We start from the raw sequence: 576,716 nt of genomic DNA, 5'->3' as shown, positions 1-576,716 counted from the left end.
ATACTGCTATGTAAGACATTGAAAAATGTCATTCCAGGAATGAATCCAAACTAATAAAGCTGGTTTCCTATGTGATCAAATTTCTAATGTCTCAAAAATGTGTCAGTTTCTTCCTCACTTTTGGCTCCAATTTTGGATTTAATGTTCCTAACTCAAACTAATTTTTATACCCGCCATACTCTATCCCTACAAAAACATGACCAAATCATAATTCTTCTGGTATCGTGCTGGGCCATTCTTAGAATCTGTGTTGCCCAAACTGCATGTTTACATATGAAATGGAATCAGAATCAATCAAATATTTATTTTGGGATGTTACAGGAGGACCAAGATCCATTCACATGTAATAGTGTTTGTATCCTGAACCGAACTGCTTGCCTCACTGAAAGAACAATGCATGAAAAGTATGTAATTAAACAAATGAATAGTGTCATCTGTTTAAGATTTGTGTTCAGCAGAAAGTAAAATAAAAGGAATTTAACAAGTTTTTATGACCATGTTAAAAATGTTTAAAAAACAAGATGTAACCAAACTATCATGTTTTTACTTATAAAAGACAAACCCTTAAGAATATTAATCAGAGTTTATCCTTTCTAAATACTTACTCTGAAGTTGACGGTCTTTGATATTTCCAGTTACTTGCTACTTGAAGTCAATCTTACAAGTATTATACCTACTTCATGATGTTTTTATGTAGAAGTGTTCTAAAGGTCACTGCATCTTCTCTAGTCCTAACAGTAATAGAGGCCATTATGGAAATTTGGAAAACATGGGAAATGTAAAAAAATTGAACTAACCCTTAACCTACTCTTGTGAAATATACACTAGTGCTTACTTATATGTATAAGTATGCATATTGGAAATATTAATTTTTAAAATGTCACTGTAAAATATATTTTCCCAACTGTTATCTTTTCTTCTGTTTCTAAATATTCTTTAAAGATAATATATTTGCCTGATAGTCATTTTATATAATTGGATATTATTTATTTAAACATTTCTCTACTTTTAAACATTTACATTAGCTATACTTTTCTCTTATTATGCATAAATCTGGGAAGAGCATTATCATCATCCATTAAAATCTGAATATAATTCTACTTATTTCCTGAGGGCATATTCTTAGAATTTAAATGATCTGGTAAAAAACAATGAATATTTTATCAATTATTTTTATAAAATGCCAGTTTGCTTTTCAGAAAGATTGTATCAATATACGTTTCCATGTATAGTATTTGAGAAAGCTTCCTGAACACTCAAAGCATTCTGTAATTTTGGTCATTACTTGGCTTTGTATGCAAAAGAAATGCAACCGATAAATAGAGCATTAGTTTACACACAAGGATTTTTATAATGCCTTGGCTTGATGACAAATTAGTATTTGTGGCTCACTCCGAGTATTCTTGTGATGTACTTGAAGAACTAAGAGCTGTTAATGCTAAGTTATTTACCAATGATGCAGTGGGAGCTATACTGACGTATACAAAATGTCTCATAATCTGTTTAAAGATATCCACCATTATCCCACTATTTGTTTTGTCGTCTTTCATTATGGGCCACTTTTGAAGTAAATCTATGTACTGAACTGGCATCACTCTCTTTATATTGATGGGACGAAGTCCTAATGTCTTCCAGCTAATACAGGAAACTTTTTGGCCTTGATTCATGTTAAGGTAGTTTCTAACCTCTTCCTTACAGCAGGTTGAATTCCTGCTGTATTGCATCTCACAGCATCTCTCCTGCTGAGCCTAGCATCTGCATCCCTGTAGGACAATGTATACATACTGTAGCAAAATTAAATTTTTATGTGCTGCTGCATATTGGGTAGCATGAGTATGACAAATCTGCTCTACTCCCTGTGCAAAGAGACAGGACAATACACAATGCATGAGAAGAGGCTGGCTCAGATAAAAGGTCTTTGCAAGAAAACATCCCACGGAGAGAAAAATCTCCCCTACTGGCCTGATCAAACTGCATTTAAGCTTTCATGCCTCTCAAAAGTCTTTGAAAATGACAATTGAAAGGAAGTTGTTATACAGGAAGAGTACATCTGAGTGTATTTTTTTACATAAATAGGGTGGCTACTGGAGAGACAAAACAGCCTAACTTAAATCTCACTTATCCTGCCTCATTTCCTTTCACTCTGCATTGAGAGAGGCAGAACAAAGATACAGAAAGTCCAAATCTGCAGAAAGAAGAGACTGTTGGAGGTTTTCTATAGCAGAGATTTGGGGATTTGGGGCACATGTCATGGCTGGTGATTAATCCCTGGTTTTTGAAGAAAATTTTTATGAGTACTAGTCTCAGCTTTTGAATCAATTTCAGACTCTCTAATATAGACATCAAGGCTATGGAAGTGAAACATTGTCTCTGCATTCAAGCAATTCGTACTTGAGTGAAAAAAGAAAAAAAAAGTAAATCCCAGAAGTGCAATCTACTTGAGTTATTATTACTGTGAGGAAATGTATCTACTTGGAAACACAGAGAACTCAGATTTCACCCTGAGTTGTCAGAGAATAATACTGAGAAGAGGTAGTATTTTAATGAAATCTTGAGGATGAAGATTTCAGCTAAAAGGAAGTTGAGTGGAGAGAGAATTTCTGAGTAAACAGCATGTTCAAGTCTGAGGAATGAAGACATGCTTACGGAATTGCAGTTTATGTGACAAGGGTGCAATATACTTTGTATATTACATTGTACATTATCTTGAATACTGATGTAAAAGTGATATGAGACTAGAGGTGTGATTTTGGAATTTGATAATGAAGACCATTTCATACTAAACAACATCTGTAGCATGTATAAAATGAGGTAATTCGAAAAAATTCAGAAGGATATTTACAAACCAGATAACATAAGGGAAATAATAAGAGAGAGAGAGAGAGAGAGAGAGAGAGAGAGAAAGCCTAACCAGGTAGACTGAAAGTTTGTATTTAAGCTGTGTTTGTCCACAGTTAATTCACTATTATTCTACAATTTCTTATTGTTCTTCTTTCCTGGAACCAGCAGCATTAGCATGTTTCTGTCGATAGCCTAGATTTATCTCTAACTAAAGTTGCCCTACACAGACCATCAGCATTTCTCCTAATACTCAAACATGTCTTTCAATGCTGGGTTCATGATATGTCCCATATCATGTACAGCTCTACAACCTCACATCACTCCTACCAACTTTTCTTCTTCATATTCAATGATCTTGGTCAAAAACTTTCTGATTGTCCAAAAGTATTGGTCACACTATACAATTTTGAATTGAGTTCTTATAAAGGCCTCTTAAAAATTTTTATCTCATATTTTATCTTGATGTTTCTTAATAGTGACATTCTAAAAAATATTGGCCTTGAGACTTTTATTATTCATTAAGTTATGGAAATTTTTCTTTGTCTCCTAAGGGAAAGATTACTTGCCCATAATTGTTGAATTGTTCATTAGGCTTTAGATGACTGGGTGATTGTAGAAGGAGTGTAGCTTTTTTACCTCTAGTCGAGTAAAGTATTTACAATGGTCTTTCTGTTGATGCTTTTTTACATGCTTTAACTCACTTTTTCCTGTAGCTGTTATAACATGTTACTTATCAAAAATCATAACATGATTCCAAATGAGAAAATGAATTATTGCTAAAGCAATGCTGATTTTTATTTTCTATGAGCAACTTTGCTTTCATAAATATCCACCAACTAGTTCCCTTTGGCAAATTTTCCTGACATTGTCCTACTCCAGGCTCAGGCCACCAAATCAGACAAGAGTTTCTGGTAACTGTCATGGTGATTTCCTTATCCAAATTAATTAAGACAATCTTTTTTTTTTTTTTTTTTTTTGAGACGGAGTCTCGCTCTGTCGCCCAGGCTGGAGTGCAGTGGCGGGATCTCGGCTCACTGCAAGCTCCGCCTCCCGGGTTCACGCCATTCTCCTGCCTCAGCCTCCCAAGTAGCTGGGACTACAGGCGCCCGCCACTACGCCCGGCTAATTTTTTGTATTTTTAGTAGAGACGGGGTTTCACCGTTTTAGCCGGGATGGTCTCGATCTCCTGACCTCGTGATCCGCCCGCCTTGGCCTCCCAAAGTGCTGGGATTACAGGCGTGAGCCACCGCGCCCGGCCAATTAAGACAATCTTAAATGCCTGGGTGGTCACACTAAGGCACCCACATTGCTCTTTTAACTCATAATTGAGGTGATGGAAATAATTACCTGTAAATGGCATATTTCACTTTTTTCCAGTGTGCATCAGCACTGTAATTATTTTATTTGTCTAGTTCAAAATATAGTTATATTTTATAAGAAAATAACAAAAATTTTTATCACCCTTCTTAATCATTTAAAAATATTAAATCTGAAATTATTTGGAGATATGTTTTACTATCAGTATGTATATATAGCTTAATAACATGTAGGCACAAAACCTGATAGATTTACTATATGGAAAATATATTTAAAGCACTTCATCCTCAGATTAGGATTATATTTTCCATTTAAAATAACAGGAACTTTACAGGCCAAACACTAACAGATTCAGCAATAATTTTATTCTCTGAAATTCAGCCGGAGCTGCAGAATATAAGAACAAGACTTTGAAAATAAATTGACTGTAAATGTACAGACATTGAAATAATAGGGATAGATACTTTGTTCATAGTTCTCAGCAACATGAGATCTACAAATCAAAGAGCTAGTTTCACCCTTTCTGGATAAATTTTAATGGGTAGGCTTATGAACCTTCTGCTATTTCAGTGGCTGCCACTTGCAAAACGTTCACAGTATATTAGATGTTATTGTCCTTGATTATTCCAAAGCATTTATTGAATGTTTCAAGATTTTATGGAAGGATAGAAAAAAATCTAATGAGTTAACTCTGGGGAGCCATGCCATAATTTCTAAAGTGGATATAAACTTTATCATAAAGAATCTTTAAAAAACAAAAATACAAAATTAAGCCAGAATCCTGCTGGAAGAGACCACGCTATGCCCTGAATGAACTGCAGTAAAGTGTCAAGCTCCACAGACCTAGTGCCCAATATGAAATTTTGTTAGTCTAACCACGTAAACAGTAATATTAATTACAGTTTTCTCCCTTGTTGCAGGCTGTTCCTACCTGTCTACAGTGTAAGGTATGAAATGCTTTCTGTCATGAATTTGTTTAATATGTATATAATTGCTGCTGTTGCATTCATTTTTAGGTCTGACATATGTTGTTTGAGACCCAGTGGCATCCCTTTGGCCTAATTAAAACTTCTTCTCCCTGTGTGGTTATGATATAGGCCACTCTTTACTTATTCCACTGACACAAAATCCAACTGTGAGACAAAGCGGCAAATATAAGAAGCCATGTTTGCTCATTTCAGCTTGTATCCCTGACTCTGTGATGAAATGAAGCTCTCTGGAGGAAGGCCTTGAAGACAAAATAGGATATAGCACATGGCACCCCACATCCCTTCCTTGAATCACTATATTCCTTTGAAAGCTAACCCTAGTGCTTGCCTTTTCCTTCACATAAGATGATGTCTGATGGCATTAATGATTATGTTTCTCTAATCTATAACCAAAGTGTCTTACAGTATGTTGTAAGAATCTATAATGTACTCTTCCGAACCTTGATGTGATTCTGCTTCAATGTAACTTCTGAGCAGATTTGGTGTGATTTTGAACTCCCACTACCTATATATAAGCAGCGAGCTGAAATACCTATGCCCTTTGCCAGAGCAGTCTGACAGAACAGCTCCCAGGCTACAGGCCTTGGTCCATAGTCATCAGAAGACTTCTGAATATAAAACTAACTATAATTCTCTGACTGCTTCGTTTTCTTTTCTTTAGTTAACAGAACACACCCCACAGCTGCTGCCATGATAAAATTTAATAATCAACACCACAGTCATGTAAATAACTTGATCTCTTCCCATGTGTGTTTTCTTTAAATAGTGAATCCACAACCCCCGATGGGAAATCTAAGGGATATTTTCCATGGACCTGTATTAAAGCATAGTCCCAACGGTTTTTCCTCTTGTTTTCTCTCTCCCTCCTCACCCACTAATTGAGCTCTCCACCACCCTCTGTTTCATGCATTTTTATTTCACCTACTCATTGTGTCTGATATGACTGACACACACAACAAACCTAACTTTCCCCTCTTGTCAGGTCTCTCCTAGAGAGTGGTTATCTTGGCTTGTGGCCACTCTCAACAGAGAGATCACAAGACCAACTCCAAAATAAATTAAAATAGAAATCGTAACACCTTACATACATGAATCTGCTGGGATGAAACAATGAAAGTTTGTACTTTATGAACACTGACATGTTGAGCCCACAACTTAAATGTTGAGTGTTACTGCCTAAATGCCATTTCAAGTGATTTCTAGCTTATTTCACCAAATGGTGAATAAAAAATACCTCCAGGCAAGTAATACTCAGCTTGCCTCTGTTGAGTTAGAAGATATAGCTTTGGACTATGCTTGTTTCCTCCATACTCATATCCTCCCTTCCAAATGTTGTTTGATAACATTTTATGAATGAGATTTAGCCTTAAATCTTTCCATGCTTTTCCTCCATGTCCAAAATTCTAAGCAAACTTAGGAGCAAAGACAAAAAAAAAAAAACAAAAAAAAAAAACTGAACTTTTAAGGCACAGTAATTATAAAGGTAATTACGTTTTCCTTGTGGAAGACCTAATGACATGTTCTTGGAAGTTAAATACAAACTTAATTAAACATATTATACAGGTCGAGCATTCCTAATTTGAAAATTCAAAATCAGAGATGCTCCAAAATCTGAAACTATTTCAGCACAGACACGATGACACAAGTAGAAAATTCCACACATATGTACTTAACACAAACTTTGTTTCTGGTATAAAATTATTTTAAAATATTGCATAAAATTACATGTATAAGGTGAATATAAAACATAAATAGTTTTCATCTAGACTTGGCTCCTATCTCCAAGCTCCAAGATACTGCAGTATAGATCTCTCTCTCTCTCTCTCTCCCAAAATCTGAAAAAAATATGAAATGCAAAACATATCTGGTCCCAAGCATTTCAGATTAAGGAAATTCAATCTGTATAGCATGAAGCCTGAGTAATTTTACTAATCATCTCTGCTACATCAAAAAAGGAGACCTGTCTAATAATTGTAGCTGAAATCGCATATAAATAGCAAAAAGCAATTGTCTAGAATATGATACTTACCATACTGTTCCTCCTCGATTTTTCTTTTTAGGGTAACTAGATTATGACTGTAAAAAGAAAGCACCTAACTCTCCAAAGTAAAGAGAATTTTCCAATCCAGAGTAAAGGTTTTGTTTATAATAGAGAGAATAGGTGGACCCTTGATAGAAAAAGAAAATAAATGTTGAACCTATCCATGCTTTTCCTTCATGTCCGAAGTTCTGAATTTTTTCTTAAATTCCAAAGTAATAAAAACCATTTTATTCCCACAATTATTAAACCAGTATATAAAGTAACCATTCCTTTTATAAACGTTGAGTCTCCCCTGCCATGGCTTACAGCATGAGAAGGGAGGAGAAGGGCTTCATGATAGATCAGTACTTTACAGCCTTCCTACAGCAATATGTGTATACCAATGGCATAGCTGAGGAGTGTTTTCCTGACTGTTCTGAGTATTATCTAATCTTACAAAAACAGAACCTCTGTTCATCAACATTGAGTGATATACGAATATCTAGACTCCTATTGCAGAAAACTGCTCCTAGATTATTGGGTTATTTAATAATGGCATAATATTTTTAAGGACAAGTGTTTATAGTTATATGGTACTGGGGATGTGATACCATCATTATATACATATTCAAGGCCAAGGAAATCCACAAAATTTTAAGAAGACAGCAGGGACTGGTCTCCCTCTTCCATTATGGATGCAGCCTTCTCACCCTGCATTCAACTCTATTAAATAGCTGAAAAATTAAAATATTTGGACAAAACCATTTTAACATCGTGTGATGATTTATTTTATGTGTCAACTTGACTGGGCCAAAGGATACTCAGATATTTGGTCAAATATTTTTCTAAGTATGACTGGGAGGATGTTTTGTGGGGAGATTAATATCTGAGTCAGTAGACTGGTAAAGCAGACTGCCCTTTTGAGTGTGGGTGAGCCTAACCCAATCAGTTGAAAGGCTGAGTAGAACAAAAAACCTGACACTTTGTGAATAAGAAGGGATTCCTCCAGCCTCACTGCTTTCGTTTGTGACATCAGTTTTTTCTTACCTTTGGATTTGAGCTAAAGGTCACCTCTTCTTGAGTCTCAAATCTGCCAGCTTTCAGACTGGAACTCACACCATTAGGTCTCTTGGTTCTCAGATCTTTTCCCTGGATCTCCAGCTTACTGACTTCAGATCCTGGGACTTCTCAGTCCTTATAATTGTGTGAGCCAATTGCTTTTGATAAATATATTTTATTAAAGGAAAAGGAAAAAGGAGTCATTGTATAAAAAAGGATACTTGCACACTAATGTTTAAAGCAGCACAATTTGCAATTGCAAAAATGTGGAGCTAGTTCAAAGACTCATCAATCAACAAGTGGATTAAAAAACTGTGAGATATATATATATATATCACACATATATATGTTATATGTGTGAACACACACACATATATATGATGGAACACTACTCAGCCATAATAAGGAATGAATTAATGGTATTCACAGCAACCTGGATGGGATTACATACTACTATTGTAAATGAAGTAACTCAGAAATGGAATACCAAATATTGTATGTTCTCACTCATAAATGTGAGCTAAGAAATGAGGATGTAAAGGCATAAGAATGATACAGTGAACTTCGGGGACTCAGGGGGAAAGAATGGGAAGGCGGTGAGGGATAAAAGACTACAAATTGGGTTCAGTCTATACTGCTTGGATGATGGGTGCACCAAAATCTCACAAATCACCACTAAAGAAATTACTCACGTGAAAAAAGAAATTACTCATGTAACCAATTGCCACCTGTTCCCTAAAAACCTATGGAAATAATTTGTTTAAGTTGTATATAATAGTCCTTGAAAGAAACACAACCAACGAGATATATATATATATACACGCACACACACGTGGGTATACATAGACATATATGTATTCATGTATATATTTCTTTGAATAACCCTGACTCTTACTAACATACACATGGCCACATCGACACATCCAATTAATTGAAGAAGTTTAACATTTGCTCAACATTTTGAGCACATGGAAAAAATATTATCAGTTTTGAAACAACCATTTACATTTAAAAATGTTTCCATTTTGCTTTCATTTCTACATTCTCATCTAGTTCTCTTTCCCACTGACAGTCCACTAAAAAAAGGTTGTGGATATGTAGCATAATTGAAGAATTTTAGATTGGGCATCAGAATATCTGTACCTGAACATAGAATTTATCTATTAGTATAATATGTAAACTTGAACAATTCATTTCTCCTTCCAGATACTACATTTGTCATCTTTAAATTAAAGACAAATGTATGTTTTTTTATGGTAGTATTGTAAGAATTGAGAATTAAAATATAGTTTTTTAGCAAATTATAAAATATCATCTGATGTAAGCTTACTGTGTTCATAATAGTAACAGTAATGTTATTATTAGTACTTTCCCTAAAACATGTAAAATCCAAATATATAAAACAATTTTACTTTTTCAAGTATAATGGAGAAACATGCTATGCTATTCTGTAGTCTGATACCATTTTCTTTTCCCTCTTGAATTATACTTGATATAGCTTTTAATTCAGTCCATCCTAAGCTCAGTTTAGATGATAAATTCATAGTAGTTTATCATAGTTAATTCTTCAGCTATATATCATGATTTATTTAAAGTAAAATTGCAGAAAGAAAAGAAAAATTTTTATAACTTAATTTTATCATTCATCATTATGTCTCCTACAGAAATAAAGCTAAAAAATATTGATGAATTTTTTTTCAAAGATGCAAAAGAGAAAGTTTAAATAAAATATGTGTCTTCCAGGGCTCAAATAAGAAAAATACAATGGAAATTCATCTATAGAATTCATAGTAGGCACAAGTTTGCAATGTCAAGCTTTACTTGATATAAAAATCTATACAGATGAAGGTTCTGCTCTGAAAACACTGTGTTAGGTCTTTACAATACATTAGATTTAACTTTCCTCTCTTTTTCCCTGCTACTACTTATGATAATATTGATGAGGAAAAAAACATTATTAGGCACTAACAATGTGCTAAACTCTAATGCAATCTCCATAATACGTTATTATTTTTATCTTTAAAAGAACACTACAAATAGGTAATGTTGCACTCTTTAACAGAAGGAAAATGAGGATAAAGAGGTTAGAAACTTACCGTGTTAGTAAGAGGATTGCTTGAATATGCTCTGTTGTCCACATCACAGGCTTAATGAAAATCTGCATGGTTAGCAGTTGCTAAACGCCTATCTATTTCCTCTCAGTGGCCTCAGATCCTTCCCTCGTTTGCCATATTCAGACATTTCACAAATTCAGATCTCCATTGCCTTACTCTGGGATTACTAACCGAGTTTCCCAGCTGACCTCCACACTAGCAGTTTTTCAGCAGTTACTCTTACCCTCTGTGTAGAAGCTATCATCAACAACAGAACAGAAATAATGAGCCCCAACAAACAGAGAGGTAAAGGAGAGTAGACAGCCTGGGGAGACCAACTTATGTACTAACAAGAGCAGTTTTCTCACTTGGAGTCACATTCTCCTGTGCTGTTCTCCCCCTGTGCTCTTCCATTCCAGCTCTGTAGCTGACAGGGACCTTTTCTTAAAACACCTGTCCCTCCTTTGTTCACTTTGCTTCACTCACTGATTTTAATGACTACACTGTGTGGATTTTGATTGCTTTTAAAATAAATTTTTATATTTTTTAATAAAGCCATACACCATTTGTGCAATCAGAATAAAATATCAGAGGACAAGCAACAAATTGATTGAGAACGTAAGCCTTGGAGACAGTAAAATTTAGGCACATAATACCGATTTGATCAATATCTCAGACAAGTTAACAAACTTGTTTGGCCTCAGATCTCTCATATATAAAAATAGGGAAATAGCTATATTTTGCATGTTAAGATACTATGAGAAAATGTGGAAATTTTCTCAGCATGCAGAAGAAATTTAACATATAGAAGCATTTTCCCTGCCTTGCACCTTCTATCAACTGGTCAATTTAATAACATGAATCTTACTATCGATTTTTGATAGATAGATGATATAGATAGATGATAGATAGATAGATAGATAATGATAGGTAGACAGATAATTTTAATGAAACAGGTTTAAGTTGCTAAGCCACAGGGTTATGGGTTTAGGCAAAAAATACCAAGCTCAATAAATGATTTTGAATAGTGTTTTCATACTAATTGTAAAGAAGGTAAGAGTGATCAGAAAAAATACCAAGAAGATGTAAGAGAGCAAAGTATTAACAGGATAATAGGATCCCACCTTTAAGTGTATAATTTCTGGTGTTCCTGAGGAAAGAAATTTGTCTTATGTTACATTGTATCAACATATATCCAATAGAGCATGAAATTGCTTCTCTGCATTTTCACTTTTTTACCTTTCCCCAAAGCCCGTATCATGTCCAGATATGTTTTATAGTGAAAACCCTCTGTCAAGAAGAGGGACTATTACAGAAAACCTTAGACCCATCTCCCTGTTGCCACTTTTCCAGTGGCTAGAAAAAAGTGAATTATTATTCCTGTGCATTAGGCTAATGAAAACTGTTACCTGATATTTATAATTTTATATACTAGTAAAATTGTAGTTTTATTATGAGGTACTTTGTATGATAAATAAATGGTTTCTTTATCATGAATAGATTAAATTAGCTTACTAATGTTATAAAAATTTAATATTCCTAACTGGACATTCCTAATGAGAAGTTATCTCTTTTAAAACTATGAAATGTTTCCCACCTATGTGGTAATGAACAAAATATATTACTTTAATAACATTCAAATTGGCAATAAAACAGTTATCATATATATTAATAAAAGTATATTGATATATCATGAAAAAGAAATCAGAGTGAGTTCGGAAAATGTCTTTCCCACTATGAATTTATTCAAGATTAAAATATACAAGTTTGAATTAGTGATAAAACATTTCCTTTTACAATTGCATAATGAATTATAATTTTTTAATAAACCCATGACCATAAAATATATTATATTTTTTAGGATACTTGCAAGTATATTTAAAGAGTAGCAGTTCATGTCAACAAACATTAGGTAATTTGGGAAAATCTATGTTATTCATTCATTTATTCTGTTCTCCTGGCTTTTGGCATGTGTAGTTGCAGGTGCTGGGCTGGACAGGTACATGTTTCTCAGTTTGAAGATGAGTGCTAGAAGTCTATGATTCCTTCAGTTCTGTGGATCTTTGACTTTGTTGCCACTTTTACGGTACAAGCTGACTTCGCGGATCTGAATCGCTGAAGCAGATTTTATATAACCATCTTCACTGGTGACTAATTCATGACTAAACTGTAAATGGTTTGGTAATGTTCTCTGTAGAAATGTAGCAACTGCCAGCTCATTCTCTCATTAGCATGCTCTTCCAGCAAGAGAAAGACACTTCCATTAAATCTTTAAGTGGAATATATATGCCTTGAAGATTGAAATCACTAATTTTGTTTGGTCAAAACATCTACCATAGATCATTGGCCTTAGTAGGTGCTTAATAACTGTTTTTGGATTACAGTTCCACAATATCACTTTTAATGTGGTTTGGTATTAATAGAGGTGATCTTCAGACAGATTTGTATTATTGCACACATTCTCTGAGTGGGCCAATGTGCACAGCAAAGCCGCTTAGAACATTATTTTGACTTTAGGATATCCAAAATGCAAAGGCAACAGAATTTTTAAAATTCAAAGAAATAAATAGGATCTGACATAGTTCAAAATATAGCTAGAATTTGAAAAAGACTGGGCAATGCATTTAAAAAAAATTGAGTAAGGCCAACAGTGGCAAACCTGGGAGAATTTTCACGCTCTTGTGGAATGGTTAATCCTCTAAATGTTCCATCTAGTATCTAAGCCCACCTGCTCATAAAAAGGAAAATTTTAAGTTTTAGTCACTTGTCTTTTGGGAAAGATTATATAATTGTACCATGATATCTTTCATATATCACAAAAGGGAGGCAGCGAACACGTGGGAAATGAATTTGGAAAGCCCTATAAAACTTAATTTAAATTTTTGTTAAGTATCTTAAGTTCCTGAATCTGAGTTGTTATCTGTACAGTGAAAATTATTATATATCTGAGCCACGATTATGGCAAGGATTATTCAGAATGTCTCTGGAAAATTTTTATAAGCTATAAAGAATTTGTAACCTTATATATTATAAATGTAAAAAACAAATATATGCATGATGCAGTGCTGATAATGATCATGAAACAATGAGATGAGACTAGAGAAGAACTTTATATGAATACATGTGTCAATACATACTCAAAAATTAAGTCTGCATAGTATTCCATGGTGTATATGTGCCATATTTTCTTTATCCAGCCTATCATTGATGGGTATTTGGGTTGGTTCCAAGTCTTTGCTACTGTGAACAGTACTGCAATAAACATATGTGTGAATGTGTTTTATAGTAGAATGATTTATAATCCTTTGGGTATATACCCAGTAATGGGATTGCTGAGTCAAAAGGATGAGTTCATATCCTTTGCAGGGACACGGATGAAGCTAGAAACCATCATTCTCAGCAAACTAACACAGGAACAGAAAACCAAACACTGCATGTTCTCACTCATAAGTGGGAGTTGGACAATGAGAACACATGCACACAGGGAGGGGAACATCACACACTGGGGACTGTCAGGGGACGGGGGGCTAGGGAAGGGATAGCATTAGGAGAAATACCTAATGTAGATGATGGGGTGATGGGTGCAGCAAGCCACCATGGTACATATATAACTATGTAACAAACCTGCACGTACTGCACATGTATCCCAGAACTTAAAGTATAATAAAATAATAAAAAAGACCTGTCACAATAAAAAATATGTCAAAAGATTTACCTTGGATATGGCTTAACTTTACCTTCTTTCCATCAATCTCCAACTGCTAAAGAATTGAATTTAGCAAAGTATATGTTACAGTCTGAATGACACATAAATGCTTTATCAATTACTATTCTCTAGTAGCAACTTTATTTAAAAGAATATTTAAATAAATGTTTTGGAAGGAAAAGAATTAAAGGAAGTAATTTTGGAACATGAACATTGGGAAAAGAAGGCAGGCTTTGGATCCAGCTCAGCTGGGTGGAAACTTCACCCAGCCACGGCATAATTGATTTTCCTAGGGCTGGGTACTTAAACTGCCTTTTCCTAAAACTCAGCTTCCTCACTGATTGTAAAGTCATATTTTTACAGGGGGAATTTTAATATCTCATGGAGTTGTGTGAGGATTTTATAGAAAAATATATTTTTTTTCTCATTCAGCGATGTTTATTGAGTCTCTACCATGTCCTAGATGCTGGTTCCCAAATAATATTGGTAAGAACCTCAAGATGGAGATTTCATGTCTGTCTGGTGCTGTCATTCATTTTTAACAAACATGTATTATCTGTATCTCTCTCTCTCTCGCTCTTTTTTTTTTTCAGATGGGGTCTCACTCTGTTGCCCAGGCTAGAGTGTAGTGGTGCAATCTCGGCTCACTGCAACCTCTACCTTCCAGGTTCAAGCGGTTCTCTTACCTCAGCCTCCCGAGCATAGGCATGCACCATCACTTTTGTATTTTTCATAGAGACGGGGTTTCACCATTTTGCCAGGCTGGTCTTGAACTCCTTACCTCAGGTGATCTGCCTGCCTTGACCTCCCAAAGTGCTAGGATTACAGGTATGAGTCATTGCAGTCGGCCTATAATTCTCTTTATTTACTACAAGGAACATAATAATAATTTTAATTGTGACATGACTGATGCTATATATTTCAGGATATGTTCTCATGCAGGAGCTACATAGATCCATCAGGTTCATGGTAATTTGGATGTCATTATTACCCTTGTTTAGCAAAGAATAATGTATAATCTCAACTTTATCCCAAAGGAGTACATTTTGAACTTGCATTTAATTTGTATACATAGCCCTCAGAAACCTCAAGTACCTAGTAGAAGAAGTTTTGAAGTTTGTCTTCTAGAAAATTAGCTCTTCACTGACTCACACTCAAATTGTAGCATAGAGTCAAGTGGCATTTCCACCTTTCAGGACTCTCAAAATTTAGATGTACTTCCGTTATTGTAATTGAAGGGTGGTATAGGAATGTCTAACTTAAAGTAACTACCTGGATAAAACAAGTAATCAAAAGTAATCTTTCAAAGCAAATATCTGGTCATTCGAGGCTACTCTGTCATATGGTAAATGCCAATCTTTATGTGGGTGAGGTGACGCAGGAGAGAGATTTCAAAGGCTTTCTTGAATTTGTCAGCAGAATTTTACTTTAATTCTATTTGCATTTTAAGTTTCTGCAATACGTGTCCCTTCACTAACTGAAATGCTTTAGAAGCATTACCATTATCTTCCCTCCTTTAAGGCAGATCTGTGTGAGAAGTCAACTGCATGGTGAAAATGAAATAACAAAGGAATGAAAAATTGTTCATATATTAATGTATGAGCCCTTGGGATCAAATGGGTTTAATACACAGGCTTGTTCTTAAAAGTACTAACTAATGTGTCAGGATTTCACTCTTTGTGTTTACATTTTCTAAGCACCTACTTGCTACACCGTGAGACATTTTGTACAGTCTATTAAGTTTCTACTTTAATTACTGGCCCCTTCCAGTACTGCCTCCTGAGATGATAATATACTACTTTGATGGGGAATTTAGGAATCCCAAAACTTTTTAGTAATACATTTACAGACAATTTGAGTTACTCCCAACAGATGGCTAATTACATCTATTGTGGGGTGATTTAGCTCTTGGAGGCAATCTTATTACCCGGTTCTTGTTTGAAGACAGGACAGCTTACTGTTTGCCTGTTGTTACACTATATTTGGAAGAAGCATTAGGGGTCATCTCCAACTCCCTCATTATGAAGATGTAAGAACTTACTTTGATAGAGTAACTGGGTAAATCACTTACAAAAATAACAAACTCTAATTTGGGGACGAAGTAGGCAAAACAATGTGCTTTTTTGCATTCAAGGGGGTTGTTTTTTTTAGTTGCTTAGAATGAGGTTAAGAAACAACATACCCAATACTCTATTTGAAAAGGCAAAATGTGATACATATACTAATAGAAAAAGAGAAAGGGCAATGGGAAAATATGGTGTTGTTTGGTAAAGGCAGTGACATTTAATCCAAATCTTGAAGAGTAGGTAAGATTTTGATACAAAATGATTAGGAGGACGTGATAATTTTTTAGAAGGAAGGAGGAAATCACGTTAGCCAAGGCATACAGGGCTTTTAGGATGGAAGCAAAAAGCCTGTTGAGTTCAGTTTAGTGAGAGATCTGGTGCTAAAAGCAGCTTGAGCTATAGGAAAAGTTCCAGACAAAATAAATTGGATTTTATTTTATAAGGAATTGAAAGTCATTGAAAATATTATCAAAGTAAAGGAATAACATGTTGAGAGATTTTTTTAGAAAGATAACTCATCTGCAAAAATATTGCCATCACATACACACAAAATAGATGTGGATTGTATGGGTAAAGGTCTGAGGCTGCTTATGACAAAATGAGAGATACCTTTGAAAATTTATGTTTGCTATAAAATGTCTCCCAATATGTTGCAATATGTATCAAATATGCCTTTCATTTCTTAATATTTAATTTTCAAGTGCCTTATTTATTGCTCAATATCACCTTCTTTTCATATGTCAAGTAGAAGAACATATTTATCCTATGCCTTCATTTAAACTTTGACTAAAACCTTTCAGACTTCCTAGCTTAGTTTTAGAATAAGAAATTAAAGTCATATTAAAAATTCTATAAGGATATTAGTAGTAATAACAATTACACGCAGCAGAAATAGTTACCATTTTGTGTGCTTGTAAGTCAGCATAGATATATGCTTTATATGCAGCCTGTAAATTATACCCATATTGATTGTATTATGTAAGTATTACAGTTGTCTTCATTTTACCCGATGAGTACCCTAGGGCTTAGAGACTACTAAAATAGTCCAAGCTCAGAAGGACAGTAAGAATGTATCTGGTAATTTAAGATTAAATGCTTAAAATCTGATTTTAACCATTTAAACTGATTAAAATGGAAAAACCCATTTTAAGATTTCTCAAAATAAGGAAAAAAATACTGTAACATTCTATCAAAATTCCATTACTAGGAGATGATTATTTATATTTTGGGGGCAAATTTTATTTACACCCCCATTCACATGCATGAAGAGCTTTGAATTTGCATTCTATATACAAATGTATCTTCTCTATAATATAAAGTTTTCTTGGGTTTTCCTGAAACGAAGTTATAATTAAAGTTTCTATTGACTTTTTGAGGAAGAAACATGTGAAAAGTAACTTCATCTATGAAAAAAAGATGATTTTCTTTCCTCTAGACCCAGGAAAGTTCTTAAGAGCATAAGAGTCTTATGAGCAAGTTTTACATTTCAAGGCCACAAGTTCCAAAACATGATGATAGCCTATTAGGAAAGAGAAAAGTGATATGCAAAGTCACTTGACTCCTGAAAGAGTTATCTTTGAGGCATCTTCTAAAGAAAGAGCAAGCAATTTGGAGGGACATGCAGTACAAGCAACCTCCTTAATTGTGCCCAAACCATTGGTCCTTGTTTTATATACTCAATACGATGCTGCCCACGCAAAAGAAAAATCCTAGTTACACAGGAACAATAAGATCTGGTAGTTGACAGTATAACATTGTGTACATGAGAGCCAAAATGATATTTTTTGTAAGGCAAATATTATCATATAAATTATCTTATTAAAACTCTACCAGTGTTTTGTTTTGCTGTAATGCATAGCAATTATTTCTACCAACACTAGACTAATAGCAAGAGAAGGGGGAGAGATTTTTCACATAAAAGATTGCTGCTGCTCTTAGAATAAAAGAAATAGCTTGTAAACAGAATATTGAGCCTTATGTGGTCTGCCAGGTCTCTCTAGACTCAGGCTACCATGCTGTCCACACTGGCTAAATCCAGTCCTTCCCAACATTGACAGGAAGATCTATAGTTCAGGTTTGGATAACTGAATTTTATATATCTATTTGGCGTCCAAGTAAAGACACCAATAAAACCGGTTTGAATATGTAAGTCAGAGTTTCGAAAGAGAGGTCACTATATGGAGCTAGAATTTGGCAGTAATTGACAGAAAGATAATATTTAAAGCCATGAAACCAAATGAGACCACCAAGGCAGAGAATATAAAAAAAGAGAAGAGGTCCAAGGATCAAGCTCTGTGGTTTTATTATGAAGAGGAGTCGGCAAAGGAAACTGAAAGTGAGTCAGTAGTTGAACCAAGAGAGTGGTGCTCTGTGTATTGAGGGAACAAACTGTATCTAGGAGGAGAGACTCAGAGTGGTAGCTCAGTTCTGCTAAAAAGTCATAAGTAAAATGAGATCTAAGAACAGGTTACAGGATTTAACAATGGATGATGAGGATTCGTGAGTGGCATTGATAAAAAGTGGGATGCTGGAGCAAAAACTGGACCGAAATGTTTTTAAGAAATAATATATTTAAGAAACAATGAGATGGTGAATAGAAACCCATAATTTAAACATTAAACTATCATCAAAAATTAGATTTTGTTGCAATTTATTACTAAGAGCAATAAACAGATAAAACAAAGGGCAATAAATGGATTTGTTTATGTAATTGTCTGATTATTTTCTGAAAATGATAATTTCCAGTGGTGAAATTACTGGGTGAAAAAGTCAAAATATTATTTAAAAAATGATTCTTCTTGCACATTCTTATGGTGCTGAAAAAAAATTGTTGCCTCGCCTTTTTGACTGTTAGATTATTCCTGTTTTCTGTATTATTTGGACAGAACTTACACAATATTCTATTAATAATAGTAAAAAAAGTCATATTTTATACATAAAAAAGTGTCTTCTGTTTTACTATTAGATGTGAAACTAGCTACTAGATTGACCATATTTTTTATTATGAAATCAATAACATGTTCATCATAAACAATGTGACAATTGTAAAAAAAATGGCAAAAAATAAAAGCCCCCATTTACTGAGATGCTTTTATATATCTTGATAAATTGTTGCAGTTTTCATCATAACAATTGTAGATTCCACATAGTTCTTTTGAAGAATATGTTCTCTAAATGTGTGGTGTTTTGTTGTGTAGTGTTTTGTTCATACCTATTTTGTCCTTGGCCTATCTAGTGAGACAGTCATTATTTGATTTTCATTTTATAACTGGCACTTTTCCATATGCTGCCTCACAAAAATCTGTGGGTCAGACACAGGACAAGATTTCAAACAGTTCTTCACACATATCTATTGAAAACTAACTAAATCAGAAGGAAATACCTCCCTCTGTCTTTTGTCATTTGTCAGGATTTCTTCCACCTAATTTTATCAGTAAGTCTTTCTTATTGTTCTATAGAGCATAATAACTTTCTGAGTTTTTTTAAAGAATAGTTTTAATTATCCCTATATTTATTATGAAGTCCTATTATCCAGAGCAAGAATTGGCAAATCATGCATGGCCTGTTCGTCAATTCTGCAGTCCCTTGTTTACAAAAAGTTTGCAGAAAGGGTTTTATTGGAATTCAGCCATGCTTATGCAATTACATATTGTCTGTGGCTGCTTTTGCACAGCAGTAGAACTGCAAAGTTGCAACAGTTTTTATGGTCTGAGAAGCCTAAAATATGTACTATCTGCCACTTTACAGGAAAATAAAATAGTTACAATCCCATCTAGAGCAGTAGTTCTCAAAAATTTTCCCTTTGCTGTCTTAAAAATAATTGAAGATGCCAAAGATCTTTTTTATGAGTTATGCCTACCTATATGTGCTGTATTAGAAATTAAATTTGAGAAATTTAAAAAACAATTATTAATTTATTTAAAATAACACGTTTACCCATGACATGTTAACATAAATTACACTTTCTGAGAATAATAATTATATCTTCCAAAATGAATTGGTGTAGTGATATGAGTGTTTTACATTCTTTGCAAATCTCCTTAATGACTGGCATAATAAAATACAATATTCTCATATCTGCTTCTGTATTTAATTTGTTGTTATTTGATGTTTTGTTTGAAGTAGATAAAGAGAATACAGCCTCACATGGATATGTATTTGGAAAATGAGGAGTATCATAATGGCTTTTCAGCTAACTGGGAATACTAAACAAGTTGTAGTTTCATAAACGTTAGTTGCACTGAAGGCTCTGAGACACTATCAATCAACTTTTCTCAAACTCTGTTATATTCTACTTGCACTTTGAATAGATACTCTACTTATGCACGATTTTGTAATATCTTTACAGCATTTAATTCCAAAAATACACAGTTTTTAAAACCCCCAATCTCATCAGAAAGACTTTATGCATTGAAACACTAGTTAACTCAAAAGAGAGAATATAAGATTTCCATTATTCTAATACTTAAAAGCTCACATTGCGTTATTGCCAGAAATGTGAGGTTTTTTGTTGTTGTTGCTGGGTTTTTGTTTGTTTGTTTTTTGCAACAACTGACTTCACTGATTTTGGGGAAAAAAATGTCTACTTATTACCCAAGTCACAATAAGCATGGTTTAGCTATCAATTATGCTTTCAAGTAAAAATGTTTCTCCACTTATAAATGCAGTTAGTTCAGCCAACAACAGAAACAATTACACAACTGTTTTTTCCTAGAGTCAACCATGTACTTTCATATGCAAGAGAAGTCCTTGCACTTTGTTACACAGGACATTAAAAAGACTCTCAGGAGTTTGTGAACCACCCTATGCGAATTAATAATCTAGTTTCTTATTTATTTTGTTCCTTGTCACTTTCACCATTTACCAGTCCTAAGGATGACTTTGGTATCTTCTAAATTCAGGTAGAAAAAACTCACCATGTATGCTAGATATCACAGACAAATTTCTCGCATTCTTTGTGCACAGGTACCTTGTCTGTCTTGGCCCTACAAGTTCTGACTCCCAGCAATCTGGAAACCTCGTTATAAAATCTATATTTCTTCCAGATATTTTGGTAGATTTCCCTGGCCAATCGTTTGGAAGTAAGAAGAACGGTTAGCTAGTACATAACATTGGAGCAACCCAGACAAACTGCTTGAAGCTTCATTGTCTCCTCAGTAAACTGGAGGTATGATTGTGTTGTGCTTGTCTCACAGAATACTGAGATAACAGTTTAGATTATCTATCTCCACCTCCCCAGTTTTATTTATGCTTAATTGACAAATAAACTATTTATTATTGTTGATCATTTTTGTAGAGACAGGGTCTTTCTATGTTGCCTCAGCCTCCCAAAGTGCTAGGATTACAAGCGTGAGCCACCCCACTCAGCCAATACTGTATTTTTGATCCATGGTTTGTTGAAGCCACAGATATGGAACCTGAGGATATGAAGGGCCAACTGTACTGACTGATCTCACATATAAGTTCCTGATGTCAGTGGGAAAACTTCGCTTTTCTCATCATTAAGTGTGATGTTTGTCGTGGGTTTTGGTAAATACCATTAATCACATTGTGGACCCTCTCTTCCTAGGTAACTGAGAGTTTTTATACTGAATGGATCTTAGATGTTGTCAAATGCTTTTTCTACATTTAATAATACAATCATATGACTATTTTTCTCTAGCTTATTGATATAACTTAATTAGTTAATATTTATTTATATTATTTTAATTGACAAATCATAATTGTATAAATTGATGGGGGACAGTGTTTTTTTGTTTTTTTACAATTTGGCTTTTCATTATTAGAAATAAACATCACCCATTTTAATATATATATATGTGTGTGTATATATATATATATCCTTACAGTCTTCTTGATAAGCTGACAGCAGAGTCAAATGAGGCACAAATGTATATTAATTTCAGAGAAATCCTTACAAACCATAGCCTAAAACTTTTTGTCTTGTCTCATTATTTTATATTTAAATATAAAATTTATTGCAGGTTGATTATTTTTGTCCAAAATGCATGATACTCAAACGTTAGTTAATACAAATAACTTTTATCTATTTTGATATCATGACTTATTAATTGTAGCTTGCAACTTCTATAAGTTGTCTCCAAACCAAGTCTATACCAATTTGCTATTTCGCAAATTTGTTCACAAGCCATACATTTCATTACATAATAAATTTAAAGTAAATTAAACAGCACATTATTAATTAAACAGGAAAAGAAGTCAGAATTATTCAAGTTTGTATTTAAATGAAATCAATAATTGTTCATAATGATTTACCTAAAATAAAGTAATTTAACTTTTCATTTCTTATATACTATAACATTTTTAAATAACTAAAATATCTCCCATGATGGTTTGCAGAAATTTTTCTATGCAAGTCAAAACAAGTGAAACCTTTAAAGAAGCCAGGAAAAAAAATGTGTCAATAATTATTTGTATCCATTTTAAAGGGAATGTTGCCATTCTTGAATGGATGACTGGTAACTGGATAATATGAGGCCTCATCAGTTGCAGAAGGGAGAGTAAAGGCCAATGGGATAGTCCTTTGATTAGAATAAAATGTTATGAAACCATTCTTGCCGTGCCTTTCCCTGTCTACATCGTAAAAGCATCTTTTATAATTTCCTGTTCTAGCTCTCAGTGAAAATCAGTGATCTCTTCAAATAAATGCTAACCTTAAATATGTTACACAAATCCCTATATTACTTATGTTCTCTTTGCTCTTTGAAGATATATATAGATATTTATATTATTTTGAAATGCTAATCATAAATCAGCAGCAGTTACCCATTAATATATGGGCATTATTTGAATCATCTTATTTGGTGTGTTTATTCATGTTCAAGTTCTGACTTTATTATTAATTTATTTTGATTAGAGTAAATACATTTTACATCTACTATTACATCCAAATGCAGCTAACAAAATTCAAAATGATTCAGATCAGCATCATTATTTTCCAAGAATATCGATGTTGCTTGACTATTCCAGCTGTTAATTACTTGATTAATTTAATTATTATTGTAGATTTAGGGAATATATCATGTTTGTTACACAGATACTTAGGGTAATGAAGTTTGGGCTTCTAGTGTACCCATCACCCAAATAGTGAGCATTGTACCCAGTAGATAATTTATAGATATCTATTAATAGATAATAGATAATTTTTCAACCCTCACCCCCTTTCCCAAGGTCTCCTCTTTTGTAGTCCTCAGTATCTATTATTTCCATCTTTCTGTCATGATGTCCATATGTACCCATTGTTTAGCTCCCAACTCTAAGTGAGAACATGTAGTGTTTTATTTTTGGTTTCTGAGTTATTTCACGTAGGATAATAGCCTCTATCTCCATCCATGTTACTGCAAAGGACAGGATTTCATTATTTTTATGGCTGCATTACATTCTATAGTGTACATATATCACAGTTTCTTTATCCAGTCAACCACTGATGGATGGTTAGGTTGATTCCATGATTTTGCTATTGTGAATAGTGCTGTGATAAACACTGCAATGGACGTTTCTCTTTTATATAATGATTCTCTTTCCATTGGGTAGATATTCAGTAGTGGGCTTGCTGGATTGACTGGTACCTCTCTTTTTAGTTCTTTAAGAAATCTCCATACTGTTTTCCATATATTTTATATTAATTTACAATCCCAACAACAGTGTATAAATGTTTCATTTTCTCTGCATCCAGAGTGATGTTTTGATACATGTATACAGTGTAGGATGATTAAATCAAACTAAATATCAACCAGTTATCATTAGTAGGTTTTTCAAGTCAGTTAAATTTAGCATTTGGGGGTTGTTCTTAATTAATTTTTTTAATGTTGAACCAGCTTTGCCTACTGCAGTTTAGAATTCTTTTTATACGTTGTTGGATTCAATTTGCTAAGATTTCATTGACAATTTTTGCACCTATATTCATGGATGATATTGGTCTTTAGTTTTATTTTCTTGTGTCTTTGTCTGGATTTGATTCTAGGGTTATGGTGGTCCTATAAAATGGGTTAGCAAGTATTCCCTCTGCCTCAATTTTCTGCAAGAGGTTATAAAGAATTGGCATAATTTCTTCCCTGATTGTTTGGTAGAATCCATCAGTGAATGCGTCTGGGCCTGGTGCTTTCTATTGTGTAACACTATTAATTATTGATTTAATTTCTGTAATAGATATAGGTCTATTTGGGTTATGTATTTATTTTGTGTGAGTTTTGGAAGGTTGTGCTTTTCCAGGAGTTGGTCAATCCAGGTTATCAAACTTGTGGGCTTAAAGTTGTTCATAATAGTCTTTTATTACACTTCTAATGTCTCTGAGGTTTGAAGTGATATCTATCTTTTATTTCTGACATGAGGAATTTATGTCCTCTCTCTTTTTTTCATAGTTAGCCTGGACAGAGGCTAACTTTAGTGAGCTCAAAAATCCAGCTTTGGGGTTTGTTTTCTCTATTGATTTCCTGGTTTCAGTTTCAGTGATTTCTTCTAAGGCAGATCTACTGGCAATGCATTTTCTCAATATTTGTTTGTCTGAGAAAATCTTTATTTTTCCTTCTCTTTGCAAGGATAACTTTGCAGGGTTGAATTCTAGGTTGGTGAGGTTTTTCCCTTGATATCTTAAATATATCTTTCCACTCTTTTCTTAATGCAAAGTTTTTCAGAGAAGTTGAATAGAATTCTTATTTTTGCTCCTCTTTAGGGAAGGTGTTTCTTTCCTCTGGCTTTTTTCAGAATTTTTTTTTTAAATCTTTTTTTTTTTTTTTGAAAATGATATGTGTAGGTGTGTTTTTATTGACATTTATCCTGTTTTGTGTTCTCTGAGCTTCCTGGGTCTGTGGTTTTGCATTTGACATTAATTTGGAAAAATTCTCAGTCATTATTGTTTCAAGTATTTCTTCTGTTAATTACTTACTTTCTTCTTCTTCTGCTATTTCCTTTAGAGTTAGGTTATACCTTATGTGGTTATCCCACAGTTCTTAGATATTGTAGTCTGTTTTATTCTGTTGTATGTTTCTTGCATTTTTTTCCTGTTCACTTTCAAACTTTTGGATGTTTCTACTGAGGTATCCTCAAGCTCAGAGATTCCTCGTCCATGTGCCATCTACTTACAAGCCTGTCAAAGGCATCTCTATTTCTGTTATAACATTTTTGATCACCAGCCTTTTTGTTGTTGTTCTTTATTATAATGTTCATCTCTTTACTTTTTTTCCTGTTTCTGCAAGCTGTCTACTTTATCCACTAGAGCTCTTTTCTTATAAATTTGTGTGATATATTTGCTGCCTCAGCACCCATTTTTAAGCCTGACATTAATTTTTCTGAAACTCAGTGATAGTTTGTCACCTTTGGATTAGTCAAAACTTCCCATCACTTAGTGGTTGTAGATAATATAGTCCACTTGTTTCTTATCTAACAGATCCAAAACTCAACACACTTCAAAGCTGCTGACCATAATCAAACATAATGGTTAACACCAGAGTCTTGTAAATAAGCCCGTTCCTTGACATGTGTTTATTTAAACTAAGCAATCTACAAATCCCATGGCAAAGCCTGAGGGATGTCCGTAAACCCACATGCCTATAAATAAAGGCATAGACTCACAGGTTCTATTTCTTTCTCACTTCCCACCTGCTGGTTGAACTCCTTGTCGCCTCCAGGATTCCTTTGCCCTTTGGATGGCACTTCTAACCTCTCAGGAATCTGTAAGTTATATATATATATATATATATTTTTTTTTTTTTTTTTTTTTTTTTCTGTTGTAAGCATTTCTGTTTCACTTCCTCATTGTGTCTCACCTCACCAACACATCCAAACCTTACTTTCCTCTGGAAAGTGAATATTTTGCCTTATGAACACTTTCAAGAGTGAGACTTTAAGATCAAATTAGAAAGAAACCATAACAATAACCTCAGCATATTAATCATAACTATTTTACATTGCCAGTCTGATAATTCCAACATCTCGGCCATATATGAGTCTGGTTCTGATGCTTGGTCTATCTCTTCGAACTGTATTTTTTTGTCTTTTAGTATGCCTTGTAATTTTTTTCCCTGATGGCCAGAAATGATGTACTGGGTAAAAATAAGTTTATTAGTAGGTCTTTAGTAATGTGGTGGTAAGGTGTAGGTGGAAGGAATGGGTTCTATAGTCTTTGATTAGGTCTCAGTTTTACAGTGAGCCTGTGCCTCTCAACCGTGAAATTCACATGTGCTTCTTTGGTCCCCTATTATTCCCTTCTTGGAACAGGAGAGTTCAATTGGGTTGAAGGTGGGCTTTCCCTTCCTCCACATGGAAGACTAGAGCTTGATGAAGTTGGGTCTCCCCATTTCTCTAGGTAAGTTAGGCTCTGAGAAAACTCCAGCAGGTTAAGCTCTTGTTAAATAGTTCCTCCTTGTGCAGGCTTTATTAACAGAAAACAGAATGCTCTGGAGTATTTCAAAATGGTTCATTTTTCCCTCTTCCTGATGGGAAGCATTAGGTGATTTTTTTTGAATATTTACTATGAGGACCTGGTAGAATTCTTGGAGGTAAAATTTATGAGTATGTGAACTCAACCCCCATGACTGTTTTACTATGGAATTTTTAGCTTTCAAACTTGTTCTTACTGGACCTCTAGCAATTCATCAATTATAGTTCAGGTTTCTCTACTCTTGCACTGGTTTCCACAGAGGTTTCAGCTGGTGGGTGTCTGCTCAGGTAAATTTTATTTCTCCGTATTTATCTGTCAGTCTCTCCAATTTGGGGGGGGCGGCAGTGGTTTGCCTCCAAACCACTTGTGTCCCTTGTCTTTTGAAAATAAGAAGAGTTGATTTTTCAGTTTCCTCAGCTTTTTACTTGAGATAGAGTGACAATTTGCAAGCTTCTTACATCACAGACCAGAAATCCGAACAAATTACTATTACCATATTCTTCTAAAATTTTAAGATGACCCTCCAAAATATCTCATTATTACTTTAATTTTCTCAAAGATATTTAAGACTTCTTCCCACAAACAAAAATCATGAATCTTGTGACTATGGTCTTAGGTAAGTTGAAATCCTATTTGCTGATACAACCTACTTATCTAAGCCTGTATTAATGATTAAAAATTGTAAGTTAATGAAGACTTCCTGAGGTTCTATAAAGATAAGTTAGGCAGGTTATTTTTCCAAAGAGAAATGACACTCTTCTCCCCATAGACAATCTGTACATTCCAACACATCACATGATCATACTAATAATAAGAAACTGACAAAACTACTGATTTGCTTTCCCTGGTCCATCTTTTTGAGGACTCATGGGAAATAATAGCTCAATAATCACAGACCATTTCCTTTTGCTAAAAACGATCATGATGTTACTGTGTAAAGAGCCTGCCTAATACCAGGGTATTAGCTACTCCTTGGGAGAAAGTAAGAATCTGTGTTAAGCATCTGAGATCAACAGGGAATAATTTAAAGCAACTTTTCTCCTCAAATAACCTACTTTAAGTTCCTAAAAAAGTTTGGGCTTTGGAAAGACAATAGGAGGAATGGAAAAAATCTAGGAGATTTCCAGATATGTATAGTAAACCTTTGAGCTCAGAGGTATCCCATACTCCATCTTTCTTCCAAAAATAAAATAAATAAGAATTTCCTTATTTTTATCTCCACACCATAAAGCAAAGGTGAAAACAGTCTTCATTTTTCATCTTAAAATGTATCAGGAAAAGATCTACATCATTATCTATTTCTAAAGACTTGGAGCAATAATATTTTAGAGTTTGTTACTAATACATATGTGATATTCAGGAAAAATTTATTTTCTGAAGTTCCAGAAATTCAATGCTGATTACCCATACAGAATCAAAGAAAAAGAAAAACAAACAAACAAACAAACAATTAGCTTATGTATGTGCAAATCTGAGTTTAGTTTGACTTCTGGTACAACTCTATCTAGGGAGACAATTAGTATTACCAGGACTCTATTTTCCATCTCTCGGCAAGGACCTCTCTATGACATAGTTATATGAGTGGCCAGAAGCCAAGGATTCCAAAGTTCCTGCTTTTGAAACTCAATCAAAAAGAGACCACATGTCCCCAAAACCTTGGCAAAAATCTAAAATATAAAGAAATATTGCAAGAAGTTCTCTGATATGTTCATCTTAGGCTCTCAGTTCACATCTCATCCATAAACAAATTATAACAGTAAGATATATAGAACACTATGCTTGGCTAAACATAAGTCTGATGCAGAGGGGTGCTAGCAAAGTTTGACAGCCAGCTTTCTGGGGTTGGGAGTGGGAGGTAGACTTTGATTTGTGACATTTTAAAATTTCTGTGATGTAAATACTCCCACCATGACCAATTCCAAACTGCTGATATGAAGTAATGAGTACATAATCAGGAAGAACTGCACAGTGGCTTAAAATTCCCAATTATAGTCAAATGTATAGAAAACTCTGGCTAAACCTAAGTCTAATGCAATATTGTGCTGGTTAAGTTTAGAAATCAGCTATATTGTATCCTTATACAAAATTATCTTATCTACCCAAAAAAGCGTTAATTTGCATTCAATGATTTCATATTTTCACCACTAATTTACTTAGCTTGTCTAATTCCATTATCTTGAATAATCTAAATTAATATTAGACTGAAGTAATGACAGTTGTAATACTGGTAATGTTTCTTACATTAATAAGAATTTTTCTAACGCTTCATCCTGAAGAGTTATGGTGGACTTTATTTTAATTATAAAATTCATAAGGGAGTGCTGGGAAGGGAAGAGCGTGGTCCCTTTAAATGATACAGAAAAGGGAAAGGGAAGTGCTGGGGAGAGGAGGGCGTGGTCTCTGGCTAGGGCTCCAACGGTCAGGAACCTAGGTCAGGACAGGCACACCTGCTTTCCCGCCCAAACTTCGCATTTTCCAAGACCACCCTGGCTCTCCATGCCCCCATTCTGGGCCTATAAAAACCCAAGACCCTTGCAGGCAGATACACAAGTGGCTGGACGTCCTAATGAACAACACATCAGGGGAAGAAGACACAAGCGCTGGTCATCCATAGGAGCACCCCAGCAGAAGGACACGCTGACAGGCACCCGGAAGCCAGTAGGCCGTGGACCAGCGGGAGGAGGCGGAGGTTGGCCTGGGCAGTCAGGGGAGAGCCGGGGCTGCCGAGCACCCCAACTCCAGGGGAAAACCATCTCCCTTCTGGCTGCCCCATGGGCGGAGAGCTACTTCCACTCAATAAAACTTTGCACTCATTCTCCAAGCCTATGGGTGATCCGATTCTTCAGGTACAACAAGGCAAGAACCCAGATACAGAAAGCCCTCTGTTCTTGCCACAACGTAGAGGGCCTAATTGAGCTGGTTAACACGAGCCGCCTATAGATGGCAGACTAAGAGAGTATCCTGTAACATGCCCACTGGGGCTTCAGGAGCTGTAAACATTCACCCCTAGACCCTGCCCTGGGGTAGGAGTCCCACAGCCTGCCCGTCTGTATGCTCCCCTGGAGGTCTGAGCAGCGGGGCACTGAAGAAGCCCGCTATGCCCCCATCGCGAGCCCCGCGAGGGGGAGGAGGGAGCCTTTGCCTTTTCAACTGGAGACATCGACCGGGATCCTGGAAGGTGAGTGTGTATGAATTGCGAAACTGTCTGGTCTTCCTCTCTTCTGAAACTCTGCCACCTCTCTCTCTTTCCTGTGAGTAAGAGACTCTGTTTCCCTTCAGGGAGTTTTAAACTGCCCTAACCGGCCGTCAAAACCCCCAGACTTTAATTATAAAATAAGTAATGAACAATTCTTAATCAGTTATAATAACAATGATAAATTATGTTATTTATATATTAAGTTACAAATATAGGCTACAAACAATGAGTGCATATTTCTGTAAGCAAATATGCTATAGGATTTTAAAATAAATTACCTAATTTAATTATTGGATAAGTTTTATTAACTATTATTATAACTATTCCTTAGGTGAAGGCATAGAGGCTCTGAAAGTTCAAATTATTTGCTCTACTAACCAATATACATTTTCAATTATGAATTGGAAAATGTATGTCTAAGGAACTCAGTACTAAATTTTTTTTCATGTATCAAGTGCATTTTTAGTATATAAGGAGAATATGCATTATATGTTGGCAAGAAGATGTTGGGATAAATCAGGAATTATTTTTTATCGATCCTGGTCTAGATATACTTTATATGTATTGTTACTTTTTTTATCCTGACAATGAAGCCTGTGAATAAGAAAACCATTAACCGTCAGAGAAAAAAGCCATTCACAGGTATATAGTCATCTATTTTAATTAAGCATATTATATTTAATTAAATATAGCTAATAGAATTTTCTAAATTTTACCTTTTGTTTTCAGTTTAGAGACCACCAAGAAAACAATGAAATAAAATTTACAGATTTATGCCAATTATTTGTTAGAAATGCCACATTGGAAATGAAAGCCACAAATATCAGTACTAACATTTATGCATGTCAATATCTAAGAAGCATCTGAACTCTCTTTTTTATATTTTGCTTGAAGTGTCAGAGAATACCTTCAACAAAGTTGATGGAAAAAGTTCTCTCGCGTATTGATTAGACGTACATAAATAGGAATCTCATGATTGGAGAATAGAGGATACTAATGCGTAGGCTATCTCCCATCTTCCCACTCAAGTTAATCACAACTTTTTTCTTTAGTTAACTCCTCCTTTGTATTCAGAAGTGAGTTTAGTCGTCTCCTAAATCTTTTCTCTTGCCTCCTTGATTTGTTCAAATACCTTTATGCCATCATAAGAATATTCACTTCTTCTTCAAAGCTTTTTCTTAGTTATAATATTACATGCATTTTTGTAAGTCTTAATGTTTGTCTCATCTACTACATGGTGAATTTGAGGAGAACAAAGATCATGCGTCTTTTTTGTGGTTGATATTTTAACATACTCTAGCTCCAGGACAGTGTCTGGCACATAGTACATAGGTAATAAGTATCCAGGAAATGAATGACAAGATCTATTTTCTTAAACAGAAAAGTATTTGTGAAATATTACTCTTTCCTTGGCAAATAAAAACCATGAAAACAACATTTTCTATCAATTGGGCAAGGATCTGTGATGGATTGATGGAAGGAGTAAACAAAGGAATAAAAATAATTGAGGCCAAAAATCTATTTACCATAAATTACAAATTCTATACTTTGAACTTCTCTCTTGCTTTTTTTTTTCAAATATGTATAAGTAGCTGCGGGATGAATAAACTTTTTCACTTTTGAATTATCTAGTGATTCTAAACACAAAGGACCCTGGTAGGATTCAGAAAACGTAAGTTGCATTCAGAATTAGTCATTGAACATATGTTATTGTGGTAAGTAGTGAGCAGCAGAATTAGAGTTTTGATTGAAAGTATTTTTTCAAACCTCCTGTAAGACTGTTAAAGCCTTTTTGTTTCTGTGTGGGTCTTAAACTGTAAAACCTACCAGAAATTTTTACTTTTTTAGTTTGCTATGCCTAGGAAATGGTTTAAACAATTTAAAATTTTGGAAAACAACATGTATTTTCAACACATCGATAAGTCACACACACACACACACATAAATATGATTTCTGATTAGCGCTAGGAGATTATAAAGCTGAATTGTTAATCTATTCAGTAAGAGATTTTCACAAAATATATTGAAAAAGAGAAATAATAAATAAAAATTATATACCAATTTGACTGTTAATTTATGCTGAGGTATATAAATGATGCTACAACTTTCACATCTGGGTCACTCTTGTTGAGAAATGCATAAAGGAGGAAACAAAGCATATAGAATACATGCTAGAAGAAAATGCTTTTTCAACAGAAAAGAGGTTTGCTTGTTAAAAGACAATTAAAAAAAAATGGATCAGCAGTTGCCACCTTACACAAGTCAGAAGGATATTTATAGCTGAATATTCAGCCTGTAGCTTTCCATAAAAGTTTTAAATATACATTGAAAATCTGAAGGATCATCTTCGAAATCAACCCTATCCATTAGTAATTTACAATCTATTTACTCTTATTCAATTCTAAGTATGTCTGTGAGATTTTAAAATATATTCAGTGTTTCCCATTATACTTGGAGCTTTAGAGTATTTTTTCACTCTCCATTTGTGTATGTGAGTGGCTATAGGAGTGTTTCCTTGGAAGTTGTAGGTGGGTTTTTAGGACTGTTATCTATGAGCATGCATGGCTATAAACGCATTAATTGAAGGGTATTCATGATAACAGGACAGCTCTGACATTGTTTTTGTCTTGTAGGATTTGCTCTTTATTTGGTGATGTAAAATTTATCGTGGTCGCATTTTGTTAATGTTAAAATATTCTTCAAGAATTCATTTAACTAAGATTGATCAGAATAACTATAACTACAAAGAAATGATATCATGAGGAAAAAATCTTTTTTGAAATACCTAATTATCACTAGTATTAAATAAATAAACCTTCAAATGATTCAGCATGTTATGGCTTCCGAACTTTTTTATATTCTACCTCAGTGCAACTATAAAACAGAGCATATTATACAGTTCATCATGCCTAGATCAGAGGACTGGGGTTATTCAAATGCTATAACTATGAATACTGCCACATTTTGTTTAGTCCAATTTAGCCTTCTATGTCATGGTTACTTCATTTTAAAAATTAAGATGATTTTTAGAAGAAGATGGTTTATGTGATTATAAGTTTTTAATTAATTTTGAAATTATACAAGTCTCTGAGGAGCAGAGCAAAGCTCAGAGAATAAACGATACACTGAATGAACTAGTTAAGTAGTGGAATCTGGAGTATCCCTAAGTCATCTGATTAGTTTTTTGTGAAAATCGGTAGAACTCTGTACGACAATCGAAGGATTAAAGTGTATATATATATATATATATATATATATGTGTGTGTATTTCTTTGTGATCCTTTGATATAAATAATAATAAAGTTATTTCCTAAGTACAAATCATACTAAATCTAATTCACGTCTAGATGCCAGATAAAATAACCAAAATAATAATGTCTAACATTTTTATGATAGTTATAAAATATTTTCTCAAATATATGCTCATATGTAGAAGGTGATTTGAATCATGACTATACATGCAATAAAAGAGTAAATTTTGTTCACATAAATGCTCTGATTAGACCAACGCATTATTGTACTCTGAATTGGCTTTGAAAGCATTAAAATGTGTAATTTATGTAATTCTATGAGCTTTTTTACTTATAACATTTCATTATTTCGAGTATTGATTATACCATGTTCAGTAGTGATCTGTGACAGGGAGGATACAGAAAATAGTACATATAGATAACGATACTTATAACATGAAAACTTAATTTCAGACAAGAGATTCTCAGTCACAAAATTCCCTAAAAAGAAAATGTAATCAATAACAATGTTGGATGATTATAATTCCCATATTCACTAACTAGAGGTTTTATCTGGCGAACTCATCCTCAAATGTTACTAGTTTTGCATGTCCTCACTCATAGTATTGTGATTAAAATTTTCTTTGTTTTCTACCCCTAAATACAGCTAAATTTGGTAGAGAAATTAATAGACAAATACATGCCCCAGGTCCTGACAGAAGCTGTGTAAAAAGATAGAAAAAGAGATTAGTAAGATTCCAAATTTTTGGTAAGTTTTATATCCACATTAAAAACAGAAGAGAACATAATTTAAGTTTTGTTCTATTACCTAGTAATACTGTAATATTATTGGTTAGAGGTTAATCAGCTCCCCTTCTTGCACAGCTAATTAAATTCACACTCCAATCACTTCCCTTACTGGGCTCTCATATACCCGCCACTATGCACCCACCCTCACAGCCCTACTGTTATCCAATAGCATCAATCTGAAGTCACTAGTTTTATTTTTAGAGTATGATCCCCAATAGAGGGAAGTTAAAGTGTGATAACTTTATTTAAATTAAGAAGACATCAACAATTCTACTTATTTTCTGATTTTCCAAGTACCACAGAATAGGGACAGGCTCTATGTCCCAGAACCTGGACAGTTTTTCAAATGAAACATACAAAGGGATCCATCGAAACGTAGCTAACCTTATTTCACTTGCCATATACAGGCTGCTCCTGAGGATTCCAGCTTGCTATTACCCTGTCTCTGGTATAACTCCCTGTGTGACCCTGCCTGGCAGCCTTTTCTCATTTGGAGGCAAAAATAACAAAGAAAAATTGCCTTTCATCTATCTAAGTGTCATTGTGTTGTGTTCACCATCAAAAGAATCTGTAACTCTTATAAAACACAGCCTTCTAAGGAAGGATCAACTTCCTTAGAATGCAAATGTGAAAAATACAATTTACAACTGTAAGAACCATGTATTGGGTATGTGCCGGAGAAAATGAATTTTCCACCTAGAAATAATCCATGTTTTTTAAAAGGAAGTGAAAGAAAAATTGAAAATTAAATTATCGGAAATCTAGAAAGAATGATTTCTGAGGAAAGAAACTAGACTTAACATAGTAAATATTTGCACCTGCAAAATTAAAGAAATACATAACCCCATAAATATAGAATAAAACAAAATTTTACAGAAAAGAATACATTCAACTTGAATTTACATATTAAATCATATTTCTATAGAGTTGAATAACAATATGGTGCGACATTTTCATATTCAGTGAAAGGTAACTTTCTTATGTATTAAAAATTAAAAATTCTCAAAGAAGTGGCAGAAATTGTACAACTTATATAAACTTTTTAGTATATGTGCTGCCAAAGCGAGCACAACTTACTTAAACTTTTTAAACATTTCATATATATCTGTTTGATGTAGTATTCAGTGTGGCCTTGAAAATTCACGAAAAATAAAATAAAAATAAGAAATAGAAAATTTTTAGCATATAGACTTAATAAAACAAAAGAATTACGTTAAGAAATATACATAAAAATTGAAAAGATTCTTTTTAGATGAAAGTTAAAGAACTATTAAATAAGTATCTAAAAATATCAATTTAAAGTCACTATTTTTATTTGAAAAGTATGATCACCTACAGAGAGAAGTCAGAGTGATAACCTTAGCTAAATTTAGAGGGCATCAGCAATACTTCTTAATTTCTGTTTTTAAATTTAAGATGTAAATAATAGTGTATTTTTAAAATATAAAAAACAATCTATAACTATGATAAAACCAAGCTGTGTAATTAGTAAATCTTGCTGAAAACAAATGGTAATAAAATGCATAAGCTGAAGGCATAATATTTAGTAAAGATCAAAACAAATGTAGAAAAATAGATGCAAGAAAAAAGAACAGAAATTATAGCAGATGTAAATATAAACTCTAAAAGAAGGGAAATTATTTAAACATTAAAAGGCAATTCTTTAAAAAGAAAAATTTTAGTTGTTGAAAACTTGCAAAACTACACAGAATCAAAAATAAAGATACAGATGTGGAAGAAGACATTAAACAGTTTGGAGAATAATGTGTATGGGTTTATGAAAATAAAGAAAATCTAGATTAAAAAATTCTAGCAATTGAATGAACATTTTTCTGTTCATTGCTTGCTAGTTTGGGAATAGGAAGAATCGCTTAGCCTTCATTAGTGGCAAAGTTATGCTATTACATCACCCTGTTCTCCATTCCAGACAACTTTTATTCTTACAATTTGCTAATACCCTTAATGTAAGTATTTTGATAAATCTAAATTGTATTTTGAACTCGAATCAATCTAGTTCTTAACAAATCTTTATTGCTAGAATCAATATTCATGGAAGATTCTAAAACGATGCATACTCCTTCCATCTGCTGTCAAATTTTAATTTCATCTTTGTTTTAAGTCAGAGCAATAGAGAACAGAGCTGCTTATTTAGGCTTTTGCAGGTGTGTACTTAGCAAACTCTTGGCATTATGCCATCATCCTATTTGGAGAGACTTTTTAAGGCAAGGAATTCTGAAACTTCATAATATCTTTATTTCAAGCATGCCAAGGAGAATATTTTCCTCTATATAGTAGCATGCCATGTATATGAGAAACCATTTAGACAAAAAAACCTGTGATGTTGAGTAATTCATATGTGTAATTAAGCATGTCAAATACTACCTATGCAACAAAAGTGACATATGCTAAATAAGCCTGCAAAATACTAGTAAAACTATGCCAAACACATTTCCTAAAAGAAAATTGAATTTGACTACAATTTTAAGTGGTGTTATGCTTAATAAAATCTTAATGTCATAAGTTATTATAAGTTCTTTATTTTGTGTTTTTCACTTGGAATTTTATAGGACTGAGTATTTTTATTTTGAATAATAATTCCCTTTCTGCTTTGTCTTCTAGGAATCTGATAACCAAAAGTTCTATTCACCTCAAGTAATGATGATTACTTTTGTAGCTTTCAGTTTGTATTCTAACACTATGACTCTCCTTACATATTTCCTTGCCCTTATTTTTCTACTCCTGTATTTCCTTGTTTAAGTTTGTGTGGTATGCTTTACTGTAAGGCACAGCAGATTTTTCAGCGTGTCAAAATAACAATGAAATGGGCTTAAAACAACAATTAATAGTATAATCTGACCATCAACCAGTTAGAGAAAAAAAGCTATATCCCTCCCAGCCAATTCTAAACTATTTTTGTAGTTTTATCTCCTATTTTTGCAGTTTTATCTCCTACAATACAAAATAGAGTCTAACTGAATTTTTAAATGTCTAAAATGATTTCCTACTATAAAATTCACTGATTTAAGTTTGTTCCCCTCTTCTGCTTTTTTTGAAATATACATGGGAGTCTTTAATGAATAAGGGGTGCTTTAAAAAATCTGTGTACTTTCTATGACATATACTTATATTTTGTATTTCTACGTTAGTTAATGATGCAGATATGGGTATTTTAAAACTCGAAGTCCATGGCCCTCATGGAACTTATTTTCTAAGAAATGAAACAGGTAGTTCAGTTGACCCTTGAACCACTCGGCTTGGAGCTGTGTGGGTTCACTTATAGTCAAAATTTCCTGTGCCTCTGCCACTCCTGAGACAGAAAGAGTAATCCCTCTAATTCCTCCTCTTCCTAAGCCTAATCAACCTGAAGATGACGAGGATGAAAACCTTTCTGATGATCCACTTCCATTTAATGAATAGTAAATATATTTTCTCTTCTTTATGATTTTTAATAACATTTTTCTCTAGCTTACCTTATTATAAGAATATAGTATAACAAATGTATAACACACAAAATATGTGTTGATCAACTGTTTATGTTATCTGTAAGGCTTCCAGTCAACAGTAGGCTACTGTTGTTAAGATTTTTTTTCTTTTTTCTTATTTTTTTTCTCCTTTTTTTTGAGACGGAGTCTCACCCTGTGGCCCAGGCTGGAGTGCAATGGCATGAACTTGGCCCATTACAACCTCCACCTCCTGGGTTCAAGCGATTCTCCTGCCTCAGCCTCCCGAGTAGCTGAGATTACAGGCGCGTGCCACCACACCCAGCTAATTTTTTGTATCTTAATAGTAGAGACAGTATTTTATCATGTTGGCCAGGCTCGTCTCAAACTCCTGACCTCATGACCCTCTGGCCTCGGCCTCCCAAAGTGCTGGGATTACAGGCATGAGCCACTGCACCCGGCCAGTAGTTAAGACTTTAAGGAGTCAAAAGCTATATACTGATTTTTGACTGCGTAAGAGTCAGCACTCCTAACCCCTGAGTTTTTCACGAGTCAACTGTGTAAAATGCAAGGAAGTGTGAGAACGTCTATGTGGGAAGTCTCCTTAGGACTTGGGAACATTAGGGAAGACTTTTGTAAAAAGTGGTATGTGTGCTGAACTGTGAAGGATAAAAAATAAAGAAGACGAAAGAGAGTATTAAAGGCCTAGAGAAGGACATACACTAGCCCAGAGACAGGAAAGAGCAGTGAAAGTTCATGTTTTTTCCTATGGATTCATATTCTAGGAGCAAGAGATAAAACATGGACAGAGAAAATGGGGCCAGCTGAGAACTTGGTAAAACTATGATTAGAAATGTGAACTGTATCTTTTAAAGCACTGAGGCTGTGTCTCTGATTTTACTCCAAGTGTGATATGATTTGAAGTACACTTGAGAAACATTTCTTTAACTACACAGAGGGGCTGCCTTGCAGGAATGCAAGAGGAAAAGTGTAAAACACTTTAGTGGGCTGCTTCAGTCATCTAAGACAAATATACTAATAAGTCATTCATAAAATATCCTCGTAAAAATTAGTTACCATAGCCAATTTATTAGTAGTAATGACTTAGGAATATCAAATCTTGAATCTAAGCTAGCTAAATTTGTCTTAATATTTAGCACAGCTGTGAATTGCATGTAATTTTCTATAATCATGATGGCAATTCTTAGGGGTAATGCCGTAAAACACATATAATCACATATGTATTCTTTTTTTTTTCTTTTATTATTATACTTTAAGTTTTAGGGTACATGTGCACATTGTGCAGGTTAGTTACATATGTATACATGTGCCACGCTGGTGCGCTGCACCCACTAACTGGTCATCTAGCATTAGGTATATCTCCCAATGCTATCCCTCCCCCCTCCCCCCACCCCACAACAGTCCCCAGAGTGTGATGTTCCCCTTCCTGTGTCCATGTGATCTCATTGTTCAGTTCCCACCTATGAGTGAGAATATGCGGTGTTTGGTTTTTTGTTCTTGCGATAGTTTACTGAGAAGAAAAACATTGTTTTCCACTCGAATTATAAATCTTAAAGGCATAGCTTAGAGTAGGTGTTTTTAAAAACTCTTAAGTAATACAGGGATACCATATAGATGGGTTCTTTTGAAATTTACCAAAATTGTCTAAGTGTTCACTTAATGGCATTCGGTTTTCTTCATTGTAGGTTCAAAGTGTTGCAATGTGTACAAAATAAGAGGAGTGTCTGTGCCTTTGAAAGGTGAATGTTTGTAGAATCTCAAAGTTTAGAACAAATATTACCTATGCAACAAAAATGACATCTGCTAAGTAAGCCTACAAAATACTACTAAACAACACCAAACACATTTCTTCATAATAAAATGAAATTTGACTAGAATTGTAAGTGGTGTTTTGCTTAATAAAATCTCAATGTCAGAAGTTATTACAAATTCTGTCTTTTGTGTTTTTCACTTGGAATTATATAGGACATATTTGAGTCACCCTGATATTTTCCTTGAATTGTCTTATTTTTTATCCAAGTACTAAAATAAAAAGAAATAGAGATTTCATATTAAATGTTATTATATGGCTGTTTTTAGATTGGGATAGATGGAATTTATTCATATTAAAAGCAAATCATGTGTAATTATTTTATGTTAGGGAAAATGAGTAAGATCTTTGAAAAATAAAGCTCACAAGGCTTAATTTGCTGCTTCTTTTTACATCCTTTCTGTTTACCAAAGTGTCTTCAATATATGAGTGTTTCTGATGAAAATAGACATATAGATTTAAAATCATTTTTAAAGATCCTAAAATATAGGTTATATAACTTCTAAAATACTGTTTGTGCTTCCTGAAAAAAATTAGATTAATGTACCTTTAACTCTGAGAATACAAATATTAACAGAGCATTTCAGCATACTATATCTGGTCTACATAAGGAGCAAAATGATTTTCACTGACATCCAACTGGTTATTCAACACATACAAATCTGCTGCCTCTAGACTCTGGTAAAGTTTCCGTTCTATAAATGGTCATTAGGGTGTTATGTGAATAAAGGCTTTTTAAAAAATGGTGGCCTGAAATTGTTTTTGTAAATAAAGATTATTTCTCAACAGAGAAATCCACTATAGTTGAAATAGGTACTCTCTCTCTTATTGGTGAAATTTGTCAGGTATTTTAATGTGAAAAGAAAAATAAAATAATAGAATACTAATTTTATTTGTTCATGTAATAGTACCTGCTTTTGGAATCTGGTCAACAAGATAAGAATGCCCTAATCATAAACAATTGTACAGAGAAGCTGATATGCATTTGTAAGATTGCTGCTTCTATTCACTGGCATTTTAAAAATTGTGAGAAAATATTGGTGGTAATATGTTATAATCAAGACTTTGAGCAATTATGTATGTAACTTGAATATCCAAGACAATGTCCCCATAATTTTGTAATAAGTGTGCATGCACAATATCAAACATATAGTTATGCATGTATATGGATATGCATATACTTTTAAATTTTAACTTTGTAAGTTTAACGTTAGTACTAAACCTATCATTTATATGGCTTTTCTACCAGTTGGAAAATGAGCTTCTCAAAGACAGATTGTGTTTTATTTACCTTTATGTTTACTGGACCTACCTTCTCTTTCATATAGCAGTTACTCAATGAGTAATTTTTAGGAAACTGCATATTCACAAAACGGTAATATTTATTTTTTAAATATTTTAGGACACAGATTTAAATGGTTTGGCACCTCAGAGAGGTTAGATAATATCTGAATGAAAGTGTGACACATTTCAAATAAAACTAGAGAAGTGTCTTATGATTTCCTCCTCCCTACTTTGCCATGCTCTTCCTTCTTTCCCTGAAACATTCTTACCAAATAATCTGCCATATCCTGGTCTCTAAGATACTTTAGCAAATGGGAAAAAAGTTTGCAGCACACTACCCTGCTCTTGTTCTTGTTTTGTTTAGTAATTACTAGCCCATTGTATCATGTCTGCATGTTTGTCTCCAAAAATAAAAAAGGCAATTTCTTTGAGTGTTTCACTAAATTTTGCTCCCCAAAATACTGCACTTACTCTAATATTAGATACATGTTAACTGTTCTTCAACTTAATGAATCAATGCATATGCAAGTGAAACCTTGAAAATAATGATAAGCTATTTAAAACTTGCAAAGCTACTATGCATTTACAAATGTACTGCTCCCATTCAATGATAATATATGTATTTGTTGAGAAAATACTGTGCAGGTGTGTTATAATGAAGACTCACAGCCAAATAGTTATGTCGTGAGAGAGTCTGAGGCAATGCCTTCCTTCTCAATGAGACTCTAAGGCAATAAAACTGTGTCCAGTCAAACACAGAGAGGGTCCCAGAACTTTCAAGGCTGAGAGGAATCTAAACGGGCATCTGTCATCTCCTCAAAAGAATTGACAGGGAGCTCAATATAATATTACAGAGCTGCATAAATGTTTTTTAAAATGTGTATGCAACAGGATTGGGTGTTTATTTAAAAATATACTCACTATTAATATTAAATTAAAAATAAAACCTTAATCATTTCAATTAAGAAATACCATGATTTGGAATGTGCTTTATCATGTTGTCAAAATTTAAAACCTAATTTTCTGTAATAATTTATAATTACTTCATCCTTCATTCCATCTGGAAGGTAATCAATATAGAAGCGTATGAACCAGCTGCTGCCCCAGTGATGGGGCAGCTGCCAAGAGTGACCTTGGCTTCTGTCCAGCAGCAGAATCCCCAGAAAACCCCCTAGCTAAAGGAAATTGGTGCAAGTGCAAATACAGCTTTCTTTTACCTAGCATTTTCATTTCTTGGGATCTAACAATCTTTGGCTTTCTTGCCTCACTTTTCGTACCCATGATTTTACAAACAAACAACTGTTTATTAAGTTTTAAATGTATATGGCACTAATACATGTAATTACTTCGAGGTTGTAGATATAATGATTTATGCAAACCCCTTTTCTTGGCCGTCAAAGGCATGCCTAAGAATATAAAAACTGTAATATAAATACAAAACAGAAAGGAAAACAAAACTGCATCTATCAGGGAAAATCCAGTCATATAAGGCATATTGATCATAGGTGGAAATAATAAAGAAAGTGAAATCTAATAATTTAATTAAAATAAAAGATGTGGCCTTTTATCTACTCTTATAATAATCATCCCCAAAAGGAAATTATATATATGATTCTATAACCTCATTGTATTTGTTGTAAAAATGGCAAGCAGAGACTATTTTTCAGTTAAAAGTTTAAAAATCTAACAAATGTTGACTTTATAATAACAAGCACTTTATACCCATCATGTCAGATACTCTTTGTAGCAATAGTGTAAGCAGATTTCTAGTATTTTCTTTTTATAAAGCAATCAATTAACGTACATTAAATTAGGCAACTCAGTATTTCTGCAGCCTGTTACTCTCATGTTTTCCCACTAAATTACTTTTTATTTTCATTTTTTAATAATACTAGCACCTTTACCCTTTTTAATTCCTTAATACCATATTTTCAGTGCCAAAATTCCAAATAGATTTGCTTGGAAATAAAACAAAACCCACACACTTATTAATATCTTTAAGGAATGCTTTGGAAGATGAGTTGTAAAAGCTAATTGCTTCCAAAGATGGGCATTTAAGCAACTGTCATTTGTTTCTCACTTTGATTTCTTTTTAATTAGTTCCTTATTTTTAATGTATTTCCAAGATTTAAAATTTTTTTCATAGTTTGGCTTCAAATCCCTTGTTCTTATTTCCCTTGAGTAATCTGCTTCCCAGTGATAGAACAGTAATGAAAATGGTGTTTGAAAGACTCAGAAAAGTGTTACCTCCTTTCAACATTTTTTCTTTTCCTTAAAACTATGATAAAATATGTTTCTTTTTATTTTTAATCTTCAACTCCAGTTCCAATGGATACTTTACTAAAACTAGGCAGTTCAAGGGAGTATTTACTAACTTTCAAAATCACCCATATGTTCTATAAACTAGAATTCTATAATCAGAATAAGTTAGCTTGGCTTTCCTTAGCCCTGGTCTTTCATGATTCTTTCTAGAAAAGCTGATAAATTTTATTTATAAAAATGTTAGTTGAAACTCTGTTCAAATTATATTAAGTACTGTTTTACTTATTAATGAAATATTCCTTAGTTTGGAAGTAATAATGATTGAGATTTTTAAAATTTTAGATTCCTTTATAAATTTAGTAGTAATTATTAAGATTATACTAGGCTTAAGTATTACAAAGTCCATCCTGAACAATTATAATATTTAGTGTGTTTCAGGTACCGTACTTGGTCTTGACTAAGTAAAACACTTTCTTCTTAATTTTATGATTGTACATATTTTTGTACCTCTTCCTGCCTCTCTCTCTTCTCCAAAATTCCTCTTGAGTTACGTGCCTGCTCTTTTCTGTTGGTCTTTAGATTTACCCAATCTACCATTGGGTCTTTAGATTTACCCAATCTACCATTAAAAAGGTTTGTCTTGGCATATGTTTCATAGTTTTCTCTCTAGTCCCACCTGTGTCTCTAAACTAATCTTACATTTCTAAATGTTTTCTGGGTTTCCAAAACTATGGATATTATTCTGAATGCTTAAATTCAGACTTCTTTGACTCAACTTCTTCTTTTCCTCATACCTTTCCCAAATCTTTGTTTTTCTTATCCACAACTTCTTTCCATTAATGATCCTGTTGTTATACGTTGAATTATACATTTAAGTCTTAACATCCAGTACTTTAGAATGTGCCTTATTTGGGGGGGAAAAAAAGGAGCTGTGGCAGATATAATTAGTCAAGATTAGATCGTACTGGAGTAAGGTGGGCCCTTAATTAAATATAACTGGTGTCCTCATGATAAGAGGGAAATTGGGGGCCAGACACAGAGGAAAACCCATCTAAAGAGAGAAAGATACACAGTGAAATAACAGCCCTATGACAACAGGGACAGAACTTGTAGTAATGTGCCTACAAGCGAAGGAATGCCAAGGACTATTGGCAGATGCCAAAAGCTGGAAAAGGCAAGGAAGAATTTTCTCCTGCCGGTGTCAGAGGGGCATGACCCTGCTAACCCTGATTTTGGATTTCCAGCCTCCGTGACTTGGGGAGAACAATTTTTTCTTGTTTGTGGACTTTGTTATGGAAGCCCTAGGTAACTAATACAACTATCATATCCTGTAACTGAAATCTCAGTCATATTTTACTTAATAGTCATCCTGACCCTTCACTGTCAATAAAATTCTGAAATCTTTCAGTTCTCTTTTGATAATAATGGTAACAGACTTCACCTATACACATAGTTTGCCCCATCTAATTGAGATAGTAATAAGCCCTAACGTCCTATAATAGGTCCTAAAGTCCTATAATAGGCTTTTGTTATATCTTAGTTAAAAGCTTAGAAGACTGTGGTATATTGATAGTCTCAGTACTCTCCATTTTTCAGCGGCCCCTGGTTCCACACTCTTTGCTGTGTAACTTTGTAGTTCCCTTCCACCATGACTTTGCGCTCCACCATCAGGTGTATTTATAGCCAATAGAATGCTGGCCACTGTAATTCAAACAGAGTCTTAAATGAACTTGAATATTGGGACATTACTTTTTAACCTCTCCCTCCACTATCTCTGTGAAAATATGCCTGGTAGCCCATTGGAGAATAAAAGCCATGAGACTCAGTCACCTCCCATTCTGTTTTCTGCAGCTAACTCTCAGCATGTGAATGAGTTTAGTAGAAAACAGATAAACTACTCAGCTAAACCAGCCTCATATGCTGATCTACATAGTCATACGTTAAATAAATGCCTATTGTTTTAAGTCACTAAATTTTTGGCTTGTTTACACACACATACACTTTGTTACATTATTACTGTGACAAATAATATCAGGATCTGCATATTATGCTAAGGGAACTATATATATAGCCTCCTCTTTCCTTCTGAAACATATTATCCATTGCATCAGTTCACTCTTCATATCCTATAGCAACCTCAATTATTACTAGGGATCTGGGTTACGGGCATGTGTATGATTAATAACAGAGCATTTATAATAATACAATTAGATGATATGTGATTTTCCTACTTGATGCTTGAAGAACCTCTAATTTTATGAAATCCTTAAGAAAAAAACAAACATTAATTATAAATCACTAATATATAAATTTGTACTGCTTTAGAAATCTGTTCTTTAGGATAGACATGCATTTTGGGACAATAATTTATCAACAAAACTATTATCTCATAAATAACCCAAGAATATTATAGAAATATATCCTTTTCTGGGAGCCAAATTAGAAAACTTGACATCAAGAATAGTGCCAAAAAATACATTTACATTCCATAGTGTGCAAACAACTCTGTAACTATAAGACTAAAAAACTAAATTATTTATGAAAGTGTCAATTTCTGTATATAGAAATACCAATTTAGATTACAAATTTATGAGCATATGATATCTTATTGCAGAGTAAGCAGACACTCTAGGGATTAAGAATTCTCAAAGTAACCAATATACATATATATATATCGATATATATGTGTGTGTGTGTATATATATATATACAATGTCATCAGTTTTTGTCCTTGTTTTTCCAATTTTATAAATAAATGACACCTTCCAATTAAAAATTTCCATTTTTATGATATACCATTAATAAAAGTTATTTATATAATTTAAAAATGAATCTTTATACATCTATATAAAATTCTCAACTAAACTTTGGATTTTAGCATTTGCACAAAAGACATTTACGTGAAATTTTTGGCTTAGAAACTTATTTTACACGGAATTTATATTTAATTTCTATGCTTAGAAATTTTATTTTGAAACATTTGATCACTGATTTGATTGTCTTAATAAGGTATATTTTTGAAGTAGGTTAGCCTTGGGGACTGCCTTTCATAAAAAATACTTTATGAAAATTGACTTTGACAAAGCAATAGATAATCACACACACATACATTTTCTTTTAAAAATATATTTAGCATTTGTAGTTATGCTGACTTTCTACAATTATATATGCATTCATTCATTCTTTAAACAAATATTTTATGAAAATTTACTACAACTTAGATCCATTGTTTTGTATGGATCAAGAATACCATTGATATATCAAAGTTGATTTATTCAACTTTAATTTTAATAAATCATTGGAGTAATTTGCAACTAAATTTCACTAATTTAGTTAATGATGTCACCGTAACTACGTAAACCTTGCTCAGGTACATTTCAATAATGCAAGGAAGAAATGTCCTGATCTGTTTGTTTTAATTTGTTTCATTTTATTTTCAAGAGTTAATAAAAAATTTAAATAGCGTTCTTCTTTGAAAAAGAGTCCATAGAAGATAAAAAGATGAAGAAATAAAAAATAGATGTATAATTGTATACTAGTTACTTACAAATGGTTATAACTTGCAATTTCTTTTTAACTATTAAGTTTTAGTTATAAATTGTAACTAAGTTATAAATTAGTTACAAATGAGTTTGTACTGATTTATATTATTTTTGAAGAGTTCTTAATTGATCCAACACATTTAATTTTTCTTTAGTTCTTAAAACAACAAAAAGCCCAGATATGCATAAAATATGTTGTTGAATTTATTACAAATTTATGTATCAAAATATGCACTATCTAAAACTAGTAACAGGATGACTTGTTGATATGGGAGGGGAACAGGGAAGTGCTGGGTAGAGAAGGGGTGGGTACCTGGCAAAGGCTCCACCCTCGGGCCTGTGCCCATAGACCTAAGTGAGAACAGGCACTCCTATTTTCACACCCAAATGTTGCATTTTCTGAGACGACTCTGGCCTGCCACATCCCCCATCCTACACCCACATAAACCCAAGATCTTAGCAGGCACAGACCCAAGAGGCTGGATGTTGGAACCAGCAGAACAGTGATGATGGAACAATGCAGTAGAGAAAGTGAGAAGAGGATGGACGTCTGGATGCTGGGGGGAGTTCATCCAAGGGCAGTCAGAGAAGAGTCTAGCCACTGGGCAGCCTGACTCCAGGAGAGACCACCTTTCCACTCCATCCCCTCTCTTCCAGCTCCCCATTCATCTCACTGAGAGCCACCTCCACCACTCAATAAAACCTTGCACTCATTCTTCCAGCCCAAGTGTGATCTGATTCTTCTGGGACACTGGGCAAAAACTCAGGATACAGAAAAGGCTGTTACACTGGCCCCCTGCCCTTGTGATAAGGCAGAGGGTCTATTGAGCCGATTAACACAAGACATCTGCAGACGGCAAAGCTGAAAGAGCACACTGTAACACACACCCACTTGGGCTTCAGGAGTTGTAGACACCCACCCCTAAACACTGCGAGAGGCAGGAACCCAAGAGTGGTTCCCAGAGCCTCTGCACCTGCCCGTCTGCATGCTCCCCCTAGGGGTCTGAGCAGCGGGGCCAACGAAGAAGCTAGCCACACCCCTGCTGCACATTCTTACAGGTGGATAAGGCAACTCTCCCATTTCATTATGAATGTTTTTCTGTGGAAAAGCTGGATATAGTTATTTTATTCTCATTTTATTTATGTTCAACACAGTGCAATGTTTGTTAAAAATATGATATTTTGGCAGTTTCAACAAATAATTACTATATTCAATCATTTAAATTATATTATTTATTTACTCTCTTACTTTTTTAAAAATGCATTTTCTTGTGTATATTTGAGGTTAAAGACATGATGTTATGAGATACAGTCAGCAAAATGGTTACTTTAGTGAAACTAACTTATCTTTCATCTCATACAATATAGTTACTTTTTTGTGTGTGACAACAGCAACTAAGATCTACTTATTTAACAAAAATTCCCAATATAATACAATTTAATTAATTAATTCATCCTCATTTTGCATTACAAATCTAGACTAAATTCATTTTAGATATCTGCTATTTTTTATCTTTTTGCCTATGTCTAGTCTCCCATTTTCTCCACACCCTTCTTCCCCTTGCTCATGATTACAACTGTTTTATTCTTTATCTGTGTACTTGACTTTTTGTGGACTCCACATATAAGTGAGATCATGCAATATTTTTATTTCTATTCTGGCTTATTTCATTTAGCATACGGTCCCCCAGTTCTACACATGTTGTGGCAAATGGCAGGATCTGAATTTTTATGGCTGAATAGCATTCCGTTAAGTATAGATATACCACACTTTATTTATCCATTGATTCGTCAATAGATGCTTAGGTTGTTTCTATAAAATGGCTAGTGTGAATAATTCTGCAATAAACATTTGAGCACCAACATCTTTACAGGAGAGTGGTTTCATCTCTTTTCGTTATGTATACAGAAGAGGGATTGCTGAGTTCATGGTAGTTCTATTTTTAATTTTAGGAAACTTCATATTGTTTTCCTTAATGATTGTACAATCTACATTCCCACCAACAGTTCCTTTTTTTTTCTCCGCACCTTTGCCAACATTTGTTAGCTCTTGTGTTTTTGTTAATAGCCATCCTAAGAGGTGTGAGGTGGTATATCACAGAGGTTTCAATTTGCATTTCCATGATGATTAGTGATGTTGCACACCTTTTCATGTTTCTGTTGGCCATGTTTATGAATTATTTGAAAAAAATGTCTGTTCAGGTCCTTTGTCCATATTTTTAAACTAATTATTTGTTTTTCTGTGATCAAGTAGTGTGATTTACTTTTGATGGCACACTTTTATATTTCAAGTAAGTGTGCAGGTATAAATTTTGTACTGATTATTTAATTTTTATTTATCATTTAATGAAAATTTAACATTTTGCTTCATAGAATAACATTTTACTTAGGCAATACCATTCAGTACATAGGCATGGGCAAAGACTTCATGACAAAAACAACAAAAGCAATTGCAACAAAAGCCACAATTGACAAATGGCATCTAATTAAACTAAAGAGCTTCTGCACAGCAAAAGAAACTAGCATCAGAGTGAATAGGCAACCTACAGGATGGGAGAAAATTTTTGCAATCTATTCATCGGACAGGTCGAATATTCAGAATCTGCAAAGAACTTAAACAAATTTACAAGAAAAAAAAAACAAACAACCCCATCAGGGCAAAGGATATGAACAGACACTTCGCAAAAGAAGACATTTATGTGGCTAAGAAACATAGGAAAAAAAACTCATCATCAGTGGTCATTAGAGAAATGCAAATCAAAACCACAATGAGATACCATCTCACACCAGTTAGAATGGTGATCATTAAAAAGTCAGGAAACAACAGATGATGGCAAGGATGTGGAGAAATAGGATCACTTTTCCACCATTGGTGGGAGTGTAAATTAGTTCAACCATTGTGGAAGACAGTGTGGCAATTCCTCAAGGATCTAGAACTAGAAATACCATTTGACCCAGCAATCCCATTACTGGGTATATACCCAAAGGATTATAAATGATTCTGCTATAAAGACACATGCACACTTAAGTTTATTGCAACACTAGTTCCAATGGCAAAGACTTGGAACAAACCCAAATGCCCATCAATGATAGACTGAATAAAGAAAATGTGGCACATATACACCATGGAATACTATGCAGCCATAAAAAAGGGTGAGATCATGTCATTTGCAGGGACATAGATGATAATGGAAGTCATCATTCTCAGCAAACTAGCACAGAAACAGAAAACCAAACAGCACATATTCTCACTCATAAGTGGGAGTTGAACAATGAAAACACATGGACACAGGGAGGGGAACATCACCCACTGGGGCCTGTCAGGTGGTGGGGGGCAAGGGGAGGGAGAGCATTAAAACAAATACTTAATGCATGCAGGCCTTAAAACCTAGATGATGGGTTGATAGGTGAAGCAAACCACCATGGCACATGTTACATATACCTATGTAACAAACCTGCACATTCTGTACATGTATCCCTGAACTTAAAGTAAAATAAAAAAAAAATGAAAAAAATATATATCATTTTATTTATGTATTTATGTATTTATTTATTATTTTTGAGACAGAATCTCACTCTGTCGCGCAGGCTGGAGTGCACTGGCACGATCTCAGCTCACTACAACCTCTACCTCCTGGGTTCAAGCAATTCTCCTGCCTCAGCCTCTCAAGTAGCTGGGATTACAGGTGCGCACCACTATGCCTGGATAATTTTAGTAGAGACAGGGTTTCACCATGTTGGCCAGGCTGGTCTCGAACTCTTGACTTCAAGTGATCTGCCTACCTTGGCCTCCCAGAGTGCTGAGATTACAGGCATGAGCCACCACACTGAGCCTATTTTGAATCATCTCAAAACTTAATTCCTTTGCAATGTAGTATTTTCTTTATAAGTCTTCGTTAAGCCAGGCAGTATACATATTTAATGGGGCTTATCATATATTTGACTCTATGATGATACTGCTTTTGTCAAATGAAGCAAGTCAGTAGAATGCAAAGACTCCTTGGATTTCAGATTCAGAAATCTTACTAGAATTTGAGTTTTAACTGTGATGACGCACATCAAACAAGAGAGCCTCTATTCCCTCATATTTTAAAAAGGGATAAATAATGCCTACCCTTATGAATTCATTATGGAGTTTAATTGAGATAATACATATGAAAATATCTGTTTAATATTTGCTCTGTAATCCAGATTTTAGTCATTTCCCACACTTTTCATGGCAAAAGAAGCATGTACAGTCTATTCTAATGAAAACCTAAGAAGCATTCCTGAAATCTCCTAAGGGAGTGATACAAGCTACCTGGACTCCATAGAACTATGTGGAAATTTAGCTTTCAGACATTCAGGACCCTGCATCAGTGACATAGACCTCCTGCCTCTTTTTCTTCATATACACTTCTTGAATTCTCACAACTCGATACATCTTTTCACCTTAGGTATTTCAGTTATTTCGAGTTATTGTGAGTGGTTTTATGTACTACTTTACCGAAATAAAATCTCAGCAACTCTCTGCAAAAGGAATTTAACATATGATTTGGGAGCTGCCTATCAACAATCTGAACCCCCTGATTAAATAGCGTTTACATTTAACTTAGGAGAGTTCCTGAGTTTTTTTTATATACATAATATATATAATATATATTTTTTAATTATTGGGATGAATGAATGATATTGTTAATGTAATTATTTAAATTTGATGATTTAAACCATGCTCCATTTTTATTGCTGTCTCTTATTTGCCTGGACATTTTCTCATTAATTCTGGAATAAAGTTGTATTAGGTCGCACAGTATCTATATTTTTCAGACACAGCATTCTTAGCAATGTAGACAAATAGTTAATTATATTTTTGGGCCTTTTAAATCCAAAAGATTGTAATCAAGCAACAGAAAAATCAAACTTACCAATTTGTATTAGAATGGGACTAGCAATCAATCTGATAATTTTAATCACATACAATTATTCTACCTTTATCTGAATATTAATCATTATAACATTTAGTTTCTTGAGATATATTATTAATGATACCAATCAAATAGTAGCTATGCTCTCAGTATATGCTCGAAATGCAAATCAGCATTTATGTACTGAAATTGATGAAGGAAGGAATTTATCTCTCCTCATTTAGTTCTTCACACTGAAGAAAAATGCTTATTTGTTAACCTAAAATTGACATATGTATTAACCTTAAATTGATATATGTGCTAAGGTAAAATTTTCCCCATACAGGCCATTTTACCCATATACCATCAGTGATCAATATTCCTCATATAAAATATATTTAACTATTATATATGCATATGTATATACAGTATATCCTAGGTATTTTGTCATTATATTCATAAAGGAAACTACTTACTTATATTCAAAACATACAGAGTACGACGATGTAAAATTTGTCTATTATTTATGATGAGTACGCAATTGTTCTACATAAGTAAAGATAATATTAGCAGAATGTGCACTCTAAGTATTTTTTCCAAAATTGGGAATTTTTTTTGCTGATCCAATCATATTTTATGGTCTCTCCCAGGGTCATTAAAGGATATGTTATTGGTAACTTCTGGAATGGAGCAAACACACTATGGCTTGTGCAAGATCAGAATGTGGTTTCATTCATTCATATCAGAATTGTATTAACCAAGCTAACCAAATTGAAGACAACGTTAATAGGCAAGAAGTTGGAAATTGTAGAGAAGAGGAAAATAGAAAGCCACTGATGTTGAGATGTATTTAATGATAATACAAAATTTAGAAGTGTAATAAGCCTTCAAGATCACCTATTTAACCTGTTTATTTTAATATATTAGAAAACAGATTTCTCCCGCTCAATAAAATATGTAACCTTCTCAAATGTATACATCTCATAAGGATTAAAGGCAGAGGCAGGGGAAACTAGAGCTCAATTGTCTTTATTCATATATTTTTTTTAATTTGCCCTTCTAATATTGTTTACTCCTACAGGACATAGAACAACACAAACGGTATTTATTCTACAATAGACTCATTGAAGCCACTCAGATTTTCTAGTTTTAATATCCTTTCTTGGTGATTAAAGAATAAATGAAATGAAGCAGAGGGGAAGGAATTCTTGATTATTAACCAAAAACAGGCAAAAAGGGGAAGGATCAAGAATATGACACAGGAAGAGAACACGCTTTTGGGGCTAGATACGTTTACATATGTTACTTTACATAATCCTCATGGCATCAAATAAGGCGGTGTCAATTTCCAACTTTTCAGACTGAGAAGCTGGCAGCTTTTCTTAGGTCACACAATCACAAAGCAATGGATTTAGGATTACAACAAATCAGCAGCTGGCTTTATAGAAGATCTGAGAAGTCATATCTGCATATGTTATATTTAAATTTCATGTCAGCTCCAAAAGAGAATTTCAATAACTTGCCTAAGGTATCAGAAAAAGTAAGCAAACAATCTTGAATTTAAACTTAGAAGAGCCTAACTACAACTTGTGTCAATGTTCTTCTTCCTGGACCACATCAGTTTTTCTGTTATTTCATAATTTGCTGCTCTCAACATAAATGTCTTTGGATGGTGGCATAGTTATTGCTATCATGAGAGGTGTTTTATGAATAATTTTGAAAATGCACGTAAAAATGTATTTTAAAAAGTATGTTAATGCATTTCCTTTGGATTTAAATAAAAACAAAATAAATGAAAAGAAGTTCCATTGAGGTGGCAGTATGTCTTTTAGTCCCCAGTGTACTGTTGCTCTCAGGACAAAATAAGGTTTAAAAAATATGTCCTTGATAGTTTTAAATATTTTAAAAATTAAAATACAATTTAAAATCTTAACTGCATATTGTACTTTGAAGGTTTCTGCTATTTGAAAGATAATGCAGCCTTGTCCTTCAGGAATGTCCTACAAAATGCATTTTCAAAAATTTTCTCTTTTTTCCAAGAACATTGTTCACAATTTACCTGGCAAACATTGAAGTCTGTCCTTCAGTTGCCTTTTAAAACATTAATTTTCATCTTATGAATAAGTCTTTAATGTACTTCACAATTAATTCTGATCTTTACTACTACATAACTTTAAATTTATTTCACTAAATAAATCTTTCATATATTTTAATTCCAAATTATGGGCTTAAGTATACTGTTGCTTCCTTACATTCCACAACATTCCCATTTAAATCCCACATTATTAATCAAGACATCAATTTCCTTACAAGTTCTTAGTAAGTAGAGAATTTCTGTACTGAATGAAGGTATTTACTTCCTGTATATTGTTTTCAAAGATCAATTGTTATTAAATTTGTATTGTAACTGATATGTTGGTATATACAAATATTCACATGAAAAATAATTTCTTTAACAATAAAATAATGTGCTAAAACAATAGACAAAGTATGAGTATATACACTATCTCATGAATAATAAAAAATAGTGCTAATACTCTTTCTACTGAAAACTTTTTAAATTGCTAAGTGAAATGTAACTTTTCAAAAACTTGTCATTTTTATCTGTGGTATTGAATTGTTATATAACTCTATTTCCAGGCACAAAATCATATAACTATTTGTTCTGTCTTTTATTTTCATATCTTTAGATTATTTTGAACAGGATATTATGACTGCCACTGTGTTTTTTTTATTTTTACTGTAACTACAGAATTATGTTCTTAAGCTTTTAAGAATCCATAAAGTTTTTAAAAAATAATTTATCTTTTCTGTGATGAACGATCATCGGTTATTACATCTAACACTTCTTTTTCTTTTCAACTTTCTAAGGTTAAATACTTCAACAATGATTATTAAAGAAAATATATTTCATTATGATATTTTTGCAAGTTTTCTTCCATTTGCTTTCAAGATTGCATTGTCACAAATTATGACATTTGTCATCTTTCTGTAAAAGAGTCTTCATGAGGAAAAGTGAAAGCCTATGTTTTGAAGCAGGGATAAAGAAGATAGTCCTAAATTTATTGAACTATAGGCAATTGACATGAAGCTCATAGAAATTCCTGAGAAGGACCTGTGGGGAGAGATAATCAACTATCTGATGAACATATAACTGTAAATGTTAGAGTTGGATAGTTAACTGCAGAATATTTTGCCTATTATATTTTGCTCCATATCAACGTTTAAATTCTGGGATCTCAAGCAGCTTCTCTTGTCCTTGATTTTTTTTTTTTTTAATCCAGCCAGCAGAGCCCCTTTCCCTTGGTTGCTACAGCTTATTTGTATACTAAGAATGCCACCAGTTCAACTAGAACTCATTCAGCAAACCAACCCCTATGGTATTTGAAGTATTTGAAGTATCGTAAAATAGTTTTCCACCCAGAATGATTAGAGTCCAGACAGGGGCTTCCATCTTGCCCTGGGTAACACTATGAGAACTATGCTGGGATGCCCTGGGTGTTCTGGGTGATCAGAGTGGCCAACCTGGCTTCCCTGCTCGAAACCACTTGAGAGTCCAGACCTAAGCAGTCTCCACTTTCATTGGCATGGGCACAGAGACACCTCTGCATTCCCCAGTTTTTAATTAAGTATGGTTAACTTTAACCTAAAATTCGACCAGTCTTAAGAATGTAGAGAATTTATAACTTTCACAAAATAGATATTTGGTTGATACCAATACGTAAATAAACCAACAAATAATTGATGTAAATTGCCATCCCACTGTGTCTAACCAATGTATTAAAATAAATACTAAGAATTTCACATGTAAATTCATGCACTGCAGATAGCTTTCTCCACTGTGCCCTTGTTTGTTGATACAGAAACTTAAGAAATACATCAGCAATAGAGGCTTCACTTTGCCTTACTACCAAAACATTCTGCTAGAATATAAAATAAAAATACATTGACTAGGGCCAGGCACGGTGGCTCACGCATGTAATCCCAGGATTTTGGCTGTCCAAGGGGTGTGGATCACCTGAGGTCAGGAGTTTGAAACCAGCCTGGCCGACATTGTGAAACCCCATCTCTAATAAAAATAAAAAAATTAGCCGGGTGTGGTGGTGGATGCCTGTAATCCCAGCTACTCAGGAGGCTGAGGCAGGAGAATCACTTGAACCAGGAGGCAGAGGTTGCAGTGAGCCCAGACCACACCACTGCACTACAGCCTGGGCAACAAAAGTGAAACTCCATATCAGAAAAATAATAATAATACATTGACTAAAACATACATTATTCCATATATGTCACAGGTTAAAGTTGTTTTGCAAACTATGAGCTGTTTTCTTTCCTATATGATTTTTAATACTTTTGAATGATACTTCTATGATGTGTTTTAAAAATAATTAACAGACTAGGTTTCTGCTGTATTTTTCTCTATCCAGAGCAAGTGCTTTTTTTGATGACTTGTTTGCTTAGCATAATAACTAGCACTGAAGGGCAATGCTATCAACATGCTTTGTCATTTGCATCTGAGTATTTGAAACCTAATTCTAAATAAAATTAGATAAGTCTTGGAACTATAAACTTTGCCTAACACCAAGTCAAGAATTACACTGCTTAATATGTAGCCAAATAATGACAAAAATAGTATATTATTTCAGTAAAAGGGCAACCTTAGAAAAGGGTCCATTAAGAAGCATTCTCATTACAATACAATAATTTCATTGTGTTTCCATCTCAATACCTAGCTTTTCAAGGATACTTGACAGAAGATTACATTTTCCTGATGAAATTCTGTAAGAATACTAGATTATGGCAATTGGATTCAGATCCCTTAAAACACAGTATCTGCATAAACTGAATATTTTTCTACACATGTATGCAAGGCTTTGCATTCTGCATTTTGTGTTTTGATTTTGAAAAATAACACTAACATAACTTTTGTTGGGTCACTGTCATTCTCATCATAAACTATTATTAGCAGATATGATGAGAGGGAAGCCACATTATCCACTTAAATAAGGTAATGCACATATTCCCAAGGCTGTGGTCCTAGCAGTCGTAACAGAAATCTCTGAAATAGTTCTCTATTTTTTGACTAACATGTATTTGTTTGAGTAGAACCATGAGTGCCTGAAGCAGTGTTAAAGGTATCTGTTCATTACTAAGTACAATATCTTTGACTTGACCAGAGGCTCAAAATGATCACAGAAGTCATTGACTCACAATCTTCTGGAACTAATATTTTGATAGGGATATCTAGGCCTTAGGCAGTGACAAAGATCATCTTGTCTTGTAATCCTGTATATCTGGAAGAAGTTTTGTAAAAATCTGACCCCAAAACTTCCACTTCATTTGCCACCTCATGTCCCCAGGTAAATGTACCCAAAATAAGGTTACCTAGTATTAGCCAATCTATTTGGCAATCCAGTAAATAATTTTCCGAAATTTTACTTCTGGTTTCCACAGGGAAACTAGGAAATAGAAAGGTTTTCATCCTCTGGTTATCCCTTTAAAGCAGTTTACTCCTGATATTTATGACTGAATTGTGCACTTTCCCATGCCCTGTTCACATCACCACAGTTATTACTGCCTTCTCAAGGAGATGCACACACTTCTTCACAGCACCGATTATTCCTGAGTACGCAGCTGCTCATACGGATTTAGGAATTTCATGCTCTTTGCAATGACATTAATAGGCAGCAATATCTTAGAAGACATGTCTTAACTATTATCATTTGGCTGCCTAGAGAGATAAATTTAGGGAGAAATTTTCTCATTGGAGAACAGATTAGTGATGAATAGCCATAATATGCTGTACAGGTGGAAAACAACGACAAAGAGAAAATTAATCTCCTCAATAACCATCAGTTTTTCTGTATATATGTAAAAGATCGTTTATAGATGAGATCACGAAGTAACCTTTTGCCTTTAGTGATGCTGATAGTTATTAATAGAGCGCTAAATTTACTTGAGTAATATGTCAAGCAGTATATTCAGCAATTCACATATATTTTTTCATTTAATCATGACAATAGCCTTGTGAAGTTCTTATTGTTCCTTTCAAAGAAGTGAAATGAAAGCACACAGAAATCATCAATTGCCTAAAGTCAAGTAGTGGAGCTGGAACTAGAACCTGTATCTCTTTGATTTCATTAAAAAGAATCCACTTCCCAGCCTCATCCGGATGAACACAAATTTTCTCAGTGATATAATGGGCCTACTAAAAAAATCACTAACCCGTTTACTCAATCAGCACCAAATAAAAACAACAGTCAAATTGTATTTATTAGAAAACTTTATTTTAAAGCTAACTCAGGCATGCTTTCCAAAGAGATGAAGGTTTGGAAAATGTGTTAGAATCTAATCACTAAAATAAGAACAATCAATGTTTGCTTGCTTTGGGGAAGACAGTATTTACTCCTTTCAATTATTTCCCAAAATAACCGGCTAAAAGTAGATGAAAAAGACCAATCAGCTGAGTACAGAAACCATAGCCTTTGTCCACATTGAAATTATACAGTGAGAATGTTTATTCCTGATTTCTCTTGCTTTCTTAGAAAGGAGTGACTTTATGCTCCATGCCCCAGGAAAGAAATGTGTGGGAGAGACACATCTGACTAATGCATTCAATAAAAAAAAAAAAAAAAAAAAAAAAAAGGTTGTGTGGTTGACTCAGTGTCTCCTAGGTCTTCTTTTGCATCCAACTGCTTTGGAAGACATATGCACCCTCTGCTGCTCCATAGAGTAAGTTGAAAGTCTGGCTTTCACCCTGTCAGGGAGCTTTGCAGATGTCCAGTGGCACTAGCGACTGCAGGACTAAGTCTACTTAATGCAAGGATGAAAGATTAGCAGGTCAATTTTCCCACATTAACTAAAGTTCTGATCTCTACTCACTATTATTTGTAATACACCCATCATTGTACCTTTCATCCTCCTGACGTTCTGTCCTGAGAAAGGTTAAAAGGCTTGTACGGTTTTACAGTTTTTCTTTCATTTCTTTTCCTTTCTTTTTTTATCTTTCCTCCAGGAAAGCTCAGCATCTTCTTGTTAAAAGAAAAACTTTAGACAAATTTAACAGAGTTTATTTGGCCAAAGAACAATTCATGTATTGAATGGGGCAGTGCCCAGAACCAGAAGAGGTGGACAGTGAGCTTTTAAAGGCTGAACACAGAATCAAAGTAGAAGCATCACCTGATTGGATACATCTAGATGTTGGCTCTATTGGAGCATGGTCTGAGCAATGGGCGGCCTGTGCTTGGCTGATTCTCAGCTGCTCATGATTGGCAAAAACTTCGCTGTTTGTTACAAAATATATTCCCAAATTATGTTTCAGTTTTATACTTAGTAACTCCTGCTTATTTAATTTAACACTACAGTATTAACATGAAGCCTTGTGAATATGCAAGACTGGTATTGAGGGACTAAAAAAGATTGAAGTTTCTGGTATAGTACTAGTGAAAGGTCTTAGAAAATGAAGGTCATGTTGCATTTCGAATTTAGCTTTTCACAGTGGCTTGTCCATGGGAGATTAGCTGTTTTTAGAGGTTCAGTGCTGTTTTTAATGAGCCCTTGAATTATTAAGTGTGGGTTGTACAAACCTTAATAAGCAATAATAATGTTCTCTGCAGTTGACATTGATCTGACCTAAGGCATGCGATGGTCCCTCATGACTGAACATGACCCCACCAAAGCTGAACAAATTTTACGTAGCATATAAATTACATTGAATAAAAGAAGACTTTGATACCTGCTTTATGCTCACTTAAGCCAAGCAAAAATTCATTAGACAAGCATTTATGTCATTGAAGTATGGATTAACTTTCCGTGATTTTCCTGTGCTTCTCAGCTATTACCTCACATTAGAATTTATAATTGCAAAGGGAGCTAAGTTCCAATTGAGAACTCCACAGTGTGACCAATGTCAGGCAGATGGTGCCAGCTCAGATGTTACACATTCTGCTAATCTTTATGTAGTTTGTAAATGCATTAAGGTTAAGAGGAAAACATCTAAAGGTAACAATCTTTAGCAACATACACATTGCCTTGAGTCAGAGTCCCTCACTTGGTCTCAAATGGGATCTGGATTGAGCCACTTCCAAAACTCTGATTAAAGTTTTAGATTTCAGAGATGCAGATTGTAGTTCCATCTACATAAGCTCAGTGGAACATATCATTGAAAAAATAATAGAAAAAAAGACTACTAAATTATAAAGCATTATCCATCAACTTTGATTGAGGCCAAACAGCATGTCAATAAAATTACTTTAAGTGCAAACATTTAGGAAAGCAATTTTAAAAGCCTCAGCAGGAACATTCTGTCTCTAGGAATTTATTTTCTCAGAAAATCTAAGACTTACTGGATTGATTTTAAAATATGCTTTGCTCTTGGTATCAGGAGTAGTGAAGAGTCTGGAGGAGGAAATAATTTCCATATGAGAAACGTGATTTTAAAGAAAAGGGGAAAAATTAGATTTTGGAGGTTAAGCCAGAAAGATATGAAAACAGACAATACACACCTGGGCATAATTAGTTTAAAAAAAAAATAAGTAAAAGAATCTTGTTTTGGTTCCTACTAGAGCAAAAAGAGTGGCTTGGTTCAAAAAAGCACATAACGGCAGAAAGCAAGTAAGATTTTATTAACTGGGAGTTTCATCTTCAAAACAGACCAAAAAATGTTGAGAGGTATCTTCTTAAAGATATGATGAAATAAAGAGTTCATTTTTTCAAAATGGTGAATCACAGTTTGAAGGTAAGGACTATGCAGTTAGAGAAGTGCTTAGAAAGATTAAGAAGTTAGAGAAATATTGGACACATTTGAGAAGGGAAGTCTCGTAAGATCATGGTGTCATATAATTGTATGATTATGGAGCGACTTTCAAGGCGACCCAGTGAATATGGGTGGGAAAGTATTACTTTTTGCTCTGAGGAAACAAGCACAGAGGAAATGAGCCACCTTGAAAATGAGCCGGCAAGAACTATAATAAATTATGGCCATCCCTGGTCTTATGGAAAAACATCTCCTTAGTGGAAAGATTCAGACCAGGGATATGAAGGTGCATAATATTCTTTTGAATATTCATTTACTCTTGCAAAGCCAAAACTTGCTCATTTGTTCTATCTCACCAAGGTGGCCTCACAAAACTAAAGCTAGAAAAGTTGATAGGAAATACAAATGTCTACCACCACCGCAGAGAGGGAAAAATGTATTTATATCTGACAACATTGCTAGCTCTAAATGTGGTAGAGCAAAAATAAAAAAAAAGTGAACTTAGATTAGATAGATTAAACTGCTAAAAGCTCAGTTGAGCTTTCCACAAAGCATAGGGAGTAAAAAGAAAAAATTAATAAATTAAGGCATAGCTTACTATTGCAGAAAAAAAGAGAGTAGAAATAAATGCTACTTGAGGCTGGAAATATTCAAAAACTGAAGAAAGACAGCCAGGGCTTTGAGATGTTTTACAGAGATACTGGTCACACACACGCACACACACACACACACACACACACCCCTATTTTTGGTACTATCCCAATAGCACACTCACACAAAAGAAATCTTAAGATCTGGGAACTGGTCCACAATCAGTGCAAATTTCCACACACTGCTAAAAGAACATATGCCTCAAATACCACTTTTTGAGTGAGGAGACAGCATGAGTAAGTGGATGACAGTCCTGGCTCTAGCTATTGAAGAGGTATCTGCTGAACAGCCATCAGAGTGGGTATCTACTCAGGTATCTCAGGAAGCATCTGGAGCTTCCAATGTCAAGGAGTTTAAGTTTTAGAAATGAATTTTATGTTTTACTGTAACAAGGACTATGGAGTTTGATATTTTCATATTTTACATTTATGTGTGAGTAAGAGCATTCAATTTTTGGATCGTGATTTTTTAAATAAACTCCATATAGGGAAAGAGCTTAAATTCAAATGTGCAGAATGTGTGGCTATTATCAGGTTATTACAATAGTAATTATTTAATCTCATCTATTATTTCATCCACTACTACTTAATTTCATCCCATAATCTCTGGTGAAGTACGTTGAAGATAGTGGTCATGCATAATTTGTGTTGAAAAACTAGGAAGAAATATTCAGCTTAGCGTTTAGCAAAGCCTTTAAGTTACTTTAATGAATGACTTGTTCTAACCCAGTGCTTCTCCAGCTTTAATGTACATAAGAATTACCTAGGGATCCTGTTAAACTGTATAATAATTAGATCTGGACTTACTGTGAAATTCTGCATTTCTAACAAGCTCTCAGGTTATGCTGATGCTTCTGTTCTGTAGCAAGGTTCTAACCCATTCCAAAACTCTCTGAGTCAAAAGCTATAGTCTTGCCAGTGAATTCAGAACTATCACAGAAGAAACGCTGGCATTAGGGCAGTGGCCTTATGACACTTGGAATAGGACTTTTCTAATAAATCACCCCCATCCTGTACTAAAGAGAGCTGCCACAACCAGGGCTGATTATGGGGTTGTTTGTGCCAACAAGTAAAAAATAATCTGAGGAGTGTTAGAGAAGAGTTAGTTTCCATTCCTCATATTTCAATAAAAGAGGAACATATGTAAATACATACCTACTTCCTAACGCAAGAAATAAAGGTATGGAAAGATTGTACTCTGCTTTCTACCTATCCTCTAACCCAAAACAGAGAAGTGACACATTTGCTTCAGGTTCAGGGTCTTCCAGGCTCTGTAGAGCCCCCTAGCCTGCCAGATGCCTGCTTTCTCAGATCTGTAGAGTAAGCTTTCGCTGGCCAAGAAGGCCATCGTTGCTCAGTCCGACAGACATCAGGTAGACCATTCTGTTTAACACTGAGGTGAAACATTTCAAGTCCAGGTGGCTATATTCTTAAAGCAACACTCATCAAATAGCTTTATCAGCAATAAAGATGCCATTTTTCCCCATCTATCTAATTCCAGTTTCTTATGTCTCAGAAAGTTTCAAATTCAGGAGGGGAAAATAGAACTCTTCATTAGTGACCACCTAAAAGACCAATGGTAAATATAATAGGTGTGAAGTGCCTCCTGATCTGTTCTTTATCAGAAGAATGGTTTTTCTCCTGACTCTAACTGCCACTGGGCTGAGTCCAGAGACCAGATTTTGAAAGAAAGAAGTAAAAAATAGGGTGCTCCTTTCTTTCTCTGTCTGGATTTTTAGTGGAAGAGGACAATTGTGGTAAAGTGATAAGGTTCCCCTACTTAATTGTTGCTTTGTCTATTAGTCCCCAATCTTAGCAACAGGCAAGTTTTAAATGTAACCAAATATGCACTCGGAACCTGAAGCACATGGAGCAAATGTCCTGTTTGCCTTGAACTAGCACAGAGAAAGAGTCCAGGTTCATTGAAGAACTTTGGCTTCTACATCAGTGCCACGCCCACCAAGGTGCTGGAAAGATTACACAGACAAGGAATGAAAACCTTTGGGGGAAGCAATGAGTTAAGATACAGATGCAATTCTATGCCCCCAGTCTCAACCTGTGTGTAGGGAGCAGGCAGCCTAGAAATAATTGCTTACTTCACAAAGTCAATAGGAAGTGCTGACTACATGAGCAAAAGGTTAGAGCCCTCGGATGGAAGAAAAAAAAAAAAAGGCTTATGAATGTGAGGACTTTAAGATCAAAGGCAAATGGAGAAAAACCACAGATCCTAGCAGTAGGTGTCAGTATATCCTGCAAAATACAAACATGACCTGTCCAGAGTCAGTGGCTACTTGTCTGGCCCCTCATAGCAGAAAATAGCACAGATACAAAGGACGTTCACCGATCTGAGATCCTTTTTAACCACAACAAAGGCACAGTAAGACCCCTGATATACACGGTTGCCATTTTGGGGAAGAGAAGGCGGGACACAAACTGAAAGAGACTCATGTACATAAAAGGAACTATTTAAACCAACACTGGTGGGGAGTTGAACTATGAATAGATGAACTATGTTAACAGGAAAAGACTGATACAGTTAACCAAAATATGTATCTTTAGAAGTGGCATGAGGTTCAGAAGAAATACCAGATCTGTTATGGGATAAATAGAAGCTACATTTTACATATTGACCAAATATGAAATAAACTGAGAATGAAAATATATTAGGGATAAAATATGGAGAATAATCTAATATAGAGAATCTAATCTCATACTAAAGGCATTTTAGAAATGGACAGCAATGAAAATGAAAGGCAGGAAATTTAAAAAAATAAGAATAAAAGCTAAAGAGAAATGTGGATCTTAAAAGTGTTTTTGCCAACCACACACACCCACAAAATTTATGTCTTTAAATATTGCTGTGAAATTCAGCATGTCAGTAATATGGGAATGATTATAAGATAATTTATAAAGAAAAAGCAGATTATCAATAATATGAACAAAAGCAGATGGGTCTCAGAATCCTTATCGCAAGAATGTATGTTGGATGACAATGGAGCAAGGCACTTCAAATTCTGAGAAAAGTTTTTTCTACTTAGAATTGAAAACTTTGACAAATTATCAATAATATCTAAGCCAGAACAATGGCATTGCAAAATTCCAAAAATCAGAAATCTATTTCTGGCACATCTTTTCCTAGTAAATTAATTATATCTCTCAAAAAATTTTAAAACAGAGGAATAAATCAAGAAAAGGTTTTGAAATTCAACCAATAATAATTCTGAACCTGGGGATCATTGGAAGAAAATTCCAGGATAATAATTGAAGCAGGAAAACAGAGTTCTCTGGGAGGGATGTCATGGGCATTTTTAAAAAGTTATAATATGCATCAGAACAATTATATAATTCAAAACTAGAAAAAAATATAATAAAGCAGATTAGAAGAAATTCAGTGAATTAATTTGAATAAGTGTATTAGGTATTAATATATTATACGTAGTTAATGTTATATATCTAATATTTAATGAGTAATATAATTGAAACTGATATGATATTAATGAGGAGAATGCACAAAACTAAAGGTTAAAATATAAAGCAAATTAAAATGTTGCATTATTTGGAGGAATGAATGGCATCTATGTTAGTCCAGGTAGCCAGAGAAGTGGATGCCATGACAAAATTAAACCTGTATTTTATTAGGAAGAATGATTGTAAGAGGAAATGAGGAGGAAGCTGGGATGACTGGAAGAGCATTCAGAGGGGAATGCAAGTCTGACTGTGAGTGAACAAGAGGGAAGTAAGATTGGTGGGAGCATCTTTGACTGCTGAGCAGTCGAAGGAAGATACAGCAAGTGCTCTAAGAAGACCTTGAGCCAAAGCAGTGATCAGAAGAGTCTCATGTGTCCCGGAAATGAGCCTACCTTAGTGAGCATCCCACACTCAGTCATTGCCCAAAAGCAGCCCCTGCAAGCCTGGCACAGTAGCTGGAATCCTTGGTTAATAATACATTCCCTACAGTTGAAGGTTTACAAGGGTCATTCTCATGGTTACCATAGGATGGAAGAAAAATAATTTGGTCCTAAGAATATTCAATGTTGACCAGTCTGGTGATGAAGACATGGTAGTCAAAGAAGAACATGTAATCCAAGCATGCCTCTTGGCTTTGCAGTAGAAATCTCATGTAGTCATAATCAAGCTAAATCTCTTCAATTGTTTTAAAATATAAAAACCAACCACACAGATTTAAAAAGTTAGTATGTTACAGAATAGCTGTTTTCTTACAAATGTAAAAATAATACTACAAATGTCAGAAATAGAATGGCAGAAGAGGAGCAAAGAAGGAAATGAGGAATAGGACAATTACAGTCTCATCTAACAAATGAGATGTCAGGAGATCATTTCTGTTGTAGACATAGAAAGAAATGTGGTTTAAATGTTTTATTTACTTTAATAATTTAACAAACAGAAAAAAATCACACTGCATGATAAAGAGTGTTTTAGTAAGAAAGAGAAAGTGTAGAGTGGGTGATATAAATAAAATCTTAATCGACTAGAGAGATAAATAGTGATTTAAGAATATTACTTAGTGTTATGGCTGTATTTACCATAACTGAAAACAAAAATAATTATTTTTAATTTTTTACCTCTGGTGAGTAAGCCTGGAGGTTGGGAAGGTTCAGTTTAGGATATTTTTGCTCTTGATTATATAACTTTCTATATAATAGATAGGTCTACCTATAGGAATATGATTTTTTAAAGTTAAGGAAAAAATCAAATAACTTTGTCATCCAGACATAACCATATTTCATACTTAGTGTTGAATTTTTGTATGTTAAAATTATGTAATTGGCCTTATAAAGTAGATATTGTTTTGCAAACTGAATTTGCAAACTGAATTATTAAACATATTTAAACTCTAACATGGTATCTTCATTTCCATTAACATTTACAACTAAATACTGTAATAAAATCCCTTACATCATTTTTAATAAATTGTAATTGTCTTTTTGTAATGAATTCTAAGAAATATTATTATATTAAAATCACAGACATTTTAAGTTTAAGATAAAGAGACATTATTCCTCCAAATGTGCGCATCATGTATTTCCTCCATTCTCAATCATGATATGTCAGAGTACCTGATCCCCACTTGTTACTAGATTTTTTTGGTCTTTTCCAATGGGTTTCTTGTTGTTATTTTTATTGCATTCCCTCTTCTTTGATAATTAGTAAAGTTCAATATCTTTCGTAGGCTTATTGGCTGTATTTTATGTTTTGAGTCTTGTGGGATATATATACACATATATATACACACATATACATATATACATATATATGTATATATACATTATGTATATGTGTGTATACATATTTACGGCAGGAGATATATATATATATTTTATATATATATATATTTTATATATATATATTTTATATATATATATATTTTATATATATATATTTTATATATATATATATTTTATATATATATATTTTATATATATATATATTTTATATATATATATATTTTATATATATATATGTATAACCTATTTTTCTATTACAATGCCCCTTTCAATTAGTTTTAACATGTAGACAATTATATTTATATATGCCCAAATCTACCAAGCTTTCCATTCATATTTCCTTCACTTCTTCTGTCCTTTGAAAGAGAGTCTCTGCTCAGTGTATCTGCAAGCTAAGTTGTCTGTATCTTATAGGTGTGTTTTGTCATTAAAGGCAAGTCATTGCCTCGTTTGATGCTCAGACAGACACAGTACTGCTGTGTATCATAAATCCTATGTATGAGTCTGCCAGAACACTCTCTCCCATAACAACACCAAAAACAGCTCCTTCGGACTCTCTGTGTGCTTCCTGGGAAATAAGCTTAGAACTATCAATCTGAAGGTATTATTATTCTAAACACACTAATCAAAATTTCATAAGTAGTTTCTAAAATGTTAGCCATGTATTTTTCTTTTTCTTTTTCTTTTTCTTTTTTTTTTTTTTTTTTTTTTGAGACAGAGTCTTGCTCTGTTGCCCAGGCTGCAGTGCAGTGGTACGATCTCGGGTCACCATGCAACCTCCGCCTCACAGATTCAAGAGATTCTCCTGCCTCAGGCTCCCGAGTAGCTGAGATTATTGGCACCAGCCATCACGCCCAGCTAATTTTTTTGTATTTTTAGTAAAGACGGGGTTTCACTAGGTTGGCCTGGCTGGTCGGGAACTCCTGACCTCAGGTGATTCACTCGCCTTGGCCTCACAAAGTGCTGGGATTACAGGCGTGAGCCACCATGCCCGGCCAATGTATCTCATCCTATTTCCTTTTGCAAACATCTCGTACCTTCAAAAATCATGTGCTCTATGCTGTGGATATTGTCCATAATGGTGATATATTCTGTTTTCTTTGGCGTTCAAGGTCACTTGAATTCATTAGGAATATTTTTGCTAATGTGGATTTTGAATTTTAAAAAATGCAGGAATAATGTGATTTAAAATAAAATATTAAAAGGAAAAACTATTGGTGAGAAAAGTCACGAAGTATTAAGTACTGAGAGCAGATAGAAAATGATTTGTATGAAATCTATCTATACATTTAGGAAGATAGCTGCCCTGAACTTTTTCTTAGCAAAAAGTTAAAAACAATTATATTTAATCTTTCTGATGAAAATGGTAATTTGGTTGCTTACATCTGACAAATTCAAGAATATATTCAGTCATAATGGACTTAGCCTTCCCTTTTTATCTGTAAGAGAACAAAAATTGTGATACAGTCTAAGATTCAGAGGAAATATAAATCCTCCTTCCTTCCACTTACCTTTTATTTATTTTGGGAAAGGAAGATCCCCTTCTCAGCAGCCCTGTGTGCCTCTAAATAGAGAAAATTTATAAGGTCATTTATTTTAATGATTAGCAATGCATATCAAGAACCAACATTTACATGCCATGGAGACAGAGTTTTTAGAAAAAACATGGAAGATCATCACATCATCTCAGATGTGTAGAGACAATAAACGTTGTTAGAAATATTCCTGCCCTATTATATAAGTAATGCTAAGAGAAATAGGAATTTTACTGTTTCTAGAAAAAATGGTTTTCTAACAAGTGAGAACGTCTACAGTGGTTATTGTCTACATGGTGAATTGCAGGAGAAGAAGTTTTTAAAGTGTGGGGACTTTACAGAAACACTTACATACTTGGGTTGAACGCTCACTTACACTATGAACAGTGCAGCAAAGGCTCTGGGTGTTAATATATGACAGTGCAGCAGCATCATTTGGGGAAAAGCAGAAATGTTATTCTTAAAGGAGAAGTTTATTTGGCCTGGCTTAAGGCAAGATGATGATGTATACTAATGAGAATGACCAATCTTGTGATCTTTTAATACCACTCTATCTGTATCCTGGAGCAAGTTACAAAACATCTCAGAACATTCTGAACATTATATTCCTGATCTTTAGAAAAGAAATAATACTACCTGATATTAATAATACTTATCTTGTAGTTTGCTGTTAGCCTTAGAATCAAAACATGAAGTCATTTGTACTTTACAAAAGCCAAATCTAAAAATAGCATTAATTTCTAATGTAATCATTATCATTATTCATTTTGGATTTGTGTAGTCTTGTATATTTCATAAATTATATCATTAACTTCTGTCACTTTCCACATGGCAAATATAAAATGTTTCCTCATTTTCAAAAAGTCATGTTTTAGTTGTGTCTTTTTTCTATTTCATTTTCTTTTAAAGAAAAAAGTAATGTTACACTGATTCATTTTAATTCTCTGTGAAACATTATCTGAAATTGCCTTTTCAGGGAAGGTTCAGTCTGTACTTTTTTTTCTGGTATTAGATTTAAGCAAGGAATACACTTTTCCTAAAATCATCATGCTTCTAGAAATTTGATCCTAAGTAATCTTCTGAAAAAAAAAATCCTAAGTAAAAACATACTATTTTAAAAATCAAGAGATGTGCCAATACTCAGAGTGGCTAAAATACCAAGTGAAATCATCCCCTCTGGCCAGATTTTTTTTTTTAGTACATCATTATCTCTGTAAGTTCTTTTTAGACGAGAGAGAGAGAGAGAGAGGAGAGAGACCCTTGAGAAAGTTCTGTTTCTTTCATGTTTTATCTTGGATGCCACCAGCCCCCTTTCTGGAAGTGTGCTAGACCTCTTTGATGAAGACGCTGTAAAATAGTGCTGATTGTGGTTGCTGCTACTGATGCCTTCTGCTGCCCTGGTTGAACTTGGCTGAGCTATGCCAGCCTCAGGAGCAGCAGGTGCATTTCTCTTGAGCCTATGATCATAGACTTCTTATAACCTACAATGACCAGAGATGCTAAGTTGGCCTGGCCTTACTTTGTTTTGCTCACCCAAGGAAGAAGGAGTATTATGAAGAATCAAAGCCAACAAAATGACCAATGTGCTCCACAATATTTATAAACTGACACCCATTCACTCACCTACATTGGTTCCATTCTTCCTGTCCATTGTTCTGAAGAATAAAAACAATCTCTCTCTACCTAATATATATTTAAAAAAATACTAAGAGTAAAGAATTAATGAGTGCCTGCAATGTATCTGACACTCTTAAGTATTTTACAGCCAGGCACAGTAGCTAACTTACGCAGTCCCAACACCTGGGAGGCTGAGGTGAGTGAATCGCATGAGCCCAGGAGTTCAAAACCAGCCTGGGCAAAGTGGTGAATCCCTGTCTCTAAGGGTGAAAAATAAACAAATAAAAACAGCTGAGCATGGTGGTATGTGCCTGTGGTCCCAACTACTCCAGAGGCTGAGATGTAAGAACCCATTGAACTCAGAAGGTCAAGTCACTGTTGGAGTGAGTCCTGTTCGAGTCACTTCACTCTAGCCTGGGTGACAGACTGAGACCCTGTCTTAATGTAAAAAATAAAAATAAAAAATTAAAAAAAGGATTTTACATGTATACTTCCTATAATTCTCACAACAACCTTGCAATGGAAGTGTCACTGTTGTTCCCGTATTACAGATGACAAAAATAAGTAGCTTATTTAATGCCAAATAACTATTAAAGTGATTTTTACATAATAGATATATAAAAATGAAGGATTTGTTATATACTTGTAGGAAATGCCTAGGTTTGCAAGGTTCATGCTGATGGCATAATAAATTCTATACATTTTTGACATGGTTTGGCTGTGTCTCCACCCAAATCTCAAATTGTAACTCCCATAATTCCCACGTGTCATGGGAGGGACCCAGTGAAAGATAATTGAATCATGAGAGTGGGTCTTTCCCATGCTGTTCTCATGATAGTGAATAAGTCTAATGAGATCCAATGGTTTTATAAAGAGCTGTTTTCCTGTGCATGCTCTCTCTCTTGCCTCTGCCATGTAAGATGTGACTTTTGCTTTCTGCCATAATTGTGAGGCCCCCCCAGCCATGTGGAACTGTGAGTCCATTAAACCTCTTTTCCTTTATAAATTACCCAGTCTCGGTTATGTGTTTATTAGCAGTGTGAGAACAGAGTAATACAGTAAATTGGTACCAGGAGTAGGGCACTGCTGTAACAATACCCAAAAATGTGGAAGCGACTTTGGAACTGGGCAACAGGCAGAGGTTGGAACTGTTTGGAAGGCTCAGAAGAAGATAGGCAAGTGTAGGAAAGTTTGGCACTTCCTAGAGACTTGGAGGGCTCAGAAGACGGGAAGATGTGGGAAAGTTTGGAACTTCCTAGAGACTTATTGAATGGCTTTGACCAAAATGCTGGTAGTGATATGGACAATAAGGTACAGTTGAGGTGGTTTCAGATGCAGATGAGGAACTTGTTGGGAATTGAAGTAAAGGTCACTCTTGCTATGTAAAGAGACTGGCAGCATTTTGCCCCTGCCATAGAGATCTGTAGAACTTTGAAGTTGAGAGAGATGATTTAGGGTATCTGGAGGAAGAAATTTCTAAGCGACAAGGCATTCAAAAGGAAGCAGAGCATGAAAGTTTGCAGCCTGACAATGGAATATAAAATAAAAACTCATTTTCTGAGTAGAAATTCAAGCTGGCTTCAGAAATATGCATAAGTAACAAGGAGATGAATGTTAATCACTAAGACAATGGGGAAAATGTCTCCAGGGCATGTTAGAGACTTTCGCGGCAGACCCTCCCATCACAGGACTGGAGCCCTAGGAGGGAAAAATCGTTTAGCAGGCTGAATCCAGGGACGCCCTGCTGTGTGCAGCATCCCAGGCACTCCAGCCTGAGCTAAAAGGGACAAAAGTACAGCTTGGGCTATTGCTTCAGAGGGCACAAGCCCCAAGCCTTGGCAGCTTCCATGTGGTGTTGAGCATGCAAAAGTCAAGAATTGAGGTTTAGGAACCTCAGAGGTGTGCTGCAGGGATGGAATCCTCATGAAGAAGCTCTGCTGTGGCAGTATGGAAGGGAAATGTGGGGTCAGAGCCCCACACAGAGTACCTACTGGGGCATTGCATAGTGGAGCAGTGAGATGAGGGCCACTGTCCTCCAGACTCCAGAGTGGTAGATCCACCGACTGCTTCCACTGTGCACCTGGAAAAGCTGAAGACAGTCAATGGCAGCTTGTGAAAGCAGCCAGGAGGGAGGCTGTACACCGCAAAGACACAGGAGTGGAGCTGCCCAAGTCTTTGGGAACCCACCTCTTGTATCAGCGTGATCTGGACTTGAGACATGGAGTAAAAGGAGACATTTTGGAGCTTTAAGATTTAACTGCCCCGCCAGATTTCAAACTTTAGCCCCTTAATTTTGGCCAATTTCTCCCATTTGGAATGGGTGTTTTTATCTAATGCCTGTTCCCCCATTGTATCTAGGAAGTAAGTAACTTGCTTTTGATTTTATAGGCTCATAGGTGGAAAGGACTTGCCTTGTCTCAGATGAGACTTTGGACTGTGGACTTTTGAGTTAATGCTGAAATGAGTTAAGATTTTGGGGGACTGTTGGGGAAGCATGATTGGTTTTGAAATGTGAGGACATGAGATTTGGGAGGGGCCAGGGAAAAATATGGTTTGGCTGTGTCCCCACCTGAATCTCAAATTGTAGCTTCCATAATTCCCACATGTCATCGGAGAGACTTGGTGGGAGGTAATTGAATCAGAGTGCAGTTCTTTCTCATGCTGTTCTTGTGAGAGTGAGTAAGCCTCAGGAGATCTGATGGTTTTATGAAAGGGAGTTCCCCTGCATATGCGCTGTCTCTTGCCTGCTGCCATGTGAGAGGTGCCTTTCATCTTCCACCATGATTGTGAGGCCTGTCCAGCCATGTGGAACTGTGAGTCCATTAAACCTCTTTTTCTTTATAAATTACCCTGGCTTAGGTATGTCTTTATTAGCAGTATGAGAAAAAGCTAATATAATTTTAATCCCCAAAATGACTACTGTAATAGTATATTGAAGTGCATGTTCATTTTTGGTGACAAAGAACAATATGCCAAATAAACCAAAAATTATTTAATTTCCTTCCTGCCAGGATGGTGCATTTCAAGTTCTGACGGACATTCTAATAACTTAGGATCTTGTTAAAATACAGAATCTACTTCAGCTCTTCTGCAGTAGTTCCTGAGATTATGCATTTCTGATGATCTCACAGATGCTGCTGCTCTGCAGACTACTTTTGTATAGCAAGCCTTAGTATATCTTTGGGTACAACTTTAATACTTGGTTCTGTATTTCAATGAAATCCTTGTGCTATAATATGAAAATACATTTAGTTATTGCATAAGCCCATTAGCACTGAATAGGGCTACATCATTCAAAAAATTATAATTATAACCCCAGCTGGCTATCTCACATATTCACAATATCTACTTTTTAATTAAATTATGAGACCAAAAATGGAGCAAAGCAAACATTTTGTCACTGAAAATGCCAGTGAGATGCCCAAAGGAAACAGAAAAGTGTATATACCATAAAAAAAAAAAGAAACTTGGGATTATACGTTTTATGAGTGCAAAAAAAATGCATACAAAAAATTACGTTTTTACCCCACAAAATCACAGGTATTCACTTAAATCAATACCATCACTATCTAAGTCTTAAAGGATAATTTGACTGCCTATGTATGACACAGGAAAATAATTATTTTTCATGTGTGGTTCTCAAATCCTATTCTAGTTCTGTTACATAAGTTCTATTAGAGTAATACTAGCACAAAAACTGTTTATGCATTCTCAACATTTGCCTGAAATTGCCCACTCCCAAATTAGCCTTTACAGCAATTTCATGGATATTTTAGTTCAAATGTTGCATTTCCTTCCAGTCATCCAGATTCCCCATGTCAAATTCCCACCAGCAGTACTGGTACTTATATGGTCACAAGGATAGAAGCGAGGCAAAAGCACAAAGGGTATCAAGTGTGTCATAGTATTCATAATTAGCCACTTTGTGGAAAAAAAAAAAATCACTGTCTCACAAAGACACCTGAAATTAGTTTCGCACAATGACCCTCTTCCGCACCTGTATTGTCAGCATCTTGGGCTCAGCTGCAGAGTGGAGGGAACTCTGTATTGGAGTGCAGTCAGAAACCAGTCACACCTGCAGCCTCATAAGTGATGAGCATTGAAATAGAAATTCCCAGTGTCACAATTAACCTTGATAAACTATGATCATTGAACACTCAGTTTAAGTGCATATACAAATACATAGTAAACTTCATGGAACTCTTATCAAAGCTACAAATTGAGCTACTGAAATTTGAGAACAAAGACTAAATTAGGTAAGACTAAATTAGCCCAGGTACACTTAAAAATGTATTTGGGCTAAAAAGGAAATGTCTGATACATAGTTAGTGCAGTTTATTTTTATTTTCTTTTTCTCTTCAGTTAAGAATACTTGGCACTGATGAAACAGTTGTGAATGTTTTACCCTATTTTACTCTATAATGTTTAGCAGTGATTCACCACCTGTATCATGTGTCTCCTAGATGGGTCTTTAAAACACAGGTTGGTGGGCCTTACCCTGTTACATTTAGGCAGCCTGCAGTGGGCCTGAGAATTTGCATTTCTAAAAGCCTCCCTTGTCCTGATGATGCCACTGGATGCTAGATTACACCTGGTGAATTATTACCTTCAAGTGTACTGTCAAATTATGATCTCTAGATTGGTTAGCCTAATTTGTTTTTAGTTTGCGAACTCTTGTGGGGTTTTTTGTTGTTGTTGCAGTTTTTTTGTTGTTGTTTGTTTGTTTCTTTGTTTTGACGGAGTCTCGCTCTGTTGCCAGGCTGGAGTGCAGTGGAGCGATCTCGGCTCACTGTGTTGTCGCAGTTTTAATGATATTTATGTTTTCTATTGTTTCAATTAGAAATCTTTCATGTAAAATTTTGTGACCATGTTATTCCAGCTAATTTTTATGTGTCCTATTATTCTTCTAAAGTAATCTACATTGTTAAAAACTGAGAAGAAAGTTAAAATGTATCCTTTTTTTTTTTACCTGACATATAGGCTTTAGAAATTTATAAATAATTTGCTAATTTTATAAATAATTGTTCAAACAGATGATATAATATAAAGCAGTTGCATACTTAAGAAAATGAGAAAAGGGCTTCCATGTTAACTGTAGACAATAGCTGCAGAGGGCAATATGGATAGCCTATATCCACAGGGTCCTCCCTACCAACAGGAACATAATTATCAATCAGCATTTGCTGTGGAGTCGATCATTTTGGCCATGAGTACATCTGACATCGCAAGCTCTCTAGACTATACCATCAGTCTGTAAGCTCTACCTATGATATGATTCCCCCTGTAAGGTACCTCTCTGCGAAAAGTACAGCTCTAATGCCGTCAGGTTTCTTTACCTGAAGAAGGAACCTGACAAGATTGAAAACAGGATGAATGAAAAAGCAATTCTAGTTGTACAAGAGAACTGGCTGTAACATGTGTTAGTGGTTAGCCTGGAATAACTTCTTCAAATTATTGGTAAACTCATTCCAGGAGAAGATAAAATTTTAGGACTCAGTGTTAGTCCTGAAAAACTGAGACTTCTGGCTGGAGTTCTGTGTCCCAGGGATTTGGGGACATCTCGGTATTTATGGATTCCAGTGAATAATTCAAAGCCTACAAGATAAAATAAGTTGTTTCTGATTCAACCTCAAGAAATGGGCATATTTACATATTCTAAAAAGGAGAAATAAAGCATTGTATTTGCACATTGTGTGAATTGTATCAAAAACCTCTAGAGTCTGGACCCATAACTTAGCCTCTTTGAAATTTTGAGCAGGTTCTACTTTATTTACAACTAAATGTCAACAATATTGAAGAATAGAAATAGTCATTATTGTGAGCACATGCTATGAGAACAGATTTGGAATACAAATCACAACATTTTCTTCTGATTTTATCTACCTTCTTAATCCCCAGATTGCCTCATTATTTTACAATGATTAATATTGTAAACTGGATATGCAGAACTAGATCGTGGTATAAACCAGTATGATAACATTTAATTCACTTTGATTATACCCACATTTTGGGGAACCACATTAAACAAAGTAGACCCCCCAAAAATGACAAAGGGCAAGTCTTGAGGCTAGTTTTGGCTACACAAACTTAAATGTATGAATGAAATATATGGAGGAAGTCTAGAAGAAAAATTTATCTTTGAGTCAACATAGCAGCTTGAAATCTTTTCTTTTAAAGAGACTAGAGGTGTTGTTTAATGGGTATAGTTTTGTATCTACAAGATGAAGAAGTTCTAGAGATATGTTTCAAACATTGTGCGTATACTTAACACTACTGAGCTATACACTGAAAAAGGGTGAAGATGGTACATTTTAGGTAATGTAATTTTTCTTCACAATAAAAAAATCACTGGGATCTAAAACTTCACATGCTAACTTCTTGATAGAATCCTGCCCTTAAAACCCCATGAATACTATTATATTTTTTATTCAATAGTATATCGTATAAGTTATATATACATTAATACAGCAAAAATTATTGTTTTAAGCCCCTGCTTTTTAAAAGGCGTGGTTCATTTGTGTGTATGTTATAGACATGAACAAAACTGTTCCTACCTTCACTAGACTTACAAAACAAATGGAATTTTTTTTTTTTTATGTTTTGTTGTTGTTGTTGAGACAGAGTCTCGCTCTGTTGCCCAGGCTAGAGTGCAATAGTGTGAAATCGGTTCACTACAACCTGCGCCTACCAGGTTCAAACGATTCTCCTGCCTCAGCCTCCCAAGTAGCTGGGATTACAGGTGCCTGCCACCACGCCTGGCTAAATTTTTGGATTTTTAGTAGAGACAAGGTTTTGCCTTGTTGGTCAGGCTGGTCTTGAACTCCTAATCTCAGTTGATCCACCTGCCTTGGTCTCCCAAAATTCTGGGATTATAGACACAAGCCACTGGCCCTGTCCGGAGATTTTTTTTCCACATGTCATTTTGATATATGTCATCTTTTTAAATTCTGTCTAATGTTTCATTGGATAAACTTAACTCTTATTTATTCTCTTACTGTTGAATACTTTGAAGCATTCCACTTTTTGGCTATTACGAATAATACTGAAATCAATACTTTTAAAATATATATATTTGAACACGTGAGAATCTAATTCTTTAAAATACATGTAGACATGCGATTGGATACAAAGGATTTTTGCATTTCAAATTGCCAAGGTATTTGCTGTATTGTTTTAAAAGTGCTTACACCAATTTAATCTCTTATCTTATATATAATTCCTTATTACAACCTTACCAACAAACATCCACAAACTCATAATAATTGTACATACATCAACACCACAAATTGCCTTTTTTTATAATTAATTCAGTTGATATCCATATATGAGGTAGTATATTTTAGTAATAAAAGGTAATGTTCTCTAGTCTTTCTAATCACAGTGTAGCTATTGAACAGGTAACATCAACGTCACCTGGGAGCTTGTTAGAAATACAGAATCCTGAGCCCCAACCCAGATACACTGAATGATAATCTGCATTTTAACAAGATCCCTGGTTGATCCAAATGCAAATTAAATTTTGAGAAGTGCTGATTTAAGATACGCAGGCCTAGGTTTTGGTCTTGTTATACTGCATAAATACTTTACATCTGTGTGAACATGGGCACCTCAATATATCTAAGTTTCCACATCTACATAACGTGAGCAATAATATTACTTATCTCATTTGGTCATTAGGTGATTTCAATGAAATAATATTTATAAAGGAGGTAGCAGAAAGTTTGGCATGTAATAATTATCAAGTAAATATTGGCTTCTATTAATTATAGTGAATCCTATATTTATCACATTATTATTATCTGATTAGTATTTATTTTTTGCTGACTGCTTGTTCTTGATATTAAGTACTAAGAATTTTTTAGATTGAATTTAGTAAGGCTTCCTATATTTATGACTTACAGTTTTTGTGTACTAGTATAAATAGAACTTTCCTTTTCTAATATTATATATTTAATTGGAAGAACATATAAATAAACTCGAAATTTATTATTTATATAGTTTTAATTCTTTAATCCTTTTTTTATTTAATTATTGTTGAACTTTAAGTTTTAGGGTACATGTGCACAATGTGCAGGTTAGTTACATATGTATACATGTGCCATGCTGGTGCGCTGCGCCCACTAACTCGTCATTTAGCATTAGGTATATCTCCTAATGCTATCCCTCCCCCCTCCCCCCACCCCACAACAGTCCCCAGAGTGTGATGTTCCCCTTCCTGTGTCCATGTGTTCTCATTGTTCAGTTCCCACCTATGAGTGAGAACACGCGGTGTTTGGTTTTTTGTCCTTGCGATAGTTTACTGAGGATGATGATTTCCAATTTCATCCATGTCCCCACAAAGGACATGAACTCATCATTTTTTATGGCTGCATAGTATTCCATGGTGTATATGTGCCACATTTTCTTAATCCAGTCTATCCTTGTTGGACATTTGGGTTGGTTCCAAGTCTTTGCTATTGTGAATAGTGCCGCAATAAACATACGTGTGCATGTGTCTTTATAGCAGCATGATTTATAGTCCTTTGGGTATATACCCAGTAATGGGATGGCTGGGTCAAATGGTATTTCTAGTTCTAAATCCCTGAGGAATCGCCACACCGACTTCCACAATGGTTGAACTAGTTTACACACCAGTTAGAATGGCAATCATTAAAAAGTCAGGAAACAACAGGTGCTGGAGAGGATGTGGAGAAATAGGAACACTTTTACACTGTTGGTGGGACTGTAAAGTAGTTCTTTAATCCTAATAAGTTATTTTCCAAATATACTTGCTATGAAATTTATTTATTATCCCTGCTTTCAAACATATTAAAGATAAGTAAACATTTAGCCTGTTCAGTAGTGAGTGCTACTCCTCTTAACATGTCTGTTTATGCTGTGTGTGTGTGTGTGTGTGTGTGTGTGTGTGTGTGTGTGTGTGTCCCTGGGACCTTTTTAAATGATTCAGAAGGCCTTTAACCCTTCCTTAAAAGGGTTACTTTAGTATACTTTAATAAATCTGTCTGCTATTTTTGCCGCTTTATATGGAGCTTACATTTTTCTAGGTTCAGTTTTATTTCATTACTTATAGCTCAACTAAGTTTTTGTTTTATCAACCTTTTGAGAGTAAAAAAAAATGGATACACATTTTTTTTTCATTTACTAAACACTTTTATCACCTCTGGGGATGTGTGCACAATAATGCTGACCTCCCACAGTTAAACATTCTGTTCACTCAGTGCATGAGATATTTCATCTTTGATCAGCATGGAGGCCTACTGGGTACTTTATTCATAAATGATAGGCTTCTTCACTTTTTAGCTTCAGGAAAGTTTTCTTTAAATCTCCATAATCATTTCAGTGTTGCTTCCTTCTTAAAACAAATGTGTTTGTGTTAATGATTTAGAATTCCCTATGGAGAATAAAGAGATGGTAAATTTTATTCCATGATCAAGACAGGGGAAAAAGAGGGGGAAGCTACTAGTAGGTTCTTTCTGATTAAAAACTTCTTTGTATATACTTTGGAACTACTCACAATTTAAGATGTGGATATATATATATATATATATATGATTCATATTGCTATTCTTTTATTAGAGGAAAATATCTGTGATTTCCAATTTTATTCTCAAATTTTATTCCCCCACTTTCCTTTTATTTGAAACACAGATAATCTATAAAGTTATATTCCAGATGATGACAAGTTCCTCATAGGAAAGAAAGGACACAGAAATAGGTTTTGCTTTTGGAAGAGTATAGGAGGAAAAGGTGGTAGCCATAGGGTGGGTAAGAAGAAAATTAGAATAAGTAAATAAATAACAAAAGCCTGATGGTCAGGGACTTGTGTGGTGGTTTAGAATTCTAGGTAGCCACAAAGACCAAGAGTGCCTTCAACCTCTTGTCAGCTCTTCCCTGGGCTTCCACCAGATGCTCATGAAAAAGTTTGGGCTCATGTTAGGGGACCTGAGAGAACTCTCAATGGGGCAAGTGCATAAATGATGGTTAGTTTCTGCTTCAGCATAGGTGCCAACTACTGAGGTCTTCTGCCATACAGAGAAAAAAACATCTGCCACCAAGGTAAGAGCAGAAATTCTTTCACTGTCAATCACCACCACCCACCATCTGTTCCTGGCAAATTTAGCCAGTGTGCTAGGGGTAAAAATAAAAGTTATCTGCATCTGGGTGATGGGCAAGGAATAGCCACAGCAGAAGTCCCAGGCAAAAGCTAGGGTCAACTAAGTGAAGGGAAGAAAACCTATGCACAGCTTTCTATCATCAATGATGCTATGCAACACCATTTGCTCCTAGGCCAGGGGCAGTGACCTGTGGCCACCAGAAAGGAGGCAGGAAACAGAATTGAACATAGGTTTCTGGTGATACAAGACAGAATTCAGCTTCCACAGTGGATGTGTAAGGATGCTGAGAAAAACACCCCTGAAGATCACATGGCAATGCTCTCCTGTAAGTGACAAGCTCCAGCAGTTCACACATAGGCAGAAGAAAAGCAAGTCTGCTTAGAAAGACCACCATCTTTGATGCAGGCATTCAGTCTTGCTGAAATTAGAGCATAGCACTGAGAAAAAGTGGTCTTGTACTTCAAATCTCACTCTGTTTTAAAGCAGCAGTAGTCTATCACTGGAGAAATTTGAGGTCTGTGGTGCACTTAAGGTAACTCAAGCAATAATAAACTGAAACATAGCTCAACTACAGAATAGAAAGACTCAGCTCACCATATCAACAGAACGAAACTCTACATTTTCTTGGCATAAATATTGTTTACCTCAGTTTTTGGTGTAATTTTATCAACCAGTGTCCAGCACCTGGTCATACGTGCATATACTACCTGTTTTCCACAGAAAAAGCAGTCAATACAACCAGAAACAGTGATAATACATATTTCGGTATTAAATACTATGAGAAGGGGATTAAAGTAACTATAGTTAATATGTTACAGCCAAACTGGAAAGGTAGATAACATTAATTCATGAGCAGATGGGAATTATCACAGACAAATGAAAATTGTAAAAAGCACATTGAAAATGGGGTAGATATACAATATATACACAGGTACACAATCAGAAAATGAAACAAATTCCAAATTCATATATATATACTCACATACATGCATGCTTAGCTGTGTTCTAATTAAATTAATGAAAGTCATTAATAAACAAAATATCCTGATGTAACTCAGTGGGGAAAACATTACACAAAAAGGAAGAGAAATAAAAATGATAGCAGGATTCTTATCCCACACTATACAGGCCAGAACACAATGGAGTGAGATCTTTAAATTACTAAAAATAAAAATCTATCAACATAGAATTCTAGAGCCAGAAAATAATATATTTTAAAAGTGAAGATGAAATATATAGTTTTTCAACAAAAAAAATACTAATAAATTCATTGCCAGGAGAATTGCATTGCAATAAATGTTAAAAAATAAAAGCTTTTCAGACAGAGAAATCATGGTAAAACAAAGAATGTAGAACCAGTAATGTATAAGGAAATACTGAATAATTGTATGACTATTCATCTTAAAAGATACTTGTTTGTTTGTTTGAGATGGAGTCTTGCTCTGTCTCCCAGGCTGGAGTGCAGTGGTGTGATCTCAGCTCACTGCAACCTCTGCCTCCTGGGTTCAAGCAGTTCTCCTACCCAGCTTCCTGAGTAGCTGGGATTACATGTGTGCACCACCATGTCCGGCTGATTTTTGAATTTTTTATTAGAGACGAGGTTTCGCCATTTTGCCCAGGCTGATCTCGAACTCCTGACCTCAGGTGATCCGCCCACCTCGGTCTCCCAAGGTGCTGGGATTACTGGGGTGAGCCACCACATCCAGTCCATCTTAAAAGATATTTAACTCTAAAAGAAATATAGAAACTCTACACAAATAAAGAAACCAATACCCTAAACAAATATGGAAACAATGTTTTTTGTGGATAATAACATTTTTAGAATTAGCTTGCACAACAGCAATAACACAAAAATGGGAGTGATAAAAGCAGGATTTTGTTGTAATGTTTTCATACTTCATATTAGATAGCATAAAATTAGTGGAAAACAGCCAGGTAAGTTACAGTTATACTGTAAGTCATAGAGCAATATTTTAAATTAAAGCAGTTGAAAACTATTAAACCAATAGTGAGAATAAAATAGAATCCTAAAACTGCTGACTTAATTAAAAAAATAAGCAGAAAGAGAAGAAAAGTGAAAAGGACAGATTTCACAACAAGAAAAATATCAGAGTGGTTGATTTAAGCACAACCACACTGATAATCACATTAAATAAAAATAAATACTGCAATTAAAACGCAGACTGATGGACAAAATAACAAGTCAAGACCAAACTCAGTGTCATCTGTTACAAACACACTATCTATGGGATCTACTATCTAGGTTAAATGTAAAAGGATGAAAAGAAAAATGTATTATGCAAACACTATTTAAAAGAAGTTGTAGTGGCTAAATTAAAATCAGAATAAAAGACTTTATGCAAAGAAATATTGCTGGAGACTAAGACGTTAACTGTATAAAAATAACATATTAATCTTTAAAAATTATTAATTTTTACTTACCTAATGACAGTTTCAAGAAAAGTAGAAATTCATAATAGTAAAAAGATTAAAATAATTAACAATCATAGTTGATAAATTCAACATTCTTTTGCAGTATTTGATAAAACAAGTAGACGTAAAATCAGTAAGAAATAAATCAACTTGGCCTAATTAGTATTTGCAGAATACTGCACACAGTGAGAATACACATTTATTTCAAGTTGATACAGAATAGTTACCACATAAGACCACATTTTATTTCAGAAAAATAAAAGTTTCAAGAAATTTAAAGAAATAGAAGTCATACAGATCACATGCTTAAGCAACAAATAATTTGCTTGTTAATGAATAACAGAAAGATATCTGGAAATAAAAATTATTTTGAAATTAAACAATCCTTTAAAATTATGCATGGATCAAAGAAGAAATTTCAAAATCCATTTCCTACTCCATTAAATGAAAATAGAATGTATCAAAAATTGGGGGATGCAACCAAAGCTGTACTTAATTTTATAGCCTTTAGTGGCTCTCTCTCTCTCTCTGTGTAGGTGTATATGTATATAGGGATATATATGAATATATATAGGGATATATAGATACACACACATCATTGATGTGTACACGGCACATCTTAAATCAATAATCTGAGCTTATTTTTTGGAAAATTAGAAAGAAAACAAATTAGATGCAAATTAGATAAAGGGAAGTCTGTAATAAACATAAGGACAAAAATCAGGGAATTAATCAGCATATATATTGCCAATTTATCTTTCAAAAAATGCAAAGGCAATGCAATGTAGAAAATATGGTTTTGTGGTTTTTCCAACAAATGATGCTGAAATATTTTGATATCAATTTTTTAAAAATTATGTAGAAACAGATCTTATACCTTTTACAAAAATTAAATCAAAATTTATCATTGATATGAATGTAAAATTAAGAATTATAAAAATTCTAGATAGAAACGTAAGTGACAATATATAAGACCTTAGGTTTGGTGGTGAATACTAGATAAAACACTAAAGCCATACTCCATGCAAGTACTAGTTGATTAATTGGACTTTATTAAAATTTAAAACATTTTCACTGAAAAAGAAAATTGTTAAAACAGACAAGCTATAGATTGGGAGAAAATATTTGAAACACCACATATGTATGAAAGGGCTTTCATCCAAACTCTACAAAGAAACACATAAAACTCAACAATTAAAAAGTGAACACAAGTTGTTTTTTTGTGTGTTTGTTTCTTTGTTTTTGAGACGGAGTCTCGCTCTGTCGCCCAGTGGCTCACTGCAACCTCCGCCTCCTGGGTTCAAGCAATTCTCCTGCCTTAGCCTCTTGAGTAGCTGGGATTACACGCTCCACCACGCCTGGCTAATTTTTGTATTTTTAGTAGAGATGGGGTTTCACCATGTTGGTCAGACTGGTCTGGAACTTCTGATTTCGTGATCCGCCCGCCTTGTGGTGATCCCAAAGTGCTAGGATTACAGGCACGAACCACCGTGCCTGGCCAACACAAGTTATAAAAGATCTAAACGATCTAACGATGATCTAAATGATCTCTCACAAAGGAAGATATACAGATGGAAATAAGCATATGAAAAGATGATCAAAATCATTAGTCACTGTGGGAAAAAGTAAAAATTATAATGAGATGCCACTACACACTTATTAATGGTTAAAAAAAAAAACAAAACAAAACGAAATCTGACAGTGGCAATTTCTGGCAAAGGTACAGAACAAAAGACACGCTCATTAACTGCTGGTGGGAATACAAAATAATGCCACAACCTTAGGACATAGCTTGACCATTTATTACTAGTGTAGTGGAGGTCCTGAGCTAAATTCAGTGACAAATGTTCATAGTAATAAGTCACAAGTACACAGATATAATAGTATTTTAAATACATAATAATACTGCATCCCTTTATTTATCCTCATGACTTTTTTTTTTGGTCAATCCTGAATCCGCATTCCTAGGTAGTCAATTAATTGGAAAACTTATGTCTCCACAAAATCCAGCATGTGAATATTTGTAGCAGCTGCATTCATGGTCACCAAAAATGGAAATTATCATTATGCACTTAAGTGGATAAACAAAATGTGATGCAGCCATACAGTAGAATACTGTTAAGAAATGCAAAAGAACGAGCTATCGATCCATGCATGGATCTTAAATGCATATTGCTAAGTGAAAGAAATCAATCTGAAAAAGCTATGTACTACATGATTCCCTTCATCTGACATTTTGGAAAGAGTTTTTGACATGCATTTTGATACTGGTTTCAAGGGTGTATTCTTATCTACAAACACATCAAGTTTTATAAATCAAATATCTACAGCTGTTTACATGTCAATCATATCTCAATAGAGTGGCTTAATTGAGAGAGAGAAGAGAAAATAGGTGTAAAGTAAATATCCTGAAATTTGAAGGAAGTACAAAATTTAAGAGGGAGAGAAATTTATGTACTGATTAGTAAAATGCAATGTAAAATAAAAATGTGAATAAATGACAAAAGGAAAGTATGATAAAACCAGAAAATAAAATACTATTCTGCAACCAAAATAAGTAAATAAATTATGATTCATGTAACAACATGCAATGAATCTCTACAGAATAGTGCTAAGTAAAAGAAGCACATTTAGTAGGTATGTATCAGACTCCTTTTACATGCCATTCTAGTAACGATAATACTGTACTGACAGAAGACAAATGAATGACTGTCAGACATTTGGAGAAGAAAGAGGGAAAAGTTTTTCTCCTGTCTGCAAAAGGGCAGGAGGAAAAGTTTTGGGGTAATAAAATTATTCTATACATTCATTATGTTTTTGGTTAAGCAGCTCATCACTGTGATCATAAAAAGTCTGATTTTTAATTTTTTTTTTATATAATGCTGCAGTAAACTTCACTTTTAATGAAAAGTTCAGTGTATAGGTTTACTGCATGAGAGACACCTAGGGATTTAATGTTATCAAGCACTCAGATTTCTGGGCCCTGAGCAGACACATTAAATAAGAACCTCGGGATGTGGAGCCTGAGAAGCCACACCTTTCAAAATTGCCTTCCAAGCCCCGGCTCTGACATAAGCATTTGCTTGACTATTCCATGCTTAGAAATGCCTGCTGAGCTTGTTAAATAAATCAGTTTATCATGTTTCACTGGAAATAGGTAAAATCTGTTCTTTTATTAATAAACACAAAACGTTATTATATGATATGCTGCTTGCATCAGCTTTCTGAGGTCAGACACGTCGATTTTGGTATCACAAGTAAGACCACAGACTTTTAGTATCTCATTGGCACAAACAATGGGGCTGTATTTAGACATAACTACATTTCAGGTTATAGAAAAGTTCACTTCATCAAGAGCTTCATAAAGATCCACTCAGAGGCTTGACGGAGAAGTAAATTTAGCGGTTAATTTTGTGTAAGGGTCTCAGATGAGTTGAGCACAAAACACCTGTGCTCAGCAATCTCTTGGTGACTTATTTGTTTGCAGGTGAAAAGCGAAGTGATAGCATGATGTTAAGTTTATTTATGTTACTACATACAGACTATGTCTGAGCTTTACTTTCTCAATAATTTCTTTTCTAAAGTTCTGATGACTTTTTATATTAAACATTAGGAATTGTTTTGTTAGATTGTAGTGGATTAAGAGTCAAGTAACTTTGTGAATTTTCATGCCTTGGTATAGTTATTGCAGCTGAGGCACTAAAAATATGTCATCCAATGGTATTGATGAATGCTTATATTTGTGGAACGTTAGCATGATGCTAGGGATACAAAAATGAAAGGAGTTCTTGCTTTCAAATTAAGTTATTAATATATTCTAGTGATAGAATGAAATGCACAGTCTATCATTCCATGGTATAAACTCACAACCATTTGTTCAAACACAAAATCCCAGATACCGAAGTTTTAATGGCACTTTCTTTTGTTAAATTAGCATGTTTTCATTAGAAAAAAAAGTGGATCGATAGTTTTGTTTTGGCGCAGAAGAAGATCACAACTTCCACAAGATCAACAACTTTAAATGGCTTGGATTTAAAATCAGAGTTGCAAATGTTTACATGCCATGAAATATTATCTAATATAAATTGTAAATATCAATTGAAATAGTATCCAGCCAAGCATCACAATATGTTAGTCATTATAATATCTGTATTAAACTACAGAGGATTTTTATGAGTTTTTTAATTATAACTTTAACTTGATTTATTTTCATATCCCTAACTTATTTGCAAACCTATATCCGGTAATTGGACAAAGAGCTACAAAACAACAAATATTTCACACTAATCTCAGGTAATTTTCCAGTGGATAGCAATTGCATTTTTGCCCATAACAGATAGGCATCCTGTTATATTCTAGCAAATGTCAGCCTTACTTGACAAGGGCAGCAATCTGCTTGATAAGGGGCTCACATTTCTTCTTGTTCCCAGCCTTCACTGTCTTTCACTTCTGTGCCTCAGGCACCACACAAGGTATGAAGTTTAAGTCCATGTGCTTATGCTCTCTGCTAACCAACTCATGACGACTGACAGTTGTGTGAACACCTGACTTAAAATAGTATCATCTCAATCACTTGCAGATAGATAAATAGCAGAAGCATAGACATGAATCTTATAATACAATGTCATGCTTGAAGAAGTTGCATTTAGAGTTGCCCTTAGCAACCAATCTAGTTTATTTTCCTCCTTTCAAGTGCAAGCTATTTTTCTGCTAAGATGGAAGTTTCCTATTTTTCAGGGAGTCTTCCTTTCAGTTCATGTACTTTTTCTTATACATGTGATCATTCACAATTCTCGTATGGTTTGCCTAGCATCAAACTCTGTCAATGGCAGAGTTTAATAATATTTTTCACTTTTTATTTTTCTACAGTTATATTATTACCAAAAAATACTATATTTTATTTCTCAAATGAATTTATTTCAAGTGTGTACAGGGTTGGACAGCTCCTGTACAAATCTAATTGATGCTAAACAAAAACTAATATTTGAAATTAAGTATGAAAATAAAGTTTTATTTTATTTGTTTTAAAAGTAAATGAACTCTTTTGATTCCAGATTAAAAGATTATTTATCTAATTACATGGATTTCTACACTAATTTTGCCCTGTTAACTATCATTTAAAACATTTGTAACCGGAATAATGGAAATAGGTACATACCAATAACATAACTTTAATCTTTGGAACAAATTATAACCTACTATTAGATTGAATTTTGTTAAGGTACAAAACTCAGAAAGTGTTATCAGAGATAAATAATACCAGAACCTCAGCATGGTTAATTTATACTCATTTGTTATTTCATCAAATGTCAGGGCAGAATTTTTAGATCCTCTTTCTTTAAATTTACAATGTTCCAGGAAGAATAACTCAAATGATAATGTGTCTTTCAAGTGTTAGATGACTGCTATTAATAGTAAATAAAGTAATTTCAATTATTTTTACTTAAATGTGGTCTTGCCAAATACTCTGTAATATTAGACTCTTTTATGTTTGTTAAGCTTTCAGCTTGTAATCCTTCCTCCTTCCTACCTTCCAAAATATAATATCCAGAATAATCTTCCTCAATTCATATTAGGATAACCTTACTTTTGCTTTTGTCAGTTTAGCAAACGTGTGGTAGCCAGCAAGCAAGACATTGGACTTAAAACTCTGAATAATAACTGGCATACACATGGCCTCTCGGTACTATTTATTAGTAAATATTTAGACATATATTCTATATCATTAATGTAATTAAAACACACCTGACACTGGTGCTTCTCTAAAATGTCTTTCTTCAAGGTCCCTACCATGAGATCAACTTGTAAGTGAAATGATCCTAAAAGAAAATATAATGGTTCTATTATCTTATGTAGAATCCATCCTATATCGAATTTTGAGGATAAAATTATTTACTGGGTCAGATTTTTCTTAATAGCTTATGCATATGCTGTCTGTTCCATAACACTGCAGGGGCATTATGAATTTACATTAATATAAATGCATGAAATATCCTAGGCCCTGAAATATCAATAGATGCAGTATTGCATCTGACTACACAATAACTCACACAGAATGATTGAGTGACCACAGTGAACATCTTTTATCAGTAATGCTTTGCGGTTTTGCCTAAAAAATGTGAGCCCCAAATATTCACAACTGTTCTATATAACAGAGTATATGACAATCCTACAAGATTTTTTGAAAGGGAGTATTCTGAATCGAAAATTAGGATTAAAAATATTATATGTAGTTGGTGGAAATAAAAGTTAGTATATAAACAATTATAATATATATTTATATGTAACTTACCATATCAACATACTTTCAAAACCATGATTTTACTGTATTTTTACAACAAAATCCTTTTCTGAGATTCTCAATTTATGCAAAAGGAAGCCATTCCCATGATAGATCAAATAATTTCTTCCCTGACTTGCAGAACTATAAAGTAGAATTGGTAAGATAGGTACCAGTCAATATTATTTCAAACCAAAGTCTTAGTTTTTACTTTGTTTTTTGGATTTAATGTAACATTGGTACCATAGTTCTAGTGGTATAAGCTCCAGGTGCTTTTACTAAAACACAGTTTTACTTAAACCACCTCCCCGACACAACAAGAGTAGTTCTGCTTCATTTGTTTGCACACTGAGCTTTGTAAAATTCTGTCTCAATAAAGGATTCAGTAGCTTAAGAAATTTGAAGAATGCATTAAATATATACTTTAAAAATGATAATAATTTGGGGCATAATACTGAAGAATTTTAAAAATCTGATATTGTAAAAATGTACTGTCTGAGGTTATTTTGAACATTTGCTTTCTGATATTCTCTTAAGAATAGGAGCAAAGCTGGGGTTGATCTAAGGAATATCTAGAGTTAACATAGTAGATCTAATAAATATCTAAAGTTAACATAGTCATATAGTACTTTTATATAGTTAGATATCTCAGAGTTAAAAAAATAAAACTCAAATCTGGGGCTTTAGCAGTCAGTGGATTATATACCTGATATTCATTGTTCTCTATGGCTATTGTCCTATTATTTTTTAAAGAATTTGAACAAAGTGTCAACTAAAATAATTCACCTGGTAGTAATAAAAACATTTTTAAAAAGTTTCAAGCTTACATTTAAATTGAAAATACCAGCGTGAACTTGTAAATAAGCCTTCCCCATCATCCATCACCCAAACTTTCGTTTCTAAATTTCATTCCCAAGAAAGAAATGAAAGCTTTCTGTAGAAATAGTTAAATCTAAGTCTGGTACAGGGAATATACAAGTTGATCTTGGGTCATCTGTGTGGGTGGGGTGTGTGTGTGTGTGTGTGTGTGTGTGTGTGTGCACCCCTAGAAAGGAAAACTATACAGCCACAAAGAATTTGTCAACAGTTTGCAGAAAACAACTGGAAGGAGCTCTCCTTTCTAAGATATAATATTTTAAACAAAAAATAAGAACAATGATTCCCATTGATTAAAATAGTTCAAATATATAAAAATCCAAGAGTATGTAGAGAAGATTTGAAAACAACTCATAGTAGAGCTTGCTTGGGTCACCAACTAGTTACCCTGAAACATTTTAAATTAAAGAAAAAAATTGTTTATCTTGACTTTCTTACCTTAACTGTATTTGAGATAACCAAATTGTTAATGATAATAAATTCCTGTACATAGAAGAAAGCCACTGAGTAAATGCAGACAAAAATTAGAAATTAACCATTTTGTAATTCCTAATGAGACAACTGATTTATGTGAAAATAATCAATGTATCGTAAAGTGGCATTAGTTCAAAGTTTAATGTAAATGTTTTAATGAAACACTCAAGCTAATACTTGGACTCAGAAAGCTACGGGATTTCTGAAGATTATTTGAAAATATTGAAGACTAATATACTAAAATTCTATTTGGAAAAATGGATTAAAAAATTACAGATATATATTGCAAAAATTCAAGAGAGTGGTACATTCCACAAACTGAAAACCATTCAATTATAGGCTTAATTCATACAATAATGGTCTAGTAAAAGATATGCTTCCATAACACTCTTGAAGAGCTGTACAATTTTTTTTAAAAAAACCACTCCTTATTATGGTATAAAGACTTCTTTTTACTAAAAAATATGCTAACTAAATATTCTATAAGGAGTGCAATTTTGATATTATTGTATCAAACAGACATACTCATCAATTTATTCAGCATAATCATGTGATAAAACTATAATAAGTAAGTAGCATAAATACTAGAGCAAAAAAGACAAAAACATCACTTTTTGCAGAGAATACAATTTTTACATAAAATTAAAAGTCACTGAAAATATTTTTAATATATATAAAAATGGTAACAAAATAATTAAAAATACAAGTAAGCCAAAAGGGTGAATATGATATACAAACACTTCTTAATGAAAGAAGTATAATTTGATTACAAGTATTTTTAAATATTTAATTTTATTCATAATATAGAGAACAAAATTTAAAACAATAGATAATTGTCCACTCAATAGATTTTCAAAACTAAAAACTATTTATACCTTATTAAATATTGCTAAAAGGCTGAAAATTGATGCTATTATACACTGAGTTAGAGTATAAACTGGGGACCTATTTTTGGAAGGAGTTTTAACTATTTTTAAAATTGTTAAATGGTCAGATCCTATAATCTTGCTGTTTCTCTTGGGGGAAAATTATGTACATTTTTGCTCATAAGCACATGAAGATTATCAATGTAGTATGTTTTGGTAGCAAAAAATAATGAAATGTCCTCATCATGTAAAAGGGTTTATTTAAGCATAGTGTAGAAGCACCAGGGTTAGATTTTTCTGGATAAAGGAAGGCTTCCTTTCCCAAATACACAGTAACTGAGACTTTATTTTTTAAAGATAGCTAGGTAGGTAAAATTTTAATGCCAGTATATTTCCAGTGGAAATATATAGACATACCCCAGAAATATTATGGGTTCAATTTCTGACTGCTGAAATAATGTGAATATAGCAATAAAGCCAGTCACATGAATTGTTTTTGGTTTCTCACTGCATATAAAAGTTCTGTTTACATTGCACTGTAGTCTATTAAGTGCACAATAGGATTATTTTTAAAACTATATATATATATGTACCTTAATTCAAAAAAATTATTACTAAAAAATCTTAACTCTCATCTGACCCATTAGCGAGTCACAATCTTTTTTGCTGGTGGAGGGTTTTGCCCCGATGTTCATGGCTGCTGACTAATCGGGGTGGTGGTTTCTGAAGCCTGTGGTGGCTGAGACATTTTCTTAAAATAAGACAATCGGCCGGGTAAGGTGGCTCACGCCTGTAATCCCAGCACTTTGGGAAGCTGACGTGGGTGGATCACGAGGTCAGGAGATCGAGACCATCCTGGCTAACACGGTGAAACCTCATCTCTACTAAAAATATAAAAAATTAGCCGGGCGTGGTGGTGGGCGCCTGTAGTCCCAGCTACTCGGGAGGCTGAGGCAGGAGAATGGCGTGAACCCAGGAGGGGGAGCTTGCAGTGAGCCGAGATCGCACCACTGCACTCCAGCCTGGGAGACAGAGCAAGACTCCGTCTCAAAAAAAATAAAATAAAATAAAATAAAATAAAATAAAATAAAATAAAATAAAATAATAAGACAATGAAGTTTGCTGCATCCGTTAACTGTTCCATTCACAAAACTTTTCTCTGTAGTATGTAATGCTGTTTGATAGTAATTTACCCAAAATAGAACTTCTTTCAAAACGAAGTCTATCAAATCCTGCCTCTGTTTTATCAACTAAGTTTATATATTTTAAATATATTCTCATCATTTTGACAATGTTCACAGTATCGTCACTTGACATAGATTCCATTTCCATAAACTTTCTTTGCTCATCCATAAGAAGCAGCTCCTCATAAAGCTTTATCGTATGATTGCTGCAATTTTTTCACATCTACAGATTCCACATATAATTCTAGTTCTCTTGCTATTTTCGCACATTTACAGTTATTTCCACCACTGAAATCTTCAACTCCTCAAAATCACCCATGAGGATTAAAATCAACTAATTATAAACTCCTGTTAACTTTAATAATTTAATCTCTTCCTAAGAACCACAAATGTTCTTAGTGGCATCTAGAAGGATGAATCCTTTTCAGAAATTTTCAGTTTTGCCCAGATCCATCAGAGGAATCACTACCCATGGTAAATACAGCCTTATGGAATGTATTTCTTAAATAATAAGACTTGAAAATTGAAATTATTCTCGGATTCATGGGCTGTAGAATGGATGTTGAATTAGCAGGCATGAAAACATCATTAATCTCCTTGTACATCTCTATCAGAGCTCTTGGGTGACCAGGTGCATTGTCAATGAACAGTAACGTTTTGAAAGAAATTCTTTTCTGTGCAGTAATCTCAACAGTGGGCTTTAAATATTCTGTAAGGAATGCTGTAAACAGACATGCTGTCATCTAGGCTTTGTTGTTTCATTTACAGAGCACAGACAGAGAAGATTTAGCAGAATTCTTAAGGACCTTAGGATTTTGAGAATGGCAAATGAGCACTGGCTTCAACTTAAAAGTCACCCTCTGCTTTAGTCTATAAAAAGAGAGTCAACCTGTCTGCTGAAGCAAAGCATTGACCTTTCTTCTCTAGCTATGAAAGTCCTAAATGGCATCTTTTTTCCAAGAGAAGGCTGTTTTGTCTACGTCGAAAATCTGTTGTTTAGCGTAGCCATCTTCATTAATGATTTTTGCTTTATCTTTTGAAGGACTTTTTGCTTCTTTACCTGAACTTGCTGCTTGCACCTTGCATTTTTTTTTTATTTTTACAGAGAAAGCTTCTTTTCCCTAAACTTCATGAACCAACCTACCTTTGCTAATTTCAGACTTTTCTTCTGCATCTTCCTCGTCTTTCTCAACTTTAATAGAATTGAAGAGATGTAGGGCCTTGCTCAGATTAGGCTTTGGCTTAATAGAATGTTGTGGCTGGTTTCTATCCAGACCTCTCAAACTTCTCCATATCGCCAATAAGGCTGTTTTGCTTTCTTTATTTTTTTTTAAGAGTTATTTTATTTTTATAGACTCAAGGAATACAAGTGCAAATTGTTACATGGATATATTGCAAAATGATGAGGTTTGGGCTTCTAGTGTACCCATTCCCCACATAGTACACATTGTCCTCAACAGGTAATTTTTCAACCCTTACCCCTCAACCTTCGAGTCCCCAGTGTCTATTATTTACCTCTGTATGACCTTGTGTACCTAATGTTTAGCTCCCACTTACAAGTAAGAACATGCAATATTTGATTTTCTCTTTCTGTGTTATTTCACTTAGGATAATGGCCTTCAACTCCACCCATGTTGCTGAAAAAGACATTTTTTTTTATGGATGAGTACTATTCCATAGTATATATATATATACCACGTATTCTCTATCCAACACTCCATTGATGGACACTGAGGTTGATTCAATGACTTTGCTATTGTGAATAGTGCTGTGATAAATATACCAGTGCAGGTGTTTTTTTGACACAAAGACTCCTCCAAAAGACTCCTCAACTTAATAAGTTACCTCAGTGAAGTTTCAGACACAAAATTAATGTACAAAAAAATAGTAGCATGTTTATATATCAATAACAATCAAGCAGAAAACCAAATCAAGAAGGATGCCAGTCCCATTTAAAAAGCCATAAAAGTAAAATAACTAAGAATATATTTAACCAAGGAGGTAAAAATTCTCCCCAAGGAGAACTACAAAACACAGAAAAAAAATTGTAGATGACACAAACAAATGGAAAAATATCCTATGCTCCTTAATCGGAAGTATCAATATTGTTAAAATTACCATACTGCCCAAAGCAATCTACAGATTCAATGCAATTTCTATCAAATTATCAATGCTATTTTTCACAGAATTCGGAAACCACAATCCTAATCCTAATGTTATTGACCTGAAGTCCAGTAACTACAGGCAAGGCAGTTTCACATTTTGCTCTCTGTAGAAACTGTACTGTGTATACATGAATGTGGTGGAATGTTTTTCTCTACTGCTAACACATTGCTCATACTCTGATCTAAAATTCATATGGAATCAAAAAGAGCCTGAATAGCCAAATCAATCCTCAGCAAAAAGAATAAAGCTGGAGGCATCATATTACCTGACTTCAAATTATACTTCAAGCCTGTATAAACAAAAACCACATGATACTAGTACAAAAAGAGATACATAGATCAATAGAACAGAATTGAAAACCCAGAAATAAAGCCTCTCACTAAAACCAACTGATTTTTGACAAAGTTGATAAAAATATACAATGGGGTAATGAAACTGCATTTGATAAATGATACTGAAAAAAATTGATATTTTTTTCAGTATCATTTGATAAATTTTGTATCATTTGATTTTTTTGTATCATTTGATAAATGATACAAAAGCATTTGATAAATGACACTGAAAGAAATTGATAAAAGGAAGCAGCTAAGCTAGACTCCTTTTCTCACCATATATAAAAATTAAGATGGATTAAAGACTAAATGTAAGACTTGAAACTATAAAAATTCTAGAGGAAAACATAGGAAAAACTCTTCTGGACTTTGGCTCAGACAAAGAATTTATGTTTTGCTTTCTTATCATTTCTGTGTTCACCAAAGTAGCACTTTTAATTTCCTTTACGAGCTTTTCCTTTGCCTTCACAAGATGGTTAACTGTGTGGCACAGTAGGCCTATCTTTCAGCCTATCTTGACTTTCAACCATACCTTCTTCGCTAAGATAATCATGTCTGCCTTGAACTTAAAGTAGAAGAGGTGCTACTAATCCTCTTTTAACTTGAACACTTAGAGAACATTATAGGGTTATTAATTGGCATAATTTTAATATTCCTGTGTTCAGGAAATAGGGAGACCAAAGGAGAGGGAGAGAGATGGAGGAAAAGCCAGTAGTAGGTGGAGCAGTCAAAACACATAGTTTTATCATTAAGTTTTCCATCTTTTATGGCCAAATTTCATGGTACCCTAAAGCAATTACTAGGAACATCAAAGATAACTGATCACAGTTCACCATAACAGATATAATAACAATAAAAAAGCTTAAGTATTGCAAGAATTACTAAAATATGACACAGACATATGAAGGAAACACATGCTGTTGGAAAATTACTGCCAATGGACTTGCTCAACCTAGAGTTGCCACAGATCTTCAATTTGTAAAGAGTTCAATGTTTTTAAAGCACAGCAAAGTGAAATGCAATAAAACAAGGTATGTCTGTACAACAACAAAGTAGTAATTCTGGCCATTCTCATGCCCTCACTCAGATTCACCTCCATAGTGAGAAGTGTTGTTGTTTTTAAAAACAGTGGGAGAATGTCATAAACTTCTGGCCTTTTGTAGAACATATGCTAAAAAATAGCTACTATTGATGAAGGGTTAAATTTCAGTTAACACTTGTACACTGCTGATATTGTGTTCTTAAAATTTCTAAGCCACAACCTTAATTTTGTTTTTTTGATTATGATAGCTATAAAGTTTATAAAGTTTAGAAATTTATAACAATCCATTGTTTTTGCTGCATTGTTTGTTTAGTTTCCAAACTCATTTTTCTTTAACAATTGAATTGATTTGGCAAGGTAAGCCTATTCTTTTTCCAAAGACTATTTTGAGGAGGTGCAGAAGTATTCCCTGTTCGCCAATTAAATTGACTTGTAAGATAACATTCTGAGAAATTAGATGATACAATCAATCACATCTTCATAGCTACTTTATCATTTTGAATATAATTTATGTCACTCCTTTAAAACCACTAATATATTCAGTGGCATAGAAAATATTTGTTTGCACTTCTTATGGAAGTCTGCCACTTTGTTATTGACCTGATGTCTGGTACCTAGAGGCAAGACAGTTTCACATTTTGCTGTCTGTAGAAACTGCACTGTGTATACATGAATGTGGTGAAATGTTTTTCTTGATTGCTAATGTATTGCTCATACTCAAACTGATACTCTGGTCTTAGTTTCCCAAAGGTTGCTTTGAGAAGGACATGTAAGAGCACAATTCCTCCCTTTATATGTTCATCCTTTTGTGGAGCAAGTGTGGCAGTCGAAGGGAGAAAAGTGAATCTCTTGGATTTGAGAATCAGAAAATAATGGGTTGAAATCCAGGAAGTGCTTATTATAAATGTGTGATTTGGGCTAAATAGCCAAACTCTAAACTTGAGTTTCCCTGTTTATAAGAAGGGATAACATTCTTTGATGACATGGCTGTTGCCAGCCTGAAAAGAGATGACCTCTTCAAGCTGTCAAAGAATTTATAGATCACATACTCAAATGTTCCCAATCTGTACTTTCTGGTGCAGGTAATGAGAAAATAAGTGGCTTGCAACTTATTCTGATCAACTTCCTAACCTTTAAAATGTTGTAATAGTACCTATTATGTAGGTACCAGAAGAATAAACTGATTAATGCAAATTGTACAGTAATGTTACTTCTCCACAATATGGGCTCAATAAATGTTAACACTTTTGTTTATTAAGTGTATATTAGAATATTTTTCGAATCCCTTATAAATGCAATGCATTTGAGTAGGACTTGAGGAGAGAAATGACTGATTCTCTCTTTAGATTTTTGTTAAAATGGTAAATATATATCTATAAATAACATCAGCCACACAACGTAAAACTTATTACATGGATTCAGGAGTCAAACTGTGCAAAAGAATTGCTTAAACAATCTGGAGTTTTGTTTTCTAATCTTTTAAATTAGGTTAACAATGGTAACTATCTCATAGAGTTGTTTTGAGAACTAAATTAGTGAATATTTATAAAGTACTTAAAATAGCATCTGGCATGTCCTAAAAATGAAACCCATGGTGAAAAAGAATATATGTCATTTGGTTAAGAATTGGGTGGATGTGCTTCTATCCAGAATACACAAGTAACATTTCATAGAGTAGTCAGCATTTGAGCTAGGCTTTAAGTGTTGGTGACTATCTGAGCAAACAGAGTAGTAAAGAAGAGAATTCTATTGATGAAAATGGAAGATGAAGGCCCAGACCAGAAATCCAAGGGTTTGCAAAAGGCATAATAATCTTCTACATTAGCTGAAGTGACAATTATGGAAGAAATTAAAGAAAACATTAAGAAGTTAAGTTAGAAAACAGATCCTGGATATTATTAAATGCCTTTATTGTCCTGTGTATTAAAGGAGAGGACAATTAATCTGGTAATACATGTAAGATGGAGACATAAAATTATAGTAGGAAGACCAGTTTTGCAGCATTCTGGCAAAACAGGGAAAATAACCAAGGTTCAGAAAGAGAACATTGAAAGTCAATGAAAATTAAAAAAAAAAAGATATTTAAAAAATACTGCAAACATGAAACAGAATTTTGTAGGAGATAAGAGAGTGAGAAAATTTAAAGATAATTCTGATGTTTCTATACTATGCCTCTGAAAATGGTCCTAATATAGAAGCAACAGTTATATGGTTAATATTTCACATTTAGACACATAATAGTATTTTTCTAACTTCAAATTTTAGTTTTATACAAATCTTATTAGCAGATGGTTTGTGACTATGACACACTACTTCTCTTTGGGGAAAATATACTCACATATAAACACAGATACCCCATAACCACCATATCACATTCACTATTTTGTAAAAGAACATTTGTACTCTTAAAACAATATTTAACTGTCTAAATACTGCAACAAAACAGCATATTTATTAATAAAAAGTTAAAACATTGTTTCTGTTTTTCTTCCCTTTCCCATCCTTCCTTTTACTTTCCAAAGCAACTCAGTCATAAAACTATCATGAAGCACACTACAAGGAAGGCATGTGTACTAGCGGGTCTCAGCTAGGCAGCCATGGAGGATGAGATCTGATTATCAGAGCTGAGTGTTGGAAAGTGAAGAGGGTGAGAGAAGGTTAAAGAGGGGGCTTTCTTACTGACCAAATAAATAATAATAGTAGTTGATTTTAACTCACTGTATAAAATGGGAAGTCATGAGTCTATTCTGTTGTAAATAAAATAAACAAATGGAACGTTTGATAAGGAACTTGGGTATTTATATACTATCAATGTGCCTATAAAATATTTGTTAATTTCAAAGAATAAAGAGTACCTCTACAATGGAGTAACCTGGCAGACACAATCTTACTCAACTTATCAAAGTGATCATCATTAGTACTGAGAAAAGTCAAAATCATATGTCACCTAATAAGATACACAGAGAACTCAGTATAGCCTCTGTGATATTCCTGGCAAAGATACATGACCTGTATCTAATAATAAGGAAGCATAAGCTAACTCAGATTGAGGAACATTCTACAGAATGGTTTTCTGGTAATCTTCAAAGGTTTTAAGATCATGAAAGTCAAGGAAACACTGAGAATGTTACACGATCGAAGGAGATTAAAGAGTGATGACTTGGGTGATTCTGAACCTGATCAATTTGCTATGAAGAACAATATAAAGATCACTGAAAAAACTTGAATGGGATTTAAAGATTAAGTGGCCATAATGAATCAATATTGATTTTCTGATTGTGACTTTTGAATTACAGTTATGTGGGAGCATGTACTTAGTTGTAGGTACCCTAAAACTTAAAGTAAAAAAAAAAATAGAAAAAAAAAGAAGACACACGCTAATAAATTTAACAGGTGATTTATAAGAAATGTTTTTTGCTAGAAATTGAAATTCTCAAATTAATAAAGTTCATAAGAGAAATACAATCTTAATATGGAATTACCAGAAGGACCTTCATGTATAAACTTAGAATATAAAAACATAAGAGGAGATACAAGTGTAATTTGGTCAACTACTGTAACTAAAGTCTTGTAGCAGTTGGGCAGTTTGGCTCATGCCTATAATCCCAGCATTTTAAGAAGCTGAGGTGGGAGGATTACTTGAGACCAGAAGTTTGAGACCAGTCTGGGCAACACAGTGAGACCTTGTCTCTACAAAAATTTTTAAAAAGTAGAAAGGCATGGTGAGATTTACCTGTAGTCCTAGCCACTTGGGAGGCTGAGGCATGAGCTAAGGTTGACATGAACTATGGCCTTGCCACTGCACTCCAGTCTGGGTGACAGAGCAAGACTCTGCCTCTAAAATAAATAAATAAAGAGAACAGAAAAGAAAGAAAGAAAAATAAATAAAAAGCCTTGCAGTAATGAGAAAAAAAATTTAAGATAAAGAATATGATTCAAGCATAAACCATCAGTGGAAAACTTCTATGTTTAGAGAGAAAGCTAAAGGAACTCGGAAGAAAAGCTGAGAGCAGAGATCATGAGGAAGACTGCAAGTTATGGAAGGGATTGTTTTAAAGAGAAGGATTAGTGTGTAAAAAACAATGAAATGATAAAAGAAATGGACTGAGAAAAGCTCACGTATTTGGTAGGTAGATTATTGTTGGTTATCTTTAAGAAAGCAAATTTTTCACATAGGTGTGAGGGCAGAAGTCCTATTTCAAAAAGCTAAAAATTAAGTGGGTGGTGGGAATTTGATCATTTGTCATCAAACTTTGAGTGTGCTTGTGCTTTGCACTTTACTTCCACTCAAACCATGGAGGCAGTAAAAGACTCTGGCTTCCACTAAATGAATGGTTTGACTCAACATTTTCAAGCATTTTGGTACTTTCTTCTTTTCTCAGGGTGTACTATACATCAACAACAAGTAAGAATTTCCTAGATCTCACAGTAATAAAGTTCATGTTTTACTCTTCCTACATGTCCACAGTAGGTTAGTAGGGGCTGGGCTCATCATAGTCATTGAGGTTTACAGGCTGATGAAAACTCATCTTAACAGGTGCATCAGTATGGTAGAAACAGAAAAAAGAAAACACATAAAAATATTTGTTATATCTTAAACCATTTGCATTAAGAAACACAATTCACTTTTACTCACACTCCATTGGCCAAAACAAATCACGTGGTTCACAGAATGGGAGTAATATAATCCTCCTACAGAAAGGACAGTATACACTCAAAGCGAAAAGAGTTAACAGAATATGTATGGAGCCAAATGATATCTTTATTTTGTGTATTTATGGAATTATGGAACCTCAAAGTTATAATGGACCTCAAAGAGTCTTTAATGCTGTGGCTATTGAGCTTAAATACCTACATGCTACTTTCCTTAGGAGAAATCCCTTATGCACACCCAATATATAAACTAGGTAAAGTCCATCTGTCCTGCTTAAGCATGATTGGAGTCTCTAGAGCACCATCTCCTTGTCTCTCCCTTTATTACCAAACAGGATTATTGGCAATTGGAAATGAATACCTAGAAATTTACAGAGTACAGTTTGAAAGCCAATGTACTATACTATTTGATATTTGATGTAGGATCCTCTCTATAGCACCTGCAAGTCATAATTATCTATTTCCCGGTTTTGGTTTGGAGAATTCCAGTAAAAAAAAAAAAAAAAAAAAACTCACTAACTCCGAAGATTCATTTCCACTGAGACAATACAAACTCTATCACTGAAAAGTCTCATCTAGGTAGAGAAGCCAACTTCATGATAAAAATATCAAAGCTATCTTCTATATTGTGCAATTAGAGAAGTAACAGGAACCAGTAAAGAGATATGTCACATAATGAATCAAGCCTAAGGTCAGGAATATATCCTGGTTTTGATTCCAAATGCATTCTCTGTCCACTGCAATATATGGCTAAAATTTAAAAATAATATATTTTAAAATATGATGTATGCTCCTAAATAATGTTTAAGTTTCAATAAATGTTAAAAGAAAAATTTCTTAACAGTGACTTGTTCATATTAAATATTCTATTAAGTATTGTTTAATTTTGAACCTATTAGAATGTCGTTTTCCATTTATATCTCAATTACTGTTTATTGATTATTGACTTATGAGGGGTTCTAATCTATGTACTTGATATAGAACAGAGGACAAAGCACTTACCTCCTGCTGGCATGGAGATTAAATTCTAGAGGTGATGAACTATTAAAGTAGAAATGTTATGAAACATATAATATAGATTTTTCTAGTACCCTTAAAAATATATTGCATATGCATTTAGTTATTTTTAATTTTATATTTATTTCTTTATATTAATGGTTTTATCACAATATAGATTTTCTTGATAGACATTTTATATTTAACATTAAATGTTACAGGTGATCAGTTCTCTAAGAAGATACAAAAATACCTGTATTTTTGCCCTTTTGGTTATCACCTATGTTTATTCTGAATAATTTTAGTGGAAGATCAATGCTCTCCTTCACCACAACAACTAAACCTGTTATGGTAAATTCTAAAACAATTTATGCCATTTTGACATATTTATTCTAATAATAATCCCATGCAGTTCACTGAAAAAGAAGACAAAGTAAGCAGAGTATAATGTATATTCCAAATCATTCTTTTTAATTAGTTAATGACTGTTACATCAAGAAATAGGTGAGCTCTTTGTTACAGATACCTAATTTATTCATATAATTTAGCTGATTCAAAGGGTAATGCAGTACATTTCCCTTGGTACTAAAAATTTTAATGATCAAATATGAGAATAGGGGAAGAAAGATGTTTTGTTCTTAAAATAACTATTATGTTAAACCCTCTCAAAAGAACTTTCAAAAGAAAAAGCAATTAAAAAATGAATTGACCTAATTGTATAAGCCATCTGAAAACTACATTTCCTTTCTTTCATGGATATCTTGTTCACCTTCATACTCTTACCTTGAGTTGGGTGTTTTCTTTGTTAACTGAAATCTCTTTGATTCTCAGTGTTTATACTATGTATCAGAAATCAGCTATTTTTGATTCCAGCTTGTAAGCCTTATTTTTGAAATTGAGAAAATTCCAGTCTTGTTTAATAAAAAAATTCAACAAGTTAGTAAATATAATTGTAAATTTATAATCATTTTTCACAACGATTACCATTGTGTTTACCAGATATTTCCATATTAAATTCCTGTATCATTCATTTCTTATCTTCATGGATTACTGAGTATGCATCTGTCTTGGAAATGCTATTTTGGAACTGTTGATAGACGTTTGAAACTACTGTTTAAAATATATATATAAATAGAAAATATATTTATCAGCACTTCTACTCAATAATTTCATTTATCAGTTTTCAGAAAATAAAGTATGTTTCTTAAAATGTGCCTGTAATAAAAATTATCTAATGTGATACTGAATATTAAAAAACAAGCAGTGATTTTTAAAATGATAAGCTTCATATCCATATTTTGACTAATGCAACAGGATATATATATTATATGAAATATATAAGATATAATTATCTTATATGTAAAGTATATAATTATGTATAAATATATCATACATATCCAGCAATTGTATATGTATGTGTATATATAGTATATATGTACATAAGTAAATCTATGTACACATATCTATGTGTATATATTAGATTAATGTATATATGTATATATATGTACATATATTAGATTAATTTATACTCCCATGACTTAGGACATTCCATGACTTATAGGCAAAGCTGGGTAAGGCTCAAATATGTGTCCCTTTTGTTTGATAATCATTCATCCACTTTTAAAGATGATATTCCAGATTAATAATATCATTTTACAGAAATTAATTTTGGGCCAGGTGCAGTGTCTCATGCCTATCATCGCAGCACTTTGGGAGGCTGAAGTCAGGCATTTGAGACCAGCCTGGCCAACATGGTGAAACCCTATCTCTACTAAAAATTAGCTGGGAGTAATGGTGCATGCCTGTAATCACAGCTACTTGGGAGGCTGAGGCAGGAGTATCGCTTGAACTCAGAAGGCGGAGTTGGCAGTGAGCTGAGATTGTGCCACTGCACTCCAGCCTGGGCCACAGAGTGAGACTCTGTCTCAAAAAAAAAAAAAAATTAGTTGTGAAATGTCAAAGTTATATAATCACATATAGTTTGACTTATAATGCTAAATTGATTCAAGTCTGCTAGCATAATAATTTATGACAATCTTGATGATTGGTGGGTAGATTCTACAGATATACCTATTTATGTTTGATAACTAATTAGACAATTGTATTTTTCTCAGTATTCTCAAGTAAGCCTGTCTGCATCTGCCCCTCAAACTCCATGTTTATAACATGTTAGAATGGCAATACTGATCCAAAACCTGACCATGAAGAGTTGAAGCATTTACACTGTGCTTTGGGATTTACAATTTACTTTTGATACTAGTCCTTGTGATCCTGTTATGCATGGTTAGTGTTCTTATTTTATAGATTTGTAAACTGAGGCTCAGAGAGAAAACTGCTTACTCAAAGTCACAAAGCTCTTAAAAATTAGTGACAATCAGGCTGCTAATGTGTATGTCTTGAGATGCTGTTAAAAGGGATTATTGCTAAAGGTAATGTTGTTAGCCAGTTTGTAACTGGAAGATGGAAAAAAACCAGTATTGGGGACTTACATACTATAATGGTGATTATCTTATTAATCATTTACTGAAAACAATGTCAAGGCACTTTATATTTGTCATCTCTATTAACCTCTGAACACATTTATGTGACAGTTATTATTATTCTCATGTTGCAAATGAGAATAATTGAAGGCTGGAGAGTTTAAGTAATTTTCCCATGGTAAAATAAGTAGTGAATATGTAAAGTTTCAATCTCATCTGCAACAGAGTCTATAACATGAGAACGAGTCCAAATCAGTCTATGTTTATGTTATGCACATTTTCAGTTCTAAGATTACATAAGTTCCAGGCATAAAGCCTGTGCTTAATTTTAGATACACTGAATTAAAGTCAGGATAAAAACTACACACTACACTGAAGAGTCTGAGGAAAAAGTCATATATCAAGTCATAAACCAAGAGAAAGAGGAGAGATGACTACAACATCAGTCATACTGAGAAAAGCTGCCTTTCTCAGCAAGTCAGGCCAAAAGGAGAAAGAGCTAGAGCCTTGGTTCATGCCCCAGGACACTTGCAGCCTCTGATTTCCTCCACTTGGCCATTTTGCATCTTTAATTTCCACACTAAAAGATAGACTGCCAAAGAAATAAAAGTTTGTACTACTCAGATGATAAATTCAATATGGTGAAAACACCAAAAATGACTATAACTTGAACTGCATTATGAGAGGTTTAATCTATTCCCAGAATTATTCCATTTCTTAAACTTTATATTTTATAGTCTGTAATATCTGAGTTCAAGAGTGGGATGGAATGAAAAAAAGCAAAATATTCCATATGTAATACTTTGAGCAGTATGGCGATTCCTCAGGGATCTAGAACTAGAAATACCATTTGACCCAGCCATCCCATTACTGGGTATATACCCAAAGGACTATAAATCATGCTGCTATAAAGACACATGCACACTTATGTTTATTGTGGCACTATTCACAATAGCAAATACTTGGAACCAACCCAAATGTCCAACAAGGATAGACTGGATTAAGAAAATGTGGCACATATACACCATGGAATACTATGCAGCCATAAAAAATGATGAGTTCATGTCCTTTGTAGGGACATGGATGAAGTTGGAAATCATCATTCTCAGTAAACTATCGCAAGAACGAAAAATCAAACACCGCATATTCTCAGTCATAGGTGGGAATTGAACAATGAGAACACATGGACACAGGAAGGGGAACATCACACTCTAGGGACTGTTGTGGGGTGGGGGGAGGCGGGAGGGGGGAGGGATAGCATTGGGAGATATACCTAATGCTAGATGACGAGTTAGTGGGTGCAGCGCACCAGCATGTCACATGTATACATATGTAACTAACCTGCACATTGTGCACATGTACCCTAAAACTTAAAGTATAATAATAATAATAATAATAATAAAAGACATAATTCCTTTTCTCAGTTTTTTAATATTTGAGATTGATTTATCACTTAGAGCACAAGCACCTGATTCAATATGATCAATAAATATTTGTTCAATTTGAAAAAAAAAGATTGATAATGAATAAGAGTTTAATTTATACGGATTCCATTTTAAATAGTTCCAACCTATTGCTTCTGACTAGCTACAAAATAATGTCTAGGATTTAGAGTACAGCCTGTATAATTAAACAATTTGTCTTTTGATCTTGATATAATCCTGATTTTACCAATAACTAAATATATAATGCTGGCCAAGTAGTTTAATGCCTCTAAGTCTCAGTTTTGAGCAAAATAACAGTACCTACTTTACAGTTATTCTAAGTATTAAATGAGATAATGTCTGTAATGTCCCTGGAATAGTAACTATAAGTGCCGTAACAAATAGCTGTTACAACTATTTCAAAACAACTGGCCTTCCACCTTGGCCTATAAAGACTTGAGCAAACAGTAACTGAGTTATTAGCAGCTCAAAGCTGCCTCCCTAGGATGACCCTAGTCCCTCTTAAAGTGCCTGCCTGAGAAAACACAAGGCTGTCAAAAGAATTTACTATTTATTGCAGGCAACACTTGAAATTAGTACCCCTGTCTCCTAGTCTTTGTGTAAGGGTAGGTGCCTGACTTCCATAAACATCAGCAAACCCAGACAGGTTTCACACAGACCTACCTTCTATTTCCACAGTTTGCAATGTTTCAATTTTCTGCCTCAACAGAGCTTCCATTCCCTCCCTCCCTACTCCTTTATTCTTAGGTGAAAACACCCAGTCACTGTACAAATTGAAGTTGAGATCAGTTTGTGCTTGACTATTGTTTCTATTGCAATAGTTATTACTGATTAAAATGTGTCCTTAACATTTTAACTAGTGTCCAGTTTTGTTTATTTTTGGCACCATTCGTGCTTCCCCCATGGTCAGCTCTTACCTGACAAACATAACCAGATAGTCTCAAAAGTATCCCAGTCTTAGATACACAAGGAAGTGCCCCTCCTGCAGCATCAGCTCAGAGTACCACCCTCTGGTCCCGTGACCCCAGAATCCTTTAGTGTTGTTGAGGTCTTTGCTCACCAAAAGACATCAGACGATGGCACCCTTTCTCCATGCCAAATGTTTATCTTACAGTGCAGCAATTCAAGACCACCATCCTTGTTTTTCAAATCCCAGATTTCCATGTACAATATATCCAATACCTTTACAAAGCTGAGAACACCAGAATACATAAAGTTTACTATTCTATATGATTTTTAAGGTTGCTTTCAACAGGCTACTTTTTTGCCAGCTATATTAGCATTGCTGATTTTTTAAAAAAGTGTTAATAATTATCTTGTTCCATAATGAAACAGATGATTAGAGTACAAAGTGGTATGCTGTGATTGAAATAGGTATGGAGCGCTATGGGAGCATGGAAAAGGCTAACACATTTGAATTATTATAGTAAGCTCTAGACAAGAAAAAGTAAGAAAAAGTATAAAAGAGATAAAGAAAAGTTCTCTTCTAAAGTGAAGTTGAGGGTGTAAACTTGGAATAACCGTGATTGGCAGGATGACAGCTTTCAACCCTGAGAATTTGAAAATCATTTATCTTGGCAAGGGAAAAGTCCTTAAATTTAGAATTGGGTTCAAATTTTGTCTTTATTATTTACTATATATAAAAATGAGGATATTTCTTCCCTGCTCTAAACTTTTGTTTATCTAAAATATTGGAATAATCATATGCAATATATTACAATGATTCATCTTTCAAAAAAATTTAAAAAAAATGGACACCATGACACAAGCTTCCCTCTGTGTTCTCTGAAATAAACCAGAAAAAGCCACCTATTACAGGGTAGTGGCTAGCCGCCTTGACCCTGGAGTCAAGTTTTCTAGGTTTGATTGCTGGCTCTACCAGGCACAAAATTTGCCTTGAGCAATTTACTTAATCTCTCATCTATAAAACGAAGATATTAGTAGTTTCTATCTCATATGGCTGGGAATTAAATGTGTTAATGTGTGTGAACATTTAGAAGAGCCTGTGGTGTCCTAAACATTCATTTTCAGGATATGCACCTGCCTCTATTGTTCCTCTTCAGGAGCTCGGAGGCTGTGCATCGCAGCAACTCCTGTCTCTACTAGGTTTGATTAATTACACAATTAAATCAAATCCCATTTTGTGTATATTGCATTCCACCTATTTACTTTATCTTTTCCTTTGTCATTTAAATGCACTCGAATCTCTCTAACCTTAAATGATATTGAAAAAATAAAATCCTCCTTTAAAGCCGATTTCCTATCCAGCTGCCACTCTGCATTATTGTCTTCACAGTCGAACATCTGTAAGGATTTTCCTCGCTGTTCTATCATTCTTCACCTCATTCCAACCTGTCCACTGACCCCTCTACTTGGGGAGCTTTTGCTTATACGTCTTATATGTCCAGGAGATTTTTTCCAATATTCACCTTGCCTGATATTTCAGAAACATTTCATATTAACAATAACTACAACCTCTAAATAAAATAATAATAATAATGGTAATAAAATTAAAAGCACATTTCTTTATTGGATATCACACTCCCCTGGCATTATTCTTACCCCTCTAACTCTTTCTTCTCAGTCACTTGGATAATCTATATTCTTTTATCCAGTCTTAAATTTTTTAATTTCTCTGTCCCTTCTCACTGCAATGTCTTAAGTTTCACGCCATACCCAAGGCCTCAGTTATAAGTTATATACCATGACACTAAATATGTAAATATGATTCTGAATCTCAGCTGTCTCTTTTAAATGCTAGCCACATATATCCAACTGCCTAGTTGTATGTTACCATGTCTAAAAGTGAACTTATAATTTCTTCCTCTCCTGGCTTCCATTGGGTTGAACCGTGAAAATATCTTTACAATTGTTCAAGGTGAAAGGCTGAGAATCTTTCAAGATACCCTCCTCTCTCCTCCTCAATATCATGAATTCTGATGCTCTATCAATTTTGCCTCCTAAATAACTCAAACTTTCTCTTAGCACCTTCTTTGCCAGTATCCTAGTCAAAGCTATCATCATCTACTCCTTGAATTAATGCAACAAGCTTGTGGTTCCACTATCATTGTGCCTTTCAAATCCTTTCCCCACGGAAGAGGAAAATCAATAATTTAATAATGCAAATCTGAATATGTCTTTCTAGCTTCTAATATTTCAATGGTTTTCCTACTTTTAACACATACAAGGTTCACCATTAGCTGATTTTGACTTCTCTCTAGCTTTACCTTATAATACCCTCTCATTATTTCTTTCCACACTGACCTTCCATCATTTTCTCATGACCAATACTGCTTTTTGTCTTAGACCATCACACCCTGTGTCCCCTTTGTCTGAAACATTTTGTCTTATTTTTCTCCCTCTCTTTTTTTTGTAGCTAATCACTTCTCTTTTAGATCTCAATGAAAACATCAAAAACAAGTGTTTTCAGAGAAATACTGAAGACATTTATCTAGACTAAATTAGATCTTGCACTTCTCATAGCACACTGCCTTTGTCCTTCATAATGATTAACGATTATCATATATATATGAGATGGAGTCTCATTTTGTTGCCCAAGCTAGAGTGCAGAGGCCCAATCTTGGCTCGCTGAAACCTCCCCCTCCTGGGTTCAAGTGATTCTCCTGCCTCAATTTCCCAAGTAGCTGGGATTGCAGGTGCCCACCAGCATGCCTGCTATTTTTTTTTTTTTTTTTTTTTTAGTAGAGAAGGGGTTTTGCCAACATTGGTCTGGAACTCCTGACCTCAGGTGATCCACCCTCCTTGGCCTCCCAAAGTACTGGGATTATAGACATGAGCCACTGGATTATTGTATTTTTACTAACCAGTTTTCCCACCAGACTGTAGATTTTGATGACAGCAAAATTGCGTCTGTTTTGCTCACCATTAATTTCCATAATTTTTATAGGCCCATAAATCCTAATTTGTAGCAAAATTTATTAACGTAATTATTTTCCTCTAGTTTCCGAAAGTACCACTCTGGACTGAGCATAATCTCATATTTTTTAAAAATGCAAAACTCAAAACACAACAGACAAAAACCAATTAAACACTTCACTTTTAATTGTTATTAAAGGCAATGCCTAAAACATTTTTATAAATTAGAATTCCTGTCATTGATTTAATCATTTTCCTGAATTACACAAAGTTCAATTGACTGATTGTTAACACATGGAGCTTGCATTAATCTATCACATTGAGGTCATTCAATGGAAGAGGTACCTACAGCCAACAGCAGAATAGTGTCATCAAGATATTTCTAGGATAATAGATAACATATGAAAGAACAGATCTGACTCTTTTTATATTTTAATAAACTTTCCTAGTGTCACAGTGAAAGTTCCTCAATGACTATTCCCCTCAAGTTCTCTCACAGTGAAATCCCATCAGACTTTAGTTTGCTTTATTTGCAAAACAATAGTACAAATCTCTCCTTAAATAGGTTAGAGACACATACACATCAAAAGACCAAGTGTAATTCCATCAGGTCCCAGAACTTAGAGGTTCAGTTTCAGGTCACTAGCACCATTTTGTCTGTCAGGGCAGACAAATTGATTCAAGGTAGAAATTGTATTTGCCATCTAGATTTTGGATAAATATGTAAATTTCCCAAAATTTGTATTCTAATTTACCTTTTTTCAGATTACTTTTCACATAATGGCATACCTGCTCTTACATATGATCCATATTCTCAAGTGAATTAGAAATTGACTAACTATAGGACACATTCTTCAATATGATGCTCTGTGATTTGTGTACCTATAAAGGGCAAGCAAGGGATAGCAAGCAGGGGATAAGGAATTTCCAAACAATTAATAAAATAAAATCTAGTTATTCCTCTAGAATTTTTCTAGTTCTCACGCTGGCATAAAAATAGAAAGAAGATAAGGATATAACTAAATAAATGTTTCTCCCCGTAAGATGATTTTATTTTCTAATTTCCCAACTGCTTTCAAGTTACTGCAATTTATGAAGAATACATGTGTGTGTATATATGTATATTATATGTAATATTATATATTATATATAATTATCTTAGGTTGGTGCAAAAGTAATTGCAGTTTTTGCCATTACTTTTAATGGCAAAACCCGCAATTACTTTTGCACCAACCTAGTACACAATTTATGAAGAATTTATACATATGTGTGTATATATTACATATATATGAATACATATATGTGTGTATATGTATATTATATATAACCAATTAAATATTTCATTTTTAATTGTTATTAAAGGCAATGCCTAAAACATTTTCATAAGTTAGAATTACCCTTATTGATTTTAGTCATTTTCCTCAATTTCAGAAAGTTCAATTTCCAATATTCTTAGGATATGGAGCTTGCCTTAAACTACCACATTAGAGGGTATTCAATGGAAGAGGCCCCTAAACATATTTTTTCATAAGTATATATTATCTTATATATATGAAATGTTATATAATATATTGCATTATACGTAATTTTTATATGTTATATATACATTCATAATATATAGTATTATAGCTATATTATATAAGTATACCTATAGATATATGTATATTCATAATATATTGCATTATAGGTATTATAAATATACATTTGTATATGTGTATATATAATATATATTATACATGCATATATAACATAATATATTGTATTATATACTATATTACTATATATAATATATGTATAGTACACATATGTACACACATATATATACACATATATTTTATATATATATATATTTATAATCCATTACATTTTCCACTCTCAATGTGAATCCACTGTTTAAGTCAGTATTCTTGGAGAAAAGTCTTTTATAGGAAAATCTTTTATAGGCTAGGATCTCTTTAACGACCTTAATGGATTGATAATTGTTGAGAAAAGCCTATATTCATTTTGGAGAAACTACAGCTATTACTGCAATAATATGTTTGTTTCAGTGTATTGGTGGAAAGATAGTAGAAATGTTTCCAGAGTCCTGAAATCCTTGCTTCAGCTCTTCTTATTTTTTGCTGAAAATTAATGAGTTGCGTAGGGTAGATGGTGTCCCCATTTAAATTGTTTGCTCCTGTCATCCTACCCTGACCCTATCTTGAATGCTATCAATACAATATTCAAAGGCTAATTTTCTATATTCATCCCTTAATATGAAACTATTTTGGATTCAAAATTGTATCCTTAGACCACAAGTCTTTCCACTTGCAAGTAACTGGAGAGTAAATTCTTCAGTGCCCAGATAAAGGCAAATTGTGGATTCTGTTTTTGTTTTTTGTTTTTTTGTTTGTTTGTTTGTTTGAAGAAAGGCCAGAGTTAATTTCCATTAGTGAGTGAGAATTGCCCTTTGTCCTCAGGAACCTTGGAACATTGCATCTCTTTCTAATGTAATTGAAAAGCTGCTCTGTAAATTTCCCCTTGACCACACACATGTCTTTGCATGACCCATATCTTTTGCACATTATATTGTATTATAAATTTGAAGTTATATCCTGTATCTACATTCCCTTTGCTCAGCCCCTCTGGGGCTAGAATCTGATTATCACTTCACCAAATAAGAAGAACATTTTGACCTTAGAGTCATAGAATCTTTTTCAATCATCAGGGGACAATTTTCCTTTATTACCAAAGTATTACAGCACAGCTACCCAGCCTCCTGACATAATTTCCAAGGCTTACTGAATTTCAGGGATCCATTATTTTCTCCCTGGGAATTGTAAGGACACTAGCTCCTGAAATCTTTGTGTTCTCATTGCATTTTGAATTCCCATCAGCATACAGTCAGGCACTACATAATGATATTTCAGTCAACTAAGGTTTGTAGCCTAAGAGCATTAAGCTATACCATATAGCCCAGGTGTGTAGTAGGCTATACTGTGTAGAATCGTGTAAATATAATCTATGATGTTAGCATAATGACAAAGCTGGCTTATATGTCTCAGAATGTATCTGCATTGTTAAGGGACATCTGACTGTATTTTTCTATCTACCTATCTACCTATCTATCCTACTATCCATCTACTAATTGGTCAATCAAAACTGCCTAGGTTTTCCTACTTGTATATGAAGTATATTTCATTTATAATAAAGTACAGATATTCTCATGTGATCACATTCCCTCTGATTAGAACATAACATTCTCTAATAGTTTCATATAGATACCTCCACTGGGAAATAGTTTACATTTATCCAGCGTAAGCCAATAATAGATTTAGTGGTAAGACTAGTTCTGAAATTTGAAAGCACCCCTTCCCACCATCACCACTACAATCAACCATTTCTGGCGCTCCCTTTAAACAGGCAATTCCTCTTTCACCACCTATACTTCATTTCCACATAGTAAAATCCTCAGTAAACTTATACCACAGGACTCTCTCTTTTTGTATGCACTTAATTACAATAATCATAAATTTGCAGTTATTATTGCATGAAGGTTAAAAATTGCATTAAATGTAATGAAGCCAAGCAAAAGTACAGCTACAGTCTCTTTCACTAATTTCTATATTAGTTGATGCACCTCTCTCCTTGGCCGGTTGTTATTGAAAATTAGCTGAACATATTACATTATACAACCAACAACCAGATTATTTTCCTTTTGGGGAAGATGCACTCCTTCAAGTTGGGACTCACAGTTATTTTTCTTTAATTCCTTTACCTATGTCTGCTTATTTTCTAATCTTCCTATGATTTCTGGATAATCTGTATAGCAAGAAACCTTCCAAGCCCTGACTTAATGAATGCTACCTCTGTTCTTGAAAGTGTTCTTATAACTAGATAAGTTGCTGATGGAATTCTTTCTGTTTTCTGCCTACCTTCAGTGTGACACACTTTGAACTTTGATGTATTTCCTTTGGTGATATGGAGTAGAATCAATTTTTAATTCAAGAGAATAGAGAACATTAGCTACAACTCCACATTTTAGAGTATTTTTCGATGTATGACATTAAGGTCTAATAGACTTAGTAACATTTTGAGTTCATTGTAGTCATTCATACCTTCTTTCCTTGATTAGATTTTTGTTTAGCAACACTATATCAATTTAGAGTTTATAAAGAAGATATATTTACCTTATTTCCTTTAAACTGCAACTAATCTACCCAGATCTTATATCTTTTGAAGGTTACGTGTATTAACTTTGCCCTAATTAAAAAATCTCGAAATTTTTGGTGGCTTACATTGCCACTGAACATTGAGCCTTTCATCAATGTATAATCATTTCTCACTCGTGTTGTAAAGTCACTACCCGTCACTTGGCTCTTGTGGCTCTGCTTTAGTTCCACTCTCGAGCTAAAGAAACAGCTTCTGTTGCAAACATGCCATTCTCATGGGAAATAAAAATGACTCTTAAAATTTCTGCTTGTAAATGGCATCATTTATACATGGTCATATCCCATTGGACAAATCCAATCACATGGCCAAAAATCAATGTTAATTTGTCCATGAAGTATATTTCTCCTCTAGGGAATAGAGATGCGGAAAGTTGCAGGGCAATGAGAGAGGACACAGCGTTCTTTTTTGGAGAAGTGAGCAGTGAATACTTCAGAATAATAATAAGTTTATAGCAATAATCTATGTTGTTTTTAATTTGTCTGAGGTCCGCAGATATTGTGTCTGTTAGACAACTGACTATCTAAATATGTCTTTCAGAACTCACCCTGTATCGTTCCTAGTATTATAAGCATAGGCACAAGTGATTGGTACTACTGGAAAATTCTTAACTGCTACATGTCTTCACCTATTGGCAAAATCTTAATAATGCTTTTTAAAATTAGTTCTCCAATACCAGTATAATTAACTCAATTGATGAAACTTGCTCATTTCATCTATAAGACAGTCTCTACATATTGTATATTCTCATTTCCTGTGAATTTCAAGAGAATTGGAACTAATAAAAATCTTAGTACCGATAATGGAGTTCCAAGAAATCTGATCATTGTTTATCACCTGGAGTACCAGCTGATCACTGGAAATATGAGAAATAGCACACATGAGATATTTTAATCTTGAATCTATCCAGTTTGGGGGTATGTCAACATGATCTAACCTTTTATCTGATTTTAGCTTTATTTCCTAAACTTATGTATTTCCTAGAAGTAATTCATATTTTTACTAATTGTCTTTTTAAAATTAAAATATATCTTTCAGCTGATGTCTGTAATTATGGTGATGGTACTATAATTTTTTAATTGTAAACATTATGATAAAGCTGGAATTAATTTTAACGTTTTAGAGTCTCTGTGTTATGACAGCATGACACATTGGTTCTGAAAAAAAAAATCCCTATTTTGCTCAGAATGTGGCAGGCCATTTCCATAGTAAGATCACGTGGTGATTTTGATGGCTTTGTATTACTGGTAGTAGTGTTCACTTAGTATCCCAGTATTGTTCTGCTCTTACCTGGCTATGTCAAGTAGCTTTTGATGCTCCATGGTCTATATTCTAGCATCAACATAATTCCATATTTACTTTTATTTGGTGTGTCTCTTTCTCCTTTCTCTTAGATCTATCTAGTAGACCTATTCTTAGTACCAAAACTGGGCATACAGCCACACTTCCATTCTTTCTGCTTATTATCTCATAAGTACATCTTCCTAATATCGTTCTCCTTTCAGCATAGTGGAGGTCATTAGAGCTGTAATGTCAATTAGCTATTGACTGCCAAAAATATGTGTTACTTTCACAAATCATGCACACTGATACTTCCTTGAGAATGATAATTTAATCCAAGATGCAGCTTCTGTTGTTACAGGCACCACATGTCCTATTTGCCCAGTTCAGTCCTAATCCGTATTTATTGTTTCTTGGTAACTATTAATAGCATTCCCTTTCACGCTCACAAGTGTCCCAGTTTGGAAAATAAATTATATTGTTACTCTATTTATTGTAGATATAGTGTCTAATTCAAAGATAGACTTAACCTTGACTTTTTTTTTATACATTTCTTCTCAGGACTTCCCTTTCAAAATAAATCCATACATTTCCCAGGCATGCTCTTTCATTAAATGTGGCATCCTGATTTCCCCTCACTACCAAACACAAACTGTGTCACTGTAAAACACATTGAATAAAATCTGAAAAACACACAGAATAAAACCTGAAAAATGTTGTTCATTATTTGCCTACATTTTTCCATACTGGTACAGAAGTATTATGTAGTTGCTTTATCCATGTGTAAGTGGTTACCCAGTTGAATGCATTATTGCTCTTTTTATGTTTTACAGCTTTCCAAGGTTGTTGTAACTACCTGGGTCACTCCAGTTCACTGTCTGGGATCGTTCTGGAATACACTGTTAGTAAACAGGCTGACAGCTTATAACTAATTAGCTGCCTCAGTCCAGCCCTATATGTAAGGGGTTGGGCCATCTTTCATTGTTGCAATTTTTCCTTTAGCATATCTCTCATTTTCCTTTCACATATGTATTTCTTACTCTCTAAAACCTCCAATATCTTCATAAATAGGTCCCTCTTTACCTTTAATTAATAATGAGTTCTAACATTATCAGGGCTAAGGTAAATACACACACACCTTTACATACATACTCTTAAGAGGGAGAAATTCTCATAGTCATTGTACCTGCTGAGGAAAAAACAGATTAAGAAAACACCCTCCTCCAATTTGTTAATTGTGGGTGCAAATCCTGACCAATTTTCAAATTCTACTTTGTATTCACCTTATGAAGAAAATCATTTGCATTCCTTATGCAAATCAGCAAATGAGTCAAAGTGGAATATAGATATAAGAAAATATCTAACAGAAAGAGCCAAAGTGGCAAAGTGGAGGAAGGAGAAGAGGGCGTAGTAGTGACTTGAGCTGGGATATCATAGTAGAGTATTTCTGGTGGAAGAAGGCGGAAAAATGGAAGGCTTAAAAAAACCTGGGATGTGACACATTTTAAGAGACGAGGAAATCAAGTAAAAATGTTTTCAGATGTTGTGCATTAAATTTTTATGATATCCTATGAGCCTGAAGTAAAAAATAGGAATTTCTTTCATTTAGTTAAGCATTGATTTATTAATTTACTCAACTTTTATTATATTCTTTAAATGTGCTTCCATCCCACCTTTGAATCACATAATTATTACATAGATAGTGTTATTTGACTTTGTGTTAATTTGACTTCCAAAAGCCAATATATTTTAGGTCCAGATTTCTTGGCAAATATGGGGGCCTTATTCTATGGATATAGAAAGTCTCTATGTACTTAGGACCACTATTAAAAAATCCATTAATATCTCATGATATCACTCATAAACTGGGTCTCTAAGTTCCACTGCTCTAATTGGCACTGATTTAAAACACAAGCTTCAGCCAAGTTGGGTTAACATAGTGAAGTAGACGGATACTTCAGAAAAATTTCTGGAAAGCCAAATGAATTCCTAGACGTTATTTCAACCATGGTTCTCTTTCTGAAGCATAATTCCATTCAACAACAATGATAAAAGGTAATCAAATTAGAAAAAGTCAATATAAAGTGATCTTCCTGGATCCCAAACCCAAAGCCAAAAATGTAGTGCCTTCTAGACTTCTGCACAAGTGTCTAAATAAAATTCTCAAACCTCACAGATGTACTTACTGTTTGGGGATTTCGTACGTTCTTCACACACTGCAACACTGATATCAAGTAGAATCTCTGAGATTTTCGATCTTGAGCATAGGCTGAACATGAAGGACAAATGGTTACTTTGTGCCCTAGGTGATGCCAGCAAAAATCTGTCAATTAGTGTATTAGGAGCCAAGAAGAGTGTCTCAAAGACACACTGCATCATCATGGTGCCAAAGGTGACTTCTTAAAAGATAATGGAGAAATAAGCAAAACTTAATGCAATTTTTTAGCCAAGTGTTTATTTTTGATGCATAGATTTTTAAATTTGTGGTAATTGACTTATTGAGAATTATTCAGTTACTTTTTTAAATCTGCCAATTGTTACACATTTTATTAAGTAATAACATATGTTCAAACCCATTTTTGGATGAATTTCAATGGAAGAAATTGGCTAAAAATGCTCTATATACCATTCATGGGGGTAACCTAGAACAGCTAGTGAAGCTCCTGCTCCACTTGAATGACCCACTCCACCCCACAGCCACCAACACTGTCTCCCATGGCCCCAGCCCTGTACAATAGCTCAAGGACCTGGGTATTACAATGGACAGTCAAGGTGTCCAATGGAATGATTTAGTTGCTTCCATTTTGGTTTGGTCTGTGGCCTAGTGTAGAAGCTTAGACCAAAACAATGGCCTCCTATAAATTGATTTAGCACTGCTACTCAGAGTTTTGGCATATTTTTTCATACATAGTACTAAATATATGTTAAAATAATAAAAGAAGGAAAAAGGAGAGAAAGAAGGAAGGAATGGAATGGAAGAAAAGAAAAGAAAAAATAAAAAAAGAAGAGTGAATGAATGAATACTTGTTCCAGTGTAAGAGAGGAAACCCAACAATTATAATACAGCAAATCAGAGCTAACATGGACATAGGCCTAGAAGGCTAAGAGAGAAAATAGAAACCTGACTCTAAATATCTATGAAATCTTTCCTGAATAGAAGGCAATTTGTTAGATTTGAAGTATAGCTAGGAATTTCTTAGCTAGATAATTGGAATTGTATCCTCTGGATAAAGGAAACAACACACATGCCACGTCTTAGGTCAAGTCCTCTAGAAGTAGAGCATGAAATGGGGATTTTACTTCTAGCGTTTCATCAGGAATGTGCTCTTAAGAGAAAGGGGGAAAAAAGAGAAAGGGAATGAAGGAAGTAGAATAGGAAGAGGAGAAGTGGAAGCTAAGTAATGTAATCTCTGTGTGAGATTACACTGAGTCTTATCACACAGGAAATCTCTGTGGACCAAATTTCAACAAAGAGTCCTACCTTGAGGCAGTCGTTCATTGCCTTCATTCCTCTGAGGTAGGATAGAGTCTATCAGGTATGGGGATTCCCGTTAGGATAAGACAATTTTCTGGAGAAGGGGATAATTGTGCTTGTGCGTTGTTACTGGCCAGGTGATTCCTGTTAGGTCAAGACAAGTCTCTGGAGAAGTGGATAATTGTGGAGTTGTTACTGGCCAGCTGATTCCTGTTAGGTTAAGACAAGTCTCTGGAGAAGGGGATAATTGTGAGTTGTTACTGGCCAAGACTCACAACAGCTGGGGGATAGGAGAAACAGACTGTACAATGGATCTGGGTGGAGCACCAAAAGCAGCCACAACAAGTTACCTCTTTTGTCATTCAACTCTGTCTCTAACATTAAATTCATTTCATTCTGGCAATTTTTTCCAAAATTTCAATGACTACAATGTCTGGAATAACTTACAAAATGAGGAAGGGTGTGATCGATTGTAGCCCTTGCTATGCAATTGCTATTGAACTCCTTGCTGCTACTCATTATCTCTCCATTTTGGATTCCTCTTAAAATCTAGATTCCCATTAGGTGTTTAGTACTTTTGCCTATCTAGGTGCTTCACAGGGTAGCTTGACCCAGACCTTCATGAAGGGTTACCAGGCCCTCATTGAGCTATAATTGCTATACTTGCCTATTTGGAGTTAAAAATAGACACAAGAGATTCTGTGACAGGTCACCTAAATACAAACCAATTTCTCTTTCCTCCTCTAATGTGGCAGCAGTTGCTCCCCTCATGATGCTCAGGATCAATTACTTGTACCAGAACATTAACTCCTTTCTTCTCTTGTTGGCCTGTTAGCACAAGGAGCCTAAAACGGCCAGCTAGTGGCTACAGCCTAAGGTTTAGTGGGACTCCTACTGTGCCCATCCAGTGGAAGCACTTTTCTTCTGGAAACTAGGAAGGAGAGCCACAAATTACTCAAGCAGGTCACTGGTAGTGTTAGGGGGTGGGGTCACTCCTACTTACACCTTTTGTTTTCTGGGCTCATGTATTCTACTGTGATATGGGCATAGTACCATATAATGGCATTGGATTAAGATATATATTCTATCTTGAAAGATAGAGCCTTTTTCCCAAGATTATCATCTCCTAGCTGGCTTCTCAGCTGTGTCTTCAGAATGCTATTTCATTGCTCTGTCAGAAAGAAACTTATAATGCAGCATTTGGATGGAGCAAATGGATTCCATTGTCATGTGCTCAGTATACATTCTTTGCTGGCAAGCAGGTTCCTTGGTGTGAAGAGATGTTATGTGGGATCCCATTTTGGAAGATTAAATAATCTAGAAGCCCTTGGATAATGCCTCTGCAGGCTCTATAGGCAATAAAGGCAAATTCATGAAAAAAATTTGACAATCTCAATCAACATGAAATATTGCTTGTTCAGTGTGAAAGGGATCTGATCTAATCAGCTTGCATCTAAGAAGCTGGTTGTTCTATTTGATGAAGGTATCATATTTGGAGCTCAGTTTTGGTCTCCACCATTGGCACGTCATTTATTCTGTAGCATAAGTAGTCAGCACTTGGTTTGAAGAACCCTGTGCAATTGGGCCCATACATATCAGATACTTCTGCCACCATAGCATTAATATTCAGGAATCCAATGCATAAGCACTGTGTTAACTTAGAACATAGACTGGCAGAAATGTATTGGCTGGATAATCAGTTCTCTATTTACTTGTTTAGTGATGCTTCTTGTGGGCACTGATTTGTGATACAAAGATCTTCACACTTGTTTCCTGTGTCCATAGGTCCATCCACATACCTCTTCCCCAGGTCTCCTTGTCATCACTATTTCAATATCACTTTTTCCAATAACCTGACCCACAAAGCAAGCCAATCTGTATTGCCTAAGAGTATGTGTACCCTTTCTTAGGCTTTTCTATCTCCACTGAAACCACCCTAGTCTGTGCACATTGAGAGAATTTCTTTTACTGCTCTCATTCAGGGCCGTTTTTGAGAACAGTTGTTGTGAAAAACAAAAAAAAAAAGTCAATATTTAGCTTATATTGTCATACCAAGCTGACCCACTTATGAACCAAGTTCAGGTGTTTTCCTCCTTCATCAGCTCCTCATAGAGAGGCCATGGGGCCATAGCTATCAATTGAGGAAGAGGCACTGGTTTAGCATTAGAAGGTGACATGGGGGGCCAGGCGCAGTGGCTCACGCCTGTAATCCCAGCATTTGGGGAGGCTGAGGTGGGCAGATCACGAGGTCAAGGGATCGAGACCAACCTGGCCAACATGGTGAAACCCCACCTCTACCAAAAAACAAACAAACAAACAAAAAAAACAAAAAACGGGCGACGTGGGGTTTGGGGCCATGTTTAGGCAGCTTACTTGTCCTCTCTGGGTATGCTTGAGCTCTCTTCCATTTTGGGATGGATTGCTGCAGACCCACACTTACGACTTCGTGGATCTGCCAGTGTCTACCTCATATGAAAAGTTTAGGACATGTGGCCGCTTGCTGTCCCGTGATCAGATGCTCTTTCCAGTAGGTCACAGAAATATGCCAAGAGCTGATGTGCAAATATTTTCTAGTTTTCTGCTGCAGATGGACTTTCCTTATTCTAGAGCCCTTGCATTTCTGTACACTATGACTGTTTTACCAATACTTGTCAATCTTAGCAAACACTTGGTAATCCACATGACATATTTTTTCTACCACAGATGCCTCAGGTGCCATGGGATCTTATATAACCCAAACAGTGGGTCCTTTTATATCACAATTTAGAGTTGTTAACAAACCCTTTTTCTGTTGTGGGCCTCATTCAAATTTAGTAGCCTTATACAACAATGAATGGGTTAGAGCAGTATTCCACAGTGTGGAACATGCTGATATCAAAACCAAAAGATGTCTTCCAATCTTTTTTTTTTTTTCTTTTTCTTTTTTCTTAGCTTTCAGAGGCATAAGGTGTAATGACTTGCCTTTCAGTTTGGGGTGTAATATCCTAGCATGTCTTATACAATTGGACCCTAGAACTTTACTGATGTGGCAAGCCCTTAAGTTGTTGTAGGGTTTACCTTGCATGCTCTAGAGCACATATGTATTAGCAAGGCATTCAGAACATTTGCCATTTCTTGCTCATCAAACACAATTAATATTATGTTATCAATATGGGTAGATGAATGTGATATTTTTCAAAATGTCTGGAGCATCAGAATTCCTTTGGATTATATTAGAAAATAGGGCAGAGGAGTTACACAGCACTAGAAAAACAGAATGAGTATATATTAAGTCAATGTGAATTGCTTCTAATGTTTCTTCAATGCGTAAACTAAAGAACACATTCACCAGATCAAAGTCACAGGTAACGTTATCCCACATAAGAAAGAATACTACTACTGGCATGGCAACTATAATTAGGGATACTAATTTGTTAAATTTGTGGCAATCCACTGGCCTCTGCCATTATCCATGTGATTTTTTTTTTTTTCCAGAGGCCAGACTGTTGAATTAAATAGAGATATCATGGTCACAAACTACATCTTTCAAGTCTTAGAGGGTGGCAATAATTTCTGCCACTTTTCATGGGAGACAATTTTGCTTTGAGTTTTCTTGACTAAGGGTGAGGGAATTTGAGTAATTTTAGGACTTCTGATTCACCTTTCCTCCAATAACAGGTCCAGGTCAAGGAAACTGAGCTGAACTTTTCTGTCAGCTGCGAAGCATGTTTATTACAAGTTTATACTTTAGAACCGGGACATTATCACTGGCCATGTCTTTGCAAGCTAGGCCTGGTCCAGGACATAGTTTCTTAGTTAAGATCCACGCCCTGCCTTATGTTATTTTGTACCGGTGTTCATTTGCACACTGTATCCACCAGCCCTTGAAAGATTCGGATATCCCAATTTACCTCATGTATGGTTATGTAGGCAAATAATAGTAGATCTCTTAAGAGAAAAACTGAGGGAATCTCTACTGTGTAGATTTTCTGAGATATGAGTGTCTTTCCACATAACCACCTGTTTTGTCTTCTGGTCACGGTTTCTGTCTGAAAACATGATCAGGTCTGGAAATTAAGCAAGCTATTATGACTTTCCATGATGTTCGGGTGGCTGCCCTCAGCCTTTTGTTCATATATTAATTAATTTATATGCATACATATTCAGTATGTTTATTTGATGCCTGTCTTGCCCTGAGTCATTTTTATGTTCCTGTAACAATCTTCCACCCATAACATTTTTACCTTTCTGACCAATCAATTAAAGCAATATTTTATATGAAATATAAGTGTTAATGTCTTTATAACAGAAGCCTAGTTCTCTAATAATGTTTCCTACCATCACTCTAGATTTATAGAGGTCAGTCCTTACTGATTTTTTCAACACTACATTCCATACTGCATTGTTAAATAGAGTAGCCTCCTAGCTGCTTTGAGGAACGTGGCCATCTTGTAGTTTTTTTATTGTCTTCTATAGCAAACCCATTCTACCCCACTTAATTCCTTAATCTTTTGGATTATTTCCTCTGAGTTGATGATGGAAGTTCTTACATCTCCACTTTATTTAATTTGGAGTGTTGCTTTTTCAAACTTCCAAGAGCAACCTCATCCATTTATTAGTTATTATTTCTAATTATTATTATTATTTAGAGGTGTTGAAGTCATTTTGTGTACAATGGCTCTTTTCCCTTAGCAGGCCTAGCACTTTCTTAGTCTGGTAGTAGATCTCCTGGAGAGAAGAGGAAGTTTGGGACAGATCCTAAAGAGGGAAAGCCTTGTCTTGTAAAGCAGCTGTTTTATTTGTGTTATCACCACAGTCATCAAACAAAGAAAATCTCTATTTTTTCAACCAAGCATAATGAGCCAATTCCAAAAAAAACAGAGGTTAAGAGGAGATAATAATCTGAGAATTCAAGGTTCTGAAGTGCATATGCACAGACATCCCCATCCTAAATCTCAAAGTTCCACTCTCCCTAAAGGACCTGACTTTGGCATCTGGGCCTAAAGTGACCTTTCTCTGGTGTCTGACATTCTTACAATTAAGTCCAGTGTATTGTCTTCACTGCTGATTTCCAATCATAGAAATTGATTCTCCTTGATATTTCCAAAGAAGCTCTCTGATGCTCACACTTTGGTTTAAATTGTTGATTAATAGATTTGAGCCTATATTGTAGCTCGATACATAAATGATGCTTGGTTACTGGCACCTGATTTCACAGTCACATGTATTAGACTCATCTTCGTATTCTGATAGGGGAGATATGTAACAGTGCTCTACAGATCAGAGGAAAAATGCATTGGAGAAATACATATTTAGAACAATTATAGTAACATATGCTCAGTCTCTGATGGGGTATTGATTGGTTTTAGAGATGACTCAGGAATAATTTTTGTGAATGTTGATTCTTGAGCTTTATGTTATTGAAAGATAAACTAAGATCCTCCATATATATATATATATATATATATATATATAGAGAGAGAGAGAGAGAGAGAGAGAGAGAGAGAGAGAGAGAGAATTACATTAATACTAATAGTGTGTCATTAAAGGATTTTAATCTGGGTAAAGAGATTATCTAATTTGTTGCCTAGATATATTATCTTGAGAATAGTTAGGTGTTTATTGCAATAGTTTAGCCATAATTGATGAACTTAACTAAAGAAAACCTAGAGACAATGAAAGGCTGGTTAATAAGAATGACTCATGAGTTTCTTGCTGAGTGCCTAGGAGGGTAGTGGAGTTGATGTCTGAAATGGGAAATGTAAGAAAAAAAATGTTGAATATATGGTTCCTATTATATATTTTGAGTTTCAAATGCCAGTGGAATCTGAGATGAATATTGCAAAACATTTGTTTTAAATGGGTGGCAACCAATCAGACTCTATTAGGGCATTCCTAAACATTGTAAACTAAAGGTGTAGAAGAAGATAAAGGACAGAACAATAGAAAATGCCCAAGTTTGAGAATTAAGAAGAAAAGGGTTTAGTTGTGACCATACTTATATTTTATGTAAGCTAAATGTATCAAAAAGCAAAGTGAAAGGTTTATCCCTCCTCTCATTTTCTTTTAAAATTAGCTGAGTCCTCCCTTGCACTATCAGACATAAATCAAATAACTGAGTCTTAGACAATATTGCACTTTTGATAAACTTTTAGAAAGGAAAGGATATGAACGCTGTCTAGAATACTTAATTATTACCTAAATTCACCAAGGCAACAATCAGCAAAAAAGTGTCATGAGCTAAAGAGTATTCAGAACAACTGCTTTCACCTTTACACAATGGGTCATGTTACTTCATTTTATTTTTGAGAAACAAAAAAGCATAACTATTACATAAAAAAGTAAGTAATTTTTCTAAATGAGATGTAATTTTCAAAACATCTTTTTATAAGATAGGAATAGCAACTTTTAATTATGATTGGGATTTGCACGGAAATACTGGTACACCAATTTAATCAAAAGCAGATGTTCCACTTTCAGTTGTTTTCCAAAATGAGGAAAGATGACAATAGCAACTTAGTAACAAAAATAATAGGGGTTGTAATATCTTACTAACATTCATTTTACTAGGATGCAGACCTTGCCATGGGTATATCTTTTGTCTAAACTAGGCCTAATTATGATAATAGATTGCTAATTTTGCTTTACTTGAAGTCACTCCAAAAGCTTAAATTCTTGCAAAATGTTGCTATTCATTTTTCATCTCTTCTTCCTTTGCCACTCATAATGATGATTTGTCACTTTGTTTTAAAAATCCAAGATGGTTCTATGACAAATAAATTAGGCAGACATCCCACACAGATTAGGTTATCATCAATTCCAGATTTTCCTGGGCATCAATTTCTCATTTGAATGTTATATTTTCCTTGTGTTTAATTCTTCATAGTCTGAATTCACTCTCTAAAGTCAGCTAAAAATCACAGGATTTTTTTTTGAGTTGTTTTGCTAAATTTTTCCATTATTTAATTCTAAAATAAACATAATGTTTAGAGCAAAGTCCCTTGAAAAAATATTAAAAGACCCACTTATTTTTGAGTCTGTTTTGCCCCCAGTAGTTCTTGCCACCTATCTTTTAATCACCTCGTTGTTCATTTGCAACAAATGGTAAAAAGAGAAATTAATGAAAGCAAATTTAATTTAAAAATTACGTAATAATTCAAATGAGGGAATAAAATGTCCTAACTGTGGCCCTGTTTAGGCTTTTAAAAAAGTGGCTAGAGAGCTGAGTATATATTCATCCGTCATACAAAAGAGTAGGCAACACAAAGCCTTTAGTGTATTTGCTGAATAATATAAAAAATTATGAAAAACTGTTATGTATCAAATGTGTAAAAGGGTAATTTAGAAGAATGTGAATAGTTATATTTAGTTTTAATTACATATAACAATGATTTTAACAGCTTGATAATAGGAAAAGTTGATGAAATTTTGACATTTAATTGTTGAAGAGTATTGAGAGTTTTAGGAGCAATTTTTGTTATTAACACGAAAGTTGAATACGATAAGAAGTTAATGCTTTTATGATGATGGCGATAGGCAGTGTTGACTATATAATTTGTCAGCAACCAGCAAAGCTTTCAAATTTCACAGGTTTTGAAAGTAAATATAATAATAAATATTTATGCTTTGAGTGAATTATTTATATTGCTTCACTTATGTTTGTTTGAAAATAAAAAAAGTTATCAAAATATTTTTTCTTTCCTTTTGTCCATATTTTTCCTTGCCAGCAAGCAACCAAATAGGCCACACTTCAAAGGGAGGTGTTGGTAACATTGCTCTGGAATTGGTTATACAGAAAATCGTGGTCACAGGTAATCTTAAAGATATAACTAAATGTTCAAGTATGACTACTAGACAAAACCATAGAAAGAACTAGTTTCACAAAGGACAGTTCTGCCAAACCTATATTGGCTTATTTTAATGCAAATATTAATACTAAGACTGAATTTAAAATTAAAAAAGTAATAAATGCTGAATCATATGATTTAAACTATTCAAATACATGTATGATAGGAATTCTCCTGGCCAAATTGGGATTTATATGCACCAAATAATCAGATGAAGAATGACATGTTTACATTATATCTGGATGAATAGCCAAGGGAAAAACTTTTGATATTTTCTAAAACATAAAGGTTTCTTTATGAAAGAAATTATAAAATATTTTATTTGAAATATAAAATTTTATACACAATATTTGAAGTATTCTTAATCATGACAAGTAGACCAAATGTACATTAAAATAATTATTTTCAAGGTTTTAGCAAGCAATGTAGTGTTTTTTCTTAAATGAGTACTTAAGTTATTCTGTTATTTGATTCATTTAAAAAAATTATTATCTATAATTTCCTATATAAAATTTGAGAAACATAAAGTGGGTTAAAAGTTTATGCTGTTAGTTGAGTACATTTCAATCTTAATATTTTATTCATGCTGAAAGGTTGAATTTAAATAAAATATGTTAATGGAAAAATATTATTAACATTCAAAACAAAATATATTATATTGGTATCACACAATCTATTTGGCTTATTTCAACAAGCTCATTAATGTATCTTATTGTATATGATTATTATTTATTTAAACAGATACTTCTTTATTTTTTTCTCCTATTTCCACACTCAAAGCCAGTGTCACATTTGATAACTAGCTGTCAAGGATATTTAATATCCATAATCATCTATGCCAGGAAAATTTTCCTAGCCAGATGGCCAACACTTGCAGTAGACTCATCTCCTTCAATTTATGATTAAAGAATGCTAGCACATGTTTCTTTGTGATTGTTGTATGTGTACACTGATTGTAATTAGTGCAGTAAATTTTTATGTATTAGCCATATCCCATGTCATTTAATGATTACCAAATGCCTATAATTTTAAAAATTAAATATAAAGTGTAATGTTTCTTTCATTATACTATTTGAAAAGTTATTTCTCTGGCACTATTTGAATTTAAATAGAAATTCAACTAATAATTATACAATACATTTTAAAGTATTTATAAGGATAATTTACGCTAAATGCCTTTTTAATGTTTGGAACCCAATACTTCTTTACTTTAAAAGAAAACTATGTTGTTACAAACCATAGGATATAGAATTAAAAATTCAAAAGCAATGTAAGTCCAATACTAATAAAACACACAGGTAGCATTCAATATTATGTATTTATAGATAAAACATTATCATAATTTTTTGCAATATATTTTAACTCAAAACACATGTAAAATAAGTTAAAATTATTTATGTAAAAAGCATCAATCTGCTACATTATTTAAAAATTTTTCTTCTGAAATACCGCCATTTAACAAATTACTCCATATTTGATTAACATTGCCAATATGAATTACCCTATATTTGATTAACATATGGCAATTCTATGCTACAATGAGTAACATTAATATGAGAAGGTCCTTAGCATTAAGACTTTTTCCATATTTTTTCTTTTACGATATGTCATTAAAATTGTGCATATAAAAATATGCCAACTTCATTTTTTATTTGTACTGTATTGATATTCATATCTCAATGCCTGCATGTGAACATGAGCCTTTACCTGAACAATATCCAACATTGTGTATTAAAGGTTTTGTCTGTTTTAATATCTGGTGCTATAATAGAAAAAAAGTCTCTCCTTATCATTTATTTTACTTTATTTGAACAATTACATTTAAAGTTGCTTTCATGTATTCTTCTTTAGGGATATCTTATTAATATAATGTCTGTATTTTGCTATAGAAATGCTCATTGTTTCACTGATTTGCAAAATTTTTTACTACCAAGGAAACATACTTTTTAATTTTTTGATGCAAGCAAATATTTCTCAATCTGTCTTTAAATTTAGTTTACCAATTCTCCGATATATAGCAGTGTTTTTATTTATATATAATTTATCATTCTTGTGTGCTATTTGTCATTGGAACAATGCTTAGGAAAATAGAGGACTAATTATTGTTATTTTATTATTTCAGTGTTTTATATTTAAAACTTAAGTAATTCACAAATTTGAAGTTTATTAATGTATATTTGTTGCTCCTGTTTTACGCAGGTTTAGAGTAATTCCTGGAATTTTTGTGTTGATTAGTTCTGTAATTTCCGTAACATAATCTCATACAATTTTCCATCTCTCCTTTCTGTATGTTACACTTTTGAAATTTCTCTGTATATTACAGAAATAAATTATTCAAAAAGCTTGAAGCCACTGAGTTGTATATATATATGTATATATAATATATCCTGTTTCATAATTTTACATCATATCTTATGCACACTAACTTTGCATAATATAGAGCACAAAAAGAAAGCAAAAGAGAAAAAAGATGAATTATATTACTTGCAATGTTTTTAGATAAAGAGTGGCTGGAAGCAGGCAGATATCCATTTCTGGAGAACGTGATTGAGACTCTTGGCAAAAGTCTCAATAGCTAAAGGTGTGTAAGTATATAAATCTATGAAATATCAGTGTTAATCTCTTGAAGTTATTCGTAATGCTGATCTAACACTGAATTTTTTGGAATCATAGCTTTTCAGACCACTGCATAAAGATTCACTTGCAGCACGAAACAACTGTCAAACTAAATATGTGTTCTAATCTTTTAAAACCATTTAAGTCTCATAAAATATGGCTTTAAATAAGTTTATGTAGTAATATGCAAGTCAGTATAATGTTAATGTATTGTTCTGATTATTATAAATATAATAAGAAAACTAATTCATATTTTAAAATTCCTGATTTTCTGTGGAAATATTATTTTGAAAAATCCCTCAAGCTCATTGCATTTCTGATTGCCTTTTCTCTGTAACTTAGTAACATCTACCAGTAAAGATTCCCCAGGGAAGATACACATGTTCCCAAATCCATCCTCACTCACCTATGTCACATATGCTGGTGGCAGTGTCCTTTAAAGTGGGATAGAATATCATTGGTTGTTGCAGACTTTTCCATGGCCCTATTCCCTCAGAACAGAGCTATCATTTAAAAGTGCACTGGCTTGCCTCAAAGGATGTCCCGGCAGCTTTGTTGACTCCTCCCCCTTTAGGGTCCACATCCCCAGGAGGAGCCAAAAGCTCTCTTGCTCCCTGTTTTAGTGATCCCATCTGTGGAGGTACTGGAATCGGGATACATAATCAAACACACATATATATAATAAGCATTTACAACTATTCTCATTCTGTGAGATTATTATGCCTGGAAGAATGATTCTCCAACTATCACTCAACTACAAAGTGGCCAAGAGCCTGAGCGTGACATAAACAATTGAACCTGTTGTTTAATGAATTTCCCCTGGACCCATAAAGTTATTATCAAAGGAAAGAAAACAATTCTACACTACCTTTCTGACATTCAGGGGCACTCACCTGAAATGTATTTTTGTCGGTACAGAAGCCTTTTCAAACTTTCTATCACCTGCCTTTGAAATAAACCTATCTAATATAGTATGGCATGACTCTTTCTGTTTTCTCTTATGATAAAAAAAATTTATTACATTACCTTTATATTACCACTGAGTAGCTTTCCTAATTCATTTTCAAATCCTCTTGTAGTGTTCCTTTTTCCTTCTCCTCCTTATTATCTTTTCCTCAATAATTGGGGGCAATGTGTGGTAAATACTGAAAGTCTTACATTTCTCCGAGCTCTAAAAAAGAGACCTCTTCATCCAAGAACACAAATATATGCAACTTAGAGCCACTTGGTGTTTTTAGCTCTCTATTTAGTTGCTCCTCCCAACTTTCCAACTTTGTTTTTTTTTTTTTTTTTTACCTGTAAGTATTAAGACTTAACCTACACTTCTACAGTTCTATTTGGAGAAGTTTCTAAAGCAAAGTGGCAACTACGTTCTCCTATAGTGCTAACACTGAATCTCCACAGTGTCTTGACTATTAGTGGGGTGTGTATATGAAACAAGGAGTCTGTTTTTTAGTTCTGACAATTACAAAGGGCAATTACAAAGCCCTCACCTACCAAGCCTCACAGGGAAGAGACACCCTCCACACAGCAAGCCTGGCACACAGCCTGTGCACTGTGGTTTCTGAAAGGAGCTGCCATGTAGGACTCAGGCTCCCAGACCAGTCATGAGCATTTGCATTCCTAGCCCTATCACCTTCATTCTCAAGTCTCTTCATCTTTTAAGAAAGGCTGAAGTAGCTGGGACAAATATCAAGGAGGTAGGAACCCTTAAAAATTACAAGGCTCTGAAGACTTGGGATGAGGAGAGAGCCAATTCAAAATCAAAGACCAATCTGAGTTGAAAGTATAGAAATCAGGGTGGGCATAGACTATATGCAGAAGAAGAAAGAGACCAGCATGACAGGAACTTGGCTTGCTGGAAAATTTAAAGACACTTGAATGAGAGAAATGCATGTTCAATATCAGTTCTACCACTCTTTAGCTATGCGACATTAGGATAGATAAAACAGCTTACTTACTTAAAGTCAAATAGAAATTCTTGGTAAAAAGTTAAAGATGTCTTTTAAGAATCTAAAATATGTGTATTCCAGGCATTGCAGATTATTGTTAGCTATTATTAGCGTTATTGAGTTCTCACCATGTCATGCTACACATTAAAGGTTATAAAAGGTGAAAAAGACAAGGTCCGTTCTTTGAATTGCTCACAGTCTACTGGGGAAATATTGATATATTAATTCAGCCATAGAATTTAGTCTCCTCTTTCAGCTTCTATGCTAAGCATAATGAACAGAAGCAATTGACCCTTATGCCAAAATCATTTAGCTCATATGAAATCGTGTGATGTATCTCATGGAAGCTGAAGTAAAAGAGTCAATGCTATAACATAATTAATATATTAATAAAAACATTTCTCCAGTAGGTTGGAAGTCACTCAATATGAAAATTCAGATCATGTTAATCCAACTGCAGACCATGTTACTGATAGTTTAGTACTTGGTGAGAAGACACTAACATGATTATAAGATTTTCAGCCTGGAAATAAAAAGACTAAGATAATATCAGTGATGTTTACAAATGTGAGAATGACAGAAGAAAGGAAGGACGGAAGGAAGGAAGGAAGGGAGGAGAAAGGAAGGGAAAGGAGGGAGAAAGTAAGCAGGCAAGAAAGAAAGAGAAAGAAAAGAGAGAGAAAGAAAGAGTGAGGGAGGTAGGAAAAGAGAAAGGGAGAAAAGAAAGAAAATGAGACAAAGAATAAAAAGGAAGGAGTGGGGGAAGGGAGGAGGAAGAGAGGAAGGGAGGAAGATAAAAAAGAGAGAGAAAAAAACTAAAGAAAAAGAAAGGAAGCAAGCAAGGAAGGAAGAAATTAAGGGCACAGAAAGCATAAAATTCCTCCAAAAACTCTATACCAGTAGAATGTACTATTTACTCAAAATAAAGCTCAGAAGGCAGCTATTCCATGAAGTTTGCTTTGCTGGCTTCCCTCATTTTCTTCCTTTACCCCCACTAGATTAAGGTCCCATGTTTTCAATTAAAAAAAAAAAGGCAGGGGGAAGCTTTTTTCTGCTTATATCTACCATAGTGGTGTTAGACAAGGTTTCCAGGATTTCAGATGGCTACTAATTTCTTTTTCCAATCTCAAATACATTGCTTGACACATTGCATGAGCCAAATAGCTTCCACAGGGAAAAAAGATATGAATGTGGGAGCAATCTTTAAAAATCCTTAAAATTCTTAAAACCATTAGAAATTTTTAGAAAAACTAAATACATACTTTTCATTAAGTAAATACTGCAGATTAAAAGCATTAAAGTAAATTAAGGAACATGCAGCTATTCTGTTATTATTATGAGTATTACTGCTAATGTTAGAAATATCAATGTAATGGTTTTATGTATTTAGAAGAGTAATGATAGATTAGCATAAATATCTCAGGATGTTACAAGTCAGAAGCCAAATAGAAAAGAGGTAGTTTAATTAAGCGTGGCGTTTCTTGAAGTTTTTATAAGATTTGATAAGTAATAAAAGACGGGATACTGACAAATATAATTTGCATTGTGGCATTATGCTGTAATTAGTTTATCAGCAGAATACATAGTTCAGAGTTTCCAGAAAATGAAGGTTTTTTAAAAAGAACTGTAATCTGATTTTAGTACCAGATTAAGTCGCCCAGAAAAACAAGAATCTCGCTCATTGTGTGCCGTTTCTCCTGGTACTTTCATTCTGATGTCTATCTTATAATAAGGAATGGGCTCCAACCCAAATGTATTGTGAGTAGTTAAATGGCAGTGTGTCCTCTCTTCCAGGTACTTTTAAAGGCTGAGTCACAACTTACTTTCTGTCTGTGGTTATAATTCCATTTTCTTATAGGGAATGTGTCTATGGCTGCAGCTGCTGATCAACTGCTGCTGACAGCGATTTTTGTTTCCTAAGTGGGAGTTAACTATGCCTCTTTTTGAACAATTTTTCAACATGGCATTTAGCCTAGAAAGAAACACTATTTTCCTAGATGTTCTTGACCTCCAAAGTCAGGTGAACTTCTTCAAATCTTCTCTCATCCCACTTATGTACCCATTATCTTGCCTTTATCCAGATTCCTCACTCACAGGAATTGAAGTACTCTCAAATGTGGGCTTTACCCTTGAACTTTTCTCATTCTGAGAGATTTCTACATTTCCCTTGCTGATAGATCTTCCATTACCCCCAGTTTTTACCTCCTTCACCCCAACGTATCTCAAAACCTACATGCTTCTCAAGTTTCCACTTAATCACAAATTGAATATTAAACCTAACATTATGGGTGATATAAAGGTGAATAAAACACAATCCCCTCCCTAGGAAGCTCATGGTCTAACATGGAAAAGTGACAGACATACATTATTTAAAAAAAAAAACAACAACAACAACAAACTACTGGGAAGGTCATATTTAGAGAAAAGCATCAGATTTAGTGGTGCACATGAAATGACCCTTATTTGAGTATAGTGTTTAAAGAGCTAAAGAGAAGGACTTTCTGCCTTAAGTATAATTTGAAGGAGAAAGATGGCATTCTAGGGGAAGGGGCAATATCAGCAAAGTCAGTAAGGCCATAAATAGCATACTATATGTTAGTGTTATGTGAAAGTGTGAAGAGTGAGGCAAGTGCCTTAACATTGAAAATAATATTTTCTGTCTTATAGACCTTAGCCTAATTCTATAGGAAAAAGGGATATATCAGGGTTTTTAAACAAGAAAATGCCATGATCAGATTTTACAACTCTGGTAAAAGTGTGGAAGAATGAATGAAGTTAGAAAATGTTGATGAAGTTGAACCCTTACCTTATAGAAACTCGAAATGAATCAAAGAAATAAATGTAAGAGCTACACCTATAAAACTCAGAAGAAAACCCAGGGGAAAACTTTATGGCATTGGGTTTAGCAGTGCTTTCTTGGATATAATACCAGATGAACAGGCAACAGCAAGAAGAAAAATAGATAAACTGACTACATAAAAATTTAAAACTTTTGTGCATCACAGGACACTATCAGTGGAGTGAAAAGGCAACATATAGAATAAGAAAAACATTTACAGATCATGTTGATCTCTAACAAGGGATTAATGTTCAGAATATATAAAGAACTTCTACAACTCAACAATAAAAAATATAAACAACCTAATTTTTAAAAATCAGAAAAGGTCGTGAATAGATATTTCACCAAAAAACGCACACATGAACAAGGAGCACACTGAAAAGATGTTCATCGGTAATCATGAAGGAAAGCAAATCAAAACCACAATGAGATATCATCCCACACACATTAAGGTGACTAGTATATTAAAAAAGCTAAAAATAACTAGTGTTGGTGAAGATGTGGAAAAATTGATGCTCTTGTGCATTGCTGCCAGAAATGTAAAATGGTGTGGCTATTAAGGAAAACCATGTGAAAATTAACTCAAAGTAATTAAAAATAGGATGAACATATGATACAGCAATTCCACTTCTTGGTGCATACTCAAAAGAATTGGAAGTATTGACTCAAAGATATGTTTGTACACTCATGTTCACAGCAACATTATTCATTGTAGTCAAAAGGTGGAAGCAAGCCAAGCGTTCGTTGCCAGCTGGATGGGTAAACAAAATGTGTTATATACAGACGACTGAATATCAATTAGCTTAAAAAATGAAAAGAAATTTAATGCATATTACAGCATGGATGAACCTTGAAGAGATTATCCTAAGTGAAATAAGCCAGTAACAAAAGGATAGAGACTATATGATTCTATCTATGTATGGTATCTGGGGTAGTCAAATTCATAAACAGAAAGTAGAATGGTTGTTTCCACAGGCTGGAGGGAGTGGGAATAGGGAGTTATTGTCAAATATGTATGGGATTTCTGTTTGAGAAGATGAAAAATGTCCTGGAGATGGATGGAGGTGATGGGTGCATAACAATGTGATTATACTTAATGCCCACCGAGCTGTATACTTAAAAATGGTGAAAATTGCAAATTTTATGTTATATATATATTTACCACTATTAAACAAACAGACAAATGGATGGCCTAAATTTAATTACTATTAGTAGGCAGGGATAGGAGAGAATGAGTTGAGAAATATCTACAACATAAAATAGCAATATATGGGGAAAGAGAAATGTAACCGGAAGGGTAAACTACACTATGTAATCAAAGTAGGTTATATTTAACCTGTCTTCTTTTAAGTTTTCAGAAGTAGTGGTCTAAATATACCAGAAATGGTAAGTAAGACAAAATCTTTCACATGGCAAAATCTGCAGACCAGCAGAACCTGAATGAAGGTAGAGGGCTCAGGAGAGTCTCCAAACCATCTCTATTTTTAATAAGCTCCCTAGATGACTTAAAAGCATATCAAAGTTTTCAAATAAAAACACTGGAGAGAAAGAAAGATTAGGAGAATGAATTGGGACATCTGGAGTACAAGATGAATCATATAGGTAGGTGGAAGCTAACCAGAGATAGAGGTGCATGAAATACAGGGGCAGTTAACTGTGTCAAATGCAGCAGAGATGTCCACTAAAGAAAAATATATTTATTGGGTTAAAATAGCTAATTACTGGTGACATTAGCTGGATAGTGTCAAAACAGTTGTGGAATCATAAATACAGTTAACATGGGTTGTGGAAAATAAAATATCAATTGACATGATTTAAGAAGTTAATGGTAGATCATGATTTAAAAATGGATTAAGTAGAAGAGAAAGAAAGAAAGAGGCATAATAGCTAGAGGAATAATAAGATAAAATAAAGCTTTTTCATTCACATGAAAGGTATGTGAGCATGTTCATAGACAATGTAGACATCCAGCAAAAGGAGTGAGCCACAGAAGAGAAAGGAGAAGAGACATGAAGCATATGGCTTATAACCAAAGAACAAGGTAACCTTAACTGGAGGTGGCTAGTTAAACATATGCCTCTCCTGGATTTCTGAATTTTCTTCAGTGCATGCAGTAAGCCTTAAATTGCTTCGGTTGAAACTAAAAAAAATTTTGTCTCATAATTATTTTATTTCTCAAAAAACTATGATGGTACTTACATTGTGGTGCATATTTTAGGTACATATTCAAGGAATTCAGAATCTAAACATTTCTACACATCTCATAGTTTGTTGACTTTTCTTCCTCAGCTTGAGATTCAAATAAAAGGCAGGAAAACTTACGTCCCATTTTACAGTTTGCTTCCTCTCTCAGGATGAGTGCCTAGGGGGCACCTCTATACATGCACTTTAAAAGGAAATGTCACATTTGTACCTATGCTGCAAGTGAGGAGTTAAATGGGGCCAGCAGGACAGAGCACAGCTCTTAAAGACTATCTTCTACAAGAAATCATAAAAGTCCTCGCAGAGATAGCTTCATTTCCAGGTGCTGAATCGTGATCTTACTCATTTCATTTGTAACACACAAATTGCAGAAGAGATTAAGAAACACTTCAGGGTTATAGATATGCAAAAGAGCACCCCGCACAAAAAATCTCACCGCCAGCACTATGAACAAATTACACCATTTGTGTGTCCGTCTCCACTTTAGGTAAAGGAGCAGTTGAACTAAGAATCCATCTGGCCTAGGCAAGAAAATATGCTCAATGAAATTAGTTTTTGAAAGTTTGATGCCAGAAGTGTATTATGTCACTAGACAAGCATGGATTATGTTACCAGGACTCTTCTATGGAATAAAATATTAAATCCTTAAGTGTCTCAAAAGAACGCCAAAGGAATAGAGCTAACTCAAAGTAGTATGATAAAATGTTTGACAGCCTTAGAGAAATTTAGAAATAATTTCCCCTATTTCAAAATTGGGAATCCTCCTCAGACTTAAACAACTAGAGGAGTGGGAGATTCGAATAATTAATTACTTCATGTAGGAAAATATGCATTTTCTATAAGAACACACACACACCCAGAAAAAAGCAACAGTGTAGTTTAATCAAAGTGGTACTCAAGTGGAAGATGCTCAGTTCCTACTTATTGGAAAATACTTATTTTTTTAGTCTGCTATTTTCTATCCTTAGGAAAGGACATGCAAAAATCATGTGTTTTTCACAACTTGTGAAAGCCACAGGCATACACAAACGTTATTTAAAAAATCCACTGTGCTAATCTGCTCTTAACGGTAATGAAATATTTTATGTAATTATGTAAAAACTACAAAAAACAACAGATGAATATTTGCCATTCTCCATTTTCTATTGTTGGCAGAGTCATATATACCCAGAAAGATGCAAAGCATTTGAAAAGCTAACCAGCGAACCGGAATGATGAGAGAAATATTACTGATACCAAAACATGAAATGATAAAAATATGTTTTCAAAACACCTCATAACCTATATCAAACATTGTCATGCAAGTTTATTTATATTTGGCTAGTTTTTCTTCTTCATCCACTGCATTTATTTATTACTTTAAAAATATTTTCTGATTGCTTTCTTTGTGCCAGATACTGGTCTGAGCACTGGGGATACTAGAGAAACCAAAAAATAGCAACAACGATAACAAAACCAAACCAAAGAAAACCTGTGTTTGTAGAATTAAGTTCAAGTGAATTCACTCTATTGTCCAAACCTGACAATTCTTTCTATATATTATTGTTGGTAACTGCCTCCTCATTTCCTATTCTTCTGTCACTCTTTTCCTCTCACTGTTTAATCTGGGTTACTGAAATGCCTCCCCAAGAAATCTTCCTTTTCCAGTGATTCTCCTTTTTAACCAGTGAACCCTCCTCTATGATTTATTTTTCTTTAAAAAATTTTCATTATGACAGAACTCTGCTCAAACGTTTAATTGCTTTCTTATTGCCTAGAAATTCGTCAACATTTCTTTAAGGCAGTTTATTTATGAACAATGATTTGATTTTCCAGAATGCTCTGCAAATTATGCCACTTAACTAATCCTAATGTTAAAAAGGACTGCTTCCTACTCTCAGGAATGTCACTTGGATTTCTGGCTTCCATGCCTTGGTTGCTGCTACACATCAGACAATCCCCACATTTCCCTGTTAAAATTTTTAACTTATTTTTCAAACACTTGAGTATACCTCCTCTTCTATAATATTTTTATAATCCCCAGGCTAGTGCATCTTCCCTCATTTTAATTCTCACAACCTCCCTTTTCATTTGCATGAGAGGCCTCACAGTTGCCTTTTCTTATATAAACTTTTCGACACATTCTTAGTTTTTTGGAGACAGAAGGCATTGCTTCTGAGTCCTGGCTTCATTACTTACTAAGTGACCTTGACGTACTTCACTTCTGATCCATTTTTCCCACAGCAAAGTAGAAACAGATTATTTACAGAATTATTAGAAATCATGTATGTAGAAATCCACAAGGCATCTGCATGTAAACTACCATTTGAGAAGTATGGCTGTATATTCTAGAATAGAGACAAATGCTAGGCTTCTTTATGGTTACAGTCACAGTGCCTGGGCAATATTAGAAATGTAATACATATTTGTAACATATTGTACTGGAGGACAATGCTTATTTTCAATGAACGTCATGACTACAAAATGCTGGGTATTTAAATAAAACCTGAGACTTTGAAGCGCAAATATGCATAAAATTTGGAATCTATTCTAGGTACTTATAAATAGAAAATTTTGTTTTCATTTAATTTTTCTCCATTATCTTCCTCTTGTTTCACTACACAGGAAGAAATATATTACACTAATACATAATCAACAAGTAAGCTACTTCATATTGCATTATATATTTACTAAACCTATGCATTATATTTTTTATTGCTTATTCCTCATTGATGACCTTTCAAAATTAGTTGCAATGGAAGTTTTAAAGCTTTATTATTATATGTAAATTTCTTATTAAAAGAATCTGATTTTTCAGCAAATCCAAAAGTTAGATATGAAAATTAACTTTTTGTTCTATCTTATAAAAAGAAAGTTTTCAAATCCAAAGAAAATAAGACTTTGGGTACAGATAAGTGTTAATAAATATAAAAATTTAACAATAATAATACTTTATGATAGTCTACTGATTTTCACTGCCAACAAGTGAAAGTAGTATTTTCAGGGGGAGTCAAGGGAGTGAACATTTTTTTGGTAAAAGGAAGTCAAGAGTTGTAATTACACCTACAACAATATTGTAGTGAGTAATCGTTATAAACATACACAATTTTTGGATATAAACTATAAAAAATCAAAAAGAGCAACAGTTTAGAAAAGTTCCTGTAATTTGAAAACTAATATATGTTTTAATTTTCTGAGTTTAGTCAAACTTGTAGTATGGAATATTTGGGGTATGAAGTCCATCTGTAGCATAGAATATTTCGGATATAAAGAGATGAACTTTTTCAGGCATAGCATACCTTTTTCTAAAATACCCAACAGTTAGAAATTCTGTCCATTTTGTTAATACATTTTGGACTATTTACATTCTATTATTAAAGGAAATTACCAGAATTGCTTAAATTTTATGAATTTAGGTATAGATTCAAGTTTAATCTATACAGATTTATGGAACAAAAATTAGAATTTTTTTATCTGATTTGAAAATAATTGATGATTTTCTAATATGTTAATCATAGTTAAGTAGAATAGTCATATATATTTGACCAACATAAACTATACTTATAGATATATATTTGTTATAATCATGTAGCTAGAATCAGAAACATATTTGAAATTACAAACACAACAATCAAAGAAACTAGAATGTCTTTAGTGTGAATACTTTAGCTACAGTAAAATGTTAGTAAATTGTTTTTATTATGCCTGATCCATCAGTTAGTAAAGTCCTATATGGTTGCCAGCATGTCTTGTAACTGAAATCAACTAATTACTCCAAGTCATGAGTAAGTGAAGAAGAATAAGAAGGTAACAGAAAAGAAAGAGGAAAAAGAGAAAAGAGAATAAACTCTCACTGTAGTGCCTTGCAGAAACCAGTATTTTCCACCTAGGTAGCTGATTCCCACATAGCAGTTAACTCAGCATGAGATCCATTCATAATTTCCATTATCATTTCTGTTTTTAGTAATCACTTTTTGAGTATCCATACACACTACATTCCAAATAAATTAAATTATTTCTGGATAAAAATAAAGAAAATTACAATGTACTCAAGAACTGTGACTCCTAAGACAAATAATGAATTCAAATAAATAAATTAAAAGTATTTTATTTAACGGTTATAGTGGCAAACAGACAAATTCAAATAGGAGATGAGTGGAAAACTCAGAAATACAGTGGACAGCCAATATCATACTGAATGGGCAAAAACTGGAAGCATTCCCTTTGAAAACTGGCACAAGACAGGGATGCCCTCTCTCACCACTCCTATTCAACATAGTGTTGGAAGTTCTGGCCAGGGCAATTAGGCAGGAGAAGGAAATAAAGGGTATTCAATTAGGAAAAGAGGAATTCAAATTGTCCCTGTTTGCAGATGATATGATTGTATATCTAGGAAACCCCATTGTCTCAGCCCAAAATCTCCTTAAGCTGATAAGCAACTTCAGCAAAGTCTCAGGATACAAAATCAATGTACAAAAATCACAAGCATTCTTATACACCAATAACAGACAAACAGAGAGCCAAATCATGAGTGAACTCCCATTCACAATTGCTTCAAAGAGAATAAAATACCTAGGAATCCAACTTACAAGGGACATGAAGGACCTCTTCAAGGAGTACTACAAACCACTGCTCAATGAAATAAAAGAGGATACAAACAAATGGAAGAACATTCCATGCTCATGGGTAGGAAGAATCAATATCATGAAAATGGCCATACTGCCCAAAAAGTAATTAACAGATTCAATGCCATCCCCATAAAGCTACCAATGACTTTCTTCACAGAATTGGAAAAAAATACTTTAAAGTTCATATGGCACCAAAAAAGAGCCCGCATTGCCAAGTCAACACTAAGCCAAAAGAACAAAGCTGGAGGCATCACGCTACCTGACTTCAAACTATACTACAAGGCTACAGTAACCAAAAGGGCATGGTACTGGTACCAAAACAGAGATAAAGATCAATGGAACAGAACAGAGCCCTCAGAAATAACGCCTCATATCTACAACTATCTGATCTTTGACAAACCTGAGATAAACAAGCAATGGGGAAAGGATTCCCTATTTAATAAATGGTGCTGGGAAAACTGGCTAGCCATATATAGAAAGCTGAAACTGGATCCCTTCTTTACACCTTATACAAAAATTAATTCAAGATGGATTAAAGACTTAAACGTTAGACCTAAAACCATAAAAACCCTAGAAGAAAACCTAGGCATTACCATTCAGGACATGGGCATGGGCAAGGACTTCACGTCTAAAACATCAAAAGCAATGGCAACAAAAGCCAAAATTGACAAATGGGATCTAATTAAACTAAAGAGCTTCTGCACAGCAAAAGAAACTACCATCAGAGTGAATAGGCAACCTACAAAATGGGAGAAAATTTTCGCAACCTACTCATCTGACAAAGGGCTAACATGCAGAATCTACAATGAACTCAAACAAATTTACAAGAAAAAACCAAACAACCCCATCAAAAAGTGGGCAAAGGACATGAACAGACATTTCTCAAAAGAAGACATTTATGCAGCCAAAAAACACATGAAAAAATGCTCACCATCACTGGCTATCAGAGAAATGCAAATCAAAAGCACAATGAGATACCAACTCACACCAGTTAGAATGGCAATCATTAAAAAGTCAGGAAACAACAGGTGCTGGAGAGGATGTGGAGAAATAGGAACACTTTTACACTGTTGGTGGGACTGTAAACTAGTTCAACCATTGTGGAAGTCGGTGTGGCGATTCCTCAGGGATCTAGAACTAGAAATACCATTTGACCCAGCCATCCTTTGCTATATACCCAAAGGACTATAAATCATGCTGCTATAAGGACACATGCACACGTATGTTTATTGCGGCACTATTCACTATTGCAAAGACTTGGAACCAACCTAAATGTCCAACAATAATAGACTGGATTAAGAAAATGTGGCACATATACACCATAGAATACTATGCAGCCATAAAAAATGATGAGTTCATGTCCTTTGTAGGGACATGGATGAAGTTGGAAATCATCATTCTCAGTAAACTATCGCAAGAACAAAAAACCAAACACTGTATATTCTCACTCATAGGTGGGAATTGAACAATGAGAACACATGGACACAGGAAGAGGAACATCACACTCTGGGGACTGTTGTGGGGTGGGGGGAGAGGGGAGGGATAGCACTGGGAGATATACCTAATGCTAGATGACGAGTTAGTGGGTGCAGCGCACCAGCATGTCACATGTATACATATGTAGCTAACCTGCACATTGTGCACATGTACCCTAAAACTTAAAGTATAATAATAATAAAATAAAAAAACAAAAAAATACAAAAATAAAATAAAATTAAACCAAAAAAAAAAAAAAAAGAAATACAGTGGAAAACTCCCCTATGTTTTACTAATATACTGATATATGTGTGATTAATAGAAACATCAAAATAAAAATAATTCAAAGTAATCAGTATTAAAATTAATATTTGATTAACATTTAATAGGCAATTTTTTAAGCTAGGTTTCCAAATTAAAGTGAGGAAAGGAAATTACAAATTTATTTCCCTTCTATTAAAATTGTATATTTTTATATGTTTCTCTGTCCACGTAGCTACTGTGTGGAGAGTAATGACTGGTTCTATTTTGTCATTTTAAAGTATGCATTGTATGTGGAATATCTCCTTTATGCTCAATGAATAAGAATCAACCTAGTAAGACAAGGCATACTCATTCATTTATTTACTTACACTAAAAGGATATAAACTCTGGCCACTATGTTAAAAGGTAAATCAAAACTGGCCAATTTCTTTCTTTTTTTTTTTTTTTTTTGAGACGGAGTCTCGCTCTGTGGCCCAGGCTGGAGTGCAGTGGCGTGATCTCGGCTCACTGCAAGCTCCGCCTCCCGGGTTCAAGCCATTCTCCTGCCTCAGCCTCCCGAGTAGCTGGGACTACCAATTTCTAACAAGAACCATTGTCAGTTGCCAAAGAGTGACCAAAGTAATGTTGCTGCTTATTTTATCCCACACTGACCTCACTCCCAGCAGATTATGAAAACTTGCATGATTTTAGCAGTAAAAGTAAAGAGTAAGCGTTACACATAACATACCTTACAGTTTGGCCTTATTGTGCTGCTCCTTCTGAAAGCGGTCAGAGTGGCAGTCATCTGACTTGACAGAATTGTGATATATACATACATATAGTGTATATACATTTTTGCTGTCTTGGTGGCTGTCTTCTCATTTTCAGAAGGCATTTCCCTATCTACCACTTTTTCTGTTAGCCTTATGGTCTTCAAACAGTGATTTTTCACAAATGCAGCTATTCTGCCTTGTCAGCAAAATGTGTCTGCTACTGTCACTTCATAGGCATAATCAGGCTGTAAAAGGTTTATATAAAAATTATCCGGCTCACATGATAGAAACCATGTAATTTCATGGTATTACTAGATAATTAGTTAGAAATCCTTCCACAATCCAGCTCAGTTATTAAGGTGGGCCACTTTATTTATGACTTGGCTAATCATTACATAGTAAGGATATCCAAAAGAATATTCTCTAGTTAGAAATGTACAAAACCGCAATGGTTTCTTAAAGTTTGACTAGGCAGAGGCTGGCTTTAATGAAAGCTTAGTAATATATATATTTCATTTGAAAATTAAATGAATATTTTAAAAAGGCATCCTGGAAGTTACAGTATTATTTAGAATTGTATGTATTTGACTGAACATGAATTTTTCATAATGTGATTTTAAAAAGATGAAGATGCCTACTGCAAGTATCCAAATTGCTCCACTAGAATTTACATAGTGCTGCATGAAATGTTATGGCCTCACCTTTTGCATTAATACAGTATTTTCAAGGGTGTATGTCTGTAACTGAAAAAAAAAAGCACTTGGCATTTAAATTGCCTAATGCAAAGTATTTGAACAGCAATTTTAATTTTAAAGTTATATATCCTTTTTCACTTTTTTCACTAACAAATTGGATTAAATGCATAGTTAAGAAATGGTTAAGAAACACCCAAAATGAATTTACAGTTGGGTTGGATTTAGCAACTATAATCTGTTTGTGATGTTAAATTCTTTTCTGATATAAATCAAAGTCTAAAAAAACCCAAACTTTATGCTGTCAACAAAGATAATCTAACTTACGATGCACCTTAAGTATTTATTACATTGGTGACTATTACAAAGAACTATATGTTGCAATGTTTTAAAAAATTAAAAATCAAATGTAAGTTACTAGAAACATATTTCCAATCAATTTATAGGTTATTTCCTTCTGTCTTCTTCAAATATAAAGAAACCGGAACAACTCCAATTCTAGGAAAGTAATTACACATATCAAGACCTGCCAAAGAAATTCAAGGCAGGTAATAGTAGGTGAATATTACGGTGGAGAGAGAAAATCCTGGAGATGGATATTCAGCTCATGTACTAGGGTTAGATCAGCAGCTTTGGGTAGTTAAAAATAAAAGGAAACTCCTGAGGATACAACACATCTCAAGCCAAGTGATATTCACTCAATTTCTTTTCTTTTACTGATGTTTTCCCAGCCGCTATCCATTATTTCTAATGAAGATTTCTTTCTTCCCTAACCCACCACATAATATAATGTAGCTACCAACACGCAGTGGTTTTTACATCTAAAACAAATCCATGATCCATTTCTCTCTCCCCGCTCCCCGCCCCTCCTTCTTGTTGGTAGTGTTAGAAAGACACTGAGATAGGGTTAAATGTTTAATTTTCTTCTTTGCCTACCAGTCTTTCTTGGCATATAGACAGGGACTAGTAATGACACACACACACACATAAACACACACACACACACATTCAAGCTAAGCTCCTAATGCTCCTACTGACAGCAAACGGACAGACAAAAGCCATCTACACATCAGAAGGAAATTGCAAGGAAATATCATCACAGAAACTAGGCCCAGGGCTTTGCATTTCCAATCAGGACTTTTCCTGGGAACTATGAATGAAAAAATGGAATAGGCACTGGAAAGTGCCTGGCATGTACAGAATTCTAGGGTTGTTTGGAAACAACCTCAGAAATAGTCTCTCTTCCAATTTTTCTCTTTACTCTGCTTTTGTTGTTGTTGTTAACTTCATGTTGCCACCAATGGCTGTACCTTGCGCCAGCCCCAGGAGCCTGTGAAAGTGTGGGAGGTGAGAGAGGTTTCACAGGCAGCTATCTAGAGAATCTAAGTAAGGAGAGCAGGCAATTTCAAATGCAGCAGCAGAAAAATGCTTCAGTTCAAGAAACACTAAACTGTTCTGACTATTCTTAGTGGCTATTCCAAAGTAAGATCTTTGAGTGACTCAGATTATTTTAAATATCAGCTTGTATAATCTTAAGAAGTTCATAGATTAGTGTAGTTTTCAAAATAAATTATATAAATACGTAGCCATTTATAACCCAAACTTAACTATTTTTAAGAAGTTAGGGAAATGAAATAACAGAAGAGTTGACCAAAAAATAAAAAATGCAAACCAATTATTCTTGAATAATGGTAAGGCAAAATTCACTTATGAATGATATATTTTATATTACTCCCCAAAGAATTATTACAAGCTTTAGGAGTACTCAAAGCAACAAGGTTAAATGAAGAATAAATTTACCAATTTGCAAAATTTAATTTTATACACATACACAAATAAAACAATTTTTAACAAATTTAAAATTCATGGTCCACCAAATTATTTTTCATTATTTAACTCAATAGGAACTTTCAGATCAACACGTACATATTGTAAAAAATAGTTGACTCCACATTATGCAATATACTATAGCAAAGGAATATTAAAATAGTAGATAAGAAAGGGCACTGGAGTTTTGTAAAACAGGAAAAAAGAAGTCCTGTATTTTATACATTGAATATTTATCCACAATAGCATAATTTGTCTGAAAATAAAGTAATGATCTACAATTATATAACAAGGAGTATCTTGGGATATTTCAATAATTCAAACATTTATTTTTTAGAAAAGTGGTATAGCAAATGAGAATTATGCAACTAAATCACCATTCTAAGAATAAAATGTCAAAAATAATCCTACAATGACATACTTGAAATGTTTCATATCCAACAAGGCAAAACAAGTAGAAAAGGGAAACTAATTCACAATTAGAAGTCAATATTTTACATGGTTTTGCACTTTTGTCTTTATCTTAATTATGTGGCACCTAGTGTCAGATTACTTGTAAAAAGTATAAAAAAGGGGGCCAGGTGTGGTGGCTTATGCCTGTAATCCCAGCACTTCGGGAGTCCGAGGCGGGTGGATCATGAGGTCAGGAGTTCGATACCAGCCTGACCAACATGGTGAAACCTGTCTCTACTAAAGATACAAAAATTAGCCAGGTGTGGTAGCGCGTGCCTGTAATCCCAGCTACTTGGGAGGCTGAGGCAGGAGAATCACTAGAACCTGGGAGGCGGAGGTTGCAGTGAGTCGAGATTGCACCATTGCACTGAAGCCTGGGTGACAGGGCAAGACTCTGTCTCAAAAAAAAAAAAAAAAAGTATAAAAAAGGGAGAGATTAAAAAAAAATCTCTGTTTAAATTTAACCTGCATTGGCTATATTTGTACACTCAAAATCTCCATTTTTTTCTAGATGAAAACCATATTTTTGAAATATTAGTATATTTGACAATGAAATCTGAAGATGAGTGAGTATTGCTAACATCTTGCTTACTATCCCCTTAAGATGAAAACCGTATTCACTTGACAAAGCATAGCCTGCAATGGCAACATTAGTAAGCCACACTCTGTTCTGAAAACATGACAGACAGAGATGATATCTCACATGGCTTCTTGGCATCATTTTCTTCCAGTGATTGGTAAGATAAAAGGATTGCTAAAAGTATGTGCTGCTCCTTCCTTCTAATCTTCAACAGGTTCTTGTTGTGTACAATTTATAAGAAAAATGCTCATGATTGCGTACAAAATATGAAATAAAAAATACACAAATTGATAAAACGAGCAACCCTCCCTGCAAAATTTGTATAACACAACATGAACGAATGTATTATATCATAAAACACATGCTGAACAACGGAGACATTGTTTGCATCTTGCTTCTTCAGTTCTCTTATGTTTGCAAACACAAAAGATAAGTTTGCTGCACCAGTTTAAAATTGCTGGCCATGTGAATTCCTCTTTATTAGTTATGTACTGGAGTGTTTTAACATATGTTAAAGATAATAATGGTATTGAAATAGTGACACTATCAGAGTACTTAATCATTTTATCATATGTAGTTATATTATCTTACAGAAAATATATTTAATGCCAAACTTTGAATTTTCTTTTTAAAAATCCCAATCAGAAGACTAAAAACAATTATGTGGTTTTGATCACATTTTAAAATAATGAGTATAAAATCTGTTTATTTTAGAAGAGAAACACATTATAATATTATTATTGAAGAGCTATATTTTTACTTAAGAAACTTTAAATTAGAATTAAAAGGAATATTTTAAAAGAAAGAATTACTTGTTCATTAGAACACGGCTTTCACAAAACTTAATTATATTTATTGAAGTAGAAATAAAAGAATTATGTACCAATAAATGACTTAAAACTGAACAGTGGAATGCCAAAATACATTTTTTGCCCAAGCTCATAGTAATAATTATGTATATTAAGTAAATATACGTAATTATATACGTATAAATATATATACATAAAAATATACATTTTTAAATTATGCATATTAAGTAAATATACATAATTATTATATCAACCAATCAATGCCAAAAAACTGTGTATATTTTCTTTGCTTGTTTTTAGAACTTTTAACTAATATCAGCATAAACATAGCCACACATATGAAAAAATGCAACTGTTAGAAATGCACTCCATTTTTCTATTAATATCCCATAAGAAAAATGAAGCAAATGCAGTTAAAAACAATTTTTTTAAAGCTCTGATATCTAGTAGTTGGAAATAATTAGATTTGGTGGCTATATTATGTCTTCTTTAATGTTTTGATTAAATCCCCTATCAATGGACACTTTTTAACCAAGATGAAAAATATAAACCACAAAAAGGCAGGTGAGTTATTGTCTTGGAGGCCTACATTTTCTACTTGATTGGCAGGCTTCATCTTCCATGTAAGATGAATGAGTCAAAATACAGTATTTCTGTCTCTGGTGCTGAATTGGGTTTCCAGCTCAGCATCCCCTAATATCATTGCTGTCACATATCCTGTGACTCTGTAGCTAGAGGTACGTTCTATAGACTTGAAATCTTTTTTGATATCTGAGGCACCTTCATCATAATATTACTATCATCAAGCAGAATGTCATGAACAAATTAACAACTAGAAAAAATACATTTGCAGCAACATGAGTGTAACTTCTGTAATTAATAAACCTCGAGTTAAAATTAAATCCAAAAGAGAGAAGGAGACTGAAAGGGGAAGTATGATTTATCTACTTCAGTTTTCCTAGCATACATTAAAGCAAAGTCAGTGAATTCCTAGTTATGAACAATTAGAACAATGTAAGTATAACAAATTTTCAGAGCTCAAAGTAATGTAACCATTTAAAGAGAGGTCACAATGTACCGTGATAAAGCCTTTAACTGAATTGAATATTGTCAACATGTACAAAGATTTATAATCACTTTAAAATGTCTTTGATTTCCATATACAGACAAATGCCAAAATCCTTGTACAACAATTCCTCAAATAATATTTTATCATTCAACATCGTTTCATTACAAACTTGATGAAGGAAAAACAACCAACAAACAGAAAAACCCTGCAGGGACCACTGTCTGTGTGGGGTATGCAAGTTCTTCCTATGTTCTCATGGGTTTTCTCTAAGCACTCCAGTTTACTCTAGTATCCCAAAGATGTGCATGTTGGGTTCATCGGTGTGTCTACACTGTCCCAGTGTGAGTGAGTGTGGGTGTGTGTGAGTGCACCCTGCAATGGGACGATGTCTTGCCCATGGTTAGTCTTTTTTTTTTTTTTTTTTTTTTTTTTTTTTTTTTTAGAGTCTCACTCCCTCACCCAGGCTGGAGTGCAGTATCACGATCTCAGCTCACTGCAACCGCTGCCTCCGGGTTCAAGCTTCAGCCTCCCGAGTAGCTGGGATTACAGGCATGTACCACTACATCCAATTAATATTTGTATTTTTAGTGGAGATGAGGTTTCATCATGTTGGCCAGGCTAGTCTGGAACCCCTGACCTCAAGTGATTCACCAGCCTCTGCCTCCCAAAGTGCTGGGATTACAGGCGAGAGCCACGGCGCCTGGTCCCACGATTACTTCTTGCCTTGCACCCTGAGCTTCTGGGATAGGCTGCAGCCACTGGAGACCCTGAACTGAAATAATTGGGTAAAAAATAATTTTACTTGATTTTAATAATCATTCATATATATATGTATATATATATATTTCACATACATTTCAATGTTTAGTATTAGAAGTGTTTTGCTCTTTATTTAGAAATTTGGTGATGTTTTCGTGACCAGAAATATGCCCTAGGAACTTAACTCTTGTTTACATCATTAACCTATGGTAAAATTGCTTTCCTTATATGTTTTTTTTGCTTAGAGTCGCAGTTTCCAAGAGCCTTTCAATAACTTTGAGTGAGTATTTACTCTATTTACTTTAGTTTCCAACCCCTTCTGGCTTGTTGCAATACAAGAGTTACCAGATAAACATGCTATGTTACATACAGTGCATGAAAGGAATAGGACAATCTAGATACAGAGATAAATATTTTAACATTCCTGAATCACATATAATTATAGTAATTGACGCTGTAATAATATGTCATGAAATGTAGTCCAACAATAATGTAAAAATGTTAATATGGATCATGTGAATAATCACTATATAGGAACGTTTGTACCAACATTCCATATCCAGAATAAATAAAAATTTAATGAGAAAAATGTGAGACTCCAAGCGTCTAATCCTAGTTAATACACAATCTCATTCCAGCATTTCAGCTATAAATCAATAGAGATACTCAGTCAAAATATAAGGATATACATTTTTTACGACTGAATAAATATTTGGTAAAAGAAATGACTTTCATTTTTTAATAGAGATTTTCTTTATAGCACCATAGGTCCAGTGTAACAGTTCCAGATGATAACAACTACAAAGAGTTTTATTACAGAATGACTTCTAGATGAAAAATGTGGCAACAACAATAACTTAACTCATTTCAAGAAAATGAGATCAAATGGAATTTTGTCCAGTACTTCTAATATTCATTATACACGTCTAACAACAACGTTGAGGCAGATTATAGTGTAGTGAGATTAAGAATTTGTTTAAAATTATTTACCCAAAATTCCTAGAAGATTATCATGTTTATTTATTTACTACATGACAGATACTAAGTTCAGAACTCCTTAAAGCTAACATAAGATTTATTATTTTGGCCAGACACAGTGGCACATGCCTGTAATTTCAGCACTTTGGGAGGCCGCGGCAGGTGGATCACCTGAAGTCAGGAGTTCAAGACCAGCCTGGCCAACATGGTGAAACCCCGTCTCTACTAAAAATACAAAAATTAGCCGGGCATGGTGGTGGGCACCTGTAATCCCAGCTACTTGGGAGGCTGAGGCAGGAGAATTACTTGAACTCAGGAGGTGGGGGCTGTGGTGAGCAGAAATTGCACCACTGCACTCCAGCCTGGATAACAGAGCAAGACTCTGTCTTGAAAAAAAAAAAAAAAAATATATATATATATATATATATATATATATATATACACACACACACCTATATATAGATATATAGATAATTTTATAAATTGTCTTAGTTTGGTAATACCTACAATCTTAGTTTCCTTTGCTTCACTGTAACCTCATTTCATCTGCATGGGAAATTTCTTGTTTTATAGAAAGATTTTCAAATGGAAAAGAATCTTTATTTGTAGTACATGCAATAGAGAGCAAAATTAAACCAAACATCACTGTTCCTATTATGATGGTTACAAATTTTTCATAGCTATGGCCCAGAGTACACATGGAAGAGTATGAAAATTCATACTACTCTTGGTTACCATGTGAAAAACCCACACAAGTGTTTTTTTCTAATTATTTATAAATAAAAAACTACTTCTTTAAACTAATATTTTCTTCTTTCTCTGGTACTGGAAGTAATATTGCCTATAGTATTATTCATAATACATATAATGACTAAATTTTGATGTGATTTTACTTTAAGACATTCCAAATAGAAATTTAGCCATATAAAATTTGCGTTAAAGATGTACACATTATTCAATTTTAACAAAAATAATTTAAATTTCTGAAAATACACATGGAACTGTATTTTTCCAAGTCACTTTACAAAACTATTTATAATAGGATATAATATATTATGATGTAATATATTATCAATATGTAGAGCTTACTTTTTCACACAGTTGTCTAGATGTTATGTTGTCTATTTTTCAATTTAACAAACAAAAATGTAATTTCAACTATAAATGTGGGTACTCATGCACAAGAATATCCACATTCCCACTTAAAAAGACAGACACACTGATGTTCTCATGTTAGCACTATTCATAAAATCATGTTTCATGTATTAAAAAGAGATTCAAATTTTAGGAAAAAAAGCTATGTATTTTTCTTTTTAAAAGTATTTACTATGAATCAGCATATTATAAAACATCTTTAGTACCCAACATTATAATTGGTTTTGCAGTTCTAATTTAGAAAATTCATTGTTTAAATGACGTGTTTTTGATTGATTTTAGTTTAAATGTTATTTAAATGCTCAATGAAATAGCTACATTTAGTTTATTTATGAATTAGTCAACCTATTATTTTTATTTTATACAACAAATAATGATTTTGTTTAAAAATAATCAACAGAAATTCAAGTTAATTTTAAATAAATAAGTGTAAAACTGATTTGGTATGAAGAAATTAGAGAAAATAACAGGAAAAAAAGATCTTTCCTAAATTCAAAAAAATCTAATTTTCATTCTGATTATATTAGTTACTTTGAAAAGATGCTTAATATTTATTTTTCATTATTCCACATAAGTATAGTATTCTTAAATGTAATCTATATTTTATATTTATCATCAGATTGCTATTGAAATGCTTTGATAATATTAATATCTCATGAAACAAAACTATTTTCTATAGGTGTAGTTCTGCGAGCATACATTTTATAATGCAAACACAATATCAATGTATCTTAATGTATTAACATTATATATTCAATATAAAATTTATTCTTATTTTGGAAGGAAAATTATTACAAGAGTTTGTAAAATAAAAAAATAGGTATTTAAAGTACAAAGGTTTTTTAGTAGTATTCCAATATTTTTAATGGGCAAAAGAAGTGAAAACAGAACTTTGAAGTACATGAATCTTAAATATAATGTTAAGGAATTAAAAGATGTGGCTACAAAGTCAAACTCCTTCACAATCTCAAATTATACATTCTCCAAAGTATTCAAAGTGATGACAGTAAGTAAATACTTCATCATCTAAGTACTCATCAAGGTTAAAGTTTGGATAGAAAGAATGAAGAATATATATTTTGCTATCAAAATAGCTAAAAGACTTCTAAAATTGTGCTGTTTGGTGTTCATAAGTGAAACTCAAATATCTCTTTACTTATGCCTCCTTTCTTCTGATGTTATGTTTAACAAAACATGCAAATTGAAAGTTAAAATTATTTTATTTTACCTCAAATATGAATACAGCTAAAATTTTCATAGCAAATAAAATTTCCTAAATTATAATTGATGTATAAAAGCTTATAAAAATATGTTACTATATATTCAAAAAATACTGTATCCTTTAGTCATGGTGCCTTATGACAAAATGCAATCATATCTTAAAATATTTAAACTCTTCCACTGAAATATACGTGCAGTCAGCCCCAGAGAAAAATGTGTCCCTGTGTAGGCAACTGCCCTGAGGAATGTATTATTCCTTCTGGATTACTTTTTTCCCTCGAGGTAATATTGTCATTAAAAAGATGAACTGATTTTCTACTCCCAGGGGAAAATACATGGTGCCCAGAAAAGCTTTCTAAATAGATAAACACCTCACCAGACTTAAAAAAACCGGGATCATATTCGTTGAAAATGCCTGAAAATTTCACCAGCATCTCCATTAGGGCATACCCTGAACTTTAAAACAGTAATGTAAGTGCAGAGCAGCAACAATTACTTTTCTTATTATTTTTGAAAAATGTAACCAATTATACTATCAAAGCAAAATAAATAATTACAATTAAAGACTGGGAAATGAGTTTTATGCCAAAGTTCTCTAGTCCTATTTCCATTTTTTTCTTAACTATCTGAACTTAATTAAAACAAACATAGACTAAAAGGGAGCCATTTGGAAAATATTTTCTGTGTTTAGCATAAATATATTTAAATATCACTAGTAGCATCCCAATGGTTTTCCAAAAACTTTCATGCCAAAGTACTAAACACTCACCTGATATCCTTATCGACATTTGAGCCATCTTTGCAGTTTATGTCAAGATAAATGGCGTTACGATGGAGCACTCAAGAAGTTTTTGATATTCACTAAATTCACCTTGGTCTGCAGACATCTACAAGTACATATTTGTTAATCCATTAGGTGCTTACTGAATGCCAGGCACAATTCTAGAATATGGTGATAGATAAAACCATTATCCCACTATCTGTTTGTTTGTTTATATAGTAAATATTAACTGAAGCATTTCCTATTTTATTTACATTGTGTTTGGCCAATTAATTAGGAAGAAAAATTTGTGGTCAAAATAATTCTGGTTTAATTGTCTTGCATGGAATGGAAACAACATTTGTAAAGAACAATGCAAATGTTGTAAATTGTAAAATGATTTTCACTAAGACCTTTTCATTAGGTGTGAGTACCAGCTTGCTGCACTTCTAAAATCTTTCAAGATATTAGCTTTAAAGTACTGAAGTTTCTGTTCATTAATAGAGAAGGTAATGATTTATTTATTATGTTTATAGTGGACTTGTCATTGCTACCATTTTAAATTTTAATCATTAGAATTCTCTATTTATAACCCTGTATAAAGGTTCCTCTAAGCATCTAAGGAGGATCTCAGATTGTCACTGAGACTAGTAAATAGCAGTAGTAATGATATTTGAAAATGTTAAAAATATAAATAGTTTTATTATTGGATTAACAGCCAAATTTATACCACAGCAGATAAAGGAAACTAGAACAACTTATATTATTAATCATTAGGTATAAGAGCAATTGCTAAATTTAGAATATTAAAATGGTGAGTGACATATTGCATATTTATTGTACCTTTTCCAATTAATTCTGCAAAGAAAGGCCAAAGATCTTTAGATATTGTAAGTATGTTCAGTATTGTTTGAATTAAAACTGGAACAATGGAAATTACCTCACACATAACTTCAAAATGTGTTAAAAGCAAATAAAATAAGCAAATAAAACTTATCTAATTTAGAAAGGTTACTCAATTTTTTGAGAAATAAATACTGATGATACATCTTATTAAATGTACTGAAAGCTCAATGTTATTTCAAAAGGTAAAAATATGTAAGAAAGTCAAGAAAACTAAACTAGTAAGTTCTTTCTTTTTCAAGGGTGTCATACTTTTAAAGTTGCCATTAATTATCTACAAACAATTATTTCATTTTGTAAAATAAAAGTTAATGGAGAAATTAAATGTTTTGAACTAATTATTTTACAAATATTAGACACATACGCAGTAAGAGAAAGATGTTTTCTCTAAAAGATATAATCATCCCTTTCATAGGTGCATAATGTAAATAACAGTAATAGTTAATTATCATGTTGCTGATTTTAGAGTCACAGTTGTCATACACCTAGTAGAGAAAACTTAAAATCTAAATTTCTTTCAGCTGTTCATAAACCAAGTTCATTGGATTCATTTTTACAATTGAAATTAAAGCAGAGACACAAAGAAAGTTGCCAAAGACACACCATCAATCTGTGGTGGACAAAGAAACTTAATTCGGAATAACAGAATCACCATTTTAATGTTTAGCCATTGGCTATCATTTGATAAAAATAACAGCAAATACTTCGCACCTCTTATTTTCTCATTTGAAGCACAACCTATACTTTCAGTGAGGCAAAAAGCTAAGATGATGACTAAACCAAATCAACAGTGAAAAAAAATCCAACTTATTATATATTTATATAGAAACATACATAATAGCAATATATAAAGCTAAGTAACATTTTGTTATAAAAAGGATAGAGGAAATAAAATCCAAAATTATTTTAGATAGTATTTCAGTTTTTTGTCTCAAGAAAAACAATCTTAAAAGGAAACAAACATATTTGGAGAGTTTGAGAATTTCATTACATTATCTTTTACTTCCTGTAGGTATATATCTATTTACAAACAACCTCTCATGGACACAGTAAGCAATGGTGAAGAATATATTACTTCTACTCATTATTTTGTTCAAAGACATTGAAAAAAAAATGGCCATTCTGTCTTCTCCCATTTAAAAAAGTTTTGGTCTTAATTCTATCGGATCAGATTTTCCAAATTATACCTGTCATCCTAAAAGTGATTCTCATATTTGATGTTTCACATATTTCCAATGAATTGGCCATTTACACTCTTGTCAAGTATATGAGCAGTTGAACAGTTTAGGAAAAGCTTCTGTGTATGCTGCAATTATAATTTCCCTTCTGTATTCACATACCTCTTAAATTACTGCTGCCACTTCCCTTATGATGTCCAGGGGCTGTGAGAGATAGTGCATTTTACAAAATCACCTAAACAGGAGTAATTTCATCTCTGGGAGACTCCAAGTCACTGTAAATGGTTAACTTTAACACATATATTTATATTTCAAATACAATATTAATATACAGCATACCAGCTCCCCCTTTTCATGTAAAATTATTCATTCTCGTGTTTATTATATTTGTTTTATTTCCTTAATATAAACCTACATAGTATTTACTACCTCGTATATCACATATAAAGCTTTGATAAACTCTGAGCTCCCCAAGAACAATATCTAAAAATCCATGATTATGATAGATACATTTTAATATTAGAGGAACAAATTTTATTTAATCATGATTGAAAGTTAAAATACACTTATGGTCTAGCTGGTAATGTAAAATTATTTGAAGTTTCTAGGTTAAGACAATATGGAAATATGGAAGCTATTCATCTAGCCTAAAATCATTTGAATTCAAAATTTTTTTTAAAGGAAATAAAGCTGATCTGATCAAATAAAACAGATTGTTCAGGAGTTACCACATGAGTCATCAGTCGGCAACCAAGTTTCTTAATGTTTGTAAGCAGGCAATAGTGGCATTTTGTAAACTATATTACCTACCCTGTCAACAAAAGTGTGTAATTTAAAATATACTAAAAAAGAAATTGCCACCTTTATGTTTTAGATGTTGTGTATTTAAAATTACTAATGAATCACAAATTCATAGTAACAATTTAAAATCCCCATCCCCTTATTCACACTAAGTCCTGCTTACATAGTTCTTGATTGCCATGTTAGAAATTGAGTCATATTTTTATTTTAATAATGTGGGGGATGTCATGAATTTGCCTTAGGATATTCTTAAAATTCTTTTGTTAGCAAAATAAAGAGATATATCACCTTCTTTTTTTTTTCTTTCAAAAAATAACAGAGAGGTAGGGGACAGTGGTAGAATGATTCAGTTGTGAGAATTAAAGGCAATGATAGAGACCATTTTCCATGTGTCTGACCTTGGGCACAGAGCTTCTAAATGAAGAGACTAGGCCAAAACCAATAATAGGACAACGGATGACTCAAGTACATGCTATGCAAACAAATACCTTCTCTGGGGTAAAAATTCTTAAAGGAAGATGAAATTTGTTGTTAAATTACAAGTCAAACATAGTGAAAGCCATATGAAATTAGTGATTTCCTAAAATGCTTACTTTTATAGAAAGACCCTCTTTAATTTTCTGTATATATATATAAATTATATATATAAAATCTTGGAGAGGATATTTAAAATTTATAATCTGGATACTCAATAATTATGGTTTAACATTCAAAAAACGAATTTCCAGTGAAATACTACATTTTCATCTAAGAATTAGGGATCTTTCATCATAATTGGGTAACAAATATATCATTATACTGATTGAATGGGTTTAAATGACAGTCTGGTGAATGATTTTGAATATTCTCTAAAATTAGTAATTTCTGGATCTCAATATTCTCATTTGGATGCACCCATATATATGCTCATGGTCACTAGCTTTAAAAAATTGGGATGATTATATAATTGAGGTATATTGTTTGAAAAAACATAATTATAACTTAACTAGTGGAAATTTATAGCTTCATATTTTAATATATGGTACCTAAATGCTAAACAAAAATAAAACTGTGAAGGAACCCTATTATGTGTATTGTATATCTTATGAAACTTTAGCAAGGGCAGATTTCAGCTATATAAAAAAAAATATATACCATTAACTTTATATTTTGAAGTGAAAATTTAAAGTAGATATTAAAACAGAGGATTTAAATAAATTTGATAGCTATAAGTCTTTCACTATTATTAGAATTTTCAGAGTGATACACCCTTTTGACTTTGGATGTTAATATAGCAAAAAATATTCTATGTTTATAAAGTTAAAAGGCATATTTTTTGTGTGGATAATTTATGTAAATATATTATTACAGGTGAGATATATTTATTGGTCAAGTTTTCATTTTTATATATCAATTTTTAAATTTAATATTTAAAACTGTAGTCTGCATATCACCGATGAACTTTTCATGCATGAAACATGCTAGTCAGAGTATTATAGTATCCTAAAAGAAATTTGCTAATCAGTTAACCTAGGATTACTGACACCCTTCAGATTTTGTTTCAATAGGCAGGTACTAAATTGAAAATATGCAGAAATTTTGGTTTCAATATCCATTATTATGTATTGTTTTTAATGAAGTATACAATAAGATTTTTGAAAAGTGTGTTAGTTGAGAATGCTAGAAATGATCACTAGTAGTAGAAATTAATTTGTCAGTAAAAATCTAAAATATGTACACTCCAGAACACCAAAAACCACAGAATTTTGCTGCTCGCATAAATATATATGAATATAAATATGATTAAATATTGAAGTATTACAATCAAGAAAGAATTGAACTTGTATGTTAATATCTTGAAAAAATTATTTAAATATACAAATCGCAAATAAGTTTGTCAATGTGGACCAGGTATAAATGAGTCTTCAAAATAAAGCCACAATGTCATCTGTGCATATGTTAAACTAAAATTAAAAACAACAAAAATGAAAAATATCCTTCAAAACAATGGTTCATAACTTCTACTTTTAGAAACATGAAATTTTAAAGTATATACATGTTTATTTTATAATAGAAATGTACAATATTTCTTCATGATTACTAATAAAGATGCCAAAAAAAAAAAAAAAAAAAAACCTCAGTGGAAGATTTCCATTCAACATATCTCTATGACTATTACTTGACTATTACTTTCTTGTATAAAATGACTCTACTAACATCTAATAAAAATGGATCTGACATACTTAGCATTGTGCAATATATCATAACATTTTGTTTAGATCTCTAAAAAATCAAATTATTTTATATTTGCATTACATCAACTTTCTATAAAATATTTCTATTTTAATCTTCAGAAATTATTTTAGGAAATAGTCTAAATCTCTCAAACTTGGAGTTAAATGTTGTTCTTTTAATACTAGTACAGTTTTTATAATGCTAGTACAATTAACACCAGAAGTATTTGACCTGTGCTAGTAAGCCATGGTCTGCTAAAACCGGAGGAAGAAAAGAAAAGTACTGTATTATTGTCACATTCAAAAATTTTACTGCATCAAATTTTCTGTCCCCAATCTAACATTCCTAAAACATTAAAATAAGAGTATAATTTGAAATCCTTGAAAATATTAAAATGTAAAAAAACTTGGGAAAAATGTGTGTGTAATAACTCCTTGATAATCCATCTATTTTTGTATGTCATATACATGCTACATATATTCATGGAAATATATATGGTTAGTCATAGAAAGGCATTACATTGAATTGAAATTAATAATTATAATGTACAGCTGCAATATCAATGGATATAAAGTTTATGAGGATATAGATGTTAGACAATTATTTTTAGGCACATGACTAATGTCTATCCAACTACTTTAATTTTATTCTCACATATTTATTTGCAATAGTGGAGAATCTCAAAGGGTTTGTAGAAACTTATGCATAAATAAAACTGTTAATATGGTACAGTTTATACTTTTGCAACATTTTATTCTCTTTGAAAATTAATTAATTAACTGTGCCTGGTTCTAGTATTTAAATCTGTTGCTTTGATGTTCCTAGTTCCTTTTTCTTAGTGTAAAATTTATTCTTAAAAGTAGTCATTCCAGGTATCTTGCCATGCCTGCAAATATCTTAAATTGGAGCCATCTGAAAAGTGCAAGAAGAGCACATTTCCAAATGAATTGACAGAATATTTGTGATTTGCTATGTTATCATTAATCTGGAGTCATGTGACTTTGGGAACCATCGATGGAACTCTTCAAATTAAATAGCCAGATTTTGGCATTTCAAACTAGGACTAAACTATGTTCACTCTTTCCCTTGCCTTATTGAAAAATAATGAAGAAAAAAGATAAAAAAGAGAAAGGAGGGAAGGAGCAGATGTAAGGAAACAAGAAATAATAGAATAGAAAAAGAAAATAATGAATATTAATTTGAATATTTTGCCAACAAAACAAGGTAGTAACACAAATATAACTAATACCTAAGGCCAGAAACTGCGATCTTGGATTAAATTCTTAAATGGTAACTTTTTTCACAGTACGTGTGGATGTTCTCATTACAAACTAGTTTGATTTTCTTACTAGTATTGAGGAAACAGTGGTGAGGAACAGACTTGAGTTCCCAGGAAATTTGTCAAAAATTTCCACTTTTCATGTGTAAAGGTGATAATCTTCACTAAACAGAAGACATGTTCCAAGTCGGCTATCTATGCTAAGGTGGTTTAACTTACAACTTCAATCAATAGTTTAGCTGTAAATGATTTTTTATATTAGCATTCAAATTATCTACATTTTCTTGGAATATGTTTATTTTTTCTTATATAATTTAAGTATTTACATTATAATCACATAGACATAGAAATAATATTTTGTAATATCTACCTCTAAATATATGAGATTTATGCAACATATTAAATCGAACAAGCACAAAGAGTAAGCTTAGTGTGCATCCAAATTTAATTGGTGCCTGAAACATTACATATTTTCTTCCTCAAAATTCTGTGAAGAGAATTTTCTTACTCCAGTCATATACTACTGATATGCCCATTCCAATTATCTACTCAGTGAGCAACTTAAATCAACAAAAATCAAATATTCAACACTATACAACCTATATTCTAATTTATGAGTTAATGTATTAGCAGGAAGACGTTGGTAGGAGAAAAATGATTCATTTTTTAATTCTGTGCAGTTTCATGATTCTGAGATGATAAAAAATTTTTCACATTTATGAAAGTCAGGATGAATTTACTTTTATTTTCTTAACACAGTGGGAAAATATAATATAAAAATTAAGGGGAACTTCTAAAAATCAATCTATAAATGTTATTTTGAAGATTAAAATAAAATATTGGACATCTTAGGAAGAGTAAGATAGAAATGAACCACCTAAAGGGAGTATATGTGACAAAATGATGTAAAATAATGCTGGTTTTACAATAAAATTTTGTAAATCTTTGAAAAATACATCACTAAACTTTCTTTGAAAGTTACTTATATTGCCCAGAACTAAGTCATTAATTTTATGTAATTCTTATCTTTTTATTTTATGCACCAATTAAGAAATAAAACTAAGTTACATGGAGGATTCCACTTTACATTTATATTTTATAATTTATAAAACTGTCATATCTATATATAATAAGGTTGAGGAAGTGATACTGACATTAAAAAAATAACTTCCTGCTGCTGTGAAGAATAATACCAATCTCAATTTTGAAGTCAAATGCTAGTATTTTTTTTTTCTTTTCTAATCTTGGATCTAATATAGAGGAGGTAGATGAAGAGCAAGCAATGCACTTTTCTTCATGATAATACCATGACATTATTAAGCTTATTCCTTTCCCCTTTGAAAAAAAAATTAGAAAGGAAAATGTTGCAAAGAATATGAACAGCTTACTGTACTTGGTCAATGTAGCATTACAATTTGTTTTTTTTTTAATCCTCCGGGAAACTGGTACCACCTGTTCAACCTGAATTCAAGTAGTTACTGTCAATTTTCTCATGGGTGAATGCTGCCTCTTTGTGGCAGAATGCCATGGAAATTGTTCTTTAAACACAAAGTTCATGAACAGCCCTTGATATTGTACAAATTCCAGGTGAAACTATGGGGAGATCCACCTATAGCAATGAAGCACATAATTGAAACATTTCTTATCCTTAAATTGTGTCTAAACTCACTAGAAAACCTTATTCAAAGATGACGAGCTCATATACACCATTTTGAGCATTTAGAATACTGATCAACTTTAGATAAGGAATCCATCATAACTGTTGAAGGTAGTTTTACACAAATTAAAAATATGAAAACTATGGAAAACTGTAGACTGAATAAATAATACTGATATGACAATTACATTGTATTAAGAGAAAAGTGAATATGCGATATATTACTTACCATGCTCCACGTAGTAGATGAATACTTCAGTAAGGAAAGAGTGTATATAATTGAAACTGCATTAATAAACACATTAAGCGACACATTTAGAAAATCATACTTCCCTGAACCAACAAAGGAATAAATTACTTATATATGTCATGTATGTTATATATATATATACTATATATAGTATATATATACTATATACTATATATATACTATATACTATATATATACTATATATACTATATATATACATATATACTATATATACTATATATATACTATATATATACTATATACTATATATATACTATATACTATATATACTATATACTATATATATACTATATACTTTACAATTTTGCTAATTAGGGGAAACACATTTTGTATTAGGAATAAAGTTTAGGAACTATTTCCTAAATTGTTAATGATGGAGATTCTATCAATCACACATAGTTAAGTCTTTTGCACCTTAAGTAATCATTACTTCCATCCCTCATATTTGACATAGTTATCAAGTGTTTATTCAGAAACTATTTAAAAAATTACATGTGCTGGGATACATATGAGACTGTAACAACAGTAGCCCCATCTTACAGATATCCTGTTTGTCATTATCATCATTGCTTGCTGCCCACAGGGATAAAGACATTGTATAGAGACTTGTACAGTCCATGATTTGGTCTTCTGAGGTGCCAGTACACGTGGATCTGTACAAATGCAACTGGGTTTGGTTAAACAATCGAAAATCGGCTACAATAGTAGTCAAATGAACATGTCATTTTGGTTCATTAATAAAAATACTTTCAAATATTTTCTAATAAAACCCAAAACTTGCAAACAATTCTCTCGGAATGGCCCAATCAATTGCCCTATTTTTTAAAATACATTGGGATACAATCAGCTCTGTTTTCTTAAAAGAAAATGCAGATTCAATTGGGTGGGTTGCATTGGCTTTTAAAGATTTAGCCATTAAATTCTCCACATTTTGAATGATTGAAAATGCCTTCCTGATACCACGTCAGTTTTAGAAATGCAGATCCTAATACAGTGTGACACCTCTGCAAAATCATAGGCTAAATAGTGAAGGAAAGAGGAATGCTAAATGTGCATATAAAAATAGGTGCTACAATAAAATATTTGTATATTTCATCAATAAGTTATTTTGACTAATCAATTATGGATCATATAGCTCTGTAATTTTAATGATTTGTCCACATCTATGGTGATCCTTTACAGGATCACAATACTTTTTTTTTAATTCAAATGTCCAGAATGCATACAAACACATCCTTTAAAAACAAAGAAAAGGAATGAGAAGGGAGGGGAGGGGAGGAGAGAAGGAGAGGGGCGGAAAAAGAGAACAAATTTCCTATTAAAGTTGGGGTGTGCTAATTTCTCCACAAAAGCCAGTTAGACCCACCCATGGCTTAAAAGGGGAGAAAGAGAGGTGGGGCAGGGGCGGGGGAGGGGGAGGAAGCAAAAGAGGAAGAGTAGAATCTATGCTCTGCCATCATCCACCATTCTTAGCACTTCCAACCACTACAAAAATGACTGTGACCTTTCACAGGTCACCCGCGCAGCAAATTGGCCTCCTTAAAGCCCTTCTCCACACCTGCCCCACACGCAAGAAGAGAAAGTGATGTGCCCAGTTTACACAAATGTTTCCCACGTGTAAATTTTAAAGGAAATTGCACACCCTTTTCGTATCTTCCACCGAAGCTGAGAAATCCCGTGCCAAGGCACTTCACCCTAAACGTTGAAACAACACAATTAATCAAATGTGTTCACTGTGTGTGTCTGCTTGCTTGTTTGTTTTAAATGCAAAAGCTCCAAGAGAGTTTCTTTGCTTTTAGAACTGGCTAAACGTGGTCTGTTTTTCCAGCACTTCGAGGTAGTCCGGCTCAACGTTTAGTTTTGCTTTTAACTCCAGATATTCGTTCCGGTTGGGTTCTACAAAGACAGCACTCGGGGGGCTGTAGAGCACCGGTTCCCGTAGCCTGCTGTCCCCTGCCCCCGGGTGCAAATACTGATGGGGGCGTCTCAGGTCATAGTTGGGGGAGAAAGTGTAAGCAGCGGGGCTGCACGGGAATTTGGGATATTCCGGGAGGCTATTGCCGGCGGGGGTGGTGGAGCAGTGTTTGTCTGGTTCTAAAATGCCCCTGTAAAAGCGGTCGGCGTCCTGCACCGGCGACAGCAGGTCCTCCCGGGGCTCGATGGTGCTGACGCTGTAGGCGGGGCTCCGCAAGTGGTGGCTTTCCCGCCTCTCCTCCTCCCCGGGCTGCAGCTGCAGCTGCGGCGGGGGCTGCTGCTGTGGCTGCTGCGGTGGCGGCGGCGGCTGCTGCTGCTGCTGCAGGTGGTGGTTGCTGCTGTAGGTGACCTTGAGCTCGTGCAGGTCTTTGTAATCCTCTACGGAGTTGCCCTCTCGGGAGCGGTAGATGGGGTTTTTGCACATGTGGCCCAGTGGGTGGGGGATGTATTCATACACGTGGCCCGCGGGCGTCTTCACCTTGGGCAGCGCGGGCCCGCGGTGATGCACGTGCGCGTGTGGGTGGCCGCCCGTGCCGCCGCCGCCGCCGTACACGCTGTACTGCATGTTAAAGGAGCTCACGTCGGAGTTGTTGGTGCTGGTGTGGTCGCTCTGGTTCTTCTTCCTGCGCTTCATGACCAGCACGAAGAGCCCGGCGGCCACGAAGACGGACATGATGAAAACCAGCAGGAGGCTGAGAATTAACACAGACAAGGGCACCGACGACGCCCCTCCGCCTGCGCCCAAGCTCGCGGGGGCCCCGGTGCTATTCAACCGGACCGCAGGAGTCACGGCGCTGGTCCTCGCAGGGACCTGGATAGAGGAGGGTGTGGGCGTGGAAACTACTACATCTGAATAGTCAGGGCACAGCAGCTCCGACTTAATGGAGCGCATGTCGGTCTCAGCGAATTTTTTGGGCGCCTTACAGATCACCTCGTCCACTAGGACGCCCACTTTGAGCTGCTCCACCCACAGCTTCATGCCCACAATGTCACAGGTACAATCCCAAGGATTGTCATGCAGGTCGATTTGGATGAGTGACTTCAGCTGGTCCAAAACTCCACTCACTGGCAAGGAGGTGAAGTGGTTACTCCTCAGGTTTAGCCTGAGGAGGGTCAAGCCAGAGAAGACGCCTGAGGGCATGGCCTGCAGGAGGTTGTTATTCAAGAATAGCAGCTGGAGGTTTGGGACCGGGTCAAAAGTTCCAGACTGAATCTCGCGGATGAGATTGTACTGGAGGAAGAGATACTGCAGGCTCTGCAGGCCATAGAATAACTCCGGGCTCAGCCTCTCGATCCTGTTGCCATTCAGGTAGAGGCGCCTCAGGTTGGTGAGATCCCCGAAAGCGCGGTCCTGGATCATCGAGATGCGGTTATTCCCCAGGTGCAGGAGGTCCAGCCCCGTGGCCTCCAGGAAGTCTGTCCTGCGCACGACAGCGATGTAGTTCTCTGTCAGATACATTTTCTTGGGATTGTAGGGCTTGGGCTGCAGTTCAGCGATGCTCTCGATCTTTCGCTCCTGGCAGTTTACGTTGAGGCCCAGATCAGAGATCTGCAGGTTGCAAGAGCACGCGGTGGGACACTCCAAAGGCACCGGGGATTTGGTCTGATAGGCGATGCTGGGGCCATAGTTGCTGTAGCCCAAGTCCTTAGAGGGCTGCCGAGAGGTGGGGCGCACCCTGGGCTTGTTGGGTTGGCGAGTCCCCTTAGGGGGCTTCAAAGGGGGTTTGTAAACAGCAGAGGAAGAAGTGGCCACAGAATTCACTGACGCCGGGGTGGTGTGTAAATACCCCGTGGTGCTCAAAGGCGTCTGCGGCCTCATCTCGTAGTCAGAAATAAGTCTCCTTGGGCAAAGTTCCTGCTTGGATACCTCGTCCAAGTCCCTTCCGTGTAAGCGGAAGGGGGTCTCACAAACTACATCCCCCACCAGGGCTGAATAGGAGATGCTGTCCAACCAATCCTTTAGAGAGATCAGCTCACAAGAACAATTCCAAGGGTTTTCCTCCAGCTGTAGCTCCACAACTTTATCCATGTGCTGCAAGAGCCCCACGTAGGGCAGAAGTTTCAGCCGGTTCCCCCGGAGGTCCAAGTGCGTTAAGGGCACAAAACGGAAAAGATTGTTGGGTAAACTGGACAAAAGATTGTCATTGAGGATAAGCACCTGCAACAAATGCAGTTTCCCAAAAGCATTGGGTTCAATGACGCTGATGTAGTTGTAATCGACCTGTAGGTACTCCAGGTTCTCCAAGCCAAGGAAGGTATCATCTCGCAGAAGTTCCAGTTTATTATTGTTTAGATGCAATCTCCTCAAACCCCGTAGCCCATGGAAAGCCCCGGTCTCAATGTCCTGGATAACATTGCTACCTAGATGCAAAATTGAAGCCCCAGTGTAATTGACAAACTCATTGGGATAGAGACGGTTCAAAAGGTTTCCGGACAACAAGAGGTGGTAGATTGGGAAACGGGGAGGGCTAATTTCAGAGAGACTGATGATCCCCCGGTTTTCACAGCTCACAGTTAAAATGCCGTCCTTTTCCTCACAAGGACATGCATTGTCACAGATTTCCCCATAATAATCGATGGTTTCTGCACACGAAAGGACGAGAGATGTTACAGCAAACGCTAGAGTCTGCAGCATCCAGCTATGCATTTTTCTGTGAAGGTCCTGTTCCAAAGTTACTGGGGGGCAGCAAGTGTGCATTTTACCTCCTGTAAGGGAGAGAGAAAACAAGGAAATAACAGAATATGACAAAAATTTAAGGGATCAGTCAGAAAGTCTCTCTCTTTCTTAACATTATTACTCTAAAACCCAAAAGGAAGAGATACAAATGACACACCTCCCCAAGTGAAACATTGACATTCTCTAGATTTTATTAAAATCTATTATACATTTTGATTTAAAGGTTGATTAATTTTTTTAAATGAGCACACCACAAATATGCTGCTCCTTACAAGATAAGAGCAGGTTAGATAAAGTCCCATTTTAGTTTTCTCTTCTCCCCCCCTTTTCAAAACCAATCCATAAATATACATAAAATGGCTGTCAGTTCAGTTTCATGGTTCTAATTTAAGAAAAAAGAAGCACCATTTTACAAGGTTCCCCACCTCACCTATACCCAGCCCCCACCCCCCCTTCTTTCTTTCAGAGCCTCTTCAGTTAACAGTTCACCGTGAAGGTCTCTCATGTTCACAGAGAGGCAAGGAGCCAAAATACTTGGGGTATTTTAAACCATCGCTAGAAATGCCACGGTGGGAACCTAAAGGATACTTTTCAGAGGCAAAAAGGCTGTAATATAATGCATCAAAGGAGCCCCAAGAAGCTCTTAAATCACCAATTGTCTCCCGGAGCTTTGAGTAAGGAGAAAAAAGGAGAGCGCATTTGCTTTGATGGTGGACTTCACTACCACGCTATTAAAGCACATCAGCGTCCTAATTGCATGCACGGTACCACTTAGCAGCGCTTCCCGGAGAGCGCCCTGCGACCACTTCTCATTGATCATGTCAGCGACGCTACCAAACCGCATCTTTAAGCCACTGAAATAGTTCTGCACGATGGATTACAAAGAACTCAGCGAAGGTATCCGCAATCTCCGAATACCTCCCGATGCCTAGAGTTTAAAAAGGACGTTCCTACCGCTTACCGGGAATCAGTACACCAAGGATCAGCACGAAAGCCTCCCTTACCTTGGGCTCCGCGTCTATTTGCAACGGTAATAGCAAGGTTTGCACGGAACTACCACCTCGACAGCATCCCCATCTTTGGAGTTGCTTATTACATTTAATTGTTAACGCTCCCCTCTCTCTTTTTTTTAATCTCAGGGAAAGGACGCCTGGGCTGATTAAGAGGCAAAATAGAAAGGTGGGAGGAAGAACTGTAAGCGACTTAGGTCAGTTGTTTAATATCCGAATTTCATCTCCCACAGGAATCAATATGACCCCCTCCCCCTTTTTTTTCTTGCTCTCTTTTTGTCCCCTTGAAGGCTTCCTTCCACTTCCTACTTCTGATCAACAGCAGCACTCTTAAAGGAAGGACATAAATGGAATGAGCGTGTGTGTGTGTGTGTGTGTGTGTGTGTGTGTGTTTGTGTGTGCGCGCGCGCGCATGCTGCGTTGGTTAATGGGGTGGAGGACATTTGATAGAAATGCTGGACTCTAGGAACCTATGCCTTTTCTCTGGTCAACCTTGCCTTTGCCTCACTACCGAAGTCTAATATCGAATTGCAACTCCAAACTAAAGCCAAGATGTTTCCGAGACAGCGGGTTCAAGCCTGGAGACCTTGCTCCTGATCCCCAAGTCGACTCCAGCCCGCGTTATTAAACGCCCCTGCATTCAAACGCACATGTATCAGTGTGCCTGCGAATCATTCACGTGTGGCCACCCAGACGTGTCGAGATGAATTGGAACCACAGTGCATAAACCTCGCAAGTATCCCCGACCTCCCAACGCAACGGTAAACGTCTCCCGGCTTAAAAGCGGCAAAAACATCCCCACCCCAGTGAAAGCAAAACGTTTACCTTGAAATTTCAGTTCTCCGCTGGATCAAATCCGCACATCCATTCAGCGAGGTTGGGTCCCCTCCCCCTCCCTCCCTGTGCTTCCCCGCCCCCATTCACCTCCCACCCCATCTGAAAGCCCATTGCAAATTCAGTCCAGCCAGTATTAAACTCCAGCGTTTACAACTTTAATTCAGTTCTAGTTAGCAAGGGTCGAAGAGCTTCCTCTCAACCCACTCCCTTCCCCCTCCTCCTTGCTAGCAAAGGAGACCAAAAATTTGAGAAAATAAAGTTGAATGAGCCTGGGGAGGCTGACATTCTGACGGGGAAACGCACCTCCGATGCAAATTCGCGGGTGCGCTGAACATTCTCAGATTCTCAGATTTTTTTTTTTCCTGGAGGGCGGGGGCGGGGGAACTATTCATTTTCTCCCAAAGAATTTAGATACTGGATCACCGCCCTGTACGTCCCTGCAGTAAGCAGCATGGAGCCTCTCGGACTGGAGCCCAGCACCCAGGCCGCACCGGAGGCTCCGGGCACAGCTGCTCAAGCAGCAGCCCAGGCAGAAGCACCCGGAGTTCCAGGACGCGAGGCTCCCCCTCCCCCACCCCGCCCCAAAGAGAAGGAAGGGAAAACGGAGGAAGAAGGGGAGGGAGGAGAGGGAAGGAAAACCACCCCGCCACATAGACACACACACACACACACACACACACACACACACACACACACACACACACACACCTCTTTTGCAAAGTAAACGATAGACTTACCCAGTCTCACATCTCCAAGGCCCAGTCATCATAGCCACCCTTTAAAAACACACACATACACAAAAACCCTCTTTGGGGTATGCACTAGGTTTCTCAAGCCCAGGCAGGGCGAGGAGACTGCGAGCAGCGCAGTCCCAGAGGCTGGAGGAAAGAGGCGCCCGGACGCCTCCAGCCTGGGGCCGCCGCCGCGGTGGCGACCGCGGGTTCCGGGGCTCCCCAAAAGGCTCTCCCCGGTGCTCTCCGCGGTAGTCGGAGCGGGCAGCAGGGTTGGGGGGTGGAGAGCGGGGGGCGTTCTGCAGCGGCGGGATAGGGAGGCGGCGGGAGGGGGCGGCGGAGGTCCGGCTGGAGAGGCGCCTCGCGGTAGGGGCCGGGAGCCGGAGCCGGGCGGGGCGGGGAGGGGGAGCTGCTGGGAGGGGAGGCACGGAGCGGGAGGAGGGGGACGCGGAGAAGACTGCCTGGCCCCGCCGGCCCCGCCAACGTGACGGTCAGCCCCGCCGAGCGCTCGCACCCGCTCACACTCATGATCACTCGCACACTCGCTCCAATACGTGTTAAGGCGCGATCGCGGGGTCCCTGGCAGCCTTCGCTGCACCCTCCCCCCCACAGGGGTACTCACAGTTGCCATCTGCATAGGGGGCAACTTTCTCCGACCCAGCTGTGGCCGCCGCCCCCTCCAGCCTCCTCTGGCTCCTCGCACCCTCCGGCCTGGGTTCGCGCCGGCCGGCCCTCCCCTCCCCCCTCGGCTCTCCTCCTCGCCGTCTTCACCACATTCCCCCCTGGTCAGTGGCGCACGCCGGGGGACGAGCCAGAGGGAGCGGGTCGCGGGGGTGTGCATGCATCTCCCGCCTTCTTCTTGCAGCGCACACTGTACATGGTAGTGAGGGGGCGAGCAAAGGTGGCACCGGCCCCTCGGCTGCTCCAGCGAAGGCGGCGGCTGCAGCTCCTGCGCTGTCCTCCGCCCCCCAGCGCAGCGGCGACCACCGCGCTGGGATCCCGCCGACGCTGTCTCCGCGCCGAGCCCGCCGCCGCCGCGGCCCCTAATTAGTATTTGAGAGGCTCTTGCATCCCTTTGGCAGTTTCATCCTCACGGTGTTTGCAGGGTTTTTTTCTGTATCCCTTCCCCAGATGCGGCGCACAATCGTCATTAGTTGGAACTCTCTATCACCGACATCCTTTGGGGTTTCTGGGGGAAGGGGGGGGCGGGCAGCAACCGCGTCGTTCTATGCCTGTGGCTTGTCCTGGCAGCCCGGTGGCTCTAAAAAAAACTCCGAGAAAGTTGCGTCTTCCTCCCGGGCGCCGAGGAGGTGGCAACGCGGTAAGCAACACCGGGTCTCTGAGACAGCTGCTCCGGAGCGGGTGCAGGGCCCAGTCCAGTGCACTTGTTTATTGTCGCGCCTCTGGTGCGAGCCAAGCTGCAGCAGACATGATGGGCCCGGGGCGAAGCGGGCGCTCGGTGGCCGATAGATGGCAGCCGAGGGCGAAGGCGTCCCTGGGCTAGGGCGGCGCAACCGGGGCCCCCTTGGATGTCACATTCGTAGGAAGAGAGAGAAGTCTTGGACCATGTGTGTAATTCGAGCGTGGGACTGTGCAATTCTCGGATTGGGAAAGGGAGGAGTGGAAATAACCCCGGCAGTGCCAGGCTTGCTGGTGGTCAGGAACAGATGATTCCAGCCCTGTGCTGATCGCCTGCCTTCCTCCTGCCATTCAGAATGCTGCTGTCTCGTGTACTTACTGTTAAGGATCCTGGAAAAGGGAGTGGTTCCTCCTAGCTGCAAACAAGGGCGCTACTTTTCTTTTCTCTTTAATAGAATTACGTTTTATAGGTGTGTCTAGGCAACACAAGGGAATGTGAAAGACTTTCAGAGGGAATGTTTGTGAATACATCTGGTGTGTACTAAAAAGCTGGAAAACCCCTAAGTAAATGCAATATCGATAGAAAGCGAGTTTCTTGAAGAGTCATCTGCTAAACTCCACTAGAGTCATCTCTACAGTAAGTATTCTTGGGTCTTTCCATGAAACCAGACACTTCCATCCCCAAAAAGGGGTCTTTACTTTCATAAGACATGTTTTCAATATTTGTAATATTAGACCTGCCGTTCATCCCGGGTATAAGAGAAAAGTTGATAATAGTAAGTGACCCAGTGCAGGCTGAGTGCACATGTGCCTGTTCCTTTGATAACTATGTAGTTAGTTTCTCCATGTAAATATATTTTACCCACTTTATTTTGCAATTAATTACGTCTTAATTATTATTGATATTGTTTTATTCTTAGTAATATTTGGGATAATACTGTGTTATAATCTGGTTAATCATATGTTTAATATTGATATAGAGTCTGATAATATGTCTATGTTCTGAGATGTATATATATCTCAGGTGATGAACATTGCAGTCTCCTGAGGTACTGCAATCTTTTTTGAACTTTCCCCTGCGTATGTTGTGTGAATATATATATTTTTACTTTATACCATAAAAACTTTATTTGGAAGCAATTTTGTTTAAGTATGGGTTATATTCAAGGGAGAGGAAGGAAAGAAGTAATATGTAATTTCAGACAATAAAAACAAAATCTTGTAATGAACGTTTCATTAAATTTAGAAGCATTTGACCTAGGAATGATAGCCACTAGCTGTAGATACATTGCATCAACAAATATAACTTACACGTCATCCACAAAAGGCTTATTTCTGTATTTTTTATTCAGTCATTAACTTTTAACATTATATAAACATTTCAGAAAATTTATTTTAAGTTTAAAATTACTTTTATATTTTCAAAATGAAATGAAATATTTAAATTTAAAATTATATAGGAATTACAGCCAGAAGCCTTTGGAATATAAATATTGAGTCCTATCAGAAACATAATTTTCAATATCGATTAACTTTGTAGAAGTTCTTAAAGGTCCTAAATTGTCTTAATCGATTATTGATTTTTTCAAAATAGCTGAAATAAAGCTGTTATATTTTATCACTGTTCTAAATCTTTATAATTTCATTCAATAGCAAAGTTTAATTCATGGTTTTGTATTATTTTTATTTTAAATATTTATTGTTCTAATTAAAGGAAATATTATTCAACTAAGAAGTATTAAATATGTTTGGAATTAGTTTAGGTTACAGTTTTGTTAGAAACACTTATGCTAATAATCTAGTTTACCTCTTGTGGTTCAAATAAGTAAATGATGAAAACTTTCTGCCATTAACTCAACATTAAGGATGGTCCCGGAAGCCACCATTACCTTTTGCCACTAGGTGTCTCTATAAGATGCTCTGCAAGAGAATGAAATTTTAGAAAATACTGTGACTTGAACAGTTCAGAACAGAAAAACACAAGAGGGAAAACATCATAGATATAAGGAAAAGCCTCAGTTATTAATCTGTTTCTTTATTTGCATTGAATGTTGACTATTGCTTAGAAAATATATAAGTGAATTACATAAGAGTGATCAAATATGAGCCAAAACTTTTACCCACATGAACAAATGTATCTATGTTTTAGTCTATACTAAGCAACACATGGTCATATGTGTATACATGCTTTCAGACAGCACTCAGATGCATGCACTTAATTACATAGATACATTTGGCCATTGTAAAATTAAATGATTGATCAAATATATCTCCCCAGAATTAAGTCTATTAATATTAAACATTATTTGATGGAGTTGGATGTGAAAGTCACATTTGTCCAAATGTTTGCAAATATTTTTTTTTCATATTAGAATTATCTATTGAGAGGGTATCATCATAAGTGTATATCATGTAGGGAAATATATTTGACATTTATATTGTAAATATAATTGTCATTATCAATTATGGCCATAATTTGATACCTGCAAATTTAAATTTAAATTGAAAACATAAGTAGCATACTTGCCACTTAAAATTGACCATATATTTTTGTAAATTTATATTTATTAGTTTCTAGAATTATTATTTTAGTGCTTTATGAACACAGGAGGGATTCTTATATTAAGTACATTTTTTAAGATAATTCTTATCACATTTGCGTATCACTGTGTGTTATCATTAGAATTTTAAAATGCTTAGTCAAGAATTATGGTGCTTTAAGAAACAACCTAATGAGGATTATAAACAAGGAAATTCTTTATTAATCATTTCATGACTTCATAAGTATTGATCAACATCTAAAGCCAGTAGAGCTTGCAATTTGTTGTTGTTGTTGTTGTTGTTAGCCTAACTGGTGAGTTAAGATTATGGAATTCTAATGCTAAGTTTCTATTCCTCCATAGTAATGGCTAAGAAGTCTGTTCAACTCAATTTAATAAATGACACATTTTTCAAGTCTAAGTTAAAGGGCATATGTCTTTAAAGTTTTTGAAATTGAAATTATATATATATCACATTCATATATATAATTATATATAATATATGTTATATGTATATCACATATCTAAAAGGAGAAAATGAAAGTTTCTCCTGGAGGAAAATAATGAGTCACCATTTATGATTGTGTCTCTATGAAATTGCTAAATTAAATAACTGTACAGCATTTGTCTTTGACATTTTGTCTAATACATTTAAAATTAAAAACAAACATCATGCAGTTATATTTATCAAATTAAAAATGGCCAGCAAATCTAATTTTGCTGAAATTATTTATTCACTTACAGACTTAATTATTCACAGCCTTAGAAATAGACTCTCAGAGGCATTACAAAAGAATATACAAAAAATAGCCAATTTTCTTCCTTGCCTCATGCAGTTCCTTGCACATACACTCGGATATTTTTTGATATAATTACATATGAAAATATCCTTTTTGGATAACCAATTGGAAATATCTACAAAAATATATCTTTGGAACACTACTTTTTCAGAAAGTAGCCTTCAGGTGTGCCAAAGTAAGATATATAAAACACTATGTCAGAAGATATGTAACAGATGCTTGCATTTGAAAATGAGTAAGAACAAGTTAAATGTCTGACTCACTGAAAAGTCATACACATCCTTCTATACCTTAGAATACTCTTCTACTTTAAACAACAGTTTGTATAGGAATACTGTTTTGCCATTATTAGGAGTATATATAGCATTACCTATAATTTGTGAGAGGCAGACTTTTTTTCTGGAAAGAAATTAATACACACAAATCTAATAATAGTGGTTACCTTTTGGAAGAAGACTGGCGTCTTAAATAGAATGGGAATTTATTTTTCATCGTATGCTCTTTTTTTTTTTTTTTTTTTTACTATTTTTGTTTCTTACTGTTTTAGTTTCTACTACAGTTTGTTCAATTTTGCATACACATCCCCAATAAAAATTTATAAAAATGTGCACTTGAAAAATAAGAATATTTGGAGGGGTGATTTAAGAGCTTAGGAAGAGTTCAAGATGATTTCCTTAAATTAATCTCTATCCCATAGTTCTCAAATGGTTTTATTTTTCATGGCACATTATTATCACTGGAGACACTGAATACATTTCTAACTATGAGTGTCAATTAATTAGTTACAATAATTTCTCAGCATTACTCATATATGACATTCAATTCTAGCTACCAGTATCAGCTAATAGAATGGTAATTAATAGAAGCTAGCTTTGTTATCTTCACACTATTCAGAACCATGCTGTGTACTGGGAACATCAGTTTTATTTGATACTCTGGTGAGTGAAGAGGAAGATCAAAATGGCTCTGTAGAGAAGATAAGTAATTGCACTTGAAGTTGTCAGCAGCTGTTCTTTACTGTTTACTGAAGAAAAGTGAGTGTGTAGTTGTGACATTTTAAATATACAAACTATCGTCAGACCCTGTTAGAACAAAGGCTACTGCCATCTGGCTTATACTAGCATTGAAATGCACACATTCCACTGGAAATGAAGCAGTTTCACAATGTAATCAGATTAGCTTTTCTATGTAACTCTCTATTAGTGTATGATTTGTCTCTTGGGACCCATTGGTCCTTGGTTCTCACACATCTCTAGTCATTTTTAGAAAATAAGTCTAAACAGGCATTATGTTATGCCTGTGTTTTCTGGGTTATTTCTGTTGTTTTTTTTTTCAGAGAAAAACAATTAATTATCCTAAAACAGTTAAATTACAACAATTTCAGAAGAACCATTGCTAATGAAAAATATCTAAATTGATTATACTACATTCAACTTTGCCAACTGGAATCCTTCATTCATCAGAATACTCATAATCTCTTTATCCCCTCAAAATGAATCAGCCTTTTTCCCAACTCCCAACGCTTTGGTTTCCACTGCCCTTTTATCTATCAGACTTTTCATTTTTCTTTTACCTACTGTTCTAGAGAATTCTCTGTAAGTCCTTTCTCCATCTGAAAAAATCTTACTTATTCTTTCTAACAATGAAGACTGCTCATCTAAACATTCCCTTGCATTATCAAGCACTTGACCTGCACAATGCTCTATTTCTTGCTTAATGTGTTTTTTCTTCCAGACTATATTATCATTCCTTATTTTGAAAACTGTATATGGTATCCTTTCAATAGCAAGAAAAATGAGCTCCAGAAATCTCTTTGTATACACAAAATACTTGTTCATTTATGAATTTATTAATTGAACAAATATTTATTTAGCACCTAAAATGTGCTAGATCCTGTCTCTTGTATTTGAGATGAAAATAGTTGATTCATATCAGAATGCTTACAGAGATGTTTGACTTTTTGTAGATTATCTATTTTCTCTATTAAAAGTCTCTATCAAAATTAATGAACTACAATTTATGCAATAAAATTATATTGTATAAATTGTATTCTTGAATAATATTTATAGTGGCATATGTGCACCAAGCATCTACAAGAGGCTGTTCAATAGAATTTTCTGTGATAATGGAAATTAACTGTATCTGTGCGATCCAATATGATAGCCATTGGCCACATAAGGCTACTGAGAAATTGAAATATGAATGATACCTTTCTGTAGGAGGTAGCTTAAAAAAATGAAATGTGGATGATATGGCAAAGGAACTAAAATTTTATTTGTTATTTAAATTTGATTGATTTAAATTTAAATAGCCACCTGTGGCTAGTGGCTACCATTGGACAGTGCAGGTCTAGAATATAAATTCCCAGAGGATTGAAACTGTGTTTCTTGTTCAATTTCTGGGATACCTTGGAAATTCAATCAATATGAACAGCTGCACTCATAAGTAATGATGGTGATTATGACACCCTCAATAAATAAGGACAATTATGATTCACATTTGGCAAGAGGCCTGATTTGCATTCTGTTTAGGGTCTCTATTCAATTCTTTCGAATTGCATTCAATTGAAGGCCTCTACTATTCTTTTAAAGATTTCAAGGAACTTTACAAGCACTTCAAAATTCTTCATTACACCCTTATTATACCTCTATAAAGAAAGAAAGGTAGATTATTTTAAATCAATAGAATTTTATTAGAAGATAAGTGCCTTTTTATGCATGGCAAAGTACTCTCTAAAGTACTTTTCTCTAGATCACACAGTGGGATGTTAGTAGAACTGGGAAAGAAAATACTAAATCAGTATTTTGCTTCAGGAATTATCTAGGATAAGTTTTGTGTGCAAAAAAAGACTTTAAAAAAACTGCACTTGAATGTTTGTGTTCCATCTATTTTAATACGAAAACATGATTTTAAAGTTTAGTGGCTTTTTGTACAATTGGAGTGGGCAGAGTTTGAACAGCAAATTATAATTAACTAATTTATAGAATGCTAATATGGTCCCTAATTTCCATGAAAAGCTCAATAAACCTCAGTTTTAATAAAATGACATTTATAAATCTGATACAAAGACATAATGTCTTGATAATAAGTCCCATTCAGAAGTTATAATTTTTTAAGGTTAGAGTTTGTTTTTCATCAATCTATCTAAAATATTAGTTACATTAGTGACCTTTATTTCCAACAATATGCTTCTTCCATAGACAAAACCAATATAACTTCAAAGGAATTACACATTGCTGAAAGGCTTAAGTCCAAAATAATTAGGAAACCACCAGATCTCGCCATCAGTAAAGTGTTTCTCGAAGACGTTGAATTCATTCTTGGTTCTGGCTTCATATCATTTGCACCTCTGCATTAATGAAAACATTTCCTCTGGGTAGATGACAAAGTTAATGTGCTATGTCTTCAATTGACTATATAACTATCACACTGGTTAATCAAATAATAAATATTAAAATGGAAACTCCTTGGAAAATATAATATAATTATTAATCTGGTCCAGGCATGGTGGCTCACTCCTCTAAACCCAGCACTTTGGGAGGCCAAGGTGGAAGGATTTCTTGAGGCCAGGAGTTCAAGACCAGTTTGGGCAACATAGCAAGACCCCATCTGTAGAAAAATAAAAATAAAAGTAGTTGAGTGTGGTGGTGTGCACCTGTAGTTTTAGCTTTTCAGGAGGCTGAAGTAGGAGGATGCCTTGAGTCCAAGAGTTTTAGGTTGCACTGAGGTATGATCTGGCATGGGAGAGAGAATGAGAGAATGAGATCCTGTCTTTCAAAAAGAGTTTTTTAAAAAATAATTATTATTAATCTTAACTTACAGATTTTAAGTAATTCTTTTTTTTTTTTTTTTTTCCGAGATGGAGTCTTGCTCTGTTGCTCAGGCTGCAGTGCAGTGTCCTGATCTTGGCTCACTGTAACGTAACGTTCTTCTCCCGGGTTCGAGCAATTCTCCTGCCTCAGCCTCCTGAATGGCTGAGACAGCAAGCACGTGCCACCATGCCTGGCTAATTTTTTTTTATTTTATTTTTAGTAGAGATGGGGTTTCACTGTGTTAGCCAGGATGGTCTCGATCTCCTGACCTTGTAATCCACCTGCCTCGGCCTCCCAAAATGTTGGGATTACAGACATGAGCCACCGTGCCCAGCCCATTTTATTCTACTAGTTATCTTTATTTAAACAAATATTGGTAATTGGTTGGTAAATTCATGAAAAGTTACCTCTGAAAAACACACCTGTGCCAGCTCAGTTTTTGTTTAATATTAGATGATGCATTTTTATTCTGTGATTATAAATATTCCATCAATCTAATGAAGATTTTTATAGTGACACTAAATTTATAGTTATTCTCATATAGCATGCTATGATGTATGCTGCAATTTTAATTGATTATTATAATTCGTAATGAACAAATAACCAATTTTGATTTTAATCACCAGTATGAGATGCATGATTCATTCTAAAATCAATCTAGGTCTTCAACTGCTTTATTATATGAGTAGTGACTGCTATACAAACAGACTTTAACCAATTACACTACCACTTATTCATGATATCTAAGAATTTTCATATTTAAAAATACTTCACTATAGCATAGATATGGTAGCATTTAGTAGTAATGTATTACATAGAGAAAGGCAGGCTTAAATTCATTTGTCCCTCATAATAGGAATGCATTTGACTGGATTTTTTGATATGTAATGTGATGATTTTTTATCATTTCTGAGATGAAGACTTGCTCTGTCCCCCAGGCTGGAGTGCAGTGGTGTGATCTTGGCTCACTGCAACCTCCTCCTCCTGGGTTCAAGCAATTCTCCTGTCTCAGCCTCTCGAGTAGCTGGGATTACAGGCATGTGACACCACGCCCGGGTAATTTTTGTATTTTTAGTATATACGGGGTTTCACCATGTTGGCCATGCTAGTCTCGAACTCCTGACCTCGTGATCCTCCCGCCTGGGCCTCCCAAAGTGCTGGGATTATAGGCGTGAGCAACCGCGCCCAACATAATGTGACTTTCTTCAGCTATGGTTAACACAAGCATTCACAGGCAATGCACATTTTGTTTATAATTCAAAGTCAAAGGTAAATAAAATGTACACATACATACACACACAGAATCATTTACTATTACCAGACATTTTATGTAGATTGTCTCATATTTTCATTTAATTATTATAATGACTTCATGAGGTGTTATTATTACTTACAGATGAAATGCTGAGTTTCAAGGTAGTTGGTGATATTCCATATTTCATACAAACAGTAGATAGCAGACTATGCTATGAATTACACAAACTCTCAGGGTCTATTTGCCTTACCTATGTTAGTTCAAATTAATACCTTTGAACTTTGTTCTCAGTTTAAACAAAAAAAAGATACATTGATTTTCAGTAATTAGTCTCCATAGGGATACTTTCTAAGTGATTCAACACTTCTATCATGTCAGATATATTTTGAGAAATGAAACAGTGAAAATATATTTCAAAATATTAATATATACTATTGCTCTTTTAATTATTACAATAATAAATTAGATCTTAAACTGATCATGAAATATATTTATAAATAGGCTGTGGAATATCAAGGATATTATTAACTACCAGAAATTATTGTTAGAGTAATTCAAATATATAGGGTTAATAAAACAACACTTGCTTGTATACATAGAGTATGCTTTTTCCTTAAGTGGAAAATGTCTCTACTATGACATATGTTTCTTGTCTTTCAGTTTTTGACTATTAACAATTTTATATTTAATAACCCAAATGCTAAAACAAGCATTATACATCTCCTAAAATATCAATAGAAAAATGCAAATATGTATGGTTTATTTGAAGGGGAATTCCTTTCATGATTAAGTTTAGGGACATAACCTCATAGTCCTTTCTAACATAAATATGTTATGTAAATAATTTTAAATTGAAACTTTTGTGACATATTTTCTTTTTTTTTCAAAGGCATACATGTGTTAAGATAATCCCATAATTAAGTTTCTCAATAATCAAAAAAAAACTTATGGTATATTAATCACAAATGACTAATAAACCCTATAAATAGCTAAATTTTACTCTTTATTTTTAAACATCTGACAATCTTCTTGAGCATTGATGTCATGTAGTCCAATTTTGTTATGAATATTAGGCATGAATCTCTATAAAACTCAAAAAATTGAGTGTTGGTGCATATCAGTATTTTCTCAATAAAAGTATAATCATATATGAAAAGATTTGACATAATCATGAATCTCCAAATACTGAAAGTTTGTAAATATTAGGTTCATCACTGACTATCACCTCATCTATTTATATCCATGTTGAAATAAATACATGTGTAGTAAAAGAAAATACAAGTATCTCTCCACGTTAGCAATTCATGACGTTTCTGACCACCTTCTCCTAATATGCACTCAGAGAGCTGCAGGGGCACTGGAGAATGCATCTTGGAGCTCTTCCAGAAACTCTGAGTCAAAGAGCAATGTCTGCATTCACAAAGAAGCATTCACAGCTGTCAGAAGTTAAATGTCCATGAGACTCCTAGTACAGCTGCAGTCCTTCCAGTACACTGACAATGACCGTGGAAACTAGAATTTGATAACTATTTTTTTACATGGGAAAAATATCACACAAGAGTGATTAATCTAGGCCTGACTGATAATAAATAATTATGCATTCACAGCACATGAAGCATCATTGTCCTTAAAACATTACTTGGTCTGCAGTGTTTTTGCAGCTAATTTCCACTGCCAGAGAAGGTATTCTTGCTGCAATAAACTGTCAATGAACTTCTTGTAGGCAAACACCTGCAGACACCTGCTGGCAGCTGGTACATAACATTTAGGATTTCAGGAACTACAGCATAAGCCAAACCCAGAAAGCAGTACTGGGTGGGAGTGAGTGTGTAAGGGCATACATGACCAGAGGAATGCACACGTGAACAGGTATTTTCTGTCTCCATTTATACTTGATAAAATGAATAGACTGAATTTTCTTCTCAATTGTGTAATATAGCTGAGCAGACTAATACAAAAAGCAAGCAACGTTTGCAAATAAAGTTTTCAATTTGAGATAATCTATTTCAATTTATTATTAGGTGTTTTCAAGACCAATGATTACTATGTTGAAAATATTTAACCATGTGCTCTATATGTCCGTAGAGATAGGAAGTAATCCACACTTTGCATTCCTTTTTGAAAAAAAAAAAACCTTAATATTCTTTTAAAAATAGTTCTGAAAATTTCTCAATGAGATTTGATATCTCTGTTTCTGTAATAGTTTAGGTGAGGTCCAAATGGAGGTAAGTAAATTAGCTCATGTTAGATATCTATTCAACTTTATGGTTGAATAAAGGAGCCCATTTGAAAACGTATTGGTTTTCAATTGTATCAATTAGCACATCAATAGTCCCTGAATATAAAAATCTGATTCCCAACACTTAGTGAAGATTAACTTAAAGGATTTTTAAATCACTTCCCAGAGTAAGAATCATTATAAACTTTTTCAAATGTCAATTTTTTACTATGTTTTGGCCTTGTTGGTATGAGAAATGATGAAGAAAAATGGAAACCCAGTTACTTCGAATTTTAGAAGTGGCAGGGCCGATAGAAATCATGGAATACTACACTCTAGTTTAAAGGAAACAGACAGTGTAAATTCTTTAACTAAACTGCCACTCCTGTAAATAGTTACTGGCGAATTGGATAGATCTTCCAATTTTCTGCTTCCTTGGTCAGTGTACCTCACACTGAAGGAAAGTGTGTAGCTAAGTTAACCTGATAACTTATTCTGAAAAGCACAATAATAAAAATAAAACACTACCTCAGGTCCCGTGCTATGTTTTGGCAGCATTCCATGTCATTTGCATAAGACCTTTTGATACGGAATGGATTATCATAATAAATTCAGCTTGGATTATTGAAAAATTTTCTTATACAAAGTGAGCAATAGGTAAGCTGTTAAGTTTTAGTCTTGCCATGTGTGTTCACTGAGGGAAAAAAATCAAGCAGATATGTTGATCAGCTTTATGGAGATACAGTTTCTCAGAGATTAAAGTGCCTTACACGTTTGTTTACACAAACATTAATTCATGCATGTTAATTATGCTTAGGATGTCCTTACTTTGATTAGTGGACTCATCTGTACATATCCAATATCAAATAATGCATGTAAGGCCCCCTCATTTTGGATTATTTTGGTGAAGTTGATAATATTTTAACAGAAGACAATTAAAATGCAGACTCTTTCTTCTAAATGGCATTCTAGAAAGGTGCTTATATAAGGAAGTGAATAAATGTCTAAATTATATAGTGTTTTTTCTTTCAAATCATTGTTTAGGAAAAGTGACTGAAACTAAAAAAATATTTTATTGCATTTTTTAATTCGATAATTCATTATGGAAATACAATAGTTTCAAACATAGTAGTATGAGTCCTTTTGATTGTTTCATTGCTTTTTACTATATGGACTTTTGCACAGATAGTGCAGTGATTAAAAACATAGGTATGTGCAAACATTCCTTATGATTTCAATCCTATTTCTGCCTCTTAGTAGATTTAAAATGTTATTTATTGAAATAAATATCTTTGTTTCCTCATCTAAAATATGTTTAAAATATTAAAACCTACTTTTGTAAGAGGATTAGTTGAGATAATTCATGTAAAATACATAATACACTTTCTAGCACATTGTAGGTGCTAAATCAATTTTAGCTACTATTATTGTTTTGCCTTTATATTATTAGTTGTTACAGGTGTCAATATAGTTTGAATCTATTTGGTAAAGAAGCAGTTGGAAAAACAACATATCAGACACTTTCTTTTTCCAGAACAAGCATTATTCAAGAAAAGCTGCATTCATTTTCAGCCGCCCCTGCTTAGTTATGGATTTATAGCATCAAGAGTCCACCATAAGATTAAGCTGTTGCTGGCTTGCAGATTTCTAGAGCTCCCTTTGGCTACTGGAAAAAAAAAATGAGAGTGCTTGCCAGACAGCACTTCCTAATGATGAATTTTATGAAACCCATGCATTCACATTGTTCTAAAAGATCTGGAGGGCAGAATAGAGGAGAAACTACACTTTTGTATCTTGGGTTTACAAAGTCATGAATCCTTTACAAAGTTTATTGAAATTGTGTGGGAAATTAAGTCAAGTTTGAGTGTGACACATTTTGATACACTAAAGAGAAATTATAAGCAATTCTTACAACTGTTTTCATGATGAAGATATAATTTGGCTATGTTTAAAATGTTGGCAGCACAACAATCAATATTTAGATTTGAAAATGTACTTTTTTTTTTTGTATTGTACTTTAAGTTCTGTGATACATGTGCAGAATGTGCAGGTTTGTTACATAGGTATATATGTGCCATGGTGGTAGGCTGCACCCATCAACCCATCATCTACATTAGGTGTTTCTCCTAATGCTGTCCCTCCCCTAGGCCCCCACTCCCCACAGGCCCCAGTGTGTGATGTTCCCCTCCCTGTGTCTATGTGTTCTCATTGTTCAACTGTCACTTATGCGTGAGAACATTTGGTGTTTGGTTTTCTGTTACTGTGTTAGTTTGCTGAGAATGATGGTTTGCAGCTTCATCCATGTCCTTGCAAAGGACATGAATTCATCGTTTTTCATGGCTGCATAATATTATATGGTGTATATGTGCCACATTTTCTTTATCCAGTCTATCATTGATGGGCATTTGGGTTGGTTCCAAGTCTTTGCTATTGTGAATAATGCTGCCATAAGTATATATGTGCATGTGTCTTTATAGTAGAATGATTTATAATCCTTTGGATATATACAACGTAATGGAATTGCTGGGTCAAATGGTTCTCAAAAGAAGATATTTATGCGGCCAACAAACATATCAAAAAAAAGCTCGTCATCACTGGTCATTAGGGAAATGCAAATCAAAAGCACAATGAGATACCATATCACATCAGTTAGAGTGAAGTTTACTTTAATGGAAAAATTAGGAGAGTCAATTTAAGTTATTAAGGATAGTAAGCTCTAATGTAAGTTAATTAATTTATCTTGTGTATAGAATATTATATATGCATATTCATTAATTCAAATTATTACTCAGCTACATTATTTATTGTTCTTGTCAGTATATAAGAGAAATTTATTGTCTTGTCTGCTGTTTTAAATCTATCATGTATCTATCATCTACCTATCTATCTAATCTTTATACACATTTATTTTTGCTTGTGTCATTTGAATGATTTCTGTAGTTCCTGAATTTGTTTTTAAAGCACACAAACTTACTAAGTTTGAATTATGTTATTTAATTTATTTTATAAGTACCTGTACTGAAAATATGCTATTGTTAAAGTGCAATTTTGAAGCAATGAATATGGCTTCGAAAGTCAAATATAAGAAAATAATACTTCTTTTGAAGAAAATATTTTGGCAATGGGTATTATGTTTGATTTCAAAAAGATTAATTTTGGTGCATTTGGCTTACATATACTACTTTTCACATGTCAGAAAGCTGTATAACTTCATTCTCATAGCCAGTAGTGCAGATGGATGGCATAGTTTTTATACACACACAAACACATATGAATATAAACAGAGAGTGAATTCAGATAAGAAATATATATATTTATATTTCATATATAGTATACATATGTATATAACATACATATATGTATTTTATATTCCACCTATGGTGTGTATATATATTTATATACCATACATATATGTATATGCCATACCTATATGTATATATATGTATATACTATAGGTGGAATATAAAATACATATATGTATGTGCCATACATATATGTATATATATTTATATACCATAGGTGGAATGTAAAATTATAAAATATAATTTTATTATATTTTATAATGTAATATTATAAAATATCAGAGCATAATGAAATGCACTTACCATGAATGTCACCATGAATACTGAATTTTTTTTTTCTTTTTTTGCTGCCAAATTCAAAGACACTTACCTCATGTATGAAAATAACCTCTTCATGTGCTCTCACTGATCTGTAATTTCCTGATGGTAACAATTATGTTGTACTAATTTTATGTCTTCTAGCAGCTCAATTATTTTTTGAATTAAGTTCACATGAAGATTATGATTTTTATATATCTGTTTATCATTTTAAATAACAATTAGTGTGTCTAAACATTGATACTTTTTGCTATAAGAAATGATTCAGATTTTACTGCATTTTTGGAATTGAGATATTGATATAATATTTATTTGCTTTATTATGTATATGAAGGTTACATGTTGGGATAATATTCAGATAGCATGTTTAGACACAATCCCTAAGTTTATTTTATCTATTCCTTGCTATTTTCTAAAACCCAAGTGAAAGGATTTGTGTGTTTGTTTTTATTTTGCTTTTACAAATATTATTCTCTATTTTTCCAGCCTTATTCTTGCAGAATACAGAATAGGACAGTCCTCAAAGCTTGGTCACATTGATGAGGAAGAGTCTGGGGGCCACAGTAGTTGTAGCTGTTGCAGCCCAAGACTTCTTTGAATCATCAAGAGGGTTCCTGCCAGGAGAAACGCTTTAAAAATATATAGCCATTATACTTCCTGATTGGTTGATGAGGCAGGCTGTAGCTGAGAATTTAAGCCACTGTGCCAGCTAAAAGACTAACTTGGCAGCTGTTAGAGCAATTACTGGAAGGGGCCATTCTTTGTCTGCTGTGAGCAATAGGTGACTCTAAAGTGCTCAGCTCTTGGCCTTCCAGAGTTTCTGAATTTTTAGGAAGTTATAGGGTAGTCTGTTGAATGTTTTCCTAAAATATAATACTTTGAAATGTATTTGTTTGCTTTAGAAATACGATTCTGATTGTGTTATACAAAATAAAAGTTGGAGGTCTGCCAACACATGCAGACTATATAAAGACATTTACGCTTCAAGGGAAAGCATAATCAGTAAGCAAGTCAATTATTATTGTTAATCTAAAGTATTGCAGTCAAATTAGCAAAGGATAATACACTGGGTACATTTTCTTTGCACAGCAAAGGAAACAATCACTGGAGTGAATAGACAATCTATAGAGTGGGAGAAAATATTTGCACACCATCTGATAAGAGGTCAATCAATCTAAAATATATAAGGAATCCATACAACTCAATAGCAAGAAAAAACCCCAATTTTAAAAAATGGAAAAAAGATCTGAATAGACATTTTTCAAAAGAAGACATGAAGATGACTAGCAGTTATATGAAAAAGAGGCTTAGCATTGCTAAACATCAGGAAAATGCTCATCAAAACAACAATAAGATATTACCTCACACCAGTTGAAATGGCTATTACCAAAAAGAAAAAAGATAACAAGTATTGGTAAAAATATGGAAAAAAGGGAATCCTTCTTTTGTGGGAATATAAATTGGTAAAACCATTATGAAAAAAGTGTGGAGGTTTGTCAAAAAATTAAAAATAGATCTCCTATATGATCCAGCATTCCCAATGCTGAGTTTATAGCCAAAGGAAATGAAATCAGTATTTCAAAAAGATATTTGCACTCTCATGTTTATTACAACATTATTCACAGTGATTAAAATATGGAAGCAATCTTAGTGTCCACCAACAGGCAAATGGATAAATAAAATGTGGTATATACAATGAAATATTATTTAACTGTAAAAGAAAGAAATCCTGCCATTTGCAACACCATGGGTGAATCTGGAAGACATTATGTCAAGTGAAATAAGCCAGGCACAGAGAGACAAATAATAGTTGGTATCATTCATATGTGGAATCTGAAGAAGCTGATCTTATAGAAGAGTAGAATGGTGGTTGCCAGACACTGGGGCAGTTCGGGGGAGTGTTGCATTAAATAATACATTGTTCGTCAAATAATGCATATTTACAGTTAGAGAGGAGGAATAAATAAGTTCAAAAGATCTGCTATTCAGCGTGGTAACGATATTCAATGACAATATATTGTATTCTTGAAAGTTGCGAAGAGAGGGGATGTTAAATGTTCTCATCACAAAAATATAACTGTGAGGTAATATATTTGTTAATAGCCTAGATTTAAGAATTTCACAATGTATATATACTTCAAAATATAATGTTATACATGATAACTACATACAATTTTATATGTCAGTTAAACAAACATATTTGAGTAAATTATTATATTACATACACTCGGGTATATCCACTGGTCAAATTCAAGATATGCTAAAAATTAGTTGCTTAAAGAATAATAAATATTATTCATTCTAACCTAATATTCCTAAAGTTCTGTATGTACTTTACCTAACTTGGAAGAGTATGTATCGTGGAAATTTTGTTTCACCTGATTTTAACATAAAGCTCTTAGGTTTATTTTCAAAACCCCATAGTTTTATTTCAAAACTATGTTCTCAGTCTTTATTTATGTCTTTTGATTTCCAGTATATACTTTATCAAGTAACACTGCTTATCTGTGTTTATATTTTTGAAAATTAAATTCTATAAATCCTTTACATATTTAACAATCACTTACTAATCCCTTAACATGTGTAAGGTTCATTGTCAATTTTCAGAAAGAAATCAAATCGACAAAGATAAGATTACACCTTTAGAGAGCTCATGTTCTATATACAAAAATAAATATATAAAATGTGGTACATTATGTATTCATAGTGCAACTAATATGGAAAAATACATTAATTTCACAAAGACTGTGAATTAAAAGTAAATCTCCATTAAACCTCTAATTATTAAAAATATTTTCCAATGATTTTTGAAGTGATGGAAATAGAACATGAATATGTGCATGTACCTGTTCAATTATATTTATGTGTGTGTCTGTATGACTGTGTGGAGGTGGAGAGGAATAAGTGATGGTTAACATACATCTTTTGTTATCCTGGCTATGATAGAAAAAAATTAAATCAGAAAATTCTCGCGAGATTTAAAAATTTATAAGCATAGCGAGCACATCTTTAAATATATGATATAAAACAAAAATGCTGAAATAGTGAAACATGCATTTTATTAATTTGCAGGAGATTTGAATGTGAACAATTATATAAATGCTTAAATATTTGTTTTTAAATACATGGATTTTTAAAAGCAATTTATTTTTCTTATGAAATGACTAACATTTACTTAGTGAGTGGTAATATTTTGGCTGCACAATTTACTGAAAAGACAAAGAGAATACTTCCTTAACTTTGCAAGTCATAGAGTAATATAATCTAGCAGCTACGTCCCCAGAAATACTTCAAATTGAGAGAAAAACTGAAAAGAAAAGAATTTTGCTCTATAAAGAGGTTGTGATATTTCAGAAGGGAAGTGAAAATAAGACTTTCTTCACTATTTTTAATGGCTGTAGATGTTAGAAAACAATAGGCAAAAACGATCCTTCTAATTTCAATATAGTTCAGATTTAGTCCTATTAATATGAGTTGAAAGATTATAGTACTTATATATGCTTTTTTGGTAAGTTATGAATTCAAACAATACGTAACATTAAAATGGATAAGCAAGTGGTCTGGACTGAATTGTGCCACTTCCCCAATTCCCATGTTAAAGGCTTAACCTCCACTGAGATGGGGGTTGTAACATTAGTCTTGCTTGCCTTTTAAAAATTAATAACAATGGGTTAAGAGTATATTTTCTAACATGGATATCATTGTCTTACCATGCATCCAAGCAACAATACTTCTATAAGAATTAGATAATTACAGGGCAAAATGTTTCTGAAATGCCATATTTAATTCCCTTTTATAATTTTGAAGGTTTTAAAAAAATTTCAGCTTTTATTTTAGATTCAAGAGGTACATTGCAGGTTTGTTTCATGTGTGTAATGTGTGAGCGGAGATTAGGAGTACAATTGATCTTGTCATGCAGATAGTGAGCATAGTAGCCAATAGGTAATTTTTCAACCCTTGTCCCCTCCCTCTCCTCTCTAGTAGTCCCCAGTGTCTATTATTCTACTCTTTGTGTAGAATATTTTAGCTCCCAGTTATAAGTGAGAACATGTGGTATTTGGTTTTCTGCTTCTGCTTTACTTTGCTTAGGATAATGGTTTCTAGCTGTTTCCATGTTGCTGCAAAGGATGTGATTAATTTGAGGATTTTGTATCTAGCATATGACCTTTTAAAAATTAAAAAAATATTCCAAATTTGAACATACATTACTGCCAGAGAATATGTGTAATCACCAAAATGAGTAGTTGCTAATTTTGTTTACTACTGTAATATATTGATTCACATTAATTTTAATTTATTGCATCAAAGAGATCATATCAAGGTGAAGTGGGCAGATAAGCTATTATTGAATTAAGCTAGGAAAAAATATTTAAATCTTTTGCATTGAAGTGAAACTTTAATATTGATTATTTGCACATAGAAAGTTTTCACTTTCACCTGAAAACATTTCTGGAAACTGTGTCAAAAATTAAGTAATATAAAGGAAACCAAGTTTGCATTTCTGTATTAGCAAATATCTAGGCACACTAAGGATCCCATGAATTCTTAATTAAATGAGTTTAAGTTTTAAAAAATGTTAGATTTTCTTGTTTTACTTAGGTACAAACCTGTGGTTTCAACTTATGTCTTGAAGTGTTGGTAGTAAAAGTTCTCAGTTATAGTCTAAAGGCATTAATAGCTTCTTTGGCTATTTTAAGAGGAGGAGTTAAGAATAAACAGACCAACAAAGGAAAAAAATAAGGCATGTAAAAAGGTGTATTTGATATGTGAACAATGAAATCTAAAGCACTGAAAATTGTGACTACTTATATAAATCCTTTATTTGTACCAAAGAACATTGTCATAAGCAGTTTCAGTTTTAGCGTATGTTAATCAGATACATCATTAATTAAACTAGATTGAAATTACCATAGATCATCATTATCAAGCAATATTTACTTTTAGTGAGGTAAATATATTTTTTCATTTTTACTAAAAATTTTGAACATGTACCCTTAACTCATGGCCTGAAATAACTTTCATAAGTTTTGTAACTCATTATTTCATTTATTACCCTGGCAATTCAACTACCAAATTATATTAAGCTAAATATACCACATCCCAAAGGAAATGGAATCATTATATCAAAAGGACAACCACACTCATATGTTTATGGCAGCACTGTTTACACTAGCAAGTCATGGAACCAACAGGGTTCACCAACAACTTATTGGTTATAAAAAATGTGGTACATATATACACCATGAATACTATGCAGCCACAATAAAAGAACAAAATCACATCATTTGCAGCCATATGGATACGGCAGGAGGCCATTATCCTAATTGAACTAACACAGAAGAAGAAATCAAGTACTGTATATTCTCACTTATAAGTGGGAGTTAAACAAAGGGTACACATGGACATGGAGATGGAGAAAATCTACTCTGGGGACTCCAAAGGGGGGAGGTTGGGAGGGAAGGGAGGGTTGAAACATTGCTTGTTGGCTACAGTGTCCAATATTTGGGTGGGTGACATGTGCACTAGAAGCTTAACCCCACCATTAAGCATATAATACTCATGTAATAATCAGGCACATGCACCCCCAGAATCTAAAATTATAACAAAACCCTACATCATATTATTTCACCCACAAGTATTTTAGTGAGGATCTCTAAGATAAAAAGTTATTTTTAAAAGCAAGCACAAAATCATTTCAAACTTGTAAATTAGCATTAATTCTTTAACGTTATCAAGTAACAAGTTCAAATATTTCTGATTGTTTCACAAGTTTGTATTGTTGTTTTTATTTTAGTCTATATTTTCCCTATTCTAACATGTTCTCTCTCTCCCTCCCTCTCTCTCTGTATATATATACATATATATATATATACATATATACATCTGTCTCTCTCTATGTAGATACCTATCTATATATAGATAGATGTATATGTATGTGTGTGTATATATGTATGCATGTATATATTTGTTATATATCCTTTCTCTCTCTTTTCCTTGAAAAATATCTGAGGAAGAATTTGTATCATTCTTCTGATATGGATTATACTGATAGCCCATTGTAGTGCTATTTAAGATGCTCCTGGTTTCTCTGTGTTTCTGTAGATTGCTAGTAAAATTGAGAGGCTAATAGGGGTATTTTGAAACCAGCATAATGAAGGAAAGGAATAGGAAGTACTGTAGATTCAAATAATTATTAGATGTAAATGAGACGCATAGTTCAATCACCATATTTTATAGATGATGCAACTGACATCCACAGACATATCAAAAGTCATAAAACTTGTTGATGGCCTAGCTTCCAATAGAATCTAGGCATCCTGAACTAAATGAACAGGAATAGAAATTTCAGTACACAAAAAAATGCTCTTTACTAATAAAGAGCAGGAGGATATGTTAACAGAGAGAAGCGATTAGGGTTTTACAATTTGTTTCTTCCCTACTATATACTGACCATGTGACATTAGGCAAGTTCTCAATTCTCCGAATCTATAGAAGACATCAGAATAGCTACGACTTTTTTTTCCCAGAAATGTGGAGATACAAATATTTAGTCAAATAACACTTAATTGCCTGTTAAAGAATGCAGTGAAGTTATCTGGACTGCCAGATGCCCACGCAGAATTTAATCCCTGTCATTCAAAAGTGTACATATCATTAACAATTTCCCAAAACCAATACGTGCCAGTTGATCTCATATGGTGGGCTTCTGAGAGTCTGGAGAGTCAACTGTTTATTGGGGTTTGAGATGTACCATGGGGAAAGCTTCTAGCTAAGGTTCCTGGTGCAGGTTTTGTTTCTGTTATTTCTCTTATTAAATGTGTTTGTAATAGGAAAACATTTGTATTAAATATCATGTTATTACATGGCTAAAAGCTATGACTTAAAGCTCATAGGATTTTTCCTTCCAGATTCCCTACTGGGTAAACTTTCTTGGATGGATAGTTATCCAGAAAGATAGCCCTCATAGGGACATATCCGTTGCATGAAACTCCCCCATAGAGAGTCAGTTTCTTTATTTATCATTGAGGAAGAAATGCAAACTGAAAACATTGTGTGACATCTAGGTGTTAAAATACATCTGCTTTGTTACCAAGTGAAGAAACCCAGTCAATAATTATTGAATTCAAAATAAACCAATCATGGACCATTATTGTAAAGGTGAACCCTGGAATCTGAAAGGTCAAAAAGTCCATTGTAGGACCAAAAATTTAATAATGTGTTTCAGTATTACTTCCAGAAAACCTCTGATAAAAATAAAAAAAACTTGCCTAGAGCTCCTTGACACCTGTTCTACAACACTAATATTATAAAGTATATCAGATGTGTTAAACATTATAAATACGACCTCCAGGGGTGCAGAAATACAAAAATCACTTAAACACATAAGCTATCCTTACAGTATGAGTTCTTCCAGTTCACATGAGAGATGTTCAGATAGTTGGATGGCACTGGGCATAGATAAGGTGGATGGGATAGTGTTGCCAAAAGGTTGGCGAAACTTTATGAAGAAAAGGTAACGAGGTGATTTTTATCAAATTCGTCTACTTTATATAACATTTTTTGTCTAAATCCAAGCTTTATCTTTCTACCATCCCTCCAGTTAATCAGAGCTGATTTCATCGACAGCTTGCTTTGGTTAATTACCGCAGTGTTTTAACTGAATGCCCCAAGGTATTGATGTAATCAATGACCACTTCAAGCCTTGGAATTCTAGGAATCTTGGCAGAACTCTGGAGACAGTTTATCAATATCTAAGGTATTCATTTTTTTAAACTACATAAAGCCTATAGATACATGGATAATGATATGACAGTATTTTAACAGTATGATTAGCTGAATATTTCTTCAAAGCTAAAAGACATTTTCTAATACACAGGCTAGGTACTTTGAACAACTATTAACATATGCTTTTTATGAGATAAATCTCAAGTGACTACTTTATACAATAATCCTTAGAATTTTAACATAAAATGCAATATTTTATTCTTCACAGCTATTTGGGTCATTGAATTGGGAAATAAGATTCTCACAGTATAGTAAATAGATTCTTAGCCTGGGCATTCAGAAACATAAACTTGTATTTTCAAGTTGACTACCTGTGATCTGTATGACCTTGGCGAGATAGCTTGATCACTGCCAGAAGTTTTTTGTATCCCCTATTTGGGAAAGCAGTTTTCTCTGTGTTTGCCTTTCCAGATTCATCTTTCCCCATGCCACCTGCCATCTGTCAAACTCAAGGCCACGGTATAGCAGTTCCATTGCATGAATTGTAGCTGTCTGATCTGGTGATGCTCTCTTAGGTCATAGCACCTGTTTATCAATGGAAAGTTTGGAGGCAGGATCCTGCCACACTCCTCCTCTTCTCCTACTCACATTTTCCTGATTGATTGTACATGAATGTATCTTTTTAATGCAGTATAGATGTCACTTCCTCCCTGGAACTTTTCCTGACTCTCCTCTTGTTTTCATTCTGAGGTGCTTGCATGTGCTCCCATATCATTAGGGTGAACATAAATATTTTGTTTCCAGTTGTAGCACCAGCTTACATCTGTTTTCTTAGCTGAATTATAAAGAGTGACCACTTTTACTCACAAATATTCCCATTTGTATAATAAATTATACAGTTGCAGTACACAGCTTCCTCTGTTTGTTCCTGTCCTTCCACTGTTAACTTACATTTTTTTTTTTTTTTTTTTTTGAGACGGAGTCTCGCTCTGTTGCCCAGGCTGGAGTGCAGTGGCGCTATCTCGGCTCACTGCAAGCTCCGCCTCCCGGGTTCACGCCATTCTCCTGCCTCAGCCTCCCAAGTAGCTGGGACTACAGGTAACCACCGTACCAAGCCCGGCTATTTTTTTATTATTATTTTTTAGTAGAGACGGGGTTTCACCGTGTTAGCCAGGATGGTCTCGATCTCCTGACCTCGTGATTTGCCCGCCTTGGCCTCCCAAAGTGCTGGGATTACAGGCGTGAGCCACCACGCCAGGCCTGTTAACTTATATTCTTACTGCCAATTTATATGGCTGTTTTCTCCAGAAGAATGTAAGATTCTTAGCATCAAGTGAACTGTGTCTAACTATCATTAGAACTTTTAGTGTTTAGCTGTTGCGCCTAATCATTTAGGCATGGGAGATATCACTCTTGTTGTTGGAAACTGACAATTTTTAAATTCCATACTCATGCTGGAAACCAAGATTATGATTGTTGATTATATCCCATCAACAAAAAATAATGCATGCAAGCTAATATGTATTTAATTATTTATATGTTACATGCAAACTACAATCTATTAATATAAACATTAGAAAATATATTTATAAAATAAATTCAAAGATATATAATAAAATAAATATACATGTTGGATCTAATTTTTTCCTATACCTCATAGAATCTTATTGGTTCCCTCCTACAGTGTGATATGACCTTTGGACATATGACCAAAGGAGATGTATTAAAAACTCCTTTTGTTATAGAAAAACTTATTCTGAATAAATGATTTGGCAAAATGTTTATGATTATGCTTGTTATAAGCTTTTGTCTACCCTAACCATAATATTAAGGAAGGGAAAACTAGGACAAAATAGATACAGGAATAGATGTATGAGAGCCCTTGTTACCATAAATAAATTGAAAGTTCTATAAATAATGAATCTAAATACGGTGTTGTCAATATTATTCAACTTTCACACACATACTGCAAGGACTTCTTAGTTCAGCTCTTGAAATTTTTTCTAAGCACCTGGAAATCATATTCAATGGAAATAAAGGCATTAATATGACATAAAATTATAACCATCCCTGTCTAAATAAGGGTAACACTTCCTTCGATTTATATGGTGAGTTAATGATAACCAAAACTTTGACATATCTCATTTTTTCTTTACAAAGAACTTCTGAGATAAATAACAGAGGTATCACTATTTGTTTTCCTTTTTGGCAAAAATTATCTTAATCTGTGATATTGCCAAAGTGTCTTTTCATTCTAAATCTAGTATACCATTTCATTAGCCATTTGCCTAAACATATTAATTATTAACCCAGTAATTAGTACTAATGTAGTCAAAAATTATTTAAAATAAAAACTCTTAGTTACCACTAGCTACAAGCTATTACCTTAATTCTCTTACATCAATGACATTTTAAATTAGTTTCTGATTGATAACTCATTAGCTATTACTATACCTATATTACCATAGTACCAAAGGAAATAAATAATTCTCTTAATTAAGATCTTCAGGGAATTCAGTAGCAGAAATTGTTGAAAACCTTTTTCTTTCTTTTGACCATTGATGTGGTTTGGCTGTGTTCCCATCCCAATCTCACCTTGAATTGTAGCTCCCATAATTCTCACGTGTTGTGGGAGGGACTTGGTGGGAGGTAATTAAATCATGGGGGCAGGTATTTCCTGTGCTGTTCTCCTGATAGTGAATAAGTCTCACATGATCTGATGGTTTTATAAAGCGGAATTCCCCTTCACCCACTGTCTTCCCTGATGCCATGTAAGATGTGACTGTGATCCTCATTCACCCTCAGTCATGATTGTGAGGCCTCCCCAGCCATATGGAACTGTGAGTCAATTAAAACTCTTTCCTTTATAAATTATCCAGTCTCAGGTATGTCTTTATTACCAGCATGAGAACAGACTAATACAGCCATCTTCTCCATTTTCATAGACTTAACTAATCATTATATGTCCTACACACTGAGTGACACCATAAGACATGTTACCAAGGCATGCTAAGAATATCTTATGTGTTTAAAGGAAGCAGGAAATGGAGAGTGCTATGGTTTGAATATGTTCCCTCAAATTCATGTGTTGGAAATTCAATTCCCAATACAATAGTATTAAGAAGTGAAGCCTAATGGGAGGTGTTTAGGTCATAAGGGGTCCACCCTCATGGATGAATTAATGCAGATTATAAAAGCACTTGAGGCTTCTAGTTCAATCTCTTGCTTCCTCTCATGCAATTATCTCTCTTACTCATGTTATGCTTTCTGCCATTTTGTGACATAGAAAGAAGACCCTTACCAGATGGCAGTGTCATGTTCTTGGACTTCCCAATTTCTAGAACTATGAGCCAAATAAATGTGTGTTCATTAAACATTACCCAGTCTCATATTTCTGATGCAGCAGAACAAAATGAACTAATGTAGCATGAATCATACTTTTTATTTTTTTTTGCAAGGTGCTGTAAAGTTTATTTTCATCTTTTTCTCATGAGTAAAATAAAAGATTTATTTGTTTCTCATGTACCCAATACAATGGTAGACTCCGTTATACTTTACTGATAATTTGCATCAAACTTAGGACAGATACTTGTGTTCTGGGAAATTTTTTCTCCAACTTGGTTGAATTATAGATGAGTATCAAAAACTGAGGGTGGTCATCCCCAAATTCAAAGCTTGAGATGTTTTATCTGAAACAAATATTAAATTTATTTAGAGGAGGGAAGAAATGGAATGTGCTATTGTTTGAATATGTCCCCCAAAATTCATGTTTCAAGAGATAAAAATAAAGCCTACTTTAACATAAACTAATTTAACAAATTATATTGTCTTATGATTCATTAGATTTGTTCATTCTAGCGTCTCAGAAGAAATGTATTAAAAGTCAAGTGTGTTCTAGCAAAACACATATTAACTTTAACACCTTTAAAATTGAATCATAATAATAACCAAAAACCTCACTGAAAGTTAAATTTTAAATAATGAATTTGTTAATGTTGGCTAGCCATTCAAATTTCTAGTTCTCATCATTCATCTGTTAAACAAATGTTACATTCTCACAGAAGTTTTTCCTAAACTACCAGTCCGTGTTCTCTCCAAATCATGCTCCAACATTTTCTTTTGTAGAACTCATTTCTAATTTAAATTATTCAATTTTCCCTTTATTGACACCATTACCGCCTTAAACTATTCTATTTTTATCTTTGTCAAATTTTATATTGTATCCCTTTACTAGAATGTAAGCCAGAATGGAGGGAAAAACCCTGACTGTATTTTTCATGACCATAAATTATCCAAGAGGCACCAAACATTACCCGTATGTTTGAGTTGAATAGATATATGAATGAGTAGATGAATGGTTAACAACTATTGCAAATGAAATAGAAGTAATGGAAACAGATGGAATTTGAATAAGATAACCTAGGGCTGGATTTGGGGCAAATTATTCAATCTCTCTGCAATTCAGCAGTCTTGTCTGTAAAATTAGGACAATAAAAATACCTATACCATATATCCAATTAGACCATTAAAGTGTTAATATTTCCATTATAATAACAATGAGTATTTGTGTGTTTTCAAGCTTAAATACTTAAAAAAAAAGACACAGTATAGAGTAATTATTAAGAGCATGTCCTGTCAGACTGCCTAGATTCAAATACTCCCTCTACTGCTCAGAACATCTGTGTATCTTGAGCGATGTATTCAATTCACTTACACCTCTACTTTTTGTCTGTAAAACGGGGAAAAAATATTTACTGTCTTATAGTTTTATGATGATAGAGTTTATTAGTTATATATTAAATTAATTACTTTTAATTATATATGTTAAATATCAATAATTTATTATTAATCTATTATCCAGGACTCATCTAGTATTTATTAGTGGTAGTGTTAATTTTTATTTTTATTATCCCTGTGGACTTTTTGGAGAAAGTAGTGAGTTAAATTTGAATTTGTAGAGATTGTAGTGCTTGTAGAAATCTCAACAGGTGGCCAGGCATGGTGGCTCATGCCTGTAATCCCAGCACTTTGGGAGGCTGAGGCAGGCGGATCACAAGGTCAGGAGTTCGAGACCAGTCTTGCCAATATGGTGAAACACTGTCTCTACTAAAAATACAAAAATTAACCGGGCATGGTGGCACGCACCTTTATTCCCATCTACTCGGGAGGCTGAGGCAGAAGAATCCCTTGAACCCCAGAGGCGGAGGTTGCAGTGAGCCTAGATGGCACCACTGCACTCCAGCCTGGGTGACAGAGCGAGGCTCCATCTCAAAAAAAAAAAAAAAAAGAAGAAGAAGAAATCTTAATATCTATATTCAGGGAACGGACATTGTTATATGGCTGCATACTCAGGAGAGTGGTTTGTATTTTAAATCCTTACTGAAGACAATCTTACCCCATTTGAGCTAATATAACAAAATGCCATAAAGTAGGTTGCTTATAAGCTACATAAGTTTATTTCTCACAGTTGTGGAGGCTGCAAGTCCAGATCAAGACACTGACAGACTTAGAGTCTGATAAGGGCCTCCTCTGCAGTCCATAGATGGCACCTCCCAGCTGTGTCCTCATATGATTTGAGAGACAAAGTAAGCAGCTCTCTGGGTCCTCTTTTGTAAGAGAACTAATCCGCTTCATGAGAGTTGCACCCACATCATCTTATCACCTCCCAAAGACCATCACCGCTTAATACTATCACGTTGGTGATTAGCCTTGAACATAAGAATTTGAGGGGGCGCAAATGTTCAGATCACAACTAATGGTAATAATAAAACTGTAGATTCAAAACATGGGGTGGCTATTAAATTTTCTAAAGCAAGTATGTCCAATGAAAACACAAAATCATGAAGGAATTGAAAGAACAAGAATTTTGAAATGGCAACAAGAATCACACAGGACTAAAATGTCTGAGAGTTAAAAGAAGAAAGGAAGAATAGAATCATAGAGATTAATGAAACAAGTTTAATAAGAGGCAGAGAATTATAGATATGCTAAAGAGAGATCAAGTAAGGGACAATTTGAAAAGTCCACTGCCATGGCCAGTAAGGAAGCCAGTATTGTGCTGCAGGTAGAAATAATAATATGAAGAAATGAGTGAGTGGGGTATGAAGATGTAACAATAACAAAACAGCATAGGAACGTGATGAACAGGAAGATAGTAAGGAAGTGAGGTTTGCTTGAGAACAGTTTTAAAATTTTCTATTATTTAAATGGCACAGACTTGAGCTCATTTGTAAGCTCATGGGAATTACTCAGTGATGAAATTTTCAAATAATTGACTAAGCATATTTATAAGGAATGTTATCCAAAGTATGATTAAAGGTTTTTACTCTCATAGAACTGATCAAATAAGAAAAGATATCTACTATCTTCTAGAGAAGAGGGAAAGAAATAAGGATGGGAATAAGTATTTTCAGGTATTGGCTAAGGTGGCTAAAAATGTATGCCTTATACCATCTTACCATTACCATATGGCAAAATCAGATGCAGTTTCAGTTTTTGCACTGTTTTCTTGCACCTTTCCGCACTCAGATGTATGATTCTGTATTATATTTCTTTCTGACTTCATTTCTTCTGCTTCCTTCCTTTTGTATCTTCTCAATTTATTTCATTTTATTTTTATCCTTACAAAAAGGTCTTGAGGTAGATTACAGAGATAAATGAAATGCCTCAACATAGCAAATCAGAACAGAATGTAAAGGATAAAATAAAGGGGGGACAGAACTAAGGATTTAAAATGGAGTTTAAGTCAAAATGTATATGTAAAATTTCCATGCAATCACTAAGGCCAAAACCAAATTTTGACATCAAGTTTTCTTGTCACTAATGTGAATGGGAAATCTCTATGTTAAGTAATATGTACTGTTTGTGAAATACAGGCAAATCCTTAGGACAAACACAAATATTTCTAATATGTGGAATCCACTCAGGAATTCTCATAAAACAAATCCTGAATAATGAAATTAAGATAACATTTTAACAGATAGTATTACAGTCTACACACAGGTGAATTTAGAACAATTAGATTGTTACTTATTGTGAGTAATGACATCATACTGAAACAATGCTCTGAGGAACAAATTGAATACTTCCTATTTATATAGCTCTCTGATTGCATAGCTTAATCCTGAGTAGATTTTTGAATATATAGGAAAAATAGACTGCATAGTTTTCCTTAAAGATTATTTATTGTAGATAATATTTTATTTGATATAATGTGATTAGAAGTTAAAGATCATAATGATTGGCCATTCTCTATGTCACAGCTTGCTCTGCAAATGACCTTATTTGTTCTCTACATATTTCTTCACAAAGTCTGACACACTGTTCTACAATGAAATAGCTTAACCTAAAGTTTAGCAGTTTCTTTTACAAAATATTAGCCTGAGAAACACAAAACTAATGTTTATCACAAAAGAAGCTAGCATACAATTTAAATAGAATGTCTGTAATTTGAAAGGGGAAGCTTTGTCTTTAAAATGAAGGAGGGTGAGATAAATCATATTTGAATTCAAAACAAACAGTTCATGTTTATTTTTTAACCTATGATCAAAGATAGGAACTCAGAATGATTATTGAACAGTTTTAAGAATATTACATGCCTTTGCTAATTTAATCCTCATTATATTGTGATCTTTTTGGAGATTTATAGGCCTCATTGTAATATGGCCAAATTGAGAACAGGACACCAAGTAACTTATCCAAAATTACATAGTTTTTAAATCTTGTAACAACAGTGAGATTTGAAATTAACCTGACAGTAACTCTGGCTGCAGAATCTATGCTCATAAACACTAAGCAGTATATCTCCTTGTGCAGAGAGCAATAATCTTGCACTGTCTATACTATCTAATTCTCTAAGCAATAGCCATAAGTGGCCATGAGCACTTGAAATGTGGCCATTCAGATTTCAGCTGTGCTATAAGTATAAAATACACATCAGATTTCGAATATTTAATACAATAAATAATGTAAAAATGTAAAATATTTCATCAGTGATTTTGACAATGACTACATGTGGAAATAATATTTGGGATATAATGAGTTAAATAACATGTTATTAATTTTAAAATTAATTTTACTTGTTTCTTTTTCTCTCTTTTATGATGCACTGATTTTAACATGATAGGTAGGCAGTCAGATTATAGGATCCAAACAAATACTTAATAAATGAATAAATTAATGGTTGATGCATTATAACTACTCTTCTGGATAAAATACCAACACTTTTGCTCAACATAAATGCACCAATATTTTGGCTTTTGTGAGAGTCTGTGTCTGCAGAACAGGAATATTACTTTTTAATTTAAAAAATATTTTTAAAAAACAATTTATTGAAGTTTGATTGACATACAAAACTGTACGTATTTAATCTATACAAATAGAGATAAGTAAACCATTGCCACAATTTACACCGCAAACACATGCATCACCTCTTTTAAGAGGATACTATTAATAAAATAACGTAATAGCATTTTACTGAATGCTTGCTGTGTTCTAACCAATGCTTGCTTGTTCTAACCTTTTCATATGTATTACTTCATTCAATATTCATAATTATATAAAATAGGTATTATTGATAACCTTACTTCAGAAATGAGAGAAGTGGAGCCAACAGAGGTTAAATAAAAATCTGAGGGCCAACTAATTAGTAATTGAGAGTGGAATTCAAACCTAGGTAGGGCTCTGGTAGATGAGGATGAAGGTATTAATAAAGTAATAAACTTGGGGGTAACGATATCCATTTTCTAATGTTCTAATCTCATTTTTTAATTCCTTGGGTAATCTTGGTCAAGGCAGTAACTATTTTGTGTAACAGTTTGCTCACCAATGAGATGAAAGGCTCTAAATATCTTGTAATATATATATATATATATATATATATATATATATATATATATATATTTAAGAACATCAAAGTCTGAAAAAACAATATGAATCCAACTTTTCTTTCCAGGATTTTATCCCAGCATCCCTTATACAAGTCGTGCACCACAGCCAAAGTGAACTATTTATTGATTATTGAATATACCCAACATGTGTTCTTACTCCTCACATATGGTGTCCTCTCTGCCTACATGTATTCTCCTTCATCTCTCACTATGGAGACTGTTTAATTTTCAATGCTCCTATCAACCTTTGTGTCCTCCTTTATTCTTTTTTGATTATTACCTGCACATAACTTCCTTGCCTTCTGAACAATCATTATGTTTTAAGTATATTTTGGAATTTATCTCCCTTCACATAACATTATGGTTATGGTATACTTGACTAATTATTATGCATTTATAAGCTACTTCATGTCAAATATCATGCTTTACTCCTTTGTGTATTTTCTGCATTTTACATTAGTCATAAATGCTCCAATATGATTATCAAGTTTAATAGCATCTTCACCTGACTACTAAGAAATCCAGTGATAATTTCTGTCTCTAGAAAGAGAGAGAGAGAGAGAGAGATACTTTTTCCTTGCAAAAAGAGGTGGCAGTTGAAACTGTTGCAATTCACTGCAACAATTTTGAGAAAAAAATGTAATTACAGAATTTATATCTTCTTTTTCTTTCTAATAGGAAAAAATATTGAGTGCACACATATATTCTCACATTAATACACATCAACTTATTCTTAAGTTAATATCAAGACATTTCCAGTAACTAATTCTAATGAGATAGAAAGTATATATTTGGCAAGTTCATAGGTTCTCTGCTTGTTCAATTATACAATCAAATATTCATTTTATTGGTTTAGTTTTCTATATTAAGATATATAAAATTTTCTGGAAGAAAATTAGATCTATATATGAGATCAAAATGTTGAGCCTTAAAATTATGAAGTGACTCAAAATCTAAAATTATTTAGTTGAAGAAAGGAGTCATTTGTAAAATTTAACAGACATGCGACTTCATTTTCTATTGACATATTTTCTATGTCAATCTTTTTGAGAGGGTAGGAAGTTCATTCTGGTGTTGATTTTAAGGCATTCTTTTACAATACCATTAAAAAAAAAAAATACCTAGAAAACAGTTAACCGAAAACACCCACTATAGGTCAGCACTAAAGTCAAAACCAGTTGACCTGTGAAGAAGAAAGACTGAGTTTCTGTATTCATGAGCAGGGGTGACAAGAACTCCATGTTAATTCACCATTATTAAAACATCATCAACTTTTAATAATTTGTTAAATGTTATATTAACAATTTCAATGTTCAGATTAACCCCATTATTTTAAGAACAATTTTATAGTTATTATTCTTGTTAACTTTGTCATTTTACAAATAATTTCAACATTATAATCATAAAATCTCTTTCAATGACAAGTACAAATATCATAAAACATAAATGTTCACTCTTTGAAATAATTATTTGGCCAAAAGTGTTGAACACGTAACTTGTCAGAAATGGGCCTGTATGGTTACTTCTATTAATAGATCTACATATAAAGGATAAAGATGCTTTATCAATATGTTGCTACTAGTTTTCTAAGGAATCTAGAATGTATATACACATATATATCTATATTATATATAATTTAATATATAAAATAAGATGTTTAAATACAAATATTATTTAATTTATTAGCATTATAAATAGATAATACATGTATATGTATCTGTGTGTGTATGTATATGCATGAACTGTAGATTATTTCCTAATTTCTTAGAATGTGTTGAAGTGGAAAACAATTTGTATTTTATGCAAAGCTATTAGGATATTCTGTAGACCATTTATATAATATTATGTAACAGGAATTGGAATTTAGAGCAACCATAAAGAAAATAATCTTTATATAACTGACAATCACAATATTAAAGCATGAAAACCAGGAGAATTTGAGAAAACGCATTGTCCTTTCTTAACTTCATTCCCACTCTATCTACCTTCCAATATTGGGACAGATATCTCAGTGGCAATTCATTTGAAACTTTTGCATTTCAAAATACAGTCTCTGTGACTAAATAAAAGGTGTTGTCCGGTTTAAACTGATAGTAGAATCCGGAATGATATTTCATTCAAGCAAAGTTATTGCACATAAAAACAAAATAGTTCCAATAATTCTATCTCACTTATGGAACTAAACTTCTTATAATTATAATATAAAGATATTCTTCACCATTATACTTACATTATGTTTAGTCTCATGATTTACAAATATTTGATATGATTACTGGTGTAGAATTGACAGAGAAATAAATATAGATTTACATATTTTGTACATTAATAGATTTAAAATAGATATACTGTTTTAAGATATCTACATGTGCATGAAATAAAAGTTAAATTGTACTAGAATTCATTTATATTAATATTGGTGCTGAATATTATGAATATATATTTCATCTAATATGGCATACAGATATGTCAATATTTTAAACAAGTTAGCTGTATTTGAAAGGAAGTATGCCATTTAAAAAATTATGTATGTATAAGAGATAGATTACTGTGTGCTCAGATTAATAGGCATCTTTGTTAGTTTTCTTTACATGTCAGTTACACATTTAACTTAAATTCAGACTCCATGAAAATTACATGGTGAAGAATGCATGGAGCACATTATGCTTCTTTCCTTCTAAAATCTCTCACTTGTTTTCTTAGTTTTTCTGTACATCAATAATTCCTTCTAGCTTCCCCTAAGAATCCACACTTTATTGTGTTATTCCTTAATTTTCTTTTATGTGAATTAAATGTTTTATTTAATTCCCTCTGGAACTCTGTAATTATCAAAGCATCCCTGAGCTATAAAATGGAGTTGTACATAAGATAACATTTTCTCCTTCTTTCAACCATTTTTTATGTCTCTGTACGTGCTAATCAAAGTGCTCCTCTTCTTTTAGACAGCCCTACTTTTCCTTAGACACTTAATTTGTCACTGCCACCTATTCAAAACCCTCCCTATACACTATATCTTCATTGAGTTCTTGAGAAGAACCTACAAATTTGACATGCATAATAGAGAAGATACAGCCTTTGAAACTTGGACATTTTTATTCTTATTTCAACATTCATGACCTCTAACAATCTTTAATGTTTAAGTTAATTTTCCCTGATGTATGAAATCAATTTAGAACCTCATGAAAATTAATTAAATTAACATATTTACACATCTAACAAAGAAGAGTCATCCTTAGGTATACACAGTGGGCTGGTTCTAGGACCTTTCATGGATACCCACATCCTCGGATGCTCAAGTCCCTGATACCAAATGGTGTAGTATTTACATATGAGTTATGCACATTCTTCTGTATATTTTAAATCATTTCTATATTCCTTATAATTTTAATACTATGTAAATGATTTGTAAATAGTCATTCTACTGCATTGTTTAGGGAATAATAACAAGAAAATACCTGCACATGTTCAGTACAAACACAGTGTTTTTTTAAAAAACTTTGATTCATGGTTGATTGAATCCATGGGTACTGAGGACTGACTATACTGTCACACAGGAGTCATTTAGTAAGTGGTAGTTTTCTATACATTTTTAAAAAATACCATCCTGTTTTTTCTTCTTATTTCAGGATGTATAATTACTCACTAACCTCCAAGTTACTTCCAGAGACCATATTAGATGCTACCTTTAGAATATAAGTCAGCATAGTTGACCTCAAGGATTTATTTTATTTTACTACATAATCTTGTCTAAAACGCTGAAATCTGACTTCTGTCTGTCACCATCTATTGAAAGCTATTTCTCAGAACTTACTATGGTATCTCATTTATTCCGCATATTTAATTAGTATCTGTTGAACAGCAGCATAGTATGTGCCATCATCATTTTTCTTGACTCCGCAGCATTCGACATTGATCAACATCTCCCCATTTTGAAATTCTTCTCTTTGAAGCTTACTTTATATCAATGTTCTTTTCTTTCTGCTCCTCTGATTTGTATCCTTCTGCCTTGCTGTAATTCATTCTCCCATAACCTATTACAGGTTTTTGTAATCCTATCAACATTTAACCCTCTAATTAATGTCTTAGTTCTCCCCTGACCTCACGCTGAGCTTCAGTCCTACGTTTCTAGTCACCAGCTATATATTTCTATGTCTTACCATCTCAAACTCAATGCATCTTTAAAATAATTCTACAAATGTGGACATAAAGCCTTTGACATAAAACCCATTGAGCTATGAATGTCCTGTTATTACTAACACTAATCTCACAGTTCGTCACCCTTGTCTTGATCTGTGGTGCTTCAGAGTTTATATACAGGAGGATTTAGAGAGACTGGCTCAATAACATAGAAGAAAGAATCACAGATTAAGAAATTTTTGTTAAAGTTTTTCATGGAAATCACCTTAAATATTATTTTTAAATGATAAAAAATAACACAAACTTTAAAAATGCTTTATTTTCTACTTTTCTAAAATTATAAAAATATAAATTAAAATTGTATTATTATTAGAAGTATATTTAATATTGTTAATATTTAAGATGGTTTGTAGAGCAGTAATGGATATTATTAGAAGGCTCAAATCTGCCATCCCTCAGCTTACCCTAGAGAACTGTGATAGATACATTTAACTCTTCCTACATTTTTTTTTTGTTGTTGTTGTTCTTTCAAACTTTTATTTTAGGATCATGGGGTATACGGGCAGGTTTGTTACATGGATTAATTGCATGTTGCGGGGGTTTGATGTACAGATTATTTAGTCACCCACTTAAGGATTATAGTACCTGATAAGTACTATAATAGTTTTTCCAATCTCACCCTCCTTCCACTCGCCACACTCAAGTAAACCCCAGTATCCATTGCTCCCTTTTTTTCTGTGTTCATGTGTACTCAATGTTTAGCTCCCGCTTTTAAGTGAGAACATGCAGTATTTGATTTTCTGTTCCTGCGTTAACTTGCTTAGGATAATGGCCTCCAGCTCCATGCATGTTGCTGCAAAGAATATGATTTTATTCATTTTATTAACAGCATAGTATGCCATGGTGCATATTTACCACATTTCCTTTATCTAGAGAATCTTGTTGGGCATCTAGATTGATTCTATGGCTTTGCTATTGTAAATTGTGCCGCAATGAATATAATGTGCATGTCTCTTTAGGATAGAATTATTTATATTTCTTTGGGTATATACCCAGGAATTGGGTTGCTGGGTGAAATAGTAGCTCTACTTTTAAGTTATTTGAGAAATCTCCAAACTGCTTTGCACAGTGGCTGGGCTAATTTACATTCCCAATGGCAGTAGTATAAGGATTCCCTTTTTTCCACAGCCTTACCAGCATCTGTTATTTTTTGACTTTGTAATAATAGCCACTCTGACTGGTGTGAGATGATATCTCATTGTGGTTTTGATGCATTTCTCTGATGATTACTGATGTTGAGCATTTTTTCATGTGCTTGTTGGCCATATGTATGTCTTCTTTTGGGAAGTTTCTGTTCATGTCTTTGTTTATCTTTTAATAGGGCTGTTTATTTTTTGCTTGTTAATTTGTTTAAATTCCTTATAGATTCTGCATATTAGACCTTTGTCAGATGAATAGTTTGCAAATATTTCCCCCATTCTGAAGGTTGTCTGTTTACTCTGTTGATAGTTTCTTTTGCTGTGGAGAAGCTCTTTAGTTTAATTAGGTCACACTTGTTTTTGTTGCAGTTACTTTTGAAGCCTTCATCATGAAATTTTTATAGGGCCTATGTCCACAGTGATATTTCCTAGATTATCTTCTTTTTTATGGTTTTAGGTTTTATATTTAAGTCTTTAACCTACCTTGTGTTGATTTTTGCATATGGTTAAAGAAAGGGCTCCAGTTCTGCATATAACTAGCCTGTTCTCCCAACACAAATTATTGAATAGGGGGTTCCTTCTCCATTGCTTGTTTTTGTCAATTTTGTTTATTTCTGGCTTCCCCAATCTGTACCATTGACTTATGATCTGTTTTTCTACCAGTACTATGATGTTTTAGTTACTGTAGCCTTGTAGTATAGTTTAAAGTTGGGTAGTGTGATGCCTCTGGATTTGTTCTTTTTGCTCAGTATTGCTGTGGCCATTTGGATTCTTTTTTGGCTCTGTATGAATTTTAGAATAGTTTTTCTAATTCTGCGAAAAATGTCATTGATAGTTTAATAGGGATAGCATTAAACCTCTAGATTGCTTTGTATAGTATGGTTATTTTAATAACATTAATTATTTCTATTCATGAGCATGTAATGTTTTCCCATTTGTCTGTGTCATCTCTGATTTCTTTCAGCAGTGTTTTGTAACTTTCATTTTAGAGACCTTGCCTCCCTGGTTAGCTGTATTCCTATATTTTATTTTTTTGTATGTGGCTATTTGTTAGTGGGATTTCATTCTTGATTTGTCTCTCAGATTGGACATTATTGGTGTATAGAAATGCTACTGATTTTTGTACATTGATTTTTGGTACTGAAACTTTGCCGTAGTTGTTAATCAGATCGAAGAGCTCTTGGGTAGAGACTGTGGGGTTTTCTAGGTATAAAATAATATCATATGTGAAGAGAGATAGCTTGACCTCCTCTTTTCTTATTTGGATGCCTTTTACTTTCTCTTGCCTAATTGCTCTGGCTAGAACTTCTAGTACTATGTTGAATAGGAGTGATGAGAGTGGTCATCCTTGTCTTGTCCTGGTTCTCAGGAGAATTTTTCTAGCTTTTGTCCATTTAGTATAATGTTGGCTGTGGGTTTGCCATCATTGGCTCCCTATTTTTAGATATGTTTCTTAGATCCCTAGTTTTTTGAGGCTTTTTTAACATGAAGGAATGTTGAATTTAATTGAAAGCCTTTTCTGCATCTATTGAAATGATCATGTGGGTTTTAATTGTTTTTACATGGAAATTAAATAAGCTGCTCCCAGATGACGTGGGTAAACAATGAAATTAAGGCAGAAAGATAATTGTTTGAAACTAAGAAAAACAAAAATACAACGTATTGAAATCTCTGGAACACAGCTATATCCATGTTAGAAGAAATTTTATAGTGCTAAATGCCCACATGAAAAAGTTAGAAAGATCTCCAGTTAACAATCTACCATCACACCTAGAGGAACTGGAAAAACAAGAGCAAACCCACCCCAAAGCTGCAGAAGAAAATTAATAACCTAATCAGAGCTGAACGGAATGAAATTGAGATGTGAAAAATTATACAAAAGATCAATGACACCAAAAGCTGGTTATTCGAAAGAATAAATAAGATCGATGGCCTGCTAGCTAAGTTAATAAAGAAACAAATAGAAAATCCAAATAAACACAATCAGAAATGATAAAGGGGACATTACTTCCTACCCTAATTCATTTTAAGAGGCCAGCATCATTGTGATACAAAAACTTAGCTGAGACGCAACAAAAAATGAAAGCTTTAAGCCCATTATTTTCAATTGTTCATGAGACTCATTCCATTTATTTTACACAATATCTCAAACCTGTCCCTTCCTTTCTATTACCACTGCCAAAAATTACAGTCTTAAGTAAGGGTCTGTAGCCTTACATCCAGAGAATTACAGAAAACTTTTAGCTGATTTATTTGTGCCTCCCCCCCTCCCAAAGTTTTTTCATTCAATCTATCCAATATATTACCTTCAAATGAATCCTTCTAAAGTAGGACATTGATCACGCAAATATTGAGATCGAAAATCCTGTTATCTCTGGTTTGCCTGATGGATAAATTCCAAACATTTTTCAAAATTTGGAACCCTAGGTAACCTGGCATTCTTAGTCTCAGTTGCTTTCAACTGCTTATATACATGAAACCATTAAATCAGCTTACCAAACTCTGTAAATGTACTTTTCACTTCCCCGCTTTCTCACATTTGCTCTTGATGGTTTATCTTTCCTTATCGCTTAACATCCCCCCTAAAGTGAGGGGAAATTTACATTTTATTTTTCCCAACGAGTCTAGCTGGAACTTTGCCTCACAAACTAGCAACAAGGGAGTCTTTGCCTTTCTGAATTTTGTATATTTGACATAACTTAAGAAACACTGTAAAACATAAGCGTTAAGCTTCAGAATTTGAAGATTCTCTGATTTCTCACTTAGAATTAAAAGGCTGAGTATACAGCCATGTGTTTCTTCAAATTGGGCATGTACACACATACACATAAATTGCTTATATAATTTCCATACTTATATATGTGAACATATACATTGACAATTATCCTGTCATCAGATCATCCAATGGCTGTTTCAGAGATTTAAGATGATATTGATATTACTTCTAGAGGCTAAATGTTGTATAATGATTTTAGCATATCATAGATGCTAATCTTAATAGTATTTCTAAATCATAATCTTTCCTTTGTTTCTTCCTCTTAATCTCCATGAAGAAGATTATAGATTTGAAAGGTGAAGTAAGTTAGAATAAAACCATGTTAATCATTACCTTGGCAAAAATTGTGTGAAATTCAGTATAAAGAAAAGCATTACTAATAGCCCTTCTCAAGCATAGAAAAAGGGATACTCTATATGTGACTGATTCTAACTAAAATTAGGCATTGAATAATAGTTTTTAAAAGACACATGCACACATATGTTTATTGCAGCACTTTTCACAATAGCAAAGATTTGGAACCAACCCAAATGTCCAACAATGATAGACAGGATTAAGAAAATGTGGCACATATACACCATGGAATACTATGCAGCCATAAAAAATGATGAGTTCATGTCCTTTGTAGGGACATGGATGAAATTGGAAATCATCATTCTCAGTAAACTATTGCAAGGACAAAAAACCAAACACTGCATGTTCTCACTCATAGGTGGGAATTGAACAATGAGAACACATGGACACAGGAAGGGGAACATCACACTCTGGGGACTGTTGTGGGGTGGGGGGAGGGGGGAGGGATAGCATTAGGAGATATACCTAATGCTAAATGACGAGTTAATGGGTGCAGCACACCAGCATGGCAAATGTATACATATGTAACTAACCTGCACATTGTGCACATGAACCCTAAAACTTAAAGTATAATAATAATAAAATTAAAAAAATAATAAATAAATAAATAAATAAATAAAAACATACTGATGACTTTTACAGTTTAAAATTAGGTAAGGGAGTATGTTCTTTGTCAGGTAAACTATATCAATTACTACTTCCTTAATTGTTACTAAGTTAATACATTTTAGTTATTTTGCTTATTATTTTTCATGTAATTTTACTCCGGGAGTTACCCGCATTACATAATATCAAATATTTTATACAAAATATTATTTTTAAAATTTATCATTTTAAATGATAAAATGCATTAAATTAAATTACAGTAATACTTAGTCTCAATAAAATATGTTACTATAATTGATGTTATATAATTTTCTGGTCTTTCTCAAATTTGTATAATTACATTAATTTTTAATATACTAAGGCTATGAGAAACTAAATTGAAATTTTTGAAATGCATAGAGTACTTCAATATTGAGTTGCTTTTCAAGAAATAATTTTAATTTTTATTATAATGAACTAATTCAATAAATTATCTTTTATTTTCATGATCAAATAATCTTTATTATTTAACCATTGCCATCAACCTAATGAAACACCTGGATAAAGACTTTTTTTATTAGAAGAAGAAAGGAAGAAAAGAAGGAAGAAACAAAGAAGCAAAGGAAGAAAGAAATCAAGAAAGCAACCAAAAAATAAACAAAAAAAATTGTCTTTCCTCAGATCTATGTTAATGAAAACCAAGTAGCCAATTTGCATGTCTATTTTTCAACGGCAATAACTAATTTTCTCTACCAATTCTTCTAAATGAGTAAAACTGATTGAATTTTTCGTAAATTAATAAAATATCTGGTTCTTCTAAAAGTATAAATTTTTTATGCACTGATTGTCATCTCTATTAAATTTATATTATTTTCTGACTTGTTTTTATAAACAACTGTCTTCCTCAACTTTAAATACCATTTTGTTAGTAGTGATTATACGATAAGGTTTAATGAATATGGTTGCTCATTGATTTCAACATTCAAATAATTTTTAAGATTTCCAATTTGGGATAACTTCAGCAGCTGATATGCTCTCAGGTTGTGTATAAATATATTTAATCAAAGAAATGAGTCCTTGAAGCATTTATTTTTTAAAGATATCCATTATGAATTAATGTGAACCCTTCATTTTATTTTGTATTTTTCTTCAGATACTGTCAAAATACAATAAAAATATAGTAAAAAAATAAGCCAGACTGATGCTTTCAATTGCTATACTGTTTATATTGAAGAGTTTTAATTCACATATCCTCTTCATTTTTTTACTTGCCTTAATAGACTTTTTAAATTTTTTGTATTATTATCAAGCACTAGGATGGGAGATTAAAGATTTGCCTTCAAAGAGCTCATCCTTTAATAGAGGAACAGAGTAATTAAAAATATGTTAACTGTTCAAGGTACTGTGGAGAAGCATTGAAAAATTATATGTAGCCTTGATGGCATGATCAAACTTGATTATTAGGCAGATTACTATTGCAGCAGTGTCCAAAATAGACCAGATATCAGAAAATTTGAGAAAACTAACTCAGAGTATGATAAAGCAATTCTTACAAATAACGACAGTCACTTGAACTGAGGACGATCTAGAAATACTTTGTATTGAATTGATTAGGGAATTAGTAAGAAAATGCAATTTAAAAAATTAGTCACAGGTTTGAATATGAAGATAATAAAAGGAGAACTTCCAGATTTTTGGCTAAGACAATGGTCATTCAACTTCATAATAAATGCAACAAAATATACAAATTTCTTCATTTTGAGAGAAAATGATGAAATTGCTTTTGTACATTTTAATTTATTTTGGTTGCAGTATATGCAAGTGCAGATATGCTGAAAAAAATTAAATGCAGCAATGTATATATCAGGAAAGAAGTTTAGATTTATAAAAACAAAATTTAGAAATTCCAATTTAGTCACAGTTAAACTTGTGGCTTTCTTGAGCTATGGTACTTAACCTCATCATGCTTCAGTTTCTTCGTTTATATACTAGTAACATTGTGGAGATAATATATTAATTTTATTAATACAAGTAAAGAGCTTAAAATAGTTCTCAAAATGTATGCATTCAATGAATATTAGCTAAAACAATGGAGACAGTGGTGTCTCTATTTACAAATTTTTGGGGTGAAATTTGGTTCTTATAAAGTTGTTCTGGAATTAGACGGTTTTGAAGGAATATGCAGCAGCTTGTTAAGAGGAAACAGAAAAAATATCATAAATTTAGGTATTTTGCAAAAAGGCTAGGTCCTGGGCTCAGCTGATGGGAGAAAGTGATGCAGTAGTAGGGGTAAATATCTACAATTTGTTCAAAGTCATTCACCAAGTGAACTGAAGTCCAAATATTTCCCATGTGATTCAACATCTATTCCAATGTACTTTAAAAAATTGGTTATTCACTAAACCAACTGTCTAACCTCATGAACCAGAGCAGATTTATGGAAACTAAATAGTTCTGGACTCTACTTTGTTTTATTCACTTATACTTCCATCTTATGCCAATTCCACACTGTCTTGATTATGGTACCTTTAGAGATGCCTAGTTTCCATTTTCCTAAAATACAGAAAAAATAAGCAAATTTCCTCATATGTAATCCATCCAATGTAAGTTCTATCTAAAAATTATATACATAGTAGAACCCAACTCATCATTGACTTAAAAAGTACTTTTTATTTTTGCCCGCATACATGAACAGAAACATGTGGTCACAAGAAATAATTCTGGAATTCTCAGATTTTACTGTTTATGTAAGATATCAATGTCACCAGGTGACAGGAAAAGGTGACCAATAGATGGGAAACAAAATATAAATTATGTTTATCTCTCAATCAGTATTTAATTCATGTATTTTTAGCACTTAATATGTCACACATGGCTTTAGGGAATTTGCAGAGAATAGGCAGATAATGTCCCTGGTACATAGACGATAACTTCCAGTAGTAGAGACAGATAACAAATACATGAATAAATGTAGTTAATTGCAATAGTAATAAATGTTGTAAAAAATTTAAAGTGGGTCATGTGCAGTGGTTCACACATGTAATCCCAGCACTTTGGGAAGCAGAGAAGGGCAGACTGGTTGAGCCCAGGAGTTCAATACCAGCCTGAGCAACATGGTGAGACCCTGTCTCTACAAAATATATATGTGTATATATATACACATATATACGTATATATGTGTATATATATACACATATATACGTATATATGTGTATATACACATATATACATATATGTGTATATATGTACACATATATGTGTGTATATATGTACACATATATGTGTGTATATATGTACACATATATGTGTGTATATATGTATACATATATGTGTGTATATGTATACATATATGTGTGTATATGTATACATATATGTGTGTATATATGTATACATATATATGTGTATATATGTATACATATATGTGTATATATGTATACATATATGTGTATATATGTATACATATATATGTGTACATATATATGTGTATATATGTGTACATATATATGTGTATATATGTGTGTATATATGTGTACATATATATGTGTATATATGTATACATATATATGTGTATATATGTATACATATATATGTGTATATATGTATACATATATATGTGTATATATGTATACATATATATGTGTATATATGTATACATATATATGTGTATATGTGTATACATATATATGTGTATATGTGTATACATATATATGTGTATATGTGTATACATATATATGTGTATATGTGTATACATATATATGTGTATATGTGTATACATATATATGTGTATATGTGTATACATATATACGTATATGTATACATATATGTATACATATATATGTGTATATATGTATATATGTGTATATATATACATATATATACATATATTTGTATATATGTGTATATATACACCAAAATTAGCCAGACATGATGGCGTGTGCCTGTGTCTCAGGTACTTGAGAGGCTGAGGTGGGAGGATCTCTTGAACTTGGTTGATGGAGGTTACAGTGAGTCAAGATTGTGCCACTGCATTCCAGCACAGGTGACGGAGTGAGACCCTGTCAAAAAAATAATTAATTAAAAGTGGGCACTGTATAAGGTAAGGACTGTAAGAAGAACAAATTTAAGTAAAACAGTTAGAGAAATCTAGCAAAACAAAGCTTGTGAGTTTGCTGAACATTGGATTGATTTGAAGAACATAAACTTTACAGACCTGCAGAATAGTAAAAGATGGTGAATGCAGAAGGAAATTAGTTTGCAAATGTGGCCAGAGATCAAGAAGGACCTGTTAGTCTCTGGTAAGTAACCTGAGCTTCTGTTTGTTTTTTAATTCATTGGGAAATCTTGGGAAGGTTACAAGAAAATAAATTATGGATAATTAGAGTTCTTGTTATTTAACAGACCACCCCAAGCTTTTTGGCATAAAACAATATTTTCTTTGGCTCACCAATCTGCAGTTTGGTGAAATGAAGGCTTATCTTTGCTTCATCACATCATCTGCATCAGCTCAACTGGGAGCTGGGAGATTCCACTTGAAAAAGAAATCTCTCTTCCACGGGTGCAAATTAATGCAGTTGACTAGAAACTCAGCTGGTGCTGAGGGGCAGAAGCCTCTGTTCCTTTCCACGTGAACTTCCTCAGAAAGGCTTCTCTGCTGCACTCTCTGGGCTTGACGACAAGGTAGCTGGACATAAGGTGAGCCTCCCAGGAGACAGAAAGTGGAAACTAGCAGTTTCTTTTATACTTGTTCTGGGAACTGGCACATCATTTTTATCTGACACTATTGATTATGTGTACAGAGTCCACATTTCAGGGAGAGGCATAGACTGTATTTCTCAATGGAAGGAATATTAAATAATTTTGGGACCACACTCTCTTCTGACCCCCAATTATTTACATTTCTCCCACATTCAATATATAGTCACACCAAGAAACCCCAGGATTTTTGTGCCATTACAGCATCAGGAAGAAAATCAACGACTGAGATCTCATCATCTAAATTATGTATATATATATGGATGATGCCCTTTAGTTGCTGTTCCTTGGGTATGTCTCCTTGAGTACAGTTCTCCTTTGAAATAAAGCTATAGGAAATAAAGAGGCAAGCTCTCTTCCCTCAACATACCCAAAATTTATTGGTTGGACAGACATAGGCTAATTACAATTGTCGTTGAAGGGGGTGAGTAAAAAGGAAGCCCAGTCCCTTATCCATAGTAATCTTTAAATCCAGCTAAAAAATATTGCTAAATATTTAAAGGCCAGGTGCAGTGGCTCGCGCCTGTAATCCCAGCACTTTGGGAGGCTGAGGCAGGCGGATCACAAAGTCAGGAGTTCGAGACCAGCCTGGCCAATCTGGTGACACCCCGTCTCTACTAAAATACAAAAATTAACCGGGCGTGGTGGCATGCACCTGTAAACCCAGCTACTCGGGAGGCTGAGGCAGAAGAATTGCTTGAACATGGGAGGTGGAGGTTGCAGTGAGCCGAGATCATGCCACTGCACTCCAGCCTGGACGACAGAGCAGACGCAGATTCCATCGTGCTCTCTCTCTCTCTCTCTCTCTATATATATATATATATACGTGTATATATATATATACGTGTATATATATATACACGTATATATATATGGCTAGTTTATTATTAATTTTTATCTCTATATATATGTGTGTATGTATGTGTGTGTGTGTGTGTGTGTGTGTGTATATGGCTCGCTGTCTCTCTCCATATATATGTATATATATATGGCTAGTTTATTGACTGGGTCACAGTGTTGCTTTCCAAGGGTTATTCTTACTGGCTTATAGTGTCCTTCTTTTGGATCTTTGTTCTACCTTCTGAAACTTATTTTATTTTCCATAAAATGTAGCTTCTGTTCGCTCCTGAGTAGTTTTCTCACCACAAAAGTTTAGGAGTTTAAATGCCTATTTTCATCTTGTACTGTCTTTGTTTCTTTCAGTCTAATTTGGCAGGGCTTTCACCAGAATCATTTATAGGCATTCTTTGAGTTTTATTGCTGCTCACTCAATTAGGTAGAAGCCACAACCAGAAATCTCATTGAGGTAAGCTTTACTACAACTTGAGATCATTGTAAGGCTACTATGGGACAATAACAGCTAATTGAACTTGGGGCTTATCCTGCACTGGCAGTCCGGTATAGCTGGAGCTGGAACAGCAGGTGAACTGGGGCTGGCCATATCACCATTCTTATAGTCTCAAGGTCTTCTCATTGTGGTCTCTTCATGTGGGCTAATTTGGGCTTTGTCACATCATGGTGGCTGGGTGTCAAGAGTGAGTATCCCAATAGAACCATGTCCAGTTTGATGACCTAGCCTTAGAAGTCACATAGCATAAGACATAGACATAAGACCCCCAGGATTAAGGAGAAGGCAACACAGACCCTCACCTCTTGTTAGGAGAATTGTCAAGGTCATATTGTAAGTGAAAGTACAATAGAACATCATATTATGGTCATTTTTAAGAAAATACAGTCTTCCACAGGTAGAATTTAGACTAAATTAATATAACAAAGTAATCAAATATGTAATCATTTTACAAAGTTTTATATATGTGTGTATATATGTATACGTATATATGTGTATACATATATACGTATACATATATATGTATATATGTATACATATGTATATATGTATACATGTATATATATACGTATACATATATACGTATATATGTATACGTATATATATACATGTATACATATATATATATATGTTGTTGTTGTTTGTTCTCATTGCAAGAGTCCAGACATACATAGGCCTCATCTGGTACCGAGGCTCCAAAGAACGGTAATTCCCAAAAGATGGCTTTCATTTCTGGTCAACTGTAGGAAATAATACTTCCCTGCCAATGAGTAAAGACCAAGGGAGTATATGTCATGTTTGTTTTAATTGCATCCTGAAGTAGCAGACATTACCTCGCTCCCCTCTAATTGGACAATACTAGTCATATGTAGTCATATGTTATAATAACCTGCAATAGAAGATGGAGTGCTTAGTCTTTAGCTGGGAAACAATGTGTCTAACACAAACCTAGTGGTTCTATCAACAACAAAGGTAAAATGAATGTCATTGGAAAACTGGCGGTTTCTGCTACAAGTGGCATAATCTAATCATTGTTTCAAATTATATATGTAGTAGTGTTTGGAGAATAAACTGGGAAGTGGTAAGAGTAGAGGCAGATCCTATGTTAGGAGGCAATTACAATGGCCTAAGAAATATTTGGTGTTGGCTTGGGCAAGATAGTAACTGTAGAGCCTGGACTTAGATTTTTGGATTGACTAACTAGGTATATAGTGGTATCATTACTGAAAAAGAGAAAAAGTTTTCTTATAGGGTGGAATTGAAATATATACTTTCATTTTCTTATATGTTAATATTCTGATTTTTTTGTGACAACTAAGTCAAAATGGCAAGTTGAAAGTTAGCTAAATTCATCTAGAACTCATAGGAAAAGTCATGGGCAGAATTTTTAATCTGGGGTCAATAGTATGGAAATGCTCTCTGTTGAAATATCTAAACTACAAACTTGCTTTGGGAAACTCAAGATATCAGAAAATAACTGAAGAAGAAAATGATGCAGAGAAGTGAGGAGCAGTAATGTTGCTGTTTGTTAAAAGGCTAAAGGAAGTCATCCGGGAGGCAGAAACCCCAAAAAGATGAAAGAGAAAAAGAAGACTGATACTGTTAAGCTTCTCTTTTTCTTTTCCTAGAGATTTAGTTGTGCTCATTAGGGTAAGTAATTCAAGGATATAATTTGGTTAAGGTTCTAGAAAGTTCTTTTAAAATTTATTCTCTGTTTTGTGGTTTTGTGCTTCTGTCTTTCTGCTTCGTAAATATATCTTACTAAGTATATATAGTAAATATATCTTGCTCAGAAGCAATTACACATATTACCCAATAGAGGATCTCCCTGTTTTTTCTCTCCCATGGTATCTAGTTATTTATCTTATAATATTTAATATAATTTAAAATTTTGTCCTACTTTGTACATTTTTTGTGCAAAATAACCTATCTTATCTAGGATTCAACATCCTAGAGCGTAGAATTTGCACTTTGCATAAAATTGGAACTTTTCAAAAATGTGATTAATGACCATTGGACGTGTAATTTGGAGTTCCATCTACAAACACATTACTGACTATATAATTAACAACAAAGAAGGGACCCTACTCAAAGAAGGTTGGGGGCATGTGACTCAGTTTTAGACTGAGTTGGGGAAGCATTGATTTTCCCTTTTGTCTTTGTAGAGTTTTTTCCTTGGAGACAGCTCTTTTTGCTGTCTCTTCACCATTAGAGTCATAGTATTTGGAGAGCCATGATTAAAGGAAAGAACTGTGGAAAATGGGCCAAGAAACCCATTAGTGAAGCTTTTAGTGTTGTTCTAAAGCTTGCCAGTGGTCTAGGCGAAAGGAGTTCTGAAAGCTTTATATAATAGACTAACCCAACTCATGAATCCACTGGGGCTTGGACAAAAGCCATAGCTAGAATTGGAATGTGTACACTACTTCTCTGTATCCTCTGGCTATCTCCCTTTTGATTTTATGGCTCTAGAAAATGGGTGGTTGAGGATTCAGATATTCTATCTAGAAATCAAATATAATTTCAGTGGTGAAATAACATGCGAAAGTAAAAGTTGCCACAAGCCTAAAAAATAAGGATTTTTATTCACAACATCTAGATATCTTAACAGAGTCTAATATAAATTTTGTGATATGTGTGAGGTCACAAGACTAGTAAGTAAAATAACAGGAATTAGATTCCAGATCTGTTGTAATACAAGAATATGCACTCTCCATATTATATCAATTTGCTTACCTAGTAAATAAAAATAGCATTCACAAAAGAGAGCCTCCTTTGTTACCCTGAAATTTTTACAATTTTACTGGGTTTCAGAGAAAGGAGCATTCCCTGAGAAATCAGACCTGTGGGAGAAACTTATTTGCAACAGATAGATTTAGATAAGAGTAGGAGAGAAAGATGGATTTTCAAGGTGAGAGAGATATAAAAGGGCAAGTTAAGGCTTATAGTACCAGATGAGTGCAACTTGTTCTTCACCTGCCCCTGCAGACAAGTAATATGTTGTGACTGAGTCAAGAGTACAATAGCCACACACTGAATTACTTTAAATGTAATTATCTTTCTTTCATGTTGTTATAACGTTGTTGCCAAAACTATGCATTTTAATAATTAATAAACAACATGAACTCAATTTTTTCATAGAATGACTTGATATAAGATCAGGATTATTACAGCCCTATTTTTCCCCTCTGAGGAAATATTGTAATAAATGTTCTTCTGAAGTTACATTTTACAATACTTCTGAATCCATCTCTCACAAATTAAAAAGATACACATACATATTATTATGAAAATAAAAGCCTGGATTCTGGTAGACTTATTTGTTTTTAGACATTTGTTTCATTTTCAGACTTATCAAGATTTATGAGCTTTTTACTCCTTACGTGAACTTTATACCTCTCTTCACAAATCAATTGTATGAAGAACAGGATTCACTGCAACCTGCCTAAGTGTAATAAAATCAACCAAAATAAAGCCCAAATTTCTCTTTTGCAAAATATGAATAATGTTACAGAAGAGAAAAACATTCGTCCTAGCTCTCCTTTTTACAAATTCCCCTAAAAGAATTTATGACTCAAGTGAATGACTAGTCTAGTGGGATGCAGTTTTCTAGGCTAAGATGTAAAATATCCTAAGAACATTTATTACTGCTTGACTGTACTTGAACCTTTTTCAAGATAATGGCCTGAAAATCAGAGATATGTTGGAAAAAATAGTGACTATTAAATTCAGAAGATAATACAAAACAAGATCAAGATATTGGAATTATCATTTATTTGTTGTCTGATCTACATTATATTCTGTGAGAATTTCTGAGTAGATTTTCACTAAATATACATCAACATCAACAATGACATTAAACTGAAAATGATATTCATTTGGTTGAGCTGTTTTGTAACCAAGTTTTTCAGAATAATTGTATTGGCCAAATACATTAGCAATTTGTTCGTCTGTATCTTCATTTTTGCTAGAGAGACAAAACCATGAAACAAATGAAAAAGTATTAAAACATTATGAAAACTTTAATATATTTCCCTAAAATACTTTGAAATAAATATTAAAAATCTATAAAAATATATCCAATAAGCAGTTATAAAAGTATTGTTTAAACTAAGAAGTCCAGGTAATTTAACTTCAATTTTATTTTATCTACAAAGTGAACTTTTTTACACATTTTATTTCCATATGAATTATTTATAATTAATTTCCTTGTTTTTATATTTATTTTTGGATTTAGACGAACAGCTCCTATTTTTAAACATATACATGATTTTTCTTCAATTCACAGTATAGACAAATTAATATTTTTAGCCCATAGGTCAAATAAAAGATTAATAATTTAGACATATCAGCTGTAAATTCATAAGAACCATATGGATGTCCAAGTGGAGGTGGAGGAGGTGATTAAGATGGAAAAAGGCAACCATGAATGAAGACACACAGATCCTCAACCTTTAAAACAGTAAGACACAGTTTTTCACTTATATTAGCCCTTAAAAACCATAAGATGCACTGTTGAAATGGTGCATATTCCAAGAACTGTTGATAGAAATCAAATATATTTTGATGGGAAGAATTAACATAGATAACTGTGTATAATTTTCTTTCAGTGTACACTTAAATTACCTAAACAATTAAAGCCTTATTTTCTTATTCTGTTAAGTGTTAGTAGTAAAGTCTACTTACTTAATAGGGCTAGAGCATGAAATAAGAAAACCAGGCATATCATTTTCTTTGTGTAATGCCTACATATTGCAAGTTGCATATTTGGTAGCCACTGTGCTAATTTCCATTTATGACTATGTCTGTATTTTCTAGAAAGTTGTTTTGTAACCTTAATTAAGAAATGCAAAAATGTTCAGACCTTTTGTGCAGCAATTTTACTAGTAGGAAATTATCCTAAGGAAACAATCACTTACACACACACACACACACACTCACATACACACGCACACTCACATGCACACATCTATACCATAAAATTTTATTATGAAATTATTGTAAGTTTATAAAAATATTTACCAATAGAATAATATTAAGTAACTCATGGATTTTTTATTAAAACTAATTTTGGTATTTTTTAAAGGACTAAAGATATTTTGGTACAGATTTCAGGGAAAATAGGATGCTAGCCCTTGAGAACATGCCGATCTTGCTCCTTGGCTAACTACACCATTCACCTTACTTTGGCTAGGGAGGCATTTGCAGAGCTCTCCTTCTGACATTTTTGTCTAGAGGAGGCGTTGTTGTCTCCCTTACTCTCAGAAGCTTCACGTGTGTTAAGGAAACTTTTTAAGTGTCTTTCCTTTTTGAAATGAGCAAGTGGTAGGTATATAGATACTTTATTATTTTTATCTTATTTATTCAAATATTTTATTTTCCTTCTATTCTATCTTTTTTACGATAGGCATGGACATTCTATTACACATTTGGAAAAATACAGAGTGTAATACACTCTATACCCAAGTCTATATGCAAAAGCTGTTTCTATTTTTCTATATTTGCATCACTAGGTATATGTTCTTTTTAAAGTAAATTATAGATACATTGGTACTTCATTCTAAATACTTCAAGCATATATCTCCAAAAATTAATATTCTCAAATTTTGCTGCAGTGCTATTATTACAGCTAAAATAATTGAGACAAATCACATAATATTACAAAATACCCACAAATTCTATATTTGAGCATATTCAGATATTCTAAAAGTGTATTTATAGCTGATTTGCTCACACCTGGAGTCAATCAAGAATCACACATTGTATTTGGTTGTGTTGGTTCTTAAATCTCTATTAATCTACAATAGACCCAACTATATTTTTCTTTACTTTTATGACATAGAAAGTCTATTGCCAGTGGTTGTCCATTTTCAGATTTGTAATATAGAATTGGTTTGTTTTCATTCTCTGAAGCATATTATATCATTACATTACACAACAACTTCCTGACTTTATTCAATAAGTACATACTGAATTATGAGTGTATGTCAGCCAGAGAACGTATAGCTATGACAGAAAAAAAAAAGAAAGATCTGTCTTTCTTTTTGCTCTAAATATTTTTTTCTCTTTCCTTTAGGATGCAACTGACTCACTTAAAATAGCTGTGTGGATATAGAACTTTTATCAACTACTATTTACTAAATTATATTGGTGTGTTTGTCCTCATCTTAGAATAGCATATCAATAGATGCTATAAAAACATAAGAGGTACGTTTGTAAAACATTGAATTCGGTTCCAAATATCTCAAAATTCTTCCCTAAAGAACACTTTTTGATCGAGATTAAGACATAGGAATCTAAGTTCATCAACCAAAGATGGGTGCCTGACTGCTCATCAACTAATTTTATATGACTCAAAGAATAGGAATTCAGAAGATCTGTGTCCAGCTTTGTCATGGGTAAATAAGGAAGGCACCCATAAATCTTATATAAGTCGTAGGAAGAAGTGTGGTTCTTTGCAGTGAACCATTTCCTGGAAGACACAAGACTGGGGGGATTTTTTAACCTTTGCTGTTTTCCAGGAGTACAGGTTTCTGGTAAAATTCAACATTGTCAGGAGCAGCCAGAGTGATAAGATAACTTATACACAAGACAATCCCTAATAACTTATACACAAGATGATCCCTAATGCAAATGGCGCCTGTGTCTGGAAGAAGCAGTGACACCTTCATAAAACTAAACTTTTGCCTTAATAATATGGTGCTTTCCAGTAGAGGCAATAGCAGAGCCCAGGAGAGAAAGTACTGCCCAGAAGCTAAAGTGTAGATCAAACGCATAATGGCTGAGGTAGTAGTTTCTTGAACTTATTTGTGAGCACATGCAAAAAGTCTCCTGAGTTAAAAACCACAACCACAACAACAACAATGACAACAACAACAACAACAGGGAGGACATTTGCAAAAGTACAGAGTCTCTGCAAGCTTCTGAAAACAAGAGCCAGTAAAAAATGTGATGTAGTAATGTTATTACCACACATGTGAATTCGTTTTTACGTAGTTTTGATGACTTGTGGAAGTTTAGGTTACAGTCACATAGAAAAGTATTTACCCCTTACCTGAAGCACCCTGAGTTTGAGATCAAGAAAAAAAAGATACTAAATGTTTCATCTTGGCATGGCTTGAGGCATAATAGTAAGATAGATATAATAGTATCCATTAATGGCAGAATTCCATCATTTTATAGATATGACTGTCTATGTTATGGTATGTTTTGTAATAAACATGTTTTGTTTTAGAAAAGGAAAATGTCAGAAATATTTGAGATGTCTGAAAGAGTGAAGTTTTCCTAGTGCTGTGAGGAGATTACTAAGAAAAAATGGCATGTACTAATTTTATTTGATTAAAATAAGAACTCAATAATAGACGACAAGCTTCAGGCTAGTTTTAGGAACAATAGTTCTTTCTTTGTCTTTGTTTTGTTTAGTTTTGAAGACAGGGTCTCACTCTGTTGCCCAGGCTACAGTGCAGTGGCACAATCGTGGCTCACTGCAGCCCAGCCTTGGCCTCCTAAGCTCAAGTGATCCTCCCAACACAGCCTCCCATGTTGCTGGGACTACAGGCACACATCACTACTCCTGACTGATTTTTTTTCTTTTTTTAATGTTTGTAAAGACAGGGTTTCACCATTTTGCCCAGGCTGATCTAAAACTCCTGAGCTCAAGTGATCCTTCTGCCTCAGCCTCCTAAAATGGTGGGATTATGAATAAGAGTCACCATGCCCAGATGAGACTTAACTTTCTAAGTAAATTAGACATAATTAACAATCAGTAATATAAACATTTTAAGCCTCCATTTGTAACCAGGTCCTTTCAGCATTTTGACAGAAGTTCTGTATCTTCCACTTCAATACTTAAATTTACTTTTCCTCAGGCACCTGCATTCAACATTAATTTTAAAAAGATCCTGTCAAGTACTACTCTTGAGCTTTTGTTTAATTATTCTTATTACAATACCTCCAGAAACTACCATGAAGGAATTTACATAATTGATATTCATACATTGAAAATAAAATAGAGACTTTGCTGAAGTAATTTCTACTGTCTACTGAAAATAGAGTTTTCAGCTATATTACAAGATAAATTAAATTGTGTTGTAAAGGTCTGGGTGCAAAACTATAATTTTACCATTTTTTTTCTGGAAAATATGGGTTCGAGTTTCTAATTCATAAACTTAAATTGTTCTGTGGTGAAATTAAAAAGTTTCTTGAAAAGTACTTGTATGAAAACTAGTTTTTCTCCGTGTCTACTATGTAGTGTTTCTCAAACTTGCTACTATGGATGCGAGAAGGTTTTTGAAAGTATTGCTTTTTTACGTTCCACAAGTTCTCTACTAAAATTTTTATTTTAGTTTTATCTTTCTATTTTGATAATAATTTCACAATAACCTTATATAAGCATATTCTTTATCAGATACAATACAGATCGGTTATTTCAGTGCCATGGCTGCCTTTGGGTTTATGATATTTTTGGCTCCGAGTTGTATGATGAGAAGTTAATGAACAAATGAGATAGAGAAGCTACATATGTAATACATTTGTCCCAAGTGAAGCCCAAATTACACGCCGATGACACTATAGAAACAAAAGTTTGGTAGCATTTTAATGTGAGTAAAATGAGAAATCAAGTAATTTCATGGCTTAGGGTTGACTAGGCCTGTGAAACTCAACAGAAAACTTTATCACAACAATCATATCATATTTTAATTGAGGTTGGAAATTTACTGTTAACAACACATGTTCTATTATCTCAAATTTATGTTGTTAATTTTAATTTTATGGGTTTATAATTTGCTTGTGCTTAGCTTATAAATTCTCTTTGGCTTTATAGTTATAAATTCAAAGAATCAATTAGAGTTCATCCCAAGATTTATGTTTTTAAGTATTTAATTAATATCATAATGTAATTTAAGTTGATACTTGGATCAGCTGGAATTCTTTTTCATGTCAAAAATGTCCATAAGTTCATCAAGTTGGAGATATATGTTCATTGAATCATATATCTTTTTTTCCCTTTTACAAGTGCAAGATAAAGGAAGAAAAGAAAAATATCTATTAAATTAGAATAATTATTTCCAAGTATGTAGTTCAAACTACTTGTTTAACATTATGTCATTCTTTCAATCAGCACATTTTTAGGAGCTCCTGTTATCCTAATATTATTTACCTCTCAATAAATTTATTAGAACTTGAGAACAGAAAACAACAACAACAACAAAAAACACATACACTGAAGAAAAAAAGAAAATATTATTTTAAGGCCAAATATGCTAGTGCATCAAATAAGTAAGTAATTTCTTCTCAAACAGGAATTATATACTACTCTTGGAAATTTTTTCAATGAAGACATCACCACAGAGAAATGAATTTATGAGTTTCAATTATTTCATTTGTTACCATGACAACACTATAGACAGTTTCCCTTTTCTGTTTTTTTTTTAATTTTTTAACATAATATTTATTCAACCTGCAATGTTTATTAAATCAAGTATTTTGCCATGTGATGGAGGTATCAAATGGAACATGCCATCACTATTCTAAAGGATTTTGCTCTTTGGGGACCGGGGAGAATCTTATATTAAGTATCAGGGCTTGAATTGATTATATCAAATTCTCCTAAAATTGGTTAAATTGTTAAATCTCTGCTCATTATTTTCAATTATTTAATAATTTGTGGTGTTTCAGAATTTTTTATATGTATTTATTTTTACTTCGTTTTAGGGTGTGGTTAAGAGAAAAAAAAATTGCCATTAAGGAATCAGCAAATAGGATGTCTGAAGTGAGGATATAGCACCTATCTCTGAGATTAAAGTCATCTGATCAAAAATGATGCCTCTGAGACTATAACAAAGGAATGAATAATGAAATATAAGAATGGGGATTCTGCACTAACTCTATGGGGAAGAAAACAATGGTAAGAGCAAAAGGATCAACAGCAGCAACTCCTGTTTCCATCGATTTGTTTATAAGATGCCGTCTACATTATTCCAAAATATCCCAGCCTTTTTCTCCCCTGTCAAGCTTCCCTGTCTCTAAAAGAGATCTTGCTCTTCCTGCACAGAAAGAAATAATAATATATCACTGAAATATTATTATTACATTTAAAGTTACTTACACTCTTTCCCATTCCTATAATTTCCTAGTTGGAAGCCCTCGCACTTGGGAAATTATTTAATGTGATTTTTTCTCCCTGACATATAAATTGTCACATCACCTTAAATGTTGGGACTTCAGGTTGGGAAGTGGGTGGATAATATTCTTGAGGAAGCTGCCTTCCTTTTATAGATAATGTTACCTCCTTGTAAAGGTTGCTTTCTATGTATTATTCTACTTTTTTTCTAAGAATATACCATATAATGAAAACTTTACAGGCTTGACATCCTATTACTAAGATTATAATTGTTGAGGTCTTCAATAGAATTTCAAGTCAAATATGTTGTGCTATATGCCTACTTACATTTCACTCTTTGATTCACCTAGTTAGGATCTCAGAATTGAACTTTAATTGCAGATTTATTACTTCTTTACTCTCTTCATGTATTAATTTAAAATTTACTTTTTCCTACCTTCATCTTGGTTTGAGAAGGTTATTTCCCTTTCATTTGATTTATTTGTTTTAATTTACATGTGCATATTTATTACCTGTATATAAGCAAAATTTATAGAAGAGGATAGTATGAGTTAATAAATAAGTATATTATCAGGATATTTTCTTTATATTTAATATATGTTGTAATTAAAATGCACTGTTTAGCTGAACTGTGCCTCCTGGAAACTGTAGCATTTAAAGACAGCACTATGTGAAATATAAAATTATGTTTTTTTTCTCTGTGTCTATGATTTATTGAAGTAATGTTCTTCAGGAAAATTTTTTTAATTTTCAAATTTATAATTGACATAATAATTGTACATATTTATAGGGTACAATGTGATGTTTCAATGCATGTCGATAATATAACGATCAAATTGGAATAATTACCATATCTATCACTTTAAACATTTGTCATTTTTATGTGACAGGTGACAGCATTTAAAATATTCTGTTCTAGCTATCTTGAAATATACAGCAAATTGTAGTTTGCTGTAATCATCCTTCTGAAATTAATTTTTTCTGAGTTTAGATTTTCAGAACACCAAACTGGTAACCAAATTATTAATCAAATTGACAGAAAATTTTATTCTTGTTAATAAAAATACCAATTTATATTTACATTTGTAACTGCTATGTCTATTGTGAGCTGTAATCCCTTTATAGAGGTAAATATGCAAATAAAATAAGCAAATGGTGAAAAAGCAGCCTTTCAGGCTGACTACTTTCTAAATAGATCTAAACTTCAATCCAAATAAGAAAATGCAATATTGAAATTTTAAGGATGCTAAGTCATTTTGTGGGGGTAAAGGATTAATATTAAATTTCAGGAGTTAGATTAGGACAGTGACTAAAATGAATAAGATTAGGAATTCAAGATTTTTTCTTAAATGTATTGAGCTGTGATGACCCATGTCAATTAAAATTTTCCAGGTTACGTGACAAACACTATAACCTTTACAACATAAATTGTGGAGATTTGTATTTTGAATAAGGTTCAACTAAGTAGAAATGATAACCTCCATAATGTTATTTACTACTCCTGGAAATTTTTTTTGATAAAAAATAAAAATGTTATCGTAATTACAGTAGTGAGTCATATGTAATGCCTCAATGGCAATTTTAGTTTATTGTCCCCCAAAATAACATTACTATTCTACATAGCTAAGTTTATTGGTTTCAGCATGACATAAATAGGCCTACGTTTGAAAAATAATTTAACCTCTCTTATTGAGGTTATCCTTTCTATTTACTTGAACCTTATTCATCTTTCTAGGCATTATCATATAGTGAAAAATACTGAAATATACAGATAAATATTAATTATAAATATCACAGCCACCAATTACTGAGCCATCACCATGTGTCAGACATGTTAAGGATGTATCACACGTCATTTCCAACACTCTTAACAGCACGCAGTGTAAATTTTTTCAGCTCCATTGAAATTTCCTCCATTGCTTATAAACAAACTGAGCTTAAAAGATGCTAAAGTAGCCAAGTGCATAGAATGAGTGATTGACATGGATTCAAACCCAGGCTTGAAAACTCAATCTCTTTCTACCAACAAAACTTCCTTAGAAAAAGAATAAACCTACACAAAACAATTGGGGATAGTCCCTACCTTTCAATGGCCACAACATTTTGTTTGATTTTTATAGATTTCATGTTCTTTATTTTCCAGCTAGGAACAATTTGTCTAACTCACAAGGTTAATGTGGATACTCCCTCTCAAAAATGTTTGTTTATTTTAATTCCCAGTTCCATGAAGTATTTTACGTTTATTTATAATTTGTTCTGAAATTAAACCTGCATGTTTATGGGTGTCACAATGTGATCTGAGGCACGTTGGATGACCCCAAGACCCTTTTAGTGTGTCCAAGAGTGCCTCAGTTTGTTTTCAAGTACTTATCTGTACATAGCTGGATCTTCTTTATATACTTCAACCAGAACAACATACCATAACCCACTGAGTTCAGAAAAGTGGAATATTCAGTGATCTACTAAGCCAATCATTAAAGAATTTCACAAAAATACAAAGCAACACAGATCTCACTAAACCTACTTTTGCTTTGCAAAATAACCATTTGTCATCAAAATGTTACTTTTGTTAATATTTATGTATATGTTATTACTATTTTAAAAATTTAGTGAATTGCTAGGAAAATTAGTGAGTATTTAAAATTTTTTTCAGTTTTAATTTTTGTTTTGTTTTGTTTTGTTTTGATATGGAGTCTTTATCTGTTGCCCAGGCTGGAGTGCAGTGGCGCCATCTCGGCTCACTGCAAGCTCTGCCTCCCGGGTTGACACCATTCTCCTGCCTCAGCCTCCCGAGTATCTGGGACTACAGGCGCCCACCACCACGCCTGGCTCATTTTTTGTATTTTTTTTTTTTTTTTTTAGCAGAGACGAAGCTTCACCGTGTTAGCCAGGATGGTCTCGATCTCCTGACCTCATGATCTGCCTGCCTCGGCCTCCCAAAGTGCTGGGATTACAGGTGTGAGCCACTGAGCCTGGCCCCAGTTTTAATTGTTAATACAGTAATATCAATAGATACAACCTGCATAAACTAAAGCTCTTTGGGGCCTTCCATGACATTAAGAACGTAAGCGGTCTCAAGATAGAGAAGTTTCAGGACTACCACTGTACATTTTTGTAACATTTATTTTATTTCTTGTATTGCTAATTTATCTTTATATAGTTGCTATTTTATAAGATGTAAACTCCTTGATAATAAAAATGTTATTTATTTGCCATGTCATTTAAATGCCATGATTTGCATAATTGGCATGTAACAAATATTTGGAGATTGTTGATTGGCAGAGATTAATTAATTTACCCTCATCATTACATAGGTAGTTAAACTCAGAGCAGAAATTAAAACTGAGATTTCTAGTAGTATTGTGAGTCACAGCTAGAAAATAAAATCTGTCTCTAAAGTGGGAGGATTTCATATTTTAGCATGGAAAATTATTTCCCCTTGTTCAAATATTTCAACTTCCTCCTGGTAAGTGTCCCATTCATTTTGCAGCCCAGGCTTAGGGAATAAAATTGGTATGAATTTGTTTACTGTAGAAGTGAAATTTACTTTCAAAATATAAGTTTTTAAATATCCACAATTAGGTATTGGCTGAAAAAAATGTATGTATAAAGATGAACTTTATTTAAGGAAGTGTATTTAGACTTCTCAATAGCTGGAAAGCCATCTCAGTCTTTCTCTTAATATCTTGTCTTCTTATATTTCTTTGTGTGCCTATGTTTGCATCTCATTTCTCTACATGGCTGGTGTTATTAGTCCATTCTCACACTGCTATAAAGACATACTTGAGACTGGGTAATTTATGGAGAAAAGAGGTTTAATTGAGTTACGGTGTCACAGAGCATATAGGTAACATGGATGGGGAGGCCTCAGGAAACTTATACTCATGACAGAAAGCAGAGGAAGCAGGCACAATCTTCACATGGTGGAGCAAGAGAGAGAGAGCATGAAGAGGGAAGTGCTACACATTTTTAACCAACCAGATCTCCTGAGAACTTGTTCACTATCACAAGAACAGCAAGGGGTAAATCGTCCCCGTGATCCAATCATCTCTCATCAGGTCCCTCCCGCAGCATTGGAAGTTACAATTTCACATGAGATTTGGGTGGGGACACAGAGTCAAACCATATCAGTTGCCTGATATTATTAATTACATGTGGCTCGTCAAAGCATCCCCCCCAATGCAAATCGAATCCCAAATACAGACAGTGGGTACACAGCTTTACAGGTCAATCATGCATAGCTAAGCTACACGGCATTGCCTTGTCTCCATTCCAAAGTCCCCAGAGAAAAATCCAATGGATCCCGTGTAAGTGAGTTATCTATTCTCTCTATACCGTTCTCTGAGCCTAGGGTGGCAGCATGTTTAGGTTGAGAGGGGGAGTGTTGTTTTACATAAAGTGTTAAGCTAAGTGTATGTTCTTTATGAAGGAATACAGAGAAGTAGATATATGGGAAAGATCTGTACCTTTAGGACTCCAAATTATCAAATCCTTCAAAAGATGTATAGGGAATCCTTACTGATCTATGAAACACTAATCCCCAAATTATATAAACTTTTGCTTAGTAGTTTTAATACTACTTGCCATAAGGCCTCTGGAAGATTTGATTAAAAATAAAAACGGTATCGTAACTACAGCAGTGAGTCATATATAATGCCTAAATGGCAGTTTTAGTTGGTTGTCCTAAAAAATAACATTACTATTCTACAAAACTAAGTTTTCTGGTTTCAGCATGACATAAATAGGCCTATGTTGGAAAATAATTTAAATGTAACTGTACACATACATATTGAAACTTTTCAGGATACATTTTTACTATGAATTTGCTGTATCTGAAATGTAAAGAAATATACAATGCAGATTTTTATATAAAGCATAATGTAGGGGAAATTATGAAATTTCAAAATAAGCTTTCAGTAGCATTGTAATATGCTTTTGTAGAAACCAAGTTATCCAGAAGGCACAAGGAGTTGCAGTGTGTCCTAAGTCAGCAATGCACAACGCCTAATTTATTTTCCATTAAGTTTTGTGTCTAGAAGTTACATAATATCTAAGAAGGAGCTTAGAGGAAAGCTTTAGAACAAATGAAACTAAGAGCTATAGGTTGTCATTACAATATTCTTTAAGAGCTTATCTATTGTCCTGCAATAAATATATTGCTAAAAAATTTGTTCAATAAGCAAACCTTACAATAAAGTGACACTGATGTACATAATCATATACTTTTAATACTGTTTTCAAAAAATATTCATGAAATAAAATATCGAAGTCCTTTCTACATTCCAGTAATAACTGGACTACAGTTGTTGACTACAGAACATATATTGCACGTTGGTTCTGTTCACTATTAAGAATCCAGCTTAATACGAAAAATGAATATAGAATCTACATACAATATAGTAATCATTACAATTTGTGTATGTAGCTCTCCTTGCATCTTCTTGTCGAAGTAAGTGGTAATGATTCTGTATGATATATTTTTATATTATAGACTGCTAGTGGGAAGACTTAGGCATGTCAACTTTTCCTTTGTGGGAGAGGTTAGGAGGCTGAGTGGATGATCAAAAGTGCTGCAACACAGAGATCAGCTGAGTCTGAAAGGGGAAGACAATCCATTGTGCTGATTATAAGTATCCTTCCGTTCTAGATAGGTATAAGTTTTAATTTTACACTGGGTTGGAGAACTCTAAGGAATTTAGACATATAAGTTATTTTTCTTATTCAACTTTCATTAAAGAAAACAGTTGTAATGTTTTGTTTGTTTGTTAAAAAAAAAAGAAAAGAAAAGAAAGAAAAGAGGGCCAGGCACGGTGACTCACGCCTGTAATCCCAGCACTTTGGGAGGCCGAGGCAGGTGGTTCACCTGAGGTCAGGAGTTCGAGATCAGCCTGGTCAACATGGTGAAACCCCGTCTCTACTGAAAAAAAACAAAAAATTACCCAGGCATGGTGGCACACGCCTGTAATCCCAGCTACTTGAGAGGCTGAGGCAGGAGAATCGCTTGGACCCATGAGGCAGAGGTTGCAGTGAGCCAAGGTCCTGCCATTGCACTCCAGTCTGGGTGACAGAGTGAGACTCAGTCTCAAAAAAAAAAAAAAAAAAGAAAAAAGAAATAAAAGAAAAGAAGAGGAAAAGATAACTCTGTTATACCAATTACTAGGTATGTGAAAGAGAAAACAACCAACAGTGTATAAGGGCGACAGAATCAAGGCTGGGATATGGAAGGAGGGGAGGAAGAGAGGAAGAGAGAACAGAAAATATTTTTCCAAGTTGTGGTTCTTGATCCAAGATCTGAAAATATAAGGTTTAACTTGCCAAAGTAGGGCAATGGCTTGCCAATGGGACAACGGCTGCTTTGTAAAACCATTTGCTCTGAGTTCAGATAAGTAAAAACTATTTCTCCTATTTTCCTTGACTCTCTCATGCATGATCTCGGGTTCTCTGTATTTTCCAGTTTTGGATGTCACCACCTATATCAGTTAGAGTCCACCTGCTATAGTAAACAACCGACACAATTACAGTGATTTAAATAAGTAAACTCTATTTCTGTATGTAATAATAGTCCTGTTAGTTCCAGTTATCAGGCAGCTTTGACCCAGGAAGACATTCACAAAATCAGACAATTTTCCTTCTGGGTTCCTACTATTCAATAGTTTGTGCCCTTGTGTATTCAGTCAAAAATAAACTGCTTCCACATCTTCATTCCAACCCATGGGAGGGGGAAAAAGACTCACCCATACAAAAAAGCTTAACTTGAATCATCCAGAAGTAGCATCCAATATCTCCACTCACACACATTGTTCCAAACATGAGGTACATATGCACACCTAGCCAGAGGAAAGCCAGGGACATACAGGTTTTAGCTGGATGGTCAAATGTTTAGATAAAGATATATTTATAGGGAATAAAGGAAATGAATTTAGGGAGAAAAGCACTACCTGTCTGATTTCTGATTTCTTCAAGTTACCTTCTGTTCAAGTTGGCTTTGGCTATGCAGTCAGTGGTTTGCTTTCATTATGCATTTCCTGACCTTAGTCCTATCCCTGGTTCCATTTTTATCATCCCATTACTATCTTTCATCCTCTCATGTATGCCTTTTTCTTTATTTTCTGATTCCACTCCCACCTCTCAACCCAAAATTTTGCTGTAACCTCTTTCAGCAGTATATTTTGGTACCTGGTACAGTCAACGTGCTGAGTGTTAGGGTTCCATTAAAGGAAAAATATACATTTTACATAATTTCATAAAGAAAGATTTCTTACAGTTAAGTAAATTAAACAGGATATCATGTACATAATGCATTTGATTTAGAAGTTGAGTTTTATGATGTTTAGAAACTGTAACAATAAGGATAAAAGATAATTCTAGAAAAATTCATACATTCAAAAAATACTATTGTAATAAAAGTATAAAATTTCTATAATAAAGAGAAAGTAATGCACTTTGTTGGATTTTGTGCATGCAATACATTTTTATTGTGCATCAAGTATATTCTTTACACTGTTTTGCCTACTGGGCTTCAATCATGATCAAAATAGCTAAAACTCATTGACCATATGAATTCAGTATTCTACTGGGGTAAGAGGGATAATTAATTAAAAATACTTATCAGTGAATCACATATTAGGTTAGAAGGCAAGGCATCAAACTATGCTACTTTTCATAGATATATCTGGTTCTTTACTCTTCATAAACAAATGGAAGATTTTCCTCACTCCTTTGAGATTATGCATAAGAAAATGACGTATAGACATATTCAATAATTATTATAAACATATTCAATAACTATTATAGGCATATTCAATAACTCATACACAATTTCCCATGTTCTCTTCTTTCTTCCTGCTGCTGAAGTTAACTGGGTAAACAGAAGGTGGTGGTAGAATCTTAGCTTCATAGGTCATCCATTAGCTGTATCCAAAGGAACTACAATCCCATGAGACTCCCTGCAGACCTACGTGGTGTTTGTAGAATGATCTTGGTTATTTATACCACTGAGATTTGAGACTGATTGTCACATCACTATAACCTACTTACACTGTTTGAAACAGACATTGTCAATTCAAAACAAACAAAGAAAACCAAACAAAAAACAGATCAGGGAAAGAATAAACAACAACAAAGAGAAGATGATTTGCTGTTCAAAACGGGTGGTGAATAGAGATTTTCCACTGAATATGAGACACATGAATAAGAAATGAAGGTGAGGGAGATAGCAATGAAAATATTTGGGGAAAGACAGTCCAGACTGAGGAAATAGCCTATGCAAAGGGCTCTAAGGCAGGGATTTTCCTTGCTTATTCTGTGTATAGAAAGGCCATTTAGCAGAGTGACCAGGCAATTGACTGACTGAAATCAACGAGTGGATTACTGATGAGAAAGATGGTGGGTAGATGGTATATGGTCTTTTTGTCATTGTAAGGATTTTGACTACTTGTCTGAGTAAAACATGAGAAATGATGTAAGTGACAAAATAGAAATTGTATTTTAAAAGAATCACTCAGACTGCTGGTTCATATAAAAAGTAAAGCGGACAACTGCAATCAGGCAAATTAGGAGTTTTTGGTTTTTTTTTTTTTTTTTTTGGTGTGTGTGCGTTGTGTTTTTTCTTTAAGTTCCTAGATATGTGTGCAGGATGTGCAGGTTTGTTATATACGTATACATGTGCCATGGTGGTTTGCTGCACCTATCAACCCATCATTTAGGTTTTATGCCCTGCATGCATTAGGTATTTGTTCTAATGCTCTCCCTTCCCTTGTCCCCCAACCCCCAACAGGCCCCTGTGTGTGTTGTTCCCCTCCCAGTGTTCACGTGTTCTCATTGTTCAACTCCCACTTATGAATGAGAAAATGTGGCGTTTGGTTTTCTGTTCCTCTGTTAGTTTGCTGAGAATGATGGCTTCCAGCTTCATCATGTTCCTGCCAAGGACATGATCTCGTTCTTTTTTATGGCTGCATAGTATTCCATGGTGTATATGTGCCACATTTTCTTTATCCATTCTGTCACTGATGGGTACTTGGGTTGGTTCCAAGTCTTTGTTAATGGAAATAGTGTTGCAATAAACATAACTGTGCATGTATCTTTATAGCAGAATGATTTATAATCCTTTGAGTATATACCCAGTAATGGGATTGCTGGGTCAATTGATATTTCTGGTTCTAGATCCCTGAGGAATCTCCACGCTGTCTTCCACAATGGTTGAACTAATTTACACTCTCACCAATGGTGTAAAAGCATTCCTATTTCTCCAAAGCCTTGCCAGAATCTGTTGTTTCTTGGCTTTTTAATGATCGCCCTTCCGATTGGCATGAGATGGTACATCATTGTGGTTTTGATTTGCATTTCTCTAATGATTAGTGATGATTAGCTTTTTTTCATATGTTTGTTGGCTGCATAAATATCTCCTTTTGAGAAGGTTCTGTTCATATCCTTTGCCCACTTTTTGATGGGGTTCTTTGTTTTTTTTTTTTTTCTTGTAAATTTATTTACATTCCCTGTAGATTCTGGATATTAAGTCTTTGTCAGATGGGTAGATTGCAAAAATTTTCTCCCATTCTGTCGGTTGCCTGTTCACTCTGATGATAGTTTCTTTTGCTGTGCAGAAGCTCTTTAGTTTAATTAGATCCCATTAGTCAATTTTGGCTTTTGTTGCAATCGCTTTTGGAGTTTTAGTCAGGAAGTCTTCGCCCATGCTTATATCCTGAATGGCATTGCTTACGTTTTCTTCTAGGATTTTTATGGTTTTGGGTTTTATGTTTAAGTCTTTAATCGATCTTGAGTTAATTTTTGTATAACGTGTAAGGAAGGGGTCCAGTTCCAGTTTTCTGCATATGGCTAGCCAGTTTTCCAGCACCATTTATTAAATAGGGAATCCTTTCCCCATTGCTTATTTTTGTCAGGTTTGTCAAAGATCAGATTGTTGTAGATGTGTGGTGCTATTTCTGAGGACTCTGTTCTGTTCCTTTGGTCTATATATGTACCATGCTGTTTTGGTTACTGTAGCCTTGTAGTATAGTTTGAAGTCAGGTAGTATGATGCCTCCAGCTTTGTTCTTTTTGCTTGGAATTGTCTTGGCTATATGGGCTTTTCATTGGTTCCATATGAAATTTAAAGTAGTATTTTTCTAATTCTGTGAAGAAAGTCAATGGTAGCTTGATGGGAATATCATTGAATCTATAAATTACTTTGGACGGTATGGCCATTTTTACGATACTGATTGATTCTTCCTATCCATGAGCATGGAATGTTTTTCCATTTGTTTTTGTCCTCTCATTTCCTTGAACAGTGGTTTGTAGTTCTCCTTGAAGAGGTACTTCACATTCCTTGTAAGTTGTATTCCTAGTTATTTTATTCTCTTTATAACAATTGTGAATGGTAGCTTATGATTTGGCTCTCTGCTTGTCCATTGTTGGTATATAGTAATGCTTGTGATTTTTTGCTTATTGATTTTGTACTGAGACTTTGCTGAAGTTGCATATCAGCTTATAGAGTTTTTAGGCTGAGACGATGGGGTTTTCTAAATATAGAATCATGTCATCTGCAAACAGAGACTATTTAGCTTCCTCTCTTCCTATTCTAATATCCTTTATTTCTTTCTCTTGCCTGATTGCTCTGGCCAGAACTTCCAATACTATGTTGAATAGGAGTGGTGACAGAGGGCAATCTTGTCTTGTGCTGGTTTTCAAAAGGAATGCTTCCAGCTTTTGTGCATTCAGTATGTTATTGGCTAGGGCTTTGTTTTCTCAGTGCCACATGGCACTTATTCTAAAATCGACCACATAATTGGAAGTAAAACACTCCTCAGCAAATGCAAAAGAATAGAAAAAAAGACAAACAGTCTCTGAGACCACAGTGCAATCAAATTAGAATTCAGGATTAAGAAACTCACTCAAAACCGCATGGAAATTGAACAACCGGCTTCTGAATGACTCCTGGATAAATAATGAAATTAAGGCAGAAATAAAGAAGTTCTTTGAAACTAATGGGGAAAAAGAGAAAATGTACCAGAATCTCTGGGAAACAGCTAAAACAGTGTTAAAAGGGAAATTTATAGCACTGAATGCCCACATCAGAAAGCTAGAAATATCTCAAATTGACACCCTACCATAACAATTAAAAGAACTAGAGAAGCAAGAGCAAACAAATCCAATACCTAGCAGAAGACCAGAAATAACTAAAATCAGAGCAGAACTGAAGGAGACAGAGACACAAAAACCTTTGTGTGTGTGTGTGTGTGTGTGTCCCTGTGTGTGTCCCTGTGTGTGTCCGTGTGTGTGTGTGTGTGTTTTAAGAAGGTGTCTCACTCTGTCCCCTAGGCGGGAGTGAAGTGGTGCAATCTTTGCTCATTTTAACCTCCGCCTCCTGGGCTTAAGCGAACCTCTAATTAGGAGATTATTATATTAATCCATGTGAGAGATGATGGTGGCTCAGATTAGAACATTAGCATTAGAGAGGGTGACATATGTCCTGATGAATTACATGTGAATGTGAAAAAAGAGAGTATTCAAAATGACTCCAGGCTATTTTGGCCTACACCACTGGAAGAAAGAGAGGAGGAAAATTGAGACAGAGAGACAAGACAAATTTTAAAAAATGCTTTCCTGAGAAAGTAAGAGGAGTACAGGGACGGAGAATTGCAAGAGATGCAAGTCAAGTATATATATATATATATATGTAGCTTCAAAGAAATAACACTGCTTTTATGATGATGTAAATGTTGATGGAGATGAACAAAATAAATAAATTCTGAAGACAACCTAAGTGTGTGTGTCTGTGTGTGTATATATTTATATATATATATAAATATATACACACACAATATATATACACACACACACACACACACACACACACACATAGGTATCAAAAATGTGAAGATCTTAACAACACCCCAAATTAAAGATAATTTTACATGCAAAGAAGTGTCCATTACAAAAAACACAAGAATCAATGGAATCAAGAAGGATATTCTTATAAAACCTTAGGTAAGATAAATAATAGTTGATAAGTTTTACTACATTACAGTTACAAAATTGTTTATTGAAAGATTCAGCTGATAAAATTAAAAGCTACAATTTATAAAACATATTGGCAACCCATATATCTGAAAGATATCCAAAATATGCAAACTACTTCTATAAATTAATACCCAAAATAGAACTAAATACTTAAGAAGAAATTTGAAAGAGGAGGAATAAAAGTAGTGATTGAACATATGAATAAATGAAATCAAGCCTCGTTACTCATAGGGAAATATAAATTAAGACCTTCATGAAAAATTATTTCCTAATTATCCCAGTGTCAAAATTTAGAACATCTGATTATATCAAGTGCTGGAAAGCCTACATATCAATTTTTACTTTCATACATGACTGGAAAGAGCATGTATCAGTGCAACCATTATTTTAAAATGTTTTGAAATTACTTCATTTCTCCATTATTAAATTTTTTGTTACACTTTAATTATCAGTCTTTCAACGGTTTCCTGGAAATTCCGAAATGTATTTGTAACAATATACTCTATCTAAAATTATAAATTTTACTATGTCCCAGACAATAAATGTAGAATGGACAAATCATATTTACTCCAGCCTTTTTAGATTGTTTTCATATGTTAAAATCCTAACAATTCATGTTATAAAACTCACAAACATTGTTACTGTTGTTACTTCAAACATTTTCACTCCCATGCTCACATACCTGCATGCACGCATACACATTTATGTTTTTTTCTCTGCTGTTTATTTCTAATTAGAATTCTAACTGGTATCATTTCCTTCAGAGTGAAGAACTTTATTTAGTTGTTCTTGTAATGCAGGTGTGCTGGTGATGATTTCTTTTAGCTTTTTTTTTTTTTTTGAGGTACAGGTTGTTTTGCCTTAATTGAAGATTTCTTTCATCCAGTGTAACAGTCTAGATTGACAGGGTGTTTTTCTGTTATTGTTCTTGTTTTTATCCATTTCAGTAATTTTAAAATGGGGTAAAAATCTATAAAATATCTCAAGGTTCTGTCATTTGGAATATAAAAATCTATATTTGGATGAACAGGAGATTATAGGATTCCAAATATATTTAATTAAATGATGGCTCAAATACTGAAACCTGCTGAGTAGATAGTTGTTCTTTCCTTGTTGGTCCTCAATAGAAAACCGGATGTTGTTGTTGTTGTTGTTCTTTTTGCTACTTTATAAACTGTATGATCTTTAACTGTGTTGCAATTAATATTTTATATTGTTTCATGTTTCATTTTATAGAGCTCTGTATCATAAATTCTTTCTTAATAATAATATTATTGAATGTAAGATTTAAACTTTTAAAACAATTATTATATAGCATGGCAGGCAGAATAATTTCTTCTCAAAAAAAAAGTCCCCTTATTAATACCTGGAGTTTGTGAATATGTTTATTTATATGGCAAATGAGGCTTCACAGATGAGATCAAAGCACAGATTGAGATGAAGAGATTATCCTGGATCATTAGGCTGGAGCTACTGTAACCACCAGGGATTCAATAAATGAAAGACAGAGTCAGGAGGATCAGAGTCAGCGAGATTTGAAGATGATGCTTCTCTGCTGGCTTTAAGGATGTAGGAAGGGGCCTTGAACTAAGAAATTCAAGAGAGGCCTGTAGAAGATGGAAACTATGAAAGAGTGGATTCTCCAGTAAAACCTCTAAAAGAAATGCAGACCTGTCAACATCTGCACTTCAGCCCAGTGAAACCCATTTCAGACTTTATACCTCCCAAATTGTGGAATAATGACTTTATTTCATTTTAATCCACTAAATTTGCACATATTAATCTTTTTGAGCTCTGGTGTGGTGAGCATATAAGAAGGGAATGTGAAAAGAGAGTGGAAAAGAGACTTTCAGGGAGGTTTGCAAAAACAGTATTAGGATTGCCTTGACTTTCTCTTCACTGAGCATTAGCATTTTATCCAATTTGTCCACAAAAAGGGAATATATATACACACATATACACATATACACACAAATATATGTGTATATATATACACACACACATAATTTGTTTTTTAAAAAGAACATATTTTTTAAAAAAGGTTGAATATATATGTATATATGTGTGTTATTCTCTCTATATACATATACGTATAATTATTTTTTAAATAGCACATATAATTCATTTTTTAAAAAAGTTTAAATATATGTCTGTGTGTGTGTCTGTGTGTGCATGCGTTCATGCGTGTGTATAGGGTTGACCCTTGAACGTGTGGGTTTGAACTGCACGGGTTCTCTTATACTGAGATTTTCTCTCTCTTCGGCTACAGCTCTGATATAGCAAGACCAAACCATCATCTTTCTCCTCCTTCTCAACTCAACGTGAAGACAACAAGAATGAAGACTTTTGATGATCCACTTCCACTTAATGACTAGTACATATATTTTCTCATCCTTATGATTTTCTGAACCCCATTTTCCCCTAGCTTACTTATGCTGTATTGTAAGAATATAGCATATAATACACATGACATACAAAATATGTGTTAACAGAATGTTTATGTTGTCAGGTCAGCTGTAGGCTATTAGAAGTTAAGCTTTGCGGCAGCCTAAGTTATCCATGAATTTTTGACTTCATGGAGGTTGATACCCTTACCTCCAACATTGTTCAAGTATCAACTGTATGCAATACATATACCCCCCTCACCCTTCCAAAACTCACATTCTGCAAAATTGGCAGGGTGTATGGGCAGGCTGGAAACTTATACTGGATTTCTATGTTGCAATCCTGAGGCAGTTTCTTTTTTTTCCAGGAAACCTCAAATGTTTTTGCTCGTAACTTCTTCATCTTATTGGAACAGGCCCACTCAAATTATTGAAGTTAATTCAAATTTTTGAAAAGTTTAAATTTTATTTATGACTTATTTTAAAAATTGTTTGATAACTAAAAAAAGTATTTGTGGTGTAAAACATGATGTTTTGAAGTATATATACAATATGGGATGGTTAAATATAGCTAAATAATAAATGCTTTATCTCACATAGTTATTATTTTCACCATAAGAACATATAACATCCACCCTCTTTACATTTTCAAGAATACAATATATTAACTTTTATTATAGTCACCTTGCTGTACAACAGACTCCTTGAAATTGATTTTTCCCGTCTAACTATATTTACATATACTTTGGCCAATGTCTCCCCAAATCCCAAATCCTCCTAACCACCCCAGTTTCTAGTAATCACCATTTTGCTTTTTACCTCTATGTGATTAATGATTAATGATTCTAGATGCCATATTAGTCAGAGTTCTCCAGAGGGACAGAACTCATAGGATATATGTGTAAGTGAAAGGGAGTTTCTATATATAAAATATATATGTGTATATATATAAATATATTTACTATATTATATATTATATAACATATACTATACAACATAAATATATAGTGTATATATAGTATATAGTATATATAAGCTTGCTAATTTATTGTAGTTCCATTTGTCTATGTTTTCTTATTAAAATATGCAAAACACATATAAGTATGTATACTATATATACTAGTATGTATAGTACTAAGACTAGTATGTTGTACTAGTATGTAGTATATATAGTATACATATGAGATATATATATACTATATATACTACTATATTATATGGATATATAGATATATATAAGTATATATGTATATATACTGGTATATATTATATATAATATAATATAATGTAGTAATATATAATATATAATATAATGCAACATTATAATGTAAGAATATATAATATATAATATATTACACTGTATATAATATAGTATATGGAATATACTACAATGTATATAATATAGTATATGGAATATACTACAATGTATATAATATAGTACATATAATATAATGCATATAATATATATATAGTGCTGCCAGAAATGATTAACATTTGAGTAAGTGGACTGGGAGAGGAAGACTAGTATATAATATATATATCACATTTTCTTTATTCATTCAATTATGGACACTTAAGTAGATTCCATCTCTTGGCTATTGTAAATAGTTCTACCATAAGCATGAAGAGCTGATATCTCCTCAACACACTAATTTCAGTTCCCTTGGATATTGACCCAGCAGTGGGATTGCTGGTTCATATAATAGTTTTAATTTTAATTTCTTTAGGAATCTCCATATTGTTATCCATAATGGCTGTATTAATTTACATTTCAATCAGCAAGTGTGCAAGAGTTTTCTTTTCTCCACATACTTGTAAACACTTGATATCTTTAACGTTTTTAACAATAGCCATTCTAACTGGGGTGGGTGATATTTCCTTGTGGTTTTAATTTGTATTTCCCTGATGATTATTGAAGTTGAGCATTTTTTCATGTCTGCCAGCCATTTGTATGCCTTTTTTTGCAGAGTGTCTATTTAGGTTTTTAGCCCATTTTTATTTTAATTTATTTGGTTTTTGGTAATAAAAGTTTAAGTTTCTTATATTTTTTGGATATTAACACCTTGTCAGGTGTATAGTTTTCAACTATTTATTCCCATTCTGTAGGTTGTCTCTTCATTCTTTTGATTATTTCATTTGCTGTGGAGAAGCTTGCTAATTTATTGTAATTCCATTTGTCTATGTTTTCTTATAAAAATATGCAAAACATATATAAAAACATAACTGTGCTATGACGACTTAGCCAAAAAATTCTTGCCCAAGTCAATATCATGAAGTGTTCTCCCTGTGTTTTCTTCCAATAGTTTCATAGTTTCAGGTCTTACATTTAAGACTTCATTCATTTTGAGTTAATATTTCATATGGTGAGAGATAAGGGGCGAACTTTATTCTTCTGCATGAGGTTATCCAGTTTTTCAACAACATTTATTGAAGAAATTGTCCTTTCTTGGTACCTTTCTGTATTCTTTGGACCTTTACTGAAAATCAGTTAACTGTAAATGTGTAGATTTGTTTCTGGAAGCTTTTTTTCTGTACCTTTAATCTACATGTCTATTTTTCTGTCAGTACTATGCTGTTTTCGTCACTACAGCTTTGCAGTATACTTTGAAGTAAGTTAGTCTGATGCAAGTCTAAATCTTTTAGTTAACATCAACTGACTGCAAATGTTAAACACATCTAAAGACACCTTCACATGAGCATTTAGACTAGTGTTTGAATAATACCTGGATTTCATAGCCTAGCCAAGTGGACATATAAAATGAACCATCACAGTCCACTCCTTGTCAACTTGTCACACATACACATCTCTTTAAATCATATTTAATTTCCAAATAAAGATAATAGCAAAGAATACTTCTTTCTGACATGATACAATCATCCTGCATAACCCTGAAAATCCACCAACTCTTTCCCCAGAAGAGGATGTAAAGGTCATGGGTGGTGTTTTCTCTGATATCATGTAACTCAAATGCAATGATATACAGTTAATATTTAAGTACTATGTTGCAAAGTTAATACAACTTTTTTTATAGAAAGGGATAATATAAGAGAAAGCAAAGGTATTTGTGTATATGTGTTTGAGTGTATATACACACAGAGTCACACATATGTATACACATATATATGTACATATACCCCACATATATATACACACATATTTACAATTAAATCATATTTACAATACAATAAAGTTACAGTTTTTGTTTCTGAAGTAGACCTGTGGTCTTAGCTGGTAATTATAATTGCTTTCTTCCGCTATCCATTCTATATTACATTTGTCTTCAGCAATCACCTCAGCTGGTTGTGGTTCTTTGTCAAGTAATATAATCCATATAATCCAAATCTTTATTTCTTAAGGGTCTATGCCTTTTTTTTTTTTTTTTTGATGGGATCTTACTCTTTTGCCCAGGCTAGAGTGCATGGCCCTATCAGAGCTCACTGTAACCTTAAACTCCTGAGCTCAAGCAATCCTTACACCTCAGCTTCCCAAGCAAATGAGACTACAGATACATGACACCACACCAGGCTAATTATTTTTTGTCTTTTACTTTTTGTAGAAGTGGGGTCTTGCTATGTTGCCCAGGCTATTCTTGAACTCCTGGCCTCAAGCAATCCTCCCATTTTGGCTTCCTGAATTGCCACGATTACAGGTGTGAGCCACTGCACCCAGATTTTCATTAACTTTTTTTTTTTTGAGATGGAGTCTCTCTCTGTCGCCCAGGCTGGAGTGCACTGGCACAGTCTCAGCTCACTGCAAGCTCCGCCTCCCAGGTTCACGCCATTCTCCTGCCTCAGCCTCCCGAGTAGCTGGGACTACAGGCGCCCACCACCACGCCAGGCTAATTTTTTGTATTTTTGGTAGAGACAGGGTTTCACCATTCACAGGATGGTTTCGATCTCCTGACATTGTGAACCACCCGCCTCGGCCTCTCAAAGTGCTGGGATTACAGGCGTGAACCACCAAGCCTGGCCGATTTTCATTAACTTTTAACCACAGCAGGATATGGTAGTACTCAGAAGCACTAAGGGATCTCGTGTATTGTAGATATATTCTTCTTTACCTCAATTGCAGAAGTCTAATTTCCCTTAGCATTCAAGACCAATCACCTTGCGAGTATAGTAGCTCCTTTATTTGCCTGTTGATTCAGAGTCATGAGAAATCCAAATTGACTGAGCAACAGTCTTAATTTCCACTTCGATGAATTCATTGTTCTTTCTCTTGGTGCACTTCTTCCCTTTGGAATGAAAACTTCTAGACAAGTAGGCCATAAAGTTGCTGGGACAGAAGGCAAAAAAATTTCCTAGTGGATCATTAGGGTTTATAGTGAAAAGTACCATTCTTATTTCTACTCCGTTGATTCCTGGACCAATAAATCCTGGCTATGGGAGAAACAGCAATTTATATGGGGCACAGATTTAGAGCATAGACAGCCTCCTGAAGGAAGAACATTGCCCCAATCCTGCAAGATATTTCAACCTAGCCATCAAGGTAGCTGAATCTTCAAAGGGCCATTCTATCAAGCCAGCTGCTTCAGAATAGTGGGGAATATGGAAAGAACAGTGAATTCTACTACAAATTTGAAAACAGCAGGCAAATGTAACAATGCAATAAAAAACATCAAATTTCCCTATCCCCTAAAAGCAATAACTATCAGCATTTATTGTGACCTCTTTCTTTTTTTTTTTTTTTTTTTTTTTTGAGACGGAGTCTCTCTCTGTAGCCCAGGCTGGAGTACAGTGGTGCGATCTCGGCTCACTGCAAGTTCCACCTCCCGGGTTCACGCCATTCTCCTGCCTCAGCCTCCTGAGTAGCTGGGACTACAGTCGCCCGCCACCATGCCCGGCTAAGTTTTTTTTTTTTTTTTTTTTTTTTTCTACTTTTAGTAGAGATGAGGCTTCACCGTATTAGCCAGGATGGTCTCGATCTCCTGACCTCGTGATCCACCCGCCTCGGCCTTCCAAAGTCTTGGGATTACAGGCGTGAGCCACTGCGCCTGGCCCCTATTGTGACCTCTTTCTACAAATGTGTTTTGTCTGCTTTTATTTATTCTTTTATTTATTTTTGTATGGCTCATCCCTGTAATCTCAGCACTTTGGAAGGCCATTGCCTGCTTTAAAATTCATATTTTATTCATAGGTTGTGTGCTCTCTTTAATCTATAGTCATATGTCAATTAACAAAAAGATATGTTATCAGAAATGCATTGTTGAGCAATTTTGCCATTGTGTGAACAACACAGAGTAGATTGGCCAAATTTAGATGATATAGACTACTATACATCTAAGATATATGGTATAGCCAATTGTCGTAGGCTACAAACGTGAACAGCATGCTTGTTCTGAATGCTATAGGCAATTGTAACACAATGGTAAGTATTTAAGTATCTAACCATACAAAAAATATGGTAAAAATGTGGCTTACAGATAAAAGGAACACCTATATAAGACACTTACCGTGAGTGGAGCTTGTAGGAATGGAAGTTGCTCTGGGTGTGTCAGCGTGTGGTGATTGAGTGTGAAGGCACAGGTAGGACATTACTATATGTTACCATAGATTTGCAAAGGCAGTACACTTCAGCTACACAACATTTATAAAAAATTTTCTTCAATAATAATTTAGCTTACTGTAACTTTTTTCTTTATATACTTTTAAATTATTTTCAAATTTTAACTACTTTGTAATAACATTATAGCTTAAAACATAAACAACACATTGTGCAGCTCTACGAAAGTACTTTATATTTTTATTCTATAGTTTTAAATTTATTTTTTCAATTTTCATTTTTTACTTTTCAAATTTTTTGTTAAAAACAAAGACACAAACACACACATTAGTCTAAACATACATAGAGTCAGGATCATCAGTATCACTGTCTCCCACCTCCGTATCTTGTCTCACTGGAAGGTTTTTAGGGACAATAACGCACAAGGACCTGTCATATCCCATGATAATAAGGCCTTCTTCAGGAATATCCCTTGAAGGATCTCCTGAGGCTGTTTTACAGTTAATTTTCATTTTTAAGTAAGCAGAGGGAGTACATTCAAGATAATAATAAAAAAGTACAGCAAATACATAAACCAGTAACACTTGCTTATTGTCATTATTAAATGTTAGGTACTACACATAGTTGCATGTGCTATACTTTTATAAAGGTGGCAAGGCAGTAAGTTTGTTTACACCACATCACCACACACATGAGGGTAAATGTTTGGGCTATGATGTTGCAATGGCTAAACTGTCATTAAGCAATAGGAATTTTTCAGTCAGTGTATATTTTAAGGTTTTTCCATGTCACACAGTTTTGCCACTCTCAATGGCTGCCACATTGTTCACCTTACGGTTTTAGCATATTGTGTCTGTTTATTAGTGAAGATATTTAGAGTCTTGTTATAGCCTTTTTCTACTTAGCATATTTTTATATATTTTTTCAATTTAGTTAATTTAAACAGCAGTTTTCTATGAATTTGCTATCACCTATTTAGTGGCTCTGATTGATAATTTTAACCTTATATAATAGAGCTGCTTCACAGTTACACTTCAAAGGTACACAGTTTTAAAAAGTTGAACTATTTAAATTACCTAGGTTATTGTTATTGTGTAGTGCAGGATGACTAAACAGTTTTCTCTAAATAAAAAATGAATTACTCTACCCCTGTTTGTGGGATTTCTTTACAATGCTTGCTTAATCACAAATAATTGTTTGTGTAAACTACCTTTTTTTAATTTTTTTTTTAATTTTTGAGATGGAGTCTTGCTCTGTCACCCAGGCTGGAGAGCAGTGGCATGACCTCCACCCACTTCAACCTCTGCCTCCCGGGTTCAAGCGATTCTCCTGCCTCAGGCTCTCGAGTAGCTGTCCCTACAGGTGCCCACCACTGTGACTGGCTAATTTTTGTATTTTTAGTAGAGACAGGGTTTCACCATGTTGGCCAGGCTCGTCTCGAACTCCTGACCTTGTGATCCACCTGCCTCGGCCTCCCAACATGCTGGGGTTACAGGCGTGAGCCACCACGCCTGGCCAAAAATATATTTTTAGAGGCTGAGGTTCTTCATATTTTCTAAATTTTATAAAACAGAAAACTGAAAAATTTAAGAACCTATTAATATTTATAAAATGAAACATTATTTCTCAGGATATAAATCTAAGCTTTGTAAATATTTTACTCACACTGAAAAACATTGAGCCACCGCACCTAGCATTAAACTAACATTTCTTTATAGAGTGTCTGTATGAATACATGGATTTACTTTTTGTCAGTGCTTATATTAATGACAAATTAATGAAATTATTGATTCATATAAGAAATAATTTTTAAATTATTTTTTTAAATGTTTGTGAATACATAGTAGGTGTATAAATTTGCGGGGTATATGAGATGTTTTGATACAAGCATGTAATGTGAAATAAGCACATCATGGAGAATGAGGTATCCATCCTCTCAATCATTTATCTTTTGAGTTACAAACAATCCAATTACATTATTTATTTTTAAATATACAATTAAGTTATTACAGACTATAGTCACCCTATTGTGCTATCAAATAGTAGGTCTTATTTATTCTTTCTATCTTTTTGTACCCATTAGCCATCTCCACCTGCCCTCCAACCACCCATAAGTTCAATTGTTTTTATTTTTAGATCCCACAAATTAGTGAGAGCATGCGATATTTGTCTTTCTGCGCCTAGCTTATTTCACTAAACATAATGCTCTCCAGTTCCATCGTGTTGTTGTACATGACTGGTTCTCATTATTCATATAACTGAATAGTACTTCACTGTGTATATGTACCACATTTTCTTTATCCACTCATCTGTTGATGGACATTTAGGTTGCTTTCAAATCTTAGCTATTGTAAACACTGCTGCAAGAAACATAGGAGTGCAGCTATCTCTTTGATACATTGATTTCCCTTCTTTTGGGTAGTTACCCAGCAGTGAGATTCCTGGATCATATGGTAGCTCAATTTTCAATTTTTTAAGAAACTTCCAACTCTTCTCCATAGTGGTTGTACTAATTTACATTCCCACCAACAATGTATGAGGATTCCCTTTTCTCCACATACTCGCCAGCATTTGTTATGGCCTGTCTTTTGGATGTAAACCATTTCAACTGTGGTGAGGTGGTATCTCATTGCAGTTTTAATTTGCATTTCTCTGATGATTAGTGCTGTTGAGCACCTTTTCATATGCCTGTTTGCCATTTGTATGTCTTCTTTTGAAAAAAAGTCTGTTCAAATGTTTCACCCATTTTTGATTGGATTATGAGTTTGTTTGTTTTTTTTTTCTAAGAGTTTTTTGAGCTTCTTATATATTCTGGTTATTAATCCCTTGTCAGAGAGGTAGTTTTTGCAAATATTTTATCCCATTCTGTGGGTTGTCTCTTCACTTTGTTGATTGTATCCTTTTCTGTGCAGAAGCTTTTTAACTTGATGTGATCTCATTCGTCTATCTTTGCTTTGGTTGCCTGTGCTTGTGGGGTATTGCTCAAGAAATATTTGCCCAGACCAATATCCTGGAGATTTTCCCCAATATTTTCTTGTGGTAGTTTCATATTTGAGGTCTCTTTGGTTTAAGTCTTGAATTCATTTTTATATATGGTGAGAGATAGGGGTCTAGTTTCATTCTTTTGCATATGCATATTCAGTTTTCCCAGCATTATTTATTGAAGAGACCATCCTTTCCCCAATGTATGTTCTTAGCACCTTTGTCCTTCCCTTCAAGGCAGTGGATTCCTTTCTGGCCCAGGGTGTATCTAGAAATGTCCTCTGGGAACTAGGACCTGGAATGCAAGCCTCATGACTCTGACTGGTGCCCTATTCTGTTGTGGCTGAGTTAGTATCCAAAATGCAAGACAAAGTCCTCTCCAGTCTTCCCTCTGCTCTCCTCAAGTGGAAGGAAGGGGTCTCTTTTGGAGCCTGGAGCTGGGCAGCCAGGGGTTAGTGGAGGGGTGATGCCAGCACTTCTTTCGTTGCCCCAACTGGTATCTCAGATTGTGACCTGTCCCCTCAGTCCACTGTCTCTGGACCTAGTTCAGCCCTAGGACTTGCCTATGAGTTGCAGTCCTTATGGCCTAGACTGCCTTTTAAGTTTACTTAGAGACAAAAGCACTTTGGCCTTAGGTGACGAGGTTTTCCAGGCACTCAAGTTTGGACCACTGGGATTGGCAATTCCCTTCTGGCTAGGGCTGGTTTAAATGCTCCCTCCTTGGGCGGATATCAGCTGAGTTTCGTCTGGTTTTCCTTTCTTCTCTAACAGGACAGCACTGAGATCAATGCCTCAGAATTGCTGTGTTCTGCTCCCTCAGCACCCAGAGACACACCCCATACCACACGTCTGCTGCTGGGGTGGAGGGCGGGTGGCATAGGTGATTCAGGACTGTTTTTTCTATTTCTTTACTGCCTCTTTCAGTAATATGAAGTTAAAATCAGCTACTGTGAGTGCTCACTTGATTTTTCGTTCTTATGAAGGTGTGTCATTCTGTGTAAATAGTTGCTAACTTGGTGACCTTGCTGGGGAGATGAGCAGTGGAGCTTTCTATTTTGCCATATTGTTCCACCCATCCTGGAAATCATTTCTTGACAGCTGACTCTAGATGCTGAAAATGGTCATCAATACAACTGACATTATCTTCCTTGTGTTAGGATTTATAGTGAACGTGGAATGCAGATATTAAGTAACCCAAGTGGAATTTTTTTTTTTAATACGAAGCACAGATTCTACAGTAGTGGATAACCTAACTCATTCTGGTGTAAAATAAGATATGTTCTAGAAGAATAATTAGCTGAGAGGTCAGAAAGTTAGGAATTTAAGTAATATCCAGGGCTGAAAGAAATCTATAATATGTAGAGAGAGAAGGAAGAGAGTGATACAACAATTGGGAGAACAAGACGATCAAGACAACTGCATTTAGTTTAAAGTCATGCTAAAAATTAGAACCAATAGAAAGTGTGGATAGTGAACCGAGAATGTGAAGGAGAGAAACCAAGGTTCTTTCTGAAATTTTTATCCTTTTAAATTGATAGACAATGTTGCAATTTACTGACATAAGGAAGACTGCAGGTGGCAAAGTTCTGAAGGGAAAAGCGGGAGCTTATGTTTTGACAGATGAAGTTTGAGGGGCTTATTAATCATCCAAGGAGGAGGTCTCAATGAGACATGTAGACCTAGAGGCCTACAGATATAGCAGTCTTAGGGTAGAAAACTGTATTAGAATCATAAATTTAGAAATGTCAACACTTAGTATTTAAACTAATGAGGTGGGATGAGATCACCAAAGTAATCAGTGTGTATTGAAGGATGTTGTATAGAGTTATGTTGGGGAAAAATGTGACAGTGTATTTTAAAGCATTTGTCCAATTTCAGTTCCCATCAGGGAGCTAACCATTCCAGATTATTTGCTAATTTTTTCTACTAGCTATTTAGTTTGGGTTTGAGGCTTTTGTTTATGGGGTCATACTCTATACATTGAACTGCAATTTGTTTTGTTCTCTAATTGACATGATGAGGAACATTTTCTCTGTTAGTATGAATAATTCTATAGGATTACTTCTGTTTCATAATTTTTAGTGATATTAATATACCATAGTTTAATCATATTTGTATTTAGATAACTTGCAACTATTAATATTTAGTTATACATGGAATTGAAGTTGAGCACAGAAGAAGATGAATCAATAATAGAGGAGTTTATTTAAGTGTTACAGGTAATATTGCCTACCATCTAATAATATGCATATGTTTTTATACGAATATGGGTTTTTTTACATTTTCTCATTGGGTCTCAGATTCAGCTTCTCTAATAATAAGAGCATCTTACCATGGGGAGTAGCATTCTAGTGTCTGTAAATAAGAAATTTTAGTATCACAGGGCTTGCAAATCTAAGAGCACTATGTCATTTGGTGATCAATTGGATAGAAAAGTATCTGCTTAAAGTTATAGGAAAATATGGGTTATGCTGGATTGACTAAGGGATACACTGTAAGCCTTTAAGTGAAACCTTCCTCTCTATATATTTACAAATAATGTCGTTACTCAATATTTACTTCTGTGGTACTCTTAGAATCTACGCTCTGCATAGGATGCCATACCACGCTAGAAATAACGGCATGACAAAATTTCCTAGTGCATGCTAGATAACTTAGCGCACATGGAAATAATTCCGTGGGATGTATTTCTAAAAGTGGAAATGTAGAGCCTAAGGATTTATCATTTGTAAAATTTTCATAGTACCTTTGGATGCTAAACAAACTTACATTCCCTCAGCATCTTGTGAGAGCTTCAACTGCCACACCTTTGATAACATGGATATTATCAGTCTTTAAAATTTTTGCTGATATGATCATTATTGTTTTAATTTTCATTACTCTGCTTAATACTCTGATTGAGCACCTTTGCCTATATTATTCCCGTTTGTATTTTTAAATTCCTGTGCATCTCCTTGACTTCTTTTACTTTTCTTTGCAATGTTTTTATTTTGCTCTTTATAATGAATCCATATTATTTTCGAGTCTGCAGTCTTCTCAAGATTTTCACCCAGCCTGCATGTATGTGGATTTTAACTTGCTTATGGTTTCACTTATTATAAATATTCTTTTTCGCGTGTGACTGTGAGTGCATTGCAATCTGTGTGTGTGTGTGTGTGTGTGTGAGTGTGTGTGTTTACTGTAGTTAAATCTCATCTTTTACTTTATTTTGCACTTTCTGTCTTAAGTGATCTGCTAAGACCATGAAATGAGTTTGGAAGTTTTCCAATAATTTGTGTACACCAGAATACTTCTAAAAAATAAGAATTATTTGTTCTTGAAATATTGGTGGCAGTTCCCTTAACACCCTGTGCTGGGATGAAATTTAGGTATACTTCTTGCTTTGTTTCTTATCCAGCTTTAGCAACAATACTTTGCTGGGCCTGTTTGTTTAGTTGTGTGCTTTTCCAGACAATTTGCTCATTTCTGGGATCTTTTTCATTTTTTCCTACCAGCCAAATAGAAATACTGAGTTACTGACAACTAAACTTCATGGTTGTAATGGGTTTTCTTGTCCAGAATTATATTTCACATGTTTTATGCTTCTCATCCCAGCCAGTCAGCTTCCCTCTGAATTAGAATTTAACTGTGAGTTTTTTAAAATTATACTTTAAGTTCTGGGATACATGTGCAGAACATGCAGGTTTGTTACATGGGTATACACATGCCATGGTGGTTTGCCACACCCATCAACCCATCATCTACATTAGGCATTTCTTCTAATGCTATCCCTCTCCTAGCCCTCCAGCCCCCAACAGGGCCCAGTGTGTGATATTCCCCTCCCTGTGTCCATGTGTTCTCATTGCTCAATTCCCACTTATGAGTGACAACAATTGGTGTTTGGTTTTCTGTTCCTGTGTTAGTTTGCTGAGAATGATGGTTTCCAGCTTCATCAATGTCCCTGCAAAGGACATGAACTCATCATTTTTTATGGCTGCATAGTATTCCATGGTGTATATGTGCCACATTTTCTTTGCCCAGTTTATCAATGATGGGCATTTGGGTTGGTTCCAAGTCTTTGCTATTGTGAATAGTGCTGCAATAAACATACGTGTGCATGTGTCTTTATAGTAGCATGATTTATAATCCTTTGGTTATATACCAAGTAATGAGATTGTTGGGTCAAATGGTATTTCTGGTTCTAGATCCTTGAGGAATTGCCACACTGTCTTCCACAATGGTTGAACTAGTTTACAGTTCCACCAACAGTGTAAAAGTGATCCTATTTCTCCACATCCTCTCCAGCATCTGATGTTTCCTGACTTTTTAATGATTGCCATTCTAACTGGTGTGAGATGGTATCTCATTGTGGTTTTGATTTGCATTTCTCTAATGACCAGTGATGATGAACATTTTTTTCATATGTTTGTTGGCCGCAGAAATGTCTTCTTTTGAGAAGCATCTGTTCATATCATTCGCTCACTTTTGATGGAGTCGTTTGATTTTTTCTTGTAAATTTGTTTAAGATCTTTGTAGATTCTGAATATTAGCCCTTTGTCTAGATGGATACATTGCAAAATTTTTCTCCCATTCTGTAGGTTGCCTGTTCACTCTGATGGTAGTTTCTTTTGCTGTGCAGAAGCTCTTTAATTTAATTAGATCCCATTTGTCTATTTTGGCCTTTGTTGCCATTGCTTTTGGTGTTTTAGTAATGAAGTCTTTGCCCGTGCTTATGTCCTGAATGGCATTGCCTAGGTTTTCTTCTAGGGTTTTTATGGTTTTAGGTCTTATGTTTAAGTTTTTAATCCATCTTGAGTTAATTTTTGTATAAGGTGTAAGGAAGGGATCTAGTGTCAGTTTTCTGCATATGGGTAGCCAGTTTTCCCAACACCATTTATTAAATAGGGTAATATTTCCCCATTTTTTTTTTTTGTCAAAAATCAGATGGTTGTAGATGTGTGCCATTATTTTTGAGGACTCTGTTCTCTTCCTTTGGTCTATATGTCTGTTTGGTACCAGCACCATCCTGTTTTGGTTACTGTAGCCTTATAGTATAGTTTGAAGTCAGGTAGCATGATGCCTCCAACTTTGTTCTCTTTGCTTAGGATTGTCTTGGCTATACGGGCTCTTTTTTGGTTCCATATGAAATTTAAATTAATCTTTTTTTTAACTCAGTGAAGGAAGTCAATAGTAGCTTGCTGGGGATAGCATTGAATTTATAAAATAGTCTGTGCAGTATGGCCATTTTCACGATATTGATTCTTCCTTTCCATGAGCATGGAATGCTTTTCCATTTGTTTGTGTCCTCTCTTATTTCCTGGAGCAGTGGTTTGTAGTTCTCCTTGAAGAGGTCTTTCACATCCCTTGTAAGTTGCATTCCTAGGTATTTTATGCTCTATGTGCTTGCTATTCTTTCTCTGTTCTGTTTCTAGAAAGATAATTAGGAGATGTACGTCAGGGAGAATATAGAGGTTAAGCAGATTTAACCTTGAGGCACACTGCTAAGATATGAGTTAATACTGTGCTACTAATTAGGTTTTTAAACCTAAAGTTACATAATATAACTGTGTCTCAGTTTCTTCAGTACTTAAGGGGATAACTAAGGAAGTCTTAGTTATATACTTCATTAGTTGTTATAACTCAACTAATGTTATCTCATATTACTATTATCTTTTTATTGGAGGATGAAAGATTAAGTGTGAATAATTATTGCAGTCATGTAATATTTTTGTTACACATAAATCTTAATCCTCAAATTCACATTTGTGGAAATTTATAAATATTTTCTATTGTTCAATTGCATTTTCACATTTTTAACCTTAAATGAAATATAGCATATATTAAAGAAAATGCACAAAACATATATGCTCAATACATTATCACAATTCAACTAACTATGGAACTGCAACATGTTGAAGAAATAAACTGTTGCTAACATCTTAGAAGCTTACGCCTTTTTCCAGTTGCTACTCCTTTTTTGCCTCTGCCCTTAAGGTTTCTTTATTTCAACTCTTAACTCTGTTATCCAGTTTTGCCTGGTTTTGAGCTTAAAATAAATAAAATCATAAGGTGTTCATTATTTTATGCCTGACTTCTTTTACTCAACATTATGCTTTAGTCTATAGCTGTGGTACATTAATTTTCGTTGCTACATAGTAACATTCCATTATATAAAGATAACAACATGCAACCATTCCACTAATGGTAAACATTTCAGTTATTTAAATGTGTGGCTACTATAAATAAGACTGCTATTAATTTTATATGTCTTTGGTGCACACATGTATGCACTAATATATACATACAAACGCATGAGTGAAATTGTTAGGTGGTAGCATAGATACATATGTAGCATACGTACATATGTTTAACCTTAGTAGACAAAGCTACATTGTCTTTTTTCAAAGCATCACTGTTAGGCTGTCAGTGTTTATGGGGTTTCTGTTTCTGCAAATCCTTGCAAACAGTTGGTTTAAATATTAATAATTCTGGTTTATGTATTATCATATAACTTACTGTGATTTTAATTTGCTTTTTATAATTTCTAATCAATTGTTCACTTTTTCATGTATTTGTTAAGTTTTTGGGTATCCTCATTCAGGACAAGCCTATTCTGACACCTTGCCTAAATATCCATTTCTCATGGTTGTGTAGGAGTTATTTATAGTTCCATAACTCTTTTCAAATTCATGGATTGCCAAATGCATGTTCCATATTTACAATATTGATTTTTGTAATACTTGAAAATAATTTTTTTTTACTTATTTATGTTTTCTTTAATTTTTCTACATTATTAAAATATTTTTTCTATAGAGGTCTTCAAGATATTTTGTTATGTTTCTTCATAGTTATTCATATTTTTAAAGAGTATCTTTTAAAATATCCTTTAAAAATACTTTATATATTAAATTTATAGGTGGTGCCCTACTAGGTTTTGAGAAGGCAAATGTGCTTCGGATGTTTCTTTTAGGAGAATCACATCTATATTGTGGAGGGCAGTTGCAAAATAGTGGAGAAGGAGAAGGCCTTTACAACAAGCTAAGTTGTGGATAGTTAGGGCTTGATATAGAGAACTAGGAATTAATAAGTGATGAAAATGAGCAAAATCTAAGAGTCTGAGTCCACAGAAATTGGCATCTTTTGAGTGTGAAGAGTGATGGATATGATGAAAGGTGAAAGGTTACTTTCCTCCCAAAAATTTCACCATTTATTTTCTTCTGGAAGAATAAAATAAGATATTGCTGTTCAATGGGAGTCAAGGCAAAGTAGAAGAAGACAGGACTATGTTTTTACAAATGTTCCTGGCAGCTGCTTTTCACATTCTTTTTTCTGATGTGCTCACTACGTATGCGCTCAAAACAAAAATTAGTTAAATTTTTTTCTCCTTCTCTTTGTGCTTAGTCTCTGTTCATCATGAGAAATGCTCAGCGACTGCAGACATAAAGAGAAAGCTTTCAATTAAAGTTTCAATGATGGGATAGGAACTGAGAAGTCTGTGGAGTTTTCTGCCTAGGAGTACCCTTGGAAAAGCCACTGCTATGCCCAACCAGCACTGGGAATCCCAGATCACATGCAATCATAGGAGTTGCCCTGGAGGCAGAAGCTCAGCACATGTTCTGGTACAAGGAGATTACAGTGTTGTGCAAAGCAAAGGGATGAATGATGCCCAACTCTCTAACATGGGCCTCGGTTTCCACATCGAGGTTGGAAATGAGCTAGGAAGCAGATCCACCATAAATGGAGAAAGAAGAGAAACAAGTTGAGCTTTTAATGACCCCGTAGCCTGACTCTTTGGTATGGAAATGGAAAGAGATCCTCATGGAAACATAAATAAAATATATCACATGTAACTTATACCAATAATTATTTTCTCCCCCAGTACCTCAATTTTGCCCAGATTGGACTCTATTTTATTTCCTTATTTTTCCACAGTAATTTACTTAAGTAAAACCAGGATTTATTTTATTCATCTCCATGTCAGTTGCTAAGTCCAAGGGATGTATATAGTTTAAAAAATATCACAAAGGATGATATGGTGAAATTGAACAACACATTATTACCTGATGTACAGTCATTGATTTTGTATACTAGCCTTTACCCCTGGCTACTGATAATTTTGGATTTTGAAGATTCAAAGACAGAGACTTGTAAATACTTTAGTTTTTACACTTCTTTATCATACTCATACCTGGGATGGAAAAGTATCATTTAATATATTAAGAACATTGTTATAGTACATGTATTTAAATAACTCACAAGAGCAAGTAATCTTACCTCATGTCATCTATTTTTGAAAAAATATTTTGTGTATTTCCACATGCTTCTTCCAGATGACCTTTAGCAAAACTTTGTGAAGTTTCATTGTGGCTGTTGTCTTAGAAAGATGGTCTTGTTAATAAGGTCAGTGTTTTAGCCTTGCAATATAAGATTATGTGCATTTGTTTAGAGGGAGACTTTAGGATACAGCGAAGTGTTTTACAAATGTTTACCATTTTTATTCTTATTAGATTTTTGAAAGTATTTGGTTTAAAATTTTCTTCTTTTTATTCAACCAGCTCTTTAAATTACCCATCAATTCTTGTTAAGAGTGTGTATTGTATATCTCTCTATACATTTCATGTATTTTTGTATGAATTGTGCTATTTTTATAATTTTTCTATTTAGCCTCTGTATCCAATATGATTCAATGTATACATGGATGCCATACGTAGGTACTGATTATTTCCTCTTTTATTATTAATAAATTCTAATTTATTTCAATGTGTTATCTCTGTAATACATAATATTCTAGACAATATTGACTCCATTTTTTATGTTTTAGAATTCCTAAATTATAATTGCACATAAATTAATATTTTAATTGTCTTGATGGACACAGTGTTCTTTTACTATGCATTGTAATATTTATCATCCAAGCTATACTTTCAAATGTGTTTTATTCTCCTCCATTTTATATCTCAGTGAAGGTGTCCCTCCTAAACTTAGCTATTAAATGAAATAAATAAACTATGAATCATTCCACACTCTCTTTCTCCATTAAGCCATGCTGATTTTCCTCCTCAATGGTTCTTAAATTCAGTCTTTATTTTTCTTTCCCACACTTTTGTTCAGGGCAGATGCTTATCATTGTCTTTCCTGGATTGCTGGCTTAATCTCTTGATTCTTTTTCTTCTCTCATGTCCTGCCAGACTCATACCTGTCCTCTAGCCTGTGGCCAGAGTGCCTCAACTGAACATGCTACTCAATTTCTGAGAAATATTTTTTAAAACCTATCTATCAATGACTCTCCCTTTCTTGATTCAACATTCTTCACAAAGGGGTGACAAGTGTGATTAGATATTGATGTCCTCCCCTCTCAGGGCCACAGCAAGGGTCCCATGGTTGCTGTAGTGCCTCAGCTAAGAAAAGCTTAGTGCTTACCTTAGTGCATTATGCAAGCTTCCTAACTTTCTGAAGATTGCTTGACATGGATAAATGTGGAAAGCATTAAATTAGAACATTAAAAGTCCTTTTAATGACATAGAAATCTTTCTAGACTAGGAAGCGCAGCTAAACTATATAATATCCTTGTGCAAATCTGTAAAAAGGTATCATTTAGCCTCAACAGATGATTTTTAAAAGATGCCACAAGTAGACATCGGTATATTTGATAGTACCTTTTTGGAAAGAAAGAAAGAAAGAAAGAAAGAAAGAGAGAAAGAGAGAAAGAAGAAAGAGAGAAAGAAAGGAAGGAAGGAAGGAAAGAAAGAGAAAGAAAAAGAAAGAGAAAGAAAGAAAAGAAAGGAAAGAAAAAGAAGAAAGGAAAGTAAAAGAAAAAGAGAGGAAGGAAAGGGAAGGGAAGGGAGGAAGAGAGAGAGGAAGAAAGAGAAAGAGAAGAAAGAAAAAAAGAAAAAGAAAGAAACAAAGAAAGAAGAGAGAAAGAGAAAGAAAGAGAAAGAAAAAAAAGAAAGAGAAAGAAAAGAAAAAGAAAAGAGAAAAGGAAAGAGAATTACATATTACTTCTCTGGGCCAGATTCAGCCCTCTGTTAAGTTCCAGGAATTGGGCCAGTTTTACAAACTGCATAACCATGAGCAGAGGCCAAACTCCCATTACCTGATCTCTTGGTGTATCGCCTTTCTTTGAGGTATTCATCATGCTGTTTTAAAATTATGTCTTTTCTCTTTTTGTCATCACTGATTTAGAAAAACCTTACTCTGTTTCCTTACCTATCCACACTTTCTATTCGTGTTACTTTTTCCTCCAGCCCAATCTTGCTTCCATCAAATTTAATGTGTAATACTATCATAGCCATTATCATGCTATTTTCTGTATATAGTGTTTGTGTTTTCCAAGGGGTGAAAACACTGTAAAGTTACACTACTTCTCAATCCAGCAAATTTACTGTTAGTTATCTACCTAAGATAAATGAAAACATATATCCACACACACTGGCCCTACAGTGGAAACAATCTAATCATGTGTCACCTGGTGAATGAATTCACAAAATTAGAGAACTCTTATGTATGAAGCTATGTACCTGATTTTCTTACCTAAGTTATTTGAAAGCACAAACACACTTTTTTGTGTATATTTTAGTTGCGTGCCATGCCTGGCTCAGAGCTTTGCCTGAAAAAGGCCCTTGATAAATGGTGGATGAATGAATAAATGCATTAAAAAAAACCATCTATCCATATGATAGAATACCACTTAGCTATAAAAAAGAACAAACTGTAGATACATACTACTATGTGGATGAACCTCATAGTTTTATACACACTGAAAGAAGCCAGGTACCAGAAACCACATACTGTAAGATTCCATTTATACAAAATGTCCAGAAAAGACAAATCTTTAGAGATAGACTGGTGAATGACTTGAACTGTGGAGAGGGACAGCGACAGTTAATGTGCATATAGTATCTCAGTGAAGTGATGAAACATTCAAAAACTGATTTATGGCAATGGTTTCAAAGCTTGGTAAATTTACTAAAATATCATTGAATTCTACACTTGAAATGGATGAATTATATGATATGTAAAAGATGCCTCAGTTAAGTTACTTTTTGAAACTTAGATTACTTGTCTTTTCCTTATTGAGGTTTGAACCAGCAGCCCAAGATCTGGCCTATGGACGTTTTGATGCTCATATCTCTACCATTCTGTACTCAACATTTTCCCCTATTTTAACAAAAGCATTAGTTATTACTCATTTGTTTATAATAAGAATATAGAGGCCTTATTTCCAATTTGATAGATATTTTGGTTACTATTAAAAAGTCAGACATGATTGTAATATAGTTGCATAAATACAGTATTTTTTTTAACTAGTCACAATTCATTTCATGTTTTCCCGTTGTTGAAAAAAAGTTTTTTTGGGGCAATCCCTAAAATAAAAGATTCTGTAATAAAATGAAGTTTGCAAAATTGCATGATACGGTCCTTTCTTGAAAGATTCATAACAGGGACTAGGGTATATTTTTAGGAATCTTGAGTCTGAAGCTTTAAATTTCTTTCTTGTTTGACTGTTGCTATGATAATGCTACATTTTTAAGAGTCAAAATTATAGTAGTGCAAAATAATATACATGAATTTTTCAAGCACAGATCTGAAGACCCATTAGATGTGGATATAGTTGCTTTTTATACATCATTCATTCCTGGACCTGAGTGAAGGGACAGATCAACCTGGGGCAGGATCTCTTCCTGGTGAATAAAAGGAGACAAGAGACCATAATACACCACACATATGAAACTTTTGCTTGGATGTGGCATATATTATGTTCATGAATGAGAGCCGTAAATCAAAGATATGAGGAACTATATCTTACCCAGAGTGACGTCACAGCAAGGGAGGGAATGAAAGAAAGATATGTGGCTTTCTATTTGGAGTTTGCTTACTTTTAAATGGATCTCACTACCCTCTTTTTCACAATAAATTTTTGAATCCTAGATTCATGGATTATATTTTGAGAAACAATGATAATGTGAAATTGTAATTCTTATCTCTGAATGCGTATTAAAATCACATGTAGTGTTTTTAAAAATATTGATATCCACATTCCACCTACACCGATTGAAACAATCTTAAGGGAGTGGAATTCAGGCATTGGTATTTTAAAATTCCCTTCGTTTAATCTATGAATATATATGAAAAGGTTGAGAACTACTACTGTGGGGAAATGGAATGTGGCAGAATATTTTTCATATTCTTCATTTGAACGTTTCTAACTAGAATTCAATGTTTTTATATTCCCTAAGCTTAAGTTCATTTTACTTCAGGCATATCTGAATTTTAGTCTGTTAGTTACATACAGAGTAGTCATTACTGAAGTTTGATATGGAGCTTTATTTTAGCCTTATTGGGATTATATATTCCATTCTCCTTGGAGTGAGTCTGTAGAGAAGAACAGATTATAAATCGCTTTGTATAGCTTTCAGTGCCTTATATTTCTCTGGTATATTTCTACATGGAGGAGAGAATATATTTTAGGCCATAGATACACTATGATTAGGTATGTCTTCCAGGAGAAATAGGAAGCACAATATGGTTTCAATGATCTATATTTGCATAATTTAAAAAATGTATAGCCAAGGAATTACACCATTATTTCAGAAGTTCCAGAAGATGTTAAATTTTTGTAGCCCCAAACACTTCAATCACCCTATGGGAAACTCCTATTTTTTACAGTAAATTAAGCATCTATTTTTTGGCTTGAATATTTTATATATATTGCTTTTTAAATTAGCTTTCTAGCATTTTGACTATAAAACATTATTTAATAACCTACATTTAATAAGTCAGAAACATTCTGCTTATTTTTGTCACCTTTTTCACACTTATGATTTGAATCTTGGAGAATAATATGTAACATGGTGATTCAGAGTATAGGATAATAAGGAAATGAGAAGCCTAAATCATGTTAAAGCATATAAAGCAATACAAAGGGAAGAATCAATACAAAAGAAAAGCATAGTACATAAAGCAGGATGAAGTAATCGATAGCAGTGTATTGTAGCATACAATCGCAGATGATTACAGGTAAACCCACTTGAGTTATGTAGCGATGCTAAAGAGCTACAACAAATTTCCACTGCATGTTGGCATCAGACAAAGGATTAAGGGAATTCTGAACAACATTAGAAAAGTTTAACTATTACCAAAGAATATCAAAGCTCTAAAACTTTCTGAACATTTTTAAAAATAATATTTGAAAATAGTTTTGCTTTCAGGCCACCAAAGAAGGAAAACAAAGTGTCTGGGTTCTAAGATCTAATAGGATTCTAAGATCTATTAAGATCTAAGATCCATGTTAGGATCCTAGGATCCTAATATCTAACTTTACCCTGTGGTAGCCTAATTTTATTTTACCACAGGATGAAATTCGATATTACTAATTAGTTATTACTTATTTTCTAAGGAATTAATATGAATTATTCCAGTTTCTTACTACTACACTAAAAAAAATCACAAGAAAATTGGGGGACTAAAACAACAGTAACTGTTTAACTCTTCTTCCCCGTGTTCCTAGGGGCTGGCTGTTCTCAGTTCAGTGGTTCTCACTCAGTCTTGCTTGTGGTTCCAGGGAAATGGTGTCTGCACCTGGAATGATTTCAAAGGTTTTTTCTCTCACATGTCTCCATGTGACTTGGGCTTCTTCACATCATGACAGTTGAATTTCAGTAACAAGCATCCTAAGGGGACCAAGCAGAAGCCAGAAGGTTTATTCCTATTTAGGACCTAATTTTGGAAATCATAGCATGTCACTTCCTTTCTATTCCAGACATTCAAGAGGATACACAGAGCCCATTCTTTCAATGAGAGGAGTGTAAGCATCATATAAAAACATGGAAGATGGAAGATCTTTTGGCCATTGTCTTGGAAGTGTAATCTGACACATGGATCTTAAATTTCCTTTTATATTTTCCCTTGGTGTGGACACTAAAATATTTACCTAGGCTTATATAATGCATACATCACAATTTTCCCAAAGAAGAATTTTAATACGGGAGTTTTGGATACACACAGGATGTGAACTGCAGACATTTTCCTAAGAGTTTACCTAGTTGTTCAAGGTATGAGAAGGGCAGCTGCCTTTGTATGAGATCCCAACACATATCACTCTTTCTTTCTCTTACCCGTTAAAATGCAGCCTTAGTCTTTTAGTTCCACTGAAATTTTAAGCCGCTTATCACCTCATGGTTTCTGCTTATATTTGTTAATTTATCGACTGGATCTTTGCATAATGTCTTAATCAGCTTGGGCTGCCATAATAAAATACAATAGGCTGGGTGACTTGAATGACAAAAATTTATTTCTCATAGTTGTGGAGGCTGAAATTCTCAGATCAAGGTGCCAGCAAGGTTGGATTCTATTGAGAGTTCTTCTAGCTTGCAGACGGTCACCTTCTAGATATGTACTCACACAGAGAAGAGTGAAAGCAAGCTTATAAGCAAGTAGTGTCTCATAAGGACACTGCTCTCATCAGGAGGACCATCACTCTTTTGATCTCATCTAAACATAATCAGTTTCCAAAGTTTCCATCTTCAAACACCTTCACATGAGCAATTAAGGCTTCAGCATGTGAATTTAGAGGGATGGGACAATTCAGTCCATAGCACATGAGTAATTCCTCATATATTTTCTCTCAGCTCATATATCAAGCCTTCCCTGGCCATCCTGTTCACAATAGTTCTATTCTTCCCGAGGCATTATCATATTACCTATTTCCTTCGGTGCATTTACACTTTTCCCTCCCTTCTTTATATTAGATTCAAGTCCCAGTGAAAGCAGCTTTTTGTGTTCATGCTGGAACAGCGCTTGCTGCAGAGAAGGCTTCAGAAAATGGTCCATGGATGAGTGAATGAATCGATGGCTCACCAGAATAATTCATATATGAGTGCTTTGGCAGCTGTAATTTTGGGGGAGAGGTTATCTTTCTTAAATGGTCATAAATCAAACCAACTTCAGCTTTCACGCATTCATTCCTATTCTGTTATTCTGAGGCCACAAGGAAAGTCATTAATTCTTTGACATAATAGACTGCACTTCAAAAATTTATAAACAGCTATTCTGTCCCATTTATATTTTCAATTTAAAGGTTGTGTGTGCTTACAAACACATTTAATATGACAGGTTTCTAATCCTCTTGTCATCACTGACACTTACCTCAGGAAGTTTTCAGTTTTCAAATGACCCTTTGAAAGTGTGTGGTCCCAGTAGAATATAACACTCTAGGTAATGCCTCACTAAGCTGAGGATATAATAGGACATCACTTCCCTGGTTAGGGGCTGTTTTTTTATTAATGCAGAATAAAATATTTTGCCTTTTCTGAGGAAACATGATTCACAAACAATCTAATGGATATTTCCATTTTTAATTGTGTCTATTTTGCCAAAGCTAAAATCAGTTTTGCCAAGTGTCAAATATCAAGAATTTTAGAGCCTTTTAAACTGACATTTAAAAACCAAGAAAACAAAAAAAAAGTTGTTCTAAATAGGTTAAGATTCCAAAATAAATTCAGAGGATTGACACAAAATGAGATCCTGCTGTTTTCACAAGCGAGATCAAAAGAAGCTTCCAAATAATTCATGAGACTTCTGATTTAATGCCATATGGCTGGCATCTTTGCAATAATCAGCTTGAACTTCCTATTTAAAAAATGATAAAGACCTTCAACGGAAGAAATGAAAACAACAGAACCTAAAATTGATTCACAACCAATGGTTAGAATCTGTTAAATTTGTAACAATTATTTCCCTTTTGGGTTGGATTAAGACTACCTTTGTTTCGTTCCGTATGTCCTACTCATATTTAGACTCTAAATTCTGTAATGTCTAGAACTTTGTTAAGAATATCACCACAGTAGTCAGATACACTGGGTTCAAATCACAGGGTCAACCTTGTTGATTTTAAGGCAAGTTATTTAGCATTTTCATGCCTCAGTTTTCTCATTTGTAAAATAAGAGTATTAATAGCATCAAATCAGAAATACATAGAATGTACTTAAAATAATGTGCCATATTACTCAGTAAGTATAAAACAGGTATTCAATAAAAGTAAGCAATTGATGGTGAGGTTATTATTATAGAATAGAATATTTTAGTTTGCTTGAAGACATTTAGAGATATAGAATCCCTTCACCAATGGCTTCCCTATTGGCTAAGAAATTCACATTTTAGTACCAAAATTTTGTAGTTCTGTTGCTCTATGGAAAAAATTTACCTTTGGAGGTATCTGGGTCACCATCACCGCCGTCACCACCTCCACTACTCTTGTGCCTCAACCCACTGATCTCTCCACTAGACCCTGGCCAATTCAGCTCCTTTCTGCATACAGCAAGCATAAGCATCAACTGAAGTAAGTTAGAGTCTTAGAACCTCAGGTCCTATCCTACATGAATTCTGAATCTGCCTTTTAATAAGACCCCAAGTTTATTCATATATTTATCAATATATAAGAATCTCTGCTCTATATTTATCCAGAGTCTGCAGCTTCTGGCAAAAGACTGTTCAAAACAGCAATTCTGAGAGTATGAAATAGTACCTTACACACTGAAAATTTTTAGAGTCCATTAATAAATCCAGATGCTCAGGTATAGAACCAAAAGCAAACAAGTATTCTGAGATTTAAAGTTGTATCTACTTTATTTGTACATACTTGGGTATTACATAAAGGAAGATAGAAATAATTGATTGTACAGCGTTTCTTGCTGGAATATATCAATTGCCCTTCAGCTCCAGATCTGCAAGAAGATTTGAACAGCATCCAGTTAGATAGTAAACAGAGAAAGGACTTTGACAAGTACTGTTTGTATTAAAGAAAACACTTGGATAAATTTTTCACAACAAATACAACACTTAAAAAATATTAATAATTGGAAAAGAGCCCAGTGCACAGGAGACACCGGATAAATATACGTTGAAGTCAACCAAAAAGTGAAAAGAGAAAATTACAAAGAACAGACAATCCTTCAGATTTTAAGAAGTTCTGTTTTATGGCAAAAACAGGTAACTACAAGATGATGCCCTAAGTGCAGGATCAGAGTATGTAAAGGGCATATGAGAAAGCCTGCATGTATCTCTCCCAACTTGAGTGCATATGGGCATAAGAGGGATGTCTGTAAATGAGGACATTTCTCCTGAATTTACAAGGCATGATTGCTGCTTATGGGGATAGAAGGGAAGGTAATGACATTCCAGAAAAATTGATGTAGGCTTTCCTGTGAGTCATGTATGATCAGCCAGCAGCAGGAGATGTCTTGGGAGAAATATCAAAATTCACAGCATGGAGGTTCTTGCATGAGGAGCTTGTGTATGGTGGAGTGGGGTGGAAGTAATTGCAGAGGAGATTTTGAAGTGTTTCAAGGAGAAAAATACTAAGACCAGGTCTTAGTTTCATATAATAATTATATATAATAGCATTGTATGCTGATAATGCTATATATATATATATATTTATAACTAATAAAACAAAAGCCTATGCATTAAGAGCTCAATTATTCTCATTTCAAAGATGAGAAAGTATAAGCTTAGAAAAGTTCTTTTTTTCAAAATTATGCATAATAGAGCCTTGCACATGGTAAATGCTGGATATATTTCTTGTTAAAAGCAAACACACAAAAAATAACAACAAAATAATAGGCTTTACCATAGTCGGAACATTCAGCAGGACTCTAGTTTGGTCTATTTTTTTAATGCCCTTAATGAATAAAAAGATCTGATCAGTGAAAATGAGTTTCCTTGTATCTTTTGCCTCTAACTTCATGATGGCCCACCTTCAGCTCTCTGGAGAAGGAAAAGCAGACATTTCTAGGGGAAGTAATAAATGGCCTCAGGTGATCTAGGCAGCCGTGTAAAGAGAGGGATCGGGAGGTTATTAATTCATGGTGCAGACAGGAATCTTGGCCTGGCTGTCCTGGTGATTTGGTCCTCAGGGTAAAAATATGATATAACAGCACTGCACATCTTCGTCTTCAAATTAACTATCTTCTTGGTCACACTTCTCCAGTACAAACTGGTTGATCTTCATGTCTGGTGTGAAGGCTCAGCCTGGTATCTCAATTCATCATCCTCTTGGGAATTTCACTCATCTTTCTGTTATTTTTTATTTTTCAGGTTATGTAATTTATGTTTCTTTCTTGGTTTACTGTCTTACTTGAGGTACACATCTTCCAATAACATATTTAAAACTGTTCCTTGGGAGAAAAATGTATGGCGATCTTAAATGTCTGAAAATATTTGTATTCTACCGTTATACCTAATTTTCTGAGTATAACATTTTCAGGTAGGTAATTATTTTCCATCAGAGTCTTTTAGCTATTGCCTCATTGCATTTTTTTGTTGCTTCCAGAGATGCTATTGAGAAATTTCAAGCCATTCTGAGAGCTGATCTTTTATCTGATATTAATCTTCTATATTTTCTCTAGAAGATTTTGATTCTTCTCATTGTTCATAGTGCTCTGATAGTCCACAAACATGTGCTTTTGAATGTAACTTGGTATGAATTTATTTTCATAGAAAGTGGTAATCACTTAGAGTGGTATCTTTTAATCTGAAAATGGTCATTCTTTGGTTCTAAAAAAATTGCTTATAATTTTCTCCACTCTATTTTCTCTGTAAACTCTTTTTTTGGAAGAGGATTTTATACTGCAATCTTCTAATTTAATTACCTTTATCTCAAATCTTCTTTGTGTTCAATTTTTTTAATTCATCAACTTTATTATTAACTTTTATTGCATGTTCTTTTTATTATCATCTTTTAAATTCCATGAGTTCATTTTAATTCTAATTTTATGTATTGTGATGTCAGGGTTGCTGTATCTTTTTGTACAATTCTGAAGACATTAAAATAGTTTTTAATGTCTGCATAATTTGTTTCCACTAATTGGCTTGTTTTCTATTTATTTTGTTCTTTGTCATTCAGATTAGAAGATTTCTTTAGATATCTGATAACTTTTTATTGTCAGTTTATATGTAAGAGTAAAAACATTTAAAAAAAACAAAACCTTGACCTCAAATTTTGAACCTAGGATTAAGTATAGTGAACTTGGAATTCACTACAGGCTGATCTGCGTGGGTGATTATTGGATGATTTCTCATTCCAGCATATTTGAGTCTTTCTTCTTGACAAACCAAATTTTTCACAGAAAAGGGCTCCAATCTCCTGTTCAGAGTTACGTCTACCTTCTAGAGTTTTGAAAGAATAGGGAGGTAGGAGTGTAAGGTAGAAGGAGTATGAAGTTTCAACATTCAACACCCAATTTTCTCCTTTTTAATAATACCTATATATTCAATTATTCAAAGGATCTTCCAGACTCAAAACAATGTTTTACCCTCGCCAACAGTATTGATTAGGGTAGCAGAGGTTAGCTTATAAGGACTTCTCACACTTTTTCTCACCCATTTATCCTTATTGAGTGGTATCCCTTCAGGTAAGACATCAGGTGAGGCTTGGATGTCTTGTTTTTCTTATTAAAACTACACCTCTGAATACCTAATCCATTACTGTTCATAGTAATAATAGGTCCTCTTAGGGTTTACATTTAGTAGAAAAAGTATGTTTAGTTAATAAAAGTGCATTAATATGTATGCATATGTTTGTAATAATTTTACAATTATACTACTTAATTTTCTTTTTTACTTTAGAGCAATCTCATAAATTAGAACATATATTATGAAAAAATAAATATACAAAAAGCAATGCATCTCAAAAGCTATGACAAGAAGTAATAGATATTTAGAGATATGTGAACTAATACAACTAGAACTCTCAAAGATATTTAGAGACATGTGGACTAATGCAGTTATAACTATCAAAGATGCTAAGACAAAATCACATCCGTAAGCCGTAAAAACAATACCTCTGCTAATACCGACATCTCCTCTGTTGTTAACACAGTGAATTTCAGAGTGAATTGTGTACATTGTCATAGAATGTACATGTAAAATAACAAATAGTTAATATTACAAACAATGTGTAAATTACAGGACATTTGTACTTTAAGGAGTTCTTAATTTATGAAGCAAACTATAAACGCAGTTGCATAGAGGATAATTTTTGGTAAAATACATTGAAAGCTAAATTGTACTGAGTTTCAAGGACCCCAAATGCTAATAAAACAGAAGATAATTATATTAATTAGTAGATGTGACGGAAAATGTTCTCCTACAAGAAATACTTGTAACATAGGACAAAGGGGCAGGTCAGTAAGGAGTGAAATTAATTGAGATTGCAGATCTCTCTACATATTTCAGAGAGATAGGCATTTTAAACTGGGTCATGAAATGGATTGGATGCTAAAAGCAAATCTGAGATAAATGAGAAGGCAAGCATGAGATTTAGGGTAATATGAATTCAGAAGCTCCTGCACAGTTTAGAAAATGGGAAGTTAAGATTCGTTCATGTTACTTCAGAGCAAACAAAATGTGAATTTAAAAGGAATAAGTGTCAAGATAAAAAGCACAGATTTCATAGTACAGGAAATAGTTGGTCATGGGCATATTTAGATATAAAATGAGTGAAGGTTAGCTGTTTGTTTTTTTTTTTTCTAAATGAAGACACTAAGGAAAAGTTGATAGATTTTCAAACATATGCAAATGAGATCAGAAACCTGTTTGCACATGTTCCAGATTAAGAAGAAATTTTGAGTTTGAAATATCTAAACAGCATATAACACTATTTTAATGAACTATTAGGGCCATCTTAAATTTTACCAGGCGTATGGAATCAATTAGACATGATTTTTGTAACTAATTTATGTATCAAAGTAAATTGTCTAGTACATTAAGACTAACTATCAGAGCAGCTATGATAAAACCACAGCAACAAAGCAATTGAACTTCCACAGTGTTAGTAAAAGATTTGGGGATATAATTGCTTGAAACCTGAATGAATTTGTTGAGAGTTAAAAAATGGTTAATATTAGTGGTTTGAAAAGATGATGAATTGGACTACAGAAAAATTATACTCCGACATTAAAAATATATTACTATATACCTACATTTTCCTCTTTTCCTTCAGCTTCTCAGTTTACTCCTATCTTTGGGTTGTCTTTATTTTCTAGGAGGTTTTCTATAAATGTTGGAATATACATCTACTTTCAGAATCAAACCTTGTCTTTATGATTCATGTTCAAATGAATGCTAAAAATAAAAACAACAAAAATGACAAATACCACCACATGAATTATTAATTAAAGAGTAATAAATTCCTGTCCTCTTTTCTTAAGAGAACCCAGTTCTCTCCCCTACTTTCACCACTGGAAAGTGGTAGAAGCAGTTGGTAGGAAATATTCCACCAGCAGTTCAAAGAACCAATATTTAGTGAATACCAACAATGAGCCAGAATACTCTGCTACAGACACATTAGCAACAAGGAGAGAAAAATTTCTGTTCTCAAGGAGCTTATATTCTAAAGAAACAAAGTAAGTATGAATAATAAGCATATAAGTAAGTACATTATATAATATTTTAGAAGGTGATGCATACTTAGCCAAAAATGATAGAGTATAATAAAATAAAAGAGATTGGGAGTGCTGAGATTTAGGGTATTGGGGGTTGCTACTTTAAGTATGGTTCTTAGGGTAGTACTCACTGAGAAGGTGATACTAGAGCAAGCCTTACGTGGAATGTGGGGCTTATCATGCAGATTTATCTAGGAGAGTGGCATTCCCTGCCAGGGCTAATATAGGAAACTCTCTGACATTTTAGAGAAGGTGCAGGAAGGCTAGTGTGGTTAAAATTGGAGGGTGAGGAGATGAGGTCAGAAATTGTAAACCATTTGTGGTCTTGACTTTTATTCCGAATGAAATATGAGGACTTTGGAAGGTTTTGAGCAAAGGAATGACATAATCCAACTTATAGTTTGAAAGGATCACTTTGGCCACTCTGTTGAGACTAAATTTCAGATAGACTGAGAAGTAAGAAGTAAAGCATGGAGATCAGTTAGAGGACTTGGAGTAATTCAGGTGTGAACTGATGATATTTAGGATGGAGACAAAGTCATGTCTCACTTAATGATGGATATCTGTTCTGAGCAATGTGTCATTAGGTTATTTCATTGTGCCATTAGGTTATTTCATTGTGCCATTAGGTTATTTCATTGTGCCAATATCATATAGTTACACAAACCTAGATGAGATGGCCTACTGTATGTCTGGGCTACAAGGTACAGCCTATTGCTCCTAGGCTACAAACCTGTACACCATGTGACTGTTCTGAATATTGCAGGCAATTGGAACACAATGGTATTTGTTTGTATAAACATATCTAAACATAGAAAAGATACAGTAAAAATACAGTATTAAAAGCTTATGAAACCACTGTCATAAATGTGGTCTGTCATTGACAGCAGTTATTACGCAGCTCATGACTGTAGCTACAGAGCCTCTGGTCCTTAAAGAGACACTGCACAAGCAAAGAACACGTCCACCAGAGCAATCTGGGTTCCATTTTCTATTACATTTTAATGATGCTTAATGAAGAGAGCAATGCAGTAATGCTGTATTTTATCCCCCAAAATAAAAGAGGTAATTATATTGTAACTAGTTATTAATAATGTGGATAGTCATGGATATAACATTTTATATATTTTATAGGGCTTTTCTCTATCATTTATTTATATAATCATGTTCTCCCATTATTCTATGAGGTAGAGAATCCTGGTATTTTAACCACCTTTTATAAATAGAGAAATTAATGACAACTATAATTATATGCTTTCCCCAACTCATAAGACCCTCAAGAATTCCAAGTGGAAAGCAACATAGAAAATGCACACATTTGATCCTGCTATTTTCTCTGAAATATTGTTTTTCTATTTAACCATCAATCACTTTTTATGAAATCATTTTATGCAATTGTGTCTATTTTCTTTCTCCTGATTCCTTTTAACACCTGGGGATTCTGCCCTTGATGTTATGACTGTTCTTTAAAAGACAACTCCTTTGATTAGGGATCCTCCATAATTCCTTTAATTCTTCTATTTCTTCCCCCGTTATGGAATTTAGATGGTGAATCTTCTTCCTTTTTTCTTTCTTTTTTTTTTTTTTTTTTTTTTTGCCTTAAACTCTCTCATTGTCTTCTCTCTTGGCTCTGCTTTTATCTTCTTACAGATCATTGGTTCCCCCAATCTTCTTTTTTTCCCCTCTCTTTTTCAGTGAAAAGCTTTCTAACTTTGGGTAACGTAGGAAGCTGAATTTCAGATTTCCCATTATAAATTAGTGCCCCATATTTCATATAATTTTAATCACGACATCTGTAACATCCAAGTCTAATTCACTTATATGCATACAACTATCTTTAGGAGATTTTTATTCGAATGTTTCATCACAACCTCAGAAATTTTAACAGTAATTTTATAGGATGCTCTCAAAATTTACTACTTTTCCAATTTCTGGTGTTGACATTACTCATCTCCTTCTTGCTCCTGGCTTCAAAATGTTGATGTTATCTTTAACTCTAACAGGTTATTCAATTACTTCTATTTATTTTTACTTCCAAAGGGCTCTCAGAGTAAAACATTCTCTTTTATTTTTATTTCCATCAACCAAGACCTGGCACTCATTAATCCACACTTGATTGACTTCAACAATATCATTGCCAATTTACTGACTTCTAGAAGATTTTGTATATGCGGCTTTATAATACCTATTTGCATGCTGTATTTAGAAATGCTAAGATGACTTTTTCCTGCTATAGCATCAAGTCTGAATAGTTTTGGTTCTCAGTTTTATAGATTACTTGACATAAATTTACTTCTCAAAATTTATTTTACAATTCCCTATAATTTTTTTGATTTGGTCAGAAGAGAGCAATGAACAACTAATGTTTGTAAAATGCCAAGTATATTCTAGCTATACGAGACACTAAAGAAAACCATAATTGAAAGATTTTAGCTGGGCGTGGTGACTCACGCCTGTAATCCCAGAACTTTGGGAGGCCGAGGCGGGCGGATCACGAGGTCAGGAGATCGAGACCATCCTGGCTAACACGGTGAAACCCCGTCTCCACTAAAAAATACAAAAAATTAGCGGGGCGTGGTGGCAGGCAGCTGTAGTCCCAGCTACTCGGGAGGCTGAGGCAAGAGAATGGCGTGAACCTGGGAGGCGGAGCTTGCAGTGAGCCGAGATCGCGCCACTGCACTCCAGCCTGGGCGACAGAGTGAGACTCCGTCTCATAAAAAAAAAAAAAAAAAAAAAAAGATTTTAAAAAGAGAACATAGTACATGGTATAGTCCCTTCACAGATGTCTTTGAATAAGCTGATATGGTGATATGACATGTTTTACAAGAAGTAGGAAAACTTATCCTGAAAGTGAAATCAGGTGGCAAATGTTGGCACAGTTAGTTAACTTGTTATGCTTCCTGTAACATGGATGAATGATTTAGAGACATGGGTAAGCAATACAGGCACATTTTCTCTTATTTAGCTTTCATATCTTTAAAATTGAAGACTGAAATAATATTCATAAGCCTACAACCTGAGACTGAGCTAACATTGAAGAAATAGGCCCAAAAGAGAACTCTTGGTCATGTACAAGATCAGTGCTCCAGTTCCATTTGGAGAAGTTGTTAGAAGCTTTCCATAGAAGCTGGTGCATTTCAGGAATTTAATGTGCATTAATGATTTAATGAGGGTGGTAATGAAGTTTTTCATTCTTGTCAAGGAAAAAACTAGAAGGAAAAAGAAATGTCAATAGCTTTTTATCTTTTTACCTCCCAATAATTGGTATATTGTTTTTGGTATTTCCTTTTAAGCTCATTTCCGGATAAAACTAAATAACAAATATGTGTGTGATGTGCACTGAGTAGGTGTACATGTGTTTAATAGAATGTTTTTCTTCACTGTTGAAAGTGGTGTTTGAGTCTCCTATTATATTGTTGTTTATTTCTTCCTTTAGTTCTGCCAATGTTTGTATTATATTCTTAGGTGTTATAATGTTGGGTCCAAATATATTTTTTAATTGTTACATGTTCCTGGTGAATCAGCCCTTTTTTCATTATATACTTCCTTATTTGTCTTTTGTGACAGCTTTTTACTTAAAGTCTATTTTGTCTGATACAGTAATAGCCACTTCTGCTCTTTTTTTTAGTTACCATTTGCATGGACTGTCTTTTTTAATCCCTTTGCTTTCAGTCTATGAGTATCTTTAAACCTAAGAGGATTTTTTTGTAGACAACATTACATAGTTGTTTTTTTTTCTTTTATATTCTCATTCTGACATTATTTTTTGTCTTTCGATTGAGGAGTTTAATCTCTTCACATTTAAAGTAACTATTGATAAGGAAAGATTTACTATTGCCATTTTGTTAATAGTTTTATGTTAATCTTGTAGTTGGCCATCTTTTCCTTTCTTGCTGTTTTCCTTTGTATTGGCTGATGTTTTATACTGATATGCTTTGATGTCTTTCTTTTTTATTTTGTATATCTTCTATACATATTTTATTTCTCGTTATCATGAAACTCAAAATATATTTATAAAAGCCTATTTTAAGCTGATAACAACTTAAGATTCATCACATACCGAAGACAGTCTTACTTATCTTCCTCACCCTACTTTACACTATTTTTGTAGTTTCCATCTATTTATTTTGTATATGTAGTATCATATTTATTGTTAAAGTTTTAAAAAAATTTGTCTTTTAACTTTTGTACAATGATTAAAAGTAATTTACCATTATATTATTCTATATACAGAACCTATACATTTGTCTTTACTAATGAATATTAGTAAGAAATACGATACTCATTTAAAAAGTAAATATATAGAAAATATTTTATGCTACCACCTTGCCGTATATCATCCTTTCATTTTAACATGAAAAAATCCCTTTAGTATTTCTTGTAAGGCATGTCTAGTGATAATCAACTTTCTTCACTTTTGTTTGTCTGGCAAATACTTTTTCTCTCCTTCATTTTCAAAAGACAGTTTTGCCTGATATAGTATTATTGATTAGCAGTTTTACGTTTTCTGTCAGCACTTCAAATACATAATCTATTCCTTTCTAGTGTGAAATATTCTTTCTGAGAAATCTGTTGATAGTCTTACAGAGATTACTTGGTGCATGACAAATCATTTCTTTCTTGCTGCTTTAAAATTCATCTTTTGACTTTTGACAATTTGATTATAATGTATCTTTATGTGCATTTATTTGGGTTCATTTGATTTTGCAATTTTTAGGTCTAGATGTCTATTTTCTTCTCCAGATTTGGGAAGTTTTCAGTCATTATTTATTTAAATTATCTGTCTGTTTCTTTCTTGCTTCCTTCTCCTGAAAATCCTATAATGTTAACTTGATCATGCCCCATAAGTTACTTAAGTTTTCTTCTTTTTAATTTTTTTTTTACCTGTTGCTCTTTTGACCGAATAATTTCAAATGACCTAGCTTTGTGTTCACTGATCCTTTATTTGCTTGATATAATCTGCTCTTGAATCTTTCAGGTGATTTTTGTAGTTCATTTATTGTATTCTTCACCTCTATTATTTGTTTGCTCCTTTATTTGTTTATTATTATTATTATTATTGTTTGGAGACAGAGTATCACTCTGGTACCCAGGCTGAAATTCAGTGACAAGATCTCAGTTCACTGTGAGCTTTGCCTCCTGGTTTCAAGCAATTCTCCTGCCTCAGCCTCCTGAGTACATGGAATCACAGATGTGCACCACCAAGCCCAGGTAATTTTTGTATTTTTAGTAGATACTGGGTTTCACTATTATAGCCAGGCTGATCTTGAACTCGATGTTGGCAATGCTGGTCTGGCCTCAAGTGACCAGCCTACTGTGGTCTTCCAAAGCAATGGTATTGCATGTCTGAGCCACCGCACTGGCCCTGCTTGTTCCTTTAAAAAAAATGTTTTCTATCTCTTTGTTGAAATTCTGAATTTGTTCATGTATTGTTTTCCTGACATCACTGAGCGTCTTTATTACTGTTAATTTGAATTCTTTGCCAGGTAAATTGTACATCTCCATTTCATTGGGGTTGGTGTCAGGAGATTTACCTTGCTTTTTTACTCGAAGCATATTAGCCTATTTCTTCATCTTCATTGATTTTTTGTGTTGGTGTCTCTACATTAGACAAAGAAGCCACATATCCCAATCTTGATGGACTGGTCTTGTATAGGTGAAGACTCCTATCAATCAGCCCAGCCAGAGATTCTGAGGGCCTCTCAAATCTCTGTCCTACTCCAATCCCATTTCGTTGTTCTTTGCAGGCCCTAGGTGTACAGGGTAAGCTAGGTCCTATCTGTACAATGGGATAGTAAGATAAAAGCAAGTTCCTTAGGCAGCTACCAGAAATTTTGGATCATTGGATGCACCATTCAACTCTTCACTTGCCCAGAGAGAAGCTGAGAGCTGGGTTTTTTTTTTATTCTCTTTGTGCTGATCCTAGGGGGAGAAGTTGTGGTGAATGATAGCTCACACCTCATTTCTGTTCTACCCCAGGCAGCTAGTTAATGCCAGATTCATCAGTACTCTTTGATAGGCAGGATATAAGCCAGTTCTTTGGGTCCCTCTGGAGGAGCTGGGGCATTGGACACATGGACCTACTCTCCTCCCCAGGGGAGAAGCTGGAAGCTAGGAATATTCTTCCATTTACTCTGTGCTGAGCTGGGAGGAAGAGCTATGGTGACTGCCAGCACAAGCCACCATCTATTTTTTCTTCAATGTGGCTTGACTGTGCTGGTCTCATCAGCATTCCAAGCCTCACAAAACAAAAGCCAGTCCTCCAGGAAGCTTCCTGCAAGAATCTATGGCATTGGATGTATGGACCAACTCTTTCCCTCCCCTGAGAGAAGCTGGGAATGAGGGGATGTCTTTCCAATTTTATGATTCTATGCTTGGGACAGTGATTCCAGTGAAAGGGTGTTCGTAGTCTCCCCACTGGCTTTGATAAATCTGGTCCTGTTCAGCTGGGGAAAGAGCCTTTCAATTATCTTCAGGATTTCTTAGGAAAACATTTCTGTGTTCATTGCTGAATCAGTGTAGTGGTGGAGGAAAGGATGTTCCAGGTTTGCCCCCACCACTTGTTCCCAACTTCACTCCCACTTTTGGACTTCTTAGGTCTAGAAACTGTGTTCTATTTATTAAATGTATTCTATAGTGTTTGTAAATAAAAAAAGTGAAGATATTGACTCTGAAATGGTATATCTACAACTTTTCACAATTGATCTTCTCATGAAAATATTAGCAAAATCATGTAGTTACTTTGTTCATGTGTGCATATGAGTGTTTTCACTGTAAAATATAGTGTGAATATTTTTTACATGTTATGCTATGATCTAAATGGTTGTGCCTTCTAAAAATACAGGTACTGAAACTTAATCTCCAGTTCCATCATACTGGGAGATAAGGGATGTGGGAGGGATAAGGGATAAGGTAATGGAATCAGTGTCCTTATAAAAGATGTTGGAGAGAGCTTGTTTGTTGCTTCCACCATGAGAGGACACAGCAATGAGGCACCATCTTTAAAATGGAGGGTAGACCCTCATTTACTGCTGGATCTGCTGTCACCTTGAACTTGGACTTTCCAACCTTCATAACTGTGAGCAATAAATTTTTGTTGCTTATAAATTATCTAGTCTAAGGCATTTTCTTACAGAAGCTTGAAAAGACTAATACATGTTCTATTATCAACACCAAATAATGCACAATAATGGTAAATAATTGATTTTATATCAGGGTTTTAAAAATATTAGTAAGATTACTAAAAACAAGCATCCTTTGTTTATGTTTCAAATGTGTAATTTCATAATATAAAATGTTCTAACTTCAATTTAAGTACATTACATCTGTAGAGATATACATTAAACATTTTAATATGTAAGTTAGATGAACTAAAACAGTCAATGCTGAATAGACCTTCTTTCAAATACATATTAGGCTAAGTTTACTCCCTGATGTGTATTCTAACAAGAAAAAGGAAATATTTGATGGATTGTAAAGATACGTTAATATGCTTTAACATTTGCCTAACAGAATTTGATTAGGAAGAACAAGCCATTTTGTTTCTAACTCTTATAGCCTAAAGCTTGCTATAAATACATGTGTACTACTCATCCAGGGAAACTAACAAAATTAATTGTTGACATTGTGGGAAGTCACAACATTGTAAGATTGTATAGACTGCAATTTATAAGATAAAGTAGGGCATACTTGTTTTGTTTTACTTGCCCTGCAGTGGAAAATAATTTATAGGCAGTATTCAATAATATATTTATTAATAATCAACAGAAGAGATGAGTAGCACACAAAATCTGAGAATGCTATAATTTTTGAAAAATAAGACTAGGAAAGTCAGAGAATTCTATTAGTAAAACTAAAAAGGCAATAAACTATTAGCAAAGGTTAAATTAAACTTTAAAATTGTAGAGTGAAAAAAATCACAATATACTTGTTCATCGTCAGGTTCAAGTCAACATGAAAATCAATGCTTATAACTTCATAACTATTATTTAAAAATTCAAAAGACTCAATTAATTGAACAAGGCTGGTTTTTTTCTTTCCTTTTTTTTTTCATTTAGCTAAATCTATTTTCTTATTCCACAGGTTTATTTGCTTTTCCTTCTCTCTTCTACTTCTACATATGCACATTTCTATTTTCAGTCTGCATTCAGGATTTGAACTTTGTTTCTACTTCATTACTTCCTCTATCTCCCTTAGCTAAGATAAACCAACTAATTTTCTTCCTCTTTTTTTCTTCCAATTTAGATCTGTTCCCAGAAATAGCAATTGTCTGATGAGATTATGAAAGAGTAGAATAGAATAGAATATCTATTTTCCTATTGGAAATGTCAAGTAGAATATATATAAGTGCATGCCACATAATAGATATATATTAAATGTAGATTACAGGCTATTTAAAATTTGCACATGGAGGAACTCTATCTAGAGCCTCTGTGCTACACATATGTTCACGTTTCTCCTCTTTAAGGTTTCAAACTCCAAATTTTAGGTTTAAATGTAATGTTAATTAAAGACACTTTTATTCTCTATCTTTTGATATTAACACATAAATAGACACACATATATAAATACACTCTTATTTATTTATTTATTTATTTATTTATTTATTTATTTTAGTATTTATTGATCATTCTTGGGTGTTTCTCGGAGAGGGGGATTTGGCAGGGTCATAGGACAATAGTGAAAGGGAGGTCAGCAGATAAACATGTGAACAAGGGTCTCTGGTTTTCCTAGGCAGAGGACCCTGAGGCCTTCCACTGTGTTTGTGTCCCTGGGTACTTGAGATTAGGGAGTGGTGATGACTCTTAAGGAGCATGCTGCCTTCAAGCATCTGCTTAACAAAGCACATCTTGCACCGCCCTTAATCCATTTAACCCTGAGTGGACACAGCACATGTTTCAGAGAGCACGGAGTTGGGGGTAAGGTTATAGATTAACAGCATCCCAAGGCAGAAGAATTTTTCTTAGTACAGAACAAAATGGAGTCTCCTATGTCTACTTCTTTCTACACAGACACCGGTAACAATCTGATTTCTCTTTCTTTTCCCCACATTTCCCACCTTTTCTATTCGACAAAACCGCCATCATCATCATGGCCCGTTCTCAATCAGCTGTTGGGTACACCTCCCAGACGGGGTGGCGGCGGGGCAGAGGGGCTCCTCACTTCCCAGATGGGGCGGCCGGGCAGGGGCTGCCCCCCACCTCCCTCCCGGACGCGGCGGCTGGCCGGGCGGAGATGCTCCTCACTTCCCAGATGGGGCGACTCCCGGGCAGAGGGGCTCCTCACTTCTCAGACGGGGCGGCCGGGCAGAGACCTTCCTCACCTCCTAGACGGGGTGGCGGTTGGGCAGAGACACTCCTCAGTTCCCAGACGGGGTCGCGGCTGGGCAGAGGCGCTCCTCACATGCCAGACGGGGCGGCCGGGAAGAGGCGCTCCTCACTTCCCAGACTGGGCGGCCGGGCAGAGGGGCTCCTCACATCCCTGACGATGGGCGGCCAGGCAGAGACGCTCCTCACTTCCCAGACGGGGTGGCGGCCGGGCAGAGGCTGCAATCTTGGCACTTTGGGAGGCCAAGGCAGGCGGCTGGGAGGTGGAGGTTGTAGCGAGCGGAGATCACGCCACTGCACTCCAGCCTGGGCGACATTGAGCACTGAGTGAGCGAGACTCTGTCTGCAATCCCGGCACCTCAGGAGACCAAGGCGGGCAGATCACTGGCGGTCAGGAGCCAGAGACCAGTCCGGCCAACACGGCGAAACCCCGTCTCCACCAAAAAATACAAAAACCAGTCAGGCGTGGCGGCGCGCGCCTGCAATCCCAGGCACTCGGCAGGCTGAGGCAGGAGAATCAAGTAGGGAGGTTGCAGTGAGCCGAGGTGGCGGCAGCACAGTCCAGCCTCGGCTCGGCATCAGAGGGAGACCGTGGAGAGAGAGGGAGAGGGAGAGGGAGAGGGAGAGGGAGAGGGAGACCGTGGAGAGGGAGAGGGAGAGGGAGACCGTGGAGAGGGAGAGGGAGAGGGAGACCGTGGAGAGGGAGAGGTAGAGGTGGAGGTGGAGGTGGAGGTGGAGGTGGAGGTAGAGGTAGAGGTAGAGGTAGAGGTACTCTTTTTTATTTCAATGCGTTTTTGGGAAATGGGTGGTGTTTTGTTACATGAATAAGTTTTTAGTGGTGATTTCTGAGATTTTGGTGCACCCATCACCTGAGCAGTGTATGCTGCACCAAATCTGTAGTCTTTTATCCCCTCACCGTTCCCTACAAGTCTCCAAATTTCATTGTATCATTCTTATGCCTTTGCATCGTCATAACTTAGCTACCACTTGTAAGTGAGAACATACTATTTCTCACTTACATTTTAGTTTCCATTCCTGAGTTACTTCACTTAGAATAATGCTCTCTAATTTCATTCAGTTTTCTGCAAATACCATCATTTTATTCCTTTTTATGGCTGAGTAGCATTCCATGGTGTGTATGTATATGTATACACTATATACATAAAATGCAACTCTAAAAATTGCATTGTGGTTAAGAGTTTCTTCTTCTCTGTAAAATAGAGTCGTTTGCATTACGTCAGCATTACAACCAAAGAAAACTAGAACATTAATCAAATAGAGAAATTATCTCTTTGAAGGTATCAGAGATCTGCAGTGGCAATGAGAGCTGAAGGAGCTGAAATTCCAGAGATGAAAGAACTTCAGAGAGGAGAGCTGACATCTATCTGCATTCACTTTTCTTCTGGAGGATGTGTTAACTTTGAGCAAGAATACATGTTTCAGAACTGGGCTTTTGTATTACAGAACTAGCGGCAATGAAGAGCAAGTTTTGGTGGGAACTTGAGAACCAGCATGCCGGCTATACGCCATTCTGAAATTTTACAGGTCAGCAATATAAAATTACGCAGGATTCTCTCAATTTTGTGAAAATACTGAGAGAACTCTAAAACAGAGATATTTTAGAATTAGGGACTGACTGGGGAGGAGCTCTGCCTAGACACTATACCCAGTGTTTAAAAAATAGGTGATGAAAGTAGAAATCAAATGTAGACAATTTCCTGGGTCTTCAATCTGCATTGACTGAGCACAGTCCCTATTTAGATTAAGGTGATTAACTTTCATTTTCCTGATATGGTTTGGCTGTGTCCTGACCAAAAGCTCACCTTGATTGTCATAATCTTCACCTGTCAAAGGCAGGGTCAGGTGAACATAATTGAATCATGGAGGTGGTTTCTCCTGTAATGCTCTCGTGGTAGTGAATAAGTCTCACGAGATCTGATGGTTTTATAAATGGGAGTTCCCCTACACAAGCTCTTTTGCCTGCCGCCGTGATTGTGAGGCCTCCTCAGCCATGTAGAACTGTGAGTCTATTAAATCTCTTTCCTTTATAAATTACCCAGTCTAGGGTATTTATTAGTTATGTGAGAATGGACTAATACACTCCTTACCCAGCAGAGGGAAGGATATATCATCTCTCAGGAATGTAACATCATTTGGAGACTTTAAAAAACACACTATTTATCATTAGAACAAAATTATTAAGCACATCCAAACTATTATGACCAAAATAAAGAGAAAAGCACTGTGAACTCAGATCTGCAGTGATTGCTTTGAAATTAGCTGACAAGGACTTGAAAATAGCACAGAACACTGACATCTTTGAAAAGGAATCAATTAGAAAGAAGCAGTCAAGCTAACCAGGAAATAGACCAAAAGTTTTAATATGAACTTCATAAAACACGGTTTTAAAATGGTCAATAAACATATGAAAACCTGTCAATTGCATTCTCACTAAAAAAAATGCAAATTGAAACCACAAGATGCTATCACTGCACACCCACCATAATGAGCATAAAGAAAAAAAAACAGAAAATAACAAGTACTGTTATGCATTTGGAGCAACTGACATAAATTGGCACATTCACATTAAAAATTATTTGGCAGTATCTTATAAAGTAGATTCATTTTGATCCGGAAACTCACCCTGTGCTATACATCTAACACATGTATTCAATAAATGGTGCATACAAGATGTTCAAAATAGTTCTATTCACAATATTCAAAAATTTGAAACAACACACTATGCTTATTTACTCTAGAACTGGTAGAGTATATAATGCATACAATCAAGCAATAGGCATAAGTGAATAAAAACTAGACAATTACTTTGAAGAATTTCTCAAAACTAACTTTGAGCAAAGTCAGCCAGATATAAATATTACATACATTACAGCTCAATTTACATTAAGTTGAAGCAAAGGCAAAATTTAAAGTGTTTTGAGTTCAAAATAGGGGTTTGATGATTGGAGTAGAGCACAAGAAGCAATTACAGGTTACTAGTGATGTTCTATTTCTAAATTTCAATGTTAGTTATACAGTTATGTTAACTTTTGTATTAACTGTAATTTTTATAATGTTTTCTCTTGTTATAATTGATTAAAGAGTTTCCATTGAAAATAAAAAGAACTTTGAAGTCATGAAAAGTTTTCACTACCACTAGAGAATTTATACTACCAAAATAATGTTGATCTTTAAAGTAGTCATATTTTGACTTTACACTGCATTTATCTCTGCATGAGACTAGCACTACATAATTTATTGTCTATATTTTTGGAATTGCTTTTGAATTCCTTTGTGCAAAGTATTTTAAAAATCAGTATTATAACCATTCTTTAATCTCTTTCGTCAATATTAAATGCATTAAAATATAACAAGTAAATGATAAATTTTTACATTAAATTACTACAACCATTATAAGATAAACCAGTATTGTAGACAAGTGGAAACTTAGAAAACTTGCTTTAAACAATGTGGTAGTAAAAATGATCACAGTGTCATTTTCAGAGAGCACTGAGATACTTATAAATCTAAAAAAATGCAACTCAGGTTATTATTATGATATTCCCCAGGAAAAGTGAGGATGAAATAAGTGATTTTACCCTTGTGGCTCTCTAGCAGTCTTGCCATGAAAATTCTGTTGATGTAACCTAAGTAGGATATTTATTTACAATAGCTGCTCAACGCAGATACTACCACACAAGTGTTATTAATGTGACATTTTAATAAGCTTTTTATAAAATAGGTAAACATGCCAGTTTTTAGGTGAACGTAAGTACAAAATACACAGGGAGTAGGCTCACTACTTAATATTCTTATCTGTTGAAAATTATTCTTAAAGGAAAGCACATAGAAATACACTGAAAGCATATGTTTCTTAGCATACTGAAGTATAGATTTCAGAATAATTTTGTGAAAGTTATGATTGCTGCATTCAAAATTTAAGAATATGCATAAGTTCTAAAATATCTGACATTCAGTCTATCATTTCACTTGGAATTTTCATCCCATGTATCATTGTTTTTACTTTATATTGTTTCTAATGTGATTGTTTTTACTTTCTATTTTTTCAACTTGACCGTAGACCTGCATTTTGCCCATAAGGAAGTTTCGATATGCGTTTCATCATCAGTCAGGCCGCTGTTAGAATCATCCTTTTAGATCTTAAGCTTGGTTATAATTTGATGTAAATTTCTTTAACAGTCCAGCGATCAGGAGTCTGATGTTTTCCAGCAGGAAAACTTCATTTATGTGCAGGGTTTTTTATGTTTTTGTTTTTGATCTCCCTCGCTTTCTTGCTTTTGGTGAAGCTGCTGTTTGGAGGCAAAAGCTCTTATTTGCAGGCCTTCTTGTAAGAAACACCTGTTGGCATATCTTTTTGTGTTACTGTCAAGGTATGAGAGAGAAGTCAGTTTTGTAGCTGGGATTGTGATGTGTTTTCCCAATTCAGCCAATTGAATATTTTTGAACCACAAAAGCAAAATGGCTTCTGAGTTGTTTGTTCATTCTTGGTCCTCTATCTCCCATACTCACTCCAACAACATTAGGGTGGTCAGTGACCTTTGGACGAGTTGTTCACTGTGCATTTGTGATGAGTAGCTGTGATTTTTCTTAATAGGGGGATATTTTGAATGACCCTTGCAGGGTCATCATTTTGTACTGTATTTGTTGAGCTAGCATCCTTTACTGCTTTCCTACCTGTATTAGTCTGTGTTCATATTGCTATAAAGAACTGCCCGAGACTGAGTAACCTATAAAGAAAAGAGGTTTAATTGAATCACAGTTCAGCATGGCTGGGGAAGGCTCAGGAAACTGCCAATCATGGCAGAAGGCAAAGGGTAAGCAAGGACATTCTTCACAAGGCAGCAGGAAGAAGTGCTGAGCAAAGCGGGAAGAGCCCCTTATAAAACCATCAGATCTTATGAGAACTCACTCACAATAACACCATGAGGGGAACCATCCCCATGATTCAATTATCTCCACCTGGTCTCCCTTGACATATGGAGATTATAGGGATTATGAGGATTACAATTCAAGATGAGATTCCTGTGGGGACACAAAGTCTAACCATATCACTACCTAAGGATAGATTTCTTTTGTTATTTACACTGGCTTTAAGTTTAGTGTAAATTATTTAAATTCCTTGAGAAGTTTTGTTTGTTTTGTTTTTGAGACAGCAGAATGTAGCTATGTTGCCCAGGCTGGAGTGCAGTGGTGCAATCTCAGCTCACTGCAAACTCCACCTACAGGGCTCAGAGGATTCTTCCATATCAGCCTCCCTAGTAGCTGGGATTACAGGCACACACAACCATGCCCAGCTAATTTTTTTTTTTTTTTTTTTTTTAGTAGAGACAGGGTTTCACCATGTTGGCCACGCTGGTCTTGAACTCCTGACATCAGGTAGTCTGCCCACATCGGCTTCCCAAAGTGCTGGGATTACAGACGTGAGCCACTGTGCCCAGCCGAGAAGTAGTTTTAAATACTTAAATGTTCAATACTATAATCCAAAATTAGTGACTTTAAATGAGAGAATCTTAATTCAAGTCCTGGCTCTTTCGCTTTCGAACTATATGAAATTGGAGAAATTATTTCAAGACTCAGGCTTTAGTTCATTCCTCTATATTATAGAAACATTTCGTAGGTTTGTTGTGGAGTTTAAATAAGTTAATATACAGCACTTATAAGAATGTCTGGCAGGTATCACACACTACATTAAGATTAGCTATTGTACTTCTTATTGAATATAGTCTTGAGGTATTTTTTTAATATGTGACTTGCTACTTTAGAATTCCAAAGAATAACTTCTATCCCTTGATATATATATATAGCATAAATATATCTATTTCATAATATATATTTCATAAAGGTATAATATATATTTTATAATGTATAATGTATATTTTATAACATAGTATATATTTTTATAATATATAATATATATTTATAATATATGTTACAACATATATATTTTATAACATGCTATATATAACAACATATATATTACAACATATTTTACAACATACATATTTTACAACATATACTATATATTTTACAACATATACTATATATTTTACAACATATAATATATATTTTACAACATATATAATATATAATATATATTTAATTTTTGTTGATAATCTGTGTGATTCAGTACTAGGTAACATAAACCATAGTTTACTATAAAAATGCGATACAGGCAAAGAAGATAAATACATTTGTATCAGGAACTAATTGTACAATATAATAACAATTTATCTATTAAATATCTGCTTACCAAAGGAGTTACAGAAACATAATTATAATTATGGCCTTCAAGACCCTTGAAGTCTGGTAGTGTCAACATTGCCGTAAGAACTTATAGGTGAGAGTTTGAAAGGTAGGGAGAGTGCTAGTAAAAAAGAGTAAAGAGTGTCACAAAGTGTTACGTGTAGTTAGTTAAAAAGTATAGCTAAGTCCTATAGCTATGGTGCATAACTGCATTGAATTAAATAATCTTCTGTAATTTATCACTTATTTAGTGCTTCATTTATTCATATTTTATGCATTAAATATTAACATCCCAGATATATTTATAGCTAGAAAACATTTTTCATAAAAGTTAAACATAAATACACTACAAGTATACTACCTGCCCTTAAGAATAGTATAAGTTTTCTTTACCTTATACCCCCCAATCCCCTAATAAGATAAATTTGACAAAGTACCACTTTAGGTATTTTGGGATGTAGAAGGAATGTGTATTGACTGAAATAGTGGGTTTCCTAACAATAATGTCATAGATGATATGGATTATTGATTTTTTCAGAAAAGTTCACTATGTAGCATTAAGGAAGACTTTATTCAAGACATCACAGTAGGGGTCTAGACTACTTGTGGGGGAGAGAGATTGAACTCAATGCCAGAAAAACAAAAGGAGGGAGAATTTTGAAGGGCTAGAGTGAAGGGTTATGCATGGAGTTTAGTTAAACTCAGTAGGTCATCTGTGTTCCCTCATTGGTGCTACTGTAAGTTAGGTTCCTAAGCTCTCACAAGAACTGAGAATTATGGGCATTTTCTTACTTGATTACATTTCAAAAGAATGGCTTCTTGGTTCATAAGAAAGATATTCTTCATTGTAAAACCAGTAAGAGGTTGGCAGACGATTTACATCTCAAAGTGGCAGAGAAAGAATTTACAGTTGAAAGTTTTCAAAATTAAATGCTCTGAGAAAATGGATATCAGAAGTCTATATTCAGGAAGCTGGAGAAAACGTTAAGGCTTCCTTGGTCAATATCCTACTTTAAGTATTTATAGTTCTATTTTATATTCCTTAGCATACTCATAGGTAGACTAGAAAAACAAAACAAAAAACCAACCAAAAAAAGAGAAAGCTCTACAATAAATAATAGCCAAACGTGTGAAGAAAGTTTCAATATGTGACCATGATGCTAATTCAGTCTTGCTATTTAATGTTTAACAAGACTCACAGATAGTAACAATGAGACTTCACAAAAAGGCAGAGACGGATTCAGTGTAGACTCATGTCTCAGAGTAATAATGAAATTGCACACACATCACTGTTTTTGGATCTTGAACTTGAACCTACTGCTATGTTAATGCACAATGTAATGATTCAAAGGTTGCCCTGATTTGCCAGAATATATTTCATTCAGTGTGAACAGATGGTGTCGCATTTAGACAAATTGTTCCTTGAAACAAAAGATTCAGTTCTCTGCTTTATAGAAGATACACATTCTGCCAACTATTTTTTTCAAGTAAACATCATATTAGATAAATAAGAAAAACAATTATAATTATGGTGAAATTACCTATCAGCACTGGTGATTTCCTATGGACCACATTTTCACTTAATAGTCTTCCATAGATGGAACATATTTTTAACTCCAATGACATTGACATTTCAAATGTTAAATATTACTGAACTATGGGGATTTGCAATTAAATTATAAAATGATGCCAGATAACTATATAAAAGCTATATTTTCTAAATCGCCCTACAATATTTTAAAATACAATTTCCCTTAATTTTTGAACAATTTCTGGTAAGTAGTGGAGGAAAAGGAAAACAGGATTCTCTCAAGATGGAGAAGATGAGGGTGTGATGTATATTATATGTACTTTTATTAATTTTAAATATAACAAAAACCAAATGTTTTCAATTGAGTTTTTTTAATTCAGAAATTATATCCATATGTTTTGCTAAAATTTTACATGTATTTAACATTCTTTTGTATTTATAGTTTTTATTTTTTCAATTTAATTTTTATTTTATTCAAAGGATACATGTTCTTGTTTGTTACCAGTGTATTACATGTTTAATAGTGGGGTTGTGGCTACTAGTGTACTCAGGAACCAAATATTGGACTCTGTACCCAGAAGGTTAGTGTTTAACTCATACATCTTTGCTACTTCCCCTCTTTTGAGTCCCTAGAGTCTGTTTTCTCCATATTTATGTCCATGTGTATCATCTGTTTAGCTCTGACTTAGAAGTGATAACACACGGTAATTATTTTCTGCTGCCGTGTTAGTTCGCTTAGGATAATGGCCTCCAAATACATCTGTGTTGCTGCAAAGGATATCTTTTTGTTCTTTTTTTATGGCTTCATAGTTTCCTTGGGGTATCTGATCAACTGCTGGTGGACACTTAGGTTGGTTCCATGACTTTGCTATTTTAAATAGTGCTGTAATAAACATACAAGTGCAGATGTCTTTTTAATGAAATGACTTATTTCCCTTATTCTACTACATACCCAGTATTGTGTTTGCTGGGTCTAATGGTAGCTCTATTAGTAGAGATATCTTTGAGATATCTCCATACTGTTTTCCCTAGAGGCTGAACTAATTTACACTCTCATGAACAGTGTATGAGCATTCCCGTTTCTCTGCATCCACACCAACATTTGTTTTTTGACTTTTTAATAAAAGCCATTCTAACTGGTGTAAGATCATAGCTCAGTGTGGTTTTAATTTGCATTTCGCTTATGATTAGGGATTTTAAGCATTTTTTCATGTGTTTGTTGGCCATCGTATTTCTTCTTTTGAAAAATGTTCATGTTCTTTGCCCAGTTTTTAATAGATTTTTTTTTCTTGTTGAGTTCTTTGCAGAGTCTGCATATTAGTACTTTGTAGGAAAAACTCTTCCAAATATTGACCTAGGCAAAGAATTTATGACAGAGACTTTGAAAGCAATGCAACAGAACCAAAAATAGACAAATGAGACTTAAACTAAAAAGTTTCTGCACAGCAAAAAAATAAGCAACAGAATGAATGGACAACCTACAGAATGGGTGAAAATATTTATATGCAGTGTTTTTTTTAACTTAAAAACTGCAATCTCAATATGTGATCAATTATGTAATAACAGTAATTGCTTTACCATCACTATCACCATCATTATAATCATCAGTATCATATTACCATCATCATATATTAACCTAGAATGCAGAAAAATGAACTAAAAACACTTCCTTTATCTCCAAATACTACAACTACTAAGTTGTTTCTCTGTTTCTCTTGAGCAGTATAAGAGCTCTGTATATCTGTATCACTTTTATTTACCAACCTTTGCTGAAATGTTCCACAGAAACTGCTGTTGTTAAAACATTAAACACATATTTCATATATATATGAAATATATATATTTATATAATATATATTAATATATTATATAAATTTATATAAAATATAAATAAAATTTATATAAATATATAAACCCAAGGTTTGCTATTATTCTTACTTAACCTTTTAACATCCTCAATTTCCCTGTGTAAATGGTACCATAGTTGTTTGGTTGCCCAAGCCAAAATTTTGAGGTTATGTTTGGCTCTTTGTTCTCCATTTGTCTCCATATAATCTCTAGAGGTGATATAAATTTGTAGTTATATCTATCAACTTCTCTGCACTTGCTGCTGCCACTTACCCTGTATATGTCCGTAAATATATTCTTGTTTATTGCAGTTCTCCTAACTTGTCAACCTTCTTCTTATGTCTCTCTAACCCATTTTCTGCATGGCACACAGAACTATCTTTGAACAAGAGGATCATGTTACTCTAGTTAAAAGTGTTTAATTACTTTCTTGTGTATTTAGATTAAAATTAAAACTCATTTAAATGCTGCTTTCTGTTCAAGTGCCTACTTATCTATATAACTTAAATTTCACGTTCTTACCCATGCCCATTTTATTCTATCTGACCTGGCCACTATTCTTTTTTTTTTTTTTTTTTTTTTTTTTTTTTTTTTTAATTGAGACGGAGTCTCGCTTTGTAGCCATGGTTGGAGTGCAGTAGCGCGATCTCGGCTCACTGCAAGCTCCTCTTCCCGGGTTCACGCCATTACCCGGTCTCAGCCTCCCGAGTAGCTGGGACTGCAGGTGCCTGCCACCACGCCCGACTAATTTTTTTTTTTTTTTTTTTTGTATTTTTAGGAGAGACAGGGTTTCACCGTGTTAGCCTATTCATTTTCTTAAACATAGCCACTGCCTCGGTGTTTTAAAGACTTCAAACAAGATTATTTTTGTAAGATATTTCCCTAGGTTTCTCCATTGCTCTTTTCATCTTTTAAGAATCAATTTTAAAGTTACCTCCTCAAAAATACTTTATTATTTCAATCTTAAGTTTTACTCTATTTTCTATTAATTTTGCTCATACGCTATGTCTCAATTTGTCACCGAATATTGCTTGCTTACTTTTTTGTTGTAACCATGGTGAAATTACCTATCAGCTCTAGAAATTTCCTATGGAGCGCATGTTTCTTTTATAGTCTTGAAGTCAGAATTTTTAAAAAATTTATTCCCTAAATGAGACAATTTTTAAATTATGTTTCCCAGTGGCATACCAACTACAGTATACACTTTGGGTGATAGGAACTGTGTGTGTATTCTGGACTGCTTTATATTCGGTGAATGGCACAACAATTGGCACATAAGGCTCTAAGTTATATATAAATAGGTTGAATCAATTAAAGAATTGGGGAATAAGATAAAGTTTTTCCATGGAGAAAGAGTAAACCTTTTGCAAATTTCCACCGCTTTCTTAACCAAAGTCTAGAATATTTTCTTTTATTTTTTCTTACCACAAACAGAGGAAATACTTTAAACTGAAGCCTGCGTTTCATTATGCTACATGATAGAAACCCAAATTTGGAAATCCATTTCAATTTTTATTATATAAAACACTATATTTTGATGGTGACATCCTTTTGACAAACACATTCCTTGGTAGAATAGATTGTTAGCCTGATCCACCAAGAAAAAAAATTAAATTACAAAAATAAAATAAAAAGCTTCCATGCATTACATCTTTGACTGCTATGCTGATTTCATATATACTAAACTGTTACAGATTTACAAGGAACATGCTATAAATGTAGCCTACTGATCAAAATTTCTGAGTATCATTGGTTAGCAATTACTGAGTTCCTTTGCTTTGAGAAATAGAGTAATGAATAAATAACTTTGAAAAGGAGGCTTGCACTGTTTGTCCTCATCTCAAAGTAGAAGAGTATCTACCATACTCTACTTGAACACAGCTGGAAGTCTTAACGAATAAGAACATCAAGTTCTCCTTCAAGCAAGGTTAATTTAGAGCTTTTCTGCCTTCAGAACCATCCATAAATTAATTTCTACAACCTATAACATTTTTATTAGCTCTTTCAGGAGAAAATTTGAATGTAATGTGCATAAAAATCCTATAATCTCACGTTTCCTGTATAAGAATGAGATGAAATACCATATAGAAGTTTCTGTCCTCTATTTTATGCTTATCAATTAGCAATGTTATCAAAATATGTGAGTTTCATGAAAGCAGTAAAAGACTAAATTACATGCTGATTAGAAATTTCTTTTCTGCTCTGATAATTTTTTCAATGTATCTTCTAGTTCCTATTTTTAATATAAAGTTGTTTTCTTGCTTATCTACATTGCTATAATCCATTGTGTATTACTTGCCGATAGATCCTTTTTTTTTTCCATTTCTCATTTTCTAGTCCATGATTACATAAACTTTATTACTTATTTAACTACTTTCCTAAGTTAACCAGGTTTCCTAAGCAACAAAATGGATTTTGGACTAAAAATATTACTGACAGACCATCTATCATTAATAAATTCAGACTGGCCTAATTTATTTTTAAATAAAGTATGACTAGCCTTTTTTAACCTTATCAAATTATATAGTGGTATTCAGCCAAAAAGGAGTTTCTTTTCTGGAACTGGTTTAAAATATACTTCAAGGTCTTTAAATTGTTAACTCATGACAGTGTGAAATTCTGTAATTTCTAAATTGTGATAGAATGTATAATTTCTTTCAAAAGAAGAAATTTCTTTTGAGGAACGTATGCAGTTTTGCCTTTATTCTGATATTTTTAACATATATTTAAATACACATGTATTCTTGCATAACTTAGGTGTGTATATGCACTGATTTTAGTAACATTCTTTAACATGTAGATGTGTATATATCAGTAACATATGTTAATAAAATGATATCTGTAATTATATATGGCATAAGTAAAAGTAAAGAAATTGAATCCAACAGCCAAATAAGGAATAAAATATTAAATATAATTTAGAAACTGTCTCCTCAACATGACTAATTCTTCCTTTCTCTCTTCCAAAATCAAATATTCTGAATTTTATGTTAAACATTTTATTGCTTTTAATTAATTTTTTTAAATTTTTATAATTCTTATACTTCATATAAATGGATTGTATTATGTGTATCTTTTCTGGAAGTATGCTTAGTATGATTTACAGAATTATTCACATTGAAGCCTGTGCGTGTATTTTTTTTTTTTTTGTAAATATAGTAATCCATTGCACATATATAAGACAATGTGTCTCCTTTGTACTATAGATATAGTCAATGCCTGACTTATGCAAATATTATACTATTAATATCATTGTGCGTATCTCCTGAGTATGCTTTTATATGATGTTACAGGGAACAGGAACTTACGGGTCATAGTTTGTTCATATTCAAATTTGCTATGAAAGATTAAATGTTTTTAAAAGTGAGTCTACCAATCAATGTACATTTGATGTACATTTGTCCAGGGATAAGCAGCAGAATTTATTTATTTATTTTTTTGAATCAGAGTCTCACTCTGTCGCCCAGGCTGGAGTGCAGTGGTGCAATCTCAGCTCACTGCAAGCTCCGCCTCCCGGGTTCACGCCATTCTCCTGCCTCAGCCTCCCGAGTAGAGTAGCTGGGACTACAGGAGCCTGCCAGCAAGCCAGGCTAATTTTTTTTTTTTTTTTTTTTTTTTGTATTTTTAGTAGAGACGGGGTTTCATCGTGTTAACCAGGATGGTCTCAATCTCCTGACCTCGTGATCAACAGATTTTTTTAAATCACAAAAATGTAAACATTTGACACTGTGCAACATTATAAAACTTCTTTGAATCTATTGGATATAGAATATTATTTCAATTTCAATTTACATGCCCCATTTTTAAATTTGTAAGTTTTTCTTATAGTCACAAGACATTGGTATTTTCTTTTCTGTAAACTGTTTTAGCATAACTATTTGTCAAAAAATTATAATCTAAAATAATAAACACCTATAAATTATAGCATGCGTATTCATGGTTGATGCTTATACCTGGCCGTTTCTCCATTTTCTTGTACTTTAATAGATGTTTCTTATCTATTTTAGATTATGGTTTTTCTGACAAATAATTATGCTAAAATGTTTTCCTGTCTGTGCTCCCCTTTTTTTCGTTATACTACTTATGTGTTTTTTTAATTGAACAACTAATTAAATATGATATAGTCTCATTTATCAATTCTTTTATGACACATTATTTTAGCCTTATTAAAATTATTTTCCCTGTGTAGAATTAGAAAAATCTAATCATACTCGACACTTCAAACTCTGTGATAGTACATATTTATCAACTCGTATTCACGAATATTCACTAATTCATATTAATTAACCAATAACACCATAAATTATAGCTATAAAGCTGAATGGCATTTGGTGGATTCCATGAGCGTAATTTAATTTGTAATACCTTTAATCATTTTACTTAGCTTCTGCTATTAGGTTTTGTGTATTTCATGCAGCTGGGTACATGCATGTTATACATACTTACGTTCTCCTTCTCTACTAGTCCATTAGGGAATAGATAATCTTGTTTAAGGGAAGTACAAATCTTAAAAAAAAAAATGAGCCTATGAAAGTGTGGGAAATTCTTTAGAAATGTGCAAAAAATTTAAAGCTAATAATGTGCAATAAAAAATAGAAAATTTATTAAAGATGGGACTCTAAGAATAATGACATCCTTTTAGTTTCAAAATATGAAAAATGTAGAGTTAGAATTGATACAAAGTTTAGAAGATATAAAAGTGTGAGAAATATATATAACTTTCTATAGAGGAGGAAATATTAACTCAAAAACATAATAAAAAAAGAAAGTAGAATTTAGAATAACCTAAACTAAAATAAATGTCACAGGAAAGAAGCTATAAGCAACTTTAGTTATCTGTGCTCAGGATAACAGTGTACTATAGTGGTAGAAGAATACCAAATATTTGACAAATAATCACATATGGGTTTATGGTTCTAATTGTATTACAAGGTTCACAAATATTCAAGAATATCATTAAATTGAAATGTGGTGAAATTAGTTTTCTTTTTTTGGATCTTCTCAGTCTTCCAAATTCTACTCATTGGGGGAAAAATAAAGCCTGCTAAGATGTCTGTCTAATGTGAATTTGAAGTTCAAAATGAGATTTTCAAGGCTCAAAAATAAAATTAGCAAGTAAAATAAGTGTATACATAATGGAATGCTAGAGATCTAATAGTTTATAATGGATTAGGATAATAATTGGTTTTCCTTGAATATTTCATCCTTTTATGTCTACTTGAGTATTCTATTACAATCATGCAATTTCATTTTCATGTTGGGTATTTCTATTCAATAGTACAGCAATATGAATAAACTTTATTCTTTTATTAGGTCAAAAAGTAGAAGTAGAATGTTTTAGGGGCTGGGCGCTGTGGCTCATTCCTGTAAACCCAGCACTTTGGGAGGCTGAGGCGGGCAGATCACCTGAGGTCAGGAGTTCAAGACCAGCCTGGCCAACATGGTGAAACCCTGTCTCTACTAAAAATACAAAAATTAGCCGGTCATGGTAGCAGGTGCCTGTAATCTCAGCTACTTGAGAGGCTGAGGCAGGAGAATTGCTTGAACCTGGGAGGGGGAGGTTGCACTGTGCTGAGATCCTGCCATTGCACTCCAGCCTGGGCAACAAGAGTGAAACTCAGTCTCAAAAAAAAAAAAAAAAGTACTTATCTCTATATAATTTTCATCACTTATATTTTAAATAGAAATTCTTAACTATGTTATTATTTCATGTGTAAAAAACTAAATGTAAAACACTTATGCAAACTTGTAGATTTTATCCATCATATTTCATCTAGTTTTCAGTACTTTAAAATTAAATTATTGATACTGCATAAAACATAGCTTTTTTATGATCTCTATAGTCCTATCTAAAAATTTAACCCATCCCCCAGCATGTTTATGATGACACTGTCATTAAAAATGATTTTGCATATGGACATCACCAACATTTAAGCTTCACAATTGGATTAAAAAAGAACAGTTTAGTATATGCAAAATCTTAAAGATTTGAGAAATAAATGTATTAAAACACATAAACCTAGAGATGACATAAATGCATTTTTGGTCACAGGATATATATTTGCTTCTTATATTTTATAAGAGAATGGAACTTCTGGATATAGAGTATAGTTATTTTGTGAGAATATCATTAAAGAAACTTTGGTAAACTTGTTAATTGCCGAGAGCAGCTAGGTCAGGGAGACCCTAACCCAGCGGCACTAGAGGAATTAAAGACACACACAGAAATACAGAGGTGTGAAGTGAGAAATCAGGGGTCTCATAGCCTTCAGAGCTGAGAGCCCCAAACAGATTTACCCACGTATTAACAGCAAGCCAGTCATTAGCATTGTTTCTATAGATATTCAATTAACTAAACGTGTCCCTTATGGGAAACGAAGGGATGGGCCAAATTAAAGAAATAGGTTGGGCTAGTTAACTGCAGCAGGAGCATGTCCTTAAGGCACAGATAACTCATGCTATTGTTTGTGGCTTTAGAATGCCTTTAAGTGGTTTTCTGCCCTGGGCGGGCCAGGTGTTCCTTGCCCTCATTATGGTAAACCCACAACCTACCAGCGTGAGCATTACGGCTATCATGAACACGTCACAGTGCTGCAGAGATTTGGTTTATGGCCAGTTTTGGGGCCAGTTTATGGCGAGATTTTGGGGGGCTTGTTACCAACAGTTAATATCTGTGATTCTGCTAGAAATATTAATATATTCCATGGTAAAGTCTTTTTTAAAAAATATTTGATATGCCTAAAGATGAAATGTAGAAACAGTTAAACGAAATATGTGTATCTGTGAAATTCATTTTCAATATTTTCTTTAATATTAATCAGTTCATGTTTGTCAGTTGAGGGATGACCTTGTTTGTAATACATAGTTACATATATATGGGTAAGCATGAAGGTGTATATATCGATAAACAAATCCAAAATGTATAAAGTTTATTGATTTTTTTTAATTATACTTTACTTTTAGGGTACATGTGCACAATGTGCAGGTTTGTTACATATGTATACATGTGCCATGTTGGTGTGCTGCACCCATTAACTGGTCATTTAGCATTAGGTATATCTCCTAATGCTATCCCTCCCCACTCCTCCAACCCTGCAACAGTCCCTGGTGTGTGATGTTCCCCTTCCTGTGTCCAGGTGTTCTCATTGTTCAATTCCCACCTATGGGTGAGAACATGCAGTGTTTGGTTTTTTGTCCTTGTGATAGTTTGCTGAGAATGATGGTTGCCAGCTTCATCCACATCCCTACAAAGGACATGAACTCATCATATTTTATGGCTGCATAGTATTCCATAGTGTATATGTGCCACATTTTCTTAATCCAGTCTATCCTTGTTGGACATTTGGGTTGGTTCCAAGTCTTTGCTATTGTGAATAGTGCCACAATAAACATACATGTGCATGTGTCTTTGTAGCAGCAGGATTTATAATCCTTTGGGTATATACCCAGTAATGGGATGGCTGGGTCAAATGGTATTTCTAGTTCTAGATCCCTGAGGAATCGCCACACCGACTTCCACAATGGTTGAACTAGTTTACAGTCCCACCAACAGTGTAAAAGTGTTCCTATTTCTCCACATCCTCTCCAGCACCTGTTGTTTCCTGACTTTTTAATGATTGCCATTCTAACTGGTGTGAGATGGTATCTCATTGTGGTTTTGATTTGCATGTGTCTGATGGCCAGTGATGATGAGCATTTTTTCATGTGTTTTTTGGCTGCATAAGTGTCTTCTTTTGAGAAGTGTCTGTTCATATCTTTCGCCCACTTTTTGATGGGGTTGTTTTTTTTTTCTTGTAAATTTGTTTGAGTTCATTGTAGATTCTGGATATTAGCCCTTTGTCAGATGAGTGACCCTAATACATTTTTAAAATGAGGGAAGGATATTTGTAAAGTGTTTATTTATGTCTTACCACCATCCCACAAAGTAGATACTTTAATTTATAATCTGACTCGGATTACATATCTTAGCTATCCTTGACCTATTATTTGGGAGAGCTGATATTTGAATGTAAGTATATAAGTTACAAATTTTGGTATAAAATTATTATAAATTTTAAAATTAATTATTGTATACTTATGATTAAATACTATTTTGTTGTACAAAATTATCTAAAATGGTTTTACAAATATTAATGTATTCCTTTTAGCTATATCCCAATTCCAATAAAAATCTTATTTATGTGACACTACCTTCATAATCAAACAATATTGAAGTATCTCTGTAAAATATCCTTCCCTTGGGATTCTTTCCCTATACTCGTTTTTTTCTCCCTAATATTTGTTATCAGCTGATGTAGGATTTATTTTTAATCTTCCTCTCCCTACTACAGCTTAAGCTCTAAGAATATTAATTTTTGTCTCTAATTCGTATTGCACTATAAGTGTTGCATACCTAGCACATGAAACTTTACCTGGCACATGGTGGTGTCAATGATAACACTTTACTACGATTGCTGCTGCTACTACTAGTGCTTCTACCGGTGGAACATTCCTAACCTGAAAATCCAGAATTCAAAATGCCCCCAAATATGAAATTTTTTGAATGCTAACATGCCAGCACTGTGGAAAATTCCACACCTGACCTCGTATTCTTTGAAATATGGTATAAAATTACCTTTGGGGGATATATATAAGGTATAAATGAAAAATAACTGGACATTGTGTTGAAATTTGGCTGTCATACCCAAAATACCTCATTATGTACATGTAAATACTCCAAAATCTGAATAAATCTGAAATCCAAAACATGTCTTGTCCCACGTAGTTTAAATAAGGGATATTGAATTTGTATTACTACTAAAGTTAACATCTGTGCAGAGCTTGTCATGTTCCAGGAACCATTCTTAGTTTTTTTACATATAACACATTTAATATTCAAAATAACTTTATGATGTATGCAGCATAATTTATTCCAGAAGAGGAAACTGGGGTGCAGAAAGGCTAAGCAAGATCTTGCCAAATTTCCCACACTAGTAAAATTTGAAGCCTGAATTTAGCCCTTAACTAGTTTATATTCTATAGAATTCTACTTTATACTCATTTTTCTACCCTCGCTCTGAAGATATTATTTAAAATTAAACAACAGTGATGGGATTTCACATATGTACAATTAAAAACATTATAGATCAGAAAATGACTTAATTATCAGTGAATTTTTGATCACTTGCAGTTTATCATAAATGTAATTTCTTAAGTGATTTTCCTCTCTGAAATACTTAATATGTGTTGAAAGTAAAAACTAGGTAATACCATTTTCCCCTTTCTCTTTAAAGCATTATTCTAAGTAATGAATCCTTAACAAATGACCTGGAAATATTTTAATCAGTTTATTACTCTCTCAATAGAAATTTATTTCTTGGTAGATAATTTGAAAATAACTGCTACATTGGCTATGACAATCATTTTATTGTTCAATGTAATTTGTGATATATGTCTTAAAAAGACTCTTTAAAAGTAATTTTAATATCTGTGTTGTAGTCGAATTGTAATATTGATTACAACAGTTATTTAAGGTAACATCTATTATTAAGGATGCATTTATAAAGAAGTTGAAATAGCCTCAGTTCACTGTTTCATTATACAGAATTCAAATTTAGCCAAAAAACAACTTGTTGGTTTAACTTTTTTTCTTTTTTTGCTACTGAGTCTGGCTCTGTGGCCCAGGCTGGAATGCAGTGGTGCGATCTGTTGGCTCACTGCAAATACCTCCCGGGAATTCAACCAATTCTCCTGTCTCAGCCTCCCGAGTAGCTGGAACTACAGGTGCCCACTGTCATGTCCTGTTAATTTTTGTATTTTTAACAGAGATAGGGTTTTACCTTTTTGGCCAGGCTGGTGTCGAACTCCTGACCTCAAGCAATCCACCTGCCTCAGCCTCCCAAGGTGCTGGGATTACAGGCATGAGCCACCATACCCAGTCAGGTTTAACATTTTAGAAACGCAAGTTGTTGACTCTCAAAAGAGAAATGTAACTGAACATATACAATAATATGTTGTATATCTCAAGATGAAAACATGTGAGTTCCCAATGCTGTTTATAAGTTGCCACACGGGAAGACACAACTTCTTGCTCCACAAAAGCTACATTATAAATAGTGTTTACTTCTCAGAAGGGACAAAAGAGGCTATTTTTTGCATTAAATTGTTCATTTATTTATCCAACTAGCTTTAATTGAGAGCTTATTATATCCTAGGCTGTGGTCCAGACCTGTCAAAACAGCTGGGAACTAGATAAAGAAGGTTTCTCTCCTCTCTGCATTCATCTTTTCATAAGGAGACAGGAATAAAGCAAATTAATTAACATATAGATATATTAAAATTTTCAGAAAATGATAACTGCTAACACTTAAAATGATAGTGTGATTAAAAATAAGTGTGTATGTGTAAGTTATTTAATGAAGTTATTTTGGGTCATAACCTGAGTAATGAAAAATGGCCATATATGAACCCTATTTATGTATTTATTCATTTATTTTGAGATGGAGTTCACTCTTGTCACCCAGGTTGGAGTGAAATGGTGCAATATTGGCTCACCGCAACCTCCACATCCTGGGTTCAAGCAGTTCTCTTGCCTCAGCCTCCCAAGTAGCTAGGATTACAGGTGCATGCCACCACGCCTGACTAATTAGTATTAGTAGAGATGGAGTTTCACCATGTTGGCCAGGGTGGTCTCAAACTCCTGACCTCAGGTGATCCACCCACCTCAGCTTCCCAAAGTGCTGGGATTACAGGCGTGAGCCACTGCTCCCGGCCTATGAACCCTATTTATGTAAGAGGGGATGGTATTCTAGATATAAAAAAACAGATAATAAAACTCAGGACAGTCTGACAAAGGAAAGAAAGAACCGTGATGCAGCTAGCTACTTTAAGGTGATTGAAGGACCAAGCTGAAGTCAAACTCAGGTACAAGGAGGACAGGAGAAAGAGAGACTGTTTCCTGAGGCCTGCTCCTGAGGCTTGGTGGGGGGGGGGCCCAACATGTAATAGAAGACCTTAACGAGGGCTATGAGAATTACATGCCAGGAGCCGTGGACCAAAACCAATAGTATACATAATCATAACATCACAGGCCATCCCCTGGTTTTCCAACACAGATCCTTTACATCAAAAGAATATACACTTCAGCATAATTGCATTGTTTGTATAGAAAAGATAAATGCTTGAGGGGATGGATACCCTATGTTACATGATGTGAATATTCACATTGCATATCTGTATCAAAGGAGGTCACATATCCCATAAATATATATATACACACACACACTATATACCCACAAAAATTAAACTAAAAAAATCTTTAAAAAATACACAACTCAAAAGATACTGCCACGTTGCTAGAATCCCATTTAGTCATTAATAATGAGTCTAGTCTATCATCATATTGTATGAATATGTCTCCCAGGGAGAGGCCACTCAGATTTATAAGCTTTTTTCTTTTAATCTTGTCAGGTTTCAAAAGCAGGAGTGGTCTCAGCAAACATAGACCCTTTTACTTTCAGGCATCTGGAATAATTGAGCTAACAGACAATGCCATCTCTTGCTGTGAGCCTCTATCAAGATGTTAATGTAATGTTGGATTTCCTTGAATTTATAACCCATTCATTCATTTCTTTATCCTCCGCTACTATTTCTACTCTCCATCAACACCCAGACTTTTTCGCCTTTGGAAGGGACATTAGAATTGCTACTGTGCTGGTCCAGATTGCACGCAGCAATACTAGTCTGGCAACTACCTCTGCCTTGGCCCACTCCCATTCTGATAGGGTAAAGTTACATGGGTGTAGATCTGGTGAGCTACTTTTTCCATCAGGTGATACGGCTACATTCATTTTTAGCCCCAAGTTTGTTAGATGACATGGAGGACCCATCCCCATCAGACCCTTAGGAATTCCAACCTAAAGTTTAAAAACATAGTGACAGTTTATTGCTTAGAAGTTATGCCCACTTCCAGCACCTGTAGTTGCAGCCCTGCTTCTAGGACCACTGCATTAGGTAGGGGAGGAAAAAAAATAGGGTGATTTGAGGAAGAAAGAACAAATTATAGTCATTATACTAGTGTACTCTTCCCTTGGCAAGAATAGCATAGTTATGTCAGCATCCTTCCCACCTCCTCTTTTCCAGATTTACCAGGAAAACAGAAAAATCTAATGGGGACATTCTGTTAGTCTCACGCTCGTGAAGGCAGCCCTTCGTGTTTTTATCTCCCCTGTTTTAGACAACTGATATTTAAATTGCCCACTTTACTTCTCTACCAAACTATCACTCTGAGGAGGGGACCTCTCTGCCCGTTGTTGGACATTATGGGCTGTGCAATGTGTTCCTTGTTCTGAAGAAATGACAGTTGACCATCCAAATTTGTGCAGTATATTCTGTTCTGTTTTATTTTAATGACACTCTGAGTATTTGCATATTTTACCAGTAAGCAAATCTCAGTCTAAAGTCAGTGTCTATTTCTGTCAAGACCCATTTGTAGCCCCTATGGCTACCAGTGTCAGTCTCACTTGCCAGCTATCTTCTGAGCCTTCTCATCAGGGAATCTGCCCCATAGCCATCTGTAGTTCTGTCTCTCTTGCCGACAATCAGAAGAGTGTTTATTGGCATTTTGTGCCTTAGAGTGTGCAAGCAAAAATGCCTATATTTCAGCCCATCTATGCGTTGCTTCAGAACCCCTATATCTAGTCATTTCAGGGAAGGTGGCCACCTCAAGGGAGCACACAGGGATGTCTACTTGTTGATTCTAGTCACCTTCTGAACCTGAAAGGGGGTTCTTCCAATGGCCATCAACCTGTCTTACTATAAGGTACAACTCAAATTTCTGTAGGACAGTGCCCCATATGGGGATCCTTTTAATAGGCCAGGCTTCCAATGCCTTTCTGCCTAATCATGTGGCCAAGCCATTGGCTACTATCCATGAATCAGTAAAAATGCAAACATAGGGACTTTCATCATTGTTTGATTTTGTTCATCAGTGGTAGGGAAATAGCATGCAATTCAACCCACTGAGATGACTTGTTTTTACCTTCATTGATCAAAGTAGCATCCTTCCAAAGAGGATGGTGTCCATTCATTTTAAAACTGTCATCCAAAAACCAAGCAGTTCTTGGTTGGTCAGCTGAGAGCCATTTATAGGTCAGTGTGGAACCCAGCAGCTCCTCACACAGTTCCTGAGTCAGTCCTGGGGAAAAGAGACTTGCTGCTTATGAGGCTCTCTTCCATGCATTCCACAGGTAGCATGATCCTGTATAAACTACTTCCATTATTCAGAACTATTCTGGGCACTACCATCCCATTAGAGTGTTTCTCTGAAATCACTTGAGAGAGCATGGGTATTTTAGATGTCAAGATGAATTTTATGTCCTTCAGTCATAGGAGTAGTTTCAGTTAAAAGCCAGTTAGTAAATATGCCTCAAGTGGAAATTCTCTAGCCCAAAGTCCCAGGAGTCTTTGCTGGAAGGCTCTCACAGGCTGTTGCAATAAATACCAGGAAACACTCCAGAGAGAGTTATCAGGTGGGGAGTTTGTCCCTACCAGCACTCTCACTTCTACTCTACACTCTGTAGGCTAAGGCAATCTTACTGGTTCCCATTTAGCATGGCCAATTGATATTGTTTGAAGGGCAGCTTTAAATGCCTTCTGTTTTATAGTACCAGGTAGGGGGAAACATCTCTCAGTAAGACACAAGATCTATTCCCATAAAACCTTTGGGCAAAGGAGACACAGGGTTTTTACACAAAGCCAGTTTAAACATTTCAGCTTTCATAATCCTATCGACTCTTACATTTTTATAATCTAGTCCCAGGGACTTTTCCCCACCTTCAGACTATGTCACCTTCCCTTGTGCAAAAGGCTTTGGGTCCTCAGGAGTTGAGCCAAGGAACCCTGGCTTCTCTGTCAATAATTTCCTGGATTAATCAGTCTAACCATTACCTCAGGAAATTCCAGGTAGGGTTTCTCATCATAATCTTTACCATCCGTCTTTTAAAGTTAAACTGGACTAAATGCAGCAAACTGGTTTGAGGCCCTCTCGTATTGGGAGACTACCAGGAATTCCACCCAACCTTCAATGGTATTAAGATCTTTGTTTCAGCCCCATCTATTTCCACTTTATTTCATTTCTCAATTTCCATCTAAAGATTTCCACCCTGCTTGGGATGAGTCCCATGACTCCTTTCTTTTCCTTTTAGTTTCACTCCTATCAATGTTTTATTTGTTTATGTTATTTTTAAATAACCATTTAGAAATTGTCACCTTCTGCTGTCAGTCCTTTTATTCTCCTTTTTGTCTTTCATTCTCTTGTAATTAACCTAATGTTTTTGTTAGCATCTGTAAGATCCAGGAGGGGTAGCTGAGACAGCAAGTTTGATAAGGCATCCGGAACTGTCACTGGCTTCTGTAGGAGTCACATCAGATAGGGTACCCACACAGAAGAGACCTCCATAACTACAGCATTTATCATGACCTAGGTAGTGGGCATATTCAGTAGGTGAATATCCCAGTCATCACAAAGACAGTCACACATGGGTTGCTTATGAAACGTATCAGCTGCTTCGTCTGGGGTGTTCCACTTGGCATTTATAAGGTGAAAACTGGCAGTCCCTTTTCTCTGTGTAAACAGACCTTAGAGTAGCTTTTATCTGGTCCACCAAGCTGGCTGTTACCTCAGGAATAACCTCCTGTGTGGCTGGATCATATACCTCCATCTGTGATTTTTCAATAGTGAGCTGTGGGTCCTGCATCAACCCAAACATGCTCTCCCACTCTGCAGCATTTGAAACCAAAGATACTGTTCCTAAATTAGTTATTCTCAGAATCCACTGTAGTAAAGGAAGCTGATGATACTGATGTACAAAACAGAACAATTTCTTTACACCATACCCTCTAGTTTCAGTAGTTACTTGGTTTTGTCCTTCCCCAGCACTGACTACTTCCTTGGAAACCAAAAGTCTCACAGGTACTTTCTGTTGTCCCTGCATAAATTTGCCCTTGTAGGGGTGGCTCTGAGGCTAGCGGCCTGAGCTCAGACAGACTGACAGCTGAGCTTGGTCAAGACTCAAGGCCCAACACAGCATTTTTTTTTTTTTTTACTTTCATTTTAGGTATTACTGGTAGCAATAACCAAGGCTAGCATGTATCACGTTTACCTTATTAGTTTGAATTTCCTTAAGTGTCTGGTAAACCAAATCCCTGAGAGTTGAATCCATGCCTGAATTCCACTGATAACTTTTATCTTTAGTAACTGAATGCAGCAAAATTGTGACTCCATACCATGAGTAACCACATAGCCACAGAGAAATTAAAGGTTCTTCATCCCCCATGCTTCTATCTTTTCTCTTCTGAAACCACATGTTTCTGTTAGCCTAGGCAGTCCTACCACATCCCGCTTCTGAGACCAATTGTCTGGAAACACTCTCAAGCTGTTTTTCTTCTGCTGTCACACCAACACATCGATCAACACAGAAGACTTTGTGACTACATGTGTGGGGTTTTCCCACCTCACACCAAGCTGTGGATACCAGCTAAGATTCCTCTAAGTCAATTCAACTCTGATACTACCTTCCTGGAGGCAGCCTGAGATCCCACAAGTTGAAGGGTCAGTCCCCAAGACTGTCCCATACCCCAGATACCAGTCACAAATCTGGCCTCTGGAACTTCCAGCTGACTGGTTGCAAGTTGGGGTTCCCATGACTCCCTCTTTGTGCTTCAATAATTTGCCAAAGCAGCTCAAAGAACTGAGGGAAGCAGTTACTTACATTTACCAATTTATCCTAAAGAGTATTACAAAGGATATCAATGAGGAGATGCATAAGACAAGGTGGGGGTGGGGTGCTGAGGTTCCATCCTCTCCCTGGGGCACCACTCTCCAGGAACTGCCAGATCCTCAGCTATTCAGAAGCTCTGTGAACACTGTCCTTTTGGGTTTTTATGGAAACTTTGTTACTTGGGCATGATTCACAACCAAGTAGAAATGTGATTGGGTGAAAAGAATATAATTGCATACTAATAGAGTGAGTGGGAAAACCTGACAGGGCCTGTCCGATCAGATTCTTCTTGGACTCTGGGTGCAGCATCCCTTTCTCCAGGAATAGGACAGGACCCTCTCTGGAATTAGGGTCTTTTGAGTCACAATTAGATTCCTGTCTTGGGCAAGTAAAAGGAAGATAGGTCAGAGAGAGAGAGAGAGGTTGATTCTCTTTGCTGAGGTCTGCCCCAGAGGCCTAAAATGCCCCAGCATTATAACAGAAGACTGTAACAAGCAAGGACTGTGGGAATTATGAGCCAGAAACTGAAAAACTGTGTGTGTGTGCATGTATACATATATACATATATATGACATATATCATACAATCACATGTTTATTTTAATGCTGTAGTCTTTTAGAGTATTAGAAGAATAAAAGTAATATAAACAGCACCCATATTTTCACCACCTAAAATTTAAACTAAGCTTTTTGTGTTCAATTTCAATCATTTTATTATGTAAGAAATAAACATTTCAGAAACAGCCAAGCGCCTTTTTATTCATGCCCCAATTCTATCCTTATCCTGCTGGCTTATGTAGCTTTTTAAAAAGTAATTTTTAAAATAGACTTTATTTCTTAAAAGTTTTTGGTTACAGAAAAATTGAGCAGAAGATTCAGAGATTGCATATATATCCCTTTCCCCAACACATGCATAATTTATTTTGTTATAATGTCCTCCACCAGAGTAGTACATTTGTTACAGTTGATGAATCTGTCATTTTCATCTAAGTTCTTAGTTTACATTATGGATCACTCTAGGTGTTTTTCATATTATGGGATTGGACAAACGTATAATGACATGTATCCACCGTTATATGATCCATATCATACATAGTGTTTGTACTTCCCTAAATATCATCTGTGCTCCACTTATTCATAACTTCTTCCTCACTATACCCCAACAACTTCTTTTTTTACTATCTCCATAGTTTTGCAGGATTTCACATAGTAGAAACATATAGTAGGTATTCTTTTCAGATTGGTATTTTTCAATTTAGTAAAATGCATTGAAGTTTTTCCATGTCTTTTAATGGCTTGATAAATAAATTTTTGTTAGTGCTGAATAATATTCTGTTGTCTGAACATATCACAGTTTATCCATTTATCTATGAAAGAACATGTAGACATTGGTTGCTTCCACATTTTGGCAATTATGACTAAAGCTAATATAAAAAACTATGTGCAGTTTGTGTAGATGTACATTTCCAACTTTTTTAGTGTCATTTTTTGACACTAAAGGCATTATGGTTACATTTGAACAAGAGCGCTCTTATATTTCAGAGATGCATACTGAAATATGGATTCAAAGGTGTAGTGACTGATGATTGCATATTATGAGATAAAGGTAAGTTGGAAAGACAAAAAATTGTGGGTTATTTTATTAAAAATTGATTTATGAGTACATGAAGATTCAGCTCACCTAATAAAAGGCTCATCTGGAGTCTTAGTTAATTCAGTCTTTTTTGCATCCACCATTTGTCCATCTTCTTAAAAGTAATGTGTACAAAATGTGTGTTTTTGTTTCTAGTTGTTAGAATGGGATTGATGGCATGTCTTTAGAAAATGTATTTTGCCACTTTTAATATATAACTTCAAGGATATTAGAAGAAGCCAGGTGACTTCATATATATGATAGTGTATTTCCAGGAGGCTTATGATTCCAGGAGATTTAAGGGGTAACATGCCATCTATTTGTTACTGGGACAGTGAGTGATAGGGTAATTGTTATTAGGAAAGGTCATATGAAGCAGATCCTCAAAACAATAATCTGACCTGAATTTTTTCCTAGATTCAAGGAATACAGAGTCATAGATCAAATATTTTATTTATCCAGGGAATACTCTCTTACCTGAAGAAAATGGAAAATAATCACCACTATTTTCTTCACAAATACATGCTACAGACAGTTGCTCCCTCAATGCCTTCCCTTCAATCTTTGATATATTCTGTGCCAGAAATAGTGATCATTTGACCATTTGTGATGCCTGCAAATGCCATGGATTACCCATTTTTCATTTCCTCTTAGGAAATGATTTATCTTAGGAATTCTTAATATGTAAGCAATCCAACCCCAGATCCCCACTTTGTGGATCTATTTTCCAGAGACTTTATAAGTACTAATTACTTTGTCAGTCAGTGACTAATAAGGGAACAGATGACACTCTCCAATTAAGATAATTCCAGAATTATTTGAAGGAGCAGAGATCTTCAGTAAAAGAAAAGTCCACCAGAAGTAAAGCAGGCAGATAAATGTCTCAAATCCACATTTGTTCCTTTCTTCAATTTCTTGCTGGGGCTCCTTTGTGGAAACCACAGGACAAGACAGTCCATTGATTTAGGGCCTATGTTTCAGACTCTCAGAGTAGAGAGCAAAGTGGGGCAGATTATAGCATTGATCTCTAGTGGTAAACAAAGAATACTTGGGAAACAGAGCTATCTCAGAGCTGTCTTCAGGTAGAATATGTCCTTTTGAAATAAGGTTAAGAATTTCAGAGTAAGGAGAAGGATTTCATACCCAAATGGAGGGGAACAAAGAAGTTTCATGATCAAGTCCCTAGTTTGGCAAAACAGAAGCAAAAATGTAGGAGTTGTTTTATGACAAAGATAAGGGTAATTAATTCAGTTTAACAGTATAAAGCCAGTTTTCATGTTACTGATACATGATGATTGAATATCTGACCCTGACCTACTGAACTTTGCAATGGAAAGAGTTAAAGAAAGGCTCAATATTCTTGTTTTTATTTTTATTTTTATACTTTAAGTTCTGGGATACATGTGCAGAATGTGCAGGTTTGTTACATAGGTATAAACGTGCCATGATGATTTGCTCCACCCATCAACACGTCATCTATATTAGGTATTTCTCCTAATGTTATCCCTCCCCTAGCCCCTCACTTCCAGACAGGCCCTGGTGTGTGATGTTCCCCTCCCTGTGTCCATGTGTTCTCATTGTTCAACTCCCACTTATAAGTGAGAACATATGGTGTTTGTTTATTCTGTTCCTGTGTTAGTTTGCTGAGAATGATAGTTTCCAGCTTCATCCATGTCCCTGCAAAGGACATGAACTCATCCTTTTTTATGGCTGCATAGTATTCCATGGTGTATATGTACCACATAAGAAAAGCTCAATATTCTAATAATACCTATAACCATTATATATATATATATATATATATATATATATATACACACACACACATATATATATAGCAGACCAAAATATAAGAAATAAATATTAGATAAATATATATATATTTAGCAGAGCAAAATATAAGAAATATCAGAATAAATTTAAAGAGGATATATTTGTATTAGTAAAAAAGATTTATATGAGTTATAACTGACTGAGGTGTATATATTGTGAAACACCAGTGAGAAAGGAAAAGTTTTGCATGATTTTTCTTGAAATGGAAGAAAAAGTTTTGCATGATTTTCATGAAATGAAAAGTAAATTGAAAGGAAAAGATGTTGGATTACAAAGTTCTCTGTTCTGGAAATAAGAAATATTAACAATCTTGATATTTATAATTAAGAGTCTATTTGTGGAATTCAATCAATAGGAAGAAAGTTTTATCTCAGAAAGGGTTCCTGAAGCATGATTAAAGTATATAATCCACAATAATTGAATGATTGCCTACCTCAAACATAATCATATCAACCAAAGACAGGGAGTCTGCTTGTACTCAATACATATAAAATATTTTATAATATTACTATACAGTAATATTTCAGACTTACTATTATAATAGGCTTACTCTAATAAACTTGCTCTAACTGAAAGGCAAGGATATTTATTTAGGAAGGAAAAACATTCTATCATTACATGTAAAGGAACATAGCACTGACTGTCCCAAGGTACAAAGTCCAGGTTCAAAAACTCACTCACTTTATCTATGATCTCAGCAAGTTCTATAATCTGTCTGTGCATCAGTTTCCTTGCACATAAAACTGACTAACAATTGGCACTTATTCACAGGCTTATTATAAGGGTTAAATAAATTAAGTTATGCAGTGTTCCTAGTGCAGAACTTACAGGTAGTAACTGTCATCATTATGGTTATGTTCACTGGGTGTTCCCAAAGATTTATTATCAAATTGATTTTTAAGAAAACATTTCATTGACGTATAAAAGCACAAAAAAGTGCCCTACTTAATAAGTGGATATTTCTCAAAGTGTATATAGCCATTTAACCACCTAGTTTGAGAAACAGAAAATTATTGTTTCCTGAGAGGCACACTACTGTGAATGTAGTGTCACATTTGCTGTGTCCCCAAATGTCAGCAGATTATTGTTTCTTGGTTCAGTGCTTCATAGCTTCTGCAAATGGAACTTGTTTTTTTTTTTTTGTACAATTGGAAGAATGTGATTTCATTAACAGGTACTACTATTCTGATTACTGAAAAGTAAAATGCATTGACATTTAGATTCATAGAGTCAAAAGTTCTTATATTCCACTTCATTCATTTTAAAAAGCCTGATCAAATCTGGGTCTCCTAATCAATTGATAATGAGAAGTGGAGAACTATGTCTTGGATTGCAATCATATCACTGAAAACTATATACTTGATTGTAATCATGTTACTGAGAAATCTTCCTCTCTCTATCTCCTTTGAACATCTCCCTTTCTTCTTTTAAGTTCAACTATGCTAACTATACAGGTTTTTGTTTTCTTAAGATTTTTTTCCTTCTGGTTAACAAAGATCAGGTGAGCACTAGAATAACTTGAAATAGTGATTATTTTATCTGAAACTTACACCAAATAAAGAAGAGTCATCAGGTAAAAATTATAATGAACTAAATCCAAACACAACAACAACAACAACAAATGCATAAACAAAAATATGTCAATGTAGTTTATTATTTATTATTTACAGAACATCTTCAGCTAGTGGTGAGATCAGCCTTCACATAGCCATAAATGGAAAAGAAAATTACACCTCTTAACCCTTCCTTCTTCCATATATAGATGTCTTTTTTTTTATAAAAAATAAATAGTGTATGTTTGAGGTTTACAACATATGAGATATATACAGATAGGAAAATGGTTATTACGTGAAGCAAATTAACATATCTATCATCTCACATGGTTTTGTTTATAATAAGAGCAGGAAAAATCTTTTAAAAAATCTCTAGTGTAATACAATGCGGTTTTATTAACTTGAGTCCTCATGTTATACATTGGCTCTCTAGACGTGTTCCTCCTGCATATTTGCTATTTTGTATCATTTTATCAACGTCTCTCCATTTTCTTTCCTGTGCTCTCACCCGTTGGAACCACTTCTTCATTCTCTATGGCTGTGTATTTGAGCTCCATTTATTTTCATTCCATATGCAAGTGAGATTATGTAATATTTTTCTTGCTATGTCTGTCTTATTTTGCTTACCATGATGTCCTCCAGGTCCATCCATGTTATGGCAAGATGTCCTTTTTTAAGGCTGAATAATATTTCATTTCATTTCCTATAGTTGTACACATACACACACCCCATATTTCATTTCTTATAGGTGTACACATAAAAATAATTCATTTCATTTCCTATAGATGTACACATAATAATTCATATAATAATAATTTCACATAATATTTCCTTTCATTTCCTGTAGGTGTACACATACATGCACACACCCCATATTTTCTTTATCCATTCACTTGTCCATGAACATTCAGGTTGTTCTCATATCTTGGGTATTGTGAATAATGCTGCAATAAACATGGGAGAGCAGATATCTTTAAACAGTGGTGAATATCTCCTTTTGATATAGACCCAAAAGGGGGATTGGTATGTATATGGTAGTTCTATGTCTTCGGTATGGTAGTTACTAATGTCTTTAGTAAGTTCTATACTCCTTCATAATGACTGTACAACTCTACAGCCCCACCAAAAGTGTGCTAGGGTTCCCTTTTCTCCACAGCCTCATGTTGGTCCTTGAAATAGATTTAATTGAAATATGCCACCATAAGGCAAATTGAAACAGAATTAGTATTAATGTATCAAATCTTATCTAAAACTCATAATTTTCAACTTCGGAATTTTTCTTATTAAACATTTAATTTGAAGAAATGTATAACTAGGATGTAAAATAAGACTTGTAAAAGTTACTTTAGTCTATATGAATTTAAATATTATTTAAGACAATCAGTATATGAATATTTTATCTCATAAATTATAATAACTTACAATATGGCTTAAATTCATATTTACAAAATATTTGAGGGAGTTTAATATTTTTGGATGCATGAAAAACATCAATAAGTTACTTTTAAAATCCTGGATAATTTTTGACATAAAATTAATTTGTATTATCGATGTTTGAGAAATATACAAATAAAGTAATTGTTCATAAACATTCTATTGCCTTCATATCCCAATTTCATCTTGCCTTTGTGAATCAAGTTACCTGAGATTCCCAATATCATCCTCCTCTCTTCTACTTCTTTCTTCTCCTCCTATGACATGTTCTGTTAATTACAACATTTACATTGTTCCTTCTTTACACTGTCAGATCCACTATGCCTTCTTCAGTTGCCCTTATATAGTGATCAATTTCTTCCTGGTCCCTTTGCATCCAGTTTTTATCCACAAATGTATCATGCACTTTGTCACAAGCTATCCCAATATACAATATATCCCAATGTACAATTCTTTCTTCAATTATTTTGTTTTGTTTTGTTTTGTTTTAGAGACAGGGTCTCACTTTATCACCAAGGCTCAAGTGTAGTGGTGTGATGCTTGTAGTCCCAACCACTCAGAAGCTGAAGCAGGAGGATCACTGCAGCCTTGGACTCCTGGTCTGAAGTGATCCTCCTGCTTCAGCCTCCTGAGTAGCTGGGACTATAGGCATGCAACACCATACCCTGCTGATGTTTATTTTTACTTTTTGTAGAGAAGAGGTCTAGCTACGTTGCATAGGCTAGTCATGAAAGCCTGGCCTGAAGCAAGCCTCCTGCTAAGCCCTCCCAAAGCATTAAAATTGTAGGCATGAACCACTGCCCTCAGCCCTCAATGTATAATTCTGATGATTTTGTCCCCTTGCAAAAGACTTAAATATTTCTCCATGCCAATAAAACAATAGTATTTCATATAGATCTTTAGGCCCTAAAAATATATCTGTAAAACATATTCTTTAATTCTTCTTTAACTCTAACTATCCTAGAATGTAATGCCAGCCATTATTTATATTTTCCCTGCCTTTGGGTCTTCAAACTTTATACCAATTAAAGGCTATAAGATTTCTTTGTCACATGGACTTAGGGTCATAGATCTGGACATCAAGGGATTACTACAGATTTTAATTTGAGTTTTCAATATAGTCACATTATTTTTACTTGGAGTATAGGCTTCAGTTCAGCAAAAATAACAATGTTATAGAAGATACTTTTATTCAGACTGCATATAAGCATGAGGAGGTATCAGTGTTTCATATTTTAAAATATGGTTTGATGTGCGGAATGGCATGGATGATAAGGACTTCCAAGCCACTATTTGTGCTTGCACTATTATATTTAATGCACGGATGATCAATCAACCTTAAAGGTTCATTTTTTCTCACATTCTTTAATCCCAGTTTAAACAAGAATTCCCAATTCAGTGCCACTATCTAATGAGACTTATTTCAAATTGTACTTTATGGAGATAATTTGTTTTTTGAGATATCATTTTAAGACATTTTAGATAAGAGATATAAATACAGCCAATGCGAAATTTAGATAGGATATAAATGAAAATACTGTGCTGATGACTATCTTTTATGAAATAAGTTAAGAATTATTTTTATAAGAAAGAAAAATAATTTCTATGTAGCTATTTTTTTTGCAGCAGAAAGTCATAACAGTATTTAGTATTTCCAAAAATGAACATTGCAAGCCAATTCTAAAAATAATTGTACCACAATCTCCATCTGTTACAATGCTCTTTTAAGTTGTAGGATCCATAATTCTGTATTATAAAATGTCTATGTTAAGTACATGTTCTAGTGTAACTTTACCCTATTCCACAAACTTAAACTATCAATGGCCATATAATCACAATAGTAGTCTATTTTCTTTAGATGATGCTATGGTTTGAATGTGTCCCCGAAAAGCATGTGTTGGATATTTCGTCCCTAATCCAGTTTTTTGAGAGATGGTACCTAAAGGGAAACATTTAGGGCATGAGGGCTCCACCGTCAAGAATGAATAAATGCCACTTATAAAAGGGTTTGGGGCTGCATGTTTGAGCTCTTGCTCTCTCTCAGTCTGCCTTAGCTCTTCTGCTATGGGATGACTTAGCAGGAAAGCCCTTGCTACATGCGGGCCCCTTGATCTTGGACTTCCCGGATTCCAGAATGAAGAACCAATACATTTATGTTCATTGTAAATTACCCAGTCTGTGGCATTCTGTTATAAGCCCCACAAAACAGACTGAGACCGATGAAATAAATAAAACATTATTTTGAATAAGTGAATTAATAATTACAATAATACATTTTCCATCATGACATATTCTTTAAGGGAAATGTTATGCCCACAAAAATCAGTCTGTTTATTTCTAACTAAAGATAGTAGAATATAACAAAATAAACACTTAATAAAGAGTTTAATCCTGGAATTCTCAGGTATTACCTTAGTTTTACCATTAAATAGATTATACCTCACAGAGAATAAAAAATTCTTTGTCATTTTAAATCAGCTATTGGCACAATTATACTATGTAACGAACCACCCCAAAACCCACTGGTTTATACTGAAAGCATTTATTTTTCTTGCTTTCTGTCTGCAGTTCCCTTGGAGCAGCTTTGCTCCAGGCTGTGATTTAGCTGGGCTTGGCTAGGCATGCCTGAGCTTGGCTCCAGTTGATATGGATTCAGGTCTTTTTCAAGACTGTTTAGGCTTAAGGGGCCAAAGCTACACAGAGCATGCTCTTATGGCAGACCAGAGCAGCAAAAGAAAGTTAACCAAACTACAAACTTCACTTAAAACTTCTGCTCATGCCACTTCTACACATATCTCATTACAAACACACACACACACACACACACACACACACACACACACACACACACACATATAATTACGTTAAGTGGAAAATCATACTTTCAGAAATACAGCTGCTTCTTGAAGAGGAGGGACTATTTATTGGAGAGTAATTTGTGTTATTGCAGTCCAAACTCTTGTTCACAAACATCCTCTTTCTTTCCTCTTGCGTGTAAAATATACATACACACCTTCCTTATGCATCATTAAAAGTCTCATTTATTTATAGCCTTAGGCTAAAATTCTAGAATACTGAGAACATACTAAGTGTGAATGTAGCTTTTCTTGCTCCAGAGACCAGTAAACAAAAACATACATGAAACATGCAATTATGAAAAAAGAAAATAAAGGAGGTTCAGAACAACTGGTGGAATTGTGATATTTGAAAACGGAAATCATTTGAGTCATATAGAATTCAGTGGTATATGGCAACTGGATAAATGTTTTCACGTTACCCTTTGTTTAGATAGTTTACTGGTTTAGGATTCTTTCTTCTTGTTTCAAAACAGGTCCCAAATTCAATATTATTGACAGTATTTGCCTCCGCTTTCCAGGATGTCTCTCCTGTTCTTACTCCTTAGAGGAAATAACTGGAGACTATTCCCTCCTTGGCAACTTGAGACTCTTTTAGTCCAATTACAAGTATGATACTGGTGGCACATGCATTATGCTTTTTCATCTCAAATAGTTTCTTTTAATCCAGGGTGTGGGTGCTTTCATTAGCACAGCTGTCTGAAATATGTGGTGAGTTTTCTATGTATGATCTTACATAATTCCATTTTCCAAAAAACATACCCACACTTTGATTTGTGACTATACCTACCTACCTACCTACCTACCTGCCTACCTGTCTGTCTACCTTCTTCTTTGCCTCAGTCTAGACTTGACTACAGGTAATTTGGATAAAAACATAATGTGAGACTGGTGCGGTGGCTCACGCCTGTAATCCCAGCACTCTGGGAGGCTGAGGTGGGTGGATCACCTGAGGTTGGGAGTTCGAGACCAGCCTGATCAACATGGAGATACCCTGTGGCTACTAAAAATACAAAGAAATTAGCCAGGTGTGGTGGCGCATGCCTGTAATTCCAGCTACTTGGGAGGCTGACAGGAGAATCTCTTGAACCCAGGAGGTAGAGGTTGTGGTGAGACAAGATCGTGCCACTGTTCTCCAGCCTGGGCAGCAAGAGTGAAACTCCATCTAAAACAAACAAACAAACAAACAAAACTATAATGTGTAGGACAATTAGCCTATTAAAGACACCTTAATCCTTTTACATGTCTCTGATTTTATGTTTGTCTTGATGGCATGTCTTGTGATCTCATGTTGAATTTAGTCTTTTTCTAGCGGCTACTTTTTAATGGTCACAACTTTGGTTAGAAATAATTTTAATTACTATTCAGTTTCTTATCTTTCTCTGCTCTTTCACATTTCTGTTGACAAATTGGCTTGTCCTTTTCTAAGCCTATCAGGTTTGTTATTGTTATATCTTATCAAATATAGTTCACACTATTAAAGGTCTACCTATAAACTTCTTTGATAAAAGAAAATTAATTTACTAGATACATTTGTAGAATTTTTCCACTTAGTGAAATGACAATCTTTACCAAAAGTCATATTTCTACATAATAGATGCCATTGTTTTCTCAGCCTCTTAAAAGGGTTTCCTCATTACACATTACTATCAGCACCCTATATCTGGTATCAATTTCTGTATTTATCAGCTCTTGTCAAAATAATACTCTGAAATACAACATCCTGACTCAGTTGTTTAAACAATGAACATTTATTTCTCCATTCATTGGTGTAGATATTGGCTGAGGCTCTGTTTTTATCATTGGATCGGCTGGCTTTCACTGGGATTGGCTGGGCTTGTTTTCAGGCAGCAAATCTCAGCTTAGTTTCAGTTGGCTTCAGGTATTTTTGTTCTAGTGGCGTAGCTGAAAGAGAGTGAATATGTGCTGATCAGTTATAGAATCAATCACAGTTCTGTACTTCTCAATGCCATCATCTACAAACCGAAGATCATACTTCTGATCCTTAATATGACTCTTAAACTGAATAGTGATGATGTCAATAGAAAATAATTTTCATGACAGACATACTCGGTTAGCCACTTCCTACTCATATCTACATTTCTAGTTGTTTCAGTAACCTCATACTATTTAACATACTTCACTTTTAGAATTGGCAGAGATATTATCCATTTTTCTCTGAATAATAAAGTGGAAATAATAAATAGGCATGATTGTTAAAATACTCACTTTCTCTTCATCTGTAGTGATTCAGTTAAATGACAGTGATAATAGTGTTACTCCCCCGCTCATTCTAAAGCAAGTATACTTTGTGATGTACTTTATCTTATACTTGGTTAAGTGATTTGATGACTATTTAGCTATTGACTGATGTATTGCCTGGTATTGAGATACAACGGTTAGTTTATAAAACATATATATTTGAATATGTATTTTAGGAAGCTGTTGATATGATTTTCACAAGGGAGTATTGAATATATCTGATATATTTAATGGTATCCTAATTATAAAATAACATTATAAATGTACTTCTTTAGTAGCGGTACAACTTTGTAATATCATTTTTATGATTTGTAAGTTTCAGTATATACAATTACATGAAATGTATGCAGAATATGAAATATATATTGGCAGTCATATGCAATATATGTGATGTTGCACAGTAAATTAAATATTATAAGAAGATTAATTTTTAATTCTTCATCAAATTGAAGAAACTATTATACTTTGTAAAAGTCTCCTTTATTATCTCATTCAATAGAAATGTTGACTATTTTTCAAAAACAGTTGAAGTTTGCATGCATTATCAATGCCTTTTTAAATATCTTATCAAGGACTCCTTGAATATCTATTAATGTCCACAGCAGAAGCTTAATATAATTTTGCTAAAATTTGTCCATATTATTAAGGAGTCATGTTACTAAAGCATATAGGAATATAAATAGCTTATGATTAGAAATATTACAAAAATAAGATAAGGCTCTTGACTTTATTATATGCATTTTTATTTTTTGCTATTATTTCTACTATAGGTTTTAAATTTTAGGTTATTAAATTCTTCTTTGTCATAATGGTCCCAATTGGAATACAGAAAACTTAGTTATCCAGTCATAAGTTCTTAATGGGTTGTTTACTTACTATAGGAATTAATCATAAGTTTAGCTCAAACAAATGTTTAGAATAATTTATCAATTATTTTAAAAATTAATTTAAATTTGTGTGGAAGGATATATTTATCAATCTTCACAATATAGTTTGGAAATCACAGGAAGTTTTTTGTATTAGCATGCATCAAGTTATAACTTCCCCCAAACCCAAAATAAATGAATTATTATGCTAACTTTTAAACAACTCTAATATTTTCAATTATAGTCAAGGGATGCTTTCTTATAAAATTGCCTACAGAATGAGTTTCTAAATGGGAAAAACCAGGCAAAAGTGAACTTTAACCAAACAACTTTTTACAATGTAACAAGATGTATAAAAAAATGTATTATTATCTTTATGCACCACTTACTTTTCTACAAGATATAGTAGATAAGTAATAATTAAGACATATAATTCTCCCTTACTGATCCACTAATTGTTAATAAAATAATTTTTAATTTGTTTATATTTCAACCTGGATGGTTATCTATTATCTATGTATCTATCCATACATCTATCTTCTATCTATCCATTCATGAGAGCATATCAATTAGGATTGCATTTTGCTGCAAGTAACAGAAAATCCTAACAAAAATGGCTTAAGCAAGTCAATAACTCAGGGGATTATTTGTTTCACATGCCCAGAAGTATTGGATCTGCAGCTCAGAGCTAGTGGGAAGACCAGAGGGGTCCCCAGTGACTAGACGCCTTTTCTCTCCCTTAGTTTGTGGCTTTATGGCTATGTAGAAATATTTACAAGCAATGATAGTTGGCATAATGAACACACTTCAATATCAATGGCTTCAACATGGTAAGATTTCATTTCTTATTCATTCAAAGTCTCAGGTACTACCTTAAAATTTAACATAAATTGGTTAAATTCTCAGTATAAGGTTTGAGTTCCCAAAGAGAAAGGACTGTGCTTCTTCAATCTTGTTAGATTATTATTTATAATGATGCCAAGAAAAATTCAAATGCTTAAGAATGGAATATTACTAAACTAATATGGTTCTAGTTACTCTTTTGTGTTCTTCTTGTATACACTAGCACCATTGTTTGCTTACACACAGCACAAAGCATAGGGGCCATAGTGATGAATGCAGTAATTTCTAACCTATTAACATTTCCAGATTATTTGAAAACCTACATATTGTAATCTGTAATGGGACTGAATTTAGCAAAGGGAGCAGGGAAAGAGAGAGTGACAATGAGTTTATTTCTGGTCTTTATGAATTTCAGATTATCCTCTACTTGTCTTCTATTCATTTCTTATAAACTTCAAACTTAAATATTAGGTAAATGCAATAATCTGTTTTCACATTGTTAGTAAAGACATAGCTGAGACTGCATAATTTATAAAGGAAAGATGTTTAATTGACTCATAGTTCCACATGGCTGGGGAGGTCTCACAATTATGGTGGGAGGCAAAGGAGGAGAAAGCCACATATTTCATGGCACTGGGAAAGACAGCATGTGCAGGGGAACTCTCATGTATAAAACCATTAGATCTCCTGAGACTTACTACCACGAGAACAGTATGGGAAAAACCACCTGCATGAATCAGTTTTCAACACTTGGCCCCAACCTTGACACATGGGGATTATTACAAGTCAAACTGAGATTTGGGTGAGGACACAGCCAACCCATATCTTTCTGCCCCTGGCCCCTCCCAAATCTCATGTCCTCACATTTCAAAACAAACCATGCCTTACCAATAGTCCCCCAAAGTCTTAATTCATTTCAGCATTAACTCAGAAGTCCACAGTCCAAGGTCTCATCTGAGACAAGGCAAGTCCCATCTGCCTATGAGCCTGTAAAATTTAAAGCAAGTTAGTTATTTCCCAGATACAATGTGAGTAGAGGCATTGGGTAAATACACCTGTTGCAAATGGGAGAAATTGGCCAAAACAAAAGGGCTGCAGGCACCAAGCAAGACCAAAATTGAGCAGGGAAGTCAAATCTTAAATCTCCAAAATGACCTCCTTTGACTCCATGTCTCACACCCAGGTCGTGCTGATGCAAGAGGTGGGTTTTCATGGTCTTGGGCATCTCCGTCTCTGTGGCTTTCCAGGGTACTGGCCCCCTCCTGACTGTTTTAACAGGCTACCACTGAGCGTGTACTGTTTTTTCAGGCACACAGTGCAAGTTATCAGTGGATGTACCATTCTGGGGTCTGGTGAATGGTGGCCCTCTTCTCACAACTCCACTAGGCAGTGCCCCAGTGGGGATTCTGTGTCAAAGCACCACCCCTACATTTCCCTTCTGCATTGCCCTAGCAGAAGTTCTCTATGAGAGCCCCACCCCTGTCCTGTCTGGACATTCAGGCATTTCCATACATCCTCTAAAATCTAGGTGGAATTTCCCAAACCTCTTCTTGACTTCTGTGTACCCGCAGGCTCAACACACCATTTGGAAGAGGCTGCACCCTCTGAAGCTATGCCTACCTTGGCCCCTTTTAGCCATGGCTGGAGTGGCTGGGACACAGGGTGCCAAGTCCCTAGGTTGCACAGAGCATGGGGGCCTCAAGCCCAGCCCACAAAAACATTTTTTCCTCCTAGACCTCCAGGCTTGTGATGGGAGGGGCTGCCATGAAGACCTCTGACATGCCCTGGAGGCATTTTCACCATTGTCTTAGAAATTAACATTTGCCTCCTTGTTACTTATAGAAATTTCTGCAGTGGGCTTGAATTTCTCCTCAGAACACGGCTTTTTCTTTTCTATCACATCATCAGGCTACAAATTTTCTGAATTTTTATGCTCTGCTTCCCTTTTAAACATAAGTTTCAATTCCAACCATATCTTTGTGAATACGTAAAACTGAACACTTTTAAAAGTACCAAAGTCAACTCTTGAATGCTCTGCTGCTTAGAAATGTCTTCTGCCAGATGCCCTAAATTATCTCTCTGAAGTTCAAAGTTCCACACATATCTAGGGCAGGGACAAAATGCTGCTGGTCTTTTTGCTGAAACACAGCAAAAGTCACTTTTGCTCCAGTTCCCAACATGTTCCTCATCTCCATCTGAGAACACCTCAGCCTGGACTTTATTGTCCATATCACTATCAGCATTTTGGTCAAAGCCATTCAACAAGCCTCTAGGAAGTTCTGAAACATCCCACATCTTTCTGTCTTCTCAGAGTTTCAAACCATTCCAACCTCTGCCTGATACCCATTTCCAAAGTCACTTCCACATTTTTGGGTATCTTTACAGCAGCACCCGATTCTACCCTTATACATTAGTCTATTCTCATGCCACTAATAAAGATTTACCTGAGAATGGTTAATTTGTAAAGGAAAGAGGTTTAATGGACTCATGTTTCCACATAGCTGGGGAGGCCTCACAATCATGGTGGAAGAAAAAGAAAGAGAAAGACATGTCTTACCTGGTGGCAGGCAAGAGAGCTTGTGCAGGGGAACTCCCATTTATAACACCATCAGATCTCATGAGACTTATTCACTACCATGAGAACAGTATAGGGAAACCACCTCTATGATTCAATTATCTTTACCTGGCCCCACCCTTGACTTATGGGGATTATTACAATTCAAAGTGCAATTCGGGTGGGGACATAAACCATATCAGTAAGGAGATGTAAAATAGCAACCGTGAAATAAAACATTTGTGTAATATAAACTGAATACAAATTAAGCATTCTTAAATTAATTTAGTGATATACTTGTATTACATAGACTTACATGTGCATATATACCTGTGTGTGTGTGTTTAGCTAATTATATAGCTGCCTTTGCAATTGGTATGGAACAATACCTTGGATTACTACTTGAGGTATCTTATTTTATAATTCTATATTGAAAGCAGAGACTCCTAAACAATCTTAAGAATATTTTTTGTAGAAATTAAAATTCCAGAGAATTGCCACTGAGCTTTTAATGTGAATAACAATAATACAGATCCTTGTGTGTAATTTGTGTGATATATAAAATATCACAGTCATGTCTCTCAAATTTTTATTTATATAAAGAAATCTCATATGAATTTTGCTTAGGTCTCAAATGACTAGTATATATATTTGAATATAATGACAAGAAAACCCCAGAATCTATTTATTTTTCAACTCTGCTTTTTCACTACTGAAGCTTCATGTTGTATCTTTTAGTACTGGAAAGATCTTGTTTGTGTGTAGCATTTTTGTTGAATAAAATAGGAATTTAAGGCATACCTTCTGGAAAATATTTATTTTCAGAGGAATATTTCAGTATGACTTACACTTAGCACATATAAAAATAATCATAAACTTTGCATGTTACTTTAGGATTTGCATAATGTTCAATAATATTACATTCCAGTTATATATATTACTCCATATGGTTATACAGAGCAGATACATTTCCCAATATTTTTTCTTTTGTTTTTAACACCTTAGAATAAACAGAAAAGTGAGATTCCAAGGCTTTAAAAAAAAGCCATCTTTAATTATTTGAGTTGAAAACAAAAATTGTACACGATAAGGCAAACAAAATCTATATCACAGACTGTCTTGAAAAAAAATCATTCCCAAAATAAATAAGTATATTAAAAAATATCAATTACAAAGTTAACCTAAATTAGAAATAATTGAAATTCAGAAATTTTCACCATGTGCTACTGATTTTATTTGGAAATAAATAATTCACACAACTTTAAATCTGGAATTTTTTTGAGAAAAAACAAAATATTATACAATAGGTATAAATTACATATATACATAAAACATGTATATATAAATAATAGGATTCAGAGGCAATATAATTGAAAAGGTTGAACATATTTGTCTTATAAAATGTCTATTTAAATTACAGAAACTCTGTATAGTAGTTTGAAAAACAAATATTGCTCTTTAGGATTAGAACAACTACTCTTGTTTTATGTTCACAATTTTGTTGGGGATATTTCTTGATATCTCAACTCAATATTCAGAAAATTTATAATTTTTTCAAACCTATTTTAGAAACACATAATCTTACATTAAGTTAATACACTTATCTCAATATTCAGAAATTGAGCTTTGATAATGAGGTCATGGGTTATGATAGGAATTTGGTTACTTGCAATGTGCATTTATTTGTACAAGAATGATATATGAATTTACTGAACATAAAAACATTGAGGCTGTTCATTTCTGCTACAAAGTCATTCTAATCATCAGGAAGCAGAAAGATTTGTGTTATTCATTCTTTGCTGATACCCATGAATTTTGAAGTTCCAGATGCTGTGAGAATTTATGAGGTAGAAAGCATTACTCAAAGCCAAAGAATTACTGCAGAATTAACTAATTAGGATGCTTGGTCTTCAGAATCTATAGACTCAAGTTTATGTCTTAATGTGGCAACTATATTTGTTATATGCTTCTGCATGAGGAGTTTACCTTTCTAAATTTCAAAATTAAAACATTTTTTTTTTCATTTTTGAAGGGAAGGGAACAATTATGATGGCTAATATTGTTTGTGTGTCAGATTGTGTACTACATTATGCTATATAACACTTATAAAAAGCACAAGGAGTATGCACTAATATTTTCCACAATTTATAGAGGATAGTCTGTAGACTATGATATATAAATAGGCATAGAGTTGTTCAAGTAGTAAATAACAAAGCAGTAAAACATTTTTAAACAATCTGATTCTAGAGGTCAAACATGTAATCAAAACAGTCTATTGCTTTTTCATAGGACTTTTATGAAGATTTGATTAAAACCTGTTTCTAAAATTCAAAGTAAGATTCATTGTACATAGCAAAACTTCAAGATTTACCAGTTTTTATTACTATTAATATACTGGTTTACTTTCATAAAATATGTGAGTACTTTTAGTAAAAATCTACTTAATTTGTTCAAGAACAAATAAATACCAATTATAGCAAAGACACATAAATATCTCCTTAAATATAATATTTTAAATTAAAACACTTTTATACATTAATTTTAAAATAAATTACTTGCATTTTACTATCGTCATTTTTTTAAGTAATAAAGTCATCAGATCATGACATTCCTATATTTAAGACATTCCAAGGACTTTTCATCAACTTAGCATAGAATCAAAGCCCTTACCTGGTCTCATATGATCAGCACAATGTTTTTTCAGCGCCTCCAAACACATATTACTCCATCAGGAATAGACTTTTTGCTTCTCCTCAAATATATTTGAACATGGATGTTTCACTTGGTATATCCTCTGCCAGAAATCGTCTCTCCCCGTTCAATAATTCAGGACACATAATTTAGGTCTGAGCTCATTTATGAGCACAGCAAAGAAGCCATTCCAGTCAAATCTATTTAAAAGGTTTTCACCTCATTTTTATCCCTTAGCTAGCTTTATTTTTCTTTATATCACTTGAAAGTATGTTACAATCTATAATATTTTACTTGCTTAGTCAACGACAATGTTATATACGTTTCATAACAATGTTATTTTGTATTATTAATCTCATTATACCTGGCACCTAAAAGGGAGCCCAACACATAGCATAAAATAATAATAATGTTGTACTGATGAGTAAGTAAAGCCATATATGAGCCAACTTAGCAGTCTGGGAATTGAAGTCCCTTGTCTTTCTTGAATAAAATACACCGCTAATGCAGTCCATACAAAATCCAGGTTCAAATTCTTTAAACTTATATTAGAACATGAGGATAAATGGGAAATGATCTGAGTTCATTAATTTCTAGGTTGATGTTTACAAGTTATTTTTCTACTTTCATATTTTCTTACACAAAATCAGTTTGATAACATAGTTTAAAAATTGTATTAGAGAGTTCCAAATTTCCAAAAGCTCCAAATTTCCAAACCACAAATCTTTTGCTTTTCACATTTATATTCCATTGGTTTGTGTACTCGTTAACTGAGTTGAGTAATTTGAATAACAAGTATGAGTGAGACAACAGATTTGACAAAAATTCTTCTGTGGTGATCACCAGTGAAACTTGTGGGGAACTTAGGCTGACAAGGAGCCTGTTGTTCCCTGGCATTCAGAAAGCCAAAGCCACCAGAAGGGTACAGTCTACAGAAGGGAATGGAGAACATCTGTTTATTAAGCTAGTTAGTAATGAAAAGATATCTTCTACTATACATTTATTTGTATTTCATTTGAACTTTACAACAGCCTCTTGAAGCAAGTGAAAAACAAGCTTATTATTTTTATGAGGAAATCGGAAACTTAAATAAAAATACTCGTAAGTAACAAAATTGGGAATGAAATCAAATCTTGTTTCCCTTTCACTATGCAACATACTTTGTAAAATCTGAGGAAATGAGGTAAAAAATGTTTAGGCCATTAGCTTCTCTTCAATAAGATGCATTGTCTCTAAATAAGTTATTTCATGTATTTTAAAAAGAAAATGTTGCATCAGAATAGGGAAGAAATCAAGTATCTCATTGGGTAATGAAAAATACACACATATACATGCACCTACATACACACACACACAAACACACATACAGATATTATAGGCACTGCATTAGGAAATGCTGCATTGTATGAAGTTAGAATTCCTCTAGTGAGTGTAATGATAAAGCTTTAGCACAAGACTCTTTACTGCAGAAATATGAAAGGCATTTTTTATTTTCCTTGATGCAATTCACAGAAGTTAAGATATAGACTGCTTTTTCATTGTACCACCACAACTCTCAGAGAAAAGAGAACTTTCTAATATGACAGACATTTTGAGGATTTCCTATTTAGTTCAAAAATGTATATGACAAAGCCCATATGTAATTTTTTTGGTGTCTTGGACTTTTTAACAATTTCTTGAAGCTCATGTTCCCCACTAAGAATAAAAATTAAACGTATAAAACACATTGGACTAGAATACAGTAGATTACATTGAAATATAGTAATCAAAATATTAGAAAAACACATTTGTGATTAAGCAATCCATATACTTATTTATTAATAGATTAAATAAAAAGATCTAGTGAGAGGGCTGTTAATTATTTTTTTCAAGGTAATAGCAAGTGAAAATTATGACAAAAGGCAACTGCAATCACTGCAATATGATATGAAAATGTGTGAATACTATTTTGAGAAAGTCATGTAGTGCTTATTTTGTGGTTTGCTGCCTATATTCATATATAAGGAGAAGAATAATTTCCATTAATGTTAGTGAAAATAAAGATATACTGTTTGTCTCATAAAAGTTCAGGGATCCCTTTAATTCTGCTTACAAAACATGGCATTTCACAGAATGCAGAATAAGAATTCCTGCTACAGAATATTCTATGGCCCACGTATCCCCTTTTTTTCTTTTTATTTATATTTTATTCTTTATGTATATTTTACTTTTGATTTTATATTTTATTTCCCTTCAAAAACTATAATCAGTTCAAATATAAACATTGCACATTGTCAAAATTATATTCTACTGTTTAATATGATAGATTTTGACTTGGAATTAGCTTTGCAGCAATAACACAAAACATTAAATAAGAGAGTAAAAATATTGAGAGAAACTTCCTACCACAAATTCCAATTATAAAAATTAACCAACAATTATTCAAGAAAATAATATAGATATAAATCTAATGCTTTAAATATTTGTAAATGTTTTTTTATTTAAAAAATCCTTAATATTAAAATGTAAATGTAGAATACTCAACATTTTTATTATTTTTTAAAGGAAGGAGTTTGAAAAGATTCAAGAACAGTGCATGTGAATTAGGGGATATGTATATTTTTAAAGTCCTGAAGTATACCTAAACAGTGGAGTATTGAGAATTAAAACAGATAGAAAACAACAAAATCCCTTGCCCAAATGCTTTTGCAGCTTAATTTACACATTCATTGTTTCACAGGAAAATTCTGTGACTTCTACCTTCAGACCCAAATTCAGATATGTGTCACTGTCTTCTTGTATTTGTATTTGAATGTATGCTTAGGTGACACCCAAACAAAGCTGAGAGTTTTAGTGTGTAATCTAAGATGCATCCAAGCACCTACAGCTTTATGAGCGCTACTTTATTCGTTCAGACATGTATACCAGGTATATGATTCCCACAGTGGCTTGTGTTAAGGAATTGGTGAGAACATAGATCAAACACTTATTTTCATTAAAAAAATGCTAACACCTTCACATTCGCATTTATTAGGAAGTTAAACTGACAAAGTGAGAAGGAAGTCCCACATTTTTATTTGATTTGAGTGAGCTGGATGTTCCAGAAATGAGTGTTTTCTACCTTCTGGCCTTCTACCAACAAGAGTACAAAGGAGCCTGGGGTCTGGTGCTCTGGGAAAAACCACTGCTTTAATTCCCTGAGTCCATTTAGAAAGCCTCATCATGGAATCCATTCTTGATTATATCAGTCACTACTATTTGCCCGAAGTGTTTGTTCCTCGCAGATTATCTCTCAGATGGTTCAGATAAAGCCTCCTCTGATCAAAATATTTTAAATTTTGCTCCAGATACCACACACTTTCATTTTATCTTTTCCATTTTTTTTCTAAATTATTCAATAACATCCAGCATGTGCTATATTTTGCATTTTTTTCATTGTTTATCTTCTGATTTTGATTGTAAACCCTGCTAGATAAAGGAATTTTGTTTGGCTTATGTACTTGTATGTCCCCCATATTTTGAGTTATGCCTGGCAGGTGGTACTTGCTTGATGAAAAAGTTGTTGATGGGTTAATAAATGATTAAAGGAGATGTCTCCAAATAGGATATATCCTCCTACCAGTTTACCTTAGCATCTCAAATCCCAGTATTGATGACCAAATTGCTGCTTTCTCATGCCACCAGGCACCCTCATGATCTGCACATACTCTATTATCCTCCTCAGTTTTCTGAACAATAAAGAGGAAAATGATGCAGCTAGAAATTGTGAAATCATCTCTGTCTCCAGCTCTTGTTTCATGATCATTGCAGTCCTAGCCTCAAATATGAGTAGAACAGAAAAAGTTTCTGAAACGTGTGCTTCCTTTTAGAAGATTTGGAATCCCTGACAGTGATAGCTCTAACTTTCATCACTGGCATATCATTGTCATAGAAAGATATTCTAGTGTTACTTTTTTCACCCTTAACATGCATTTTCTTCCTCTGGTTATCATTCTCTTGGTTGAAGCAGCATCAATGTTTATCTTTAAATAAAAACAGACTATCATATTCTCATGAGAAACTATATAGATGAGTTCATATTTATAGTCTAAAAACATTAATTTATTTCATTTTTATGTTTTAGAAATGGTTCGTCAGAAATAACAAAGATTGAGATTTTCTTGACATTACCTCACTCTATCTTTAATATTTCCACATATTCATAAACTAATTTCTCTATATGTACATGGAACTCATTCAAGTGGTATGCTAATTTGACTTTATAACAAAATAAATAAATTATTTCAAAGTAATACAAAATAGTGACCATTCCTTCTTTTCTAAAGGAGAGAAGGAACATTGTGGACCCCATGTAAATTACTGTACTAGACTCATTGTGCCAAGTGCTTGGGTATAAGCAAAAGTTACCTGCCATCCTCTCCCCTTTTTGTGTTCATCTGTCTTTCTGTGTTCTTTTTTTCCTCTCTCTCCATTTGGTGGCATGCTCATTTTTCAATCACTTTACCTTGGCATCACTAACAAACCTACTTTTTTTTTTCTCCCACATCCAGGCTGTTCAACACATTTCAAAATTCTGTTATTTCTTCCTGTTCCTGTCCTTAAAAGCTGTCACTTCCTCTCCGTTTCTGAAGCCAAAAACCTCATCCTAATATCTTTATCTACAGCAACATGTTCTCCTCTTCTACTCAAAATTTATTCTATGGTTTATTTTATCAGCCACATAAATTAGCAAAATTCCTGTTTTCCATTCAAGGTGATTAACTATTTTACATTAAGTTTCTTTTGACTTGTTGGAAGCTGAGTTCTTTTTGATTCACCCTGGTGCTCTTCTTTCTGCATGTTCACGTGGAGACCTGCCCACTTTGCCTCTACACATTGTTTTCAATGCCAGACATGATTGGTTTATAATTCCTTTCATTCAAATCTCTGAGTTGAGAAAACTCAAACCTTACACTTCTGAATCAATCAGGATAGGTTAGGAAGTGCTGTGGTGACAAGTAAGCCCTGAACTGCAGAGGCTCACAACAAAGGAATATTTTTACTCAACACCATTCTCAGGTGTTGAGACCACTGCCTGTGTAGTAGTTCTATGGTGCCTTTACTTTAGGTCCAAGGTGGGCAGAGTAGTGTCTGGATAGAACATTACAGGTTTGCGGCAGAGGGACGTAGAAACGATGTACTGGCTCATTAAACTGTCTGCTTGGAACTGACAAAGTCCAATTCTGTTTAAATCTTGTGAAATTTAGTCTCATGACAATGCTCCAGTTCAACAGGGTGAGGATATATGTGTTACCTGCTGGTTTGCTGAAATCTTGAGCACCAACCTGTTTGGTCAACAGTAATATAACCTTCCCCGCCTTCACAGTCACTGCCACCAGCACCAAAATTTTGGTATGCATTTTGACCAAGAAAATTAAGTTGACTTGGAAATATGAAAGGTGTAATCTATCATCATCCCTCCGAAATGAGGTTGTCAATTTGAAGCAAGGCTTTGGCAAACTGTAAGTCTGTGTGGCAGAAGCAGGGCAAAAATCTGTCTTGGAAATGCAAGTTCCAGAAAGACAGATCAGAATGATGACATGAGGCTGCTGCAGCATCTTCGTACAGTTGTATACACAGGCATTATTGTTAGGAAATTATTTTTCCTTCACATATAAGAGGCCATAATATAGTATGTGAATGTCACCTGCTTAAAGTAATAAGTAAATGAAAAGAATCAATTAGCAAATGCATTAGGCAGGGTACCACTGTGGGAGAAAATGACTGACTTCAGGACTCTTCTCAAAAATCCAAGAGAGAGAACTGATGTGAGATTCAAAGATTTGCCATTCACAATTGAATTTGAACACTATCAAGGCAAGATTCCTGATTTTAACTAAACACAGAATACATTTGAATTTACTAATTGAATTCCAGTGCTACACTACTTTTTCAACTCTAGTTATTTAATATAAATTGTAAAATAGGCCAAGGCGGGCAGATCACCTTAGGTCAGGAGACGAGGCCACTTGACCAATATGGGGAAACTCTGTCTCTACTAAAAATATAAAAATTAGCCAGGCTTGGTGGCATGCACCTGTAATCCCAGCTACTCCTGATGCTGAGACAGGAGAATCGCTTGAACCTGAGAGGCGGAGGTTGCAGTGAGCCGAGATGGCGCCATTGCACTCCAGCCTCAGCAACAAGAGCAAAACTCCATCTCAAAAAAAAAAAAGAAAAAAAAAAAATTTACGGTTTTGTATGAAGTCTACAAAATATTAAGTTTATTGAATATGTCAGTTGATTTTAAAAGTTTCTTATTTTAGGAAATTATAATAATTCCAATTGCTTCTTTTGCATTAGATAACAATATCAACTGAATATAAAATATTAATGCCATGGATGATCTCAGAAATGATTTCCTACAAAGTCCCAACCTATCCTGGAACATTTCTTATGTGTGCTTGGGTAAGTAGTTTTCTCTGCTTCACATTTCTATTAAGCAGCTTGGTACATCTCTCATTAACATGTTATGTTATAAACAATTCTACTTTTTAGAAAAATCTTTCCTCTTGTTTACCTGAAGTCTATATTTCTGTAATGTCTAGTCTATTATCATGGTTCTGCTTACTGGAAAAAAAAAGGCCATTTCATCTTTTATATAAAATAACTTCAAACATTTGCCAATGACTATGGCTTCTTTCTTACCTTTTCCTTCTCCTTTCCTTCCCTTTTCCAAAATAAATTACTTAGTATATCTGATGTTCTCTGATATGACAAAAATTACAGATCTTATAACAGTCTGATAAAATTGCCCAGGACCTTTTCATTCATTTAAAAAATATTTATTGTCTGTGTATTCTGTACTATCAAGAACTATACTGATCCAGTTTTGAGTATTCAAATGCAGTTTCTGCTCTTAGGAAAGTTATAGCATGTTTGGGAGGCAGATATTTAGAAAAAATCCATAAGTTCATATATAGTAACATAGTATGATGCATGTTCTGAAGGTAAGTGACAGTGTGCTTTAACACATGGTATATAGAACAGACTACCCTGGATGGGCATGTTACACTAGCACTTTTATTAACTTAGCCTCCCCATTTTATTTCTTCTCTTACATCCTAAGCAGCATTAGCTTTATTTGCAGTAGCATTAAAATTGTGACAAGTTTCTTGTCAATAATACGACTTTAGTATTGATAGCTTAAAAGCATATAAAATATATAAAGAACTTTAAATTCTACCTTCCAATTTATATTTTGCCATAATATCTTCTATTAAAAAACCTGAAACAAATGAACAACAACAACAACAACAAAACAATGTCCACAAAACAAAGAAACAAACAAAAACTGAGGCAGGTTTTTCTGAGTTTTCATGAATTTGTTTTTTATTATTTAGAAGGAACTTAAGTTACATTTCAAGCTTAGTTCTGATGGATTGTGGCGAGGGAATGAGCTGCTATTTAAGTTGACCCTGAAAATCTTTGGAAAGTGTCAGATTATATCACAAGAGACAATTGCTGTTTGTACCCCTTTGCTAGAGTTCAACAGTAAGCCAGAGTGCCATGACTTGTTTTCATCCAGCTGAGAAGTAAAAGTCTCTTTTTATTCTTTTTACAACTTAGTAGTCATAGAAATCTCAAGAAAGGCCTAAGGTAGAAAATGTATTGAACTAGGTAGAACTTAGCAATTTAACGAAAACTGCTGTTCTTGTCCTGTAAAAATGAAATAGATGATTGAAACTTAAGACATTAAGAGGTAAAAGAAACTGCATTCTCAAGATTTTTTCTTAAAGGATCCAAGGAGTTCTGTTTTTCTCCTTTCTAAAGAAAAATTGTAGTTGTAACTTGCTAAAAGAAAGTGAAATCTTTAAATTTCATTACAAAGGGGAAAAAACAGAATCTGATCTAGATAATTTATGTGTATACAAGGTTCATTAAAAATAGTTTCTTATAATTTTTCACTGATGACAAAAGCAAAAAAAAAATTTTTCCTGAATTGATACATTTTCAGATTAATATTATGAATCTCACTTATAATTTATGAAAAATTCTAAGGTATTAATATATACGGAAAGAACAGTAGTTTGATTTGACCAATTTTCTAACATCTGAAATAAACACTTCAAATAAAATATTAGAATAAAATATATGTACTGCCAAATGGAAAGTTAATTCATTTTCTTAATCTATAATATATATAGACAGAGATGAAGAAAATGTGATAATTACAAAAAAGATGATGAGGAAACGCAGTGACTGTCTGTAAAACCAACTTTTTATTCACACCTTAGCATCATGCTGAAGCCCACTGAATGTAAAGGAAATACTTTTCCCATGTGTATCCATATTTCTCAAGTAAACTGAGGAGTCCGTATATTATCGACTTCAGTCTGTGTACATCTAAAGGGGGCTACTCTTGGCTTACAAGTCAATTTTTAAGATACCTGGGGCTTTGCCTTCTTTAACAGCCCTTTTGCTCAGAATGTTCTATGCTGTTTGGGCTTGCCTTGCAATTGATCCTCGATTTGAAACTGACAACTGTGAACCAGCGAGAAAGTGATGTGGCAAGAGTTGCCACGGCTGAAGAATATTCAAAGAAAGGTCTGCTTGGGCAGGTTACACTTCATGCTGGATCACAGACAAGAATGCAGATTCTTATCTCCTGAGACCCCTTAAGCCACAAACACTTTGAAATGATATATATAGATCTCACTATATATGTATGTATATATAAAACATTTGAAATGTTTTATATGTGTCTCACATATATATTTTTCAAAAAAGTTAATATAGTGCACATACTAATTTTTTTAATTATTATTTTTTGAGGCAAGGTCTCATTGTCACCCAGGCTGCAGCACGATCACAGCTCACTGCAGCCTCAATCTCCAAGGCTCAAGTGATCCTCCCACCTCAACTTCCCAAATAGCTGAGACTACATGGTGTGCCACCATGCTAGGCTAATTTTTGTGTGTGTGTGATTTTTGTAGAGACAGGGTTTCACCATGTTTTCCAGGCTGGTCTTTAACTTCTAGGCTCAAGCAATCCTCCCTCCTAGGCCTCTCAAAGTGCTGGGACTACTGGCATGCACCACTGTGCCCATCTCATACCAAATATTACATAACACTTTGAATAAATTCTGAGGCAGCACCTCATAATCAAATATATTAATATTTTTGTACCCAAAAGACATGATAGTCACATGAAGAGGAATAAATAGCAATTACAGAGCATGTTATTTCAATTCAGGTTCAATTTGCAAATGAGTCAAATAATTTAAAAAATACTAGATTTTGAAAACTCCATATATTTTGTTATTGTAGATAAAGTATTATAAGCCCATATTTACAAAATACTTACTGTGTATCTAAGATGTTTCAGGGAACCTGGAAAAAGAACATGGAAGAGTAAGAAAGACAAGTTCAACCTTTTGGGTTCACACAAATTTTAAGAACGCAGAGGTTTGGATTTACACAGGAAAGGATTGTATTTTGGGCTTTCCATGTGGGGAGGTGTGAGCATATCAGGAACAGGGCATTTTCTCATGCAGTGTCTCCCACAGCACTGTAGAAGCACCAACTGGCAATTACCTCACAACACTATAAATATTTTTATTTATGCCCTCTCTCTCACTAGACTGTACAATCCTTAGAAGCAGGAATTATGTCTTATTTATATTTACATTTGCTGCACCCCGTTCATTGCCTGGGATATGAAAAGCACTAAACATGTATTTAATAAATAAGTATAATAAAATGATTTCTGCCCAAGTTTTGGGGTAATAAGCCAAATCACTTAATGATTCTTAATTTTGTGTGCTAGATTATACTAAATTTACTCCTCAACTAATCAGAGAATGTTTATGAAAATAATACAGATTTCCACAGGCGTGGAAAGCAAATTCAAGTTCTGATACTGGTTTCCAGTACTAGGCAGGTCTCCTGTTGAGATTGCATCAATGAAAGCTGAAAAAAAAATCAGAGTAAGTAAAAGACACAATAAACTTGTCACAGGAATATTTTACATTTGAAATACTGTGAACTTAATTTGAATAAATGAGGATTAATGAATATCTGCTGAAAAAAATGGCATTTATTATTCCTGACTTCTACTTTTCCTCAACTGTTAAATAAAAACCAAATAATGACAATCTCTGTGCTATAGCACTGTCAGATAATTTTAAGAGTGAAATCATTTCATGTCAATATTATTTAACAGAGGAGATCAGGAAAGGAAGTAAACAATATGGGCTAAAATATTTTTAGAAAGATGCTTTGAGGTATGTCGAGAGATTGGAAAGACCACTACAGAAAAAAGAACTATCTTTTAAAAGATTCAAGTTAGTATTGTATAGAGGAGATGTAGTGATAACTAAATATAGGTAGATTTGAGAGGGTTAAACTGAAAGGTCTTGACAAGGGGAAAGTACATTGCAAGTGCCTAGGCATGAGTATTAAGGGATAATAATAAAATTTAGATCCATAAGTTGTGTTGCATTCTGATTTAATTTGTAAGATTTAATATGGAGATCATGGGTTTTATCCAGTAAAATGTGTTTTTCAACCTAAAATCCATAATTACATTCAGGGTGCAACAAATCGCACTGGACAATCACTATGCCAACAAGGGTTACTACATATTTTCAAAATTTGGAATTATAAGAAGTATTTGCAAGAGTTTCAGCAAAATTAACTTTCTAGGAGAGGAAGGATGCCAGATCTGGCAAAATCAGAAACTGATGAAACAATTTAGAAGCTTCCTTTTTCAGGGAATATGGGCCGTCCAAATGCATGGGTGTTTTTGCTCAGGAGAAGAATGGTGAGACTCAGGCAGGCTCATGATATTCAGATTTCAGGAGATTTGGCTAATCACAGCAGATCTCTAGCTAGGGGAAATAGACAAAGTAACACAATAGGCCACAAGGTTTAAGAGGGAAGGGAGAACGAATGAAGAAAGACCTGTGGTCCCAGAGGCTACCTACCTTAAGGTGCTGCCTTTTGACTAATTTAAAGCAGGCTGTGAACAGGTAAGGACTAGAAAATACTCCAGATAGGGCTACCGTGACCTAAAGAATCAAATGACCACGTCAGTGCTATCGTCAACATAGGACATATAGTCAGAATGAAAAAGAAACACATGAGCATATCTAGGAAGAAAGAAATAAATTTAAATTGAAAAGTACATTTTTTTTCAGTGTTCAAGTTAAAAACTGATGGATTCACCTTTATGTATCTTTTTGGTGGCATACTTTTTCATGTTTTCACATGTTGACTTACATTCTTTGCATTTAAGTTGCTTCATCTCTCCCCAAATCTCCTTGATCTGTCTTTAAGAATTTTCAACTGAAAAGTTTTTCAACCATACTGTAGGTATCATTTTTTGTGTGTGTGGAGGCAAGGAGTATTTCTGTACTAATAACTTTTTTTTTCTTAAAATTAGGGTTGTTTTTAATTTCTCACTTTTCCCTGGCCACTGAGAGAGAAAACTGATATTTAACAATGTAAACAGTTTGGAACTATACAGCTATAGAGTATACGTGTTATCAATTGCTTAGGAAAATATTTGATAGACATTAAAATACAGATTTCACACAACTAACAGAAAAAAGTCAGCAAGAAACATAGCTGAGAAATCAAGACTAGGATGACCTTCCTGCCTTACCTCCATGTATACAAATTATCTGTCTTGCTCATTCCCACATCAAGAAAGCACCTGAGAGGAACAGAATTACAGGCATACTTTGTTTTATTGCTGTTAGCTTTATTACACTTTGTAGATAACGTGATGTTTTAAATTGAAGGTTTGTGGCAATCCTGGATCAAGCAAATCTATTTGTGCCATTTATCCAACAGCATGGGCCTACTTCATGTTTTTGTGTCACATTTTGATAAGTCTCACAAAACTCAAACTTTTCCATTATTATTATATCTGTTATGCTTATCTGTGATCAGTGATCTTTCATGTTACTATTGTAATAGTTTTGGGGTATCAACAAACTGCGCCCAAATAAGATGTCAAACTTAAATGTGTGTTGTATGCCTTCTAACTGCTCCACCAACTAGCTGCACTCCCTGCTGCTTTTCTCCCTCTCCTCTTTCTGTCTCTCTCTCTCTCTGCCTCTCTGTCTCTGCTCAGGCCTCCCTACTCCCTGAAACACAACAATATTAAAATTAGGCCAATTATAACCTTACAATGGCCTCTAAATGTTCAGGTGAAAGGAAGAGTTGGACATCTTTCACTTCTTTCACTTTAAATCAAAAATTAGAAATGATTAAGCTTACTGAGGTAGGCATATTGAAAGCTGTGATAGGCTGAAATCTAGGCCTCTTATGCCAAACAATTGCCAAATTGTGAAACAAAGGTAAAAAATTTCTTGAAGTAAATTAAAATTGACATTCCAGTGAACACATGAACGATGAGAAAGTAAAACAGGCTTATTTATTTATGGAGAAAGTTGTAGTGGTCTGGATAGAGGATAAAACCAAATCACAACATTCCTTTAGCCAAAGCCACGTCCTAATTGGGTAAAGTCCTAGCTGTCTTTAATTTCTTGGAGACTGAGAGAGATGAGGAAGCTGAAAAAGAAAAGACAGGAGAGAGCAGCGGTTGGTTCAGGAGGTTTCGTAAAGAAGCTCTCTCTATAACATGCAATTACAAGGTGAAGCTGCAAGTGCTGTTGTAGAAGCTGCAGCAAGTTATCTTAGGAGGTCTAGTTAAGATCATTGATGAAGGCAGTTAACACCATACAACAGATTTCCACTGTCGACATCTCAGCCTTCTATAGGAAGAAGATGCCATCTAGGACCTTCATAGCTAGAGAAGAGAAGTCAATGCCTGGCTTCAAAGCTCTAAAGGACAGACTGATTCTCTTATTAGGGGCTAATGCAGCGGGTGACTTTAAGTGGAAGCAAATGCCATTTACCATTCTGAAAATCCTCAGGCCTTTGAGAATTATGTTAAATCTATTCTGCCTATGCACTATAAATGGAACAAGAAAGCCTGAATGACAGGACATCTGTTTATACCATGGTTTACTGAATATTTTAGGCCTATTGTTGAAACCTACAGTTCAAAAAATATGTCTTTTCATTTTCACAATATTACTTGTCATTGACAATAATATTGACAATATTACTTACATTGTCATGCACTTGGTTACCCAAGAGCTCTGATGGAGATGTACAAGGAGATTTGTGTTGTTTTCATGCCTGCAAACGTAACATTCTGCCACCCATGGATCAAGGATTAGTTGTGACTTTCAAGTCTCCCTATTTAAGAAATACATTTTGTAAGGCTATAGCTTCTATAGATAGTGATTCTTCTGATGGATCTGGGCAAAGTGAACTGAAAGCTGTGTGGAAAGAACTCACCATTCCAGATGTGATTAAGAACATTCGTGATTCATGGGAGGAGGTCAAAGTAAAATTAACAGAAATTTGCAAGAAGTGTACTTCAGCACTCTTGGATGACTTTGAGGAATTCAGTCCTTCAGTGGAGGAAATGACTGCAGATGTGGTGGCAATAGTGAGAACTAGAATTAGAAGTGGAGACTGAAAATGCTACTGTATTGCTGCAATCTCATGATAAAATTAGAATGGATGAGAAGTTGCCTTTTATGGACGAAAAAAGAAAGTGATTTATTAAGATGAAATTGTAACTCCTGGTGACAATGCCGTGAACATTGTTGGAACGACAAATAACTTAGAATATTACATAATCTTAGTTGATAAAACAGCAGCAGAGTTTGAGAGGATTAATTCCAATTTTGAATGAAGTTGTACTGTGGGTAAAATGCTATCAAACAACATGGCATGCCACAGGGAAATCTTTAGTGAAAGAAAGAGCCAATCAATGAGGCAAACTTCATGGTTGTATCATTAGAAAAATTTCCCACAGCTTCTCCAACCTTCAGCAACCACCATGCTGATCAATCAGCAGCCATCAACACTGAGTCAAGCCCTTCCACCAGCAAAAAGATTACGACTCTCTGAAGGCTCAGATGATTGTTATCTTTTTAGAAATAAAGATTTTTTCTAAATTAAGATTTGTACAGTTTTTTGACATAATGCTATTGCATACAATGTACTATAGTATCTTGTAAACATAACTTTTATAGGCACTGGAAAACCAAAAATTTGTGTGATTCACTTTATTGCAATATTGGCTTTATTGCAGAAGTTTGGAACAGAACGCACAATATCTTCAAGGTATGCCTGCACTAAAAACAACTGGGAATCAGTATTGAGAGAACAAGTGTGCCCTTGGGAATCCATCAAAAGTAGCTTAATAGAACAACATCATCTTTACATTAGGTGTAAAATATCTACATTATTTAACTAAGTACAAGTATTTCTGGAAATGTCTTTGGCACCTTCCTACCTCCATTAGAATATACATCATCACCATAATCAAAAAGTCAGTTTATTTTTTTCCCATTTTTTTCAATATTACATTTTGTGTAAAAAATTGCATAGAACATTGGGAGGCCTTTATAAAGTTTTATGATAGCTGCTACATTCATTCAGCTGCATCCGCAGGGTAGAGATAAGGGCTAACTCTGATAAAATTAAGTGAAATTGCTTCTGTCACCACTCCACATGGTTCTTTGCTTCTGTCTCTTACTTATTAACTTTTTTGCAGTAACTCATTAGCAAGCTGACCATAAGATGCCTTATGATGACTGAAATCTCCCTGTGCTTCAAACAGGGTTATTTGACCCCTAACTGCCTGGTATCCCAAAATTTTCTTTCTACTATCTCTGTCCAGCTAAATTCGATAATTTCTTGAGAGAAGAATAAGAGTAGATTAGATACATTTCTTTATTTTTTTGGTGCTTATTTTGTGCTAGAAGTCTGTGTAGTGACAATTTTAATGCCACAAACGTTATTGACTATTGGATCTTTTCATAGTTGCCATGTCATTTTTATCTCATTTAACTTGAGATTTATGAAATGTTTACCTACCTGTCTAGTGGATGTTTACACTAACAGAAAAAATGCAGAGAGGCAAACAAAGTAGAATTAATACTCTTATTAGTGATTGTTATTTTGACTCCTGGTCTTCACGAAGATTCATAAGTACTCAAAATAAATTCAATAACTATTTCATACCTAATATGAAGATAATGCACACATAATAATTTTAATATGAGTTTTTTCCTCAAAGACATTTAAATATAGAAGAGAGGAAATTATACATGCACGATAATAATACAAGATCTAGCAGTATAACAAAATTAATTTCTCCCTTAATGTTTAGTCTTGTCACAATACTCATTAATGTTAACACAATTAAAAAAAAAAACTCTCTGAGGATCTCTGAGGGAATTAGGAATTCTGATTAACCCTAAAGATAATCTTCCAAGATATTCTTAGCATGTGAAAATGTCATTTTAAAAAAAAATGGCATGGGGTTATTCATTATGCTATGGCATAGGTATTGGGAAAGAAAAAAAGGGCTACCTAAAATGGTGATAGTTACATATGAAATAGTATATGCAAAGAAACCTTAATGAAATGGGGTCGCACAATGCTGACCAGGCTAGCCCTGAACTCCTGGGCTCAATCACCCCACCACTGCTTCCCAAGTAGCTGGGATTAAAGATATGCATCATGCTTGGCTAGATTTTTCTAAAACAATTCAGAAGATTTCTAAAATTTTCAGCTTACAGAAAGAGTGAGCTAGAAAGAATACTGTTGACATCCTGATAATAATAAAATATCTGAAGAAACTGCAAATTAACTGTTCCTTTGAAGCTATGAGAGACCTGAAATTACAGAGAAACCAAGTAATCTGAAATCTGGGGAAAGAGATGTCCAAGAAATTACTTACTTGTGGCTGATTTGCAGAGAGAACACCAGTAAACACTCTCACTTGAGAACACGAGTGGAAAACCACTGCAGCTCATGAAAAGGATCTACCCTTGAGATAGGGGCAAGCATGTTTTACCCAGTTATGAGTGGGAAGGTTTGGTAGTCATGCGTAAATGCAGAGGTTTCCATATTGTAGGTCCTAATGAAAAGAGGAAATTAGAGTAATGCATAATGTTAAATATGGTAGTAGGTAGAATTAACCAGATAGAAATCAAAACAGGTAGGAGTTTGAATTTTTGTAATAAAGAAAGCAACCAGAATGAGCAAAGACATGGAAGCAAGCCAATTGGGCTTATGACTTATTAGTTAGGATTTTAATAGGGCTGCAACAGAATCTATTTGTTGAGATACAATTATAGATAGGGAACCTAAGAACAACAGTGAAAATTCTGGCATACTAGGGTGAATTGGATTAGATTATTCTTGAATACTGGCAAATAGACATTCTAGGAAATGCAAAGGCTGATTAACTTGGAACTGACATTGAGATCACAGATACGAGTCTGGAATTAGGTGCAAGATTGAGTATTGATTAGCTCTAAATGTATTGAAAAAATATGGTAGTGGGAGAGCTTACTATGAAAATAAATATAATCTAGGTATACCATTCAGCTTCAGGGATAGTGAGGCAGCAAGGAGAAATATACAGTCTACTAGGCATGATATAGTCTTTAAAACACGTTTATCAAATTACAAAAGAAATCTGGGCACTATGAACCTGTAAGCAATCAAACAATTTATTAATCAGATAGGAAGGTCATCTATTTATTCTATTTTAGACAATTTTGGACCCAAAGGCTTTGGGAGAAGAAAAAAATCAGAAAAATGTGAGTTACATTTCATGACAAGGAAACTGTATTAATTTTCTAGGCTCCTATAACAAAGTATCATATGTGGGGGGTAAACTTAGGGAAATTTATTGTCTCACACTTTTGGAGGCTAGAAGCTTGAATTCAAGGCATATGTTAGGGCCGTGTTCTCTCTGAAGCCTTTAGGTAAGTTATTTCCTTATCTTTTCCAGCATCTCATTGCCTAGGCATTGCTTTGCTATGGGACCATAACTCCAATCTCTTCCCGTCTTCACGTCTTTTCTCTGTGTCTGAATGTCTCTAGGTCTTCACATGGCACTCCCCCTGTGATGTGTCCAAATTTCCCTTTTCTCATAAGGACCCAGTCACATTAGATTAAGGTCTACCCTAATGACCTCTTTTTAACTTGATTAAATCTGCATAGTCTATTCCCAAATATGGTCACATTCACGGGTACTAGGGATTAAAACCAACATACTTTTTTTTTTTTTTTTAAGAGGGAGAGGCACAATTTGGACCACAACAGCTACAAACAATAGAGAAAATTGATTTACAAATCTTATATTATTGGGAGAGGCAATAACTAACAAAAGGCAGCATAACACTAGCTAGTGTGTACTTAGCATTCAGTGTGTCCTAATTACTGTCCTAAGCAATCAAGAAAACTATTACTTTAGTTAACCCTTATAGAAACCACGCGAAGTAGGTATTATTTTCTTTTTCTTTTTCCCTAAGACCTCATAGATGATGAGTGGTAGAGCCTAGGTCTTCACCTATAGGCAACATGATTGTGTTCTTAGAGTAAGCAGGTGATTTAGTCACATGAGATTATAGAAAACAAAGTTCATGAGATTTCTGGTATTAGCTAAATCAGTAATAGTTAGAAACTAAGAGCCAAATCCATGTGATACCTTTTCATTAGAGTATCAGAGTACGAAAACATGTTCTTATATTTGGAAGAATAACTCAGATATCCATAGTGAGACACCTAAGGAAACCAAAAAGAGACAGAGACTCACGTCTCCCAGGATATGGAAAGACAGAACTCATGAGATTAGCTGAAGACTTTTGGAAGACTTTTTTAGTGTTACCCATAATATTTACGCCAGCTTGATGTGGCTAGGAAAATTATCACTGCAAATAATTACATTATTAAGGACAATTATCATTGCATATAATTACATTATCAATTCAAAAGTAATAAAAGAAAAATAAAGGCAAAGATCTGGAAGAGGACATGGAGAAATATAATTTAGAAGAGTGGATTAGAAATCAGGATTGTATTATGGTAGAAACTGTATTAGAATTTTTGCAAAATTCTATGTGCTGATACAATAAATTGATGATGGCAGAGAAAGGAATTCTGTATTGAGAACTGGTTGTTAAGCTTTCACAGGTCAGAAGATGTGGAATCATCACTGAAAAAAAGAAATTTTGTGCTTGCTGCAGATGGAAATCAAGGTGACTAAGAATGTTGATGGTCAAAGGGGAGGAGAAATGGTGCAGTAGCTTGTTGACACAGTACTTTGGAGAAAACCTTGTGAGTGTGTTTTACTAAAGAACACTAGTGTAAAATAACTACTGCTATAAGTACAGAGCCATATAATTGATTTTTCTCCCTTTTCCAACTTGCAAGCATTTGGAAAGATCCAGTGATTGATTAAAAAAGGTTGAAAGCATATTAAATAGGGTCCACTTCTATTATAAATGAAAGATTTGCTTGATCTTTACTGCTCTACCAGTAGCAGTAACGATTATGCAAACTCAAAAGCTAAATATATGGATGTTCAGGTTTCAGCTACAGGAAAATGCTTAATTCTCTCGAATAAGTGGTCCAAACTCTTTGATATCATTTTGTTTTCCTGGATAACATGCTGAGTAGCCTGAGTGAAAGTTACTTGGTTTGAAATACAAAACGTACTCCTGAAAAAAGTTAATAAGCAAAGACAATATAATAGTTTCGTTCAATTTAGCTGTTAGCTTTATTCAAAACAACCGAGAAGCTGAAAACTAAATGATGCTTTGCTAAATTATTTTTTTATGAAATAAATTATAAATTTGGGATGACAACGTATTTAATTGTGATGTGATACAAAATATTTATTTATGTAACAGTACTGTAAATTGTAGCAGTCATGAAGACCAAGAACCAATCCAAAACACTTTTTTTTGTAGGCACACCTAACTAATTTTAGTAGAATCAGGCAGAAAAAACAGACATACAGAAACAGATTTTTTACCAGGATCGCTGTACCCTTGTGCTGTCCATGGTCCTGGAGAAAGACATCTCCTGCTGGGAGTTATGAATGAATATAAGCTGTTTTGTTATTCAGAGAAGGTACTTCTGCTTGGAACTTTACAAAACAGTATAACTTCATGGGGTTGAATGTCTTTGAACAGTAATTCATTACATATCATACTCTCAGCTGTTTTAGTATTGTCATTCTTAGTACCTACACTTACTTTTCAGTGCATTTTTCAGAATGTTCTCTTATTTTCTAATTGCGGCTGAAATAACATTTTCAAGCACACCATCCAGAGTTGTGTTGTTCCTTACACATCACACTGCATTCTTCCAGGAATTATATTTTCTTGAAAATGAAAGAATGAGAAAGCAATTTTATCTTTTATTTTTCTCCCACACGTATCTTTTGCCTCAGAAATGAATTTCAATATCTTTCCGAAGAAGCTTGCATTTCAATTATTTTTTCAGGGCCTGACAATTCAGATTTCCCAGATGATAAATTAAACGTGTAATGCTTGATTTTATGTCACATTTCATTTTATGCAACTGGATAATACCCACGTGAAAGTTATTCCCTGGAAACAGACCAATAAAGTACCATTCAGTACACTGCTGATTCAATACACAAAATAGTACTTCAGTATTCAGAAACAGTTAACAAGACATCACAAACTATGTAACTTACTTTGTGGAGATATTTTAATAATACCAATTTCTTTATAGTTTGCAAAGCAATTGCAAAAGTGTTATCATTTTGTACTCTTAAAAAACCAAGAGATATCTATTGCTGTCTCCAGTTTTTTTTAAAAAAATAAAGATATTATGACAGAAAGATTCTCTTTTGCTAAAGTACACTTGGCTGTTAAGTGGTAGGGCTGAGCATTTTACACTGACCCTTTGACAATACGTTTTAGGCTAGTTTCTACAGTACAGCTTCCTGTAGTTTTGTACATGTGAGGCTATTTAAGTCATCTTCTGAGAAAAGAAAATATTCTTAGTGTAAGATATCAAACTAGCAGCTTTTAGTGCATAATCTGGAAAATGCAAAGCAGAACTACCTTAAAGTGTTTGAAATTCACAAATTCTATAAAATAGTAATTGAATGAAAATTAAAATATGTAGTTATAAACAGTATAAATTATATTTTTCTTTGTCTAGGGCTTTTGAAAAAAATATGATTGTTGGTTAACAGAACAAGTATTTCTCTAGCACTACAGCAGACGTTTTCTTTCTAGTGACATGCATGAGTGGGTGGTGAGTATTTCAGATCAGAACATTGAGTTCTTGTGAACAGACAAAGAATATATAATGACTGGGTTTACTTTCTCTGTCTTTCTCTCTCTGCTAAGCTTGGTCATCACACAGACTTTTAGAATTAAACGCCAACCCTTCTTCAAAAAGGAAAACAAGAAAGCAATCCTATATAAACCTTGGCTACAGATAACCTCTACAAAAGATCATTTCTTTATGCTTTTTTTGAGAATAATTCCAAAATGCTTAATCAGACAAATATTAAATTATATTTTCTCCTTTTTGAGGATCAGATAAAATGAAAATGTGTTTTGGTTATAATTAAATACATATGTCAAGTTCTAAGGAGATATTTCTTGTATTCTACTTAAGAAAAATGCAGGTAAGATTTTGGAAAAGGATGTCTATTAAGTCAAGGAAAGTTTTTCATTTTTATAGGAGGTTAGGTTCAACACAGAAGCAAAGAAAAACGTAGGTTCATTTTTTACTCTTGTATAAGTAACATACAAAACAAGAATTTACACTGAGGCCACATGTTTTTTGAGCAAATAAGACATATCTTTCTTCTTTTTTTTTTAGATCGAGTTTCACTCTTGTTGCCCAGGCTGGAGTGCAGTGGCACGATCTTGGCTCACTGAAACCTCTGCCTCCCAGGTTCAAGTGATTCTCCTGCCTCAGACTCTCGAGTAGCTGGGACTATAGGCACTCGCCACCAGGCCCGGCTAAATTTTTTTTGTATTTTTAGTAGAAACGAGGTTTCACCATGTTGGCTAGGCTGATCTCAAGTTGCTGACCTCAGATGAACTGCCTGCATCGGCCTCCCTAAGTGCTGGGATTACAGTTGTGAGCCACTGCGCCCAGCCATTATTTATTTATTTATGTTTTTAACATAGGTCTTCACATTTCAGAGAAGTGACAGCAATATTTTAGTTCAGGTTTATAGAATTCTGAGTTGTCATCTTCTTGGCAGAAAAACTGAGTAATCTGCTTGTAATGCTTGTGTACTACATATTATACATGTGAATATGCACAATTTACTCACATTTACTGTGTATCAGGCATCAGTTTCCCTTTCTGAAAATAAAAAAAAAGCAAAAAGGAAGAATTAACTTGAGAATTCATTGAAAATATTAAGTTTTTTGGTTATTTCTGGTAATTACAGAGAGTGTTCCAGACTAAGGAAATAAATGCTAAGTAATCAACATTGGTTTTTTTTCTTTTAAAATGTAAAAGGGGACTAGAAGAAATACATGTTCAGTATTAGATAAAAGGCTTTCAAAAACTATATCTGTCATCCTTAGCTCCTCACTTACTCCAAGTTTATGTAGAAAAGGCTAGAGATTCAGTCGATTTGAGATGGGGGATGTCTTTGACTTGAAAAAGACTTGTCAGAGTCCTCTGCATTTTACATCGCTTTGCTCTCTCCAAGAACAAGGGATTTTTTTTCTTATTTCAAGACGAGCTCAGGAAGTTTCACGAGATTTGATGAGATAGGGAAGGCTGGTCTATACGGAGACGAGACTGACATCAGTCATTGCTCCAACAAGATGCTTTCTTAGCTGACAAATCTTGGCTTGTTCTGTGTTGCTATTGGAGAGAAGTGTGTCGAAATGGGTTTTATGCTCATGAAGCCTGCCCTTCTGAAGTGTTTGATCAATGCAAACACGGACTCATACCTTTTGTCTGGAAAAGTCTCAAGGTACTAAACTGGCTTGGCTGAATTCACCTGCAGTGGCAGAGCAAAGGGAATATTGCAGTGAGAGTTTGTGCTGGGTTTCTGAGCCTCTAGAGATGAAACTAAAGCTGTGTCTCCAGTGGTCAACTTGAAGGGACATCCCCTTTGCAAGGAAATGGCAATATTGGAGGTCTCCTTTGCAGAGTAAATTGCCTTTAAAAGATCCCCAGTGCACCCCCATGAAAGAATAAAAATAACATTTGAGTATGTTTGCCATTGAAAGTATACCAATGCTAGATTACAAATACACCAGCCAGGGCTGAGTATGGTGCCTCATGCCTGAGTATGGTGCCTCATGCCTGTAATCCTAGCACTTTGGGATGCCAGGCTGGGCAGATCACTTGATGTTGGGGGTTCGAGACCAGTCTGGCCAACATGGCATAACTCCGTCTCTAGAAAAAATAAAAAAATTGCCTGTCGTGGTGGGGTGTGCCTGTAATCCCTGCTACTAGGAAGGCTGAGGCATGAGAATCGCTTGAACCCGGGAGGTGGAGGTTGCATTGATCCAAAATCTGGCCACTGCACCCCAGACTGGGTGACAGAGTGAGGCTCCCTCTAAAAATAAAAATAAAAAAAATAGCCACCAGGTAGTACCTTTCCAAGCCCATTGTCACACTTCCCTCCCTATTCCATCCCCAGAGGAGCCAGAGGCAGCCCAATCTAGCAAGGAGAAGCAATAGATGCCTCAAGAAGGGATATCACACCTTTTCCTGCTGCTCTTTGGAATTTTCAGACCCAAGTCCAGGCAGGGAGAAGATGTGCTTAAAATGGATGACAGCTTATAATGTTGATATTAATGTTAGCTGGACTTCTTTAATATATGAAAATGAGTTTTCCAATATCGGAAAGTAACCAAGAATAATTTTGCATATGAACATACTATCCAGGGGCAAGAAAGTAAGAGCTGACAGAGATTACTTATAGGAAGAGGTGAGAAAGAAATATGGTTTTTATACATTGTACAGCATTGAGTTCAGCTTTGTAAAACTATCAGTACTGCCTTATCAATTACACTTTCAAAAAAATTACTCAAATATATTACTCAAAGTATTACTCAAATATGTCTTTGATCCTCATTGGTTTCATATTAGTCCAAACCACTGACTTGTCTCACCTAAATGATTGCACCAGTTCCTGATTTGATCAGACTATGGTCTGAAAATTTCACAGAGCAGCTGGAAGACGGTGTGATATCCCTTCTTGAGGCATCCACTGCTTCTCATTAGATTGTGCTGCCTCTGGCCCCTCTGGGGATGGGAAACAGGAAGGGAGGTGAGGCAATGGGCTGGGGAAGGTATTACCTAGCTGGTATATTTGTAATCTAACATTGGTATACTCTCAATGGCACATATACTCACGTGATATTGTTGTTATTTCATGAGGGTGCACTGAGGATCTTTTAAAGGCAATTTCTCTGCCGAGGAGACCTCCAACATTGCCATTTCCTTGCAAATGGGATGTCCCTTCAAGTTGACCACTGGAGACACAGCTTTAGTTTCATCCCTAGAGGCACAGAAACCCAGCAAAACCTCTTCCTGCAACATTCCCTTTGCTTTGCCACTGCAGGTGAATCCAGCCACTCCTATTGTTTCCCCTCCCCTATTTAACTCTACAGAGCAAGAAAAGTGATTTTCTCAGAAAATAATTAGGTCACATGTAACTTCTTAATTTAAACATTTCAATGGCTCCATATTACGTTTACTACAAAATCTAGACTGACTTGGCCCACATGATCAATTCTTCACATGTTTCTCTACCTTCTTTGTAAGCAACTTCCCCATTTCTTCCCTATGTTTCAGACTCCCTAACCTCCTGTGATCATATTCTGGCTATTGGTAAGCTCTTTCTTGCATATGATTCCCAGTGTCTCTTCTCTCCATCTCTGCAGATAGCCAAATTATCCAAGTCCACATTCCCTCTTCAAAGAAGACTTCCTTGACCTCCCTACATAAATGAAGTTTCCTATGCATTTCTTCATCTCAGCTAATTGTTTTCTTCTTAACAGTATTTGTTTGCAACTCCTCACTCTATTAACAAAAATATTAATTGTATGCTTAGTTTTTTTACTAATTTTTTTGTGTGAAAAACAGTGTCTCCACACTTCAAACAGTGTCTGCACATGGTAGATGTTTAATGGAATGAACTCTCATGTTACTATTATTATCTTTTGGAGGCCCTACAAAGAGCTGTGGAATGAAGGTATACGTAAAAAAAAAAAAAAAAAACCTTAACTACTTACTATTTATGCCATTATTAACTTGAGCTTATTTTTTTGTCAATAAGACCTAGGTTTAAAAATTGTGCTCTGTATGAATTTCAACACATTTAATTAACTAAAATCTTGGCCTTTTATCTGTTAAATAATAATATAGTAATACTTGGCCAAACAATCTATTAAGTAAAATACAATATTTAAAGAGCCTAAGACTTAAAGTCCAAGGTTACGATTATACTCCTCTCTCTTCTTCAAACATATAAAAAGATGTTACATATTTAAAAGTCATGTAGATTACTATTTTTATAAATAGGTAAGTTTTTATCCAGAATATATTCATAACTAAATGCATATATCTGTTTACCACAAAAACTACTGACACGAAATGTGGTATGTGAGTTAAAGTCAAATAAATAATGGAAATGTCTCCACTATCACTGCTCTGTAGGATTTAGATGGTAGAACCCACAGAGATGAATCTGATGGGTGAATACAGACAACAAAAAATATATCTTTAAAAGACTCTGGACCATACTTTGTATCGGTAAAATAAAAATTCAAGTCCAATTGTAAAACTAACACCAGAAAAGACAACCAATAACACTATTATTAAGAAATTAATTCATTCCTGATAGTAGCAAATTATATCAAAATATTCAATTGACTTTAATATAAATATGCCAAAGGTCATCTGATGCATTAAAACTTTAATAGGTATAAAAATTATGATAAATCTTGTAAAAATGCATTATCTGAATCAATAAATTTGAATTGAGACCTAGAATTATGTATTTCTTAGAAACTCCCAGGTAATACTAATGCTGCTGATCTAAGAACCACATTTACTATAACAAGTCTTTAGAATGAGGTAATAGATAAATGTAATAAAGAATAAATTGGAAATCCTGGAAATGAAAATAATAGACAGTGATATCAAACAATTCAAAATATAGGAAGCTCTAGGCTAAAGCCAAAGACAAAATTCACATTAAGGCATTCAGAGAAGATTCGGTCCACAAAGATAATGAGAAAAAATATATAAAACAAGAATTAACAGACACAAGGGACATATTAATCCTCCAGAAGAAGCATCCTCTTCTAAATTATCATGGATAAAAAGCAGAATGAGAAACATAAAGCAAAAATTCCTAATAACTCACAAAGAAAAAGATCACTTCTAATGGAAGTATAATTATGCACCAGCAGACTTATGCTCAGCAATTAGAGGTGTCAGAAGCAGGAAGGGAAACAAAGTAAGAATATTCTGAGAATTGTGTCCACAGATAAAATAAAAAGCAAAGGCTTTTTCAGATATATAAAACCTAAATAGTGTAATACTCATGGACCCACAGTGAAGTAATCACCATATACGTCTGTGAGAATAAGAGAACCAGGTGAAGAAGTCAGATGGAAATATATATACACACATATATGTATATATATGTATATACACATATATGTATATGTATATATGTATACACATATATGTATATGTATATATGTATATACACATATATGTATATGTATATATGTATATACACATATATGTATATGTATATATGTATATACACATATATGTATGTGTATATATATGTATATATATGTATATATGTTTGACTCATATATGAGTCAAAAGAATGAAAACATATACAACATATACCAGTAGGCAAATCTCTGCCTACCTAAAATGGTTAATTTTATGTATGACCTTAACTGGACCACTAGGTGCCCAAATATTTGGTTAAACATTATTCTGACTATGTTTCTGAAAGTATTTCTAGATGAGATTAATGTTTAAATGAATACACTGAGTAAAGCTGATTTTTTCATCTGAATGTGAATGGACCTTATTCAATCTGTTGAAGGCCAGAATACAACATAAGGCAGAGTAAGGAATAATTCACTCTCTGAATGACTGTTTTCAAGCTGGGACATGGGTCTCCTGCCTTCAGACTTGGTCTCAGATAGAACTTAACCTTCAATTCTTCTGGTTTTTGGACTGAGAATAGGATTGGGGCTTAAACCATCAGCTTTCCTGGTTCTCGGGTCTTTGGATCCTGATTGGAATGATATCATTGGCTTTCCAGAGTCTTTAGCTTGCTGACTGCATATCTTGGAACTTCTCAGCTTTCATAATCAATTACAGTTGAATATGAGGTGATTCTTTATATATACATTTCTTATATGTGTACCAATTTCTTATATATATTGCATATTTATATGTTTATATATTTCTTATATATAAGTATACATATATATTCTATTTGTTTTATTTCTCTGGAAGACTGATTATCTTCTACTTACTGATCTATCAATCTATCTATAAGGGTAAAAAACTAAACAAATGTCTTAATTTAGTCAATTGTAAGAAGTGAAATAGGAAGGGTCTGTTCTATATGAATCATGTCTAGGTGTAGTTTTGGTTTATGAAGAAGCTAAATATATACCGATTAATGTATATTATTAATTATACTGATTAATATCTATTAATCAGTATATATTTATATTTGTCAATTAAAAGTGTACACATTACAAAATGTACACATTAAATACATTCAGCTATTAGGCTCAATACACACGGAGAAAAAATAAAGACATATTTTTAACAAGAAACAAAGAAATTTTTTAAAGATATTACATAAGTAGATACCCAAAAGAGAGCAAAAATAAACTCAACTATAATCATTATCATTAAAATGCAATGTGCTTATTATATTTAAAAAAGACTATCCAATTGAATTTAAAAATACTATCTACAAGTTTGTTTGGAGAGATGCCTAAAATATAGGAGCATAAAGATTGAATAAAGAGAATAAACGTAACAGAGGAGAGAGAGAGAGAGAGAAAGGAGAGAGAGCACCCTGATCTAACAATATTAATAGTATTCAAAATGTAAGGAATCTTCTCCTAAGGGTGTTATATAAGTAGGCATGATTATAAGAGTAACAGTTCACTGAGGATATGTAAAAATCATAAGAAGATAGCAATATAACTTTAAAATGTTTAATTCTCACTACCAGGTATATACACAAAGGAACTCAAATCAGTATGCCAAAGAAATGTCTGCACTCCCATGTTTATTGTAGCATTATTCACAATAGTCAAGATATGTGAACAACCTGTGTTGTTAACAAATGAATGGATTTAAAAATGGGATATATATACTCAATGAAATACTGTTCCACACTTAAAAACAGGAAATTCTGTCATTTGCGACAACATGGATGAACCCAGTGGTCATTATGTTAAGAAAAATAACCAACGCATAGAGAAACAAATGTTATATGATCTCAATTATATGTAAGATAGAAAACAGTGGCACTCTTAGAAAGCAAAACGGTGGACACAATAGGCTTAGGGGGATGGGAGAAACGGAAAGGGGAGTTGTTCAATAGGTACAGTTACAGTTAGATAAGAGGAATCAGTTCTGGTATTTCATTGTACAATAGAGGTGCTATAGTTAATAATATTGTTTTCTATATTTTAAAATTGCTGGAATAAAGTATTTTGAATATTTGCATCACGAAGAAATGATGAATGTTTGAGATGATGAGTATGCTAATTATTCTGATTGGATCATTACAAAATGTATACGTATATGGAAACATCACATTGGACCTCATAAATATGCATAATTTATATTTGTCAATTAAAAGTAAAATTTAAAATAAAATATTTAGCCAGGCGCGGTGGCTCACAACTGTAATCCCAGCACTTTGGGAGGCCGAGGCGGGTGGATCACCTAAGGTCAGGGGTTTGAGACCAGCCTGACCAATATGGTGAAACCCTGTCTCTACTAAAAATACAAAAATTAGCTGGGTGTGGTGGTGGGTGCCTTTAGTCCCAGCTACTCTGGAGGCTGAGACAGGAGAATTGCTTGAACCCAGGCGGCGGAAGTTGTGGTGAGCTGAGATCACACCACTACACTCCAGCCTGGATGACAGAGTAAGAGTCCATCTCAAAAAATAAAAATAAAAAATAAAACAATAAAAATAAATAATTTAAAATTCCATAGAATTATAAGGCAATGTTTTTAACATAGCTATGATACTTGCAGATTTTAATATATTTCTTAAAATTTTAGATAAATTTGATAAAATGTTAATAAGGATATTGAATATTTGACAACACAATCCATCTGATCTAACATGGATGTTAACCCAACACACATAAGACATACATTCTTTTCAAAGACACATTAAATATTTTTAAAATGGATGATTATGTATTTACAAAGAAAATCTTAAAAATACAATAATTTTTATCATAGAAAAAGCAATACAATGAAATATCAAGTTTTTAACCAGGAAAAACTTCATTTGAAAAATATAATGTACATTTCTAAATCAATTGTAAACAAATTCATATGAGAAAATAAGTATTTAGAACTGAATAAAAATGAATGTAATATATGTTTAAAATTTTGTTAGATTTGGTCAGAGTCCTGATTAGAGGCAAATTATAGTGGTACATGTATGAGTTAAAGAGGAAGAAATCATGAAATCATATTAGTTAAATATTTTAATTCATGAAAATAAAAAATATGGAGTAAATAGAAAAATAGTAAATGATAAATATATGATATTAATAAAATAAAGATATTAAATCTTGGGAGAAGGAACCATAGAGATAATAAAACCAAAATATAATTCTTTGAAAAACTAAGATACAAAATGATTCATCAAAGCAAACTAGAAAAAGCGTAAAGAAGCAAAACAACAGAGTTAGATGGGTGGAAGTTGTTTAAAAATCTTAAAACTATGAAATGATAGGATACTTGAAAAAGATAGGGATATTTCAAAATATATTATCAGTTAATGTTAATGAAATATAGAACCATTACTTGAATCAGTGGCCAAAAAAAATTTCTTCAAAAAGTTTTAGGAAATATGTGGCCAATATAGCTTTGAATGTTTTAAAAATATATATTTCAACAAATAGACAATACTTACTGTATTCAAGCTGTTCAAAGAATAGAAAAAAGGAAGTACTCCATAACACATTTTATGAGACCTGCGTAACCTCGATGATAAAACTGGATAAAATTAGAACCAGAAAATGCAATTGTAGAGCAAACTCATTTGTGAACACAGATGTAGAAAGCATGCACACTGTTACCAAATTGAAACCTGCATGTTTTTATATAAAATAAATCACATTTAAAGTAAATCATATTTAAATTTGTTCTAGCAATAGCAAAGAGCTTTAGTGTAAACAAATTGACAGTATATTTATACATTTAAAAATAACAAGATAATCTCAGTTGTTGCATTGAAATATTTGGTAAAAATTCAGGTATTACTCATGAATAAAAGCAAAGACAGAAACAAAACACTTAGCAAATCATATCTTGAACATTCCTTAACCTGATAAAAATATATTTAAGAACCCTCATTACATATTATTATCTTTATTGATGAATCTTTAGTGATATTGCAAAATCCTGTAACGGTACTCAATTCAAACTACAAGTGATCTATCTTAGCAATTTGTGATGTCCCTTATAATAAAATGGAAATGGTCAGAGTACACACAAGGGATAATTTGGCAAGGCAGGCTGTCAGGTCACTTAGCTTTATTGAATAAACACACGCACACACACACACACACATACACATTAAATATATTGTATATATATAGTAAATATAAGTGTATGTACATTATATATATTATATATATAAGTCTTCGGAGGCAGAGTGTTGTTTTCCTTGGGCTCAATTGAATCTAGCAAAAGATGTTTAGCTGTTTCTCTACACATTTTCATGCCAATAGTTTTAAGCTGTCTGCAATGTTCTTTCTCTTACATCATGCATTGGGAGAACATTTGAAGAGAGGACAGTCATGTATATATGACTAAAAGAACATTGCAGACAGATTCAAATTATTGACATGAGAAAGTGTAGAGAAACAGCTAAACATCTTTTAGGAGATTCAATTGAGCCCAGGGAAAACAAGAATCTGCCTCAGAAGACTATTGCCCCCACTAACATCTACACATCTTTTTCACATGTATTCCTGATTGTAGTTGTAGTAGTTTAGGTCCAGTTACTCTCAATGTTTTTTTTTTTTCTTTTTTTTTTTAATTTCAGCACAGCTGAAAGATTTATTTCATTGCATTGTAGGAAGAGCCAACAATTACTATTTAATATTATTTCAAATATTCCTTTAAAGAGTGTACACTTGTGCTATTAACTTCCTCTGTATTTATAGATTTATATTTTGAGTTTATTTAAATTTCATGAAATTTTCATAAAGGTTAAAACTGTCTCATTTATAAATATTTAAATAGCTGCTGGATATCCCTGGTAAAAACAGATATCACATGGTTGGAATATGGTAAAATGATTGCTTTACTTTCTTATCAGGAAATAATAACATAAAAAATCAAAACGTTTATCTAAAATAACATATTATAATTACTGTGTTTACTTAACTATGATCCTGTGATGATCTCTATTGCACATTTGACATTGAGGCCTAAGATTTGGTTTCTTCCAATGTCTTCACAATTACTCTAACAATAAAAATAGTCATTAAATAAATTATATCTCACACATTCAATAACTTTTTAGAGTGTTCAAGAACTTTGGAATTGATATATATAAAGTGTCAGATTCTTTATAGTTCATTATAGTGAGATACCTTAAAAGCATTGTTTTTGCATATTAGAAGTATATTAAATATTTTTGTTCTATTACTAGAACCTATTATTTTTTTAAAGGATCACAAAATGAATATTTTAGTAGTTATATGTTACACTTGAAAGTTTCGTTTTCTATGCACTTTAAAAATATATAATCTTTTTTATATTCCCATAGTAAATTCAAATACAATCAAATATATTTCTCATTTATTTCTTGCTAGCATCTAATAAAAATATTCCTTTAGCCCATGCAGAAATTAAACTGGAAACTTTTATTTTCTTTTGCCCAATGATAATTTTTTAAAAATTTTATATTTTATAGTAGTTTCACATGGTGTTAAAATCTTGCTATGGCATGAATATCGAGGTTATTGTTTTCTCTTATTCATTTACTCTCATCTGCTGAGAAGAAATTCTTCTATTTCTGCTGCAACCTATTGTGTTTGCACCTTTTAAAAGCTTGTTTTGCACTACTTTGTTGAATACTTTAACCATTTATTTACCACATGCATTTTTGGAAGGAATAATAAAAATAATTCTCCCTTTCAGTGGTTTGAATCAAAGTCATTATTTTAAGTTTCCTTAATTTTACTTTCATATTTATTCCAAAGGAGTTGTTCTAAAATTAATCTCACTGATATTGTACTTAATATAATATTTTTAAGAATAATCTTTACAGAGATAATTAAAATGATTATGTTTCCAAAATTTTTTTATTTTTAATTTTATGGGTATGTAGTAGGTGTATATATTTATGGGATACATAAAGTGTTTTAATAAAGGCTTGCAAGGTGAAATAATCACATCAAGGAGAGGAGGGTATCCATTCCCTCAAGCATTTATGCTTTTGGTTACCAACAATTCAATTATACTCTTAGTTATTTTAAAATGTACAATTATTATTGACTATAGTCACCCTGTTCTGCTATTAAATAGGAGGCCTTATTCATTCTTTCCGATTTTTTTTGTACCCGTTAATTATTGTCATCTTCTTCCCAAATCCCTACTACCATTCTCAGCCTCTGGTAACAACCCTTCTACTCTCTATGTTAATTAATTCAATTGTTTGATTTTTAAATCCCAAATATAAGTGAGAAAATGCAATGCTTGTCTTTTTGTGCCTGACTTATTTCACTTAACATCATGATCTCCAGTTCCATCCATGTTGTTGCAAATGACAGGATCTCATTCTTTTTTCAGGGCTGCATGGTAGTCCGTTGTGTATATGTACGGCAATTTCTTTATTCATTCATCTGTGGATAGACACTTATGTTGCTTCCAAATTTTAGCTATTGTAAATAGTTGCTGCAACACACATAGGAGTGCAAGAATCTCTTTGATATACTGATTTCCTTTCTTTTGGGTACATACCCAGCATTGGGATTGCAGGATCATTGGTAGCTCAATTTTTGTTTTTTTGAGGAACCTCCAAATGGTCCTCCATTGTGGTTGTACTAATTTACATTCCCACCAACTGTATAAAAAGGTTCCCTTTTCTTCACATACTGACCAGCATTTGTTATTGCTTATCTTCTGGGTAAAAGCCATTTTAACTGGGGTGAGATGATCGCTCACTGTAGTTTTGAATTTGCAATTCTCTGAGAGTGATTTTAAGTACCTTTTCATATACCTATTTGCCATATGCGTGTCTTCTTTAGGGAAATTGCTAAGCAAATCTTTTGCCCATTTTTGATCAGATTATTAGGTTTTCTCTATAGAGTCGTCCTCATATATTCTAGTTATTAATCCCTTGTCAGATGGGTGGTTTGGAAATATTTTATTCCATTCTGTGGGTTGTCTCTTCACTTTGCTGGTTGTTTCCTTTGCTGGGCAGAAGCTTTTTAACGTTGTGTCCATTTTTGCTGTGGTTGTCTGCGTTTTTGAAGTATTGCTCATAATTTTTTCCCCAGACCAATGTCTTGGAGATTTTCCCCAATGTTTTCCTGTAGTAGTTTCATAGTTTGAGGTCTTAGATTTAAGTCTTAATTCCATTTTGATTTGATTTTTGTAAATGGCAACAACTTTGCTGAATTTATCGGTTCTAATTGTTTTTCTTATGTGTGTCTGTGTGATGTCTTTAGATTTTTCCAAATATAAGATCATATCATCAGCAAACAAGACAATTGGAATTTTTTCTTTCCAATTTTGATGCCCTTTAATTCTTTCTCCTGTCTCATTGCTCTAGCTAGGACTTCCAGTGCTATGTTGAACAACAGTGTTGAAATTGAGCATTCTTGTCATGTTCAGATTTTAGAGGAAAGGCTTTCAGGTTTTCTCCATTTAGTAAACAATGATTAACTTTGAAGAAAATGTGAAGGCTTTTTCTTTTTTTGAGACGGAGTCTCGCTCTGTCGCCCAGGCTGGAGTGCAGTGGCGGGATCTCGGCTCACTGCAAGCTCCGCCTCCCGGGTTCACGCCATTCTCCTGCCTCAGCCTCCCAAGTAGCTGGGACTACAGGCGCCCGCCACTACGCCCGGCTAATTTTTTGTATTTTTAGTAGAGACGGGGTTTCACCGTTTTAGCCAGGATGGTCTCGATCTCCTGACCTCGTGATCCGCCCGCCTCGGCCTCCCAAAGTTCTGGGATTACAGGCGTGAGCCACCGCGCCCGGCCAATGTGAAGGCTTTTGAATAAAATTTACTTTAACATTATAGGTATAGGTATAAATTTACTATATAGGTATATTCTTAGCTCAAGTTTTCCCAGATTAATTGTACTAATTTCTTGGCAAGATACTGACATTTAACAGTAAAAAGGGGAAATAAAAATCTTATTTATAGAATAATGCTAATTAAATATTTAGAAGAAATGGTAAAAATAGAAACATCACCATTTAATAATCATCATAAGAAAAACTAAGGAAAAATTCATAGTCAATGTGAAGTAACTAGATTTTAGATGCCAAGATATTAAAAAAGCCTGAAATTATTGCCTCACAAATTACCAATTAATGACAAAAGAAACAATTTTATAATAAAAATAGTTTGTGAATACTACCTTAATATAACCAATTATGGAGCCATTAGAAAATTACCATTAGCTATTTATTCTTCTTAAAGATGATATTTTATTGCAATAGAATGATGACTTTTTCCCTCTAAATAATTGCTCTCTCTCTAAATATATATATGAAATGAGGTGATATAAAAAGGGAAACTACTTTCAACCCAAACAAGTATTTTTTCTTCAACACTAAATATAGCTTGTTAAAAATAAACCTCTGTCAAGTAACATTTTTTCTTTTTATGAGATTATTTGTTTATTTTTATTAGTAAAGAAAGATTGAAAGTCATGATCTCATAAATTGGTAGAAGGATTTAGGCTTTATAAAATTTTAGAAAAAAGTAATATATTATTATATAATATATAGATATTTACCAAATAGATAAACATTCATTGAGAATGTGTGTGGCTTACGAAAGTCTCTGAACTTTTCATTTCTAAACACATTCTTTGTGGGGCTTGAATTCTCAGTTCTGTGGAGTTGATATGGCTCTAAATTGATATAACAATTGAAATTTTATTAATATATATTTTTAATGAGAAACTAATATTTAGAAGGCAAATGTTGAATAAACTTTTTTATATTCAAAGTTTATAATCTAGTAGATTGATTCAGATAAACATCCCAAACTTATAATAAAGATCAAAGTTAATCAAAAGCTATTTTCTCCCTGTTGCTTCACTAACGTATAGTTTCTGCTTTTACTATAAAATCCCAATTGCTTATATGAGGAGATGGTGTTTAATCTCAGATTATGGTTTGAAGTAGAATGACAAAGCAGTATCAATAGTTTGCTCATTTTTGTTGTGGAATAGTATTCAATTATATGAATATATGACAATTTGGTTATCAGCTCATCTTTTAATGGAAATTTAGATTGTTTTCATTTATTATGAATAAAGTTACTGTGAACAATCATGTAAAAAGTTTTCAACTTTTTGTAATCACTTGATGGGGGGAAAAAGTTTAGTTCAAATACCTCTGCCCAGTGACACAGCATGGAAACATCAATAACAAATAGAGGGGGAATATTGACATTTCTCTAATAATAAAGTTAAATCATATTTTCATAGCAGGAGCTATCACACATCTTATGAACAGATAGAAAAATACTTCTCTATGTCATAGAGATTTTCCAAGGCAGTGCATCTAAGGCTGAGTGTTTCACTTTAATGTTTGTCAATGTGCTATTTAATTTAATTTTTATCTAATTCCCAAAACATCAGGAAGAATATGAGCTATCATGCTGACAAGGATATTTTTGAAGAGCTGGGATTTGGAATGCCCTTCCCCATTCTGAAATGTTTTGTGCATCTGAAGTCCCAAGTGCTGTCTAGTGCTGCTATATGGCACAGTATTTTTTTTGGAATGTATATTTCAGATAGGTTGACAAATATTACTGATAGCAAGGACCTAAAGCTTAGGATAAGATAAAGCCATGTGTGTAAGGGATAAATTTCATGAAAGGAAAGCCAAGATTTATAGCCAGCTGTTTGTAAAAATGATGCCTTAGGAAGGAAAGGAGGGGATACTTGTCAATACGGTGGACTGAACTAATGAGGGTAGGTCCGACACACTGAAAAATTCAAAAACTCCAGGAATCATGTTTTAATATGTATGATTAGGCTCAAAAGAAATGACAACGGAATCAATTCTAAGGTACAAATAAAAAGCAGGTAAAGCAGAATTGTTGGATCAAAATATTTCAATTTGTTTTAAAAAGATGGCCATGCCATAGACCTTCATATTTAGCTAGAGGGAGATGAAACTGAGTATCTTGCAGAAAATCATTACTGAGGAGATGCTAACTCTGCTTCTAAATGAGACTCAATTTTTACCCCAATGTCTTGGATATGAAGTAAAGAAGCAGGAGGCTTATAAGGATATGACTCTATGCTTGAATTGCCAATAAGTTATAGAAACTACAAATTAAAAATTAATATTTTAAAATGGTCTGAATTTAGACAATCCATCTGGGTTACAAAACACAAATAAAATGTTTTATAGGAAAGTTTCCATATGAGGTATTTCAAATATGACAGAAAACAACTTCCATGTTATATACTAAAGAGCTGACAAATAACTAAAGATAAGACAGAACTGTGAAAGAGACTTTAAGCATGTGTAAAGTGATCACACTGAAAAATGAACTTGAACCTGAAAGGAAAAATAAAATACATTAAAAACGGGCATATTAAGAACTAGAAATTTTATATACATGAAAACATAGTCATTGAGTTAAACAAAATACTAACAAATAGACAAACCAAACTAGTTATGAGAATTCTTTTAAGACAGAAAAAATGAACTGAAAACCTGAGGAAAGAAAAGCAAGTCTTTGAATTGGGGCCTGGCAACAGAGATAATCACATGTAATGTTTTAGTCTATTTGTATATTCTTTTTGTGGACTGTGTAGTCAATTTAGAACAGTTCTAAAATGTTTTACTCCTGTGATTTTATTTTCCTTAATTATTTGCACCACTTCCAAAACTGTACATTTGACAAACTTGTGCATTGCTACTGTGGCCACTAAAATTGTAGGGGCATCAAGGAAAGTGAGCCTGTCTACCTTGAAATTGTTACTGGTGTCTTTACAGAGGTATCATTATCTCTTTGATGATTCTTTCAAAGTATTTGCTTTGAATGGAATAACTCATCCCAGAGATAGAAGCAGAGAATAAGAACACGAAACTCAAAACAGGATGTCTGGAGTGGCGTCAGACGAATCACACAATTCCAGTACATTTTATAAGACGATGACTTTAGAACACTAGAATAGGGAGAATAATTTTTGTTACAGTATAAGATGAGTCCCATTTAAAAAAAGTTATAGGGTTGTATGGAAGTTTAACGATGGAATGTTCATGTAAGCATGAGTTCCTATGGATATTTTATTTTTAGCATTTGACATAAACGTTGAAGGAAGTGTAAAATGTTGACAAAAGGAGATAGAAATAATCTTATGCAAAAAAAGAAATGTCACAAGCAATGTCGCATAATCTGACTTGGAAAGAGGGAACAGTGTTCTTTACTGGATATTGAAAGAAAAAATGGGGTGTTAAACTAGAAAAGTAGAGGTGTAATTGGAGATATTATAAGACAGTTTGAAATAAGGAGTGAATGTTAGAAGAAAAATCTAATAAACAGATAAGAATTAAAAGTTGATCATGGCATATAGAATAAGAAAAACAGCCAATTAGATCTACAGTTTATAAAAATAAGGACAAAAATTGTGATAAAAAAGGAATTTAAAAATGGACTCTCTGATGAATTAAAAGAGAACAGATATACAAGGTATGAGGGGTTATTGTCAAATGCCGAGATGTTTTATTGAAAAGGAGTGAAAGTGGGAAAGGAGTTTAGTGGAATATATTAAAGCAAAGGGATATTATTGAATTTAACCATTGGATGCCTATTGTTGATCTTTAATAGAGTGCTTTTTGAAGTGATAGTGGAATTTTCAGTTTTCAAAGTTAAAATGGTATGCCAATTGTCATCTAAAAATACACTCCCTGAGTCTTTTTGGGAATATGGCTGCATCTAGCTGCTGTCGAGTCTAGAAAATGTCATTCTTAATGTATTCATGCCACTGTATTTTGAGTCTTCTTGCTATTGCAACCTAAACTGTATTCTAACTAAAGCAGATACTAGTATCACTAGAGGGTTGGTCCTGTGACAGAAACTGAAAATATGTGACATTAGAAGAGTACTCAGGCAGTATAGATGGGTAAGGTTGGAAAGCTGGTGACCCCTGTTATGCCAGTATAGCTGATAAATTGTTGTCTTTGAAAAGGTAACTAAGCCACGTGTTTGTTAAGCAAATTAGGTGACTCTTGAGCCTATATTTTTGAGGAAATCATTACAAAGATCCATAATGTAACTATATATTGCCTGTTTCTTGTTGCTTTATGCAAATTACTACAATAAAGAGAACCTCAGATAAGATCTGACTTACTTTCAAAACAAAATGAAGGGGAGCGTCTAAAAATATGGGGCTTTGCAGGATGGCAATATCCAAATCATTTTTTTACTCCCCTAAAACATCAAGATAAAAGTGTCAGTCTAAAAACATGTGTTCAGACTTCTGATTAAGATTTCTAATCCATAAGGTATCTAAGTTTGTGGCAAACATCAGATTTGGAGTATTGTCTTTCACTCCCATGTATTGTGTCAGAGATCTTCAAGTTGCCTCAATCAAAATAAGTTAGAAATAGGCACAGACAAGAAAATCACAAGGCAGGCTTAGGAAGTATGTCCATAAAATAATGCTGTGATTTTTTCCCTGGCATATTAATACTGAGGGGAAGCAAATAGGCCATGGGTCTAAAAATTTTTGAGAGAGCAATTACAAAGAAGTCACAAAATTGGCCTAAAAGAATTGATTGCTTATCTGTAAAACAATTCTCAGGCTCCCAGAACTGCACCTGCAAAAAGTAGTTTGTGTAAGTATGCAGCCTCCAAGGAGAATATAGATTCATTCTTCAGATGTAGCCACAGAAGCTAATGAACACAAAGATGGACCTCCCAGAAGGCAGAGCCATGTGCCGTGGAAGACAGAGGATGAGATCCTTTTTCTCACAGCTCAGAATCTGGGTCTACCCAATGAATTTACTCAACTTTCAACAGTCAGCCTTTATTAGTCCTTCCCAGAAAGACATTGTTATTATGTGCTGACTGACCTGTTTCCCATTCTATTTTCTTTCTTTTTTTAATTTTTTTTTATTATACTTTAAGTTTTAGGGTACATGTGCACAACGTGCAGGTTTGTTACATATGTATACATGTGCCATGTTGGTGTGCTGTACCCATTCTAATGAATTCTTTTTAACTGCAGTAATTTTGTTTCTGTTCCACTCTCATATATTATTCTCATTAGCAACTTCAGACCCAGGCAAAAAGGGGTGCTGCCTTGGACTCCGTATTTTGGCAAACTCAATTCTGTCCTTCCCCAGTCTAACCCCAATTTTCAAGGTAAGAGTTGCATAGGCCAAAGGGCAGTGATGCCTGTGTCTAGTTGAAGCATAGGCTCCACTTCCGGGCCATGCTTTGAATGCCTAATAGTCCACAGATCCCTGCTCAAATAGACCCTAATTGGCTTCCAGGTATTTTACAGACCTTCTACCCACGTCATCCTCCTGAAAATTGCTGGCCTTAACTTAAACCCAAGAATGGGCTAAGGGCAGCAATGTATTTTGGCTTGCAGACTAGAGTGTAACTCAATTAATCATAAGAAAAGTGAGTGAAGAGAAGAGGGGGTCATGGTTACAAATTCAGAGCTAGGGTTATCTTTCCTTGTGTTTTCATATATTCTAGGATGGAAAAACAAGAATCTGAGAATTTTGAATTTGTCAACGTAAGTGAATAGAATGTATTATATTTAACAGTATAATTTGTTTGGTTTATATATTTTTAATTTTATTTATTTATTTTTTGAGGAGCTGGATTGCAGTGTCATGACCTGGGCTCAGTGTAACTTCCATCTGCCAGGCTCAAGAGATCCTCCCGCCTCAGCGTCTCGAGTAGCTGGGACTACAGGAACGTGCCACCAGGCCTGGCTAATTTTTTATTTTTTTTGTGAAGACGGGGTTTCACTATGTGGCTCAGGCTGGTCTCAAACTCCAGGAATCAAGGGACCCACCTGCCTAGGCCTCCCAAAGTGCTGGGATTACAGGCATGAGCTACCGCACCAGGGCTGTATGTAATTATTTAATATTGTTTGTCTTAGCCATATATCAGGTTGTTTATAAACAACAGAAATTTATTTCACACAGTTCTGTAAGCTAGAAAATCCACAATTAAGGCGTCATCAGATTTGATGTCCAGGGAGGGCCCACTTTCCCATAATGACACCCTCTCACTCTGTCCTCACAGGGTGAAAGGGGTTAGTTAGCTTTTTGAGGTCTCTTTGTAAGGGCAGTAATCCTATTCACAGAGGCTCTGCCCTCCTGATCTAGTCACCTCCCAAAGGCCCCACCTCCTAATAGCATCACATTGAGGATTAGGTTTTAATGTATAATTTTTGGAGGGACACAAACATTCAAACCATTGCATAGGTATAGGATATGTAAGACTACATTTGTAATATTTTTCTTGCCCCCATAAATATTGTCACATACCAAAATATGACAGATTATTTTTCTATTAGTTTATAAGTTGTCAGGATATAGGATCTGTGACTGAACCTAATAGAGAGGGATGCCCATTAACCACAGATTCTGAGATTTGTGATGGAAGAGGTAATAGGATAGGACCTTGGGCTTTGTCCTTTGGCGGAAGAATGAGTTCACTTTGTTGGAAGCAGAGTGTGCACCAATAAATGGTTGCCATAGGATGGACTCTGGCAGCCTACCAGTTATTCCCTTCAAATCTTTTCCCCTCTTTTTTTCTGGGCACATGGCTACAAAGCTGTGAACAATTTCTGTTGTCCTCACACGTATTAGCCATGTGAAGCTCTGTAATAAGTTCTCACCAATGGAATATGAACAAAGTAATGTGTTAAAAGAAGATTAAAAGGTTAAAAGAAGATTTCTTGCTCTGGTCTTGCTCACTTTTCCCTTCTTGCAGACTGAAATGTACATATGGTAGAGGTGCAGCATCAGTCATGCTGATGAAGAAAACATCCATGGGATTGATGGAGGATGAAAACGGGCTCAATAAAAATTCACAGAGAAAAGCTGCCTTACGTGTGTGAGATAAACTTCACTCTTTAAGCTATTACATTTTTCCCCCCAGCAGTTTAGCCTTTAGTCTAAGAAAACTACTTAGAAAAATATGGGCTTATTGTTACTCATTTAAACTGGGCATATGAGTTATTATGGGCAAATGAAGTTATTATGATAAGCACAAACTACTTGTTTATCTTTCCTTAGAGTAACTAAAGGACAGAATGTGTAGACAGAACTCAGTTATAATGTCATTTTTTCATATAACTCCTCTCATGCTTAGGAAGTAAGATATTAGAATTCTAGGAAAAGTCAGATATATGTAGTCATTTGGAACCTTATGAATACCTTCAACTTTCAGAAAATAATATTACATATATATACACACAATAGTACATAGAAAATTTATAGTGTATAATATAGCATTTATGCATAGTACATAGCATACAGATTATATAGAGTATATAAAGTATATAGCATATAGAGCATTTACAGTAATACTGTATATTACTCTTCATGTATTCATTAATTTTAATATCTATTTCAATTTACTTTTCACACATTCACAATATTTATGTTTTCTAGAAGTATTTTAAAGTTTTCATTTTTACAATTAACAGAATAATAAAATTGCCTAGTTGTTTTAAAATTAGGTAGAAAATAGTAACTTGTAAGAAACTACCTAGAAGCACATCATTAACTTCATGAATGTATAAATGAGTTTGTCATTTGCTAGAAGCCAATGAGATACATGCTTGGTGTCTAATTTGTCAAGCATCACTTTTTGAAAATCTTAAGTAGAGACATCTTCTAAATCTGAGTCATAGACCAAGTCTCAGTCTCTCTCTCCATATATATATAATATATAATATATAAATAAAAAATATATAATATATAATACACACACTGTTAGGATCAGTTGGTTTATATGTTTTTAACTCATGTATTTTTTTAACTGAACTTCTGTCTAGATGTTCTATCCATTATTGAAAGTGAGGTATTCAAGTCTCCATCTATTAATGTAGAACTATCTATTCTTACCTTCAAGTTTGTCAGTACTTGCTTCAGATTATTTTAGGACTATGTTGTTTTGAGAATATATGTTTATAATTACACCTTCTTAATGAATTGACACTTTTTAAAATATATACCTCCCTCTTCCTCATATACCAGTTATAAAATTACTTTGATATTACCACCATAGCTCTCTTTTTGGTTGATACTGGTATGGAATATCTTTTTCTATCCTTTAACTTTCAATCTGAGTCTTTAGATCTAATGCGAGTCTCTTGAAATTGTGTTGTTTTTAGAATTCACTCTATTTTGCCTTTGATTGAAGAGTTTGATACATTTATATTTCAAGTAATCATTGATTTAAAAAGGGCTTCTGCCATTTTGCTGTTTTTTTCTACACAACTATATTTTTTTGCTCTCATTTTCTCTATTATTACCTTTTCTGTTTGCTTTTAGTTGAGTTTGAAAAATAGGGCGCTACTTAATTCCCTTTTATTTTCTGTGTATTATTTTGTGGATATTTTCTCTGTGCTTATTATAGGTATAATATTCAAAATCCTATATTTATCACAATGTACTTTGAATTAAAGTTAACATCCCCAGCATGCAAATACCCTACTCCTATGTAACTTCACTCCATTTTATGTTGTTTCTCTTATAAGTTACACATTTCTACATTTTATGCTCAGAATTATAATGATTTTGATATAGTTATTTTGATATTGTTTCTGCTAGAAATTAAACAGTTATAAATAAAAAATACAATAATACTGGCTTTTATATTTAATTACACATTTTGATAATTTCAAGTATTTATAGTTCTCAAACTATATTTTCTGCTTGCTCAAATCTTCTGTCTTTTAAAATGTCTATTATAATTTTAGCTCCAGAATTTATATTTAGTTCTTTTTGGAATTTCTTTCTTTCTTTCATTCTATTTTGTTTGTGCATTATTTTCATGATTTCTTTTAGTTCTTTATGTTTTTACTTTTATGTTTTTCTGTGAGGACAGTTATGTACCACGTAATGATATTTCAGTCAGTGGGGGACCAACCACTTTTATGATTGTCCTCCCATAGGATTATAATATTGTATTTTTACTGTACTTTTCTATGTTTATACATGTTTAGATACATAATACTTATCACTGTGTTACAGTTGCCTACAATATTTAGTACAGTAACATTCGGTACAGGTTTCTAGCCTAGGAGCAATCGGCTACACCATATAGTCTAGATATATAGTACGCTATACCATCTAGCTTTGCCTGAATACAATCTGATGTTTGCATATTGACAAAATTGTCCAGTAATGCATTTCTTAGGACATATTGCCATTGGTTAGTAACATATAACTGTATATTTAAAATCTTTTCTAGTAAATCCAATGTCCGGACTTCCTCAGGGACAGTTTCTGTCAATTTATTTTGTTCTGTTACATGGGCCATACTTTCCTATTTGTCAGCCTTGTGATTTTTGTAGAAACCTGGATATTTGGATATTACTGTGTGGTAACTTGGAGATTCTCTCCTTTCCTCAAAGTTTGTTATTTTCTGGTTGAGACTAGTAGAAATCTGTCTAATTACTTTCTAACCTATTTTTGCAGACTATTCCATTTCTCGTGTGATAACTGACATGTCTGTTCTTTAGCTTGTGTTCAGCTATTGTACTGGCATTTTTTTGTTTTTATTACCAGGGTCTAAAACAAACAAGCAAGCAAACAAAAAATGCCTCTCCCAATATTTGAGATTAGCTCTGTGCCATAGACACAGACATTTAGCCAGACTTGTATTAAGTCTATTTATTAGCCTGAGATAAAAGCTCTGGGTCTTGTTGAGCATGTGTCTTGCTCTGGACATATATGTGGCTTTCTTAATTCCCTTGTATGCATAGATATTTTTGAATGTCTTAATTTTTCAAAGAAACTCTCCCCTAGCTATTCCTCCTCAGCCTTAGTAGTTTATTACATGTCTAGAACATAATATTTTGTCCCACGCATTTTTGATTCCTTAGATCATCTTGTGGGTTTTTGTCTGTTTGTTTGAGATGGAGTTTCGCTCTTGTTGCCCAGGCTGGATTGCAATGGTGCGATCTTGGCTCACCATAACCCCGCCTCCCGGGTTCATGTGGTTCTCCTGCCTCAGCCTCCCAAGTAGCTGGGATTACAGGCATGCACCACCACACCTGGCTAATTTTGTGTTTTTAGTAGAGACACGGTTTCTCCATGTTGGTCAGACTGGTCTCGAACTCCTGACCTCAGGTGATCCGCCCACCTCGGCCTCCCAAAGTGCTGGGATTACAGGAGTGAGCCACCGTGCCTGGCCCATCTTGTGGTTTTTTTGAATGATGCTCATTCTTTTTCCAGCCTGAGTTCTGAATTAAGTGAAAGATTGATGAGCACCTTATCTCAATCCTTCAAGGAGTCCTCAAAGAGTTTATAGCAGGCATGCACAATAATTTGCAAATGAAGTTTGTTCTACTCTTTTCAGTCCCAGGAACCAAGGTCCTACGTTGGGAGCATAAGCTACCTTCAAGACTGTTACCATGCTGTGAAGGGGGTGGAGCAAGGGAAAGCAAAAATATCACAAGTATTTTTATTTCTTATATCAGCTATGTTTTTCTTGAGTCAGCATTTGCTTTGTTGCTTTGTTGCTTCATTTCTTGCTGTAAATCTGGAACTATTTTTTAAAATTCTAATGAAGTTGCATCTGACTGGTTATACTTATTTTTCAGTGTTTTTGTGGAGAGATGATAGTTAAATCTGGCCATTCCATTTTGCTGAGGTCATCCTATCTCTAAATATGCCTCCCTAATCCTAATACAGGAGATTGCAAGAGGACAACTCGGCTCTAAAATCGATGCATTAACATGTCATTGGAATTGACCTTGCCAAAAGATGCCTCCCTAAATCCACAAGAATCTCCTTGTTTGAACACAGGTAGGCACTTAGAATTTTGTGTTATATTTTTGACCCACAGGTTATTTAGAAGTGTGTTTGTTTAATTTGAATATATTTGTGAATTTCCAAGGGCCCTTTTTATTGATGATTCTGATTTTATTCCATTTTGTTTGGAGTACATTCCTGATTGATCTCTACTGCTTTGCATTTATTCATTCTGTTTAAGGCTTGGCATTTGATCTATTCTGGAAAATGTACCATGAGCACTTGGGAAGAATGTGTACTCTGTTGTTGTTGGGTCAAGTGTCCAATGCATATTTATTAGGTCTTGTTGATTGTTAACTTTACTACTGCCTTGTTAATCTTCTTCATAGTTGCTCTAACCATTATTAAAAGAAGGACATTGAAGTCTCCAGTTATTGTGGAAATGTCTTTTCTCCCCTCAGTTCTGTCAGTTTTGCTTAGTGTAGTGTTATCGCTTTTTAGGTACATATATATTCATAATTGTAATCTGTTTCTAATGAGTTGATTATTATATGATTATCAAACATCCCTCTTTTTCTTTTGGTAACTGTTTTGGTGTTACTTTATTTGATATTGGTGTAGCCTCCAGATTTCTTGTGTTGCCAACATGAAATACTATATTCCATTATTTTACTTTTGATTTTTTGTATGTTTAAATCTAAATTGAGTTTTGTATCGAAAACATATAGTTGGAACTTTTTAAAAATTTAATTTGACAATTTCTGCCTTTTGGTTGGATTTTTAATTCGTTCACATTTAATATCATTACTGATAAGATTTGGGATACTGATGTATGCAATTTTGCTGTTTCTTGTATGTCTCATGTTGTTATCTTTTTTTTACTGCTTTCTTTTGCATTGAGCATACATTTTGTTTAATTTATTTAATACCTTACTCTATTTTAAAAAAATGATTTTCTTAGTGATTTCTCTAGGGTTTATGATTTACAGCTTAACAGAATCTACTTTATATTAATACTAACTTAATCATCATGAGATATAGAAAGGTTATTTCAATATAGTTCTATATCTTCTTCCATTTTTGTGCTATTATTGTTTTATATATTACATTTATATATGTAAAGAACCCAAACCTGCATTTTTATTATTATTGCTATACATGCATTTATCTTTTAAAGAAGCTGAATAAAAAAGAGTAAATATATACTTTAAAATTTTCGTATTAACCACTTTATCATTTCTGATTCTATTCATTAGCTTCTGTAGATTTAAGTTGATGCTGTTGATTCAAGTTACAGTTTAGTACAATTTTGTTACATCCCATTTAGGTTTTCTCCTACCCACCTCTTTTATTCTATTATCTGATATATTTTTAAATGCTGTAAGTCCAATGATGCAATTTCATTCATATTATTTTATATACTTACTTTTAAAATCACTTATTAAGATAAAGGACAGGAAATATATATATATATAGTATTTTATAATTACATAAATACTTTAATCAGTTCTCTTTTTTTTTTGTTTTTAGATTTAGATTATCATACAAGGTTACTTGCTTTCAGCCTGAATAACTTCCTGTTACATATTGTAAAGCCAATTTTCCAAATAACACATTTGCTCAGTTTTATTTGGGTAATGATTTTACCATTTGTTTTAAAAGATACATTTGCTGGAAAACAATTCTTGGTTGTCATTATTTATTATTTCATAGCCTCTTGGCATTCTGGCCTCTTTATTTTTTATTTTTTTATGAGTTGTCAACTGTTAGTGGAATCCCCTCAGAGGTAACAAGTCATTTGTTTTTTCCTACTCCCTTAAAGATAGACCTCTTTGTCTTTTAATAAACTTTTATAATATGTCTGTGTGGGTATCCTTGGATTTATCCTGCTTAGAGTTTCTGGAGCTTCCTGAGTGTATAGATTTCTTTTCATCAAATTTCAAATGATTTCTGTCATTTGAAAATTTTATTTTCTTTTGTTAGTTTCTCTTTGAGGTACTCACACTAGTACACTAGTTTGCTTAATGTTGTCCTACATTTCCCTGAGCTCTGTTTATTTTTGTTAATTAATGAATCTTAATTCGCTCATTTTTCCTGATTTTTATTGCATAATTTCTATATATCTTTAAGTTTTATTATTTTTTATTTTTTTTTTACCAGCTCAAATCTTCTCTTAAGACACTCTAGTAAATTTTTAACTTGGATTTTATGTTTTCATTTCCAGATTTCAATTTGATTTTTAAAAAGTAGTTTATATCTTTCTTAATACTCTGACATTGTCATTGTACTTCTGTAAGCATGAATTCTTCTAGTTTTTACAAATATTTTTAAAGTCCATTAATGTCTTTGTCTATTAAGTTTCATATGTTGGCTTTAACAGGAGTAACTTCTAATTTTTTTCCTGTTTATGTGGTATTGCTGTTTACTTACAAAGCTTATAATATTTGCTTAAAACTTGACATTATAAGTAATATATTCTAGACATTATGGATGCTTACTATCACTCCTTCGCCAGGGCTAGCTTTTGTGGTGGTTTACTTATGTGCTTGTTTAGTGGATGAGATGGACTATTTTAATGTCCATGGGAACAGTAGCTATAGTATCTCTTTTTTTCTGATATTAGTAAATATTGTGTTATCTTTTTTTGTCTTAGTCTGACTACTGGTTGATTGATGCTATTGATCATTTCAATAAACCAGCTTTTGGTTGTGTTGATTTTATTATTTTTCAATTATTAATTTCATTGATTTCTGCTTTACTTTTTTTTTTTTTTTACTTCTTCTTGTTTGCATTTTAAATTGCTACTTTTAGTGTCCTAATTTAGATTGCCAAGTTTTACAGGTTTTTAATTTTGTAATTATGGAGTTAATATGACACACTGCCTACTAAACATTGATTTTTGTTGCATCACACAAACTTTAATGAGTTGTATTTTTTATTTACATTCACTTCAAAATAGTTTTAATTAAAAATATTTTTTGCCCATTTGTTACTTATAATCGAGTTGATTAATCTACAAATATATGTGGGTCTTCCACCTATACTTCTCTTATTGATTTACAATTTAATACCACTGTGGTTTAATAACACATTTTGAATGATTTTTATTCTTTTAATTTGTAAAATAAAATTTATGGCCCAGAATGTGGTCTAATTTGGTGGGTGTTTTATGTGAGTTTGAGCAAAATGTGTATTTATTTTTTTGTTGGATGGAAGTTTCCATAAATATCATATACATAAGATGGACTTATAATGCCATTTATGTCAATTTCATCCTTCTTAACAGCTATTTTGAAAGCTACAACTATAATAGTGGATTTGTTTACTTATGTCTTAACTTCTCTTAATTATTTGTTGTGTATTTTACCACTGTAGCTAGGTGTATACACATTTAGAATTATATCTTCTTGGAGAATTGACACTTTTATTATTATGTTGCACCTCTGTTTATCTCCAATAATTCTTCTTGCTCTAAAGTCTGCTATTTCAAAATTAATGTAGTGACTCCAGCTTTCCTTTGATCAGTTTTAGTATGGTAAATGTTTCTTCATTTCTTTATTTCAAGACTATCTGACCCTTCATATTAAAAAGTACTTTTACAAATTTACATATTATTAGATAATTTTTTATTCATTATAATAAGCTCTAGTTGCTGCATTTAGACTGTTCACATTTAAAGTTATAAATTATGTAGTTAGATTAATGACAGTCAAGTTTATTACACTTTCTATACCTTTTCAGAGGCATATATTTATGCATTCTTTGATTTCATTTGGGTGTTTTGTATAGCTTCATTTTACTTTTTCCTTTAGTATATCAGCTACACAGTTTAAAAAATATATATGTTGGTTTGTGCTAGTGTTTAAAATATTTTTAATGAATCTAACTCAACTCTTAAGTAACACTACTTGTCTTTGTGTGTAATTTATGTGTCTTATGATGGAGAGTTCCAAGTTCCTTCCTCCTGTCTCCCATGTTATAGCACTCATCCATTTTTTTATCCATGTGCTATAATCACATGGATAATCACACAACACATTTCAGCTTAATATTAATACTTTTAAAAAGTTATTAAGATCAATAACAATAAGAAAAATATTTCCTTCATCTTCATTTATTTCTTCTCTGATATTTTTTTCTTCATGTAAATTTTTTTTCTGACTTACATCATTTCCTCATGCCTCATGTCTATGGACATATTTTACAAATCAAGTTTGCTGGAAAACAATTCCTTCTGTGTTTGCTTGTTTAAGAAATCATTTATTTCTCCTTCACTTTTGAAAGTTAGTTTAGCTGGACATAGAATTTTGAATTCTATTTTTCTTTTTGCTTTCTCTATTTTTCTCTTTTTTCTTTCTTTCAACTTTACATGTTTGCTCAACTTTCTGCTGGCTTGTATTGTTTCTGACAAAACATCAGCACTAAAGCTTATCTTTATCCCTTTAAAACTAAAGTATTTTCATCTTGTGCCAGTATCTTTCAAAATTTTATTTGTGTCTTTTTTTTCTGAAGTTTGAATATGCTATGTATAGGAATAGTATTTTTTGATACATATTCTGCTTTAATTTCTCTGTGCTTCCTGGAACTGTGGTTTGGTGTCTGTCATCAATTTTGAAAAGGAGTTTTCACCTATTAGCATTTTATGTATTTTTTTTCTGCTTTGTTCTGTCTTCTCATTCTGGTGTTCAAATTTGACATTATACACTTTTAAAAGGTTTGTTTCAGTTTTGATTGACACGTAGAATTGTGCATTGTTATGGTTACAATGTGAGGTTTTAATATATGTTTATATTGTGTATTAATCAAATGAAGGTAAATAGAAAATTAAGTACTTCAAACTTTCTTTGTGGTGAGAACACTGTGAATCCTCTCTTCTGTTTTGAAATATATGATACATTGTTGTTAATTATAGTCATCTTACTGTCCAATAAACACCAAAACATATTCCTCATATTTAACTGTAACTTTGTACGTCTTGACCAATCTCTCCTCATCTATCATCTCCCCTCCCCTCTCCAGCCTCCTAACCACTATTCTATTTCCTACTTCTATGAGATCAACTTCTTAAACTCCCATATATAAGTAAGAACATGCAGTGTTGGTCTTTATGCGCTTGGCGTTTTTTGCTTAACATAATGTCTTTCTGGTTTGTTCATGTTATTGCAAAGGACAGTGTTTCCATCTTATTAAAGGCTGAATAGTATCCATTGTGTATATATACCATTTTTCCTTTATCCATTCATTTGTTGGTGGACACTATTTTACATGTCTTGGCTACTTAAGTACAACTGAAATAAACATGGGAGTGCAGAAATCTCTTCTACATACTGATTTTATTTCATTTGAATATATACATTTTGACATTTTCCCATAGTTCTTGGATATTTTATTCCTCTTCTTTTCATTCATTCTTTTTCTTCGCACTTTATTTTGGGAAGTTTCTTTTGGCCTATACTCAAATTCAGTGATTCTTTTCATAGTCATGTCTAGTCTATTGAGTCCAAAAACGTATTCTATATGTAGATTACATTATTTTTGAATTTCTAGACTTTCTTTTGATCCTTTCTTAGATTTGTTTAAAATCCTTTTGCTAACATTGCCCATTTTCTTGCATCTTATCAATGACTGGGACAAAGCTCATACAGTCTTTCTCTCTGAAGAGAAGGCCTTGTTTTGCAGATAACTCTGGTAGTATGTCACAGAGATTATTCATTGTCCCCTATCAGAGCCATGAGATCTTTCTCAAACGGTTACTGTGAGAATCTCCTAGGAATTCTGGATGTAAAGCCCATAAAAATGTATTGGACCACTAAAAATATTCCCTCAATTATTTTCTCACTCTCACCCAGTTCACAATCATCTTTCAGCAATTTGTCATAGTTACTATTTAAGTGTACATTCCAGTTTTTGCTATTGTTTGTTGTTGTTTTGTAATGCTCACACTTTATTAAATAATATGAGAAAGGATACAATATATATGTTAGGACTTTTATATAATATGTCCTAACAGTTTTTCTTTGCAGTGGTTTCTACCCCAGGTAAATAAAAGTTGGCTGTAATTACCTGGATCAGTCTGTCTCTCTAGATATTGGGGTAGTGATTTTCTTTTCCACCTCAATTTGCTTTTCCAAGTCAATTATCTGATATGTCCAAGAAAATTTGTTGATTTTATTTTTGTCCAGTCTTTGTTTATTGTAAGGATGTAAGCGATGACCTCCCAGCTCTTTTCATGTCTGAGCTGAAACTGGAAGTTTCCTAAAGGGGCCAGAAGATGTTCAATTTATCTGAGTTTTAATAATTTTGGCACATTATTGTCTGTCTATGAACTTGATTGTCCATGTTGTTTCCAAGCCAATGTTCAGTACATAAAAATTATTTTGATAGATTGCTTCTATTTTACTGTTATTTATTTATTTATTTATTTTCTGAAATGGCCTTGTCTTGTCTACGTATATCCCTTCACTTGGTCATTACACAGAAGAGTTCTTTGGTTCTGCCTTGATTTTGGTTTGTGGAACCATAATGGAAGACTATAACTATAGTTTGAATGTCTTTAGTTCCATAGGTTATAAATCCTAATTATGTGATGTTTTCTCCACTGATTCCTTTTTACAGGAAACATATGAAACATTAAGGCACATGTACAAGAAACCCACAAAAGAAAAAAAACAAATTGTACTGTCTATTTAATATAATGACATTCTTCCTTCACTATAATCATATTTATATTGTATTTTAGCTCTTCATAGTTTTTCTTTCACATAAATCCTTTCATTAATTACATTTTTTCTATTGTTTTTCACCTTCTAACTTGAAAGCAGAACATAATAAAGAGATCAATAAAGTCTACATATTATCAACTTTAAGGATTGAAAATTAAATTGAAATCAAATTCAAATAATAATCTTTAAAGCAAATAGAAACACAGGTTTTCTTAAATGTAATATTAACATCATTATTTAAATAAGTTTATTACTATAATCTGAAATTGCAATGAAATTGTATATTGATGAGAAAAGTGTTTTTAAATTATATTTAAATATTTAAATATAATTTGTCATACACGGGTTTTGAAATGGGCTATCATAAGAGTCCATTCACTAGGAAGTCTTCCTAAACAACTGTAAACATCATAATTTCAATAACAATAAAAATATTTTGATTGTACCATATACCATGCTTTATGCCTACTTATATAACCACTAATTCTCAGAATAACCTAAGAAGATATAAAGTATTAGTCCAGCTAAAATTTATCATGCAATATTTTAAATATTCAAAAAGAATAATGCATTAAATATTAATGCACTGATATCCACATTTTAGTATTACACTAAATATGTGCATTTGAAGTTCTTGTTTACCTTAACTGATAACATCCCTCTCCACCTCTAATGTAACCACTATCCTGGATTTTCTTTAAATCATTCCTGTAACTTTAAAAAATTTATATCTCTTGCCTAAGCATGCTTTACACTTTTTACTTTCTACACATTTCATCTGTGTGTCTTCTTCCACCGGCTTTTTCAATTCAATATTGATTTAGTTGAACATTGATTGATACTTTTGTTATATGTAGCTTCAGTTTATTCAGTTTCATTGTGGATTACTATTTTACAATATTTATTTACAAAAATGTTTAAATATTAGGCTGTTTTCCCAAATTTTCTTTTTGGAAATAGGGATTTATTCTTGTTTTGGGTGAGATTATTCTCTTAAATGTATAAACAAATGTGGAATTTTTTTATTTTTCTTTGATTTGTGTATTTTTCTGAATTTTATGACTAATAATCTAGTCTATGTGTTAAATACTTTCTTGCAGATTAGGACATCTTTTTGGGAGCAAAAATTTTAAATGTTGATGTATTCTAATTTATCATTTATTTCTTGATTTGTGTTGATTTTAAATACATTTTTTATAATCTTCAAAGCATAAACATAACACCCTACTACTCTAAAAATGTATACAGATTTTCTTTTCAAGTATGTCTTTAATTCATCTTGAATTAATTTTTTATGTATTGCTTAAGATTGTGATATATTTTGATCCATATTATTGACTTTTATTAGTGCTATTTGTGTAATTGACCAATCTTTAACTTGTCATATAGAAAGACTGAGTCTGGTTCTCCACTGCTCTATTACTTGATATGTCAATCTTTGTGCTAATACTAGAGAAATTTAATAATTAAAATCTTATAATCAAGGTATATCTACTTATTTTATGCTCTCCTTTCTAATAAAATATACGTGATTTTTTGTTTTCATCCTTTTTATATGTGTGTATTTAATTATTTTAAAATTCTCAAAAATTTTATATATTTATCACATACAATAAGGCATTTTGAGATTTATACACACACACACACATATACATACATACGTACATATACATACATACATACATTGTGGAAGGACCAAATCAAACTAATTATCACAGGCCAGGCATTACCTCAAATACTTATTATGTTTTTGTGGTGAGAACATTTAACATTAACTCTGTTAGTTATTTTTGAGTACCTGATCCATTGTTATTAACTATAGCTTCCATGTTGTACAATAGCTCTCTTAAACTTATTATTTCTGCCTAAGTGAAAATTTGTATTCTTTGACCTTCATCTCCTCAGTCTGCCCCAACCACCCACCCACCCATTGGCCAACTCCCTTTTAACCACCAGTTCTACTTCTGCTTCTGTGAGTTTGACTTTTTTAGATTCCACATTTAAGTGAGATCTTGTGGTATGTGTCTTTCTATGGCTGGCTTATTTAACTTAATATAAGGTTTTCCAGATTAATCCATGTTGCCAAAAATGATGGGATTTCCTTCTTGGATGCTTAGACTGATTTAATATCTTGGCTATTGTGAATAATGCTGCCATGAATATGAGTGTGCAGGTATCCCTTCAACGTATTCGTTTTATTTCCTTTAGAAGACATACAGGAGGAATAAGAAAAAATTCTCAACATTACTAATCAAGGAAATGCAAATTAAAACCATAATCAGATATATCACCTCACATTGGTTATTATTAAACAAGACAAAAGATAACAAGTGTTGGTAAAGATGTGTTGAAAACAAACTCTTGCCCACTGTTGGTAGAAATGTAAACTAGTACAGTCATTATGGAGGTTTCTCAAAACATTAAAAACAGAACTGCCCTATGATCCAGCCATCTTTTTTTTTTTTTTTTTTGAGTACTCTCCACAATATAAAAAGGTAAGAAAAGTTACCACCTACCGTGATTCAGAAGGTGTGTAGAGGGGAAGAATATATAAAGTGATGAATTACGTCAGTCTAAATTATATAGCACAAATAATGGAAGAACATAAAATGTTTTCATCACATCACATAGAACTCCAAAGGAATATTAGCAAAAACTAACCTGACATTGACAACATAAAACTGCTGCCGCAAATGTTCGCTGCTCTTTTCTACTCAAAGAACCGTCTTTTGGCTTTGCTGTTCATCTCTATTAAATATTTGTTTCCTGTTTCAGCAATTTTTCAATAAACTATTTATAAGGTCCTTGCATCATTCTTGTATCTCTTCAAATGATATTCCTATTTCATATTATTTTAGCCTATATACTGTTCAAATGTAACTAAATGCAATACATTTTTTTCATATACAAGATTTTAAAAGGATAAATATTCTTCTAAGTATCATTTGATCAGCATCCCACAATCTATATCAGTAACGTTTGCATTATTATTCAGTTCTAAGCATTTTTATTAATATGGAAATATTATATGTTAAGATTTATTTACCCCATATTATATTTCAGTGTTTTTATTTTTTCTCTTCAGTCATATATACTACATGCCGATTACATGTTTCTTCTATCATTTTGAAGTTTTGTACTTAATTTCTCTAAATAGCTATTAAAAATTATATTTCACTAAAATTTGAAGTAAATTTATCCAACTTCTTTTCAAATAATGCAATGTCCTTAACACACTATATTTAAACCTTTAAACATTTCTCAATAACAAAAATTTATTATCCACTACTCTTATTTTATCTAAAAGTCATCAATACAGTGAGGACATTTCAGTTTTTGTGTCAACAATTGTTTAGATTTACCCATGCATTTACAGATTTTATCTTCACTGATTATGCTTTTCAGTCTTCATTATAAGACAGTTTTCTCTCTGAATTTAACATAAAAATACCACAAAACAGGAATGGATGCCACAGACACCATGTTTTTTTGTTTTTTTTATTTTTTTAGAAAATTCTCTCATTGTAGTATCATTCTGAAGTGATAAAGATAATTTTTGATTACTCCTCCAATTATTGGTCCTGCTTAAATAATTTTACCAACCAAATCTTTACAATTTAACCTACAATTTTAGGAATGTTGAACTTCTGTTTTGGTAGTCCTAATCAAAGTTCTTAAAGTAACTTTAGTTGTTTACAATCTATTTTCCTTTTGATGAATTTATCTCAATTTGTCTCAGTACTTTACTTCGAACTACTATTGGTTATTCCAGGAAGTTATCTGAAGAATTGAACTCCAATTTAGATGTCAACTCTCTGAGAGTCAATTCATTCATTACTAACAATAAAATCCCTACTTTGTAAAATCAAATTACGTTGGTGAACTTATATAAAGGGTATAATAGCTCAAAATATCACATTTGTCCACAATCCCACGCTCTGCCTTTGTACTCAGTAATTTACAAGGCCTGATTTTATTATTTAATTTGTAAGCCTAAGCTTCGGGCAATTTTACAAATGTCCAAGATGTTTTGTGGCAGGTGTTTTACTGTTTAGAATATTATTTGTGAGAAGAACTGATAACTGATAAACACTCAGAAAAGTTTTGATACTTAGTCAAAACACACATGTTGACTGTCTTTAGGGTAAAAATGCTCACTGATGTTAAAGCACACATTACAGTGAAGATGGCAGATGAGTGCTTCACGCATTGTATACTCAAGTGTAATGAAATATATGGTAAAGGCCCAAGCAGGCCTAATTATTGTGTTCTGATAAAAGTGTGGGTGCTTCCAGGGGAGACTACTATGATAGAGTAAATTATAAGGAATCACTATTTTAAATGTTATAATTGCTGCCGTGGTTGTTGGTAGCTAGAAATTGACAAGGGACCATCTGCAGTGCCCTTTTACAGTTTCTTCTATTTCTTGTTCCAAGAAATAGATACGATTCTGTGTTGTAACGGCTTACTTTCTATATGATCCCTGATTGCATGATAGCTTCTTATGCAAAAATATGAATTCCCAACCTTGCTATTTTTTTGGTCAAGAAACTGGTTATATCGGGCGGTGGGGGGGAGCAACTTTTGAATTTTCTATTTTCTCCTTCCATTTCCCCAGGCTTGGTCAAAGAAATTAGAACAACTTTACTCCGAGGCTTTATCTTAGTATAAGGCTTACAGTTATTGAGAAAAGCACAGTTTTGTTAAGAGAATGGGAAAAAAAACCACTTTGAATCTAAAGTGTGAATCAGTAATAAGCACAGTCAAGTACTGGGAGAGAGGGAATAAGCAGGAAATGTGAGACACTGACTGAGGAAAAGGACACTAAAAGAAGGATCTGGAGCCCTGGGTGGCAGTTTTATGCAATGCAAAATTGTGCCGGCCCTTAATTCAGCATCTAGGGAGCTAACAAAACCTTCTAAAATGTGTTTAAAGGCTCATATATTCCAACAGCAGTATATAAAGAGGCTATGAGATAAAACTTCATGATTGTGGTGTTACAGTACACAAGCTAATGCTGGAGACTATGCACCTTTAGTTTCTCTAGCACCTACTTCGTCTTTCCTCCTGCTCACTCTTCTTTTCTTTCTCCTCTTTCTTCTCATTTTTTTCTTCTTCTCTTGTTTCTTTCCTTTCTTCTTTAACGAATATAATCACAAAAACAAGCATCTGGAAGGACCCTTGAAAAACATATTGTCCTTAATGTACTTAACGACTTTATTTTTACACTTGAAGTCTCGAATCTAAAACTAGCAAATTTGTGCAAAGAAATATTAGGTGAATCAACTTTCTCACATAAACAGTAATTAACTTTCAGATCAGATAGAACCAAATTCTATACCTGACAAGCTCATAAAGTGTTAAAGTAATAAAGAGAATTTTAATCTGGCAATGAGAAATACATCTAATTTTTTAAAATTTTTATATCTTGAAAATGCTCTGTTGATTCAGGTAATTCAACATAATTCAAACGGAAATGCTTCCAAGAAAAGTAAATATAACTTATTTTATCAAGCGCCAATTTTGTATTTAAGGAGAAGCAAAACTGAAGGCACAGTTTTAAATTTGTATTTTAAGATTGTTGGCACAGAAAAAAAAAAAGAAACTTTATCTCTTTATTTTAAATTAGACTCATTCACCCACAACTAGGAGTCCACTTTAAGTAGATTGTAATAAAACAGGATTTTAAGGTTAAATTATATTATTAAATTAAGCACCTACTCTGTTACAAGAACTATTCTAGACCTGGAAACTTCAGAAGGAATAAGGCTGAAACTTTTTTTTTTTTTTTCTTTATTGTAGTTTCTAATCCAGCTGTAATGAAGACAGACAACAGTCAAATTAACAAGTAAGTAGGAGAATTTCAGGTTATTATGCATTGTTAAAAAATTGAAATTGAATGAGAGTGAGGAACTGAAGACAAAATTCATGGTTTGGTCGGGGAGAAGCATGACATTTTCTATTTGAGCCTTTCAATTGGCTGGATAATAAATCGGTGGAGGTAAGCACATCTGATTATCCATCATGAGCAACAGGAGAGAAACTGAGTGAGTTCAAAGGAGAATAAAGCAATTAGGAAACACTTAGCTTAAGGAATTTACCATTGCTAGAAGGCAAGCTGAGTGTCTGTGGTTTCCTCTCTTGAGATGAATTTAAAGAGGACTGGTGGTCATGATATTTCAACTGCAGAGATGCACCCAGGAAAAACACAGACAAGTTATCTGTTTTGTTTTGTTAATAAGAGAAGAAAACATTCCTTGTGTTTGCAACTTTTTCTTGTAATGATGGACTTGTTATTCTAAACAGGAGGCATGAAAGATGATGTATGGTGATAATAAGATAAAAAGTAGCTGAACGCAGGATTTTAAGTCTTGGCGAGTTCAAATAAATATTGTATTCCTGGTATACAATCACTTGTCTGAAATCCTTGGAACCAAATTTGTTTCATAATTCAGCATGATTTAGACTTAAATAATTAAGTTTTTTATGGAACATCTCCAAGAAGGATTGGAGAAGAACCTGCTAATTAAATATGATTCTTTTTCTGCTCTGAACAAATGCATAGTCACATCAAATAAGAAAAATAATGACCATAAAAACGTGATGAATGAAGTCAATCATGTCAGGTTTTACCACAAAGTGAGTTTTAGCACCAAATCTATGAAAGCACCATTTTCTTTTAAAACTTTTAGTGTCTTGGAATGATAGAGATTTTGAAAGTGTTACCACTTAAGTGAACAAGAAATATAGGAGGGTGTTTCAAATCACAGGATACTTGAATTAGATATTTCAGAAATTATGCTATTTATTATACTGACAGGTTGAAAAGTTTGTCTATGAGATTGGGGGATAAAGGTGGAAAATAAAGTATAATTTTGTTGATGGGCTACACAAATTTGGAGACCAGAATTATGGGCAAATTTTCCATATGGATATGGATCTCATGGAGGAAAAGGGATAGAAAGAAATAGTGTGAACCAAGACTCAAGAACCTCATAAGTAGAAAAATGTCTTGGGTGTTTGCAGATGACAACAATGAAGGGGAAATGTGTCTATTTTTGGTCAGATATTCTTGTCTTCAAACTCTTTGGGTTTATAAAGTTTATTCTTATATTGTATTTTAGTCCTTAGAAAAATGACTCACTTTCCCATCACACAATTGAAACATGGAAAAGAAAACAGACTCAGGAAATTACATAAGTCTGTTAAATAATTCCAACAAGAAGTCTGTTAACCACCCCATCCTTCCCATTTTTGAGCAAACAAAATATCACGAGCTTCAAATAAGAGAAATCAAACTTTGGAATTAGAGCTGGAAAGTTGTATTGTGCATGCTCTCCTTGAGTAATGACAGTTTATTTCTCCCTCTTTATTTTCCCTTGATAAAAAACAAAACACAATGAAACAAAACTCCAATGGAAACTTGTATCATTCAGGTAACGTGTATGCCTTTCAAAAAATTATACATTGAGATGTATGTATATTGAGATAACAGAAAATATCATATCATCAAGTCAGATACAGGAATCTCAGATCTTACCCAATATCAAACTTTAATATTACTTTCAAAGTAGAAGTAGTTGTGAAGCACAGGTGAAATGGCAAGTCTAGAGCTACAGATATTTTTTCCTATTTTCCTTCCAGCCTCATTAGGAAACAGTGATGTCCAGCTGTATATGATATATGAGTTTCCTAAGTGCTAGATGTTATTATTGTTTACATAAAAGAAAGCCATTTTCATCAAGAAAAAAGCTTATTTTACATACCAAAGCTTTCATGACATGTTACAGGAAGCTATATTCCCTTGTCTCCAAAATCTATGGATTACAAGTTTGTCATAAGAACTTCTAGTCAAATAATCTACATTCTATTAGTAAATAGTATATTTATTAAATCTCTTTTACTAGCATATCTTTCAGGAGATTTGATCGGAATGGATTATAGGTCTCTGGATAACTCTTTTCTTCTGGAGACACTTTCTAAGCTCTGTCAGTATCTCTTTGACACATATGTCTTGGTTGTGTTTTTAATGTGTCTTAAAATTTCCTCAAAATTTTATTCAAAAAAAGATACTTCACACCTCAATGACCATCTGGACTTGAAACATAAAATGGGGTTCAGGAGTTATTGCTGTAATATTTTTATTAATAACTGTGTTCCTTCTAAGGCCTTTTAATTGTGTATTTCTAGCTCAATTTTTTTTGTTTTTATTCATAGGCATTTGAATATTTGTAAGATTATAATAGGGCATGTGGTATTTTAAAAGCCAAATGTCTTTTTCTAGCCAGTAACTCTTCATAAGTATTACATTAATTAGAGGCTTTAAATAAGCTTCCAGAAATATTCACTCATTCTATGGTTCATGCTGTACATAAGTCTGAATTACATTTAATTTTGACAATAAAATTATAACCTTTTGGTTATAACACACATGTAGCAGAAAGCAAAGCAATGTTTTACATGCCATACATCAATTAAAATTACAGTACCGTTCTTCAATTCTTTGCAGCAGAAGTAAACTTTGATCATGTACCGCATATTGCCAGTGACAGATCCTTTGACCACATGATACTGACCAGCAAGTTTAGGTTGTACTGGTTTGTGAATGTAAGCATATTTCAGGTATCTTCTACAGGATTCCATAGATACTGATTTCCAGGTGTCATGTTGGTCACTATTCATCCACTCCTATCACAACAACTTGATGATGTTTTTTCTTCCTCTATCCACTGCCAGCCAGTTGCTACAGAAAGTCAAATTCCATTTTTAATTATGTTAATCAGCTAATTCTATATTAAATATGAAGACTACATTTTTCAGAGATGTTCTGCCCTGAGACTTACTGTAGTGTTTCCATTAATCATCATCAGCTTCTGTACCTCTAGCAATCCTACCTTTTAAATATATTTGTTGCATACTATTTAGAATACCAATAGTTCTTTCTGTGTGATGGTTTAAGAAAGCTGTTGCCATTGCCAGTGGTATAATGTTCAATTACGATAATTATCCAATTAATCTATTAACTTATAGCCTATAAATCATGAACTTAATGGTAACTGTAGTTGTATATTGGTCAATTGAGACAATGGCGTGTCATGGTGAAAGGGTGCCATTTTTTATCTGAATTATCCAGATGGAATTTTTAGTTGTACCGATCTGGAATAATCTGAGATTTTGCACTATTTGCAACAAACACTTATGCCTGCCAAAATTTCATGGATCCTGGTAGAAGATATAAGATTCCTTGGTCAGAGACAGAAGGAAATATTTTTACTCCCAGTGAGAGCAAAAACCTGAGTATCAGGGGTTGTATAGAATGATTGGAAGGAGATCCAGCAGACACATGCCGATGCAGAGGGGAATTTTTAAATAAAAGGAATTATGATTTTAGGCAATCTGAATATTTCGTGTGTAAATATTTCTGCTCTTTATTCCAAAGGGATAGATGATCTCTTATCTTCCAAGCTGTAAGCAAATGTTTTCTTTGTTCCTGAAGGAGACACTATCTTCCTAGGCAGTTCCCTACATCCCTACACGAACATTCTTATAAAGATTTCCCAGAACAAAATGCAGCTGGTTCCTTACTTGCAAAGCAGCAGACACAAGAGAGGCCCACTGAAAATTTTCTCCCCAAAATATTCACTTTTTCTTTCTACACTGTCTTTACTTCTGGATAATTTTTTGAGTACGCCACTTTATTGTCCATTCTAATTTTTGTGACAGAGATGGAACCAAATACATTTAGTTTGTTCAGTACAGCATTTAAAGTCCAATTACATGACTTCCATTGTAGGGATTACTTCCTATAAAATACACACTATAAATATAGTAATCCCTATAGAAACCCCACCAATTAACCAAGAATGGTCCTTAGAGAGATCTTTACAGTCATCTTAGGACTACAGGAGCAAAAGATGATGTTTCCTAAAATAATTCAATTTCTCTTATGATCATTCCCAAATTATAGTTCACAATGTTTTAGGAAAGGAAACACTTTAATTTCTGTCTTCCACATAGAAGTACAATTCTATGATCACGCATTGTGTTTCTGAAAAGAAAGTGTAATTTAAGATTATGGAAGCCTTTCAGGTGGAACCTGTATAAGTTGAGGACTCAGTGTGAAATTGTTTCCAACTTAGCCTCTCAGCCAGCCAATCAGTGACTCTTAATTCAGGCATTCCTATTAGTTAAATGGGCAGTGTTTTGTTTCTACTGACAAAGAAACATAATGTTCAGACCATGTAGTAAGGGTGGCAGGAAGGTTTCTGGTTGCCCTATATTCGGCCCCAATGACAGTAAAGTAACCTACCTGTGTATGTGGCAGTTCCTTTTGCCAGCTATTTCTCTTAGAGGTTTTCGAATACACCACTGCTACTTTCCAAGTAAACTTCATTGAGTTGCCCTCTCCTGAATAATACCTCTCTAACATTGCACAGAACATGATCAGTATTTCTACCCTTAAAAATTTCTGATGACATTGCCTCATTGATGAGAGTATTTTTGGCCATGCCTAGTAACAACCTATCAATGGTCTTTCAAATGGACCATAACTAACTATATGAAATATCTTCTAGCATAAAAGTATCAGGTTAGCATAGTAGTCAGAAGTCAGGTAAAAAAAGAGTTACTGAGAATAAAAACATTTGCTACAAACATTTCTTTAATCAGAGTTAAGAATTTTAACTCTGGAATTGTGTATTTTTCAATGTTTACTATTGTGGTTGCCTTGAACAATTCCAGTTTCCTAATAGGTTGGCCAATTGGAACTGAGGTACAAACAGACAGCTCCTTAAAATGGATGGGGCATTACACACTGCTTATACATAGTATTCATTGAAATTATAAAATCAGACAAAGGCAATGGATCTACAAATTAGTATCTACAGTCACTATTTCTATTTTTTATTATACTTTAAGTTTTAGGGTACATGTGCACAACGTGCAGCTTAGTTACCCCAAACACCGCATGTTCTCACTCATAGGTGGGAATTGAACAATGAGAACACATGGACACAGGAAGGGGGGAACATCACACTATTTCTATTTGAAAATACCCAACCTTGACCCTATTTACTTCTACATCTGCATAAACCTCCAGTATCAAGTTCAGAACATCTTTACTGCCCATAGCTAGACCTTACTATATATTGAGCAACAATATCTAGCACACCTAAATAGGTGAGCATTAATACTTGCCCCAAGTTTTTAAAAGTAATTTGACCTAAATACTTGCATCTGCCTGAGATCTCCCATTAGAAGATGGAAGAGCAGATTTTTGACCTCTCAGTTAAACTATTTCAGATTCTAAGGTTCTAACTTGGTGGATAAGTTCTGTCTCTGTTCTAGTATTTCTGCTCTAAATCATGATGTGCTTATTTTTATTTTAATTTCTCAAGGTTAGAATACATTGAAAAAAATGTTTTTTCTTGTTGTTTTTAAATACGGAGGTAGTATCCAAATGGCTTCCCTATCCCATCAATTTTGATAATGGGCTTTTAACTCTATAGTAGAAAATCATGATAGTTACTAAGCTATTGGGTCAGTTACTGCCCTCAATTTTTTTTTATTTTTATTCAAAATGGAAAAGGTTCAGGACTATCACCACCAAATTGGAAGTGCTTTCATGCATAAATAGAGAATTGTGCAGCAAAATTCAATCTTGTCTACAAAAACAATGGGTTGAATTGGAGTGAAGATGTTCCTAAAACATTTAATGGATAACCAAAAAAGATAATTATTTATTAATAGAAGTATTGTTGTTTCAAGATCTCTCCTAAGTACCATCTTAAATTATTTCTTTTTAAAATTGGTGTTTCCTTTAGTAAGATTAAAAAAATACGTATGTAGAATTCCTGCATTGTTATTGATGGTATCATAGTTCATTTGAGTAGTGATAAGACAATGTCACAGGCCAGGTGGTATGTAAGGAACAAAAATTTATTCTCACAGTTGTGGAGGCTGGGAAGTCCAGCATCAAGGGTTTTGCAAATTTCATATCTGGTGAGGGTCTGCTTCCTGGTTCATAGAATCTTTTCTCAATATGTTCCTCATATGGAAGAAGGGACAAGGGAGCTCTCTGGAGTCTTCTTTCATAGATAATTTATCCCACATATGAGAGTTCTATCCTCATGATATAATCACCTTCCAAAGACCTCACATGTGAATACCTTCACATTAGGAGTTAGATTTCAACATATGAATTTTGTGAGGACACAAAAATTCAGTCTTATGCATATTCAGTATTTTAGATTGGAGTAAAGGGAAATTGATTTTACACCTCAGTATGACATATGATCTGATTATGGAAAATATCTTAATATATTATCACTAATTGTGCCAATATTAACTAAAGAGAGTAAGGGACCTGCTGTTTTATTATCAATAGCGTAAACATATACGGATATGTTTCCTTGTTTACCATTTACTTGAGTTCTAAGAGCTCTTGTCATTACTTTTGAAATTCAGATGAAGAAATTGATTCTTGAGTTGTAAATTACTAATCTAAGCACACATTTCATAAGTGGAAGGCTATAAGGCTAATTAAATTTTTCTGGCCTATGATCCTTTATATTATATGATGCTAGGAAAATAAAGTAAAAAACATTTCAAGAAGGTAAGAAGAATCAATATCTCAAAACTGTTTTAAAATGTACCTTTTAGTATTAGAAGCCAGGCATCCTTTAAATTTCTAGCTGACTGTAAACTGAAAGTGTTGAAACAGTATCATGTATGGAATAAATGATCCATATATTTTTCTTAATTATACACAAAACAAAATTTCACAGTATATGTGACTGAAAGCTTGTAAGTGGTAAATACTGCAGTTAACATAACTCTTCTCTCTGAAATTGAAATACACTGCAAGAATTACGCTAACAAGTAGTTCTGTACAATCAGTGAGGTATGTTTTTGTGTTTTACATAGTTGCAGACCTCTGAAATGTTTATTTATTTTGAAGTCTTCCACTTAAATTCATATGGATCTGAATAATTTTCAATCTAATTTTATTTCCTCTGGTACTGTAAAATATTTTCAATTAAGAAGTAGTATTCATCCTAATGTCATGCTGTGCTCAGAAATCACACATTTTCTAAAGAAGATGCCAAAGTAATCTGTAGGATCCATTTTCAGTTTTTTCATGATTACAGGGACTCCTTCTGTTTTGAAAATTCTCAGACCTAGCATAGCATAAGCATTAGTGGAAAAGGAATAGATGTCTCTTATGCAAATAATCATTTATGGATCTTTTGTAGGTATGCAGATCCAATATCCTCTAGGGCGAGACACAAATCCCCATAATATCCCCATGTGTACAATTTTGCATTTGATGCTTGGATTTAGCTGACAGATGGCTAAAATCACAAATAACTGAATGACTCCCTACTGACTTCACAGCTGCACTGTAGAAGCTGAAACTTGTGAATTATTGCAGGGATGGTCAGCAAGAAGCTACACCATATTGCCCATATCCATGAGTAAGGATGTTGTTTGAAATATGAGCTTGGAATTATGCATAAAAAACAAATTTTTTATGAAACAGTCTTTTTAAGGTATAATATTTAGTTTAGAAAATGGTCATAATTTTTAGCGGTTCTTGCTGTGACTATTAGGAATTTAACAGCATCAAATTAGCATAAATATGTTTTCTCATATTTCTTTCTGAATTTTTTTCTTAATGGCTTTTGTGTCTTTTTAATATAATACTCCACATATTTAATTTGAAATTAAATGGTGTATGAATTTTGTTTGAATTATACTAAGAAATTGCATATGTGTGTGTTTTTAAATTCCTGTTTATCCAGAACTTCATATAAGCAATAACTGAAATTAATCCAAAATTATGTTGATGGAAATGGTCTGAATTTTGCTTTATGATTTAAGTTAGCTTTGGAAGTTTTGCATACCACTTTTCCTGTCTTTTGGGTTGTATCTTACTTTTGCACATGAGGAAGTAGGAGACATTTCCTCATGTGCTTCTTATTTGGGAAGAAAAAGTATAGAAAATGACACTCTTCCTCTCACTACTTCATGAGGAATGAGGAGCAGAGTCTGTTTCTTGCTTTAATAATGGCATTCTATACACATTAATAAAAATGATTCCAAATATATCACATTTGTCAATTGGATTAATTTCATAAAAATAAATGAATAGGAACTAAAGGAAAATTATGACAGAAGCATATTTTTTTTTGTCCGTTAGAAATTCCTCGAGAAGGTAGAATGTTTTACACTTATAGCTCAGGGAAAGAATGTTCACATGGCAAAAGTGGTTTGTGCCAATCTCCCTCAATCTGTTGTTTTGAGAAACCATGCAACCATGTGGTTGGTAAACTGTAGCAGAGACTGCACATGATTTTCTGTTATAAAGACAAGATTTCCAGGACTCCCTTTCTGTGGAGATATTTCCATGTGGCCACATTTTAGTCAATGAGATGTAGGAAAGTGCTCATTAAAAACATTTAGTCATTAGGCAGGTCCCATGGCTCATTTTCTTTTTTCTACTTTATTTTCTGGTATGCAGATTAAATATTACAGTCACCAGTAGCCATCCAATAGATTATAATAATGAATCCCACACATGGGGATGTCAGGATGATGAACTGGAAAGAACCTGTGTTCTTGAGCATTGGGGAGCTACAATCCTAGTCTTGTTCTTCCACCTTCCTTCATTTACATGAACAAGAAATACACTACTGTTATGTGAAAACTTATGTTGAACTTCACTGTTTCTTGCACTAAGTTTAACCCTAAGTCAATATCTAAGCCTGCAGTAAACATTTGAGAAAGCAACATATTTTTTCCCTTCCATCTAATTGAAATTCTGTATCCTTTGACCAACATTTCCTCAATTCCTTTGCCACTTGGTGCTCCCACCAACAGCCCCTGGTACCCATCATTCTTCTTCTAAATTTAACTTAAAATTTCTCATATACTTGAGCATTTGTATTTATCATCCTGTGCCTGGTTTATTTCACTTAATATAATGTCCTCCAGGTTTATCCATGTTGTCACAAATAACAGGATTTAATTTATTTTTATAAGTGATCAATATTCCCTTATGTGTGTATACCATGTTTTCTTTATTCATCCATTGATAGACAAGTTGATTCCATATCTTTGTTATTAAAAATAATGCTATAGTGAACATGGGTGTAATGATATCTTCGATATACTAATTTCATTTCCCTTAGATATATAGCTAGTAGTGGGACTGCTGGATCATATGGTAGTGATATTTTTAGTTTTATAGTAACCTCCATACTATTTTCCAAATGGATGTACTAATTTACAGTCCCACCAACATTGTTCAAGGGTTTACTTTTCTCCACATCCTCACTAACACTTGTTATCTTTTTTTTATATAATTTCCATTTTAACAGTTCTGAGATGATGTCCCACTGGGGATTTAATTTGCATTTACCTGATGACTAAAGATGTTGAGACTTTCTTAATATATCTGTGGGTGATTAATATGTCTTTCTTTGAGAAATGTCTAGTCACACCTTTTGCCCATTTTTAAAATCAGGTTATTTGTTTTCTTACTATTGAGTTGAGTTTCTTATATATTTTAAATATTAACCCCTTATCAAATGTATGGTTTGCAAATATTTTCTCTCATTCTGTGCATTGTCTCTTCACTCTTTTGACTGTAATGTTGGTTGTGCAGAAGCTTTTTAGTTTGATGTAATATCATTTGTCTATCTTTGCTTTTGTTGTTTGTGATTTTGGTTTCCTATTCAAAGATATCATTGCTAAGATCAATTGCATGGAGTTTTACCTTTTTGTTTTCTTCTAGTAGTTTTACAATTTTCGGTCTTATGTTTAAGTCTTTAAGACATTTTGAGTAGATTTTTGTATATGATGTGAAAAGAATGTCTAATTGTATTCTTCACGTGTGAATATCCAGTTGTAGAAACAATATTTATTGAAGATACTGTTATTTCTCCATTGTGTATTCTCATCAATGTATTGTAAATCAATTGATTATAAATTTATGAATTGAAGTTTCTATTCAGTTCCATTGATTTATGCATCTATTTTTATACCACTACCATGGCTCTTTTGGTTTCTATAGCTTTGTAGTATATTTTGAAGTCAGGTAGTGTGATGTTCCTGCTTAGTGTGATGTTCCTGCTTTGCTTATTTCACCGACAATTGCTATTGAGAATCTTTCATGGTTCCATATGAATTTGGGGATATTTATTCAATTTCTGTGAAAGATGACATTGGAATATTGATAGGGTTTGCATTGAATTTTTAGATCCTTTTGGGCAGTTTGGAAACTTCGAAAATATTAATCTTTGAATCCATGAATGTGAGATAACTTCCCATTTATCTGAGTTTTCTTCAATTTTGTTCACCAGTGTTTTATAGTTTTCAGTATATACCTCTTTAACATTTTTGGTTGTTTTTTCCTAAGTACGTTATTTTTTCATAGCTATTTTAAATGGTATTGTTCACTTGATTTTTATGGGGGGGCTGATAGTTTATTGTTAGTTTATAGAAACACAACTGCTTTGGGGATGTTAATTTTTATCCTGCAACTTTACTGAATTCGTGTGTTAGTTCTAATAATTTTTGGTGGAATATTTAATGTTTTTAATATGTAATTATGTCACCTGCAAACAAGGACTATTTAGCTTTTTCCTTTCCAATTCAAATGCCTTTTATTTCTTTTTCTTTCCTGATTTTTTTTTTTTTTAACTAGGTCTTCCATTGCTATCTTAAATAAAAGTGGCAGAGTAGGCATCTTTGTCTTGTTCCTGGTCTTAGAGGAAAAACTTTCAACTTTTCACTGGAGTTTCATGTTACCGGTGGATTTCTTGAAGATGACCTTTATGTTATGTTGAAGTTTGTTTCTTCTATCTAAAAGGGAATGATCCTTTTAATGTGCTGTTAAATTTGGTTTGCTAGCATTTTGTTGAGGAATTTTTCATCTATTTTCATTAGGGATGTTGGCCTGTACTTTTATTTCTTGTAATGTCCGTGTCTGGCTTTGGTATCAGGATAATTCTGGCCTTGTAAAAAAGTTTGGAATTATTCCCTTTTCAGTTTTTTCAAAAAGATTGATAATTATTGGTATTAGCTATTCTTTAGCATTTGGTAAAATTCAGCAGTGATGTAATTGGGTCCTGGGCTATTACTGATTAAATCTTTTCTTGATATTTTCTATTCAGATTTTCTATTTCTTTGTGATTCAGTCCTGGTAGATTGTATGTATGAAGAAATGTATTGATTTTCTCCAGATTATCCAATTTGTTGGCATTTAGTTATTCATATTAGTCTCATAATCTTTTGTATTGCTATGGTATCTAATATAATGTCACCTCTTTCATTCCTGATTTTGAGTCTTCTCTCTTTTATTCCTAGTTTAGCTAAAGTATTGTTGATTATCTTTAAAAAAAAAACATTTCTTAGTTTCATTGATCTTTTCCATTGTTTTTTCTAGTATCTGTTTTAATTATTTCTACTTTGATATTTATTATTTTTTCATTCTGGCAATTTTGCACTTTGTTTTTATTTTTTTAGCTCATTAAAAAAGTTGTTTATTTAAGATCTTTTACCTCTGTTGAGGTAGGTAGGTGTTTATTGCAGTAAACTTCCCTCTTTGAACTGCTTTTTCTGCATCCCATAAGTTTTGGTATGTTGTATTTCCATTTTCATTACTTTTAAGGTATTTTAAATTTCTCTTTTAATTTATTCATTGATACATTGGTTGTTCAGGAGCATGTTGTTTAATTTTTATGAATATATGAATTTGCCAAAATTCCTCGTTATTGATTTCTAGTTATATAACACTGTGGTTTAAAAACATACTTGATATGATTTCAATCTTCTTGAATTTGTTAAGACTTATTTTCTTACCTGTGATCTCTCCTGGAAATATTTTGTGTGTGCTTGAGAAGAATTTGTATTCTGCTGCTCTTGGTCAAATGTTCCATATTTGTGTATCATGTTCATTTGCTCTAAAGTGTAATTTAAATATGACATTTCCTCAATATCTTTTCTCTGAAAATCTGTCTCTGGGTATTGACGTCCCATACTGTTATTGAATTGTACCCTGTCTCTCCTTTCTATTAATATTTGGTTTATATTTTGAGGTGTTCTGATGTTAGGTGCATATATATATATATACATATATATACACATATATATATACACATATATATACACATATATATATACATATATATACACATATATATTTACAGTTAGATAACTTCTTAAAGAATTGACCTCTTTATCACTATATAATTAACTATTTGGGGTTGGAAGCTCTTAGTAAAATCCTTCTTATAGTTAGAAGAGACTTGGCTTGTTACCACCTATGTCTCAACAGGGAAATCTTGTTGTCTATATGCCATTTTCATTATTGAGATGTTAAAGGGGGGCAAACATTTACCATTAACTTGGCCTGGTTGAATTCTGTACCAGTTTGGATTCCAGAAAACAGAGTCAACTGATATATAACAAGCATATGTGCTGTATAAATGGGGGATGATTATATACTAAATTTAACTTAGTGTAAGAATTAAATTAGAATTTCTATCTTTCTAACCAATTCACCAATATAGGACATTGAATAACCAACTTAAGGAAAATTTGAATTTGAATGGAGGATAAACCTTTGCTAAATTATTTCCTTAGGGTAAAGGAAAAAAAAAGAGTAACGAATAGAAAGTATGAAAATATATCATTTAAAATAAAAAAGGACATGTATTTTATACATAGGAATGAATAAATCATGTACATACAAACACACAAGATCTAAATGAACTAAGCTACATACCACATGTATATATAGTAGTAGGAAGACTTAGTATCATAAGTTTCATACATATATGTATTGCAACAAAATGTAAAACAAAAAGACACTTTTAAGAAGAGCAAGGTGGCATGATATATACTATTGAATATTAACATACATTATCATTACAAATTACAAAATGTTTAAGACAGTGTGGAATAGTTCCAGGGATATAAATTAATGAAAAGTAATAGAGAAAGACATATGCATATTATCATTTGATGACCTATTTAATTGTGATGCTGGGTCAATTGTTTTCCTATAGAACTTAAAAGAAAACCAAATAAGTGCCTTATCTCATGCAAAAATATAAATTCTACATTGATTAATAATCTGTGTATTCAAAATTTACGTGTGTAAAGCCACATTACTTGAAAAGTTAAACTTAGTGTTTTGAGTTGGCTAGGGAACAAGAATCAATGCGAATGATATGGGTAAGAGTTTATTTTAAAGATTAGATCTTTCACGTTTTTTGAAAAGCTAAGATGCTAAAGAGCTAAAAAGGATCGATTAGAATATAAGAGACACCATTAACCAAGAACAACACGTGGTGCTAGTGAAGAAGTCCATGGAAGGTGGTTGTCTTCATATCTGGTAGTGGACTTGGAGTCACTGTATGGTGGCTGATAGTCAAGAAGAAAAGATGTATGCAAAGTGAAGAGAGTAAGTTCAGAAATCATAAAGACAAATTAAAATCTTGTTCTCACTGCCTCTACCCTTGACATGACAGCTGATCAGGAGGAGAAGTTCATACTCCTTGAGCTGGATCTATCTGCACATGCACCTGGCCCAGGAAGCTGAAATGGGAGATCTGATGAGCAGTGGAGGACTGAACCAAAGCCCTTGGCTTTTGCTCCATACCAGTCAGGTGAGCCTGCAGATAAACCACAAGATGTGCAAGTGTTTGCTTACTTGCAATAATACTCACAGCTTAACAGCTTAACTTCTGCCTTACAAACCTAACTGAAAACAAAATAAGAAAAGTCTTATTGCCAACCTAAACACAGAAAGGAGTAAGGAAAGGGTTACTACAAGAGGAAAAAAGAAATACAAACTATAAAGTTAAAGTAATGAAGTTAACTAAACAAAATTAAAATCTTCTGTTTCTCAAACGACAACACAAAAATTAAAAATACATGCTGCAGCCTGAACAATATATTTGCAGTGCACACACTCATGTAGATTAACAGTTACAATATAAATGTTCATATAAAGGTATGTGCCAAAAGAAAAAAATAAGAGATATGATGAAATAATTGATAGATCAGAAGTTGAAAAGTCAGCAAATGTTTGAAAATATACTCAACCTCATAATATCCAGTTAATATGCTTTGGAAATGTATGTGGTGACCTCAATTCCATGTGATTGGTGGAAATTAAATAGTTCGATGAAACCAAATGTTGTGAATATGTGGAACAATAGGATACCTCAAAAACTGGTAAGTGGGAAATCCATTAAAATATGCACTAAGAGAAAATTGGGGCAATACCTAGGAAAGTAAAATATTGTCATAACTTTGGGTCCAGCATTTCTACTCATGGTTATATGTTCTATAGACATCATCATCCTTGTGCAAAAGTAGATTTGTACAATGTTTTTATTTTATCATCGTTTGTAATTACAAATATCAGAAAGGAACAATCCTCTGAAGAACAGGAAAGTTGTGCCTTCTTTGCCAAAGAAATTTTTATGAAATTCCAATATATTTGTGGACATATCAACATGAATAAATTATCAAACATACTATTAAGCCAAAATACGTGAGTATATAGAGAATAGGTTATACAAGAAAAACAAAAATGAAATTAAAAGCTATTATATGATATATTTTAAAAAATTACATCCTTTATATGTGTATCTAGTAACTAAACAAAAAATTCAATAAAAAGATACATTTAAACCTCTAGATGACTGAGCTAGAATCAGGAATCCAATTCCTGAGCTGATCGGGAATCCAATAGTAATTTATTTTTAATTTGTAAAATATAATTTGTAGATCTTTCAGGAGATACAAATGATTGATAAATTATTATTTATGCTCTTTTTATGTGGTGATATAAATCAGCCAACCTTCTGTCAATGAACAGCCATGGAAAGCTTGCATAAGCAGTGACTAGACGTTCATGGACAAATTGCATAAATCCATTTCTTTAGCATGAAATTCAGTCTCAAGATGTAAATTTTTTATAACTATTTATTCAGTGAATTAACTTTTCAAATATACACCCTTACCTCCAACTTATCTTCCACTCCCACTCCAACAAAAAAGGGGGAGAGAATAACATGCTAGTGGTGGATTTTAGATCAATTTTCCTTATGTATTCGCATCAGCACCTCTGGAGGGGTTGCTATAAAACATACTGCTGGGCCCCAACCCTAGACTTTCTAATTCGATAGATCTGACATGAAATGACTTGTATGTCTAACAAGTTCCACATGATGCCCATTCTCCTGACCTGGAGGCCACTCTATGCCTGCCACTCCATGAGACCCAGGCAAGCAGCACCAGCAACAGAAAGAGCACCGTAGGCTTATTACAAATGCAGAATTTCTGGCTCCAACCCACATCTGCTGCACATGTTTTGTGTCATTTTTAATATAACAATGCTTTTTTAAAATACAGTTTTCTTTTACAATAGTTTTCTAATTACAGAAAAATTGTGAAGACAGTACAAAGAGTTCCTATATATTTGACAGTTTCCCTATGTAGTATCTTATGTTGCTGTAGTATACTTGTCACAATTATTGAACCCATACAATATGTTATTAAATAAAGTTCACAACTTATTCAAATTTCCTTATATTGTATTTAATATTCTTTTTGTCTTCCAGAGTCTCATCAGGATATCATGTTGCATTGAGTAGTCATGTCTCCACAGGCTTTTCTTGGCTGCGACTCTTACTCACGTTTTCCTTGGTTTTGCCCACCTTACAGTTTACAGTAGTGGTCAGGTATTTTGTAGTATGTCCCTCACTTGGGCTTTGCTTGATGCTTATCTCCTGAGAAAACTAGGGATATGTATTTTGGGGAGGAAGGCCACAGAGATGAAGTGACATTCTTTTCACATCATATCAATGCTACATACTATCAAAAGGGCTTATCACTGTTGATGTTAATTTTAATCACCTGGCTAAGATATTCTTTTTCAGGATTTTGACTTTAAAGTTACCCTTTATGCTTTTCCTTCTCATAAAGTGCTCTTTGAAATGAAGTCACTCTGTGCAGCAGACATTTAAAAAGCAGGAAATTATGGTGACAGAGTATCTGTATAAATTATTTGCAGTTCTTTTATTTTCAGAGTTTGGAATTATAGCACTCCTATAAATCTTATTACTAATGGTGCCACAAATTGTGTACTACTGATATGTATTAGTGCACAACTTAAAGCATGTGGACATGAGCTGTATTTGAAAAAACATTCAGATGGAAGAGCTACCTGATTTGAAGTGAATCTTAATTGGAACTTAATGATGCCTCCTAGTAATTTACTATTTTAGCTGAACCTACAGTATCAGCTGTAGCCCAGAAAATATAAGAGCTACAATTCGTACAATTCAACATCAGCTGCCAAGGCCCACCTGGACTGCACCTGCAAAACCAGCTGTGGTTTCTTTGCTCTCACAATTCATGTCAGTGTTTTTCAGCCAATGCATCACTGGTTTCGAATTTTATACTGTTCCTCTCTCAGTCCTCCACCCCTCTAGTTTCTAAATGATAGAGAATAATTAGGTGAGGTTTAAACTCTCAGGATTATTCAGGGTTTGTGGAGAGTAGGAAGGTTTCTTCCAGGTTACAGCACAATTTAAGGAGCCTGGCAAGAAGCATCCAATATTAGCAAGTAGAAAAGCAGCATAAGTATGAGGTTGGAACTTCCCACGATACTTAGTACATGGAAAAAAATGTAGAACATACCAAAAAAAAAGCAAATTGTAAAAAAATTTCACAAATAAAAATACTGTTATGAAAATTATAATTCACATTTTTAATATTTTTTATTGTAAAATGTATAAAATTTGCCATTTAACCTCTTAAGTGTACAATTCAGTGGCATTAATTGTATTTACAGTTTTGTGCAACAATCACCACTATTTTCAAAAATTTTCATCAATCCAAACAGAAACTCTGGCAATTAGTAACAACTCCCCATTTTTTATTCCTAATCCATCCCCTAGTAAACTCTAAATCTTGTCTCTGTGAATCTCCCTGTTCTAAATATTTGTATAAGAGGAATCATACAACATTGACCCTTTTGTGTCTGGCTAATTTCACTTTGCATAATGTTTAAAAGCTTCATCCATATAGTGACATGTATGAGAACTTCATTTCTTTTTTATGGCTCAATTATATTCCACAGTATGCACACACACCCCATTTTGTTTATCCATTCATCTGTTGATAGACACACGTGGGTTATTTCCTCCTTTTGGCTGTTATGAATAATGCTGCTATAAACACTAGTGTGCATTTATCTGAATTCATGTTTTACATTCATTGGGATACCAAATTAAAATGCTGGGTCATATGGTAATTCTGTTTAACATTTTAAGGTATCACCAAACTGTCTTCCACAGCAGCTGCATCATTTTAAATGCAGACCAACAAAGTATGATTCTCCAAATTTCCCAGTTACTCGTCAACTCTTGTTCTACATTTTCTAACTATAGTGATACTAGTAGGTATAACATTATGTCATTGTGATTTTGATTTGCAATGGCCTAAAAACTAATGGTTTTTTAATAACTTTCATGTTGTACTCATTGGCCATTTGCATATCTTTAGCAAAATGTCTATTCAAATCCTTTGCCTGTTTTTAATTGGGTTGTTTTGTCTTTTTGTTGTAGAGTTGTAGTTTTTTAATGTCTTGATATAAATCTCTTACAAGATACATACTTCACAGTACATTATCTCATTTTGTAAATAAGTTATTTCACTCTCTTAGTGATGTTTTTATTATCTAAAGGTTTTAATACTTTTTAAAACTTGTACTGTGAATATGATATGCCCTGTGATTAACAAATTTATTTATTACTTAAACAACTTAATTTTTAAAAATAATTGCATGAATATTTTTGTCCTATTTGTTCCATTCCTACTTCGTGAACACCAATTATCTGTTTGACAGATTGTCATTTTCCATGCTTCATACAAATTCTTTTTTCTTCTGCATTTTTTTCTTTCCAATCTTTGTGAATGTATTTAATTTTCTTGCCTTGATATTCTGACTAGAACCTCCAGTATAATTTATTTATTTATTTATTTATTTTTTGAGATGGAGTTTTGTTCTTGTACCTCAGGCTGGAGTGCAATGGCAGGATCTCAGCTCACTGCAACCTCTGCCTCCTGGGTTCAAGCGATTCTCCTGCCTCAGCCTCCTGAGTAGCTGGGATTACAGGCACCTGCCAGCACACCCAGCTAATTTGTGTATTTTTAGTAGAGACAGGGTTTTACCATGTTGGCCAGGCTGGTCTCGAACTCCTGACCTCAAGTGAACCACCCACCTCAGCATCCCAAAAATGCTGGGATTACAGGCTTGAACCACCGCACCCAGCCTCTCGTATAATATTAAATAATGGATGTGTTCCCAATCTTAGGGACAAGCAGCCTTTCACTATTGCGTACAATTTTACTTATACATTTTTATTTCTATATTTTTAGCTTTATTGAGATAAAAATATTAAAAATTCAAGGAGCACATGTAGATTGCATATACATAGCAGAATTATTACCACAATAAAATTAATTAAAATATCAATCCACTGAATTTATTTACTATTCACTTGTGTGCACTGGAGAGGACACTTAAGATCTACTCCCTTAGCAAATGTCAAGTAAGTATTACACAATTTTTTATTATAGTCACCATGCTATAATTTAGATTCTAGAACTTACACATCTTATAAGTAAAACTTTGTACCTTTGACCAAAATCTCTTTATTTCCCCCATTTCCCACCCTTGGCAACCACCAACCACCATTCTACTCTCCGCTGTTGTGAGTTAGATTTTTTTTTAGATTCCATGTATAAGTGAGATCATACAGTATTTGTATTTTTGTGTTTGGCTCATTTCATTTAGCATAATGCCCTCATTTTATAGCTGAATAATATGTCACTGTAATAAATACATACACACACACACACAACCATATGAAGATTTTGGTTTGACTTGCTTTTTTTCTTTAAGATGTAAAGTTAGGTTGTAAATTTAAGATTTTTCTGCTTTTTAAAATTTGTTGGTTATAGTTAAAATATATCTCTAAGTACTGCATTTTCTATGACCCATGTGACTTCATATGTGTTGTTTTTCTTTCATTTCTCTCAAGACATTTTCTAATATTTTCTAATTTCCCTTGTGTTTTATTCTTCGATCAATTTGTTTAAAAGTTTGTCGTTTAATCTTCATATATTTGTGAGTTTTCCAGTTTCTGTTACTAATTTCTGGTTACAATTTTTGTGTTCAGAAGGAAAATACATTGTAATATTTAAGTCTCCTTAAATTTGTTAAGGCTTGTGTTTTGGTGTAAGCTATGGTATATGCTGGAAAATGTTCTATGTAACTCTTGCCCTATCTAGAACTTCCAGTTATATGTTGAATACAAAAATGGGTCTTCTGTGTTGGGCGGAATAGTTTGTGTATATATCTGTTAGGTTTAATTGGTTTATTATATTGTTCATGTCCACTATTTTCATACTGGTTTTCTGTCTGTTTCTTCATCTCATTATTAAGAGACATCCAAGTGCTCTTTTGGTGACTGTTTTCATGAGCTATCTATTTTTATTATTTTACTTTTAGCCTCTTCGTGTCTTTGGATCTAAAGTAAGTTTCTTGTAGGTGGCACATACAGATAGATCATTTCTTTAAATTGTTCTACTAAACTTTGCCTTTTAATTGAAGATTTGATGCATTTTATTACTTATAAGAAAGCAATTACTTAACATTTATCCATTTGTTTTATGTTTGATGCATATGTTTTTTGTTTCTCAATTTTTCAATTATTTCATTTTTGTAATTAGTTGATATTTTTGTAGTGTACCACTTTGATTACCTCCTTTCTCTTATGTGTATTTTAATTTTGTAGTGGTTACCTTGGGGATTACAATTAAGATCTTACTTAAGATCTTACATTTATAACAACCTAGTTTTAATAACATCAACTTTATTTCAGCAGTATACAAATACTCTGCTTCTACACATCTTCATCTACGTCTCTATATTGTTGTCACTGACTACATCTTTATACATTACATACCCATTGACAGAAGTTTATAATTATTGTTTTGTGTTTTTTATTGTACTCTAAGTTTTTGGGTACATGTGCACAATATGCAGGTTTGTTACATATGTATACATGTGCCATGTTGGTGTGCTGCACCCATTAACTCGTCATTTAACATTAGGTAAATCTCCTAATGCTATCCCTCCCCCCTACCCCCACCCCATAACAGGGCCCGGTGTGTGATGTTCCCCTTCATGTGTCCATGTGTTCCCATTGTTCAATTCCCACCTATGAGTGAGAACATGCGGTGTTTGGTTTTTTGTCCTTGTGATAGTTTGCTGAGAATGATGGTTTCCAGCTTCATCCACGTCCCTACAAAGGACATGAACTCATCCTTTTTATGGCTGCATAGTATTCCATGGTGTATATGTGCCACATTTTCTTAATCCAGTCTATCTTTGTTGGACGTTTGGGTCGGTTCCAAGTCTTTGCTATTGTGAATAGTGCCACAATAAACATACGTGTGCATGTGTCTTTATAGCAGCATATTTTATAATCCTTTGGGTATATACCCAGTAATGGGATGGCTGGGTCAAATGGTATTTCTAGTTCTAGATCCCTGAGGAATCGCCACACTGACTTCCACAATGGTTGAACTAGTTTACAGTCCCACCAACAGTGTAAAAGTGTTCCTATTTCTCCACATCCTCTCCAGCACCTGTTGTTTCCTGACTTTTTAATGATCACCATTCTAACTGGTGTGAGATGGTATCTCATTGTGGCTTTGATTTTCATTTCTCTGATGGCCAGTGATGATGAGCATTTTTTCATGTGTCTGTTGGCTGCATAAATGTCTACTTTTGAAAAGTGTCTGTTCATATCCTTCGCCCACTTTTTGATGGGGTTTGTTTTTTTCTTGTAAATTTGTTGGAGTTCTTTGTAGATTCTGGATATTAGCCCTTTGTCAGATAAGTAGATTACAAAATGTTTCTCCCATTTTGTAGGTTGCCTGTTCACTCTGATGGTAGTTTCTTTTGCTGTGCAGAAGCTCTTTAATTAGATCCCATTTGTCAATTTTGGCTTTTTTTTGCCATTGCTTTTGGTGTTTTGGACATGAAATCCTTGCCCATGCCTATGTCCTGAATGGTATTGCCTAGGTTTTCTTCTAGGGTTTTTATGGTTTTAGGTTTAACATTTAAGTCTTTATCTTGAATTAATTTTTGTATAAGATGTAAGGAAAGCATCCAGTTTTAGCTTTCTACATATGGCTAGCCAGTTTTCCCACCACCATTTATTAAATAGGGTATCCTTTCCCCATTGCTTGTTTTTGTCAGGTTTGTCAAAGATCAGATAGTTGCAGATATGCGGCATTATTTCTGAGGGCTCTGTTCTGTTCCCTTGGTCTATATCTCTGTTTTGGTACCAGTACCATGCTGTTTTGGTTACTGTAGCCTTGTAGTATAGTTTGAAGTCAGGTAGCATGATGCCTCCAGCTTTGTTCTTTTGGCTTAGGATTGACTTGGCAATGCGGGCTGTTTTTGGGTTCCATATGAACTTTAAAGTAGTTTTTTCCAATTCTGTGAAGAAAGTCATTGGTAGCTTGATGGGGATGGCATTGAATCTATAAATTTCCTTGGGCGGTATGGCCATTTTCATGATATTGATTCTTCCTACCCATGAGCATGGAATGTTCTTCCATATGTTTGTGTCCTCTTTAATTTCGTTAAGCAGTGGTTTGTAGTTCTCCTTGAAGAGGTCCTTCACATCCCTTGTAAGTTGGATTCCTAGGTATTTTATTCTCTTTGAAGCAATTGTGAATGGGAGTTCACTCATGATTTGGCTCTGTTTGTCTGTTATTGGTGTATAAGAATCCTTGTGATTTTTGCACATTGATTTTGTATCATGAGACTTTGCTGAAGTTGCCTATCAGGTTAAGGAGATTTTGGGCTGAGACAATGGGGTTTTCTGGATATACAATCATGTCATCTGCAAAGAGTGACAATTTGACTTCCTCTTTTCCTAATTAAATATCCTTTATTTCCTTCTCCTGCCTGATTGCCCTGGCCAGAACTTCCAACACTATGTTGAATAGGAGTGGTGAGAGAGGGCATCCCTGTCTTGTGCCAGTTTTCAAAGGGAATGCTTTCAGTTTTTGCCCATTCAGTATGATATTGGCTGTGGGTTTGTCATAGATAGCTCTTATTATTTTGAGATACGTCCCATCAATATCTAATTTACTGAGAGTTTTTAGCATGAAGAGTTGTTGAATTTTGTCAAAGGCCTTTTCTGCATCTATTGAGATAATCATGTGGTTTTTATCATTGGTTCTGTTTATATGCTGGATTACGTTTATTGATTTGTGTATATTGAACCAGCCTTGCATCCCAGGGATGAAGCCCACTTGATCATGGTGGATAAGCTTTTTCATGTGCTGCTGGATTCGGTACTTCCTGGTTTAGTACCCAGGAAGCACATCCAGGAGGGTGTATGTGTCGAGGAATTTATCCATTTCTTCTAGATTTTCTAGTTTATTTGCATAGAGGTGTTTATAGTATTCTCTGATGGTAGTTTGTATATATGCACCCAATACAGGAGCACCCAGATTCATAAAGCAAGTCCTTAGAGACCTACAAAGAGACTTAGACTCCCATACAATGATAATGGGAGACTTTAACACCCCACTGTCAACATTAGACAGATCAACGACACAGAAAGTTAACAAAGATATCCAGGAACTGAACTCAGCTCTGCACGAAGCGGACCTAATAGACATCTACAGAACTCTCCACCCCATATCAACAGAATGTACATTCTTTTCAGCACCACACCACACCTATTCCAAAATTGACCACATAGTTGGAAGTAAAGCACTCCTTAGCAAATGTAAAAGAACAGAAATTATAACACACTGTCTCTCAGACCACAGCGCAATCAAACTAGAACTCAGGATTAAGAAACTCACTCAAAACTGCTCAACTACATGGAAACTGAACAACCTGCTCCTGAATGACTACTGGGTACATAATGAAATGAAGGCAGAAATAAAGACGTTCTTTGAAACCAATGAGAACAAAGACACAACATACCAGAATCTGTGGGACACATTCAAAGCAGTGTGTAGAGGGAAATTTATAGCACTAAATGCCCACAAGAGACAGCAGGAAAGATCTTAAATTGACACCCTAACATCACAATTAAAAGAACTAGAGAAGCAAGAGCAAACACATTCAAAAGCAGCAGAAGGCAAGAAATAACTAAGATCAGAGCAGAACTGAAGGATATAGAGACACAAAAAACCCTTTAAAAAAATCAATGAATCCAGGAGCTGTTTTTTTTGAAAAAATCAACAAAATTGATAGACTGCTAGCAAGACTAATAAAGAAGAAAAGAGAGAAGAATCAAATAGATGCAATAAAAAATGATAAAGGGGATATCACCACCAATCCCACAGAAATACAAACTACCATCAGAGAATACTGTGCTTTTTCTTTAAATTCATATAGAAAATAAAGAGGAGTTTCAACCCCAAAGTTTAGTAATATTGCCATTTAAATTTACATATGTAATTACCTTATCATTTTTTAAAAAATTATACAAATTTAAGTTGATGTCTAGAGTCCTTTTGTTTCAGCCTAAGTTATTTATAGGGCAGGTCTACCAATAATAAACCCTCTTATATTTAGTTTATCTGTGCATGCATTAATTTATTTTTTCATTCTTTAACAAGATGGATATAAAATTATTGTTTTACATTAGAAAATTGTGCAAGTTTTAGAATTATTGATTGTCTCTCTTTTTTTTTCTTTTACAACTTTAAATATGTCATCCCACTGCTTTCTGGTCCTCATGATGTTTGATGAGAAATCATCTATAAATTTTACTGGGGATCCCTTCTATGTGAGGATTTGCTTCTTTCTCGCTGCTTTGAAGATTCTCTATTTCTCTTTTTCCTTTGGCAACTTGATTATAATCTTTCTCTCCGTTGATTTTTTTGAGATTGTCCTAGTTGGAGATTCTTTAGCTTCTTAGGTATGCAGTTCATATTTTCAGATTGGAGAAGGTTTTGACCACTATTTCTTCAGATATTTTTTCTATTTTCTTCCGCTTCTTCTGAGACTCCTATAAAGTGTAGGTTGGTCCTCTTGTCCCAAATGTCACTTAAATTCTAATCACATTAAAAAAATTCATTTTTATTTTTGCTACTAAAATTGTATTATCAGTTGTTCAATATTCATCTTCACTGATTCTTTTTTCTATCTACTCAAAACTGTTGAATCCATTTAGTGATTTTTTAAAAAGTGTAGTTATTTTACTTTTTAGTTCTAGAATGTCTGTTTGGTTCCTTTCTACCATTTCTATCTCTTCATTGACAATATCATTTTGTTCATAAGTCATTTTTTAAAAATGTTATTTAGTCCTTCAGGTTCTTGAACATATTTAAAATAGTTGATTTAAAGTTATTGTTTAGTAAGTTAAGTGCCTATGATTTCTCGTGGACAGTTTTTGTCAATCTATTTTTTCTTTTATTTGTATATACTTAAGGGGTACAATTTCAGTTTTGTTATGTGGCTATATGATGCAGTGGTGAAGTCTGGCATTTTAGTGTAATCGTCACACAAATAATGTACATTGTGACCATTAAGTATTTTCTCATCCCTTACTATTCTCCCACCCTGTCACCTAAGTCTCCAATGTCTATTATTTCACACTTTATGCCTATTTGTGCAAATTATTTAGCTTCCACTTATAAATGAGACCATGCAATATTTGAATTTCAGTTTTTAAGTTGTTTCACTTAAGATATTTCAGTTCCATCCATGTTGCTCCAAAAAAAATACACCATTTTATTCCTTTTTACGGCTAAATAGTATTCCATTTTATGTGTGTATATGTATTTGTGAATTATATAATATATACCATATTTTCTTTATTCATCCATTGAAGGACAGTTAGGTTGATTCTGCGTCTTTGCTATTGTGAATATTACTGCAATAAACATATGCGTGCAGGGATTTTTTAATACAACTTTTTGTGTGTGTGTGTGGGGGATACCCCACAGTGAGATTGCTGGACTGAATGGTAGTTCTATTTTTGTTCCTCTGAGAAATCTCCACACTGGTTTTCAAAGAGTTTGCACTAATTTATATCCCACCAATGGTGTATAAGCATTCTTTTTCACTGTGTACCTTGCCAACATAATTTTTCTATTCTGTAGTAATAGTCATTCTGACTAGCGTGAGCCGGTACCTCACTGTGGCTTTAATTTGCACTTCTCTGATGATGAGTGGTGTTGAGTATTCTTTATATTCTTGTTGCCCATTTGTATGTCTTCCTTTGAAAAATATCTATGCATGTTCTTTGCCCACTTTATGATAGGGTTATTTGGTTTGTTGTTGTTGTTCTTTGAGTTCCTTATAAATTTTCAATATCAATCTTCTGTCAGTTGCACTGTTTGCAAATATTTTTTAATCTGCAGGTTGTCTGTTAACTCTTGATTATTTGTTTTACTGTGATTTGTTTATTTTTGGTTTTGTTGCTTGTGTTTTGTTTTTCAGGGCTTAGTCAGAAATTATTTGCCTACACTATTTTTTATATGCATTGTAGCTTAAGTTTTTTTTTTTTTTTCTGGTCGTTCTTAATGAACTTTGGACTATTACAATTTGATAGCATTATATATCAGATTATCTCTCTTTCTCAAGGTTTGATTATCTTGATTGTTGAAGGCTACCTTTGTTTATTCAGTGTTTTGACAGGTATTTTGTTGAATGTCAGGAGCTTAATCTTTGAGGATTGACCCAGTGCCAGGGCACTCCTTTAACACTTAAGGGGGCCATTTGTAATTCTGCCTCAGGTTCAGCTTTTACTTCCTTCTTACACTGAGCTTATAGATCAGCCAGTGATGAAAACTTAAGTCTCTTTTGGGCAGTTGTCATCTCCTGGACATACAAATTGCTTTCTAGCTTCTCCAGTACAGAAAAGCACATTCAAAGCCAAAATTTTTTGAAAAAACTCATTTCACATCTTCTCTTTTCGTCTTACTCCTTAGACTATGTATTGTATGTCATAACCATAATATTTCACTCCTATAAGTTTTGGGTTTCTAAATCACTTTTTAATGTTATTGAAAAATGTCTACCCGTGGCTGGGCACGGTGGCTCACGCCTGTTATCCCAGCACTTTGGGAGGCCGAGGCGGGTGCATCATGAGGTCAGGAGATCGAGACCATCCTGGCTAACACGGTGAAACCCCGTCTCTACTGAAAATACAAAAAAATTAGCCGGGCGTGGTGGCGGGCACCTGTAGTCCCACCTACTCCAGAGGCTGAGGCAGGGAGGCAGGAGAATGGCACGAACCCAGGAAGCGGAGCTTGCAGTGAGCCTAGATCGCGGCCACTGCACTCCAGCCTGGGCGACAGAGAGAGACTCTGTCTCAAAAAAAAAAAAAAAAAGAAAGAAAAAGAAAAATGCCTACCCGTTTTCTACGCTGATTGTGTTTCGAGCTAAAAAAAAAAAAAAAAAACAAAAAAAAACAGATATGAATGCCTTATGTGAGCCCTTCTGTCTCCAGATATATCACAACAGACAAGTTATATTATTAATATACAAGCGAGACTTTAAACAATGTGAATTAAAGAGGGTAATATTTTAGTACCAAAATACAGAATTCCAAATTATCCTATTAATCACATTAAATATTATTTATAAACCATAATTAATGCATTCATATTTATATTAATATTTGAATATAAATTATAGTATTGATTAATATTTATATTGATAATCTATTAATATTACTTCAATACATAAACATCAAAATGATAGAACTAGAAAGATGCAAATTCATAATTATAATGGAACATTTTTAACAGATCCAATAAAACACAAGACCAATATCACTACATCTTACACCTATAATACACCAATCTTACAAATATTGATTACTTAATGGATCATAATGCAACTTCAACAATCTTCCAAGGGTTGAAAATGTATGCAGTAATTGTAGGACACCAAAAATAATTATGCTGATGTCTAGACAAGGCCTTAATGTGTTGTGATATTCAATATTCTTCTAAATAGAAAACAGGTCAAAGAGGAAATCATGATAGAAATTAATAGAAAATATTTTAAAATGAAAGCTAAACATTGTAATGTAACTAAATCCATACATAACAGACCTGTGGCATCTCGTGTGTGTATCATAAAAGAGAAAGACTGAAAATAAATATGTTAAAAATAATCCAACTCAAAATACCAGAAAGAGTTCAAAGTAAATTAAAAATAGGAAAAATATTACAATGTAGAGCAGAGCATAATATAATGAAACTAAAACTAAGCATAAATAAACACATCTTTTAAAATATTGTTAGTTTCAAGTCTTTTAAAATATTGTTAGTTTCAAGTGACAAAAATGATACATGTGTAGGAAGGCTGATCAGGTAGAAGACAACATGTGTAGGAAGGCTGATCAGGTAGAAGACATACAACCAAAATCAGAATGATAAACAGCCATTAGCACCAGATTCTGCCAAAAATAAAACCTATCATGTTATGAATGATTTTTATCATGAAATAAAAACTTAGCTTTAAATAACAAATAGATGAAATAGAAAACACATAAACCTTACAACTCTTATATATTAATTCAATTATAAAATAATTCAACTCCTTACCCTTGCCATATAAAAAATATAAATGTTGCCTATTTAATGATTCATGATGCAAATAATGATTTAACTATAAAACAATTATATGAATACAATGACAGCAATATTAAAAATATTTGCCACTAAAGAAATTGAAGGCCTATATAATTTCCCCTGCAAACTTCAATAATGCTAAAGGAAAAGCAACAGAACTATCTTATAAACTGTTGCAGAGTATAAACAAAACAGAAAATATATCACAATTCATTTTCTGAGGCTAACATAACATAACCTCTTTACCAATAATTGAGAAGACAATGCAGGGAAAAGTCATTATAGGTAACTAATTCAAGAACACAGTGGAAATATTAAGCAAGATATTAGCAAACTGATCAAAACATACATTGTAGCCTACTTGGTTTAAATTCAATTCATTTTTACACTAGAAAATCAAATATCGTAATTTATCTGAGATGTTGAATAAGAAAAATAGTCTGTCACAATAAATGCAGAAAAAGCTTTTGACTAACTGCAATACATATTAATAAGGAAAATGCTCTTAGGAAATCAGAAATGAGTGAAACTTCCACAACCTGAAAATAGTTACCTCCAAAAGCCAATAGCAAATATATTCACCAGGAAATATTATTTTTCCTCAGATCAGGAATGAAACAAAGATGCACACTAATGCCATTTCTATTTGACCATGAGCTAAAAGCTTTCGCCATTGACTGAAAAATTTAATAGCTTATCTGTGATCAATTATATTTCATACATATATAATAGCATTTAGTTGTCACTAAGTTTGGTTTATATCGATGACTTGTCCATTCCCCTTTTTCCTGCACTAGCTTCTTTCTCTTAAACATGTTGTGAGATACATCTATGTTGCATGTAGCTGTATTTCACTTAGTTCCATTTATAAAAAGTATTGCCGTACTATACTCTAGTTTACTTTCCATCCTACTGCTGATAGTCATTGAGTCATTTTTAGTTTGGAGTATTCATAAACAAATCTCTCAAACATTTCTGACACCTTGATGTATATATGCAAAGACTAAAGATTATTCAGAGTACCTATCTAGAGTTGGAATTGCTGGGTCATACCATACATGGACCATCAACGTTGCCAAACTGTTTGCCAAAGTCACTGTGCCATTGTACACCCTCTACAGCAAAGTAGAAGACATTTCATTTCTACATGGTATAACCAATAACACTTGCTATAATCATTTTTTTAAATTATACCAGTCTTGAATCCTGTTTAAAATTACACATTCATATTTAGAAATCTTTTCCCTTATGATTTTTGTTTTTCATCTCGTTTAAAAACTCTTTTCAAATCCAAAGAAGTTCATGATAATATTCAGGTATATCAACTGCTTAAAATCTTTATATTTTTCTCAAAGAAGCATGGAATTAATCCTTGGAAATGATATTGTATAAGAATTCAATTTTATTTTTATATAGACATGACAATGTGGTATCTCAATTTATTGAAATATCTGTTCTTTCCTTATTTATCTACCACAACATATCTCTGATATATCAAGGGTCCATATAACTATAGATCTATTTTGTGGCTCTCTTTTCTGTTCCAGCATCTGATTTCCAAATGCTTGTACCAATTCCACATTTTCTTAATCACTTTAGCTATATAAAAAGTTATGCTAGCTTATAGATAATCTCCTTCCACCTTGTTTTTCTTTAGAAATATTCTGCCTAATATACTCTCTTTACATTTATATGCATATAATGAATACATTTGTCACATTCAACAAAAATATGATATGATTGGAATTATACTGCATATACTTAAAAATCTGTGGAGACTTAATATCTTTATAAGGTGGAATTGCCAAGAACTCTGAAGGGTCTGAAATTTTATTTTACGTGTCAGCTCTCCAGTTAGCCTGCCACAGTTTCAAGAATGCTGGCTTGGGGAACACATACTTTATACTGGGCAAAGATTAGGCTGTCTAACCCTTGCCTGAGAAGGAGATATTATCTTTTTTACATGGGATGTTTATTATATTAATATAATCACAAACAACTTTGAAAAAATAGTAGGAAAAAATGGAGTTTGTGATTCTGAATGAATAACATGCAGAAACATGAGCGGCCCATGAATAGTATTTTTCCCAACAGGAATCTTTCCATCGGCAATCATGGCATATCTTAATGTTTATTTATATGTTAATATATCTAGATTTAGGAAGAATATCATCTCTAGGAGTAAAGAAGAAAATTTATATATGGAGGTTCTTCCAGGGTGCTTCTGTTTTGCAGGCAATTATCCAGATCTTGAGCTTCATGGTATTTATGTGGATATTCTCTTCATAAGTATTTCTTATAATATACATATATATTTTACAAAATTACTATGTGTAACATATCTCATGAGAAAATAAAATATGTAAAATCATTCTTAAAAAATAATATAAGTAATACAACCCAATAGGAGAGAGGACCGATATGGATTTGAGCTAACTTATAGCTTGGTTGCATTTGTCTGTTAGTCGTTGTCTGGCTGTGGTTTTTGTACACTTCTAGGGAGTATCACCCCAGGGATTCCAACTAAGAGCCTAAGGTTTGTGAAATCAATTACAAATATTTCTCAAGTACTTTTGACTTACATGCCTTATGGAAGAAAAAAGTGCAAACTATGATTTTTATTATTTTAGATCAATGGATTTTACACATGAATATCTTTGCTAAATTGATAGAGTTCTAGCCACTGTGTTTTTGCAAAAAAAAAGTATACATAGAAATGTACATAAATACATTGTCTTATCTATAATTTCAGGAGATTCATAGGTCTACATAAGAACATTCCCAGATCAACCGTGAACTCATAGTTAAAAGCCAGTTCTTTCTTCAGGGTATTCAACCTAGTTGAGGATGCAGGACACGTTTTTAAGCAATTAACAACACTAATAACAACATGAAGAACGTTCAAACTGCCAGATGAAAAGCATAACCGGTAATGACTGTAGTAGTATAGAAGAATGAAGAGTTAGAAAAATCTTGGACATTGATGAAGCGTTGATAGAGGAGATAAGATCCAAATGACAAGTAAGATGAAGAAAACTAGAGAATGAAGAGGGCTTCTATGTAAAATCAACAGATAGTGAAAAGGCAGAAAAGCAAAATAAATGCTGTTTATTTTTGGCAAAGGTGATATCGATGGGTTGAGTCAATATTTATGTATCCAATAATGTGAAAGTACTAATTGTGTAGACATAAGAGCAATGAGAGAAAATACTCAATGTTCTCAGGACACTGCACTCAAAATGAGGTCACAACTTTAGTTAAGTGATGTCAAAATTAAATCTTAAAACTATGAAAGAAAAGGAGAAGTAAATAGATGTTGGTAAGGTGAACAAGGAGGCAAAACTTTTCTGTCTATGTGGATTTAAAATTTGTTTAATGGAGACCAGGATGCTACAGAGTTACTTTTATATCAATTGTTATGCTTAGATTTTATTTTATGAAAAATTAAGACATAGGTAGAGAGAAATAAACACCATGGTGCTGACCTCAGAAGAGAAAGAAATAGCTTTGAGTTAAGATGCACTGAATTCTTACATGTTTATTTGCATTACACCAGAACATCATTCAGAAAAAGTTTGTAGTGACATAAAAATGCATATTACTATGTTTGCTAGGATTTTAAAAAACAACACCAAGGAAACATATAAAGAAACAGAAAATTGAAATGAAGAAAAATAAGGTTAAAATATATTTTGATAGAGTTCAAAATTTAAATCATAAATTTCTACAGGTCAACAAATCATAAGAAGACAATGTAGCTGTGGGTTCTCAAGATGTCAAAGAAATGTTAGTCAAATATTAGTCAATTAAGACACATTGTACCTAAAATATAAAAGTTTTAAACTAACCATGACAATTTTTGGAATTAAAACTCAACATAGTTCTTACATGTCATTTTGAACAATATGTTATGACATATAGTGACTATGAAACAATATTTTTTTGAAATTGTTTATATCTCCTTTTTTAATGGCAAACTATAGTAAAAAGTCTATGAGAGGTTAAAATTATGAAAGAACACATTGATGTAGAATTTAAGGTACAAATTTACAAATCTATCACTGTTATAAAATATGAGTTGATATTTTTATATACAAGGTATTTTAACTGTGCTTTAATAATTATAATAGCAAATGTATGCTTAATGGTATAAGTTATTTTAAAATATATAATTGTATTGCACTGTTAACAAATACATATCTAAATGACAAGGTGCATATCAATGGAATGTTTGAATTATTTAAAATTTTCATTTCCTTATTGATTTGTGTGTTCTTTGTTGATAGTGGACATACTATGTTGCCAATTATTAGATTAACAATACTGAAATCTGTGAAACGTATTTCACATGTACTTTATTATTATAGGCACAATAAAATGGTGTCAAAACAAGAGTTAAGAGAGCATCCAGCAGCTTAAGGGCAAGAACATCCTACGATCTCATTATATTTTCTGCATAAGGATGCTTGCTTGGGGGACCACTGGATATACACATGGCTTCTACTCTCCTTTTATTATAGTCATAAAGAGCAACTGAAGCTCATAAAAAGTAGCTGGCAGATTTGTAAAAGATATAACAGTTTGTTCACAGAGTTTCTATAGAGCCACCATCTAAGGAAAATTTCCCTTCCAAAGCATTGCTAGGAGCTATTTATCTTAGAATTGCCTACTTTGTCACAGTAAACTGAGTATTCCTCCTGTCATCTAGTTTGCAAAACAAGGACTAGTTCTCTTTGACTTTTTCCTCAATAACAGTAAACAGTATATACATGAAGTATGAGAATTCAATACTTATAGAGTTATAACTGTCCTGAGGTGAAGGTCAATGTGTGTGTTTGTTTGCAAGATAGTTTATGTTGTAAATTTATTAATTAATTTGCACCTATTTTATAGCCGTTCTGGACATACACATGGGCAGAAGATGTAGCCGCCTTGTGTGAAAATTTGAGAGGTATTTAACTGTCTCTGCTGATAAGCCCCATGGCCTAAAATGTTCACACTATATAATCTGACCTTTATTTTTAATGAACATAAAGACTAAGCATTATAATGTTATCTAGAAACTAATGTATAGTTGTCCAATAACAGCTGATAATAAATTCACTAAAATTAGCTTATTAAATAAGTTTCCAATGAATAAATCAACCCTTCTGGGGGATATAAAATGGCAGCAATAATTGTTGAGAAGTGTTTCAAAACATTCCAGATTATTTACTCAACCACAGAATCTGGGAAGGGGGAGTTCAGAAAATGTAGAAGGAATAAAGAAAACCCTAAGTATGTATTAGGACTGAAGAGTTCTGAAAGGAAAAGAGTAAGAGAAAAACAGAGGCAGACAGTGACAGAGAGAAACTGATAGGGTTTCCAAAGGCAGCCCAGCTGGAAGGAAACTGCCACAATCTCCCAGAAACATGAAGTAGGGGCATAATATGTGATATATGTCTTGTCACAAGGTACCTAGTCTACATCAATGGTTTATCAAAGATCTGTGTTTCTTCCAGCTCTCTACTCCATCTTCCGCTAGTATAACCCTCATTGGCTGGAATCATAATGGTATCTGCATCTGGAACTGGCCACTAGTATAACACCTACAAAATGCACAACGGCCTTCAGACCATATGAAAAGTCTACAGGGTGAGAATCTGAAAATCCAGCAATGAGGAGAAAAAAGTTATCTCCCATTAAGAACACTTTCCAGAAGCTACACAATTCCAGTTATTGATTCATCCCATTTACTAGAACCTGTTCATCTGGCTATGCCCAAAACCAAGGGAAACTGAAATAGTGGTTACCATATTCTGTAACTCAGCCTAGCCTAGCTTCAGAAGTTTTAATAAAGAAAATAAAATGTATTGAAATATTTTTATAATATCTATTCATTTCAAAATACATTTTTTGTTTCAGCTCAATCTTCCATTTTAATATTCTATCACACTCCTTCATATAAGTTCAGATGTATTTTAACTTCTTTCTGAGGGACATTGTTTCCTATAATCAAAGCAGTTCAACTATCTGCTAAGTCAGTGCTTTCCTATTATAAGCTATTTTGATTACAATCAACCTGTGCAGAACAATAGGATGCTTTAGCAATGACTAAACACCAATGAATACTTCCTTAGCTTTACATAATGAGCAAAGGAAGTATGGCCCCATAGTCTCATCTCAGTTTCCTTAAGTCACTATCAATTCAGGTGTAAAATACAGAAAACACTTACATTGAAATTTTTGATTCCTCCAAATGGAAGATAAATTATACAGCATTGTTGAGTTGTAATCTCCAAAACCAAAATTTCTGTGTTTTCCACATAAGCAACCCAAACTGAGAGTTGCATAACAGCCCAAGAACTAAACATTGACACCAGCCTCAAAAACAGACCATTGATTATCACAACAAAAACTTCAAAATGCACCGGGGCCTCGTGGGCACAGGAGGTCTTTCAGGGAGTGAGCATCATTGTGATAGGATGGAAATGCTAAGATGTTTCTCTATTCTATTAATATATTCTGTATTCTAGCAATATAGAATATAATACGTAGAATATAGTATATATAATTAGAATATATAATTAAATATAATAGAGAATATAGTAATATAATTCTATATTCTAGTAACATATTATGAACCAAGATAAAATTATTAGGTTCATAAATAATTTTGAAGGCCAGATAGACAAAGTAATGTATAACCCCAATTGAGTGTTGGTGGATAACAAAATACCATGTCACCATCAAGAAACAGGCCCATTTTAATATCTCTTGGTTTACTTAGTAGAAGTAGCAGTTGTAGTAATATTGTTAGCGTAATGCTTTATGACAGTCAAAATCAGAATTATAAAATTATTCTTACTATATAGCTTGTCCTTTTTATTTGAATCCTTAATTTTTAATTTTAAATATCCAGATTTTATAGTCTCATTTTACAGTGTACTACACACAAAGACAGACATAAACATACACACAAATCCAGTTTTTGATTTACTCATACCAATTTAAAAATACATAATTTGGCAAAGCACAGTGGCTGGTTCCTGTAATCACAGCACTTTGGGAGGCTGAGGCGGGGCGGATCACTTGAGGTTGGGAGTTCAAGACCAACCTGGCCAATATGGTGAAATACAAAACTTAAAATGCAAAAACTAAAAATACTAAAAATGCAAAAATTAGCCGGGCGTGGTAGCCCATGCCTTTAATCCCAGCTACTCAGGAGGCTGAGGCAGGAGAATTGTTTGAACCCAGGAGGCAGAGGCTGCAGTGAGCCCAGATCATACCACTACACTCCAGCCTGGGAGACATAGTGAGACTCTGTCTCTAAATAAATAAATAATACATAACTCACCAGATAAATTTTTTTGACCACTATCAGTCATTTCACCTAACTATCTTCAGGAAATTGACTTACTTCATTTGGTAAAAGTACAATGCTATTCCATGTGAATTCCCTTTAAGTTAATACACAGAATTTGTGAAGCTTTTCAACTTTCTCAGCTGATTCTTGATAATAGCATTTTTTTACTCTAACATTATAATGCACATTTGTTCGCATACACTTATTATATACTCTATTACATTTATAAATTTGAATTACATTTAAATCCCAAACAGCTTTCTCTAGTTTATTCATTGTCTCTTTTACCAACGTTACATTTTTTATGGTATGTTAGGTATGACTCAGATTTTCCTTAATCCTTACCATGATTTTTGTTGTTATAGAAATGTACATTAAGGACATCCATTTTGTATTTTTTTAAAAAAGGAAAGATGTGTAAGATTTAAATTAACAATAATGTTCATCTTTTACTATACTTTGGTTAAAAAGTAAAGAAATATGAGCTAAGTTAATATAAACCCTTTACCCCATTTTCTTAAAGGGAAATGGAAATAGATCTGTGTAATTAAAAAATTTTAAACAATTTATGGATAATTAAGTAAACATTGTGTTATTATGGCAAGTGCAGCGATTGAATAGGAAGTAATTCCCAGTGAATAAGAAGTAAATGGAATAGACTAGAGGCCTCAGAAATAAAGTCACACATCTACAACCATCTGACCTTTGACAATCTTGACAGAAAGAAGCAATGGAGAAAGGATTCCCTATTTGATAAATGGTGTTGGGAAAAGTGGCTAGCCATATGCAGAAAACTGAAACTGGACCCCTTCCTTACACGTTATACAAAAACTAACTCAAGACAGATTAAAGACTTAAATCTAAGACCTAAAACCATAAAAACCTCAGAAGAAAACCTAGGCAATCTCATTCAGGACATAGGCATGGGCAAAGATTTCATGATTACAATGCCAAAAGCAATGACAACAAAAGCCAAAATTGACAAATGGGATCTAATTAAACTAAAGAGCTTCTGCACAGCAAAAGAAACTATCATCAGTGTGAATAGGCAACATACAGAATGGGACAAAATTTTTGCAATCTGTCCATCTGACAAAGGGCTAATATCCAGAATCTATAAGGCACTTAAATTTACAAGAAAAAAACAACCCCATCAAAAAGTGGGCAAAGCATATGAACAGAAACTTCTCAGAAGAAAACATTTATGTGGCCAAAAAATGTATGTAAAACAGGTCATCATCACTGGTCATTAGAGAAATGCAAATCAGAACCACAATGGGATACCATCTCATGCCACTTAGAATGGTGATCATTAAAAAGTCAGGAAACAACAGATGCTGGAGAGGATGTGATGAAATAGGAACGCTTTTACACTGTTTGTGGGAGTGTAAATTAGTTCAACCATTGTAGAAGACAGTGTGGCGATTCCTCAAGGATCTAGAACCAGAAATACCACTTGACCCAGCAATCCCATTACAGGTATATGCCTAAAGGATTATCAATCATTCTATAAAGACACAAGCACACATATGTTTATTGCAGTGCTATTCACAATAGCAAAGATTTGGAACCAACCCAAATGCCCATCAATGATACACTGGATAAAGAAAATGTGGCACGTATACACCATGGAATACTATGCAGCCATAAAAAATGATGAGCTCATGTCCTTTGCAGGGACATGGATGAAGCTGGAAACCATCATTCTCAGCAAACTAACACAGGCATAGAAAACCAAACACCACGTGTTCTCACTCATAAGTGGGAGTTTGAACAATGAGAACACACAGACACGGTGGAGAACATCACACATTGGGGCCTGTTGGAGGGTGGGGGATTAGGGGAGGGATAGCATTAGGAGAAATACCTAACGTAGATGATGGGTTGATGGGTGCAGTAAACCACCATGTCAAGTGTATATCTATGTAACAAACCTGCACGTTCTGTGCATGTATCCCAGAACTTAAAGTATAATAAAGGAAGTAAACCATTTCCTCAAATATACTTCAATTAATAAGTAAGAAAGAAAAATGAAGAGAATCCAAATATCACCTACATTACTGATAAAATTGATTTTAAGGTAAAAATCATCTAATATGAGAAAAAAATATATTCACTAAATTCTCAGTCTAGTGTTTGTAAATTTCAACTAAAACAATTAATTGTAGAAAATACTCACTTACTTACATGGCTCCTTCTCACAGCAATCTAGAAAAACAAAAGATAAAGAAACAAATTTACCCTACATCCAGAAATCTTGATAAATTATTAAATAATTCTGACCAATTACGAAATGTAAATACTATTGCTGACTTACCAGAGAACTCAGATCATCTTTTTCTAAGGAAGTGAAAGTTGCAACTCAAACTCACTTGTATTTAAAGAAAATCTCTTTTCATAAAAATCATTTGTGGGAGAGAGATGTTTCCCCTAATAACTATGCTTATTACCTTAAGTAAAATCATACATCTTTTGAAGGTATTAATATGTTATGGAATATTATTATTATGTGATTTTGGTATAATAATTGCTATAAATAATGAAAATGAAAAACAACTGTGTGGCAAAAGAAAATCTCATTCACATGACATTAGATTCTATTAGCTAAACCTTTACTTGTTTTTTTTTTTTTTTTACTAGCTACACAGTTCATATCATTTGTTGCCTTAAAGTGGAAGGCTCCAGAGACAGCTTCTTATGAATACTTCTTGAAAGATCTTTGAGGTCAAAAAAGTGATTTAACCTCAGAGATCGGCCTCAAATTCCATAGAGTGCAGAAAAAGAAAAATATAATTTAATTTCTAGGACATTCAGCAGCTAGGGATTTCAACAGCTATAGGCCAACACATGATTTGTGTTGTAATAACCAGTCATGACAGCCACATATTTTGATTTATGTTTAAAAGTGCTTTATACAAAATCTTTTAAATATGCTTGGATACTTGGTAGCTTCTTTTGTGGCAATTATGCTGCATGCATGTGCACACACACACAATGCCTCAGAATTTTAAGAAAAATGATGTCATGTGGATGTATAAAGTCAATGAAGTATGTAGTTAGCAAAATTAGAAAATTAGTTAGCAAAATTACAAGGAAATCATAGTTACAATTACACAATTCTTACTACTGGTTCAGGTCTTGATCTTATACTTTATTTTCAAAACATCATTTTACAGCCAACGGGCATTTTACATTGTACAAATATTTAAGGACCATCTCTTAATTTGTAAACACTGATCCCTGGGTATTGCTCTGCACATAAAGTACACTTGAATGCTGTAAATTTTCAATTTAATTTCATATAGTGAAGTGAAAAAATGAGTCAATAAACATATACTTTGGCTGTTAGCAACAATAATGCACATCAATGGTTTTGTTTCATACATTAAAAAAGGAAATAGAATACCCATTTCTTTAAAAAATAAATGTATCTCTTTGCTGAGTGCTATGCAATATGTCAATATTCAATTAGCTCTATGTGAGAATATTAACAATTTTTATTTTACTATTTTTGTGCCCAAACATTGAGGCAAGATGTCTGCTACCAAGTGACCATGAATGAGACAATGGACAAAGATTTACTGAGTTCTGGGGTCTTCAAGATTCTCCACAGTGAAATAAGAAAATCAGAAGAAAACAAAGGCTTATTCCCATTTTTTTAGCCATAGAAACACACAAAAAAAGTTTTCCCAATGGCTACCTAAATTGGAGCTTATCTGTCTAAAATACACAAGCTTTAGGATATGGTGATATAGAATATCAGTGGATTAGAAGATTTCGAAAATGCCTTGAAACTCAAATTCTATTTTGACTGTTGAGAATCAAATACATCTTTAATGGGTTAATGTTGGCAATAATCGAAAGTGTTTTAGCTAACATTCATGTGTAAACAAGGACAAACATTGGCAAATGTGATAATTACTACATAAGTTGTAAATTCATATGGAAAATGCATTTACTAATTCAGTCAGGGATAGGCTGTGATGTTAGGCATAAGAAATCCGTGCAATGTGATGTACAAGTCCCATAATATTAGGTATAAAAATCACCAATATTCTTTTTAAATAAACAAAACAAAAAAACTGAGAATGCCAAGGAAGATTTTAAAAAGGAAAGCAAATGATAGGGTACACCAAATTCCCAATTATATTGCTATCCTTGTGCTTTAACCTGTCTTTCAAAAATCTGCCAATAAGTACCTTTATTTTGTTTTGTTGTTGTTAAATAAAAGTTTAATAACTCTCAACCTAGGGTACACATTAGCAAAAAAAAAAAAAGAAGTTGAAAATATAAGTAAAGTTCTTCAAGAGATACAATATTATGAGCATCTCATAAGAATTTATTTCATAGCCACTAATGCTAAAGAAGACCCCAAAATCTTGTAAAGTGAGACTTAATTTAGTGTGCAATTTATTTATGTGCTTAGTCCTTCATATCCATGGGTTGCTCTTCCATATTCATGGGTTCCACATCAATGGATTCAATCAATGTTGGATAGAAAAGTATTCATTAAAAAATCCCATCTGTACTGAATATGTACGGACTTTTTCCTCTTGTCATTATTCCCTAAACAATACAGTATAACAACTATGTATGTGGCACTTACATTGTATTAGGTATTATAAGTAATCTAGAGATTATTTATACTATTTGGAAGGTTGTGCCTATATTACATGCAAATATTACATCATTTTATATCAGGAACTTGAGCATCCACAAATTTTGACATTTGTGAAGCTCCTTGAACTATTCTTCCATGAATATTAAGGGATGACTATGACTATTCAATGTGACCCACACAAGGTACCTCAAGTACCAGATTCACAGGCAATTTTCAATACATGAGAATTTGCTTGTTTCATTTTTAATTTTTGTTCTAGGATAGGGAAAAACTTTTGTATAAGACAGTCTTGCCTCACCAAACTCTTGCCTATGGAGATCCTAAGCATGCGGCATCTTCACAAAACCTTGGTATAATAAACTTTATTATTCACATTTTCCTTTCTCATAGTTCATCAATAAGGAACTTTTGAGACAGATAACATATAGACAGTTTTAGAGTGAAGGCAACATATCTACATAGTCAGGATATCTGCATTATAATACACATGCCAAAATAGTGTGAGGATATATTTAGGAGTCTTTCCCATCCCAATACACCTTGTTCTGGAGGCTCCTCTGCAATTATCCCATTATGAATTTTGATATGCTTCAAGATGTTCAAAACGAAATGCTTAAAAGGGCTGTATTCAAAATCTTTTAAATATGTATAATAGGCTTCTTTGTAGCCAATATAAATATGTATATACCCACATATATGCCATGTCTGCATACACACACACATATACCCTTACACATATATGCATAGTCATATATTAATTTGAGAGATAATTCAAAAGTATGAATAGAAAATAATATATAAAAAATGTCCAGCCTTCTGGCAAGCTAATCCATGACTACAATTTATATATAGTTCACATTATTTCCATCTCTAATCATCGGCTGGAGTTTTTTTTTTTTTAATTTGCTTATCATACCACTTATTTCAAACTATTCCATTTGATATAGTTAGGCTGTGTGTCCACTCAAATCTCAGCTTGAATTGTAATAATCCCCACGTGTCAAGGGTGGGGGACAGTTTTAATTGAATCATGGGGGCAGTTTCCCCTATACTGTTCTCATGGTAGTGAATAAGTCTCACGAGGTCTGATAGTTTTATAAATGGGAGTTCCCCTATACAAGCTCTCTTTTGCCTGCTGCCATGTAAGGCATGCCTTGCTTCCCCTTCGCTTTCCACCAGGATTGTGAGGCCTCCCCAGCCATTGTGGAATTGTGATTTAAATAAACCTCTTTCCTTTATAAATTATCCAGTCCTGGTTATGTTTTTATTAGCAGCATTGAGAACAGACTAATAAACCATTCTTCAGGATTTATAGTCTAAATTTTCTCAACATTGGAAGAAATTGGAGAAAAAATCTGATGCATACCAATAAACTAAAATCAAAATGCCAGATCATAGTTTAAAAGTTTTAAAATATTAAATATAGAGTGATGTTACCCAAAGTATGTTAAATAACTACTGTAAGTGTTACTTGAAACAAACAAAAAAGAATTCTGTACAGAAAAAAAAATAAAAACAAAATTGGCCTAGACACAATAAGACATGCCTGTAATCATAGAACTTTGGGAGGCTGAGGCTGGCAGATCACTTAAGACCAGTCTGGGCAACATGGAAAAACCCCACCTCTACAAAAATAAATAAATTATATATATATATATATATATATACACACACACACACACACACACACACACACATATGTATATATATACATGTATACATGTATATATGTGTGTATATATACACGTATATATGTGTGTGTATATACGTATGTGTATATATATCAGGGTCTTGTGACACGTACCTGAAATCCCAGCTACCTGGGAGGTTAAGATGTGAGGATCACCTCATTCCAGGAGGCTGAAGCTGCAATGAGCCATGAATGTGCTCCTGCACTCCACCCTGGACAATAGAGCAAGACCCTTTCTTAAAAAAAAGTAAAAACCATTGAAATGCTCTGTCTCTCATAGATAGATGGATTCATCCACAGATAGAGACATAGAAGCAGAGATAGGTCAGAGATAAGTGGATGGATACAGATATATTTTCCCCAAAACATAGGGATCAATGGAACATACTTTGGGTAAAATGAAAAAGGAGTTTACATAGTAGAAATTTTTTAAAACGTTTTTCTTTGTAGTCCTGTAACAGTCTGTTTCACACAAACTTTCCTCCATTTAATCCTAATCTTCACTCATATATAAGTAACTGAAAGCATATTTTATTTATTTATTTTGAAATCTAGTAAATATTTTGGCACATTTAAAAATATGAGGCAAAATTTTTTAAAAAGTTGAAGACTAATATGATCAGCTATCTCTCTTATGTGAAAGAAAATACTAGATTATAACCACATTCTCTATGTCAGAATATAGAAATATAAATACAAGCTTTCTTTCTCTGATCTCTTGCAAAGTTACCAGCACTGTCTTTTCTTATATAATTTATCATCTTAAAATGAAAAGTTTTTTTTCCTGTAAATAGGATAACAAAATCTTATAGAATGTTAAATTTTCAACTAAGAAGACTCAGAGAGATACATGATTTTTTTTTCTTGGGGGTGAAATCATGTCCTTTTTTTAACCATAAAATTTTGTAGGTAGTGCAGGAAATGGTAATTTGATTTGGGATTAGACCTATGACCACTTAGAAAAATACATTTTTTCTTTGTGAATACTTATGGAATAAAAATTGATAGCTATGGACAAATCTCTTTGCCTGGCTTGTCAAAAAGCAGTGCGACAAGTCTTGACAGGCAAGAGAGAGTTAAGATGATAGGTAATACCTGTTTCTGGAAAATGAATGTAATTTAAAAATACATTTTCTGTTCTGCTGACTTTGAAATATTCAAAAAGCATAAGCAAGATTTTAAACAGCATTTGTGACCCTTCAAAATATATTTGTATTGTTTTCTTCATGACATACCCTTAAAATACAATTTTCATGTATTATATGTCATTCCCCTAATAATGCATTTAATATCTTCAGTTGTTAAAGAGATTCCATTTAGAAGTGTCAATTCCTTTGAGCAAAGTATATTTAATGTCAATAAATTAGTACTAACAATATGCAAATAGTAGTCTTTTCTTTTATAATCTGGTCTCATGCATATTACATCAACGCTTTGTAATAGCTATATAAATTACTAGAAGCATTTAAATTTTGTCTTAGAGTTTTACAATGGCCTTTCCTTATAATTTTATTCCTGTTTTATACAACATCCTTTGAGGACTAATAAGGTAGGTATCATCATTCCTATTTTAAAGATGGGAGTAGTTGTCTACTAGTATGTTCAAGACATTGGAGTATGTGAGTTAAAAACACAACTCAGCTAAGGGACACAAATGCAACCTAAAGAAAAAGGCAGAAATTAAACTCAGTTACTTAAGCATTACAAAGAAAATTATAAGACCTTAAGTAATATGACTAGGAGGTGGGGAGAAATATTATAAAGGTAAAGCAGGAAGAGTACAACCGTGCTGAGAATGGGGCTAGAGGTTCTTGGTCATGTTGATACCAGAACAAATGATCTGAGTTAACAAGTCCTCTCATCATCAGGCAGAATCTCATCAGAAAGGGCTTCTCAAATGCTTCAGTTAGCATCACATAAATTAAGCTAAACACTAATCCATCACACTAACTCTCACATACACACAGACCCACACACATAGACACACACACAGAGAGAAACACACACACACAAATACACCCTTATTTCATCCATCTATCACCCTGTTGCTTACTATGGCCCTTTTAGGTGTTGATATTCTAAATATTAATGGTACTGACTTCATTGTTATTGAACAGCACTTTTGTCATTTCTCTACCATACCTCATTACTTCCAGGACTTTAGAAATGTTGAGACGTTGAAATAAAGAAGCAGTGTGTATGTAGGTACATGTATGTGTATACCCAACACACACACGTATGTTTTACTACTCAGGTCTGAGTCCTCTCATTCTATACTAATTGCAGAAAAATTGCTGTAACTATATATTATAAAAATATTTATTCAGGCATAATACAATAAATGATACATACCTAAAGAGTACAGTTCAGTAGGTTTTGACATACATGTACACTCATGAAACTATCATCACAATCAAGAAAATGAAAATTTCCACTATCCCCAAAGTATCTTTGTGCTTAAGGAAACTGCTATAAGGTTTTGCAAACTCTTTTCATAGTTAGGCTTACCTCTGTTTGACAGGTAGATCTGAAAGGAGCAAGAAACAGGTTTCATTGAATAAAAATAACCTGCCTAATGTTGCTCAGCAACCACAGAATAATAATTTTAAGAGGCAAGATTCAAAAAACAGTGGGCTTCTGATTAAAACATACATGAGAGTGATGATACTTTGAACAAAAAAAAATGTGTATTAATAACATATAAGAAAATCTAAAAACCTTCAAGGAAGACAGACAGTCTGCAATTTACCATGGTTTGACTTACAATTTTTTTGACTTTATGATAGTGTAAAAATGATATTCATTCACTATGCTCCTTGATATATGATGGGGTTACATTCAGATAAACCCATCCTAAATTGAAAATATTGTAGGTGGAAAATGCACTTTTCAATTACAATATTTTTAACTTACCATGAATCTATTCAGATGGAAGCTCCTTGTAAGTGAAGGAGCATCTGTAATAAAATTTTTAGAATAATAATAATGATAATATATAAACAAAGAATAATATGGTCACTTCTGAGGACTATTGATGGCTATAAAAATCAAATGGGATACATATCTTAAAGTATGGAGAAAAGTTGTTGAATCTGAGATTATGATGGAAAGATTACATAATTAGCACATATACACATCAAAATATAGATCTATAGTATATATCTGCTAATTATGTAATCTTTCCATCATGATCTCAGATTAATAAAGGAATAATACAATTAATAAATGAATAAATACAATGAGGAAGAGGAAATTTTCATAAATATAATTTTTATAAATATTTACAAATAAAGGAATAAATACAATGAAGAAGAAATTATTTCATAAATTTAATTTTTATAAATATTTACAAATAAAGGAATAAATAAATACAATGAGGAAGAAGAAATTATTTTATAAACATATAAAATAATTTCTCATGACAAAACCTGATCCATGTTGAAAAATTTGATTTGGTTTCGTGCAGAATTGATCAGAAAAAAAGTATTGATAAAATTATCAAATACTAAAGTTAAAGACAAAATATTACTAACCACCATAGAGAAAAAAGTAACTTGCAAAAGAAAAATTATAATACCAGCATTTGACATTTCAGCTAGAAAATAACACAAGGAAATCCGTAAAGAAAAGGATAACAAATCCATCATACTATGCCTATCCATAATTTGAGTAAAAAAATGGAGATTTTTTCATACCCTCAGAAATCCAATTATATTTTATATCTTTACCTTACTGAGGAAAATAATTTAGTTATGTCAGAAACCAAACAACATTCCAGAATTGAAACCTACAGAACAGGATACAAAAAGAGGGATTGTGAAAGAATTAAATTTTGGTGGAAGGTGATCAACAAGGAATATGTTATTTAAATTGTGAATTAGGACTTTTGAATATGAAGAGATATAGTATCGAGTATTACTAATTTGCTCAAGTAGTCAGCAAACTACTCCAGCCCACTGCCTGTTTTGTAAATAATATTTTATTGGAACAAAACCATGCCACTGATTTCTGCAGTGTTTATGGCTGCTTTAGCACTATAATGTCAGGTGTGAGTATGGGACGAAGACTGAATCCACCCCCAAAACTTATTTGTTATTTGACTCTTTAAAGGAAAAAAAACAAAACAAAACAAAACCCTGGTCTAGACTAACCTAAAAATACTACATTTTCTCAGCAAAACCTAAGACTTTGAGGCAGCAAACAATAAATTCAATATCTTATCGATGAGTTGAGGGAAGTAATAGAGAAGTACAAGTATTTTAAGGCCACGTTTTAAATTGGATATCATTCCAAAAGAGATGAATAGAGAAGAAGAGTAGAGGAAGAAACAATGTATCTTACAAAAATGGATTCTGTTTTCAAATATTAGTAGAATATTATATAGCAATACCTAGCAAGTAAACATTGCCTTCTTGGAAAATAGGTAAAATACAAAATTACAGTTAGATAGAATGAATAAATTCAAGAGATCTATTGTACAGCATGGTGACTACAGTTAATGATGATATATTGTATTCATGAAAACCTTAAGACAGCGGATGTTAAATGCTTCCACACACAAATAAAGATAACTATGTGAATTACTGTATTTGTTACTTTGCTAGATTTAACCATTCTACAATGTGTATATACTTCAAACATCATGGCTTACACAATAATTATATACAATTTTGTCAATTATAAAAAATGTGGCCGGGCGCGGTGGCTCACGTCTGTAATCCCAATACTTTGGGAGGCCGAGGCGGGCGGATCATGAGGTCAGGAGATCGAGACCACGGTGAAACCCCATCTCAACTAAAAATACAAAAATTAGCCAGGCGTGGTGGCGGGCGCCTGTAGTCCCAGCTACTCGGGAGGCTGAGGCAGGAGAATGGCGTGAACCCGGGAGGCGGAGCTTGCAGTGAGCCGAGATGGTGCCACTGCACTCCTGTCTGGGTGACAGAGCAAGGCTCTGTCTCAAAAAAAAACAAGTGAATAATAATTACTAAAATTAAAAATAATCCTAATGAATAGCAGCAAATTGAATACACCAAGAATAAATGAATAGGTAAATAAAAGTATACGTAGTAAGTAGTGTATATCAAATGATAAAAAAGTTTGAATAATCATTTATAACAATTCTTATGAAAACTAGAACTAAGCATGATTTCTTATAAAAGATACTCTTAGATTAGAAAATAAGGACCTACTATTACACTACTAACAGAAAAACTTAACCAAATTAACAAATTAAGGAGGAAAATATAGAGATGATAAATAATAATAAGCAAAACAAAATTAAATAAAACAAATGAAAGCATAGGCAGGGTTATAGCAACAAATTGATCCCCAAGTTTCAGTGAATCAAAGCAAAGAAGGCAATTTCTGACTTATGTAATATTTCTGAATGTGTGATAAATTCTCCTTGTTATTTGATTCAGCCAAGAGAAGAGTGAAGAGTTTGGAGGACCACTTAAGGGAGGGTCCGCCAGGAGGCTACACACATGTCACCAGAGATCTTAATCGTGTGGTCATAGCCCAGTGGACAAAATTACACAGTGAAGATGATTTTGTAACCCAGCATCACTTGTCTCACTTTATGGAGAGTCTAACGTGCTCATACTTTTATTATTATTATTATACTTTAAGTTCTGGGAAACATGTGCAGAACGTGCAGGTTTGGTACCTAGATATACACATGTCATGGTGGTTTGCTGCACCCATCAACCCCTCATGTACATTAGATATTTCTCCTAATGCTATCCCTCTCCTAGTGCCCTACCCCCTGACAGGCCCCAGTGTATAATATTCCCCTCCTTGTGTCCATATGTTCTCATTGTTCAACTCCCACTTATGAGTGAGAACATATGGTGTTTGGTTTTTGGTTTTCTCTGCCTGTGTTAGTTTGCTGAGAATGATGGTTTCCAGATTCATCCATGTCCCTGAAGAGACATGAACTCATCCTTTTTTATGGCTGCATAGGATTTCATGGTGTATGTGTGCCACATTTTCTTCATCCAGTCTATCATTGATGGGCATTTGGGTTGGTTCCAAGTTTTTGCTATTGTGACTAGTGCTGCAATAAACATGCATGTGCATGCGTCTTTATAGTAGAATGACTTATAATCCTTTGGGTATATACCCAGTAATGGCATTACTGGGCCAAATGGTATTTCTGGTTCTAGATCCTTGAGGAATCGCCACACTGTCTTCCACAATGGTTGAGCTAATTTACACTCCCACCAACAGTGTAAAAGTGTTCCTATTTCTCCACATCCTCTCCAGCACCTGTTGTTTCCTGACTTTTTAATGATCACCATTCTAACTGATGTGAGATGGTATCTCATTGGGGTTTTGATTTGCATTTCTGTAATAACCCGTGATGATGAGCTTTTTTTCATAATTTTGTTGGCAGCATAAATGTCTTCTTTTGAGAAGTGCCTGTTCAGATCCTTCACCCACATTTTGATGGGGTTCTTTGTTTTTTTCTTGTAAATTTGTTTAAGTTCTTTGTAGATTCTCGATATTAGCCCTTTTTCAGATGGAGAGATTGCAAAAATTTTGTCCCATTCTGTATGTTGCCTGTTCACTCTGATGATAGTTTCTTTTGCTATGCAGAAGCTCTTTATTTTAATTAGATCCCATTTGTCAATTTTGGCTTTTATTGCCATTGCTATTGGTGTTTTAGTCATGAAGTTTTTGCCTATGTCTATATCCTGAATGGTATTGCCTAGGTTTTCTTCTAGGGTTCTTATGGATTTAGGTCTTATGTTTAAGTCTTTAATTCATCTTGAGTTAATTTTTGTATCAAGTGTAAGGAAGGGGTCCAGTTTCAGTTTTCTGCATATGGCTAGCCAGTTTTCCCAACACCATTTATTAAATAGGGAATCCTTTCCCCATTGCTTGTTTTTGTCAGATTTGTCAGAGATCAGATGGTCGTAGATGTGTGGCATTATTTCTTAGGCATCTGTTCTGTTCCATTGGTCTATATATCTGTTTTGGTACCAGTACCATGCTGTTTTGGTTACTGTAGTCTTGTAGTATAGTTTGAAGTCAGGCAGCATGATGCCTCCAGCTTTATTCTTTTTGCTTAGGACTGTCTTGGCTATACAGGCTCTCTTTTGGTTCCATATGAACCTCAATAAAATACTGACCAACCAAATCCAACAGCACATCAAAAAGCTTATCCAGCATGATCAAGTCGGCTTCATCCCTGGGATGCAAGGGTGGTTCAACATATGCAAATCAATAAATGTAATCCATCACATAAACAGAACCAATGACAAAAACCACAAAATTATCCCAATAGATGCAGAAAAGGCCTTCAATATATTCAACAGCCCTTCATGCTAAAAACTCTCAATAACCTGGTATTGATGGAATGCATCTCAAAATAATAAGAGCTATTTATGACAAACCCACAGCCAATATCATACTGAATGAGCAAAAACTGGAAGCATTTTCTTTGAAAACCAGACAAGACAGGGATGCCCTCTCTCACTACTCCTATTCAACATAGTATTGGAAGTTCTGGCCAGGGTAGTTAGGCAAGAGAAATAAATAAAGGATATTCAAACAGGAAAAGAGGAGGTCAAATAGTCCCTGTTTGCAGATGATGTGATTGGGGAAAGCCCCATTGTCTGAGCCCCAAATCTCCTTAAGCTGATAAGCAACTTCAGCAAAGTCTCAGGATACAAAATCAATGTGCAAAAAACACAAGCATTTCTATACACCAACAATAGACAAACAGAGAGCCAAATCATAAGTGAACTCCCATTCACAATTGCTACAAAAAGAATAAAAATCTAGGAACACAACATACAAGGGATGTGAAGGACTTCTTCAAGAACTACAAACCACTGCTCAAGGAAATAAGAGAGGACATGAACAAATGGAAAAACATTCCATGCTCATGGATAGAAAGAATCAACATCGTGAAAATGGCGATACTGCCCAAGTAATTTATAGATTCAATGCTATGCCATCAAGCTATCATTGACTTTCTTCACAGAATTGGAAAAACTACTTTAAATTTCATATGTTCTCATTCTTATATAAAGGTCTTAAAGTGCTAGTCATTTGGGGATCAGAGCCTAGGTTTGCTAACATCCTGTTTGCTAGGTTTGCTAACAGGAGTTGCAGAGAGTAGGTAAGTAACAGAAACCCGAGGTTGGTAAGGAGCACACTAAGAAACAGAGTGGAGCTGTGTCATGTTGTGCCATTGTAGTCACGATAAGGACTTCTGATTTTTCTTTTTACTTATTTTTATTTTAATTTAATTAATTAATTAATTAATTAATTAATTTGAGAAGGAGGCTCACTCTGTCGCTCAGGCTGGAGTGCAGTGGTGCAATCTCAGCTCACTGCAACCTCCGACTCCTGGGTTCAGGTGATTCTCCTGCCTCAGCCTCCTGAGTAGCTGAGATTACAGGCGTGCAACACCATGCCCAGATAATTTTTATAGTTTTAGTAGAGACCATGTTTCACCATGTTGGCCAGGCTGGTCTTGAACTCCTGACCTCAGGTGATCTGCCGGCCTCAGTCTCCCAAAGTGCTGGGATTATAGGCATGAGCTACTGCACCTGGCTTTCTGATTCTCTTTTAAGTGAGGGGAGTAGTCATTGGATGTTTTGGGTGAACAAGTATTTCATTGTGATATTTGAAAACAATTACCTTTGATTTTTTTGTAGACAATTGGTGGGAGGAACAAGGATAAAAGGAGGAAGAGCAGTAAGAAGGCATTCACAATAGTGTAGATGAGAGATGATGGTGGCTTGAACAGTAACACAGCAGCGAAAGTGATAAGAATTCTTAGAATCTGGATGTATTTTGAGTTATAGATAACTATCATTGGCAAATATTAGTGTAAAAGAAAGTACAGATAAAGATGTTGATCAAGTAAGATTGCAGGCAACAAATAACGAAGGAGAAAAAATATAGGTTTTTGAAAATCTTTTTAGAGGTAGATAAACATATTAAAGCAAAGAGACAAATGACAGAAAAATACTATAAACTGAAAACTATGTTTAGTAACATTTCTTAAAAATAGAATTGATGTTTTAATAACTAGGTCTATCATGTTTAAATAAAAAACAACTAAATAAAAGATGTGAATTCAAAAGATAAAAATAAATTTTGAAGGATATAAATAAAAGATACAAATATTAAAAAGTTATTTCATCTATTATAAAGCATCTACAGTTGGACTAAATGCTAATTAAATCTATCATCTTTAACTCTATTTTATTGATTTGCAGCTCAATAAAACAACACATTTGCTTACTAGATAATCTTGACGAAGGAAACAAATCTTGATATGTAACTGCCATTTTTAAATTTATAGAAGATATCATATAAAAAATGTGCTTGTTCATCGGCTTTCTATATTGGGAATGATAGTGTAATGGCAGATTTATTTGGGGATCTTATATGTAAATTTTTAAAATGCCTTATCACATGCAGATTTGAATCTCAACACCTAAGCAGATTACATTTCTCACATCTTTCCAAGAGAGCATTTAGATTCAATTCAAAATTCTATTTTTGCTGGATATGTAGGCCCAAATCACAAAGCTCTGGCTTAGTTTATTGTCACAGAAACAGCATAGCCTAAGATTTTCTTAAGTAGAGTAAACTGTAGATAGCTAACATTCATTTGTTTATTACATACAAAAATTTTCTAAGTCAAGTATTGTGCTTGCTTAGCAGAAGAACATAAAGGACACAAAAGTCCTAAAGCACTAAACTTTCTTAAATTTTGGCCTTTAGAAAGCTCAGAGTCTACCTGTCAGAGATATAAATAGTTATGTTTTAATCAAAAACTGTTCAGTATAATATTTGTATTTAAGTTTGTTAAGTCCATTAAAAAATCCAGCCCAGTAATAGCCAAATATATTTTCAAGAAAAAATATTTAGATTGATTTTTATTGTTAAAATGTTTTAATTACAATTTACAAATTCTGTGTTCCATGTGTATACTCAAATTTGACTATGTTTTTATCTATGACATGCAAGTTTTAAGAAGAGAATAATTAAGGAATGTTTGTCTTGGAAGGTGTTCAATAATTAACATCTATATTCCCTGTGTGTTAAATTGTTAAAGGTACATTTCCTTCATGTAAATTACATGTACTGTGTTTAGACTAAGACATTTTCTATATCTTGTTACAAAATTTGATGAAGTCTACATGTGTATAGATTACAGTTGTCACAAAACTGTAATCTATACAGTTTGCAAAAAATATGCATTTTGCTTTGGAATTCCTAGGATATTTTTGGTATCTTCAATTTGGCTACAGTAATATGAATAAAAAACTGATAACCATTTGAGATTCAGAATATACTTATTTCTACAATACTCAATACTGTATTGAAACAGGCTTTTAGAATTTCTTGAAAAGATCAATGACTTCATGTATTATTCAATATAGTATAGTGATATGGAGATACTACTGTACATTTATATATAAAAATAACTTCAAAATTTAATACATTTAAATAAATTTAAAATTAAAAATAAATTCAAAGATAATTATACACAAGATAAAAAGTGACAAGAGCTCCATGACAATAAGTGGAATAAAAAATACGGTGAAGGAATAGGATTTTGAATTAAGGTTGCATTCATTTTACGTTGGAAATCATGACAAAAATAAAATTATTTATATATATGGCCATTGTAAGATAAATCTACAGTGTATTTTTTTCTTAAGATGCATTAGTATGCAGTGAAAATCAGTATTACTTAAATGAATGACATTATTTATTATTACTCCAGTTTAAATTTAATTAAAGTGACCAAAAATTATGATTTTTACCTCTTTTCTTAGTACTAACTTTAATAATACTTACTTTTATTCTCAAACCTGGGCTTGAGTAAATGCTAAAATACATGATCACCTATATATAAAATATAATTTAGCACAAAGTTAAGAGAAAACATACAATTAATCCAATGAATATTATAATACAACCATATAAAAGGAGCGGAAACAGGAAGTGTAGGTGTGGTTGGTATTAAGAGTGTAGAAAATCGAAGACAGCTTTTTCTTCATTTCCATGGTGAGACGGAAAGCCTAAAACTAAAAAATCAAGAAAGAGCAGTATAAGCATGTTGTATAGAAACATAAACAAATGCCAAAGGAACAGTTTTCCTTTGAAACTGCTTCAAAGAGTTGAAAGAGGTTGCCTCTGGAGAGTAAAAAGATGAAGGTGGTTGATGAAGCCAGGGGATTGCTGCTTTTTATGATAAACCTTAAAGAATGATTTGATTCTCTAAGCTATATGCATGTACAATTTTACTTTAAAAAATTAAAAATAAAAGCTATGAAATTATATTCACCAAATAATTGGTGGTGATTTCATGGGAAATGATGCTTGAAGGATTTTTTATCCCTTTCAAGATATTCATGTAAGTGATATGAATGAAGCATTCTAAAATTCAGGCTATTTTTTTCAGTTTTTGGTTAATAATAATGATAATTGACTATGAGTCAGGTACTGTACTATGGTTTTGAAATTATTTTACTAAATATAAGAAATGATAATGTAATAAAAATTGAGGCCCAGATAGTTTATATATAACAGAAGGTAAAATGGCTATTAAATGACAGTAGTAGGATTTAAACCAAGAACTTTGAGTCTAGAAACTGGGTTATTACTCATTATGCCATATAATGTCAAGCATCTTTATTTAACATTCTTGTTTAGAGGGAATAGTGTCCCCCTAAATATATCTGCATCTGTATCCCTAGAACCTATGAATATTTTACTTCACATTCCCAAAAGAGACATTACAGATTGTGATTAATGATTAAGCTAAGGGTTTTGAGATGAGAAGGTCATTCTGAACCACCTGCGTTGGCCTAATGCAACGACCAAGATTACAGGAGAGTCAGAGACAGAGATAGAAGCATGAGAATGGAAGGACAGTTGAGTAAGTGTGTGTGTGTGTGTGTGTGTGTGTGTGAAAGAGAGACAGAGAGAGAGAAAGAGAGAGAGAGATGAAGATACCATGGTGCTGGTTTTGGCTTTGAAAATTTAAGGCATGGGCCATGAGCCAATGAATGCAGGTAGTCTGTAGACACTGGAAAAGGCCAGGAAACAGACTCTTTCTTGAGATCTTTGAAGGAACACAACTCTGCTGATCAATTTTGTATTTCAGACTTTTAGAAATCTAAGACAGATAATAAATATGTGTTCAGTCACCAGGCTTGTAGTAATTTGTTATATATTCAACAGAAAACTAATACAGACATCTTTTATAATATGGCCTGGCTACAATAGAATCATACCAACTGGGAACAATAAATAGTGAAGTTCAGTCTCACCCAAGAACCTAGAAGGACCCTTGTTTATAATGAAGCATTTGCCACTTAGGTGTATTTCTTTCCTCCTCTTCTATCAGAAACAGGCCTTAATTCTCAACTATCTATCACATCAGTGGTTCATATTAGAACTTTGTGGATCAGAGTTCCTGGTTTCCAGGGTTAAACTGAAGCTGGATTACATAATGTTCATCCGTGACTACCAACTTTTATGTTATTGATTTAAATTTGTAGAAACTTTCATATCCAGAAACAAAGAGATGTCAGAGTATACTGCTATTAAAGATTCAAAAAGTGGCAGCTAAGGAGTTAAAAAAAAAAGGATTTGGCTAGATTTAATATAATTCTTATCCTAATCCTCAGATAATATGGCAGGGGGGAGGAAGAGAGGGGGAGAGAGAGAGAGAGAGAGAGAGAATATGAATTTGAAATTAAAGACCCTGAAGGTAATTTTTTAGTGACAGGTCTTTTACTAAGTTTCCTTTACTTCCTCTTTCTGTACATTTTGACATCATAACTTCTTCTTTTATGAGCATAATGTTTCAAATAAAATATTTTTAAAATCAAGTACTTCTATTGATCACTTTAGTCAGAAGATCTACTAAATAAAACTAAGTGCGTAATCATTATTGAGAAGTGTGATAAGATGATATTTAACCACACTAAGGACATTGGCATTCTTACAGTCATAACAGTCCAGTTCATTTAGAAATATTTAGAAATATGTTGCACTTTCCATCTTGTACATATTATCATTACTAAACAAACTGAAATTGTCTTCTTTTCTCAGGTCCTAGAATGAGAACATCAAAAATATTGTAGAAATACACTTATAGCTTAAAAATATGCATATTCCTTTCCTTCAATATTTCATTTCTACAAAGTAAAGATTCACCTCTTAAGTACGGCAATTTAACTGTATTTATTACTAAAAATGTCATGACAAACGATCTTAAAAATATAAAAACACATATATATGCCATGCTGATTTGAAATAAAATATGTGTGTTATAGGTTTGCATGTATGTTTAGTTATATATAATATATAGATATATATGTACATGTACATATATATGTATATAAATCTATACATATAGATGCACAAATACTTATATGCATACACATATAGACATACACATAATATCTTTATATATAAAAATATATGCACTAATCAAAATATTAAAAATGGTTATATTCAGTCTATTATTGATGGGCATTTGGGTTGGTTCCAAGTCTTTGCTATTGTAAACAGTGCTGCAATAAACATATGTGTGCATGTGTCTTTATAGTAGAATGATTTATAATCCTTTGGGTATATACCCAGTAATGAGATTGCTGGATCAAATAGTATAAATAAAATGTGATACATATACACCATGGAATACTATGCAGCCATAAAAAAGGATGAGTTTATGTCCTTTGCAGGGACATGGATGAAGCTGGAAACCATCATTCTCAGCAAACTAACACAAGAACAGAAAACCAAACACTGCATCTTCTCACTCATAAGTGGGAGCTGAACAATGAGAACACATGGACACAGGGAAGGGAACATTACACACTGGGGCCTGTCAGGGGGGACTAGGTGATGGATAGCATTAGGAGAAATACCTAATGTAGATGATGGGTTGATGGGTGCAGCAAACCACCATGGCACGTGTATATCAATGTAAAAATCCTGCACGTTCTGCACATGTATCCCAGAACTTAAAGTATAATAATTTTTTTAAAAATACATATATATATATAACTATATATGTAATATATAGTTATATATATAGTAAAGTGGTTATACCATGTTCATGTTACTTTTTTTATTGACTAAAGTTTAAAGTATAGGTTATGGTAACTGAAAAAATATTCATTTCTATTTTAATATATTCAAGCTGCAGAGAATTTGGATTTAGGGTTTCTCACAATGGGATGATGTAGATATTGAAAACGGTCTTAGTAATTGTTAGGTTGTACATTGTTCTTAATGAGTATTTCTGATATAGTTCTCACAGTGACCTCTGTGGGAAGCCTTAATAATAGCTTGGAGGTAACCACTATTTGCCTCAAGGTCTCCTATACTCTAAAGAACAACCCAGTTATACAATCCTCAGGCTCTAAGTCCTGCGGATCTGGTGCCGCATTCTGCAAGTTTCTGTAAATCACCTTCATAAAGCAGTAAAATAAAAATGAATTTATTTGATTTACAGTTGGGTAAAGACTGATTATAATTATGTTATCCAATTTAATGGAAATGTTTGTCAAAGAGCTATCTGCAGGATTACTAACTTAAAATGATGGCAGTATAGTGTACATAGTTAGAAAGCATTTACAACACGGTTTCTCATAAATAAATCAAAGACGGAGTTAAATCTGCTGCCTTCGACACATAGGTGGTTATAGGAGGATGTGGATTCTGATTTTTGCTATGTATTTTGAAGACACAAGATTTACTAAGTTGAAATAGGACCTTCCATTGTCAATACAATTTCTAAGGTAGAGCAATGTGGAAATAGAGAAGAGGCTAAGAACATGAAAACTGGGAAAGGGAAAATTATGTCTACAAGTCAGTGGCTCAAAAATTAGCTAGACTCAAGTTACTAAGGATGGATATGATAGTGATGTTGATGAAGAAAGTAAAGAAATTGCAAATCAAACATGAAGTGTGAAAGATAAGTCTGAAAACAGATATGAGTAGATGGAGGCATGTATGTGTGATAGGGAAAACGGTTCCCCAAAGATTTCCACACTCTAATCCCTGAAACCTTTGAATGTTTATATCTCGTGGCAAAATAGACTTTGAAAATACAACTGAGGTCACTGGTCTTACCTTAGAACCTGAGATTAGTTTATATTATTCAGACGGGAGCAATCTAATCACATGTACCCTTAAAAGCAAACAACTTTCTCCAGCTGGAAGCAGAAGAGAGCAGGAACGTTGGACAGATTTTGAGTTTAAAGGGACCACATGTAAGAATTAGAAAGGGGCTTGTAAGAGCAGAAGACAGCCCCCAGCTGACAGCCAATAAGGAAATGGTGACTGTAAGTCTTCTTCCCTCAAGGAACTGGATTTTTTTGAAAACTGGACTGACTTTGGAATCAGATTCTTTCTGGAGTCTCTTGATGACACAGTCTGTTGACACTGATTTCTGCCTGTAAAACTTTGAGCAGAGAAACTAGCTGAGCCAACACAAACCTATGAACTATGATATTGTGAGGTCATAAATATGTGTTAAAAATAAAAAAAGTGTTTTAAGCCTCTAAGTAGTTATTAATGTATTAAAGTAGCAATAGGAAATTATACAGTATGATTTGCTAGAAAGGAACAAGGTTCTTATCACAAAGGAACAGCATGTTAGAACTGGAGAAGGGTGGTATGGGTAACAAAAGGTGTCTGTGTGTGCATGCATGCATGGATACGCACATGTCCATATGTACATGTGTTAGGCAAATACATGGTCACTGCAAGGGAGTTAAGTCAGAATATTTCAAAAGGAATAATAAAAGGAGTAACATTAATGATGTCAAAACATTTGGGTAATGACAATTAAAATTAATGATGTCAAAAAGTTTGGGTAATGACAATTTTATGGCAATTATTAAATTGACTTTTGATATGTAGTCACCCTAAAAGATACGTTAGTTGACGGACATTCATAAAAAGAAAAGTCTTCATGTGAAACAGGTGTATTTTTTTTCTTCTCAACTTTTATTTTAGATTCAGGGAGCGCATGTGCATATTTGTTACATGGGTGGATTGTGAGTCGTTGAGGTTTGTTGTATGAATGATCCTGTCACCCACGTAGTGAGCATAGCACCCCACAGATAGATTTTCAACTCTCACTCTCCTCCCCATGCTAGTACCCCCCGGTGCCCAATGTCTATTGTTCCAAGTGAACAGATACTTTCTGTAACTTTTAAAAATATCTCAGGTGCTATAAGACCGTGGCAGATTAAGGAAGTAAATCAGAACTGCTATTATTCAGATAGAAAAGATGAGCATTTCCTTGCATAATGCCAAGATGTGAAAATGACATGTTGAAGGGAGGATAAAAAGTAAGCCATCTTTGTACTTGAATCTTCAGGAAACAATACTTCTCTAATATCTATAGTACTTGCTTCCTCTTAACTATAGAATTCAAAATATGATCAGCTGTAATTTTATCTATAATTGTAGGTAGGCCTGTATTAAAGATGCAGGCTGGGCAGCTATGCCAGTGTAGCCTTTGCACGTTTTTCTACCTGCTTTATATTCTGGCTGTGCTGGCAAGTGATTAGATTGAACCCACCCAGCTTAGGGATGAGTCTGCCTTTCGCAGCCCACTGACTCAAATGCTAATCTACTTTGGCAGCTCCCTCAGAGACACACCCAGGATCAATACTTTGCATCCTTCAATCCATCAAGTTGACACTAAGTATTCACCATAATATCTTGTTTATATCAGCAACTAATAGCCCTTCCAGAGACCCCAACAGAGCTTATTATCTCCCTTACAGCCTCATCCTCCCAGTTACTCCAGCCAGAAATCCTGGACTTTTCATTGACTCTTTTTTTTTTTTTTGTCTCACATAGTACATCCAGTCCATCATTATCTTCTGTAGACTTTGACTGCAAAATATAAACAGATTATGATCAGTTCTCCGTATCTATTGACACCATCACTTACCCAGACACTATTTCTCATCTGGATTTCTGAAATTTTCTCCTACCTACTCTTGCTGCTGTTGCCCTCACTCTTACATTGTCTATTTTTAAAACAAGACTCATAGTGTTCCTGTTATTTTGTAAGTCAGGTCAAAATATTTCATTCGTGTCAATCTGCTCATGACTCTATCACTTCTCTTATTCCTCAGTGTAAAACCAATGTAATAAAACAGCCTAAAAAGCTTAACTGATCTGATTCCAGTACATTGTTAGACCTGATCTCCCAGACCTTCTCTTTCATTGTACCCCAGTTGTTCTCCCCTCCTTGCTGCAAGTTGAACATTTGCATCTCTTTGTACCCTCTTTTCCCACTCTTTGGGATGTAATGCAACTGGATAACTGCAGATCCTTCCTTTCAGATCTCTACTGGACCTCGATGAGGCCTTCAGTAGTCCTCTGCTAGTAAACAGTATATCTACTTTTACCCTTATCTGTAACAATCTCCTTGGCTTTCTGGTTTTGTTGTGGATGCTGAATAAGTGTTTAATATCACCTATTACAATAAAATATGTTATATATTTGTTACTATATATTTATTAAGTGACTGTCTCTCCTAATAAGATTGCTAGTCTGGGCCGGGCGTGTTGGCTCACAGCTGTAATCCCAGCACTTTGGGAGGCCGATGCAGGTGGATAACGAGGTCAGGAGATTGAGATCATCCTGGCTAACACAGTGAAACCTCATCTCTACTAAAAATACAAAAAATTAGCCAGGCTTGGTGCCATGTGCCTGTAGTCCCAGCTACTCGGGAGGCTGAGACAGGAGAATCACTTGAACCAGGGAGGCGGAGGTTGCAGTGTGCAGTGAACTGAGATCTCGCCACTGCACTCCAGCCTGGGTAACAGAGTGAGACTCTGTCTCAAAAAAAAAAAAAAAAAAAAAGATTGCTAGTCTGTTGGGAGTTGGGATTTTATTCACTTAATTCACTTGTATCTATACATATATACACACACGCAAAATTAACAAAATAAGCCAGGCCCAGTGGCTCACACCTGTAATCCTAGCATTTTGGAAAGCCGAGGCGGGCAGATCACCTGAGGTCAAGGGTTCGAGACCAGCCAGGCCAACATAGTGAAAGCCTGTCTCTAGTAAAAATACAAAAATTAGCCGGGTGTGCTGGCACATGCCTGTAATCCTAGCTACTTGGGAAGCCTGAGGCAGGAGAATTGTTTGAACCCAGGAGGTGGAGGTTGCAGTGAGCCAAGATTGTGCCGTTGCACTCCAGCCTGGGAGACAGAGTGTAACTATTAAAAACATATAGTAAAAACAAAATGAAGCAACTTTATATACTTTTATGGAATGAAGGAAATGTATCAATATCAGTTAGTGGGGAAAAAAGCAGAGTAGTAATCTTATGTGCTGCTATTGGGCAAAAATTATATTAATAGGTAGAATATTTAGTTTATTCTGGAATATCTCTGTATACATGCAGAAAGAATCATAATAGAGGAGGATAAAGGGACTCTGAATGAGTAATAAGAGAGAACTCTAACATTTCACTTTCAATATATATGCTGTTTCTTTGATCATGCACATATATTATATATCTCCAAATAAATACATTACTCAGAAAAATAAAACTATCAAAATTTGACTATTCATGCAATGACTATGCCCCCAAAACAGGTAAATTTGTGAAACTATAAACCAACACACATTTATTATCCGCTATATTTAAAAGTTGAGGTAGGTACTTCAAGGATATTAGAAACATGTAAATTACACCTCTCCTTTAAAAGGGCACATGATCAAGTTGAAAAGATAAGATCTAATTTTTGAAATTTTAAATAAATGATATGAATTTAGAATTTTAATCCAGGAATATCTTCTGTGAATAGTATGTGCCTGGATATTTCTGGGTTATATGAGATATAGAAATCTATTTTAGTATTCAAAGGATTCATACTCTAAATGGAAGGGTAAGAACATACTGCCATGTCCTTCCTCAATAAGCACAGGGATTCTGCATATTGTTATCCAGAGTGCACAGTGACCCAAGCCCTTAACGAGAAAGTGTTAAAAGATTTATTGATAATGATGGAGAAGCAGAGTTGAACCAGAACACACAAGCCCCTTTAACTTTGCACAGTTTTTCCATTTAAACATCTGGTTGGTCCAGCAAATTATCAAGAAGAGAATCCCATGACAGAATACTCTTCCCTCACATAGCTTGTTATAGGTGTATGCTATCCCAAAATAGGGTAAAGTAACTTTATATTATTTGCAACAAGGAACATGACAAGAAAACTCAGTCCTAGGAAACAAATACAGAGCTCTGCCAGGGAGATTTCATATGAACCTTGCCAATATCAGGTAGATGTCTGGATATTACTCTGAGAACCAGTTCAGTGCAACTAAACAGCACTGTGCCAGACGACATGGAACAGAAAAGTGGACAGGAAGGGCCATTCATCCAAAGGCTTTTCTCTTCTCCCTCCACTCTATCACTGGCCCATAGAGTCTTATTAGATGTACAGTTCCCAGTCTAACATCATAATCATTTAGACTTTAATTGGGCCTTCAATGCCTGCTTGCAGAGCTAAAGAAGATGCAGCAAAATTCAAAAGATTACAAAGCTTATAACATAAAGTCTATCACACCAAAACCAATTGGCACACTCGGAGTTATCTGCCTGCTCCTTCAGATATTTCTCTGAGATCTCAATTTGAGCTAAGGTATTGACTCAAAAGTAGTATAATACTTAGACATTTTATCCTCCCCTTCTTAGAGATCCTTCAAGAGTTCAGGGTCAGTACAACCTGGACAAAGAGTAATATTTGCTGTGCTTAGCAATAAAGACCTAGGCTATCTGATCAGAAAATTCCTATACAGTGTCCCATAAGTTTGAGATAACTCATTGGGCTTCATAATCATCTGTGCTTCATGATGAAAGCCTGTGTATATCAGGCTTTCATCACTCAGAAAAGTTGTGGTGTTGACACCAGAGACAATGAAAAGAAGTGTCAGTAATGATTTCTGGATTTTTAGCAATCTTCAGAAAATAAGTGTTCAGGTCCAACAGGGAAACAGCAGAGTCCCTGCCATCTGTAGAGGAAAACAAGTCCTAGAGGCACAAAGAGTCTCACCCACACTTGTATTCAAGACAACATCCAAATCTATCCAGTATTTATACTTCCTTTGGTGGGCACACAGGTTGGGGGCTGCTAGAGAGTATAATGAAGGTAGCTCCGTGATGGAGAAAAATATGACCAGGGCATTAAGGAGCAAATCTGGGTTTCTGTTTGTTTGTTTTTTTCCCAGCTATTATGGAAAAGTACTGATTCTTTTAGGAACCAAGATATTAAGGTGAGAATATCAGGGATAAAGTTACAAACTACAAAGGAATAAAATGAAAGATACACTTTATTTTCCAAAGACTTTCTGATTTTACATCCCTAACACACAGCAATTAAGCTTAGGTAGAATGAGAATGATGGTCTGTAACTTATAAGTAGTTGAAAACAGTTCTTACAGAATTCTTCCTCACCGAGGCTGGGATAGGTTGCAAATAGGATAGACTTTGTAGTTCTTTGTGATAATTTCTTTGCTGTAATATTTTGAGCATAAACCCACCAAGCTATAATAGAATTGAGTACACATACTTATTCAATCTAGAGGGTGTTCTTTAAATGGTTGCTTTCTGACTGATGGTACATGTGAAATATATTTTTATATATATTATTCTTATATATATATGAGAGTCTATAAGTTAAACATACATTACATCACTACATATTTTGTTATCTATACCTTGGTGTCCTAGTGGCCTCATCATAGAGCTAAGACATTATTAGTAACTACCCATGAGTCTAGATGAAGATACATTTCAATCAATCTCTTCATACTTCATATCCCAGAGCAGGACCTGAAATTAAGCCCCTTATAAAGAATATCTGATACTACACACAATCAGCTGTTTATTGTTTTTATGGGGGATTGCTGTAGCATTCCACTAGATATTCCATGCTGGAAGTGGATTGTTTCATCAGCAAATCACGCTGTCTTATCTGGTGACAAGTTTTATAGCTGAGATCCTCTTATACCAGTGGTACAGATAATACAGTGAGTGGTACTGATTCTGTTGATCATGGGTCTGTTCCTCGCACCTCTTTCTTGGAATTGGCTAAGGATTTGAGGGCCTCTGCTGGCCTTAACAGGATACGCCATTTTCACTTTACAATAGAGGACATTGGAATATCAGGGCTCTAAACTGTATTCTCACTCAAGGCCCAGGCAACTTTAAATCACTCCAGCATGAACAGTTTCCTCATTGGGAGGCACCATCAGAATGTCTTAAATGAAAAGATATATTTTAGCACATACCAGTAGCTCATACTGTGCTAAAACTTGTCTGACCCTTTGATAAAATAATGCAGAATAATTCACATACCTTGTAAAAGGAGTGCACAGATGTACGGCAAGCTTTGCCACATGGAAGCAAATTGATCCTGGCCTTTTTTTGGAAGAACAGTCATAAAAAATTACAAAGTGTTGAATGTCCAAAGCTTCATACCAGCTACCAGTCATGGCAGCAGTCTGTTTAGTCACAGTGATAACATCAGCTGTTGCCTGTGAAGTGGGAGCTAATTTTTCATTTTAGCTTTGATATTCCACAGAAGGGATCCAAGCATCAGTGATGTTCAATGTTAATGGAATAGCATCCCAAAGAGCTCCTGCCTTCATGAAATATTTTTGAGAAGAACAAGTAGTTTTTCTTCTGTTATTATGGGATATTGTTTCAACTGTATAATCTTGACAAGTTTTGTAAGTACAGCAGGTACCTGGCAATGAGCTACAAATATAGTGATAGAACTCATCAGTAAGAGTTCATGGATGTGTCTAACTAGCTTGCTTACACTCGGTGTTTGAACATAAAATATCCATATTCAGTGTAACATTTATTCAATGACCATGAATCACAATTTAATTAAAGAACCCAGGAATATTTAAAATAATTTTGACAGCTGTCTCTTGGCCAAAAATAATGACCTTTCAAAATACTGAAAGGGGAACTTTTTTTTTTTTTTTTATTAAGACCGTCCTTAGCTCTAAAGATAATAGCTATCCAAATCTTCAATTCCAAGCAAGCCCACAGTTACCTGGCAAACCCCAGCCTCCTTTTTGTTTGTTTTTGCAGTGTACATAAGTTGGACAGTAGAGTCAAGAGTCCCATTAAGGGTGGCAAGAAAACAGACTTGGTCACTAGTCTTCATTTTGCTCACGTGGTCTCACTGTTGGGTAAGGGAATGCTCCACAATGAAAATAGAGAAAGAGTGGGACTCATTCAGCTGTTACGAAGGGACATCTCAAATTGTAATTCCAAGGTGTCCACTCTACTGTTAGCTACACTAGAGGTTTCTCTTTCTCTTCTTAGAACTTGAAACTTCTTCAAAGTGGTGAGAAGAAGCCAGGGATTCAAGATTTAAGTAAACATACTATCCTTGGTTGCTCTCTGCAGTCATATTCTATTGCTTACCCTAAAAATCACCTCAAACTTAATGGCTTAAAACATGTTCATTATCTCACAGATTAAGTTTGTCCAACCTGCAGCCTGCAAGCTGCATGTGGCCCAAGATGGCTTTGAACATCTCAACACAAATTCATAAACTTTCTTGAAATACTATGAGTTTTTTTTTTTTTTAAAGTATTTTAGCTCATCAGCTATCATCAGTGTTAGTGTATATCTGGCCTAAGACAATTCTCCTTCTTCTAATGTGGCCGAGGGAAGCCAAAAGATTGGACACCCCTGTCATAGATTTTGTGGGCAGAATTCTGGACACCGTGTTTTACCTACTTTTTCTGTTCCAGGTCTTAAAAGATCAAGGTTCCACAGGGCTGCTTTTTTGTGTAAGGTATAAGAATGAATTTGCTTCTAAACTCATTGGGGTTATTGGGTGGAGTCAGTCCTGGTATTTTGATGGCTGTCAGCCTGTTGCTGACCTTTGCCCCAGTGGCTGCCATACCCTGTTATGGTGCATTCAACTCTGCTTTAGAATTCCCTTCACCATCAGACACAGCTTCTCATCCATCTGGATCTGGATATTCCAATTTAGCCAAAAGACCGCCCACAGCCCAAGACATTGGTTGGGACTTGGAGAGCCCAGTTTGAATTTTTTTCCAGTTTCAGAAAAACTGTAACACTGAGACTGCAGCACGGAATTCCCTCTGGTGATCGAATCTCATGCAAGGAAAGTGTGCAGATATTGAGCCTAATGCTTCTCACCTCTGAACATACCCTTTTAAATTCTGCTTGGGATGGTGAGCCGGAACCTTGGAGGCTAATTTCCCCTTTGTCTTGTGGCTGTCTGTCAGCATCTGAAATAGGATGCAGTAGATGCTGACTGGAAGAGAAAAGGAGGAGAAAAAGGTGTTCCCCTTTCTTTTTCACTTTACGTTTTTTGTCAGTGTTGCCATTGCAAAGACAGTTGACCTTGGAAGTGGCCATTGGTTCCAAGCTCTAGATCGTGCCTGCTTTAATAGAACTATCTGATCCCTCACCCTCATACCACTTAGCAGTACCAGCACTAGCCAGCATCCTCTCACCAGAGGTCTGGGCCCCAGACATAGGCTCACAAAGGCCCTTTCTCTAAGCATCTATATTCTAGTAATGCTGACTTCTTCCCCTTGTTCCCTTGCTTCTTTCAGCTCTTGGGTGACCCACGCTACTTTAGTGTTCCTTGTACCTTTTATTCCTTCATATGTTTAATCAATTACCTATATTAAAATATCTTTGTTTAAAAGTTAGTATAGTTTCTATTTTTCTGAACTTGCTTTCCTTAACATATCATAGAGGAGTAAAACAACACACAGCATTGTCCCATACTGAGAGTGCTGCTATTGGCTGGGGGGGCTTCTGCCTTCTACGAGCAGGGTCTGTGCAGGGAACTGATGGCAAAAGGAGCATGTAGCCATCCACCCAAGGCTGTGCTTTTCTTCTACAAAAAATCCATTTATTATTTTCATAAAGAAAATAAATTAGTATATGAATGAGTAGTAAGTGCCTGCAAAATTGTGTGCTACATGTTTTTAACATATTCCAGAATAACCAAAGCAACGTTTCACAAATAGCATTGTTTTCTTCATTATGGAATCTTTCTCACAATGAGTAGATACATTGTCTAATGAAAAACTGACATTTAACTGAAATATGACCATCATCTGCATTATTTATATAATTAAAGTGTTTCAGATACACAGCTGCTTGCTAATAAATAATCCCACATTTGAAAAATGTTCATATATCAAACTAAAGAGGTCAACTACTTAAAAAAAACTTAGCAAAATTTTTTTTTAGTAAGATAGAAATGTATGTGCAAAAGTTACATTTATTGATAGGAAGTTACTTTCTCAAAACTTTTATATTCCTCTAAGTAAATGATTTGCTATTATAGCAACAAATTTATATGTTAAAATGCCATTTACTGACATCAACTATTTCTGCAGTATCATACAAGTAGTTTTGGGTAAAAGCCCTTCAAAGTGCAATTAGTAACGATGAACATTAACTCATTTGGAAAGGCATTTCATTTTAAAGCACTGTGTTAAATTTAAGTTTGGCCTTTCAGCTATGATTAACCATGGTATAAATTACAAAAAAATAAAGCTTCATTATGTCATATTTGCACAAAATAAGATAAACATACATACAAGATATTCACATTATGAGAAAATCAAATTCATTAGAAATCCTCTAAATTATTTTTTATTTAGTGAGATGTCAGAAATAAGAATCAAGACTTGTTTCTTCAGTATGTAGGGCATATATAAATAACTGACATGAGCTTGAATTAAATGCAAGTTTGCCATATTTGACTTATAAAAAAATAAATACTACATACGCATATAAACACAACACACACACATACAAATAATATTAACTCTTCCATTTAAATTACATCTGTTGCACATTTGATTGTAAATCTCAAGAAATCACTGTTGCCAGCTGTATTATAAATGAGTTCTACTATAGCTTAATTTCTTACTGGCTGAAAAAAGAAACAAGCTCTCACTCTCTTTCTCTCTCTCTCTCTCTCCCCTCACACACACACACACACACACACACACACACACACACACACACACAGACGATCAGAAATACACCTGGGAGCCCATGCCTACTTTTGTAGCAAGGAGCATAAAGATAGTATAACAAATTCCTTCTGCTCTTAGACCACAAATTATATTTATTCTTTGAGCTGTTTTTTCATTTCTGTCCTTGTTGATCTTCCTAGACTTTGCTAGATTCTGTCACCCTTTTGCTGATTAAGATATGATTTGGAGAAATTTCCTTAGAATTTAGAATGCCTTAAATAGATGCCTGGAACACAGGTGTTCTGAACAATAAATGTGCTTAAAAGTCTTTATTTCAGGGGGAGAAAAACAAAGCATTTTGCTTTTTTCAATGTATTCAGGTGCAGGATGCCAGCAAAGCCCCAACAACGTCTGAACAATGTTAACACTCTTGGTCAGAGCTAAGTAATGGTTGCCCATATAACAGCACATTAGGAAATCTGTATTTCATCTTTAAATCAAGATTTGAAACTCATTGTTATATCTCTGATTTGTTTCTCAAAGCCTGAACCCAGTATCTTCACCTTCAAATTTATGCTCTTATAATCTTTCCAACTTGATATATTTTTTTCTTATAAATATCTTTCAGATCCTCCTTTTATCAGCCTCAAGCAGATACTGCCCACTCCCCATCTCATCCCTGGCTCAGGATCTACAGTCTATGAAATTTGTGGAAAATGTAATTAAATATAAAATGTCTTTGAAACCCAGAAAACCTCTCCACAATGGCAGTAGAGAAAGAAAACACATTATTGCTGAATAATCATTAAGCCAGAATGTGATACACATCACAGACAGATCCCTATGGGATTGCAAATACAAGAAAAAAATCTCACCTTTTTATATAGCCAAGCAGATAGAACCTATTACATCCATGTTTTTAAGATAAACTCTAGCTAGTCCTAAAGCAAAAAGGACAGCACTATTTGTCAAACATAGTTCATCCTAGATTTACCTGGCAATTGTGATGACCATGTGTGTTAGCTAATTAGCTTTATCCAGAGAACAAACAAACTTCTTATATCTTTATGACACAAGATGCTTTGCAACATAAGGTAAGGTTCCCACTGAAGTTAGTCTCTTACCAAGGCACAGAGAGTGGTAGTACCATCTTCCTTAAAGATTCCATTTCCAAAAGATCATCCCCGGGTCCTTGAGAAAGTAATTCCTGAATCTTAAAACTGACAGGAGGCTTGTTTAGCTCTTAAAAAGGTTTACATACATTTCAAAGAGACTAAGAAGGAACTTACATTAACAAGTGATAGAATATGAAGTAAATATTTAATAAAAGGGAGTAGATTGTAGAGAGTGTCTCTTCCCTTGTTTCCAAGAGTAATTTTTTTTCTATTTGTATTTATCTTACATTATTAGTATCATAGCCCTGGGAGGCTTATTCAAGAAGAAATTGCTGAGTGACAGGACCCTGAAAGATTTTCTAGTTCATGTATATTCAGGTAAGGACTCTATTTTCAATGATTAACTAATGTCTGGCTAATGAGAAAGTAGATAAAAGGATAAAAATGCTCTTCTTCACCCTACAGAATATGGTTTAAAGTTCTATCTATGAACATCTAAGCTTGCAAGATAAAAATGAAAGCGGGTATAAGCTTGGAGAAAGTCCCTGAAGAATATTTAATAATTTCCCCCTCTTGCAAGAGAACAGCAGAAGTCACATATTACTTTAGGAGTCAAATGGTTGGGACATTTTATTTTAAAGGAGAGTTGTTTTTATATAACTTTGTGCTCATTAGTAAGATCTGTCCAGAGAAACACTGATTTATGTATTATTAAATGTTAAACCTCTAACAAGAGAGAAGTCTCCTGATCCTAGAATAACTTTAGATTTCTCATATCTCTATGTAGGCCTTGGGGGTAATTGGAACAATTAAATAGAAGCCCCTAATTTATATAAAAGTTTTAGAAACCACTTAGAAGCAGAATTTATTTTTAATGAAGTAGGTGCTGGGGATAATAAAGAGATGGAAAGAGTATTATAAAATTTTTGGGGCTTGGCTACTAAAAACGTCAATGAAAATAGGGTTCCAGTAAGAGCCAAGGGGAGCACTTTGTTGTGCTTATCTCCTCTCCTTGAGGCTCTTTCTCCCTAAGTCTCCCTTCTTGCACATGAGGCATTTTTTGTGCATCTAAGATATACCAAGTTTATTTATACCTAAAAGCCTATACACATTATGTGTCCTACAACTATTGCTGCCCACATCATTTAAAATCTTTGCTAAAATATTAGCTCTTCACAAAGGCCAGTCCTGTGGACTCTATAAAGCAGCCTTTCCACCATCTCACAACACATTGCCTGCCCTACATGTTTCTCCAAAGCACTTAATTATGACTTGATATCATACCAGTTTATAATTTATTTTCTGTCTTCGCAATAAAAATATAATTCGTCTAATAGCAGAGGTTTTGTATATCTTATTTACAATGATCCTGGAAAATACTGCCTAAAACAGAGCCTGGGAAATAAAAAAGTACTGAAAAATGTAGTTTAAAAGGATGGATTTATAATATGAACCCTGATAAAGGGGAGGGGAAATTTCGAGTAAAAAACAAAATTAGTGAAATTTCAACATTTTATTTTTGCCCACATATAAATATTGGGTCTTTAAATACATATTTTGATATTTATCTTACAGTGCTTAATTTAATTGCATCATGCAGGTCAGGTAAGAGAATGGAAATAAGCTGAATCTATTTGGAGACCTTTGAGCTTCCTGTGTTAGGATGTCCATATCTCTCTAAAGATTTGGGATGTTTTCAGCTGTTATTTTATTAAGTTTTCTATTATGTTTTCCTATTTTTTCTTCTTGTGGACATTTCTTAATGTAAATATTTGTTTACCTAATGGTGTCGCATATGTCCCATAGGACTTCTTCATTCTTTATTCTATTATTTTTGTGTTTTATTTTTGTCTTACTATTTAAAGACACCTGTCTTCAATTTCAGAAACTCTAAATAGAATAATAACAAGTAACAATATTGACTTAGCATTTTTTAAAAAAAATCCAAACAACAACACCAACAAAAAAGCCCAGGACTGGATGGCTTCACTGCTGAATTCCACCAAAATTTAAAAAAGAACTAACACTAATTTTTCTCAAATTATACCAAAAAATTGAAGGGTAGGAAATTCTTCCAAACTCATTCTACAAGTCCAGCATTACCCATGTGCTAAAACCTGATAAAAAATACAACAAAAATGTAGAAAACTATAAGCCAATATCATTGATAAACATAGATGTAAAAGTTCTAGAAAAATACTAGCAAACAGAATGCAACAACACATCAAAAATATTATATACCATGATAAAGTAGGATTTATTCCAAGGATGCAAGAATCGTTCAATATATGTAAACTGATAAATGTGATACACTACATCAGGGGAATAAAGGACAAAAGATGTGATTATCTCAATAGACGCAGAAAAAAACATTTGATAAATGTCAACATCACTTCATGATAAAAATTCTCAACATATTAGATATATGAGGAATGTATCTCAACCCAATAAAGGCCATATGTGACAAACCCACTGCCAACATTATACTGATTAAGGAAAAGTTGAAAGCTTTTCCTTTAAGACCTGAAACAAGACAAGCACGCTCACTTTGATGCCCACTTTCACCACTGTTATTGAACACAGAACTGGAAGTCTTTACCACAGCAATTAGGCAAGTGAAAGAAATAAAAGCCATCCAAGTTAGAAAGGAGGAAGTGAAATTGTTCCTGTTCACAGATGACATAATTTTATACAGAGAAAAGCCTAAAGATTCCACCAAAAAAACTCTAAGAACTGATAAACAAATTCTGTAAAGTTACATGATGCAAAAATCAACATACAAAAATTAGTAGCAGTTCTATACAACAATAACAAACTAGCTGAAAAAAAATCAAGAAAGAAATCTCACAATAGCTACAAAAATATAAAAGATACCTAAAATATATATTTAACCAAAAGATAAGAAATATCTCTACAAGGAAGACTATGAAGAGGACACAATCAAATGGAAAGACATCCCTTGTTTATGGCTTGGAAGAATTAGTACTATGAAAGTAAACCTATTATGCACACCAATGTGTAGGTTCAACCCAATCCCTAACCAAATACAAAAACATTCTTTACACAAATAGGAAAACAATTCTGAACTTTATATGGAACCACAAAATATGTCAACGAGTAAAGCAATTCTAAGTAAAAAGAACAAAGTTGGTGACACACACTACCTGACTTCAAAATATATTATAAAGCTATAGTTATCAAAACAACATGATACTGGCATAAAAACATGGTACAAAATAGAAAACCCAGAAACAAATCTACATATTTACAGCCAACTGAGTTTTAAAAAAGGGGCCAAGAACTTACATTGAGGAAATAACAATCTCTTCACTAATCTGGGAAAACTGGATATCCATATGCAGAATAAGAAAACTAGACCGCTTTCTCTCACTATATGCAAATATGAACTCGAAATGGATTAAAGACTTAAATGTAAGATGGGGAACTATGAAACTAGTAGAAGAAAACACGGGAAACACTTCAAAACATTGGGTTGGGCGAAGAATTTATGGATAAGATATAAAAAAACACAGCCAATGAAAGCAAAAATAGACAAGAGGCATTATATCAAACTAAAAAGCTTCTGCACAGCAAAGGAAACAATCCACAGAGTGAAGAGAAAACCTGCAGAATAGTAGAAAATACTTACAAACCATTCATCTGATAAAGGATTAATATCTATAATACACAAAACCCCAAACAACTCAACAGCAAAATACCAAATAAATTGGTTTACTTATGAGCAAATTATATGAATAGACATTTCTGAAAAGAAAACATACAAATGTCCAACAAGTGCATAAAAAATAATCGACATCACTAATCATGATAGAAATGCAAATCAAAACCACAATGAGATATGACCTCACTCACATTACAATGGCTACTTACAAAAAGAGAAAAAAATGACAAATACTGGTGAGAATGTGGAGAAAAGAAAGATAACACTTATACACTGTTGGTGGTAATGTAAATTAGCATAGCCATTATGGAAAACACTATAAAAGTTTTTCAAAAAACTAAAAATGGTACTACCATTAAATCAACCAATCCATCTACTGTGTATATATCCAAAGGAAAGGAAATCAATATGTGAAATAGATATCAGCACTCTCATGTTTATTGCTGTGCTATTCATAATACTCAAAACATGGAATCAAACTAACTGTCCATTAATAGATGAATGTATTAAAAATATTTTATATATATATACATACACACACACACACACACACACACACACAATGAAATGCTATTTCGCTATAAGAAAAACCGAAATCCTGCCTTTCATGGCAATATGGATAACCCTGGAGGACATTAAGATAAGTGAAATAAGCCTGGCATCGAAGGATAAATACTGCACATTCTCACTTGTATGTGAAAGCAAAAATAAATTGCTCTCATGGAAGTAGAGTAGAATAATGCTTACTAGAGGCTGGGAAAGGTAGTGGTGAGGGCAGGATAGGGAGAGTTTGGTTAAGGGGTATAAAATTACAGCTAGATAGAAGCAATAGTTTCTAGTTTTCTATAGTACTGTAGAGTGATTACAATTAACAATAATTTATAGCGTATTTTCAAATAGCTAGAAGAGAGGACTTTGAATGTCCCCAACACAAATAAATAATAATTGTTTGAGTTGGTGGATATGCTAATTACCCTTATTTGATCATTACCCATTGAATACACGTATGAAAATCTCACACTGTAGCCCATAAATATGTACAATAATGTGCCAATTAAGAAAATATATGGAGATAAGCTCTCTGAAGCTATTCCAGCACATTCACTTTCCAGCAATATTCATTATTGTGATAAAGTACACACACACAGACAGACATGCATACACATGTATTATGTTACTTTAAACCAACCAAATGTGGATTAATCCAACACATTTTTACACTATTTTAATTTATTCATAGCTTTTAATGACAATGAAAAACTAGGCAGTTTTTTTCTGAATTACATAATCCTCAAACCTCTAATTCATAGCTTCCCAAATTTTGATGAATAAGAAGTTGTGGAAAGCAAATAGAACATTTGAAAACAGGTATAAAAGGCAAAATGAAATACAAGCCTTTCATCTGTAATTAGAGGTTTAAGTTATTAATGTGGTTTCTTAGCAAAGATTTCAGAAGAAAGAATGCATTGCAGCCATCACCATCTCAAAGTGTTCTTGGCATAATTTTGGATGGGGCAATTTATTAAATGAATTCATATTTTTCAGTTCTAAAAAAATTTAAAAAACTGTCTCAGAAACAGTCTGGTGATCTTTGCTAGTGTTCTGGCAGAGTGAAACATAGCTACGGCGGGCACAGTCTTAAAGGATAATTAATTAAAGAAACTGAATTAATTAAAAAAGCTGCAGGAGTTAGGTCTTCATTATGCAAGGTACTTTCTTTTTCATGTTTCCTGTCACTCCTGAGATATATTTTATAAACTGATAGAACCATATGAGACTAAACATGAAGCTCCCATTTAGAGAATAATTCCATGATTACATGAATATGTTATATTGACATTGCCAGGATAAACTCTATGCTCAGCAATGAGAATACATACAGATCTGAATGATATGTCTAGCTTCAGATAAAGCAACAATATTCATGATCCATTGTGTCATGTGCCATGAATCTGAATATCTAATAAAACAGATTCAGAAAATATCAAATTCAGGTCTAACGTGCTACTTTTTATCTGTTGATTCTTTAAAATTACTTAAAGCATGAAATATCAACATGAGATTTTGATACTTGGAATTTTCTTGCAACCATGGTTTTTCCTACAATCATCATTAAAATATCTAGCATATGCTCAACACTTAATATTTACCATTCTACTTACTATACGAATCCCTTTTATATACATTTTCTCAATTAGTTCAAGAAACAGGATCATGGCAATACTTTTCATCCTTATAAAATTAATATAAAATTCTAATTGTAAAAATGTAAAATTAAGCAATTGAAGCTTAGGGAGTTAAAAGAACTTCTCTGTCAAACATTTGAACAGTAGTTTACTTACTCCAAGAGACTCACCTCTAAAGCACTATTTTATACCAACTGGGCTATATATCCAAATTTCAGTTTTGTGTTTGTCATTTTATCAACTTCTTGAAAAAACTAAAATACAACATATATGTAATCTACAATAATATATCATTTAATTACTGCATTTGGTCTGAGGAAATAAAGATTAATCAGACTTAATTATTATCCTCAAGTAAGTCTCAGACTTGTGAAGACCTACTTCGAAGAAAATGATTAGGCCGGGCACGGTGGCTCACACCTGTAATCCTAGCACTTCGGGTAGATTACTTGAGGTCAGGAGTTCGGGACCAGCCTGGCAAACATAGTGAAACCCCTGTCTCTACTAAAGTACAAAAGACTATCTGGGCATTGTGGCACACTCCTGTAATCCCAGCTACCTGGCAAGTTGAGACAGGAGAATCTCTCGAACCGAGAAGCAGAGGTTGCAGTGGTTGAGATCGTGCACTGTAGCCTGGGAGACAGAGAAGTTCTGTGTCTTACCAAAAAAAAAAAAAAGAAGAAGGAGAAGAAAGAAAAGAAAAGAGAGTGATTATATTTACTGTGATAATTGATCCTAGAGGCATAAAGTGCTGTATAAACAACACTTAAGCAGGGCCCAACTTTCTCTGGCACGGCAGGGTTTGATAGGCAGCCTAGGTAGAGAGAAGCAATATACCTTCAACTATATTAACTTTGATAAACATGAAGAGGTGGATGCTACTAGTCCCCTGCTAGATTCATTTTGGCTGTGACACCCATCGCCAATGAGTGAAAATAATGGCTGATAGCAACTCATGTCTTCCTGTTTCTCTGGAGAATTGGCCCTTGCACCCTTATGTTTATCCCCTGCAGGCTAAACCAATTTCACTTCTGCAGGCTGATCTCTGCCAATGTCTGAGTGACACATACGATACACATTCCCCCTGTTGCTTTAAAGAGGGAGTATGTCTGTGGTACAAATTTTGCTTCATAACTTCCAAGTGTTTCAGTGTTTTAGTCCTCAAATGATAACTCACATTTGTTTAGCTTTTCTCTCTGTTTTCTAGCCTGCTTCATTCACTCTCCTCGTTGAGATCAACCATTTAAATAATTTGAACAAGAATTTTCATCTCAGGCTCTCCTTCTAAGAAACCAAATAAAAGACATGGTGTCACAGCAGTAAAAGTTTAAGATAGGATACAGCTGAATGAAGAAGTTAGGCAAGTAACAATTATGAACTTATGTTTTCATAAGACATTGTGTGTGTGTTTATATGTACTGTTGGTGTGTGTGTGTGTGTGTGTGTGTGTGTGTGGGTGATCATAAGGTCCTTGAAATGAAAGATCTTACTTTCTTCACCTTTATGTCTCTTCCTGTTACATCCCTTCAGTCTTAGATTGGTCTCACACGGGTCACATTTCTCACACCTAGAACTGCATATTTCATACTTCACATAGTAGAGAATACTAAAGCCTTTTCAAATAAATGAACAAGGATGTAAGATTCTAAATTCAACAATGTTGTAAAATTTTATTAATTTACCACAATGCTTGACAAAATATTTTACCAAACATTGTTTATCAAATGCCCTGATATATTTAATATGTTTAAATAGATTCAAGGATAACTGTCATAACAAATTGTTATTTGGACATGCTAGTGTTCAAATGCAACATGGTGACTCTAATAATTTGTCAAAAAATACAACTCCATTAGAGATGATTATATTACGTAATTGAAAAGTGAGAAATTATAATGTAAACAGTTCTATCTTAACCTAGTGTCAAACAGGTTAAGAAACAGAGTCCGTTCTCTCTCCTTAACATGTGGCTTTTCTCCAGTTTGAAATGAAGGCATAATTTTGCCCAGTCATAATTCTTCCCACAGTCCCAATCCTACATCCACCTAGACATCCAATAGCAAAATAAGAGAGTTCTATTTTAGTATATTATCACACACTTTTCACGATTGGCTTGCTTACAAAATGGTTACTAGGCCTATTCCTGAAATAAATGCTATGGCCAGGATATAGATCTATATAAACGGACTAGAACCACCATATCATCTGGTGTTCTCTCAATAAAATCCACTGTGGATGGGAGGATTTGGTTCTTCAGTTGGCATAATGTGGATCACTTGTCCTAAGTGCAGTACCAGGGCTGGAGACCTTCCTTATTCATATGGACTGAGAGAATGGCAGACGGGGACATTTTCAGAAAGTAATTAAGAATGATAGGCAAGCCCAAAGCAAAAAGTTCCTCCACAGAAATGACAGTTATGTTGAATCAATTAATACTCAGCCAATGTATTAAAAGTGTACCTAGAAATTATGCTACATTACAGAAAATAGATAAGAATATTATGTTTCAAAATTTTATAAATGCAAATGAAAAATTTTAAAACTTGAACTAGAATTAACTAAAGCACTCAAATAGAGTGACAGTAAATATCTCTATCTCTACAATTATGTAAAAATATAAAATATCTCCTGTTTATAAGCCAATTTTGAATAAATTGAGATTATAGCACATACTCATTGACCTGGTTATGAGTTCTTTGGTCCCAATATATTTGTTATAAATAAAACACAGATACATGAAAAACGTGTAAAAATATGGTTTAATGGCTGGGTGCCGTGGCTTACGCCTGTAATCCCAGCACTTTGGGAGGCCGAGGTGGGCGGATCACAAGGTCAGGAGTCCAAGACCAACCTGGCCAACATGATGAAACCCCGTCTCTACTAAAAATACAAAAATTAGCTGGTCTTGGTGGCACGTGCCTGTAATCCCAGCTACTCGGGAGGTTGAGGCAGGAGTCTTGCTTGAACCAGGACCCAGGAGGAGGAGATTGCAGTGAGCCAAGATCCTGACATTGCACTCCAGCCTGGGTTACAGAGCGATACTCCATCTCACTAAATAAATAAATAAATAAATAAATAAATAAATAAATAAATAAATAAATAAAAATATGGTTTAATACATTTTTATGAAGTGTACAATATTCTAACCAATACCCAGTTCAAGGAATAAAACTTTGCCCACCCCCCCATTAAATTCCTGTCTTGTGTTCAGTCCCAATATCAAATCCTTCTTTTCCCATACAAGTAACCATTATCTTGTTTAATCATCAATTCTTACATTTCTTTATAATTTTACCTTATTGAATAATTTTATTATAATTTTTGTATAATTTGTATACCTAGACACTAGAAGTTTTGTGATCTGTATGGTATATTTTACTTTAAACGTTCTCCCTCCATCTTGTAATTTCCCCCTTACTATGTATCTGTTAAAGTGCCTCTTCCTTTTGACCAATGGAGTTTTCCACAGTTTCTGGATTCTGTTGTTGCATTTCAGCGTGTTCCTCTGTTCTTCATAGTTCTCCAAAATTGTCACAGAATCTCAGAGTTTAATTTAAGCTTGATTTTCATCCCTTTGGCCAGATTATTATTGTTGTTATGTTATTTCATAAGGAGTCTCATTATATCTGCTATTCCTTTTTTTTTTTTTTTTGGACATCACTAGCCATTGATATTCACTGCAAGATACATTGATTTATTGGAGGCTGACAATTGGTAATATTCGGTTATATGTTTGTATTTATATATTGAATCATGTTATAAATCATCACTTATCTTCATCTATCCTTTGATTATCTAGTGGTATGGTTCACAGAGAAAAGGCCACATAAATATTTTGTTTTAGTCACTATATTTGAAAATGCTGAAATTGTTAATATTTTAATAATCATTATAAACTAATGGATTTGAACACATATGTTGTAATTTGTCGCAATTATTGTATTTGATGAGCTCAAATGATGTCATATTTGACAGCAGAAATCTTTTCAGTTTCTTGTTTTAACATTTTGATAGTACCCCATAAACACTGATAGCTTTCTTGCTATCTGATGTAACAAGATACTCCAGGGTCATCTTGTAAATTTTTGCTCCAATACTGGAATTAGTCATTTTTCTAAGAAACACTGCTTTCTTTAAGTAAGAGATGACATTTTATGACTACAGTCAGATAACTAGAGATGCTCATTGCTACTTTATTATTCATTGTTTTTAAGCATTTTCAGTGGTCACATAGAAAAATATATAATACACACAAGCATACACAAACACTATAAAATATGTTTCATATTCATGTGGATAATTTCAATCCAAACTCTTAACTACAGGATTTTTACTAAAATACCACTGAATTGCACCTATGTCTCCTCTCTTACTCACTGACAGTACTGGTTCTCAAGATTACAGAGAATATGGAAATCGAATATACCATAATTAATTATTTGCTATGTTGAAATATACAGTATTTGAAGCATAGCCATATTAGTACTATTAATATGTATCAGTCAGAGTTCTCCAATGAAACTGAACAATCAGGATGATAGGATAGATGGACAAATAAATACATAGATCAATAGATATATGTATAGATAAAATATGATATATGGTTTAATAAATTTTATATATACTCTATTCATTCTTCCCCCTCCACTTACAAGTCACATTATATACATTGATAGAACACAAATCCACTACATACTATTCTTTGTAGCTTATCAGAAGTTCATTATTCATTCATGGGTCAGAAAACTTGTTATCATGAAGGACTAGATAGTATACATTTAAGGGTTTTTTTAGGCCATATATTCTCTCTCGCAATTACACAGGTATGCCATTCTACTGTGAAAGCACTATTAAAGGATGTGTTAATAAGTGAACATGACTGTGTAAATATAACTCCTTATTAAAAAAAAAAAACAGAATCAAAGCAGTTTGGCCCATGAATTATAGTTTTCTACTGCTTGCTCTGCTAGATTGCTCAGGAAGTGCTCATGAAAACATTCCCTCAGTTTTTGCATGTTGATAACAATTTGTCTGTGGTCATCATACTTGATAGTTACTTTTGTTGGTCATAAAATCTTTGGCTCACGTTTTTTTCTTTGATATTTTCTTTGATTTCTTTAAATGTTTTATACCATCTTCTTTGGCTATAAAGCATTATAATGATGTTTTCTGATATTTCATTTCTTTCCTTTTCTATGCCATTTACTCTTTGTCTAGATGCTTAAGTGTTTTGATATTTTTTCTTAAAATACAGTAATTTTACTGGAATCTCTCATGGTATTGGTCATTCTGGGTTGATATTCTCAAGTTAGTGGTGTGCTCTTCTTGTATATGCAGCCCCAACACTATTTAATTTTTTTTCTTGGGTTACGGTTTTTAGGATTTTTTTGTGTGTCCCTTTGTTTTTTTACCTATAGGAACTCCTATGATCCATGCATTGAAGTATCTTTAAATATATTAAATACTTGTTAGTTTTCCAGAATCTGTTTTGTATTTGTGCTCAGTTCTATTTTTTTCCCAGTTCCAATAAGTCTTTATTTATTCATCGTATTTTCCCAGGAAAGAAGAGAAGTGAAAAAGTCAACATGTGTGTTACAAAATGATTAGAAAATAAGAAAGTTTCCAGTACAGCAAAATAAACCATCAAATAAACACACCCAGCGATGGGGGTCACCAAAGTCCAAAGGGGCTCAGTCTCCTACAGTTCAGGAATGAGGGGAAAGGATCAGGAAAAGAACAGAGAGATATAGGCTTTCCTACCCTCCCATTCTCTCCCCATAAATTAATAGTTTCACACAAATCTTTGGTTTCTACCAGTCAACAAGACGTTACATCCATATGTCTCCTACTAAACAATCTTGTGGCCACTTTGACATGTTTCTTGCACCTGCATAAAAGTTCCTGAGTCACTTGGATACATATTCATATTCCCTTTCTTGGCCTCCTTACCCCACTTCTTCCTGAAAGGTCCTCAATTACTTTTCTCTGCTTTAGGATTAAGGATTAAGTAGGATGGATCCAAACAAAATAAAGCAGTATCTTAAGTGTTTGTCACGAGTCACATCAAAAAATGGTCTTGACTCAGGAGTTTGGGAACAAGAGATGGAAGTTTCCTAGCTTCTTCAGGATTTTTGCATAATTGGTTTAAGATGTGGAGATCATCCAAAAATTAAATGTGTATGCATGTGGGTGTATAGGTTTTCTTATTGAGAGAGATGGAAAAGAGGGCAAAGTAGGAGACACATTTTTAGAACAGATGTGGTCCAACAGGTAAAAGGAGATGGGGAACACAAAAGAAAGGATGGTTCAAGGTCTCCACTTTAAGAAGGCGGCCCCAAAAACTAATGTCTCAGATATTTTTGTCTGGTACCCAACCATCTTTGAATGCTTTGGCTATGTTTCTGTCAATACAAAATGTTTGTAAACATAAACCCCAAAGAACATAGAGAAAGACCAACACATTATATTTACACAAACTAGGCCATCTGGCAATCACCAATTCAGTGATGTTCTAAAAGCCCAGAGAAATACAAAAACTAGAATGGGGGCAGCATTTGGGAGACAAGAACCCAGGATCAAACCCACACCACCCAAGGAGCTCTATTGCATTCTTCCCAATTCAACACAGGAAAGTAGGTTTGCAGTGATCTTACAGTGAGCAAATGAAACTCTCTTTTTACTCCTTTAGCTACCATGACACTACTGATCATCACTGCAGCAGGGCAGAACAGTGGCTTCAGGCACCACAAAGAACCCCCATTTGTGGGTCTCCCTGGAACCCCCACATTTTGAAATGTTGAGGATTTTAGTCCTTGCTTTGTATATCCATCCCTTGACAGCACAGGCTGTACACAGAAGAATCCATTCTGATTCTTAAAGTGGAGATCTTGAACCATCCTTTCTTTTGTGTTCCCCATCTCCTTTTACCTATTGGACCACATCTGTTCTAAAAATATGTCTCCTACTTTGCCTTCTTTTCCATCTCTCTCAAAAAGAAAACCTACACACCCACATGCATGCACATTTAATTTTTGGATGATCTCCACAACTCTTAAACCAATTATGCAAAAATCCTGAAGAAGCTAAGAAACTTCCATCTCTTGTTCCCATCTTAAAACTATCTATAAATCGTTCAAGGTGTGCACTGGGTTGAGCTTCCTGTCCGTGACCACCTGCTCTGGAGTTGCACTTGAGCTCCCAGTGGACATCATTGTGCACCAGAGTAAGCTGCACGTGGAGGGCTTCCAGAGCTGGAAGGAGGATGAGGCAGTGGACTTCACCTGTAAGAAGTCTACCAAGGGTCTGAAATCTATCTGTGTCACCAGACCTAGTGGGATGTTCTGTATTGAAAATGAGAGGCAGACAAAGGGGAGAAAAATGCAGATATCAAAAGGAGGCAGGTCCCAGCACTTTGGGAGGCCGAGGCAGGCAGACTACGAGGTCAGGAGATTGAGACCATCCTAGCTAACATGGTGAAAACCCATCTCTACTGAAAATACAAAAAATTAGCTGGGCGTGGTGGCATTCACCTGTAATCCCAGCTACTTGGGAGGCTGAGGCAGGAGAATCTGTTGAACCCGGGAGGCGGAGGTTGCAGTGAGCCGAGATCATGCCACTGCGCTCCAGCCTGGGCAACAGAGTGAGACTCCATCTCAAAAAAAACAAAACAAAACAAAACAAAAAAAAGAGGCAGGCAGGTGGCACAAGAGTGGAGATCTAAACCATCATGCCAAGGAATGCCAGCTGCCACATCAGCCCAAGAAGCACCACTGTGCAGAGCATCAGTCATACCGTTGCCTCATATCTGCTGAAGGCCCAGCAAGCCCCTAGCACACAGGGAAAGCCAGCCTATTTTGGGGAGGAAGAGGAAGATACACACAGCTGTGCCCTGTTCCCTGAGGCCCAGAATTGAGCCACTATGGGTGGAGGCTCTTCTTTTGCTACCAGGAATTTTCAAGCAGCAGGAAGAGTGGAGAGAGTGGTAATAGGGTGGACTGGGGCTAGGTGTCACTGTCATGGATCTCGGGCTGTGGTTCACAGCATCCCCTCTTCTTCCCCCTTGATCAGGGGAACACGTGAAGCAAAGGAACTCCAACCATGTTCTGTCCAAATACAGTGAGCGCTTTTGGGAAGAAATCAGCGGAGAACCTTTATGCTTTATCAGAGGCCCCATCCCCAGAATTCTCAGCTTTTGAAAATGGCCTGGACAGGAAAGTCATTTTCCTTTACATGAAGGTATAATAATAATTCCTATGCTAGAATGAAAGGATTGGGTGTAGGACGAGATTTATGTATCCAAGCCACTACGTTATGCGGGAGAAAATCTCTTAGGAGTAAAGCAGTGTTTTGTTTTGTTTTCACATCTTGTATCCTCATACTCACTCTTGGGATAGGGTGTTGGGAACTGTCCCAAACAATGAATAGTGATGAAGGTGAAAGCGATGGTTGGGAAACAGCTGCAGATCTGCTGCTCCTATGATTGACTACCTCCACCCCTACCCCATTCTGATCAATGTGATTTTGTTTATTCACTCCCTTGGATACTGCACCTTGAGTCTCACTTTCTTCGGGATGCCAACTGTACACTAGCTGTGTGCAAATGATGTATCTTGTTCATTTGAATTTTTTTCCTTAATATAACCATTGTAGTTTTGTATTTTTGTATATTTCAATTTAAGGCCCTCATTCCTGCACTGAATTCTCAGGTACATGAGCAATCTTAGGGATAAGACACCAGAAGCTCCAGGTCTGCACACCAGGAATACTTTTTGTTGTTTTTATTACCTTGGAGAGTAACTACTTGGAGTGCACAGCCTATTGAACTACATCATTTTTGCCAATGAGAGCTGACTTTTTGGCCATAGTGTCCTCTTGAAACCCTCTCCACCTTGAAAATGTTTCATGGGAAACTTAGTTTTAACTGGGTTGCTCTATGACTTGATCATTTCCTTCTGGAAGATTGGAAATTAGTCTAAACGGGAAAAGGTGGTGCAGAGAGGTTAGGAGAGGCTGGGCCAGAGCAGAAGCCAAGGTTAGGTGAGGGTTGTCTAATTCTAGGACACAGGACATGTTTTACATACCAGGTCCATTCTTCACAGGATTAGGCTAGGCCTACGACACACAACAGGGGATTGTGTGTGTGTGTGTGTGTGTGTGTGTTTCTCTAAAAAACTGTGAACTTATAAGGATAACTTTTAAGATAATTTATATTTCTTAATATACTTTTTATTTTGAAACAATTATAGAGTAATAAAAAAAATTAATGGTAGTAAAAAAAAAAGATGTCTTTTCCATGCTTCCCCTAATGTTAACAACTTACATAACCATAGCACATTTGACAAAATTATAAAATTAAAGTAGGTATAGTATTAGCTATATTACTTATTCTTTTTTTTTCAGGATCTAAACAAGTACTCTACATTACATTTAAGTCCATAAACTTTTTAAAATATACTTTTTAATTACAGAATAGTTTTAGATTCATAGAAAGTTTATGAAGATAGTATGGAGAGTTGGTATTATCCCACACTCAATTTCCCATGTTATTAAGGATTTATATGAGTATGGTATATTTATCACAGTTAATGAACCAATATTGATATATTACTATTCATTAAAGCCATTATTTCTTTCCTTTTGTAGTTCTATTGTGTTTTATTTAACACGTAATCATTGTACCTATTTGTGGGATACAGTGTGATGTTTTGATGCATGTATATATTGTGGAATGATCAAATCAGAGTATTCAGCATACTCATCACCTAAAATATTTATTATTTCTTTGGCCAGGCATGGTGGCTCACACCTGTAATCCCAGCACTTTGGGAGGCTGAGGTGTGTGGATCACCAGGTAAGGAGCTTGAGACTAGCATGGTAAACATGGTGAAACCCTGTCTCTACTAAAAACACAAAAAATAGCCTGGCATGGTGGCGGGAGCCTGTGATCCCAGCTACTCGGGAGGCTGAGGCAGGATAATTGCTTGAACCCAGGAGGTGGAGGTTGCAGTAAGCCTAGATCACGCCATTGCACTCCAGCCTGGGCAACAAGAGTGAAACTCCATCTCAAAAAAAATATATATATATATTGTTTCTCTGTGTTGAGACCATTTAAAGTCCTCTCTTTATAGCAGCATGATGTATAATCCTTTGGGTATACACCCAGTAATGGGATGGCTGGGTCAAATGGTATTTCTAGTTCTAGATTCCTGAGGAATCGCCACACTGACTTCCATAATGATTGAACTAGTTTACAGTCCCACCAACAGTGTAAAAGTGTTCCTATTTCTCCACATCCTCTCCAGCACCTGTTGTTTCCTGACTTTTTAAATGATTGCCATTCTAACTGGTGTGAGATGGTATCTCATTGGGGTTTTGATTTGCATTTCTCTATGTTTATTGTGGCACCATTCACAATAGCAAAGACTTGGAACCAACCCAAATGTCCAACAATGATAGACTGGATTAAGAAAATGTGGCACATATACACCATGGAATACTATGCAGCCATAAAAAATGATGAGTTCATGTCCTTTGTAGGGACATGGATGAAGCTGGAAACCATCATTCTCAGCAAACTATCGCAAGGACAAAAAACCAAACACCGCATGTTCTCACTCATAGGTGGGAATTGAACAATGAGAACACATGGACACAGGAAGGGGAACATCACACTCTGGGGACTGTTGTGGGGTTGGGGGAGGGGAGAGGGATAGCTTTAGGAGATATACCTATTGCTAAATGACAAGTTAATGGGTGCAGCACACCAACATGGCACATGTATACATATGTAACAAACCTGCACGTTGTGCACATGTACCCTAAAACTGAAAGTATAATAATAATAAAATAATAAATAAATAAATAAATAAAGTCCTCTCTTACAGTTATTTGGAAGTACACAATGCAATATTTTAAGCTATGGTCACCTTGCTATTCTATAGAACATCAAAACTTATTCTCCTATCTACCTACGATTTTCTAGTCATTGACCAATCTCTCTTCAACCTCTTTTTCCTTCTACCCTCCCCCAGCCTCTTGTAACCACTATTCTACTCTGTAAGTCTATGAGATCAGCTTTTTCAAAGATGCCAAATGAATGAGATCATGCTGTACTTGTCTTTGTGTGCCTGACTTCTTTGACTTAACCTAATAACCCTTCACATTCATTCACACTGTCTCAAATCACAGGATTTCATTTTTTTTCATGCTTCAATAGTATCCCATTGACTATCTGCCATATTTATTTATTTTATAATGTATTTTTGCTGTGCCATGATTCCAATCATGATACCAAATTACATTTAGTCATTACGTCTCTTTAGGCTCCTCATAGCTGTGGCAGTTTCTAAGACTTTATTTTTTATTTTTTTTTATTTATTTATTTTTTTTTTTTTTGAGACGGAGTCTCGCTCTGTCGCCCAGGCTGGAGTGCAGTGGCGCGATCTCGGCTCACTGCAAGCTCCGCCTCCCGGGTTCACGCCATTCTCCTGCCTCAGCCTCCCGAGTAGCTGGGACTACAGGTGCCCGCTACCACGCCCGGCTAATTTTTTGTATTTTTAGTAGAGACGGGGTTTCACCGTGTTAGCCAGGATGGTCTCGATCTCCTGACCTCGTGATCCGCCCGCCTCGGCCTCCCAAAGTGCTGGGATTACAGGCGTGAGCCACCGCGCCCGGCCTATTTTTTATTATTTTTCAATTTAATGAGGAGAAAATACTGGATAGGTATTTTGTAGATTTCACTCAAATGAGATTAACCTGATGCTTGTCTAATGATTAAACTGGGGTTATGTAATTTGGGGAAGAAGGCCACAGAGGTAAAATGTCTTTCTCATCAAATCACATTAATGGTACACACAATCAACGTGACTAACAAGACTTACCACTATGAGTTTTCATCTTGATTACCTGAGTTCATTAGCTCTTTACTTAGTTATTCTTTCCTCTCCCACTTTCTATACAGTACTCTGCAAGAAGTTAATATGTGCAGGAAACTTTTAGTGAGTGGGAAATTAAGAGCTGTCTGCCATCAATTACTTAATATTCTTTGGTACAAGATATTTGTGTTTTTTTCATATTTAGTTTTTTTCAGTAGATTCATAAAGTTTACATTGAGTTATTATAATCCAATACCACTCTGTTTATTTTTTGTTGAATTTTCCAGCCTTGCTCATCCTCAGCTCTTTCACTGGTTTCTTTGTTCCTTTGGACTTTTTAATTTTAATATTGTCTTACGTTCTGGCACTAAAAGATACCCCAGGCTCATATCATACATACCTCGTCATTGTGCTAAAATAAGCCACTTATCTAAAAAGCCCTGGTACCGTTCATTGGAGAACGATATTAGAAAGAAAAGTACTATGCTCCTGGGCTGTAATTCCTTCTAGGATTTCTACACAAGAAAATATACATGTGTATTACTAACCTGTGTATATACACATATCTATAGATATTTTTAATGTATCCATGTGCATGTATCTTAACATAAACTTATACTGATATATCAAAAACTAATCGATTACTGCTTGATCATTCAAGCTTTTCTTCTCTTTTCTTTTTTCTTTTTTTTTTTTTTTTTTTTTTTTAAGACAGAGTCTTGCTTTCTTGCCCAGGCTGGAGTGCAATGGCGCAATCTCGGCTCACTGCAAGCTCCGCCTCTCGGGTTCACGCCATTCTCCTGCCTCAGCCTCCCGAGTAGCTGGGACTACAGGCGTCTGCCACCACGCCTGGCTAATTTTTTGTATTTTTAGTAGAGACGGGGTTTCACCATGTTAGCCAGGATGGTCTCAATCTCCTGACCTCGTGTCTGCCTGCCTCGGCCTCCTAAAGTGCTGGGATTACAGACGTGAGCCACCGCAACTGGCCTCAAGCTAATCCTTAATAACCCACTCCACTCCAACAATAAGAAATGTTGCTTTAGTTTGTTTCTGTTTATCTTCCAGATATTTGGATTATAATATGCATTGTTCACATACTTTTTTTTGTCGTATGTATATGCGTATTCGCTCTATCTTTTATAAATTGAATACTTTTACTGTCCTGGCGTATTTACTTTTGTAGAATGTGTAACACTTTGTTTTTTAGATAATGAATGTCTAGTTAATAGTGATTAGGTTTTCTTTCTTAAGTCAGATAGTTAGTTAAAAGATTTGTAAGTCTGATAGCTCAATTTTATAAAATAAATGGCTCAATTTTTATATAATTTTTTAAAGTAAATTTGAAGTCTTAAGTAAAGATATGTATAATTCTTTATTAATGGGGTAAACTTATATAAGGCAAACCAATATTATATGTTTTTAAAATAAAACTATTGATTTTTGATAGTCATAATTTACTGAAGATAAAAAACTTTGAGTGAAACAAAATGTAATATCTCAACTATACAAATATATCTTTAATATTACCACCTTTCAATAACATCTTAATTTTTCTTATGTATAAGAAAGTTTTGCATGCTTTGATATAATAAAATTATGTACCAAAAATGATATTTCCTTCTAACAATTCCAAGCCTCACACTGATTATTTCCTTACAGTTGACATAAACGTTATTTGTTGCCTTTCAGGTGAATTCAATCTGTAGGAAGCCTGGAGCTGTCAAAATGATTTTGATAAAAAGCTGGCTTCAGAATGTTATTTTTTCCTTTCTAATTTGTAACAGATGCCTCTTAAAATCATAAATATATTCCCTGGAGATAATTCATCACAGTGTGAATTTAATACATAATTATTTGAAGGTATGAAGCATTTTGATGGATCCTTATAATAATATTAATCAGATCATTCTTGTCTCAACACTTACTCTGCCTGACTTGCAAATATATATGTACACCTAATAACTTTTATGAATATATAGTCGTTTGAATTTTCTTGTGATTATGTACATATATATGCACAAATGGTATTATGCAAAGAACATGCACTAAATTTAGATCATTTAAGGAATAAGTTGAGGAAATGGTAAGTAATGCTAAATAGGTCTTTTTTTTTACTCTGAAATGTCTATATATATGTGTGTGTGTATATATATATGTGTGTGTATATATATATATATGTAACTATTACATATATTTATATTTGCAGTTGCTTGCTTAATTTACCTTCATGGTTATGGTTTTTAAGCCATATCTTCTGATTAGAGCAAGTCTTTATTTGTAGAATATTATGAACTAATGAATGCAGAAGGAAAAGCAAAATCGGTACAGTCACCATTTAGCAAACACTAAAGAAATAATTGATTCAAGAAAAGAACATAAAGAACATAAATGAGTACTTAAAAAAAACTTACATAAAATATTTATGAGAAAATAACTCCCAGAGCTTGCCAAATTTCACCTGCCGATGATTTGCTGGTCATAGGGAAAAAGCATCTTTACCAGCCAGGACTCATATTCTACCACCTGAAACCACTAACAAAATTAACTTCACTAATCATGGGACAACCAGGCATTTTATACACCTACCTGCTGAAACATGAAGTAAACCATATGCAATTTTTTTCCTTTTTTTTCTGCAATGACAAATGGAAAATGAATTTTCAGTTTATGGTATACACAGGGGGCAGAGGAACATGCTAAACAATAAGAAGGCAACAAGATAAGTTAGAATGCAGGAAATTCTGTAAGACAAGTAAGCCAGTTAATGGCATAAAAATAGGTGATATTCAAAATTAAAAGATTTAAGAGACATAATGTCTAATGCCCTATGTGTACTTTAATTAAAATATAGTGATGATAAAAAAGTACTTTCATATATGTGAAAGAAAATCAGAAAATAATCTTGAAGATGGGCTGTATATTAGATGAGATTATTAAATTGCTGTTGCTAATTTTGTTACAGTTGATAATGATATTTTGATTGTATAAGAATATACCTGTACTCTTGCCGAGACAAAATGAAGAATTTTGGTGTAAAATGCCATAATATCAGAGCTATGCATTATAAAACTTCAGCAAAAAATTAATTAAATATGGCAAAATGTTAAATTTCCTATCAAATCAGATATATGGGGGTTAATTATAATATTCTCTCTATTTTATATATGCTCATTTTAAAATAGAATGTCAAAATATATAGCAAAATGCAAACCAAAAGTAAACACTGTTTCCTGTAATTGGATTTTACTTGTGAAGCTTCTTTTTCTCACACTTTTACCAAAATTTTTTTCTACTTTTTACTCTAAAGGTTGACAAATGAAAGCAGCCTATAAACCTAATAGTCAAAGAAAAAGCTTTATTCTTCTTCTAATTAGATGTTTTCAGTGAACTCAGAGTCAAAGAATGGAATTATGAACCTGCCATCTAAAGAAACATGACTCCCATTGGTACAGAAGGGCCAAATTTAAGCTGTTGAGCTGGCAACAGACACACTGGAAACAAAATGAAATGACTCCGTAATTCAATTTTCACATGTGGAAATTTGGAAAATTGTTATCTATGCATTATATTTGTTAGAAGGAGTAAATTAATTGATATATGTAAAGTGCTTAAAACATGCCTGGTACATAATGAGGAATAAACAAAATACTAGCTAGTATCATTTTATTAGTATTTATTATTGGGATGGACAGTTTTCTATAGAAAGTGAAGAAGCAAAAATAATTCATAGTCCCAGATGAATTATTTGCTTGTCATAGGGAAAACGCAGTTTTATGAATTGCTTGAATTAGCTAAAATGGCTTTTTACAAAACTGAAAAGGAAGAAGGTAGCCATGAGGTGATGAAGCAGAAGTCTTTTTGTTTGTCCAATCAAATAAATGCTAGATAAAAATGATTAGCGAATAAACTAAATATAAATAACCTTCTATCAGTCACTGATTATTTAGATTGGTCAGAATTCCTTGAATTTCTGGAAAACTTTAATAAAAAACTAGAAAAATGTTTTATAATGCATATACCTTTAATAAGAAAATGTGTTTTTCAAATGATGTTAAATTTTTCCTTATACTTAACATAAACAATTATAATTTTAATCAACCTTAGGGTTAAGAAATAACTTTTTTAAGTTTTCACTTTTATGTCTATATTTTTGGTATCAATTTACTAAGTGCAAGATTATCTAAAACCCATACCAAATCTTTTATCTATAAAGTGTGTATCAGTATATCACAGCGCTTTTATTTTTCCAGTAGTTACTTAAGTGATCCTACAGACTCCAATTTTTTTCCTCCCAATATTCCTAATCTTTGCAGATCTGTCTATCTATATCTAGTTTTCTTGATGCCATGTAACTCTGTAAAACCTTTATGTTTATCATATCGTATATAAAATAATCTCCCTATTTTGACAGTGAAAGCCTGGTCCAAAATGATCATCGTCTGGACTTAACATTTTTCCAACTACTTTCCACATAAAGAATCTGTTAAACCAAATTAATCTTAGCCTTTTCATTTCAAGCATGCTAGGTTTACTTCTGCCTGATATGTCCCATTCCGTTCCAATGCATGTATTATTTTAACTTATTTTCTAGAGCGTACTAAGTCAATTTATATCTTCATAGTCTAGCAAGATCTCTACTTCACCTGATACTCTATATAGTAGCACTTCCTGAATAAGTAATTAAAAGCTTATCAAAGTGTTGGGTATGGATTCTAATTTATAGGCTGCTTTCATTTGTCAACCTTTAGAGTAAAAAATACAAAAAAATTTTGTTAAAAGTGTGTGTGTGTATATGTGTGTGTGTGTGTGTATATATATATATAAGACGTGTGTGTGTGTTGTGTGTATATATATGTCTCAAACCTTCCAAAGTGAATTATAATTGCATTTCCCTCACTTATCTCTTTACTTAACAAGCAATGAACATTAAATAAATGTGTGGTGTTGGTACACATGGATTCTAGATTTTCTTCATAAGGAATCCTATGACTATATATATTTAATCATTTATCTGTTAAACACTAAGCAAGGATGAAATAGAAATATTACAGTGTAGGCTTTGGGTCAGCCTTCTCTGAAGTTAATTACTGGCGCTATATCTTATTTGATATAAATTTACTTTGTTTATTTACCTTGCAGAGAATTGTTGTAGGGTTAAATAACATGGTAAACCTAAAGTTCCTAGTATTATGTCTGGTACAGAATAGCCGGTGTAATATTGAGGAATTTCTGTATGCCAAAATCTCTGCTCACTAATTCACTTAGGTCATTTCTCTAAATTCTCATACAACGGTTTGATAGAGGTTCTATTATTATTGCTATCTTTTTGATAATAAGTTTGATATAAAAATAAAGTAGTTTCCTTAAATTGTACATATAGTAAATCATTTTCAGAGTTGATACTTGATCCACACTCTATAAAATGTTTAATAAATATTGATTCTTTTTATTAATGTTTAGGTTAAGCCTGTGCAGTAAATGCCGATGACACACAAATGAATAAGGAATGAATACTGATATTCTAATAAAGAAAAACAAGAGAAAAGTGTGATATCCATCACTGGTACTTAAATTTGGTATCGGCAGAAAACATACAATTTCCCAAAAGTATATCATATTCCAGTGTTTTTCATATGCAATATTAGGTATGTACACATGTATTGCTTATATCACATATCATATATAGCATATATCATCTCATCTGTCAATTTTGAGTGAAATTGCTAGCGTAATCTTATGTTTATTTCATCATCAAAAAAATACTTGCTTATCTCTATAGCAAGGATGCGAACTTTTATTTTTCAAATTATATCTAAATATAAAAATAGATCACAAATGGATAAGGTCAGATTAGGAAATTGCTATTGAGAGAATTGCTAAATGCATACTCACACAGCTTCTTAAGAATACACAATTGCACTGTCTTTTTAACTTGTACAGTCTTCCTAATTCTCAGAAAACATTGTAGAGGAGTTTTAAAGGGGGAAGAATTTATCACCTATACATTTATTCATTGTATTTTCTGATATTATGTGTAAGGGTTGGTTGGTAAGAGATAGAAGATAAAGCAGGTTCTATTAAAGATTCAAATTTCATTGACTGATGTAAGCCCTGTTATGTTAATATGGGCACATATTGATTTTGCAAACTCAAGGATTAAGACAAAAGCAGCTAATAATAAGTATATTTTAAGAACAAATCCAGAGGCTATTATAGGTAAAACCATAGTGTGGATTCAATCTATACTCTGATACGCTGGTATGTAGACATTTTGCTAAGTAGACATTAGCATTAAGTAAGGAAAAGAAGTCAAATATGTTTAGTTAAAAATTGTTACTCAAATTTCATGGTGGATTATTTACAAAACATGGGAGAAAACAAGTAAAAATATTTAATTCTAAGGGCTCAGCTACCTTCAAAATGTTGAATAAAACGTTAAAGCAAGTGAAAAATAACTGCTGTTAGAGATAAAGCAAAGATTTTTGTTCTACTGTTAAAAGAGGAATTTAAAAATCTTACTTAAATATATTCCTCTTAAAGAATTTTTACAGAATAGAGGTAAACAATGTAAACAATAATGTGGAATAAAAAAGGTAGCTATGCAGTATACCTATCAGTATTTCTACACAAAATGAAATACTGGAGAGGTTCCAAGATTGCCGAATAGAAAGAGCTCCTGTCTGTAGCTCTGTAGCTCCCAGCATGAGCAACGCAGAAGACAAGTGATTTCTGCATTTCCAACTGAGGTACTGGGTTTATCTCACTGGGGCTTGTCAGACAGTGGGTGCAGCCCAAGGAGCAGGGTGGGGCATGGCCTCACCCAGAAAGCACAAGGGATCCAGGAATTCCCTTTCCTAGCAAAGGGAAGCCATGACAGACGGTACCTGGAAAATCAGGAGACTCCCACACTAATACTGTGCTTTTCCAACAGCCTTAGCAAATGGCACACCAGGAGATTATATCCTGTGCTTGTCTCAGAGGGTCCCACAGCCATGGAGGCTCACTCACTGCTAGCACAGCAGTCTGAGATCCAACTGCAAGGTGACAGCGAGGCTGGGGGAGGGTCATCCACCATTTCTGAAGCTTGAGTAGGTAAACAAAGTGGCCAGGAAGCTCAAACTGGGTGGAGCCCACCGCAGCTCAAGGAGGCCTGCCTGCCTCTGTAGACTCCACCTCTGGAGGCAGGGCATAGCTGAACAAAAGGCAGCAGAAACTTCTGCAGACTTAAACATCCCTGTCTGACAGCTTTGAAGAGAGTAGTGCTTCTCCCAGCATGGAGTTTGAGATCTGAGAACGGACAGACTGCCTCCTCAAGTGGGTCCCTGACCCCCAAGTAGCCTAACTGGGAGACACCTCCCAGTAAGGGCCAACTGACACCTCATACAGCTGGGTGCCCCTATGAGACAAAGCTTCCAGAAGAAGGATCAGACAGCAACATTTGTCATTCTGCAATATTTGCTGTTCTGCAGCCTCTGCTGGTGATATCCAGGCAAACAGGGTCTGCAGTGTACCTCCAGCAAACTCCAACAGACCTGTAGCTGAGGGTGCTGACTGTAAGAAGGAAAACTAACAAACAGAAAGGACATCTACACTAAAATCCCATCTGTACGTCACCATCAAAGACCAAAGGTAGATAAAACCACAAAGATGGGGAGAAACCCAGGCAGAAAAGCTGAAAATTCTAAAAATCACAGCACCTCTTCTCCTCCAAAAGAATGCAGCTCCTCACCAGCAACGGAATAAAGCTGGATGGAGAATGACATTGATGAGTTGAGAGAAGACGGCTTCAGACGATTGGTAATAACAAACTTCTCCAAGCTAAAGGAGGATGTTTGAACCCATCGCAAAGCTAAAAACCTTGAAAAAAGATAAGATGAATGGCTAACTAGAATAAACAGTGTAGAGAAGTCCTTAAATGACCTGATGGAGCTGAAAACCACGGCACAAGAACTACATGATGCATGCACGAGCTTCAGCAGCCAATTTGATCAAGTAGAAGAAAGGGTATCAGTGATTGAAGATCAAATGAATGAAATGAAGCGAGAAGAGAAGTTTAGAGAAAAAAGAGTAAAAAGAAACAAATAAAGCCTCCAAGAAATACGGGACTATGTGAAAAGACCAAATCTACGTCTGACTGGTGTACTTGAAAGTGACGGAGATAATGGAACCAAGTTGGAAAACACTCTTCAGGATTTCCAGGAGAACTTCGCCAACCTAGCGAGGCAGGCCAACATTCAAATTCAGGAAATACAGAGAACGCCACAAAGATACTCCTCGAGAAGAGCAACTCCAAGACAAATAATTATCAGATTCACCAAAGTTGAAATGAAGGAAAAAATGTTAAGGGCAGCCAGAGAGAAAGGTCGGGTCACCAATGAAGGGAAGCAATTCAGACTAACAGCAGATCTCTCGGCAGAAACTCTACAAGCCAGAAAAGAGTGGGGGCCAATATTCAACATTCTTAAAGAAAAGAATTTTCAACCCAGAATTTCATAACCAGCCAAACTAAGCTTCATAAGTGAAGGAGAAATAAAATTCTTTACAGACAAACAAATGCTGAGAGATTTTGTCACCACTGGGCCTGCCTTACAAGAGCTCCTGAAGGAAGCACTAAACATGGAAAGGAACAACTGGTACCAGCCACTGTGAAAACATGCCAAATTGTAAAGACCATCAATGCTAGGAAGAAACTGCAACTAATGAGCAAAATAACCAGCTAACATCATAATGACAGGATCAAATTCACACATAGCCATATTAAACTTAAATGTAAATGGGCTAAATGCTCCAATTAAAAGACACAGATTGGCAAATTGGATAAAGAGTCAAGACCAATCAATGTGCCATATTCAGGAGACCCATCTCACATGCAGAGATACACATAGGCTCAAAATAAAGGGATAGAGGAAGATCTACCAAGCAAATGAAAAGCAACAACAAAAAAGCAGGGGTTGCAATTCTAGTCTCTGATAAAACAGACTTTAAACCAACAAAGATCAAAACACACAAAGAAGGCCATTACATAATGGTAAAGGGATCAATTTAACAAGAAGAGCTAACTACCGAAATATATATGCACCCAATACAGAAGCACCCAGATTCATAAAGCAAGTCCTCAGAGACCTACAAAGAGACTTAGACTCTCACACATTAATAATGGGAGATTTTAACACCCCACTGTCACATTAGACAGACACACGAGACAGAAAGTAAACAAGGATATCCAGGAATTGAACTCAGCTCTGCACCAAGCAGACCTAATAGATATCTACAGAACTCTCCACCCCAAATCAACAGAATATACATTCTTCTCAGCACCACATCACACTTATTCCAAAATTGACCACATAGTTGGAAGTAAAGCCCTCCTCAGCAAATGTAAAAGAACAGAAATTTTAACAAACTGTCTCTCAGACCACAGTGCAATCAAACTAGAACTCAGGATTAAGAAACTCACTTAAAACCGCTCAATTACATGGAAACTGAACAACATACTCCTGAATGACTACTGGGCACATAACGAAATGAAGGCAGAAATAAATATGTTCTTTGAAACCAATGAGAACAAAAACACAACATACCAGAATCTCTGAAACACATTTAAAGCAGTGTGTAGAGGGAAATTTATAGCAATAAATGCCCACAAGAGACAGCAGGAAAGATCTAAAATTGACACCCTAACATCACAATTAAAAGAACTAGAGAAGCAAGAGCAAACACATTCAAAAGCTAGCAGAAGGCAAGAAATAACTAAGATCAGAGCAGAACTGAAGGAGATAGAGACACAAAAAACCCTTCAAAAAAGCAATGAATCCAGGAGCAGGTTTTTTGAAAAGATCAACAAAATTGATAGACCACTAGCAAGACTAATAAAGAAGAAAAGAGAGAAGAATCAAGTAGACGCAATAAAAAAAAGATAAAGGGGATATCACCACCAAACCCACAGAAATACAAACTACCATCAGAGACTACTATAAACACCTCTACGCAAATAAACTAGAAAATCTAGAATAAATTGATAAATTCCTGGACACATACACTCTCCCAAGACTAAACCAGGAAGAAGTTGAATCTCTGAATAGACAAATAACAGGCTCTGAAATTGAGGCAATAATTAATAGCCTACCAACCAAAAAATCCAGGAGCAGACAGATTCACAGCTGAATTCTACCAGAGGTACAAGGAGGAGCTGGTACCATTCCTTCTGAAACTATTCCAATCAATAGAAAAAGAGGGAATCCTCCCTAATTCATTTTATGAGGCCAACATCATCCTGATACCAAAGCCTGGCAGAGACACAACAAAAAGAGAGAATTTTAGACCAATATGCCTGATGAACATCGATGCCAAAATCATTAATAAGATACTGGCAAACCAAATCCAGCAGCACATCTAAAAGCTTACCCACCACGATCAAGTTGGCTTCATCCCTGGGATGCAAGGCTGGTTCAACATACACAAATCAATAAATGTAATCCAGCATATAAACAGAACCAAAGACAAAAACCACATGATTATCTCAATAGATGCAGAAAAGGCTGTCAACAAAATTCAACAGCCCTTCATGCTAAAAACTCTCAATAAACTAGGTATTGATGGGATGCATCTCAAAATAATAAGAGCTATTTATGACAAACCCACAGCCAATATCATACTGAATGGGCAAAAACTGGAAGCATTCCTTTTGAAAACTGGCACAAGACAGGGATGCCCTCTCTCACCACTCCTATTCAACACAGTATTGGAAGTTCTGGCCAGGGCAATCAGGAAAGAGAAAGAAATAAAGGGCATTCAATTAGGAAAAGAGGAAGTCAAATTGTCCCTGTTTGCAGATGGCATGATTGTATATTTAGAAAAACCCATCGTCTCAGCCCAAAATCTCCTTAAGCTGATAAGCAACTTCAGCAAAGTCTCAGGATACAAAATCAATGTGCAAAAATCACAAGCATTCCTCTACACCGATAACAGACAAACAGACAGCCAAATAATGAGTGAACTCCCATTCACAATTGCTTCAAAGAGAATAAAATACCTAGGAATCCAACTTACAAGGGATGTGAAGGACCTCTTCAAGGAGAACTACAAACCACTGCTTAACGAAATTAAAGAGGACACAAACAAATGGAAGAACATTCATGCTCATGGATAGGAAGAATCAATATTGTCAAAATGGCCATACTGCCCAAGGTAATTTAAAGATTCAATGCCATCCCCATCAAGCTACTGATGACTTTCTTCACAGAATTGGAAAAAACTACTTTAAATTTCATACGGAACCAAAAAAGAGCCCGCATTGCCAAGTCAATCCTAAGCCAAAAGAACAAAGCTGGAGGCATCACGCTACCTGATTCAAACTATACTACAAGGCTACAGTAACCAAAACAACATGGTACTAGTATCAAAACAGAGACATAGACCAATGGAACAGAATAGAGCCCCCCGGAAGTAATACTACACATCTACAACTATCTGATCTTTGACAAACCTGACAAAAACAAGAAATGGGGAAAAGACTCCCTATTTAATGAATGGTGCTGGGAAAACTGGCTAGCCATATGTAGAAAGCTGAAACTGGATCACTTCCTTACAACTTACACAAAAATTAATTCAAGATGGATTAAATACTTCAATGTTAGACCTAAAACCATAAAAACCCTAGAAGAAAACCTAGGCAATACCATTCAGGATATAGGCATGGGCAAGGACTTCATGACTAAAACACCAAAAGCAATGGCAATAAAAACCAAAACAGAGAAATGAGATGTAATTAAACTAAAGAGCTTCCGCACAGCAAAAGAAACTACCATCAGAGTGAAGAGGCAACCTACAGAATGGGAGAAAATTTTTGCAATCTACCCATCTGACAAAGGGCTAATATCCAGAATCTACGAAGAACTTAAGCAAATTTACAAGAAAGAATCAACCCCATCAAAAAGTGGGCAAAGGTTATGAACAGACACTTCTCAAAAGAAGACATTTATGCAGCCAACAGACGCATGAAAAAATGCTCATCATCACTGGCCATCAGAGAAATGCAAATCAAAACCACAATGAGATACCATCTCACACCAGTTAGAATGGCGATCATTAAAAAGTCAGGAACAACAGGTGCTGGAGAGGATGTGGAAAAGTAGGAATGCTTTTACACTGTTGGTGGGACTGTATACTAGTTCAACCATTGTGGAAGACAGTGCGGCGATTCCTCAAGGATCTAGAACTAGAAAAAACATTTGACCCAGCCATCCCATTACTGGGCATATACCCAAAGGATTATAAAACATGCTGCTATAAAGACACATGCACATGTATGTTTATTGCATTTATTGTGGCACTATTCACAATAGCAAAGACTTGGAACCAACCCAAATGTCCAACAATGATAAACTGGATTAAGAAAATGTGGCACATATACACCATGGAATACTAAGCAGCCATGAAAAATAATGAGTTCATGTCCTTTGTAGGGACATGGATGAAGCTGGAAACCATCATTCTCAGCAAACTATCACAAGGACAAAAAACCAAACACCACATGTTCTCACTTATAGGTGGGAATTGAACAATGAGAACACATGGATACAGGAAGGGGAACATCACACACCGGGGCCTGTTGTGGGGTTGGGGTAGGGAGGAGGGATAGCATTAGGAGTTATACCTAATGTAAACAAGGAGTTAATGGGTACAGCACACCAACATGGCACATGTATAAATATGTAACAAACTGCACATTGTGCACTTGTACCCTAGAACTTAAAGTATAATTAAAAAAATGAAATATGAGTAAACTATTGAACATGCTTTATCTGTGATGAGACCATAAAAACTCAGAGTTGGATGTTTAGCTGAAATAATCAGATAAATATTCAACTCAGTTTCAGGGTTTGTTTGATTGTTAAAGGTGGTGGTAGGGGGTGTTAAAGGGATTAAACATGGAAAAAGCTATTGCATGATATAATTTGGTGGGGGGAAATTTGAAGCATAACATACTAAAATCTCACCATGATACCTGCCCAATCATCATGGCTTACACCCTTCTTTGTGATTCTACAGTACCCATTTTAGTAATTTTACACAACTCATGCCAATCTCTGCTTGATTTAATAAATATAAGTTACCTATATGTTGGCAGAGCATAAAACTTAAAAACATAAATTCATTAATAGAATTAAACACTAATGAACTTGATCTTCCCACTCAATGGAGGAATTAGATTTATGAAGCTAAAAGACATGCAGTATCCCTTTATGTATAAATATCTAAGGCCATCTGTGTTTCAACCATGAAAGAGGATAAGTTGAAGGAAAAAGAAAGTCAGGAGCAGGTAGCCGTACAATCAACAATTCTGCAAATTCTTTTTCGTAGTTAATATTTATTCATCTTTCTTAGATTAAAAGTATTCTGTATATTACCAAGGAAATAGCAGTAAACAAAGCCGAGAGGATGCCAACACTCAAATCTTATAAAGGCTCTCCCTTATAAATGTTTCCTCACATTTACTCTGAAGTTATCTATAAATGTCTATGTTCAATAACCTCATTAAGAAAACGTTATTAGATGGATACAAATTGAGAGAAAGAGAAAACTTTCGACATTATCACTGGTTTCAGGGAAAAGCCTAGGTAACCTTGTTGACTATCAGGCTTGACAATTCTAGGATCTCCAGGAAACGATATTTTTCAGTCATACTATATTAATTGTGTGTGTGTGTATATATATATATATATACACACACACACGTATATATACACACACAATATATGTATATATAAAATATATGTATATATAATATATATGTATATATAAAATATGTGTATACATAATATATGTATATATAAAATATATTTATATATAATACATATGTATATATATGTGTGTATATATATACAATTGTGTATATATATACACAATTGTGTGTGTATATATAGAGATATATATATATATAATAGCAAGTCAATCAGGAATGTCAATAAATAATTGTTGTAGTATCAAGAGAGATCACAGAAAAATAATCTCCTGACTGTAATACTGTGGATTTTGTAAAACACAGATGCAACAGAAGGCTTGAGGGTAAAGATCGAATGGTTGTGTGTACTGAACCTTTATGCCCATTGATTAGTAACTCCTCATTTCTCTTTTCTCCCAGTAACTGGCAATCACCATTCCAATCTTTGATCCTTTAAATGTGGCTATTTTAGATACCTCATATAAGGGCAATTATGCATTAATATTCTTTTTGTGTCTGGCTTATTTCCTTAGAGTAATGTTCTTAAAGTTCATTCATGTTGCCATGTGAATGTGACATGTCACATTGTGTGTATGTGAGAGAGTGTGTGTGTGTGTGTGTGTGTGTGTGTGGTGGTGGTGGTGGTGGTGGTGGTGGTGGGACAAGCATTTAGTTTTTAACCAAAAGCTGAGGATTTTCAAATGTTCATACAATATCCCCAAGGTATTTAAGAAGAGATGATTAACAAACATCTAAATTAATGCTAATGATTATGAATAAATGACTTTTAATGTATTTTTAAAGTTAGAATTTTGTGAAAATACTTTAGAATTTAGTTAATGAAGTTTTATATATATAATATTTTATACTGGACATTAGGCTAAGCAGTTTTACATTAATTTTCTTATGTAATCCTCCATATAATCCTATAAATTACATATTATTATTCCAATTTCATATAAAAGGGAATTGAGGCTTAGAGAAATTAAATAATTTAGCCAAGGTCATGTTAGTAGTACGTGGTAGAGCCTGTATTCCAACACGAGCAAGCAGAATACATTAAAAAAAAAAAAGGAATGAACTATGACTAGAGGTATGCAAAACTACAGTACAAACTACCAAGAAATTACCAATCATGATGATACAATTTTGGCTTAAAAATACTTCTGTGTTAAAAATGTTATGTTATTGTGGTAAGAACATTTAACATGAAATGTGTCCTGTTAACAGATTTTTAACTGTATAATGCATTATTGTTGACTATAGGTACAACATTTTATAGACCTCTAGAGCTTATTCATCTTGCTTTACTGAAACTTTATGCCCATTGATTATTAACTCCTCATTTACCTTTTCTCCCAGCCCCTGGCAATCACCATTCCAATCTTTGATTATATAAATTTGGCTATTTTAAATACCTCATATAAGGGCAATTAGGCATTATGATTCTTTCTGTGTCTGGCCTATTCCCTTGGAGTAATGCTTATAAAGTTCATTCACATTGTCACATACTGCAGAATTTTCTTCTGTTTTAAGGCTGAGTCATACTCTCTTATATGCATATATCACACTATTTTTATCTACTCATCTACCAGTGGACATTTAGTTTGTTTCCATATCTTGGCCATTATAAATAGTACTGCAATATGTATAGGAATACTAATACTTCTTCAAAACCTTGATTTCAATTATTTTGGGTAAATATTTAGATGTGGAATTGCTGAATCAAATTGTTAAAATGTTCATAATTAAAAATGACCCTAAAAATACTTTAAATTGTATACAAAATCCTAAAATATAATCAGAGTAGATTATATGTGCTTATAAATTATATAGATATACAGCAAGATAGATTTATAGATATATGTATATAAGTATAGACATCTATATATAGAAATCTAGGTATATAATATATAAATATTATAAAAATAGAGAATATAGATTATATAGAATAACTTATGCTTCTTGTCACTCTTGTCTCTTGTAATATTTATAGATTATATAGAATAACTTATGTGTGTTATTTTCTTGTCACTTGTAATATTTAACAAGTAGGTAATAAAACACTACATATCTTCTCTATATTTTCATACAAATATTATCCTAACTGTAGTACAAAACTTGCATAAGACAAACATACAGAAATGCAATACTTTCAAAACATAATGTGAAACATCTTTCACACATACTAATACAATATTCAAGCCATATATTCAGTGGCTGCTGACTCAGGATAAATGATAATAAAAATGGTAGTAACTATTTAATTCTTAGCTTTATCCAAGTCTGTTGAAACAATGCACAACCCCTTTCCCCTCTTTTTTCTTTCTGGGATGACTTTTACATATATGTATGAAATATTTTTTGTTGGACTACTGAACATGAGGTCTTATTCATTTTTCTTTTTCCCCATCTGTGCTTCAGTTTTAACATTTTCTATTGACCCATCTTCTAGTTTACAGATGTTTTCTTCTAAAGTATCCCATCTACTTTTTATGCCTATCTGATAATTTTCTAAAAAATACTGGGAATTTTCAAGTTCTATAATTTTCATTTTTTTATACTTCCAACTTTCTCCTCGACGTTTTTCATCTATTTCAATATAATGTTCATCTGTTACTTCAAATCACTGAATATATTTACAATAGCTCTTCTAAGATATTGTCAGCCAAATCCAACATTTAGATATATTTCTATGGGGTTTTTCTTCTATTTATGCTTCAGACTCTTCTGCCGCTTTGTGTGTGTGTGTGTGTGTATATATATATATTTAAGTTTTATGCTGACATCATAAATTTTACATTGATGAGACTTTAAATTATGTTGTCCTTCTAAGGAAAGTATTCTTTTTTAAATTCATAAAGCAATTAATTTACTGACTGCTCAAAATGATGTTTTAGGAGTTTTGTTTTGTGATTCTTAGAGCATGTTAGAATTGTTCTTATTCTGGAGCAAGATTAGGTCACTTCAGATGTTTGGCCTATTTGTCGTCTCAACTGCTTCAGTGAGCTTTTTGTGAAATTTCTAAACACTGAATGGTTGTAACTTCTGTGTCTCCTAGAATTATGTGAACTTCTGAATGTCCATTTAACTCACAGTTCTTCAGTAGCTGATTCTTCCAGAGATCACATTTTATTTTGTTTTGTACATATACAGCTATGTACTTGGACAAATGCTTGGAGAGACTTCTATGCAGATTCTAGTGTGCTCCCTTTTTGCTCTCTTCAGAATCCTGATTTGCATATTTGAGCAATCTCCACAGTACTAATCTCTGCCACATGCTTTTTATGCCAGTGGAATTGCCAATCTGTTAGGATTTCACCCCTCTGTGCTGTTGTATGAAATTGGTTCTAAGGCAGAAAGCCCAGGCATGTGGAGCTCCCATTATATATTTCCCTTATCAAATGAATCAAAGACTTGCAATATTTGTTGTCCAAGACCTGAAAACAGTTGTTTTCCATGACGGGTTTAGTTTTATCATTGTTTATGGTAGTAGGGGAAATTCTGATGTTCATTTTTCCAGCATAGGTAGAACCAGAACTGCCCATGTTACTAAACTTAAACTGTAAATAAATAAATAAATAAACTAATTAAAAATACTCATAACATACACCTGGCTTACAAGCTTCCATGCTTTTCTACTCGTAGTGCTTTATTTCACTCATCTTTGTCAATGCCAAACTGTGGCCTCTCTCAAGGAAAACCTTCATATGCCTTCTGTGATTAATCCATTCTATTTTGTATGTAAATTCTTATGTCTATTCTTTACAACCTATTTTGAAGTAATCTCATACTGTTCATTGATGTGACTTACACTGTTTTACTACATTAAAATATATTCTATTAATTTCTCAATTATGTTCATGTGGTTATATTTTCCTTTTATGGGAATTAAAGTCTACATTTATATGTTTTCTTTCAATAACTATAAAGTAATACTCAAACATTATCTTACCAAAATATTCGATGATTAACTTTAATTTCAATACTCATAAACAGTAATTTTTAATCATAAATATATAAAATTAATGAAACCACATATTTAAAATCGATTTTTAGTTTTATAATTGCTTAGTGTTATTTATTCAGCATTATTAGATATGTTAGGTAAATAAATAATTTTGAATTGTTAGCAATGAAAATTTACTACACTAAATATCTTTATTTTTTAAGATATAGAAACTTAGACTGAGGGAAGTTTAATGATATCAAAGACCAGACATCGTCTTAAACACTGCATTAGAGTTCACCCACTTGTTTTCGGACTTCTAATTGAATGCTCTTTGTACTAAACAGTCTGAGTGTGCACTTTCCATGTGATTTATAAAGAAACAGAAAATTTTTAAAACCTGGTTCATGAAAAGTATGCAATCAATTCAAATAATTGAAGCAATAGAACACAAAATCATTTACTGAATTTCTTTTGAGTTAACTTTATAACAATTTCTGAACAGTTTGAACTTTAGGGATACATACAAAAAACAAAAATAAGAAATAATTTTATTTTTCTTCACTTACCCCACTCTGCTGTGAGTACTTTTGCTTCTTTATTGAGTAGAAGATCTTATTGTAACAGCACTGACTCCATTTTGAATCCCTGCCATGTTACAGGAAAAAATTTGCTTGAGTTTTAATTACTTCTTTGCTTAAGTTTGTAGATTACTCATTAAGAATATAACAATCTCAGAACAATAGGACCTTCAACATAAATAAAAGGGAAATATGCTGACCAGAAATTCCGGCAACAGACTGACCAGCAGTTTTAGCCACAACTAGATAAAAACAGCCTAACAATGCCAGCAAAGGTCCCAAGACATAGACCAAGACAGCAAGGACTGACTGCCTGCCTGAGATTGCACACGTAGCTCCTCCACAAGGACACTCTGATTATGACTTACACTTATCCTGATTTCCCGTAAAAACTCTTGGTCCAGAGCTACAATTCAGAGAGGTAGTCTTGAAACAAGGTCACTAATTTCCCAACTTGCCTGCTTCCCTAATAAAGCTAACTTTCCTTCTTACCAACACTTGTCTCTTGAGCATTGGTTGTTCAGGTGTCAAGTGTCCCGAACCTGAGTTTGGTTACAATATTTGGTGAGCTAGTCCGGAGTCTCATGCTCCCTGAGCTGTTTGCTCAGCTCCCAACAGATGAAGCAATTGGCCGCAGCAGTGCACCAGGGCTACCTTGTTCAGGTTACCGAGAGGCTCATTTAGATTCCCAATGGGTGGAGCAGTTGACTGTGGCAGCACGTATGGGCTAACCCTCTCTTGCTACCAGAGGTTAGCAGCAAGCCTTCAGTAACACCAGCTACTTGTGGTTGGCCACGCCTGACACAGGCAAACTGCCAAGACTCTTTTACACTTTGGGGAAACGCCCTTCTTTCCCTCAATTGACGCCAGCTGCCTATTTTCACTTCGAGCTGGTAAATGGTAACAAGCTCTCTAGATGAGCTGACCAGCTCTATAACAAGCTACATCCACCAGTGTGAACACCAGGGGTCCTCTTTCCTTACCATTTGGGCCTTTGGGGCCATTTGTGGTACCGTTGGTAGAAGAAACAACTTGTAGTGACTCCGTGCTGGTCTCCTCCCTTGAAGAAGATGGTGTTTGGGAAGCACTTCATTTGTTTTGATTGTGTGTTGTTTTCTTGTTACCATGGGAGGTATTTTGTAGATTCTGTCTCAAAGAAAAAGCATATTAGCTAACTGGTCAGCCTATAGCTATGACCTTGGGACAAAGGAAAAAACAACAACAAAAAAAATGGCATTTTGTTGTAATACAACATGGCAGATGCATGTGTTAGAAGAGAGGTGGCCTTTAGGGTTTTTGAACTTTTATACAGTCTTACAGCTTGAACAGTTTTATCAAAGATCAGGTAAATGGAAAAAAATACTTATGCTCACGTGTTTATTCTATCATGTAATAAAGATGCTTCCCAGAAAGGTTCCCAGTTAGTGGTGCAAAGAGGACTGCATAAAGTGAAATCTCATTGGCCTCTACTGCCTGAGGAAGATACAGAAGGGAAAAAGAAGTATGTTGGGAAAAAGCCAAGTGTTGAGAAAAAAACTGAGGCAAGGCTTGCGTGTCTGACATAATGTCCTCTGGAATGTGTCTAGACTTGCCGGCTCCTTGCTTCTAGCCTTCCTAGGCTCCCAGATCGATTGTATTCCCATTATCTCGAGTAGAAGAACATGTTCCATATAAATGCTAAACCGTCACAGCTGTAGATCATGTGCCTGCCCTTTTGACGCCCCACATTCTCACCACCTGTTTCTATGTTGAATTACCAATAAATAGTGTGGGCTCCCAGAGCTTGGGGCCTTAGCAGCTTCCATACACTAGCGATGGCCCCCTGGTCCCACTTTACTTCTGAAACTGTCTTTTTCTCAATCCTTTGGCTCTGTCGGACTTTGTTGCCCCCATGACCTGGTGTTGGGTCTGATCATCCCAACAGAAGCAGGAGGATAGGATAATTTTGTTAGCCTTAAACTCGCCACAGGGAAATGATGCTGTGGTGTTGCAAGTGCCTTCCCTGGTGCTGCCTGCTCTGGCACCTGTGCAGGTTCCCACGCTGACCCTGCCAGCGTTGTACACTGAACTGCTCCTTCCTCTACCCACTCCCCCAGAAGACTATTTAAATAATCCATATTTACAAGAAGCAGTGTCCCCTCGACATTATGCAAGCAGGCTGGAGACAGTCTCCTCTTTTAAGACCTGACTGGGTCTTAAATGCACAAGGCCAATGGGTCTCCCCTTTTAAGATCCAACAGGAGTTAAATGCACATGGCCAACCCATGGGATTTTGGGGATTACATTCACCTTTCTCCACTTTAGACTTAGTAAACTAAAAATAATATAAGCCCTTCCTACAGAGATGACCCATAGCACATGGCTGAATTATGTACCAGTATATTCTCCACATATTTCCTCACTTAGGTGGACATTCAAACACCATTAAATTTCATGATAATGGCTGGTAAAAGGAGACAAGTCCTAGACAAAGCCAATGATGAGGTCAGGCAGCTACTTCAGAAAGACCCTTCTAGGACCCCTGATCCCCCACAGGGACGACTCTCTTAATGGAGCTCAATTGCGACCATAACAATGGGGAATGCCAAGACTAGAATACTACTAAAAACATGTTTTGATGGGACTGAGTAAAGGAGTACCCGAGAAGCGTAGCATCAGCAAAATCCATGATCTCCAACAGGAGGCTAATGAAAATTCAGCCTCTTGGCTGGAACGAATATATCGGGCTTATAAAAAAATACTCAGGTATGGATCTAGAGGCCCCAGAAAATATTTGGACAGTCAATCTGACTTTCATCAGCCAAAGCACTTCAGGTATCAAAAGGAAATTGAAAAAATCAGAAAGAATAAACCCTTCTCTATTGGTAGAAATTGCTTACAAACTTTTCAATGCCAGAAAAACAAGAGCCAGACAAGTGCCCACTCTTGTAGAAAGCATTCAGAAAAATAAAAGAGGGCCTGAGAAGAGTAAGGGACAAAACAGAATAGGACTCCCAGGCAAAGATCAATGTGCCTACTGCTGGGGATCTGGGCATTAAAAGAATGATTGCTACAGGCTAAAAGGGAAAGATGACAGTAGAAAAAGGATAAGAGAGAAAAAGAAAAAAAAAATAGGAAGCAAAGAAACAGACAAGTAGATTGTGGCTCTGATAAGACTGAGGAGGCTCAGGTGTTTTCCTTGATATAATGGAGCCAATGATCATTTCCCCACAGAAGCCCTGGGTACGAATGACATTGAAGTATAAAATAATCGACTTCTTAGTTAATACTGAAGCAACTTCAGTTTAAATAATAAATTAACTAAAAGTACACAAGATATAGTGCCAGTGGCAGGAGTCAACAGAAAACTGGAGCAAATACCTTTCCCTCAGCCTTTAGAATCCAAATTGGGAGACATAAAGTTAAGACCTAGTTTTTTTAAAATATGCCTAATTGCCCTGTTCTGTCGTTGGAATGACAATTACTATGCTAAACTAAATGCTTAAGTAAAATTTTCTCCTAAAAAACAACATCTAAGGACCCAGATCCCACCCAAAAAGGCCTTGTGTTTGCAGACATTGATGACTCAGCCTAAAAACAAGACCCAAGAATTGTTTCCACCTGAAGTCTACTATGGAATAAGCAATACTGTTTGGGCCGATGGAGAATCCAGATGAGCTACTAGAGTTCAGATGGTCTGCATTACATTAAAAGAAGGAGATACAATCCCACATAAAAACAAACAAACAAACAAGAAAGCAGCATCCTCTGAAAAGGGAAGCATTAGAAGGCACTCTGCCAGTATTACAAAGGTATTACTTTCGAAGTATGAGCTTATTCAACCATGTCTCTCTCTATCCAATACTCCTATTTTCCCAGTAAAATAACGACATTCAAATGAATATCAATTTGTGCAATGCTCAAGAACAATTAATGATATCATTCAAGATATCCATCCAACAGTACATAACCCATACACCCAAGTCACTATTATCCCAGGAGATTATGGCTGGTTCTCAGTATGAGACTTCAAAGATACTGTCTTCTGCATACCAGTTAAAGAAAACCCCAATTCCTGTTTGCCTTTAAATGGCATGATCCAAAAGCTAAGACAATTTTCCAATATTACTATGCTATATTACTCCAAGGATTTAAAAATGCCCCCACCATTTTCGGGGAAATTTCGGCTAAAAATCTGAGTGACCTACAGTTAAACCGAAGGGTAGTATTACAGTGTGTATATGGCTTACTAATTGCCAGCCCCACTTATAAAGACTTCCTGGAAAACACATTACTGGATTTAAATAACCTGGCTGAATGGGGTTATAAAGTGGCCCCACGTAAGGTCCAAATATGCAAAAAAGACATCGTCAACTTGGGGTTCCACCTACAACAAGGTAAGCAGTCTTATGACTGATAAGAAACAGGCAGTAGCTGCCATTAAAGCCCTCCCCAAAACAGAAACAAGTAAGAGAATTCTTGGGGATGGTTCACTTTTTTTGACATTTAGATTTCTAACTTTGGACTCACAGCAAAACCCTTGTATGATGCTTTAAAATGACTGGGTCAGAACCCTTGCATTAGACAATGAAATGCCAAAATACATTTTATAATATAAATAAAAAATTAACATTAGTGTTTGCCTTGGGGCTCCCTGACCCCCAAAGCCCTTTCCCCTGTAAGTACATTAAAAAAGAGAATTGAACTAGGAATTCTGACCCAGAAACTTGGGGAAAAACTGTAACCTATTGTATATTTTTTGAAACAGAATAAACAGCCAAAGGATGGCCTCCCTGCCAGAGGGCAGTAGCTGCCACATGTGACTTATTACAAGAAACCAACAAATGTACTCTACGACAACCCATAACTGTGTATGTTCCCCATCAAGTGTTAACCCTATTTAAAAAAAGGAGATAACTGCTGGGCGTATGGGCAAATGTCAGGCCATTTTTCTGGATAATCCTAATACCACCCTCCAAACCACTGCAACCCTAATCCCCACAACACTGCTCCTTGGCAGTTCAGTGCAAGACACAGAGCCTAAGCATAACAGTTTATAAATAAATCAAGTCGTTTATTCCAGCCACCTAGACTTGTGTGATCAGCTGATAACAACTCCAGACTAGAAATTGTTCACCGATGACAGCAGTTTCATGAAAAATAGACACCATTGAGCAGGGTATACACTGACCACTCTGGAACAAATAATCAAAGCCCCTGCACTTCCCCCTGGTACATCCCCCCAAAAAGTAGAATGAATAACCCTTACCAGAGCCTTAACTTTATCCCAAAGGAAAGAGGAGAGCTGCACAGACTCTAGATATGCCTTCATGGTAATACAAGCACATGGGGCAATATAGAAAAAAAGAGATTTGCTAACCTCTAATAACAAAAATATTAAATATCCTAATAAAATACTGAATGCTAAAGGTGGTGCTGCTACCATCTAACATGGCGGTTACATATTGCTTAAGTTAAACTATCTTAATCTTTGCCAATAATACATAAAAAACTGATTGTTAGATTTGCCATTCCAACCACTACTCAGTATATGACATGTGGGACCATTTAGTATGTCGCGTATACCATAAAAAACCAAGAGTTACATATATTGTCAGAATCACTCATTTCACCTCTGAAAAGACACAATCCCTCATGCCTTTCCAGGTGGGTAAAAACTAATGCCAATTAAACAAGCTACACATTGACTCCAACACCAGGGAAGACCCTCCCCCTCTAAAACCAAGAACCTGTAATCATATCCATAACAGATGATTTAATAGATTTCCCTGGAAATACTTGGGGAAAACAATACAGCCATTTAGATTAGTAAAACAAATGAGTATATGTTTTGCCCCCTGGAAGATATATATTAATATAACTTCCTGATTGAGTACCATGGGCATATCATTGCTTGTAAAATGACACACATTCAGGATAATGCCTAATAGACATGTTAATAACTCCTTTCACCCTTCACGCTCCTAAAAAAATAAAAAAACACAATAAAGACATTGGACAAGCTCTCTCAAGACTTGAAAGACTTTCTTTCTGACCATATACCCATATACCTTCAGAACCCATGTACTTCTTTGGGTACTCTTTTCTGCCTTCATGGGGGAATGGCTTTATATTATCATGAACTGATAAATCTACCCAGGACTTTAATCGTAATTGCTACTGGAGCCACTAAGTCTCTTGCAAACTTACAAAACTTAGTAGATCCATTAATACAAGTAGTGCTAAATAACAGAATAGTCCTAGACTATATTTTAACAGAACGAGATGGTGTTTGTGTTGTTACTAATTCCTCCTGTTGCATATATATCAGTACTTCCTCTCAAGTAGAAACAAACATTTAAAAAGTTAGAGAGCAAGTGATCTGATTACAACAAACTCTAAACCATTATATCTCCTTGTTTGGAGGAGGCTGGGATTTGTTTTTTAGCCTATTCTCTGAACAAAATATCAGCATGATACTATCTGCTGAACTAAAATCAGCATGACAGAAAATTTTTAAATTAAAATGAACAATTCTGCTAATAACTACTGATATATTCTTAAGATTTAAATTGGTAATGTTATGCTTTATCAAAAAGGTCAACAATGCCATTAATGAAAAGTTAACTCTGATTTCTCACCTACCACAGAAAAGAACAAAAACTCTGTATGACACCATGTCAAAACCTTCCAACTAAAATACCCACTATGTCCCAGTTCAGCAGAAGTAGTTACAGAAGATGAGACCTTTGCCCATTTTCTATAGATATGGAAAGATACATTGGCAGTGGGGAGTTTGTAACAACACTGACTCCATTTTGAACGTCCACCATGTTAAAGAAAAAATTTTGCTTATTTGAGTTTTAATTACTGCTTTGCCTAAGTCTGTAGATTATTCACTAAGAACAGAACAATCTCAGAAAAACGGGACCTTTGACACAGATTAAGAGAAATACGCTGACCAGCAATTTCGGGGGCAGACTGGCCAGCAGTCTAGGCTGCTACTAGGTAAGAAGAGCCTAGCGCCAGCAAAAGGTCACAAGACTCTGACCAAGACAGAGAAGATTCACTGCCTGCCTGAGATTGCACATGTAGCTCCTGCCACAAGAAGACTTTGATCACCACTTGCTCTTCCCCTGATTTCCCTGATAAACTCTGGTATGGAGCCACCATTTGAAGAGGTAGCCTTTGCATGTGAGTTCACTATCTTCCCAGGTTGCTGGCTTCCCTAATAAAGGTAACTTTTCTTCTTGCCAACACTTGTTTCTTGAGCATTGATTTTCCAAGCAGCAAGAGGCTGGAAATGAAGTTCAGTTACCTTATCAATAATGCAGGCAGATATCATAATTTTCCACATGATTTATTTATTTTTTTAAATACTTCAGTTGATTCTAGTTCTAAACTTTAATCTCATATACAATTTAAATATAATCTCTTCTCCACAGCATTGATAATTGAGATGTGTGCAGAGTATGGTCTTTTATTTCTTCTCTTTTTTCTGCAGCCTTTAGAGGAGGGTACATTATCTGTACCTGGAACATTCCTTTCCCCTTCATTCTCTAGGTCAATGGAGTTCAGACACAGAAGGGAGGAAAAAAAAAAAAAAGGAGGTGCCTTTTGATTACCTAAACTTTTTCTGTCCTTTCTATGTTAATTGTAAACATTTCTGGCTCTATTTCCTTTGTGCAGAAGACAAGAAATGCTGATTATCTTGAGAGAAGGGTGTGAATGATTTTGGAGTCTCCTAATAAGGCCTTCAAAGTCATGTTTTCTTGATTTGCAGATTCTGATGTATTTTATCTCTCCACTTACCTCAACTTCCACCCTCACATCTCATATCCCACCTAGACACTTACTATTCTCTTTGATAGCATACCAGTAAGATATCAAATGGGTACAACATTAGGAAAACTCTGAAGATTAAATAATGTAATTGAGAAAGAAACCCAGAACACAAAAAAACTGTCCCTATAAATTAGTTTATTTCAAAAAGTTTAAAACCAGGTTTTTCAGTAATTGTTGAAGCTAAACACAAATTATTTTAGTGTCTCAAAACTAAAGCAACTTTACTGAATATGAAAAAAATAGTCTCCACAAGAAGAGCTTTGTACTCTTTTAGACTTTTTAATCAAATTGTCATTGAAAATAACTTTTTTTCATAACTTATGTTCACTCATTTAACATGATCATGATCATCATAACAAATTATCTCTCATATTTGTTGAAAGGTTTCATGGAAACTAAATGAACTGGACTTCTTGTGTAAACATAGTCTCTATGTGGCCTGTAGTCTCCACCCATTAAAAGGATAAGGAAAGGAGGAGATGTCCCTGACCACTCAGAACGTATTTCTTTTTCTCTACATTGTGATAGTTAAATGTATTATTACTGTCAAATTTTAGTGACTGGATAGTATATTTCTTCACTTTTCCTCATATCTGAAACAGTATGGAGGAAACTGTGGATCTCTATTAATTATTTGTTAATTTGAAGTTAATCTTGAAATGGAAATCATCTTGTGATTTTACACTGTTTTTTGATCATAGGGAAGAATTATATATGTTATCTATCTATCCATATATATAGATCAAATTGATATTAAAGATAATAGAAATGAGGTAGTTTGGTTTTAAAGAGCAAGGTTATGTCCATCAGAAGATCTAGATAAACTATCTTCAGTTAGTCACTACACACTTATTTTCTAAGTTAACTATCCTTTAGAAAATCTCCTGGCTTTTACCATATCTATATTATATCAATTTGTATCTATGTATCTAGCTAGTTAGCTATCTTCCTATCTCTATCCCTCTACCTATCTGTGTATCTTTCATTGATATTGTAAAAGTAGATATTCCTCTGGTGGTATGATTGTTTAATTCTAGGGGGAAAAAAAATCCCCCAGTATATTCTTTCTTCTTTGCCACAATCAATATAACCAGTGGAAAATGCCAAACTATGAATTTAGCATTAAATTAAGCAAGGAACTAAGCTGAGGTGTTAGTAATAAAGAAGACAACCTAAATAACACTGAAGGATAAAGTAGCCAATATACTATAACAACCAGTGAATGCCAAGTATCTATTCCTTGGCTCTTTCTTGCCAGAGAACCATAGCTTTTGGATATTTACAAAGCTTCTGAATAAATGCAAACCAATAGTGCACATATGAAATGAGAAAATGATTCACTTCTTTCCATATAAACTATTAATTAACTTGAATAATGAGAACTCAGAGCCGGGATTTTTACCATTTTTTTTTCCATTTGAATGTCGAAGACACTTTTTTCTCTTCTTAAAATGCTTTAAACTGTATTTATAAAAAAAATGTCGGCCGGGCGCGATGGCTCACGCCTGTAATCCCAGCACTTTGGGAGGCCGAGGCGGGCAGATCACAAGATCAGGAGATCGAGACCATCCTGGCTACCACGGTGAAACCCCGTATCTACTAAAAAAAATACAAAAAATTAGCCAGGCGTGGTGGCGGGCTCCTGTAGTCCCAGCTACTCGGGAGGCTGAGGCAGGAGAATGGCGTGAACCCAGGAGGAGGAGCTTGCAGTGAGCCGAGATTGCGCCACTGCACTGCAGCCTGGGCGACACAGCAAAACTCCATCTCAAAAAAAAAAAAAAAAAAAAAAAAAAAAAAAAAAAAAAAAAAAAAAAGTCTTATTTTTATTATTTAAAAAAGGAAGTTTAGGATTTTTTTCTTAACTCTGTGAATAATGATTTGGTAGTTTGACAGGAATTGTGTTCAATCTGTATATTGCTTTGGGCAGTATGGTCATTTTAATGATATTGATTCTTCCAATCCATAAGCATGTGGTGTTTTTCTATTCGTTTATGACACCTATTTCTTTCTTTCATGTTTTGTAGTTCTCCTCATAGAGATCCTTCACCTCTTTGATTAGCTGTATTCCTAGGTATTTTATTTGTGTGTGTGTGGCTACTATGAATGGGATTGAGTTCTTGATTTTGTTCTCGGCTTGAACATATTATGTTGCATAAGAATACTAAGTGTGGACATTCTTGTCTTGTTCCAGTTCTTAGGAGGAATGTTTTCAACTTTTCTCTGTTCAGTATGATGTTGACTGAGTTTGTTGTATATGGTGTTATTATTCTGAGGTATATTCCTTTGATACCTAATTTGTTGAGGGTTTTTATCATGAAAGGATGTTCGATTTTGTCGAATACATTTTCTGCATCTATTGAGATAATCGTATGATTTTTAACTCTGTTTATGTGGTGAGTTACATTTATTCATTTGTGAATGTTGAACCATATTGTATCCCTGGAATAAAACCCATTTGATTCTAATAAATTATCCTTCTGATTTGCAACTGGATTTGGTTTGCTACTATTTTGCTGAGGATGGTAAGCATCTATTGCCATCAAAGATACTGGCTTGTAGTTTATTTTGTTGTTGTTGTGTCCTTACCTCATTTTTATATCAGAGTGATACTGGTTTCATAGAATGTGGTATGGAAAACAGTAAGGAAATTTCTCAAATAAGTAAATATAGAACTGTCATTTGATCCAGCAATCCCATTGGTAGGTATTTACCCAAAGGAAAAGAAACCATTATATAAAACAGCACCTGCACTGACATTTATCACAGCACTATTCACAATAGCAAAATCATGGAATCAACCTAAGTTTCTATCAATGGTTGATTGGATAAAGAAAATGTAGTATATCTACACCATGGAATACTATGCAGCCATAAAAAATTAAATCATATCCTTAGTAGCAACATGGATGGAGCTGGAGGCCATCATACCACATAAGTGAAATAACTCAGAAACAGAAAATCAAATACTTTATGTTCTCACGTATAAGTAGAAGCTAAACAATGGGTACACATAGACATAAAGATGAAAACAGTAGACATGGGATTCCAAAAGCAGGGATGTTGACAGAGGGTGAGGGATGAAGAACTATCTACTGGGTTCAATGGTCACTATTTGGGTGATGGGTACACTAGAATCCCAAACCCCACCATTACACAATATATCCAAGTAACACATTTGCACATGTACATGCTGAATCTAAAATAAAATATTTTAAAGATAATTTCCTTAATGATTAAAAAAGTGTTTTTCTATTATCCAAATACATGTAATATGCAAAGTATTCAGAGACCCTGCTAGCAGTACGGATTACCATAAATTAGGCAAATGAGAAAGAAGAAACACACTGATTTGATGCTTGGAAAAATGCAATAGATTTATAAGAGCTGAATAATTTGATACTCATGCTTATATGTTCTCTGTACCTTGCAATTTTAAACAGATACTCTGTTAGTGTCACCTAGCAAGAATACATAATTATCATTTCTATTGTGATGATTTTTAACATTTCAATAGTGTTAAAATGCTGAATATATATTTCTCCTGATTTTATGGTAATAGCAAAACAACTACCAACACAAATATGAAAGAATATTCTAATTACCTGAGTTGTGTGATGAATCATAAGCCAAACTGGTTTTCTTTTCTCTGATAACTACATGAGAATGTATAAGGCAGGAATGCCTAAAATCAGTGATAGATTGAAAGTTTATGAGCAGGAAAATGTGGAAACTAGAAAAGGTAAATCATGTTTTCTCAAATTCAGTTTATTCAGCTGTAAAATGATACCTTCAGGTTGAATGAAATGAACTTGCATGGTCTTTTTAGAGATAATGTGTAAAAGATAATTATTTCATAAGTATAGATCATAAGTCCTATACTTCTGACACAGAACACAACCAAACCCTTACCTTCACTTCTCTTAATTTTTCCATCCTTCTATATTGTATGTCTATTCTTCCTTTTTCTCCTACTATTATGTATATATAAACGAAAATTTACTTATAAACCCCAAAGAGGAACAATTTGTTCTTATGTTTTCTCAGCTTAAAAGCACTTGTTGAGCAGAATTTTGTTGATTTTTTTCTGCATGATAGCTTTAGTTTTAAAGATTCATTGTAAATTTTAATTTCAATGTAAGTGCAGATATTAAAGTATAATATATTAAAACGAAATATTTTTATTTTTTCCTAGATCTGGTTATGTATTGAAGCTCATTGTTTTCACCTCGGGAATTATTTATTTATATTCTATATTCCTACTATTTAAAAAAATAGCAGTGAATGATTTATTGCAAAGCATTTGTATGTTAGTAAGATATCTTGAAGTGTCCAACTCTGCACAGTGGAAGTGCTATTTGGACAAATCTGGAGGATTATGAGACATGAGTGAGAACTACAATCATTAACCATTAAAGACAGTAAGTTATACAGTATAAATAGAATAGGAGTTTTAAAATAGAGCATATAATTAATTACAGGAATTGTAATGAAATAAGTTTACTGCTTTATTGCCTTTCATAGGTTCTATGTTTACCAGGAACCAAAACACACTTAAAACTTTCATTCCTGTTACAAAACCACTTTAAATATATGACAGTCTTTTTAGACCAGAAATCACTTCACTAATTTGGAAAGAGAAACAAAGTTATGAACAATCTTAGGAAAATAAATGTTTATTTTGTCCAGATTAAAAGAACCTTTATCATTGTGAGCCAACCACTTCCCATTGTCCTTTCTTCTAATACTAAAAACCTAAGTTTCTTCTGGAAAACCATCTCGTGCCCTATTCTCAGTCTGCTGTTAGTGAAGACTGAGGTTGAATCTGTCATCCCAGTAGTAAGCACTTGAATCAAATCTGACCAAGCAGCATCTCACAATTCCTTGGCCTCAACGAGTGGCTCAGATAAAAGAGCAATCTACTTAATTATTCTATGTATTGATAATGCTGTACTTCATAAAATTTACCATAAAGGTGAAATTGATCTCTCAGTCAAGCAACTATGTGGGTGATCTTACTTCCTTACCCAACCTGTCTAATTCCAGAGGAATCTGAGGAATGCATTATGGATACTCTGCACTCACATTCAAGGCATAATTGCAAGTTTTCTTGGATATCTTTTCTTCTGTCTGGACCATTGACACTACATTTTAAAGTAACAGCTGCGATATGGACATGAAATGCTTTTCAAACTGGATATGAATATCTTGATGCTTCACTTCTTCCAGGAAAATGTTTGTCAGATTTATAATATATTGGTAATGCACATTACTTTTCGAAGATATCATGAGGTTTTGCTTTTTAAATTTTTCTTATTTCATGAAGCTATTTCTGGAAATCTAGAAAAAGATGGTCAAATCATACTCTTCCAAATGATCTGGGATTCTTTTTTACTTTTTTAGCTTAGTAGAAATCTGGAGTTTTATCATATTATTTAAAAAATTAGCATAGGTATTTTATAGAATTGTCATTTCATTGTATCTGTTCTGTATTTATGGTTGTAGTTCCATCCTCAAACCTTTTTTTTTAGTTATTATTATATGACAGAAATATAATTCTACTTATAGGAGTTTTACAGGTTTTAGAGTGATTTTTAATTTTTTTTTCTATTCTATGTTCTGGTATTTCCTACCTTTTATATTATTATTTTGTCTTGCTATTATTTTCTATTTTGCATTATATTCTGCTTTTGAAAGTGTAAGAAATAAAATACATGTATTTGTGGTAAAAATAAAGTTACCAATATCATTTTATACATTTATTTATTATTATTATTATTTTTTTTTTGAGATGGAGTCTTGCTCTGTCACCCAGGCTGGAGTGCAGTGGTGCAATCTCGGCTCACTGCAACCTCTCCCTCCTGGATTCAAGTGATTCTCCTGCCTCGGCCTGCTGAGTAGCTGGGATTACAGGTGCGCGCCACCATGCCCGGCTAATTTTTGTATTTTTAATAGAGATGGGTTTTCACCATGTTCGTCAGGCTGGTCTCAAACTCCTGACCTCGTGATCCACCTGCCTCGGCCTCCCAAAGTGCTGGGATTACAGGCATGAGCCACCGCGCCCAGCCTATACATTTATTTATTAAGTGAAAAATAGTACAGTGTCCTTTACTCCACCCTTTGTTCATTGGCTGCTGGACACATTCTCTTACAAGATATAACATTGGGAGTCCAGTTTTTTGATGCCTTTTGTTCCTACGTCAGTTCCCAGTGTCTAATGTAATAGTATAGATTGGCCCAAGATGGGGTCCATTCATTTTCTGACTACCTGAGTTATGTAAACCCTAAATGTATTATGTAAATGAAAAGCTTCAACATAAAATTTACCCTGTAAATATAACTCCTTCTGTCTCTATAAATGATCTACATAGCAACTATATAGCTTGAAACAGAAATTTGTGCTTTTATCACATGGCAATTTGGAATATGTAGAAAATATAATGGATAATTGGGGAAATATTCGAGATGTATTAGATCAGATAATTCAAATAGAGAAGAAACATCATAACAGTTGTTATTTCACTACTGACTTTAAAGCTCTTAGTTGTTGATGTAATGTGGACTAAGAATTAATATTAGTATTTACTAACTACCCTGCTTATTGTGGCAGAGCAGACAGTATATACCAATCCACATGACTGATTATTGTAAGCAATAAAAATTATTCCAGATATTGGCAATAAGTTGATTATTAGACTTCATTTACAGTGGTGTTATGTGAATTCACCTGTTTTTTGTTTGTTTGTTTGTTTCCTGAATGTGTAGTTCAGTCACAATTTAGAAGAGACTTGTATCAGGAACATAATCCAGGTAATATTTTAAACCTGAAATCTCACTGATTAAAACCACCATGTCACCCATTTACCTATATAACAAACCTGCACATCCTGCACATGTACCCCACAACTTAAAACAAATAAACAAATAAAATAAGCAAAACAAAACTGCTGGTTCAAAGTAATTCAGTTCAACTAAGTTCATCTTCACCAACAGCAGACTGAAAATAGGGCATGAGATGGTTTTCCAGAAGAGACTTAGGTTTTTCTGACTAGAAGAAAGGACAATGGGAAGTGGTTGGCTCACAATGATAAATGTTCTTTGAATCTGTACAAAATAAACATTTATTTTCCTAAGATTGTTATTACTTTGTTTCTCTTTCCAATTAAGAAATTTGATTATCTGATCTAATTAGACTACTTTATATTTAAAGTGGTATTGTAACAGGAAACTTCTTTGTTGTAATGAAAGTTTTATATGTTTGTTGTAGCAGAGTGCAATTAGCAGAGTATCTTTATTCTTATCTTGTTTGCATAACTGTCCACATTTGGAGCTTACCTCTGAAATGGTCTTGCTTTTCTTAGCATGAATTTCCTGCCATTCAATTTGAGGATAAACATTTGTTTATGTCCAACCCATTTATAAAATAGTGATATATTTTCATTCTCCATTGATAAGTCACCTGGTTATTTTTTAATATCTGTAATGAGGTTTCCTATATAACTGTGGTTAATGTACTTTTAAAAGTTAAGAGTGATAAAATAATTTGAAAATAATATGCCTAATGTAACTGAAATATATTTTGTCTCCAATAAATTATCATATTAGCGTTCTCTAGAGGGACAGAATTAATGGAATATGTATATGTATATATGTGTGTGTGTGTGTGTATATGTGTGTGTGTATATATGGAATATGTATATGTATATATGTATGTATAGGTGTGTATTCATATATGTGGGAGTTTACTAAGTATTAACTCACACTATCACAAGGTCCGACAATAGGCCGTCTTCAGGCTGGGAGCAAGGAGAGCCAGTCTGAGTTCCAAAACTGAAGAACTTGGAGTCCGATGTTCCCGGGCAGGAAGCATCCATCACGGGAGAAAGATGTAAGCTGGGAGGCCAGGCCAGTCTCTCTTTTCACATTTTTCTGCCTCCTTATATTCTAGCCGCACTCTGGCTGCTGATTAGATTGTCCCCACCCAGATTAAGAGTGGGTGTGCCTTTCCCAGCCCCCGATTCAAATGTTAATTTCCTTTGGCAATATAAGCAAGCAGAAAAATTTGAAAAGAGAGACTGGCCTAGCCTCCCGCACTAAATCTTTCTCCCGTGTTGGATGCTTCCTGCCCTTGAACATCAACTCCAACTTCTTCAGTTTTGGAACTCTGACTGACTCTCCTTGCTCCTCAACCTGCAGACAGCCTAATGTGGGACTCTGTGATGGTGTAAGGTGTAATTTAATACTTAATAAACATATATATGTTTATTATGTATATACTATATATTATAATATATTAATATATAATAATATAATATAATATTATATATTATATTTAATATTATATTATTATATAATATATAATAATAAAATATTATTATATATAAAATATATAATATAATATAATATTATTATATATTATATTTAATATTATATTATATATAATATAATATTAAATATATAATAATATTATAATAATATTATGTATATTATTATTATATATAATAATATATAATATGTATAATATATATTATATATATAATAAAAATATATATTTATATTCCATTAGTTCTGTCCCTCTAGAGAACCCTGACTAATACATGAACACACTTTGGTAATATTAAAACTTTCAAACCAAATAGGGTAAACAGGCGCTCACAGAAACTGATGTCCTAGAATGACTGTTTCCCATCTCTAATTTACCTATTTATTTTACTTAGTGGTTTGTAGATGCCAATAACGGAATCTACTCTAGACGGTTGGTGCAAAAAGCAATCTAATACATGATTTTAGGTTCATACAAGCTCATTGGTAGAGGTGGAGAAACCTCCAACTTGAACTTCCTGGAAAATTCCTGTATTCACAAGCATGTTGCCCCCATAGGTGAAAAATCCTAATCTCACTGCAAAATTCTGTTACTACAACAAATGTTCACAGAAAAACATTACCATTGCTGCTGTAAAGTGCTAGATCAAAGCAGAAGCCCTGCACCTAGCTCCTCTAGCCACACAATTCAGTCTCAAATCAAAGTCTCTTGCAAGTACAATCAATAAGTAAAAAGAAATTCTTCCAAACTATAGCTTTAATGGAGGCTAAATTGTAATATTTTAAGCATTCTAATCACTGTATGCAAAAAGGAAATTGAAATGGATGTTGGAAAAGCCACTACATGTTATCTACTAGATTCCTTATTTTAAATGCATTTGTTTCACTGTCTGATTCATATGTGCTTCCATACTAGAAAAAAGGCTCCCAGAATTCAGGAGCTTTCTCTGTTTTTGTCATTACCTAATGCAACACCTTTCACATATGTGGTTCTCAAAAAATATGCATTGAAAAATCAAATAGCTTAATGCCAAAAATGTGGTAAAGGTTCTCGTTTTTTCCTGAATTAGTCAAGAATGATAAGAGAGAGAGCCATTATTGAAATACTAAAGAAAATTTTCCTTCCCCGGACAAAATATTTCTAAAGTGCGTTTAGTAGAATAAACATATCCTTAAGCTAAGAATACAGGGTAATGGAGACATAGCTTCCAAATTCAAACTTCGTATTTCAAATTGGATACTTCCCTGTATTGCTATTATACATTAAAATAAAGTCCAAAAAACTCTCACCTTTCTCCCTGACAAACTCAACTTGCTCCCTTTTTGTACCTTTTTAAAATAACAGACATTTTGATCATTTGTAAATATAAGCTAGATGATAGTAAATGCTACAAATATTTGAAAATCTTTCATTAGTCAAGCAACAATACAAAATCCTTAATTTGGCCAATAAGAATCTCTATCAGGAAGTCTGCACACACTTCCATAAACTCATCCTGTTCCTTTATTCCATACGTTATCCTGTTCCTTTATTCCATTGCATTCAATGATGTCTTAAATTCTTGAATGCAAAATAATTTTTCCTAACTTGCAAGTTTCCTCATAACCTAGGATGAGAACTTGCAAGGACAGATTGCAAGTTCGAATTTCTTGGTCACACCACTCCAACAGTAGTTTATGTTTATTTGTTTTTGTTTAAATTCATGGAGTTTAGCTCTCAATTTGGTTAACCCACTGAAATTAAGAAAGGCTGAAATTATCAGTCTAGTCAATAAGTAATTGTAATATACTATTTGTGATGCTAAATTGGTACCCATTTCCAACTAAGATTGAGATAGGAGGAAGATAAATTATTTTCTTCATTTACTATTTATTTTTGACAATGGCTGGATAAAAGTTGATGTTTTATTTAAAATTGTTTATTTGATTCCAAGTTTTTCTGCTTGCAAACAACCTCTTTCTCTGGTCATAAAATTAACATTCTGTTTATAATTCATTCACAAGACTTAAAATATCAAAATAGGATATTTTCTTTAAAGCATTATGACTTACATAATAAGAAAAAGTTAAATATAATTTGTAAAAGTTACATGTTTACAGTACCTGTACCAGTACAGAAAATAGCAAATAGCATTATAATGATAATATATTTAATCTCTTATATTCTACCTCATATAATATTATAACACAAATATTATTTGGTGACTACCAAAGAGAGTACATGGTTTCTTAACATTTTAATCTAAAATAAAATCCCCCAAATTTTATTGCAACAAATGTCTAATTTTCAGAAAAGTTGAAAAAAATTTATATTGACCAACACAATTTGTCACCTCGACTCAAAATTAGTTAAGTTTTGCCACACATGCCAAAAATATAGATATTAAAATTTTGTTGCAGACAGTATGATGCTTTTCCATAGAATAGCTTAGAAAAGATCTCCTTAAAACAAGAACAGTCTCCTACATAAACATAGTAGGATATGATCAATCAGAATATCTCATCTATTTTTATCTAGAAAAATCTCCTGCCCATTTTGTAAAAATGACATTAATATGTTAAATAGATTGGAAAAATTTTGCAATTTTATCTCACATTCTAGTGATTTTCTCATTCTATCATTCTTTTATTAGCTGGAATTGTTTTATAAAGGAGAACTTTTCTTCCTAACTTGGATGACATATATATATATGAAATATGCATATATATATATATATCTTTTCTTGTAAAGGCTTGTTAAATGCTTAGTTTTTTTATTTTTAACTATCAATTTTCAGAGCAAGAGGGTGGTGTAATAATCAACTTCATTCTCATTCTCTCTTCCTATCTCTCCACTCTTGACTTAAAGGTTTTTATTTTAGATAGTTTTAAAATCATTTACAGTTAGTATATTTTTATGTCCCAATCTGACCATAAGGAAAACCTTCACACTGGTTCCTTGATCTTTCTAACACGGCCATTACCCCTTCCACCACCTTGTTAGTAGAAAGTTTTGTTGCTTTCAAGGATAGTCAGTGTTCTAACACTTGTCGTAAGTTCCCTGCGACATACCCAAAATCAACCCTTTCTTTATTAGTTTATTTTGGTAAGAAATTCTATTCAGACAGGAAAATCCAGATCACAGAATCTTTCATTGTTGCTGGGTTTGCATGCTTTCTAGGTCCGTTTTTGTGATGAAGGCCAGAAAATATATGTACTTGAAAAAAAGAAACCTAAATGAGTCCATACTGGCATTTTTCGGTATGAAATTATTATAGGAAATTTACTTAATTTCCACAATTATGTAATTTTAGGGTTTTTTTTGTATTTGAAAATCTTTGTTCTTGATACAATAAATAAATATGTACCTGCTGTATTCATCAACTTTTTTTCAAAATAGCATTACAAATACCATAATTGATAATATGTCTTTTAAGACTTTTTCAATCCTGCTAAGGTTTTACCAGAAGAGTTCTGTGATATTCAATTGGTTGAAATTACTATTTTTTTCTTTGTGAACTTAAGTAGGTTCATGTGTTTCTGTTTATTTTCTACTTAGAGAAATTGCTTTTTCTTTCCAAAATTTGATGTAATTTAGTTCTTTGAATACACAAAATATTTACAAACTTGCAATCTGTCTATTAGTTGGTACAGAGGTAATGGCAAAAACCATGATTACTTTTGCACCAACCTAATGCTACTCTATAACATATGTCCAGAACAGTGAACTATTCTGCTTCCTCTGGTATTTGAGAAAGCAGGGTATAGGGGTTGGGTACAACTGGATATAGAGGAAATACTGCCTCATTGATGAGTCTAAGATTTTGCACTAGTCTCCACTGATCATTCGGTTTTTGTACTCCTAGAATTGGGGTGTTGCAGGGACTGCTGCATTTTCTTACTAAGCCTTGAACATTTAAATGTCTAACAATATCCTGTAATTCTTTATGAGCTTCAGGCCTTAAGGGATGTTGCCTTTGATAAGGAAAAGTGGTGGCGTCTTTTAGCCTGGTTTGGACTGGGTGGGCATTTTTTGCCCTTCCAAATTGTCCTTCCAATGCCCAGACTTCAGGGTTGATTTCCTCCTCAAGTAGGGGACAATAAATGGGTAACTTGTTCCCCTTATTCATGTAGATAATAGCTCCAGCCTTGGCTAATATGTCCCTCCCTAATAAGGGTGTGGGACTTTCAGGTGTAACAAGAAAGGCATGTGAAAAGAGCAAAGTCTCCCAATTACAACTGAGGAGGTGGGAGAAATACCTGGTTACAGGCTGTCCCAGGATTCCTCGGATGGTAATGGACCTTGAGGATAGCCATCCAGGGCAGGAGATTAACGCTGAGAAGGCTGTGCCAGTGTCCAGGAGGAAGTCAATTTCCTGGCTCTCACTGGTTAAACATACACAGGGCTCAGTGAGGGTGATGACATGAGCTGGCGCTTGCCCCAGACACCCTCAGTTCTGTTGTTGGATCATCTGGTTGGGAGCTTCTGGCCCAGAGACCCTTTGTTCTCTGGGGCAGTGTGCCTTCCAGTGATTGTCTTGGCATAGTGGACATGGGCGAAGGGGCAGCTTGTTTCTCGTTGGACAATCTTTTTTAAAGTGTCCTTGCAAGCCACACTGATAACAAACCTTATCAGGTGATTGGCCTGCTCCATTTTCTGTCCTCTCTGAACCACCAAGGTTTGTTTGTCTGAGGGCCATGACTAAGGCTGCGGCCTTTCTCTTATCTCGCTTTTCCTTTTCGGCCTGTTCTTCTTGGTCCCTATTATAGAACACTGAGGTTGCCAGGCTTAATAATGCCTCCAGATTTTGTTCAAGCCCAGGGCTCACTTTGGGAACTTTCTCCTGATATCTGTGGCTGATTGGGTAATAAACTTATCTTTTAGGATCAAACAAGGGAGTATATTTTCTTGAGGCCTCCTGTAGCCGCTAGAGTAAGGCGGTAGGATTTTCCTTTCCCTGAGTTATGGTGGACATCATTGAATAATTCATGGGGTTTTTTCTAATTCTTCTTAGTCCTTCTAGAACACAGGTCAACAGATGTTTGCGACTCCAGTCCCCATGATCTGAGTCTAGGTCCCACTGGAGATCCATACTGAGGATGGCTTGCTGAACAGTAGGGAATTTGTCCCTTTATTCGGCTGTCATTCTATCATTTGCTTGACTAAGATACCAGGTTATCTCCAAACTCTCAGGCTGTAGCTAAAGCCACATTCTTTTCATTAAAGGCCAGGGTTTGATCTAACAATAGCATGACACCTCTCCAAGTGAGGTCAAAAGTTTGCCATAGACCCTGTAGGACATCTATATACCTATCAGGATCATCTGTAAACTTCCCCAGGTCTACCTTGATCTGCTTTAAATCAGAGAGGGAGAAGGGGACATGTATCCGGGTTGAGCCAAATTCCCCTCTCCCTACAGCTTGAAGGGGACATAAACGATAGCCCGGGGGGTTTTGTGGTCCCTTGGAGATTTCCTTGCTTGCTTCCTTCTGGGTGGGGGAGATTAGAGGAGGCTTATCATTAATAGGAAGGGAAGCTGTAAGGAGGCTAGGATATGGAGGTAAGTTGAGAAGTCCTCCTGTGGGATGTAAATTGCAAGTTTTGCATAGTTGTGGATTATCCTTCAATAAAAAGAAAGCTTGGACATAGGTATTTCACTCCATTTGCCTTCCCTCTTACAGAAAAGGTCAAGTTGCAGGATAGTATTATAATTTATACTTCCTTCAGGTGACCATTTTTTCCCATCAGAGAGGGAATACTGGGGCCAGGCCATAATGCAGAAAAAAATGAGCCACTTACCTATTTTTCAGGATTTGCAGGTCAAATTGGTCCCAATGGCTTAGGATGCATTTCAAGGGTGAGCCTGTTGATGCCTGAGTGTTTCCCATCTGAAAGAAAAAACCTCCTGCAGTTTTTTTTTTTTCCCCTGCCCGAGAACCTGCAACAGTCCCTGGACCCTGCTGTTCAGAATAGTTGGCACTCACCAAAGCAGCAGCAGAAACACTAGTTTTCATCCTAGACTACAAAGAGGACTGAGAAAAATCGGATTTAGTGGCCCTTACTGATGCATTCTCAAAAATCAATTACAGTCCTAAGCATTTTCTCCTTTTAGTATTGGGACCTTACCCTTATCCCATAAAGATGATATGCCTCAAAATGGAGTGGAGGGCCATACCTTGAGGGAGGGAAGGGATCTCCAGGGTTGGAAGAGTGACACCTTTTGTCCTCACTTCTCATCATGTGAATAGGAAGGATAGCCCCCCAATTTTGGAGTCTGTAATTTCTGAGGCTCCCCATGTCCTAGCTTCAGGAATAGCCTTTGTTAGGCAGGCTAGTCTGAGGAGGGATTCTGAAAGTTTGGATGGTACCCCCCCGATGGGGCTTTGAGAAAAAACTATGTCTTTCTGATTGGTGAGCCTGGGTGCCTAAAGAAGGGAACAGAGCCCTGAAGTTTATACTAAAAGTCTTTATAGGAGAAACTAGAAAAGCACCAGAGACAGGGAGTGGTTTTTAGAAGCAGGACTAGCCTCAGAGAAGAGAGGCAAGAGAAAGTTTGTCTGATAGGTGTTAGGACCCAGGAGGCAAGGGTCAGGATAGATAGGATATATGGGTAAATCTCACTTGGGCAACGTAACTTTGAGAGTTCCGCTCATGGCTGCAGGGTAAACCAACTTTTTGTTGGGACCCTGGAGCTGAATGGCTTTTCTGTCTGTTGACCTTTGGCTCAGCCCAAAGTACAGGAAAAGTGGAAGCTGGTTCCCAGAAAACCGACGCTCCCGACTCCGAAGTGTCAGGGTTTGTTAGAGAGCCCTTTCCCAGAAAGACTGATACCCATGTCTTTAGTGTTGTAGCTGCACTAGTCGCTTTTAACTGGGTGACAGGTGCCTGGTGTTTAGCCCCCAAATTCTAAAGAAAAATAGGACAGAATGGCAAGCAAAAGGGGTCCGATGGTACTCACCACATGACAATATCCCAGAGGAGCTCCCAAGATGTGTCCAGAGTTGGTTCCTGCCAGTGGGTTTGTGGTTTTGCTGATTTCAAGAATGGAGCCATGGACCTTCGCAGTGAGTGTTACAGCTTTTAAAGATGGCACAGACCCAAAGAGTGAGCAGCAGCAAGATTTATTGTGAAGAGTGAAAGAACAAAGCTTCCACAGTGTGTAAGGAGACCCGAGTGAGTTGCTGCTGCTGGCTGGGGTGGCCAGCATTTATTCCCTTGTTTGTCCCCTCCCATGTTCTGTTTTTGTCCTATCAGAGTGCTCCTTTATCAATCCTCCCTGTGATTGGCTAGTTTTAGGATCCTGCTGATTGGTGCATTTTACAGAGTGCTGATTGTTGCATTTTCAGGGTACTGATTGGTGCATTTTACAATCCCCTTGCTAGCTACAGAGTGCTGATTGGTGCGTTTTTACAGAGCACTAATTGGTGCATTTTATAATCCTCTTGTAAGACAGAAAAGTTCTCCAAGTCCCCACTCGACCCAGCAAGTCCAGCTGGCTTCACATCTCAACGTGACTTGGCTGCCGTTAAAGGCATTCAGTTTTATAAAGGAAGCAGAGCATACAAGTTTGGAAAATTTGCAGCCTGATTATGTGATAGAAAAGAAAATCCCATTTTCTGTGGAGAAATTCAAGCTGGCTACAGAAATTTGCATAAGTAGCAAGGAGCCTAATGTTAATCCCCGAGACCATGGGCAAAATGTCTCCAGGCCACGTTAGAGACCTTCATGCCATCCCCTCCCATCATATGCTTGGAGATCCAGGAGGAAAAAGTGGTTTTGTGGCCTGGGCCCAGCGTCCATGTGCTGTATGCAGCCTAGAGACGTAGTGCTCTGTGTGCCAGCTGCTCCAGCCATGGCTCAAAAGGGCCAATGTACAGCTTGAGCTTTGGCTTCAGAGGCTGGAAACCCCAAGCCTTGGCAGTTTCCACGTGGTGTTAAGCCTGCAGTTGCCCAGAAGTCAATAATTGAGGTTTGGGAACCTCTGTCTAGATTTCAGAAGATGTTGGAAATGCCTGGATGCCTAGTAAAAAGTTTGCTACAGGGTCAGGGCCCTCATGGAGAATCTCTGCTAAGGCAGTGCAGAAGGAAAATGTGGAGTCGGAGAACCCCCAAAGAGTCTCTATGGGGCCCTGCTTAGTGGAGCTGTGAGAAGAGGGCCACTGTCCTCCACACCCCAGAAGGGTAGGTCCACCGACAGTTGGACAGATCCACCCACACTTGCACTGTGCACCTGGAAAAGCCACAGACACTCAACTTCAACCCATGAAAACAACCAGGAGGGAGGCTGTACCCTGCAAAGCCACAGGGTCAGAGCTATCAAAGACCATGGGAACCCACCCCTTGCATCAGCATGACCTGGATGTTAGACCTGGAGTCAAAGGAGATCATTTTGGAACTTTGAAATTTGACTGCCCCATTGTATTTTGGACTTGCATGGGCCCTGTAACCCCTTTGTTTTGGCCAATTTCTCCCAAGTGGAATGACTGTATTTACTCGATACCCATACCCCCATTGTATCTACAAAATAACTAGCTTGCTTTTGATTTTACAAGCTCATAGGTGGAAGGCACTTGCCTCGTCGCAGATGAGACTTTGGACTGTGGACTTTTGGGTTAATGTTGAAATGAGTTAAGACTTTTGGGGACTGTTGGGAAGACATGATTGATTTTGACATATGAGGACATGATATTTGGAGGGGTCACAGGCAAAATGATATGATTTGGCTGTGTCCCTACCCAAATCTCAACTTGAATTGTGTCTCCCAGAATTCCCACATGTTGTGGGAGGGACCCAGGGAGAGGTAATTGAATCATGGGTGTTAGTGTTTCCTGTGCTATTCTCGTGATAGTGAATAAGTTTCATGAGATGTGATGGGTTTATCAGGGTTTTCCGCTTTTGCTTTTCCCTCATTTTCTCTTGCCGCCATCATGTAAGAAATGTCTTTTGCCTCCTGCTGTGATTCTGAGACCTCCCTGGCCATGCGGAACTGTAAGTCTAATTATACATCTTTTTCTTCCCAGTCTTGGGTATGTTTTTATCAGTGGCATGAAAGCGAACAAATACAAGCATGTTATTGTACTGAATACTGTAGGGAATTGTAACATGATGTTAGTATTTTTGTAGCTACACATAAAAAAGGTACAGTAAAAATACAATATTGTAATCTTACAGAATCAACATTGTATATGTGATCTGTCCTTGACCAAAATATCATTATGTGACACATGACTGTATGTGGTGTGTTTGTATATATACACAACATCCATATACTGTATATATAAACCATATATATATAATCATATATAAAACCATACGAACACACACATACTCCCCCTACACACAGAGAATATATGATTCCATGCTTCCAAATGTTAAAACTTGGTGAATGTCTTTGATAAGTATATGGAAAATCCTTATACTATGCTTACAATTTTTCTGTAACTTTAAAATTGTTTAAAATAAAAAATGTTAAAAGCAATCCTCTTATGTTTACAATTACCTGTTTATCTGAATGAAATTCTCTATCACTATTTCTTAAGGAAACAATTTTCAAGGAAGAGTTCTATTAAATAGGATAGTGTTTTGTGGGCCAAAGAATGCAGGATAATTTGGAGTTTCTGTCATTCCAGTGGGAGAGACCAAATGTAAGACAGGATTCTTACCAACAAGGCCTTGGGACACTGCCAGTCTGTCAGCATTGTTTTGCTCTGGCGCAGCTCTCCAGGACTTATGCAAGGTTGGGTAACAGCAGGTCCTGACCTGTAGGACTGGCTGGCAGAAACTGAAGCATGCAATCTCAGACTGTGTGACCCACATGGAAACTCCTGTGAAACAGCACAAGCCAGCCGAACAGGATGGTGAATGACAGTCTGAGAGCGGGTGACTGGGTTTGAGCAAGACAAAGACATCAGGAAACCTCAACATTAAAAGAGAACAACAGAAATTTTTATACTTTCTACATTGACCTATGGATGAACAAATGACAGAATACAAATTAAACAATGTAGTCTACCTATTTTAATAACCTAAGTGCATCATCACCAGAATATTGTTGAATCAGAGACAGAAAATATGAATGTATAGCTGTAAAAATATAATTTAGTAGATAAATCTTACTTTGCATTGAAGCCAGATTCTTTGAGACTAAATATAATATATTGAACATCAGAATGAAAAACTATACATAATAATCTAAGCAAAGCTAATATAAAAATATGTTCTTATATACAAGGTACACATTTAACATATATTTGCTCATATAGTGATAAAATGAACACCACTATATTTGGTTTAAGTGTTTTTTAACAATGAAAGGAAAATTAGGAAATAAGTTTCTTTTGAGACATTTTTGTGCTATATAGAGTACATGATGTATCATGAAGATAGGAATGGTTAAAAGCAGATATAGTCATAATTACAAATTAAGTTCAATTCAGTTTGTACATTTCCTTGAATATGGTACTCCAAAAGTACTTAGAAAAGTATGAGCAATGGACCAGCTTTGAGAAACAGTGTTTTTATAATATTTTTATGTAAAAAGAAATATGGAAGATGTATATATGCCAAAAAATATCAAAGGCATATGGAGGATGGTAGTAAGTAAAATACAAAAAGGCTCAGAAGTAATTACTAAAATCTTATGAGCATATTGTTTCCAAGAACAAATTTGCCTTGATATTTTTTTCTGATGAGTAAGATAATTTTTCTGTCTTCATTTACAATATAGCAGATTGGTGGGATTTGTGTAAAATCAATCATCAAGTATGTATCACTTATCCTAAGAAAAATGCCCAACTGCGTGCACTATCACTCTTTATGCTGATTATATAATAATAATAATGAGATATTAGTTGAAATGTCTCTTTCAAGCTTACAAATTTATTACTTCTTTCCTAATGAAGGACCAGAATATACATATATATATATATATATATATATATATATATATATATATATATATACTGGTGTGTGTATATATGTATATATACACACACACACACAAACATATGTGTATATATATATATGTAATGTAAATATTCTGATTTTAAAGAGATAACAGTCAGGTTGAGAGGATAAACATGATATAAATAATTACTAAGAGCATTTGGTAATATTATTGGATGAGGATTATAAAAGAGTTGCCACATTTTGTGATGAAAACATAGGCAAATGTAAGTTTATTTCTGGTTATGGAAGAAAACAATGAAGATATCACAGAAAAGGTGTTAGTAATTAGATTCTAAAATATTCATGGGCAATCTCATTAGTCACTAAAATAAGAAAGTGCATTCTAGGAAGAGAATAAGGTGTGTTTAGGAAATTACAGTCATGACAGATCAAGGTGAAACTATACAGTATCTCCTAGTTCAGTGAGCTTGTGACAAAAAAACAAAAACAAACAAAAAACTAACAAGACTGAAGGGGAGTGATAGGAATCACTTCCATAAAGATCATGGAAGGCTTCTATACTAAAAAATAAAATGTCAGATTGTGGCAAGTGATATACTATAGACGGATAGAAGAAAAATAAGAAGGTTTTGAAGATAATTTGAGGCAGCATGGAGACTATCATAAAATAATATCTATCATAAGAATATCTAATACTAGAAAGAGTTCAGTTCCTTTCAGTGACTCATCTGATTGGTTTAGGGTTAGTCCAGACAATAGCCCTTTTGAAATTTGGCTGATTTAGGACCTTAAATGCATCTGCAAAATCCCTTCACAGCAGCATCTATGTTAGTGTTTCATTGAGTAACTGGGAGAACATGTGTGCACATTAAAGAATGGGATCTTGGGGCCATTATGTGTTGAATTGTGTTCCCCTAACATTGATATGTTGAAGTCTTAATCTCCAGTATCTCAGAACGTGATCTTATGTGAAAATGGGGTCTTTGCCTGTATAATGAGTAAGGATGAAGTCATACTATAGTAGAATGGATCGCTAATTCACTATGATAGATGGTTTTATGAAACGGAGAAATTTGGAAACAACCATGTCTTTAGGGATCATGCCATTGCAGACAAATTCTCTGAGTTAGCAATTCAATTATTTCCCTCTATCATCTGTAGTTCTCAGGAATAAAAAAAAAATAGGATGTACTGGGGATGCAACATTCTGAGATAAAGAATAACTGGCTGAAAGAGCATAAGCTATGTTCTTGTTCTTCCTAGAAACAAAATGTCCTATAATGCTTTTACCCAGTAAAGTATGAAGCTCTGGGGTATAAAACCCAGGCTGGGCTGCCTTCGGGGGTCCCACAGGTGTGTTGCAAGTGAAGATACACAGACAAGACTCTCTCTGCCCCAGGCAGCTTCCCTGAGCCTCAAGGGATCTGCTCACTATGAAACCTGGGTTTCAGTTTTCCCTTGGTGGCTATCTGTAAGTAATAAACCTGATTTATGTAACTTATTTTGTATGTGACTGTTTTGTTTTACCAGACTCAGACAGGTAGTAAAAGTAAAGCCCAGGATGCAGTGGGCTGAAGTGTTAACCAGTGCACAGTCAACCTGCTCCACAGGCATATAAATAAGAAAATAGCTACCTACAAGACAAGGAGAAAGACCTGGAATACATCCCTTCCTCAGACCCCTCAGAAGGAACCAATGCTGCCAACACCTTGATTTCACACTCTTAACCTCCGGAACTGCTGAGAAAATAAACCTCTGCTGTTTAAGTCACCAAGTCTGTGGTACTTTGTTATAGCAACCTTAGCAAACTAGTACAGGAGCCCTTTTGAATTCTGCCTATTTAAAATGTTTTTCTGGTAGTCAGAATTCAATATTATCATCTTGTATCCACCACAGCATATTGGTGTGTTTCCTATGCCTGCACTACTCTTCCCACAACCATGGTCCACTTGACCTCATGAAATTAATTTATCAGAAAAGCTTTTCTTGATCTGCTTCAGGCTGGGTCAAGTCTCCTTATTACATATGCTCATAAATTCAAGTACCTTTACTTCATGGTAATAAACAGGGTTGAAATTTTACGTGTACTTGTATGAATATTTTAATAGCTTTCTACTTCAGTACAATATATTTTTCATGAAGGTAATGTCAGCATTTGTTTTATTAGACTATACACACATACACACATTCAGATTCTAAAAGGGCCTGCTACTCAGAAATGCTTAATAAATATTTGGTAATTCCTTAATTTATCAGCAATTAACCTAGTAAATAAAGGAAATAATATGGATTGACCAGATAGACCATCGAGGAGGAAGAAGGTTTAGATTAATCAGACGTTTACTCTCATTTTTCACATCTTAATTTAAAGTACTTATGAGACATGTATCTATAGTTATAAATTAAGGAGTTAAAAAGACACAGCCTGTCTAAAAATTAGGATGGAATTCAGATCAATAATTTGAAGATAAAGTGTATTTCTTTCTTTTAAACACAATAATGTGTAAATTTTTCAGAAAGACAAAATGTGAAAGTACTATTATTATTATTTTTAAGTTCCGTGGTTTACATGTAGGATGTGCAGTTTTGTTACGTAGGTAAAGATGTGCCATGGTGGTTTGCTGCACCTATCAGGCCATCACCTAGGTGTTTAACGCAGCAGGCATTAGCTTTTTTCCTAATGTTCTCCCTCCCCACCGCCACCCCTATTACGACCCAATGTGTCTTGTTCCTTTCCCTGTGACTATGTGTTCTCATTGTTTAGCTCCCACTTATAAGTGAGAACATGCTGTGTTTGGTTTCCTGTTCCTGCATTAGTTTGCTGAGGATAATGGCTTCCAGCTCCTTCCAGGTTCCTGCAAGGGACATGATCTCATTTTTTATAGCTGCATAGTATTCCATGGTCTGTAAGTACATTTTCTTTATCTAGTCTATCACTGATGGGCATTTGGGTTGATTCCATGGCTTTGCTATTGTGAATGGTGCTGCAATGAACATACATGTGCATGTTATAATCGAACGATTTATTTTCTTTGGGAATATACCCAGTAATAGTATTCTTGGGTCAGATGGTATTTCTGGTTCTAGATCTTTGAGGAATCCCCACATTGTCTTCCACGATGGTCGAACTAATTTACATTCCCACCAACAGTGTAAAAGTGTTCCTATTTCTCTGCAACCTTGCCAGCATGTTGTTTCTTGACTTTTTAATAATTGTCATTCTGACTGGTGTGAGATGGTATCTCACTGTGGTTTTGATTTGCATTTCTCTAATGATCAGTGATGTTGAGCTTTTTCTCATATGTTTGTTAGTCACACGAATGTCTTTTATTAAGAAGTGTCTATGTCCTTTGCCTACTTTTTAGTGGTTTTTTTTTTTTCTTGTAAATTTGTTTCAGTTCCTTGTAGATTCTGGATATTAGACCTTTGTCACATGGACAGATTGCAAACTTTTCTCCCACTTTGAACGTTGCCTGTTTGCTCTGATGATAGTTTCTTTTGCTGTGAAGAAGCTCTTTAGTTTAATTATATCCCATTTGTCAATGTTTGCTTTTGTTGTAATTGCTTTAGGCCATTTCATCATGAACTCTTTGCCTGTACCTATGTCCCGAATGGTATTGTCTAGATTTTCTTTTAGGGTATGTATAGTTTTGGGTTTTGCAAAAAAAAAAAAAAAAAATGAAAAAATTGAAAAAAAAGTGTGCTGTGTGCTGAGTATTTCTCTTATATATGACAATTAGCAGATTGTTGAGAATTTAATAAATAATTTACAGGAGTAGTAGGGAGAGAGGAAAAAGTCAATCTGAAATTTAAAAAAAAATCCAAATCTGTCCATTAATTTTTCAATGCAAACAAACAACTATGGCTCTGTGGTCTATGTGAATTTTTTCAATGGTTACATACTACATCCAGGAGAAAAACAGCTCACTGAATATCCTGCTGTCTAATAAATCAGTTTAGTTTACTCCCCATGCAAGCTAAGAAGACTGAGGGAAGGCCTGTTATAATTATTGTGGCGCCATTATCTCCATATATTAAACATTCTACTTCCTTAAAGAGGAAGACATTTTTATAGTTGTCGTCCACTGGAAGTAGCACAACCTCTGGGAGGAGGAGAAGGGATAAATAAGAGGGAATATTATGTTAACTCAAACACAGAAAGTTTTAATGTAATTTATTTAGTTACCAAGTTTCTGTTGTTCTCTTCTATAGAATCATCTGCCTGAAACATTCCATAGTCTGCTCCTCTCTTTCATTTCATCATTCAATTTTTTTAAACCAACAAACCTGCCTATGTACCCCTGAACTTAGAATAAAAGTTGAAAAAAGAAATGTGTATATCTCAACCTCTCCAATCTCACTATGGTGTTATGTCCTCGTGTTGGAGTTAAGATGTCACTGACTAAAAATTGTTTGTTTTGCATGGCAAATATTTTATATATTTACTTTAAAAATGAATGAATAAAGACTCAACTTGCCATTCTAGCATACAATTTGAAAATAATTCAAAAATAGAATGGAATTGCTAAAACAATGCCCCTCTCTCCTTATGTAAAAACATTTTCTCAAAAGTTAATCCATAAGATTAAAATAATATATGTTGGAATTCTCTTTTAAAAGGGCCTCTAAAACCTCAATGTACACATGTATCATTGCAGACGCTGATTCAGCCAGTCTAGGGTGGAGCTTGAGATTCTTCAGGTCTTACATGCACTCAGGTAGTGCCAGTACCAAAATTCAAGATTTCAGGATCTAGAAAAATGATTAATAAATTTGCTTAAAAAAGTCTCTCTCTCTCTCTCTCTCTCTCTCTCTATATATATATATATATATATACACACACACACACACACACACACACACACACACACATATTTTGGTATTAATGTTAAACTGTTTCTTCTAAACTAGAAAACAGTATTTCTTTCAGAGAAATTATTTTCTCTTTTTGAAACTATTACCAGCTATATCTACTCTATTCTCATTTGGTACCATAGTATGCAAAGCCCTATCTCATAAAACTCATGAAGTTATATATATATATGTTGAAGGAGATATAGAACCACAAAGCAACTGCATTTCAATTGTAAACACTTTTAGGATCTATGTGCTGTTAGTATTTAAGTACTGTACATGTTAACGTTTCAAACCAATTCTCCTGTAGGTAGTTCAATTTGTAATGATAGCCTTTTAATAGAAAACCCAATACCTTCTTCATTACAAAAACATTAATTTCATTGCATTTTCCTTGCAATTTAGCTATTTTCATGCCTACAATGTTTAGCTTCCATTGTCTTATATGTAATTATAACTCTTTCACTGAAAGCGATAAATTTTTATTACATATTATCTTTGTCTGAGTCAAGGTAAATGTTCAGATGGGTCTGTTTTATTTTATTGACATGTTTCCCTTGGTTCATTGTAAATAAATGTAACTGTCATTCGTCAATGTTGCCTATATGAACCATGAAAAAACAAATAAAAACTTTCACTGATATTTTTCCTCTTAATCTAAGGTCATAGAGATTAACTGTTTATTGATTCAAACTCAAAATTAACCCTGTAAATGTTAAAAATGAAAATAGACTTCACATGTAGTAAAACTCTATGAACTATATATCAAATTATATTACGATTAGCTTAAATCATTTTCTATTAAATAATACATGCTAAAATCATGTATCTGTTTATAAAAAGTTACAGTGTATTGTTCCTAAAAAGGAATTTAACCTGTCAACAAGTTTACAAGTTTATGCAGTATCTTAAATGTAGTCTCTAAGACTCCTTAGAAAAAAGGACCATTATTTTCTTTTTCATTTATATATGACATTTCATATTTAACAGATGAAGTTTTAATTTATTAAACATACTTGGAGTTTGAGAAGGAGTACGTAGAAAGTGATAGCAGTGAGGACTCAAAGACTCAAAATGAGAATGTTTATGAGGAAAGAGAAAAGGAAGAAAAGGAGTAAAATATATCACGATTTGTATTAATGAGATTCTTTCATTATTGCATTTTATTAGCTAAGCATTTTAGTAAATGTTGAAGTAAAACTCTAAAAGATCAGCTAGGAAAACATCTGCCTCTTATTTACTTTACCTTTATTTATAAATTAAATTTACTGTAGTTTGTGACTTTCTAAACTATCATTGCAAATCCAGAAAGTGTTTTTAAAATAGATAAAGATAATTGAGCAAATAGAGAAGTTTTAAATTTTTTGGAGACTATGTTTGCACAAAAACTAATTTCCGCTTTTTGAAACGACTGTTTATATTTAGATATTTGAAGATTGTCAGGTATATATTCACCGTGCAGTAAAACATTTAGCCCTTTATTAGCTCCATATTTATAATATAATATGATCTGGGAGAATCTCACTCAAATTAGGCAGAATTCTCACCACATCTTAGTGTTAAAACATTTTTGTGGCAGCTGTCTTACTGTTGAGTTGAGATATATTCATATTTAGTGATAAAAATATTTATGCCCCATTTACATCATCATGAAATTTGGCCTGAGTTTGAGTTTTGGCCACACACGGATAAAAATATGACTACTTTTAAATTTTGTATTTAATATTAATAAATGATACTAATTATTAATAAGCCAAATGTTTATGTATATTTTATGAGGCTATGTTATTATTTTATATATTATATATACAAATATTAAAATACTAGTGCAATGATAAAATTAATATTCATAACATTAATAAAAATATTTTAAAATAAATATTTAAAAAGTTAAGGTTGAGTTGTTATAGACATACTCTATCTTACCTGTTGGCAGTGGTATTGTTATTTCTTTTGTATTTTTTAAAAACAGATGGAACAGACAGATAAGAAGCCATCACCAAGTTCTATTAAACTCTGTATGGTTTTTAAAAAATCTTTTTATAATGTATTATTTTTCACTGAGTTTACATTAATAGTATCTTGATTTTTAAGTTGGGTATGGTGTTTTTCATAATATTTCAATGGCACATTATTCCAGAGCATATTTAGTGCTTCCTTTTGTTGCGGGAACCCTTCCAGACCAAGTAGAGTATAGGCCAGTGTTACAGAGAAATTAATATCCCCAGATACAGCCCTTAATTTATGATTGACAGACATTTGGTGTTCACATGGACCAGCTTCTGAGGAATTTGCCGCAACCTTATGAGCATCCAACAAATATAGGTGCTGCTTCATTTTTGCCATCTCAATCTCATATGAGAATCTTTATTGTGGCTCACCTACTGAAACATACAGGGAAGGTAATTTTATAAAATCTCGTTTAGACTAAGCAAATTTAAAATTTATCAAGCAAATACATTAACTTTCCTCTACCATTTTGCCAGTGACTAGTCTCAGAGTCATTATGATTTGAAATGGTAAGAATTGCTGATGAATTGTAATGCACAGAGGCTTTTATTTGGGATCTTGGAAGTGGACTGAGATGTCAAGTTTCACTAGAGTTAGACTGATGGCATGCAAACTAACATCCCCCATAAGAAGTTGAGATCCCACAAAGTTTTAAGAAAACTAGCTGTGGCCAAGTGCATGCATCCGTGAAACACAGATCACTGCTAAGTTTGGAATCTGACAACCCAAAACAAGGAAGGGGTTGATGCTTCATCAATCATGAATGCTGATGTGGCAAATATTGCTTTTTCTTGCCGCATCGTCCAGCTGTAATGACAATACTCAGGATAAGCCCCCAATCATACTAATTGCCCTCTACCCTTATCTATAGTCACAGTGAGCTGGAAGATTTGGGGTACTGTGAAACTTTGCCTCTTTCTTTTGCTGTTGTTTCCCAGTCTGTTCAGCCTCTCTGAACATAACACCAGAGAGGCTCCTGTTTCCTAATCATGTAGTTCCAAAAGTATATAGCCAGAAGTCTGACTCTTAGCTCAGAAGTCTGACTCTTAGCTCTGCTAGATTGCTGTGGCCTGCTCAAAGTGTGACAAAATGAGGAGGGACCACACACATGCTACTGCTTCAGTTAGCTATCAAGGCCCTGATCAATCCTCCTACAGTTGGTCTCCTCTTTGGCATTTGCACAACTCAACAATAAAAAAAAAATTGGTAGTTTTTTTGAATTTTAAATCAAATCTATAAAGATGAGAAGAGACTCTTTAAATATAAAAGCTCTATTTTTAAAAAGGATTATAACATGTATAAAAGTTCAAATAAATATATGAAAAAATAAAGTTAATATTTTTGCTGTTAAAAATATCTTATGGCTTCCCGCTTCATCCATGTTCCTGAAAGGACATGAACTCATTCTTTTTTATGGTTGCATAGTATTCCATGGTGTATATGTGCCACGTTTTCTTTATTCAGTCTATCATTGATGGGCTTTTGGGTTGGTTCCAAGTCTTTGCTATTGTAAATAGTGCTGCAATCAACATACCTGTGCATATGTCTTTATAGTATCAGCAACTAAGCTAACACAGGAACAGAAAACCAAACACCACATGTTCTCACTCACAAGTGGGAGTTGAACAATGACAACACATGGACACAAGGAGGGGAACATCACACACTGGGACCTATCCGGGGGTGGGGGGTAAGGGGAAGGAGAGCATTAGGTCAAATACCTAATGTATGCAGGGCTTAAAACCTGGATGACAGGTTGATAGGTGCAGCAAACCACTATGGCACATGCATACCTATGTAACAAACCTGCACGCTCAGGTCATGTATCCCAGAACTTAAAGTAAAATTTAAAAAAAGAAAAAGAAATCAATTTTAAAAGACAAAATTCAAAAAAGTATGCAAAGGTCATGAAAAGATAATTCATGAAAGCAAAAAGTATTAATCATAAGTTGAAAAGTTCAAACTCATTAATAAGTGAAGGAGAAAAACTTAACAAATAATTTCCATATTTATTTTCTCAAAAAGCCTCCCAACTTGACAGATTATTAAGAATATTTTTCTAGCCATTTGATTTTATATTTTACATTGTACTTATTAATATATATTAATTAGAGGGAGGAATGAGGTAAGTTAAAATTCAAAATTAATAATTTGTTACTTTTATAAAGTTACCCAAACATCATAATTGGCTGTTATTAATAACAGTTACACATTTTTTGTTATGATTATAATTTATTTATGAACTAATTTTGGGAAAAATTAATTACAAACAGTTTTAATATTCCAACAAGAATTATATCACACTAATTTATATATCGCTTATTCCTACAGATCCTGTGCATTTAAAAAATAAGTTCATGATTAGGTGTTCTACATTTTATTAATATTTAAATCACTGAAAGCAGCTAATGTATTTCAACCATGTAAATATTAGTTATATATTTGCATGTGTTCACAAGTCTCTATTCATATATCCATTCATTGTCATACACCTTGACTTCTATGAGATTTTTGGTTTTTCTCTTGTGTTTTCAAGGAAAAAATAATTTGGTAACAATAGTAGTAATATTAATTTATTTTTAAACTTTTTCATCTATGTCTATTCTTTTTTTTTATCACACATTTAGATATTTATTAGATAATCCCTCATTAGCAAATCAGGAACAAAATCTATTCAGGAAGCTCAGTGAGGGCCTAGGTCTTTGACCTCTTAGATACTTTCACCCACCCTCTATGTAACATTCAGTGAGGTGGACATAGCAACATTCTAGGAGCAGGATTCTGTGCCCTTTAGTCAGTGTCATTCAGTCAGAAATCCTCCTAATCCAATGTCTGGACACAGAATGATTACGGATAAAACCGTGGGCCCCATCGCTAAAAGATATGGGATATAGGCCACAATGGAATCTTTTTTTTTTTTATTATTATACTTTAAGTTTTAGGGTACATGTGCACATTGTGCAGGTTAGTTACATATGTATACATGTGCCATGCTGGTGCACTGCACCCACTAACTCGTCATCTAGCATTAGGTATATCTCCCAATGCTATCCCTCCCCGCTCCCCCCACCCCGCAACAGTCCCCAGAGTGTGATATTCCCCTTCCTGTGTCCATGTGATCTCATTGTTCAATTCCCACCTATGAGTGAGAATATGCGGTGTTTGGTTTTTTGTTCTTGCGATAGTTTACTGAGAATGATGATTTCCAATTTCATCCATGTCCCTACAAAGGACATGAACTCATCATTTTTTATGGCTGCATAGTATTCCATGGTGTATATGTGCCACATTTTCTTAATCCAGTCTATCATTGCTGGACATTTGGGTTGATTCCAAGTCTTTGCTATTGTGAATAATGCCGCAATAAACATACGTGTGCATGTGTCTTTATAGCAGCATGATTTATAGTCCTTTGGGTATATACCCAGTAATGGGATGGCTGGGTATAGATCCCTGAGGAATCGCCACACTGACTTCAAAAGAAGACATTTATGCAGCCGAAAAACACATGAAAAAATGCTCATCATCACTGGCCATCAGAGAAATGCAAATCTAAACCACAATGAGATACCATCTCACACCAGTTAGAATGGCAATCGTTAAAAAGTCAGGAAACAACAGGTGCTGGAGAGGATGTGGAGAAATAGGAACACTTTAACACTGTTGGTGGGACTGTAAACTAGTTCAACCATCTATGCCTATTCTTATGCTGTTTCATTACCTGGAATTTTCTCTCTCTGTCTCTGTGTGTGTGTGTGTGTGTGTGTGTGTGTGTGTGTGTTGGTGTGTGTATGTTTTATATACATAAAAATTGGAGATCAGGGCAGGTATATCTCATTGCTGACTTTGATAACACTATGTCTATTGTTTCACAGTTAAATACTATGGTAAGTGTTGGAGAATCCCTTTATCTTTAGCTCTTCTTCATTAATTTTCAATAATGACAATAAACTGTTGCATTTATTTAACTCAAAGCCCATCTTCACATTATCTTTCCTGCCATTAAATGTTTCTTCCTTCATTATTGTTTTCCCCAGTTTCTCCCTCTGGGAATAATTTAGAAAACTTGGTTTTAGTTTCTTTTAGTAATTTAATCGAAAAAGATATATTTTCCTTGCTAATTCAGTATCATTCCTCATTTAACATTTCTAATATAGTTCTATCAGCAAGTTCTAATATAAATCTTGCTAGTTGTTGCTGTTGTTTTGATAACTTATTCATAAGGAATTCCCACAACATTGACTTTCAACTTGTGACTACTCTTCTAAGAGGAAAGGGCCCATCTCATTATGAAGAATCTCTCCTTTTTCTATTTACCTGTACCCCATCTACCCTCGTGCCAAGTTTGGCAATATTAATGATACTTTGATCGGATCGCTTCCACATTTCCACTGTGCTATTTAATGAGAGTCAGAATGCTAAGATGCCCCATTTGTTCTTTCTAACATATCAAGTTCAGTATATATATCTAGCATTCTTAGTGGGCTGTTTCTTGTTAGGATGCCATCCTTCCTTCTTTCCAACACTAATTAATTTTTGCCTGTGTATTGTGTTTGTCAATTCTCAAAGAATATGCAGGTGGGAATGTAAACTACCCAGCTTACATTGCCTTTATACTCTACTTTATACGTGCCTTATAATCAAAATAAACTATGCCGAATCAACAGTTTTGTGCTTGGTATTTAAACTAATATATTCCCATGAAAGATATAATTAATGTGTTTGTCTTAGGAAAACAATCGCTAAATATCAATGTTTTTATTTAGCATTTTCCACAAAGTCATTTGAGGCATCCTGTGGTTTTGAAAGTTTTGTCAAAGTGATACATCAGCAGAACAAATGACAGTAACGTCTTCCAAGAAATCCTGGACAAAGTAAGCAAGATTATTTTAAAACATGTAAGTGATTCCAAAAACAAGAGCTCCCCATTTATTACTGGTCATTGATTTTGAATAACATTATCTTACATAAAAAGATTAAATTATTATAAAAACAGAATGGTAATTGTACTTGCCAGAAAATTTTCTTTAAAAGCCTGTAAGAAGTCACTGAATAGATTCTTGATTTTCCTGTGAGAGAAAAACAACGCTTCTTGTTAGAGTGCTTTTTCTTATGCTAACACCTGACTGATGGGTGGATTCTAGATATATCCTCTGTAAAATAATATGATGTATCTACAATTCAATGTCAACTCTCATATCTTTCATGAGCACAAAGAAAAAAATTGTTCCCTTTGCATCTTTTAATGAGGAGAAAACTTTCATTTATAAATTCAATCTACACATATTTAACACGATACTACTTTTATTTCATATATATTTAACATCTAAAGTTTATGAATCAGTTTAAAGAAAAAGAATAAAGTTATTTACAACAGTTATAATATGTTTGAATTTGTTATAAACCTATTGCACTTTTTTCCTAAGAGAATGATAGTAAAATTAACTAAGTTTTTTTCAAAATTAACTGCCTTGTGTCAGCATCAGCTGTGTAAATAGGAGATATGAAGAATGCTTAGTGAATTAAACTATAGAAAACAGTTGGATGTGTGAAAATCAAAACCTATATGTTTTCAAAGATTTTCTTTTATATTATTCACTAATTTTATTATGTAAGGAGGATTTTTTGCAAACTTTTCATTCATATTTAATGTATTACTGATATTTTTAATTTATTGTACTCATTTTTGTGCTTCTGATATATACAGAATCTTATTAATTTTCTAAGATTTCTTGCCAATTTCTTATAAATTTGCATTTTCAAAACATTCTTCCCTTTTTAGTAACACCCTAATTTTCTAAAATTGTGGTAATACTCCTAAAATTTGTAAGACTTATGCTTAACTTGTCTATATCTAAAAATAATAAAAGAAAAAAATAAATAAATTCATTATCAATCAATAAAAAATAATAATAATAATCATTATCATTACTCTTCTTCCAAACAGGAATGGAACCATGGAAAACATTTATTCCAATCAATGTTTTATATAATATCATTTTACTTAGAATAGCTGATTAATATTTTAACTTACAAACTTTAATGCCATTGCATGACTACTCTTTTCTCTAGTCAGTTTGCTTGCATTTGCCCACATGCCAACACAATTTTACAAGTAATTTTTCCCAGAATCTGATATCCCATCTGGCATGGCTTTAGCTAAAGTAGATACATCATATTGTTTTACAGAGGATATATCTAGAATCCACCCATCAGTCAGGTGTTAGCATAAGAAAAAGCACTCTAACCAGAAGCACTGTTTATCTCTCACAGGAAAATCAATAATCCATTCAGTGACTTCTCGCAGTCTTTTAAATAATGTTTTCCTGCAAGTACAATTACTGTTCTGTTTTTATAAGAAGTTAATCTTTTTTAATGTGAGATAATGTTCTTCAAAATCAGTGACCAGTAATAAATTTTGAGCTCATGTTTTGGGAATCTGCTTACACGTTTTAAAATAGTCTTGCTTACTTTGTATAGATACAGAGGTAAATAGGTAGATAGATAAAGTCACGCATCACTTAACAAAGGGGATAGGACACATTCTGAGAAATGCATCATTAGGCAATTTCCACATTGTGTGAACATCGTGGAATGTACTTACATGAATTTAGATGTCACAGCCTACTACACACCTAGGCTATATGGTATAGTCTACTGCTCCTAGGCTACAAACCTTTACAGCATGTGACTATACTGAATACTGTAGGCAATTGTAACACAGTGGTAAGTATGTGTGTATCTACATATATCTGAACATAGAAACATACAGTAAAAATATAATAGAAATATTTAAAAATGGTATACCTGTATAAGGCACTTACCATGAATGGCACTTTTAGGACTGGAAGTTTTTCTGGCTGAGTATGTGAATAAATAGTGAGTGAATGAGAAGGCCTAGGACATTACTGTACATTATTACAAACTTGACAAATAGCGTACACCTAGTATAAACTAAATGTATACCTATATATATATATATATAATTTTTTCTTCAATAATAAGTTAACTTGACCTTACAATAGCTTTTTTTTGCATTATCAACTGTTTCCAAATTTTTGACTCTTGTGTAGTGAACTTTAGCTTAAAAACAAATACATTTTACCGCTGAACAAAAACTGTATTTCTATTTTTACTCTTTAAGCTTCTTTCCAATTTTAATTTACTTTTTAGTTTTAAAATTTTTGTGAAAAACTAAGGCATAAATACACACATTAACCTAATCCTACACAGGGTCAGGATCATCAATATCACTGTCTTCCACCTCCACATCTTGTCCCACCAGGAGGTCTTCAGGGGCAATATCAAACATGGAGCTGTCATCTCCTATAACAATACCTTTTTCTGGAATACCTCCTGAAGGATCTGCCTGAGCTTCAGTTTACTTTTTTAAAAATATAAGTAGAAGGAATACACTCTAAAATAAAAGTTAAAAGTATAGTGTTATAAATACATAAGCCAGTAACAGTCATTTAATATCATTAAGAAGTGTTATGTACTGTACATAATTATACGTGCTATACTTTCATATGACTGTCAGTGCAGTAGGTCTGTTTACACCTGCAACACCACAAACATGTGAGTAATGTGTTGTGGTACAAAGTTACAATGCCCACAATATCACTAGCTGATAAAAAATGTTCATCTCTATTATAATCTTATGGGATCATCATATACAAAGTCGGCTGTTGACCAAAATGTCATTAGGCAGTGCAAGACTATAATGTATATTTACCTATAAAATAAAATCTATTATGAGGAAATGGCTATGGAGTATAATGAGTCTCAAGATAGGTAGTCAGCAAGCGAGAGACACAGGTGAGCTGACATTTTAGGTCTAGTTTGAAGGCTATTGTTTACATACCCAGAAAGAGCCAATGTTTCAGTTTAAGTTCCAAAGCAGGAAAACTTATCAATGACATAGCACAAAATAAGTCAGGCATAAGAAATTCTCTTGTATTCGGAAGAAGGTCAGCAATCTACTTTTCTGACACTACCAATTTAAATGTTAATCTCATCCAAAAATATCTTCACAGAAACAGCATTAATGATGTTCAATCAAATATCTGGACACTCTTGTGTTCTAATCGAGTTGACATATAAAATTAACAATCACGAGTTTACCCCTTATTGACCTGGCACCCATATGTATTTCCTTTAACCACACCAGATCTTCAAATGAAACAGTACAAGGTCATAATTCTGCCTAAACTGTGACTAAAACTGAAAACATACTGTTCCCTTTTCCAAAAAAGGAGGCACAATTTTTTGCAGATATTTACTCCTTTCCATGATATACTGTAAGTTAAATATCATTAAATGACGTCAGTACATCTTATGTTGCATGATGAGGGAACAAAAGAGAAAAATATATATTTGCTACACACAAACATTCATAACAAAAGAAGTCATTATAGTCCTCATTTTGATAACTGGTCATATAGTCAGACTTGTGCTTATAACTAACTTCTGCCACTTCCAATTTTGTATTTCCTTTCCCAACAGCAAGCAGCTGAGCTGGTAATGGTTCTTTACCTAATGGGGCAACCAAAATCTTCATTGATAAAGGGCCTGGACCATTAGTACTTCTGCCTGAATTGGGTTATGTAGTTTTTCCATTGACCTTAACTACAGGGCAAGCCCAAAGGGAGGCTCTGTATTTCATATGTATTCTTTCTTACCTCCATTGTGGAGCAGTTGTCTATTTTCCACTAGATGGTAAGGATCAATAACAATGGCCAGCACAGTAACTCCCATCTTTGTTGATTCAGAGGCATGAGGAGCCACAAGTGGCTAGGTGACAGTCTGAACTTTCATTTCAATGGAATAACTGTGTCTCCTGGTGAAAACATTGCTCCTCTTGGAGCTAAGACCTCTAGGCCAGCAGAGAATAAGGTTCTGTCTACAGAAAGCAACAGTTTTGCTATTGGATTACTCCTTGATTCATGGGTCTGAGAATCCTTGGAATGGGGAAAATATCACCATACATTGGATGCTGTTTATGAAAAGCCCAGCTTTCTGGAAAATCTCATCTCCATCCTGTAAACTATTACCACCTAGCTGCAATGGTAGCTGAGACTTCAAAAGGACATTCCACTCTTTTATCAAGCCAGCTGCTTCAGGATGGTGGGGAATATGGTAAGACCAATGAATTCCATGAGTGTACGTCCATTGTCATATTTTATCTGTTGTAATGTAAGTTCTTCATATAAGGAACAATGCTATTTAAATTATCATAATGGTGGATAAGACCATAAAAAGAAGCAATGACTACTGGCATTTGGGGCACTTTTAATGTAACTTAATCATTCCTTCCTGGCCTACTTGGGCCTAGTCACATAAATACCACCTCCATTTGGTAATGGAGTGCTGCTATGCACACCAAACTTTATGGCTTATTAGATCAGATAACACCAGCTCATGATGGGTAATTTAGGTTGCATGGTAAATTGCTGGCAAATCATTAATCATTTAGTTTTTACTAAGGCCCAGTAGCAGCCTGCACTAGGCCCTTCTTGCATTGCTATAAAGAAATACCTGAGACTGAGTCATTTATAAAGAAAAGATATTTTATTGATTCAAGGTTCTACAGGCTGTACAGGAAGCACAGTGACATGTGCTTCTGGAGAGGCCTCAGGAAGCTTCCAATTATTGCAGAAGGCAAAGGGGAAGCAGGCACAAGTCATGATGAGAATGGAAGCAAGAGCAAATGAGGTGGGGGATGCCACACACTTTTCAATGACCAAATCTCATGAAACCTCACTATTCCAAAGACAGCAACAAGTCATGATGGATCAGCCCCCCACGACACAAACCCCTCACACCATACCCCACCTTCAGCACTGAGCATTACAGTTCAACATGAGATTTGGGTGGGGACAAATATTCTAACTATATCATAAGAGTTGTTTCTTAAAAGGCGTGTAGTTATTCACAGAGTATTGCAGAACATTGCTCAGAATTTCTAAGGGCCTGCACTACAATTCATTTATAGGAGAGTGCCACAGGCTCCAAACAACAACCTTGATATGGTTTGGCTCTGTATCTCCACCCAACTCTCATCTCAAATTGTAATCTCAATAATCCATACATGCTGAGGGCAGGACCTTGTGGTAAGTGATTGGATCATGGAGATGGCTACCTTCATGCTTTTCTCCAGTTAGGGATAGAGATTTGTCTCAAGATCTGATGATTTTATAAGGGGCTCTTCTCCCTTCATTCATTTGCACTCTCTCACCTGCCACCATGTAAGATGTGCCTTTGCTTCTGTCCCATCTTCTGCCGTGATTGTAAATTTCCTGAGGCCTCTTCAGCCATGCAGAACTGCAAGTCAATTAAACCTCTTTCCTTTGTAAATTACCCAGTCTTGGGTATGTCTTTATAGCAGTGTGAGAATGTACTAATACATCCCCTATCTGCCACTGACTCTTTAAGCATCATTGGATCTGTTAGATTATATGGCCCAAGTGTCATAGGAGCTTGCACAGCATCCTAGACCTTTTGTAGAGCCTCTTTGTTTTCTGGGATACTCTTAAAACTAGAAGCACTTTGGGTCATTCAGTAAATGTGCCAGAATAACACACCCAAATGAGAAATATGTTGCCTCCAAAAATCCAAAGACTTCCACTAGGCATTGTGCCCTTTTTCTGTTGTTGTTGTGGGAGAGGATGGGTGCAATAAATAGCCTTTCAACTTAGAAGGGATATCTTTACACACCTCATACCACTGACCTCCTAGAAGTTTCACTGTGGAAGAAATTTTGTCACATATCTTTTCTATCCTCTGACAGAAAATGTCTTATCAATGAGTCTACAGTAATTGCTACTTTTTGCTCACTAGGTCTAATTAGCATAATATCATGAGTGTATGGACCAGTGTGATATCTTGTGATAGGAAAAGATGAGGAAGATTCCAGGGAACAAAATAATAACAAAGAAATGGAGAGTTGATATGCCCCTGAGATAGAAGAGGGAAGGTTTATTGCTGGCCATGCAAGCTGAAATCAAACTACTTATGATGGTCTTATTGACAGGGAAGGAGAAAAGAGCATTTGCTAGATCAATAGCTGCATATCAGGTACCAAGGGATGTGCTAATTTGCTAAAGCAGTGAAACCACATCTGGTACAGCAGCTTCCATTGGAATAACCACCTGGTTAAATTTATAATAATCCACTATCATTCTTCAAGATCCCGCTGTCTTCTGCACAAGCCAAATAAATTAGTTGAATGGAGATGTCATGGGAATTAACACCTTTGCATTTTTGAAGTCCTAAACAGGGGCAATGAACTCTGAGATCTCTCCAGGTGATCATGATTGCTTTCGGTTTACTATTTTATAGGTAGAGGCAGTTCTAGCAGCTCCTTCTTGGCCTTTTTCTCCATAATAGCCCTGACAACACAGGTCAAGGAATCATGTGATGATTCTGCCATCTGCTGAGTATATTTATTCCTATTATGCACTTTAGAACTGAGAAAATAACAACCAAATGGGATTGAAGACACACTAGGCCCAGCTTGAGATGGACTTGAGCTAAAGCTCCACTGATCACCTGAATTTTGTAAGCCTGTACTCTTACTGATGGGCCACACTGACATAGATGTCTCCTCAAATTTGAGTCAGCTCAAAGAGAATTTCTAGTAGTCCCTGAAAAGTCTGATTATTTCTTTTTTGTTTGTTTGTTTCATGCACACTCACCCAGGTTAAAGCCATATATCTCTTTGGAGAAGGCTAGGGGAAAAATAACAGTGTAAACTTTTGGCAATATACGGGGTCCTTGCACAAGAAGAAAGGGTCTCGGTATGTAAACTGCATTAGCCATGGAAATTGATTGAGGGACAATTACTGTCTGTTTTTATGTTTCATACTAGTATTTTGTTCACTTGACCTAGAACTTTCTGCTTATACAGATCAAGTACTAGTTTAGTATGCTTCCTTTTACTTTCACTATCACGTCTGGGACATCTTTCACTTCTAGGAGTAGCATGATCAACTAGTCAACACCATAGTTATACATGAGTCAGACTAATCTGTTTTCTGCTTTGGCACTGGAGACCACTGCAGTAACCACACCCATCTTGCTTTTAGTGCTTAATTGCCACCACTTGGCCCCTGTTCCCCAGGATTAAATTAACCCCTTTGAGTTTGGTTTTCCCAGTTCAGTAACTGCAGTTTCCACTGTATGATATGGCCTACAGGAAAGACCCATCAGAGAGCGCTTCAAGAATCCTGAGTTCCCAATCACAACTTTCTCAAAGTTTTGGAAAAAGGCATGTATTTTGGACCCTTCCAGAGTGGTTGAGTAGGTCTTAAATAATAAATTCACTCTAATATTCCAATCTCTCTAAGTCTTTGACTCCCTTCCTATGCATTGAACCAAAGCAGATGTGGCATTTCCAGCTTACTCGTTGTATGCCATTTTTTGGTCATAGTTTTATACAATGAGCCAAACAATCTATTAGAGTTCTTTCCAAGTCTATGAGTTGCAACACTAAATTCAGATTATCTGCCTTGTGAGTCCAGGTTAATACATTCAGCCTGATCCAGTTTATGTTCCTTCCACCAACATCCTACATCATTAATATTCATTCTTACACATGTCTCCCATATTTCTACCTGTAAACATTAGAAACTCAAATAGTTCTTTGGGATTGTAGTGCACCTTGCCATGAATCACACTTGACATCTCCCCTCTAGGAGTCTGCTGAGATTTGAGCCTGATTATAGGTCTAGAAACAAAGAGGGATTTGCTTCTTGAGAGTGAGCACTGAAGGCAATCAGCATTGTCTTGCATAGCAAATGCCTCATAGAAGTATCTATATAGATAGAAAGTGAGAGAAATATTATAAGACATTGGCTTACATGATTATGGGTGATGGCAAGGTGACAAATCCTAAGATCTGTAGTGGCAATCTGTAGACCCAGATAAGCTGATGTTTCAGTTACAGTCCAAAGGGAGGGAAAAAATGATGTTCCAACTGTAAAGCAGTCAGAAGTAATTCTCTACTACTCTTGGGATATTTAGCCTTTTTGTTCTATTCAAGTTTTCAACTGTTTGGACGAGGGCCACACACACGAGGGAAGAAAATCTGCTTTACTCAGTCTACAGATTTAAATGTTAATCTCATCAAAATAACCTCACAGTTACACTCGGAATAATGTTGGACCAAATTTCTGGGCATTCTATGGCCCAGTCAAGTAGGCACATAAAATTAACCATTTTAATGTTTACAGATTTTATTGTGTGTTACACACACACACACACACCAAGTCCTCCTCATGTTCGCTGGGTAATACGTCAGATAGTTTAGTAGATGGAGATTACAATGCCATGTATAGATTTCAGATAATATAAACACCCTCTAGTATCTAGTGTAGTAAAATTACATTGAAAATTATTATGCTGTTCCCTGGAATCATTCAGTTGAGAGAGAAAACAAGTTTTAGTTTCTTTTTTTTTTTTCTTTCTTTTTTTTTTTTTTTTGAGACGGAGTCTTGTTTTGTTGCCCAGGCTAAAGTGCAGTGACACAATCTCGGCTCACTGCAACCTCTGCCTCCCAGGTTCAAGTGATTCTCCCAGGTTCAAGTGATTCTCCTGCCTCAGCCTCCCAAGTAGGTGGGATTACAGGCATCCCTCCACCACACCCAGCTGATTTTTGTATTTTTAGTAGAGACAGGGTTTCACCATCTTGACCAGTCTAGTTTCAAACTCCCGACCTCGTGATCCATCCATCTCGGCCTCTCAAAGTGCTGGGATTACAGGCATGAGCCATTGCGCCTGGCCAGTTTCTTTTATTAAAAAAAAATTTATTGTGTGTTACACAAACACACACACACACCATTTAATTATGAGTATATATAAAAGTACTATATATAGTACATGATATATAAATACTATATACATACTACATGTTGTATAGTATATATAATATATATACTAGAATGAGATGATATTTAAATTTCAAATATAATAATTTCTAATAGATTTGGGTATACCATTATGTTAATTCAGGTAGCGACATTTATGGTATTCTTTTTATATTTGAAATTTGCTTTGATACGCTTTGTTTTGTTATTTTGGCCAGAATTGTAACTCACTAGCATACAAATATTTTGAAACTTGTATTTGTTATTTATTTTTTTGAGACTAGGGTCTATACAAATCTATTTATATAAAATCACATAAATAAGTTCACTATAACATAAATGTTTTATGTGAGTAGATCCCAGGTAAAGTTGGGTGCATGTTCCAGGCTTGGAAATAAATCAGCTCCACAATAACAATAAAAGATGTATCTTGGGATGATAGTGATAATGCTCATGTGTGGCGAGCCTATAACTTGAGGCACTTAAATATTTTGCTTTTAATTCTAGCAACTGTATTTTAAATGCATTAAAAGAAAGCTGGAAAACTTTAATCCTATGTAGCCAGTTCAAGAGTATCCATTATTACCCCACACCCACCCTCCTTGCCTACAGACTACTATTCCTAGACTAGGAGACCTCTGAGATTGGAATAGACAAGATAATGGAGATAGTTTTGAAATAATAAAGCATGATAATAAATACCTTACTTTTGACTCAACTATGACGACACCAGATGGCAAACAGGATACATCAAGTCCTCCTCCAAGTTCACTGGGTAATACATCAGATAGTTTGGTAGATAGAGATTGCAATGCCATGTATAGATTTCAGATAATATAAACACCCCATAGTATCTAGTGTAGTGAAGTTACATTGAGAATTATTATATTGTTCTCTGGAAGCATTAAGTTAATGGGAAAAAAATAAGATTTTAGTTTTCTTCTTTGTTTAATTTTATTTTAGTTTCAGGAGTACATGTGCAGGTATGTTATATAGGTAAATTGTGTCTCATGGGAGTTTGGTATACAGATTATTTTGTCACCAAGATAGTAAGTATAGTACTTTATATATAGTTTATGAACCTCTCTCTACTGCCAACTTCCACCATCAATTAGGCCCCAGCATTCATTGTTCCCATCTTTGCGTCCATATGTACTCAACGTCTAGCTCCCACTTATAAGTGAGACCATTCCATGTTTGGATTTTTGCTTCTGTGCTAGTTTGCTTACGATAACGACTTCTGATACCATCCATATTGCTGTAAAATACATAATATTGTTTTATTATGACTACATAGTATTCCATAGTGTTTGTGAACCACATCTTTATTTAGCCAGTCTACCGTTGGTGGGAATTTAAGATGATTCCATTTATTTGCTATTGTTAATAATGTGGTGATGAACACACAAATGCCTGTGTTTTTATGGTAGCATGAGAATATCTTCTCTCACTACTCCTATTCAACGTAGTACTAGAAGTCCTAGCCAGAAGAGTCAGGCAAGAGAAAAAAAATAAAAGACATCAGAATAGGAAGAGAGGAAGTAAAACCCTCCCTGTATGCAAACAATATGATTCTTTTTTTTTTTTTTTTTTTCTGAGACAGAGTCTCGCCCTGTAGCCCAGGCTGGAGTGCAGTGGTATGATCTTGGCTCACTCCTACCTCTGCCTCCAGGGTCCCGGTTCAAGCAATTCTTCTGCCTCAGCCTCTCAAGTAGCTGGGATTACAGGCAAGCGCCACCATGCCCAGCCAATTTTTGTATTTTTAGTAGAGATGGGGTTTCACCATGTTGGCCAGGCTGGTCTTGAACTCCTGACCTCGTGATCCACCTGCCTCAGCTTCCCAAAGCGCTGGGATTACAGGCGTGAGCCATTGTGCCTGGTAACAATATGATTCTTTTTCTTTGGTCTAATTTTTGCCTAGAATAATTTATTAGGGCCATCCAGATATAGTAGAAAAAAATGGTTTTCTAATGGTATGCTGTTAAAATAATAAAGTATATTAAAATTTCTAATTTGTCATTTTTTTATTATACTTTAAGGTTTAGGGTACATGTGCACAATGTGCAGGTTGGTTACATATGTATACATGTGCCATGTTGGTGTGCTGCACCCATTAACTGGTCATTTAGAATTAGGTATACCTCCTAATGCTATCCCTCCCAACTCCTCCCACCCCACAACAGGCCCCGGTGTGTGATGTTCCCCTTCCTGTGTCCATGTGTTCTCATTGTTCAATTCCCACCTATGAGTGAGAACATGCGGTGTTTGGTTTTTTGTCCTTGTGATAGTTTGCTGAGAATGATGGTTTCCAGCTTCATCCATGTCCCTACAAAGGCCATGAACTCATCATTTTTTTATGGCTGCATAGTATTCCATGGTGTATATGTGCCACATTTTCTTAATCCAGTCTATCATTGTTGGACATTTGGGTTGGTTCCAAGTCTTTGCTATTGTGAATAGTGCCGCAATAAACATGTGTGCACATGTGTCTTTATAGCAGCATAATTTATAATCCTTTGGGTATATACCCAGTAATGGGATTGCTGGGTCAAATGGTATTTCTCGTCCTAGATCCATTTACGCAGCCAAAAGACACATGAAAAAATGCTCATCATCACTGGCCATCAGAGAAATGCAAATCAAAACCACAATGAGATACCATCTCACACCAGTTAGAATGGCGATCATTAAAAAGTCAGGAAACAATAGGTGCTGGAGAGGATGTGGAGAAATAGGAACACTTTTACACTGTTGGTGGGACTGTAAACTAGTTCAACCATTGTGGAAGTCAGTGTGGCGATTCCTCAGGGATCTAGAACTAGAAATACCATTTGACCCAACAATATGATTCTATACCAAGAAAACCTCACAGTTTCAGCCCAAAAGGTCCTTGGTCTGATACACAACTTCAGCAAAATCTCAAGATACAAAATCATTGTACATAAATTCATAATATTTCTACACACCAATGACATCCGAGCTCCAGAGCCAAATCAAGAATGCAATCCCATTTACAATAGACACAGAAAGAATAAAATACCCAGAAAAGATGGCTAGCTAAAAAGGTGAAAGGCCTCTACAGCTAGAAATACAAAACACTGCTCAAATAAATCAGAGACGATGCTAACAAATGAAAACCATTCCATGCTCATGGATAGGAAGAATAAATATTGTTAAAATGGCCATACTAAGAAAAACAATTTACAGATTCAATGCCATTTCTATCAAACTATAAAAAACTATTTTAAAATTCATATGGTACTAAAAAAGAGCCCAAATAGCCAAGGCAATTCTAAGCACAAAGAACAAAGCTGGAGGCATCACACTACCCAACTTTAAACTATAACTAAAGGGCTACTACAGTAACCAAAACAGCATGATACTGGTACAAAAGCAGACACATAGACCAACGGAATAGAATAGAGAGCCCAGAAATAATGCCACACACCTATAAGCATCTGATCTTCAACAAAGTCAACAAAAACAACCAATGGGGGAAGGACTCCCCATTCAATCAGTGGTTTGGGGATAATTGGCTAGCCATATGCAGAAGATTGAAACAGGAAACCTTTCTTACACCATATACAAATATCAAATCAAGTTAGACTACATACTTACATGTAAAACCTGAAACTATAGAAACCCTTTAAGGTAACCTAGTAAATACCATTCTGAATATAGGACCTGGCAAAGATTTCATGATGAAGTTGCCAAAAGCAAATTCAGCAAACACAAAAATTGACAAGTGGGGCCTAATTAAACTAAAGAGATTTTACATAGCAATAGAAATTATCAACAGATTTTACAGACAACCTACAGAATGGGAGAAAATATTTGCAAACTATGCATCTGACAAAGGTCTAATATCAAGCATCTATATGAAATAAAAAAATTTACAAGCAAAAAATAAATGACCCCATTAAAAAGTGAGAAAAGACGTGAAAATACAGTTTTCAAAAGAAGACACACACAGTGAATAAGCATATAAAAGATTCTTAACATCACTAGTCATTAGAGATGTGCAAATCAAAACCACAATGAGATACCATCTCACACCAGTCAGAGTGGTGATTATTAAAAAGTCACAAAATAACAGATGCTGGTGAAGTTGTGGAGAAAAAGGAAAACTTGTACATTGCTGGTGGGAATGTAAGTTACTTCAGCCATTATGAAAAGCAGTTTGACAATTTCTCAAAGCACATAAATCAGAATTACCATTTGTATTAATCTGTTATCATGATACTAATAAAGACATACCTGAGACTGGGTAATTTATAAAGGAAGAAGGTTTAATTGACTCACAGTTTCACATGGCTGAAGAGGCTTTACAATCATAGAGGAAGGCATAGGAGGAGCAAAGTCATGTCTGACATGGCAGCAGGCAAGAAAGCATACAGGGGAACTCCCCTTTATAAAACCATTAGATCTCATGAGACTTATTCACTATTATGAGAAGAAGACAGGAAATAGCCACCCTCATCTTTCAATTACCTCCCTCCAGATACCTCCCATGACACATGGAGATTATGGGAGCTACAATTCAGGATGAGCTTTGGGTGGGGAAACAGCCAAACTGTATCACCATTTGACCCAGGAATCCCATTATTGGGTATATACCCAAAGGAAGAGTTCATTTTTGAACATCAGTTATGAAATCTCTAACATTCCTAATGGTTATGTGTATTTGTCAGTGTTCTCCAGAGAAACTGTGCCAATAGGAGATACACACACACACACACACACACACACACACACACAGAGAGAGAGAGAGAGAGAGAGAGAGACAGAGACAGAGAGACAGAGAGAGAGAGAGTTTAAGAAATTGGCTCTTGTGGGACTGGGCCCGGTGGCTCACGTTTGTAATCCTAGCACTTTGGGAGGCTGAGGCAGATGGATCACGAGGTCAGGAGATCAAGACCATCCTGGCTAACACAGTGAAACCCTGTCTCTATTAAAAATACAAAAAATTAGCTAAGCATGGTGGCGGGCACCTGTAGTCCCAGCTACTCAGGAGGCTGAGGCAGGAGAATGGCGTGAACCTGGGAGGCGGAGCTTGCAGTGAGCCTAGATCACACCACTGCACTCCAGCTTGGGTGACAGAGCGAGACTCGGTCTCAAAAAATAAAAATTAAAATTAAAAAAGAAAAGAAATTGGCTCTTGTGAATGATTGTGTGGACTGGCAAGTCCAAAAACTGTAGAACAGGCTGGTGGGATGGAGATTCAATGAGTTGATGTTACAGTCTTGAGTTTGAAATCTGCAGGCTGGAAATTCAGGCGCAGTCACTATGTTGCAGTCTTCAGACAGAATTGTTTCTTTGGAAAATTTGTTTTTGCCCCAAATGCTTTCACCTGATTAGAAGAGACCTGTCCACATGGTGAAGAGTAATATCCTTTACTCAAATTCTGTTTATTTAAAAGTTTATCAAAACTACCAACATTGTTACAGCATCTAGACTGGTGTTTGACCAAATAAACTGGATACCATAGCCTAGTCAAGTTGACATGTAGAATTAACCATCACAATATTTTAATCCAGGAGGTTTTATGTTAGCTGGGGGATCAGGGCAGGAGATATAAATGTACGCATGTAGATTAAAGCATAAGATTTGGTGAGATTTTTCTAAGTGAACATGCAGATTAAGAAGTGCCCCAGGAGCAAGTTAACACCATGTTACATGGCTGCAGGAATTACTGTAAGACAGAGATATATAAGTAAGAATGACTGCTCTATTAATAGTAGGAAAATCAGGAACTGCATATAGCCATAGACATAATAGATATATATTCATTTTTCTGTGGTTTCTTAGATGGCAATGAATTTGTAAGTTCTCAGAGGGAACATCATTGTTTAGCTTCCAAAATAAAATTATTGTTTTAGAATTACTTTTTTGTTGTTGTTCATTATTTTTGAATAGCTCTAGTTTCCTGTTCATTCAACTATGATTACTTTATTTCCAGCAGTTCAAAATGCTTCATTTTTTCATTAATTATTTTAAGTTTTTCTATAAATATTGCCATTTATGTTTTACTGTAATGGGTATTATTGCCATGTTAGGCACAGATATTTTATAAGATGCTTTATTCATTTGCTATTTATTATTATTGTAATTAAAACTAAATATCCTTTTCATGTAGATTTCACATAATTTATAATAAAAGAACATTTTGTTTGGAAGTCTAGCCACCTCCTGCTATTAGATAAAATTATTCTGGAACATTAAAGCCACACTCACAAAAAGCCCTTCAATCATTCAAGCACAATAAATGCATTGAGACAGTTTTGCACTTGTTTATTTGTTCTGGAAGTCATCCAAATTAACTTGTAATTCTAAATAACCACAGATGCCAATGCAAAGTAATTTGAAGTGACAACATATCAGTTTAAAGTGCATCCATAGCACTAGGTGTTACATTCTGCGTACATCAGGTTCAACCAGGGCATTCCATTATGAGAGTAACTGATTTTCAGCATGAACAGAAACAGTGATAAAACAAATTATTCCACCAACTAATAGACTTAACAGGGATGGCAGCTTTTGTTCAGAAATAAGGCAAATTACCTTTATTTAATTATTTTAACATCAACTATCTGCTAATTATATCAGCTAGGTTTCCCAGGTATATTCATCTCTAAGAAATTGCTCATGTTGAAGGAAATATTATTTCTTCAAAAGATTTACCTAGAAATGACTGGTTTCTCAATTATCACAGAATCTTTAAGAATTTACAATCAAATTTTTGAATATTTATTCTCATGTACCTGACATTTCCAGAGGTACCGTTAATACGTTGCTTACAAAATATGTACAAAACAAGTTTTTTAAATCCAATGTTTTTTAAAAACATCCATTATAACATGGGAGAAGTTTGATTCAAATGCAATCTAGGGTGTAAGCACTAAAACTTTTTGATTCATAATTGAAGAACATTCAACCATGACATAAATATATTTTTTGTTTACTTTTATTCCAATCTGGACCCATAAGAAACATCAAATTTGTTATAAATATCTGTTTGTGTTCCTTTTGTATGTGAATGTACATTTTTGGCTACTATTTTCTTAAGATAGTCTTTTTTCTTGAACTTTTATAATAGTACTTCTATTTTGACAGGAAAATTAACTATCTGAATTCCTTTTTAAATTAAAAATAACTTTTAAAATACTATTTTATTTATTTTGAGACAGGGGCTTGCTCTGTCATCCGTGCTGAAGTGCAGTGACACAATCACTGCTCACTGCAGCCTCGACAAACCAGGCTCAGGCGATTCTCCCACCTCAGCCTCCTGGGTATCTGGGGCCACAGGTGCATGCCACCAAAACCAGCTACTTTTTTTCTTTTTAAATTTTTTTGTAGAGACAGGGTTCCCCCTTTGTTTTCTAGCCTGTATGATTGTATGATTCTAGCCTGGTTTCATACTCCTGAGCTCAAGTGATTCTCTTGACTTGGCCTCCAAAAGTGCTGTGATTATAGGATTGAGCCACTGTGCCCAGACAAAAATAACTTTTTTTTAAGAGCACCTTTAAGTTTAGAGAAAATTAGGTAGAGAGAACAGATAGTTTCCACATACCTGCTGTCTCCCACATTCAGTTTTCTTATTAACAGCTGGCATTAATTTGGTTCATTTATTACAACTGAAGAACCAACATTTATACATTATTATTAACTAAAGTCCATATGTAACATTCAAGTTCACTCCGTATTGTACACTTTGGGCTTTGGCAAATATAAAATGACATGTATCCACCATTACAGTATTATACAGAGAAGTTCCATTGCCCTAAAAATCACTGTGTTCCTCCCAGCCATTATTTCCCCCACCCACCCATGGAAACAACTATCTTTTTTTTTTCTTATTATTATTATACTTTAAGTTTTAGGGTACATGTGCACAATGTGCAGGTTAGTTACATATGTATACATGTGCCATGCTGGTGTGCTGCACCCACTAACTGGTCATTTAGCATTAGGTATATCTCCTAATGCTATCCCTCCCCCCTCCCCCCACCCCTGGAAACAACTATCTTTATACAGTGTGTGTGTTTTACCTTTTCTAGAATGCCCTATAGTTGGAATCATACAATATATAGCTTCTTGAGACTGACTCCTTTCACAAAGCAATATACATGAAAGGTTCCTCCATGTCTCTTGGTGGCTTGATAGCTAATTTATTTTTATGTTTGAAAAATATTCTATTGTGGATTTACCACAGTTTATTCATCCATTTCCCAATTGAAGAAAACGTTGAATAATTCAAAATTTTTAAGCAATTATGTATAAAGCTTTTATAAATATTTGTGTGTAGGCTTTTGTGTGAACATAAATTTTCATTTTGGTAACTACCTAGAAGTGTGAATTCTGTATTGTATAGTAAGACTATGTTAAGCTTTGTAATATACTGACATTTTTTTCCAGTGTGATGCTACCATTTTGCACTCTCACAAGAAAGAGATGAGATCTCCTGTTGCTCTGCATCCTGACCAGCATATAGGTATGTAATCATATCTCCCTATTATTTTAATATGAAATTCCCTTTGATCTTGTGCATTTTGTGCTAACTTGCTACCTATGTATCTTCTTTGGTGCAGATCTTTTGCTTAATTTTTACCTGGCAAAATTGTTTGTCTTCTTATTGTTGTGTTTTACATGTTTTTGTATATTTTAGATACAAGTTCTTTATCACATATATGTTTAGCAAATGTTTTCTTCCAGTCTGTGTCTTGTCTGTTCATTCTCTGAGTGGCAGGTTCACTTACAATTTTCATGAAGTCAACTTATTGATATTTTCTTTAATAGATTTTGCTTTCGGTGTTGTATCTAAACTTATTGTCAAACTTTAGGTTTCCTACTGTGCTGCCTTCTAGAAGTTTTACAGTATTTTGTTTTATATTAAGTCTATGATCCATTAGAGTTAATTTTTGTGAAATTTGTAAGGTCAGTGTGTAGGTTCAATTTTTGGCTAGAAATGGTCCAGTTTTACCAGCACTATTTGTAGAAAAGGCTATCCTTTCTTCCATGATTTGCTTTTGCTCCCCAGTGAAAGATAAGTTGACTATAACTGTGTGGTTATGCTTCTGGGCTCTGTTTCACTGGCTGTTTATGTTTTCGCTAATCAATAGCATTCTGCCTTTATTGCACGAGTTCTACATAAGTCTTGAAGTCGGGGAGTGTCAGTCCTATGACTTCGTTCAATTTCTTTATTGTCATGTTGGCTATTTTGAGTCTTTTGGATTTCCATATGTGATAGTTATCTTTATTTGTCAACTTGGCTGGGCCATGGGGTGCCCAGACATTTGCTCAAGCATTATTTTTGGTGTTTCTGTGAGGGTGTTCCTGGATGAGATTAACATTTACAACACCGTTAAAAGTACAACAGATTGCCCTTTTACATTGGTAAAAGTAAAACAGATTACCCTTCCTTATTAAGGGCAATCTCACTGAATTCAGTGAGGGTAGCCCTCACCAAATCAACAGAAGACCTATAAAAACACAGATACTGAGCAAGATAGAATTTCTCTTGCATGATTGTTGCGCTTGGATATTATTTGTTTTTTGTTTGTTTGTTTGTTTTATTCACCTTTGGTCTTGGAGTTAAACACTGCTTCCTCTTGGGTTTTTCGCCTGCTAGCCTTCAGACTTATATTGGAAGTGTACATTGGCTGCTCAGGGTCACTAGCTTGCTTCCTGTAGATCCCTAATGGGTACAAATACTCTACTGCTCTCTGAGGTAATTAACCTACAATGACTAAGGAAACTGCAGTGGCCTCACCTGAGAAAGTGGCTTTGCAATACAATGCTGAATATCCTCAAGATGCAACTCCAACATCCCCATTTTCTTCTAAGTGTATAACTAGACCCACTTCTTAGCAGATCCCTAAGGGTGATGTAAATTGTAACCCATGAGAAGATACACTACACTGCAAATAACTATTTGAGTTTTCTAATGTATAAAAATCAGAACCTCAAGCAATATGTGTAGGAGAGGATACTAACTCTGTGAAATAGTAATTTCATAATCATTTGGGATGATGATAGAAGAAACATGAAATTGAACCACGCTAAATTCATCGATATTTGCTCTCTCAGTAGGGGTTCTGCATTTAATGTTGCAGCTCATGGAGTTAAACAGGATGTAATAATTTGTTCGGTTGATTGGTTGAAATGTAGACCAAAAGATGGCATAGAGTAACCAAGTTGAAGATACTGAGCTCACCTTGATTTAGTGCAGATGAAGAGATTCAAAGCCTTAAGAAAATTGGAATGTTAGGTTGGACTCGACATTTGGTACATACACAACCACACAGGAAGTGTAAATAAGATATCCTTTTCAACATGGCTGTGCAAAATGAATTCGTGAGAGTAGCCATGACATCTTTGAAGGGCTCTATGATTATTTTCCTCTGTAGGCCAGAACTTACTTTGGAAACTGCAGTCACTGAATTAGAAAACCTAAAATCAAAGGGATTAATTAGATCTTGGAGTGACATGGGCCAAGTGAAGGCACACAACTTCCAAAGTCCAAGTGGAAAAAATTACTGTAATGGTCAGCAGACCAAAAATATCAGTCAGAATAGTCTGTGTCACACAGGTTTGTGACATAGGCTAGCTGCTCATGGTGTTCCTGAAAGTGAAGTAGTTAGAAAGCCTACTAAATTCTTACTCTATCGGTGTAAGCAGAAAAGATCTGGGTGAAAGGAAAAAAAGTCTAACCTGAATTTTAAACAGAGAATCATGACCAGTCAATTGATTTCTACACTTGAGGCAGTTTACTGAAACAAAATACCTTGAATAAAGGAGAGGTGTTGTCTTCATTAGAAAGGAACTCAGTATACTCTCCAAAATTTATACCGTTAATCTTTCTCCCAGCCTTCTTCAACAGGACATTTGGTCTTTTATCAGGGTAACTGTGCATTGTATAAAAGAAAATGATCAGATCTTTCAGAGACTACCAGATACTGGCTCTGAACTGGAACTGATCTCAGGAGACCCAAAATGTCACTGTGGTCCACAATTCAGAGTAGGGGCTTATGAAGAGCAAGTGGTCAATTTAGTTTTAGCTCAGGTCCATCTCAAATTGGGCCTTCTGTGTTCTGGAAGCCATCCTATGGTTATTTCCCCGGTCTTTTTAAAATTTTATTTTAAAAAGTGCATGTGCAAGTTTATTTTCCCAGTCTTGAAAATATGGTAGGAATAGATATACACAATAGCTGGCAGAGTTCTCACATTGGTTCTCTGACCTAGGGAGTGAGGGTTGTTTGGGTAGGAAAGGGCAAGCGAAACTACTAGAACTCCTTCCACCTAGGAAAATAGCAGAAACAATCACTCATCCCTGAAGGGATGATAGGGATTTGTGCCACCATCAATAATTTAAAAGATGTTGAGTTGATAATTCTTACCACATCCCCATTCACCGCCCTTATTTGAACTGTGCAAGAAAGACAGAATGACAGTGTATTAACATAAATGTAACCAGGTGTTTATTTCAGTTAAACCTGCTGTATAAGATGTAGCTTCACTGTTTCAGTAAATTAATAGATCATCTTGTATCTGGTATGCAGCTACTGATATGACAAATGCCTTTTTTTCCATTCCTGTCAATAAGAACCATCATAAGGATGTTGCTTTCAACTGACATGACCAGAAAAATGCCTTCACTGTGAGGTATATCATCTCTCCAGCCCAGTGCCATCAAGTTAGTTCATAAGGATGTCGATTGCCTTTTTTCCCCATAAGATATCACACTGGTCTGTTACATTGATGGCTTCATGCTGGTTAGACCTAGTGAACAAGAAGTTACAACTATACTAGAATTATTGGTAAGACATTTGAAATTGAATTGAAATTTGAAATTATTGGTAAGACATAAGAAATTCGTATTTCAGAGGGTGAGAAATGATTCCAGAAAAAGTTTAGGGACCTTCTCCCTGAGGGAAATATCTAGGAATTCAGTGGATTGAGGCATGTCCAGTTATTCTTTCTAAGATGAAGAACAATATGTTGCATCTGGCCTATCTTACATCCAAAAAAAAAGTGCAATGCCTAGTGGGCATCTTTAGATTTTGGAGGCCATATATTCCTTATTTGAACAGCTTGTAATACATCTTCAAACTCACTGATTCTTTCCTCTGTTCTGTCTAATCTATTGGAAAGCATATGCAATGCATTCTTCAATTTCTTTACAGTCTTTTTGATTTCTAGCATTTTCTTTTGATTCTTTTGTAGAGTTTCCATTTCTGCTTGCCTTACCCATTTGTTATTTTATGGTTTTCATTTGTCTCATGTCAAAGGTAGTTAAATTTGGCCTAAAGCTGCCTCCATACTTTGAATTCTTATGTACCAAACTGTAAGCTCAGTATGTAAACAAGCTTCAATGTATCTTAAGAGTATATTCTTGTAACAAGTGTCTGGGTCTCAACCAATCATGGCAGTCAAGCTTTATATAATCATAGGCTGCCAACTGCTCAGACTATGCCAAATAAAGCAAACTCGGAGCTATGAACAATTCAAACTTTTTCTGTAACTTACTTCTGTTATTCTGTTTTCTGACTTCAAATATTGCATGCCCACACCATGAAGCTGAGCTCTCTGAACGTCTTTTTGTACTGAGTGCTGTCCAATCTATGAATTGTTTTTGGCTCAGTTAAACTCTGCTAAATTTAATTTGTCTACTTTGTTTGTTTGTTTTACCTATTAGTGCCCTTAGCTTATTCACCATAGCTATTTTAAACTATCAGTCTGGTAATTCCAAAATCTCCGCCGTGTCTCTGTCTTGTCCTTTTGCTTGTTTCGTCTCTTCGGACTGTTTTCTCTTGTGACTTAGTATGTCTTATAATTTTTTGTTGAATGCCAGCCATTTGCATGGAGTAATAGGAACCAAGGTAAATACTCCTTTAGTGGTGAGGAGTTATGTTTATATGGCTAAAATTTCCACTTTTCTTCAGTGTTTTTACTTTTGTCAACCCTATTGTCTTTGATTTTCCCTGGAAATGTTCTCTTAAATAGTTACAGAGTTAGTTTACTCAGTTGTCATTTTCTGTTATCATACAGCATATCTGTTGGTGTGATATGAAGGTGGAGGGCAATATAAGCATTTTATAGTCCTATGATTAGGTCTCAGGCTTTCAGTGTGCCTGGGTTCTCAGGCTATGTCCATTACAAGGGCTTCTCAGTTGTTTTGTTTATTTATTGTCCCTTAGGTGAGACTAAAAAGCTAGTTGCTACTGAAGTTGGATATTTCCCTTACACTGTGTGGGTTAGGCTCTGGTAAAATAGTTTTATTTGAGCACAGGTGAAGAACAGAACATTCTAGATGTGTTTGAAAATGATTGCTTTGTCTTTGAGCTTATTGTAAATTACTTACTTTTTCCTTTTTTCCTGTGAAAGCAGAAAGACATTTTTCTCTGATCTTCACTGGAAAACCAGAAGTAAAATTTCTCCAACTGATTTCTGGAGGAAAAATTCATGAAAGTGTGGGAGCTCTCCTGAACCTTGGTCCCCAAGAGTTTTTTACCTTTCAAATTAGTCTACACTCCACCAAAAGTGGTTTGTCAATTAAAAATTAAGTTTTACTAGTCCAGTGGCTTCTGCCCCTTGTAGGCTATACTTCTCAAAATACATCTGTCTCTTCAGTTTTCAGGGCATTCCTGTGGTCTGTGATCTCATTTGTCTGAGAGATCTAAGAAGAGGTACTGACATTCAAGTTGTTCAACACTTATCTTGTTTAGACAATGGCAGTGACAAGTTCCAGTTTATCTTAACATTTTGCCTCAGAAATCAGAAGTGTCTGAATTTCTTTTTTTTATTTACACATACATAAGATTATGATGGGCCTTTACAATAATCATTTTTAGTGTTTTTTGCTATTTCTTAGATACTGTACTTAGTATGATTAAATTGGAGAATAATGTATATAATTATATGTTGTTTATATAACTATATATAACATAGAGAATGATTTATATAATTATAAAACAGATATATAATTTCCAATGAAGAAAAGGCAACTAGTGAACAGACGTATAAAGTCAAAACGAATTTCAACAACAGCAATAACACGAATAGCAAATAAATAGTATAAATTATGCTTTTACCTAATATCCATATTTTAAAGTGATATTATCCAGTGCTGACATGGATGTGCTGAAACTATTCTTCTTCTACAATATTTTAACAAGATAATTCTCTGTATGTGACAATAGGCTTTCCTTTCAGTTCTCTTGGGGTGGCAATGAGGGATTGATCTAATTTCTGATACATACTTGTATGTATTAATAAATAAAATTTACCAATCAGGGATGATTTGTATCAAAAACAAGATTCCACGTTAACATAGTTGATGAGCTTGTTTAGCATGTTGCGGTGGATTGCGGTTTTGTTGAATTTTTACCCAGATTATCCTATCTACTATTTCTTTCCTTAATACACCTTCCTCTTCAACTTAAACACCAGTGCTTACGATTTAAAATCATCCTCTCCTCTTGCTTAAATGCCTTATCCCATCTATTTATTTTACATATATCAACTGAGTAAATACTAAAGCCAACATATTTCCAGATGCTTGATATGCCTATAACATTCATAACCATGTAAAGCCTATGATCCAGTGAGACAGACAATAAATCATGGATCATAACAAATTAGTAAAATATAAATTATGTTATAAAAGACTATATCTATGGTAATTATGCTTATGTTACAAATGATGAGAGCAGAGTAAGGGGTTAGGAGTCACAGAGTATTTTCGTCAGTAATAAGACCATTTTAGAGATTGAGATTTGAGCAAGGATTTAAAGTGGTTAAGACAGATAAACAAATTTTCTTCTGAGGGAAGATATACCTATGCAGAGGAAATTGTAGAACACATTTCTTAAATGGCGGAATGTACTTATACAAAGTAATGAAGTCATTTGTGTAGATCGAAAAAAGTGAGCAAGGACAAATTCATAGGAGATGAGTCCTGTGAGATAACAGGAAACTCAATTAGGAAGGGATAGGCTTTGGATTTGAGTAAAAATGGGAGCAAGTGGAGGGTTGTAAGCAGAATAATTACTAATTTAACATATGTTGAAAGAAACACTGTGGCTGATGTCAAGAATATAAAAAGGCTGTACTCAGGATGTTATTAGGTTTATCAGACACCATTGTTCAGGGAAGAAGAACCACTATGAACCATGAAATGGAGGTTTGTTTTAGATACTAGGCTTTACATAATTATTGGAGAAAATTTAGAAATAAAAATTTAAAGAAAGTTTTAGAAACTAGGAGGAGCCACAGACAAGTTAATTTGACAAGAAAAACATATCTAGAGGTTCTAGTGGGGGCCTTAAAGTAGCAACGAGTATAGTAATCCATGGCAGATATTTGGGAGTCAAAAATGCAGTATTTGGTGATGGCCTGAGATACACAGCTTCAAAAATTAGGAAGCAGACACAGTGATGGGAAGAGCAAGCTAAAACACAGCTTACCAGTCCATATGCTTTTGTCTGAATTAATTAACATGTCCTCAGAGAACACTGGCTGCTGCTTCCATTTTTTCCCCCAAATCTCACAAAAGAAATCCTTTAAGCCTATTGTTACCCTGCATCTTTGAGAAAGAAAAATCTATGAAAAGTATTTTTTGCATAATCTAGTTGACAATAAAATGATCCACAGCAGGCAGTGATAGATATAACTTAAAAATAGAAGTATTAAAAATTCTTGATATTTTAAAGGGGGGAGAGACAGGGGAAAAGTAGAGTAAAGGATAATTCTAAAACTTTTGAATGAACAGTTCAATAACTGGCTGCTATCAAATATATTGGCAAATTTTGTGGGAGATAGGAATGAGGAACTCAATTTGGACATGTTGTGTTGGAGAAATCTATTAAGTATTCAATTGTAGAGGTCACATAAATATTTAGATAAATGAGTCTAGAATTTAAGACAGAATTCTGAGCTTCTGAGTTTTAAATGTGGTATCCATCAGCATTCTGGCAATATATGAATCCAAGAAAAACGATAAGGTGACCAATGTTATGAGTGTAACATGATGATCAGCTCTGGTGTAGGCCAACATTACCAGTTTTGGGAGAATGAGAAAGTCTAGCAAAGTAATTGAAAGTAATCAAACAATGAATGCACACAAATATCCACAGAATGTGTAGTCCTGGAAATTAAGTGATAAATGGAAGTAGTAAAGTTGACTGATGAAAAGCAGATATAAGATAATTTGGGGAAAAGAGCAAATTAGAGGATTTAAATGTGAATTTTATATTAGATGATATTTTGAATTTTTGTGTGATAATAATCTGGTTGATATGTGGGATAATGATCTTATTTATAATAGATATATATAACTGGAGATACATTTTCAGTGTCATAATAACTACAACTTTTGTTCCAGTGGTCTGGCAAAATTAAGCCACATTTTACTTGTGGTGAATCTAGGATAAAGAACACGAGTGTAAAACTTTAGGGTAGAAAGTAGATTGATGTCAACTACATTATATACTTCAGATTAGTGAGAAAATGAAAACTGTTAACCATTAGGTTAGCAATATCGAGGTAATTTGTGGCCTTTATCAAACCAGTTGCTATGGAATGATGAGACAATATTTTATTTGAAATGGGGTTAGGAGAGAATGGGAGAAAAGGAATTTGAGGCAGTAAGCATAGAATCACTTTTGGGAGGAGTTAAAAGAAAGCAAATTACTGGGCAGTATATTGCACAGATGTGTGGTCAAGAAAATATGTGAAACTTTAAGACATGAGAAATAACTTGTTTCTATATTGATGGAAATGATTTGAGAAAGAAAAAAATCATCATTTCCCCATTGCTTATTTTGGTTGACTTTGTTGAAGATCAGATGGGTGTGGGTGCACAGCATTATTTCTATGTTCTCTATTCTGTTCCATTGGTCTAAATGTCAGGTTTTGTACTGGTACCATGCTATTTTGATTACTGTAGTCTTATAATATAGTGTAAAGTCCAGTAATGTGATACCTTCAGCTTTGTTTTTTTTGCTTAGGATTGTTTTGACTACTCAGGCTCTTTTTTGACTCCCTGTGAATTTTAGAATAGTTTAGTCCCAATTCTGTGAAAAATTATATTTGTAGTTTGATAAGAATAGCATTGAAACTTTAGACTGCTTTAGACCGTATGAAAATTTTAGTGGTATTAATTATCCCAACCCATGAGCATGGAAAGTTTTTTCATTTGTTTATGTCATCTATGATTCCTTTCAGCAGTGTTTTGTGTGATAATCTGGTTGATATGTGGGAGAATGATCTTATTTATAATAGATATGTATATAACTGGAGATACCTTTTCAGTGTCATAATGACTGCTAGAATCTATAAAGAATTAACATTTGAGCAACAAATAACAAATAGTCCCATTAGAAATTGGGCAAAATACATGGAGACACTTCTCAAAAGAAGACATATAAGCGGGCCTCAAACATATGAAAAAAATGTTTAACATCACTAATGATCTGAGAAATGCATCAAAACCAAAATGGGATAGCATTTAACACCAGTCATTATGGCTGTTACAAAATAGTCAAAAAACAGTAGACATTGGCAGCGCTGTGGAGGAAAAAAGAACACATATACACCATAGGTGGGAAGGTAAATTAGTCCAGCCACGGCAGAAAGCAGTTTGGTGATTTCTCAAAGAACTTAAAGCGGGCTACCCCATGATCCAGCACTCCCAATACTAAGTATACATCTAAAAGAAAACAAATCATTCTACCAAAAAGACACATGTACTCTCATTTTCATCAAGCGCTATTAACAATAGCAAACACATGGACTCAACCTAGATGCCCCACAATGGTGGACTGGATAAAAACATGTGGTATTTATACACCATGGAATACCATGCCTCCATAAAAACGTATGAGATTATGACTTTTGCAGCAACATGGATGTAGCTAGAGACCACTACCCTAAGCAAATCAACACAGGAACAAAAAACAAAATACCACATATTCTCATTTAAAAATGAGAGTTAAACCTGGGGTACTCATGACATAAAGATGGTAACAACAGACACCAGGAACTACTAGGGGAGGCGGGGAGGGAAACAAGTGTTGACAAAGTAATTATCGGACACTATGGTCAGTACCTGGATAATGGAATCATTTGTACCTCAAACTTCAGCATCATGCAATATACACATACAACAAACATGCACATGTACTGCCTGAACCTAAAATAGAAGTTGAAAAAATATGTATTTTAGTTTTGATAAATAGTGTCAAGGAGTATACTTTTAATCACCGTTTGTGCACATAAATTGTTTGTACCCAAATACTCACTGCAACATTACTTTGTTAAACAAAATAATAATATTATGAATAATTAACCAATACATTTGGTAACATACACATAATACAAACAAAAAAGATCCTATAGAAGATAATAGGGAGACCTGCTGAACTGATTGCCTTGAGTTAGTTAGAGGGTTGAATGTGGTTAAAAGCAGTGGCTTGGTATTCAATAAGATAATCAATATTTCACTTATGTTAAGTGGGAAAGGCAGAGTATATTGGGGCAGACTCCTGCATGTAGTTAGTAGTCTTCTTTCTTTGAAGTTATTTTTTTCCTTGCTTCACTTTCCTCAGTGAAGAAAAAACAAGGTACTCACTTAGTAGTCAGAATGTTACTGTGTGTGTGTGTGTGTGTGTGTGTGTGTGTGTGTGTGTGTTGTGTTCTGAGGGTGGGTGTCCAAAGGATTGAAGACAGTGATGAAAGATCAAATAGTCCTCTATGAGAGAAGGAAGACATGTGATTTAATTTTCTTGCAGCTTTAAGACTGCATTTTGAACAATTTGAAATTGTTGGTCTTGTAACTGTTTTTCCAATACAGACATTTCAACTGTACGTGAAAAACACAAAGTAGTAAAATAATTGGATTTAAACAGCACTGTGCTTTAGCAGGTAAGCAGAAGAAAAAAGGAGATAGGCACCCGAGTTCGGAGAAGTTTAAACATACGTGAGAGGTTAGAAAATGGAAAAAAAAAAATAAGATAAAAATACAAGATTAAGAACATGGAGGAAAAAATATATTGTTCTATCTAAATTCTGCTCATAAAGCACACCAAAACTTAATGGTTTGAAACTTAGTGGCTTGAATAACTTACGTTATTCTCATAGTTTTACAGCTCAACAATTTGGGCAGGGCTCAAGGAGATAATTCTTCTGCTTCACATGGTGTCATCTGGGACAGTCATTGAGTAATATTCAGCTGGCTACTGAGCTCAAGTTTACAAGATGGTTTCTGTTATCCGAAAGGTGCCTTGGTGAAGATGACTGGCAGCCTGGTCTAAGCTGGGCTCTTATCTCTACCCAGGTAATCTCAAGGCCTTTCTACCTGGTCTTTCAGCTGAGTATTCAATTTCTTAAACAGTAGCTAAGGGCTCAAAGACTGGAAGTTCTGAGAAAGTCTATGCTATTAAGCTGCAAAGCTATTTACACCTTGATCTTGGTAGCTATTACATGTTACTTTTGACATACTCCAGTGGTCAAGCAATCAGTAAGACCAGCCCAAAATCAATGGAAGAGAAAGTAGAAAAATTTATTTTTTTCCAGTTTCTCCACTTTTCAATAGGAAAGAGAGACTCTAAAAATAACTTACTAGAACCCTATGGCTAAAATATGTTTATATTTTTCTCACATGAAAATACATTTACTTCTCTCATTGTCTCCAAATGTCTCATCCAATTCTGCTTTCAGATAAAAGTATAGGATCCGTTCACCTGTATCAAATCCAGCTGGGGTTGAGTTTCTTCAGCCATGGTTTCTATGTCAGAAGTTTCTTGAGTAATGTCAAGTGTTGCTTCCTGGTCTTGGCTCCGTGTTCTGATTCTACTTTCCATTTTCCTAGTTAATGGATGGTCTTTGCAACTGAATAGATATTTCATCCAAGCCAACATCCTACTTGTAGAAGTTTGGAAGTACAAACTCCTCTTTTTAACTTTGTAAATTTTTATTTTATTTTATTTTATTTTTGAGACGGAGTCTCACTCTGTTGCCCGGGCCAGGCTGGAGTGCAGTGGCATGGTCTCAGCTCACTGCAACTACTGCCTCGCAGGTTCAAGCAATTCTCCTGCCACAGCCTCCTGAGTAGCTGGCATTACAGGCACGCACCACCACATCCAGCTAATTTTTGTATTTTCAGTAGAGACAGGGCTTCACCATGTTGGCCAGGCTAGTCTCGAACTCCTGACCTCAAGTGACCCACCCACTTCAGCCTCCCAAAGTGCAGAGATTACAAGCGTTAGCCACCGCGCCTGGCCCACCATTTTTTTCTTTTCCAATTCAAGCTTATAAAATACCTTCTTATGTTCCAAGTTTACATCCACTGATTTAGAAAAAGACCTGCTCTCAGTCTCCTTTCTTTGCAAGACAGAATTTCCTCTACCTCCACTTCAGAGTCAGTGCTATGGTCAATTGATTAAGAATCTTAGACGTGCTTTGTCTAGTTGAAAGGATGTATGAGCCTTAGTATACTTAATGTTGTTCCTACCTTAAATTATTCTGAGATTTAGACAAAAAAGATCTTACAGTTCAATTTCCTGATACTTTTACTCTTTATCTTTTTGTAGTGCATTGATTATTGAACATTTGCACTAAATCCACTTCTTAAGTGTTAATGTGTTTTTTGGGAGAAACTTCATAAATCATTTATTTTTGAACAGAGAACATCCTAGCTCCTTTATATTTCCTCTAAATTCTACTTGAACATTGATTTTGTTGTTGTTGTTGTTGCTTTTTATTTGTTTGTTTCAGCTTATCTTTCTCCATCTATACCTTAATGCAAGCAAGTAAAAGAAATCCATGGTCATATGTAGCATCCAACCTGGGAGTCCCCATAGCTACATCCACATGTTAATGAGCCATATTTTCTATTTTCCATGTGACCATATGCGACACTTTTACTAAAGCTTCTGCCACTTGGCTAGTCTAGGCCAACATAATTTCTTCTATGTACTGCTGCAATTTTCTTTTAATTATTTTCTTATAACTAGGACTTAATTCCATCTAATCTATTTTCCAAACTACATATACAAAGAATCATTTAAAATGCAAATCAGATCAAGTTTTAATTTGCATAAAGAAATTCTTCAGGAAATCCCGTCTTGCTTTTTTAAATTAAGTCTCAAGTTTTTAACAGAGCTTACCTGGCCCTGAATAATTTGACATTTGCTTCTCTCTCCAACCTTATTTCCTGCCTTCTACAAAGCATCCCGCAAGTAATCTATTATATAGCAAAATTAAATGTTTTTCATTTCCTGAATGACTCCATTATTTCCTTTTATGCTATGTTTTGTACAAAATGTTCTTTTTTACTACTACTTCCACTTCCATTCATGATTCATTCACCTTGCCAAATTTTTCTCATTGTGGAGGGATAATTTCCTTTCACTAGCCTTATATGATGCCCTTAGGTGAAGATTACGTACACTTTATTCAAACACTTTATCACAGAGTATTTTAAATGAGTTTTCTATTAAATTGTATGTTCTATGAAGGAAGGCATGTTTTCTGTTATTTTTCCTGTGTTTTCTCCGACTATTAATGCTGAGTCATTTACTTAGTAGCCTCTCATATTTGATAAAGAAGTAAATTAATGCATACATGAATTGTGGACTATATTTCTGAGTGAGGCATGATATTTGTCCAGGTTATCCTGGCTTCCATCCTAGCTCTTTCCATTATTAACTATACGAATAGTGTATATAATGTTCAAATTTCCCATTGTTAACACAGAGATGATACCATCTCACAGGACTGCGTTTCTTAGGGCATAACATACTTCTCACTCCAAAGGCTACCTTTAAGGGAGAGAATGTCTCTTCCTCTCCCCAGAAGAGAAATAGTAGATACAATATTACAGGCTTTCCTTGTCCCTTCTTTTACTTCTCATATTTTTCTCTTATTATTTTGGACCTCATTCATGTAGCAACCATTCCTTTTGGTCATGTAAAAAAATAAACGTTTTATGTAGTTTCTATGTAGTTGCCCAGCAGTGTTCTTTCTAGGAGCACAGGGTCATTATGTCTCACAACAAATCTAAATTTTTGATCTCTTGTTAGTACTCAAATTGTTTGATTTTTCTTCCAGCGTGTATATATATATATATATATATATATATACACATATATATATATACATATATATATATTCTAATGCAAAATGACAAGGACAGAGTTTTTTTTAATGTTCTACAACTTCCATGGAAATATATGTTGCAGGAAAATATTAATGGTGAGAAATCTGGTATAACTATATTACTATCAGATGAAGTAGATGTCTGGAGAATAAATGCTACAAGGAAACAGAAATACACTTTATAAAACCAACAATTTCCCGGATATTTTTGGTTAAAAATGTTGTATAATCATCAGAAATATTTAAATTAAAGCAATATGTAGAAAACGTGTTTCTTATACTCAGCTGAAAGGATTTGGACTTTAATTAAAATCATTATGAGGAAATAAGAGATTTGCAAAATGGCAAAAAAAAAAACCCTATTCAATTTTCTTTTTCAAAATGTGAGTATCAGTTAAAGAATGACAGATAACAACAAATGGAAAAGGAATTTAAAGTCACTCTGGATTTCATGTCTTCTGAGACTGTACCTCTCTTCTTCAGAGACTTTAAATTCCTCTCTCTGATCTGTCATAAGACATAGGCATTTTCTTTCTCTCAAAATAATGTCGTTGTTTTTCATATTGATTGTTGCAACTTACACTCCCACCATTAATGCATGAATTTTAATTTGTGCTTCCCATACTGATGAGACTTTGAAGATTTTACCTGAACATGTTGCATTGTTTAATACTTTCACTGACTTTGAACAGATTTTCATAGCTTGATTCCTATACCAAATTTTTCTTTTGTGACCATAAGCTTAGTTTTTTCCTTAGCCCTTATTTTTTTGTGGTTGTCATTGTTTTTCTGCTGTCTTGCTTTATTTTCATTATTTTTTTGCACACAGTTTAAATGTCTAGGACACTATTTCTTGGCTGACATATGTATTACAGTATTCTTTTTTCTGCTGGTTTTTCATTTGTGTTTGAACTTTAATATATTTCCTGTCATAGTTTGTCTTTTTTGACTAGACTTTCATTGTATGCCTCGATTAGATTTTATTTTTGACATTTTTAGGTAATCTATGTATGCAGCTTTAAAAATTTATTTATAAGTTATAATTTTAAAATGTACTCTTCCTAAGTAACTTATTTTTTCTTGCTAATATGAATGAAATTATTTTCAAAATATGTATTATATTTTCTAAATGATTACTATTGGTGTGATGGATCTTTTTGATTGGTGTGTATTGGTGCCATGGCCAGAAACAATGTAATAATTCCCATTCCCATCCTTTCTTCTTTCTGTTTTGGTAGATTCTCCACATTAATGCAAATATTACTAAATTTATTTTGATAAAGTATTAATTACTATAGCATTCTTAATTATGTCAAACTGATACATATTTATTTTTATATACTTTTTAAAAGTTTAAAATGCCATTATGCTTTTGATAAAATAAAAAATAGGTTAGGCCATCTTCTTTTTATTCTATTCACAAAAGCAATTTTTATAAGCTATAAATATTTTGGTAAAATTTGTTATACGTGTGTGTGTATATATATGTGTCTTGTGTGTATATATATATACACATATATATATACACATACATACATATACTAAGAAGGTATCTGAGACAGGTGTCAGTCAATTTAGAAAGTTTATTTTGCCAAGGATAAGAATATGCCTGTGACACGGCCTTAGTAGGTCCTGATGTCATGTGCCGAAGGTAGTCAGGGTACAGCTTGGTTTTATCCATTTTAGGGACATATGAGACATCAATCATATATGTAAGGGAGGACTACTGAGGCAGTGGTGGGGGTAATCGAGGAGTTAGAGGTGGGGGCTTCCAGGTCATAAGTCGATAAGAGACAAAAGGTTGCATTATTTTGAGTCCTTGATCAGCCTTCTACTGAATACACAATTGAGTCTGGCTCACTGAATCCACATTTTTACATAAACAGTAGAGCAGAGGAAGCAATCAGATATGCATTTGTCTCCAGTGAGCCTCTGAGGGAACACTTTGAGTTCTGTCTGTCCTCTTTGCACAAGGAATTTTCTTGTGGACAAATTGTGAGGGAGGTATGTAGTTTCTATCTTTGTAGCAATCTTATTTAGGACTAGAATGGGAAGCAGGTTTGTCTGACATAGTTCCTAGCTTGACTCTTCTCTTGGCTTAGTGATTTTGGGGTCCTGAGAGACTTATTTTTCTTTTCATATGTAGATACATATGAAAATTCATATACACACAGATATACATATATATATATATATATATATAATTTTCTTTTAAAAGACATTGACTTCATGACAGCAGAGGGAGGAGGTATTAACTATAGTTTAATTTTAAGGATTCTTAATCTTAATTTTTTTTCTTCTTGAGTCATTTAAAAATTGTCTAATCCTTTCATATTTTTATAGGCTTTCAAACTTATTTATTAAACATGCCACTGCAAATAGAAATAGTGACCATATCTGTGTTTATCTCACATTTTATTGTATTTTGAAACAGGGTCTCGCTCTGTTGCCCAGGCTTGAGTGCAGTGGTAATAATCTCAGCTCACTGAAACCTCTGCCTCCTAGGTTCAAAGGGTTCTCCTGCCTCAGCTTCCTGTGTAGCTAGGACTACAGGTGTGTGCTACCAAGCCAGGGTAATTTTTGTACTTTTAGTGGAGAAAGGGTTTCACCATGTTGGCCAGGCTGATCTGAAACTCCTGACCTCAAGTGATCCGCCCACCTCAGCCTCTCAAAGTGCTGGGATTACAGGCGTGAGCCACCATATCCAGCTCACAGTTTAATATTTAATGTCCTTAGTCTGTTTCTTTTTCCTTTCTTCCTTCCTTCTTCTCTTTATTTTCTACTTGCTTATCTCTCTAGAGGTGTGTATAAAAATAAAAGTCACAAGTCTCCGCTCTCAATTTCTGGAAACTGCCTGTCCAGAGAATGGGATCAGTGACTAGGTCAGGGGTATTCTGTAATTGACCACTGTTAAGGAAACTAGATGAAAATTACCTCTTTGCTGTTCTGGAAAGATCAAGAAAAAGTGCAGAAGGGTAGGTATTGAACCAGAGAAATAAGCGTTGCTAAATGACATATCTATCTGTGTGTGGCTGACTTATCCATGAGTTATTTCTGAGCTCATACATTCTGTTCTTGCAAGCTGTCAGCCTAGGGTAGGTATTGAACCAGAGAAATAAGCGTTTTTAAATGACGTATGTATCTGTGTGTGGCTAACTTATCCATGAGTTAGTTCTGAGTTCATACATTCTGTTCTTGCAAGCTGTCAGCCTATACGAAAAGATCTGAATTTGTCTTATAAACATCCCATGGGTGATAAAGCCCACCATTGAGGATAGACTGTGTAAACTCAAAGATTGACATAAATTTTAAAATGGCATTGTCAAAAATAAGAACTTATCAAAAAGAAGATCTTTAAAAAAACAACTTTAGAAAAGTCATTTATAACACTCTTCTCCAACTTTGTAGTCTGTACTTTTGTTTGTGAAAGCATTTTCACCTGCAGATGAGCCAAAAATAGGTATCTGATATGAAGTAGAAGACTGCTTGCTCAGTGCTATTGCTTCCAAAGAATACTTTTTGGATGAGCATCAAGACCTTTTAGGGATTGCAAATATTTATTGGAGAAAGTATAACTTGGTGTGTTAGCTGTAGCAGAACTAAAACTCAAATAATCAATACCGACTTATGTGTTTTTTAATGCTCTGAACTCTGAAAAAATAGAGAAATTCTATATACACAATGTGGAGGATTTTAGTCTATCTAAAATAGAATCATAATAAATTCATAAACTGGCAATTTTCATGTTTGAAGCCCATTTTGAGGAATTTATCACTGTAGACCCTTGAAGATTTTGCTTCTCCTCACTTACCTTTTAAATTTTTATGTGGTATTTTGTCTCAGTATGTTATAAAAAAAACAGTGTCTGTAAGGAAGGCCTAAGACTAATGCTCATGCCTTCAGAAGCTAATATTTATGGAAATGAAGATGAAATAGGTGATGCAAAAGAAAGAACACAAAATTTTGCAGAGAATTTTGGGACATGATAACCCTTTATCTAGAATATCACGATGTGGGGAGAAAAAAAAACAAAATTCTTTTGAGCATATATGTGGAAGATATTATACATAGACATATACAAGATCCTGAAGATGAATAAACATTTTACTTCCTGAGTGTGTGGGTATGGTCATGGGTTTGCAGATATTTTCACTAGAGAGCATGACACTATTTTGAAAGACTGATATGGTACAGGATACAGACACTATAACACAATTGTGTGAGCCTTTGGGATGTTAAATATCTTATACTTCCCTTCTCTTGGCTCATAAGCAGTAGAGTTCATGGAATCAGCTGGTGGGTCTGAACTAAGTACTAATGACTCCATCAGCTTTTATTATTCTAACTTGTATCTCTAAGATGAGGTGGCCTATGAAAACACTGCTTTTTTTAAGTTTAAAAATTCTTTTTTTATTATTATTATACTTTAAGTTTTAGGGTACATGTGCACAACGTGCAGGTTTGTTACATATGTATACATGTGCCATGTTGTACTTTAGAGTTGATCTCCGTGTTCATCTAGACCTTTCTTCTTGAAAAATAGTATTAAAATAATGAAATGTACTTGAATATAAATGCTTTCAATAAATATTATACCATATGTTATCTGAAATCCAGCCCATGTTAGCTCAAAATTTTATAACTTTATTTCCACTTTTGCCAAATCCAGCTCTCTGAAATCAATTTTACACAATACTTGCAAAAAATAAAGCTCATTTATTCTTGCAAACTCCTCAGATTGCCTCACAGTTCTCTGCTTTATTTTTATTTTTATTTTTAGAAAAAACAGTTCCAAGTCTCTATCTTCTGAAATGCTTAACTCTGTTTCTTCAAAAGATCATATTGAGAGAGTAATGCCTCAAGAAAAGGCTGGAAATTTCCTGAAAAGTATCCTAAGCCTACCTCAGTTGCTTTTTTGTTTTGTTTTTTTCCTTTGTTTAAGGGGTCGAGCTGAGAATGGAACACTATTTTTTTGTTGTTGTTGTTCATGGGTAAGTTGGGATTGGAAGTTATCAAAACAAAATCAGTGATTCTGGAAGCAAGATATAAACAGCATGAACTAGCTTTCCTCCTTTTCTAAATGTTAGAGAAAAAGGCTGAGTGAGCATCAGCCGCAAACTTCTGTAAAGAGGAAAGAAAGTATGATAGCTTGTGAGAAGTTCAAGTGTCACTTGCTAGTCTCGGCTCTCTTAGTAAAAATACAAGTAAAACGAAAAACACCTTTGTACGTGGATTACGATGTCAAACAATCAGAATTAGTAGTCTATTTGAGAGAAGAATTAAAGATTTTAATCTAATTTCTGCCTATATTTTTCAATGCATATATATAAGCTAGTTATAACGTGATCTTATTGTACTCAATTAATAAAAACCAAAAAGACCAAGGAGATGAATTCTTAGAGATGTAGATTAAATCAATAACTAAATTATAAAAGTAAATATTTGGGAGGCCATCTTTTGCTCAGTGTGTCTTTGCCTTCAACGAACAATATCTGAGTGAGCATCCAGAGCTTTTGGAGACTGTCCGTATTGTATCGGCAAGAGAATGTAACTAAGTATTTTTCCTGGACCCTCTTAAACTCTAATTGTTTTGAGTATGGAAATAGAGAACATCCTCTCTGAAATATTATAAACTCTATCCTTTTAGGAAAGGTTAAAAAGCAAGGACAAATATGCAGTAGGTCCTTGCTGTCACACAGCAAAACCATTAACCTCACAGCACTTTTAAATTTTTTTTTTTAATCTAGAGATTATCTTTTCAAAAATAGCCAAAAATTTAATAACAACAATCTAAATGTTTTATTTCTAATATTAAGACTGTTTATAGGCACAACATATGGTATGAAAATATTGGCTAATTTTTTATCGACAATGTTTTGAATGAACAGCCTGTCTCTCTACTAGCTACTACTTCCATTTGTATGAAAATTTGTTGAAACTATTATCTATTACAGAATATCACCAGCTTTATTTAATGAGAGGAGTTGCTACTCAGCTGCAACATAAAATGTTTTGCTTCATGAAGCAAGTTCAGATTTAGATTCAAACTCATTAAATATTTCAAGAGTGTATTATGATAACAAACTAGAGGAGAAATTGCCAGGTTTTACTGTTTGGAAAATTAGGGAGCAGGAATGATTGATGTAAGTTCCTACTGCCTTTAAAGATAAAAGTAAGTTTGCATAAAACTAGGGTTATGCTAGCGGGTAGAGAAATACTGAATGCTATTACAAAGACAGGTGAATAGACAAAGATATACAGCTCAATATCCCAATGCCATAACAGAAATTCTGGAAGCAGTTAGCTCTTGTGGCTAAGATAACTCATTGTTCAAGAGCAATGTTAGATATGTTTGGGCCTTTCAAATTGATAGAATAAATTAAATTAAAGTAGATTCCTGAGTGTTGTACTTCAGGTTATGCCTTGTACATCCAAGAAATGTATACAGGACAAAAAAAGGTGATGATTTATTATTTCAGTATATATTCATGGTATGCAGAATCAGTCCTAGGTTCTATGGTAGACACAAAGGATACACAAAGTTTATAAAAATAGGCTTGAGGAATCACAAATGCAGGGCACAACATTCCATTCTGACAATCCAACTGGGAATGTTCCAGAATTTAAATTTTTAAACAGGAAGTTGTTAATTAAAGCTACAGAAAAACTAACATTCTTCTAGTCTGTTATGTACTTCTCTTTCGTGAATTAGCCAGAGGCACAGCGGAATTGAAGAGTGGGGATTGCTATCCTTCCACATAAACAGTTCGAATGCAATGTTTAATTGCCAGGTCTTCAGAGAAAAGGATGTGGTGACATCAGTCAAATCTTTCTTGACCCTCTCTCTCTCTCTTTGTCCTACAAGATAGAAGTGACTACTTAGAAGAATCAGAAGGATACCTCTTGGATGGTGGCTCAACTGCTGCTGGACGTAATACTTCAGTTGTTTATTTAAAAGTTAAGTTTGTTAACGACTCAGTTCCTGTAATATTGACCTCTAGTGGTCATGGCCTATGGTCGATTGTTCCAGTGGTACTTTTCCATAATGTTTGCTATAAATAGGAACATGTTCACTATAACTTCACTTTCTTCAAGGCCCCCTTGTACTCCTAAAAACTATTGAAGAACACAAAGAGCTTCTTTAAGTATAGGTTTTATCTACTGATATTGATCATAGTCAACGTGGTGTCCCATCACTGTTGCACACTAAGACACACGTCACCCTCATTTGGAAGCGATGAAAAGCAAGCTTTTTTTTTGTTTGTTTAATTATCAGATAGCAGCAGCAGCTACTTAAAAAATCTTTTTTCAAAGCATTAGTAAATTATGGGATAACAAGGGTTGATGTGAGAACAAAGAAGAAATTGGCAAAAAATCAGAAGTTCATCCAGTAGTAAGTGAATATTTAAAAACAAAACAAATGGACTATTCTTATGATAAATTATAATTATTTGAGAAGAATTTGAGGATGTTAGGAATATTAGTAGAGTAGGTAATATTGGAGCTAGAAAAAATGCTATTTAAAAAAGACTTTTTATAATAATTTTTCATACATTTTATACTTTCAGGAGTAGCCTTGTTGACATGAATTTATAGATTCCTTTAAGACTCTCAAAATATTTTAAAGTCATATCCAAAGATAAACATTACTTATACTGTATCTGCTGCTATTACTACTACTACTACTACTACTATTAACAACTAGCACTAATTGTCCTCCCACTACCGTTTTGAGCCTTTGTTTTCTTACTCAAATGCTTCTTCACTCCTTTAACTGAAGAAGAAACTGAGCAATGTGACCAAGAACACAAAATAACAAGTGCAAAGATGAAGCGAGTGCCACATGTCATGATTGTTGTTTTCATCTCTCAGTGGCCTTTGTTCATAGAATAAGTATTAATGTTCAAATATTTTATATAGGTCTCAAGTGTCTCATTTCTATGCTTCAAATAGTATACTTGGAAAACAGTGACTGCTCCACCAGAATAAAAGGGTTTCTGATTGGTTTAAATAGTACAATTTATGGAAATCCTTTATGAAATTTAAAAATATACATGGAGTCTTTGTAAATCAATATGAAGTTGAGCTTATATAGAAGAAAAACGAAAATAAGTACTTTTATGTTTGGCAATTTACTTCAGGGTTCTTAACAAATCCTTAAATTTCTCATCACTCAAAGGCAGCCAGGTGCAGTGGTTCATGTCTGTAATTCCAGTCACTTGGGAGATGGAGGCAGGAGGGGTTGCTTGAGTACAGGTGCTCCAGGCTGTATTGTGCTATGATTGTGCCTATGAGCAGCCAGTGCTCTCCAGCCTGGGCAACAAGGCAAGACCCCATCTCTTAAAAAAAATGGTTTTTAAAGGCATTATCAAATTGTTGTTGTTGTTTTGGTTTTTTTTTGTGTGTGTGTGTGTGAGTGAGTGTGTGTGTGTATGTGAGATGGAGTTTCCCTCTTGTTGCCCAGGCTGGAGTGCAATGGCGCAATCTCAGCTCACCACAACCTCTGCCTCCTGGGTTCAAGCAATTCTCCTTCCTCAGCCTCCCGAGTAGCTGGGATTACAAGCATGAGACACCACGCCTGGCTAATTTTGTATTTTTAATAGTTACGGGGTTTATCCGTGTTGATTAGGCTGGTCTCGAACTCCCGACCTCAGGTGATCCACCCACCTCGGCCTCCCAAAGTGCTGGGATTACAGGCATGAGCCACCCTCCCAGCCCGAAATTTAACAATGGCATTATTATAAGAATTAAATGAGTCAATAAAGGGCTTAATAGAGAGAAGATAATATTTAATTAGTGGTATTCCTATTTAGAGTAGTGGATAAGGTAGTAGTAATAATGGAAGTATACTAGCGGTAGAAGAGCAGCAGTATAGCATAGTTAGAGAAAAAATTGTTATTACTTTACAATTTTTTTTGAAAAAAAGTCAAATCCACGAACGAATTTATACCCCTATTTTTTGACTTAGTATTTTGTATATTTTCTCTTTTCCTCACACCTGTATGTGCTCAATCATCAATGTGAATTCTTTACATTTTAAAATTTCTGAAACTGAATATGCATCTGAAAGCAACATCTCCCTGATATAGCTAGAATTTGTGTTTGTTTGTTTCTTCTTACAGTATATTGACTTAAAAAGAAAACCTTTAGGTGTTATACGTATCATTTTACTGTCTTGTTTTCAATCTTCTCTTCATTTTTTCATTCCATTTACATTTTCCTAAAATATATATTTAAGAGTAATGTTTTGAAAGGTTTTACCATATATTATTTAAAAATACTTTCTAACATAATCAGGTTATTTTTGGTCTTCACTAATGTGAACATAACCACTTTGTCATTTCACATAAATCTTAGTGAATAGCTCTTCTTTTAATTCATCTTGAGATGATTTTTATTAGTGGAATTTTATTGTCAAATGATATAAATGTCTTTCTTATTGGGAAGAATGATTTTCTTTAGCTTACTTTTAACTTAACTTTGAATTTTAAAAGATATATATAAATATATATAAACTTTTTTTAGAATATAAACAAAATACAGATAAGCAAAAGATGATTATCTTACCAATTATAAGTAGTTAAGAACATCTGCATATTTTTTTCTAACAATAATATTTTCAGTCACATAGAACACAATATTCTTAATTTTTAACTTAATAGTACGTTATAAATGGGAATTGTACCTTTGAAAATACCTACACTGTATTCTTTTGTTGTTGTTTTGAAATTCTTTAATTTTCTTTTTAAACATTTTTTTTTCTATACAAACGTATGGGGTACATGTGAACTTTTGTTCCATGTGTACGATGTGTAGTGATCTAGTCAGGATATTCGGGATTTGTCATCTGAGTATAATACATTTTTGTTAACTGTAGATACTCTAATGTGCTGTGAAACATGTAAGAACTATATTCTACTTGAACCTTAATATATTTAAACTCTAGTTTTCTTATTGGATATTTCAGTGTTTCCAATTTCTCCTTTCTAATAGTCTGTGATATATATAAATTTAGGTAAGTCATATTATAGTAATATCAAAATAAATTTTTCAAAGTAGAATTTCCTGGAAAATGTACATGAATATTGTAAGGCTCTCTCTCTGTATATACACACATATACATACACATGCACACACATGTACATGTACATATGTGCACATGTATATGTGTGTGCGTGTGTGTGTCACAATCTGCAGAAAGATATTGACAATTCTGCTTTAACCAGTATCTTCTAACTTTGAAGATGATTTTGCCCAGATACATTTTTTTCTTTATACATTATCAATTTCCAAAAATAAAATTCTGAGCTGTATGAATCAGAACCAGAAATTGTGGGAAAATGCCTAAACTTTATTTTTTACTGTTTTGTTTTTTTTTGTTTTGTGGTTTTTGTCTCTTTAAACTGATCAGAAAGACTTAAACCTGCTTCTGAGAAAGCAGGATGTGACCAGGAGGTAAGTAATAGTGAATGCGGCAGAAACTGTTCCCCAGTCCCAGCCCAGTACAGTCAGTGGAATTAGAGCGCAAATTCAGGTCCTGAAGGTTGAGCGATGCATAGTGAGAAAAGAAAAGCGTGCATATGAGTTAGAGGATGCGTGACTGTGTTTCTAAAATTGAGCCAGAATATCTTGTAATTATGTCTTTGCAGGAAATAAAGAAATAATCTTTATTTTAAATTATGTCTTAGTAGGCTGTCAGAATTTAGCTTGCTTTTGCATTTGATTTTGGAGTTTCAGCCTTTCCATGTATTTGATTCTTCACAGGAACACCAGCAAAATCCTGCTGTATAGCCAAATACCTCCATTTAATCATTATATCTTCAAAACTGGTTTTACATTAGTGTGAAGAATCTAAAACAAGATTTTATTTTTTATTAGCATGGAGATAATTATGTAAAGCTAATTTCATTCCAGGACAAGAAACAGAATACTATTTCCAGTGCTGGAGGTATTAATAGATGAAGCCATCCGGTATGACTTGTGAAGATGGAGAGGATTGTCATAGAACATTCACCATGTATAATATTATCTCATATCATCTTAGTATTTGCGTTCCCTAAAAATTAATATGTTGAAATACTAACTTCCAGTATGATAATATTCGGAGGTAGGGATTTGGGGAGGTGATTAGGTCATGACAGCAGCGCCCTCATCTATTGGATTAATGTTCTTGTAGAAGAAACCCTAGAGAGACTCTGTCCCTTCCAGCATGTGAGAACACAGCAAGAAGGCATTGTCCATGAGGAAGCGGGCTATCATCAGACAACATATCTGCCAGGGCCTTGATCTTGGACTTCCAGCACCCAAAACTGTGAGAAATAAATTTATGTTGTACATAAGCCACCCAGTTTAAGCTATTTTGTTGTTACAGCAGTCTGAATGAACTAAGACATTATTTCTAATAAAATTTTGTAAAATACTAAAGCAGCCATCCTCAAGTCACTCTTATAATTTTTATGGGTATATGGATGTGTTCTCATAAATTTTAATGCTTAATAGCTTTTTTGGATGATATATGGTTTGTTACCCAAGTTTATAAGAAGATTGCTTGTTATTACTTCCCTGGGATATGGCTCCCCTGAATATCACGCAAGAAAGAGGATCTTATTTTTATTTTTTTTTTGTAACTTGTTTTTTATAATCCAACACAGAATTAAATCAAAATAGTTTCTAAAATAGTAATGTCAAACTCTATAGGTGGAATTGATCCTAATTAAAGTAATTGATTAATATGAATATTTAGTTCATTTATAATATTTCTGAACCTTTCATATGCATTTGATAAGTTCATTTTACTCATAAACAACAAATATTAAAACTTAAAAAAGGTACAGCCATAGTACCACCCACATGGTTTGGATAAAATTTCACTTCAGAAAATAGTGCTTCCATGCATAGCTTTTTCCAACAAAATATTTGTTCTTAAAATATTATGGATAATTCATTGAAATGAGGACATTAATGAATGGCAGATTATATTTTCTTAATATCATCCTTCATATTAATTTTTTTAAAAGATACCAGGAAATACTGGCTGGCTCCAGGACTGAATGAAATTAAATATAATACACAATTAGTATATGTCTTATTCACTCACTCTGTATGTTTCTATTGAATCCCTTCTGTGTATAGATCAATGTGTTGAATGCAAGTGAATAAAACATTCTTCCCATTCTTAAGTATTTTACAGTCCAGCTGGGAAGACACAAATTCAACCCAACAGATAATATAATATATACTTCATGCAGATAGTAAAAGAACAGAAATATTTTTTTAAAATTCCAAGAGTAAATCACTACTTGGAAATTAGAAATGGCATATTAGGGACAGAATTTGATAGTTAGAAAATTGGTGAAGAGATAATACAAGTCCTTTAGGCATGAAATGTAGTTAAGTAGCTCTGACCTATATTTACTCACATGGACTCAGTCACTAAATAATAATTTATTTTATTAATTATTCATATGGGAGACAAATTAATGATCCTCTAGTAACCTCTTGAACCAGGGACACATCCATACATTAGCATATCATATAGAAAGAAACATTAATCTTTATAGCATTGATAATCTCTATAATTCTCTAAGCTTATTTTGAAAACTAATACTGAATATTTATTAGGCAATGTTAACTTTGTAAGCCTCTTGAGGTAGGCAAGGCAATTTTAGATAACCCTGTGGAACAGGTGAGGCAAATTTTAAAGATGTGAAAACTGATGTCATGAGAGGCCTAAATGCAAATAACTCCTAAGCACAGGCTTGGGAATTCAATCCAGGTATTTTGACCCCAGTTTAATTTCTTCTTTTACTATACCACACTGCCTCTTTCAAATAGGCTTAGCATTTGGATACTATGTTCTGTTATTAAAGCAGCTCACCACCCATCTTTTAATATGGGGTAGAAAATAGCTTTAAGCCTCTCCAGGGGGCGCTCTTAACCTGGAAAAGAAGGAAATGCATCACAGGTGAAAGAACAGCAGAACAATGTGACCTGCTGCTAATTTGCAGTGGTATTCATTTGGGTGGGATTTGACATTTCTGGGTAGATGTATATTTGTGATTGATATTTCATTCTTTAAAGCACAGCCTTTAAAACAGCTGTGAAATGCCAAGTTATTAATTTACACATTGCAAAATGTAGTGTTAGGAAACCGATTTACAGCTTTCCAAATTCAACTCCAGGGATACTAGGCTTTTGAAATCAGCACATCATGAAGAAGATTATCCCAATCAGCATAATTCTAAAAATTGCTGCCCAGTGTTCAGCTCTGCATAGAGCTAAAGGAATGAAAAAGGTGGTCAGGTGTAGTCACAGTAGATACAGCCAAAACAGAAAGACATATATACTTTGCAAGGGGCGGGGGGGCAGGAAACATTTTTCTCTTTCATGCACATATTTTTTGTTTTAGACTTAGTTTATTTGGGCGGTGTATGGGACTGACTATTTAATGTATTCTTTCTTGAAATGGTAAAACAATCTCTTGAGAAGAGGGCTTCATTTTAAATAACATGTAAAGCCTGTTTTACAGATCTTCTCCCTGAAATGTATTCATTATTCTTTTTCTGTTCTTCACAGAGTAGATGCGAATATATAACCATGAAAATAAGTAGTACTAACAAATCATGCCTTAGGCATTCCTAAAATGAAAGACTACATGAAATACTTTCATAATGAAGCTTTTGAAAACCAATCCATGAATTGATGTCTAAATTGTATTGGAAACAATACATACTTGAAAATTGCACTGGAGTTTAAACAAATTTTAACTAACTCCCTACATTTTTTTTTCATTTTTAGAGGTTTATATGAACTGGGACATTGATTTTATGGTAAACAAAATATTTACATGGACTTTTTAATTCATTTATCAGTATAGAAAAAGAATAAGAATACCAAAGCAAATAAAGGTACATCTCTTTACCATAACGATATCACTTACTATGTTCCTGACTTGCTGACATTTTAAAGGATGAAGAAACAAAATATTTGTTTAGAAATATGTTACAAAACCCAAATATACTAGCTGCTTACTGAGCAATTTGAATCTTCATAGTAAAACAAAATGTTTTAGCACAGATAAAAATATAGAAAAAATAAAATTTTAATTTGTGTTATTTGAAAATCTTAAATATCATAAAAATATATGTATTGCAAATGACGACATGCTATCAGTTGGATGAGTAAAGTAATGATTAGTGAGTATATCACAAGGAAAATATTGATACCTATTTCTCCGGATGCCTTAATCGTGGTGGCATAAGCCAGCCCACTAAAGGACATGTGTATGCCATAGCAACTCGGATTATTCCCACATTTGCTTTTTCAAAAATACATTGTGTTTTCACATTTTATTGAAATGCACATTAACATATTCGTAATACAATTATGGTTAAGCACATGACAACTGTTTGAAAACAATTAAGTAGAAATTTTAAATTGTCAAGTGAAAATATTCTTCAAAATTAAAACTCGACATTTTCTTACCACCCCTAGACATGTCCCCACTATCAAATCCAAGAAGAAGAAAATCAAATGTATTCCTTGTCATGGCTTTGCTTTTGGTGTTCTAAAGACAATATAGAAAATCACTATCTGATATTTAAAGATTATTAAAATATCTTTCCAAAAATAGTAAAGAACTGTCAAATAGCTAAATAATAAGTTTTTATATTTTAGGATACTCATCCATTGGTGAAGTCCTATAAACATTAGGTAAAACCTTCATCCAATGCTAGATTAAAAAAATGAAAACTATTTCTCTTATTATCTGTACCACAATAATATTGGTTGAAGTTACATTTACTGAATATTTACCAAGTACCATTCCCAAGTACCACATTCTTTGCTTGTCTGCAAACTTTTAAGTCATTCTATGTGGTAATTGCTATTTTATTTATATTGCAAAACTGAAAAATGCTTATGCAGGCACAGTAGCTGTATTAACATTGCAGAGATAGAAAGCATAAGGCCAGCACGGAATCCAATCTGATTATACTTGAAAGGGGAAGCTCAGGAACACCATGCTCCATCTTCCTCATCTTTGTAAGAGGATTTGCTTCATTATCGAGGGGTAAAATGTTCATGTTTGCATCACTTACAGATATGACTGTTAGTTTAGTTGTAATTAATTTCCCTCACTTTTACGTTAAAAAAAGAAGCACTAAAATAATGCAATTTAGTTTGCTCTCTCTTGTTTTACTTGTCTATCTAGGTTGAATCCAATAAATCACCAATTACAAAACACTGAAGTTGGCTGGCATTAAGTAGCTTATGGAACAACAGAGCTAACAGGTGGATACATCACACACTTTACATGTTTTTGCCCTACGGATATATAGATAGGAGAAAAATATGTCAAAAGAGACTCGAAAATGGCTAGTTCCCAAGTGGGTGGTCCTAGCTTACATCAATTAAAATAATACAGTTATTCTAATATTTCCCATTTTATCATAAAATTTTTCAGAAAGTTATCTTTGTCAGAAATTATGTGATACAGAAGTTTCTAGAAAAAATAAATTGATAGGAAAAAGTAGTATGGAGACAAGTATAGAAACAAAATAAAGCAGCCATATTATCAGTGATGACTATTTAATTTTTTTTAGTTTTCTCTAATCTTATTTTCCATAAATATTACTCACTTCATAATCTTGCATGCATAAGCAAATATCACATACAATACATTAACAAAAATTACCATCCTTGGAATGTTCTAAGAGCTTTACATATCTTAACAAATTTAATACTCAGAACAATCTAATTCGTTAGATATAATTAATTTCCTCATTTTTTATTATACTTTAAGTTCTAGGGTACATGTGCACAACATGCAGGTTTGTTACATATGTATACATGTGTCATGTTGGTGTGCTGCACCCATTAACTCATCATTTACATTAGGTATATCTCCTAAAGCTATCCCTCCCCCCTCCCCCAACCCCAGGACAGGCCCCGGTGTGTGATGTTCCCCTTCCTGTGTCCAGCTGTTCTCATTGTTCAATTCCCACCTATGAGTGAGAACATGCGGTGTTTGGTTTTTTGTCCTTGCGATAGTTTGCTGAGAATGATGGTTTCCAGCTTCATCCATGCCCCTGCAAAGGACATGAACTCATCATTTTTTATGGCTGCATGGTATTCCATGGTGTATATGTGCCACATTTTCTTAATCCAGTCTATCATTGATGGACATTTGGGTTGGTTCCTATGTGCCACATTTTCTTAATCCAGTCTATCATTGATGGACATTTGGGTTGGTTCCAAGTCTTTGCTATTGTGAATAGTGCCACAATAAACACACGTGTTCATGTATCAACACAGGAAATAAAGAACACACATTCTTTTTCCACACAAATTTTATTTTTTTTATTTTTTACTTAAATAAATCTTATTTTAGCATTAACTTCTTGCCAAGAAAGGTAACTCTATAACAAGTATTTGATTCCACCTCCAACCTCTCAAAAATCAACACAAACAATCCATATGATATAAAACAAGAAATTTCTGACAATTTGTACTGTACACATTCAAGTAATAGCAGTTTAAATTGAATTGTTAAGTGAATTTAGAAAACCTGCAGGGTTCAAGATCAATATAGCACTAACAAAAGACTCTATTTTTCTATATGCAACCCCCCAAAAAGCACAAAATAAAATAAACACAAAACAAATAACACACAAATAATTGAATTGTCAAATCAAACTCACACAAATCTAAGATCTTAACAAGAAAACTAGGCTTCACTAGTAATGACAAAGATACAGGCAATCATTTCTGAAAAAAGCCTGATAAGTCTCACATACAGCGGGCTCTCCCTGTTCTTCCACAGCAAACCTGTATTACCGGGCTTCCTATAACTGCTAAATCCCTAGGTTTTGTGATTTTACATCCACAACAGAAGAACAATTAGTCTGAGAGATCTCCATTGTCATCAATGTTTCTGTGAAGTTTTCTTTAACTCATAAATTCTGTACTTATTATCTATAAGCAATGCTTAGGGTCAGCCTTTCTCAGGCATTCCGTAGATAAGTTTCATTGTCCTAAGAAATAGTGTTAGCTAATTTACCCATAAGTTTAGTTACGTAAAATAAAGGAGTTTATGCCAAATTGATTCCCTTCTTTTCTTTCTGTTAGGAGTTGCTTAATGGTATTCGGGAGATAAATCAATTGCAGGTCAGTAGTTCTAACTTCTCCCTTTCTAGTTGTGCCAGATGAAAGAATATCAATAAAGCTTTCAGAGGGTGAGGGTGCAGGCAGTGGTACAAGGAAGTGACACTTAAGCTCTTAAGGTTCTGACGATATATGCACACATACATGTGTTTATATGTATACGTATATGTATATGTATTTTTATTTATTTATTTTTGAGACAGAGTGTCACTCTGTTGCCCAGCCTGGAGGCTGGAATGCAGTGGCATGATCGCGATCTCGCCTCACTGAAGCCTCCGCCTTGCGTGGTCAAGTGATTGATTCCCCCGTTTCAGCCTCCTGAGTAGCTGGGACTACAGGAACTGGCGCCACCATGCCCAGCTAATTTGTGTATTTTTTATAGAGATGGGGTTTCGCCACGTTGGCCAAGCTGGTCTCGAACTCCTGACCTCACTTGATTCACCCGCCTCGACCTCCCAAAGTGCTGGATTAAAGGCCTGAGCCACCGCGCCCCGCCAATATTCTTGATCTGAGTGAAGCTCACATTGGTGTGTTCACCAAGTAAAAGTTCATAGGACAGTGCGTAAGATTTGTGCACTTTTCACTCTATATGTTATCCTTTAATGAAAGTATTTCCTTCAAAAGTTACTAGAAGGTTACTTGAAAATGACTGAAAAAATGAGAAAGCTAAATGAGCACTGCTAAGAGTGATAATATATATGTATAAGAAATATTTGCCAAACGTTAATGTGAAAAACGTTATGGAAAAGTTTTCAAAAGAAAAGAGTTATATTTTCATTTGTGATTTCGCTTTTTGTGTTTGTGATTCCTTATGATTTTCATTGCAGCATTAACTTGATACTCTATTTTTCACAGGTAATAATTTGGTCAACTAATTGTATTCTGACTGTTTCTTGTAAGTCTTAAAAAGATTAGATTAGATCACTTTTCGTATTATTTGGGAAGGAAGTAAAAGTGAATGTGAAGTAATTTTGAGGTTTAAATTGATACCTAGGAAGGAGGATTGACCTAGTTTGTGCTGAAATTATAACCCCACCGATTTCATAACTATAAATATAAACAATGTATATTTTCAAAATAGGAATTACTATGAGGCACATTGTTGTTTTTATTTTTCTTTTCTTTTTGTCAAATAGCACATAAATGGATGTAGATTAATATATAGAAGTCGACCAGACACGGTGGCTTACGCGGGAGGCCGAGGAGGGCGGAGGCTGAGGCAGGCAGATCACTCAATGTCAGGAGTTCAAGACCAGCTTGGCCAACATGGTGATACCCCCATCTCCACAAAAAAATACAAAAAATTAGCGGGGCGTGGTGGTGGGCCCCTGTAATCCTAGCTATCACTCAGGAGGCTGAGGCAGGAGAATCGCTTGAACCCTGGAGGCGGATGTTACGGTGAGTTGAGACCGCCCACTGCACTCCAGGCTGGGTTAACAGAGCAAGACTCTGTCTCATTAAAAAAAAAATAAATAGCCGGGCCCGGTGGCTCATGTCTGTAATCCCAGCACTTTGGGAGGCCGAGGCGGGCAGATCACCTGAGGTCAGGCATTCGAGACCAGCCTGACCAATATGGTGAAACCCTGTCTCTACTAAAAATACAAAAATTAGCCGGGTGTGGTGGCCTGGGCCTGTAATCCCAGCTACCCAAGAGGCTGAGGCAGGAGAATCGCTGGAACCCAGGAATCAGAGGCTGCAGTGAGCCCAGATCGTGCCACTGCACTGAAGCCTGGGGCACAGAGCAAGACTCCATCTCAAAAATAAAACTAAAAAATAAATAAAAATAAATAAATAATATGTATCAATAAAATTGAGTAATTGAAATTATAAGAAGATAGATAATAATTTTTAAAATTTTTTTCAAAATCCTGAAGGATACTATAAATCAGAATATAGCAAGCAGTGTTATCGGACAAAAATAACAATTATAGGGCCCCAGAGAATTTTAATGTTATAACAGATATTTTTGGTGTGTGAACAAAATATGAGATAAAATATTCTACAGACAATGTGAAAGACAGTTACAATTAGGCAAATAATTTATGCATTTAGTGGCCATTTAATTATGTGAATATATACATAGTAATAGTATGTTAGTGATACAGTGAATATATATATTATGTTAACATAGAGTGTCTTTTTCATATAATCTTCCATACAACTGAAATTACTATTAAAACATGTAGTTTAAAATCCAATATTAGGCCAGGTGCGGTGGTTCATGCCTGTAATCCCAGCACTTTGGGAGGCCGAGGCGGGTGGATCATGAGGTCAGGAGATCGAGACCATCCTGGCTAACATGGTAAAACCCCGTCTCTACTAAAAATACAAAAAAATTAGCTGGGCGTGGTGGCCGGCGCCTGTAGTCCCAGCTACTCGGGAGGCTGAGGCAGGAGAATGGCGTGAACCTGGGAGGCGGAGCTTGCAGTGAGCCGAGACTGTGCCACTGCACTCCAGCCTGGGCGACAGAGCGAGACTCTGTCTCAAAAAAAAAAAAAAAAAAAAAAAAAAAATTCCCATATTAAATAAAAATTCAATTATTGGATAATGGAAACTAACATAATTTGTATACATATTTTACACAATATTTACTGTTAAAGTCATATTTTAGGCTAGATCTGACAACAACTAGACATTAATAAATCAATTTCAAGATGAAAAAAATTCTCAAAAAATCACATATCATCCAGTTTATCTAAAACCTGAAATGAGTTCTTACTGAACTAGGAAGAATTAAAAATAATCTTAGAAAAGCATGCTGCTTTTTTGACACATCTTGGTAACCTCATTAAAATTATTTAAATTAACAACAGCTTCCATATTACGAATTTATATATATGTATGTATGTGTGTGTATATATGTATATGTAAATATATATATACTGTAGTGTTTAATTTGAAAATTCCATCATTTCAGTGTTTAATATTTTAATGTACTGCTTCATAGAATAAATTTTGATATGTACAAATAAAACACAAATTTGAGGCTTTTAAAGTGATTTTATTTGACTAAATTATTATACTTTATAGATTGTGTTTCTACCTATACAATTAAGATATTTAATGTAGTACTAATAAAATTTCTAGAGAGCCAGATTATCCACCCACCCACACCTGGAAAGAATGACAGCTTGGGAAGAACAAAATTATCTGCAACTTGTCCCAAACTCTAATTAAAATAATAAATGAATCCAAAATACCTGTAGAGTAAAAGGAATCATACATATAAGACCACACCAAAAAGGAGTCATGAGTAATAAGGGCTATCTGTTTCATTTTTGGTTAAACCTTTTCAGGCCCACTTATACATATTATACAAGAGGAAAAAAAGAAAAGCTTGCAAATTATTATTGCATATATGATGACAAATTATATATCTATAACAATGTCCGTATATTAATTTATATATTTAATTAACATAGACTTAGTTTTATATATATTTTAAAATTGTTATGTTTCATGGCATAGACTGCTCCTTTAAAGTATTTTTTATCTCTTACTTCCTTGTTTTTTCCCATTATTATATTGGCTTTTCAAAAGCTGCAATTCCTTTACAGACGTCTTTGTGTTCTCAACTCTTCCTTACGCATGCATAATGAACCATTTGCTAAATTTTGAACAAGAGATTTAATATATCTAAATATTACCTAGTATAGTCTCTTTAAAAAAAATTGCCTTGATAAAAATAATGCCAAACATTTGAAAGAAAGTAAAAAAGGCATTTACAACGAGGATCTCTCTCTCCCTCTCTCTCTCTCTCTCTCTCTCTCTCTATATATATATATATATATATATGTATATACACACACACATATATATAATATATCAAGCACATAGGTAAAAGTTAACTTCTGTAATGAAACAATACACTCAAATCTTTATCTAATTTTTAATCTAATTTTTTAGCAAATAACTTATCAGAGCAAATGTGCTTAAGTAGTGCTAAAGATGCTTAACTTTTCTCAAAATAAAGTAAAAGTATTATTTTTAGTGTATTCCAAATTGTGTATGGTGTCATTTGGTTAATTAAGAAAACTATAACCACTTATATTTCATATTATATGCACATATAGAAGTATGTGATTATATAACTGTTTATTATTGAGAAAATAAGAGCATTGATATATATTTAAAAAAATGGATACAGAATTATTAAAGTATACTTATTACTCTGTTAGATTAATGCAACTATTGGTTCAGTATATATATTTTAATTTTCTCTCGGTCTACGAAACATGTAAGTTATGGTACATAGAAAGATGATTAATTTATATATTTTTTCTCTTGACATTGAGTATAAAATAAGTAATACATATACTTAAGATTAAAACTATCTTCTATTAATTAATATTTTCTAAGTGGCTAAAGAATCTATTTTCTTAAAAATGTGCGGTTACCTTGTTTTAAATAGCAATGAAACACATTTATATTAATAAATAGAACAAGAAGGCGCATCCATATAATAGATTAACATTTAGAAATAAGAGTTTGAGCTATTAAATCACACAAAAAGCAAGGATAAATCTTAAATGCACATAGCTAAAAGAAGCTAGGCTCAAAAAGCTACATAATGTGTGTTTCTGACTGTATGACATTCTGGAAAAGGTAAAACTATAGAGGCGGTAAACAGAGTAGTGGTTGAAAGGCATTGTTTTGTTACTGGTGTTATGTTTTATTTTTGTTTTTGTTGTGATGGGGGCATTTAATATGTAAAGCACAAGGAAACTTTAAGGCACTGAAAATATTTTGTCTTACATTATTATGGTAGGTAGTCAATACTATGTAAGTGCCAGAACCTATAAAAATTTATAGCACAAAGAATGAGTGCTGAATGCATGTAAGCAAAAACAAAGACATTTATGAGTCTGAGGGAACTGAAGATGGAGTGCAGAATGTGATAAAAGAACCTAACTATTATAAATAAATGAAACAACCACAATGAAGGAGAAAGAAAAGGTGTTGACTTTGATAACTTTGGGTATGAATGAATACTGTAAGAGCAAAGAAAAAAACTGTACTCCCATTATAAAGTTATTTTCTGCAGAGGGAAGGGTTAATGACTTTGAAACCATATGTGCATGATGGGATTGAATAATGAAGTAAACGAATGGTAGATTGTTGTTTCCCAATATTGGAGTAATTGATTAGAGACAGGTAAGAGGAGAAGGCTGAAGTCATCTGTATTATGACATACTAGAGTTGGCAGCATCAGCATGAACAATGTTAAACTTAATGTAGACACACATAAGTACATACAGAACTATTTATAGTATTTTTAAGATACACAGGAAAATATACAGGCAGTTCCCTTGTTCTGTCAGCTGAGAGGACCCAGAAACAATTGTTTCAGTAGCCATGAACACCCCAGCAACCCAAATTGGTTTCCAGTACTATTCTCTAACAAAATAAACTGGGGCTTTTTGGAGAAATAGAAGAATCTAGAGCTGGGACAGAGTATATATAACATAACTCCAGAGCATCTTATAGTGACAGATAGTAAGGAGGTGCTCAAAAATCCACAATAATGGAGATATGTCAAAGGGACACAGGTACCAACTGAAAGAGCTTTCAATGTCCAAAGAGAGAAAATTTGAGCCATAATGTAAATAATAAAGTACTGAATTATTAACCACAATATAAAACAAATATCCATGAATCTATATTGATATAAATAAAGGACTGCATCAAAACATTAACAAGCGGAAATAAGTGGATCTCCCATGCTAAGTAATTCAAAATGTAATTACTCCTTGGAATGTAACTCTCTATTATTTAAGAAATATGGGCTGCGCAGAGTGACTTCTTTCCAAAGAGCACGGTATGAAAAAGGGTGGGGGATGTGTAAAAGTGTAACTTCATGTTAGAGAAACCTGACAAATACTACCTCAGCCAGGTGACCACTTTTAACAGCAACAACAAGCCATGTTGATTGTGACCATGTTTAACATCAATAAGTCATGTTGATTCCTTGGTAGGAAGTGATTAGCATGGCACTCTGCATCTCTTATCTTCTTCCTCAAAACATAAAACCCCTGCTTAATCATTGGAAAACATCAGGCTAACCCAAGTGAAGAATGTTCTGTAAAATACCCGACCAGCATTCCTCAAAATGCTCAAATTTGTGAAAAACAAAGAAAATGTCATAGCCAACAGAAGCCTAAGGTTGATGAGCAAATAAATTGTGCTGCTACGGATAGAACAGTAAGAAAAAAATAAAGAGATTAAGTAAAAAATGAAAAATATCTGAAGTATAGAATTTAATTACTAATAATTACCAATATCTGCTCATTAGTTGTGACAAAAATACTAGTATAAGACATTTAGTACTAGCATAAGACATACACGGTTGTGATAAAAGTACTAGTATAAGACATATACAGTACTAGTTTAAGACATTTAGAATAATAAAAACTATGGGTATTACATATGGGGACTCTGTGCCATCTTTTTTCATTTTTCATAAATGTAGAACTATTCTAAGGTAAAAAGTTCATTTAAAACTAATACAGATGCTGAATCTGAGATGAATATTTATAAACAAAAATAGTTTAGTTTGATTCTAACAAATAGCTCCCTAAACTAATAATTCCAATTCAATATTACAAGTTTTTAAATGAATAATTGGCAGTGAGAATGAATGCCTTTGAAAGTAGTATCCATTAGTTAACGTGGCATGGATTGTATTAGGTTTCTGCTTCAGTGAACTCAGTGATGGAAAGAACTCGAAGTTTAGTTCAT

At 34.3% G+C, this 576,716-nt stretch overlaps 3 protein-coding genes, 4 long non-coding RNA genes, 1 other non-coding gene and 2 pseudogenes across 11 annotated transcripts, besides 5 other annotated features; 7 read left to right on the top strand and 3 right to left on the bottom strand.

The window, feature by feature from the left end:
- Window positions 29,378–30,087: an enhancer, noted in NCBI's record as "H3K4me1 hESC enhancer chr13:88462320-88463029 (GRCh37/hg19 assembly coordinates)". NCBI's record gives its function as "activates a minimal SCP1, AML or CMV promoter by ChIP-STARR-seq in naive H9 embryonic stem cells {active_cell/tissue: H9 hESC(naive)}" and the evidence as "EXISTENCE:reporter gene assay evidence [ECO:0000049][PMID:30033119]".
- LINC00397 (long intergenic non-protein coding RNA 397) lies at window positions 29,632–39,109 on the top strand. The gene is made up of 4 exons (NR_104059.1): window positions 29,632–29,668; window positions 36,346–36,378; window positions 37,078–37,142; window positions 38,873–39,109. It is a non-coding gene; the product is annotated as a long intergenic non-protein coding RNA 397 (long non-coding RNA).
- NUDT21P1 (nudix hydrolase 21 pseudogene 1) lies at window positions 73,956–74,545 on the top strand (annotated as a pseudogene).
- On the bottom strand, window positions 143,880–160,212 carry LOC112268106 (uncharacterized). The gene is made up of 3 exons (XR_002957486.2): window positions 160,050–160,212; window positions 151,798–151,915; window positions 143,880–147,687 (listed from the first exon to the last, which is right to left on the bottom strand). It is a non-coding gene; the product is annotated as an uncharacterized LOC112268106 (long non-coding RNA).
- A 323-nt stretch (window positions 160,213–160,535) lies between these two features.
- Window positions 160,536–168,781, bottom strand: SLITRK5 (SLIT and NTRK like family member 5). 3 transcript variants are annotated; one of them, NM_001384609.1, is made up of 2 exons: window positions 167,943–168,781; window positions 160,536–164,771 (listed from the first exon to the last, which is right to left on the bottom strand). In NM_001384609.1, the coding sequence occupies exon 2, from the start codon at window positions 164,761–164,763 to the stop codon at window positions 161,887–161,889; it is 2,877 nt and encodes a 958-aa protein (NP_001371538.1). In that variant the 5' UTR covers window positions 164,764–164,771; window positions 167,943–168,781; the 3' UTR covers window positions 160,536–161,886. The 3 variants fall into 3 exon arrangements, with proteins under 3 accessions (NP_001371538.1, NP_056382.1, NP_001371539.1); NM_015567.2 differs by lacking the exon at window positions 167,943–168,781 and adding an exon at window positions 167,327–167,563; NM_001384610.1 differs by lacking the exon at window positions 167,943–168,781 and adding an exon at window positions 166,578–166,928.
- Window positions 163,074–163,616: an enhancer, noted in NCBI's record as "H3K4me1 hESC enhancer chr13:88328791-88329333 (GRCh37/hg19 assembly coordinates)". NCBI's record gives its function as "activates a minimal SCP1, AML or CMV promoter by ChIP-STARR-seq in primed H9 embryonic stem cells {active_cell/tissue: H9 hESC(primed)}" and the evidence as "EXISTENCE:reporter gene assay evidence [ECO:0000049][PMID:30033119]".
- Window positions 164,929–166,128: an enhancer, noted in NCBI's record as "CDK7 strongly-dependent group 2 enhancer chr13:88326279-88327478 (GRCh37/hg19 assembly coordinates)". NCBI's record gives its function as "activates an origin of replication core promoter dependent on BRD2, BRD4, P300/CBP, MED14 and CDK7 cofactors, with strong dependence on CDK7, by STARR-seq in HCT116 cells {active_cell/tissue: HCT116}" and the evidence as "EXISTENCE:reporter gene assay evidence [ECO:0000049][PMID:35650434]".
- LOC124900338 (formin-like protein 5) lies at window positions 167,785–225,885 on the top strand. Its single transcript, XM_047430855.1, has 2 exons — window positions 167,785–169,316; window positions 224,397–225,885. Exon 1 carries the CDS (start codon window positions 167,847–167,849, stop codon window positions 168,369–168,371), a length of 525 nt encoding a protein of 174 aa, XP_047286811.1. The 5' UTR covers window positions 167,785–167,846; the 3' UTR covers window positions 168,372–169,316; window positions 224,397–225,885.
- Window positions 168,553–169,054: an enhancer, noted in NCBI's record as "OCT4-NANOG hESC enhancer chr13:88323353-88323854 (GRCh37/hg19 assembly coordinates)". NCBI's record gives its function as "activates a minimal SCP1, AML or CMV promoter by ChIP-STARR-seq in primed H9 embryonic stem cells {active_cell/tissue: H9 hESC(primed)}" and the evidence as "EXISTENCE:reporter gene assay evidence [ECO:0000049][PMID:30033119]".
- Window positions 169,189–396,165, top strand: MIR4500HG (MIR4500 host gene). Its single transcript, NR_033829.1, has 6 exons — window positions 169,189–169,316; window positions 328,682–328,786; window positions 366,599–366,712; window positions 379,183–379,228; window positions 392,919–393,056; window positions 395,022–396,165. It is a non-coding gene; the product is annotated as an MIR4500 host gene (long non-coding RNA).
- On the top strand, window positions 211,734–218,131 carry LOC124903229 (NADH-ubiquinone oxidoreductase chain 5-like; the record flags this gene model as incomplete). The annotated part of the gene is made up of 3 exons (XM_047430846.1): window positions 211,734–212,170; window positions 212,239–212,472; window positions 218,032–218,131. Coding segments are annotated over 3 exons (771 nt in total), but the record flags the coding sequence as incomplete, so codon positions are not given.
- MIR4500 (microRNA 4500) lies at window positions 221,412–221,487 on the top strand. Its single transcript, NR_039722.1, has one exon. It is a non-coding gene; the product is annotated as a microRNA 4500 (primary transcript).
- On the bottom strand, window positions 393,769–506,135 carry LOC105370302 (uncharacterized). 2 transcript variants are annotated; one of them, XR_931625.3, is made up of 6 exons: window positions 505,982–506,135; window positions 504,823–504,911; window positions 483,884–484,046; window positions 482,889–482,967; window positions 416,628–416,656; window positions 393,769–395,198 (listed from the first exon to the last, which is right to left on the bottom strand). It is a non-coding gene; the product is annotated as an uncharacterized LOC105370302 (long non-coding RNA). The 2 variants fall into 2 exon arrangements; XR_001749950.1 differs by lacking the exons at window positions 393,769–395,198; window positions 416,628–416,656 and adding an exon at window positions 467,248–467,280.
- On the top strand, window positions 459,468–460,686 carry LIN28AP2 (LIN28A pseudogene 2; annotated as a pseudogene).
- Window positions 503,731–503,931: a silencer, noted in NCBI's record as "peak2098 fragment used in MPRA reporter construct". NCBI's record gives its function as "represses an SCP1 promoter by STARR-seq MPRAs in K562 erythroleukemia cells {active_cell/tissue: K562}" and the evidence as "EXISTENCE:reporter gene assay evidence [ECO:0000049][PMID:32103011]".
- Window positions 506,136–576,716: the final 70,581 nt, after the last annotated feature.

The sequence above is a fragment of the Homo sapiens genome, chromosome 13 (genome assembly GCF_000001405.40).
Source record: "Homo sapiens chromosome 13, GRCh38.p14 Primary Assembly".
Taxonomy (NCBI): domain Eukaryota; kingdom Metazoa; phylum Chordata; class Mammalia; order Primates; family Hominidae; genus Homo; species Homo sapiens.
This window is presented reverse-complemented; position numbering and strand designations above follow the sequence as displayed.

What these genes read in the sequence shown, in the direction of transcription:
- SLITRK5 (NM_001384609.1), bottom strand. Translation starts at nt 164,763, where the DNA reads ATGCACACTTGCTGCCCCCCAGTAACTTTGGAACAGGACCTTCACAGA.
- LOC124900338 (XM_047430855.1), top strand. Translation starts at nt 167,847, where the DNA reads ATGATCACTCGCACACTCGCTCCAATACGTGTTAAGGCGCGATCGCGG.